This window comes from Psittacula echo, assembly GCF_963264785.1.
Source record: "Psittacula echo genome assembly, chromosome: 3".
Taxonomy (NCBI): Eukaryota; Metazoa; Chordata; class Aves; order Psittaciformes; family Psittacidae; genus Psittacula; species Psittacula echo.
In genome coordinates, this window is record NC_137736.1 from 98859365 (window position 1) to 99436080 (window position 576716).

The 576716-nt window shown below is 41.9% G+C and overlaps 10 protein-coding genes across 44 annotated transcripts in view; 6 read left to right on the forward strand and 4 right to left on the reverse strand.

The window, feature by feature from the left end:
- Nucleotides 1–58043: 58043 nt before the first annotated feature.
- Nucleotides 58044–58970, forward strand: CYSLTR2 (cysteinyl leukotriene receptor 2; the record flags this gene model as incomplete). Its single annotated transcript, XM_080613273.1, has 1 exon — nt 58044–58970. One exon carries the CDS (start codon nt 58044–58046, stop codon nt 58968–58970), a length of 927 nt encoding a protein of 308 aa, XP_080469399.1.
- Nucleotides 58971–151267: 92297 nt separating this feature from the next.
- Nucleotides 151268–269814, forward strand: FNDC3A (fibronectin type III domain containing 3A). 9 transcript variants are annotated; one of them, XM_080613262.1, is made up of 27 exons: nt 151451–151537; nt 152834–152895; nt 170747–170875; nt 195944–196019; nt 219554–219630; nt 224477–224714; nt 227405–227677; nt 229665–229723; nt 237723–237880; nt 239024–239083; nt 240989–241127; nt 241737–241790; nt 242398–242522; nt 246081–246255; nt 246892–246978; nt 252768–252906; nt 254555–254623; nt 256660–256778; nt 258712–258817; nt 258909–259084; nt 260160–260273; nt 262407–262556; nt 262641–262924; nt 264291–264500; nt 265896–266062; nt 266648–266775; nt 269481–269814. In XM_080613262.1, the coding sequence occupies exons 3-27, from the start codon at nt 170774–170776 to the stop codon at nt 269790–269792; spliced, it is 3597 nt and encodes a 1198-aa protein (XP_080469388.1). In that variant the 5' UTR covers nt 151451–151537; nt 152834–152895; nt 170747–170773; the 3' UTR covers nt 269793–269814. The 9 variants fall into 9 exon arrangements, with proteins under 9 accessions (XP_080469389.1, XP_080469385.1, XP_080469386.1 ...); XM_080613261.1 differs by lacking the exon at nt 152834–152895 and adding an exon at nt 160623–160693 and having other exon boundaries at nt 151453–151537; XM_080613263.1 differs by lacking the exons at nt 151451–151537; nt 152834–152895 and adding an exon at nt 151268–151352.
- A 6821-nt stretch (nt 269815–276635) lies between these two features.
- CDADC1 (cytidine and dCMP deaminase domain containing 1) lies at nt 276636–290623 on the forward strand (the record flags this gene model as incomplete). Of its 4 annotated transcripts, XM_080614082.1 has the most annotated exons (10): nt 276643–276768; nt 277542–277845; nt 279815–279909; nt 281442–281619; nt 282460–283038; nt 284896–284945; nt 285976–286145; nt 286680–286869; nt 288883–288958; nt 290230–290623. In XM_080614082.1, the coding sequence occupies 8 exons, from the start codon at nt 279820–279822 to the stop codon at nt 290301–290303; spliced, it is 1407 nt and encodes a 468-aa protein (XP_080470208.1). In that variant the 3' UTR covers nt 290304–290623. The 4 variants fall into 4 exon arrangements, with proteins under 4 accessions (XP_080470206.1, XP_080470208.1, XP_080470209.1 ...); XM_080614080.1 differs by lacking the exon at nt 277542–277845 and having other exon boundaries at nt 276636–276768; XM_080614083.1 differs by lacking the exon at nt 277542–277845 and having other exon boundaries at nt 276676–276731; nt 279861–279909.
- Nucleotides 290624–300092: 9469 nt separating this feature from the next.
- On the reverse strand, nt 300093–368086 carry CAB39L (calcium binding protein 39 like). Of its 11 annotated transcripts, XM_080612264.1 has the most exons (11): nt 368027–368086; nt 346830–347056; nt 343488–343623; nt 338064–338211; nt 325732–325896; nt 320914–321032; nt 314928–315096; nt 311231–311290; nt 309647–309712; nt 308772–308915; nt 300094–301788 (listed from the first exon to the last, which is right to left on the reverse strand). In XM_080612264.1, exons 4-11 carry the CDS (start codon nt 338163–338165, stop codon nt 301609–301611), a joined length of 1005 nt encoding a protein of 334 aa, XP_080468390.1. In that variant the 5' UTR covers nt 338166–338211; nt 343488–343623; nt 346830–347056; nt 368027–368086; the 3' UTR covers nt 300094–301608. The 11 variants fall into 11 exon arrangements, with proteins under 11 accessions (XP_080468395.1, XP_080468390.1, XP_080468391.1 ...); XM_080612265.1 differs by lacking the exon at nt 343488–343623 and having other exon boundaries at nt 338064–338193; XM_080612260.1 differs by lacking the exon at nt 343488–343623 and having other exon boundaries at nt 338064–338208.
- A 137-nt stretch (nt 368087–368223) lies between these two features.
- Nucleotides 368224–391422, forward strand: SETDB2 (SET domain bifurcated histone lysine methyltransferase 2). Of its 11 annotated transcripts, none has more exons than XR_013956503.1 (16): nt 368224–368281; nt 368689–369037; nt 370652–370711; nt 372608–372730; nt 374180–374245; nt 375044–375146; nt 375386–375952; nt 377185–377304; nt 378461–378630; nt 379063–379279; nt 380950–381037; nt 382709–382817; nt 383580–383908; nt 386124–386212; nt 388139–390386; nt 390544–391422. XR_013956503.1 is itself a non-coding variant. In XM_080614480.1 (16 exons), coding segments are annotated over exons 2-16 (2133 nt in total). In that variant the 5' UTR covers nt 368224–368281; nt 368689–369024; the 3' UTR covers nt 388519–391422. The 11 variants fall into 11 exon arrangements, 9 of the variants coding, with proteins under 9 accessions (XP_080470606.1, XP_080470598.1, XP_080470604.1 ...); XR_013956504.1 differs by lacking the exon at nt 390544–391422 and adding an exon at nt 386651–386874 and having other exon boundaries at nt 388139–388258; XM_080614480.1 differs by having other exon boundaries at nt 388139–388215; nt 388517–391422.
- A 15032-nt stretch (nt 391423–406454) lies between these two features.
- PHF11 (PHD finger protein 11) lies at nt 406455–429618 on the forward strand. Of its 4 annotated transcripts, none has more exons than XM_080613440.1 (13): nt 406507–406569; nt 408350–408439; nt 409232–409440; nt 410020–410133; nt 411204–411339; nt 416417–416524; nt 417271–417404; nt 420061–420107; nt 422868–422926; nt 424937–425003; nt 425968–426090; nt 427335–427406; nt 428777–429618. In XM_080613440.1, exons 5-13 carry the CDS (start codon nt 411232–411234, stop codon nt 428914–428916), a joined length of 858 nt encoding a protein of 285 aa, XP_080469566.1. In that variant the 5' UTR covers nt 406507–406569; nt 408350–408439; nt 409232–409440; nt 410020–410133; nt 411204–411231; the 3' UTR covers nt 428917–429618. The 4 variants fall into 4 exon arrangements, with proteins under 4 accessions (XP_080469564.1, XP_080469565.1, XP_080469566.1 ...); XM_080613441.1 differs by having other exon boundaries at nt 409297–409440; XM_080613438.1 differs by lacking the exon at nt 408350–408439 and having other exon boundaries at nt 406455–406569; nt 409297–409440.
- A 2125-nt stretch (nt 429619–431743) lies between these two features.
- On the reverse strand, nt 431744–451230 carry RCBTB1 (RCC1 and BTB domain containing protein 1; the record flags this gene model as incomplete). The annotated part of the gene is made up of 11 exons (XM_080612283.1): nt 431744–432242; nt 434917–435047; nt 435746–435897; nt 436384–436510; nt 439199–439389; nt 442437–442579; nt 443470–443577; nt 444565–444723; nt 449466–449632; nt 450113–450263; nt 451087–451230. 11 exons carry the CDS (start codon nt 451228–451230, stop codon nt 432102–432104), a joined length of 1614 nt encoding a protein of 537 aa, XP_080468409.1. The 3' UTR covers nt 431744–432101.
- Nucleotides 451231–463661: 12431 nt separating this feature from the next.
- ARL11 (ARF like GTPase 11) lies at nt 463662–464267 on the forward strand (the record flags this gene model as incomplete). The annotated part of the gene is made up of 1 exon (XM_080612373.1): nt 463662–464267. The coding sequence occupies one exon, from the start codon at nt 463662–463664 to the stop codon at nt 464265–464267; it is 606 nt and encodes a 201-aa protein (XP_080468499.1).
- Nucleotides 464268–479005: 14738 nt separating this feature from the next.
- KPNA3 (karyopherin subunit alpha 3) lies at nt 479006–534170 on the reverse strand. Its single transcript, XM_080612039.1, has 17 exons — nt 534011–534170; nt 512924–512968; nt 499239–499328; nt 498999–499028; nt 498855–498907; nt 498670–498765; nt 496255–496340; nt 493319–493405; nt 492760–492929; nt 491641–491685; nt 488926–489057; nt 487496–487624; nt 485728–485832; nt 485521–485592; nt 485260–485422; nt 484265–484359; nt 479006–481745 (listed from the first exon to the last, which is right to left on the reverse strand). Exons 1-17 carry the CDS (start codon nt 534092–534094, stop codon nt 481647–481649), a joined length of 1581 nt encoding a protein of 526 aa, XP_080468165.1. The 5' UTR covers nt 534095–534170; the 3' UTR covers nt 479006–481646.
- Nucleotides 534171–569936: 35766 nt separating this feature from the next.
- SPRYD7 (SPRY domain containing 7) overlaps nt 569937–576716 on the reverse strand; it is a 10214-nt gene continuing 3434 nt past the window's right edge. The window contains exons 3-5 of the mRNA XM_080613098.1: nt 575448–575614; nt 573753–573855; nt 569937–571171 (exon numbers count right to left, since the gene is read on the reverse strand). Of these exons, the coding sequence (XP_080469224.1) occupies nt 571074–571171; nt 573753–573855; nt 575448–575614 (368 nt within the window). The 3' untranslated portion in view covers nt 569937–571073. The remainder of the gene's footprint in view (nt 571172–573752; nt 573856–575447; nt 575615–576716) is intronic.

Sequence of the window (576716 nt, forward strand, 5' to 3'; positions counted from 1 at the left end):
GAAAGCTGTAAAGCAAGTAAGCAGTTAAAGGAAAGTTAAACTTAAGAAATGATTAAAACAAAGCTGGGGAAGAACTGAAGGAATAGGGCTTTTTAGACAGAAGAAGAAAGGACTGAAGGAAAATAACATTCTGAAGAACTTAAAATGCTACTTCAAAGAGGAAAGTGATTTTATTTGCCCTGCATGAATCAGGAGAAAAACTGAGGTAAAGGAGATTCAGCTTTGGCAATAGAGAAAACTGCTCTCACAGAAATAATAAGGAAACTGGGAATAGATTGCCAAGTGAGGTTGTAGTTTCCATCATTTGAGATTGTATATCAGAAGTAAAATAACTTTTGTTGATCGTAATTCAGGTCATGGAAGTTGAGCTGAGGTCTTTTCCACTTTTGGGATTCTATCATTAGTTCCATTTACTGTACAGGAAATTACAAAATATTTGCAATAAGAGTGATATAACCTGTAGTTAAAATAAGAACAAGCGTCAGGTTTTAATCGAAGTAAAATGTCTTTCATGTAAATGCCAGTTAATAACTGAATTCCCTTTAAAAATCCATTGAAGTTCATGATTTTTTGGGGAGAAGAAATGTTTTAAGAATGGAGTAGTAGATTAGAAGTTAATCTTCACGAAGCTGAAAGAGCAACAAGTCTAGAAATAATTATATATTTTGCTTCCATATTCAGTAATGTCTCATGGGTTGGGTCTGGCAAATCTTTATTTATATCAAAGTGTCAGTTTTGCTGTGATTTTGCGACACTACCCATTATGTTTGCAACAAATCAGGATTTTCCTGGTTTTGAAAAGTCATGGCTATGGAAATGCCGTTCTTCGTGAGTTTTGTTTAGAGTAAACCTTTTAATAGATAGTCCCTTGCTCCTCTTCCCTTCGAGTATATCTTTTTTTGACATCTTCAGTAGTACTGGTTTTCAGTCTAATTAATCCTTTTTGATCTTTTCAAGATATATTAACAGAAATAATGTTTCACTGTCAGTCTCAGTGAGAGAAGGAGCAGGGCTTCACTACCTGCATGATTTTTAGAAGCTACGTATGAAAAATTCACTTGAAATTATTTTTAGTATTTGACGTTCAAACTTTAATGAATGCAGATATAACTTCTGAAAGCAGTTTTCTTTTAAAGTTGCTTCATACTGTGTACAAAGAAGAAAAAACAAAGAAACTAGAACTGTGACCATTACAATTTTCTGTAAGTAATGTTATTTAGATCACTGCAAAGATGCTATTTCTAGCAATGCAGACATTCTTTTTTCAACAACAAATTTTACAGACAGGAAATGTTTTGCGTAGTGTAACAACATTTCCTGATAAACATTTTATCACAGCTTGATAACCATTTCCTGTTGCTAGAATTTATTTTAACTATTGTCATTTTGTTGTTTTTCTTGCTATAATTAACACACATATGTGGTCAGGCTAAGTGTGCTTATCCTGACAAACAAAGGTTTCAGCAAGTCAGACACTTGGTTATAATGTGATGCAAGATTTTGTATTGCCCATTTCCCCTCATTTAAACTTTGCCTGGAGCAATAAATGAAATAGCAATATACATGCAGCATTCTCGGAACTGGGAATTCCCAGAAGGGTGGAGGTTCCTCAGTATTTCAGATAGAGCATTGTCTGCTGTGCTCTGAGTGATTTCAGTAATCTTCTAAAACAGTTTTAGATGAGAAGGTCAGACTTCATGTGGATCTAGTCATTCAATGCAAACTTGGACTTGAATTGTCCTGGAGGGGTATTAGAAGAGATCTGTGACTTTTTAAAGCATTGTACATGCAAATTACTATTAAAATGAGACTATATTCAAGAATTTTACTCTATAAAAATGTCATTTTTTCAGTCAGTAATGCCACTTTTGCCATCTTCGGAGTTACCTACCTACTTTAGTGGTAAGAGGCAGGCAGTATCACTCACAGCTGATTCTGGTTCTTACTCACAAAAGATCAGAGGCATATTTAACTATGCCTCTACTGAAGATGACCGTGATACAGCCTCTGGCCTTGAAGCCTAGAGGCATAGCCTAGCTCATGTCCATATTTAGGGCTAGTATTTAGTATTTCCCTTAAGATCAGACTAGCCAATCAACACTACATAGCTCTTGGCCCTGGAGCTCCTCTGTGCTCTTTAACATCCTGTCTTAACATGTGGCCTTCAGATATTAATATTTATTTATGTCTGTGGATTTTGCTGTTGTTGTTGGTTTTGTTTGTTTGTTCATCTTTTCCAGTTCATTGTGTTTGAAAGTGACTGTTCATTCCATTTTATTTTGAAGTTTCAACTCCTCTATTTTCTTTCCCACAATTTTCAAGAAAAGTAAAATTTAAGGCACATTACTGAAAGAAGGCATGTAATATTTGAGGGTGCAACGCCTGCTGAGATAAATTGAGGAAGTTTGTAGCGAGTAGACTTGGAGCAGTGCTGTCTATAGAGCTCACTTGAAATGGTGCTTGGTGTGCACTATCCCTGAACTGTGCTAGTTGGCACAGGCCACATCTGCCAGGAAGTCAGCTAAAAAACAGTTTGGATATTCAGAGGTCAAGTATTCAGTCTGTGTGTCCAGGTATGATGACTTTATGGAGTCTAACTAAGGCTTTGCCTTAAGTTTTATTTCTATTGGAAAGGCCTGAAGAAATAAAGAAACTGTAAGTCAAGACTTCAGGTAAAGGCCTGCATGCAGAGGGCTGAATTTAGAAAAAATTATGATCATTGCTGTATTGTGGGTAGGTATAATTTGCATGCACACACTGAAGGTATCCTCAGAAAAATATCCAAGGAAACAGAATCTGAAACAAATGAAAGTAAGTTAGTTAGTTAGTTAGTTAGTTAGTTAGTTAGTTTGTTTGTTTTTAATTAGGCTGGAACAGGGTGAATATATTCCTGCGAAGAGCTGATCCAAATCATGCAACCCAGTGCTGACTGCATAAGCTATTGAGGCATCTGAAAGGTGACATTGATGTAATCATCTGTGTCACTTGCTGAGAATGTGTGTAAAAAATTGAAGTGTTTGTGGAACAGGAAAATGAACTTGCATCCTTCATTTATACTTACAAAGCAGAATTGGCAGTGCTGAATCCAGTAATTGATAAAGTAGATTGATTTTCCATTATTGGACTGTAGCAATAAATAATAAGTAAGGCAATGTGAAACCTATATATGGATAGTGTATCCATTATCATCTGCTTTCTACAGAGCAGATATCTTAGAGACATTTCCTTTGACCATAATGAATAAAGCAATTTTAACATTTTAGACTAAAACTGTAAAAATTATGGTAGCATATATGTGATAAGGTGTAAAATTTTCGCTAAATTGCCTGTAGTTCTGTAACTGTGTTATTAAAGGACAAAGCAAATGCTTTAGCATTGGTCTTAGCTTTCTGGCAAGGAATATACACAGTAACCTTGTAATAGATAATGACATTGATATCTCACATTTTGTGGGATTTATATTGCTTAACACAAATGTCTTAAAAACAGTATGTGTGTTTTTTTCACTGGCAGCAATTTGCAAGTCACTCTATGGGCTATTGAAAAACTAAATAAAATCAAACAATTGCTTTTTGAATACATGTTAAAAAACAGTATCGATGATAGAAGCATCCCATTTTGTCAGAAGCCAAGAGCAATATTATGTTGTTTATGATGCCTTTCAAAATGGTGAACTTGGAAAAACAATTGTCAGGAGAACAGAAATTTTGTTGTTTTTTTTTTTTTTTATTCACAGCATTAGTTCTAAGAGCGCAAACAAAAACCGCAGAACTTCCTGTTACAAGATTCTGGTAATGCTAAAAGTTTGCATGAACAAGTGAAGGGAGAGCAATCAACTGAGATTGCTCAGCAGAGTCTCCAGCTGAGGAAGCCTCTGAGCTATGAATGCTTGAAGGCTAGGATAATATTTAAAGGAAGTTTCATATTTACTTACCCTGTTCTTTTCTAACACTCTGCCAGGGAAGAGCTTTTCTTAGTGCTGGGGAGAAAGCACTCACTTTGCTAGAACTTTGGCCTGATCCCTTATGGCCCTTCTTCCATTCTGTGTCCTTAATGCAGAGGATGTTTAATTATGTGTCTAGCTTTTGAGATAACACCGATATGCACTTTTTACGTCCTGTGAGGAAATGCTCAATGCTTTCTGGGATTGGGTTGGGGTTTTTTTGTGTGCTTTGTTTCTAAATGGAAGCATTGCTGCTGTTTGTTGATGTGAGGATTATTCTCCCTTAAGGTCAGAGGGACTGAAGATTTTGGACTAGTCTAGGAAATGGGATGCAAGACTAGCTGGGCATGCCCAAACCCACACTGAATCTAATATTGAATATATACTATACTAAACCATACAGAAATTAATACCTTAAAAAAAGGAAGCATATAATATATTTTGTCTAAATGTAAATTATTGTATTGCCATTAGAAATGTAGTATTATGTACATGTATATGTACACCATATATAGATACTGATACACTTAAAATGATACACTAATCCATGATATATCAGCTCTAAAGCTGACTTACAGAGTGCCATACGTGAGTGAAATCAAATGGTCATATTTATTAAAAAAACAACACCAAAAAATAAGTAAGAATTTGAAATGAAAGTGAATCAATTAAGCAACAAATCTGGGTCTACTTGAGGAAGTGAACATCCTTAAAGGATTTGTCTTTATTATCAACCTTAATGTTGTAGGGTTGTTTGTTTTTTTTTCAGTTTCTTCATAGCCTTATTAACCTGCATTTTGAGAAAAAGTGAGCATGCAAAGAAGACTTACCTGCTCTATTACTGCTCTAATTTTGTATACCTTAACCATGTGCCTTGTTATGCACCTTCTATTTATGCTTCAGGATCTTAATACATTCCTATAGCCCCAGAAGGAGTCAGGATAAAGGAGGAGTTTGCTTTGGTAGATGAGGATTGGGTTAGGGATCAGTTAAGCAATCTGGGCATCTATAAATCGATGAGTCCGGATGGAATACACCTACAGGTGCTGAGGGAGCTGGCGGAGATCATTGCTAGGCCACTCTCCATCAACTTTGGTAAGTTGTGGGAAACAGGAGAGGTGCCTAAGGATTGGAGGATGGCAAATGTCACGCCAGTCTATAAGAAGGGCAAGAAGGAGGACCCGGGTAATTATAGACCGGTCAGCCTTACCTCCGTCCCTGGAAAGGTGATGGAACAACTTATTCTTGACACCATCTCTAAACATATCAAGGATGAGGGGGTCATTAAAAGTAGCCAACATGGTTTTACCAAGAGGAAGGCATGTTTGACCAACCTTATAGCCTTCTATGAGGAAGTAACTAGGTGGATGGATGATGGTAGAGCGTTAGATGTAGTTTTTCTTGATTTCAGTAAAGCATTTGATATTGTCTCCCACAGCATCCTCATAGATAAGCTAAGGAAGTGTGGGCTTGATGATCAGGTAGTGAGGTGGATCAAGAACTGGTTGAAAGGAAGAAGGCAGAGAGTTGTGGTCAATGGGGAAGAATCTAGCTGCAGGTCTGTGACTAGTGGAGTCCCTCAGGGGTCGGTGCTGGGACCAGTGCTGTTTAATATTTTCATCAACAACCTGGATGAGGGAACTGAATGTACCCTCAGCAAGTTCGCTGATGACACTAAACTGGGAGGAGTGGCTGACACACCAGAAGGCTGTGCTGCCATTCAGTGAGACCTGGACAGGCTGGAGAGTTGGGCGGGGAGAAACTCGATGAAATTCAACAAGGGCAGGTGTAGAGTCTTGCATCTGGGGAAGAACAATCCCATGTACCAGTACAGGTTGGGGGTTGACCTGCTGGAAAGTAGTGAAGGGGAAAGGGACCTGGGGGTCCTGGTGGATGGGAGGATGACCATGAGCCAGCAATGTGCACTTCTGACCGAGAAGGCCAATGGTATCCTAGGGTGCATTAGAAAGGGTGTGGTCAGTAGGTCAAGAGAGGTTCTCCTCCCCCTCTCCTCTGCCTTGGTAAGGCCGCATCTGGAATATTGTGTCCAGTTCTGGGCCCCTCAGTTCAAGAAGGACAGGGAATTGCTTGAAAGAGTCCAGTGCAGAGCCACAAAGATGATTAAGGGAGTGGAACATCTCCCTTATGAGGAGAGGCTGAGGGAGCTGGGTCTCTTTAGCTTGGAGGAGACTGAGGGGTGACCTCATCAATGTTTACAAATATGTAAAGGGTGAGTGTCAGGATGATGGAGCTAGGCTTTTCTCAGTGATGTCCAGTGGCAGGACAAGGGGTAATGGGCGTAAACTGGAGCATAAGAGGTTCCATGTGAACATCAGGAAAAACTTCTTTACTGTGAGAGTGACAGAGCACTGGAACAGGTTGCCCAGGGTGGTTGTGGAGTCTCCTATGTTGGAGATATTCAAGGCCCGGCTGGACAAGTTCCTGTGTGATGTACTCTAGGTTACCCTGCTCTTGCAGGGGGTTTGGACTAGATGATCTTTTGAGGTCCCTTCCAACCCTCGGGATTCTGTGATTCTGTGATTTGCCTTGTTATGCATCTTCTGTTTATGCTTCAGGATCTTAATACATCCAGGGTGTACTTATGTTAAAATCTTTTCATTCTGTCCATCAATGACTTTAAAATATTTAGTTAATAAAATCAGTTAGATGTCAGCAGATGGCTGTTATGTCAATGTCCCCATACAGTATCTAGCACTCTTTGGCAGAAATGTGATATAGAATTTATTATTTGCTTTTAAACTCAGGTTTTCCTCAAAATGGTGTGTAACCATTAGTTCTCACAAGACATGGGGAAAGGAAAATAAACAAGTTGCTCAGGGGAAAAAGCCAGAACTATAAACTGGAGTTGCTCAGACCAGCCACATACAATTTGAGTTCTCAGCATCACTTGAAATATTCCTGAAACCCTCAATCTTTTCCAGTGACAAGGATCTCTGGACCACCACAATGTTTTCAATGTTCTTTTTAGTAGACTGGGGAATAGTTCAAGCTGTGCTTCACGGCTTTTTCGTGTTTCTGTAACTGCAAGTCGTGGTGTGTGACAGTTCATCAGTCACCCTGTCAGCTTCTCTGCAAATGGAAAAATGAAGATGACTCTAAAAAGCATGGTGAAAGCTCTGCCATTCAGGGAGCATTTGCTGTCAGGAGAGAAGTTGGAAGAATAAAGAAGCTCTGCCAAAATGCTTATTTTGTCCTAATTTTAATGTCAAAACCTGTAATTTAAGAAAAAACTAATTTATTGGCATTGTACATACTAATTGTGCTTTAAAGATTAGCAGTAGAGCAGAAAAGTTCATCTGAAGTTCCTGATTTGCATGAAAATGTGAATTCCATCTTTATTTTTTACTCCACTTTTAACTTGTTTGTCTTTCAGTGCTGTGTTTTTTCTCTTTCACTTGCTACACGTTTTATACACACATGTTCTACAGTATTCTTTTCCTTCTCTTTCCCCCAGCCCCCTTCCTCTCAAGTGTTGTATATCTTCCTTTAAAATGCCACAGATAGATAGGGTGAAATTGCTTCCATCCTAGCAGTCTAGTCATTAAATGCTCAAAGCAGGGCTCTGACTGTAATACAAAAAACACTTAAAAACAATAGATGCAGAAGTCCAGGAAGCACTTTTGATATATAAATCACATTCTTCAGTAGAGTCCCAAACCCAGACCTGTAATTAAGCACCAAGACAGAGTTACTATGTCAGATGTTACTCCTCTTTGCTGCTTCCTTTCGGTCTGAGCATCATGCATAAGGATGCTGTATAAACCTGAAGTTTGGGGCACACAACTCTCCTAAGTCAATGTTCAGGGAATATAAATAACTTCCAAATGATGGCAAATTCCACTTCTTTCAGCACCAGAGGTCAAACAGTTTCGTGTACGTTACAGCTTTGCTGGTGGTTATTGGTTGTCTCTCTTTAATGGTTTTGAGATAAAAGCAGAAGGGTCCCAACTGGTCCTGACTGTTCAAGTAATGCATCCAAATTGTGATCTTCTGGAAGAAGTCTAATGACCATAAGTTAACTAACTGATTTTCCATCAGTAGATTAGTAGTTCTTGTTAGCTAAAACATTTAGATCCTACAATGTTACACATCCTTACTGTGAAATATTTCCTTTCTATTCCTTTTTAAAACGGATACAGAGACCCAAGTACAAAATGCATTAGACAAAATCACAAAGGGTTTCAGATACAGCCAGGAATGTAAAAAGGCCTCCTGAGGAAGGGTTCAGTGCCTTAAATACAGACTTTTCAGTCTTTCCTTTGTTATCTAACTTCAGAAAATAGCTTGGGTATGTGAATGTTGGATCTACATATTAACTTGAAAAGAAGACTAGGAAAACAGTACAGTTTTAGGTAATGGATCCAATCAGCTTAGCACAGAAATCCTTAAGATCTCCTGTCTGTATGAGATTCAGGTGTTTGCTTCATAGATATGCATTCCACTGACTCCAAGAGAAAATGGAGTCATTCACAGTCATTCACTGTTCACTTGCCCCAGACTTTCTTACCTGTAAATCAGGTGTATTATCACTAAAGGTATTCTGTTCATGTGAAGGAGGGCTTAATAACAGAACTAGTTTTTAGCTCATTAAATAATTTTAAAATAATTTAAATAATTTAAATAATTAAAATGGAAAATATTAAATAATTTATCTCATTAAATAATTTTAAGGGGAATAGATTGAAAAAAAAAAAAAAAAAAAACCAACCAAAAAAACCAAACCAGACCTGAAAAAATATGTGTATAAAAGCTAGCATGTGCAACCAGCTGGTAAGACTCCAGCTGCCAGGCAACTGGGTGCAACATCACAGCTTTGTATTAGCCCTGAAATTATTTAACCACATCAGATAGGAACAGCTCCCTCCATGGACATCAGGCATCAGGACACAGCTGGAGCACATCTTGTTTTTCTGCTTCCTGCATAATCTGAGGGTGGGGTGAATGAGATGCAGCAGGATCAAGTGGAAAAGAAATCCAAAATTCTCACTGGGAGGAAAGGCAATAAGCAACAGAGCTGTGCCTCAGTCCAGCTGTTCCTTAGCCACTGCCATCAGGCTCTTCTGGGCTCCACCCATGTAGAGGATGGAAAGGGTGTGAGGAGAAAGGCACACTTGGACAATGGCCACTAGCCAGAAAATGCTGTGGCTTCTTTGCATATTCAGCTAGAGAAACTCTCTCACCGTTTCCTCCGTGAAGAGCCTTCTCTCTCCCCAGGCAAGGGGAAGAATGCTTTTTGCATCTCAGTAACTTCTCCAAGTACACAAAGGCCTAGTTTCTCAAGGGCTTGACTGTATTTCCAGACCTATATCCGAATGCTATTTCCAGATCTGTATGCTGTGGGTCCAGTGGCTGTCAGTACAATGACAAAACAGTGGTCAAAACTGGGCCAAAGCAGATCCCAGACCTAAGCTTTCTGCTTGCAACTGAGAGAAAGAGGTCTGCTTGTGAGCAGCGTAGGACAGTACAGTCTGAAGACCTCTTTCCTGAAGTCAGGGTGCCAGACTTTGTCCATCTTTCATGCTACTTCTCTTTTTGGGATGAGATGGACTAAGCAAACCCAAAGAACCTCTAAAATGACCATCTGGAAGTGTGCACAGTACACGAGCCTGGCCATGTCCCTGTGAGTGCTGGTCAGGATGAAAAAACAAATCAGAACCCAGGGCTTTCAACAGGGCATGTATCTAGCTGAGCTCATTCACAAGAACGCTCGTGTCTGAGGCTGAGCAGTGGCTTTGTGCCAGTTTTCTTAACAATGCGGAATCAGTAACCTACATTCTACCCAGGTCCCAGTTTCAGTACCTAAGTCCTCTGAAGTTCTCAAAGTTAAGTGCTTGTTACTCTTTCCCATGCATCATTCATAGAAGTATTATGGTTTTGTGTTTCTTCCTGCGATACTTTAACTAGGGAGGAGAATAAAACAAGGTTATATCAGCACTGCAGGATTTGCTTTGTGAACAAAAAATATTGAGATTCCATCTATTCTAGACAGATTTAAGGGAGCACATCAGTAGAGAATAGAATCACCCTTAGCACATTATCAAAAGATGTTTTTTTTATGTTTCGGAAGACCGATTTGTATACTGCTTATCTATCGAAATGCAACACCTGCCCCTCACACACCTTTCCAAAAGAAAAAAAAGCCTTCACCTGAAATAGAAAAAGGGACATGTTGTTAATAAGGAAACGTAGTAACACTGCAAGCTGTGATTGGGATTGTTGCTGTAATAGAAGCTTGCACTGGCATATCACACAAGTATTGTGCACATTACAACCACATAAAAATGCTAAGTAAAAAGTGTGTGTAAGTCATGAATCCAGTCTATGAGATGCTGAGCTTCATCAGTTGCCAGATACCAAGTTCTGATCACCTCACAGCTGTGGCTTCTCTGGCATTTTAGGGGACACAGAATATATTTGAAGAGTAAATTTGGATTAAGAGGGTTAGGCACAATGTGTTTATGGTATTTGAGTCTCAAGATTCATGGTGCACACCAAACCACAGCCTCTGAAAGCCTTAAAAAATCTCTTTGAGTTTCTGCTGCAATGCTGAAGCTTAAAGCACTTCTGAAATCTCTCCCTGAACATCCATATTTCTCCCATCCCAATGGAAGGCTGCTTATGCTTCCCGTCTGCCCTGACTGACAGCAGAGTCAACATTCCTCCAGGAAAGACCATAGACTGATTTGTGTCTTGTCCATGTGATCTAACTGAGACAGTTTGGAGAGGTCATGCACAGCATGGCTGTTTCGTAGAGCTGATAAACACCTTAAGAACACCCTGTGAAAGTGGGTATGGTTTTCCCTGGAGACACAATCCAGGCTGCCTCTGAAGACTTCCACAGGATATCATGAACAGGCGGTTCATAATAAATCCAGCCCCAAGTTGGGTTTAAGTTTGCTGTTGCAGAGCAGTGCTGACTAATGTGGGATGCAGCTTCCCTCACTATTTTGATGGTGCTTGCAATGAACGCTAGAGTATCCTACTACTTCTGTCTCCCTGCATCCATATGTTTAACACAGCTTTAAATCATCCCAGTGCTTATCAGGTTGCAATGCAAATGTAATTGTATAAATGCTACTGGAGTTAAATGGGAGTACAAGCAACAGCACTGAAGAATGAGCAAACTTAGGCTGAATACTGAGTCTTTATTGATACTTTGGTTTTCAGACCATGAACACGATTGTATAACCTGTTTGCCAGTATTTTCAAGCTGATTCAGTGACCTAGAAAGTCCTTCAAGGCTTCCATTCTATGGTTATAGCATCACCATACGTCATGCATGAGTGTCACATGTAGAGTGGCCATTCTGTAGCTGCTGTCATTGCTCCATTGTAGCACTCTACATACTGAACACCAGTGTCACAGAAAGACTGTAGCCAGCTCAATAGAGGAACAGCACTGAATGTAGCTCAATCTTATTTAAGCATCTTCCTTAGCATCCTGACCAGTGTTACTTCTTCCAGAAGGTGCCAGTCAGGATGCTTAGCCATGAAAAACAGCAATAGTGATCAGGAGAAACTCAAAACCCATAAATAGTCATAAGCAAATTGCAATGAATAAACAAAGAAAACTTCAGCTTTCCTTAGAAGGTGTAACTTGATATCTCCTTGCTGGCATTTTCTCTTGTCTCTACTACAAGCCTACTTTTCTTCCTCTAAGCACCTCTGCAAACGCAATTCCCCCAAAAAACCTTTAGGCCAGTGGAGTCATGTACAGTTTTCTGTGACAGCATAAAAGAAGGAAGAATGAAGCCCAGCTGTTTCTTTTACACTGTAATGACAGCAAGTCAACCATAGAGAATAGTCCACATATCTCAGTCCCTGGTAATCCCTCCTGGTAACCACCATTTTTTGTCTGTCTGAAAGTCCATTGTGTCCTTTCCCTTACAGAAAATGTTCAGGGAAAAGAAAGTTTGCTCTCAGGTTCAGTGCCTTGGTGTTGCCAGGACACAAATCTGTGCAAACAAATATTAAGCTCTTTAGGGCTAAGCAGTAATTATCCAGCTTTGCCTGCTGACTGGTTGACTTGCTGCCAGGGGACTGAAGCAAGTCTTGCGACTTCTAAGTGCATTGCCTGACAAGTGACAGAACATGCAGTGGGGATAAGGGTACAGATTAGCACAGTTCAGAGAACAGAAAAACAAACAAAATAGGGCTAAATGGGTGTGGTCAAAATAGATATTTATTCATCTGGAAGCCATCTGTGTGCAAGATTCCTTCTGTGAATGCTGGGATGGAACTATTCAAAATTTCAAGAGGAGTTTCTCCTTTTCTTTTACCAAAAGTATTTCGTTTGTGTGTTTTTGTCCCCTGCAGGGGCTTCATATATAGGGAGTTGCTCTTCAGGAGCTCTTTCTGTGGCTTTTATTCCTTCTGAGTGGAATTTATTTCTTTACAAAGAGCTATGGTTACAATCCCACCTATTCCAGCTGTCTTCTATCTTCTACTCAGCCTATGAAAAGAAAACTTTAGCCTTTTTTTTACTTCTTCGTCCTGGTTCTTTTAATCCAAAGGGCTAATCAAACCTGTGAGTTAACTGAAAAAAACCAGTTACAGCAAAGCAAAATCCCAAACTAATATTGGTTTGCCCTTGGAGAGAACAAATTAGGGATGCAGCTGAACTTCAGTGTCACAGCCTAAATTAAGGAAGTTTTAAATTGCATTTGAAGCTTCAATTTGCTCATTGCTCTTGTTGAACAACAGGAACCTTGATAAAATCAAGTTCTATAGAGCATGACAATTAAGAATTAAGTTATGAAGCAAAAAGTACTGTTCCAATTGTACCTTAATCTTCCCTGCACGTGCATGCTTTGCCATCTACTCTATGGGAAAACATTTCAGAGATGAACAAAAATCACACAACCAAGTAAATATGGCTAAAACTAAACATACGAAGAATGCCAGGCTAAAAGTGTCTTTTCATAATGTGGGATGTCAAGAGGAATTGGGCTTTATTCCCCAGAAGCAAGGGGCTTCACAGAAGTACAGGTATCTTCCCTTTTTAATGAATCTAGAATACTCCTTCTTTCATGCTATGAAAAGCCGTGACCTCTTCAGCAGGGACTGGAGTTTATAGTGATGTGAGCTGAGGGAAATGTCTGTGTTCCTCAGTGGGGCCAGAGACAGTACCCACACAAGCAGGCATCACAGGTGGGAGCATCTTTCCTACCTTTAGGTATCTACAGGGTAGACCTCTACATCACTCATGTATCCTTTATAAACAGTGAAAGATAATCATCATTTTGAGGGCTGGTTTATTTTATTTTAGATGTCTGCTGTAGGACAAGATGAATTAAATCCTGGCAATGTCTTTTTCTTTCTGCTGATTATAGTAGGAATTTAGGATGGTGATTGGCACAGACATCGTTGTTTGATGGAGTGAATCCATCACTGGCTACTGGGCTTCATGGGCACATCACTGCCCAAAGCCTTACAAAGCAGCAGCATGATAACCTACTGAAATGTACCATGCTATCAAATCATTTTTTTATAATTATAACTTGAAGTTTTTTATTTGGAGGTGTGTGTAGAAATACCATTATACTGTAGTGAACTACTTATGATACCTGATGGTTTCAGCTGATTTTCATCAGAGCAAATTGCTTTCATTAACAATTCTTTTTTTTGCAATCTGACTTGTAGAAAGAATTAGAAATTACTGTTCTCTGGCTCCATCAGGAAAAGCTGAATACAATCTTTGAGCACTTAGGTTTAAATTTAAATCATTAACTTTTCTGGACATTTAAAGTACAATTATGGCATTAATCAACATAGGTAAAAAAGATCCTGATCTCTCTTTGAAACAGTGACATAAAAAATAAAAAAGAAAAGATACTGGATATTATTAGTTTCAATATGTATTGGGTTACTTAAAATGCAAATTGCTTTCTGAACCCTTAATCCTGAAGGTGTAATTATTGGTATCTATTCTTGTTACTGACTAGCTTTCTTTTTCCTGGTTATGCTAATAATAATCCTGGTGCTATTTTGCTCTGTTCCTGTTTTGTAGGAGTTCCTCGCTGGCTGTATTTTCCTGGGGTTTTAAACCAGCTTTCTAAAAAATAATAATAAAAAAGAAGAGGTCCATATGACCGCTGCAATCACAGACTTCTCCCCCTCCCATCCCCTCAACAAATGACTTTTAAACTCCTGGTACTGTTTTAACCAAATGAAACGGGGATAGAGGTTTCCAGAGGAATTGCACTCCTGCCAGGTTTGTGGAGACTGACAGCTAGATAGAGGAGATTGCTGAACAGAAGCCTTTGTTGGTGTGCAGACAAGTAGACCTGGGACATGTCACATTGATTCTACCCCAGTGTGCACTTTATTTTTGTCCATGGAGGAGCCCAAAGGGGCTTGGTGAGGCGAATTTGGGTTTCTGTAGGATGGGTACGTGGATGCAGATGAAAGGAGGGGCCCAAAGCATGAAGTCTGATTTGCCTTTTGTGTCTCTCTGCCTTTCCCCCCTTCTTCCCTGGTTCATTTCCCTTCACTTTACCCTCTTTGAATGAACTGATAAGAGCTTCCTAAACTTGTCCTAATATGCACTCAGACACAAAACAGACTCCATCTGACCTTGGTTCACTGCCTCAGAATAAACATTTCAGGGCATTTTTAAGAAAAGTATGTAAAATTCCAGGAAAAGTGATCTGCAGTCACAGAGTTTTACTCTGAACTCCTTGAACTCTGAAGCAGGGCTACTATTTCTGTGCCAGATAATGACACACACTTTGTATACACCACAATTAGTGCTACGTTTATTCACATGTAGAAGCCTCAAGTGGGACTGTGGCATCTTTGAGCATGATGTTTACAAGTGCATATGTGCAAAAGAGAGAATGAAGCACAAACCAAAAGCAAAAAACATTCAATAAAGTTTTCTATGAAGACTAGAGACAGCTAAGAACTTCTCACCGAAGTAACTATCATCACAAAATGCCAGTTATTTGAAATGAAAACTCCTTTTGCACAAATGCATTCATTTCAGCTGCATTTTTTGTATGAGATAGGAAGAAGTCCCAGGCTTGGTCTGCCCTGTGCAGAAACCTGTTGCTCTCTGGAGAAGTGCCAGGCACCGGCACACATATGTACACAAGGTAAAAGCTCCTATGGAGATTCAGATATGGTGCTGAAGTTCTCATGGTCAATCCTGAAAGCCTTATCACGACCCCCTGCCCAGGTGTCCTGCTTGTGGAGTGATCCATATGAGCCTGGACATGGGAGCTGCTTCTTTGCAAAGCATGGGGTGAGCTACTCACAGCTTCTCAAACAGGCACACTGGCACCTTTGCTCTGGGGCTCAGGTTCTAACTCAAACTGGGATCTGACTGTGAGAGGGATTTTTGATTTTGTAAGGGGAAAATCATGATGCATCTGGGACTCTTATGATTTTATACTAACCACTGGGTAAATCCTGAGCTTAGGTACAACTTCAGTTGTAGCACCACTACAGAACATTCTTTACTCCATCTTGGCTTTGAAAATGAGGTATTTTGAAATTCCCACTTTGTAACACCTTGAGGCAATTGGAAGAGACAAACAATATTCTGAAAGAATGTTTGTTAATCCTTAACTTATATACAACCATGAAATTTATTTCTTAAAAATTCATAATCTGGTATTAAGGTGGACTGTTACTTGCTGAGTAGCATCAATACAACCTTTCAAGGAAGTCCTGCTGAACTTTGAAGGTTAACTACCTTTTTTCCTGTTTTTCTTTTCTATGAGTACTTACAGTATTTTTAAACACAAAAACTTGGTGGTTTTTTTTTTCCATAAATGGAAATAAGCTATTTTTTTTTCAGAGAGTTTTGTATATTGTAATTACTTCAGTCATCTCAGTCTTTTATGTTTTGAACCACAAACTGTAAGGCAGATAGTTGTGTTTGGACTGGTGAACATCCAAACTTGCAGTGAATCAAAGGAGACAGTGTGCTGGCTCCCTCTTGCTGAGTGGGTTTCACATCTGAAAGCTTACATCTTTTGTGTTAGAGAAGAAATCCTGAGGCAAAATTAGAAGAAAGAGTTAGTGTGGATTATTCTGTTTAAAATAGTGGAAAGACTTTGGGGCAAGCTTCCTAATCAACACTTTGTGCTGGCAGTTTTATTTCAGGGAGTGAAAGAATTGTGTCCCTTTCCTGAAGTGTACAGCTGACATGGACTTATTACTGCAGATTAAAGCAGTCTGCAGACTAATTTGAGATGTGTTGAGAGTGAACCAAAGAATTAGGAAGTTGTTGCTTTCAATTTTGTCATGAACCTGTTCTCTCTTAGGGACATCAGGCTTGGTAGGAAAGAGAATCATATATTATTTATTAATTGATTTGTTTGTAGTGAAGTATATCAGATACATTGTATTTCATCATCTCTGGTCTCAAAGCCCCCCTGACAGTGAAAAATAATTAGAGAGATTGGTTTTGATGTCATTTATGCCCAAGATGCTAAGCCTAGTTACTTCAAATATAATTGATGTATGCTGACAACACCCAGGACGCTTCATGCTCTTTTTCATCCCAGTGACAACATGTAGTCATTAAGACAGTTTATCAGTGCAATTAGGATTGGTTTCTGATCATGCTGGATGACTGAAAGTAGAAAAGCAGATTGGGTGTGTTGGGAATCTGCCCTGTGGCTGCCCACCTCTGTTTTCCTTTATCAACACACATCAGCTCCAAATGCCTACCTGCAAGTCAAACAGCAGCAGCTATAACCACGCTTGCAGGGCATACTACTACTGTGAACAATTTCACTGACAGGCCCTTTGCCTGCCAGAGATTCTTGTATTGAACTGTATGTGCCATCATGCAGGAAAAACATGGGCTATTAGAAAGTGTTACTAGACACTGTTTCCGTATGTTTCTCCAGAGGAACTGATCCTGCAATGTGTGAAAATATGATTAGGAACAAATCCTGACTAGTGGCAGGAAAGGTTTATTTTGGCTGCTGCTGAGAGCTTTCCTCTTTAAATTTGTAATTGGTCCTAAGTTCAGACTAGATACATTTGCTTTGTTTTAAACTGGTGATGGTTCTCAGGAGCTCTGAAACCAACACCTGGTTTGAATTTAGCAGTATAAGGTGTAAGAACATGGAGTTAATTTTTTACTGTTGAACTCCTTCAGATAACTCAAGAAAGGTGAGGGTTTCTTCCTGCAAGACCGTGAACCAACAGAAAGAAAATGTAAGACCATGCCTGTAATAGCCTTTCTGGCTTTCCTGGGTTTTAGACCATGATCTGAGTGATAAAACTCTTTATGCTGCAGAATAAAGAGGCAGGGAGGGATAGAAAGGCACATGCCATGGGATCACACATCTAAGCAGCTGTTGCACCTAGGAGAAAAGAGGGAGCTCATTGTGGCCTTGTGATCAGGATCAGTTCTGTTGACAGCAGCCAGTCCCTTGGCCTCTGCAGCCACACTCCACCTTTGCTCTCAGCAGGCTGCATAGGCAGAATCAAGCTGTTACGGATATTTAGGTGTAAGCTTTTGATATACTGACTTTTTAAGCTTACCTTTAGGGTAAGATTCTTCTGATCAAATTGGACAGTGTCATGTCAATGTCTATGTCTGAGCTAGTTGTGATATAGAGCCACTAGAGAGGGACAGTGGTATTGGGGCATGATTCCTTTTAAGATATCTGAAATAGATCAGATACACAGCCTTAGGCATGCATGTTTGCCTCCTTTTAAGATAAAAAGAATGTAAGTAAAACTACACAGACTGTAAGTTATGTACAGTTTGGCAGTAGCAGGAATTCTGTATCAGTAATAGTACAACCTTACTACCAAATTATAATTTTTAATATTACTTTAATAGGATCTCGCCATTTTCTTGGAATTCACAGCAAGATACTGTTTAGATAGGAACTACCACTTGGAATTAAAAGGCACATTGAACATTTCATGTGACCTTAGCCAATGCTATATAAATAGAATCAGATTATGGCTGTAATAAGATATTCATTCTGAAATGACTGAAAACAAGAGAGCAGTGCCCAAAATTAGAGCTACTGCAGAGGAAGAAATTACTGAGTTGGTGCAAAATGGTTTCAGATTTTGACATCTGGCCACAAACTGGCCAGTAATTAGACTGTGAAGACAAATTTTGACAGATCATGGGAGGATGTAGATTTGGAAAATAAGTGAAGGAAGAAGGCAGCCTTAATTTTACTAAAGCTTCAAGTGCATAATTGATTCTAGATCATATTCTAGATCGCCTGTAATTAATTACCTGCAGTTTGTAAAAGCGCACAATAGTGGTGGTAAAGAATGTAATTTGATAATTCCCATTGTGTTCCCAAAAGGACACAAGAGAGAGCACAAGACAGGCTTGTTGCATGACACTGTGCATGTCCTATTTGTTTTGTGAAACAGGGCACTGTATGCTACACCAATCTCTGGGTGTTGTCAGGTGTCAATAGCTGTAACTTGCAACCCCGTTCACTTATATATGATGGGAGATGTTGGCAATGGGAGCAAAATCATCTTTCCTAAAGTATCTTTTATTCCAGTGAAGCTTCACCAGAATAGCTTAGTATAACATGGCTGTTTTCCTAAAATAACATTAATAACTCAAAGGTTTGACTCAAATATTCATACTCAAGTGTGCAAATTATTGCAGCAGCTAATTCCCTTAGTAGAGAGAACTATAGGAAGAATGAAGCTGTATGCAATTCATGCCAAGTCAGTGACACTTACATAATTATATTCTATAAATAACGTTTCCATATATAATTGTATATGTTCCAGATATGCTGTAATGTAGCTTTTCCACCCAGAATTGCAGGAAAAGGGAAAGATGAGAAGTGGTACCTCATCGGCAGCTCTGGCCAAAGGCATTTTGCTGTGAAGTGCTGCTTCAGGCTGGACTTTTCTGTGACTCCTGGCAAAGCTCTCTTTGAAGCTGCTCAGTAGCAGTTTTTAGAGATGTAGAATCACAGAATCATAGAATAGTTAGGGTTGGAAAGGACCTTAAGATCATCTAGTTCCAACCCCCCTGCCATGGGCAGGGACACCTCACACTAAACCATGCCACCCAAGGCTCTGTCCAGTCTGGCCTTGAACACCGCCAGGGATGGAGCATTCACAGCTTCCTTGGACAACCCATTCCAGTGCCTCACCATCCTCACAATAAAGAACTTCTTCCTTATATCCAATCTAAACTTCCCCTGTTTAAGTTTGAACCCATTACCCCTTGTCCTATCACTACAGTCCCTAAGGAAGAGTCCATCCCCAGCACACCTATAGCCCCCCTTCAGATACTGGAAGGCTGCTATGAGGTCTCCATGCAGCCTTCTCTTCTCCAGGCTGAACAGCCCCAACTTTCTCAGCCTCTCTGCATAAGGAGGTGCTCCAGTCCCCTGATCATCCTCGTGGCCCTCCTCTGGACTTGTTCCAACAGTTCCATGTCCTTTTTATGTTGAGGACACCAGAACTGCACACAATACTCCAAGTGAGGTCTCACGAGAGCAGAGTAGAGGGGCAGGATCACTTCCTTCGACCTGCTGGTCACGCTCCTCTTGATGCAGCCCAGGATACGGTTGGCTTTCTGGGCTGCGAGCGCACACTGAAGCTGGCTCATGTTCATTTTCTCATCGACCAACACCCCCAAGTCCTTCTCTGCAGGGCTGCTCTGAATCTCTTCTCTGCCCAACCTGTAGCTGTGCCTGGGATTGCTCCGACCCAGGTGCAGGACCTTGCACTTGGCATGGTTAAACTTCATAAGGTTGGCATCAGCCCACCTCACAAGCGTGTCAAGGCCCCTCTGGATGGCATCCCTTCCCTCCGGCGTATCAACCGAACCACACAGCTTGGTGTCATCAGCAAACTTGCTGAGGGCACACTCAATCCCACTGTCCATGTCACCGACAAAGATGTTGAACAAGACCAGTCCCAATACCAATCCCTGAGGGACACCACTCGTTGTTGGTCTCCAGCCAGACATTGAGCCATCCTCTCCAGAAACAGCCCATATTTGAGTTAAGGAGCTTGTCTGTAGCCTCTTTTTCAGCTATGCACAAGGAGTACCTGAGTTGCCTTTGGCACAGGTGCAAAAAAGGTTTGAAGGCGGCTGTCGAAACTACATCCCTTCCTGCCATACAACTTAAAGGAAAACCAGAATTCAGACATGGCAGGGATGTTATTTCCCCTAAAATATTACTTACTGTGTTTTAAATAAGTGATTGCATGATCATGGAGGACTTTGAGCAAGAAGGTGGTGCATTATCCAAAACCTAACTTACAGGTTCATTGAGCAGTTCTGAAGTTTGAAGAAACCTTTTACCCACCCTAAACTGAAAATGGAAAGGTAATAGAAATTAAAATAGCAAAGCACTATTACAGTCTTTGATTACCATTTTGGCCAAGAAGCTGAGACTGATGTATTTAAATCTAGCAAGAGAGATGGCCTGAATAAATGAGAGCTATCTGCACATCTTGCACACCAAGCTACGCTGAAAGAACATAAAGGCTTTGGACCCAAGCTGTCAAAAGTTAGGAAATGCCAGGAAAAAATTGCACAGACAACCTTAATTTTTCCACTTCATACAGACACGTTATAATAGTCTTTAGCTGTCAGTTCCGCAGCTATTTTTGCTCCAAATAATTTCTGCCTTAATCTGTATAAAGAGGAAGAGTGCTGATTGTTCAAGAGCTTCTCCTCAGCTGTTTGTTTTATTTTGCTTTAGTCTTCAGCCTTTGGCCTGGTTTACTGACACTGAAATTAGTGGACAGATGTCCAAAGTTCCCTCTGGAGTCACTGGAGAGACATTAGTGCTTCCTCAGGGATTTTTGGTTTAGTATAAACTGTGAGTTACTTTCTGGAAGTGTTTCTCTCCTTTCTGGAGCAGGGAGTCTAAGGTAAGTACTTGTATGAAGCACGTTATGTGGGTATTTATTAAGGTGAAATAAATCTGATCCATAAGGCTTGTTTACAGTACCTTGTTCTGATCCTCTTCTCAAAACAATTCTTAATTTCCTATGTGATTTGCCATGATACATGTTCCTTCACTGTCTGAATGCTCCAAGATCCTCTAAAATGAGGAGATAACAACTCCAATTTTTCTGTTGAGAGATGAAACCCTGGGTAGCATTAAAAAAAAATCTGCTAATTAAGATTTTGGTGTACTTTGCATTATGTGTGGATTAAGTGAGAGCTGTCATTGCCTTTGGCTGTAGCTCTGTGTAGATATGTGATCTCTAGGTCATCTCAAAGTGTTCAGGACAAACCCAGAAAAATGCAGTTTGTGAACTCCTGTGAGGGGTTCGATGTAGGTGACCATCCCAGGACCTCGCTGATGCTCTCTCTTGGAAAGGGCAGAGTTTCTTTCTCCACAGCAGTGTTCAGTCAACTGAGCTGCACAGCTATCTTGTCCTTCCCTTGCCTCATTCATCAGCCCAGCTTACAGGTTCTGTTAGTTCAGGTGCTCCTGTACCAGATCCCTTTCTCTTGCCCCCCTTCACTTCCCCAGCTACCTCAGTCTAAGCTTTCATTCCCCTGAGCCACATCAGGGACCTTCCCTTGATCAGCTACCTCAGTGCAGTGGAAGGGTCTCCAAGGAATACCTCTTTGCAGGAATATCCTTAAGGAAGATGTTCTGGCAGTGTCTTGACTCCTGTTTGAAGCTACAGCTGAAAGGTAGCCCATCCAGCAGCACACAGGTCAGGTCCAGCACTGTGGTAGGACTCTGGTTCAGATAAATTACCTTCCAGTTGCAGTAGTTTTTCTTGTAGCATTTTAGTTTTGTTTGTAGGTTTCTCGTCCAAGGAAAAGCCTGACCTCGCTAGAATATTGGCCCAATGGGCTTTCTGTCATGCCATGTGTGCTATTACTTATGCTTATCCTAGGGAAAAAAAAATGCCTAGCAGAGGTAGAATAAGATGACTTCCAACTTTCCTATATTTCAGGTTTTCCATATCAGCATCTTGACTTAATTCTGAATGTTTTTAAAATGCAGGGGCCAGAAAGTCTGTAGTCCGCTTTTGGAATTTAGTTTAATCCGTTACTCTTGAAAACAAACGCACAGATTTCACCTGATAAGACTGAGTTTGGACATAGTAGTGGGCTACCATGGGGTAGTGGGCTCAAACTGGAACACAAGAGATTCCACTTAAACTTGAGAAGAAACTTCTTCTCAGTGAGGGTGACGGAACACTGGAACAGGCTGCCCAGGGAGGTTGTGGAGTCTCCTTCTCTGGAGACGTTCAAAACCCACCTGGACGCCTTCCTGTGTAACCTCATCTAGGTGTTCCTGCTCTGGCAGGGGGATTGGACTAGATGATCTTTTGAGGTCCCTTCCAATTCCTAATATTCTGTGATTCTGTGATAGTCCCAATAAACACTAGTTATTTTATTTTAGCTGAGAATGATTTGGATCACTCTCCCTAAGAGTGTGACACTGAAGTCATAAGCTTAGTTAAACAGAAATCGGGAGGTAGCATTAATGTTTATAATTGCTAATATATATCTATATATAAAAATCACAAGGAGCAACTTTGTATTAGCTTATTATGTTTTTCATGCCCACAACTTGTTTTTCTGGCCAGAAGAAAAGAAAGAACAGATGTAGAGGCAATGAACATGGGGGCATTTCCAAAAGCATTCTTCAGTCATCTAATTCACAGTACATTTTGTTTTTCTGTCCCACTGGTGAAGCATCAGTTCATTTATATCTATGTCACTACAGCATTGCTAAACCAAGCTCTTGAAGGGTCCTGGTGACCTTACGCTTTCTCATCAGAGCTGCGTGCAGCAGCCACCCCAACTCTCAAATGCCTTATCACAGCCTCTGTTTCACTCAGTGTCAGACATTGTGATCTCTCTCGAAACCCATCCACACTGAGCAATCAATACATCACAAAACTTTCTTGCCTTTTATCCAACAGATGTCTTCCTCTGTTTCTAAGATAGATTGCTAGTACTTCCCTTGCAACAGCTGAAGTTAGCTCAGCCACCTTGACATCTCGAGCTGCACTGTTTGCACCACAGCAATGACCAGCTGACATGGTCAGCAGCGTGCAGCTCAAAACCACAGCCTTATTAAGTGAGAAAGCTGGCAATCACAGAGGCTAAAGCATCTCATACCTTCAGTGTTTCTCCCATATTGCTGGTAAAACTGTCTCTGATGTTTTTCTAGTTAACTTTATGAACCTGTATGACCCTATAATGACCTTGTTCAAGGCTTCTGCCCTGGGTTTAGCTGGCTCTCCCCAAGAATGAATCAGGCACACAAATCACACATAAGCCCTTTGTTAAATAGGTATTGAAAACTCCCTGTTTAGGACCATTTTGTCTGGATGTTCTGTACTGGAACCACTGTCTTTATAGACTCTAAAACTTTAATGTCTTATATTTTCCTTTTGCATTTTTGAGTTAATTTTGGTGGAACAAATACTCTCAGAGCAACATGGATGTGCAGGCAGGTTTTAAGCTCAAAAATCACGGCCTGTCTACTCCTATGTAAACGTGCTAAAGACTTTCTATCAAAGGCATGAAAATTGTTGACTCAATCACAAAACCAAAGTGGATCAAACCAACAGTCATTTGAACCCAAGCAGATGTCAGATTGAGTTTAAACCTTAGTGAGGATTTTTCCTGAGTCTCATGCCCTTGAGTGGTCATTTACAGTGGAGGGACAAGATAGTTTCTTTATTGAAGGTAGAGCTAATAAGAGCAGTCAGTTCTTCTGTCTTTAGCAGAACAACGCATGAAGAAAGGACTGGAAAATAAGGGGTACGTGTAGTAACAAGCTCAGGTAGACACTTTCAAGATGTGGCAGTCGTAGAATGGCAATTCCCAGCTAATGGGATATCCTGGATAGCTGATCTGGTCCTGATGATCAAAGTCTGAGCTGTGCTATGGCTCATCTGGATCTGGTCTTTCTTCTGTATCATTCTGTTAGCAGCTACTGCTGTATCTCCTTGTTGCAGGGATGTCACGCAACATCTCCCTCCTACGTAATGGGGAGAGACTCCATGTGTCCAGTATACACCTGAATGGTGACTGTTGTGTTAAAATTAAATGTTTCACAGTGTCCAAAATGTTAACGAATCCCATAATACAATAAGGGCATCATGAAAAGTTACATGCCAGGAAACATGCCAGGAAAACCAGAACAGTTCTCCCACCTTTGCTCTCCCATCTGGAAATGATTCCTCATCTGCCCCAACAATCTATTGCAGGTGACAAAGGAAGAAAAATCCCATTATTCTCTCCCACCCTCCAAAGCCTACCCAGCAGCAAGCCACAGTCACACACCCATTGTAATTTGGGGCCCCCTCTGTCAGCCACACACAGTGCCTCACTTAGGTCTCCCAGAGACAAGGAGAAGGTGAGCAGCTGCTGCCTAAGTCCTGAGAATTCCTGCTTCATGGGGGGATCTTGTTCAGGGAGTAAATCATATGAAACTATGAATAAGAACAGGACAAAAACACTTTAAAGTATTCTTATTATCACCAAGGCTTGGAAAAGTGGAGAACACTCTTCACTGAAAGGTGTCCCTGTAATTCATAAAAGTCCTGTACATGAGAAATGCCCTTTTACACTTTGTAAACGAGGCTGAGCTGCTTTTTATGCTCCACTTAACTTTTATGGTGTGTTTTTATTCCTCTTCTAGATGGCGCCAGTGTCTTGTTACTGGGATGACTCCTTTCTCTTCATGGATCTTATTTCCACAATTTTATGTAATGACTACTTGTGTAAACCAATGAAATAGGCATTTGTCAAGACCCAGGTTTGCATTCCTTTCTGCTAATTCTTGCTAGCTGCTATTATTTTTCATACAGTCTTGACTTTATGGTACAGATGCTTTCTACAGATGTTAAATTTTAGTATTTCTTTTGCACCTGTTTTATGCTCTATTATTGTTATATGGAACATGCCAGTTTACATGAAATATGAAAGAAGATTAATAATAGTACTCTAATTTTTCTGCTCTTCTGGGCCCTCGGGAGAGCAGCCATTTAGTAACAGATACTCTCTAAAAGCAGAATGGAGCCAGTGTGTATTGAGGCATCCCAGTTCATGTGTAAGGAAGCAATCAGGCATGTTGCTTGATCAGCTCCCTACAAAAAAGGTTTTGTGGTAAAAAAGATTTTCACATGCAGCTGGTGCAGTTCAGTTCGTCTTCTATATACCAATACAGTTTTAAAAGACTTCACCACCTAATGTCAATTACTCCTGCAGGACGGATGTCTCTGGTTACAAAGAAATGAGTTTTCTCACACTCCAGCTATTTCAGGAAGAGCTGATGGCTCTTACTTTCAGATGCATCATCCAAAACCCCAAGAGGAGCCGTTAGTTGAAAAGAGCTATTTTTTTAACTAACTTCTTTATTACTAGGCTGATGTTGCTTTGGGAAGTCTAGACCAACTTTTTGATTGGTCTACCCACCCTGGCTAACATTTTTTATTACATTGCTCTGCTATTTAAAATCCACACCTGTCATAAGGTTTTGTACAGCATGTGTCATCCAAAAAACCTCAGTAGAAATGGGATTTTCTGGCCTTTCAAGTGGGAATGCTGAAAGAAGGAGGAGTTTGCAGCATACCTGAAGGTTAATCACAGTTTTTATCATTTTGATTTCCTTCAGAATCTAATTCCCCATTGGCAACCTTGAACTGAAAACATCTGTCTGTGACTTGGTGTTGTGATGCTGAGATTTGTTTCAGCAGCAAGCGGTTGCCTGGGTGGTGCAGGGAGGAAGTGGCATTGCTGTAGCGCCCTGGGCCTGATGCATTTCTGCCCAAATTCTAAGATAGGTGTTGCTTTGCACCTGCAATGCCTCAATACCACACTCTTGGTAATGCTGAGGCTCTGCTGTTTGCAGCCCTGCAGCCTGCCTTTTACTCACAGCTCTGCAACATCTCACTAAAGCTACTGTGGGAGCATATTTCAGAGCTTCTAAAGCAGTGGTTTTCCCTTGTTGGCCTGTTGCTCCTCATGTTGGTCATTTTTCATGCTCTTTTCATGGCTTTGTACCTGCAAACCCAGATATTGTTATGATGGGTTTTCAAAGAAAACAGCTACCACTGCCAAGAGACTGACACCGCATTTCCCCTCTTTCTTACCTCTAATTTTCTAGATTTTTAGTTTGCATTCGAGAAAGCTAAAATATAGTTTGTAATGAAGTAAATAGAAGTAATTTAAATACTCAATAAATATTGTCCAATAAAATACATGCAATGCTTTCACCTAATGGGCAGATTCCCATTAGCACTAAGAGCCTCATGAACGGGAACAAGTAGTAGGGTGTTCAAGTGGGTCCCAACAAAGTGCATATAGGGAAATAATACAGTCGCCATTGCTGCCGCTCACTGCACTGGATAGAAGACCCTGAGAGGGATGCTCACCTGGGTCCCCATCACTGCGTTTCCTGGCTGGTTATTGGAGAGTTTTCACTTCTGCTCATCTCCCTCTCTCTGGGATTTTTGTTTTGTTTTGTGTCTTCCTAAAGTAACTTTCAGCATTAGAGCCGATACAAGCCATGAGCTACAGACCCTGCAAATAAAACTGCATGTGCACCTCTGAACATCCTTTGTGCAACAGAGAAAATACAGTCTTCTGCCATCCTGCAGTGACATTGTGGTGTCCCTGAAAATAGCCCACATGCTTAAATTATATGACATAACGAGAGTCCCTGGACTCTCTTTTGACATATGTAGTACATGTAGAGAATATGTGTGTATATAAAAGCAAGTTTTGAGTTCAGACTGAAAACACCTTCATTAAGGATTTTATTCCTGAAGCAACTTCAGTAAACAAGAGGTACTGTTTTAATCCAGATGACTGCAAAGTGTCATATGAACCACTCTGCAGGTAACAACTTGCTTTCTGCCTTTACCAGGAACTGGCAGGGACTTTGGCAAACTCTGTATGTATAAATGAAGATCAAAGAACGCTCACACAGAATTCAGTAGATTACTGGAAAGGTTAAAAACCCCTTAATCAAATAGCAAATGGCAAAATTATATGACGGATGGGCATCCAAAGTACTCATTAAGAGATAGTGCAAGAAGGAGCATGCCTGAAATTATGCTCTCCCTATTCACACAAGCCAAATTCACTTTGCAAGCAGATTGACACCTCCTGGAGAGTAATTCCAAGTCAGTTTTTAGGTATTTTTGGTATTTTTATAACACGATTGCTCCTTCTTCCAAACACACAAGGGAGAAGCCTGACCTTTTCAAAGACAAACTGAAGCTTCACTACAAACAGGTCTGTCTAATAGAGGCTTTGCCAACCCGTGGCTTGCATTACATGAAATCTGTTAAGAAAAGCTATTGAAGCCAACTTCAAGAAGGGGGAAGAGGTTTATGGCTAATGAATTACCCAATTTGATGTGGAGCATTTAAACCTGTGGGCATTGTGGCTGCATGTCCAGGCACTCTGGCTGTATTTACACTGGTAGCATGCTGCTGCTGACAGTACCCCAGACCAAACCCTTTGCCATCCCTGCTGTCCCAGTGCTGCTGCACACAGGGATGGCTGAGCTCCCTGCTGCTCCTGGCAAGGACAGGCTTTCCTGGGCAGGACACAGCTGGCACATCTGGCCTTGCTCAGACCCCGCACTGCACTGCCAGGGCATCTCCTGCTTCAGTGCCGCTTTAGTGCCAAGGGACTCAAATTTACCTCACGGCAGGTTGTGCCTGCAGACATTTTGTGCTTGAGTAGCTGCTGTTCCCAGCCACAGCCTGTCCTGGCTTGAATGTTTGTCATCACCCTCCCTAAGTCTTGGCATAGACAGCCCAGATAGATTGGCCTTTGGGGCACCGTGTGTTGCAGCACATAGTCAGATTTAGAGAACACATGGAGATAGAAAACCCAAATGAGCAGTCTTAACAAGAAACCCTGATTTTGCCCTAGTGATTTCCACCAGACTGTGGGTTGGTTGTACAGGTGTCTGACTTATATGTGTCCCACCACATGGGTATGTGGGGAAGCGTTTATCTCTCTTTCAGAAGCCTCACTGTGCCACAGGCCAAGGGCACAGTGACATCTGTGGGGCCATCAAAGCTTCTCTTGATATTATCTGTCCTACTGAACTGCCCTAGGCAGGCTTCCTTGTGTGCTTGGTGTCTGAGGATGCCTGTAAGAGCTCTGGCTTTGCCCACAGTGTCTCTGAATAACAAGTGCAGAGGTGTTAAGTCTGGCACCAGAAGCAGAAATAAAATGTGTGTTGCTTGACTATGTGTGCCTTGTGTCCTGACTCATTGCATTAGTGTTCCCAAATCCTGTGCTGTTCCTTCCTCACACCTAAAATGGGATTTGATGCGTGGATGGACTCCACAACTCAGGTTTACCCAGAGAACAGTCATTCTCTCTCTCCCATAGCCTAAGTGAGTAGTCCCTGGTGTCTGTGGGTGCTCCCAAGTTGTGCTGCTCTGGTCTGAAGCTCGTAAGCTTCTTCTGTGGAAAAAGGCAGAAGGCATTCAGATCTTTTCTCCATGCTAGAAGTCCTCAGTGTGCTGGTCATTTGGCTGTGAGATCTGCATTATCTTATGGCCAGCAGCTCGTGTTCCATCTTCTTCTGTGATAGGAGGAAGCCACCTCAGTGAAAACAATGATCTCATGTGCTGAGGCATGATATGAGTTAATGAGGATGGAGTAAGCCCTTCCCAGCACTTCCAAAATAAGTTAGGGATTAGAATTTTACTTGGAATCTGTAACTAATTTTTGACAATGATGTTAGTAGATGCTGGGCAAAGAGGCAAATTTCACTTTTAGATATAGCATGGACGGCTTGGACTAAATTTACTTTCAAACACTGACATTAGAAATTTCCTCAGAAACTGTGCGATGGTAACAATCCACTCTTAAAGCTGAGAAAGAAGAAATATGCAATGACAAGTGGAAAGGTGTGGAAGGTTTGTATTCTTCAAGTCAATATCTTTTCCGAGATAAAACCAAAACATATAATAGCTGCTAGGATATAACACACTTATTGACCAGGTCAGAAAAATGAGAGATCTGAGTAATTCAAAATTGGTTTAGTCAGTCTGTTCAATTCATCAGAATTAACTGCAGATATAAATTATTTTCTTTTTAAGTTCTGGTTCCTGTAGAGGGTGTTGAAGTACTTCTTAATGGAGTCTCTGCATATGTTAATTTTGCTGGTTCATAAAGTGCAGATACACTGAAATGCATCTCCTGAAATCCTAACCCCGCTTCCAGTGTTTTGCTCAAATCAGCATGGAAACTTGTATTTCAGATATTTTTCCTCTGTCTACAGGGAGATATTATTGAATTGGAGATCACAAATGCAAGAAGCACTGTACTAAGAAGTCCACCATCCGTATTTTTCGTCCTTTAAAACTGAACTGCCACACTCTAGTTTCTTTGGAGCATTCCAGCTCTGCTGGAATATTCAGTTCAAGGGGCTGCAAAACTCCTGGGCTCCTTTCTGACACTAGTAGAAAGCACTGGCTTGAAGACTCTTTTCCTTCTGACAGTCAGGGACTTGTCACCTCTCAGATCATCCTTGACATATAATCTCTTACCTACAATAAAACCAGCAAAGCCCATCACTCTTCATTAGCACCTGGCACGGAGAGAGAGCAAACATGTAATAAACCTTTGTGACATTGTCCTCAAGTCTCGCTGTGGTGGCTTGGGAGCTGACGTGCTGGATGTAGTATAGCAATTACTTTCAATAGAATGGTACTGGAGGGACTATTTAAGGTGCCATATAATTTACCCATCATTAGTAACCAGAAACACACATTTAAAAAGAAAATACTGCATCTCAGAGTCAGTGTCTGTTTGTCTTAACTAACACCTTAAAGACCTTTTCCAACCCAAACAATTCTGTGATTCTATAATGAAACAACAGCCCTAACTTATTTCAAAATTAATAACCTTACCTTTTATTCACTTTCTTGATTTTCTCACTGGTGAGGCCATGATGTTCATGTGTACCAGAAATAAATGTATATTGATTCACTTCAAAGAAGTTCTGTTACTGTGTAGGTAAGTAATTTTGCCTTAAAAAGAGAACCTTTCCTATTTGGCCATGGATACACTCATTTAGCTTTCTGATTGCTTAGATCAAAGTCATTAAGCTGTTTCCTGAAGTCCTTTTGTTGCTTCCGCTAATAAGTTGCTAAGGACAACCAGCCTTCAAACAGAAAACATCCAGGTGAACTTCAGTAGATAAAGATTTGGTTTAGCGTAGATAGCCAGTTCTTCACAGTCAGATGCACTCTAAAATAGCTCAGCCTGGTCCTTCAGCTTCTTTGGGAGTTTTACAATAATTTCTGTAAGAAAGCCATTTGCAACTTGTAAACTTGGGTTTGTGCACATACCCCAATTAAGGAAATATCACTCCGTCAGCTGACAGAAGTGCAGTCACAAATGTGAGGCACAGAAATATCAGTTCAAGCCTTGTTCTGGAGTCAAAATGAAGGTTACATAAATAAAATTCTTGGTCTCTCAGACTGGAGAGTCAAAGACGAATGCATTTTAAGACTAGCCATCACTTTCCTCTGAGAACTTATTGTTTAACTAGACTCCAAATAAAAACCTATGTCAACAGACAAGTGTTTGTACATCACCAGAAAAGAAATGTAAACAGGCACCCTTTATACCAGCTGGAACATTGTCTATTGGTAGTCTGATAGTGTTTTCTGTGCTGCAATGGATTTAAACAAGATCATAGCCCTGATGGTGTTCTCTGCATGTTTGTTGCAGTGAAGGTAAAAAGGAATAGGGAGTGACTGGCTAACTCATTCATCACCACTAATTTAGAATCATAGAATAATTAGAGTTGGGAAGATCATCTAGTTCCAACCCCCCTGCCCTGCCATGGGCAGGGACACCTCACACTAAACCATGTTACTGAAGGCTCTGTCCAGCCTGGCCTTGAACAACACCAGGGATGAAGCATTCACAGCTTTGTTGGACAACCCATTCCAGTGCCTCACCACCCTCACAGTAAAGAATTTCTTCCTTATATCCAATCTAAACTTCCCCTGTTTAAGTTTGAACCCGTTACCCCTTGTCCTATCACTACTGTCCCTAAGGAAGAGTCCATCCCCAGGATCCTTATAGACCCCCTTCAGATACTGGAAGGCTGCTATGAGGTCTCCACGCAGCCTTCTCTTCTCCAGGCTGAACAGTCCCAACTTTCTCAGCCTGTCTTCATACGGGAGGTGCTCCAGTCCCCTGATCATCCTCGTGGCCCTTCTCTGGACTTGTTCCAACAGTTCCATGTCCTTTTTATGTTGAGGACACCAGAACTGCACACAATACTCCAAGTGAGGTCTCACGAGAGCAGAGTAGAGGGGCAGGATCACCTCCTTCGACCTGCTGGTCACGCTCCTTGTGATGCAGCCCAGGATATGGTTGGCTTTCTGGGCTGCGAGCGCACACTGAAGCCGGCTAATGTGAATTTTCTCATTGACCAACACCCCCAGGTCCTTCTCTGCAGGGTACAATTTGAGGTACATTTAAGTAATGTCTCCCACAAAAGCAACTCCTTTGGCAGATTCTCTTTTTCCTGGACATCTCCACATAGTTTTGCCTTTCATGGGAAATGCTTCAACCCCTGTTACTGCTGAATCAGAATGTGTACCCTGCCAAGTGGCAGTGGTTTTGTAGAATCTCTTTGTTATCTACTCCCTTGGGTGAGATATTTATATCAAAATTAGAAGTGCTTGGTTAGTTAAAATTAGTGTGGGTGCCTTTGCTCAGTAAGCAATTGTTAGTACAGTTTTCAGTATCTTTTCCCTTCTTCAGGAAGGGAAAATTTATTTTGTGGTCAAGGAGCCCTTTCCTTGATTCGTATTTGCCTGTTTTCTCATGAATTCATTTTTTATTTACTCAGGAATCTGCTGTTTACAAACCAGTTTGTGCTTCAGCTCTTGTCCTGAATCTTTGAATTACCAAACAAGATGAGTCTGCTCTAACAGTTTTTAGTTATTCCCATTCTTTAGTTCATTTCCTGGATCAACTGCGATTCCTATGGCTACAGCTATACTAGCAATAAGTATGCTGAACCATTCTCTCATACTGAACTGAACAGCTCAGGCCCATACTGCAAATGTTTGACCATTTTAATCTTTCTAACCCTCTCTCTTTTCCAAACAACCTATTGCAATGACCCTGGTAACTTCCAAATCACGCATGGAAATTGGAAGAACACGTTGGCACTCCCAGTACCAGATTGTTTTAACCATGTAACATTGCAGGCCATCTGGGAACATTTCTGGTGTCTGAGAACATCTCTGGGCATGTGTTATTTCAGTCTTATAGTTGTAGCCTCTGTTTCTTAAAATAGCTGTTTCACAGACTATTGGTCTTCCCAGGGATCTTTATTTGTCAGATTTCCCAATGGGGATTTTTCCAGTAAATAACATCTAAGGTTTACATTTTTTTCTACTGTAAATACTACTACTGTTTGCTGCTTATTTCAAATCTTAAATACACAGAGACATTGGTAGTTGCTGTCAGAACCTCCTCTTCCTCTCTTTGAAAAGATCTGAGGGATGGCTTTCAGGGGGCACAGTATGCTGCTGACCCTGTTGCCAATCTTCTCCTGTCTCAGACACTGACAGTATTTTTTTGCTCTCTAAATTCTCCCAGTTCTCTCCAGTTTCCATGAACTCCTCTGCAGCCAGGAACCAGCACCAATGTCCAGTGCATGGTGGTAAAGTTGACATGAGGGGACCATGTCCTTACTTCTCCAATGAGACTGTCTTTGTGTCTGTCCCCATTGGGCATCACATTTTGTCAGGACCTCCTTCCTCCTGCTGCACCACAGCAATCCTTCTCTGTTAGTCTGTGCCTAGATACTATTTTCTTATTGCAGACTTTCTTGGATACTCTTCCCACAGCTGGATGAAACCTGTTAACAAAACCATTCTTTCCTTTGTTTCTTGATTTAAGACATCACCACCAATAATTTGCATGCCTTGGGTCTTGTCTTCCTGGTTACTGAATTTTATCTGCGCAGCAGTTGGAGACTCAAACCTTCTAAGGACCTGACTCTTGATTCTTCCCCCTTATTAATTAATCTGGGCACCAAAGGCCTCATCGTCTCCCAGGACTACTTTGAATGGTAGTATCCAAGGTTTTGCCAAGCACAGCTTTATCAGCCTAGGCCCTGGAAAACAAACAAGCATCTGAAGTCTCAGTATTCTTTCATAACTGTGTTAGTAGCCGTCCACCTCTTTCTATTGCTGTCTGCATTTTATTAATACTTTTCCAAACATAAGTGAGGATCATTGCTACGAATAAACCGTAATTCCTACAACAGAATTCCTCATCTCTGTCAGTTCAGGTTTTAGTGTTGATCTGTGTGCTTTGCTGCTCAGCCTGTCTTTATCTATTGATTAACAATGCCAGTAGAAGAGATCTCTGCCTGCCTTCTGAGCCCTTTCGGTTACAGTCTGACAGACACTAAATATGTCTCAACTGATCATCATTCCCTCAAAATCTTCTGTCTTAAAATTTCCTCGTGGCTATCTTCCTTTTTTTCCATGCAGTTTTAACCTTGCTTAGGAAGGAATTTCATTTTCAGCATGGACCGGGTGTGGCCTACTAATACTTCTATAAAAACAGATTCTCCTACATCAGACATATATCTTTCAGGTTTAAGGAGTTTAAGTTAATGTCTTTAAATTAAGGAATTAAGCCCTTTATTAAGTCTTTAAATAAATCCTTCAGGAGTAAATACTGAAATATTTCTACCTTAAGGTGGAAACCACAAGGAATTGAATCTTTTTCCAGGAGTGTCCTGGTATTGTTGTATTTCCCTTCCTAATCACAAGGAAGTAGCTGCCTTTCCCCCTTCCCTCCCCCAAGTCATATATCTCAGGATTAGGCTGCTTGTATAAGCTTAGCCCTCTGGAGGCAGAGATACCTGCTGTAGGGAGGAAAAGCTGTAGCAGTGATCAATTTCACCATCACCCGTATAAATAGATGAGCTTATAGCAGTGACTTGCTTGCCAAGTGAACCTCAAAATGTATCTGAATGAAATTCTAGGAAATACTGGAGAGGTGTTGGTACCTGTGACCTGTGTTCAGGAGGAAGCTGAGTATCAGGATCTCTCTGGTTGTACTGTCCAAAATGCTTCTGGCATCCTGTGCAAGACGGGAAAGAGGAATAGATGTTACTCTGATACTTGTGTGAGAAAATGGTACAAAGAGGAGGCATAAAAATTCCTTGGGACCACAGGAAAATTCCAGAAGAAAGGGAGCACATACCAGACAGATTAACTTAATATGAACTATAAGGTACTCATGCTTTTGGCACTAAAGAAGGTCATAGATCAGTGTTTAAACAGAAGTGCACATGGTTTGAGATATATCATTGAGTAGAGAAAAAGCAATGGAAATTCTCTGTAGCTGTGCAGGACAGAATATTGCAATATTCAGATGGGAAATAGGAATAGAAAGAACAGCCAAAGTCTGGAAAATGGGACAGAGAGAGACTAGAGTGGAAAATTTTAATGAGAGTATCAGTATAATTGGTATATCAGAAACCTGATGGAACTCACAATGATACGGGACACAAAGTATTTTAGCAAGGAGACCTGTGCTGATAGAAGAGCTCTGTTGTATGTTACAGAAAACATTAATCATGTTAACAAATTGTTCACAAAGGAAATGGAATCTTTGTGGACTGAAATCCGGGTTTATGAAGGAAAAGTATAGTATTAGTATTCAATATTATATGATCGTATTATGAGTGTGATTATACTCATTACATTCTTTTCTGGTATATTATTGGTATTAGATACTATTACATTACAAAATCACAGAATAGTTGTAGCTGGCAAGCACCTTTGGATATTGTCTAATGCAGTCCTGCTTGAGGCAGGGTCAACTGAAGCAGATTGCCCAGGACTTCATGAAGGAACAACATTAGCATATAGTGATTGTTACTGTAGAAGAGCCATTTTGTAGTTGTGACCATGAATTTATATGCCATGTTACCATGACTTGAATTTACATTTTCAGGATCAAAAGAAGCAAGAAAGCCCAAAGAAATAAGTAAAACCCCCTTATAGCTGTTAAATTTCACAAAAGGGAACTTACAAAAATGAGGGTGTTCATTAAGAATGTGTTTACAAAGGCATTGAATCTCTGCACACAACTCTGGGACCAGTTAAGGATACCATAGTGGAGGAACAAAGCAAATGCCTTCTTCTAATTGAAAAATATTTGAGAAAGCACAGAAGGAAGGCAGCATAGCGAAACATCATTGAAAAGAATGCTATTAAAAACAAGAAGGATTCCTTTGAACAAATGAAGTCATGCCCAAATAGAGTGAATGGAAAGGTATCTTTCCTTGTTGTGAGGCACTGAACAGGCTGCCCAAGGAAGCCATTAATGCTCTGTCCCTGGCAGTGTTCAAGGCCAGGTTGGATGGGGTCTTGAGCAACCCTGTCTAGTGGGAGGTGTCTCTGCCCCTGACAGGGTGGTTAGAACTAGATGATCTTTAAGGTCATTTCCAGCCCAAACCATTCTATGATTCTATGATTCTGTATGTAACTGCAATTAAGTGCAAAAATAATCAAAGCATGAAAGATGCAGGAAAGAAAAAGCCACAAACAAAAAATGAATGTATTTGTATCTTTTGGATCTGTCCACTGAGGAAGAGGCTGGATAGCACTTCTTAGAGGATTTATCATGAACATATCTCAATTTTAATTGAAAATGTCTTGGAACAATCAGGCAGAATTAGCATTAATGAACCCCTATTAGTTGATGTTTTTTATCCAAAGTGCACCAAAGGAGCTCCAGGTAGAAACTGCTGAATTTCTTATAGTAATATATAACTTTGCACTTACAGCTGTCTTAGTACAAAAGGAATAAAAGATAGTTAATGTGAAAAATTGAGACACTAATTTGGAAACCTGGCATATGTACTGGGCAAATTACTAGTAACGCTGTTAAAGAACCGTTGAGAATTAGTGGATAGATGCATAAACCAGACGTATTGAGGAAGAACATTTTTGTAGCAAGGAAGAAATTTTTCAAGGGAAATTGTGTCACACAAATACATTGGACTCCTCTGAATGAAAAATTATGAAAATAAAGGAGATCTGGATTCAGCATACCTGGTGATGATCAAAAGATACTAAAAAATCTAAATCTAAAGGGGCCTTTAAAGCAATTGAGCAGCTATTGGATAGAAAGGATGATCCTTGGGTGAGTAATCAGGAAAGAGAGAGTAGAAGCAAATGATCGATCTTTAGAGTGAAAAGAGGTTCCTGCAGGTGTGTTTCAGAGGTCTTTGCTGGAACTTCATTGCTCCACATAATGATCATCCCATCGTGCCATCTAAATCATTATCTAGAAAAGAGGAGATAAAATATGAAGATGATATGCAGAATACTTTGCTATTCTGATGGTTGACTGCAGAACTGCAAAAGCAGCATGTGAGGATGAATAACAGAGCAATTAAATGACACATGAAATTTAGTAGAGACAGATGCAAAATGATGCACATCAGAAGCCTCCTTGTCCAGCAGTTTTAACTTTATAAATAAGATGCGGGGCTCCGAGCTCACTGCTGCCTCTCAAAACTGAGAGCTTATTGTATGAAGACCTCAGCTTTGAGTTCAGGAGCAGACAAAAGCCTCCATGTTACTATGCCACTGTGTAAATCTACAATGCACCTGTGTTTTTAACATTCTGTGCAGCATAGATCTCCCCTCAGTGGGTATTAACTCAGATAAAGTTTGCAGTTAAAAATGACCAATGCGCACAACTCAGCTCCCATACACTGGATGGGTGTGTAGGCTGGGACCCTTCAGCTTGCCGGAGATGACAGGAGGATGTGGCAAAGGTCTACAAAACTGTGTGTGGCCTGGAAAGGTTGAATACACATTGATTGTGCTCACATCGAGTTTGGTAATAAAAGGAAACCTTTCATCCATGTTAATGCCGGAAAGCTGTATGTTGTCTTCCAAATGCACTGTGCCTCTCTGTACAGGCTCAAAGGGCCAACAAATGAAGTCAGTGAGAGCCATATTCAGAATAAACAAACAAAATTCTCTAGCTAAAAATACTAGTAAGGTACTAAGGGGAATTAGCATGTAAATTTGCTGTTCCCACATTTCTCTGTCAGCCCAGCTGGAGACTGGATGCTTCTCTAGGTACATCCTCATTTTGAACCAGACATCTTTTTCTTTGTAGGAAGAAACAATTTTTTCCTTCCCCTTTTCAATAGAAGTAGTATGAAGTCTCAAAGAAACATAGTAATCAGAAGGTTCAAAAACAATGAAAGGGTGTGATTTTCTTGGAGGTAGTTCTAATGTATCTATGTACATATGTATAATGTACATGATATAATTCTGCAGCACATATTTTCCATGATATGTCCTATGGCAAAGGAACTCTTCTGTGCAAGATGTTGTGATTGTCAAGGGCTGACATGGTCAAATTCATTGAAGAAATCCTCATGAAGGATTATTAAATCTCCAGGCAGTTCTGCAGCAAATCCTTAAGCAAGAATTGTTGACAGCTGAAAGACTGTTCTGGGGAAGCATCACTGCATACTTGGCTTTTTATTGAACTGCTCCACAGGCATCCTTGATTTGTCCCTGTCACAGGCAGGGTGCCAGGCAAAGTGAGCATTTTGACTGATTCTGTGTGGCCTTGCTGTCTGATTTTCTCTTGCAATGATGTGAAGAACGTGTGTGTCCATCCACAGGTTTGATCTTCCAAAACCTGGCCTTCAGGATAAAGATTTCTTTTTTCCATTTTTTCTTTTTTCCTGACAGCAGAAAGATTTTTTTCCCAGGCACACACACAGTGGCTGAGATGCAGGCCTAATTCTTATTGTAGAGCTTATAAGTCTTTTAAGTAAGGCTACCATTGTGTAGTACCAAGGTAGCCACTGCTTTCTAGCTATAGTCTTTCATGTTGCTGGTGAACACAAGCATCGCCTCATGGTCACCCAACAGTGTGTTGATACATAATGGCCAGCTCTTCATCACTAGCTCAATCTTTTTTCTTCCATTAAATAGTTGCATAAAGGGAAGCAAAATATTTCTGTTTCTATAGCTATGGTCTGCAGACATTGTGTATTGTATCTCAAGAAACAGTCAAACATTATTTGTCCTTAGCTGTGGCTAAGGTTTCTTATGCTAAAGCAAAGGAAGCTTTCATTTTAAAATGTTGGTGTTTGCTTTACTACGATTTGCCATATCAGAGAAGAGCCTCTGTTGCCCTTTGTAAACTCTTGACATAGTAAAATTGTGCTTTCAGTTTTTGGTTTATTTTAGCGCTTCAGCAATTCCAGTTGTAATATGTTTCAGCAGTACAAGTGATGGATCTGTGCATTAGAGAGATGAAAAATGAAAAGCAGAACACATCCCTAAAGTGGGAGCATGCAGTTCCCATGGACAATTTGCCTACACAAGCAGATGTTTTCAGGATTGCCAGTCAAAGGGAAGCGGAATTTTCTAGGGATGTATCTGGAGGATGCAGAATGCTGCTGATCCTACTGAAGTACTTAAGCTTTGTGGATATGCAAGCAGAGGATACATAAACCTAGGAAGTCTGTTTGACTAAAGGGAATGACACTGCTATACTGATATGTAGAAACTACCCTATTACCTACAGAGATTGTAGTGATCAGGCTTGATTATTAGAAAAGTAAGACATGATACTATTATTAAATTAGAATATCTGGGTGTTTTGCTAGTGTCCTGGTTTCAGCTGAGATAGAGTTAGTTTTTATCCTAGCAGCTGGTACAGTGCTTTAGTCTGGGAATAATGCTGATAAACACAGATGTTTTAGTTGTTGCTAAGTAGCACTTACCCTGACCAAGGACCTTTCAGTTTCTCATGCTCTGAAAATTGACGAGTGGCACGAGAAGCTGGGAGGGAGCAGAGACAGGACACATGACGTGAACTAACCAGAGTTATTCCATACCATAGAATCTCATGCTAATTATATAAAGCATGGGGGAGTTGGCTAGGAGGGATGATGACTGCTTGGGGATGATTACTACTCGGGGATGAGCTGGCCATTGGTCAGTGGGTGGTGAGCAATTGTATTATGCATCATTTGTCTGTCTTGGGTTTGATTTCTCTCTTGTTGCTATATCCCTTTTCATTACAATTAAAATGACATATACTAGTGCTACTACTGCTATTATTGTTGTTGTTATTATTAGAATCATAGAATCATAGAATAGTTAGGGTTGGAAAGGACCTTAAGATCATCTAGTTCCAACCCCCCTGCCATGGGCAGGGACACCTCACACTAAACCATGCCACCCAAGGCCTCATCCAACCTGGCCTTGAACACCACCAAGGATGAAGCATTCACAACCTCCCTGGGCAACCCATTCCAGTGCCTCACCACCCTCTCAGTAAAGAATTTCTTCCTTAGATCCAATCTAAACTTCCCCTGTTTAAGTTTGAACCCGTTACCCCTTGTCCTGTCACTACAGCCCCCAGTGAATAGTCCCTCCCCAGGATCCTTATAGGCCCCTTTCAGATACTGGAAGGCTGCTGTGAGGTCTCCACGCAGCCTTCTCTTCTCCAGGCTGAACAGCCCCAACTTTCTCAGCCTCTCTGCATAAGGAGGTGCTCCAGTCCCCTGATCATCCTCATGGCCCTCCTCTGGACTTGTTCCAACAGTTCCATGTCCTTTTTACGTTGAGGACACCAGAACTGCACACAATACTCCAAGTGAGGTCTCACGAGAGCAGAGTAGAGAGGCAGGATCACCTCCTTCGACCTGCTGGTCACGCTCCTCTTGATGCAGCCCAGGATATGTTTGGCTTTCTGGGCTGCGAGCGCACACTGAAGCCGGCTCATGTTCATTTTCTCATTGATCAACACCCCCAAGTCCTTCTCTGCCGGGCTGCTCTGAATCTCTTCTCTGCCCAACCTGTAGCTGTGCCTGGGATTGCTCTGACCCAGGTGTAGGACCTTGCACTTGGCATGGTTAAACTTCATAAGGTTGGCATCAGCCCACCTCACAAGCGTGTCGAGGTCCCTCTGGATGGCATCCCTTCCCTCCAGTGTATCAACCGAACCACACAGCTTGGTGTCATCAGCAAACTTGCTGAGGGCGCACTCAATCCCACTGTCCATGTCACCAACAAAGATGTTGAACAAGACCGGTCCCAACACCGATCCCTGAGGGACACCACTCGTTACCGGTCTCCAGCTGGACATCGAGCCATTGACCACAACTCTTTGCATGCAGCCATCCAGCCAGTTCTTTATCCACCGAGTGGTCCACCCATCAAATTGATGTCTCTCCAATTTAGAGACAAGGATGTCGTGTGGGACAGTGTTGAACACTTTGCACAAGTCCAGGTAGATGACGTCAACTGCTCTGCCCTGTCCATCAGTTCTGTAGCCCCATCATAGAAGGCCACCAAATTGGTCAGGCAGGATTTCTCCTTAGTGAAGCCATGCTGGCTGTCACCAACCACCTCCTTGTTTTTCATGTGCCTTAGCATGCCTTCCAGGAGAATTTGCTCAAGATTTTGCCAGGCACAGAGGTGAGACTGACTGCTCTGTAATTCCCTGGGTCATCCATTTTCCCCTTCTTGAAAATGGGGGTTATATTTCCCTTTTTCCAGTCATCGGGAACTTCACCTGACTGCCATGATTTTTCAAATATGATGGACAGTGGGTCAGCAACTTCATTCGCCAGCTCCTTCAGGACCTGTGGATGGATGTCGTCAGGTCCCATGGACTTGTGTACATTTAGGTTTTTAAGATGATCTCGAACCAGATCCTCTCCTACAGGGGGCCTAGGGTCTTCATTCTCACAGTCCCTGTGTTCGCCTTCCAAGACTTGGGTGGTGCGGTCAGAGATTTTGCCAGTGAAGACTGAGACAAAGGAGTCATTAAAAACCTATTACTATTATTATTATTACTACTATTATTAACTATATTCCAGTTGTTAAACTGTTCTTACCTCAACCCACAGGTTTTACCTTTTACCAGTTCTCCTTCCCCTCCCACTTGGGGGGGAGCGAGCGAGTGAGTGGCTGTGTGGTACTTGCTGGCTGGACTTAAACCACGACACCTAGATTGCCTTTGATCAGTGGTGAAATGAAAGGTTTAAATTATAACATAACGATGCTAATACAATATAAGTGCTGATACAAATTTTCTAGAAGAAATTTAGCTAGCTCATAGGAATTATAGTTATTATCCTACTGAATGCACTTAAGAGATGCCTAGGAAATGAAAGTGTAGAACAGAGTAAATGAAGTGCAAAAGATGTATTTAAGGTGTTCTTTGAGCTTTCCTCAAAGTTATGTTTTTTAGAGACTGCATCATGTAGTCCTATCAAGTAGTGTTAAGATCCAAAAGATAAATAGCTGCCATGATTTTAAAGCATATTAACTCTATCTTGTTTCCTCTTTATATAAGCCTGTGACTTTCTATAATAACTTTAGCGTTACAAAATAACCTGGCAAATTTTGAGCATCTCAAACAAATGTTATGAGCCTCAGTCACACTCCTCGCCTCTGCATGGGTAATAGTGATTGTAGCCACAAAGAAAAATTACATTGCTCAGCACTGAGAAATGCAAAAGATCAGTTTGCTGTTCAGAGACATAGTTTACACTGCTAAGAGCCTTCCTCACCCTAGCATGGTGCCACACATGCTGCACATGTGGGTTAGTGGTCCCAGCAAACTTAAGAGGGGACCTAGACCACTCCCCAATCTGCTTGGCAAGTGATGTTCTCATTGTAGGGAAATCAGTCTAACACACATGAGATTTCTGCAACAGCAATGCTTATGTGATGCATATGAGGGTCAAATTGTGGGAAAACGCAAGATTTGTGTGAAGAAAGCTGTAAGATTTCATCTGAATTGGAAATCTGCTGGCTGCCTGCTGTGTGTTTTGCCTCTTGTCTATCAGCCAGGCTAGGCGTTGTTAAAACCAGTCTAGCATGTGGAAAGCAAGAGCAGGGAGAAATGTTCTAGGCAAACACCACCTTAACATGGGAGTACAGTATCAGCCTTGTTGCTAGCAGAGTATGACATGATGCCGTGGAAAAGGGATGGTTAGTGAAGATGCCACCATCAGGGTAGACCCTCCTCATGGGAACCACTTCATCTGCAGGGGGATATGGTTTTAATGGTGATGCAACATGGATTCAAAACCTGATAGAGCCACATGGGCAGACATTTTGGCCAGTGCCAAAGTGTCACTTTGGAGTGACTTAGTTTTTTCAGCCATGAAAGTGTGCTAGCTGAACTTATAAAATGTGTGGGCAGAGGGGAGGACACTTCCCCCATTCACCAAATTCACTAATTGTATAAACTGTGCTAACAGTTGCCTTGTGGCCTGGGAATTTGACAAATTCCTTGTCTTAAAATTAACTACACCAAAGCTTCATTTGCCTGGTTCTGTGAAGAGTCAAGCAGAGCTAATTGTGGCATAGACAGTGAGTCCTGCTGCAGCTAACCAGAGCTAGAAAAAGTACATTTTCATCATGTCATTCTTTATAATAAGAAGTAAAATAAGAGCTGATGCAGGAGATCCTGGGCAAGAGAAAGCTTTATTATGTACAAAGACTTCTCTACTTTTCTTCCAATCTATTATGTGAAAAATGAGTCATATTTTTGATGGTAGTGGATAAGAAAAGTTGCGGCTGAGGGACTGTGAGTACAAAGGGAGGCAGATGGATGGGTGCTGGAACATGCTGAACAAACAGCTTACTTCATTTTGTTTATTCTCTTATAAGGACTCAGTCTCTGAGTATTAGGAGTGCTACAAAAAGCTAAAACCATTGTGCTAATTCTTCTCTGGTGGCATGCTCTGGATTTCAAGAGAATTACAGCTTTGGTCTTGTAGCAACAAAAACAAAGTGGAAGAAGCATCTTTGCCAAACAGAACTGAATTAAATCATGTGTTTCCCTTTATTTTCTTCCTGCAGCAGAAGTCCAGTCAGCGTCTGCTCAGCTTCTCCTCATTGCACTGAGGACTCTGAAAGCAAAACATGAGGTAGTTTAATCAAGATGGAATGAGCTATCTTCCCATTTTGCTGTAAAACCCCATGCAAGCTTGACTGACAGGCACTCGGTTGCATAGCCAGCCCATGTCAGGCTGCTCAGATCTTTCCAGTCTGGTCCCAGGCACTAGTTATGCTGGTGAACAAGTTCATCTGGTGACAACTAACCACAAAGATGGGTGACCATGGGCTTGGTGCCCAGGCACATGTGGGGTGGCAGCACACCTTGGGCTTCTCTTGTCTTCTGCAAAGAAACCCAGAGTTCGTATTTAAACCTCTATGGTAAAGGGCAGCAACTGCATTAATCAGTACAGCAGCTTCCCAGTGTGTGGCAGGGTGGGATGTGCTTCAGGGAGAAGGACCTCTGGCAGATAAAAGCCATCAACCTCAGACTCCTGTCCCACACTTATTCCCATGGCTCCCTAAATTCTGGCCGAAAGAATTTAGCCTTAATGCTTGAATTCAACCTTTTTATTGAACATGTGTATGTACATATGCATTTATATTACAAATACACCTGCAGATTGGTCCGCTGTAAGGGCTTGTATCTGAATGCACTTCTGTGAGTGCATGCATATAAATGCATACATGCAACTGCACTTACACTTGTTGTATATGGACGTACACAACCCTCCCCACATAAAGAGATCGCATGAAATAGCAGTAGAAATGCACTGGATAAGAAAGTGACTGGTCCTTTCCAACCCTAACTATTCTATGATTCTATGACTACACTAAAAACAGGGAATTTGATTTCAAAGTTACACAGGTGAGATGTAGGCTAGAGATAAGGAAGAAATACTTTACTGTGAGGATGGTGAGACACTGGCACAGATTGCCCAAAGAAGCTGTGACTGCCTCATCCCTGGCAGTGTTCACGGCCAGGCTGAACAGGGCTTTGAGCAACCTGGTCTAGTGGAAGGTGTCCCTGCCCATGGCAGGCAGCTTGGAACTACATGATCTTAAGGTTCTTTCACACCCTAACTATTCTGATTCTATGATTCTATTAATTGCATCAAGATGCTGTGATTAGGGAATGGAATTGTGGTGAGGCACATTGTTGTCTGTGATAATGTTTTCGCTAAATATTAGCAATGATTACATTGATATGAAAGTGGATTTGGTGGTAGCTGGAGTTTGTGTGGAAGTCTTGCAGGTTGTATCTTACAGCAGTCGTTAGCCATTGGATATAAGATGTAAAGCACCTACATCTTGTCATTCTGATTTTAGTACATTGTTGCTGGTTTTTATCCAGCTGTTGAGTCAGAATCATAGAGTCAGGGATATTGTAAAGGGTCAGAAAAAAGAGAAGAAAGGAAGCTTGTTTTACGTCAGGTTTCTGTATTTGTATGAAGAGACAGTTCAGCAAAATAACACAGGATTTGCAGAACATTTAATATGAGGTAAACACAGATCAAAACACAGAGCTGTGTGCATGGGGAACTGTGGAATTGCATACGTGTGCCAACATATACAAATTGTAAGTCTTTAGGAGACCAAATCTTAAAGCAGAGATAACTAGATTCATTGCCAAATCCTTAAAATTATGCACTTTCATTATCCCATCGGCTTACAACCCTGTAATGTCCAACACACAAACCAGAAATAATAAAGATTGCAATTGCAGATGGTTGTTACTCAAAATGCATAATGCAAGCAGAAGGTCACTTCAGCATCATGGTAGTTAGTAAGTAGAGAATTTGAGCTGCAGAATTTGAACAAGAGGTTTTGAAAGATACACAATGCAGAGAAGACAGAACATACCTGGCACGCTGACAACCTTGCACATTTTAGATCTGAAATGCTTTTAGCTAGTTGAAGTGAAAAAAAAGTTTTTTCTTTCTGGTCACACTTCCTGTGGCTGTCTTATTTAGGTTTTAATCCCAAAAGGTGTTATTTTTTCCAATGGCTTCAGTGGACTTTAGATGCAGCCTTAGAAAGTGTTTGCTGTTTTGTTCTGCTCCGGTTCAGTCTTTACAGAGTCAAGGACTGGATCGATTCATCTCCTGGAACAGCACTAATGCTCCCAGCTGCCATTGGCTCCATGGCTTTTGGAGACGATCAATTCTTCCCAAGGCCCTCAGCCACCTTTGGAGGGGCTGGCAAAGACATTTTCAGGTTTAGTACTTCAGACTCAGAAAGGAACAGGTTATTTTACATAAAACATTAGATGACTTTTTTCAGTCCAGCTATATATTAATGTTCTTCTGCCCTCAACAAGATCTTAATGAGGAACATCAAACAATTAAGAAAGGACCACAGGCAGTTAAAAAAGATGTCATTACTAATGTTGCAAAAGAAACAGCTTGAAAACCTTCTGTGCTTTTCCTTTCTGAATAACCCCTCTTAAAATTGCCCCTGGTTCTTCCTTCTTCTTCATGCAGCTGTCACTTTCATCTTCCCATCTATGCAGCCTTATGGCTGACAACAGATGAGCTGCTAGTGTTGAGTGCTGGTTTCTTTTTCCTGGATTGCACGGAAAATGAATGTAGGCAATTTTAGTCTCTGGAGATAGATATGTGTTAGTAGGCTAAGCTGCCATGTTGAAGACATGCAGCACTAAAATCTTCAATGGAGGTAATCCCTTCTATTTGATTGACAGATCCATTTTTACCAAAAATCTCTTGGCATGAAGAAAGTGAAACTCTGCCACTGGAAGTTAGTGCCTGAAGACAGCAAAACATGGACTGAGTGCCTGGAAAAATATGCAGGCTCCCTTATCTGGGTTGTCTAGGATACTGATGTCTCACTCCAGCTCCCTGGTGCTGAGTATTGCTATGTCTCCCATGCACAGTCCCTGTGGCCATGGCACTGCTGAGCTACTGGAGCTGGTATGCAAATGCATCAATGCCCCATGAGCTGATGAGCTTGCATGAGTCTGTTGGGTTCTGCGCATGCATCAAGACTTAGATGGGTTTCAGGCAGCTTTCAGGCCCCTCTGCTCAGGTGTGAAGCGGTGACAACCTGCCTGGTGAGACTGCAGCGATGGAGGGATACGCCAGAAAATGAAGTGTCCTCAAGCAACAGCTCACTCCACTTTAGGGTGACACAATATTGCTGTGCAGAGACAACTGGCCCTGTGGAGCATGTAATAGCACGATGTGTGTTTGAGATGTCCCACGTGGCCTATACAGGTTGTGTGGGAGACAGGCTTCTTGACTGGCACTCCCACCAGGTAGTGCTCAGGCCATGAGGGCACTTGAACTAGCCGACAGGAGATGCTGAACAGGGGAAAGAGAGTCTAAATTTTTGCTTCTACATGGCCCTTTTTTATGGGCAGTATGCCTGTGAAGGACTGGAGGGGAGGTGGGTTTGTGGGGAAGGAGAAGGACAAAGATGAGTCATTCGCTTATGCTCTTCTCTCTTGAAACTGGGCTGTCATGGAGCCAAAAATGCAAAAGGGAACAGAAACGAAGGCAGGATGGGGAGTAAGTGCATCCCAGAGGGGTGGTTTACACTCTGCTACGTCCTTGATCATCTGCGCATTTTATGGGACTTAAGATTCAGAAATAATCTAGGCTCTTAACTGTTGAATATGTGATATACACTCATCATCTTATGATGAAAGTCTTTGATTCTTCATGATATTCTGAGGTTTCTTCAGAATTATTGAGCTTTTTATTAGTAAGATATGTAATAAACTCCCCTCGGAAGCTGAGTCATTCAGTGACTGCTGCTAAAAAATCCCAAGCATTCACTCAGGCTCTAGCTCATCAGGTGCAGGGTGAGTTGGCAGCCAACCTCATTTACTCAAAGCCAGGCTAAAAGCAAAATACAGAATTACGTTATAAAATGGAGGAAACAGTACTGTCCAGAAAGCAGGGCATTTAAGAAGGTCAGTGTGGGAAACTATCCAGGCAATAATGATAACCTTATCATATGGTGAAAGAGATGTTCTCTAAACACATTCAGGAAAATAAAATGTGATCAGTGTCTAACTTTTCTGCATGTTTCAATCTCTGACCTTCTGTATCTGAGAGCAGCCTGCCTATCAGTCCTAGGATGATTATCACAGTGTGCCATGTGATGGAGATGTCATCAGACTGCTACTGCAATGCCTAAAGCAGTCTCTGCTGGCTGCAGATAGGATGCAGCTCAAGTTACTGGGGCGTCTGCTGAGTGAACACCAAGGCCACGGCTGTCCTCTGGCTGTCACACCCCACACTGCTTCCTGCCACATGTCACAGCTCCCTCCCAAATGGCTCTGCCTTTGAAATCTGCCACCACAGTGCTTATGGGTCATTTCCACCTTGCTTCAGTCCATATGGACTGCGTGAACAGAGGCCTCCTGTTTTAAGTGTCTGTGTTTCTCAGTGACTGAATGGGACTAGGAAGTGCACACAAGCCACTCTGCAGGCAGACCTTGGCAGATAGGGAAACAGGTGGGATGGTAATGAAAGCATCCAACACAACCACAGCTAGAAAAGGACATCTATCCAGGGGCTTAGGTGCCACGAGATTTGAGAAAGTCTAAGTTAGCCAGCAGTGGTCTCAGGTGGGTCCTAATTCACTGTCACGCTGCACCTTGAAAATTCACCTTGATGTGGATCTCAGATGTGGATCAGGAAGCTTTTTAAGCTTACTTTGCTCTGTCAATGCAAATGTAGGCAGATGTTCAAAAGCACCACTTACAGATTTTGTGCTCACCCTAGAGACCGAAGGTGTTAGACTAGTTCCTAGCCAAGCTGGTTTTCCTTTTTTAGACCCACACTGAAAACAGCACCTGCAGAGCTGCTTGCAAGCTATACGTACCTCTTCCATGGGCATAGGGATTTGTGAGCTCTGGTAGCATGGATCTTTGCAGCCATTGCACATTGCCAGCATGACCCTGCATGGAGTATGCCAAGAGGTCTATTTCTCTTCTCAAACCCACAGGTAGAACTAGAGTGGAGAGTGATATATGAGAATCAAGCACAAGTGGCTAATGGAAGATAGATAACAATCATTACTTGAAGCACACTGGGGTGCAGACAGACATAAATGTGGGGGACAAGAAGGTTTTTTTGGAGACTCCACATCCACTGAGCCATGGTAAGGAGTCATGCATGGACTCCTAACCTGCTGCTGATACAAAATACAACACAGCAGCCAGAGAATACTTGAATATGTCTGGTCCACCTGCATGGGCTGACAGGACAGAAGAGGAATAACTAAGCTGTTACATCTATAGTATGTATAGATACCTATTTCATGACTGCAGTGGGCTCCGAGCACCCATCTGTGCAGACAATGTTGCTCCACTGTGAAGTGGTAAAATGTTAAGGGGAAGTAAAGCATTCATTGCAGCCACTTGCTTGTGGCCTAACTGTGGATTCTGTTCCTATCAAAATTCAAGGAAAATTAGTCCCTCAGCTCTGTAAACTGAACCTTGAACTATGAGCTGAATGATATTACACACCAGTTCCTAGCAGCCTGCTTTCAGTTTTGTTCTTCCTGATTTCTGCATGAACAGCCTGGGAAATAACCCCATTACATGTCTTTTCCATAATTCCAAGAATTACATCTCTAACAAGACATGTGAAGGTTATATGGGGATTTCCTCTAATATTTTGAGCAACCCTGATTGCTGAAAGCACATATATAGAAGTGTGGGCCCAAATACAGAAATCCAGAAAGCTTCCCAATATGTCACGTAGCTGCAGAGCCTCTTTCATTGGGTGAAAATTATGAAAGATTGCCATGTGATTACTAGCACAGCTCCTTGAGCTGAGAACATTTCTCTTTTAAGAAGATGGAAGATCTTTCAATCGGGATTTACTTCCCTTTCTTACTGCTCATTGCTTTTCTGTGGCTTTTGCATAAACAGCACTTGGGTTTTGCATCAAGTTTTTGTGTTTTTACCTTTTGTTAAAAAAACCTGAAAGTTGTGAGCAACAGCAAGCAGAAGAAGGAAATACTGAACACACCAGAAGGCGCACGAGTTGAGGTAGGACAGGATTTGTCTGCTTTTTCTGATGTAGATTAAAATGTTGCAATGATTAAAATACAACCTATTTACATTTGTTATTACTTTCAATAAGTTTTTATTTGCCAGAAGCTGTGATTGTTGACTAAAGTTCTCTATGAGAAAGCTGGTCTTTAGAAATATTTTTGGCAGAAGAAAGGGTGGATTTGTGTTACTAGGTATGTTTGCCAGATGGAAGATAACAATCAAATTGTGGATCTGATTGTGAGTCTTTTAACTAGAAGAAAAACACATATTTGGTTTATGGCAAACTTCTAAAATAAAAGGTGTTAAATGTCAGACTCTTGATTTTTCTTTTTCCGTTATTGTGCATGTAGAAAGGTTAATAAAATGCCATGTTTTGATGAATTCAGTGTTAATTCTAAATATTACATTCTGGTACATTTACTCTGGGTAACACTGCCCCTGAAACATAAAGTAAATGCTAGAAGCAAGCCAATAGAAACTTAAAAAAAAAACCATGAGAACTTCTGTTTTTTTCAGAAGTGCAGTGGCAAATGCAAGTGATCTCCTATATAGCAGTGATATCATAATTGCCTTCCTATTTGGGTAATGAAAATGAGACTGTGGTGTTTGGGGTCCTCTTCAGACGAAATGTTGTTGTGATAGATGCAGAGAGCATCTCTTTTTCCTGGCATATAGGAGGATCTATATATTTATCACTTAACATAGCAAATACCTCTATTTTCAATGAACAGCCTGATTTCCCTACTTAACTTTGCATGTGCAGAGCACTGTGTTAAAAATAGGTTCTTTGATAGTTCCTCATGTTATAGTGAGCGCAGTGCTCCTGAGCAGCAGCTCCGAGATCAGCACTTTGGAAATTAAGTTTCACCCTTCAGAGACAGTGGAGGTTTCATATTTACACTGTTAGCAGCAGCACTCCTCCAGCCCACCTCTTCAAAAGGAGCATGTCCTTCTGTCCAGACATGGCATAGAAATCGATTCCGTTGTCCACTGAGATGCTGGATGGCTTGACTGACTGTCCTCCACTACAACTGGGGGGTAGCCCAAAGCTGCTACTTATGCTACTTTACTAGTAATAGCTTTTTGACATAGAGAGTGGAATCCGTATTCATATCACCAAAGGCATTTGTCTCACCTCACCAGCAGGAATTTCATAGAATCATAGAACAGTTAGGGTTGGAAAGGACCTTAAGATCATCTAGTTCCAACACCACTGCCACAGGCAGGGACACCTCACGTTAAACCATGCCACCCAAGGCCTCATCCAACCTGGTCTTGAACACTGTCAGGGATGGAGCACTCACAACCTCCCTGGGCAACCCATTCCAGTGCCTCACCACCCTCTCAGTAAAGAATTTCTTCCTTATATCCAATCTAAACTTCCCCTGTTTAAGTTTGAACCCATTACCCCTTGTCCTGTCACTACAGTCCCTGATGAATAGTCCATCCCCAGCATCCCTATAGCCCCCCTTCAGATACTAGAAGGCTGCTATGAGGTCTCCACGCAGCCTTCTCTTCTCCAGGCTGAACAGCCCCAACTTTCTCAGCCTATCTTCATACGGGAGGTGCTCCACTCCCCTGATCATCCTCGTGGCCCTCCTCTGGACTTGTCCCAACAGTTCCATGTCCTTTTTATGTTGAGGACACCAGAACTGCACACAATACTCCAAGTGAGGTCTCACGAGAGCAGAGTAGAGGGGCAGGATCACCTCCTTTGCCCTGCTGGTCACGCTCCTTTTGATGCAGCCCAGGATATGGTTGGCTTTCAACTGGATCAACCCAGTGAAGTCAGCTATAGTTGTTACACTGCCAGGAACTAGGAGCAAGCTGTGTAAGAAATTTGCTGGCAGCTCAGATTGATGTCCATCTAGCCTAGTATTCAATCTCTAATGGTGGCAATAGGAGAGGCTGGTTAGAGACAATATGAGAGCCTGATCACTTTCTGGAATGCTTTGCACTTGCATTTACCCAGCTTCTTGAATGCTGTCCATGGGCACTGGGGAGCACATCCCTGCCAGTCTTCTGTTTCCCATTTATTGTCCTTGCATTTGTCCAGTCCTGTTTTGAACCTGCTGAGCCATCTGCTGTGGCAGCAAGTTCCCAGTGCTGTACAGAGGAGCACCCTCTTTTTTGTTTGAAAGTAGACTCTCAACAACTCTGTTGAGCACTCCAACTCCCAGTACTGCAGGGACCTATGAATAACAGAGTGCATTCACAGTATCTCACCCTTCATGACTCTGTAAACCTTGACCACATCCGTCTTCAGTCATCTCCTTTCTGTACTGAAGAGTCTCAAGCTTTTTAGTGCTTGCTCTGTCTCCTTGATCATTTCATTTTCCCTTCTCTGCACCTTCTCTAACTCCCTAATCTCTTTATTTGGATACAAAGACCAGAACTGGTCACTATGGGAATATATGGAGATTTTATACAAGATGATACCCTACTTTGTTCCCCATAACCTTCTTGATGGTGCCCCTCGTTTTGCTGACATTTTTGTTTGCATGTGCTGCTGCAGTCAATGAAGAAATTACTTCAGTAAGTGGTCAGTGATGACAATGCCAAATGCCCTTTCCTGAATGTAACAACCAGTTTCAAGTTCGTATTATGTAGACACAGTTTAGATTATTTTTCCAAGCATGCATCACCTTACATTAAAATACACTATGCTCATCTGCCAAGCTTTCAGTATGGCATCTGCCAACCTGGATAACAGTCTTTTCCAGGTTATTGATAAATATATTGAACAAATCTGATCCAAGTACTAAGCTCTAAAGACTCTACTGCTGATTCATTAAGCTTCATACCTTGCTTCTTACCCTTCAGCCAGCTTTCAGGGCAAAAAAAACATGTTTTCCAGCTTTCTGACAGCTTAGTTCCTTAAGAAACCCTTGGTGCAGAACTTTGTCAAAGACTTTGACAAATCCAAATGTATAAATGCATATATACCCATATATACATATAAAATGACCCCTGGACCTTCTTCATCCATCATTCTCACAGCATTTCAGCAGGTGAATGGGACAGGATCTCTCTTTTCAGAAGACATGCTGACTCTTTCTCATCAGAATGGCATTTCAATGAGCTCAGTGCCTTCGTTCTTCATTACAGACCCCCACAACATACCAAAGGTGTAAATCAGTCTCAGCAGTTGATAGCTCCCAGCACTGAAAAGACCTGATTATGGCCTTTGAGCTGCCCTCTCAAGACTTTCTTGTAGATGTGAGAGCTACACTGGTGACATGCCAGTTCCATGGCACTATGCCTGATTGTAATGGTGGGTTCCATGCCTTGGCTGTCAGTCTCACGGTTGAGATCCTTCAGCATACCCGTATGAAAGCCATCTGGTACTTATTACTTGCTGTCCTCGCACTTATCTGGGTGGTTTAATACTTCCTGCACACATCCATTGAGTGGACCTGGCTCCTCTGACTTCTTTGCTGCATCAGGCATGAAAATACCCCAAGAACTTTGGCAGGGAAGAGTGAATTCACTGAGTTTCTCTACTATGGCCTTCATGTCCCTTAAAGATCTTTTGCCACCAAGTAACCCTGCCCGTTCCCTAACAGTATTTCGTATTTCAGTGGGTTTACAAAACTTACTGTCAGCCTGAACATCCTTTACTAGGTGTTCTTCACTTTTTTTATTAGATGCTTTTAGTTTTTTCTCTGTATTTGATCTGCCATGATACAGGCTTTCTTATTCTCCTCTGTTGGACAAGCCTTCCGCTTTCTAAATGGTGATCTTCTCCTTACAATAGTCTTGCTAACTACTCTACTGAGAGACATCAGTCTCAATATTTATTAGAATGTCTATTTCCTTAGGAATGTAGGCTTCTAACACAGGCTTCGTTGAATTTTCTGCTTATTTTTCTAAAGAGCCCCCCTAATTCTGTGGGCTTCTTCCCTCTGGGACTGCTTCTCTGTCCCACAGTGCTGCCAAACTTAGCTCTACTGTGATTGCCAGTACAGGGCTCCCTCCATCAAAACCTGCTGAACAAGTGCAGCACTAAAGATGAAACACAGAATACCATCTTGTGTTGTGGGTTTGGCTGCAGGAGTCATTATTCTACCAGTCAGGCATTTGTTGCATATGGATATTATATCTCATTTTGCTGAAGCATCACATCTTTATAAAGGCACCCAAAATCTCCTGCTATTGCTACCTGCTTTCACTTAACATTTTCTGATGACTGTCATCATCATGATGAGAAATTTGGTAGTTCATTCCTTGTTCTATATTTTTATGATTAGGCTGTGGGATGTTTGCCTACAAGAACTCTGTAGAGTTTCTCTTTAGCCATAATATTGTTATGCTGTTACAAATTATATAGTCATTCATGCACAGTGCCACTCCTCCACCTGTGCATCCTACTCTATCATTACCATAAAGCTGGTAGCATGGCAACACAGGCTCCCACTGATTATCCTCTATCCTGCAGGTCTCTGAGGTTCCTCTTGCACCAGGGTTGCTGTTTCATACCAAGCCTGCCAGCTCCCCAGTCCTATTATTGATTTTGAGCATTGGTGCAGAATTACATGCAAGATTTGCTTTTGATCATTTGCTCAAGACAGCACGTGCCAGCCAGCCGGATTTGTGGTCAGTTGGATTTGCCTTCCCTAGTTATTGCAGTTAGTCTTTATTTCCTTTCTGACCTTGTCAGAGATGCACTGGATGTGAGTTCACTGTCCTCGCAGCTCTCAATCAGTTCACTCTTATGCCCATTGGAACCCCTGTTTCTTCTCATTAAATACTCCTTCACAAACCTTCCTGTCTGCAGCACCAGCAGCCTGGATCACTCCTAGAGATACTCTCATTGCTGTATCACTGCCCTTTATCCTCAAAGATCCCTCAGTTCCTTACATACCTAAATTTCTCCTCTCTACTGCCTCATGCATGCGGTAAAACACTGGGTCTGACCTGAGCTTCTGTCTTGCCTTATAGCTGAGCCCTTAAGGTCCCACTTTGATCCCTGGTGCCCACAACAACCACAGCCAACACTGGCTCCTCTCCTGCACCCTGAAGCCATCTGCACAGGCCACTGCTAAGCCACTTTTGCCTTGAAAGGGCCATCCTTGTCCCTTCATGTCCCCAGCCCCTTGTCCTACACATGCATGCACAAAACCTGCCCCAGGAAGGCAGCCATACATGTCACACTCTGGGCAATTTACAGGGTAGCCCCTACTCTGCTGCTAGACTGCTACCTGCATCCTGAGCTTAAAATATGATGTTTTGGGGGCATTTTTTATTTATTTAATATCTCCTCCAATTAAACATGTCTCTTCTTAATTTTGCTCTTATCAGTTCCCTACCTGGCTTGTACACCCATCTGTTTGCTAAGGGTATTGGATTCATCTTAGGCAAGGAATGTCCTTCTGTTATCCCCTTACCTTAAATCACACTCAAGCCAGGCTAAGATAAAAGGCAAAATATTTCTTCATAATAAATATATATAATTTACCATATATGCAATTTCTAATGAGGCAAATATTTTTTAATAAAATCCATACTAATAAAATAATAAATATTTCTAAAACATTTTACTGAGGTGAAGACAAAAACCCACTGAACTCTACATCTAATCTACAGCATCTACATCAGAAAAACCTCCCTCTTCTTGCTCAGCTGAAAGGCTCTCTGTCTCCTGACAGGTGATTGTCAGAGCCTTGGGACGTGTGTCAGCTGCTCCCGCTTGACAGCTTCCATCAGGGAAACTCATATATAGAAAAAATCTTGGCTAGAGGGTATGCATCAGATAAATCTTGCAGTACTGCTTAAGAGGGATTCCCATTTCAGACTGTCCCTATTTCTTCCTTTTTTTTTCTCAGGGCATTGTTAGATCTTACCGCCAATTTTCTTTCTTTTGGGGGACTCTGTAGGTCCAGTCCTTCACCCCGACCGCACCCTGTTCATTCCTAACCCAGGAGACCATCTGGACACTCTGGTGAAAACAAAGTTTGTTGCCTGTTCTTAGATATGCAATTCTTTCTATTTATCTAGGAGCCATCTCCTAGCCTTAGCTAGCTAGTAAACAGCTCTTGGCTTCAAGGAAGCATAAAATTCTCCCTTTCTCCTCTGTTGCTGCATAACATGTATCTTTCACTGCACCTTCCTTTCTACATTGATCTGTAATATGAGCATCTACGCATGATTACTGCATGTGTTGCTCTTGACTCCTGACTGAGGGCAGGCATAGTAGTGGTGAACAGCTTTCAGATGACTGCTTTCCAGCCTTTTGCTCTTAGACATCCTATAATGGCTTGAAAGTTTTGTTTGAATAATCTGGAGAGGAGGCCAAGAACCGGCTTTCTTGCCGGGTCCAAGGATTCTCAATTACACATGTGCATCTAATTTCCTAAAGGTCTTTAGCTGGAAGAAGAAAACAGTTTTAATGGTAGTTGTTAGCTACATAACCCCTTATGAAGAGCCTGAGAAAAGTGCCTCAGCCTCTGTGTTTGTACAAGGGCTTTTTATCAACTGACTTCTCATTGCCCTAATCCTGTCCTTCAGCAGATAGCGGCAGGCCACAGGCATCACTTGTAGTGCTCAACAGGGCTTTGAATTTGTCTGTGCTCCAAGTTCTTCATCCTCATTTGACTGCTCTAACTCACAGGTTTAACACAACAGGAATGCTTCAACAGGTTGCAGATACCTTTACTGATATTTTCTTGTGTTTTGGGATTTCTAAAAGCAAGGATGCTTGAGCCATAGGGAAACAGCTCAAAGGGCTCTTCCCTTTGCAGTACCTTGGGCTGCAATGTTTCCCTACAAAATCAGGAGATCAGATTCAATCAGGAGGAAAGCTGACCCTTCATCCTGTACAGAAAATGTGTATGTCAGACAGACACTTGTTACAGAAAACCAAACCCATTCAAAACCCCTCTGACTGAAAAAGATTTGTTCTTAGGAAGTGTACCTTGTTTCTCCCCTCCACGAGGAAAGAGTGCCTCAAGAAAGGAGGAGATTTCCTTTAGGAGCATGTGTTTACTGAGTCTGGGGCATTGCTGAGCCCCAATATGCCGTTTGCCCCCTTCAAGTCTTCAGCGCTCCTAAGCTCAAAATGTACTGTATTTTCTGGAGGGGTAATTTCAAGCACTGCACGAATGGGCATGACACTGGTGTGAGCAAATATCCTCTTCCCCAAGTCACCAGGCTCCCATCCCATGATGTGGGGGGGAGTAGGTCCTTGAGAGCCCAGCCTAAGGGTTGCACTTCCCATGCTCCCTTTTGCATTGGGGCTGGGTAAAAAATGATTGCTAGGGCACATCTGGTTGCTGTATGAAGGGATCCAGATGGACTCTGAGATGCTGCCCTGAAGATACCATGGGCTGCTCTGAACACAAAATCATAGAATCATAGAATCAACTAGGTTGGAAAAGACCTTTAAGATCATCAAGTCCAACCATTACCCCAGGACTGCCAAGTCTACCACTAAACCGTGTCATTAAGGCTCTCATCTACACAGTTTTTGAACACTTCCAGGGACAAATACTCCATCACTGCCCTGGGCAGCCTGTTCCAATGTGTGATCACCCTCTCAGTGAAGAAATTGTTCCTAATCTCCAGTCTAAACCTTCCCCGGTGCAGTTTGAGACCATTGCCTCCTGTTCTATCACTTGTTACCTGGGAGAGGAGACCAATCCCCACCTCAGTACAACCTCCTTTCAGGCAGTTGTAGAGAGTGATAAAGTCCCCCCTGAGCCTGCTCTTCTCCAGACTAAACACCGGCAGTTACCTCAGCTATTCCTTATCAGACTTGTACTCCAGATCCTTCACCAGCTTCATGGCCCTAAACATAGCTCAGGCTCCCACGCCATGGCTTGAGTTTGCAAATTACCTCCCATTTAAGGACACTGGGAATACTGCACTGGGTAACTGGGATTCCAGAGCACCCACATCTAGAACCCACTTTTCGCCCAGGGCTTCTCCACCTGTGCAAATAAATTTCAAATTGTGAAGCCAGTAAGGTTCAGAATAAGAGATATGACACAGTTGTGCTCCATCAACTCATTATCACTCTCAATGGGGCAAACTAATGCATCTAGGATGCCATGTAGTTCTGTTTTTTAGGATAAAATTTTCCATGCTTCATCTCTAGAATATATTGGCAGATGCACAGAGGAAATTGTTCCCACTATTAAACAAGCAACAATACTGAACTTTCCTTTGTCAAAATACTACTAGCTGTAGGTCAGCTGGGAGAAGAAATCAGGAGCTCAGCAAGGAAATAGACTCTAATGAGGAAAAAACCCTATTATTTAGAGTGTTTTAGTGATGGGTGGTTTTGATTGGATTGAATTATAGCCCCATAGGAGGAAAAATGTCACTGTCTGTGAACACAGCCCATTTTCTCACAGCCCATTTTCATTAGGGCTGCAAACACCAGCTGCCTTGGAAGCAGTAGCGTGTATAGATGACTGTCTGATGCAGAGCAGCTAGCACAAAAGAGGTTGAGAAAGTGGTAAATGAAGAAAAGGCCCCACAAAAAGAGACATAGGCATCCATCAGAAACTGACAGGAAAGAAGATATACAGTGTAAGGAGGAGGGAGTTAAAAATGGAACTATGCCTAACTAGCACAGTGTTTACACAGTGTTTAAGGTCAAAATTTCCTTAATTTATACATTCTGACATATATCAATATACCTGTGGTATTGATGGGGAAAGTTCAGTGACATGCTGCCAACAACATACCGGAAAAATTTCAGTAGTTCCAAAAGGCAAATTCAGTTCTTTTGGCTTTTCATCCTAATCTGAACTGCAGATTTACCAGCGGACAGCAATTTCTTTTCTGATTTTAATGTTTCCATGGTAGGTAACTGGGGACTCAAAAACTCCCTGCTACAAAATGGCTGACAGCAAGTTGGCTTGTTTTGAACAGAGAACATCTGAGAATTGCCATTAAAACACACACACTAGCACTCACCTTTAAAAGGGAGCACTTTCATAGACTGAGACAACAACCAGCTGCTGTAACAGTGAAACTGTTCAGAGATGACTTGGGGATTTACACTCTGAGACGTGTATTTACTGGGACATCACAAGTAATTACTCAGTAACAAACCTTTACTTTACACTGCCATCCGCATCTTACAATTTCTGCCCTCAACAAAATAGTCCTGAATAGCTGAACTCCCTGCCCTGCCTGTAATACAGCACTCACACCACTTCTTTTTACTCCGGCAGAAAGACAGAGAGCCTGGCTCCCGACTATGAATATTTCCAAGATGGCTGACAACTTCACTAACAGCTCCTTCAAGTGTACGATTGATAGCTTCAAGCAAGTTATTTATCCCACCATTTATCTTTTTATCTTCTTCTTTGGTGCTGTTGGAAATGGCCTCTCCCTTTACGTTTTCTTCCAGCCTTCGCAGAGGAAGACCTCAGTAAACATTTACATGCAGAACTTGGCTGTTTCAGATCTCATGTTTGTGAGCACTTTGCCCTTTCGGGCCACTTATTTCCTGTTGGGATCACACTGGATATTCGGTGATATTGTCTGCAGGATCATGACATACACCTTGTATGTGAACATGTACTGCAGCATTTATTTTCTCACAGTGCTCAGTGTGGTTCGTTTCATAGCCATCGTCTACCCATTCAAACGCTGCAAAGTAACCAACATAAATTATGCCAGGATAATATGTGCGACTATATGGGTCTTCGTGATGGCAGTCTCCAGCCCTCTGTTAACCAGGGGAATTGCTGGGTACATAAACCCAGCCAAGTGCTTGGACCTCCACCCCTCCAGCACACACAGGCTCCTCATGATGAACAGCTTTGTCCTCGCTGTGGGCTTCATTCTGCCCTTTTCCATCATTATTGTCTGCTACATCTTTGCAATCAAAGCACTGCTCAAGTCCAAGAGTCCGCAGTGCAAGAAGGCAGTCTTTCACAAGAAGGCACTGTCAACCATCATCATCACTCTCATCCTTTTCCTCCTCTGCTTTCTGCCGTATCACATACTGCGAACTATTCACCTGATGTACAGCAGCTGCAGCCAGGCCAACCTGCCCATGCACAAAGCACTGGTGGTCACTCTCTGCCTCGCTGCCATGAACAGCTGCCTCGATCCCATCCTCTATTACTTTGCTGCTGAAAATTTCAAAGCAAGAATCAGAAGTTTGTATCGCAGGTAGCTGGCATAGAATTGCAGCATGATGTATATACAGTCCTGACGGGATATCTAGACTGGGTCCATACTATACATTGCCAGAAGCTGGCATGGATGTCAGGCATCTCTGGAGCAAAAGTGTCTTGGCAATAGCTTGTTGGGGCTAAAACCAAGTTAGGATAATCACGGGTCCGGCACCTCAGTGTTATCCCTGGTCCTCTCCTATGCAGCAACACAGATGTATCTCTAGTGTCCATTGTCCCCAGGAAAAGGGATTGAAAGGGATGTAACTTGCTGCCTGAGTCCATTTATTTCATTTCACAATACTCAACTGGTGACTTGAGGAGAAACTGCTCACCTCTGTGTCTGTGTCTGAACCTCTCTGTGCTCCATTTCCCTGTGTGTGCAGAGGTGCATGGTTCAGACGCTGTGATAACCATCAGGTTCACAGGGCCCTGTCAGTTCCCTTTGAGAATACTGGTCAAAGGTTTGCAGGTAGCAGGAACATAAAGCAGCACTGATACCTTCTGCTGAGGCTGACTTACAAAGCAGGCAAAGAACCAAAGAGGACCCGGCACTGGCTCCTGCTCCTTAGAAGACATTAACGTTTCTGAATTTTCCACTCTGAGGAGGCCACCAAGGTATTCTGCTTAACACTTCCGTGGTTGTCAGATGAGATAAAGATCTCAAGCAAATGGTGTCAGCATGAGTAAGATGACTGCTGGCAGTGAGGGCAGGATGTGGGTGCACGGAGCAGCAGGCTGTAGCTCTTCATGTGTGCACCAGTTCCTTCGAGGTCGCTGCAACACTTGCTTTGATGTGCAGTGTTGCCAGTGCTTTGCTGAAAGCAAGGTTAGGGAGCTCAGATCCCATGCAGGGGCCCAAAGATAAACTTTTGAAATTATTTTGGTCCGAATAATACTCCTGAGTAGCTAGGGAGCTAGGCAGTGGTTTCCTCCACACAGGTAAGCCAGTCTGACAGCAAACTGCTGCCAAAGGCATCCCTAATCCCTCACCTATCTGCTCCAAGGAGGAAACTGGTCCCTTTTTTCATAGGATTAACTTTCAGTTACTTTGAACTCCTTGACACTGAATGCAAGGGGAAAACACTAAAACAGGAAGAGAGGAAAGAGGGGCAGCAGAGGAGGAGGAGAAGGGCTGTTTATAAAGCAATGAAGAGCTACACCTATGTGTAATTTGGCTGCCTGCATTTTTCAGTCTCCAAATATTTTCTAAAATGCATTTCCTAAAAATCAGACCACTTGCAATTAAGTGAAAACAGGCTCCAGACTCAGCTTGACTGCGTTTAAGTTTTACATTTGATCACCTCATTCTGTAAAAAAAATAGACAAGACATTTTGTAATATTTTCCAGGAAAGCAGCCTGTCCCATAAATAAACTAAACAAAAATGCTGAATGCTTTCCCTCCATGTGGAATCCACACAAAGGAAGGCTTCTGTCAGTGAAGATACTTTCATAGTGTTCTGAACTGTCTTGGAGAAATCAATCTACAAACTGAACATTATTGCTCCCAAACAAAAATAACTGCAGCTAGCTATTTTCAGCTCTGTATGAAATATGCAGAAAACAAATCATTGCTGGCCAGGTGGAAAAGTACTTGGCAAATCACTGGGAAAGTCACATTTTTCTTGGCTATGTAAGGGTTATGTTCAATTGCAAAGTCAATCTATTTCAATCGCTTTATGCTGGCTCTGATGTAAGCACAGAGTTTTATCATAAATCTTCACTAAAGTTCATGTTCCAAATCCGTATTTCAGTAACTAAGTGGCATACCTGCAAGCTGACCAAATGATGCCATGTGAACTCCTGCAGTGCTTGGTCCCATGCTGTTGAATGAAAAGGGAATATGCTTGGTCCCATGCTATTGAAGGAAAAAGGAATATTATTACTGGTTTACAATGGGAATGGAACCCAAATAGTAGCCTGTGCCTAGAGATAGCAGGCAAACAATTAGAAGGAAGGGGGCAAACTCTTTTTCTGTAGATTTCATGTCAGGAGTAGACCTGTGCAGGGACAAGTGACCGTCTTGGAGCCTCTGATGAGAGAGTGTACACCTTAAATACTACAAGGGAATGGAAAAAATTAGCCACTGTATATTCTCACTGATGTGTTTTTGTCTGTATCCATCCAATGTACCATATTATCAGGTAATTTTGCCCCTAGAAGATATATGTATCTCACTTATGAGGCCACTTTTTTTTTTGTATTGACCACACTCTAACTTTGTTAGCAATTGAATTAACTGTCAAACCCTTGTTTTAATAAACTCAATTTACTACTGGCTGAAGATATGGTTTTTATTGATTGAACAGCTAACAAGGAATCTCCTCAGAATGCAGGGGAAGAAAGACCAAGAAACAGGTATTGCATTTCTGTAAGTGGACCATCATTTCACAAGAGAGAAATGCCTTTGGAGGTGTGAGAGCATCCTGCTGCCTTCTTCACTTCACCAGCAAAATAGTGGGGAACATCAGTTAAAATCTGTGGTGCAAAGCAAAATATCTTTTTAATTATTATTTTTATTACTTACTTGCAAAAGGATTCAAGACAATCTTCATTAGGGATCCTTACATGCAGCTTTAACAGCACTTGCATAAATGCTGCGTTCCCATTTACTACCATTTCTCCATTTGGTATTCTTGCGTGTCTCTGCTCATGGAGCTGAAGACCAGGGTACTTTTCTGTGGAAGTACCATAGTAGAAAATGTAGTAAAGAAAAAGACACTATATTTATTTTGAAGAATAAAGCTCCTGACAGTTAAATTACTTGCAATGCCTCTAGTTCCCTTGAGGGACCACCTCCCTTAAAAAATATTTTGATATGTTCCTTCAGTTTTCCAGGAGACAAAAACTAAGAACAGTTACATGCAGAGAAAGTTAAAGCAACAGGAAACTTTTGAGCTTGAAGGAGACATCAGAACAGGAAATTAAGTCATTAAGTGACTGGTACCCCTAAATGACAGCAAAAGTTACACCTTCATATGTATGGCTGCCTGTCATTCAGGGAAGCCCTGGTATCTCTAGACAAAGATAATTTTTCAGTCCAAAGCTACGCAAGAGACATAGAGAGATTTTCTATAGCAATCTTACTGCAGCCTGAACCACACTCTGGTGAGATCCCACCTGCAGGATTGCATCCACTTCTTGGGTCCCCAGTGTAAGAAGGACATGGACATGTTGGAGAGAGTCCAAAGGAAGGCCACAGAGATGCTCAAAGGGCTGTAGCACTTCTTCTATGGAAACAGGCTGAGAGAGTTGGGCTTGTTTAGCCCAGAGAATAAAACGCTCCAGGGAGCCTCATGGCAGCTTCCAGTGCGTAAAGGGGATACAAGAAATCTGTAAAGGGACTTTTTGTAAGAGCAAATAGTGATAGGACAAGGTGTAATGGCTTTAAATTGAAAGAGGGTAGAATTAGATTAGATATAAGGAAGAAATTCTTTATTATTAGGGTGGTGAAGCACTGGCACAGGTTGACCAGAGAAACTGTGGCTGCCCCATCCCTAGCAGTGTTCAAGGCCAGGCTGGACACGGCTTTGAGCAACCTGATCTAGTGGAAGGTGTCCCTACCATGGCAGGTGGTTGAAACTAGATGATCCTTAAGATCCTTTCCAACCCAAACCATTATTATATTCTGCGATAGTACATTTTTTATTTTTAGCAATGCATTACCCCATTCATTTTCATGATATATCCTCCACCTTCATCAAATGCATCCTGTTACCATAGCTTATATTTTGCTTTAGTTCCTAAGAGTGTCTGAAGAAAGGGGTGCACATTTTTCTCCTCAGCATCTCCTTCTGAGGTGCATGTTCCTCTGTGCTACAACAGCATGTTGTGCTGGCAGCAGAGCAGGCACTGGAATTTTTCCCTGTTTAACAGCTGTTGATGCTTCTCTTGGTCATTTGGGATGGGCACGATAGAAATTACCTGCTGCCCCTCCAGCTGATAGGAGAAATAAGATGCATCTGAAATAACCAAGTAGTTGTAGTCAGGAGTTGTCAGATGCTGTTTCAATAGTGACACCATCCCTGGGCTAATGTTTTGATTTCCTACATATCTGAACCAAATGACAGCCTATTTAAAAGACAGTGTAAATGAGGTGTAAATGCAGATTCCCTGAGAGAGTCCAGTATTGTTCCAGGTGTTTCAGCTTTCTGGTGAGCACCAACTGTGACCTGCCATGTGATATAACGCCCCTCATGTGGCTATGCAGTCCTATGCCTCTCACACTGTTGTGCTGTGTATATACAGGAATGTTTCTGAATATCTGCAAAGGCCAGCAATATAATTAATTGCATCTAGCTGATGTTATGTAGTTACGTCTGTTCCTCCACCACTCAACAGCTTAAGGAGGCTGAAGATATTAAATAGCATCCTTTGCCCCAAATTCCCTTTTCACCTTTCAGAAAAACTGGCCAGATTTCCACCACTGCTTCTCCTCCTTTTGATTTTACAGCTGAAAGAGTAAAGCTGCCTAACCTGGAGGCTGAAACCTGGTCCCTCAAGTCACATTCCTGCTCACAGAAGCAAAATTTGAGCCTTTATTTCTGAACCTGAGAAATAAAGCTCTGGACCTTGTTCCACCACTCATATTGCCTCACGTAGGTCTTTAATGTTAAGAGCAGCAGCTGGCAGGTTTGCTCACCATCTTTGCTGTCTGCATTTCCAGATGTTGTGAGAAGCTGGTCATGTTAACTGATGGATAATATTATGTCTTCTTCTGAGCAGCCATGGTAGATGCAACAGGGGATGATTCACTCAGAGTGGAACTGTGTTTTGTAACACACAAAATTTTGGGGAGAGAAATCCCTGAAGAGAGTTTCCTCTCTCCATGTAGTTTTTCCTTACATTATTGCCAGCTTTCAATTTTGGATGCAAGGGAGCCTGATCGCCTCTGGCAGGCCACCTCCAGGCCCCTTCTGAGGCCCAGACCAGAAAACACTCCACAGCAGAGAAATCTTTGTACTTGGCTTCTCCTCGCAACGAGTCTCTCACCAGAGTTTCAGGATGTTTAAGGGTGCTTTGCTCGTTGTTGAGATATCGCTTGCATGCTTCAATTTAATCTTTTTTTTTTTCTGTCCTGGGTTCAGCAGTAGCAGTCGTTTTTCTCCTTCTTAGTAGCTGGTGCAGCGCTGTGTTTTTGACTTTTGGCCTGGGAACAGCGCTGATAACACCGATGTTTTTAGTTACTGCTCAAATGTTTACTCTGACCTAGGACTTTGTGAGTCTCATGCTCTGCCAGGGAGGAGGGGAAGCTGGGAAGAAGCAGAGACAGGACACCTGACCCAAACTAGCCAAAGAGGTATTCCATACCACAGCACGTCATGCCCAGGATGTAGAACTGGGGGCATTTACCCGGAAGATCTAGTGCACTGCTGGGGGTTGGGCTAGGTGCCGGTTGGTGAGGTGTTGTATTCTCTTCCCTTGTTATTTCCTTTATTGTTATTATTATTATTGGTGGTAGCAGCAGTGGTTTGTGTTATACCTTAGTTACTGGGCTGTTCTTAACCCATGGGAGTTACATTCTTTTGATCCTCCTCCCCATCCCTCCGGGAGTGGGGGGAGAAAGGGGGGGAATGAGTGAACAAGCAGTGTGGCTGGGTTTAAACCATGACAGGCTATGAGGACAAACAATCCAGAAAGAATGAGAAAAATAGTCCAGCTTAACAGCCATCATACATCTTTGAAGGCCTTCATTACTGCAGCTACAAGCAGTCTCTTCTGATGGTCCCTCACCACTAAAAGAGAAAATATTAAGCCCAGGTCAGTAATGTGGGTATGCTCTAAAAACAGCACCCACAGATTCACCTTTTTTTTTTTTTTCTTTTCTTAATTTTGAATCTCATTGGCTTAACCATTGAAGACATTGAAGCATGAGGAATTTGCTTTATAAAGCTGCTAACAGCAGCACAGGCACACCTAGATCCTGGTGTGGTGGTGTGTGGAGGGAACAGCTCACTGCTTCTACACTGGCCTCTCACAGGCATGGAGTCACTTGGGCTGTCTGTGGACCTGGGTAGGAGCACACTCTCTGTCCATCCACGTTCAAGGACCTTCCTATTTCCTGGGCTTATTCCAACTACGCCTGACTCCATGCCAGCACAAACCTAGCCTGTGCATCAGCCCTTCCTATAGCTTTGTGTTTTGGTTGCCACAGAAAGGAAAAGTAGTTGCAGAGACCAGGTGGGAAGGTGTTGTGGTTTAACTCAGCGCCATGCAGCCGTTCACACACCACCCACTTTTCTCCCCTCTCTGGGCAGGACGGGGAGGAGAATCAAAAGAATATAAACCTCACAGGTTCAAATAAGAACAGTCCAATCTCTAAAGTATAATATAAAACTACTACTACTACTAATGATAATGATAATAATGATACGGGAAATAACAAGGGGAGAGATATAAAACTGAAAAGGGAAAGAAAAAAAAACCCATAAGAACAAGTGATTCACAATACAATTTTTTCACCACCCATTGACCAATACCCAGCCAACTTGAGCAGTGATCTGCCTTCTGGGTAACTCCCCTTGGCTTATATACTGGGCATGATGTGCTGTGGTATGGAACACCCCTTTGGCTACTTTGGATCAGGTGTCCTGTCTCTGCTTCCTCTTGGCTTCTCGTGCCCCTCCTCACTGACAGAGCATGAGGCTGCAAGGTCCTTGCTCAGGGTAAGCATTACTTAGCAACAACTAAAACATCGGTGTGTTATCAGCATTGTTCTCAGACTAAAGCCAAAACGCGGCACTGCATCAGTTACTAGGAAGGAGAAAAATAACTGTTACAGCTGAAACCAGGACAGAAGGACATGCAGTCACCAAGATGTGTGACAAAAAGAGAGCACCCAAGTTGTGTCTCTGGCCATGCCACCTTCACTGAGTTGTTAGCACCAGGTACAATTTGATACTGGCCTCTTCCCAGTTCCTGTCCCTTCAAATTTCTGTTTGAATTTAGGTAGTTATTTACACGTGAGCTAGCTGGGCTGAACAGGTGAAACTTGCCCTGGGAAGTGTAAGAGTGGGTGAGCAGATGGTCCAGTTGGAGAGGGTTTGAAAACATGTTGACCCATTCTTAGAGGAATGGGACATTCAAGCCAATGCTCAAAGACAAAGAAGCCAATGTCTGCCTGCAGACCCTTCTCCAGGGTCTCTCATTTTACCATTTGCTTTCAGGACCACTGCAGCTCAAATAGCAACCTATGCTCTCTCAGTGAGAATCTATCTACATACCTGCAAGGAATAAGATGAACCAAAGGCCTACTGACACAAGCTGTCATGCTTCTTCCTACTTTCTGACAATCCAGTCTAAAGCTTGCATGTCCTGCCTTTCTGGAGAGATCCTGCAGATCGGACTCAAAATCAGCAAAGCTCAGCAGCACACGAGGACATGACATGGGTAGCTTGGCAATAAGGAAAAGAACGTGTCCTTTGGGTTGTGCCACGGAAGGAGATAAAATGCTGGACTTCCCTCAGACACTAATTCCAGAGATGCACTTTACACGGGCAAGAGCCTAAAAGTGTTATTGTTGTCTCCCCAAATTATCTTTGGCTTCTGCAAAGCCTTGAGCAAACAGCAGACCTCAAAGCTACCACCCACCACAGAGCTTTCCCATGGCTTTAAGCTAAGGCAGCATTGCAAATGCCCCTGGGTGGGCACTACTCATAACCCATAATCAACTATGCTATCAGGGCCACCAACGTGCTGAGACAAAGACAGACGGGATCTAAAGAAGCTTTTCAAAACACCACTCTCCAAGTGAGACCTTTTCTCCTGAATAAGCTAGCAGTAAGTACCTTTAAATACCACAGGGTCTCTTCATGAAAGCCCTTAGGTAATTGTGTCCTCTGGAGTCATCATCTGCAGTAAGACTATACACACTGCTACTCATTCAACGAAATTAGTAAGATTGATGCAGAGAAACTCGTCTATAAAAGGGAGCTCCCAAACCAAAATACCCCCTCTTCCATGTCCCCTCTTGGGCCAGTACACCTTGCTGATCCACCCCTACAGTTTATACCTGGTCTAAAGACAGGGCCAATGGGAAGACATAGCTTTGGGGACAGTCCAAGACATGCTGACAGAGTGTTTGCACCTGGTCAGAAGAGAAGGTGCAAGGATAGCAGTCATTCTTGCACCCCGTGGGAAACTTGGGGGGCTAAGGATACCCAGACATCTGCTGATCTCCCCTGTCCCCCTCCCTACCCAAACAGGCGTGTTTTAACTTTCTTGCCTTGGCAGCCTAACGGGTGGGGAGCCAGAGGGAAAATTTTAAGCGAAGCATGACTAATACTGACTTTAAGGTGTGTGTAGCTCTGTGTTTTGTAGGGAACCAGGGTCACAGAAACCAACAGTCAGGGGAACAATGCCAAAGACTTTCTCAGAAAACAGCAAAAAGCAAGGCACTTACAAAACCTCTACCAGACAGTTTGGGCAACATCTCCGTTTCAGAGATTCATCTAGTTTGAACTAGTATACCAGGAAGAAGCCTCAGAAATCACTGAGCGAATGCCCCAGTTCCTCACGCTGTGCCTCACAGCCAGACTTCATGTATTAAGGTGTTTAGTTTCTGGCTTAATATGGCCATTATCAGGCCATCACATGATGATATAATACACTTGCCTTCAGAGTACCCATCCCAATTCCTAATTTTTCAGTGCATATTTAGCAGATTTGGATTTTATATTTAGCATCCAGTAATTAAAGGTAGCAGCAGAAAATTAAAATATCTCAACCATAAGTAAGAGGGTTAAGTATTTTCAGTCATGTAGTGCATTAAGAAAAAGCATGTGTATATATGTGTGTATATATATATATGAAGGCACATACACACTCTCCTATTCATTTATTCATTAATTTTTATATGTTTATATGCATATATATATTAACATTTTAATTTGCAAAGTTAATGAATACATATTTGGTTATCAGTGCCAAACTTCTCAAAACTAATGTCTCATATAATCCTGTTCCATTTATATCCCAGTAATGGATTTTAAAAAAGAACACAATGGGACTAGCCAGCTGTCCCTGCTCTACCATGGAATTGCAATGTAGATCTGAAGTGTAAGAAAGTGCAACTTTAGTCCTTAAGTGATATAATAAAGGTCATATCTGCTCGGGTGAAACCTGATACAAAAAGGGACCCCAAGCCTTTTTGTCCTACATCTTGCTAAATTTTGCTTAACATCCTTATTACGAGACAATTTCTACTTTCAGTTTCACTGGGACTCCCAGTTTGGCCTGAGGTGATAGGTAAAACCTTTGACATGCTGTCTTTTTTAAGACTTTGACAAGCTGTCTGTTTTTCTCACACATCAAACCATGTGGAAAAGATTTCAGAAATCTCTACTGACAATTCAATACCAGACTTTTGGCCTGATGCTGGTATAGTAAAATGATGTTTCTTGCCCTGTGGTGTACAGACCAGTGGGATCCATAGATCCTTCTAAGAGACCTTTTAAGAAAAAACATCAAATCTACTGTCAATCAGATTGGGTGGCTCACACCTCCAGAGGAAAGCAAAATGCCATCCTGAAGCATCATTCCCAAAAGCGGGAATGTCTCTTCCCAAAATGTGAATGTCTGTGTTCAGTGCATGCACTACCAGCATGTGTAACCAAGAAGCAGCAATGCTTCAGATTCGAGATATTCTGTGCAAGCTCCACTGGAGAGTGCTGTACATTGCCTCAGTTCCTGAGCACTTCCATTTATGTGGGGAAAAGAAAGAGACCTAGTAAAAATGCAAACCCTTCAGCACCAGAAGAAAGTAAAGGGATTCTATTGAAATATTTAGGACTTTTACCCTGAAACCACTCTCTCCCATCAAAGGCAATGTTCCCAATTACAACTAATTTATCATTGTGGAAGGCATCAAGAGAATTCCAATTTTTAAAGTGGAATGAAGCGATGAAAATGTAATACCCAAAAATAAAGATGAAATAAAATTATAGTGAAGACTCATGAGAAATTGAAATTGATTTGAGGGCCAATATAATCTTCCTCCAGTAGAAGACAGTATTATATCTTCTTCCCATACACAAATGTATGAGAAGCAATCAAATTTTATCGTTCCAGAAAAGATGTGCCGTAAGCGGAGGTGGTAACAGAACACAGTCTGATTGTTCTGCTGCTCTGGGGACTTTTGCTTATACACTGTGGAATTGCCTAGCTGCCTCTAGCAACTGTGGAAAAATATAAAATAAGATGCAAACTGCATGATGCTCTGTTTTCAAAACCCAAGCAAGATATTTAGTAAGAAACAAGCAAAGGATATTAATAATTATCTTAATTTCTATGGGAGGAGACAGGTGAAAAAGTAAGTCTGAGCATGGGAAGAAGTGAGTATGAACACCATTAACTACAGGAAGGTCAAACTCATGTGCATGGAGTTGTGTCTTGGTGTGGCCAGATAGATTCCTGGCACAAGCAAGATTAATTAAAATGAGTCAGATTATTCAGAACTCAATATTTTGTACTGTACTGTGGTGTACAATAAACCTCGATGGGATGGGTGTGGAGGCAAAGTCTAAAGTTTGAACCAGGACTGTGAAGAAATCAGCAAGACTCTACCCGAAAGAAGAAGGATTTCCACCTTGTAAACCACACAAGGATAGAAATTATAACAGTGCAAGGTTCAGAGAAGTATAAAGAGGTCACACAGGGAGGGTGTGCTTCTAAAGCATCCCAACTACACGGTCAAGTATAAAACTCCAGTGCAGGAGAGTCACCTCAGTTAACCTTGGCTGGTGACATGTGTTCCAAACAGGAGGGCTGTGGAGAAAGTTCCAGTATATTTTGCATAACACCCTCCAGCACATTAAATGTGGTGTCATTTCTTCCCCTAAAATATAGCACATAATAAGGCAGGAATAATTTCCCACAGGTTTGTGATGCAAGAAACCAGCTCCAGTTCTTTGACGTTTCCAGCTGTAAGAACCACTCCACATTGGCTGTCTCCTTGCGGGTGGATTTTGCTCTGTCCTTGCGAAGGTCAATTCCTCCTTCCTCCACTCTCACACAGGTCTGCTGCCTGCCAAACGCTGCTGCTCCACTGTCCGAGCCTCCCTGGCACTGTTGGCTGGCACAGGTTTTCTGTGCAAACACAGTTCAGAGTGACAGATATTAGGTCAGTGCTAGTGTCAGTCAAGACAAGTCTTGAGCCTTTCTCTTGCAGGATGACTCACCGAGCACGTGGAGATTGCGGATGAGTGGCTTTAGTGACATTTCCTTTGCATAGCCCTTGTCTAAATCAGCAAAGATTGCCATAAGAGGCAATACAGCTTTTTGCTCTGATGATTGGAGAAACCAGCCGTGGGATTCACTGAGCTTCAGACTCATGCAAGTTAGATAAAGAAATCTGGGCATGTCCCTCTTTATTCTTCACATAATTAGCAGAAGGAGATGAGAATTTCTCAGCACTGGCTTATTCCACCCTAGCACAGGGTACGTATGATTTGCAGCAACTGAATTTAGTGGCAGCTCAGGGTGATTAGCTCTATTCTTTTTTCTATCTTCTAGATATCTACACTTGGGCATCTGAAATCTCCCAGTTCTCTCTCACGAATACCACACGGACACAGCACTTGAAGAGATATGGGAAATGGTTTTGTTGCTAGCATCATATGCCCATGTACTGATCAGAAGCACCTGGAAAGCAGTTTGACTACTATAGGAAAACATTTGTTTGACACTCCTTTTCCAAGTTACAGTGCTTTGATGGCAAGAAACAATTTTCCAGTTCCACTCTGCATGTAGCTGTGGATTCTCTGTTCATGCATTGACTCCTCTGTGCTTTGCGCAGTTGTTTTTCTCCATCTGGAGATTATCTGCCAGATATATTATTGAAGGGAAATACTTTTTTGTTTAGTTTTTGCTAGGACATATATCGCATACTCTTTGAACAGTGTCTTCTCATCAACCTGGTCATTCTTCTCTGCATCCAATGGATGCTGAGTGCATCTTCCTGGACATGCGTGTTCACGATAGTGCACACTGTTTCAGCTCAAGTGAAATAAAAATCAACAATGGCACATTTTCCTGCCTGTACTGGAATGAAGGATAAATTACTGGACTGACACATCTCCAGATGACTGGATTTTTTCATGATTACATAGTGTTCCCAGGGCTCATATTTGCCCTGTGGCTAACTCACATACTTCTACCCACCATCTCTTTTGTTTTTTCCACCAGAGGAGGGTCATGCATCTGTGCTTTGTTGTGAGCCCTTATGGCAGTGCCTATGCTGAGGAGGCACTGGACCAGCTTGAACCCATGCTATCATGTAGAAGTGCCCTGGAGAGAACTGCCTGGAGCCCTCCAAAATGGTGTTGAGAGTGAAATACGAGCCTTGCAGAGAAGCAGATAATCAGCTTCTGGGCTTGGCTTGGCTGTCTTCTACCTAGCAATGTGGAGATACTCAAAGAGTATGTGGTCTTATGTTTTACACTACTAAATTTGCTCCTGATTTCCATTTCCCAGAGGATTTTTTTAAATTCTCCGTTGTGTGTCCACTTATTGCAATAGGATTGTCAATAAGAAGGTAAAAAGGGGTGAGTTTCAGGTCTGATTCTGGCAGACCCACACTATAAAGCTCCTTCCAGTTTCCAGCTTCTTCCTCTAGCAGTACTTGCTGGGACTTTTCTTTAGAGAAAGATGAATGACTGCTAGTTTTTTATTTGCCCTGTCTACCTACATCTCTTTTTCTTCTTCTTAAGCAGCAATACGGACCAAGAGCTGGTCAGTAAGTGCTCCCCAGCTTGTGGGAGATACTGAAACTTTTTGCTTGCAGGTGACATCAAAGGATTTGGATGTCATCACACCAACTGAAGGAGCATGAAATGGGTTCAAGCAGAAACAGGTCTACAAATTAGTTGGCAAGAACCAGATTTCTGGGAAGACCAACATGATCAACACAGTTGAGGTGGAGCTTCCTCATCTGCTGCACAAGCATGCACACAAGAGAAACAATGTGAATAGAAAGAAGCAGCAGATAATGGAAGAAAATAGAACATGCAAGGCAGGAAAAAACAGTGGTGAGAAGAAGGAGAACTAGGAAATGAAACAGAAACAGAAAGTTTTTTGAGGGATAACTTATCATAGCATGAGCCAGCTTGTGACATCAGGCATGGACTTTTCCCATGGGACAGCTCTCTGACTTTCCACATTTCTGTCACATGAGAAACGGGTATCAGAAGCTCAGCTAATGACCTATCCCAGGAGAGGAAGTGTGAAGGGTTGGCCAGCAGACCCTGGTTCCTAGCTGCTACTGCTGGGAGCATGGGAGATCCAAGGGTCAGAACCTGGCCTCGATGAGGAGGATAAGGGAAAGGTCATGTTGATAGAATTATTACCTTGGTGAATATGATCTTTGTACCTCAATGCATGCTGAAAGATGTTCCCCAGTTCCAAGGGTATGGTTATAATTGCATTCTGGTGTTAACTTCTGGCATCAGTTAAACTTACCACTTCTCCAGCCACAGAAAATTGGAGTAGAGGCACAGACCAAAGAAAGAGGGGAGCAAAGGTGAAGAAAATATACACTGGTGTGGAAATGAGAGCTAGAAAAGAAAAGAAGAAACAGTGGACAAGGCAGAAAAGTATGAGCAAAAGAAAGGAAAGGGACAGAAGAGAGAGGAACAGAGAGACAAAATCTTACTGCTGAAGTTCAGGAAGAAAAGCTGTTCAAGGGCAGAGAGGAAAGACACATGCTGCAGTTAGAGAAACTGTATAGAGAAGTTTAATATACACCTCCCTCACTATGACTGCTATATAAACCCAATACAACTTAGCACTTACATGATGCATTTTAGAAAGGTGGGGAGGGCAAAGGAGTCTGAGACACTAGTTTAAAAGGGTATGCTCATATAGTAGCAAAGAAGAGAGGTTGAGCACACGCACACAATCCATGTTGTACCACCTGGTCTCAGAGACCCTTGGCTGTTCTCTGTACTGGTATAGATGTATAGCCAGTGACATCTGGGGAAGGTTTGGGTTGAGGTATTGATTACAATGGAGATGTCTAAAATAAAGGTAGGTGAAGCTGCTCTGGTGCACTGGGAGCCTATTTTGGACTGTCCCTATTGCTATTTGCACTAACCAAAATCTGCCACTTCTCCACTGTGTGATATTAAGCCACTAACTTAAACTTGTAGCATTTCAATTCCCCATAAATAGAATTTAACAAGTACTATGAACAACTGCATTACTTAAAACAGCAGCTGTAACAGTAATATCCCTATTCTTAATCTGCAAGTGCAGTGAGCAGGCTTTTATCAGAATTTGGAGGATTTCAGCTGGAAGGAGGAACCTAAGAGTATGAATAATTTTGCCTTGTCACACTAATGTATAAACTCAGTGTAGCTCCACAGAGGTCAATGAATTCTTCAGATTTCTACAGGTGGAGCTGAATACAAAATGTGAGCAGCCTTGCAGAATTGTGAATAAAACCAAAGTAAATCCTGCTCCAGCACTTAGCAATTTAACTGGACTTCATACTAATAACCACTGCATGCAGTCTGGTGTTTCTAAATATGTTTTTTTTTTAATAAAGCAATGCAAGTATTTAAAATGCAACCATCACACAGCAGCAAAACGAGTGAGCTCAAACAAGTAAATCCCTAGGTAGAGATGACATCACCAAGGTCTTTAAATGATAAACTTTCACCTTTCTGAGCTAATAAAAAAGAAGCCTATCTTCTTGCTAAAAATACACTGTACCTGCAAATTGCATACACTGAAAGTACACATTAAAATGCAGAGAGAGCCCTCTGGGATTTGAGGACAAATATGGTCCTTTGCCAGAGCTGACTGTTTTAAGACTGTTAAAGTGATGCTCTTAAAAATTAAAAAATATCTGCCAGTCTCTTGTGTCTCCCATTATGTTAGAACAATTCCATGGTAATGGGATGATGCTGGTGCACAGTGACATATAAGAGTAGAGGTCTGTGCTCTTACATTTCCAGTCTCCAGCACACCAGAGGAAGGACAAGAAAAGTGGTGGTTGCCGTCAATCAGAGTCCTTGAACAGCACAAGGCTTGGAAATGTTTATATACTCAGAAAGATAAAAATAACTGGAATTCACAGAAAGGACTCAAAAATCATGCCACGTTTCGAGAAGAAGGTCTTTCAGGATGACTGTCAAGGATGAGTGTCCCAGTCTCCAGGGACAGAGTCAGCATGCGTCAGCTTGGATTGATAAGCTCCTTTTTTCAGAAAATTATCCTAGGTAAGTTCTCAGTGAACAAAGGCTCTCCAGGTCTACCCTGTAAAAATGGTCCTGCACAGCAGCAGGAAGGTGAGATGGTGTGACATTGTCCAGCAAAAGCATTCAGAGCTGTCCCTGGCAGTTTAATCCATGGCTGCCAGTTGCCATGGTGTTTGGACCCAGAATATCTAGGTGAGGGTGCTGCAGGGATCCTGGAGAGCTCGAGTTTCCCTGTTGCCTGCTTTCATTTCCAAAAAGATAAACTCCCTGAAGGCTGTGAGAGTGGAGACCTTGCTGCTCTGTTTGGGCAAGAAGCCTTCGCAGCAACCAGCTGAGGGATGGGAAATTTTTTCTTCAGGATTCTAAGGAACTGTCCAGTTGTTTATGGCGTTAGCCTTGCCTTACATGGAAATGGAGCAGAATCAGTCCTTCTGCAGGAATGTCTACCAGAGGCATGAATAACATGACCTCCTACTTACATGGCAATCCCCTAGCCTGATGTGGCCTGCTTTTACTTCTTAGATAGATAGAAATTCTCTGTGTCCTATCCCTAGCCTTTCAGGGTTTGCAGCAGGGGCAAGGTGCGGAATCCATGGACCTTGCCCACAAGAAGCAGCACAAATCTCCAGAGCTCCCCACTGATACCAGAAAGAAACCCTTCTGATGGCTTTGAAATTCCCAGCAAGCTGGGATGTGTCCATGGCTAAGGTCCCTCAGTTATCTTTTGAGAGCTGTTCACTGCTATCTCAGGGCTCCCAAGAAAACAGCAGCAGAACTGGACTGAACGTGGGGTCAGGCACAAGGGAAAGAGGCTGCACAGGCCAGTGAGACACAGCTATGAGGGTTATTGCATTAAATAGTAATCAGTTATAAGGGCTATGGTGTTACTGCCTGTGACCTTACCTGTAGAGGAAATTAGGGTTAGCTGCATCAGCCATTGCCAGGTGGAGCCAGAGTGGGGGCTGCTGGCGTGTTTCTGGAGGGAGAAGACATATTTTTCAACTTACTAATGATGGATTTTTAATAGGCCAAAAGCTGGGAAAGCATCCAGGTACAGAAAGTATCTTCATCAGAAAATTAAGTGAATGGGAGGAGAAATGCACTGTTGCTGTCCCTTTTGGAGTCATTTTGTTCTGGTGCTTTCAGCCGTATGCATAGAAACTCTTCAAGGAAGATATACAGCTTAAATTGGATGAGGCAATGAATTATCGGTTATCACAAACAACTCCTGCCACCCACAGACTGCAGCCCTGGAGGAGGGAGGAGCAGTAGCATGGTGTCAGGAAACGGATCTGAGGAAAAATCCTCAGCTGCTCACAGGTCACTCCTGCTGTTAACCTGCTCACAATCTAAGGGTTTTGAAGATACTCATGAGCGCTGCCCCACTAGAACCTCTTGTAAAAGATGATCCAGCGTCTGAGCCTGCCTAATGGAGGTGCGGAGGGATGAGAGAGGCATTTGAGTGTCTGCTGCAGCTGGTAACTACATCCAGGAGCTTCCAAAGCTTCTCTAAGCAAAAGGACCCAGGGGATTTATTGATGGGATCCCCAGCAGCCCCTTTGAGGATAGTGTTTTTCTGCCCTGACTGTAAAACCAACACCTTTGTTTTCTCCCCAGGAGTACCAGCCCACTAAGTGTTTGTTGTTGTGTGTATTTTTACCCTGCTTCACTATAAAAACAAAGTTAAATGGCCATGTCATCAGCCTGTCATTTCCCTGAACTAACTTATGAGTGTACAAGCCAATTTTGACCACATTTGGCAACGGAGGTTGAAGGTTTCAAGAAGAGGGTCTTTGTATTTAAAGGCATGCATGTTTTAAAGTGGTGTTAGAGAGATGAGAGGCACCCAGATTCATTGCCTCACAGAGTGAGAGTCTGCAGCAGAAGCTGAGCAGTCACTTGTCCTTCCAGCTGAACCATCAACATGCTGGTATATTAAGAGACACAGAAGGGTGTGGGGTTTTTGCACTGGGAACAGGAGCAAGGTACAAGAATATGCACCATCAGCTGCCATGGGAAAAACAAATTCAGTGTTTATTTCTATTATAAAACATCTTGTTTTCCCACAGTACAAGGAAAAGTGATTTCCTGCTAAAGAACTAATGGGTGGAAAGTCAGGAGGTGTTCCTGCTTATTTGGAAATGCCACTGGTTTTCACATACGGAAGAAGCCTGGAAGGGTTTCTCCATAGAAGTAGTGTGGTAAGGTCTCAAATCCTCCCGTTGCTCCAAGCATATACACACACATACCCATTCACACATACACACACAGAACTAAGGTCTCATGAGCGGCAGTTCACAATGATTTTTTTCATTTGTGATGTCTGGTTGGAGTCAGACACATCTCCATATGCCTCATGTGCATGTCTCTGCATGTTCCAGTTTACAGAGTCCTGCCTATCTACCAAGGACCAAACCTCAAGAGTTCAAGAGAATAACCTATCTGTGATCTAAACAAAGGAAGTCATTGATAATATCTTCTTAAAAGGAGAATTCCTTGGTTCTTAGAAATGTTTGTGTATTAGCTTCACAGCTATTTCTGTCTTTTTCTTTTGCCACATCTGTGTACACACATATGCATGCCCTGAAAGTACACATGGTGGAAACTTTGATTGAGAAAGCAGGCCTAAGAAGCAGTAACCTCCCAAGGAAACATTTCAGGTTTGTAAAACAAACAAACCTGGCATCAGCAAAAGCTAAGTGTCCAAATGTGCTCGACAAAGTTTTTGCTATAGGCACTTAGCTAAGTTCTCTTCCCATTACGACCAGGATACTTGATGATTCACTCGATCATTCACCCAAAAAATTGCTATATGCTAAGGAACTCACAGCTCCAGATCATACCACACCTGACAGATGAAGTGACACCTGAGTTGAAAAGCTGCTACAAACCTTGCTTATAGATTGTTTTTTTATAGGTGCTGAGTGAAATCAAAAATGTCCATACATGAGCGCATGCTACCTCCTTACACACCAGGGAAGGGCATTGCCAGTCACAAGGGATGGAAAGAGCACAGCAAGCCACACCATGGGCACAATTCAGGCATTCTAGCTGCAGCCAGCCATTTCCCTGAGCACATATGGCCCCCATGAGCTGACCTAAGGGAAGCCTGAAAAGCCTTGGAAAAAACTGTTGGGAAAAGGTTTTCTCACAAGCATTTATTTCCCTTCCTATTGCACAGCCATTTCCAAACTACCACATGTAGGGCAGGCATGGAATAAGCCTGGTCTGCTGGAGACATTCCTAAACAAGCCTGAGGGTTCTCACCTGCTGGTGATGGAGCGGTTGTGAGGAATTGACAGATCTCAGGGTGCAGGCAAACCCCTTTCTCAACAGGTACACACACGCTCAGTGCTCTGCTCTCACACAAAGCTTGGGTAGGATGCGGATCATTGACACAACCAGGTTAGGGTGTCTCTGTGTCAGGGAGAGGGCTAAATTTCCAACAGTGGTGATTCAAGGCTCAATTTAGTCACTCATACGTACGGCTCTAGTGCCACTTAGAGGTCCCTCAGCATTGTCATGGGGCTAATAGATATGACAATGAGTCTTGGGGTACCCAAGAGCATCCCAAATGGCATCAGGCATGATGGATGCTAACAGAGACTCCCCTCTCACAACCAGTCATAGAATCATAGAACAGTTAGGGTTGGAAAGGACCTTAAGATCATCTAGTTCCAACCCCCCTGCCATGGGCAGGGACACCTCACACTAAACCATGCCACCCAAGGCTCTGTCCAGTCTGGCCTTGAACACTGCCAGGGGTGGAGCATTCACAACCTCCCTGGGCAACCCATTCCAGTGCCTCACCACCCTCTCAGTAAAGAATTTCTTCCTTATATCCAATCTAAACTTCCCCTGTTTAAGTTTGAACCCATTACCCCTTGTCCTGTCACTACAGTCCCTGATGAAGAGTCCATCCCCAGCATCCTTGTAGGCCCCCTTCAGGTACTGGAAGGCTGCTATGAGTTCTCCACGCAGCCTTCTCTTCTCCAGGCTGAACAGCCCCAACTTTCTCAGCCTCTCTTCATACGGGAGGTGCTCCAGTCCCCTGATCATCCTCGTGGCCCTCCTCTGGACTTGTTCCAACAGTTCCATGTCCTTTGTATGTTGAGGACACCAGAACTGCACACAATACTCCAAGTGAGGTCTCATGAGAGCAGGGTAGAGGGGCAGGATCACTTCCTTCGACCTGCTGGTCACGCTCCTTTTGATGCAGCCCAGGATATGGTTGGCTTTCTGGGCTGCGAGCGCACACTGAAGCCGGCTCATGTTCATTTTCTCATTGATCAACACCCCCAAGTCCTTCTCTGCAGGGCTGCTCTGAGTCTCTTCTCTGCCCAACCTGTAGCTGTGCCTGGGATTGCTCTGACCCAGGTGTAGGACCTTGCACTTGGCATGGTTAAACTTCATAAGGTTGGCATCAGCCCACCTCACAAGCGTGTCGAGGTCCCTCTGGATGGCATCCCTTCCCTCCAGTGTATCAACCGAACCACACAGTTTGGTGTCATCAGCAAACTTGCTGAGGACGCACTCAATCCCACTGTCCATGTCACCAACAAAGATGTTGAACAAGACCGGTCCCAACACTGATCCCTGAGGGACACCACTCGTTACCGGTCTCCAGCTGGACATTGAGCCATTGACCACAACTCTTTGCGTGCGGCCATCCAGCCAGTTCTTTATCCACCGAGTGGTCCACCTATCAAATTGATGTCTCTCCATCATCTGTCATCTCAGTGACTCATTAAGCTCCTCTGGCTGACATGGAAGTAGGCTTCAGGTTTCCAAACATCACTAAGCCTTCATTTGTGCTGTCATTTTAAATGGTGCAGGATACCCTGCCTGGCTTACCAGGGCATGAGTGTATGGTAATTACTGTGTCATATCTGCCAGCTTGAAAAGGTGCCATGGGACCACAGGGCATTTCAGATGGCACCAGGTGACCCCTGCACATGGCTGGAGCTGGTAGCATAGACAGGTAGGTGGAGGAATCTAATCTGGACCTGGACCCCACCCCAAATATTTAAATCACATAGAAATTCACAACTGCAACTTCTGCCTCTGAGTTTTCAGTGCAGTTTAATCAGTATCATCAGGTCTTCAAAACAACCCAAAAGACACTCAGGTAAATACTTTTTACTTGCCTGCTTCCCAAACTGAAATCCACCAAATCAGGTTGGGAAATTGTGCTATTACCTCCTAAGATAGAGACTGAACAGAGGGTTTTGGCATTTGACCATCCAAGATCCTTCCCCAGTCATTTGACATGATGAGCATGTAATAGCAATACAGTCACAATTTGTATTTCAGTCACTGTAACAAATCACTGATATTACATCTGTACAGGTAATTGCTGTAACATTGATGAGTACAACCCACTGTGCTCTGTCTGTACAAAGCTTCTACAGCTTTTACCTGTACTTTATTCCAGGTAACCAAATAAACAAATCTAAAATAACTTTAGCCACTCTCAGTCCTGTCTTCCTCCCATTAGCTCTGCAGTATCTGTTATTAATACACATAATGTTGTCTGTCAGCTTTTATGCTCCTATAAGCCTTAGGCTTTGTGCAGAAATTTTGGTCCCAGTACTTTGTGCTAGTTGCCTTGCTCCACGATTACTGCCCGACAGCAGGGATTAGTCAGTATTTCAGCACAGTCAAAATCTGGTGGGAAGTCTTTATGTGCACCTGTTTTTGGCAAAGTATCTTTCCTCCAGTGACTTTCTGTATGGCTTATGATTCTGACAAGCTCACACAGCAAATCCATTCCTGTCTTTTTTGAAGTGATGATGTCTGATGATGTCTAATGATGTCTTTAGTGTGGGGTATGACAAAAATGTACATGGGAAAAAAGTACCATAGTCTGGCCTGCATAAGACAGACAATCTTGCATTCAATTGCTCCCATGCCTTAAAGTCCTTCAAAGTTAGAAAAGATGGGCCAAAGTATTTCTGCAGGATTTTGAAGCAGTGTGTTAATAGGATGACGGGTAATGGTTTTAAAGTAAAAGAGGGGAGATTCAGGCTGGACATGAGAAAGAATTTTTTACAATGAGGGTGGTGAAATACTGCCACAGGTTGCCCAGAGAGGTGGTGGATGCACCATACCTGGAGACATTCAAGGCCAGGCTGGATGTGATTCTGGGCAACCTGGTATAGCTGAAGATGTCCCTGCTCATAGCAGGGGGCTGGACTGGATGACCTTTGAAAGTCCCTTCCAAACCAAACTATTCATGATTCTATGATTCTATTACACTGTCTTTTCCCTCAGAGAAGTAAAAAAATAACTAACATTATATAAAGATGTTGAAGCGTAGTCTGGGTTTAGATGAGACAATTGTGAGAAAGACTCGATCCCGCCACCACATATGCTATTCACAGAGAGGTGGAAGTGGCTGAATGTCCATTGCAGCTAGGATGGACAAGATGACAGCCTACACTTGGCTTTTCTTTGTCAAAGGTCGAACTGCTTTAAAAAACCCCATACAGCCCAAAGGAAGCAGCAGTAGCCCACTGCCCTTTCCCCCTGTACAGCACGAAGGATGTGGTTTTCCTTTTTCATGTGGGCTTGCCACAGTTGTCTTTTCTGCTACCTCAGTTGGAGGATGCCAAACATCCTTATGTGATGGTGCAGCTGAAGGTCACATGGAAATGTCGGGTAGCGGAGGATGTATCTCCATGGCTGATCAGTAATGTTTCCCAGATGGTGCCTTCATTATTTCCTGTCTAAAAACAGGACTAACTCCTGCTACGCGTTGAGATACAGTCCAACCAGCTTTTGGTTTTGGTTTTGGTGGGTTTTTTTAATCCTCTCACCCTGTCCTGTTGATGTCCTCTGTTTTTAAAAGCTTCTTTCCCTATTTAAGAAACACCTTAGATGAAGACATTGCCAGATCATCTGAATGGCTAGAACAGAAAAAAAAAAAAACCCACAGGGCTTTTTCCCCTCCTTCTTTAATGGCTGCATCCCCCCTTCTCCTCACATATTTACAATTTTTTTTCTCCCTCCTGATTTCTCATTTCTCCGCTTTTCCCTCTTGCATATTTTCTAATGGCAACTCTATCTTCTCCCAGAGTTGCAGATACTGTTTCTCCAGCTGAGACTCAAACCCAGCTCAGCTTTTCAGCTTTGCATTTAATTCCTTTGACATTTGCTTTTGTGTGCCTATCCACCATCCCAATACAAGTTGTTTAAGATGAACCCCAGATCTTTTCCCCTTGGCCTTTTCTGCATCATCTGTCACTGTAAACAACTCCATTTTCTTCTTTCTGTCTTGTAATCTGGACTCTTTTCTCTCCTTCAACCACGCTAAATCTTGTCTCATGAATCTTGTAATTTCTTTTTTTAATATAAGCAAGACCAGTCTTTTCATTGCTATCTCCAGTCTTAACACCTGATCCATCTTCTGTCCTTGTGACAATTCCTGCAACAGACGGCTGTAATGCTGCTAGAATATTTCAGTAAGGGAATAAATCCTGCTCATCTGTAATTTTTTGTTCAATCTGGGTGATTTGTTGCTCTGTGACAAACTAATTTTTCTTCATGGACAAAGCAGACCTCAGATGTGGTCCTTTCTGTGTGCTGTTAGTTTTATGGCTGATACCACTTTCAACCTGAGCTATTATTGAACAGAATTTTGTATTGTATCTTGAATTTCTTTTGCTACTCCATTGCAGGGTCATCTGATCTGTTTTCTACTCTGCAGTAATTATTTCATGTCACTCATTACAAGTGAGCAAATCAATTAAGTTTATAAGCTCTGACTCTTCCTGTCTAGATACTCATTCCAATGGACTGTTTCCAGCTTGTGTTCTTCTCTGAGCCACTGACAGGACACGGCTTCATTGGATGGCATGAGAAGAAAGATCTTTTCTCTTTACTTGCGAAACAATTCAATGCTAAACCTACTTGAATGAGAAAGATGATGATTCCTCTATGTTACTTCTTTATTTGAGCTCTTTTGTTTGCACAATCTCTCTTCCCCACATGTTTTGTGCTTTGCCAGTTTAAAACTTTACATATCTGTAACTTCACTGCTCATGCTGAGTGCATCTGCAATGTGTTGATTAGGAGCCACCTGGAAGATGTGGCAGTCATCACAAACACCTTTGCTTTTCATTCACATCAGTTACAAGCCAGGTCTTTAGTATCCCTTCCTCACCCTTCAACTCTTAGAAGACGAAAGATTCCCTGTATCTTGTACATCTACAAGATATGGGGAATCTTGTAAATGTGTACTATGTATCCTACAGGAAATTGGTAGAGATGCTTCTCTTTATGTGGTTTAAGTATTTCTCACTGCAAATAAAATTTCTTTTTGTAAGTACTGGGATGGATTTTACTGGTTCGCACAGCTTGGCCACCTGGGAAATTGCAGTGACAACAAGGACAGAAGGTGCATGCTGCTGCACATAGATTTGTACATATTATACCTACATATACACATACGTGTCAGCCCCTGGCAGGGGAAATGTTCACATCTGAACATCACACGTCCATGACAAAAGCTGAACGTGTCTGATTCCTCCCAGCAGAGGTCAGCGGTATCTCAGTTGCCAAAATTGCTTGGTGTGTCCAGTCAAGCACGCACACACAAAACTGCCTCAGATAAAGGTGCCCTGCAGAAGGGTAGCTCAGGCAAAGTTGCACACCCAATGTTGGGAAATTTCCTATCTATTTCTCAGTATAGTGCCATGAGCATTTCACATATGCAATACTGCCTTAGCTTTTTCCTGAGATGTGCACTGAACTTTTCATTATAGTAAATAACACTTATGGCTCACAGCAGCTTCCTTTTCTCATTGGTTCTTTCCCCCCACTTTAGATCATGGTGTTAGCATCACTTTGGCCATTGTGTCCAATTTAACACAAAGTTAAGAATTCCCACAACAGTTTTAGTTGCTATTGAGAGTGAATAATGTATTAAAAAACTTTCATTTCATGTTTTCTTTCTTCTTTCGCTGAAGATGAGAACTATGTAAAATACACTTTCTCTTTTGTTGTTTTTTCCCCCACCTTTGTGCCTCAACCCTCCTCCAAGACTCATGCTGTCAATATAAAGTATGTATCAGATATAAGAGGCTGGAGACCTTGTTCAATAAACTACATTTCAGAAGATAATTGTGTGTTGTATGTTTCGGCATCTCTTTTCTTTTTCTTTCTGAAAAGCACTTCAAGCTTTATTTCACATCAGTGTTCAGTACAGCCCAGCCACCAGCTCTGCAACAGAAACAGCGAAGTACAGGTGAATGGGAACAAACTTCTAATTAGAGCTCAGCTTGCCTCTGTTAATTTATTTCAGATTCACCAACCTTGAACCACTTGATATATGGCAATGACATTCTTGTAATTCACAGTTACTCATCATTTAAACAGCAACACAAGAGATGCAGAGCATTTCATAGACATTAATGACCCCCTGGAGACCTGCTGACCTAAGGCCAAGGCCCCATAACCTTGATTGATCGTAAATTCCCAAACAACTGTTTTGGCCAGAATTCATCATTGCTATTGGAAGCTGAAAGGCATGGAATAAAATGTAAGATGTCTGGTTTTCCCCCACTGCCAGGTTCTGTGATGTGCCTGCCCTAAATTGCCCTGGAAATTCTGGGAACTGCCAGGGAATTGACTTCCTTTGTGTAAGCTCACCATGCTCTGTTTTTACATCTTAACTACTCTGTTTCTCTAATTTAGAGAATAAGCTGCAGCACTCTGTAAGATTGTTTTGTCCACAGTCTTTAACTCGTCTTCCTAGTGGCAATGTAAGGTACATGCATTGAACTGTGCTACAGTCTTAATGTTTAAACCGAAGACAAACCAAGCACCTGCGGGTTTTTCTGCTGTCTTTCTGATATATATTTGTATGGTGCCACAGCTTCAATAGATGAGCTATCCTTCCTAAACTAATGGGGAGACCCAACCCAGAGCAGCCCAGGGAAGGGCGCAACCCTTGGGGACCAGCAGAAATGATGTTCACAGCTGTCTTGCAGCACACAAAGTGATTTCTAGATTAAGGATAGTATCAGACCCATGAGAAAGTCTAAACACTTCCTTATAATGGAGATATCAATAACTCAATGGTTTTGGTTCATCAGGAATAAGCCATGGAAAACCTCCTGGGTTATGTTAGGACAAGGCAGCAGGACAAGCTCAGGACTGTATTGTGGTGTGTCCCATGCTGGTTTCAGTAAGGATGGTCCCCATGATGTCAGGTCTGCCTAAAGAAGGTGAAAGATCCTCTCCATGAGGGCTTATGTCTGCAAACACTTCCGTGTTTGGCCTGGCCAAGACCCTTCCCAGCAGAGGCTTCAGAAGAGCTGATGGAGGAGGAAATTCCCACCAGCAAGCTCCATTACTTGCTGTTTATTACACTCCTCCTGCTGGACCCAAGGGAGAAGCAGAGACCACTCAAAGGGAAAGAATCTTTCAGTGTTGCATGAAAGACTTAGAAAGCTGCTGGAAGAGCCGGGAGGTGGCTGGGCAAAACCCATCAGGCCCAAGGAGGTGGTAAAGGGGCAAAGGCCTGCTGAGGGGCAAAGAGTGTAATGCCATTAATTTTTGGTCATGCTTCTGGGGGAGGAGAGGTTAAGAAATTATAACGTAAGCAAGAAGGCAGGGGAGAAGGCAAAGGATGCTGGAAAATGGATGATTTTATACCAACATAATTTATTTGCATTGTATGGGTAACCCATATTCTATCACAAACTTGCAACCAGTCAAGTAAAAGGAAATGTGGGTCAAGTGGAAAGAAAAGGTACGTTTTTAATATCTTCCCAATAAGATCTACTGGTCTGCAGTGCCAAAACCACATGAAGAAGTAAACGTGCAGTCTTACTTTAAAGTTTCTCCACAGATATACTAATCTGTTGGACTTAATTTTGTGTAATTTCTGCACCTGGCAGATTTGACCAGGTATTCCACCTGAGCATTACTGCAGAGCTTTTCCCTCCACCATTTACTAGCAACATGTTATGCTAATGACACACATGGCAAGGAACTCTGAGGCATGGATCTTACTGCTGAGATACTCTTCTCTCACTTGTTTCTTCTTCATTGTTCCAAGCTTGGGCTAGGGTGAAAATTCAGTAACAATGTTTAAAAAGTCATCAAATTTCAGCAACAACTGACAGAGACATCTCCCATCCAAACCCTGGGTTCTTCAAGGTGGTCCAGCTGCCCTAAAAGAAGGGAAGATACGGCTACCAACTGTGTTGAAATGAGAAGAACTGTGAAAGGCAGTCTATATGTCTTCCCCATATACTGAATTAGGGTCCCAGCCATACAAGTGTGAAACTGAAAGAGGCTTCCTGGGGAAAGTTCAACCTTTTCTGATTGCAGCAGCTGAGCTGTAAAAGCAGAGAAAGTACAACTGGTTTATCCATGATCAAAACTTCATTTTAAACACTTAGGTTTCTTACCTACACGACTTCTGTTGGAAAGCAGAACTATCTTCCTCTTATTTAATATCTGCTTGAAAAAAAAATCACACCAGATGAAAGATTTCAGCAAAATTTCTCTCCAAGCTATCTTTTCTGACTCCTTGCTATATTTCAGAAGGCAAACAGTAACACTAAAACAAACTGAGCTTTTAAGAACTGCTCAGCCAACAGCTGGGTGTCTTCTTCATATAGTTTTCCCATCATAAATATACTGGCAATACAGCATAAACCAGAGAGGGATGGCTTGTCAAAAAAAGTAAATATAAGAATAGGATTCTCTGTTACCTACAGTTTATTACAGCTGCAACTGTAATAAACTGTACCCCTTTTAGGTTGTTTTACTGCAAATATTTTATGGGGTTTTCTGCTCGTGTGGATGGATGGGTAGTTGGATGGATGGGTAGGCAGATGTCTGGAGAGGGAATTTTATTCAAGCAAATGGAGATCCAGCATGTCAACAAGTATATTCATGCCAGAATTGCTTTCTCGCTTGTCATGGATAGAGACATAGAATTAAATATGTATAAATAGGTATATGTACGATTATTGGCAGAAATGTGAGATAAAAATGAAGGAGGTATCTTTCTGACTGATAACATTTCTGTTTTGTCAGGAGGAAAATCCAGCTATTTAAAAACTGGGACCAGCATACCATGGAAACATAACACTCTTTGCTGTGCAAAACCAACAGCAACGAAAGATAAAAACATTGTTAAATGCTTTGATTTTTCCTAGGCTTATTTTTCAGCTATCTGCATCTGAAGCTGCGGGGTAAACCCAAGCACTCGCATGACAACTAGTCCTCTGGAAAGCAGGGAGGAGGAAGACAGTGCCTGTAGTTAGCCTGACGTACCAGCTGGCTCCAGGGCTGCGCCACACTGCACATCAACCTCAGTGCAGGGCAGACTCAGCCAGGTGTTGCAGTGGAGGATCCTGCAGGCAGCTCCCACTCAGCACTACAATTACACCACCTGCGTGGCCTCGCCTTTATCTAAGAGTGCCCCGGCAAGTTCTCATGTGAACAGCCTGTCTGCTGGATGAGAGAAACGAAGAACAGAGTTGTTTTCTTGTAAGAAAATCCTGTAATAGCTTGAATGACCAAAATGGAGTAACCCTTTTTATGGATGAGGTGTGCACATTGTGCTGCACCTGACAGGAGGCTGGTTTGGTGCTGCACAACTTGAGGTTCCCAGCAGCTAAGGAGATGTTAGTTTACCTCTAATATTCTTTCTTTATTTATATTATTAGGCTTAATGAATGCCATTTTAAATTATACTTTACGGAGTCTGAGTGCATTCCTTACCAAGATCATAATAAACCAGCTAACGTGCAGGACAGGCAGCTCCACAAGAAGCCATCATACATGCCATGATGAAAGGGGCAGAGGATGGGAGCAGCTGCCTTTACTGGGAGCTGGGCTTCAATGCATGGTTGTGCCCATGGGCAGAGGGGAAACTGGAGCCTGGACTGAGAAGATTGCTTTGCTAGTGCTGGTCAGGTCGTGTCCCAGCAACCAACCTCTCTTCACCATCCACCCTCTGCACTTGGGAGCAAGAAATCCTCCATCCTTGTAAGTGTGTAAAATGCATATTGGCATTGCCCTCTGCTGGTTAGTGCCGGCCCCGTCGCGGGATTTGCTCTGATGGTCACCCACAGACCCACAAAGCACCCTTTGCTCCCAGTTCGTGGGTCTGCTGGAACCCAGGCAGGTCAGGCATGGGCAGCCACCACAGCAGCCACCAGGAGCTCTGTGGAGAATACTGCCCTCTGCGTTTTACTGATTTATTCATTTATGTTTTCTGTATTTTCTTATTTATTCTAAAGGACATCTTTTTACGTTTATTCATGGTTCATGTTTGCTCAGTCTGTGTGGCACAGCTCCTCAAGGAATGGAACCAACCACTCCTGCTGAGCACTTGATGCCCTACAGGGAATCTGGGCTGTGCTGGTAAATTTGGTTCCTGTTCCCTGGACTTATGAGTCCTACTCACCAGGAAACCGCCTGAGGATTGAAAGAGGGAGGGGGATGATTGTGCTGCTGGGAAGAAACAGAATAAGAAGATCAGGGACATCTAGAAAACTAAGACTTAATTTAGTGGGCCTCAGTTTAAACTGCAACTTTATCCAGCCCTTTTCCCATATGGTGAGTGCTTGTGTGCAGACATGTATCAGAAGCATCAGTGAAATGGTCAGACCTTGCTATTTTTTATATTATATTATTTAATATTCACTTTATTTATTTAAATTTTATTATTTAAATAAATTATTTATATTTATAGTATTCATCTGTATTACAAATACTATTTATCATATTCATAATCATTGTGTTTATATTATTTATGCTATTATTATATTTATACTATGTTTATATTGTTCTTCTTTTTCTGTCATAGATTGGGGGTGCACCAGGCCAAACTCAACATGCAAACAGCAGCTGCAATGTACTTTAAGCTTGTGGTACCAGCCTGTGGGGCTCCATAATGCTGCAAAACTGGCAAGTGCAGAAGATCATCAGCAAATAAGGAAAATGGGGAGGAATGAAGAGCCACAAGCTTTCTAGCCTGCATTCAAGGCTTTGCACCCATGCAGCCAGGCAGGTCTCCTCTGTACTCTTGTACTGAGAAAACATGTATTTGTAAGGATGCACTTATACTGGGCAACACATTTTTGCACGAGGATAACTGCCTGCCTCAATATGTACCAGTTCACCTGTGTGCTAAGGGAGGGGATCCTTTGAGACCCAAAGTGATATTGAGGTTCAATTTTCTTAACTTGCCAAGAGCTTTTCCTCAAACTCATGCAGAGACCATCAAACGAAATCCTGGAAAGGTAAAAAAAGCAGCTGCTGGTGCAATATCTGTCCAGGCTCATGTTAAATCTGTTTCTTTTGATCAGAGGGTTTAAACACTGTGGGTACTAGAGCAAGCCAAGATCTGAGAAGTGCTCAGATTATTCTGTTTTGTCCAACACCTGATGAAGCCCAGCTAGGACACATGTTCACGTTATGGGATGCTGTGAAAAGCAAACTGCAACCAGATGCCACAGTGCAATTATTGCTAGCAACGCTGCAGGCTTTGAAGGGGTTTCTGCTGGATTTTGGAGCAGATGTCCAACATTGTGCATGCTCTGCAGTCACGGGCAGGGGAGGCTGCAAGGTTCAGGCCAGGAACCTCACAGGATGCCAAATCCAATAATATCAAATATTAACCCTGGGACACAACATTCTACATGCTGATCTTAAAATTGTTCCTAGAAGATATTCACATTCACCCACTGAGATGTTGCATTTGCCTTACAAGAACAGAATCCTGAGCTCACAGGCTCACATATTTCACTTTGTGCTAGGAAAAAGTTCTGCGTGGTTTACTGGGTAAAGCCCATGGAGGCCATGCCTTTGCCTTCTGAAGTCTTTCAGTAATTCGGAGACAAAACCTGCCCCTGTATCAGGGGCATTGCCCTTTGTCTGCTGGTATGGCCTCCATTTAAAGCTCTCATGCTTAACAGACACCTGGCATGTGAATCTGTTTTTGGGGCTCTGCCATGTTACCCTGCTAAGCCTAGGAGAGCAGGCTGTCACATTTGTCCTTCAGCATTGCTGGAAAAAAAACAAAGAAGGAGATACATAAGGCAAGCTGATGCCCAAAGAGCTTGTGGATTGCAAGGTATTTTGGTGCTATGATAGCAGGATATTTTGATCTATGGAGCAGTAAGAGCAAGGAGAAGATAATCTGCTTCAGGGAGACTAAGGGAGCAAATAAATTCAACATGATATTTTGAGTCCACAGGCTTCGTCCATATATCTTAGTGCTCTCTGAACATATGAATACAACACCCAACAGTTCCTCTGCCAGGAAAGGTCTTCTTTTTATCCCTGTTTTACAGGCTGGGTCTCAATAGGTGAGCATTTGAGATGCCCAATGAACCAGACCTAGCTACTTGCCCCATGACATGTACCATCACTGCCATCCCAAACAGACATCTCAGACATCCTTTTTTTCAACTGCAAATGGGTCTGGGTGCCTATGCTTAATGCAGGTGAGCTAAGCACGGTGCTCATCTCCAGGGCTGAGGCACCAAGACTGGGGACTCTAAGAAGCAGAGCTCCCCACACTTCCTACTCCCCAAAAGGGGCAGGGGCTATGCTGAGACACCAGCCCAGGGTAGCCAGGGCAGCAAACCTGCCTCCCCAGGCAATCTCATTTCATCTGCTTCCTCTGGGCAGCAAAATTCAGTTTTGTATAGACCACTGTGAAGCCTAGAGCCAGCCCTAGAAGACAGCCCCAGATGTGCCATGTGAAGGCACATGAGCTCACAGCAACAACCAGCTTTTGCCTTCCATCTGCTCTGATTAAATGTGTTTGTGACAAACTGGCTGTGCATTCCTCCAGGAAAACACTTATTTTAAAAAAAAATCTTGACTTAAAATTGCCCTGCGGAGAAGGACTTGGGGGTGTTGGTCGATGAGAAAATGAACATGAGCCGGCTTCAGAGTGCGCGCGCAGCCCAGAAAGCCAACCATATCTTGGGCTGCATCAAAAGGAGTGTGACCAGCAGGTCGAAGGAGGTGATCCTGCCCCTCTACTCTGCTCTCGTGAGACCTCACTTGGAGTATTGTGTGCAGTTCTGATGTCCTCAACACAAAAAGGACATGGAACTGTTGGAACAAGTCCAGAGGAGGGCCACGAGGATGATCAGGGGACTGGAGCACCTCCCGTATGCAGACAGGCTGAGAAAGTTGGGGCTGTTCAGCCTGGAGAAGAGAAGGCTGCGTGGAGACCTCATAGCAGCCTTCCAGTATCTGAAGGGGGCCTATAAGGATGCTGAGGAGGGACTCTTCATCAGGGACTGTAGTGACAGGACAAGGGGTAACGGGTTCAAACTTAAACAGGGGAAGTTTAGATTGGATATGAGGAAGAAATTCTTTACTGTGAGGGTGGTGAGGCACTGGAATGGGTTGCCCGGGGAGGTTGTGAATGCTCCACCCCTGGCAGTGTTCAAGGCTAGACTGGACAGAGCCTTGTGTGGCATGGTTTAGTGTGAGGTGTCCCTGCCCATGGCAGAGGGGTTGGAACTAGATGATCTTCAGGTCATTTCCAACCCTAACTATTCTATGATTCTATGATTCTGTGATTCTATGTTTCTATGATTCTATGAATAAAACCCAAAATGACATGGCAAAGCTGTTTGGGAACCGGGATTTCAAAACCACATCTTTTTGAGGATGAAATCCTTTTCCTTTATGGCTTTTGCCCTCTCTTCTGCTACTTTCTATAAAACAGGGAAGTTATCTTGGGAATCAAAATTTCCCATTTCCTTTTCAAATGGACACAGGGCACAGTGCTATTTTAACCTTTCAAGGTATGCATTGAGAGGGGAAGGCAGGCAGATCCTAGGTACCATCTTGGCTGGTCCAGCAAAGTCCCAGTTCCCACCCAGCCCAGCAGTCCACGAGAGCAGACACCTCCCTGACTGCAGCACAGCTCACCCCATCTCACCAAGGGTGCACCGTACGCAGCACTTCGAAAACACCATGGACAGCATCTTATGGAGGATGCCAGAAGAGGCTCTGAAGTGAGTGGTCAACCATTGTTTAAACTGTCTTTCTCTGCTGATACCAGTATTGATAAGAGCTCAGCCTTGAGGGTGTATGAAAAGGAGCAGTGTTACACAAGACCAGCCTTAGGTAGGGATGCTATATCACTGCTGTATATCAGATATCAGGTAGGAAATGAACACGATGGATCATTTCTAAATCAGGCCTCCTCTGGGAGCGCTGTTCACCGGCTGCAGTATAAGAGCCCTGATGTGTCACGGAGGTTTTCACAAGCCCCCATCTGCCCCAGGGGCTGACGAATGCTTCATGATGAGATCTGGACATTCGTCTGCTCCTTCTGTCTCCAGTCCATCAGCCCATCCACTGGTAATTGAAAGCTGCCTGGAAATTACTAGTCTAAGTTTCTGCAGCAGATGAGAGGCTGCTCTTGTGGATTTCCTCCGTGGTTTCCAGCAGCCTCCTGTTATGAATGTCAAATCCCTGCGTTTCCCACAAAAAGAGCTAACAAAGCCTTCACATGGCTATTTGCTATTCCACTGCTTTTTACGTCCTTCTTTCACGCCTTTTTGAATGGATTAAGAAACCCTCAGATACCAGTACCTGAGGGAAAACTCACCAACTCAGCTTACATGCAAATTCTGCGTGTTTGTAATTCAAACTGTGTTGATTAGGTACAGTAAATAAGTATTGATTCTGACTAGATGGTTTATGTAACTAAGCAGCTCAGCAGGAATGAAGCATTACAACTATTACAGCTGCATGTGCAAATTACAGAGCTCTCATTTATTGGAATAGTTGAAATGAACTGCTCCTGCTGTGCTGATTAGTTAAATAAGCCATCAAATCAGGGAACATAACCATGTGCCGTAACACCGCGTGCAATCTGGAATTATGCATTGGACTGTAGCGTTTGTGATTCATACCAGCTAGTCATCTGTCCAACCAACTCAAGGCAAAAAGAGATTTTTCTTATCCCAAATGCATAATGTGATATTTGTTCTCTCCAAATATTGAAATGCAGAGTTAGCCTGTGGTGACTGGCTAGGGCTTTAAAGTGTCTGTGAGTATGAACTGCACAGATATTAAATGCTAGCAGAGACGGGGCAGGAAAGATTTTGTGACTAGGAGCCATATCTAAATACCAAGCAGATGTGAGCCATGGCCTACATCTCCACCAGATGTGAGTGCTGTCTATCGGTGCTTTGGCAAAGCGACTCGCATCTCTCAGGAGTGGCTGGTCCCCTTGGCCAGCTGGTCCCGCAGGAGAAAATGGCATGTGCAGCCCCATGGCTATTTTTGTGGAGGGTTTGCTTTCAGCATTTGTGTTGGTTTTAGCTGTTACACCCATGCAGCATATTGGGAAAAAAAAGGCAGCAATGAAGTCTACATGCAGGGATATGAAGATGTGTGATTATCCCTACTTTTACGGTCTTATATAGCTATTAGCTGCAGTAGGCTTGCTGTGTCCTCCAGCTGGGTAGATGGACTAGGTGACCTTTGAAGGTCCCTTCCGAGCCAGACTGTTCTCTGATTCTATGAAATCCTCTGCCTTTGGTAAGCTGTATGAGGGGCAGGCACACTGTTCTCCCACCCCATCTTTGTGTTCTTTCCCATGTGTTGACTTCCTCCTCCACTCAGAGACCACTGGAATTCCTGCTTAAATAGACCTTTGGTCCCAGTAAGTCTGTCCTCATTTTTTTACCTCATGGACTGTCCCGTCTTGAATCTATTCTCTGCCTCTTGAAAAATTTCCGAATAGGAAATGTGTAGAAGAGATACAGGGAACAGCAGAGCTCTGCATGGTTGCGTGACATTGGGCTGAGGACTGTGGGTTGCATGGAGGACCAGGAATGGATGTGAGTTGATATTTTTGGCAAAGCTTGTGCAGAGAGCAAAAACATGACCTCATGGGTTGTGCCGCAGCCCTAAGGGATGTGCTGGGAAGTGCACTGACAAGGCACACGACTTTAGGGGTTTAAAAGTGACAAGCTCATCCTTTGAGCACATCCTCCATGTTTATTCTTCACCCTGGTCTGAGTATTTCTCCTGTCAGCAAAGGATGGAGGGGATGGCTGGGGCACTGCAGGCCAGTGTCAGTCCTGTTACAATCTCAGTGAAACAGAAAGCTGAGTAACTTGTTCCTTTACCTGGATAAAAGTTCTATTACTTAACTGGATAGCCTGCTACATTAATCTTGGCAGCTTGCTTTAGTAGGCTTTTGGGGTGATGCCTGGCAGTCCTTGCACAGCACATGTGAATGAGGCATGGTCTTGCAGAGCTGGGGAGCAGCACACACTAAACCACACTACAAAACCCATGAGGCACTCATTAGCAGGCTAGATGTGATCTTGCAAAATCTGCCCAGATATTTGGCTTAAGCCTCGCAGATATGTGATGCAGGCTGCGTATCAAGCAGAGCTGAGTTATATAACATTTTACAGAGACTGGTAAGATTGATGACCTGGAAAATAGGATTTGGCACTGCTTGTAGCAATCAATGAGTGTGCTGCTACCATGTGCAGGTAACGGGGGGTCTCTTGGCCAGGCTGTGTCTCAGGGTTTGAATAGGGTTTGCTCCTTCCCTACAGTGACGTACCTCCTGACTTCACACTGACCTCCTGTCCATGCTTGGGTGTTTTCCCATTTTCTGTAAGCATCTTGTTGGATTCCTCTCAGTGGCTTGGAGAAGTGGATGGACTGCATCCACATCAAGTTTGTGGATGGCAAGAAACTTGGTGGCAGAATGCACTATGGAGATCCCACCCAGCCTGAGCATTTCTCTGTGTTTGTGAGTCAGTAATACTGCACTGCTGTGCAAAATTAGAGTTTGTATTTTGCAAGGCAAATTCATCCTATACTAATTGTAAGTCCAGATCACCAGGGGATAGGTGAAGCTTTACTTCTGAGAGGCTCTAGGGAATTCTGGTGTTTGCCTTCCAGTCCAAACACATTGGCAAAACAAATCAACTCAGGCTTAACTATGGGTCTGCATCCTAGAGGTGACAGGAGATGTTAACTCCTGATTTGGTGTGCCACAAGCAGGAAAAGGATCACATCTTTGATATATCAGCCAGACTTCACGGACTACATCCGAACCAGATGACCTCCAGAGGTGCCTTCCATCCTCACCCATCCTATGACTCCACAATTGTATTTTTAGCACGTTCTCATGGAAAGCACTCACAATATTGTACAATACTCCATTACAAAAGCCTAGTGCAAATACCAACTCCTGGATTAAAAACAAAGGAACAAATGAAATTATAGAAGAGCAGGAGGGTTTGTAAAGAGCTCAGCACTGGCAGATATTTCAATGACAGTGAGTTTCTATTACTCAGCCTCGGTTCAGATCTGACACTTAAACAATATAAAAATGCACATCAAAAATCCTACAACTGTACGGTTTTGCAGTACCCTTCAGTGTGAACTTCAGCACAGCTCCATCTATACATGGAAGTTGTTACAGGAGCACAAAAAGTTGGAAGAGGACAGACCATCTTAATTAACCCCTAATTATTGCCATGAATAAATATTAAAATAAAAATAAAGAGTGAGTTCTATCTAAAAGCATCTTCCAACTATTTTTGGCCATGGAAGTACATTACAATCAGGAAAATAAATATATAAAGGTGGAACACCTAACTAGACCCTATGGGGAGCTCTGTCTCCTTGGGATGCTCTGCTGAGGCACCTCGGAGCCCTTCTGAACTGAACCAAAGCCAATGTTTCCCAGAAAGCATGCAAAAAAGTCCAGCCACATTTGCCTCTAGGAATAAAAAATCAGTGGCTTTAGGAGTGAAGTCTTCACTGCAGCTACAGCTAAAGGAGGGTTATGTGGGGGCAGGAGTTTAGAGCTGGAATGAGCAGAGGAAGTTCCTGACATTCTCTACCATTTTGGAGAGACTTGAATTAAACTGGTTTTGCACCTGGGTATTCCCATGGTCTATGGGGTGAAGATGGTCCTTTGAGCTGTGCTGGGAGCCTGAGGTTTGTGATGATGGGTGCTTGGTGTCCTTGGCAATACACAGTGCCTGAAGCACAGCTGGGCATCAGGCTGTCCCACCTGACCATAAGGCTGGTGGCCCTGCACATCTGCTTCCCAGTAGAGTATGGGTGGGAAACCCTGTGGTAAGGTTAGAGCCTTGCACCCTCTTTTCTCAGGCATAAAGCATCATAAAACATTCAGTAAAACACCATGGGCAATGCATGAAGTCAACAGACTTTATTTTAGATAGCTAAAAGCAAACCTTGCTCTTGCCTCTAGGCCTGAGCTGCTTCCCGTTTTGAGGAGTGCAGAGGAAAGAAGACGTGACTCAGCCACTCCCATGTCATGTACTATAAAGTCCATATTATTCAATACGAATGTCAGAAGAGGAAAGCCATTTTAGAAACACAGCCCAAGTAAACCCAAGGGGTTAGAGGTGTGGAAGCTTTGAGAGACATTAAGGGGATCACGACTGAGTGCCTGTTACATGAGCCCAGGGGCTGCCTGGGCAGATACACACATAAAGGATGCTGCCCACATGGGACTACTTACCCCAGCTACCCTCGTCCCTTCCCCAGCCACTTTTCTACCACTTTTTCACTTTCCACTGGCTTTTCCCCTTCTGCTTCTCACCACAGGACCTTCTTGTGGCCATGCCTACTGTGCTGGATTTCAGCATCTAGGTACTGACTGGCTGTAGTCAAGCTGCCATCTTTTGTAAAACTGCAGTCCCTAAGCCCTGCTGTAAAGGGGTATTAAAGATACTGTATTTATATATATTTAAAAAAGGAGAAAAGAGCCGAGTATATTACAATCACAAAAATAAATTCAGAAGTGTATGAATTCCTCAAGAGGAAGGTGATGATCATTTTAGTTTTACTAGTGTTGCATATGCTTGCTGGCTCTATTTAGAAAGTCGTAGGGGGTTGCCTCGTCTCCATTGCTATTCACATTACCTGGGCATTTCCCACAGAGCAGACGTGGCTTTGCAATTTCATTTTGCTTTCCATTTTTCCTCCCTGGCCTGCTGGGAAATCATTGCAGAAAGCACACAGCTGCACACACTTGTGCCCAAGCATAGTGCATGGCCAGCAGACGATGCCAGCCCTGCCCTGGCACCACAGAGAAGGGCACCCTGGAGCCAGCCACCCGCTGCAGCCCACAAGGATCTGCATGAAGGGGGATTCACACCAGAGGCTTCTCCTACTCCCTGCAAGAAGGTTCAGAGGCAAGTTAAGTTCTGGAGATGGTGGATTTAGTCAAATACAGGCCCCATTTCAAATAGCCAAAAGAACACACTGTAGCTTTCCTTTGCTGGCATGGGCAGAGTCACTGCTGTGGCATCCTTGGAACATTGGGCTGGCTCTGGGAAGCCGCTGGGCAGCAAGGCGGTGCAAGCATCATGAGTAGGCCTTCTGCAGTCCTCTTCCAGCCTGGTTACTCAGGAGATATTTCTCCAGTGTTTTTGGATACCACCACCTCCAACTTTTCTGGCAGAGCACACGACGCCCATGTTTGCTAGCATGACACCATGCACACAGCTCAGGACCTACATGGTGCTGTGACCCACTGTAAGACCTGACCCGGCTGGGGTTTTTGTTTTGAAGCTATTCAAAACAATCACTTCAAATGCCACCTGTGCAGCTGCAGAAGGGCAGTAACATGGGTCTAGAGAGGCAATGTGAAGTCCAGGACAGCAGGTTGACATCTCCTGCTCCTTTACAAGGCACCTGGTATCCTGGACCAAAAGCAGCAAGCTAATGCTTTATGCAGGTGCTTCTTCCATCTTTTTCCCCTTTAGCATGCAGTCTTCAATGGCATGAGGTCCCTACCTCTGGCAACCCAGCAGCCCTCAGGAACAGCAGCCCGACAGCTACAGCTGGCATCTCCTGACAACACCTAACACTGATGACTTCTATTGATTCTTACAGCATCATTTCTGAGGCCTCAGAAATAACAGTTGAGACTTGTTTGTGAGCAAGGAGCAGTGTGAGAACTTATTAAGGAAAACATTGAAAATACAGCCCAAGAAAAAAGGCCAGGATGTGTATCCTGGCATGTAGGAAGGAGCTAGATCTGTGCAGAGAAGCATGGAAACTCACAGTGGGAGCTGGCAAGGGCAGTTGAGTTGCAAGCGTCATTAGGTTGAGAGAGGTCCCAGAGCCACCATCAGACCTGAGGTGACTTCTCTAATAAGGAAGGTCTGCATGAAGCATGGGCAGCAGGAACCTGGACTGCAAATCCTGGGGCTACAGGCTGTGAAGAGGCTGAATGTGCTGAGGATGGGCATGGAGGAAGAGGCAGAAGATACCACCCTCAGTGGGGACTGACTGAGTTCCCATCATCTCAGCTGGCTCCTGTCTCTTCCCTCCCCAGCACAGTGGGTGCTGGAGGTCAAAGGCAAAGGTCTGACGCAGAGACCTAGTCTTTGGGCACCATTCAAGTGAGAGAAATGCTGGATTGGCCCGAGATTGTGTAGTTAGAGGGGTGGGGAACAACATGTGAAGAGACACCATGAAGGAGGAAGGAAAATGCAGGAGAAAAGCCTGTAGTAGAGCTGCAGGAAGTCAAACTGGGGAAAGGCAGGATCTACAAGAGCAAGACAGGTTCAAGTGCAGGAAAATGATCTCTCAAAACCAAAGTTAACCCAAGTTAAGTGCTTTAGAGAAACACAGCCATTGGTCCAATGTCACCTCTATCACTGCATTTAGGGACAATGTTTGGGTCCTAGGACCTGCATGTTTGTGGCTTAAATTCTTCTTTTTCATAATTAAAAGTAATCATAGGTGGATGTCTGCTTGATTACTCATGTGCTTTTTCCCATGGACTTTGTGACATACATTGCTGACTGAGTGTTGCCCTCTCCCTCATCCTGCCAACATCAGAGCAAAAAGGAGATTTTTCCTCCACTCACTTTACAGCTAAAGCAGCTGAATTTTGTTGGCTTCTGGCACTCTTGGTGTATTCTCAAGGCAAGTAATTTTTAGGGCTGTGCTGCTTTTGAGTGGGTAAGTATTACGAAAAGTTTCATTCTCCCCTTTGGTAAGAGCTTATTGCAATGCATGGCACCCTGACTTTCAAATAATAAGGTAATTGCATCATCACATAATCAGTTGCCTTAGAAACCGATTTCCTAAATTTCCCTGTTGCATCTGCATGTTTATAAGTATGAAAATCAGACATGAGAGAAGGAAAGGAAACAAAAGACAATCCAGGGCTTTGTAGGATGTGCTCCTTGACGGGAAGGCACCTGTAAGGCTGTTTGCTGCTCAGCCTGAACTTTGTTTACTCACCTTTGTCATGTTTGTGGCCCCCTCCGTGATGCAGCAGCAGCTGGTGTCAGCTGAATGGGGGGAGCAAGCCTGGAAAATTACCAGCATCATCCCTGCAAGGCTTGGTGGCACACAGAGAAATAGATTACGGGCAGATTTTTGTATTGGCAGCTACCAAGGGAGAGCTAAGGCAGGGCTAGGCACCCACCAGCCGATGAATTTACAGTTTTAAGAAAGGTTGGGGTAAAAACCTCCAGTGCTGGAGTGCTGCTTACTCATTGATGCTCAACTCAGCAAAGGTTACCTCAGCAGAGGTCATTTTCCTGGAATTTGCAGCAAGCTTTCCAGATCAGCTTCCTGCTCAACCCAGGCTCAGATGGCCTCACTTGTCACTCAGAGGAGGCTCTGGAGGTGATGCTGCTCGCCATTTCAAGGGCTTCTCTCCAGGCAGATCCACTGCAGCTGAGTAACCAGCAGCCTCTCAAATCTAACACTGAGCCTCAAGAAGCAGCCTCAGCCTGTTTTGAACTAGCAGCAGATGAGGGACTGTGCAGCCTGCACCTGGAAAGGCTGTTCTTCTCTTTCTTGGTAAGCTTCACAGCAGAAATAAGAGTTGACACTGACCTGGAGATAATGCTGGGGGAGTAGCTGAAGGTGCCTGCAGTCAGCACTAGGTGCACAAAGTACCAGCATCCAGGCCAATTGTAATGGCCTAAGAACAACAACCCTTTGGGAAGGATGGAAACTCATCCACCTGGGCACAAGTCCTGCTTATCCTGCTGGAGCCTCTGCCATGCCTGGAGACGGGGTGACAGGCTTCTCCCTGCCCTGGACATCCACACTCCAGCCCCATGGAGCCCCTGCACTGCCTTCCCCTGCATGTCCTTTAGGGACACATTCTGTGGAGGCACTGGGGGAAATGTGGATTTTTTTGTACTCTCCACAATTTGTGGCCCAATCTGCCTTTGAGGACGGAGGTAAGAGCACCAGTGAGGGTGCTGGGATGGCCAGCCTCCTCACCCACCCCAAGCAGTGCCAGCACTTAGCTTTGAGACCTCCCCCATCAAGAACAAGCAACTCACAACCACCACAGAGTATTTCTCTGTGCAAACACAGTCCAGCTGATAAGGCTGAGAACAAGCTCCAGTCACACATTATGAAGTCCAGCTCAAATAAGCCATCTCACTGACTGTAGTCACCCAGTGCTGCCCACATATGGGATGGGAGCAAAGGCTACAGTGGGAGGTCAGCAAACAGCAGATACACAGCCAGCACAGCGTGGCTGTTCTATCAGGAGGCTTGTTTTCGATTCCCATGTTTAGTCTCGAACTGGGTAAAGTGCATGTGGAAATTAAAGCAGTCTTTGCTAAAAGCTGAATGTTGAATACAATGAATTAAGAAAGCATAGTATATAGAGAGCACTGTAATTATATCATCAGGGAATATCATGTACACTGTGCAATGCTGTGATTCATGATGTTACAAGTAAATAACAGGAGATTTGAAATGTTCTTAGGTTCGCATCTGTAATGTAGCCCATCTTAAGGTTATACTTATAAAATTATCAGTGGAAAAACACCCTATTTCAGAGGTGAGTCACAGATGGTCACACCGAGTCAGAGATGAAGGTCTTGCTGCATTTGCTCATGCTAAGACCAAGAGCAAGGTCCTGGTTATCCCTAGAGACTTCCAGAGATTGAAAATACTGGGGAAAACATTGTTGGATCTTTTCTGCATGGCCATGAGAGGAGGAATTATTCTCATTTTACAGATCAGTTACTTGAAAATCAATTCCTCAATGGAAAATGTCATGGTACTCCCTGCACTAGGAGAGCAGCAGGGCATCTCCCTGCCCCTGCTCAGTCTGGCAGAGCATGTTGCCTTTGGTGGGTACTGGTACCCTCCACTCGAACATGCAGACCTTCTCTCATGGCAACACATCCCTTTTCACAGCTTGCCAGACAGGTGCGCATTTGCTTTACGCGTTGCTAAGAAAGGCTACAACAAATACTCAGTGTCAAGTGGCAGGAATCGTCATCCCTGGGAGTTGCTCTGGTAACACGGGCGTGTACGTGGGGAGGTTGCCTTACACAAGGGCAGGAGGTGGGAAGCAGAGTCCTGAACCTACTCACCTATTTCATCTCCTACTGTTGGAAATTGTAAGGAATCATTTCCGTAATCCAGGCACAAGCCTGCGTACGAAACAGACAAAGTGCAAACGCAGGAAACCTTGATGGTATGGGACAGGACTTCCCTTGCATATTAAGCTGAAGAGGGATGCTATACATGCAATGATTAATTTCTGAAACAAGGCCAGAAATGGATTTAACAGTAAACAAAGGGAATATTAGCACTGGATATTTAGAGATCTTAATATTCATATGAATTTTCACAGCTAATTTGCTCTCTGCTTTTGGCCGTGTCAGCAGTCGCTATACTGAGAGAGGAGGCAGGGAGCTTCAGGATCAGGTGGACTGCTGATCTGTGTAGCACCTGCAAGAAGCCTCATGAGGAGCAGTGCTAGCAGTAAGGCGAGTACCAATGAGCTCTTTGCAGTAATACCCATGGGACAGCCAGAGATCCCTGCCCATGCTGTAGCACTATCCCTTTGGTCACTGCACGGAGGCAGGGAGCCCTGCTAGTGCTCCACCTTTCCACCTATCCCATGGGAAGCACAATGAAAGAGGACCCTGTCTCCACAGTTGCCAACATTCAGACTTAGACATCTGATTAAAGGTTTTCTTACTGCCAGAGATGCTCACTACTCACTAAACCCTTTGGGCCTCTCAGTATTAAGCACCTTTAATAGGTCCAAGCCCTTGTACAGATTCAGGGTGGTTAGTGGTACCACTGGGACAGTGAAATGATCTCAGCAGCAAAGCTGGCTGTGGATCACTGGGTCCCTGCCCCATTGATCTGAGGTCTACTAGAATTGATAGAGAAATTCATGGGGCTTTGACCAGGTCACATCATTGCTACTGCCAACACGAGTGATGAATATTAAACTGGTGAGGTGATACACTTCTAGCCTGCTTAAAGCCATGTGTGACATGTTCATCCAAATAGGCCATAGGATTTATGGACATGCTAAATCCATGAGGAAAGATACTAGCACAACTGAACATGTTTGAACTAGCAGCTGATTCTGTGTCCTTCCAGCCAGCAGCTGAGTGCAAGGTTTGGAGCCAGGCAAGTGTGGAGGGAACAAGGGTTCTTTGGTTCCTCCTAGATCTGCAGGGGGAAGTGTGACCCTGCTGCTGGCTTCATGAACTAATGGGGTCTGGGGATGCTGCTGCAGCCAGTACAGTGTACTGCTGAAGGTACACAGCTGGGAGCATATAGCCAGTGCTCTGGGCAGTATGCTCCAAGGAAAGTCTTCCTGGTTTTCCCTCCGCTTCCAAACTGACCTACCTGTGGGATCATGCTGGTATCAGAAACTGGAGCTCAGCAAGAGCCCACAGAGATTCTCCAGGAGAAGGACAGAGCTGTCTTTCCAAGGGCAGCACTGGGACTGGACAACCAAGGCAAGGGTGTTCCATGGACATAAATCCTTATGGGCTTTCAGCTCCATGCAAAAGCTGTATTTGACTCGTCTTGATGTGAGAACAGCAAAAAATAACAAAACAGCAATAGATTTCCTTAGGCCTGGCTGAAAGCTGTAGCAGAGCTTTACTGATGTAAACCAGGCAAGTTAATGGTGCTACAGAGAGGCTGGTAGTGCTGGCTTTTATTTCACCTCCAAGTTCTGGTTTCAGACACTTCTCAATGTATTGCTACAGCTCTCTGTCGATAAGAAAAGACTCTAGGCCAGCCAGTGCTGCCAAGCAAACACTGAAGGACATTGCTATTTGGGTGCTGCTGACCCAGTGCTCTGCTCCAGCTATTATCTCACCACAACCTAGGAGAAAATCGTGCTCACCAGAAACCTACCAAATAATGGACTGGAAATGTAAAAGTGTTTGTCCTTCATACTGTTAAATAATCGGGGAAATTCTCTTTTTGCACATAATAGTTGCCACATTAAATCATAGAATAAAATATGAGTTTGATTACTGAAGTAATTTACCAAAGCTCGTTACTGTTTCATATACAATAAAGGAGACTACCATAGAACAAATAGCAATTTGGAAGAAGAGCCAGAAAGGGATGGTTCTCTCCTACTTGTCCTTGGAGGAATGACAGAGGTGACTCAGGTGTTTGGAGGTGCCCCAAGCCTTCACCATCATCCAGATGTAGTTGCGTTTGGGAAGAGACACCACAAACCACACAGCTCTGAGGCAGAGGGTAAATGCTGCTTAGTGCTGGGATAGTGCTTGTAGTGGTGCTAAGAGGCTTGTGTGCAGTGGAGACAGCTCCGGGGTATTTTTAAAACCTTTCCCATTGAAATAGATATGACCCTTGGAAAGGGAAGAGGGGGTAAAGTGTCCCTTATGTCAGCCAGAAAATCTAAAGCCGTTTTTATTAACGTGAAGATCTTACATTAGGCTAAATATTTACATTGAGTGTCGTTGCACTAGGACACATGCTCCTTGCAAGAGCCCAGTAATACGAGGTAACTTCTGGCAAGTCATCCCCTGCTCCACACCTCCCAAGCCCACCACCAGAGCCATTGCAGCAGACACGCAGAGAGCCTGCAGCCACCACTGCAGCTGGGGGAGCCCAGAAACAAGAAGGAACCAAAGGTGGGAGAGGGTGCACCCAGTGTCCACGGTTGTGTGGGGCCTGAGTGCAGCAGCTGAAGTGGGAGCAGGGTCAGAGGAGATGTGCCTGGGGTGCTACCATGGGAGAGATGAGAGCTGCTGCCCTGGGGACTCACGTGCCCAAGTGCTGGCCACTGAGCAGACTGGGATCCAGGGGCAGCACTGGGCAGGCAGGGTGTTTAATACCGGCTGCTGCAGGGTTCACATCCTGCCTATGTGTATATATAATTTCCACTGATGGACTGTCATCCTGCTCAGCTGGTGCTTTTGTCTTAACGTAAGTGCTAGTTGTATCTGTCTGCGTAAATCAGTATGTCCAGCCTTGGGTATATGTGTGTTTTATATGTGTGCCTGTGTGTGCACCTATGGGGAATACCGGCTCAACCTTACCCCTAGCTGGACCTGAAGGCTTGGAGGTATGTCTGACTCACCTCTATCAGGCTGCTCCCTAACAGGTTACACATTCCCCTTCAGCCTTTCATGTAAAGCAAGGGGCTTCAGTGTCTCTGCGGATGTCACACTGGTAGCAGTTCCAGGAAGGAAACTGCTGAAGACGTCCCCAGCACAAGGGAATCCTCAGCCCTGTGGTAGGCTGGTACTTCCCATGCCTGACCCCTCTTAGTGCAAGGACACACACAGCCAGCCCTGCCCTTGCCCTTGCCTTGGAGCATCATGCCTGATGCTCCAAGCATCGTGGGCCTCTCCGAGCAGCTAATTTCTGGCAACCAGCAAAGCCCACATCTGGGAAAGGAAGTGAAGATTTAGCAAGGTCAGGCCATGGCAAAACTGCTTCTCTGCTCCACACTGCATAGATGCAACCTGACACCTGTGCTGCAAAGGCTCCTTTTATTTCCCCCTGACTTTTTAGTGTTTTCACCTCATTTTATATCATAAAACTCTTGGGGGGGGGGGGGGGGAAGTATCAGTCCAATGCCTCATAAAGCAAGCCTCCAGTGTTTGCAGCTATTCTGTTCCATGACTAAAGCTGGGCTGGATATCTTATTCATAATGAGCACATTAGACTTTTTCTGGGATGTATTTCTCTCTCCTTAGGCCCTCCACTTCTAGGGCGTTGACGTGGGTAATGATTTTCTCTGCAGGAGCAGAGTTCATAATTTCGTACTACGAATAAACGTACAATTTAGCCGAGAGTGAATTCATGACTGTAACTCATTCTGAAACAGGGTAAGTCTTTTGCTTATAGACAAGCAGATCATGTGGCCACAATTGAAATTTAGGCATCGGAACACTGAGTAGGAAGTTTGCAGAGTGGTATCCTAATAGAAGCAGCAGGACACAAGCTGTCTCCCTCTGGCAGCTCCCTGGCTGGGTCCTGTCTTTGCCACAAGCATCCTTGCCAGGATGAAACTCTGCACTGCCTTCCTTGTTAAATATGTGGACTTTATTTTGGTAAGTTCGAAAAGGCATGGAAACGAAATGCACTCCTTTTGGCAGGGAAGCTGTGGATCTGCAGAGGCTGTTGAGTCCTTTTGCTTGAAGAAAGGAAGTATGAAAATGAAAAGACAAGATCTTTTATCAGCTGCCAGTCATATGGGGATCCTTGGAGAACCTGAGTGGGATTACATCCTTTGTACCTGCAAAAAGGCTAGATGTGCATGATGCACTGTGGAAAGACCTGAGAAGGAACGAAATGCCCTGCAGGAAAGGAGATGTAGCTTTGTCCTGATTGTTCAGCTTATAAAAAAACTGAAGAGTGAAAGAGTCTGGTAGAGTGAGGACACACAAACAGCCTCAGAAACTTTCAGAGCCATGACTGTTGCACAAGGCGGTTTCATTCCTGCAAAGTCATGCAGTTAATATAAGAGGTTGAGCAGCCCCAGCAGATGAACCTAAGCACTCATTTATATTCCCTGCCAGACTATATCATCTGTTTGCACATTTAAATGCTGCCTCGGCAATGTGTGAAGATGGACAATGGATTGAGTTGGCATGTCTGGCAATCTGGGGTTGCAGCATTGTGCTCCTGCACAGACAGCAGAGCTCCTCAAGGAGGCCTTGCTCTCCTCTCACACTTGAGTAGGTGCACAATATGAACACAGGCACACACAGCTTCAGAAGTCACATCAAATCCATGTCTGAAGTAGCTCACATCAGGAGGTGGTTAACACATGAAATCAGCCACATATTGAGAGCCGAATCCTGTACCTGGAGAGTTACTCAGGGTTACAGATGCAGGTGTTGCTCGGTGAAGTGCAGACATGGGGAAAGCTGGCTTATCCAGAGAACAGCATCCTTCATCCCCTTGCCTTTGCATGGCAATAGCCCAGCTGCCCTGTGTCCTTTAGAACATCCTTCCACAGGCAAGAGACAGCACATGTTGTTTCAGTATCCTGTGTCCAGATTGCCTGATGAGTGGGTGCATATCCACCAACCACCTGGCTGCTGCCATGGACAGGGTACCAACAGCTGGATTCACCCCGTGCTTCCCTTCACAAAGAGCTGTGTTGGTCCTTCCCTGAGAAGCAGCCAATTTTCATGACACACGTAGGATAATTCACCCTGAGACCTCCATCCTGCCATAAGACTGGACTGAAACAGGCCAGCAGGTTCACAGGGGTTTTGGGAGAAGGGACAGATGGAGACAATAGACAGCCAGGCAGATGGGCAGCCCCATCACATCAGCCTTGTTTCTTTAGCAAACCAAGCTAAAAATAATTACAGTAGAAGACAGACATTTGAGAAACTGAGAATAAGGCACAAATGTCATGTGAATCATAGGTCCTAAAAGGATGCCTGGGCTATCTCAGGCAACGGCATTGTGTTATTTCTTTCATACACTATCCTCAAGGATAGCTTGCTCTTTCATTCCACCTACTCGATGGAAAGCTTGAGTTACCTTTTATTTATCTGGTCACTGAAAATATCCTCTTAATTTCCAGCTCGAATTTGTATTACTTTCTTGGACAACTTAATTGAAACAAGGACTTAGACTGTGCCCAATGAATTTTAAGTTAAAAGGAAAATGATGAAGTCATTATTATGCCAGATATAGAAGAGCCAAAACTAATGTTCAGGAAACACAGACTGCAAAAGTCTTGTTGGTCTTAATGTATGTGAATGATGCCTCTTTGTGTTTGTGTAAAACCTCTCAGACAATGTGCTCAGGAAGCCAAAGCTGGATTACCACCCTTGTTCCTGAATCCCAGTCTCACTAACTTCAATGGTTTGCATTCTTTCATTATCTCTGGTCCTGATACTATTACTAGTATAACAGTTTACAAAACATTTGCTCTGCAGTGAGGTCCTGTTCTGCATGGTGCTGGGCTTAGAAAAAGACTACTTCACTGCTCAAAAATCCTTGGTAGTTGCAAGATGGCTTAAATGAAAAGTGGGGCTGAAGGTGAACCAGCAGTGAGCCGAGAAGCATAAAATATTTTGTGTATGCTGGGAAGTACTAGCTTGTGCAATGACTTTTCTCATCATTCTTCATTTGGCTCCTTGAGAGGAGAGGCAATTTTTCATGCAACAGTCATCACCTCACCTGAATCCCACAGCAACAGCAGAGCTGATGTGTTAGTGCTGCCTAACAGTCCTGACATTGCTGGCTGGAGAAGACAGCCTCAGGATCAGAGTGCGGGCTGTCTGAATACCATGCACGTCAGACACATGCTGTATAGTAAACGCACAAGCTGCACTTGCCTGTATTTCGGTGTGGATCAAGTAAGGCACCTTTGGGCCACACGCAACAGCAGCTGGACCTTGCTTTCCCCCTCTAGCACTCTGCAGCAGTTTATTTTGTAGTAGCCTTCGGAGAGAAAGGGTCAGGTTGAAGGAGCTTCTCTAGTGGGAGCTATAAAAATACAAATAAAGCCTGTGCTGTGAAAAGCTCACCAGTTAACACATCAGGGCACTGCAGATGGATGAAATGCAATGAAAATGAGAAGAAAATGGCGAAGAGGCAGTATAGGAGCAGGAGTAGAGGGATTAATTTACTCTAATTAAAGCATTAGAAGAGAAGAAAAAGATACCTCCAGAGCAGTCCTCACTTCCTAAGGTATAATGTACATGTCACATGAAACACTCTCTACATAGGCCTGATGCTACCAGCCAGCTCTAAAAGAAGCTTGGGATGCCAGACATCTGCCCGAATTTGGTGTGATGAATTGCACCTGAAATGTCCAATGTTTTAGTTTGAGGACACAGTTTGGTGGCTTCAGCTTTGTGAGATCTGGGGTGGATTATTTAAAATATAAGTATGAAGAAAGGATTTCATGGTCCCATGACAAATTCCTGGTCCAGTGTTTAGGAATGACAAGCAGGTGCTGTTTGTAGAGGACTTTCAAGAGTGGAGCAGAGCCACTTGAGGAGACTGAAGAGGATGTGCCATGAAGGAGAACATGATGAGGGAAGCCCTTAGGGTTTCAAAGTTTCTTGAGCTTGTGGCCACACCAGCAACACCAGTCTGGACCTGCTACAGTAGCTACAAACCCAGATCTGCCCAGAGTTTGAGGGTTTCATACAAATTCTCTCCTAGTGAATAAAGTGCCCAGGACTGAAGCAACAGTTCTTCCCAAGCCACAGTGACTGCTCATGGTCAGGAAGGGCATTGCTCAGGAAGGGCATTGCACGTGCTTCCTTGAAACTGGCAGTTCCCATCAGAAACCAAAGAGCTACTTTTTCATTTCAGTGTTCCAGGAGCATGGGTGAGGGGAGCAGCAGCAGTGCCAGCAGCAGGAGGTGGGGCAGATGCAGCAGCCGAGCACAGGTCTCGAGGAGAAAGAAACCTGTGACCTTTCCCAGACTGACTCGTGGTTGCGTGACGGGATGGAGGAGACAGGGAGAGGCTGCAGTGACGTGTGGGGCTGTTATCACCTGGGTGTGAGGGACCCTCAGAGAGGCCAGTGTGGTGCTTCGCCAGCAGGAGCAGGTCAATGTCTGAGTTTGCCAACGTTTTGTAACCCTTTGGCATCGTTGCTCCTCCCCAGCTGTAAATGCCAGGCTGGTCAGACAATATGCAGGGGAAAGGCCATTTCACCCGAAATCAGGGCATGTTGTGTCTGTCTCTAGCACACAACCTGCCGAGCAGGGCTGAGCACCCTCCCTGGAGTCCTTGCTTGCAGAGAGGGCATGGAGTGGTCACCCCCAGCTCTTTCACGTGTTAGGTAGTGCTTTTGGGGTGGAACAGGCCCAAATGCATTTAAAGGGTTACCTTAGGAGGAGAGGACCTGCAGCCTATTGCATTTATGCCTAACATGAAGGGAGCTGTTGGGCAAATCCTGCTCAGGGCAGGTGCAAGGAAGAGGTGCATCTCATCGGCAGGCACCACCAAGTGTCCCCCACCGTCATCCACCCCTTCAGTGCCATCCCCAGCCATGTTTCAAAGCTCCAAGCCATCTTCCTCCACAAGCAGGTGGGCTGGCAAGAGAAAGCTTTTTTCGTAATGGTTCCTGCATATTTTTGTGTCTTATAGTGAGGATGTCTTCTGCTTCAGCAGCAGCGATCAAAGGACATACAGCCAGAGATAGAGCAGCGTTGTGCTTTGTGAGTGCTGTAACTCTAGCTAACCTTGGATGAGAACGCTATTGCTGAACTATAATAACAAACTACTGGGGAACATGATCTCCTGTTTCTCAAGTGATCAAACAAATTATTCATCTTTCTAGACTGAACCTAAACTGACAGCAACCTTTTCATTTAGAGGAAATTAAGGATCTCAGACAATCGAACACAAATGGTGATTTTTTTGTTGTTTTTATCCCATTTACTTAAAGTGGGTTTTATAATTTAAACATTCCTACACATTGCTGAATGAATACAATTTTTTCCCATGATTATTCGTGCAGCATAGCAGCAGGCTGAATCCAGCAGACTTAATTCCGCAGTGATTCCTCCTAATCGTATAGGGTGTATACAGAGAGTTATAGTAGCTCCTGAAGACTCACCACAGAGGCCTTATTGTGCCAAGTCGTGCACGGAGTAATAGGAAATGACAGTGTGTGCTTCAGAATTTCCACTCTAAAGTAAAAGTTTAACATGATGGAGATGCTGGGAGCAACAAGGAGATGCCCTCCTTCTCCAGCACAGGACCCCTTACAGGGTGCGTCTGGTGATGTTTGACAAAGCAAAGCCTGGACCATCTCACAGCTCCTTTCCTGGGTACCCACTGTGGTTATGTCCAACCCTGCTTAGCAGAGGGATGAGCTGGGGCAGAGGCAGGAGGAAGGTGGAAGAGATGTATAAAGATGTGAGACATTGTTTTGAATCTGGCAGCTCTGCCCGATGCAGCTGGGAGAGCCTGAGCAGCATCCCATCACTGAGGCAACTGGGGCTGGTCACACTGCAGGGCATAGCTTCCCACAGGGTCAGTCATGAGCAGAGTGCACCTTGTGCCATTGCCATCAAGGGGAGTTTTCAGAAGAGGTGAGGATAGGAGGACAGTGTGGGTCCTTGCACTACTGGTCTCCTCTGCCAGAGACCTCCATGGTAGGACACCACTGACTACACCAATGCTGGTCACCTGAGCAGGATAGGGTGTTGAATGTCCTCAAATAACTTGATTTTCCCCGAGCCATGCAAATAGATATGAGCTTACTTTATGGGTAGTAGATAAGGGCTAGTACGGGTGCGTGACTGGGGTCTCCCTGCTCATCGGCGAGGCTGGTTTTCTCCAGAGTGCCCTAAGGAGCACTCCTAAGGTGGTCTTTCCCTTAGCATGTCCCACCACCTGCAGGACTCTGTACAATGCTACATTTGCCCAGGGGTGCAGCTGCAGCCCTGGAAGTCATGGCTACATCTCAGATAGCCGTTGTGTCACCCAACCAGCAGCAGACTGCAGCACACCACCACACTGCTGTGGCTTTTCACATCCTGGTGCTCCCAGTTCTTCCCCCAGCAGACCCCCAGCTTTGCCTTCACTTACGGCTTTGGAGCATGCATCCCCAGCAGATGAGCATGCACACAGAGGTCGTGTATGTTGTGAATGAAAGGAGTCCATCATTCTGAGTAGCAAGCATCCCAACGTGGTTTCACCTCCTTTCCCAACAGTGACAGTGGTAGCATCTCTGGGATAATGTATTTAAGAAGAAGAGGGGTAAAAAACCTGTGCAGCAGCACCTGGAGAAGAGAGGAGCGCAAATATATGAGAGCAACATCTCTGCAGACACCAAGGTCAGCGCAGAAGGAGAGGAGGAGGTGCTCCAGGTGCCACAGCAGAGATTCCCCTGCAGCCTGTGGTGCAGCCCATGATGCTGCAGGTTGTCCCCGTGCAGCCCATGGAGGTCCACAGTTGAGCAGATCCCCACCTGCAGCCCACGGAGGATCCCATGCTGGAGCAGAGGGATGACTGAAGGAGGCTGTGATGCTATCGGAAGCCTATACTGGATAAATTAAACTCACTTTCCCAAGTCTAGTCTGTTTTGCTCCTAATGGTGATTGGTGAGTGATCTCTCCCTTTTCTTATCTCAACCCACAAGCCTTTCATTGTATTTTCTCTCCCCTGTCCAGCTGAGGAGGGTAGTGATAGAGCAGCTTTGGTGGGCACCTCACATCCAGCTAGGGACAACCCACCACAAGGGCTTGGGGGACTTCCTGAGCAGGAGTTTGTGCCTGCTATGTCATGCTTAATAATCACAGTCAGAGGTAATTTATTCAATCTGCCTTGAATACCTGTATGTTTTCCGCCTTCACAAGGACCATGGCAATCAGTTCCATCATTTTATAGGTACTTTGTGAAAAAGTACCTTCTTTTGCTTGTGCCAAACCTGCTGATGGCAGGAGTCCCTCTAGTTCTTACAGCATCAGAAATAGCGAAGAATCTCTACTTTCTTCAGCTTCTCTATGATATCCCAAATTCAATAGGCCTCTATAGACCTTCAGCTGCCTGTATCCCAGAGTAGAGACTCCTGATCTGCTTTACCTCTTTAAGTCAAGAAACTGTTTTATACTCACGATTGTCTTCCCCTGGATGTTTTCTATCTCTGAGATGCGGGAACAGAACTGATCCTGCATTTGCAATTACACTACTCACTTCTTGGTAGCATAATATCGTTTTCTGCCCTATTCTTGATTGATTTCCCAACAATTACCTTACAAAATCTGCAAGTCCTTTTGCAATAGCACTGCCATACCTCTTGGCTAAGAGTTTCAAATCACATTGCCTAATGTTAAACATCTCAGCCCACAGAAAACTGTTACCTGACTTTTGAGAGCTTCCCACAATTCCCATTGAAGTTGTTCTACAAAATTTCCCCTGAAGTGCAATCAGATAAAGATACATTCCTCTAGGGAATTAACCTACATATGTCTAGAGAGCAAACAACCATCTGTCTCTATCTGAGGTATGCACACTCTACAACATGCCTGACTAAGCCCGAGCATTGCCCACGTCTCCCCTGTGACAGTCCTGAACACTGGATGTCTGAGGATGGAGCAACCCACAGACACCTGCTGGCTTCAGTAAATGTTAGCCAGACTTTAAAAGGAGCCCAACCAATTAGAAATTATTAATTATATTCAATAAATGCGTTTACTTATTTATTTATTAGGAAAAGGAATCACATTTAAGCAAATGCATCATCAGTTGGGATTAGGCTTAACTGCAATGTTAGCCTTGGTGATAGACATCTGACTTATCCTAGTACATTGCAGAGCCAGATCAAGCTTGCTGTGTCCATATCAATGCCTGTATTTCCTTGTGTGTTCTGTTAGGCCATCAAAAGAGATAAATCCATGTTTTTCTGGTCTTCACCAGCCGAGCACCTCTGATTCTTCCCCATCCAACTACAGGAAAATGTTTTTGACTTCCTAGAGCATGGGTCATGGGGAGGCACTGGAAAACTCTCAGTGGTCTCTGGTGAAATATTTCAGTCTCTCAGCACTGGAAATCTTGGACCTCTCCAGTCCTATCTCTGAGAAGGGCTGTCAGGGGTTTTAGAAGAAGAAGCAGAAAATCATGTCAGGCATTGATAAAGAGCCGATGCAAGATAACATCTAGCTCTTACACACAGCTTTTCCACTGACCTCAAAATTATTTGCAAAAAGGGTTTGCATAATTTCACTTTTCTTTAAAACTGAAATGACTCATTTTTACCTAGTAAATCAAAAACTTAATGATGTCAGACTTCTGGTGTTACTCCAGGGATCTACTAAATAATCTACACAGTCTTCCACGAAGTGGATGACATTATGCATGACCATATGTAGATCTCCTGACATATGTAGATCTTTGTACTGTGCAGTGGTACTGACCCACATCATGTCACTGCTGGGTACTCTTAAGCAGCATGGACCCTAGTGGCAAGGACCAGGTAAATGCTGGGCTGGGCTCTGTGAGCAAAAGCATAGCCAAGGACAAGGGAAGTTATCATTGCCCTTTACTCAGCACTTGTGGGACCATATCTGGGCCACATACTGTCTGATTTTGGGCTCTCCCATACTTGAAAGGCATGGACATAGTGGAGCAATTCCAGCGTAGGGCCACCAAGCTTGCCAGATGGTTAGACCACATGGTGTATGCGAGGAACCTGGAGAACTCAGCCTAGAAAAGACTCAGTGTTTTCCTGTGATCCCATGATTTTGAGTACTGAAGTCCCTAGAAATTGTATCAGTTCAAGAGTCGGCAATAAATCCTTGGATACGATCTGTTTACCAGTTGGTTCAACATTTGAGAAACCTTTGGGATGAAAGTCGCAACACAGGAGTTAAGATAGTTATCAACAGCTTGTGAAGTCAGCTGTAACATGAGTTTTACAATTTTCCCAGCTCCTCCTTGTTTAAGATAATAACTTTCATGCTGAACTGAGGGGCACTCAAAATATTTCATTATCTAAGCAAGGTGCCTGATGCCATATTTAGCACATCAGTTTAAAGGGAGTTTGAGCCCAATCTGTCTTTTATATAACCCATTGTACCAAATCCCAAAAGGTGGAATAAGGCTACTAGAATCAGCTGATACTAAGTGAAAATGTGAGTAATGCTTGAATGTTTCAGAAAATATATTTATTCTCCATAGTTAGCAATGTGTATGAGTCACTTGGGCTCCCTAGCTACCGCACTGCATGAATGACTCAAAACTCCACCAAGAGTGGAGGCACAAGCAGTTCTCTCTTTGTGGCAGATTTTCTCCTTTTAAATCACCCTTGCTGTATCTCACCCACTTCAAAAAAAGGAGAATCTCTTCCTTCCGCTATCCCCATGCAAGCCCAGATAAAACATCGCTCATAAGGATGGTCAGTGTTCATTGTGATTGAAAAAAGCACAGGATATGATGCAGTAAAGTGAACTCAGCTAACCGTTTTTAAGAAATGAAAATGTACATAAACTAGTTGCTTTGCAGAGCTTCTCTGAAGTTCTGGGAAGAGCAAGGACATTGCACTTTTGATCATGTTGGACCCAAATGTCTGCTATGAAATTTTCCTGTGCAGCAAAGCTCAGAGTCTGTGGTCTTGGAAATTTTAGCCAATCATTCGTTTGGGAGCAAGTTTTGAATTGAGTTAATTGTGGACCTTGAAACACCTCAGGTCCTGGAGACTTGTATGGTTTTGCAACCGTGTAATCCCTGCTTAATTTAAATGGGCTAAATTGCTGCTGGGAGGATCCATTTTAATTTGTATTAGGTAAAAACAACACACACACTCCTACCTTTAGTGACTGCTGGCCATATGCCTGAACCCAAGTTCCCTCTGCAGAGCTCTGAGCAGCTCTTTGGAGTCACAGGCAAATCTGTCTTTGGTGTCACATTCCCACTGTCTCCTTGCTTGATGCATCACATGAATCATTTTTCAGGGACTGAAAGATGGACAGAGAGAAATCGCACTGGTCTCTATATTAGTTTTCACTCAAAATAAAAAAAAAAAAGTACTGCATAATCTGGCTATTGCCTAACCCCATTACCTCACCCCGAGGCTGATCAGCAGCCTCTTGTTCTCTGGGTCACAGCTCTGTTGCAATAACCATGGGGTGTTTTCGACAGTGTTCATTTCCTCTTCTCGAAATCCTTCCACCATAAGACCAGTCTGATCCCCTGGTCACATAATAAAAAGTGTACACAGTAGAGCACATCTCAGTACGGTGAGCCACTGGTTTCAGTTCTGCAGTTTGTTTCCTATTCATGAGAAAGTTACCAAGGTCAGAAGGAATTACTTTGATTTGTTCCCCTAAGCCATTCTTCCCATTACATATTTTTAATTCAGCTTTGTCAGAAATTTAATTCTCTTTCATTCTGTTGATCTTCAGTCAAGCAGATACCTAGAGTTCCATCACACCTTAAGCTGCTTCATACTTCATCAGTGACAGCTTGTGTTGTCAATGAAAAGGAAAGGTTCCAGTCCTCAGGGCTGTCAAATACGGCCTTCTCAATACACACCTTTATACAGACCGAAGCTGTTCAAGGGTCATTGACTCTTATTGCTGTTACCACAAAGTCTGTTTGATAGAATTTCTCTTTCAAAGTTAACCCATTTCATTGCTACCCACCTTGACCATCTGGAGCCAACAAGATGATCCAAGAGTGAGGAACCCTGCTAAGAAGGCAGAAGCCTTGCCTGCTAAACAAAATTATTTTGGATGAGTCCTTTCAGCTTCAGTTGCCACCATGAAATACAGCATTCTTCTGGGTCAGTCATTCTTTCTTTTACCCTGGGGCTTCTGAAACAGGTTTTGGTCACAAGTCTCAAATTATGGTGAAAGACCGTCAATTTTTCCCTCTCTCAGCTTCCCAGATTCATTCTCTTGGTGTTTAGATATCTAATTCAGGAGTGCAAGTTATGTGATAGTCAACTGAGAAAACAGATATGTGGAAGAAGTATGTGTGTATATGAGGAGCAGGAGGGGGTATTGGACTTGTTCACCCTGAAGAAGAGAAAGGTTAGAGGATCTCACTTCTGACCACAGCTGCAAAGTGGTATGAAGCAGAGAAGATGACAGAGAGAAACTCTTCTCTGATGTGTACTGCAATCCGACAAGAGGCAACAGACACAAACTGCAAACCAAAAATTCCAATCATGATTTCAGAAACATTCTTTTCACCATGAGGATAGTAAAATACTGGGGCAAGTATTGGAGAGGTACTGGCATCTCCATTTTTGGAGATATTGAAAACTCTGCCAGACAAGGCCCTGAACAACATGCTGTAACTGGATGGGCTCTGAGTGGGGGACTGGACTAGAGGATCTCCAGAAGCCCTTTCCAACCCGAATTTTCTTATGACTTAATAGTTCTGTGGGTTTGCAGGACATCTCAGATGCTGATCAAGTGTTAAAGCTACCCCGTTATGTTGCTTTTGACTGTGTAGTTTAAGAAATTTTACACTGGTAATTTCCACATGACTTATAATCAGTTCTTCTCTCTTCTGACCAGTTCATAGGAGTTTAATTTTGTTTCAGGTGGGTACCTATTTATTGTATAATCAAAATATTTCAGCCACAATGCTACCTGAAATCTTTTGGACACCATACAAAATTACTCACGTCTATCTTTCTTTTTAACTCCACTTAGTGGGTCTCAGTTTTTCCTTGCTCATCATTTTACCAGCTGAATTATTTCTGTATATATCTTCCATTCTGTAACTTCTTCTTGCCTGCTGGCAGCAAAGATATTTGGCATTGAAAATTGACAGAATATCAGTATATGTGTCCCTTTAACATGATTAATTAGGGTTTGGAAAGAACTTTGTAATCAGTCAAAGAAAAACTGCAAGGCTGTGAGGGTTAACAGAGAGGCCTTTTCCCTTACTTTTTGCATGATTTGCTTTATAAACAGTGACGCAAGCAAAAACATGAGGACCCAAACTGGAAAGTCACTTTTTACTATGTTCAATTAAAGGAACAGAAGATCACTGGAAGGATTTTGCTTGCTTTTTGAAAGATATGACAGCTCTACACATTTGCAGGCAGCTTAGTTCTCCATCAGCCTGTTTTGTCAGTTAAATGCTTATCTGAAGCTCTTGCCCAGCAATCTTACTGAGCAATGGCTTTCTCTCCACTGTTCCTTTCAAAGCAAAAACTCACAAAAACTTGTTTGGCATGTTATCTCCTATCAGCTCTTATTCAATTGTAAAAAATGGCTTGAAAAACAACGGGAAACCCAAGAAAATGTGATAACAAACAGCAGCATGTCAGGGTTTAGGAAAGTGTGATTACAAGCACCATGGAGACCATTGTCAGGTCAGATCTGTCTTTTTTAATTAACTGAAGTTGAGGGGAAAATAGCATGTTAACAAGATTAACACATGAAATTACCAAATTGTAGATGTTAATATCACCAGTATCATTCCCTGTATTATCTCAGAAGATGCTAGCCGAGGAAATAATTTTCTTTTCATTTTTATATCTATATTCCTCACTTCTATTTTCTTTCTTTCTTTTTTTTTTTTTTAAAATCATCTCAAAGAGTTGGAAAATGTTCTGTGAGAGTCTCCTGAGGACCGGACTGGGATTGGCCTTCTTGTACGTTACCTCAGAGATCAAACTCTTTCACAAGGAAGAAAAGTGGGGCTTTTGGCTTTTTCCTTTTTCCGAACATGCTAACTTAAAGATCTCCATACAGATTTGTCTAGGTCACTAGAGAAAATTCTAACCTAAGATCTGAAGCTTCTCTATTTCCTTTTGACATTTTCAGAATCAGATCCTGGAAAATTAGTTTAGGACCAGGATTAACAACTATGGTTTTATCCTATTTTAAAGCTTCTTAAGATCTTCCCCCAGAAAGATGGAAAAGAAATGGTCTTGGAGACAGAGCACAAGGAAAGATTTCCATGCAAAGGAGTGGGGTTTTTTTTTGCAGAATCTTAATCAGTGGTTTGGAGTTATCTAAAATCACTGCTGGCAAGAATTGTGACTAAGCCAAGCACTGACTAACAGGTAAGTAATGAGAAAGACAAGTAGGTAGCAAGGAAGACAAAGCTTGCCATAGAGACCAATCTGGATTGATCAGTGCATCAGTACCATTAAAGCATAGTTTGTAATGCACCACAGTGAAATTAAAGGATAAGTATGTGTCATTCAGTAAGAAGGCAGATAAACCTCTTCCTATATTGGGAAGTTCTCCAGTCACTATACATTTACTGGTAATGTTCATGCTTGTAATGAAAAAATAAAAGATGCCACTGGTAGCACTGTCAAAGGCTGCAATACTGCCAACATTTATATGAGCCAGACTGAAATTGTCGAAAACTGCAGAGGGGGAAGGACTCCTGCTCCTTTGATGTCTGTGCAGCCTCGGCCGCTTCCTTAAGCGCGTGTTTTGGTGGGACTTTGTAGTCCCAGCAATTTGCAGCAATTCTATTTCAGTTTCACCCAGCCTTCCTATTCCTCTATCCCAGATGGGAATGACTGGCAATTCATAACATCCTAGAAAACTTTGGCAATGGCCATACAGATGCTAGTAACTGCTCTTTCCAAACAGTCCTGTTCCAAATACTCTCCTCTAAAAACTGACTTTCCCTGTGCCTTTTTATAGTGCAGTTCACAAGGGCTTATGCAAAGAAAAAGTAAACAGCTACGACTATAAATCGTCCAGTTCCTCTAAACCATAACTCTTCTAACTAGTTTCCTGGGACAGAGGTATGTAGCAGGCTGTTCTCAATATCAGAGTTAAATGCCTTCCTCCATCATGTCAGAGTCCTAGTTTCCAATAAAAGAGACACATGACAAATACAAATACAGCATGAGTAACATCTCATTGAAGTCACTATGAATATAAAGACTGCATATGACCAATCAGTGGTTTAATATTATTCAAAGTGCTTGCAGATACTACCTCAACAGCAATGCCAACCCAGTGCCAAAACATTGCAGAAGTGTTCTCATAGCTGGAAGATTAATAAAGGCTGCTTCCTTCAAATAGATTCACTGGTTGGCAAACTCAATACCAAACCTTTTCCAAGCCCTAAACCTCAGTATAAACAATGAAATATATTTTCAAACTATCTTCTACTCCACAAGCAAGTTAAAGTAGACATCCCACCCCAGCAAACGTATCTAGACACATTCATTTGCTGCCTCCCTAGGGCCTGGGTTAAGAACATCACTAAGAAACTTCCTAGCTTGGAACAGCTCTTGGGCTGTTACCCATTACTGCTTTTTAATGTGGGTGGTGATGAATCTACGACTTATAGTTCAGTGGTGATCAAAAGAGACTTCTGGGCCTTAGGATGGTTGCTAAGGGAATCTGGAACACAGATTATTTTCAACTGTATTCTTCCAGTTGCAGGCAGTAACACTGGAAGAAACAGACAGATCCAGTCTACTATTACATGGCTCCATGGCTGGTGTCACTGCCACAGTTTGGGGTTTTTTGGTAATGAGTCGGCCCACAGAGCACCGGGCCTGCAGGCACCAGATGGGATACACCTTCCTCGAAGCGGGAAGAGGGCCTTTGCTGACTAGCTAGTGGGGCTTATTGACATAAATTTAAACTAGACTTCAAGGGGAACAGGGATAATATCAGGCTTGCCCATAACAAGCTCTGCGATGACATGCCAAAGTTAGAGGAACAGGGTGCTAGTGAGGGCCCTCAGCTCTGAGGCATACTGGCTACACTGGGGCATACTTGAAGTCTTATGAAAATGAGCCAGGGGCTCCTGACGTAATAGAAGTCAACAGGGAAACACCAGTGAAATCCCTCAAAGGAATTAAGGGTGGTCCTCTAAAAAGTTGACATGGCCAACAGCCCAGCTGAAGTGCCGTTACACCAATGCATGCATCATGGGCAACAAACAAAAGGAACTTGAAGCCACCATGATGCTAGCAAGCTGGGACCTAGCTGCCATTACTGAAACTTGGCGGGACTAATCCTATGACTGGAGTATTGGCTACTGATATCTATAGGCAGTTCAGAAGGGACAGGCAAAGAAGGGGGTTGGAAAAATTGCCCTCTACATCAAGAAATGCATAGAATGTGTAGAGCTGTATCTGAAGAATAGCCACAAGCAAGCTGAAAGCTTATAGGTAAGAATTAGAAACCAAGGCAACAAAGGGAACCTTCTAGTTGGTATCTACTACAGGCTGCTCTATCAAAAGGACCGTACTGACAAAGTCTTCTTACTCCAGCTACAGCAACATTGCACTCTCTGGCTCTCATCCTGCTGAGGAACTTCAATCACCTGAACATTTGATGGAAAAGTAGCATGGTGAGATGTAGGCAATCCAGGAGACTCCTGCAATGCATTGAGAATAACTTCTCAAGCCAGGTATCAGACAGCCCTACCAAAGGGGTGTGATACGGGATCTGCTGGTCACCACCACAAATGGGCTAATCAGTGAGCTGTTTGAAATAATCTCTCCTCCATGCCCTTTACTGATTATCCTCTTCCTCTGCCCTTCACTGTCTCTCTGCTTCTGCAGCTGCACAAAGCTTAGCCTGAGGTTCACAGTGAAGCCAGCATGGCAATGTGCTCAGCTCTACACCACAAACGACTGGCTAGGTACACAAGGACTTTTGTATGTGCACATGTAAGGCATTTGAATGAGCCAAGCAAAGTTTCCAAGCTCAAGCTCACAATGTCTCAGGGAATGACAGGAGGAGGACATCACTCAGAGCTCTAGCTACGCATGCAGCAAGTAGCTTTTCATGGGTGGGTGACTTTAAGACAACAGATGAAGTTACCATTCTTCTTTTTTTTTAGGTGAGTCTTTACTGATATTTAATCTGTCTCCTCACAGACTCACACAGTATTTCTGCTTTAACTTGATTCATTCTGGGTTAGTCAGCAGCTTGTTTTTTTCTTGGTTTGAACCCATCGTTGTCATCTTCTTATGGTTGCCCTGGGTCTCTGTCACTGGCTTAGCTCTCATCTAGGTGCTACAAAGGCACCAACTGTAGTTATGGCTCTACGGAAGGGAAAATGACAGACAGATGCTTCCTTGGGGACATTTCGGTTTTATGCAGGCTGGGAAAAATTTCTGAGTAAAATGCTCATTTCTTTAGTAATAAAGTCAGCCAGTAAGTTAAGGGGTTCTGCCAGTAGCTGTCTCCTTAATTCAGAAAAGAAAGTTTTCAACTCTGAGAATGAAATTCCATGAACAAAGCAAGTTTTTTGGGAAGCCTCATCTTGACACAGTCTTTTCAGAGTAAAGAGTCATTTATTTATTTTTTTTAAATAAACAGGATCAAATTGTTCTAAGTTCCATAATCACCAGCTGCCATGAAAATCGATGGGAATTATGCGTATATACCTGAGGAAAAATGTTACTGGTAGTTCTTAGAGATGAGAGAGGAATGAATTAAAAATGGATTTTGGATTAAAAGTACCAGAGGGATCAGCTGACTATGTGCTACAGAAAAGAGCTGACTTAGAAAGCCTTAAGAATCAAGGTTATCAGAGAAATTCTGCCAAGGCATTTATCTATAGTGGTAGATACTGGTGTTTTGACTTGTATAGTGCTAGAGAAATATAAACTGCTTTATTCCCTTGTCCCAGTTAGATTAGTCAAGTACTTAAGCACTTTATCTTTTAATTAATTGTATTGGCTAAGTGTGTATTTAAGAACTGAATTTCTGCGCAGAAATACCCAATATATTCATCATTTCTCGTACACCCCTCTTCTCCGCAGCCTTCCAAGCACTGAGTCATAGCTCCATTCTATTCTATTCTTTCCATTGCTGTGCAGCAATTACACAGTCTATGAAAAAAATGTATTTGTTGTTTAATCATCGGGGGACCGGCCATTCATAAGAGAAGGAAAGATAGCCTGTGCAGAAAGAGCATGATTTAACAGAGGGTTGCAGAATATGATTTGGTTAAAAGTCAAATAAACTTAGTAAATGGAAGATTTGGAAGCCTTGGTCATCTCTTCTGACAGTCTATTTTAAAAGAAAAATCATAAAGGAAAAATATAGCTGCTGGTTTCATGTTCATTGTGTCAATCTGCCAATTTATTTTCCAGAACTTTGCTAATCTAGATGAAACAGAAACTGCATGTGACCATTGTTGTGGGTTTGGATTGTAAAACAAAACTCAAAGCAAGGCTTTTCTAGCCAGTTATCATCTCATTTGCCCATTGTGGACAGAGCAATACCAGTTAAATACAGGGATGATTCCAGTGAAATGACTTCTCAACCTCATTCAGGCCAGTGTGGGTTAGTGGCAGTTAAGCTTCCACAGAAACATAACCCTGAACTTATCCCTAGTTAGCACTGCAGTGCAATCCCTCCTTCTCAAGTGCTCAAACAGGAACAGAAAGGGACATAGGAAAGTTTGGCCACATAATGTTAATTTTAACAAATGTTAAATAAGTAACGTCTGTTTTCAAAACTCCAAGATTGGACAAATGAAATCACATTGATCTTCTACTTCAGGAGAAGTGTATCTTGCCTTGATGAAAACATGGTTTCAGGTTTTTTCTCACAGGTATGAACATTAATTCATCCTGAAATTGTAACTGACTAGATAAATCAAATGCCCTCAGATAATGGCTCAAAACAACATGCCCAAGTCATTCTGCAAGGCTGTGCAGGCAAGTAGCATGTCTTGAAGGGCTGTGCTCAGGGTGTACTTGGTCTGCTACAAAGCAACAGTGGAAGGACTGTATGAATAAAGTCTTTATCAGAAAATTTCAGTGAAGTCACATCTGAGATGTGACTGCTCTCTTCAAGCCAGCACTTTCTGCTTGGACCAAGCTTGCCAGACCTGCCTGGACCTGCTCCCAGATGATGCAGCAATCACTATTTCCTGTGCCAGGGATGCCTGCTGCATCCCAGCAGTGAGGGATGCTTGCTCATATTCGCTCCCTGCAAGCTAGCCCAGTTCTGAGGACATGACGGAGAATGGGCTTGCAGTGCACTCTGGACAGACACGCTGCCCAGACAGACACTCTGGACAGACACCTATGTGCCTGGGGAATCTGCTGCAGATTGGTAGTTTCTTCAGCCACTGGGATCATGCAAGTTTAAGGTATTAGAGGTCACATTGCTACAGCTGGTTTTCTCAGAGCACCAAGTTAGGACCAGGGTCAAATCAAACCAAAAAGGAGGCACCAGGTGGCAGACTAAAGCTCTGGTAGCCAGGGGTTTGCAGTTACAATTTGCCAAGCTACTGACTCATGCTGGATGTGTGAACATGAGCAATGCAGTTGGCTCCTTGCTACCTAAATCAGCTAAGCTGGAAGATTGAGTCATGGCTGGACCTCCCAGAATCCAGACACGTCTGAAGTGACCTTTCTAGAATAAATAAGTACAAGTTTGCCCGTTGCCTTGAAACTCCACATATAAGTGTTAGACTTGCTAGAGAGCTACAGTGAAGAGGATGAGGGAGAGGATGACGTAAGCTCCCCCTTCCTCCATACACTGGGGAGCTTCTTGTAGAAATGAATGAGGCTTTTTCTCTTTTGCACTGTGGGAATGCTGCTTTCCAAGATGTTTGCACTCAGCTTGCCTAAATATACACTGGTCCATAATACAGAGCACACAAGTGTATCCAGGACATCGGAAAGAGAAAAAACCCATAGACACAGGCAAGAAAGGAGGCTGAAGTGGACTCTGGAAGTCACCCAGGCTGACCTCTTTTACCCTCACCCCCAGGGCTATGTTCAAAGTTCAATCAGCTGGTTCAAGGTCCCATCTGGTCAAGTTTTGAATATCTACGAAACAAAGATTTTGTGGGCTTTTGAGCAACCTGTTTTAGTGTTTGATCACCCTCACTAGAATTTTTTTCCTTGTGTCTAATCAGAATTTCCTTTGATGCAACTTGGTTTTCATCTTTCTCTGTGTACCCAGAGAGCTGTCTGGCTCCATCTTCTGTGTAATTCCCTTTCAGGTTAGGAAAATAGCCCTTAGTTTTACCTTCTCAAGTCTAATCCCATTCCCCTGGCTGTCTTAGTGGCCCTCAGCTGAACTTGCTCCAGCATTTAAATATCTTTCTTGAACTGGGATCCCTCAACTGGACGCAGTAATTGATATGCAATCTCACCAGTGCCAGGTAGAGAGGACTAGTCTCTTCCCTTGGTCTGCTAGCTGTGCTCCTCCTTTGCTATGTATGCATCCACATCAGCAAGGACACACTGCTGACATATTCAACTTAGGGTCCACTAGGACCACAGGTCCTTTTCTGAAGAGCTGCTATTTAGTAAGTCAACCGTCAGCTTGAACAGTCATATGGACTTTTCTGTCATGGGTGCAACAACATCAGAAGTAAATCTATGCTAATAAATACACCTATTGCACTGGTCAGAGGTGGTCCATAGTCAGAGCAAGCTTTTGGCAGTCAAGACAAACAGCTGTCCAGGACAGAAGACTGCAGGAATAGCAAAGTGTCACAATCCTGCTGCCCATTTTGCTTTTACCAGTTAAGCTTTGGAAACCCAGGCTCATTTGCTGCTGAAGTTTGGAACATATATGTATATGTGGATATATGACTATTGCAAGGCAAGATGGGACTCCCATAAAGCCATCACTGTTACCTCATCTCCCATGTGCCTGGTGGCAGCTGGAAGAGCAAATCCAACTCTCCAGGACTCTGCTGCTGGAACTCTGTCCCAGTTCAGCTCTTCAAGCTAACAGAGGGACTCATTCTCCCCTGGGCTCATATAAACCTAGGCAAGTTCTGTCCATACTTTTCGGTTGCATTACTGAAATTCTCCCTGTGTGAAAAGCTATAGTGAATTAAATTATTATCATCCAACAGTACAACAACATATAGATGCAGCGTGAAATTATATTCCAGATTTAAAATGAATTCTTCTAAATCTGCATTAAATAACCATCTTAGCAATGCTGAACTCTGTAAGCTCATTAACCTTGACAAATGCTGCATATGCTCATCTCTCTAGAGAAGCTGTGAAATTTGTTGAACTAGGTACAAAGGAAGGCATGTCATGATGAACTGCGTGTGGAGGGCAGGGTGACTCAAAGATGCTCCTCTCTGCCATGACATCCAGGGCACAGAAGCACTGGAATACAAGGCTCTGTCTGGTGAGCAGACTTATTTGACCCATGATCACAAGAAAGGGGACAATCTGGATCAAAGATTTCTTGCTTTACTGATCCAGCTAGCTCCTCACTCTAGGTGGACTCCTGAGAATGGCTCTGAGACTGAGACTACCTGTGGTTGAAGCTGCTCCAGGAAAATGGGAGGAAAAGTCTGGGTATCACTGTATGTCTGCTCCCCTGGAAGCTGAAATCGCTGTTTTACCCATCCTTAAATGAAATAGCAAATGTGTTAGAAGAAATCTCTGGTTGCTGCTGTGACCTATTAGAAACTTCTGTCTGCATGTCCTGTCAATGATTCAGCTGTAGAGTTGGTGCAGAGGCAGGCAGGGTTTTGACACCTAGCCTGTGGGCATCCTAAGTGGATACAGATCTCAGGATATGGCCGCTGCCGAGGGATACACAGGAAAGAACTGGGCATTCAAAGATTCAAGGCTACCACGCACTTCTCTGAGAATTATAGCCAGCTTTCAGCACCCTGGTGACCTTTAAGACAGAGGAGAGTTGTAGTTGGCTCATCTGAAGCAACATGGGAATTAATTTCTGCCACAGTAGGCATGTCCTGCCAGCACACTGTCAGAGATGACCTGAGGAGAGGACTCTGTGCTGCCCATGGAGTGCAAGATAACATAAAGACACTGCCTTTCCCCACTGGGCGCCATATAGGTCTACCTTCACGTCCTCCACTTCCTTCCCCTGGAGTGTCTCGTGTAAATCAGTGTTACACTCCTGCCACATCCTTTAAGTGTCGCAGCAGTGACATCCAAGTTAGATTACAAGTGCCTGGGGCAAATTCATGAGTCCTGCTCCTAACATGAAGTCAATTAAAATCAAGTAACGCAAGGAACACATCTGGTCCTAGATGTTCATGGTAATAAAGAGACCCCATTATGCTATTCATGCAATGTTACTACTAAATAGTAATTCTTAAGATGACCATGTCAGGAAGAAGCCTGAATTACAAAACTGAGACTTTTGTTTTAAGGTGGATTTTAAGCCTTTAGGGTCTGTAGATAAATAGATTCTATTTTCTGTTAAAAAACCAAGACCTTAAACACAGTATTAAGCTGTACAGTTAATTCTGCATTTTGAACATCTCCTTCCCAGCAACTCTAACAGAAACCATTACAAAGAAGGCACCTGTGATTTTGGTTTGGAATAATAATAAAATTAGGAGTGTATGGAAGGTTTAAAGCCAGGATCCATCAAGTCAGTAACACAGAGCAACACATGAACATCTTCGTGATCTGAAGCAGAGAGCTCAGCCTGATCCTTGTGAATTTAACTTTATTTGCTCACTGTGAGCTTTTTTTCTTTTTTGTATCATCTGTGAATCATTGCATTGTCCAGAATGAATACCAGCTGAATGCTTCCCTGGCTCAGAGATAACAGAGCCCCTTGCTTAGGCAGGAAAATGATTTAAGAAAATCAATGGCCTGGCTTTGGTTACAAAATAAATTTTTGAAATAACAGTATAAGAGCTAAACAGTTGGGATGACAGCAGAGGCGTGCTTCAGTCCACTGCCCTTTCGTACCAAGAGTTCACCTGACAGCAATTAAATAAACAAGTTTCTCAGCAACATCAAATCTTAGGCAAACTCCTATAGTCATTATTTCATCACTAAAATATTATGAACAAACACATTGGGAACCTTCTTTGGGTCAGCAAGAGAGCCCCATGCACCCTTGCCATAAGCACCTTAATACAGGGCTGTAGCTAGGACTGGCCTAGATCTGGAGGCCAGATAATCTTAATAGAATGACGCCATTAACTTCCAAAGTGCTCACAGTCATCTACAGCATTGAAAGTGGGCAGTGATAATTTTTTAGGCTGAGGCACAGTTCAGTGCTACCCATAGACATTGATCTTGAGCAGCACATGCAGTAATTATGGGTTTCCCAGGTCAAGGACTCCTATGCTTTGGTTTTTTGGGATGTCAGGGTGTGGTGGTGACAATACAGCAGTACTTCCTATCCTCCTCCTCCTCACTTTGTTTGATTTCCACCATCAATATACCACAAGAACATATCTGCAACACACCTTCCCCTTATCTGCTCTGTAGTAGGACCCTGCTAGCATTTACACTGCTAGTAGCAGGAAAGCCTGGTGAGTTGTTTTTGACTCTTGCCCTCTTTGTGAGATTAAATGGTGGTAAGAAGTTGTTCTACTTCTTCAGTACATAGTGATTACCCATATTGTTCATGAGAAGCTTTCTCCATTATGAGTTTAAACTGTGAGGAAAAATCATCTCATATTGTATGAACCCTGGAGGAAAATACTAGGCATAGAGAGAGGTCACACAGCTTAGAACAGGAGCCATTGCCTCCTTTGACTCTTCCTGGTACAGGTCTACACAAGTGTACGTGTGAAAGTACTTAAACCAGCAGAAAACTGCTGCAACAGAGTCTCCACGTGCAATCCCAGCAACTCCAGATGCTTCTGATGCATGAGACTGCCTTTCCTTACAAAGTAGATGTGCCTGAATTCCTTAGAAGCTGGCAAATAATAAAGCAGACACCAATTCCCTTCTCTCCTTACCCACATACAAAGTCATACATGCTCAGCTGCATGATCACACCTTTGCTACGTACACAGAAGAAAAGTAGATAAATGATGCAGACTAATCTACCGTGGGGCTGAAATACCTTTAAGAAAGAGGTCCAGGAGAACTACTGAGTAATACTTCTCTGCATCAAAGAATTGTGAGAGTTAACATGATGAGTTAAGCATAAATAAAGCTCTGGAAACTACTTGCTGTGGACAAAGCTTCTGTGAAGCTCCTGAAGCAGCATCCATGACAAAATAGAGCAAATCATGGAGCATTAAATAAAGGTCTCAGCTGCCCCACAGGTTAAATCAAAACCTGTAATTTTTAACTTGATTATTTTTCTAAAGAAAGGTAACTCCCAATTCACACAGCAAAATGAATCCTTCTGTACTCTGAGTTATCTGGCATGCACTTGGTACAGAAGATGAGAAAAATATGCGTGTGCCACAGCTCCACACCTCTGACGGAACAGTGCAAACAGACTGCATAAGCAGCCTCCTCAAGCTCAAACGGGGCTGAAGGACACAGGCTCATCCCCATGCAATCCCTGGCTTTGCACTGCTCAGTGTAAGGCAAAGTGGCTTTTTTTTTTCATCATTTTGCCTGAATGCAATGCCCACACAAGGCACTGGATTACCACCATCTCCTGGACTACACAGGAGATCTGGTATTAATACTGGCAGAAAAAGTTCCCTTAGCTTGCTCTGGCAGGCTAACTGCAGCCCTTGATTGAAGGTCTCACTCCAGAAGATGATACATCCACCCCTACTGCAATTCACTTTATGGAGGCCAACCTTGACATTACCTTTTACCACAAGGTCACTAGCATCTCAACTGAATCACCTACGCTCTTTTAACATAAGTCACCTAGTGGTTGGTTAGAATGTTCAGTCACAACAGATGTGGGCAGAGTTTGGATTAGTCACATAGGATGAAAAGGCTTCATCAGCCACTCACCCTTAGAAATGACATTTCAATACAAAATAAATTTAATTTTAAAAGCAATTGATTTCTTATATATGAAGGGGAAAGCTTCCTTCTAACTGAACTTCTGTTCATTGTGAGCATTACTGAAGCCTTCACTAGAAAATCATCCTGTTTCATGCCCAGGGCAGCAAACACTTGGCTTTGAGAAGGTTTCTGATACCCTGCAGTCATTTTCTGATTTCAGTGGGTCTACATGGAAGAAGCGAAAGGGAAGGAAATGCTTGGTTCTCTGACAGTGACCCAGAAAGAGCTGCCAACTGAGGGAAGTGACAGCTGAGCTAGCAGAGGTCAGTCACTAGAAGTGATTATATCCCTACGATTTTACTCACGCATTCCAGCAAAACTCATCAGGGTTCCCAAGGACAGCAGGTTTTTAGGAGGAAAGGTAGGACTGAGAGGAAACAGAAATGAGCCTGAACACAGAAATAAACACCCTTAAACCATGATGCTGAGGTTGACACATGACTGAAGATGGACATCTGCACTACTGTGTTTAAAAACTGAAGAAATAATAATAAGAAAACAACCAAGAAGTTCCAGGTTCAGTCTTTACTGAAGTATTTGCCAGCTGTCCACTCAACACTGGAATAATTGCTCCTTGCATGCCACAGCCACAATCCCAGCCCAAAGGGGCCACACAGTGTAACAAGGCGCTAACCTCCAGCAAGCGTGTCTATCTACCATGGACCCCCTGCCATTTCAATACCCCCATTGCTCCCTGCCTAGCACAGAGATCACTGTGCAGGGGCTGTCATTTCTCTCTCCAAACACCTCTACATCACAGCAACTCCCATAGCGGTGTGATCCCAGCTCATGCCCCAAAGGGGAGCAAATTGATGGTTTTGTATCCCACATTGACAATCACGGTGTGGACCACAGAGGAATTTGGTCTCACCAGTAGCTTTTGCACCAGAGGTGTCTAAGGTCCAGCTTTAAATGGAATTTAACTGTGTCCACTGCCATTAAAAAGAAAAAAAAAAAAAAAAAACCCCAAAAAAACAAAAAAAACCCCAAAAAAAACCCCAAAAAGGACCACACAAAACTTTCCAGGTGATCACTGCAAGCTGGGTCTTGTGAAGAATTCACCTGAGACAGGTGCTCATCTATAAAGCAGAGTTGTGGCTGGGACCTCACTCTTTGTGACCCAAATATTCAGCTAAAACGCTTTGAATGAAAAAAGCTTGCAGTCTTCAGTCCACTGTGGATTGAGGAGAATCTCCAGTGGGAAAAAGAAGCTTATTAAACAGATGCTACAGAATACAGCAATATGGGGCAGAAGAGAAAACAATAATATGAAATTACTTCTGCCTCAGATACTCTGTACAGTTTTTATTAAAGTCAACAGGAATTGCACACACAGCTCCAGGAGCAGGCACAACCCATCAACAGAGTGTTAAAGCACAAGCTATGGGGGAAATTGAAAGGTTTGAACTCTGCAATGGATAAATAATCAGAGACTTCACTGCTTTTTACAAACAGTAAAACTTGCAGATCTTTTGTGTGCAAAACCCCAACCCTGACATCTCAGAAGAAGAGGAATTTTGCACCATTTCCCATATAGAGAGGTGCAGCAGACACTCCACAGGCAGTCCCAGGCAAAGGAAGCAGTTTGGCACTTCCTCCTCTAATGCAGAAGCAACTATGTAGATGCAAAAAAAGTAACCAGTAAAGCTTCCTGAGATTTTTGCTCCTCAAACAGAGGAGATTTATATCTCCTGAAGTGATATTAGACTGCTTTATACACTTCAGTTTGTTTGTTTGGATTTTCTTTCCCTAGACCAGGTGAAGTATTTATGGAACTTTACAATTTAAACATCCAAAGACTATGCTGATTGAGTGGTCTGCATTCAGTAGGTGTCATGCATCATGACAAAATCACAGCACTTCGCAAGATGAGCTGCACAAAGAAATGCTTTCACTTAACACTGACACACAGTCCTCTTGCGTTTCAGCTGCTTAAGAGTGCAAGCAACATTTCAGCACGACCTCAAACAACAAATGAAACATACTTCAGTGTTTCTGACAGCATGCTCCTAGCCCATCCCCATGGGAAGTAATGCTATTACTTCCCATGTAGCATTAGCTACAACTAGGTCACATCACCTCATGGCTGAAGATGACAAGATCATGCATATAGCAGTGCATATAGATGATGTCAGCTCAGCTTATACATGGTAACTAAGGAAGCCATTGAGGGAGCTTAGATTCAGGGTCCTGGTTGGATACATGTTTGAGGAATCATTTTTCTGCTCTGTAGGGAAACAGTAGCCCAGTGAAAGGTCTGAGAAAGAGGCAGGGAGTAAGATGCTTCTCTCTCCCCCGCAACAGAAACTAGAACAACCCTAAGCTTTCCACACTGCACAAAGTGACTCCATGAGTCATTCAGTGCTGCCTTTCAAGGACTCCCACCTATTTATGCAATGAAAAGCAAACAGAAGTCCTCACTATGGTTTAATGATGTCATTGCACAGCTAATTTGTTTGCTACAAATCCTTGCAGGCTTTAAATTTGACGTCTAAGTTCATACCAGGTTTGTAATTTGCACTGTTGAAAGGCAACACCAAAATTTACCAGTCAGCTGAATGTGTCCTAAATGGACAACTCCATGTGACAGAGACTAAATCCCATTAACACAGGAAACTTCTATTGCTATGGTATTTCTTGCCTCAGGCATAAGGAGCTTCTTCCTTGGGAGGGTAGTGCAGCACTGGAACAAGGACCCAGGGGCATGGTGGCATCTCCAGCCTTGAAGATTTTCAAGACTTGGTTGTACAAAGCTATGTCTGATGTGACCCAGCACTGATAATATTCCTGCTTCAAGTAGGAGGTCAGCCTAGAGCCCATTGCAATCAACATTTCTATAATCCTGTAAGCTCTTCCGTCAGTCTCGGTATATTTCTGATGCAAAGAAGCTTCCATGTTAAAAATGAGAGGGAATACAAGATTTACATGGAATGAAAGTATACTGGATCTTTAAATCATCTTTACATTAAAATGATGGGCATTTGAGAGGGATGTATTAATGGATTCACGCAGCTGTGTAGAATACTGAGGGCTATTTAGGGGCAGACCCTGAAAAGACCATAACTGCTCCCACATGCATTGATGCCAGCTCTCTTACTAAAGAAGGGAACGTCAGAGGGGACAGTTGACCTTTAAGACGCCAGCACAGTTGTGTTAAAATTCCCTTCTCAGTGAGAAGCCAGTCAAATGTCACCATTCATTGTAGAACTGGTCAAAGCACAGGATAAAGCTGCTGCATTTTTCACACTAGAGCTTTGAAACAAGCCATTTTCATTTCTCATCTCTCATTCAGGCCAGCAGCTTTAGCATGAAGTCTTCCTCTGCAAATCAAATTGAGCTGTAGAGACTTTTATTCATCTTTCCCAAGAACTTCATATGCTTTACGATTTCCATAAAGCAGAAAACATGCGTATGAAGACTCTGTCAACGACAGAGATAACTGCTAACACTGAGTCGCATGTTATTTCACATGAAAATGGGCACTAGCATCTTAATTAATTTTCATATACCACAAATGATTTCTTTGCAGGAAAGGAATAGTTGTTAGGTGTTGCATACTTTTTCACGTTACAGCTGCCCCTTTTACCTTCTCATTGAAAAATATCCAGTGTTAATCCATGTTATGAATCAAGCCTCATATTAGTCTCACCACACCAGCATGACTAATGCCTGCCCTTTAAACATCCTGTGACACTTCTAACAAACTTGTCTGGTACTGACCAATTTCAGCCTGAATAGCCCTCATATCATAAAGCTCTTGTCCCATTCCCTTCTCATTCAATTCTAGGTCAAGCAGCTCCAAAAAACTGACAGAAAGGGGATTCCTGCAGTGCCATGAGTAGGATAGCAGCGGGGAGCCAGAGGCAGGCTACCCTAGGGTCCTACAAGCTAAGGCACAAGGAGCAGGGCTGCTGTAGTTGTAAATCTCTCTAGGCTGCACAGATGCACTCAGGCAGCTCCTCCCAAGCTAAAATGTTTTTGCTCAGTACGGCTCAGCACGGCTCTAGGGAAATACAACAGGAGCTCTATTTCTCAAGGGAAACAGAACAGAATCTGGATGCAGATAAATCCTATAGACATTCCCCAGCCTCTGACTCCTTCATTTATTAACAAATAAACTAAATATTTAAAATCCAACCCTCGTGTATGATTTTATTTTCTAAAAAGCAAACAGCCACTTCTAAAAAAGCCACAGCCTTTTTGCTGTGGCTTTGCAATGGCCTCCAAATACGAATTGCGAATGCCTGATGCAGAAATAGTTGGGTTTTGCAAAGCACCTGAAACTACAGGTTTTGGGTTTTCTTTTCAGTGGATTCCCAGCCAGGTGTCTGTGATACAGATTTAATTGTCAGTGTGGTTAACAATTTCACAGCTCAGAGAGGGGTAATGATTATAGCATTGAATGGCTCTGCTTTTCCTCAAAATTTGAGTGTGTGTGCAAATGTGTGTATAAAGATAGAAAAAAGAAAGGAAAATTAAATAAACCATCTAGACCACCATCATATGCATAGTGAGTTCTGAGGGTGATCAGTTTACCGTTCTGTAAGGAATTTTCTGTAAAGAAGGGGCTCAGCACTTGGAAATCTGACTGTTAGGCAGCTTTGCCATTCACAAAATCTGGCACAAAGGGAGGAGTCTCAGCAGAGGTTATGAACCAGCAACTTCAGAGTGGGTGGTAAAATTAGACAAAATCAATCTTTCCATCCCTCAGAGCAGACGCGGCAGCAGGTGTGGGTGGAGACTGAAGGTGCACCACAAGGGAACACAGCCTAAAAAAAACACCTTTCAGTGTAATGATATCGTACCTTGTTGCCAACACTGACATAATGCTCATGCTGTCTGCAAAATCGTTATGTTTCAAGCAACCATTCCTGAGGCTTAGAAAAAGAATAGACACTGAGAAAACAGACAAACTTTTCTTTTTAAATTTCCTTCTGTGTGAAACCGGCTCAGTTCTAAAGTAAGCACTGTGGAAATAGCCAGGCCCCATTCAAAATTTCTAAAAGGAAAAACGTCACCTCCAATTATTTTGCCATGTACTGAAAATATCCTGATCTTAAAATATCTTGAGAAAGACTCTGAGACTGAACAAGTAATGCCTTTGCTCTCTCTGTGTGCCAGTGGTGCTTTTTGTACCTCACTTCATGAATTCCAAATTCAAAGAAAAATCTGTGAGAAAAGAGAAATTATGACAAAGACCTCAGTACCCTGAGAATCATCCCTCTGCTCCTCAAGCAACGCTGCTGTGAAAATGGCCACACTGATGTCAACTCAGAAGAAAGTAACAATTGTGTCCTGTGTTCTGATGCAAGCAGATGATACAACAGGGAAGAAATGTAAGTTCATTGATTTCTGCTACACTGATGGCGTGAGATACCATCTTATCTTTTATATGTGTTATTGAAGGTGGTTAAAAAACAGTGTATCTTCACAGCATCCTTTCTGTAAGACAGGTTATTATTGTTCAGTTCCTACAAAGCCAAAAGCAAAGCAGATTAACATGACCAGATTACAAAGAGTCTTAAATCTTTCCTGTGATGTAGTGCCTCACACTTAGGTGTACATGCCAGCAGCACATCTACTGCTCTGCCTGTAGTAAATCTGATCTTTCTCTTTGGTTAAAGATGATCTTTTAGGTACACTGGACTCTGTAAAAAATCATATGCAATCTCATACCTATCTTCCCCTGTTTTTACCTTGCAATATCTCTATTGTGAACATTTTATAGTGTTCAGAAATGTAGTAACTGGACTACAGGAGACATGGAAAGTAGCTATTTCTAGAACTTTTTGAGAAACATCCTTATAAATGCATGTAAGTATCTTCATAGGGAGAAAATGAAGACCTCTTTTCTCATTGCTTAGTGGGTATGTGTGTGTGCCTGGTGAAAGGGACACTGCCAGTCGGAGTGGGCTGTGTATGACTGTACACAATATATCAGCTCCTTAATCTAATGGTCCTCCTAAATCGTCTGGGTACAGCCTACCTACCTGGGTATGCAAGATCCTCGTAAGGCTTAATGGCTTTTTCTTTGGCCAGCAAGAGACCTGGCTCCTATTTTATGAGTTGTGAGCTGAAGCACAAAGGAACTTTGGTAATGGTCAAAAGCCACAAGAGAAGTCATAGGGAAGTGGAACTGAACATGACTAAGTGAACCCAGCATCCAAATCACGAGGAGCAGCCCTAAAGAGCTTACACAGCTCATAGCAAAACAAGTGAGGATGACAAATATTTATGTAATATTTGGAATGCAAATGGTATGCATTGGGTAATGCAGTGCAAAAGTTCTCTGTGATAGCAGCTGGGTTTGCTTAAGGTTAAGAGATACTCATTCCATAAGGCAGCACCTACCACAACTGTATTTGAACCCTTGAGGTGACACCCCACCCCCCCCACCCTACCCCTGGGCACAGATGGCTGTCACTATAGAGCTACAGGGTAAAATAAAAGCTCAGCCTCTCGCTGCCACTCCATTAAAGGAAATGGTTTGGATCTGGTCATTGAGTTTGCTTGTTTTCAAAATTACGATGTGGCTGTTATCGGAAAGATGAGTCAGTGAAATGAGTTTTGTCGTTCCGGAGGTAAGGGTTATTGGCTGCCTTTTGAAAAAATGTAACCCCAAGAGGCCTCAGGACAGCCTCTGAACCAAGTTTCTGCACCATGTTCTAACATTACCCTCGAAAAAGACAAATATCCTGAGTCATCTGGTGTCTGTGTCTATGTTTAATAGACCTTTCTCTGGCTTCGAGTAAGAGGGTTTTGTTTGATCAAAAGTGGGTGAACCATAAACATATGACACTAAACTGTATTATTTCACAGTAAAAGAGTAGATAAGCAGCAGCATATTTGAGTGCAAGGTAATGCTAAATTTGGCTGGTTTACTTTGCTATTTTCAATCTCTACAATGTTAGCCATGTGATACAGCAAAACTTCCTTTCCCTCTGAATAGCCCTGTGGAATCTGAGAAAAGGGAAGCAGTTAAATATCAAATGAGAGAAATTACTTCTTAAGTGGCCATCGTTTTTAAGCTGCATGCTTTTAGACTACTAGAAAAGCATTTTTCTTGGATTGGAGTAATAATACTGAACACAATTATACTAACATGGAAATGCCTAGAATTTGAAACTTTAATAACAGAGTAGCTGCACATATTTTTGAACATTTGCACTGTCTTCGTAACATTCAGGGTGTTTTTTGCTTTTACATACATAAGCACCAAAGCCTGTGCCTCTGCTTCAAAACCTCATGTGGAGTACTGTGCATGACTTCAGTCTCCCCAGTACAAGAAAGACACTTGTATACTGGAGCGAGTCCTGCAGAGCACCACGAAGGTGCCTAGATTTGGAGCACTAGCTGTGTTTTGGAGATGTGCATTAAATTATTTTATTATTCTATCCTTTTCACCTTCTTTTTCCTTCTGTGTGGCCAGTACATACCATCCTGCTAAGCCTATTGACTTCATCCCACTTTGGCAAATGAGGATGTATAGCCCAGGCAGTGATTTGATGTCACCAGGTTTCTTGGTGTAAGCAAACCACACAGTCACCTGTCTCTGTTTCCCTGCAGGACAAGCCAAACACTGCACTTCTGCACATGGTGCTCCAAGGGGGGGTGCTCAAGCCATCCTCTGCTGTATAAATCACATCTCAAATATTTTTTGTAGCCAGTTACTTAAGTATATTTCCAGAAAAGCACCTCAGAACATGAAAGAAAAGACACCAGGGTAAAAAAAAAAAAAATAAATAAGTAAATCATTTAAAGCTGTGCTTTGCTTCCCACCCAAGGTTAATTTTTTGATTCTCTGAAACTACAGACAAGTGAGAAGAAACCCAGAATATTGAGAGTGTGCAATAATCTCGTGCAAACCTCTCACACCTACACACTCCCCCTTTACTGGGTCTGGCTGACTCATCCAAGTCAACTTCAGGGAAAAAATTACTCTAAAAAAGTACCCCCCCCCCTCCCAGCAACTAATCTCCCCTGGATATAGGGAAGGTTTTTCTTTGACCTCACCTTGCTTGGACAGCCAAACCAGCATTTGCAGGTACAAAAGCAGAATTAGGGAAAGAAAGCCTCTTTCAGTAGCTGATCCCTCTTCTTCAGGTGTATTTGTTTTAACTCAGCAGTCAGGCTCCAGTGGCTGCAGTAGGATTAGAAGGTGACTCAAGAGTAAATGTTCAGGAGAGTTTGCAGACCATCTGCTGTGTGCCTGTCTGTTCCAGCTGTCTTATTCTTTCTTTACCCACTCTGGCAAGATCTGTGAGCAAGTTCCCTTATTCCAAGAGTGAATATTTAAGTTGTTGGATTACTCCATTAAAATTTGTTTCCATCTTTCAAGGGACAAGGCAACACTTTGAACCTGATGAGCCACTTTCTGTTAGCTCCTGCCCAACAGTTTCACATTAAAAAACCTGGAGATAATATTTCTGCACAATGAGGGTATGTGCACAGATTCTGGTGCTGGAATCACCAAATAAAAACAAGAACTGGAAAAAGTCCCACCAGATCCAGATCCATGAACAGAGTAGCTGCACCTGCAACATTGCTTCCAAAAGATGAACAAGAGACCTTGGAGGTAGAATTGCAGGCACTCTGCTTCTAGGACTCAAGCTAATGTCTCCCCTTGGCATCACACTGTGCACGTATCCAGCTACACAGACCTAAGGCAGACACCATGCACAGCCCACACATGCCCTCAGATGTATCCAAACCCCTTGGCAAGCTCTCTTTCTCTGAGTTGAAAATTCTGGTAAATCCGTGTGTGTGACCTCTGATCTGAAGGAAAATATCAGGATATGTCCAGTAATAGCTAATAGCAATCACTTACACAGTCCGCCATTTAATTTGTGAGAGATCCAGGGGAAACTCTCAGTAAAAGCTTACTTTAATATTCATTAAAGTCTCTTCAAAGACTGTTTTCTCTGGCAACCACAATGAACTTTGCAGTGTAGAAAAGACAGACTTTCTTTTTCTTTTGCAGGAAAACACAGCTTTCAATTAAGAGGGTACCACTGTCATACCGATTTGGACATGAAAACGACAAATTGCTTTCCATGTTCATTTCTTAGTAACGTCTTCCATCCACCTCTGTGTTACTCCACAAGAATGGAGATAATTGAATTCCTTCTGTTTGAGTTTGGTAAAGTGAAACTGTGGATTGGAGCACCTTTTCCCTACATGGCTGGCAGACAGCACCTGATCAGGATGGCTTGGATGGAATGGGTGTATATCTTGGGGCATTTCACCCACAGGGGTAAAATACCAATTCCTGTGAATTCAGTATCCAAGAGTTTAGTGGCACCAAAATGTCAGCTCCTATTTCCTGCTCAAAGTTTAATATTTCCTCATCAACATCACTGTCATTAAGTATTTACTGGACAGTACATCTCATAGGCAAATTCACAAGAACAAACCCATTACTGTGTTACTATTCCTGTCTTACCCATTACCTGACTTAGGTGCCTATACTAGAAAACCAGCCTCCCTAGTTCCTTTGTCAGTCAATGGAAAGGGGCAAGTCACTCCCAGGGACAACTTAAGGTAAGGAACTCAGGCATGTTTTCCTCCATTAATTGTATAGGAAGATAAAACTCTTGTTCAGATGTCCACACTCAGGTTCTATACCTCTCTTCCCTCTACTTCTAATTTCTTTTCTGGAGAAGAAATCTCTGCAACACCAATAACCTGACAACCTGACTGCTCTAAACCACCAGCACTGAAAAATTATTTCAAAGATCTGAAAAACCCCCAAACCTTTCTCTTTGTGGTAAAATAGGAGAATAACCAGGGAGCCTTGACCACGCTACATGCAACCAACGTGGTACAGCTGAGCTTAGCTTGGACTTGTGCATTTCTCATAACTTACCTGTATCTCCCATCTATACCCAAAACAAACTGCTTTAATTAAACATTCAGATAGAACAAGAAAGAGACATATTAGAAAAAACAAGTTTATAGTAAATATGTGTATGACTTAACTAGTGGACAACTGTATTTAATGAAGCAGTTGCTAAATCTTAAGAACACTGTCTTGCCTGTTAATTGCTGTATTTTAGCCAAATAACTCTATCAAGCATATTTAGCACTGAGAGAGTCTGGACTATAAAATCAATATGGAAGTCTATGAGCAGAAGCACTGCTTGAAAAAGTACAGAAGGGGCATTGAAATTTTGATTATTTATTTCCTGCTGGGAGAAATTTTTCTCCATAAAAGCTATGAAGGAGAAAGAAAAATACCACTGTCTCATTTTCAAAATTCCTGGGAACCAAACCCACTGTTTTACCTATTATTCTGACAGCAAAAAATTGCTAGAAGGACTGTATAACTACATTTGCACTAAAGCAAGTGGAGAGTAGCTATTTCATCTGCAAGAAAAAATATCTGTTTCGAAGATGGTTTTCTACAGAGGTTAAATGTTATTTTCCTGATACTTTCCTAAAAGAACAATTACAAATAAGATTAATAAAATGCAGTGGATTTAATTCAGTTTGGAAGTATATCAGAAATTCAAAACTTAACCAGAATGATTTTACAAACCACAAGTCACGGAAATCAAAGGAACTCAAAGTTAAAATGAGGATAACAATGAAAGCACTCTGTGCTGGCCTCCCAGCAAACATGATGAAGGAAACAAAATTTCAGATGCAATTTAATTTGCCACAACTGACCATATCAATACATCATGACCATGAGAGAAGAGAACATTATCCTTTTACTTATACGGTCATCACAAACAACTTCCGTCTTCATTAACTCTCTAGAAGAAGATACACTTGGAAAGTTTGCATTAAATAGCACACTGAAAATCAGTATTCTTATTTCTCATTACTTCATTACTTCTTGTTCTTCATATATTGTGACTGCTCACAGTTTCATAAGAATGACTAAAGTCAGGCTAAGCATTTTTACATATGCAAGTCTCCCAAGATCACACAATAGCACTGAAAAGAAAAAGCAGAAGCATGTGGGATGAAAAACACTGTACTTCCAACCAGCATAACACATGCGAGCATTTCCAAATAGCCTAAGCACAAGATCATCTCTATGTTTGAGCATACCCATGGTGGAAAGCTTGGGTGAGGGAAGAAGCCGTGAACCCAGTGAATGCAGTCCTGTAACGATTCCTTGCAATGTGAGCAACATCTATTCCCACCAAATAGGATGTCTGGGCATTGCATCCCAATCACTTCTGGATGCTGTATTAAAGCCATAGGTAGGTATGTACCACAGCTCTGAGAAGTTCTGAGCTATGCCATGAACCAGGCAGGGATTGACTTTAGAACCAGGCAGAAAGAAAAGGTTTTCCTTCTACAGTTAGAGTACGACCCACCCACATATTTTACACTTTAGTCTGCAATACAGATGAAACACACCCAAGAAGTGCCCATTGCTCTTCATTGACTATAAGGAAACCTGGAGTGCCTGAATATGCACAACATTGCCAAAGGGAGCCCCATCAAAATGCCCACAGACATGACCTTCACAGGCATCAACCATTCATATTCATTATTCAAAGGGTCTATCCACTGTCTGCCAGGTTAAGCAGCCACATTAGTTTTTATAGATTTCTGGGAGCAGAGAATCTACAAGAAACAGAACTTTTTCAGGAACAGTGGGAGGATAAGTATACGTTTAAAATAGTAACAAACGAGGAAATGAGTCTCATATGTCATGCTAACTGTGAACTCATTCATTGAAGAATTCTGAAAAAATGTCACTTCCCTTCCTAACAATGAAAATAGTCTCAAAAGCACTTTGAAATCCCAAATCCAGATATAACAAAGACAAAGAAGTATGGAGTTTGCTTATACGCTGGACTGAACTGATCAGAACTTATTTAGCCCTTTCACACTATGAAAATTAATCTAAAACCTTCAAAAATGGAACCAAGATGATAATTTCCATTAGTATTTAAGTATCTTCTCACAGAATTCTAGCACAAGATAAAAAAAAAATCATCTTTTATATTTCTTTAAAGGGCAAATTATAGAAAAAATATAGAAATGCTATGTACTGCTGCATTACATCATCTCAGAATATTGTCTGAGGATGACAGACTGGAGCCATAAATAACACATTTCAAAACCTTCTGTGTTAAATGACTTCAATAAGTTGGCTGCAAAGCAAAGAAAATATTATGGCTGAAGGACAATATAGTAGAGATGGAAATTGTCACCATATAAACAGATATTAAGCCGAAAGCCAGATTAAATCATTTATCCTATGAAATATTTTGCTTTTTTTTATAACAAGGAATACGTAATACATGAAACCAAAAGTTTTCTTTTGGTCTCCAGCAATACTTGTGTATTCTTACATCCTTCAAAGAAGAGGAAGAAGGCCACCAAGTGCAGGCAAGCCTTTTGGTCCCTGTGTGGACCTTTCCCAGGGTTCAGTTAAGTACCTGTCACCATTTCAATTGTAATTCATCTAACTGCAAATCATCTATCCTACAAATTAGGCATTTTTTTTAAGTCCCCTTTAAAGTCAATGAGAAAACAGCCATTTTTGGGGTACCAAATGCTGGGATACAAGCAGGCAGCATCCATGACAAATGTTATATTAACATGTGGGCAAATGACCTGAAACTGTTTATTAATAGTATCTATGCTCTCCTCAGAACTCAGTTATCTCCATGGCAGGGGGTTGGAACTAGATGATCTTAAGGTCCTTTCCAACCCTAACTGTTCTATGATTCTATGATCTTCAGTTATCTAAGTAGTTATCAGAGGTAAAGAATGAACACTGCTGAGTGAGCTGCAGATTAGAGGCATCTCTACTCATAAGTCATAGCTTAAGCAATGAACACCCCCACAGAGGAATTAAAACTGCTGTTACAAATAATGACCTGGCTCAAACCCTTTTGGAGAAGTGCTGCTCCTCACTGAAAAAACTTGCTTTGAAGTTAGTGGGGAACCCAATGCATACATACTGGGTAAGCATTAGCTTCTCTAACAGTGAAAAAAAGTAATTCAGCATTTCGAGTGATGAAGTAATACAAATGCACATACACATATGAAACCATGACATAGGCAGACATTGAAAAAAAAAATTCAATCATATAGTAACAAGGAGGTCAGATCATACTAAGGATATAAAGAAATTCACTTGGTACTATTAGGAGAAACTGGCTGAAATATTTCACAAAAGGGCCCATAAACCACCAGTAGAATCCACCCGGCACCCTGGGGAATGGACCACAAGCCTCTGCTGTGCCCAGAAAGAAAGGTCATACGCTGTGGGAAGTCTGGGCAGGGCAATGCTGTGAAAGTCTCATTCCTCACTGCTCGAGACCAGGAGGTCTGTGTAACGTCATCTGCAACCACTATAAGGCCAGTTGGCACATTCGTGTAAATAAGAACCACATCCTTTCATTTCAAAATCAGTATTTTCCAAACGTAACAAAGACCCTCTGTGGAAATTACTAAGTCCAGGATAGCTGTGCTGTGGTAAATGCAAGTTATTTTGAGTTATTCACTGCATAAACCCATAGGAATATATCTGTATTTTTAAACAGATGTTACTTCTGCAAGTAGCATAATGGTTCAGAAGAGTTCATTTTAATGGTCCATGTGAAAAATAAATTCACTCTGAGAGTGAGATTTGAGTATGAAGAGAACTGAGCAAGAGAATGAAAAATTAATAAGACCCCTGTGATTTAACTGTGGGGTGATAGATACAACCCTGTAATTAAGCTACCTAATAAAATAAGAGATAAAATCCCATATACTTTTACCACCCAGAGATACAACCTTATTAGGATAGCAGCACTTTTTTTATACCATATACCTGAACTTTCATGACTCGAGCTTTACCATACAGCTCAAAATATGTGTGCCATTGCTACCACAGTGATGCCAAATAGAGATCATGTGGTGTAGAGGATCAAGGAAAACAGGATGCTTTCCTCTTCCAGGTATTGCAGACAGGGTGCACAACATAACCTTCCCATTTACTGCTTAAAAGCACCTTAGAAATTAGTATCCCTGAAAGACTGCACTTGATATTTTACCATTCAAAAATGTGGCTGAAGCAGTTTTCAGTTGATTGAGGTTATTTTGTGGAAAATGACAGCAGATTTTCTCATACTTAGTGAATTAATTGTGGTTTTCACACTGCACTGACGACCACTTGATGCCCCATTTGTGGGTTATCAGGAGGCATTCACTTGCTGTTGTCCATTCTGACAATGTCTCAACCACTTTCTATCTCCCCAGATCAAGGCAGATAGGAAGGTGAGTCAGTAATATCATTAACTGGCAGCTTGTTCACTCGATAAGTACCATAGCAAAAATATAGGAGTGTCTTATTGCTCTCAAATGTTGTTCAAATACACTGGTACTAAGTTAGGGAACATTGATTCAGTTTGGATTTTGTTACCCAGGGTGGACAGAATTTAGCTTATAGTAGTTCAAGGAAAAGAAACTATGAGAAAACTGTCTCCTCTACACACACAACTCTAATTAAGCAAGTTAATAGATGTGCCTTCAGATCAGCAGGGAAATTATTTCCTTTTATTTCTTCTGCTTGTGTATGACAATGGAAAAAAGAACGGTTTTAGGGCAGCATGGTCTGAGACATTTGGAAAAGGAGTTTAAATTCAGAACAGAGTAGACCAGCAGTTCCAAACAGTGGTTCATCTAGCTAAAGACTGTCACTGACAGTATTTGGACTGAGAGATAAAGCTAAAAAATCCTGTAATGGACAATCCTTAATAGTGTACCTCCAGGGAAAGAGTATTTCTGACACTAAACAGGAAGTGGCTGACTTTCATCCAGGCACATGAAGTCTAATAAACTCTTGCATGTTATTTTCTATTTAAGATAGCAACAGAAAGTTTTATTCTACTCTTCCTAAGACATTTGTTTGAGTAATGAGTTCTGAAAATCTGTGTGCATTTTGGAAAGACACGTTTAATTAATTTGAGGAGTACTGTCATTTTAACCTCACTGGGAACTCCCCTGAGCTCATGCTTTCGCAGAACCTAAAGAAAATTTTGCATATACCCACTGCATCATCCCTTGTTTGTTTCTTCACAGCATCTAATAGCCTGACCTTTATGTCTCTGCCTCACATAGCAGCATATTTTTGTTGCTTACTCTAAACCTACCTCTGCTATATTCTTATTTCAGAGAGGATCAGAGTTCAGTGCAGTGACTCCAGCTATATCACTTTCCAGCAAGGTTTCCTAAAATGCTGCTGGACATAGTCTCCCCTTGTACTAACATAAGAATCCTTGGCAAACTGTCTGCAAGCAACAAAATTATGCTTGGAAAAGTGAATAAGTGTTCTAAGAAGTGTGTGTAAAACCAGATGACAGGTTCTCTAACAGCCCACAAGTCTAGTCTTGCAGGTATTTGGGGCTTAGTTTTGTGGTATGTGGAAATCTATCCCAAGAGAGACACTGATTGATTCTCCAATAACATAGTATCCTAACATGGTCCACATTAGCCTTTAGCATTCCCAGCATAGCCCCACATCTTTTTGACACACACCTTGCTTCAAATGCCCCTGCAGCCCGAACCTTCGGAACACCTGATACTAGAATAAACATATTTTTCAGCTATTGCACATTAAAATTCATTAGCAGGAATACGGAAATTCTTCCTCCACTGAAAGTAAATGTCTTTACTGAGGCTAGCAGCCCTGAGCACAGGATCTGAAATCCCAAACAACCTAGATTTGTAAGATGTTGTGAGGCTAGAGGAGTCTGATTGCTTCTCATAAAAATCCTTGAAGAAATAGAACATCATCTCTAAAAATATAAACGTGCACCAAACAGTTGGAACAGAACTTTAGATAGGCAAAATAATCTTACCTTGTGCACTGAGACAGATCTGTCTAGACTGTTTTCCTTATCTTGCAGCCAAACTGTTCTCCCTGTAGCAGTCAGTTATACCTTTCAGTGGGCTCTCTGTCCAGACATACAAAAATACCCAGAGGAGGATTTCTGTAAAAGCACATGTTCTGTTAAGCAAAAGCTGTTGGAACTGTGTTACCAGATAAAGACAATTTCTTTCAAGAACCTTGGGTTGGAATGGTTAGTGAACATGCCATCGTGCCAGCAGCAGAAAGAAATTAAAGAAAATAATCTTAAATTGAAGACTGGAACAAGTGAAAGTCCAAAAGGAGCTGAGTCCCTACAGATGTACAGAAGGCAACAACTTTTATGTGTGACACTAGTCAACCTGGGCAGACTTGGCCTCTATCCATTTTCATTAAAGTCAGAGGGAATTAAAAAACATGGAATAGGGGAAGAAAATAATAAAAATCAGGTGGGCTGCACCACACTGAAAATTAAACCTAAGGGTAGTGTCTGAACTAAAGGTGGAAAAAACAAAACAAAACAAAACAAAACAAAACAAAAAAAAAACCAAAAAAAAACCACAACAAAAAACCAACCAAAAAAACCCGAAAGGATCAGTGACTGATCTAAGACTGAAGACCCAATATCCTGGAGGAAAAGATGAGAAAGAGTTAACCAAGTCTTTGATGACACACCACACTGTGACCAGAATCTGAAATGGGGAAAAAACACATAAATCTCATGCCTTTTACCAGAAAACCCAAAATTAACATTTCCCCAGACATCTCAAATTTTGCATGAAACAAATTGCTCACTGCACAATGTTCCTGTAGTAAGTACCATGCTTTAATACCCTCAGCAAGATGAAAACCCAAACACTACATAAAAAGAGGTCTGAAGCAAACTATTTTTCCTTCGTTTCAAGTGTGACACTGATGGGCCACATCAGTTACTGGTATGAAGAACACAGACTTATATTTAAAACTTAAACCTTAAATTTAAAAGATGATGAAAACAGGAAGGAAGGGGAGAAAATTGCTTAAGAAGCATTATAAAAATGCTGAAGTTCCTATGTCTATATTTTAATAAGTGATCAGAACATTGAAGTACCTACCACAGAAAGAAAACACTCATAAAGAAAACATGTAAAAGATAATCACTATCTCTTGTGGGTTTGATGCCTATTTCTCAGACAAAAGTTTCAAATCACAGCTTTGCCCACAGAGAGCTCTGCTGCATCCTGGGTTTCATCGTTCCAAACCAGAATCTGATCTGCAACCACAGACAGGTATTCCTTGCAAAATACAGGGTGAGACAGTGGTGGAACTTCCCACTGTGACACAGAGCTTAAAGGATGTCTGCTGACGCAAGAGGGTAATGATGACTAATTAGATTGTGTCCCTGGACTCTTTCTCACTTGCCAGGGCCTTTGGAGTGGTGCTCATCTACCCTGGAAAAAATTAGGAGTCATTCCTAGAACACCAAAGACCATGGTGAAGAAACACCATTTTCCCTTTTTACGCCATCAGCAACATTTCAAGCTGCATGACCCTCATTTCCAAGGATAGGTCCTTTTAAGAAATGAAAGGCTGCTATCATTTGGAAGGTCAGTGTACAAGAAATCTTCTTGAGTTACGATCACTGAACATACCTATTGGTTGGATTCAAAGAACACTCAAGTTAAAAATACCAAATAGAAGCTCAGACTATTAATTTTAATTTCTCATTTTTGATACTTTATAGGGACCACTTACCAGTTTTATATTTGTTTGTAGGAACATGCAAATATAAACAGAAGCTGCTCAAATGCACAGCCAGTAGCATCTCCTGGTTGCGCAGAAGTATTTGCAGTAGTATTTAGAATCAGAGACACACAAGTTTTAACAACCTACTGTCTCTGCTTGGAGTGGAAGCAACAAGTTACTTGGAAGAAAATTAAATAGTTTTCAGAGTTGAAACAAAATCGAATAGAAGCAGAGATGCTTCAAGGAAAACAAAAGGATTTCACTTAATTTAGCAATTTTTCCTGGCACGAATCTAAGACCATAGCAGGTACTTACGTTTACTGCTCATGCCTCACGTATACTAGTGTTCATCACCAACTACATCAACATACAGAACTGGACAAATCCCTGGCTGAGGCCTTTGATTGCTAAGGGGTAGTTTTTTCCTTACAGACTAACACAACATTATTTAATTTCTCAATAGCCTACTCTTTGTGATATTTTTTTCACAGACAAAATATAAAAGCAGCTGTAGATGAAAACAAGCATAGTGGGTCAGACCAAAGAGCAGTTCTTTGTAAAAACCCAGCATCCTGTCTCCAGCAATAGCCAACAGCAATGCAATGGGCAACTGCACAGTAATACTTCTCAATATTTTCCCAGCCTTTAGCAATCTGTGGCTCAGAGACTTCTAAGCCAGAGATGGTGTCTTTGTTTTTAAATAGCCCTTCATGGCATAGGCTATTTCCTTTGCTTATCCTGCCATGATCCAAACTCTTCTGCAACAAATGCAACTGCATTAACCAAGTGACCAGCTAAATTTTTCACTTTGCCCAAGAGCTGTGTATACATTAGCCAGTAACACTCTTTGTATGACCACACAAAAGCAAATAGGTGTTCTCCAGGGGCTAAAACAACTTCACTTACAACACATGATGATTAAAAAGGAGGAAACTACAATTCCAGCAACAATAAGTAGCTTCAACTGCTTGTAGCACTGAGCTGCCTTCGCTATTTCCTGCCACAGGAACCAATTGCCAGTTGCTTGACACTGTTAACATTTCTAAGACACCTCATCAACCATGACTTCAGCTTTTTCCTGCACGAAACTTCAGAAAACAAGACTGTTCTTTGTGCTCATCCTTGTTTGAAGATCTTTCAATGGCTCCATTATTCTGAACCTACTGAAGTATAGTTGATCTCCACTGTTGTGGAGGTTTTAGGTGTGAACAGTATTTGTCTAAACACACAGATGATGCTTTCGTATCATCTAGATACTTCATTTGGAAGAAAGAGATACGGAATAAATATGAGGGGAATTGGCTTTCTCCAAGCCACCATGAAGCAGCTAAATTCTTCCAGAAAACCACACAGAATGTTGGCAACACGCTAAATATTCAGTCCTCTGGGGGGGGGGGGGGAAGAGGAAATCTGAATGAAGAGAATAATTAGTATTCCATGAGCACACTGAACTCAGGCTGTTATCTTGCCAGACAAGGACTTGCACTGCAAGGCCTTTTTACTGAACAAGCTTGAAATACACCCTTATGTGAAGAGGTTGATGAAAACTTCCTTCAACTCCTTTGTCTGCAAGCACAACACAAACCTAGTATTTCAAAGGACTGGAAAAAAAGAGTCACAGCCGAAACCCCAAACCCAGCACTTCAGGATGACATAATGGAAATCTCATGTGTCTCAAAACTCCTCAAGTTAGAGACAGAGCTGCTCTAATGTGATAGGTAACTTCCTTGCTACTCAACTAGGTCAAAAAAAGTCCTAAGCCCAGTTAGTTCATCCTAAATTCTGCCAAATACAGCTTTTTCACCAAAAGAAAACCAGTCTTCCAGAAAATTCACACTTGACTCTCAGTGTCCATCAGATGAAAGCTACCATTTATCCTAAGAGCAAATCTCCTGGAAATATCTAAACTTGGGTATGAAAGTCCTGAATATTCAAGAAGGAAAAAGCTCCTAAATAAATGCAGAATTATAATCTAGCAGCTTAAATCCCACACATGAATTTTATAAATATTTCTGTTGCCGTACAATTGATCTTTAAATGTTTAACTTTTCACCATGGTTTGAAAAGAAGGCTACAGAATTATCTTGAATCAACTCCAGGCAGAAGCACAAATTGAAGGTATGCTTCTGGTAAACATTTTGGTTACCACCAGGGCTGACTGATTATTCAACTTTACCTATCACGAGCCAACAGATAACTAGATCACTAAAGACAGTTCAGAAATGACTCAGCTCACAAAGCAAAACAAACGTCAGTGTTTTTTGTAAGTAAGTGACAAGGCCAATAAATATTGCTGTGTTGATGTCTACAGTCACTGCTTTAAGTAACATTTCAAGGCAGGAGATAATATGAAATCATAGCTTTAATTCATGATGGGAAAATCACAGCTCAACTGGTGGCTGATTTCAACAAGTAAAGATTTGCAAGGTACAGAATGATCACTTGCAAGAATGCCAAGGTGAACATCATTGCTGGGCATTTTTCACCATTTGTATTTTGGGGGTTTTGACTTACGTTTGAAAAGTAATATTATAACAAATAGGTTTGTGCCATACAAAGATAAATTTTTCCACTTTAATAAAGTAAGATAAATGAACTTGGGGTCTAAACCACGTAGTCCTTCTTTCTGTGTATGTAATTCCTGACTATATTTTGCTTTTCTGTTTGACAAATAAATGAATCAGAAACTAAATGCCACACAATGAGACTGTTTTGTCAGCTGGGCTCCAGCTAAGTGTTTTTGAAGTCTAAATCCTGGCACCAAGTTTGAAAATTTTTTACTTATTAATATTTCTTAAACAGTTTGGTTTGGTGTAGCACCTGAACATCTTAAGCGAACAACCTGCCATGCCTGTTCCTGTTAAGCAACACTCAGTTCTGTAAGTAAACCCATTGAATTTAGTGGATATATTCCAGAAACTGAGACAAATCAGTAAGAAAGAAATAGCAGATTCCAGCTATCCTTTGAATTTAACAAACTGCAATTTCCCTCAAATTCCTGATACTCTGTTAGAGTTACTTCTGTAACACAGGAATTGAATGGTTAAATTTTGTTTCTCTGACAGGATTAGCATTTTTATCCATTTAATCCTCCCATTCATTTTGGTACCATCATTCTAAAATTTCAGCTCGTTTAATCCTGTCAGAGGATGATTTACTTCATCACCCATGTCCTGAAAAGCAGGTAAAGAAGCAAAAGAGATGTGGATTTTTATATTTTTAAGGTGTCCATCAGTATTTTGGAAAGCTATGGTAAAATATGCCATAGAATATTTATTCTTTAATAAGTGTCAAAGACCAGTTATAGACATGATTACCATATATCACTGCTCAATGTGTTTTGAGTTCTACTAGTTTGCCAATTTATGTAAAAATACAGATGATCATATCAACTAAATCTCAGATTATTTTTTCCCCACAAACACATATTTTACCATTGAAATGAATCACACCTAGCATTAAACATTTCTTATCAAAATTTGATTTTGATACATCATTGTGATATTAAAGTGTGATTTTTACAGTTCAAATACTTCCATACTCAACCTTATAAAGTTGCTAACATCTTACAGCTTGTTTATTTTAGGGGAGCTATATTCATGCATTAGTTACCTGTTTTAGAAAATAAACACTGGCTGTATTTCTTTAATTTTGTATTACACAGATGCTACCTGTCTGGTAGAAGACAGCAATGCTACTGATCTCATGGCTTTCATAGTCCATAGTCCAAACTGCTGCCCCTGTGGTCTGTGAGACCATGGTATATGTTCCTTACATGCTCAAGGAGCCCCATGTGACAGCAGCAGAGCAGCTACTACCAAGAGTGGTCAGTTTCCCCTTCCAGCATAGGTATTACAGGGGACCTACAAATTTGGCTGAGGTGTAAAAATAGGTCACTCTCTGTAGAGGGGAGTGCTGTATGCAGGAGACTTGCTGAACTCTCCAACTTAGTCCAACTTCAGAACTGGAGGTTTTCCTCATTTCATCATAGAATAGTTCATAGAATAATTTGGATTGGAATGGACCTTTAAAAGTCATCTATTCCAACTCTCCTGCAATGTGCAGGGACATCTTCATCTGATCAGGTTGCCCAGAGCCCCATCCAACCTGGACTTGAATGTTTCCAGGGATGTGGTATCTTGCAGGGGTGGAGAGAATTGGAGAACAGGATCAAGTGACTTAGATTTTAAAATCAGTGTGAGTTGCCCAATTCTGATCCCAGGCACTACAGTGCTGCATATTTTGATGAGTAAATGCAACTTAATGCAAACATGAAACAATGACTGTTGTAACACCAATTCTTCACAGTTCTCTGAAGGCAGTAGCTTTGTTTGACTGAAGAAATGAGATCCACAGAAGGGAAGCATAACGATACAGTCAAGACTATATCTTAAGAGGGTACTCTGCAAAAGATTTCCTTGATGGATTTATCTTCCCATCTCCACTCTACTAGGCTTAGCTATAATATCAATTTCATGAATGTTCATCATTAGCACTTGGATGTATATCTGATATGATACTGTAAAGAAATTCTGTCTCCATGGGTCCTTCTGGGAAGTTCTACAGTGGATGAAATCAAGAGTATTTGGTCAGTCACCTAGAAGTAGCCGAAATTTCTATAGGCCATTTAGACTGGTAAATAATTCCAATCTAGTTTAGTTTTGGGTTAGAAAGATCCGTTTATTCACATGAGCTCCTAAAAAGAGAAAGAGTTCACTATATTGGTTCTCCCATGTCTTCCACCCATTTTTAATATTATTCAGAATTATTTCCAGGTGATTTTAATTGATTTTCCAGAAGAAAATGGGATTTTATATAAACCTATTTTTATAACTATGACCTAAAAAGGAAGGAAGCAGGCGAAGGCCTGTGTCATGCAATGCAAATTTACATACTGTTGCCAGTGCCGTTCCTAGCCCACCACCACCAATGAGTGGTGCCTGACAAAAGCAACATTGGAAACCCTTTGCAATATTCTACCAAAACTGCTGGCTAATTCTGGAAACCTGTATTGCAACTGGAGTAAAGTAGGAAAATCAGCGATCTCCTAACAGCTGCAATTGGCAAAGATCTCTGGTTTTATGCCCCTGGATGGTACAACCTACAAACGCTGTGCAGTGGCATTTGTTCAGCCCTGACTCATAGACAAACGCCACTGAATGAATCACCAGCAGCACTTTCTGAAGTACCTAACAAGGTAGCTCATCCAAATATTGATCAAGCCCAGGTCTCTTCAATTTTTGAGATCTGACATACCATAGTCTAGGATGCTGTTCACCACTGAAATGATGGGTTCTGGAAAGGGGGCATATAGAGAGCAACCAGGAGGGCAAAAGATCAGTTGGTGCACCTTTTGTCGATAGGAGCGACCTTCTCCCTGCTGTTAAGCTATAAAAATGATATGAACACCACTGAAATGCAAAAGAAACAGCAACTTAATGACAGAAAACCACTTTATAAAACATCTCATTCTGTTCAGTCCACTGCTGCAAAAGGTCATTAAGACAAACACTGCAATAAAACAATTTTGATCCATAACGGTTGAAAAGACAAACATTAAGCAAAGGATGGCCACAAATTAGCATCAGCTGAGCTTTGCAGGTGTTGAGAGAAGATAGCTCCTCCCTGCATAAGCACCTGGCAAAGCACGTTTCTTCCCCTTTTCCCTCAGATGTTGGACATGATGTGCTTGGGCAGTGGGCAGGGGATACCACAGGTGCTCACAGTCACGCACTCCTGGGACTTCTGCTTGGCCTCAGGGCAGCTGACTTGCTGTGTTAACAGTCCTTCCTACCCTTCACTCTATACACCAAGTGCCCAGCCCGCGCCAGGACGCAGCCCCAAGGCCACCCAGGTCTAAGCCCAGACCCCAAGTCCAAGGTTATGGCCAAGGTCCAGCCCCACGCCCAGGCCCCAGCCCCACAGAAACGGCCCCGCCCTCCCTCAGGCCACGCCCCTCAGGCTGTCTCAAGCCCCGCCCAGAGATGCGGCCCCGCCCCTCCCACAGACACGCACCCCGCCAGCTTACGGGTGCCTCCCGCGCATGCGTACTGCGCTCCGAAGCCCACTGCCCCCTTGCGGCCCCTCCCAGCCCTCCGCAAAGATGGCGGCCGCGCGGAGGCGGTCAAGGCGGCGAGGCAGAGGCGGTGGCTGCGACAGCAGCAGTCGTGGCAGCCGGGGGAAACAGTGACAGGTGCGGGGAGGGGAGGAAAACGCGACGGATCGGCGGCGCCCGAAGCGCAGGTACCTTGGGTGGGCGGGTCAGGGGGTGGGGGAAGCGGCCGGCGCGGCACCGCCCCTGCCCGAGCTGCGCCGCCCCTGCTTTAGCTGCGCCATCGGGAACTCCTCTCCGCTCCCTGCCCGGCTGTCGCTGCCCGCCGGTGCCGGAGACCGAACCGTTAGCCGGGAGAGCCGGCGGGGTCATGGCGGTGAGTAGGCGCGCTTACTGCCCTGAGGTGGCTGGCAAACCACCCTTTTCCCCTCGGCAGGGCAGGAAGAGGGGTGCGAGGGGACTGGGGCAGCGCCTCTACCTGCCCCTGGGGCGGACGGGCGGCGGCAGCAGCAGCCTGGCCCCTGAGGAGACGCTTGCCCGAGGATGGCCGGGAGCCGGTGCCTCCGGCCGGAGCTCCGCTGAAGAAACTTTGTGTCGCCCTTCCCGGGCTTCTCTGCCGCTCGGTGGCCCCGGCCGGGGCGGGGGATCCTCCTGTCAGCGCCGGGCGGCGGGGCTGGCTCCCGGGGCAGGGCTGGCGGCTGCCGCGGAAGGAGGGCGTTTGTTCGCGGAGGAGAAGCAGATGCGAAGCGCGACCAGGACAGCTGAGCCGTCTGTGACAGGCGGGGAGGAGAAGGAAGTGGTGGTTTTCAGCACCTCTTTTTGGTGGTGGTGGTGTTCTCCGGCTAAGCCGTAAAGATTCCCTCAGAACTCTCGGCTAAAGGGACTGAGCGTGTGTTTCTGTATGTAGATAAAAAAAATCTTTCTTATAACAGTATAATCATCTTGCCTAGTGCTAGCAGAGCTATTCTTTCAGCTAGAGTCCCACCTAATGCCTCCTTTCCAGAGTGTTACCCAAGACTGATATTAAACCTAAACAGAAACTTTTTATTGCTTCCAGGCAACTAGAAAGTGAAAGCAACTAAAAGCAAAAATGAAACTTTTCAACTAATTTTTCTTGTGCGAAGTAAAGAAAATAAGCAGTGGAAAAGAGAAAATACGTTGGCTGGGAGCAAATCTTGCTTTTATGAGTGTCATCTCAAGATGTGTTAGTAATTTGTTTAACCTTGTCAAAGGCAATTCATTAGCTACCTTAGATGTCAAGTGTTATTCCAGAACATACTATGTTATGAAGTAATTTTTGTGAAATGTTCTTTGGGCTTAGAATTTAAGCCTCCATTTATTCAAATACATATAAATACCTTCAATTATTGTGAAGACTGCAAATCTCTTATTTTTTTTAGCTGCTAAGTACTTGGTAGCTTCTGTTTTGAAAGCTGTAGGTCTCAGTCCTGGTAAGGTTTGTGCTTAAAAAAGCTGTTTTGTTGTTATGGCAATTGATAACTTTCTGTTTTACATAGCATAGAAATTTAACTGTAGCCATGATGTGAATCTGCATCCATAGATGTGTTTATATTCTGTGTTGTGAAATAGTATGAATCGCAGCAACTCGGCAGTCCTTCAGATTCGGAAAGTACAATCAGTTAATTTTTTTTCCTGCCTTTTATTTTTTTAGTAAGGAAATGGTCTCAACTGAAATGTCATCACTTGACAAATGGGGAAATAAGAAGCTTTCAGGTAGGGAGAAGGCTGTGCACATAACTGACAGTATGAAATAGCTGAGTACCTATAGCTTTCAGTGTTGCTATTTGCATAGAGTTCTTAATATCTGGTGTTCTACTAAGCGGGGGCACAGGAAGGGTACTGATCAAGTTTGGAAACAGCACCTAGTTCTAGACACACTCTGTATACACAGAGTGTACCAAAGTCATCTTGGTGCGTATGGATTGAATCTGGGATTTGTTTTGGCAAACTACACCAGAACGGTTTTTCTGGTGACTTGGGGCGTGTGTGTGGTGGAATTGACATGATGAATCCATTACGTCAGGGCATTGGGTGCTGATTTTGGCAGATGAAAGCTTAGTTGAGAGGTGCAGATCCTTGTTCTCAGGAAGGTCAGCACCTGGTGGTCAGTTGCTTACCTCACTTGGTCAAGATGAGGGCAGTCTGCTTTGAGCAGAGTCACAGGCTGACTACTGTAGATGATAATATTAAAACAGAATTAGATTGGTCTCTCAGTTTTTTCAGGGCAAATGGAGAATCTTTCAAGGCTTTTTGCTGTATGACAAACTCCATGTGTATGAGTTATGTGAAGCTCAGGTGATTACATACAACACTGAAGTTACCTGATTTCAATCTGTTAGTAGCATTTCTACCTTTTTCAAGTTGGAGTATCTACTAATTTGTAAACTTAAGCCTTTTGATTTTTGTAGGCAATAATGTAACGAAATTGCAGAAATTTGAATTGATTCAGACTGATAACTCATTTGCTTTGGTCTGTGAGTCCTATGGGTCTTGCGATTCTTTTGTTTGTTATTCTTTGCCTTGTGACCATTTAATTTCACTTGAATTTGGACTGACATCAGCTAAGTCAGTGTTACACTGATGATCACTTTGGATCAAGATATCTCGAAGAGATCCTTCATAATTATTATTGCAACTTCAACTACTTACCTGAACATGCTTCAGCAGTGTTCTGTCTTAGGACTTACTGGGAAGCAAAACCCTCTGACTTCAGGAGTGGTACAATGTTTCATCTTTGTCAATACTTTCTCTTAAATGATTTTAACTTCTAAATGCTTTTAGGCAATACACTAATTTACTTTTGCCAGCAAGTGACTTCTGAAATAGTTTATGATATCGTAAATGTGTTGGTCTCTAGAAACATGGAATGCTTGAAAGGTGTTAAGTGCTTGTGTTCTGATTTGTCTATTGACATCTCTGTCAAACTGACAAATTCTATAACCTAGCCTTGTCACCTTTTTGGGGGTGGATTGGGTGAACTGACAGAGATACAGTGTTGTTCATTCTCAGACAGATGCTGGAGAAGACAGTTTTTGGGAGGTGCAGGCCTGCTTCCCAGATAATACTGTTCTCTGCAGCTATTGATGTTTGTTGCCAGTGCCTCCTAAAATCTGGGGAGTTCTTATCTTCCTTCAGCATACAGCAACTCTGTACCTTTTTTCTGACCTCCAGCTTCTAATTGTTGTGGGATTTCTAGTTCAATCTCTGCTAAAATGTCTACAGGTAACATATCGTGTTTCATCAGTGTGTTTCTGTGATCTAAGATATGAATTGGATTCTCTCCTTTATATCTGTCAATAACACTTCTATATTTTATCATCCATTTCTTTAAGACTGTTGGCTTGGGGAAATTCCCAAGCAATTTGTAGCAAAATTGAACTTGGCTACAGTTTATAGTGCACGAGTTGAATTGTGAGCCATTGCTTTTCCTGTAGAACCAGATCTAGTAAAAATAGATTTGACTTGGACTGTCAATTCTTTAGCTTAACTAAAAGATACCATCAGTATCTCAGGAAAGCGCTAACAGTTCAGAGTAAGTACGTTGCTGCTTTTTCTGTTCAGCAAACACAAACAATGTTTATTTTGCTCGTGGGGCCAATGTTTCCTGAGCTACAGAAATGACTGGTTTTTTGCTCATTCTTTTCCTGTACAGTAAACTTCAAGCTTTCTTAATGCTGGTGTTCACTTGGTGCCAGTAGAAAAACACCTTTAGCCTTTTTCTTAAACTTGTCTGTCCATAAAGTTTAGTGGTTTTGTTTATGTTCGGTAATATTTTGAATTGTCACCTTGGGATCTGTAATTTTTAGGTCTGATGAGTAGAAGGATGTTTAGAAAGTGTCTGTAACATGTAATAGTACAACGTATTTCTTGTAGGTTTTTGTCTTTAATTGATCCGATTAAGTTAAATTAGTTTCAGATAGAACAAGTATTTTTGAAGGTGGTGTTCTCTCCACCCTGCAGAGATCTGGTCCTGTTCCAGCTGCTCACATACTGTTGAGCCTGTAACCAGTGAAAATATTCAGACTTTTTTGCTAAACTGTCATACATGACTTCAACAAAATTTAAATGGAAATAGAATTTGCTATGCCCTTTTGTCAGTAATAGTTTTTTTAGCTGTTGTTTTCATGCTGGACTCCACTGTGTAATGAGAAGTCTTTTTATACTCACCTGCTATGTCATGTTCCCTTTCTTGGTTGTATTAATAATCTGTTTTGGTTAGAATATGTGCTGTGGAAACTGTTGTTCTTCATTATGATGGCACAGTTGTGTAGAGGACTGTATTACAGTTCTTCATGGATGTATTGGTTTAGAATGCTTTTCTCTTTACAGTTGTAGTACCTTAGGAACAGAATATCCTTGCATTTTCTAAATCCTTTTATTAAAACTTCAACACCAGATTCATTGCCAGTGTCTTCACAGCACCTCCCAATTTAAGTTAGACTGGACATACTTTTCCCTCTTTGCACACTTGATTCCAAATAAACTTTCACCATTTATGTTTAGGCAAGCACATTTGTTGGTCTGAGTCTCACCAGGCCTACCTGTGTATCTACCAGTTTGCTTAATTGAATTCATATTTTGATCTGCCTGTAAGTTTTACTTTTCCAGGATGTGTGGATCCTCTTCTGGTCATACTGTCCCAAAACATCACCTAGGTTAACATTGGTACCCTTTCTTTCTGTTTAGCATCTTGATTGCCAAACGCTATCCCAACAGAAGTTTGCAGAAGTAAAATAGGAGTGCTGAATGCATCTATAGTGTACCCTCACTCCACCCCCCCCACCCCCCCCAGCTTTGCTGTCAGAATTGTTCTGAAGCATTTTGGACATATTAAAAGATATGCTGCAAAACCTCTTCGTTTATAGGGAATGGAAGTGTTGTACATTTATAGTTAATGAAAAACATATATATTTAATTACTTTGGGCATAATGTAGATATTTTCCATTCTGCCAACTCAAGTTTTCAATCCTAGTTTAACCAGTAGACCTCATCTTTATAATTCATTAGTAAAAAAGAAGTATGGCATTTTCTAAGGTCTGATAAATGTCTTCTGCTTTCCAAAAGCACTAAAACAAGTCCTTCTACTTCCTGGCTACAGACAGGCTTCTATAATACAGCATCAAAAAACCTGTTTCACAACTATGAAAATTTACAAAATTGAATCAATGCAGTCCATGATTTGAAAAAACTATTTATCCAAGTCTGGGAAGTTGTCCACAGGGAAAATAACAAGGTCCAAAAGTGTTTATGCTATTACAGGTGTAGATAGATAGGAACTTTATTCAGTATTTAGGAGTGAAAAGAAATGTGTGGCACACAGATGGTAACTTTACCTTCTGCATGACAGTTCTTTTTGTGTTTGCTTCGGGGTTTTTGTACGTTGGTTGCGTTTAAATCCATGAAGCTCAGTTCTTAATGTCATTTGGTCTTGAGTAACTCGTAGGTTTAAGTTCACTTTCACCTCAACTTTACTGTTATCTGAAGTATAAAGTAAAATACCCTGCAGTTCACAAGTGTAAGTATTTCCTTTTAAATACTATTGAGTTTTCCCAACTTACAAATCCAATGTCTGGTAAACAAAGCCCAAGCTTTACTTACACAAGATCCTACAAGCATGGGCTACTGCAAGCTGCTGTCTGATTTCCCCTCACTTATGTAGTATACTTAGTACTGTATCTTGCTCCTTTGATTACAAAATAAATCCTTCTCTAACTTCCAGTACTTAAACTGCAGGGTTTGGTTCAGTTTGTTTTTCTTTTAACTGGAAGAACTGAATCTACTAGATGGCTTGAGAGAAGGAAAGTGAGATACAAGCAACAGGGTATTAAGTGGATTAGTTTTACTGTAGAGCAGAGAAACACGTTTTTTAGATGGTGGTAGCAAATTGAATAGTAATCATATGTAAAAAGAATGCATGTAGCTGAAAACTAATCTGTAAGCAGAAATTAACTGGATAAGGAAATTCAACACAAACTTTGGTTTCTTGAGGTGTCTTGGGAATGAGAGAGAACAATAACTGTACACTAATCTTTTAAAATACCTATTGATAAGCTGTTAGGGGACTTGCTACAGTAAGAGTAAATATAAACCACAAGAGTTACCATGTCTCTGCAAATCCTATAGAATCTATTAAAAATGGAAATGGGGAAGATCATACTTAAAGAAAACTGGTTTTTTTACCCCTTTAGCCTAGTATGGAGGTAGATTGGAGATGTTGAAACAAAGTACTAAGGAATGAGGACTAAAAGAAGCTGCAGAAATGAGTAATGACTGTTGACAGTTATCAGTCTTAGATGCAGCTGAAATGTAATCTGTTTTAATTTCTTTAGGCTTGCTAATAACTTGACTTCCCACATATAACAGTATTAGTATATATGCACATTCCACTCAATGGCATGGGGATAAATTACCATAATTCAAGTAATATTTCTTAAAAGTACTTGGGTACATTTAATTATGTATGTCATGACAATACAGCTGCAAATAGATTAGTTTCTGATTTTGTGGGCTTATTTTTGTCAACGAATTGCCAAATATTTGGTGTTGCAACTTCATGTGTAAAATAGGAAACTGAGGGCAGCTTTGTCCTCTAGACTTGTTTGGGCAATCAGGCTAGTTGCTCCCATAGTGTTTTGACTGACTAACATTTTTCTTGACGGATGGGGTGGAACTTGGGAGAAAGGAGTCCTGGTATTATCTGAGAAACCTGCTTTTGCTGGTCTTCCCTTTCAGTAGTTGCGGAGACTCCTCTATTGGAGAACTCTCCAGTGAGTAGCATATTCAGTCTTCAGGAGTATCGTTCAGCTTGAGATGCTGTTTGACTACTCTGCTTTTTTTCTTATATGGTGTGCAAGTAACTGCTGCAGTACCATTGTGATTAAGTTTAATCTTAGAAAAGTGTAGCACCTGCCAGGGTAACTATCTCTTGACCTTGTTGCTATTGTTGTCTGTAGCTTTATGAATGCTGTTTATTGACACTGGAAGAAACAGTTCCTCTCTGCTTATACCTATGTTTGGCGTTTGTGTATTTGTATAAATGAAATGGATCAGACAACTGTTCTATGTTGAAACTGTCTCATTTTTGTAGGATCAATTTTAAGCTAAGTCTGTCCAACAGTTTAAATTCACTGCTGAGTGCGCCCTCAGCAAGTTTGCTGATGACACCAAGCTGTGCAGTTCGGTTGATACGCTGGAGGGAAGGGATGCCATCCAGAGGGACCTTGACACGCTTGTGAGGTGGGCAAATGCCAACCTGATGAAGTGTAACCATGCCAAGTGCAAGGTCCTACACCTGGGTCACAGCAATCCCAGGCACAGCTACAGGTTGGGCAGAGAAGAGATTCAGAGCAGCCCTGCAGAGAAGGACTTGGGGGTGTTGGTCAATGAGAAAATTCACATTAGCCGGCTTCAGTGTGCGCTCGCAGCCCAGAAAACCAACCGTATCCTGGGCTGCATCAAGAGGAGCGTGACCAGCAGGTCGAAGGAGGTGATCCTGCCCCTCTACTCTGCTCTTGTGTGACCTCACTTGGAGTATTGTGTGCAGTTCTAGTGTCCTCAACATAAAAAGGACATGGAACTGTTGGAACAAGTGGAGAGGAAGGCCACGAGGATGATCAGGGGACTGGAGCACCTCCCGTATGAAGACAGGCTGAGAAAGTTGGGGCTGTTTAGCCTGGAGAAGAGAAGGCTGCGTGGAGAACTCATAGCAGCCTTCCAGTATCTGAAGGAGGCCTACAAGGATGCTGGGGAGGGACTCTTCATTAGGGACTGTAGTGACAGGACAAGGGGTAATGGGTTCAAACTTAAACAGGGGAAGTTTAGATTGGATATGAGGAAGAAATTCTTTACTGTGAGGGTGGTGAGGCACTGGAATGGGTTGCCCAGGGAGGCTGTGAGTGCTCCATCCTTGGCAGTGTTCAAGGCCACGTTGGACAGAGCCTTGGGTGGCATGGTTTAGTGTGAGGTGTCCCTGCCCATGGCAGGGGGGTTGGAACTAGATGATCTTCAGGTCATTTCCAACCCTAACTATTCTATGATTCTATGATTCACAGTGTTGTTAACCAGTTGCTTGCAGTGGTGCGAGCAGAAGCTGCTAGAATCATTTAGCAGAACTGACCTACAGCAGTTTAAAGTCTTGATAAAAGAACATCTCCCAAATGTGTGTTATGCCTCAGACACCTTCTTTTCTGGTGAATTTTTACTTTTAGGAAGTAGCTTCCATAAGCCTGTCTTGACTTGTCGTGTTCTATGCTATTATCCTGTTCCTTATGGGAGCGGAGGCCTGCAGGTTTTCCAAAAAGAATCAGTGGATAAAATGTTTAAAAGCTATTAGACGTGTAGCCTCATTGATCCTATGTCATCTTGCATTTGGATAGCATAGTTTTCAGTTTTTCAGAATGAGCAGGAAAGAGCTTTTTCAAAAGAGTTCTTTAAAAGCTGCCCATTCTGCTTCAATCATGCACTCCTTGTAGCTCCAACACCGGCAGCTGTCTCTGCAATAAATTTATCTGACTGACCAGTTGCATCACATTAATAAAAATGTATTTGGTTTTAGTTTGCCTTAAAGGAATCTTGTAAAAAATGTTTTCAAAATGTCCTTGCTGCTCATAGCTTCAGAGAAGGGGGAGTTGATAACAAATGAGGAAGTAGCTTGATTCTTGGCATTGAATTTGATTGTTTTCTCAAAAAATAAGCATGTTCTTAAACAGAAATGAAGGCAAAAGTAATGGTTAACTGGGAAAGGACAGATGGTTTTTGAACCCAAGTGATTTTCGAAAAATAAACTGAAGGAAATCCTGGCAGAAGCTTGAAGAACCCAATTTAGCTGGTATAAAAGTAAGACTAGGAAAGCTTAAGGAAGTTCTTGAGAGTAACAAGAGTGTAGAAGAAAACGGCCCCATAGTTTAGATCAACGTAGCATAAAGTGGAACTGCATTGGAGATCTTATAAGTGATGCAAAAAATAGACTATGAAGTTCACTCACTGATTTTCTTTTTGAGGATGATTCCAAGAGTGTCCCAAAAGGCAGTTGTTCCTTTTAAGACAAAGGAGACCATAGTATAGCACCCAAACAATGTGCAACAGTGAACCAGATTCATGTACCCTCTAAAGACTGGGTGTAAGTTTGCACCCAGGTGCTGACAATTTAATCATTGATTTTAAAATGCACACTATCAAGTTAGTTCTGGGTAAAGTGAACAGATTAATTCTGATTTGTGATATGATTGCACTTACCGCTTCCTAAAAGTTACAGAACCAGTTCAGGCTTCTTTTCTTTGAAGGTATGAGAGGAAGGGGCAAATAGTTGGAAAGTACAGAATTCTTCTTATGCAGTGACTTCAAGTTATATGTATGTCATCCAGATAAGGACTGTGGATGGGGTTTTTTTAAGAGTCTAGTAATAGTAACAACATTTAAAACCAGAATGTTGTGTTTTCAGGTAGTCTCCATTGCAGTGGTCTTGTTATGTACAGTCCAGAATTTAACTGCTGTGCTGGACAAGATGAGGTGGTAAGTGTCCATGAACATATTATGCCTGTCTGAATGACTGATTTATCAGTGTCTAGTTCTTTATGCAGTCTTCACCTTCTGAAGTTTAGTTTTTTTCTACATCAGCTCCTACTAGTAAGAGTTTAGCCTCTGGCTCAGATTCAGAAAATTTCTGGCTCGTAAATACAAATTCATTAAACTTGAACAGCTGGAGTGTTTCCAGTTATCTATTATGCAATCTCATATAAGTTGTAGTACCCATGACACAAATGCATGAATTGCATTTGAAACTGATCTTAAATCATTAGTGTTCACAACCTGGAGTATGAAGGTAACCTGACTTACCTGATGCAGTGTTAAGGTTTACCATTGTGTGGCATGGCCATTCTTGCTTTGGCCAAGGCAGTAACTATTGAGAGTGAGATAGATGCAGTACCCATTTGGGCTGTTCAAGTGCAACCTGCGTTTGCTCATCAATCAGTATTTTCTTTATCACAGTACTGCATTCACTTCACAACTTTTAGTGTGCGCCTTCCAGTGATACGTAGTATGAACAGAGGCATGTAATTGTATTTCTCAGATTTCTTGGAGAATTGTATTTAGCGAGTGTCTTTTACACAACTGGAGAACTGCAGTTGAAGTATTTCCATGTTTACGGTAGAGGTTGTAGATTTTTTTTTTCCTATTGGGAGTTCCAATACTTATTAAAACATTTTCTATATCTTAATTTTTAACTGTTTTTATGTAGTGTTTCTAGTGATGTCAGATTTTGAGTTTGTTGTTTTACTTTATGAAACTATACTTCTTTACCATTTCCTACCTGCAATTTCAGTATTATCAATGGGGCTGAAGGGAATAGCCATTTCAGTTTCACTTAAGGAGATTGTTAAATTAGTGAATTAGGAATGTTCCAGAGGACAGCTTCCTTCTGACAAGAAATAACACTCCTGTTCTTTTGGAAACGTTTTCCAAGAAACACTTTTCTAAAACAGGAAAATATTTTATGAGGAGCAAATCACATTTTTAAAATAAATTGCATATTAATTGAAATAAGTTCAGAACTGAAAAAGAAAAGCCAGTATACTGTAGTTGCCACATTCAAAACTGTGTGGCTAGAAAAAATGGTAAATATATGGGGAAAAGAATTAAAATAATTTTGTTCTATTCTGAGTCTTAAAAACAAACACAAAACTCTTCAGCATGCTTCATAACTTTAATAGCTCAGCTACAATCTTATGGATTTCTGGGTCTTTATTATACTCATATATTTCTGTACCAGCTACATCACTGTATCTGAGCTTTTTCGAGTAGTGCAGTGATATAACTAACATCTGTTGCCTATGCTTTGTTATTTCCTTTTCACTCTAGACATGTATTTTGTTTCTAGAATTTTCCTCATTTTCACGTGTGTCTTGGGCACTTTCATTTCTCCACTCTTATCTGATGACTTCTGAGCTGAATGGCAGATTTGGAAGGAATCATGTTAGCAATTTTTACAGGTCTCAAATTGGCAGGTAGGAGACATCTTTTAAGGACTAGGAAATAATAAAGAATAAATTCTTCTCACAGTAAGCCCTAAAGAATGGGCATGGTGAGTACTTATAAATGTCTTAATCACAGGAAAAGTTTTTAGTAGTAGTTTGCATCTGGAAAAGAAGAGTCAGTCAGATGTGAGGCTCTAATCTGAATAAAATAGGGCTTTATTATTTCAGCTGTTTGAAAGATTTATTTTTAAAGAGCACCTGCTATCTTCACATTGAAGAAGGCAAAATCAGAGCATTTCATGCATAGGATTGGGCAGTGGTTTTATGGTCTTTTTGGTTCTGTAAGTTCATTCCTTAGTCTTTGGCAAAACCTAGAAACCTTGTTGCTGTTCTTACTGGAAGTTGTCTGGACGTGAGGATAAGCCTTGCTTGTGGTTCCTGGGTGAGCATAACTGTGGGAGAGCATGGGTGAAGGATGAATGAACTCCTGCTCTGCTGTACTGAGCTCACTGGGAAACCATTATATGCCATTATATAGCAACCTCAGATTGGCAGCTGGAATTTGATACTGGCTGAAGCATGTACGAAACTGCACTGCTGACAAAGAAATAATGAAATAGTCCTGGTTTTGTCACTTGTCATGGAATAGCAACGTGCAGTTTGGAAACGTTTAGTACTGCTTTCACTGAGGCTGTTCCTTATGCTGTGCCTTTCTGTGTTAGGCACTTTTGTCTTGTCCCCGCTTAAACTTCCATCCTCTTAATTATAGAATCAAGACTTTTGTGAAATGTCCTCTGTAATAATAAATCTGCTTGTGTCTGTTGATCACCAGATTTGGCAGAACTAGGATGTGAAAGAGTATTAAGTTGCTGTAAGTACTGTGGTAATAAGTAGGTAGGTAGAGAAGATGCACTCTAAATCACAAAAACTGAGGAAAAAGCAGCAACGCAAATTTCTCCTTCTGTATGCACCAGAGATGCTACTGTGGACTTGTAAGTCCTTCAGTTGTGGGAAAAGCAATTAAGTGGTTTTTATATCAAACTCAGTAACCAGAAGCAGTGAATCTCGAGGAAATGAGTCTTCCTTAGTATTTGGGGTTTTTTTGTGCACAGTACTGTAACTAGCTATTACTTCATTGATCATAGTAGTGCCTGCAGCCCAACTGAAATGAAAAGTTTGCGTTGTGTGCTTAATACACAAGTATACTTTTAAATTTGTAATTATCCTCTAATACAGCTTTCTTCCTGTTCTCAGGAGAAAGGATAAAGTACAAAGTAGTTCTATTATGGACATACCCCAATACTATGGTGTGTATTCCAAAGTTTGAAGCTTAAGCCTGGGAATCTGAGTTTTGATAAGCACTGTCATTGTTACTTTGTCTCCTGAGCTCTTAAAAGCTGTCAGATTGTCAATTCAGATATTCTGACTGCTGTCCCCTTTTTGGGTTCCAATGTGTTGAAACTCATTTAACTTTGGCATTACATGTCATATTTTGATTGACTGAAATTCATAGATTTATTTTTTTTTGTTTACTCTGATATTCATAGAAATATTCTGCTCAGAAAGGGCCTTGGAGATTGCCTTCTTCAGCCCTTTGTCAGGACCTTGCATGGTCAGGTTTTGACTTTCTACTGCAGGGGTCTCCAAACTTTGTTGATCATGCACCCCATCGGTAAAGATGTTGAGTGTGTACCTCCGATATATGTACATTTTTAGATTATATGCATATGCTATTGTGCTAATACAATATGTACACTACAAAACATGCACAGAAAAGGAAAGGATGAGATAAAGATGAAAAAATCAAAGACAAAATATTTTCTTCTCATACCCCAAGGGATTGTCTTGTGCCACCCCACTTGGGAGACTACTGATCTACAGAACTGAGATTTTTGCAGCTTCTAAGGGCAACCTATGCAAGTGCTACACCACTGTCATTGTGAAGGTGTCTTTCCTGCCCCCCCCAGCCAGCCACAAATTTCAAGTGGTTTAGCATGTGTCCATTACTTCTTGGACTTCTGCTGCATGCCTTCAAGAAGAGTTTGATTCAAGGCTCTCAACAAGGATCGAGGTGTAGTGGGATCCAGCCAGTAGATGACCCCTGCCTGCTCCAGTGCTCTTAGCTTCTCCTTGTCTTTCATGGGTCTAAGTTTAGTAACAGGCTTTGTAGCATCTCTGTTATACTGGGGAGGGAGAGGTGGCTGGGAAGAGCAAAGCTGGATGTGGTATTCCAGATGCCACCTTGTAAATGCTGAGTAGTGGGGAGTAATCACTTCCCTCAGCCCATTGGTTGTGCTTCTCTGCTAATACAGTCCAGTATGCTGTTAGCCTTCATCACGACAAGGATGCGTGCTGCTGACTCATGTTTTGCCTTGGTTATCCAGCTGATTTAATGCTGATGAGTTCATCAGAGGCTGTTGTTAAGATCTGCTGCTGGTTTCTTGGAGATGGAAAAGCTGATCCTTTGTACATGCAGAGGAAATGCACTGTCCAATGATCTCAGCCTTACAATATTCCTTAACCCTTAATAAACAACTGACTGAGTAAAAAGCAGAGTTCTATATGACTTTAGAACATGAGTGTAATGCCACAGAAACAGTAAAGGACCAAATCTGAAGGCATTTAAGGATTGATTTGTCATTATAATAAGGAAGGCAAACTTGCTTGCTGAGCTATTGAGTTGAGCTCAGTCATTAAGCCTTAACAACATTTAGCCTTTTGGTTTGTTGGTGTAATCCATTCTTTAATGGTTCTTCAGGCATAAGCCCCATAGTCTCTAAACAAGTCATGTCCAGTAAATTTAGATGCCTTCAATTTGCTTCAGTTTTGATAGCTTTCAGAAAAATCTTTCAACGTCTTTTCAAAGCCATGTGGTAAGGAAAATGAATAGCTGTTCAGCTGGGAGTAGTGGGGAATAGGTAGTTTGCCACCCAAGTCGCATATAAAACATTAACCTTTGCAACTTGCTTGAAATCTCAGGAAACCTTATACGTTTCTTGCACCCTAGGACAGTCTCAATGCAGATTCTCGAAGAACAGTGACAGCCGAGTACTTTGAATGTCTACTACTAGTTCAGTACGTTCAGTAACAAGACAAGAAATGAAATAGCTGTTCATGCAGTGGTTGCTGTGCATGAGTCAGTATAGATTTCTAAATAGCCATGCCTTTAATGCGCCACCAGTAGAAAAGCACTTCTCAGCTGTTTCTGTGCGTAGCAACAGTGTATTTCCTATCTATTCAACTAATGTGTCATTTTCCTTGTCTGGTCCTTTTTAATATGTTCACAAGAATTGTGCAGTGAGTTGGCCTTAAGTAAATCCTTAGATTTATCCCATGTGTTATTTTACCCCTTCTGAAGGCTGCTGCATCCATTAGTTTTCAGTGGTGCAGAAATCTGACAATAAGCTAGTGAATTGTTTATAGTGGCTCTGCAGGAAGAGCCTGACCTATTGTCCAAATGCAGGTTGCTTTTCTTCTTCATCCAGAGCAGGTTTGTGTGGAGTAAGGCTGAAATTATATGCACATACTTTGCTTTTACTATTTTCAATATGGAACAATATTTTCAAGAAGTTGTAGTCTCTTGTACTACTCTTTTGACCAGGTATCTACTGTACATCAGCAAATAGGAGACAATTGTTTTGGAAAGAATAGCTTTACCTTTATTAAACCCTTTTGTTATGCCTAGCTTTTTAAGCTATTCATGTCATTTTAGTGGAATAAAATGACTTGGTCTCTTATCACTGTCATGGTTTGTCATTTCCAGACTTCCTTCTGACTTCCCTTTTTTCTGACCCTCTCCCCCCACACACACCCCCTCTCTTCCCCCCTCAAGAGCTAAAACATCTTCTGTAATGAGAAGTCGAGAGCTGATACCATCCCTTCTGATTGGAAATTCTCATGCTCAACAACTCTGTATTCACTATTAATATTTAAGGGCTGTCTGTCCAGTTTTAATCCATGTAATGTCTGTTCTGTATGTTTGTTGATGAGAAATGTTATATAAGTCCAAATAAGGTTTAGGATTGTTTTTTCCAGTTCTCTTATTTGTACCTTTGTAAGCACTATCTGTCACCGGAAGATTCGCATCAAGTTAATTGGATAAACTGTTCTTCCATCAATCATACTTGTCTTTTAATTCTTTACAAATAACATCCAGCGTCAACTGTTCCCTTTTATTTGGTCTCAGATCGATATTTACTAGCAGACCTAGATTGTCCCATTTGCTCATTTACAATGGAGTATTTAATGCATGACTTCGGTTTTCTTTCAGAAGTCTGAGTTTCCCAGGACTCAAGTTATTTGCAAGTCTTTTTCAAAGATCTAGGTAGATCTCTTCTTCCAGAAGTCTTGAATGCAAGCTATCTGGGTCTGCTGATTTAAAAGCTCTGTCTATGCCCATTTTATATCCTTGTCAAGTGTGATACAGTGGCATGTTTACTGAGCATTTTTCCTTACTTTGATGCCAACCTTTTGTCCATTTTAGCTGACTTCTCTTTTTGCCACACAGTACTTCTCCCTTTTCAAATTCCTTTCTGTCTGTATTTGTTCTCAAAGCTAAAAAGAAAAGGCACCTCCAACGGGTGGACATACCACATTGTACTGTCTGATCGAATTACAGGCACTGACTTGTATAGATTGCTGCCTTTGACTACTGACAGAGAAAAGGCTTTTGGTGGTACGTGTAGCATAGATCCACATTGGTATGAAATTTATACCTTTAGTCTTCAAGACTAGTTCAGTGGCGTTGCAGAGAAATTTAATGTTGTGTTGTCAAGAAAGCATTGATTTATTTTTTCCTCTAGATTGATGACACAGACAGGTAGCAGTTTTGTTATTGTTGTACAGGGTATCAGGAATAAGACTGTACCTAGTACCTTCTGTCCAGTTTTATCGATGAGCAGCGTGCTTTGTCTCCAGAATAAATTAGACATTTTGAATCCAAATATGGAAGTTAGCTGTTAAGTTAGTCCCAGTTAAGGCATGAAGGCTGTGTGCCAAGGGTGAACTATCCACCCAAACACTTAGGTGCCTGTGGGAACCTAATTTTCATACAAATCTAATCGTTAAACACCTGTGTGAGAGAATGGAAAGCTGCTCCATGGAAAAGAACCTGGGGCTATTGGTCAACAGCTGACTGAACATGAGCCAGCAGTATGCCAAGGTGGCCAAGAAGGCCAACAGCATCCTGACCTGTGTCAGAAATAGTGTAGCCAGCAGAACCGGGCCAGTGATCGTCCCTCTGGCATTGGTGAGGCTGCAGCTCAGATACTATGTTAGTTCTGGGCCCCTGACTCCAAGAAAGACATTAAGGTGCTGGAGTGAGTCCAGAGAAGGGCAGTGAAGCTCGTGAAAGGTCTGGAGAATAAGTCTGATGAGGAATAGCTGAGGGAACTGGGATTGTTTAGTCTGGAGAAGAGAAGGTTCAGGAGGGACCTTATCACTCTCTACAACTACCTGATAGGAAGTCACAGCAAGGTGGATGTTGGTATCTTCTAGCAGATAACGAGTTGTGCCAGGGAGGTATAGATAGGATATTGGAAAAAATTTTTCACCGAAAGGTTTGTCAGGCGTTGGAACAGGCTGCGCGAGGGAGTGGTCGAGTCACCATCCCTAGAGGTATTTAAAAGACATGTAGATGTGGCACTCAGTGATACGGTTTAGTGGTGGACTTGGCAGTGCCAGGTTAACTTTTGGACTTGATTATCTTAAAGGTCTTTTCCAACCTAAATGATTCTGTCAATGAGTGAACCCATGACTAAATGCTAGGTATGTCCAGAACTGTTCCAGTCTTGGAAGGGCTGAACAAGTTGTCATGACAATCCTACTTCAGTCAGTTTGGGTTATGTTTAATTCTCACTGGTGTCCAATTTGATAGATGTGTTTTGATTTATGCCCAATGAATGATGATAGCACTGAGTGCATCGTAAGTTATGAATTCAGTCGAAAGTCATTGTGTGTGATAAAGGAGGTTAATGCTTTCCTATATAACAGACTAGTCATTAGCATGGTAGCTTGGGAATAACAAGCTGGTTTCAACTTAAACTTGGGGAAATTCAAGCCAGATTATTATGGGAATTTGTTGTATTATAGCTTGAGGTATTGGAATTACCTTTGTGTCTGTGCCACTTTAGATAGGAGCGCAAAATATTTGGAGCTGTAAGATGAAGAGCTGGTGGAAGAGCAAGCCTGGCTGTAGCTGTCATGGAAGGAAGGATGCCTTGATTCTAACCTCTGCTTTCAGACTGTGCATTCATTTTACATTAAACAGTCATTGGATCGTATCCTGGGAAGCTTACCATCAAACTTGCTAGCTTGGAAGATGATCCAAGTAACTTTTATCAGCCCTTCACCACGTGCAGAAGTGGTGGGGACTGACTGTAGCCTGGAGGATTTTTTGATGAATGGGAAAGCTTTTAAAGTAAGGCAGGAATATAAAACTCTGGCCTCTTTGCTTGGGAGACTAATTAGTCTGGCTAAGCAGGTATAAGTGATCATGAATTCTTAAGTAATCACAGTTAGGTTTCAAGACTTTTAACCTAGAGGGATTTTTTTCCCCTACTTTAATCTTTGCAGAGTATACTGGGAAAGTAAATGAAACCTCTAAAATAATTTCAGAATGCTTTTTTTCCCCAAGTTAACAGTTTCATAGGACAGCCTTCACTGTGGAAATAGCTATACTGTATGTGTAGACCTGTACTCTAGAGGCTTATAGTACTTTGTTAATGCGTTTTTTAGAAAACATAAAATTTTTGTTCTGCCCCAGTTGTCTTGTACTGACAGCACTGTAATGCAGGTTTCAACCCACAGCAGACGTGCAATGACAAACAGGTAAAAGCAGTCAACTGGGTGGGATGAAGATAGTTTTAGAAAATGCTTCGGAGTACTCAGCTGTAGCAGCAGCTCTTCAAGTTAACCCAATATCATCTCTAGAACTTGGTATTGAAGTCAGCATCATTAAGTTGACTTTATCACTCCTAGAGTTTTATCAAATATCTCAATTTAAAGTAGGCTACATGCTACAGTAAAAGCATTTGTTTATGAGCAGACAGTACATCTGTGTTAGAAGTTTGCATGTGCTTGCAGAGAGTTTCATTAGCCAGATGATATCAAAGCAAAACTTTAAAAACCTGACTTTACAGACTGTCTGGCTGTGCAATTTCAAAAATGTACGTACTTATTTTCATCAGGCTTCTGTAAGTACTTGTTAAGAGAGGCAGTTCAGCTTTAGAAATAGTGTACAAGCTATTCTCAGCTTAATCTTTATGTCCATGTTTGATGTTAAGCAGTTTTCAGATGTAAAATCTGATTAACTTGTGGGAATTCTGAATGTACAGCTCACCTCTAGTGAATTCTTTCCATCTGTCTTTGTTTTCTTAAGAAATATCAATTTCTCAGTTCTTGTTGATCTGATTTGTTTATTTCAAAGTCGAAGTGCACTGAGTGAGGCGGGGATGAAGATAAGACTAGTACACTAAGGCAGTATAACTTAGAGATTTTATTTTTTTTTTTTTAGTAACAAAATGAAATACAATTTCAAAAGCAGCTTACTAGACTCGCAGTGTGTATTTCCAGCATGGAAAAATGGTAATCACCAGCTTTTCTGATCTTAATTCTTCCATCCGGTCTTCCTATAGCACTAACATGCAAAATATCATTAACAAGTCATAAGTAATGTGTTTTATGTAATTGAAAGGAGCGCTTGGCTGAATCCTGCTTTCTGTTATGCTGTTACTTGACACTCATCAGAGTTGAAGTGGATCACTGCTTTCATGGGCCTCTTACCTGTGTGGCTTTTTTTCTTGTCATCAGGTTTCATGTAACTTTACAGTGTGTGCCAGCAAGGTCTTTTCCATAATAGAGTTATGAGGATTATGATTTTGTGTTCAGGAGTTACCTGCACCCACCCCCCCCAAGTTTAGCTGCTGGATAAAGCTGTTAGAGGGCCACTGGTTATAAAAATGACACAAATGACACAGCTTTAATTCTGAGTTGAATTTATTTTAAAAGTAAAGAAATATAACACCTTTTTATTCGTTTGTCTCACCTGGACATTCCCTAGTAACTAGTTGTTCCTAAAATAAGCGTCTCCTTTGTTATACTAGTGGAAAAAGTGGGTTGATAATTAAAAAAAAGAAAAAAAAGAAAAAAGTAACAATATCCCTGTTCATAGATCTTGGTTTTTTTTTCCCAATTTCCTCTAAAGAGCAACACTATCTATGTAAGGAAACTGCTTCTTTTATTTTCCTCTTTTCCAAGTAGGTATTTTGTCAGCAGTGCCAGTGAAATTTAGGCAAAATCTTGGTTTATAATCCAAGTTAAAAGGTACAGGTTTGTTATCTCCAAGGCTGTGATGTAGTTTCATCTGAAGTTAAGCCGCTAGAGGGGGTCTAAACCACCTTCTGTATAAATAAGTCTTATACTAGCTGGCAAAACACATCTTCAGGTTTACATGATTGCTGGAATGTTGTGGAAACACATTTCCTAAAGGTGTCTAAGAATATTTTTTTTCCTTAAACAGTGGGGCTGGTTAATGGGTAATTATTCAGAAATATTTATTTAGTTTAACCATTTGAGTAATTTTTCTTTGCAGGTGATCTTGTGAATTAGTGTACTATCAATGATGGCAGAACATCCACCGTTACTGGATACCACTTCGATTTTAAGTAGCGAAATCCCTCTTCTAACTTCCCCTATTGTAAGCGGGGATGGAGCACAACAGGTAAGGAAACTTCAGTATCTTTTTTTCTTCTTCCAACAGTGTCCTTGACATATTGACAGTGTAAAAGGTACTAATCCTTCATCTTCAATATGTTTTGTGCAGCTTTGGTCATACATCTGTTTTAGGGATTGAGGTGATGGTAGAACTGGTGCAGGAAGAGATTTGTAAGGAGTATGAAGCAGAAAACCTGTCTTGTAAAAGAACATCTTCATAGAAGGATGCAGCCAAACAGCTATCAAGTTGTCTAGCCATGCTTGAGTCTTAATTTGGAAGCTATATATTCACATTGCTACAGAACCATTTTAGGGTTACCAAATCTTCCTCTATGGTAGGGCTTACTAGCACAGGCACAACATGTGCTAGCAACTCTATGGCCTCTATACTGACATTTGCTTACAACTTGGTATCCTGAATAGTGGGACTTGCTTTTGTATGTTGGTGTGTGCTTGGACCACCTTCAATTTTTAATTTATTTTTATATTTCTTTGACAGAAAGCAGTCAAGGTAACAGAAAAATTTATGACTGTGGTTTCAGAACACTTGAGAAAGGTCAGCTCCAGTTAGGAAGAAGTGTTGGCAAAAATGTATGCATTCTCCGTAACTTTAAACTAGGAAGAATATTTTAACCCCTAGATAAGCTTCCAATAACAGAAGAGGAATGAAAAGTTAAATGCTTTGAAGTATCTGAAATGATTGAGAGAGCACTGCCTGTGATAGAGAATGAACTTGGTGGTCTAGGGAAGTCCCTTACAGTCTATCATTCCCATGTTTGGTCTTTATGCAGAAGAAATAATTATCATAAAAAGAAATTAATTTGTAGAGTAATGTCTTGGTTTAAGCCCAGCTGGCAACCCAGAACCATGCAGCCGCTTGCTCACTCCCCCCCTTTATCCCCCCGCTCCCAGAGGGATGGAGAGGAGAATCAAAAGAATGTAACTCTCATGAGTTGAGATAAGAACAGTCCAGTAACTACGGTATAACACAAATCACTGCTGCTACCACCAATAATAATAATGATAAGAGAAATAACAAGGGAAGAGAATACAACCGCTCACCCCCACCACCTGCCAACTGATACCCAGCCTGACCTGAGCAGTAATGTAGACCTTCCGGGTAAATTCCCCAGTTTATATACTGGGCGTGATGTGCTGTGGTATGGAATACCCCTTTGGCTACTTTGGGTCAGGTGTCCTGTCTCTGCTTCCTCCCGGCTTCCCCTCCTCCCTGGCAGAGCATGAGACTCAGAAAGTTGTTGGTCAGACTAAACATTACTGAGCAGCAGCTCAAAACATCGGTGTTATCAGTGCTGTTCCCAGGCTGAAAGTCTAAACCCCAGCACTGCACCAGCTACTAAGGAGAAAAGTGACTGCTACTGCTGAACCCAGGACAAGTAAAAATACATGCAAGACCTCTAAAAGGAGACTGGAGAATGGATTGCAACAGTTTATAAGGTTTGGGCTGCAGAGAGATCTTCACAATATAGGGAAAGCTTAAATACAGAGAAAGAGCTGATGCATCCATATATTTATTATAAAGGATTTAACATTGCAGGATAAGGACAAAAAACAATACCCAAACTTGCTTTTCTTTCTAATTCTTCTTTCAGATACTGATGTTTAGAAGTAGTAAAGCATAATATGCAAGAGGAGAACTGCTTTTGTTTCCTTACACGTTCTGCCTTGAAATGTTCTATTTTAAAGTCTTGCAGACATAACAGCAACAACAAAAAAAGCATGCCTACATAAACTAAACATACCACTGGTGTTTCTTTATCCAATTGTGAATATTCTTTCCTTTTACTGTTGTTGTTTGAAAATTCTTATGGAATATATCACAGAAGCCTTGAGGTTGGAAAGGACCTCCACAGATGATGCAGTCCAGCTTTCCCTGGCTCAAAAAAGGTTTAGCTAGAGCAAGTCACCCAGGACCATGTCTATTTTGTGTATGTCCAAGGATAAGGGGCTCAGCAGTCTCTCTTGTAGTTTGTTCCTCAATATTTAACCCACCCTCACAGTGAAATAATTTCCTACATTTTAGTGAGATTTCTGTATTTGTTTGTGCCTGTGGCCTTTTGTTCTTTCACTGGGTACCAGTCTAGTTCAGTTTTGTCTACTCCCTCACCTTCAGGTATTCATGTACACTGATAATAAGATCTCTCCTGGTACACCTCTAGTCTGAACAGTCCCAGGCCTCTCAGCTCCTCTTCACAGGTGAGATGCTCCAATCCCTTCATAATTTTTGTGGCCCTTTTTGTGGTCCTGTGCTGAACTCTTTTCAGTATGTACATGTTTTTCTTGTACTGGAGAGCCCAGGACTGAACTCAGAACTCCATATGTCTCACCAGTGCTGGTTACGTGGATCACCTCCCTTCACCTGCTGGCAATGCTCTTCCTAATTAAACCCAGGATACTGTTGGCCTTTTTTTGACTCAAGGATGCCTTGCTGATTCACATTCAACTTGCTTGTCATTCCTTTTCTGAAACACTACTTTCCAGTCAGTCAGCCCCAAGTGTATACTGATGCATGGGATTATTCTTCTTCAGGTACAGGACTTCTCATTTCCCTGTGTTGAACTTCATGAGATTCCTGGTGGCCCATTTCTTCTACTTGTCAAAGTTGCTCTGGATGGCAGTGCAGCTGTCTAGTGCATCAACTACTCCTCCAAACTTTGTGTCACTTGCAGACTTGCTGATCATGCTCTCTGTCCTGTCATCCAAGTCTTTAATGTTTATTACCTTCTTTATCTGCCCCAGTATCAGCCACTAAGGTAGGTGACTAGTGAGTGGTCTCCTGCTGAATATTTCACTGCTGATCTGAACCCTTTGAGGCTGACACCAGCCAGTTTTCATTCCACCTCAGTGGACTTACGTTGATTGATGAGAAGCTCAACGTGAGCTGACTGTGTGCTTGCAGGCCAGAAAGCCAAAGGTATCCTGAGCCACATCAAAAGGAGCATGATCAGCAGGCTGAAGGAGGTGATTCTGCCCCTCTGCTCTCCTCTTATGGGACCCTACCTGCAGTACTGTGTCCAGCTCTGGGGCTCCCAACACAAGAGCTCCTCCTGGAGCAAGTCCGGAGGAGGGCCACAAAGACCTCTCCTGTGAAGTCTATATCTCTCTGGAAGTCTTCAAGGCCAGGCTTGGACAGGGCTTTGAGCAACCAGGTCTAATGGAAGGTGTCCGTACCCGTGGCAGGGGGTTGGAACTGGGTGATCCTTGAGGTCACTTCCAACCATAGCTATTGTATGATTCTAACACTGTCAAAAGATTTTCTTAAGTCATGATAAAAAGTATCTACTCCTCTCCCCATCATTCATCAAGCTGGTAATTTCATTGTAGAAGGCCATCCAGGTTTGTAAGGCATTGATTTCCCCTTTCTGAATTCATACTGATTACTCCCGATCACCTTTTTATTTTTACTGTGTTTGGGAATGACTTCTATGAAGATTTTCTCTCTGACCTTCCCAGAGTTGAAGGTGATGTTGACTGGCCTGATGCTTCCTGAATCCCTCCCTCCTCCTTGTCTTTTTTAGAAGATTGCAGTGACATTTGTGTTTTTCCAGTCCTTGGGAACCTCCTGTAATCACCCTGACCTTTCAAAGATAGTTGAGACTGAGTTACTTGTTCTGCTTTCCCCCAAAATAAGACAATCAAGCCATGCTGTCAGGCTTACTCTAATAGTGCAAAAATTTGAGTCAGATATAAATGTAAATGTTGTTTGGGGGATACTTCATCATTAAAATGTTGTCTTTTTTTCTCCTGCCAAGCAAGATTAAAACAGGAGAACAAGCAAAGAATGTCTTCAAAGAAATTCATTTGGGGTGGGGGAGGGAGGGTTCTGTCACTCTTCTTAAGGGAAAAACATCATATATGCTGTTGGTGCGCTTTTTTATTTAGAAAACACCAAATGCCTAATAAAGATACTAAGGTGGAACTGGTAGTGGTAGTGTTTGTTTAAAAAAGAAGGACAAAAATTCTTCAGAAAGCATTGAGCAGATTCTCAGTGGTCAGTAAAGTCAGATTCTTTCTTCATTTCATGGTAACTAGTAGTTATACCACAGAGTTGTCTACTGTTCTGTGTTCCACAATGTCTAGCAAAAGTTGCAACTTTCATTTTCTGTCCTTCCTTTGAATCTGATATGACTTCATGACTCATGAAGAATCTGCAAATGCATTTGCTTCTGTAGCAGGAAACTTTACTGGAAACCCTTTTTGCGTCCGGTGATTTAAAAGCCATCACTAAGCAGAAAATACTTTGTATATCTGAAATATGGGAAATCCAGAATTGCAGGTACTGCTTACTCTGTCAAGGTTGCCCAGTTAAGACTTGGGCCACAGAAGGGTCAGGCAGGCTATTATTTATTTATAAGGGTCTTAAAATTGCTGTTTGTTTTATTGGTGTGCTAATGAAAGGGGTGTATACTGTCAAATTAAGTGTGATGTATTCAAGTACAAAACATTGTAATTCTGAGTCTTTTTCAAATTAAGAAAAAATATTTTGACCTGAATATTAGTTCATTGTATTCCTTTTTTCCTTCTTGCAACTTTGAAGCTACAAGAAGTATGAAGACTGCTTTCATGGTGGAGTTGCTTGTTTTTCTGAAAGTCTCCTATTTGCTTAGCTGCCGTATACACACTCTGTAGTGCTTACAGTCTTGGGTGGCATGGTTTAGTGTGAGGTGTCCCTGCCCATGGCAGGGGGGTTGGAACTAGATGATCTTAAGGTCCTTTCCAACCCTAACTATTCTATGATTCTATGATTCTTTTATATGTTGGTATTTCCTACATTAGATTAGCTAACTTGCAAGTTTTTGCTTAGCAGTAAAACATCTGAGGATTGTTTAATCAATTCCTTCTCCTTGCATCTTACCAGAGATAACTATTACAATTATTGTGACATGTTGTTTATACTGATCACTGAGTTACCAAATTAATAGAGACCATTCAGTACTTTTCTGGAACAGTTCATATCATCAAGATAATCTGTTTCAAGTACTTGAAGTTCTGCTAGCAGTTTAAATGTGAAATAGTAGTACAAATATTTGAGCATGTTAAGATGAAAGGTCATAAGCTTCAAATGTGTGTTTGATGAGGTTAAAGCCATAACTTTCAACTGTGTTTTAGAACAAAACAGTTCCCAAACTTAAGAGAATGCGCATGTTCAGGCAGAAAACATGGGAAAATTAAATTGTGCGGATGTTCATACGCTGCTCTGTGCTGCTGTGGGAGAATTCTTCGTTCTGTGTCCCACAGAACAAGGGACTACTGTTTGTTTCATGGGACAAAACTGGTGTAGAGGAAAATCGAAGATCAAGCCTGTTAGCTCCTCCCTTTCTATTAAGCACAGAAGTACTGCTTTTGTACCTTCTCATCACTGCATGCAGTGTGGGTGGGTAGTGTACTACTTGTATCTTGGTGCATAAGATAGTGGATGAAGTATGGAGAAGGTCCATAGGAGTTGATAGAAACCAAGTGATGCTGAGAAAACGTGGTATGAGGGCAAAAGTGCTTGAGAGTTTTTCATGTGAGGGTAAGTACTGCAGTGAGGATTTACTGATTATTGCTGAGGCTGGACAGGAAGGATGTGCTTGATTACATGAGTGGTGCGAGGAGGCAAATTTGTGATTGAGAGGGAAACAAGGAGGCAAGAGTTCAAACCACTTTCTTTAATACACTTTGTTTTCCTGTCATTAGATTGATGTTAAATTGTTTCAGAAAGTTTCTACAGCACCCAGTGCTATTCCAAGACAAATCACTAAGTTGTTGACATAAGTTTGCAGCAGCCCTGGAGTTCTGGACCCTCTCTGCCTTTTCTGTACCTTCCCACTGTAGCTAACAGTTGCAAAGTGGGACATCCCTATATAGTCATGGTGTCCTTTGTAACCAGAAAGGTAGATGGCGCCTTCAAAGTTGCCCAGTACCTGTTAACCATTTCGTTTTTCTTGGGGGAGTGGGATACATGGTGTTTGACTTTCAGTCACCTTTATTTCTCAGCAAGGTATAGTGAGGAACTAATACTTCTAGTTTGAGAAGTTGGTTGCTTATCCTCCAAACTTTATTCAGAAGTTCAGATGCTTAGTGGGTTTTCCAAAAATCCCATTGTGTGTGTATATATGTAGTATGTATCTCTGTGTGTGTAAATATGTATACTATGTGTGAGTTTAAGTGCAAATTCTTTGAACTGAGATATTTGGCTTCAAATCTCCAAGTTAGTATTTCTGAAAAAGCTTCCTCCTTTAAAAATTTAAACCTCTGATCTGAAAGGTATTATTATCCTCTTATCATAGGAGGAAGTCTTCAATCAGCAGAGTAATAGATGGCTATAAAACCAAGTAATTCTGAGAATCACCTTTTGGCTTTCAGATTGTTTGCATACGTGGAGTCACAGCAAAAATGTAATGGTGAAGATGTAAACTAGATTACTAAATGACTTCCCTCAGTTTTACTTCTGATGCTTCTGTTTCTGAAAAGCATATGGTACATTATAAAGTTCCAGCTTGCTTTGTTTTTGCTTCCTGCTGAAGATGAAGCCTAGAACTGCATATGTTTCATGATCTTTTCCTATACAAGGAAAAAAAAGCGTGTTATAAGTTGTTTAACAGCATACACTGTTATAACTGTTCTCACTGCTTTCCATATTGTGCTGTTTCCCTTTTATCTGTGATTTCATAGAGTACAGAGTGTGCATGGCTGCTTTTTTTTTTTTTTTTTTTGGGGGGGGAGGGGTGTTTATACTTCTCTTTTGACTCTATTTGAATTAGCAGATAAGTCTAAATTTTTCCTTTTGGAGATTCATTAAAGTGTGCTTTAGCTGACAATTATTCTTCTATCCTTCAGTGATTTCATAGCATTGAAGCGCACCAGAACCATATTCACTGGAACCATTGGAGGTCTTCTGCTTGTAATGCTGCAGTGCCGGCTTATGGAAGCTGATTATCAAGCTGTATTTTTTTCAAGGCTTACTTTTGTATAGCAACCATCACTAGAAAATGCATAATCAAGGTTATGTGGAACATTCTAGATACAAAAAAATATCTCTTCCGTAGAAGTTTTTCAACTGGTGGTTGGCTATGGTGTTCTATAAACAGCAGCACAAAAAGAAAAAAAGGAAGGTTATGAGGATGTGAGGTTGATACCTCAAGGTTTTTTAGATCCTTCTGTATGTAAGTTAATCATAGGTTTTGGTAAAGTTTTGTCTTAGTTAAGTGTAATTTATTATTTTTGCCTTAGAGATCAGAATTTTCTCTTGTGTCTTTATCCTTGATTACAGATGCATTGAAAACTTGCTTTAAATTACCTAGAAGTCTTCATTCTCAGCAAAAAGAGTGGATTCAAAATTCTTTGGTGTATAGTTATAGAATAATAGAATGCCTTGGGTAGGAAAGGACCTTAAGATCATCGAGTTCCAACCCACCTGCCATGGGCTGGGACGCCTCATGCTAAACCATGTTGCCCAAGGCTCTGTCCAACCTGGCCATGAACACTGCCAGGCATGGAGCATTTACTACTTCTTTGGGCAACCTGTTCCAGTGCCTCACCACCCTCACAGTAAAGTAATATCTAACCTCAACTTCCCCTGTTTAAGTTTAAACCCATTGCCTGTTGTCTTATCACTACAGTCCCTGATGAGAGTTTCTCTCCAACATCCTTGTAGGCCGCCTTCAGATACTGGAATGCTGCTGTGAATACTGTGCTGCTTTTGGTTAGTAGAAAGCAGCATCAGATTTATTGCACAATTTATAAATCCAGATATATTTATTTTAATATTTGCTGCCTGAAAATAAATGTAGAAACAAGAGCGAAGGCTGTGTAGTTCATAGCCTTTCCTACTTATATTCACTATGAAAATTCATGGAACGAAATATCCTCATAAAACTTCACTGAGTAATCCTCCTTTCTCCCTAAAATGTCATTTTTATTTGTATGATATGAATCCTAGATTAATTTTAGTCTCTGATACAGTAGATTCCTCCCAAGATACTTGAAGAGAGATTTCCCCTGTTGAATTAATCTCTTCAGAAATGGCCATTTGGGAGAATTGGATGACATCTGAAATCTGTTTTAAAGTCTGTTAGTCACTTTAGGTTGTTAATATTGTTGTCAATGGGGAGAAATAAGCATGTCTGGAAGATGTGTACTTTTGAGGAGTTTTGGTTTTGGGGTTTTTTTGGTTTTGTTTTTTTTTTAGTGGTGTGTTTTTAGGTGAGAAGGTGCAAGTTGCCTGGAGCTGTAAGCATTGAGGTAGTCTAGTTCCTCTCTGCAGTCTGTTACAAGCAGGCCAGTCCCTGAGTCTGTGTGCTCCTTTGTCAGTTACGTTTGGAAGGACACGCTTAGGTCCAAGCAGTGTCCTGGCACCAGGCATGTTCCTTGGTCCCCTTCTCTTTCCTTCTCTCTGCTATTGGACGCTCGATGCTGAATAAGCCAAGACCTGAATGCCAAAACCCAAGACCTGCAGTCACCCTTATTGCTTATATGCATTTCCTCAGAAGCCTGCTGTTTTAATCTCTCCGTAAGTGGTGACAAAAATTTAACTGCTTTGCAAAGTCATAGTCTTAACTACAGAAACTCCACTCATAAAATATATGAGAATTACACACCTTGCAAACAAGTAACCTGGAGCACAGCCACTGCTAGCTGAAGCATGTAGTTTTTTTCCCTAGGAAGCATTTCTCTACCTAGAGGGTGGTCAAACACTGGAACAGGCTTCCTGGAGAGGTGGTTGATGCTCCAAGCCTGTCAGTGTTTAAAACACATCTGGAAAATATCCTTAATAACATGCTTTAACTTGGTCAGCTGTCAATTGGTCAGGCAGTTGAACTAGATGATCCTTGTAGGTTCCTTCCAACTGAAATAGTCAGTTCCATTCCCTGGTGATTGAGAGGTTTCTCTATACATAACTGGGCAAAGTCCACCTAACCCTCTTAATATTACAGAATAAACACTTTACAGAGCAGCCAGAATGACATTCTCCAGGAAGAGGGACTCTCAGGTTTACGCACCGTAGCAAAAATGGCCCTGGACTCCCCTTTTTTTTTCCCCTTTCTTTTTGAAATGGAGGAAAAAATATATGGGAAGGGATTGGAGTTGTAGAGATTTCTCCCACCAAGCCCTGACTAAGCCTTCCCAACCTGATAAAATTGGGGATGCAACCTTTAATTTCGCTTCCAGCTCAAGTTCCTGTTGTCCCAGTGTTTTGATAAACAATGATACCCAGATTTGCACAAAGCTGGGGATGAAAGGCTACTTTAGAAGTAAACTCCTGGCATTCTATTTTTATTTTATAAATGAAATGCTATTTTGGGTAACTACAGAGTAAGTTCTTCCTTTGGCACTCCCTTTTGTGCTACATTTAAGGTAGAAATGTTAAAGACACATTAATCAGTCTTAAATATTGTGGGCTTTTAACTTGCGTATCACCCAAATGGGAATCTGAGCTGTCAGAAGCAATGTTGGGAAATACCAAGTTCTCTTACAGTCCATATACTTTCTAAACCAATGGCTTGTATGTTCCTTAAATCTTCTAAACTCTTCAGAAACTGAATGTCCAAATTCAGTTTCAGCTTGCTTATTTGTATTTTTTTCTTAATTGTTACAAGTGCATTGCAGGAAAGGGGATAGTTTTTAAAGGATATTTATTACAAATTTTGATGAGAGTTGTTGTTTAGTAGAGTTCTTTCAAAAAGGAGAATGTGGTACCTTTTTCTCTCACCTATCACTTCAGCCCTTGAAACAGCTATATCAATTACAGAATACTGCACTGCCAGAGTGAGCTCAGCTACTACATGTCTGGTGAAGATCTCCAGAAGTAACCTGCTGGTACTTGCTGGTTGTAGGGGAGAGAAACAAAGTGTCTGTCCTGCTTCCTGAGTCCCCTTTTTGTACTTCAAAAGGATGAAGGAAGAAAGGACAAGGGCTCAAGGGACTCTGTCTCAGCCTACAGAAGGGGAATCAACTGTAGCTTTGAGACCTTTCTGGAATAATGTATTCAGCTTTAGGCCAAAGGTTGATCATGACTGCTTTATAATGGTAGATATTGTTTCTTGGTAAATGCCTAACTGGTTGCACACACTTACAGACATGTCCAGATATTACTAACAAAGAAATTCTTTTCAGTAAAGTACCATTGACTTGTGTCATCATTAGCAAATCTGCTAACTGCCCACCTCGCTTTGTTCATCTTGGCCAACTTTCATCATATTTGTAAGATTCTTTTTTTTTTTTTTTTTTTTTTATTCATTACTAGGTGGACGGAAAATACTAGCAAAGCTCTTGACAATGGCACAACTGTTCAGCTTGTTTCAAATGTGAGCTAACCAGCAAACTAATTCTTCCCCTCTTCTCAGCATTAAGGTCTTCACAACAGAGAACATGGAAGCAAGCAGTCTTCAGAAGTAGTTTTTTCTTTTTTTTTGCATATGGAAACACCAAAGAATACCTATTTGACATAAGAGTACTTTGTGGCAACTGCTGGTACAGCCTGCAGTCAAAGATGAAGTGCAGCTGAGAAGTGTCTTCAGTTTTGATGCTTAATTGAAATAACTGCAAGGGTGTTTTGATTCCACAGGTGGTGTGAAGAAGTCAGCATTATTACAGGAAGATAAGATTATTTTATTTATTTTAAAATATAATATCAAGAAAACCTGTTGCAAATCAGATAAAATAAAATCTTCCAAGTGCCTGGCTTTTGGAACAATGTCACATGTACTGCTTTAGATGTTTAGATTTTTAATTTTTTATGTATTTATTTTTTTTTTTTTAGAAATCAGGTTTTTGATTCTCTGAACACTCGGTAGCATCTTAAGCAACTGAGGGTTGTGGGGTTGGGTTTGGGGGGTTTTTTGGGGTTTTGTTTTTTTTTCAATTTTAATTTTCAGTTCAGACAGTCTTTGGTAAATTACTTAGTTTTCCAAAGTTAATTCAGCAGTCTTCTAAGTTCCAGTGTATCTAGGTACAACTTAAACAAAAGTTACTCCCTGAATCTGTTTTGGACTGTTGCAAATATGCAGATTGATTAGGAAAAGTGCCAGCTGAGGGGAGCAGCCCCAGCACAGTATTACCTGAGAGCTTAACCCTTGCTACCACTTTGCTGTCCTGTATGAGCTCAGTTTTGCTTAACATTGTAAAGCTAAAGTCCTGTGGATTTCAAACAACAAATCATTGTGAAATGAGAATAATCTAATTGAAGTCTTCCAGTTTTTATTTCTAGAGGTTGATGTGTCTAAACATTGGCCAGGACCAGATGCCTCAGAAGGCTCCAGAGTTCAGTGACTGCCCCTAATACTGCTTCCTTCTAATTCCCTGTAAACAAGGATTAGTTTAAAACATTGAAGCACAAATGTTTGTCTGTTGCATTATCCAGATTCTTTGAAACACTTCTGTTACCCTAATGTTTATACTTTGATTTAAAGATACAGTGGGATTATTTTAAGTAGCGAATTTTCTGTGCGCTATCTGGTAACCACAGACTGTGTCGATGCTAATGAAACAGATTGGGTTTGCTGTGAATGAGTCACATAAAACCTTGCTTAGCCAAGCTGTGAGATCTGAGAATGCAAAAGAGAAGAGACAAAGCAGAAATAAGTAAATCAAAATTGTAAGTATTTCTCAGTAATGAAGAATGAGACACTTATAGAACATGCGCTGACTCACACTGTTGTATGTGGACACTAACAAGTCTTGAACATTCACAGTGACCTTAGATGCAGATTTTAAAGTTTATGTTTTACTGGTTCTTCTCAGAAAACTGTGTTTTTACAAAGCAGGACTCCAAACCATTTTCCCCCCATCAGGGATCAGCTTTCTGCTGATCATCTTCCACATGAAGAGAAGGGGGAGAAATGAGAATACATTAAGAATTAGAAATAACCTTTTCATAAATAAATTTATTTGCTAGAATTAAAAAAAAAAAAATCATGTTCTCAGGTATTTCTAACCTGCCTTTCTAAAAAAAGAAGTGGAAGCTTATTGAAATCTGTAGGTTTTGAATGTCAGTGCCACTGTGAACACTCTAGTCATCTTTCCAACCTCTCTGTTTCCAGTTGCTTCTAGGGATATTCTGTTGTCTTGGTGCTTTCAGTGGTGCTGACAGTATCTTGTAACAGTGGTTAAAGATGAAATGTTTGCTGATCTTATTATCTGTCAGCTGCCTTTTAGAAAAATGATGCAGAGTCTCCTGTTCTCTGAAAATACACATAGGCCTTAGGAGCATGTCAGTGAAAAGAAGATTTCTTTCTCTTGCTTTCTTCAGGACATGCTGCTGCTACCTTTGTAAGCTGAAATAATTTGCATTGTGTTGGGTTTGTTTTTTTTTTTTTCCCCTCAAAATCCCAAACATATAAATTGTTACTGCAATATATCATGTAACAATTAATTCTGTGAGGATTTCCTCCCTAGTCGTGAAAACCAAGATTTGTTAATGGCCTTTATTACCCGTATCTTTCCTGTTCTTTTTTTTTGCATATGGAAACCAACTTAGAAACCAAATTATATGGGGCAGTTAGATTCCTCTAAATTATCAGTCAGTATTGGCAGATGCTGGGGTAGAGAGTTGTGTAGTTGTGGGAAACCTGTAAATTGGAATTTGCTCAAATAAATTTGGTGAAAACCAGAAGATTTTAGAACTTCAGTGTTAAGAGCATTATATATCGTGTTACTTGGACAAGGATCAATATCTATAGGAGACGTTTAGATAACAAGAATCCTGTTTTCTTCTGTCATTCATACTAAAATGAGAAGCTATTTAGGGAGAAAAAAAAATAATTCTAATTACTTTTTCTTATAGATACCAAGAAATGTTGTGTGCTTCATCTGCTTTGAATTAGCATGGTACAGTACAGAGCTCAACCTAAAGTTTTCAGAAATTTTTATTGGCTGCTAACCAACGTAAATGAGAGGGGAAGAAATCTTTAGGAAGTCTAAAAGAAGATGAAGGTAGAAGAATCTTATGAAAGATGGCTAAGTAAGAATTAGTAGGAAGTAACACTCTTCACAGCCATGAAATTCTTAAATTGTTTTAAATTGCCAAAGGCTTAAGACGCTTAATTTAGCATTTATTACTGATGTTTCAGCTCTTCCGATTTAACAATCTTATGCTGTCTATAAAACCTGTTACATAGATCTTTTGCATTTTTCTATTTAATCTGTTTTCTAAGTGTTAGTGAGTTTGATTGTGGAAAAGCGTTCATAGCCTCATTAGCATCATTATATGAACAGCAGATCTTGAATACACAATCAATGGAAAAATTACTTGTGCTGCATTGTAACTGACATCACCTTTGCTGTACCACAGATATGATTCCATCTGGCAATTCATGTGCTGCTAATGAGTAACAACACTCAAGTCTTTCAGTATTCTTTGATCAGTAGCATACAGGGACATACAAATACTAGTCTTAATAACTGGGAAAGTCTGGCGTAGGTGAGATGACAAACCCAGATCTCAGTAAGTCCATGTTGGAGCCACAGAGGAGTTAGCATCTTGAGACTGTGTCCAATTTCCCGTGCTCTCTGGACCACACTCTGTGGAGCCAACCTAGATGTAAAGATTTTCCTTGCAACAAGAGACTGTATGTAGGTGAAAAAAAATCTATTTTTGAAAACTGAATGTTTTCAATAATAAAATAATGCTTGATATGAATAACTGAAACCTTGAGTCTAGAAAGCTTTTAATTGGTGAAAAATTTCATGCTGATCAAACAGTAGGAATATGACTTGAAGCGAAAGAAAAAGGTTACTTTCTTATTGTAGGTAGTCTGTAGGTTTGAGTCCTTTTACATAAAAGTGTATATGTATGTACACTTGCTTATTACTTTTGAAGACATTACTGTCCAAGTAAAGTTTTAATTTTTTTTTATACCTCAGACAACATTTCATCAGTAATCTCATGTTGTCATGTTCCAGATACCAACTGATTACGAAGGAGTTTCATGTACGTTGTCTACCTGTGGGTTAGGACTTAAACCAGAGTGACGCATATGTGGTATTTAAAGTAGTTTTCCACAAGGAGGGGAGGGCTGTGTGTTTTGCCCTGCGTAGCTGTCTTTCCATAGATGAGGGTATGCCAGTGGGCCCTGCTATCATTTGGATTAAAGACTGCAGATGTGAGATTGCCAGAAATTAATACTGGAGGTTTTCAGTTCAGGTCTCAAATGGAGAATATTGGAGGGAAACTAACTGTCAACCATCTGAAATGTCTTACCTTTTATTAGATATTAGTAGGGTATAGTGTTACAGTGTTATTTAGGGCAGATATATATAAATTATAAAGCAAAAGTGGGAAGCATGCTTCTTTCATGCCTTTTAATAAATGCACAGTATAGAGTAACACAGTGTTTAAGTGAGCATAGTAGAATCCAATTGATTATTTCTTTGGTATATTCCTTTTTTTTTTTTTTTTTTCGGGTATATCTTACAAAGTGCCGCTCTCTCTCCCTCCTCTTTTCTGCCTGATTTGCAAGCTGAAGTCATGAGCTGCATCATAGATTCAAGTATAAAGTCAGGAGCTGGTTCATTCCAAGCTACTGCATCCTATCTGGGAATCAGGAGGCTAAATTAAAAATGCGTTATAAAATAGCATATATTTGGAAGCTTTGTTCTCTTAAACCAGAACCGTCTGTTGACTGACGTTAGATGATCCAGAAGCAGATGCTGCAGCAGCTATTTGTTGATTTAGTTGCTATGGTGACATGATACATTCGTGTACAGCAGGAAGCTCACTGTACGTTGGCTAATTTGATAGGAAGGAAGGCTTGAGGTAGGTATTGCTGACTATATTGTTAATTGATCCTACCTTTCACATCCTGCCTCAACACGCTTTGTGGATGCACAGCTACAGAGGAAGGCAAAGGGAGATACTCTGGTGTGGCTCTAGGTTAAGGTGCCCTGTTAAAAGAAGGGGGGGGAGGCAGTGCTCACCACATCACCGAAGATTGCCTCAGTATTGAGTGAATGGAAAAGATTCGAGCAGCCGGAGTGGTGACTGTGAATCTTCCTTCATCCTTTGTCACTGTGGTAGCACCAGTTGAATGAGAGAAATAAAAGGATGCGAGCAACAGTAAGTCAAAGTGCTAAGGCTTTTGAAATGGGTTAGGAGATAAATTGTGTCACTAATTAACATCTCGATTGGAGCTATTAGTGCAGAAAAATGTAATTGTTCTAAATATTTTCCCTAATGACGGAGCATAAATGTGACTCTGCCTGGAAGTTGTGTTATATTATAGTCACCCTTTTCCAGAAATACACCCTTTTTTAATCTTGTTGCTGACAGACTGTTAAAGATGCAGTGTACATCTTACAAACAGCTTGGCTGTACCACCCTCTTAACAGGTTTAATTAAGTGTTTTAAAAATGTTTGAAGTCAGAATGACCAAGAGCATTAAATACAGTGTTACCCTAAATTCATGAAATGTTAAAAAAATTAATTTACCTTTGTCCTTTGAACTACAGATCTTCTCATCAGTACTACTGGGCTAATTTGAATTGCAGTAATTTTAGACAAACCACTGCTGTCTTTTTTTTATGTTGATAATGCATTTAGAAATATGGTTTTGGTAAAGTCTTGCCATTAGTAGTGATTTTTTTGCTGACAATCATTTGCTGCTAACTCAGCACCTGTAACCTTATAATGCTAAATGTATATGTTTTCAGATTAATAAGAAACAAAACTGAAAAAACCCAACCCCTCTTGTCTCTTTCCTACAACTCAGAAAATGTAATTGTTTCTGCTGGCGCAGAAGTGGATTGTGGTTTGATTCTCCTTATATTATGGTTTCAGAGGTCCAGGGAAATGTTTTGGAACACTTTACTCTCTTGTTTTCTAGGAAGTTAGTTTGGAGGGAAAAACCAGTATACCTTACAACCCCCAAAACAGCACACATTCCCCCCCACCCCAACCCACTCCAGGATTAGAGAAGAACAGAACTCTGCTTTTCAGTCATACTGTTTTGCTCCAATTTGTAATCTTTCTTGTTTTACAGAACAATCTTTTACTGTGTTATTTCATTTAAAAACCTGCTTTAACCACAGTTGCAATATACTCTAATTTCTTCATATTCATACTTCATATTCATACTCATAATTTCTTCATATCATAAAAATATATGATTTTAGCAATGGATAAAACTAAGTTATCGTAGCTTTCTCCCCCACTTTCTCATTGCCTTTTTACTTCCACATTTTTCAGTATCTTAGTACATATGCCAGACTATGAACTGACTTTGGTAATAAAGGATTGCTTTTTAATTTTAATGTTTTGTTATGCTATGTTTAGTGGTAGATCTGTTAGCATTGTTGTTACGTGTATTCAGAGGCTTTTAACTTGGCTGGAAAATTTGTCCGAGATTTCACTCATTCTGGAAAAATATGTAAATTCAAAGTGTAACTTCTTTGAGAGGAAGATATCAAGTAACCCATTCAGTTCCTCTGCCCTTAAATGTGAGGTGGGGGGTGGCCAGGGAGAGGGAAGGATTCCAAATATCCCTTTACACTGAAATTCAATCCGGTTCTTTGGTTTTCTTTCCTTTGTGGCAGTATACAGTGCTAGCCTGTGGAGAGAACAGACTGCCAGTTCTCATATAGGCTTATCCCACAATTTCACACATAACACGAAGTATTTAATGCATTTTGGTTCCTTTAGCCTCAGCCGGGATTAACAAAAATTAACCTTTTTCTTTTCCCCTTCAGGCTGGTAGCCCTTGATACTGAAGGCTGTGAGAGCTAAGATGGTTTATTTTTTTTTTTTTGGGGGGGGGGAAGCTCAGTGTCTGTAGACTTTTCTTTAAAGCAAATGCAAAAATACTTCTGTCATCTTGCAGTAACTCTAAAATGGTAGTTTCAATCTTTCAGCTAAGACTGTGCTCATTGAAAATAAAGCCATAGGTATTAGGAAAACCAAGTATTTTGAAATGATGTTGTATATTCAATAGCTAATAATTTCTTCTACAGACAGATAAGCTTTTGGGTAGGAAAGCATTTATTTGGGCAACACAATTTGTTACCTGCTACAAAAGAATTGAAAATGTGGCTGTGAATACCAAACTTGTAAACAAAATTTTACTGTATCTGAATTGAATCTCTTGATGTTTGTATGGGCTTAGAAGAGTTAGAAACTATTTCAGTCTGACCCTTTTAGAAATATGAGTATTATTTGACCAGTGGCTGTAAAATGCGTAATACTGAAAATCATCCTTATGTGGTAAGGATAAGCTAGGCTGTCTTCCACAAACCTTATTAAAATCTGACTTTCAGAAACTTCCCCATAACTTTATGGAGCAGGATGGAGGAGAAGTTTAGCAACTGTCTTAATTCTGGATTTGTTTTGTTTTGTGCCTGTGTGAAAAATCATCTAGTGTACTTCTAGACACAATCATTTGTGGTTTGGATGGCTTAGGGTTTTGGGCTTTTTTAAATTCAGACTAAATTTAAACTTGCAGAACCTAAAAAATAAATCAAAAATATCTGTTCTATATATTAGCAATAATATAATTTGTGTATATAGTTTTTTTCCAAATCAAATCTCTTTTGCCTTACAGAACTGCTGCATATATGTATTGAATAGAAGTGGCAAAATATTTTTGAGATGCTGTTTTTTTGCTGGCTGTATCGTGTCTGCATGTGTGTTTGGAGAGGGAGCCTTGTTCTGTAGCCTTTAAGTTTTATTCAGACAGCTGCTTTTGCACATGTATAATAGTGAGCAAAAGCAGAAAAATATGTCAAACTTGCTATGAAATATTTTTAGTAAGTTTTTAGAGCTCATTGACTTATTTCAGGTTGTACTTACTTGCTTTTCTTCTGTCCATAAGGACAAAAATACTTTAGACTTTTAATTGTACTTACAGTTTCTGCTGTGGAAAGACACTGCTTTAAAATAGTGAAATAACATGCTGATGGGTTAGTCCTAAGCTATTTTGTTTTCCTGCCTTGTAAATCTTTCACCTCACCTATGGCTTTTCTCAGGATGAATCCAATTTTTCAATTGTTACTTCATGATAATGCCCGTAGGTTTTATTTTGGACTTGCTTACTAATCAGCTGATGGGGAACAGTCATTAATTGTACAAGCCTATTTATAGTTTATCACTTGTTTTGTGACTGAGAGCACTAGGAAAATATTTCCCTGCTTGTTGTAATGTAAATACGTATTTGTGATGATGCCTTTCTTTCCTTTCAGCTGACTGAAATTATTTTGAAACCTAACAATCTGCTAATATATCACTACTTCCAGTAGCAGGGTTGGAAGTGCAAGTAGAGAGAGATACTTGTAGAAGTCTGTCTCTTACTAATGGAATGAAGGGTTGGTTTTAATTGTTATTTCAGTGAATTTAATGGGATTTGGGGCCTTAATCAGTGTGCAAGCAAACATATGCAAAGCAAGATTAAGTAGCTCTGTGTTTCAAATTCCATTCTGTGCCTCACTGTGTTCCAGTGAAAAAATACCTTAACCTGCATATTCATCTGGTGCAAGCAAAATGTTAGGCTGCTTATGTGGAAGTAGTCTGTATCCATAAAGACAAGGATTAGTAAGATATAAATCAGCTACATTTTGTATCATTGCCATTCTGCTTTTAAAAGACATTGCTGTGACCATATTTGTGAGAGCAAAATACGTCTAAGAGTCTTATTTTGGCTTCTGCAGCCTCTGCTTCTTGCTGATAAGTTACTTCTAGCCTTGCTGGAGATAAGTGTTAGCATTTGGCCTTAAGTTTTTTCCCATTTTTTGGAGCAGCCCTCTGAGTCAAGGTGGCTGCAGCTCTGCCTTGCACAGGTTTCCCTTCTACCTTTTGTTGCTTGTATTATTAGCCTTACAGGTTTTTTTGTGACTGCAGCCATTTTTATCAAATTCATTTTTTGTATTAGAAATAAGCTGAAGACATGGAAAAAAAGAAACCTTCAATTCCTTTCTTGGTTCAGTCTGCAGAAACATCCTAAAGTTTCTCTTGCAGATAGTGAAGAGTTTACTGAATAAAAATAAAAAACATTGAGTGTTCACCTCTTGAAGTGTTTGTACTGCCTTTGATTCTTTAGATGCAACATGAGAATACTTTCTCATCCTGCTAACACTGATGTAGTAAAGCTAAATCATGTATGAGATCTTCAGATGAAACTATTGTTGAATTATCATTATAGCTGTTGATAGTTGTATGTCCAGTCAATGTTGCATGTCTCTGTAGGATGTGATCATACTACTTAAGCTACAATAAAGTGATATTTTAATTTGGAATTCTTCAGGGAGTGAAATATTATAAAATAGTTTTGTGTAGAATTGTTGTATTCTAAGAGTGTATTTATTATATAAGGCCAGTTCAAATTGTGATTTAAGGTGAAGGACAGATTTTCAAAGCTAATTAAGAGGTTGTCCCTTAAGTAGCCCTTCAAAAAGGCAAAAAGTTGCAATGCTGCTTCAAACAACTGTTGGGAATTGTGTATGTATTAGTAATTTAAGTGTTCTCAGGAATGTTTGTGCAGACTGAGGCTGAGTGTCATGTAACAAGTCAGTTCTAGTAAACCATCTTTTCTTGCAGAAAGTGTTTGCAAAGTGCCTGATAAGACTGATCTCAGGAATAGTTCACAGTGTTGTTGTACTCAGGACTACTGTAACATGGTTCATCATTGCAGGTGACTATTCCAGCACCTGGGAATGCTCCTCAGCACTGCTTACTTTGCTAATACAGATGTAGGTTTAGGTACCACTGATGTGGTCAAAGGGATGAAGCAGTTCTCCTAGGAGAGATTAGAAATGTTAGGACCCCTCAGTTTGCAGGCACTGGGCCAAGGAAGGGGAAATTGCTAAAGCTTAAGAAAATATTGAAGGAGGTGGGTGAAATTTCCTCAGAACTGTTCAGCAAATCCTATAGCACAGGAATTAAGGAACATTCAACCATTTGGAGGTGGTTTAAAAATGGCTGAGAAGTGAACTTTAGACACTTGCTGCTACAGGCAATTCAAAGCGTAAATGAACTCAAAGAGTACAGGCAAACTCGGGGACAGTAACAGAGATGGTCTTCAGGATGTGGCCTGGCTCACCTGCTCTCCTTAAATAGCATCTCAATTGATATGTTAGAGACAAAATACTGGGCTAGATGGACTGCTGATCCAGACTGTGAGGACATTTCTTGTGTTCTTATTTGGCATGAGCAGCTGCCTCAGTTTAGAAAGCAATTTCAGAAAAAACATACTGAGCTTTATAGCATATGGTATGATTCAGTTTTGTTAGGAAGCTGGTCTTTGCCAATCTGGGCTATGTTATCTTGAACTGACAGTTGACGGGCAGCAAAATAAATGTTTTGAAATGAGGAAAAAAGTCAAGTATTCCATGCTAAGGAGGGGATTTAATGAATACTATTCCTATTTGCAAAGCCTTTCTATATTTTTAGGATGGATTTTGCTTTTAATATTGTGCAAAGAAGAAACCTCTAAAATCCATACCTATTTAATTAAACTACTACAAAGCTTAGCAGTTTTTCATTTGATCTGGATTTATCTTCCAAAATATCCTTTGTAGAGTAAATTAAGTACCATTGAAAAGCATGATATTCCACTGTTAAAACAGACAAATCTTTGGCAACTGATGTTTCAGGTACTTCAAACTTTAGTCATTGGGCTGATAATTTTGTTTCATTTAAGCAAGAACTGTTTTTAGCATAAGTATGTAGCTGCACTCTTGTCAGCTTGTATGCTAATCTCTGGAAAGAAATTCTGTACTGTTTTTCTTTAGGAACTGTATTGAGGTCATGTAGATCATCATTAAATAACCGTTTAAAGGAAACTGTTTAAAGGAAACTATTTAAAGTCCCAGTGGAAATGACACAAAACTAGTTGCTGACCTAATACTCCCATTTCTTAATAGCAACGCCTTAAGATGTTTTGAACTTGAGACAACATGTTGAGTCAGAGTTGTGTTATCATTGAGAAATTACACTTTTAAATATTACTAGATTCTATTATAATCGGTTATGCTTTAAAAGTGCTTGTGGTATTCTACAGCTTGTATCAAGGCCTCAGTGTCTTAAGTTCACATTATTTTTGTGAAGCCTGTGAAGTCCTTTATTAGAGTTGGTACAGAAAAGAGATTTAGAAAGAGAAATGGCATTTGACAAGTGGCTGTATTAAAGGTGCCTCCCACAGAGATTGACACATCACAAATGAGGTTTTTGCAGATTCTCATAGTTATCTTAGAGGAGCAGGCAACAGAAATCTGAATATAATAATGCATGTTAGCCTATGGATAGCAGAGCTTTAGATGCCTTTAGTAAAGCAACAGGATTTGTCACCAAAAGATTGAAGCATGGGAAGAGAGGCCAAACTATCAGATTTTTCCAAAGCTCTTTGCTTAGTTTGAGCCAACGTGAATGTTTTGCCCAGAAGAGGAAGGAGGTCAAGGTCTAGAATATTCACTGTGAAAGATGAGGGCCTTGGTTTTCATAAGTACTGATGTCATGGTTCATGAAGAGCTTGTGGGCCAATGAGATGTGCAAGCCTGCACCAAGCCACCCACAATGAGATTAAAGAGCTATAAATACTAAGCAATCTGTAGATTTTATTTGCCTAACACATAACGCTGTGAAAGATCCATGTTAACTTTCCCTTTACAGAAATTTTCTTGGATCTTTGATTATTTGTAGCAGACTTCTGTTAGTAGGGAATCTCTGTGAGTGATGGTCCCTAGCGACATCTCTTCTGAACAGAAAGATATCAGTCTCTCTCTGTGCATAGCTTTACCATTTTTTTTTTACCTTTCTTATTTCAAATTGAATCTATTGAGGTGATAAGTGTCAGAAATGTGCTTCTCAAAGCAGTGATTACTTTATGGGGTTCAGCAGTGATAAGGCTGGTCCAGCAACAGTGCTGGTCACATTGACACATATTACCCCAACACAAAGACTTTTGAAGACAGCAGTTCTTTGAACTTCTGAGCCTTGATTCAGACTCTCTTTTGGCACACGTGGCAACAAATACAGCCTGTCTTTGAGCAGTTGGAAAATACAAATGGGAATGCACAATGTAAAAGCAAGGCTGAAAGTGGAGCTGGTGAAATAAGAGTCAGGCATCAAACAGACTTGATAGTCCATTGACAAAAAGGCTCTATTTCCTGCTCCTGAGAACTGAGTGTCTAATTAAGCTTCATTAAGTCAGCGAGTCTCCCCACCCTTTTGAGCAGAATTCGGATGTCCTCAGAGATGTGAAAATCTGATGACATCCCAAGTGTTTCAGAACAGTGCTGGGCTCCATCAGAAAACCTGTTGTCTCATGGCACAGACACTGCTGAAGAGTCTCCCCTCTCGCTGTGTTACCTCAGGGCTGGCATGCTGAGCCTTTACTTTCTCAGACTAGCTGTGAAGAACAAAGTTAAGATATGGGGCTCCCAGCATAAGAAGGATGTGGACCTGTTGGAGCATGTCCAGAGGAGGGCCATGAAGATGCTCAGGGGGCTGGAGCACCTCCTATATGAAGATAGGTTGAAAGCAGGGCTTGTTCAGCCTGGAGAAGGCTCTGGGGAGACCTTAGGGCAGCTTCCAGTATCTAAAAGGGGCCTGCAAGAAATCTGTAGAGGAACTTTTGACAAGGGGGAACGGCTTTAAATTTAAAGAGGGTAGGCTTAGATTAGATATTAGGAAAAAATTCTCCCCTGTGAGGCTGGTGAGGCCCTGGCAAAGGTTGCCCAGAGAACCTGTGGCTGCCCTATCCCTGGCAGTGTTCAAGGCCAGGCTGGATGGGGCTTTGAGCAGCCTGGTCTAGTGGAAGGTGTCCCTGCCCATGGCAGGGGGCTTGGAACTGGATGATCTTTAAGGTCCCTTCCAACCCAAACCATTCTATGATTCTCACATGGGAGAAACTGCTATAAAAGAAAATCAGAAGGCAAAGGGCTCATTTGCTGCAGTTGGGCCAGTGTACGTATTCCCTTGCTCAGATCCACTCTGCTAGCTGGAGCCTCCAGTTTGATTGTCCTGCAGCAGAATTCTGGCGGAAGAAAACCAGCAGGTTGTCAAGGCAACATTATTACTCAGGTTACCAGCCTCTGGCTCCCACAGAGTTAAAAATGGGAACAGTGCAGGAATACCAGTCATCTCCCATTCCCTGTTACTTTAGAAGAAGGAATAAAGGGAATTATACCAGCTGTTACCCTAAAACTTGAGGGCTTTGCAACTTTTTTTTTCTTATAGTTCATATGGTAGAGACCAAGAATATTGAGCTGAAAATTGTACAGATTGACATGTCAGTTGCAGCCAGAATGGTTCCTCCTAGAAGTTAGGGCATACTAACTCAGCTTGGTAAATGCTAAAGACTTGGATAAATAATGGTTCTCCAACCCACATGTAAGAGATGGAAAGATGTTCTTGTGTATTCCTGTGAAGCTTTTAGGTACTTTTGTTCCGGTCTAAGTTTCAAGCTAAAACTTTCAATTGTAGCAGAGAGGGGAAAGAAGATCAATGAGATGTGTCTTCAAAAAGTTATGCCTGCTTGGGGAGTCTGAAAAAGAAATTGTAAGAACTTACCAACTCATATTTCTCTCCTTCATCATGTTCTGAAGGTGATAGCCAGTTGTTAAATTGTTACCTTCCAACACTTCACAATAAACTCTGGCAATACACTGTTTTCTGAAGATTTGTAAGGTTTTTTTTGAAGTTCATATCTAAAATCCTATTGTGTTTAGATTACATTATGGATGCTCACTCTTACTGAATTTTGTATTCAGATGCAAGTTAGAAAATCTGAAAAACTTGTTACCATGTACATAGTGATAGTTAATTGTTTTTTTCTTAAAGAGCCTAAAGCTTCCAGAGACATCTTTCTCCTGTAATAGCACTGTACCACATGAAACAAAGTAGTACTTTTAAAGTGCATGCTCAAAACTGAGCTAAATCAGTATTGAATTGTATATCCCAAGTTAGGAAATGTGAATATCCATCATATCCCGTTGGTGTTGCAGCTATTTTAGGATAGTACTTGCCATCTTTTCATTACTTTGTAAAGTTGCTCTACCAGAGTGGGAGGAATTCGCGTGATTTGTGCCTTTTCCTCACCCTTTCCTTTCTCTCTGGTATTCCTAAAATGAGTAACACTCAAGTTTCCTGGGGTTTTTTTGGTAAACAAGATCAATTTTACTTTCTTTTAACAGAGTAAATTTTTGGCCATAATGTTGAGGAGTTGTGTATATAAAGACAGTCTCTGATTCACATCGGGAGGAATAAACACACTCTATTTAGACACATGCAAGCAAGAGTGAAGAAGAAGGTGTCCAGAAAGGAAATTGTGAAATGCACCTGCTCTTCTGTTGTTTTTCCCCTTTGTTCATCATTTTAGCTGGGTTCTTCATGTTTACAAACTTTTCTGTCAGAGAAAGGGAGGTTTCAAGTGGGAATACAGAAGGCAAAAATGGTTAACAGGCTTCTGCTTTGGTCATGTCAGACTTCCTCTGTTTACTTTGGCTGATAAAAAGTGCTTTGCTATCAGTTCTGCATCGCTTGGGTTTACAAAATTAGGATAAACAGCTTTCCACAAATAAAACTGTACATATGCTTCATGCTGTGCATCTGGTGCACTTACTTAATCATGACTTAAATAATGTTTTATCTTTGATGCATGTACAAACATGCTTGGATCATACCTATAAGGAAGTGACACAGTATTTCCCTCACGTTGAAAACTGTCAAGTGCTTCTGATGAAAATTCAGTCACTGGGGAATTCTAGGCTTCCTTTGGAAACTTCATATAATTGTTTGATTAATGTCAAAGTTAATGTAATTTGTTCAAATAATTTAAGCTGTACAAATAGATTTTTAATTATACTAAGCAGTTGAGAAAATAAAATTTGCACAGGTACTGATTGACTCAGTTGTCTCCTTGGTTCTTTGAAAAATGCTTGTTTAAAAATATCTGTGCTTGTTCTTGCTCTTATCTCTTTTTCTCTGTGGGATGAAGGCAGCAAGCAGTATGAAGTGAAAAATAATATATTTACTAACCAGGGGAAAAAAAGGTTTTTTTCTTTCCCAGTAAAACTTTTTTTTTTTTCTTTTGGTACTTACTAGACTTTTATATTCCTGTGTAATGGTTGTAAACACTCTTTTATTTTTAAGGTTATTCTTGTGCAAGTTAATCCAGGGGAAGCATTTACAATAAGAAGAGAAGATGGACAGTTTCAGTGCATTACAGGTAAAGCTGATACATTTCTTCTTGTATTTCCCGAGACTGCCTCAGGATTAATAACAGGCAATTCATGTTGTTGAAAGTAAAAGACTGACAGAAATTATTTTAAATACAAGAGCTGTTTAAAGACCTAAAAGATTATGTGCTAAGGATCATTGGATTTAGATTTCATTACCATAAACAAAGTACTTTTTCTTATACTGGATGAAATTAAATTTCTTGGGGAGGGGAAGGGGGGGAACATTTTCAGTTTGCAAAGCAAATAGAGAAGTACACTGGCAGCAGCTTTTGACTAACCTCATTCATCATGGAGACCTCAAATTAAAAGCTACAGTTGTTAATTTGGTTTGAGTTTTGATTTTTTTTTCTTTGCTGTCCTGCAGACATTGTTTGCCTGTCCCAACTGTAGCTGTGTTATCCCACTATTAGTTTTTCATTTTATCTAGGGGCTAAATTGCATCCTTTCTGAGTTCTAGCAAGTGCAGCTTCCAAATACAAATGCTTCATCTAAACATAGCATCCCCATACGTAATGGTCAGTTGTTTTCTGTTCTGAATGAAAATAGCTACCAGTTAAGCCTATCTACAGCTGCAAGAAATGAGTAGTCACACTGCTGATCAGAACACTACTTTAATGTGTTACAAGAGTTCCAAGTTACCCACAGATTCAGCTATCAGAACTTTTTTTTTTTGTTTTTTAATCCTACCTATTTTTTTCTTGATGTTGGCCCAGCTTCAACAGATACCATTCTGGGAAGCTGAAGCAAGTATTTTCCAGCTCCTTTCCCCACTCTCTCCAATCTGAGAAGAGAGGAAAGGTCTGGTTTCTAGTGGCTTAGGCAGGTCCTTTGGCTACAAAATAACTGATTAAAAGGACACTTTGGATTGTAATTAAGTTTACATCAACAATTCTTAAAGTTTACATGTCTGTTAGCACCATTTTCCAAAACTTGGTGCTGATTGCATAGTATTGTTGCTTTTGAGCCACAATGAATCAGTGTTGCAGCTTACAGTTCTGTAGGGCTTATTTGAAACATGGTGTGTAATAATTACATGACAATATCAGAGGAAAATATAGGGGGGGTTGCCTTGCAATTCAAGTTAAGGAACAGGTAAGATGTATTTCTGTTGCACAAAACACTGAGGATAGTGGCATGCATTTTAGTTTTTGATTTATTAGATGGGCTTGAGGGGCATAGAATGACTTGACACTTTCCTTGCATGATCATCTTTGAAGCTGGAACTGTGTGATGTACTGCAAAAATACTGAGATCATATATTTATACATATGTTTCTAGCCTTTCATGGTACAGCTTTTATCCTTGCTTGGTCCCTCTTGCTTTCTGAGTAGGCAGCCCACTATTGTGATGTGATTCAGCTACTGATTTCTTCATGCTTTAAATATGAAAGTGAGTGTTAGCAATTATTGGACAGTTGTTCATGGGATTCTCTGGATGTAAACTGAGATATGGTCGTTACAACTTTCCTGAAAAGTGGCACTGGCAATCCAGGAACTTACATCCCAAATCATTTCCACAGCTTTTGCAAACATCCTGTTATATATTCTCCTTGTCCTTTCCCCTTCCAGGAGTCGAAAGTACAGCTTGCAGTTGGTAGTAAACCAATGAGCATAGAGGTTTTTCATACCTGTACATTTACTAACCTTAGCACACAACCTCATTTGCACACGATCTTATGAATGTTGCTTTTCTGGTCTATTCTTGATGCTCCTGAGACATTTCTGTGTTTTGAGTGCTGTGCTGATGGATCTTTCTACTTTTGGGCTTCTTGGTTCTTTCTGGCTTGAAAAAAGAAATTCAGTTAGTAATTGATGCTGTACCTTTCTCATTATATGCATTGCAACTAACGAGGAATGTCTACTTTTCAGTTTTCTGTGTAGAGGTTTGTGTAAAGGGAACCATTTCAGATGGTGTAGAGTTTAGAGTGTGATTTGGTATTGGTGTCCTTTTTGCTCTGCCACAACTTCTCAAACATAGTTTGTCCTTGACTTGGCCACAAAATGGATGACCAGTCTGCAAAACGGGTTACAGCCACGGAAGACTATTGCACTGACTAAAGAAAGCAAACTCACATCAGTTCTCTATTCTTTTCTTCACTGTATGCACTCAGTTATTAGGTTAAAGATGCGGAAATACTTAATGAGTGTGGTTTGGAGGAAACCTTATAAGCATGCAGATATGCTTATTTTTAAAAAGGCATGAAGAAAGCAAAGACAGCTGAAATTTAGTGGAGATGCAGTCAGTGGGAGTTTCATTTAGTCATTATAAGGCTTCTTAATACTTTTTTCCGATCTCAGCTTTTCCTGTAAATATTTACCCATCTTTATACCTTTTTCTGACTGTATTGACTTAAAAGTCTCTGCGAAGAATGCATATTTAGCTTTTTCTGTGGTGTACTATATAAAAATAGGTAGCATTACATACATTAAGCATGTATCTATATACCACTTTGCAAAACCACAGCACAGATTGCCCACAGAAAAGTGGAATTATGTGCAACAAATATATTCCATATTGCTATTAAATTTTTTTGTCTTTTATCACACTCAGAATCCACCTTAAGGAAAAGCATTAGTAGCTTCTTTTAAAGCAAAGATTTTTTGTGAATTGCATTTAATATGTTGTTACAAGTGTTCTTATCTGTCTCAAAATGAGGCTTGTAAAATTTACATACGTTATTCACAACACTTACATACTTATGATAGAATGGTAAGTGACACCAAACAAATATCTCTTAGTTTCTGATGTTTACTCTCTGGAATGAACTGGTTTTGAGAACTTAATTTACTTCATATTCTGTGGTATGTTCAATATTCTACAAATAAAAAGGCTTCAGTTCAGTGCTGAACATAGTACAGTTTTTTTTAAAGAACGGAAAATTTTCAAGTACTATTTTTCTAAGTCTTTATTCTAATCTATACTTAGCAAAATGGTGGCTAACAAACACATTGTCTCTTTGGAGTAAGGTCTTACTAAAAGATATCCAAGGAAAAAGAGAAATAAATTGAGATGACACAAGCATTTGGGATGTTACACGCTGATTACAGAGATGAAAACAATAAAATGTAAATCCAAATTCTTGCAAGGCAATTTCCATGGGCTTATATTGAAATTATGTAACTATAGTATTAAAATGGAAGAATGGAAGCTGAAGGGTAGCAAGCTGCTTCTGGATGTATCCCAAGTAGAAGTACACATACCCAGATACCGTAGTTTGAGTGATCTGGTGAGTCACTCTTCCTTGGATAATTCTAGATCTCTCCTGTGTTTTTTTCCTGGCCAGTTCACCTTGAGATTGCTCTGCCTGCTGAAGTCAATGCGGATTGTTCATAAATGTAGCCATAATGTTAATTCTATTTTTTTGCATCATATCCCTGTCTGTTGGAAACACTAAGATTCTCCATCAATCTTTGCACTGCTCCCATCAGTTATCTTATTTGTAAAGAGAACTATCCTTACTTTGGTTACCCTATAAGTAGGGTAAAACTTCTCAACCTGAAACACGGAGAGTCTGTGTCTCCAGGAGAAAGAGGGGGTGTAAATAAAGTGACTGGTTTAGAGCTGTCCTTGAACCAATGAAGTAATGAAAACTTAAAGCACCAATTAATGGAGAGGCACATGGTGGTTTATTCTGTGAGCTAAGCTTCTGAAGGAAAGTCTGCATTTATACCCAGGTCTCTGTTTACAGATGATCTGTAAAGCTTCTGTTTGGGAGCTATGAGAAGTGAGAAGTGGCTTCTTGACGTAGACCTCTTCCATGGCAGTTAAAATTGGGTGAAAAGGCTTTTAAGATTATTTCCTGTGTTTAAATCAAGCAGTGGTTGGTGAAGGGACCTTTACTCCATGGTGAATCACATTTCTTTATTCTGGTGGAGTTTTAATGACTTAAAATAAGTTGTGTATTTTAATCTTGGTGTCTTACATTTATATTTCTATAAAATAAGAAGTGTGGTTACTTTATATTTCTGTAGTTAGCAATCCTGGATCTTAGTTGCTTTTCTATTGTGTATGTATTTTAACTTAAATACAGCTTAAGTGAGCTGTATTTAATTTAAAAATGGCCATTCTTCTGTTTTTATAAAATATTTCCTTTGGTTGCATAGTGATTTGACTTATAGCAATGATTTCAGCTCCCTCTTGATGTAACTTCAATTTAAACCATTTGTTAGTCTCTTGCTTCCCAAAGTATCTTGCTAGATAGATAGGAAGGTATCTGTCTGTGTATCCATGTGTTAGACCAAACTGTTTGTTTCAGAACAGCTGTTGTCAGTCGATGAAACTGTTCTCACATACTAGAAAGACTTCTGTGGAAACTTTCCTTAAGCCAAAAGTTTCTTCTGTTAAAGGGAAATAATCAGCTACATTACAGTGATTCAGAAAACCTGGTTTGAAATGTATGAATGGGTCTCTTTGTAGAAGTGAATTACTTTGTAGAAGTGAATTAATGATCACTCATTCATGAATTCTTCCTATGACAGAATAAATGAATGAAGATGACTCATCTTGAGCACATTTTATAACAGCCCCAAGTTGCAGCTAAGGGCTATTAAATGTTACTTGACATAGTAAGAGAGACCATGTTCTATATGTCTCTGCAAAGGAAAATTGCCATTTTCATAATAAAATAAGAAAAATTATGTAAATTAGAATGAGTCATAAATACTTCATGCTTTGAAATTAAATGAAGTATCAGTATTAAGGTTAGTCTCTGAGATAAAAGTTAAGCAAGTTTAACCTCATTTTTTCTCTTTAAAATAAGGAAAAAAGTACTTCTGAAAATTGTTTTCAAGGAAGTCAAGAGGAGAAGACGATTACATAAATTCCGAGACTACAGTAGTGAAACACAAACTTCATTCTAAGATTAACTTGAGCTTTGCAACACCAACTTCTGGTTTGGAAGTGGCCTTCAATAGGCACATTTTAGAAGTTGTTTTATAGATGTCTGATATTTCCAGTTACCAACAGTCAAAAACATGGGTATTGATCAGCTGTGCAGGAGCATGACTGCAGAGGAGGCTTGATTCTCTCCTGTGTTGCAGCAAGACAATAAGAAGAGAAAGTGGCCACAAAGTGTGGTTGTAGCAGCTTGATTTGGAGCTATCTCATTCCAAAATAATTACAAGTAGGAGGTGCTCTTTTTATGGGTTAGAGTGATAAAAACAGTGCATGAATGCCCTTGCAAATTTTTTTGAACAGACTTGCCCTTCTGCCTTTTACAGGTAGGTTAGCATAAAAGTTGGATGGAGAAATGGCAAATACCCGTCTGGTAAGGTAAAGAAATAATGATGGATGTAAGCCCTCACTGTAGTGCACGTAGATTGCTCATGTGTTGCTTTTGACATGTAAGAGAAACCTAGTCCATAATTCAAGTATTATTGGCAGGTAAAACTTGACTCTAAGCCCAGCTACTGCAGCTTTTCTAGTGCTACTGCTAGGACTGTGCTGAATTAAAGCTAGCTCGAGTATATCTAATTGATACTGTAGTCGTTTTTACTGTAGAGCACAGGCAGTCTTCACCCTTTTCAGGACCATATCTCAAATTTGTTTTACTAACTCAAATCTTGGAAAGTGGGACAAAACAAGGTCACTCCCCTGACCAGAATAAAACTTAGCAATCCAGAAGTTTGTTTTTTACATCTCTCTCTGCTCTGAGAGTGGCCATGAGAATTAGCCTCATAACAGAGCTCCCTCAGCCTTCTCTGAGAGCTGCCTGACCTTCTTCTCCGTTAAGTCTGATAATTGACCAGGTCTTGGTGTTCCCAGTCTCCTCCAGCCCTTAAAGAGGCAGTCAGGGATGGTGTGAGAAGCTGTTGCTGGAAAAGCTTACTTTATTCATGCTGCTTTTCTGCCGAGAGCAGCTCACATTACTGTTATGCCCACTTTTTTAGGATTATAAATACTAGATTTCTAAAACATGCTATTCCCAGAAAAAAACAAATTTGGCAAAAGTTTTATTAAAAAGCACCTGTTCTATTACCCTCTGCAGCAGCAAATTAAAAACAAACACAATAAAAACCAGATAAAAAGTGAAATGCATTAATTCACATCTCTTTCACAGTGTTGATTGTAGTGTGGCTTAGGGAAAAATTAATTTTCCTGTCATTGATTTCAGTTTAAAATGTGTGAATATCTTTATATGGAGAAAATGTTTGCCTTGGTTATTTTCTCATTCTTCTATTAGATACTTTTCTAACTTTTATTGTATCTTATTTAATACATTGTGAAATATGAATGAGTACCTAACTTACTATATTCATTGTAAGGTGTTCAGTCCGATTCTCCTTTTCTTGTCTTGTTTTCCTGTATATTCTGAGGAGTTCATATTCCCTTGTATCTTCTCTTATGTCCTCTATTCCCTCTTTTCACTACACTGCATGTTCCACACTGCAGACCCAGCCTGACTGTAGGAAGGTTGTGGAGACATTTGTTTGAAATATCAGTGCTTCAGCTGCATACTGAAGACATCTAATTTTAGGTGTCTAAATGTGTGTTTCTATATGTGGCCTTGGATCTAAGCTCCCATTATAACTAGTGAAGATTTAGTCACTAGCTATAGTACAGTCAGTGCTTTTCAGCTGGCATCAGTTTGAACTGAATAGCTCTCCAGGCTCCACTGTCCGTACTGACTGGATATCCACTTGCTATAATGGGAGTTTGAAGTCCTAACTTGCATGCAGACACATAATTTTAGATACCTAAATGAGATGTCTCCATTCTGGAACTAAAGCCTGGCTATATTAAGCTGAAATAAGTAAGGCTTATATCCTGAAAACGCCTAATTTGAGTGGTTTCACAGTTGTACCCGAGACCCTTGTCTGTCCTCAAGCACTTGAACTCTTCGAACTCATCCAATTCCATGAACATCTAGCATCTCACACTTTAAAAGAATGGTACCAGTACTTGGAGGTGCATGTCGGGAATGGAGTTACAGCCCTAAGTTGCAGGTAAAGAATGCCCCTAAAATTTTGTTTCCATGGCTGTAGTCAGTCATGTCTAGCCCACGAGGGTATGAAGGATTAGTTCAGACTGCTGAGATTCTGATGCTACTGTGGCCTGAGCCTGGAATTAGTTGGACGAATCTTGTAGGAAGCATGTTAAGCTTGATAGGTCTGCTTCTGGCAATATTATAATGGTCCCCTGGCATTGCAGCCAGTTCATCTGATCTCTTTTCTGACTGTGCTCTTGATGAGAAAGAAATAGCCCTGTATTATTTGCTTTATGGGGGAGGTAAGAGGGGGAAGTTTATAGTAGGGTCTCTTTTTTGTTTCTAATGTAAGTAGAAAGTTTGTCTAATGTAAGTAGTTAGCAGTTTGAACTGAATCAAAGGTCAGAGATGCTGGCAGAAGAGTTTGAAAAAGATTTAGTTATTATTTTCACTTAATATCCTAATGTTTGGAATAACTTATAATGGCTCATGATGAAAATCATGAAATATGAGATCATTTTTTGTTTCTTAATTGGATGCAATTCAGTTGATTGAAATAATAAAGTTCACAAAGATTGCTGACTTATTTCATTAAACAGAGAAAAAAGTTTCTCAATTTTATTATCTAATTCTTTAAAAACAAATGGTGCTTTTATAGAAACACTGTTTTTAAGTAGGCTTTGCTAGAACTTTATGCATAGAGGACTTTTTGTTACATTCTCTTTCACCACATGTACAGTATGAATACATCCTGGTGTGTCATCTGTTGGGAAAAGCTGCAGATTGTTAGACAAGGCCCCAGGAAATTTCTTTATAGTTCCACCCTGTAAGATTCAAGTCATAGTGCTGCATCCTTAACGTATAGCTGTAGCTGTGACAGTATTCAGATTTCTGCCAAAGAATTACTCTTTACAAAGAAATAGCTTTGAATTAATTTTTATTTACTCTTGTTCTATTTGTACTCCAAGAAGTAGTTGTGGCTGCTTTATCTTGCAGACCTCTGTCAGGCATGTGGTAGCTGTGAAGGGTGGAATACAGCCTGGGAGGGAAACCAAAGTCTTTGAGGCTGTGGAGCACCTCTCCCGGCCATTATTTTTCCAGAGTTCCTCGAGGCAGAGCAAGCTCCCCATTTACACCCAGACTGCCACAACCATGCCAGCAGCTTACAGGACCTGGCATTACTCTGTCTCCATGCTTTCTTCATTGATTCTAAAAGTTGTTTTAGAGACAGAGGGCCCCAAGATAGCAACAGAAAGAGACTAGGTTAGTCTGCCTTTCCTTCATTTTCAGCTGTGCAAGGCTACTGTGTTTTCTGCACAAGTCCAGCAGGTCCAGGTACACTTTTGCCAGAATGTAACTTTTAACTGAATGTTGCAACTCTGAATCCAGGGATTTTTCTTTTTTGGTTCTGATGTTCTATGGGGGTTTTTGTTTGGTTTGGTTTGATTTTTTTTTTGTTTGTTTTGTTTTGTTGTTGTTGTTTTTGTTTTGTTTTTTCTAATGGATGAATCAGCAGCACATGGCTGCATAGATATGGCTGTGCATATGTTATTAGTAGTACATGATAGTAGTTGTCTTTTTTTTTTTTGACTGTTAAATGACTGATGTTTTGTCAGCTTGCCTGACTTACATGATCATGACACTCTTCAGCTTCATTAAAATCATGGTAATATAACTTCCCTTCCGCTTCCTCCTTCTGCAGACAGGCAGCAATCTGTTTTACATCTGAAGCAGTTTATTATCCAAATGAAGGAAAGGAAGAAGAGGAGAAGGATAACAAGGTCATTACAGACATATAGGCTAGCTGTGCACAAATATAAACAGCTTCTGTGTAATGAGAGTTAAAGACCAATTGCAAGCATGTAAATTCTGCCACTTAGAGCCGTTAAGAAAGAGTGTAATTACATGGGGTTGCAAACAAAGTTGGAAAGACCAGATTAACTGGTAGTAAATACAGCTATCTGCAGTGCTGTTCTTATTTTGTTTTTCCCAAAGAGAAGGAAGCTCTTTCTCACACTGCAAAGAGCTTTCCACTTGTCCTTCTGGAAAAAGCAGTTGTCTGGAGTAGGTGCCCTAGGACAGCATCTAAAGAGCCTCAGATCTTTTCAAGTGATTGTACAGCACCCAATAACTTTCACATGGGTGTCAAGTTAATGAATGGTATTAGCGCTACTAGAGAAGCTGACTACACCTTCCTTCTCATTTGATTAATAGCTATTCTGTAAGTATACGGTTTATCTCCTCTGCCTGTTCCCAGTTTGTTTTTCCAGTAGCCTATTCTCCAGCAGTTTCACTTATACTTTCCCTTTGGTGCTCTACACATTTGCCATCACCATAAATACTGTGTATATTGTGTTTCCCTTGGACGATCAGTTGTATTCAAAGGTAAAATGGATGTTTCCTAAAAGGCACCCAAAGAAAGAGCTGCTATAAGAACTATAAATGCCAAACTGATAGTCTATATTATTCATTAATAATTCTTAGAAGGAATTAATATGGAATTGTAGTTTCAATAAGATGTAAGTTACTGTGAGTGGTATCATAAGTAGGCTTCATGATGACCTCTTCATAATGAAGTATTGCAACAACCCTAGAAAAATCTTACAAAATATGGACAGGTCATTTGAAATAGGAGGACTGTGCTGAGCAAAGACCACAACAGGACTGTGGGCTGAGACAAAGTCCCCAAGTAGGGAAAGCCCAATTCCAAAAAGAATCCAAAACCCAAACCAAACTACTAAAGCATGTGGAAACAATCAGAGTCCTAGGAAGAAGGCAGGGAAAGAACTGTTAGGTCCTGGAGGTTTTACTTAATGATACTGCAGCCTTCTGAGAATCAGAATGTAAGGTGAAGATGACAGATAGAGAAAGATGAGCCTATGGAGAGTTGTCAGCCTTTCTCCTTTTCTCTGTTCTTCTCACGAGTTGCATTTAAGATTAGTCTCTTGAAAGAGGGCATCTAGGTGAAGTGCTACTATGTTACATCTTCAGTTGCTTTAGCCTTGAAGAGGTTGTGCTCTGAAAGGCACTGTGTTCTCGGTAGAGTTAGCGTGTTATGGTTTATGCAGCCAGAAGACATCCCAGTATGTGAAACATACTGAAGTTTGCATTTATTTTTACTTTTTGTTAGGTTTTCCATATATTTTGTTTCTTGTTTGGTGGTCAGGCACAGAATTGTTTTGTTCAGTTTTTAAAAAATTAAAAAGTTTAATCTTACCTAGCTTTTAAATTCACTTAAATCTGAAAGCATAGCTGACTTTCTACTCTTATTTTTTCAGAATACATAAAAATTGGTGTGTCTTTCAGACAGATCCTTGGAGTGCCTAAAGGGAATTTGAGAAGATAAACTATTTTTTTTTTTTTCTTAAAGAGATTTTTGTTTTCTTCCCCCCTGAATTTGATTGTAGGGGGTCAAAAGCAGAATGACTGCACTCTGATGTAGTGTGACACTACTGGCAGTACCATTTTGGAGAACATCTGGTGACTAAGCAGTGCATCAATGAGTGAAAATATTTGGTAAGTTACAAGGACAGTCTGAGCAACTGGAACCAGTTAAAGTTCTTCCAGCATGAATGAGTTTTAAAAATCATTTGCTAAGAGAGCTGAAAAATAAAAGTGCATGTTAGCAAACGCTGAAAAGAGATACAGAGGGCTGGCTTGTGTGAGCCTAACTTCCAGTCATTTCCCTGACTTGCAAAGCAAACAGATACAAGGGAACTGCCAAACATGAGGTTCTGAGATTGACTGTTGACAGTTTGATCACTTTTTACTGTGGATTTCTGGCCCATGTGTATTAGAAGAGTGCTATTCTGCACAGGTTGTAAATCTGACATGATATGTATGTAGCCTTTTCAATAAAATATTTGTAAAAGGTCTGGTTTTATGCCTACTACGAGTAAACAATAAAACCTACAAATAGGTTTTATGCCTGCTACACCCTTCTAATTCTTGCTCAAAGAAAGATTGCATTAGAATGGGGAATATGTACCTTGAAAATACCCTATCTTTTCTCTTAATTGCGCTATATGCATTCCCAAGTTTCCTTGCATTCCTTTCCGGCAAAGACATGACACATACTAGACCAGGAATCTTATTCATATGCCCACAGAGCTCTATCTGTAGGTTTTTTCCTCAGTTCATCCTCTCACAGGTCTTTAAAATACCATCCAGAGCACCGATTTGCCATAATAGCCTTCCAACTGCAGATTATAGGATTTCAATATGTTGTTGTTTTGTTTTTCAGTTACTGAGCCTTGTCCTCTCTTCTGAAAAACAGATCTGTTATTTCTGATGGGAAAGAATCCAGTCTCATGTTGGTGACAGTAGTTAAATAGAAGGGTGTTGGGTTTTGTACAGGTGGGGTTTTTTTCAGAAGCACATAAATGTATGTTGCTGGATCATCTTGTGCTGCTGGGTCCGGACAAGTAGTACGTTCGCAGGTAAACATTTCTGCACAGCTTCAGAGGGCTGGACAGAGGTCTGAAGTACTTGAGAACGTGACACATAGAAAAAGAGGCTGAATGTCAGATAAGGTTAAGTCTATATAAGATATAGCTTTGGGGACATGAAGGCAAGTGGGAAGTAAATAGGAGGACTAGAGAACAAAGGTCTAAAGAATTGCAGGTATGCTATGGAGTCTTGAGGCCAGATACCTGCACGTTCCCTGTCTCTGAGCTGCAAAATTCAAAGCATAGTAGAGTGGGTTTTGATTCCTATTTATTTCTGAAGAGCTTTGGCAGAGTCAATATAACTTACTCTTTTGAGGTTTGGGGGGGGGGTTATTTTTTGTTTTTTGGTTGTTGTTTTTTTTTTTTTTTTTTTTGTTCTATAATGGTGGATTAAATAGGAAATAGAAATTGAATGGTAAAGCATGATGCACAGCTAGCCTAGAATGTAACTATATCCCTTAATCACTTGGTAACCAATGCACTTTGATATCTTTGAGCTATCAAGATACTTTAGAAATACTTGTCATTTCATCTGAACAACTCTAATGGCATAGGAAATCTGTATTCCAGAAGTGGTAAAACATCAAAAAGAACATGCCTTAACTGTCTAAAGGAGTGTTATTTAATAGTATCTCTGAACTGGGTGTAATGCAATTATATACAATGCAAGGCCATGCATCAGACTGATAAATTATAGATGGGGATCTCCTCACTTGAAACTTGAGGAGGAGGAAGCAGGCAAGCTGTTTGACTTACAAGATGAGTATGATCTCCAGTATAATGTATCTGTGAAGGTTACTGTGACCATAAAATGCATCAAGGTAGTTGTTGCTAGTATGGCTTAGAATGTTTAGCAGAATTCTGCAGAGACTTCAATTGTAACTTGGTAATTCATGTTTACAAAAGATGAAAGATCATTCCAGGTGTTGTAGAAAAGAGCTATTAAGATACTTAGGAGAATGAGGAGCTTGTTTTATAAAAGAAGAGTAGAAGAGCTTAGTTAGTTGCGCTAAAAATGAGTTTTGATTGGAACAGGTAAGTAAGCACTAGGGATTTAAAAAGAAATAGTTATTGCCAGAGCTGGTTTAGAGCCCAGCTGGATATCAAATGGCTGTGAATAACTTTTATCTAATTACAACAAACTTCCTGGCTGCATAGGAGAGTGGTGCTATGGAACTGCACTCCAGTGAGAGATGTATGTGTAAAAATTGACTGTTTCAAGATCAGTCTTGATGCTTTTACGTAGAATCCATTTATGATAGATCTTGATGTATGATAAAGGGAGAGAGGAATGGAGCTGCAATTGCAGGTGAATAGCCTTGATTCATGAGGTCTTTTTCAGTCCTTGGGCCCTGATGGTCTAGCAAGAGAAAATTTAGGTCTGTATCCAGGCAGTAGTAAAGCAATAAAAAGGTTTCTGCACAAGGGACACTCTTACTTTCCAGCTTTTGAGTGATTTTCTTGTCTCAGCTCCTTAGTAGAGGGATAGATTGATCCATACATAATGTATGCTAAGCAGCTCCACTGTATGCATGTGTCTTTTCCCTTTCTTCTGGTTTGGAATGACAACTTTCATATGACTGAGCCAACTTAGTTGTTTCATCCCTGGCCTCTTGTTTGGCACAGGTAAGTAGATTCCTTACATATTTCTTTCTGGCTCTGCGTTCATTTTGACTGCCAAAGCAGTGGGTATGTTACTTTCTAAAACGTATTTGGTTACAGAGCAAATTGAATTTTAAGAGAATACTGCAATGGCAAGGCTTATCTTTGTGTCTGGACCCTGCTTACTGCTTTACCATATACCTTTCTTTCTGGTAATACATATTTATTAACATCATTGGAAGCTTTTTATCAAAAACAACCTTTGTCATAGATGCTTTTAATGTTTAAGCTTATGTACTTTCCCTGTGTAGTAACTTCCTTGAGATCTGGAAAAAATAATTCCATGTTGAAGGGATCTGTAAAGAGTTCTTTGTGGAGAATCAAGGGGCCTTTGTCACATAAACACCAAAAAGACCAAATTTTAAATTTTAAATCCTAAAATGTGTTTAAAAGATTTAAATAAAAATTTTAAAAGCCTTTGTTAGTTAGCCTGTGATGAGGTGGCTTGGTTTGGGGTGGGTTGGTTTCTTTTTTTCGCTAACACAGGCCCTGAAAAACACTTCTGAATCACTTTCAACAAAAATGTGAGGTTTCAGTGGGAATTGCAGGTGTTTAGTGATCTGTATAATAGTAGAAACATTTCACAACAGAAGAGGCTGCAGGTAGCAACATGGTGCGTTTCTGTGTTGCTGCTGAGTCTGACAGAGAACATCAGTTCTTTTTTATGTGTGATTTTGGGTTAATTGATTTGGGACCAAATTCCTGCAGATTTTTTTGAGCATGAAAATTCTTATGTGTTGACCTTAAGTCATTAGCAGAATCAGAAGTCTTAATCTAAATGTTTAAGTATTTGTCATGTCAGCTGCAATGTTGTTAAGAATTTTCAAGATCTGTGGGTTTTCAGTCAAACTTTTTCCCACTGTCTTCAGAGCATCCCCTCTTTTAGCTGCATTCATAGGCTTATCTTGTTATCACTGAAGAGACAAAGTATGTCTGTGCAACTAACTGTAATCCCAAGGGGTCATGTTCACAGTGTTTAGATTCTACCGCAGTCGTAACTTCAGAGGCTTTTAGCTGCAGAAGTTTCAGGTACAGCCCAGGTCACGCATCAAAAAATGGTGTAATCCTAGCAAGCACATTGAATTTATTGCTTCTCTTGTTTTGACCATGGAATTCTCTAATGCCTGTAATTGAATAGAACATCAGGCTGCAGGGGGGCAGCCAGAAGCTGCCCTCTCAAAGACATGCCAGAGCAGAGGCAATATAGAGACAGTATATAAATGTTGCCTTTCTCTGTCTTCAGAAAGAAAGGCTACTTGTTTACTTGGGCTATATTAACTTTATCATAGAATCACAGAGTGGTTTGGGTTGGAAGGGACTTTAAAGATCATCTAGTTCCAACCCCCCTGCTATGAGACACCTTCCAGTAGGCCAGGTTGCTCAAAGCCCCATCCAGACTAGCCTTGGAGACTGCCAGGGATGGGGCATCCATAACTTCTCTGGGCAACCTGTTCCAGTGCCTCACCACCCTCATAGTGAAGATTTATCCCAAACTGCAAACAGTCTCAGGAAATTGGTTAAAGCAATCACCCAGAGTCGAGGAGACCACAGGTTTTTAGCTCTACAAAGAGTGGAAACCTGTAGCTCCCCAATTCCAGCAGAGTCCCCTCGCCACCAAGCTCTGGGGTATTCTGAGTTTAGGCTTTTATCCATGTTGCCTTTTGGAGGTAGGGCATCTTCACCTCAAAAAAAATGTTAAGATTCTAGAGGGGAAACTACATGGGAAAGAAATGTACCTTTTTCTACTGATGTAATAGCAATTCCTGTAAGATTTAGCTGAAGTCCTGGGTTCTGATTCCCATTTTAAAGGCTGGCTTTGTATTTTCCATTTAGAAGGAGTTAGGCACCATTAGCATGGACGGAAGCTTACTGTGTTTCATTCCAGTTTCTGGTGGCCTGTCTTCAGCAGAGGTGACCCAGGTTATTCTGTAGTGTGCTGTTCACAGCACTTCCCTAGACAGGAACAAGCTGTGGGGTTAATCTGCTTCAGCATAGTGCAGAATTTAGCCTACTTTCTAACTGAACATGAAGACCTCCTTTTCTTGATAGTAGGAATCTACTCTCAGAAAACTTCATGTACTTTACTCAAATTAGACAGAAGAGTGACTAAAGCAGGCCTGAACCACATATCTGCTTGAGGACACGCTCTCTGTGCTTAATGACTTGTGTCATCTGGTATGAGGTGGCTCCCTGATAAATGTGCAGAAGCACAGAGCTCTCCTCCGGGGGCAGCCAGTGAATCACCCTGCTGAAGCCAAGTGTTTGCTTTAGATGCTGTGAAGTATAAGGTGTGTAACATCAGATGTTTTCAGTTTGCTCTTACGTCTCTTTCTTTGTCATGGGATGGTTGTATAACTTGCCTAGAGCTTGTTCCCTACAGTTTGTGTCATGACAGGAGGATTTTGCATTTCCAAATGTCACCTTTTGAATTGTCAGCTTCAGGGACTGTTTTCTTCACTCATGATTTGAAACAAGAATGTGTAATAAAGCATTACTTCAAATTTTATTTTGTAGTTTAGAAACCTGCATCTGAATGTTTGTGGAACTGCAACGTTGGTAGAATCTTTGTTGGTGGACTCAAGTGAATGCCTCTAATGTAGGCATAAAAATAACTGTATGCAGCAAGTCTGAAGAGAGGATTTCCTGTAAGACTAAACTCTCTTTCCAGTTTTGTGTAGTGCTACAGAAGATCTTTCCATCTGACCAGAACAGCACACTCCCCTAATGCAAGAATTACATTTAAGAGAGTAACATTGCAGTGGGACAGAGCTGCTGGATGTGAGGGTTTGTTTTTTTAAAGCAGGAGTTATCATTAACCATTTACCTGTACTTAAGAACAAGTTTTAGCCCTCGTTTTGTACCCTAGAACTCTAGTTGTGAAGCAAATGTCATTCTAGGTTTGCCTAGTTTTCCCTCTTCTGCTAAATCATGTAGATTTACATGGATTATGGGACCTGGATGATGGGACTCCTGGAAGGCTAACGCACCTCATGTCCTGCTAACTTAGTTTTATGTCTTCTGGTTAGGAATGACCACTTCCAAACTGATCTCCTTAAAGAAAGATTTGTGTGGTATTTAGTTTAGACTCTGCAGTTCTATATGGCAAAAATAAAATCTGATGAGAAAACCACAAATTCTAGTGGTAGCAACTGTCAGATGACTAAACGGTAGTTTATCCTGAATATTGTGAATCAAATGGAACATGATTAAGCAGTATGCACAACTATTAAATATCAGTCTGAAAAACTTACGGATCAGTACTGCTCACCATAAGTGCCAATAAATGAGGCTCTCCTTGAGGAAAAGGCTGAGCAAATATGGGATGCAGTTAGATTACAACGAGTGCAGCGTATTTTTCCTGCAAAGAATAAACACATTTTCATCAGTGCTTCTTTCTGTTAATAATAGTATATCACATTTGACTCACTTTGAAATGCAATGATTTATGGTTCACCTGAGTTTTAAATTGGAAGACTACAAGGGAGTGAGAACAATTTTTTGACATAACTCTTCTACATACTTCCAAAGTAATTACCCAGAGTCTAAACCTAAACCAGCAAATGAAATGGAGCAATTTAACAATCTAGGCTGCACAGTACAAAGTCCATATTGTATTTCTGCATTAACTCTTTGATTCATTGTTTCTTTTTTTTATTGAAGTAGGATATAGTTATCATCATGCCACACAATTGCTTCAGACAGAATGTGTAAAAACTTGTTATTGTTGTAGTATCTCAAAAGACTGAAATCATCCTTCTGCAAGCTCCCAAGTGTAACTTCATGAAGTTTACATTGTTCAAAGGCATGGGCTTGCAGTCTATTTTAATCACAAAACTGCACCATGGTCATTGTTTAGAACCAGGTGACATGAAAGCACATTTAACATTTGAACATTGAAACCATTGTCACCTTTTTCCTTTGAAAGTACACGAGGCCATCATAAAAGAAAACTGATAGCTGTAGTAATGAGAAAGTGCTACAGGAACCTGTCATCTCTGCACTTTGCCTGTGAGAAGGAATTTCACATCCCTTTTTTTTTTTTCACTGAATATGTATGTATGGTTTCATGGGAACGATCAGGATCTCATTAGGATGTAATCTTTAGAAGCAGAAGTTAGGCTTCATAGCTCCCCCCCCCCCCCTTCTATCCATTATTCCAAAGTCTCTGTGAATGAAACTGATGCTTTTGAATGGAACTATGTGAATGTTTTACCTTCATTTTTGCCTTGTGTTCACCAGCCTGCAGTCTACTGATAGATTATTTTTTTAGCCAATTAATATATTTTAAATGATGTTGCAGCTTTGTCAGCTGCTGTTTCCCAGGCTTGATGGCAAAAGTAGACAGATGGATGGGGGAAGGGATTGTTTTGTCAGGATGAATTTGAAGCATAAGGAATATGTTAAATGGACAGCATTGCAAACTGAAGTCTTCTGATTGCCCATGTCCTTGCAGTGTTCACAGTTCTTTCTTGTGCCTCTTACCCAGCTCAGGCCTAACAGTAAGTTCTGTGTCTGATTTTCTTTTTTGTTACTACTTGCTTTGATTACATTCCACCTAGTAAATGTGAAACTGCTGATGCTTTGTGGTAATTTTGTTGTGCCTGTTAACCCTGAAGTACTAATTTAGTAGTATTTTCCAGGCACGGCTTGCAAGACAAATGTAGACCAATTGGTGGTGTTGGTTGTTACTGGTTTTTGTAATTAATTGTAGCTGCTGGGAGCCCAAAATAAAACTTTGAAGTCTTGGCCATTATGTAAAAGACAGAGTGGTGCAACTGTTTGTGGCATCAAGGGGCTATTGATTTACTGCAGCCCATCAGTGTTGGAGGGGTGTGCTGCTACGTCAGCTGTGCGCTCTATTGTTTCAACTGCTGTGGCCTTTGTGTTTGACCCTGTCAGTGCTTGCGTCAGTGATGCATATCATTGCCTGTGTGATGTCAAAGTGTGGGTGTACGGATATAGAACCATAGTTAACCTAATGTGCTGCAGTAAATCCTGAATGCTGTTTCCTCCTGGGGATAACAGTGATTCATCGCCATTCACATTAGACTAATGCTAAGTATAGCAGTGCTCATGAGCCGCAGTATCCACATAAATTAGTATCAAAGTCATTGCAGCTTTCTAAATGTAATGTCAGAAAGTGTTTGGAACCAGATCTGTTGGTTTGCCTCCCTTCTTGGATATAAACTGATTAGCAGTTCAGCTGAAGGTAAATCCTATGGAAAGATTGGGTTGAAGTAATCCTTTAGAATTTAGTTACGCTAATTAACGTAAAAACCTGGAGGATTTGGGCCACGCCAGCCAATGACAATGGTTAGCGTACAGCAAGGGTCAGAGCAGGAGGCCTGCGACACGGCTGATGAATCCCTCCGGGGCCCCCGCCGCCCAGCCCCTGTCAGCCCAGGCCGCGTCCCGCTTGTGCCGCCTGCCAGCTGGCGCGGGGCCCGGCGGCGGCCCGGCAGGGTAGGGCGGAGCGGAGCGGGCCGCGGGGCGGGGTGGGGCGGAGCGGAGCGGGCAGCCGCGCACCTGAGGGAGCCGCCCCGCCCGCCGCCACCGCCCCGCCCGCCGCCACCGCCCCGCCTGCCGCGGCGCGCCGGGGAGCACCCGCCCGGCGGGCCCGGCCCGCTCCGGTCCGGCCCGAAATGAGCGGTAAGGTGTCCCGGCCGCCCAGCGAGCTCGCTGTGGTGAAGCACAGAAGCTGCAGGGCAGGGCGCGGCGGGCAGGCAGCCCCTGCGGCTGGCGCTTGTGCGGCAGCGGCGGCCGGGGTAGAGCTGTGGTGGTTGGGAAACAAATGCGGGGAACCTAAGCGCTGCTGAGGCCCTCTCTGGGTGATGGGCGGCTGCGGAGGGAGCGGGCAGCCCGAGCGCTGGGCGGCCATTCTGAGCGAGCTGGGGTGTTGGCAGAGCCGGGCTGTGGGCGTCGGTGCCCCGGAAGCGCATTGGCTAGTGCGGGCGGCGAGCGCCGCATCCGCCCTGGAGCGCCGGGTGTCCGCCGTGCCGGAGTGCTGCAGAAGACGTGGAATGAGGCGGTGCCACTGGGTAGGATAGAGAGAAATCCTACATCCGTTAGGAGAGCGGTGATGGCATCTTCCCATTTTCAGGTGTTCTGTGTTCAGATGAGTTTGTCACGGCCGCAGTGTCAAACGGTTAATTTTGCCACACGTTTATGGTAGCTGTAATGAGGTTTTTACAGTCTGCTCGAATAATCGTGTTAAATTTGCTGGGATTTCTTTTACGAATTTCCCGTTTAAGGGCACAAATTTCATGTGCTCTTTGAGAAGCACCTTGGGGTTTTGTGGGTTTATTTTTTTAACTTAGGACAAAATGCGTGGCAAGTTTTCGCTTTACTAGTAGTGAAATAGCAAATATCAAGACAATGTAATAAACTGGAAGTGTGGTGAAACATCTGCTTCTTGGGTTTGGTTGAGTTAAATAAACCTTTAATGTGTTTGATGAGTCATTTGTCAAGAATAATGTGTAAAGCACAGTGATGTGTTTGTTTTCTGGCCCATAATACCTCTTTTCTGCTTATATTATGTAAGAAAATTGTATACCTGAGAGGATATGTAAGATTTGAGACCTCTTAGAATCACAGAATGGTTTAGGTTGGAAGTGGCATTAAAGATTATCCAGTTCTAACCCACCCTTGCCATGTGCAGGGACCTTCCACTAGATCAGGTTGTTCAAGGCCCTGTCCAACCTTACCTCAGATCATCAGCACTCATAATATAGTGCTTTGGCTGAAGCCAATTCCCTTTATGTGCAATATAGAAAATTAGATGTTTGATTAACACATATGCTGATGTTGTTGTTTGCTGGTACTTTATAATCAGTCTTGCATTATGGCAAAACACACTGGCTTTGTAATGCACCAGTCCAGCTGATACCTGAAAGCATGAAGATTCCTCTTGCAGTGTATTTCACTGAAGTAGAGTTGTTTTTAAAAGGAAAAAGTACCTGCTTTTATAGCATATTAGCATTCATCTTTGGATACAGGAAAGCTTTTTTTTTTAATATTTTTTGTAGGTAGTAATATGCTTTCTGTCAAGAAATCAGTAATTTCACTGTAAACACCCTGTGTTCATTAAAACGTATAAAGTCTGGCAACTTTTTTCCATGCTTTTCCTTTTCTTGAATGTTCCTTTGCAATCTGACTTCATTCCACAGCTACTTGGAAATCTAATCAAAGCAAATTAGAGTCCACAGTTACATCTTGAATATTAAAAATATGTTTTCATTAATTCTGGAACTTTAAAGTGTTCAGGATGAGATGCAAGTTTACAAATTGCTAATTTGACTCTGTTGTAACACTGCGGTAACTTTTCAGTTATATCTTTTGTGATACAAAGATATACTGCGGTATATCTTTTGTGACCGCTAGGTTGTGGGTGTACTGGAAATGGGTTTGTGGATCAACCTTTGTACTGGATTAAAGATAACTACTTTTTTGTTTGCTTGTTAGAGAGATTAAAGCACTAAATAAATAAGCTTTAAAAAGACTGTTAAACAATATTCTTCAGATGTCTAAAGTGAAACAAAACAAAAAAGCCAAATATACTTCAGTAAATATGCATCAGTTCACCAAGAAACAGGCTGTTCCTGTTAGAGTTCCTACATCTCCCAAGGACGTTGAGTTTGCTGTAAAAAGTTCAAGTAACGGGTCTTAATTCTAAATTTACCTGAAACTTCTATGGTTTAAAATTGTGAGTTTAATAAAAGTGTTAGTGTTTTGTGTTTGTTATGGAAAAAGTACAAGTAAGCAATGCAACATACAAGCTGCGTAAAGTCCACCTTATGTAAGAATTTAAAACATTATTTGGTTGAATGGTGACTTACAGTAAGTATGCTGTTGATGTTTTAGAACGTATTGTAAGCTAATGCACTAAAGTACTTTCAGCTTCTCTTTTACTACTTTTCGCTTTATCTTTACCACTTCATATTCAGCAGAAACTTTCATTGAAACATTTTTGAGTTTCAGCTGAGCACAAAGACTTGAAGGAGGTTCAGTTCTCAATTTATAGCTTGCTGTAGCCATTATTCTTTGCTGTTACACAGTTCAGTTAATCTTTCAATTAAGACCTTGTTCTTAAAAAGTCTGAGTCTTTTTAAGTAGTACATTCCCAGACTTCTGGCTCTTACTGTAAAGAATTCCCTATAGTACATGTAATCAAGCTCAATTACATGCTGCTTTTTTAAAGAATGGGTTTTGTTCCTTTTCAATGCTGTTGGCATTTGAACAGGGTTATCTGTATTTTTGTCAAGTTCATACTTACCAGAATAAGGTATGCTATAATCTTATATACCGTACTGTGCACTTATTAGTATTTTCTATTTGTAGGTCTTAACTGAGTTATAAAACATGAATATGGAACTGTGAGTGCCCTTTCAGAAGTATTATTGAAACTTCACCAACAGTTGGGTTGGTTTTTTTGGTGGCTTCACTACACTGACCTAGAAGTTTGGAGAATAGAGTCTGGAGTGTCTGAATCCCAATTTTATGTGCTTACCACAAAATCTGGTCGGATTCTATTGTGTTTCAGTTTTTCTTTAATAATTAAACTTCAGTAATTGTTACCTTGTGTATTTTAAACACAAGAATGTACGAGTGTCTGTAGGCAATCCCCCTTGAAGCCTGTGCCAATGTGCTTGCTCTGTTAGAGGCCTGTGTCAAATGCTGAAGGGGAGGGCATAAGGGTAGGGCAGGCACACAGAAATAACTTGCTTATTTCTAGCTTTCTGAACCAGAAGTAATGCTTGGTTGGTTTTGTTGGGGTTTTTCCAGCTCTTAATGGATTACCTCTCTCAATTTAATTTCTTCTGAACCTAACCTTTAACTTTCCACGTTGTTGAAGCAGCGAGTTACATAATTTAACTGTACATTTTGTGAGAATTTGCTTTATCTGTTTTAAACGTTTTACCCAGTGATTTAATTTAATATCTCTGGTTCTTGCACATGAGAAACTGCAAATGATCTAGCTTCCCATTTTTAGGCAGTTTGTGAGTGTTTTATTTGTTTGGGGTTTTGTTTGGTTGATTGGTTTTTAGTAGGTCTTTTGCTGTTTCTCTGCTGCCAGCACTTTTACATTTTAACCATCTTCAGGTAGAAGAATACTGGTCTCTTTAATGTCTCCTGATAAACTGGTGGAAAGCCACTGTAAACCTCCTTTCCTCTTCTAGTTCTGTGTATTCTTTTTGAAAGGTGAAGACAAACACAGTGCTCTAAGTATTGAGGTATAGCATGGATTTATACCATAGTATAATGGTGTTTTCTGCTTGTTCTCTGTCCTGTTAGTAATGACTTTTAATGTTCTCTTTTTTTTCTTTCAACGACACTCAGCTAGAAATACCTTTCTTTAGATACATAGTAATTCCATAATCTGCTTATTTACAGCTAGTTTATGGCTCATCACTATAAATACTTTTGGTTTTATCCAGGTGCATTACTTTGCACTTATCAACACTATTTCTTCTGCTTTTTCATCATCTGATCATTCAGTATTGTAAGATTCTTTGCAGCTCTGACAGCATACTAAAAATTTGTCACTTTGCTGTTCATTTCCAGAAGTTAATGCGTTGAACAGGTTCTTGTTTGGGTGCCTGTAGGACTCCTTGGGTCACTCTAGGCACTTTGAAAGCTGATCATTTGCTGCTTCTTATTTCCTGTTCTCAGTTAGTTATTCATGAAAAGCCCTTTTCCCTTTTTAAGCAAAGGCAGCATTGCTACTCTAAGAGTCTTTCAAAAGCTTTTAGAAGAATCCAAGTATGTTGGCAGCATCCCTGTGTTCTTTGAAGGTATCAGATATTCCAGGCAGTACTTTATCTACAAATGCCACCTTAAAACATTCCTGTTGTGTCATATTTGTCTGTCTGTGAACTCTGTTCTTTCTGGTTTGCATGGTACAACTTTCATCATGGTATCAGAATTTTTCCCATTAGTAGGTTGAATTCCTGGTTTGTAATGGCTGGCTTTCCCCTGGGACCTTAAGTTAGTGTCCTGTTTACCACCTCCCACTCCTGTGGCACTGAGACTGCTTAAGGCAATAAGACTATAATAACTGAGCAGATATTTTGTAAGTCATTTTCTTTACAACTCTAACTGAATACTCTCTGGTTTCAGCAGTTTGTTTCGAATGTTTTGTTTTGTTTCTGTTTTAAAGTCTCTTCTTTTGTCGTTTCCTCTCAGGACACTTCTTTTGCTTTGTCTCCTGTTAGGTTTTGATAGAAACTCTTCTGTGAGCTTCCTGACAGAGAAGGGAAAAATATCTGCGGGTTAACTTACTTTTTAGTTTTGTTTCTGGTTTTCTCCTAACTGCTTCATAGTTTTCTAAGAGTGCCCTTTGCTATAATCTTATCTGTATAGTTCATTGCCTTTGTTTATCCATGTTATCTTGTATGTTTTTCACAGAGACTTTGCAGTTCAGTACGTTCTTTCAGCTTTCTCAGATAATTAAATGGTGGTGTACTGAATATTTTTGTAACCAATTTAGGTCCTGCTCAGGTTCCAATGATGTCCCCAAATGGTTCAGTGCCTACTATTTATGTGCCTCCTGGATATGCCCCACAGGTACGTCCCTTCATTTGATTATTATTTTATTTCTTTTCATGCAAAATATGAGAGTAAAACCATAATAGCTAATTCAGTAAATAGCATCAAGTTTCAGAGTCACTGTGGTTAAGGAAGTATATAACGGGAGATGTCTGTGGTATCTCTGTCATGGAAGACTTCTCACACTGTGTATATGTCTGTTTAGTTGTATATTAACTACTTATGTGACAATAACAACTGCAGTTCCTTGTTGAGTTCAGGATCCCAATGTACTAGATGTCCTCTGAATATAAACTAGAGTCATGACCCAGATAGCTCATTGTGCAGGACCTGTACTGATTTCTGTGTTAGTGGATGTTTTCTCTTGGCACCAGTATAGTTTTATATAGATGCATAGTTAATGTCTGGGAACTTCCCTGCAAGTAAGGACTAAAACGGATCAGTTAGAAAAAGCATAGCAAACAACATGGGAAAAATGTCAGCTGTCCATTAGGAATAAATCAGCATATAATGCATACTTCCACAGCTTGTCTTAAAATGGGACTTTCATGTTCTCACTGCAGTGAGATTCCTAATTTAGATGCCTGAAAATTAAATGAGCTAGATAACCTGGACAAGTCTAGGGATTAGTAGGTCATACCCAGAAGTTAGAGCATATGACTACAGCTCTCCATAATGTCTTTCTCATGATGTTCTGTTGTTGTGACCAGTCTACCTCTGACTCTGCTTGCATCCAATTGTGTACCCCGAGAGGGGACTTCAACATGTAAAATGCAGCCAAAAAACCCACAGTGCCTAGCAGATGTTGAACAGCTTAAGAAATTGTCCTCTAGCAAAAGAAAAGGATGTTAGATGAGGCAGACTTAACACTGTGGGTTTACGGGTTTACCTTTCATCTGTTAAAAGTTGTCTGATAAGTTGATTTATGTATCCTTCAGAGTTGAGTTCCCAAAGAGGTGGAAAAAAAAGGAATTAAAAATAATAGTGAAAGTCCATTTATCTTTAATTCATGGTAAAAAGTCTTTAATTTGTATTAGAATTCATTTTTAAAGAACGGAAACAATTTTTGAGGTAAGTGAATTTCTGAGTAATTTTACCGTATTTCTAGAGTGCTGAACTTCAGTTGACGAAGTACTTAATGTTTAAGAAGTTGTGTAACCTGTGTCAATCACAATAATATTTATAAAATTAATTTATCCTTCTTTTGAGGATGACTTGCAATAGACAAGCTGAAGGACTGGGCCTTGCTGAGGCACGCTTGTTAGCCTTTCATTTTAGCTTGTGCCAGCAGGTGTTGTGCTAACACAGTGCTCTGACTTCTGAACTGAAGGTGCTTCACTGTACAGAGTGAAGCTCAGAGTACAAGTGGAACAAACTCACATCTGCTGTCTGCATCTGAGTAGAAATATCATAGTCCTGAAAATCCTGTAGTTTATAAGGCTTATGAAGTATTTACTACTGCCAAAACATAGCAGCTGTTTAGTTTTAGGATGGAAGTTCCTGTTACAAGCCAGGAGATTTGATAGTAGTTTTGCAAACAGGAAAGTCTAAAATTACTGAGCTGACAGTTATCCCAGACTTAATGCAGTCCCAGCAAAGTAACTTACATGGTTTCTTCAGGTATAATGTATTTTTAAATGTCAGCAACTGCAGGTATATTTTGAGAGAAATTGGAAACCAGCTAAATGTCTAATGCTGTCAGCCTGGAAGAACAACTTCAGCATAACCATCTTTTGTCTATCCATTTTTCTGTTATGCCTTTGCTTACTTCATTTCCTGTTTGGCAGTGATACTTCCTCTGTTACAAGTTGGGCATAACTACAGAATAAAGCATACTTATTTTTCTTACATCACATAAATAAAAAGCAATTCATTGGTTGATTAACTTTTACCTTCTTCTATAGTTGTAAAGCTCTGAAAGAAATGCATCTTTATTCATCCTCTCTAAGCTGTCTGCATTCACTGTCTGTAGTGAGTTTTCCAGCAGTGTTTAGTTGGTTAACTCAGACAAACAGGCCTAAGCCAGAACTACATGTTTTGCCACTACACTTAGGATAATTGATAGCTTGTTTACTTTTTTAAACGTAAAATTATATAATTGACATGATGCTCTTACTGCTTTTGGAGGGTTTTTATCTGTGTAGTTGCCTAGGAGAGGCCTGCCGTTGAGTTGATCCTTGATTTAGAGGCACAGTTACAGACTTATCAAACTCTTCATTTTACACTATTAAACTTAAGATCCCTGCTGCTATAAATTAAGTATCTATTTCTGAGTTACTTAGGCTATTAGCAGACCCAAGAAGACAAAGAAGACAAATAAATTATAAACTAAGTAGCCTCATTTTTGTTGGTTTGACTTTGTTGGTTTGGTTTTGTTTTGTTGTTTTTTTTAATGGAAACTGCTTCCTATGTAATCTGAATCTGCTCATAAAGTCGTGATACTGCTATTTTTCTTGTAAGCATAAGGACTTAATTAAAACATTTCTGTGTTTAGATAACTTCACGGGACAGCAGAAGTTCTATTTGTATTTGCTTCTGTTAATACATCCTGCTTTTAGGATACCCCACAGCTGTGGTTGCACAGATATGAAGAATGTTGTCTTTAGTGAAATTACTCTTTCCCAATACGAGACAATTTCTGTATACTGAAAATAGCCCCTTCTTAAAGTCACACAGTGTGTATGTGTTTTAAAGCTGTGTTAACTTAGGTAATTTATATTTATTTTCAGCTCTCTAGGTAAGGTGGGATCAGCTCCATTGTGCATATTTTTATGTCTTCTGAATTTTATTGCCTATGCACGGAGATCCTCATCCTGTCATTACACCAGAAGCGTACAGCTGTGTCTACATACCTGTCTAAGTACAATAGTGAAGTTTTGAAACAACTTCTTAGACCAGTCTCACTATGTTGCATTAGTTCAGCCAGGTTCAGCTAGCAGGATCATTCCGGGGGGTACAAATTAGATCTCTGTCAGAGAAAACAAAAGTAGAAGTTCCATTTCAGATGTACCAAATGCACACCAACCCTTAATGGAGACATGGTAAAACCAATGATTGATCGTCCAAGGAGCTTTCTGTCATGGACTTGGTGGAAGTGTTCACACCAGGGCATGGGACTAAATCTAAGTAAGTGTAATACCCTTAAGCTTAAACAGTGGAACTGAAAGCAGCTTGGCAGTAAGAGCTTTGATTTGATCCGTGCCTCTTGCACCCTCTTCCACCAGGTTGCTCATTGACATAGGTGTGTACATGTTCCCACCTCATTTCAAGTGTCAGTGAAAACTTAGATTGAGATTGTAGGGTTTCCTTGTCCCCTGTTTTTGAACGTAGTCATGATACTCCAGATTCTGTTCTTCTCCCACTTTTCTGGATAAACATTTAATCTAAAGCCTTACGTGGCAATCCCAGCATTTTACTAGGACATGAAGAACAATTTATTCATTGACATCCCAGACACTAAAGTTATTAACACCTGGATATATACAAGTTAAAAAAAGATCGTCTCTCGATATTACCATCAGTCATGTTTTCTGCTTCAGTACTTTCTACAATATGTGCCTTTGTGCCCGCTCTCTACCAGTTTCCTACATGCTACAGACCCCAGACAAGTTACGTGTGCTGTGAACAGCACACTTCAGCTCCTTTCAATTTTTAAAAAGAGCCTATAAGGAGAGACTTTTTAGCAGGGCCTGTTGTGACAGGATGAGGGATAATGGTTTTAAACTAAAAGAGGGGAGATTCAGGCTGGATGTGAGGAAAAAATTCTTTGCAGTGAGGGTGGTGGAACACTGGCACAGGTTGCCCAGAGAGATGGTGGATGCACCATCCCTGGAGACATTCAAGGCCAGGCTGGATGTGTTTCTGGGCGACCTGATCTAGTCGAAGATGTCACTGCTCCTTGCAGGGGATTGGATTAGATGACCTTTGAAGGTCCCTTCCAAACCAGACTGTTCTATGATTCTGTGTATCTCATGGGACCACACTTACTCTCATCATGGGATTGCATATGCTACTTCCATTTCTTTGAAATTCTAACAACATTGCAGAAGGCTGCACTCAAGTCCCTCAGCCACGGCCTTTTCCTGTCACATCTCTCATTTGCCATTTTTGCACAACAAGCCTCTTTGCACACCAGAGTCTGGCAGAGGCTGACACAGAGGCCCCTGTTTTCTGTGTAGCATATGGCTTCCTTCACAGTGCAAGACAAGGCAAGGGGGGAGGAAAGAAAACGAGATTCTTTCTAAAATCTACCTTGAGATGTGAAGGAGTCTTGAGAGGGCTGACTACCATCCTGCTGGGTTTCTTTTTCTAGCAGCTTGATGCAGGCAAAGGCTGCTATTCACTTGCAGGTGCAGTGTGGCCACTGCCTCCTGGGTTAATGTTGGTGGACTGAATTGGGCACCGAACAAAGACCAGATGCTGTTGTGCTTTTCCTATCACTATTTATGAGGAGCATGGTCCGTCCACCCACCAAATCACTTCTAGGGAGCAATCTAGCTGTTACGCTGTCAAGCAAATACAAGGAGCTGTGTAGTATACAAGCAATATGAGTGAGGGTGGAAAGAGGGCCCTGGGGAGAAGCTAGGCTCATGCCATAAATATACCTGGTTGTTATGAGATGTTGTTATGTTGTTAGAGTCTTTTTTTTTTTTAACATATTTTTCCCGCATCACATTGAGAAATGAATGGCATTGTTGCAGTTAATACACTTCATGTAGGTAGCCTTTTAATTGTCCTTTTTTTTATTTATGCTCTCCTCCTGTTTTCTCAAATTTAAGGGGTTTACTATTCCTAGTTTTGTATCTACAGAATATACCTTTCAGACTGTCATTTCCCTTTTGGCGTGTTGTCTCTCACTGTGCAGGTTATTGAGGATAATGGTGTTCGAAGGGTTGTGGTGGTTCCCCAGGCTCCAGAATTTCATCCTGGTGGTCATGCAGTGATACACAGGCCTCCACATCCCCCACTGCCTGGCTTCCTTCCTCTTCCAGCCATGATACCCCCTCCACCACGTCATATATACTCACCTGTGACCGGAGCTGGTGAAATGGCAACACAGTACATTCCACAGTATCACACCTCGCAAGTATACGGGGATCTGGGTAAGCAGCTTACCGAATATTGCAAGTTCTGTCAAAGGAAATAATACTCTACTCATTTCCAGCATCTGTTATACTGATATTAGGGCTTTGTCAGGCGAGACTTTCAGTTTGAATGGGAGCTATACAGAACAGTTTTATGAGAGTACCGGGTCCTGTTTTTACTGAAAGCTGTTATTCCAGAAGAAGTTATTTTAATGGATCACTGAACAGACAAGTCTAATTAATTAAACGTACAGATTATTTCTTATGTGTATCAGTTATAGATTTGCCCAGGAGAGCAATGCAGGAAGTGTTTGTAGTGATTCAGCTGATGCCTTCCTCTGAGATTTAGAGTTTAAGTCTGTACCTGAGCACTATTCTGAGACCTCTTGTCTTGCAAGCATAAAAAGCTTTGAAGCATAAAACGGGAGTTCTTGCTATTGATTATGAAAAATGTTTGCTATTTTTCTGTGTAAAACTGTATGCATTTAGTCCAGTGTCTGTATTGAAGTCCAACTTGAATGATTAGGTGTCACCAGCCTAAACTTAATACTGTAGTTGAAGCTGGTTTTGGTAGTGTTATTGACACCTGCCTTTTAATAACATTTAGTGGCAAAGTGTACCTATGTACTAACTCGGTTTGGGTTGTTAGATCAGTATTTACATTTCTGGCAGACTTGTTTTTGTTTTGATAAACTTCTGCAGTAAGGCAGGTGCTGACCTTGAAAGTCTTTGTGAGCAATGCCAGATTGCTTTTTTTAGAGAAAAAAGCTTGACACTGTAGAGGGGGAGACTAAACACAACTTTGTCATAGTGCTGTAGGTGCGTAGATTCTCAGTGTTCTATGATACCACTAAAAAACATCTCTAAAAATGTCCTTCATGTAGTCACCGTGCTTAAATAGTCATCGTGTACAAAGCTGTCAAATAACAATATACTGATGTCTTCCTGGACTTCTTAGTGTTTCTGTATTCTGAAGTTGTACTTTATTTCTTCCTTGCACTACTTTGATAATAGTGCTTTATTAGATGCTTTTTGGGTGCTTATTCATAGTTTTACTAATTTCTTGGTTTCCTGTAGATGGCAGTTATTTGCTTTTAGTTTGCTAAATTAAGAGGTCAGAGTATGATATTTAAATGCATAAAAGATAAAGGATACTTGTTAATGAAATAGTATTTTTTAGATTTCTGCTGCTAGATTATATCCCTTTAAATATGAATTCAGTGATTCTGCGAAACTGCTAATGTAGGAAAAATCTGATAAAGTAGGATTCTTTGGTTTTGCTTTGGTTTTGCTTTGTTTTAAATATATAAGTAAGATGCCTTTGGATTTAGGGAATTAAAGGATTAGGGATAATAGAATCATAGAATGGTTTGTGTTGGAAGGGATCTTAAAGATCATCCAGTTCCAACGCCCCTGCCATGGGCAGGAACACCTTCTACTAGACCAGGTTGCTTAAAGCCCCATCCAGCCTGTCCTGAAACTAGGTTGGATGCTGTAATTTATTGCATATTTGCTACAGATTTCATGTTTAATTCTGGACCACTGACTTTGGCTATGGCCTTAAGAAGTCAAATCTCACAGTTAAGGTCCTATATGAGGAATCTGAATTTAAGGGGGGGAAGAACCCGGAAGCGCTTATAGCATGGTAGTTCTCTAACTAGAGCACTTAAATCTCTAATGGTAGTAAAAATCAAATTTGTAAATAATCACAGCTTATCTAGTATTCCTCTGTCAAATTATCTGGGAATTAAATTGACCTACTAAAACAGAAACTGGAAAGTCCTCTAGTTTTGTGGGTTTTATCCGTCTTGCAAGAGAGTTTGTATTTAATCTTGTTTTCTATACTTCCCAACACTTAAGAAATACAAAACAAGGAATTCATTTTTCAGAGCAAGTGATCCAATTTACCTGAAAATGGACAAATTCTATGCTGGTTTTGAAGGATGTATTTTTTTGAAATTTTCATTGTTTATCATAGATAGGGTTATACTGGGGAAAGAGTTGATTGCTGTTTTACCTTCTCTAGTCAGTAAGCTGAAGTGGATAAAAATGTTAGAACTGGACAGAAAAGTCTTCAGTTTAGTTTTTTTCATTGGTGTGGTACTGGCTTATTTCCAAAGCCACGTTCTGACTTAAAGGTGGGATTTTGGTCCTATGGCAGCAATGCTTAGGTTACTGTATACCAGTATAGTGTACTTACAAGATGTAGCCATGCTATCTTCAGTCTTTTAGTGTCTTTCAGTTGCCCTATGCTTTTGTGGGGTTTTTCCCTGTTGATTTCTGCTGAAGCACCATTAATCGATCTAGTATTTGATTGAAGTACTTGATCTAGTTGCATTCCAAAACTTAAAACTTCAGTATTTTTTATTCAGCATTAAACCAAACCTCTTCCTGTGTAATGAAGTATCACTTTTTTTCTGTGATGGCTTTATCCTGTACCTTACAGCTGAAGGACGATTATAGAAACAGTTTAAGATTTTAAGTAGAAGAAAAGATGTGGGAAGGAAAGATAACACTTTCTCCCCTAACATGCTGTTAATGTACAGTTAGTGTGTATCACTTTGCCTGCTTGACACTCAGATTTTCCAGTAGGAATAAAGATGTAATTTTACACAAATGTGTGCACCTAGCATAGCATTTTCCAATAAGTTTTTTAATTACATTCTGTTCTTGATGATGATTTTTAATATTTTTCTCCTTTCATTTAGATACTCTGCCTGCTCATGGAAGATCCAACTTCAGAGATGAAAGGTCTTGTAAAACGTATGAAAGGTTACAAAAAAAATTGAAAGATCGACATGGAACTCAGAAGGATAAGTTAAACAGCCCTCCATCATCTCCTCAGAAATGTCCTTCTCCTACAAGTGAACACAACGGACTTACAAAAGGACAGGATGCAGCTGGTATAAGCACAAGTTCTACCAAAAGCAAGTCTTTGGGTAAAGGAAAAAGCAATTCTCAGACAGACACAGAAGTAGAAGGTAAGTGTTAACGAAAATAATATATAATGCAAGTCTAGTATTTGGAGGAACATAGCATTTGTAGTTAGAACACCACACTTAATCCTGAAGTCGGGTAGTAGCCCATAACTGCCCTGACTTACATAGAATGGCGTTAAAAGCAATTGAGCTGCTCATCACACTGGAGCGATGGACCTAAAAGAACAAAACCACTAACACAATTCTCCACAGAGACTTGAGGAAAGAAAAGTCTGTGCTTTGTCCATGGTTATTGGTGCTGGATATCGATTGACTGCTTGATATTGCAGAAAACATGTAAAGAACGAGATGTCTGATACAAGTTGAATGTAGATTTCCTGTTAAAGAGCAATATTTTGTGAAAGAGATACTGTTATAAAATTCAGATAATGCCTGTCCTTACCAACTTACTATTGAAAGGCCTTTGTAGAAGAAGACAGGTCCTCACACTAATCTCTGTGAGTTCATGTTTTCTAAGATGCTATGATAGGAAGTGTGTTTATCATTAATACCTGTATTTCACTGGAAAGCTTGTGATCTTGTAAATGGACTGAATTCACTCAGTCTTGGTTATACTGTCCTTGAATTTGATGATGTGCCACTATGGAACTTTCAGGTTACTGGCACAGCACTTCAGATTCAGAATGCAAATGGTCATCAGCCAACTACAGTTTTCTCAGAATAGGGAGCTGTAAATTTTGATGCTGAAGGAAACAAATCATGATTTTATCAGCTCACTGAAGTTTGCTTTGAGGTGATGATTTTGTGCCCATATATATTAGATTGCTGTAAACCAAAAGGAATGTGAAGAAAGTATGTCTAACCAAAACCAGGAAATCTCAACCTACAAGACCTGTTTAAAAGCATGTGAAAGCTTAGTAACAAGGGACACCTTTGAAATAAAATCTGAATTCAGAATTCAGAAGTTGGGAACTGTTGTTCCAAACTTGAATGAACACTTGTCACTATAGTTCCAGAGTGGCATTTGTCTTGGCTTTAGTTTACTTTCAGTTAGTTGGTGCTTACCTGTGAGCTAACTTTTTCAAGGCACAGGTGATTAAAATGTACTGTTGCTTACATATGTTATGAAAATTTTGTTAAGGGTTCCTTAGAAGTATTTTATATGAAAAATGGAAAAGCCTACTCTTCAAAATCATTTAATTCAGGAGACATTTGGCAAAATAACGTACTGTGACTTAGACCTGTAATACAAACAGAAGTCAGAAATGCATTTAATTACATTTCTAAGGCAGTTTGGTTTTGAAACTAAAGTTGTAAATAGATTTGACCTATGATTTTTAAAGAATTTTGCCAGGCTTTGATTTTTCTTTGTAGATTAAGGCAGGTTAAGTGAATTAAAAATGCCTGGCCACATCTCCAAAACTGAGTAGCCTGTTCACTTACGCTATTGAGATAATACAGTTTTAATACTGTGTGGGAGAAAGTACATAAAGCACTTTGTATAATCTTTGTGTCCTTTATAAAGCTCAGCTTTACTTTCAGCTGAAACAAAATACCTTAGATTCTTTCCCTGAGATGTAACTGAAGGCTAAGGTAAGGTTTGCCCTTGCAATTGAGGGAGGCCAACAGTGTTACCAGTAGTCTGCCACATAACATGCAATAACATGTTTAAACTACTGTAACTTGACTGCATCTACGTCCAAAGAGAAAAATCTACAGGAAATATCTCAGCCAAGAGCTTAAGAACTCCAGAGCAGTAGTTTATTTAAAGTTATTCAGTAATAAAAGATAACCAGGCTTTCTGTATTCCATGAATCATAGAATGGATTTAGAAATAGTTTTATATGAACAACATCTTTGAGAACTTTTTTGGTTTTATGTTGCTCTAGAAGAATGCAAATTGGCAAGGTGTTGTTTCATAAATACTTTAGACTGTATGCAGTGTTTGAATATGAAGAGCTGTTTCATTGTAAAGTCACTGAACAATGTTCATGGGTACTTTTTGTTTGCTTTGATTTTGTTTTTTAAGAAAAGGATGAAGAAACAAAAGCACTTGAAGCACTTCTTTCTAATATAGCCAAGCCAGTGGTAAGTAAATAAAGCTCTCCATAAAATCGAAACGTATCTGCTGCTGTTTTACACATCCTTTTCTCTGTCCAAGTTTAAAAGGTTTTTAACTTCCCACACTAAAGAAAATTCACTTAACTTCCAGTCACTGAAATGTAAATGACGAAAGTAATTTTTAGTATATTAACATTTATGAAGCTTAAATTGTCTTGATACTTATTATGAGGAATTACTCTTCTTGGCCACTCTGTGAGATCATGGTACTAAGAGAATTAAAAGAAATATATATAGAAAGAGCTTGTAGTGTTGCTGGTAACATAATGGTGATGCTGAACACCATTTCTTACTTCAAAATCTGTTCTCAAGTTTCTGTAACATTCTTTAGTTCAGGAAAAAAAAATTACGTAACAGATATCTCCAGGCATGAGAGATCCCTGGTGAAGTTCTGGAAACCTCACCAAAAATGAGGTTTTTGAAAACCTTATTTAAAAAGTGAAGAAAAATTAGGACAGGTTTCTCTGTAAGAGTCTCTAGCATATCAAGGGAAGAGAGACATAAAATTTGCCAGGCAGGTGTCTGTAAGCAGTGGGCTTCTATCTTACCTGTTTGAAAACCTACCAATTTCTTTTCAATTTGTAAAACTAATACATAATTCTGCATAAATACTCTTAAAACACAGATGCCAAATTCAGTAATTTCTTGCATTTTAGAGCAGGCCTGTGTTCTTTCATCATCTGTACCTTCCCTGGTCCCAGTCTTTCTGTGAGGATTTATACAACTTCATGTATTTATACTACACTTCAATCCTCAGTCCATCAGTTGCCTGAGTAAAACCAGTCTGTGTTCCCTATTGTAAACTACAAAAAAGAATCACTGCAACTCCGGCTCCAGGAGGAGCTTGCCAAGGGTTTGTCCAGTCAGTCAGCTACTTCCTCATTCATCACGTGTCTTCTCCTCTTCACCTCCCAGAAAACCTGGCCCCAATTTTAGTGCCCCAGTCTTGATTCTTCTTTCATATGTTGCTTTGCAGCCCGATGAGGAGAGCCTGAGAGAGCTGGGATTATTTAGCCTGGAGAAGAGAAGGCTCAGCCAGGATCTTATCAACGTATATAGATATGTGCAGAGCAAGTGCAAAGAGGATGGAGCCAGGCTCTTTTCAGTGTGCCCAACATCAGAGCCTGTGCCAGTGGGCAGAAATTGAAACACAGGAGATTACCCTGTAACATAAGGAAACACTTTTTTACTGTGAGGATGACTGAGCACTGACACAAGTTGGACAGAGAGTTTGTGGAGACTTCCTCTTTGAAGATACTGAAAAGCAGTCTGGACATGGTTCTGGGCAACTGGCTTTAGGTGACCCTGCTTAAACAAGTGGGTTGGACCAGATGACATCCAGGGGTCTTGTCCAGTGTCAACTGTTTTGCCATTCTGTGGGGCTTCGAGGGCTGAGTAGGGATAATACTGATAGAGGAAGTCGTGAATGCTTGGTGTATCCTGCTGGATCCAAGCATCAGAATGTCTTCAGTGCGTGTTAATGTGTTTTCAGGGCACCTGCATCTTTGGTGACTGTCATGGAGGTGGAAGCTGTCTGAAGTAAATCCTGTAAGAAAGGGTGGAGAGAGCTGAGATGAAGAAATGGAGAGGAGTTAAGTGATCCTAGCTGCTGCTGTGGTGTACATAGTAGCTGTGACAGTCAAGTTCAGTACCACTTAACAGGATGACTGTGGCAACTGGAGCTAGTGGAGGGGCAGTAAAATTTCTGGAGAAGAAGCTGGGACTGAACAGAAAGCTTAGGACGATTAAGGTGTGGGGGAGAAAGGAAGTGAGTGGAGAAGAGACAGCTCTGACAAGGAACACAGGTCCAAAGGATAATCAAGACTTGAGAGATCAGAAATAGATGGGGAGTTTAAGATGAGAAAATGAGACCAGAAACAAACAGAATATGTCTATTCTATTGGAAGAACAACATGGAGAGCAAGTAGCTTTTATGTTTGTTATTTTTACAAGCAGGCTGATAATGAAAGGGTGATGGAAGTAAAACTAAGATTGGTGGAGATAGTGTGCAGAAGTAGCAGGAGACTGAAACTGCTTGACAAAGATGAAGATTGATGAGACAAGGATATCAGAACTTTATTGAGAGACTAAAGGGCAGAAGTCTGGGATGGAGTAAACAAGGAGTACACACTGGAATGGTGAAGTGTTGATTAGGACCAGACTTTAAGAAGACAAAAACATAGCAGGGTCAAAAGGGGTGATGATTCTAAGAAACAAATTCAAGTCTACATCTGATAGCACTGGTTTTTATCCAGGGCCTGGAATGTAAACAGCAAGTACCTGTGAAGTCCTACCAGCAGAAGTTTTGTTTTGCTGCCTTTTGTTTCACTGCTGAGCTGTGCATGTCATCTCCACAGATGTTAGCAACCACCTATTGCTATCACTCTGTTAGGTCGAGCAGTAGACACTTGTGCAGTGGATCTGAAGGCTTCAGGCTTGCTGTAGGATGATGACAGAAAGGATTTAAGGGAGTCATTTGCTATACAAAAATATATTAAAAAATGCATGTATAAAAATATATATTAAAAATATAAACAATATATATAGACATACACATGCATATTGTAGGAAAATATACATTTAAATACTGCTGGGAGAATTCTATTCCATTCTCAAAATGAAGGAGGAAAGATTTTATATTAGTGCTGGTCCATTGTATTCAAGATTACAAATGCTTTTTGTTTTAACACAGGATCATGCTGGTTTTTCTCTATGGTCCCTGCCATTCACTGTACAAAACATACCTGCTTTGGGAATGGGTCAGGGCTGTGTAGGTAAAGGGACCAGTGACTTTGACCCCTTTTAACTCTGAGTCATGAGAGTCTGTTCCAACAAGGGAGTATGTGCCTAGTTTAGCCACATACAGCATCAGAATGGATGCAGAAACAAATTTTGCTGCAAGGTTAAGTTATTGCAAGATAATGCTGTCACTGGGGCATGCTGGACAACAGCATTCTCAGCATCCCTCAAATCATGAATACCTGCTTAATCATGAGTGCTCTTCTTAACTTTGTGAGAATGTGGATGATCCTTTCTGTCCTGACTAGAAGTACAGGGACCAGTTCTCCAGAAGTATGCACAGGCCTCTGACAGTGGCCAGAGCATGCAGCATGCTGTCCAAGTCAGGGTGTCATCAGTGATTGCTTTGCCAAAGAGAACAACTCTGAGCTTCCTGGTGTGGTTAGAGTGAGGCTGTGAGAAGTACAATCAACAAGTGGTATCTTTTGCTATCTTGCTACTTACATATGAAAAAGGAATAGACTGCCATTACTGTTGCTTTCTTTCACTTCCTTCCATCATCAACACCCAGTCATCCATGCCTTTTAGACAAGCATGCTATTTCCCCTCTCTACTATGTCCTTACTTGAATGTCATTGCATGTAGCTGTGTGTCTACAAGTGATCTCTTTGCAGACCTCAGAAGACATCACAGGCTTAAGCAGTAATAGACTGCTGCAGACTATAGACGGTGTACACAAGGCAAAAAGCCAAATTTCCAGCACTTGGAGGAGCTTATGCTCTGTCAGGGCGGTGGGTAGGTGTAAGACTAGCTGATGTTGCAGCTTCGTGGAGTGTGGTGTGGTAAGAGAAAGGGAAGCTGTTCTAACTACTTGGGCCTTGCAAGATCAGAAGCAACCCTCCCACAGTTTCTCCAAGGAAACATTTTCCTTTCCCTCCCACAAGAGAACCAGGAGATTGTGTTATTTTACACGTTTGTCATACTCATCAGAGATATTCCTGTGGGGTTTTGGTTAATGTTTTGCATGAAGCACTCATGGTGGGGACTGTGTTGTGATGCTCTTCTTGATGGAACATCAACACCCTCTTCCCTGGTTGAACTTCAGTGCTGGCACAGGCAGTTCTGGATACTGGCTGTGGTAGTGGTCATATGCTCAGATGATCATACAGGTGTTGTCCAGTACTGTCCATTGCACCATATCCTACTGCAGAAAGTCAGGAGTAATGCTGAAGCCTCTGACCTGTCCTGGGCTATCCCATGTCTAAATGCCCCATTCTAGGGCATGCACATCTGAATCCAGGTGGTGGGGTCCATGGTGTGCTTTCATTCTTGCATCTCTTTCAGTCTGTGCAGTCTGGGGCACATCGGCTTTGCAGCCTCCAGACTCCCATTATGTGTTCTTATGAACATGTTCTCATTTTCTTAAACTTTTCACCCTTAATACATGGCAGTATTAAGTCAAGTTAGTAGTTACTGCCACCAGATGACCCTTCTACTTAGGGAGGTCTTGGACTTTTTTACACCAGATGTAAGTTGGAGTGGTTCTGCAGGTTGCACCATGCCGAATCCTCAGCACTTGAACAGTCTTCACCAGCTGTCATGTCTACTAACCAAATTACAAAGCAAGCAGAAGAGAAGACAAGGGGACAAGGCAAAAGCAAAATGAAGAATGGAACAGAAGGCTGAGTATTTAATAAGGAGAGGCAATAGGAACTCAGAATTTGAGGGTTTGTTATATAGCAGTTAAATCCCTTGGGAGGGCATCATGTTTTGTGCTTCACATGTGTTCTAGGTTTGCTTGTGGGCTTTCACAACATTATGCACCTCACTCACCAGTTAAGTACTTTGTGTGCTGTGAATGCAGTCCAGTTTGCACGTGCCAAAACTGCTCTTTTGTTTGACCCAGATGGCATGTGTAATACAGTTAACGAGGAGATTCACTTTTGCAAGCTGGACTGCTAATGAAGACGTGCCCACCTTTTAGTTTCCTCAGTGCTGGGGCCTGACTAATATTGTGTTCTGCTTTGCAGAAGCACACAGTGCTCAGAGCTGCAACCAAAATAAATCAATTGCAGCTGCTTGAATAAGCATACAAAGTAATAAGTAATGCCAAGTTTTCTAAAAAAGCTACTCCTGAGTGTTTCAGGGCACCCAAAAATAGTGGATTCTTCTGATCTTAATCTTTGTTCTTCAAAAATACTTTTTTCCTCTTCATATTGCAGAGATTTTTTGAAAATATACTGGTTTGTGCCTGGGAACTGATGGGAATTTCTGAAACTTTCATAATTCTTCTCCATAATAAAGCCAGAAGTCAAGTATTGGGATATTATTAAACCTTTTGGGTAAAAGACAGTATTAAATAATTGCTTCTTAGTGAAGAAATTTGTAATTACTGTCATATGATCCAGTCATGTGAAGCTGAAGTTTTGTGTTAATATATGCTGATGTAGTCTAAAACTGCTATGGTGCATATGCACAATAGAGAGAAGTTTTTTACAGGAAATCTTCATTTTTGCAGTTCTTTTAATACTACTTTTAATACTTCACTTTTGTCCCTTAATAGTCGTGTGGGGAAGAATATAGCTGAACCTAGACTTGTCTTTTAGAATCATTGTCTTAGCTGGAAGTTAAACCTGAAAAACAGTACCAAATCTTTTATAAACAAGTTGAAAAGAACTTCTTTGATTCTTATCTTCTCATGCCCCATATGCGTATGTATACATGTGTATGTATAGAGAATTTATATAGGTTTTATACATTGCAGCTTTTTATGCACTGTTAGGATGTTCTTAATTCCCAGGTCCTGTGAATACTTTGCATTTCTGATTATGTTCACTTCCACTGACTGTTGCTTTTAAGTTTTTGCAGATTGGCCAAAGCAAGGCTTCAGCTCTTCATAATCTTTAGTCGCTCTGTTTACACAAAGTAAAACAACCAGAACAACCTACGTAGCCACTGATTTTTAGCTTGGTACATAATACTGCTTCATTGTGTTGTCATCTATTATTTTAGAAGTCTTATGGAAGGTTTACATGAGTTGACCAACAATCATTGCCCTGGGGGAGTAACTCAGGAAAACAGTTTTTCATCCAGTCAGAGGCTTGAAGAACACTTCAGCCTGTTCTCTGTTGACACTTGTTGGTATATAATGACTTCCACTAGTCAAATTAACTTCCACAAGTCTGGGGTTAACTTTACTAGTGAAAGTCCTGTGAGTTGTCTATTACTCTGTAGTCTGTAATGTTGTCTTTGATCTCCCTTGTACTCTTCCTGCTCTCTCTGTACTTAACAGTTGAAACCTTTAATTGTTTAATGTTCCAATGAGATATGTGGTGGGTTGACCCTGGCTGGACACGAGGTGCTCACCAAAGCTTCTCTATCACTGTCCTCCTCAGTGACATTATTTCCAAGACATTGAGGTTCATCTTAATTTGATTTTTTTTCCTTTCTGTTTGTCTGTTATCAGTAAGTCATCTCCTCTCTACTTCATCCTTGAGGTTGACCCATTCAGCTTTTAGTTCAGTAGATGATAGCAATTTAAGAGCACCAGTTGTGAAGATAACATTTTCATTCTGATAGTCTGGTAAGAGATTTACAAAAGCAATTATTCCTGAAATAGATATATATTACAGTCATATTGTAAAGCTAGTCATTTCGTATAATGGAATGTTTTCAATTCTCTTACGAAATGTTTGGAAATAGGAGGTGGGTGCAACATACAAACGACAATAGCAGGCATGAAATATAAACACCCCCCATAAATTTCTAGAATTCCTTCTGGAATGGATCCTAAAAACTTGTAATCACATGCACGTACCGGTGCACTCACCTACAGAAACACAAGCACCCACAGCCCCTTGCAGCATGTGTGGGTTTCAGGCAGCACCCACTCTTTGGGGAGTGCGGGTGCCCTTAACCGTATTTCTCCTTTGGGAGATGTGGGTGCTTCAGCTTTGCATGTAGCTGTGTTATTCCCCAAAATCTGCAGTTCCCTACAATCTGTTAATCCACAGGCCACTGAAAGGATTCTCCAGCAGGTCACATGCACTCACCCGAGCTGTGGGTCCCTGCATACTGCACTCCAGACCACTGGTACTGTTGCCAGTCATGGTGTCCATCAGGCTTGGATAGAAGTGGCAAGGGTTACAGGTTTTGATCGTTGCTCTGTTCTACTCCAGCATCTTTTATCCCTGTTGCAAATTTTCATGTTGCTTTTATACTTCTGAGGCTGATTACTTGTTCATTTCAGAAGTTTCTTTGTGATTTCCCAGTTGCCACGGAATCCACCTGAGGGTCGCTGCCTTTAGCATTATGAGTCTGCTGGGGCAAGCACTTCTGAGACAGGTGGAGGTGTTGCGTTCACACTGTTTATTACTCGTATTTCTGTCACACCAACTGTTGTTATCCAGATCTTTCTGCAAAGGGTGGGCTGTGCAGGCAAGCACCACCACAGGAATTCTTTAGGATATTGCATATATGTGTGTGTATACATACATATATATATATATATATATGGACCTTGTGAGCATGCCTTCATCACAAGCACCTGAGCTCAAAGTATGTTGTACAGAGTACTAGATTAGAGCCTCAGGTAGTTGTATCCCTATTAATATCCTGATTAAAAAAAAAAAAAAAGTGCTGGGATAAGTAACCAAATAGGTTCTAATCTAATGCGAGAGTCTGCTTGTCACTGTCACCATTAAATGCGCTTTCTTCATGTACCTGTTAAGAGTAATGCCAGGCAGTTGGGAGAGATTCCTGAGTTTCTGTATATTCCATAAGGAAAACAAGTCGACAAGAAGGTATTAAAAATATCATAGTGCTGGTGGCATAAAATAAAAAATAATGTCTGAAGCACTGTCATTTCATTAAATAACTGAGAACACAAATACATGTTTGTCATCTCTTCCGCTTCACAAATTATGCAGTTCATTTGTAGGTAGGCCACTAGGTGGCATTCATTACTTAGATGTGTCTGCACTCAGCCCAGTGCCCTGGGTTTGCAGTTTTCTCGTGGTGTTTCTTGTATTTCTAGCTTGATTTCATCTGTAAAATACTAGTTAGTAGCTATTATAGAAGTATGAATACATAGTTATGTATACGTTAGTACATCCAGTGTACTAACGGTATATGATATTCTTCTCTTTATGTGGCTGGTTGTGGCAAAACAGCTTTTATATATGATAATGTTTAAATGGCAGAGATCTCAGAAGTTATATTTCTACAGGTATCAGACATTCAGGCTAGAACAGCACTGCTTATGTGGTCACCTCCATCCAGTGATACCAGAGAAGACACTGACAAGAATGATGTACCAGAGGTTTATACTTACGAAGTGATGATTTCAAATACTGGAAAAGATGGAAAGTACAGAACTGTATATGTGTAGGTGTTCATTATTTTTACTTAATTGCTCTTGCATTGAGTTATGTTGTTTGAAACGTTGTTAAAAAATCTGCCTGCTGTCTGGAGATTTAAATAATCAGCAGTTTTGTGCAACTTCATTTCAAAATACTGCTACTTGTTTCAGTAGAATTGGTTTAGGTTTATAACTGAAGTCTCTACCATCAACTAGAGTGTAAAGACTTTGTTCTTAGGTTTTGGAGACATGTTTTAATATCACTTAGCTATATTTCAGCCAGCTGCACTAGACACTATGGGTTCTCAAGTAGTGAGATAGACAAATAGTAGTTGTAGTTATTTACTTCAGCATATACTTCTGCTCCCAGTAAGGTTGTCCCTTCCATCCCTGGAAATCCTTTTGGTGAGAGGATGAGTGATACAAAAAAAAGTAAGTAGATTCGCACAGAACAAAACTCTTCAATTGTTTCATTCCCAACAAAATGAAAAAATATAACATTAAAAAAATAAATTAATAAATATAAAAATAAAATTTACCATTAAGGATGTAGGGCTCTCTAGTAATTATGAATCTTTGTGTCCATCTAGTTTATCTTAACCACTTTCCATGGATTTCTTAGGAGCAGTATATGAATCATAAGTTGGATATCCCTGTCCTAGAAACCAGAGGAAATTAAATGGGCTTTGCTACTATAAGTGGATGTCAGTAAAAGCAGATTACTAGACGTTACTTAGGTGCCTTTTCTGTTTACTAGGCTCAAACAAGTAGGTATGCGCAGCCGTGCAGTTTTAGGTATTTGATTTTGCAAGGCTGAACTGAGCTTCTGTGGGCCCCAGTATTTGGATTTTTTTTGTGTAGTAACATACATGTGTACACATGCAGCTGGTCTTACTGAGCAAAGAGGAAAATAATTATTCTCTAAAAAAAAAACAACAAAAAAAAAAACCACCCCAAAACCACCAGGGCAACAGAACAGGAATCAAACACAAGAAGCCCCTAAAATTCAAGGGTAAATGCAATTTCATTTTACTAGCAAAAGAGACAAACTGTTAGAAAATACATTCCTTAAAAGGGGTGTTAGGTGAATAGGTTAGATGATAAGTGTCTTCTTATAAATGTATGGGATTCTGAAACTGTTTTTTAAACAAAATCGTATCTCTTTGCAGTGGAGAAGAAAATAAAGTTACTGTAAATGATCTCAGGCCAGCAACTGATTACCATGCAAAGTGAGTATCTCCTTGTCTAGTCATTAAATTCAGTGGAAATGTTTTAAAAGTTTCATTGTATTTGTCTGTTTGCATAAACCTTCAGAGATTGTATTTACCACTTCTAACCTTCCTTTGCGTCACAAATCAATGTTTTTGGCTTAGTTGACCGCTCAGTCCAGTTTGGAAAATAAGAGAAGATTGTTGTGCTCTCACCCAACATCCATCCTCTTTCCTTCATGCCAGGACAGTGAACTTTTTCTGTTCTTTGAGTCAGGCACAATGCTGCTTGATTTCTCTCAATTTTCCACAAGCAGCAGAGCAAAGTACCTTGCACAGAAAGGTGCTCACTGCTGGCCACCTGAAAGTCGCCTTATGCTGCTTTTGCTTTGCTGCAGTAGACTAGTGAATCTGGCTGCATATGCTTTACAAAACATGCCCCTAGCTCAGTGTAATTTTACCCTTCCAGCAGAATTTGCTGCTTTGCTATATTATACTGAAGAAATAGCATAGGATTGGAAAAATGTAGTTTAAAGTGCCCTTTTTGCCCTCCCTTTTTAAACATTGAAGGGTCATCTGGAGCTGAACTTGCAAAGGGATGTAAAGAATAAGAGGAGAGGCTTCTACTGGTATGTCAGCCAGAAAAGAGAGGTCAAAGAAAGCAATCCCCTGTGATGAGCAAGATGGGCAAACTGAGAATGGACGAGGAGAAGACTGAGGTATTAAACAACTTCTTTGCCTCAGTCTTCACTGACAACCTCTCTTTCCACACCCCTTGAGTGGACGGACTGCAAGGGAGGAACTGGCAGAGCAAAGTCCCTACCATTGTAAGCGATCACCTGATTCCCATCTAGGGAACCTGAACATACACAAATGTAGGGGACCAGACAAGATGCATCCCAGAGTCCGGAGGGAGTTGACTGATACAGTTGCCAAGCCACCCTCTGTGATATTTGAAAAGTTATGGCAGTCAAATGAAGTCCTTGGTGAAAACCAGTGAAGACCAGGAAGACTTAAACTATGAAGGTAATGGACAAATCACGTATTTGCAACTATGTTCAAGCACAAACAACCATATTCAGCGTTAGTCACTGCTCAAATGTCTCTCCCTGTTGAGGAAATCTGCAAAGCCATATTTTCTGTGACTTGCTGTTCATGCAACAAGAACAAATAAAGACTTTTGCATCTTCATAAGCAAGCAACTTGGGTCCTATATCAGTGATCAGAGAAAGGGTTTTTTTGTTTTGCTTTGGTTTTTTTTTCTTTCAAAGGAGCAGATGAATCAGAAGAAAGTAATGTGCCAGTTCAGTCAAGGAAAAGAGACAAGGCATGGCTACACAGCAGGCGGAATCCAGAAGATAATCTGGTGTTTTCTTTTGGAGAAAAACTGTTAGAAAAACAAGCGGTTGCTCTTTGAGACAGAAGCAAGAATTCCCTCTTCTGCAGTACATGGAGAATTAATGCATAGCCTTCCTGAAGGAAAGGACAGGGTGAACAGACTCAGCAAGGCCTTGAAGGAGTGCAGGGGATACTCTGAAAATACATCAACAGCTTTATTGTGCTCATCTGATAAAAGCACTTGCAGGAGAAGAATTATACATAATATCAGTTAATATGTCTACAACAGATAATGAGCCTGCAAGATGTTGCCATTATTTTCCAACCCAAGTACAGCACATAACAGGCAAATTTCAAACATGAGACTAACAATGCTGGTTGCTAATGATGTACATCCTTAGTAAAGGACTCTTTTCTTTCTCATTACTTCTATCGACCAAGATGCTTCCACCAGTTATTTGTTTATAGCATTGATATTTAAATAATAAGCTAGCTAGGCAGTAACTTAATTCTGAACACTCCATTTTTATTTGGAAACTGTATATAAAGATTTTGTAGCAAAATGTTATTGGGTCTTTTCCTTTTTAGAGTACAAGTAGAATGCAACTGTGTAAAGGGGAGCCCTTCAGAGGCAGAGAGTTTTACCACAGCAAGTTGTGAACCTGATACTCCAAATCTGCCTAGAATAACTAATCGGACCAAAAATTCTCTTACTCTGCAGTGGAAGGTAAGATTTGCTTAACAGCTTTTAAAATAAATATTTTAAACTCTTTGGAATTGTTTCAGATTTGTCAATAAAATGGAAAACTTTTGTCAAACATACTAGTTTCTGTCGTAGTTCCATGACTGGAAATAGATGTACTGGGATAAATGTGAACTTCAGTAAAAAGAGAAGGGTTCCCAGAGAAGTGAGAAGCCTTTGTAGATAAAAGTTACCACGTTCTGGTCCCCTGCCACACTGTGGAACAGATTCCGTTCTCTGTCATTGAACATAGGCTTGGTTGTGCAAAGCAGATGAAGTGGTCTGGACAGACTGAGATTTGAGCAGACCTGCAATCTAGCAGCTCAGAAAAGTACTGCAACATATTACACCACTGCCAGAATATTTTTTCAAGGTCTAAATTAAAAAAAAAAAAAACCAACAAAAAGCCATAAACAGGGTACAAGAATTTACTGGACGGAGACTGAACTAGGACTGTCTTGGCAAGTGAAACAATCAAAAGGAAAACATCTTTTGTACTCTGCTGGTCTTGTCATGATTTGACCAATACATGCATTTTTCCTTAAGTGGTTTTGTATGCAATTAGAGTTCTAATTTTCTTCTTTTCTTTTGCAGGCATCTTGTGATAATGGCTCTAAAATCCACAGTTACCTTTTAGAATGGGATGAAGTAAGCAAGTTATTCTATTTTATTTTTAATCTTGTAGGTTTTTTTAAAACCTTGCATGTGGCTTTGCTCATAAAGTTGTGTGAAAATTATGGCTTGTCTAGAGGCATGTGACAAATAGGTGGTTCCTGAAGCAATTATCAAAATACAGTTACTGCCCATTTTTTTTCTGAGGGAGTATAAAATAATAGCATCTTAATTATATGATTCTGCCACTCCGGATAGTGCTTTTTCATTTGTAATCTGGTACTTCCTTCAAGAGCTGACATTGAAAGATCATTTTCCTGTAGCAGTCTTTTTTCGTACAAGGGGAGTGGATCTACTATGCCCCCACAAGCACCTTCAGTCCCTACCTGGACAGCTGTCCTGAGATGGCAGAGCTGTGCAGAAGCTTCATGTTTTTTTCCTTCTGATGCTGTGGAGCCAGAAGATGGAAAGCAAGGAAAAAAGCCTTCAGTATACCTACAAAGTTTTGTAAACTACTTGTGTGGGAAATTCTTGTGTTATGTTTAATTTGAAAAAGTGAGTTTGCTTCATGTTTGTGTGTTACTTTAATTGGTGGACACATACATAACAGGGTGAATAATGTGACTAACTTATTCCTTTTTAGGGAAAAGGAAATGGAGAGTTTTGCCAGTGTTATTATGGCCAACAGAAGCAGTATAGAATTACTAAACTATCACCAGCAATGGGGTACACCTTTAGGCTAGCAGCCAAAAATGACATGGGAATGAGGTAAATACTACTGTTACATACATAAATATGGAATGCATGTGTGTGCTTGTTTAGGAAAGGCATATGATGGCATTTAAAGAAAAAAGTCTTGCTCAGACATTTGTATATAGTGCCTCTAGAATGGGAGCTCAAGCATGGCACAGGCAGCCTGGCTGCTCTCACATGAAATCAGCTGAGGCTGTGCTGGTTTTTAGCTTCAGTCTTTGTAGATCTGTGTTGACCACTGAAGTTGCTACCTTGGACATTTCCTACTGCATGTACTTGCAATAGAATTTTTGACTAAGCTTTACACTGTAGAGATGCATTCAGTGCAGTTGTGGCTTTTGTGTCTAATGTAATAAGCACTTCTACTAAAATTCTGGGGATCACGCTTAAAAGACAAGCAACTCAGCCAGAGTGACTTAATTGAATAGTTTAAATGCTGCAGTGCTTGTGCTGCTGCTGTGCTGATCCTGGTGTACTTCGTACCATGCTCTCTGCTGCTGTTGTTTCCAGGGAGCTTTGACATGGTGTTAGAGTTCCTGAAGCTGGTGTAGCAATTTTCCAGGACTTATCATCCTTCCTTTAAATTCAAGAGTTGTAGTGGTGATGGTATAAATAGGTGTCAGTAACTCTGCTAGGGCAGGAAGTCTGACAGAACCCCTGCTGCCCCCTGTAGGTCTATCTGTATTGTGCTTCTCACCGTGTCCTGTTACTGGAATATGTACCTTTAGCTAAGGTGTCTGTTAGTCTTCTGTTACCCCGGGAAATAGACAGACTATGACATGACCATATCACTGAATTATTTTGAAGTTCTAGAGCTTATTATAAATTCTTAGAAGGTGGAGTTCTTACTTTTAATTGATTTTCAGAAGTTACAGACCTCTGAACTTTGTTTTGAATTTTTGAATGAATGGCATCTGACTTCAGCAGAGAATACTGGGTAACACTTGGACCATGAGGTCCTATGTGACATAAAAACAGGGCTTCTCTGGCTGTCAGCCTAAAATTGCTAGTTTGCATTTGGTTTTTTAAGTCAGTGTTTGAAATATTATGAGCATTGTGCTGCAGCTCACCAGAGTTGTGTTTTTATAGCATGAAATAGAGCATGTGTATTGCTTGTCCTTCAGCTGGCACAAGTTGGTGCTTGAGAGAGTAATGCCTGCTTGGATATGTTGAAGGACAGCATAAAGAATAGGGAGCCAGACCTGGAGTTGTAATTCATGTTGTGCAGAAGAATCTTTTGCGAACTATGAAGCATGTGAAAACTGCAGCTGGCTCAGGAGATCTGGGGCATGTGTTGGGAGGCTTTGGATAGTACTCAGGGAATATGTTGCATATAGTTCCTGTTCCTGTGTTTTCTTAGATACCTGCTTTGAGCACTGTTAGAGAACAATATAGTGGGATAGAATGACTTTTGGTGTGCTCTGACACAGTCTTTATTATGTCACTGGCCTCTGGATCATGTTTCTGGAATGAATTATTCTTTGAGTTGCTCTTGATGAGATTTAGTTGGAACTATTCAAAAAAATAAAGACAGGGAGCGGACTGGCAGCTAAGTAGGGTTCAGTGCTCAGGCTGTCTTGCTGTTCCGCTGTTATGTCTGAGTGTAAATGTATCCTCCAGGAATACCTGCACATATTACAGATTCCTACAGCACAAGCTGGTAGAAGGTACTGAACAGTTAAGTACCCTTCTTACAATAAGCACACCAAATACATTTGTAAATCAGTATTTCATGACCTTGTAAAGTTGCCATTTATTGTCTTTATGATATTATTTAATTAAGAAGTCTCTTGAAATAATACTTATTAGGGTAGAGTGTCTGATTCCTTGTGAAGAATGTTGAGAACCTTAGGCATATGGAGACTTTTGTCTAGATGGTTTTACCCACAAGGACAGATAATTTATCTTTGGGTTACTCATCTTTTATATTTAATTCTAATCACACATGAAAGAGTGGCTAAAGAAAACTGGAAAAATGAAATTTGTTTAAAAGATATATAGCATTATTATACTCCTAAGTGAATTGTTTAAAAGTCTTTCAAATGTGGGTGTCACTTGAATACTTACATGATTTCAGTGTGTTTTGGAATGGGTCAATCAAGTAGAGTCATCAAATCTTTTAAAGGTGTGGGTTTTTTTACATTATATCGCTGGTAAGGTGACTCCTTCAGTAGTTTTTCTGTGATTAAAGGTAGGTTTAGAATTTGTTTAGCGTCTTCATGCTTTCTCTAGCCTATCTAGATAATGCTGGAAAATATTTTTAGTAGCTGTATATGTCACATCAGCTTCATTTCAGAATTTGCTTGCTTGTGACTTTTTGCAAGAAAAAAGTCCCTATTCCCCTCAAATTTAAGAAGTTTTCTCTTGTTTTGCACATTTTCATTTCTTGCTTCACAATCTTTTTCACAGTTTGCATATCCGCACAGACTGTATGTCTGCTTTGGGTGCTGTTGACACTCTTGTTGATGAGGTGTCTGTAATATTTCCTCATTTTTATTATTTTCTTTATGCCAAAAAGACTTTAGAGCAGACCAAAATATACAATTTGTGCAGTATTTTAATGTAGGTTGGGTAAGAGAGAAAGTGAAATTGAGGTATCTCTATATTGAGATCTTTCGGGAAAGTCAGGTTCTGACACACAAGGTAGGTAACTGTTACTGTTGTTTAAGCCATACAGCAAATTTTGTTTTCAGGGCTTAGGTAATGCCTCACTTTTAGATTAAAATCACATCTGTGACATTAGTTTCACATGCTTAAAAAAAACTTAGACTAGCTCTTAAGCCTGTAGATGTTTCTTCAGATCTGATGTAGAAGCAGCAAATACCAGCTGAGAACAGGTGGGATTTTCTTAGTCAAGCTGGATATGTGTCAGACCATCTGTGCACGCATAGTGCCTGTTTACTGACTTTAGCATCCCTCTGTTTTACAATAAGTCTTTTTATGTAACTTATTTTTATTTTCACTTCAAGGTGTATCTAAGCATCGTCAGATAAGGTTAACAGTTTTGTTAGGAGATCCACTAGTGTACACTCTATTTGTTCTGCAAGTAAGACTTTGTATTAGCAACTCTTAAAGTAACCTAACATTGAACGAGGCTATTGTTCTATTACTTTCTGGACCACTAGAGAAACCAGTACTTCACAGTATATTTGAAGCACATAATTGCTATCTGGAAGCAAATTTATTTTTTTTTTTAGGTCTTCCCATACATGCTTTAGGTCTTCATGGTTTCATTTTGAATAGGAAGGACACTGATATTAGTACATTACTGCATATAGAGCTCAGCTGTTTTAGAATGATGACTTAACAGGAAATAACAAAATATTTTGGTTAGTAAAACATTGTAATTATATTCTGCAAAGGAATCTTTCAGCTATGAACATGTTAACCTTGTTCAAATGTTTTCTTACTGACATACTCCTGGGCAAGTTAAGTCATCTGCATGTACTAGCTTGCAATTCCCAGTTGTGCACATGTGCAAGAAACTGACATTGCTGTGTTTAGTAAGAATTATGTGTTTCTAGGTATTAATTACTGTGTCTAGTTAGTTTACATTCTGTCTGTTTTAAACAGCGGTTTCAGTGAAGAAGTCCTGTATCATACCTCAGGCACTGCCCCAAGCACACCAGCAAGTCCTTTGCTGATTAATGCTGGAGTTAGTTGGCTATCCCTACAGTGGACAAAACCCTCAGGAACACCGTCAGATGAAGGAATCTCGTATATATTAGAGATGGAGGATGAGAACTCAGTAAGTTTAGACTACTTATTCTCAATAAGGAAAGAGACTATAATGTGTATATTTGATACTTTATTGTATAAAGTGTAACAATGATTACTTTTGCTAGAATATTCTAAAAGGATGTGTGTTTTCCAAAATTAAGCTAATGACTTGTAATTGCTGTGACCAGGCCACATAGCTTTCTTCTTTCTATTGGCACAGTAATTATTAGTGTTATTAAGCCAAAGTCCTGTAAAGGCTTTTAAATTACTTTTAACCTTGTGAATTTGCATGTGAAAGTTGAGCCTTTTAAGAGCTGGATCAGAGTAATTGCATCATGAAGAGTGGTCCTTCTAGATCTAATTTCAGCCTAACCACCTTCCTTTTAAAATGCTTCCTGTTCTACCATTTGAAAGTGTTAGGTATAATATCTGTTGACACTGTATATGCTTTTCTTTACTGTTCTTTTCTCTTTTCCTCTTGGAGAATGGTTAATTAATTCCTCCTCTCCAAGAAAACCCTGGTGTTTACACGGTGAAGTTGCCTTTATTATTTTGTCAGAGGAGCATAACAATATGTCTGAAACAGTAATTTGTTTGTATGAAGTATGTTGCATGGTCCAGTCTGCAAATATAATGTTTCAAGTAATCCTATGTAATTCTGCAGGGATATGGTTTCAAGCCAAAATACGATGGTGACGATCTTACCTACACGGTGAAGAATTTGAGGCGTAGTACAAAATACAAATTTAGGGTAAGAAGTTTTTATATATTTGGTTTATGGATGTTTGGTTTGGGTTTTTTCACCAGAGCAGCTTGAGGGTCACTCAGAAGTGGGGAGGGCGTTTTTTAAGGAAAATCAGATTTGATCGCAGTTTCTTACAGTTTCAGTCTCTTGAAACTATTGACTGAACACCTGCTTTATTAATCGTCTCTGCAGAAGGAATAAGAACCTCTGCAAGGGCATAACACAGTTGTCTTGAAATTCCAGGCCACAGGACAATGTTCCTTACAGCTGGATTTTTTAATCTGGCTTCTATGTAGATAATATTACTTTGTGTAGCCATGGGGTTCTTTGATAGACTCTAAACACATCTGAAAGCGTTGGGGTAAGGAGCAGCTTTCGGTCAAAAAACATTTGTTGGTGCTAGCATAGGACTGAGCCCCAGTTAGTAAATCATTCATATTACCATGGTGCTGAGCCCATTCTAATAAGCTTTGATGGCTAAACTTGTTAGCTCAGGGTGAATTCTGGCTTAACAATGTCTTAACAATGAACTTCTGCATGTGTGGTTAAAAGCGAAAAAAGAAGCATACCAGCTATGTCGGGGCAACCAAATAGCCATCAAGGACTGTAAGGACCTTGCTAGGACATGCAGAGATGCAGTCAGGAAGGCTGAGGATCAGCTAGAACTAAATTGGCCTAAGATATCAAGAACAAGAATGGGTTCTTCAGGTATATAAGCAGTAAGCAGAAGCACAGGGAAGATATACATAGGCCCATTACTAAGCAGGGCAGGGAAGCAAGTTATTAATAATGCCAGCAGAGGTTCTTGATACTTTCTTTCCCTCTTTCTTTACCAGCATAGCTGGACACCAGATCACAGGATCAGGTAGCCATGACAATGCATGTGTTGACCCCCCCCTAGTGGAGGAAGGTCTGGGCTGTGGCTTCTTGCAAGGGCTCAACCCACATCAATCTATGGGCCAGGACAGAACCTGCTCCAGCATGTTAAGAGAAGTGGCTGACATTGCTGCAACACCACTATCTATAATATTTGAAAAGCCACAGAGATTGGGGGATACCCTTGGTGACTGGAAGAGGGTAAATGTCATATCCATCTACAAGAAGGGCCCAAAAGAGCACCCAGGAAGCAACAGGCCCATTAGTCTTACTTCAGTCCCTGAGAAAGTAATGGAAGCATCCTCCTGAAAACTATTACAGATCAAATAAAGCAGATGATTGAGAAAAGCTTACATCAAAGGCAAAACATGCTTGACCAGCCTGATAACCTTACACGTCAAAATAACACTTCCGTTTGGCCTGGGGAGAACAGTAGATGTTGTTTACCTGGACTCTTCAGCAAAGCTTTGGATATGGTTTCCCACAGCCTTTTTCTGGACAAACTGGCAAGATACAGATTGGATGAGTGGTTCTGTGAGATGAGTAGAAAACTGGCCAACAGGCCACACTTGGGGGTGGTAATCAGTGGTTTTTACTCAGCCTGTCAGAATCCCCTAGGGATCGATGTGGGACCTCACGCTGATACTTTGCACTGTTGACGATGATTACTTTCTTAACTAGATGATGGAGTTAAAAGCATCCTCACCAAGTTTCCTGGTTACACCAAGCTGAGTAGTGAGACGAACACATCAGAAGGGAGATCCATCTTACAGAGAAATTCCTGCTAGCCCATTCTTCTAACCTGTCCAGGCTAGAAGAGCGGGCTAGCAATGACGCTACGATCTTAACACAGGTGCAAAGTCCTGCACCTAGGTCAGAATAACCAGAGTCCAGTATAGGCTCAGAACAGTCTTGCTGAAAGGGACCTGGCAGTCCTGGTGGACAAACTGACTGTAAGCAGTGCAGCACTGCAGCGGCAAAGGCAAATTGGATCCTGGGCTACATCTGCAGGGGCATTACTAGCAGAAATAAGAGATATGATCACCCTACTTTATTCAGCTCTCGTCAGGCCACCCCTAGAGTACTGTGTTCGGTTCTGGTCCCCACAATTCAAGGATACAGACAGACTAGAGGAGGTCCAAAGGAAGGCCACAAAGATGATGAAAGGGCTGGAGAACCTGCCGTACAAGGAAAGACAAAAGGAATTAGATCTTTTCTCCCTGGAGGAGAAAAGGCTCGGGGGAGCCTCACTGCAGTTTTCCAGTACTTAAAGAATGGCTACAATGAGGAGGGAGACTCTCTTCTTCACAAGGAGCCACATGGAGAGAACAAGGGGTAATAGGTGCAATTTGCACTGGGTGAGGTTTCATCTTGGTGTAAGAAATCAATTTTTCACAGTGAAAAAATCAGTTAGTGGAACAACTTCCCCAGGGATGTGGTGGACCCATCACTGAATGCTTTCAAGACACAACTGGACAACATGCTAGATAATCTCACCTAGGATTGCTTTTCTCTGAAAGGTTGGTCCAAATGATCTTTCAGGTCCCTTCCAACCTGAGCTGTTCTGTGTTGTGACTCTTGAACAGTTGCTTGGTTTTGGAACAAAGCTTAAGGAATGTCTCACCGTATGAAGTAGACTCAGAATAACCTCATCTCTGTCTACAAGGAAAAAAGTGTTTATAGTTGTTGTCTTACTTACACCTAAAATACTATTTCCTGAGTAAAAATTGTGAACTGCTGAAGAGCAGCATCTTTGCAATATGAAAGGTCACAGTTTAAGGATTGGTTTATTTGGTCTGAGTTAACAGTAAAACATAGGCAGTCCTTTTCAAATAAGAGCAGATATTTAGCACTGTTGACGATGATTACTTTCTTAACTAGAGAGGGTTATTATGGGGATTAATCTTGCAGTACTTGTTGGGGTTTTTTTTATGTAACTTAATATTTAAATAATGTAAAATAGGCAGTGTGTTCCAAGGACTGCACCAAGCTAAGACTGTTATGGCTACATGTTATCTAAAGAACAGCTAATAACCTTGAAACTAGTTTTTGCAGGACTTGACCATAGTCTTCCTTTGAAAGTATTCCTATATGCTAGTCATACCCATTACTAGTAAATACATAGTTACCTTACACATCCTAATTTTGTCATTAAAATAAAAAAAAAACCTTAATGATTATACCCTATTTTTCTTAACAAAACAGTAAATGGAATTCTCTGCTCACTCATTCATGGGGTATAAAGAAGAAACAAATGTTGTGCTAATCAGGTCTTTAATTCTTATTATACAGGGAAATACTTAATAAGTAGTAATATTCCTTAAGGCTTTTAAAAGAATCTTTAGAACCATTGGAAACCTTATTGCAATATGTAGGTACTAACTGTGCCTATTCATTTATAAGGGTACAAAAACAATCAGATGATTATTAATCTTGTAAATTGTATCAGGAAGCTTAATGTCTGAAAGACTTGTTAGCTCACATTTCCTTTTCTCAATCTGTGCTAACATTACTGCTGTTATTTCAATTCTGCTTATTTTTAAAACAAATATGAAAGCCAAAAAAACCTTTTTTTTTTTTTTTTTTACGTTGTTCAGCTTTGAACAAATGGGAATACATAGTAAACTAACTGCAGACACAGATAGAAAGTAAAGAATAGCAATTTGCCTAGAATCACAGAAAAGTCTAGGTTGGAAGGGATTTGTGGGGATCATCTGTGTTAAACTTGTGTGAAAAGCAGGGCCTCAGGTTAAGCAATTCAGCCCTGTTCTAGCCCTGTTGAGCTGAGACTTAAGTATTTCCAGCAAGGGAGATTCAGCTTCTTCTCTGGGCAGCTTGTTCTCATGGTGAAGAATTTATTTCCTTATATCTGGCTAGAATTTTCCCTAACGCACTTTGTGTCTACAGTCTCTTGTCCTGTCATCACGGATCCTTGTGAAGACAGTATCTTCATCTATAGCTATCTTTTAGGTATTAGAAGGCTGTGATTATGTCCCCCTTAATGAAACTTCTTTTTTCTTACACAGAATAAGCCTTCAGCCTTTTTTCCTGTATCAGGTTCTCCAACCCTCTAATCATCATGCTGGTCCTCTTCTGAACTCTCTCCAGTTTCCCAGTGTGTCCCTTGAACTGGGAGGACCAAAACTGCACACGGTATTCCAGGCATGGTTTAAAAAGAGCTGAGTTAAGTGGCATAATCACATCCTTCATTCTGCTGGTGAAAATCTTCCTGATGCAGCCCACAAAACAATTTGCCTTTGCTACTGCCAGGATGCTTTGCTGATTCATTTGGCTTGCTCTCCACCAGAATCCCAAGGTCCTTCTCAGGAGAGCTAAAAAAAAGAAAAGCTGACTAGCTATTCAGATCCCAGACTGTATTGCTGCTTGGATTATTCCATCCCAGGTGCAAGACTTTATCTTTGCCAAAGCTCATACAGTTCTTGTTGATGCAATCTTCCAGATTGTCAAAGTCTGTATGGTAGCTCTTCCTTCCAGCATCTCTCTCTCTGCTCCTAGTTTAGTCCATATGCAAACCTGGGCAGGGTGCATTCACATCACATTCACATCCAAGTGATCCTGCCACCCAGATCACTTCCAAGTATCTGACGTTGAATTGACTGCTGAGGAAATCCAGTCATGAGCAACTGCTAATTTGCCTTCGAACTATTAACCACCAGCCTTTCAGCCTGTCATTCTATCAGGTTTTCCACACCCATCTTGTGGTCCATCTGTTATGTCTGTATCTTACCAGCCTGTCTACATGGATGTTGTGGGAGACCACGTCAAACTAAAATCAGGGTAGATGATGTCCTCAGCTCTCCCCTCATCTACTGAGCAAGTTGTTTCATCTTAGAAGGCACTCAGGTTGGTCAAACACAATTTACCCTTGATAAATCTAATTACATGTGCTTGTAAATAACTTCCATGACAACCTTTGCCATAATTTTCCCTGGGACTGAAGAGTTTATGTCACCTTTGCTGTTAATACAACATACCCATATAATCACTTTCTTATCTCTGAATATATATTCTTAAAAGAAGGTACTATAGTAGCATGAAAGTTCTGCTTAATTCGTCCTAGCTGTTCAGGTTTCTTTAGCGGTTGGTAAAGCATCATTTTTTGCCCTTTATTTATGTACATTAAAATATTTTTGCCTCAATGGGAAGAAAGTGCAATTAAACTTTTAATACTTCAAAGTTCCTGCAGCTGAAGTTTAAAAATGGCATGTAGTTCATTATCAATAAATGGTGCAACTCCAGTAAGGAAGAATTGTTCTTAGACCTAGCCAATTTCTGAGTATCTTACATGGTTTTAAAAGATCAAGTGTTTAAATCCTTGACTTGAAATAAAGTGGCTTGTGCTATATTGAGCACTCATACATTCCATTAATGTCACTGAAATTTGGATGTCCTGATCCCTTTTACAGTCAGGCAACTCATAAGCGTCCTAAGTAGAAGCTGAACTTTATGAACCAACATTTGAAATTTGGGAGATATCAAGGTTATTCTATTATTGTTGTTGTTGTTACTACTAGTAGTATTATTATGCTTCACAATTACTAGGGTTTTGGGGGCTTTTATAAGGATTTTTTTAGCTTGCAGTTTGCAAGAATTTTTAATCTCAGTATAGTGACTGTTTAACAATGGGACTGATGAAAATGTAAAATGAAGGTGTATAATAGGTTTAGTTTTTGTGATAATTTATTATGTAGCTTTATGTCTGCTATATTATATATAATAATATATTAGATAATATATGTAACTAATATAATAATATATGTTACAATTATAATATATAATATTAACTAATATAACTGATATAACTATATACATTAGTTTGACCTTACCATTAACAGTGAACAGCATACCATTAGACAGTGCATCTATTCTGTTTATAATACTTTTTAATGTATTTGCAGGTCATTGCGTATAACTCAGAAGGGAAAAGCAGTCCAAGTGAGACAGTAGAGTACATTACATGTGCAGACAAGCCTGGGATACCTTCAAAACCCTCAGTGAAAGGAAAAATTCATGCACAGAGTTTTAAAATAATCTGGGGTAAGATTGCTGTCCAACTCTTGTTTACAGTATGTCGTCTGTATTTTATATATATATAGACATATTTTTTATATATATATAGTGTTTTATTTATGTATTTGTATATAGAAGTCTAAGTTTTACTTGCTTAACACTCCAGTTCACTGAGCCATTATGATCCATTTTCGTGAAACTAAGAGAAAAATATTGATTCAAAATAATTAGGGTAGCAGCATAGTAATTGGTATACTACAAAGTTCTGTTTCTCTGGCACAAAAAGTAGATGCCACAACATTGTGCCGAAAGAAAAGATCCAAATTCAACCTGTTTCTTCGGCATTTGGGTTTGATACATTAATGTATCTATGTCACTAAGGTTCTTAAGAAACTTTTCCAGGTTTTTTTAGCCTTATGCTATGAAACAGAAGGTGAAACAGTACTATGTGATTCAATACTTTAGCAGAAAATCAGACAGTTAAAGGTATTATTTATTGTCAGAGGTAACTAAGCTTCTTACCTATTTCTGCTTAATAGCATATTTGATTCTTTGCATTGATAAGAAGTTACTTGTAGAGTATAATTAGAACTCATCAAGTCCAGTCTTGCATCTTTCCAGAGTGCTTTGCTACATCAGGCCCCGATACTTGATCTTTTGTGGATGACAGATAATGTATGAAGTTATTAGAAAAATGCATGAAGTTATTAGAAGCACCTAATTTGTAAATTGAAAACTAGTTAAAATATCTATTTATATATAAAACCTTTAATAGTCAGTTTGGACAGTAATACTCTCTTCATTTCCATGTTATAACTAATGCGGTAATTCTATTTTTCATTTGGAGTAATTTGTTACCTTCCAACCAAGAAAGTGCTGTGTGCCATATAAGAAGTGTCATTTTGTTTAGCAGGTGTGATATGGTAGTAACCCTTGTCTAAGAGGCAACACTATTTCATCTAGCAAATACATAATGTAATGTTAAGGTAGCAGTACATTTCTCTGTTGAAGTATCATGCTGTCTTTATGTTTGTCCAAAGTATTCTTTTTCCACATTATTCTAATTCTGCTGGTCTCTAAGTCAGCTCTGAGAGAGCTGCAGGATTATATGTCAAAGATAGAGGTCTGTAGATTCATATCTTGTACATGAATATTATACCAGGGAGGGTAGTGCACTCAATTTGTAGTGATGTATTAAAAATTCAGAGATGAAGTTTCAGAAACTCATGACTCCTGTTCCCTCCCACACTATTTAGATTTTTAAAATCCCGTCCTTAAATCATTTTGAAATATTCTTATATGCAAATCAGTATGATAATCTTTTCCTATATGCAGTTCAAATTACAGGACCATTAGGAACTATGTCTCTGAAACCATAATCAAGCAGCCTTCCAGAACATGTCAGACTAACTGAAACATTTGCTGTGGCATCTCCAGGGTGCTTGATTCGCTTGACACTCTTCATCTGTAGAGTATGTGATAGGGTTGTGAGCTGGCAGCTTCATATACAGGAGAATTTGAGTCATTTGCAGCTATCCTGAACTAGGATGCTATTTGTCTAAATAAGCACCCATCTCCAGTCAGCTGTTGATTTTGCCTTTTGTAAATTTTCTTCAAAAGCTACAAAACCATTGAATTTACCTCACTTAGTTGTAATATTGCTGGTTTTTTATAGATCCGCCAAAAGACAATGGAGGAGCAGCAATAAACACATATGTTGTAGAAATGTCTGAAGGCTTAAATGGTAAGTATTAGGAGCATATGTTGGCATTCACCTGTGGGCTTTTTTTCCCTGTATATGTGTGCCTGTGGGAAGAGTAAAATGTGTATTATGATAGGGAAAGGTATTGCAAGGGACTGCCATTAAAAAAATCAAGGGTGTTGGTGCTTGTCTTCAGGAGGTTCTTTTTTTTTCTGCCTTAGAAAATGCCTCAAAACTGTCAAAAGAGGTGCTCCATGTTTTACTTATTAATGAGGCGTATTTTGTTTTGGAAATGAAATCACACATTTTAGGGTGAGAAAACAGTTGGATGCGTGTGGTAGACGAAAGGAAAACTAGTGCTCCATTTATCATTATTAAAGGAGAACAATAATACTGTTGAAGTAACTGTTTCTGCTATTTGCCTTTCTGTTCTTTCATACAGAAAGGAAATTAACAGTATTTTAAACTGGGCATGAAGCTATCCAGCTAAATTATTTTAAAATCTAGACCTCTTAAGTAACCTTATAAATTCAGAAACACAGTCACATTGAGAATCATAGAATAGTTAGGGTTGGAAAGGACCTTAAGATCATCTAGTTCCAACCCCCCTGCCATGGGCAGGGACACCTCACACTAAACCATGCCACCCAAGGCCTCATCCAGCGTGGCCTTGAACACTGCCAAGGATGGAGCACTCACAGCCTCCCTGGGCAACCCATTCCAGTGCCTCACCACCCTCACAGTAAAGAATTTCTTCCTTATATCCAATCTAAACTTCCCCTGTTTAAGTTTGAGCCCGTTACCCCTTGTCCTGTCACTACAGTCCCTGATCAATAGTCCCCCCCCAGCATCCTTGTAGGCCCCCTTCAGATACTGGGAAGGCTGCTATGAGGTCTCCACACAACCTTCTCTTCTCCAGGCTGAACAGCCCCAACTTTCTCAGCCTACCTTCATACGGGAGGTGCTCCAGTCCCCTGATCATCCTCGTGGCCCTCCTCTGGACTTGTTCCAACAGTTCCATGTCCTTTTTATGTTGAGGACACCAGAACTGCACACAATACTCCAAGTGAGGTCTCACGAGAGCAGAGTAGAGGGGCAGAATCACTTCCTTCGACCTGCTGGTCACGCTTCTCTTGATGCAGCCCAGGATACGGCTGGCTTTCTGGGCTGCGAGCGCAAGTGAGCTGACTGTGTGCTTGCAGGCCAGAAAGCCAAAGGTATCCTGAGCCACATCAAAAGGAGCATGATCAGCAGGCTGAAGGAGGTGATTCTGCCCCTCTGCTCTCCTCTTGTGGGACCCTACCTGCAGTACTGTGTCCAGCTCTGGGCCCCCAACACAAGAGCTCCTCCTGGAGCGAGTCCGGAGGAGGGCCACAAAGACCTCTCCTGTGAAGTCTATATCTCTCTGGAAGTCTTCAAGGCCAGGCTTGGACAGGGCTTTGAGCAACCAGGTCTAATGGAAGGTGTCCGTACCCGTGGCAGGGGGTTGGAACTGGATGATCCTTGAGGTCCCTTCCAACCATAACAATTCTATGATTCTAACACTCAAAAGATTTGCTTAAGTCATGATAAAAAGTATCTACTCCTCTCCCCATCATTCATCAAGCTGGTAAGACTGGAAGAGAGAGAGAAAGAGAGAGAGAATGAAGGTTCATACTTCTCCAGTGCTTCAGGAACAAGCTTTATCGATTGTAAACTGTAGTTACTGTCTGCAAAATTAATGCTGTCATTAAAAGTTTCTTTTCCATGGAAAACTTTGCATTTGTAGCTTTCCTGTTTATGTGGTTATTATGTGTGAATGTGCTTCCTAGTCCAGTAGTAACTTCTTCATTAAAAGTAAATTCTCTCCTAGTTAATGTGAATAAGGAAGATATTTCAGCAGATCTACACAAATTTACCTGGGAAACTCTCTTTATGAAATGATTGGATATTTGTCCAGGAAACTCAAAGCAAGCCTTAATTTTTTTTTTATAAACATCAGGCACACACTTAGGGAAGCTAGGATCCCTGCTGTGGCTGGTGCTGAAGTGTGGCAAATTACACCTTGGTTCATTGCATTCTTATTCCTAACCTTTCAGGAAACAAATGGGAGACAATATACAGTGGAGCTGCTAGGGAACATGTGTGTGACCGACTAAATCCTGGCTGTTCCTATCGGTTACGTGTATATTGCGTTGGGGAAGGAGGACAAAGCTTGGTAATATGAGCCAATATTTTTATTAAATAAAATTTTTCACTCTTAAAAGAAAATCTGATCCTGTAGTTAATCAGCAAATATTGTACAGAAGAGCCTAACAAAATGGCCATAAGTAGTACCTTAAAAAACTTCAAGTATTGATGCACAGTATTTCAAGTTTCTGCCCATTTTTTAAAGAAATACATATTGTATTTTGTTTAAAGTGATTTTTCTTATTTACAAAAATAGATACTATGTCTTTTCCTGTGTGATGCAGTGATGTAATGTCATTACTTAAGGCCTAACCCAAGACAGCAGTGCTAATTTAATGTTTTCTATGTGATGAGTACCCTGCCTGAGCAGGCAAGTCAGGCCAGCAGCCAGGGGAGGACAGTTTTTCCTCTGGCTTTACAAGGTTGTGCTCCATAGTCTCTTCACATGCTGTCTCAGGCACAGTCAAAATGTTTACATAACCCTACTTTTCAGTATTCTCAGCCAGTCTGGTGTGCCCTGCCCTGCTGCCTCATATATATACATTACATACACATTTGCACTGTCCCTTCTGTGGTGTAGTTTAGCATTCAGTGCCACAATTTCACACAGTATTCTCTTTTCTTCCCAACAGCAAGTGTAACAAAGCCAGCCCTGGTTCTCTGCACACTTGCAGCAGGGCTTCACCGTCAAGCTGATCTCCTGAAAATCTTACAGCCTTGCATTCTTGCTGTTTGCCATTTCTTCCCCAGCCTCCCTTTTCTATGTGTTCTTCCTCAACATAGAAGTCTCCTGCAAAGAGAGCCTTGCCCACAGCTACCTTGTCTTAAGAATAAATCTGAACCCCTTCAGTGCTGGCTCAGCTGTGGTGCTTTCCCTGTTACCAGAGCTAAGCTTGCTGTTGTGCAGGGAAAGGGGGAAGGCAGTCTCCTAACTTCCAGTCTCCTAACCACAAATGCATATATGTCTTCGGAGACTTTTGCGCTGCCAACCTCCTTCCCCTCAGCCCAACCCTATTCCATTAGCTTAGAATAAACATTATTTGAGTACCAAAGAGCCAATAGCTTTCAGAAAGTCCAGATACTTTATGAAGGTGTCAGAAATCCACAGAGGAATAGTGAAGAAATATGTAATTAAACTTTCTGTAGCTTGTCATGGACATATGCCTCATGAGAAACATTCTACTTTTTAAGTAGCATCAGTTGTTCAGTGCAACAGTACATTTCAAAAGAACTGAAAAGCAGCAGAGCTTCCAACCCACTCTTCTGGAACATATGTAGAAAGCAGTTGTGAAATGAGACTCTAAAATGCATCTCTTCTGTAAACTAAAAGGCTTACCAACTAACATTTGTTCTGTATCACACTGAAGCTAATTACCACACACTGACTCACTTCTGTCTTTATGCAGAATAGTCAGTGCCATCTGCTGCTTGGTATGCTATGTATTTTTGCATGGGTTTCAAATCAGAGGTGGTTTGTTACACATCAGGTATTATTAAGCAATGAAAAAGTTGAAATTTCAGTGTTTTTCAGTCTCTTCTGATTGACATTTCTGCCCACTTTTGCTCTCTGAGAGGTTCTTGTACAAAAAGTATACAACCCTTAAAGTTTTAGAAATCATTAAACTGCACTCTGTTGGAAAAGAGAATGAGTTTACATTTTCGTATTTCAAGCATCTATCCTAGGTTTGTGCTGATAATTAACCAGTTTTTATTTCTACTCCTTGCATGTGTACCAAAACACGAAAGCAAAAGTTAATTTTGCATATTGTGTGATTCCTGTAGCATGTTTTATATAGGTATTATGAGAAATACATACGAGATCACTTAAGCATCTTCATGTATATGAAGATGTAGCTCATAAAATGGAAGATTCTGATTCTGACTCAATTATTTGCCTTTACTTGTGCCATAATAGATAGTGCTTGTTCTGGCCCCTTCATTAATCTATCTTTCCTTTGTAGGCATCTGATTCTTTACTGGTGCAGACACCAGCAGTGGTTCCTGGCCCATGCCAGCCTCCAAGGCTACAGGGTAGACCAAGAGCAAGAGAAATTCAGCTGCGCTGGGGTAATTCTATTACAACTGTTAGTGAGTGTAAGGTATACAAATGTGTTATGTGTTAAAATTAAATGAGTTTTTCATTCTTTCTGACTTTCAGGACCACCTCAAGTAGATGGTGGTTCACCCATTACCTGCTATGGTCTGGAAATGTGTCATACAGAAACAGATGAACACAGAGAGGTTTACCAGGGCTCTGATGTTGAATGCACAGTAGGCAGCCTTCTTCCAGGGAGGACATACAACTTCAGACTGCGAGCAGCTAACAAGGCTGGGGTAAGGAGACAGTCTGGAATGAAATTAGTTCCAGAAACTGTAATCACTAATAAGGATCTTCTCTTTTAAAAGAAACATTTAACAACAATTTTAAATTAGGATTTCCTGATGTAGAGTCATCTGATCCACATGGCTTATTGTTATGTGGGAACAGACAGTTAAACATCCGTTTATAATAAAGAGGGGTTTAGATGAATGGAAAATAACTCATTATGTCTTGTATCTGAATAATAGCATTGGGAAATGGTTAGGAAATGATAAGTACTTTATCAAAGCATTGTTGCAACTTTAATGTTCTCATGTGAAGTAAGGTAGTAAATTATTTTCTGTATACAGCTTTGTAAATTGACCTTTATTTTTACCGCTGTTGGTGTTCTAGAACATAATTATTAGCGTTTTGTAGCTCTTTTTTGTATATTTAGTTTAACTTCTGAGTACATGTTCTATTTTCTCTATTTGGAATATTAAATGTGTTTAAATCAACTGTTGCTGTAGAACAAGCTGTATTTAATTATGTTTCCAAAGTCCTTACTTGAAGACAGAGAGGCAGGCAGGGCTGCTTGCATTTGTTCAATAACATTCTCTTCATAAGGACTATCAAAACCAGTTGCTGTTCGTGGACAAGTCTATAACTTGAGGCTTTAAAGCATTGACCTCACTTCTTACCCACCCTCTACTAAGAGTGGTTTATAGCTCAGGCATTTTTTTAATTCTTTATTTCTTTGAGATAGATATAAATAGGCAATTACAAATTGTGTGATTTACAGTGCAGCCATCACATAATTTCAAAATAAGGATTTGGATGTCACTTTCCTGTTTTGCTTGAGAGTTTGAAATTTCAGATTTATTCTGATTGCATTTGCTGTAGAGAAGATTCTTAAGCTATTTTGGAGAATAGTCAAATACTGAAATAAATCCTGAATCCACATTCCACAAATATTTATTTTATAAGCAAGTAATGCAAAGTTTCAGTATTACATTCTGTGATTCTGTGTTCCAACTATGGTAAACTCTTAACTTAAAAAGTAGTAATTTTATTTTTACAATTTGTTTCTGTCAATTCCATTTTTAATAGTTTGGACCTTACTCGGAAAAATGTGAAATAACTACAGCACCTGGATCACCAGATCAGTGCAGGCCCCCTCAAGTGGCATGCAGATCTGCTGCATGTGCTCAGGTGTCATGGGAGGTAAGAATGCCACGTTGCACCTATCTTAACATGATTGTCTTCTATGTTTTCAACTTTAAAAGCTGAAGACTGTATTCTAGTCACATTTTTAAACATACTTAACTGATTATCTGATACTCGGTAGGTAAAACCTTAGTCATTCATCATACCATTATACATGACAGCTGTAAGTTGTCATATATATACCTGCAGATATATACCTGTCATATGTGTACCCGCAGATCTCAAGCCTGCAGGTACTTGAGATCTTTGTTCTTTTAAGAATTCACCATAACTGCAGCACTGCATTTCTGAGTGGTGCAGGCTCTTTAATGTACTTATCTTTCCTCAGAGCTAATATATACACATATTAAAATTGATTATTCTGCATTTGCTAGTTTTATAAGATGATTTAATTTTATATTACTACATCAGAAATAATGCAGCAAAAGTCTCCTATAAACCCATAGTATTTAGAGATCTGATTAAAAAGATGCAGTAGATAAAAATTAAGCTTGTAGAAAGGAAGAATCTGTCTGAGAATATTGTTTAAACACAGCTTTTTAGTGGCTCGAGATGGAGTGGAATATTTGATTTACAGAACTGTATAGAGAAAACCCCAAAAGATTCAACTATATTACCTGGAAGGTAGAATTGATGTTTCCTAATGGAAACACACCTGATGGGTGTGACAGAGGAGCTCTCCTTTAATGTCTACAAGGCAATGTCACAATGTTTAGGTAGGATTAATTTGACCAATGTTAGATGTCTGTTTTATACAATCACAGAGTATCTAAGGTACGAGCGGACCTCTAGATGTCATTTATTTCAGCCTTCTGGTCAAAGCAGAGCTAACTTTAAATTTAAGTCAGGTTTCTCAGTGCCTTGTCCCATCAAGTTTAACTTATCTCTAAAGATGAAGATTCTGCAGCCTCATAAAGCTGCCTCCAGCCAAACTCTCAAGCTGTAGAATTTTTTTCCTTTATGTCTACTCAAAATATCGTTTAGTACAAGTCATGACTCTTGCTTCTTGTCACTGTGCCACTTCCAAGAATTTGTCATCATCATCTTTGTACCCTACCAGTCAGTAATTTAAGGCAGCAGTAAGATCTCCCCTTTGCCTGTCATGTTGGTACCAAATAATCTTTACCTTTGTTTTTCATTGCAGTCCCCTTTAGTGGCCTTTTATTTGGCTTACACCATTATGTCAATGTCTACCTTATACTGGGGAGCCCAAGATGGGACACAGCACTAAAGATGCAGCCTCACAAGTGCTGAGTAGAGGGGAACCATTACTCCTTTTAGCCTTCTTGCTGTTCTTTTGCTAATACAGCCAGTACATAGTTTGCCTTCATCAGACACATACTATTGACTCACATGCAACTTTCTCACCAGGACATATGGGTTCTTCTTTTGGTGGAGTTGCTCCTCAGCCAGTACTGTTCTGTCCCAGGTCCAGGACTTTGTGTTTGCCGTTGTCTTAGTTGAACTTCCTGAAGTTTATATCACATCCTGCCTGTGGAAGTTCCTCTGGTAGCCATACCTTCAGCATATCAAATGCTGCCCCTCCTTTTGTTTTCATCCGTGCATTTTTTGACTTGTATTTTCCTACTGCTGTTAAGGTGAACTCTGTTAGATCTACAGCAGCAACAGTGGTAACATTAAGAAATGACCCCATCCTCACTAACAGCTGCACGGCCATCCACAGCTGCATTAGTTTTATCACCAAACACATCTCATTGTGAGTGAGAGGAGTGGAGTCCGTATCAGTCACAGCTGAGGAGCATCAAATGTCATCCTTTGAAATGTTTGTATTCAGTCACTTACCTGCATATAGTTTGGTGCTGAAAGTAGCAAATACTCGTCTTTCAAGAAAAGGGTAAAGAAAAAAACATGCTTTGGAGCAATTATTTTCTGCATCTTGCTATGATTGCTGTCTCTGAGTATTTAATCTGAAACAGCAGCAGTGTTTTTCTTCTGTTTTCTTCATAAGCTAAAAAGATTTCTGTTGGGGGATTTAAATTAAAAATCAGCAAAGAAGTGGGAGGATAACATATCTGTGGAAAAGACCATATAGATGTGATGAATTTGGTTGATTTGGGGTTTTTTTCGGTCAGTGAATTTAACTTCTAACTATTTATATCCATTTTAAAGGTTCCAGTGAGTAATGGAGCTGATGTCACGGAGTATCGCCTGGAATGGGGCGGTGTGGAAGGATGCATGCAGATGTCCTATTGTGGGCCTGGGCTCTGCTGTGAAATGAAAGGGCTTTTGCCTGCCACTATTTACTATTGCAGGGTTCAGGTAAAGACTTAAAACTATTGTTAGTGAAATCTGGAAAAGGGAATTGGCCCTCCCATAAAAATGTGGTCTCCTTTGCCTTTGCAGGCGGTGAATGTTGCAGGTGCAGGCCCTTTCAGTGAAGTAGTGGCATGTATGACTCCAGCCTCTGTACCTGCAGTTGTGACTTGTCTTCAGGGACTAAGTGAAGATGAAGTTGAAAGTCCACACTATTCTCCTTCCACATGCCTTGCTATAAGCTGGGAAGAGCCTTGTGACCACGGATCTGAAATCCTTGGCTACAGCATAGACTTTGGAGATAAGCAGCCAATAACTGTTGGGAAGGTTCTGAACTATTTTATAGATGGCTTACAGCCAGATACTACCTACAGGTATGCCCTACACAGCTACTTGACAGCCTTACAAGTATTTAACATTAATGCTGGCAATTTGAAGAGCCACTGCTTTCTGTGTCAACAAGCTATAAAAAGCAGGAGCTTCTATTGCAGAGGTAGTTCTGTGCAAAGGCCAGGTTGGATAGGGCTTTGAGCAACCTGGTCTAGTGAAAGGTGTCCCCTCCACTAGGGACCATGTTCCATCTTGTTCCATCTAGTTCCAGCCCCGAGGGAGTGGGGTTGGAGCTAGATGATCTTTAAGGCCCTTTCCAACCCAAACCATTCTGTGATTCTATTCTAAGATTCTACTTACAGAAGTGCTTTTATAGAAAACATTGCATATATTAACCTTAGTTCTGTGCTATAATACATTATCATAATGTTAAATATTACTGTAGTGAAGGAGAAACATTTATTCATAAGCCTGCACACATTTGTGTTTCAATATTTTGAAATTGTGTGATTGACAGCTGCACAATGTAATTACTGTGATTACTTTTTTTCAGTTACCTAGATACAGTTACCTAGATGTTTTAGGCAAGCAAATGTTCATTGGCTCACTTTGTTCTCTGTGGCTACCTGTGAGATATGCAAAGAGCCTCAGATTTCTGTTTTCTGCTTTTTTATTTTTAGAAATTAATTTACTAGCTAATCCTTTTAATTCTTACTTGTGTAAACCTAATGCCAGCATTGTTTTACATGGACTATCAAAAAAAAAATCCCTGAATTTTGAGTTCTACAAACCCCTCAGCCATGTGTCCTTTGACTTCTAGTTTCCCCCTCTCCCTTTCAAAGCAGAACCAAGTTAGCTTGTGTTTGCAGCACCCAGAGATGTGTTACTAGTGAAAAGAGCAACAGAGGTGGCTGGGCACCATGACTTTATTATCACACAGTTCAGAACCATTCCAGAACGCACGTAAAACTTCCCTGTAGTCATCCTTGAGCTCACCTCATATAATAGCCAAAGATAAGGATTCATTTGTTTTGGAGGTGGGGTTTGTTTCACCTTCCCTCATCTTTCCAACGTGGCTATAAAAAATTTTGGTACAAAGCCTGCAGGGTCAGGAAGTTGGACCGCTCTTGAAGTGGCTGAGAGAGTTTTTATGTCTTTTCACTAATGTGAATGATGCAGATATGCTAACAAATTTTTATTTTGGGTCAATCTAGCTCCTTAAACTGTGGCAAGAAAAGTGACACTCCTGCATACTCATGACAGTCTGTCAAACCGTAATATTGGTCTTCACTGTAGGAAGTACCATCTATTTGGTACCATTGTTCTCTCTTGAATGTGAATGATGGCAATGACCAGTTATTTTTCAGAATCTAATTTCAAGTTAATTTATTCTCTCTTTTAAAATACCAGAGTACGAATTCAAGCCCTGAACAGTCTCGGAGCAGGTCCTTTCAGCCACACCATAAAACTGAAAACAAAGCCTCTTCCTCCAGATCCACCTCGACTGGAATGTGCTGCGTACAGTTCTCAGACTCTCAAGCTGAAGTGGGGAGAGGGAACTGCAAAAGCACTAACTGACTCCATTCAGTATCACCTTCAAATGGAGGATAAGAACGGAAGGTTGGTTTTGGCATCCTTTTAATCTGCCCTGTGTCACTGTGGTCTGATGCTTGGGAGATGGCAGCAAAGGGCAAAATTCTATATGCTTTGCTGAATTTACCACAGACATAGAAAAACATCTCATCTGGCAAGGCCAGAAGGGCTCTAGTGTTCCATGCTGGGAAGTACAAGATCAAAAACTTCATAGTTTTTATTTATAATTCAGTATGAAGAGTTTAATGAAATGTTTCATACCAGCACGCTTTTCTTTCTCACATTTGGTCAAGTGTTTTGTCAAAGTATCAAGTCTAATCAGTCTTGTGGATTTTATATACTTAATAGTGGAAGGGGTGAATTCTTTCCTCTCTGTTGTCTGTATATGCACTTATTTTTAGTGGAAAATAAACTCATATAGTACAATGTATTATTTTAAGGGATCCTTTCTCTCATGTTAAATCGGAACGTAAGCTGAGATGGTACAGCAAGTACCCTTGCCTAAATGGTAAAATGAACAGTAGTTCCACACTGTGTACTGCGTCTGAATCTCTGAGTAGCTTTAGTTTGACAGCAAGACAAGACATCTACTAGGTGAATTTGCTCTGCAGTGAGGAAAAGAAATTAGACTCTTAACTGGAAAGAAATTCATTACCATTACTAGAGACTAGGTAGGTGCAGGTACTATCTGTTTTAAATGTAAAAGAAAAGAAAAAGTTGAAGTAGAAGATAACCTCTGCAGGAAGAGATGAACTTGTGTCCTGGGGATACCAAAATTGAAAATCGAATGAGAGCTGCCATGATCAGTCTGTGCAAGAATTAGAACATGAAGGAGAGTGGCCGGTCTACAAAGCTCCCACAATAGGACTTGGTGTGTGCTGCAAGTGTGACTCTGGCCTCCTCTGCAGGTCTGAGTGAGCTTCATCAGTCACCCATCTCTGACAATGATGTGCAAGAGCAGTTGTATCCATGACCCCTTCTTAGTAGTAAGGGAGATTTGCAAAGGGGCAAAAAGCTAAAATGTAATTACCTAATTTTGAAAAGCTAAAGATGCTGAGGAACTAGATGGCCAAAAAAAAAAGCAGTGTACGCAGCTTGCTGAGAGAGCTGCTGTCCTTTCCCATTGGCTTAAGTGCAGAAGGGTTTCTGAAAATGCTCAGGATCATTTTGCCCAGACACAATCTGTAGTACTCTTTGTGTAAAAGAGATTTTTATTTCAAAGACATGAGAAATAAAAACTTGGCCCTGGAAAACAAGCTTATTGTTGTGTAGTAATGCCAGAACACCGTTTAACTCTGCAATAAATATTTCTGTGCTTCTCATTAGATTCTGGGAAATTATGGGAATAGATTTCATGACTAAACTGTAGCTTCTTTGGAGGTCCTTTCTGTGTTTAAAATAAGCTACTCTTTCCGTTTCCAGGTTTGTATCCTTATACAGAGGACCATGTCATACATACAAAGTACAAAGGCTCAGTGAGTCAACATCATACAAATTTTGTATTCAGGCATGTAATGAAGCTGGTGAAGGTCCCCTTTCTCAAGAATACATTTTCACTACTCCCAAATCTGTTCCAGCTGCCTTGAAAGGTAAAGGTGCTTCTTTCTTCATTTGGGGGATGAGGGGATGACAAGTTGGTTTTAGAGTTATGTTGTATGTGGGGTATTTAAGATGCTAAGCCCTTTTCCAGATGCAGGTAGGGACAGCAAGGAAATGTTCCTTCATTGCCTAAAGCTTCTAAAATATTCGCTCAAAAAATGAGAGAGGTGGGATTTAATGAGTTCTTTGACATGGGAAGGTTTTTTTCTTAGAATCATTGCTTAGCAGGAGAGAGTGACCAGGCTGTTACAGTAAGGTGAGGTGAAAATTCTTCCTACAATGTTTAGTATAATTTTAAGCATAGCAGCTATGGGTTGGTTGGGGTTCTTTTGCATATGATACACACGTGCAGTGCTTTCTGTTGGATGATACCTAAACAAGCAATAGAGACCTGTGTGAATTGTTAGTTGTTGTTCCAGAAAATGTTGCAGGAAGAACATACTTGAATCTGAATCTTTCGTTTCTCTGAGACAAGATAGCAGATAGAATACTGGATTTCACAAGTGGTCAGAACATAACAGCGTTAGGTGATTGGGAAAGCAGAGCTCACTTTCACCTCTGTTTGCTCCTTTCAGCGCCAAGAATAGAGAGGATAAATGATCACACTTGTGAGATCACATGGGAGGTTCTGCAGCCCATGAAGGGTGATCCCGTTATCTACTGTCTTCAGGTCATGGTGGGAAAAGACTCGGAATTCAAACAGGTATGATGTGCTTCAGTTACTATATTTTAATTCCATTAGTATTTGTGGTAACTAGTTTAGATTATAGATTATTGTGTTGACAATATGGATTTAGGCACCATGCTAACTTTTTGTTACTAAGTAATAAAAAGTAGTACCTCCTAAAACCATTGTCAGAGAGAAAAAAGACGTAAGGAATATAAACATTGCACTAAGTTGCACCTCACCTCAGGTGGTGAGGGAATTTCAGGAAACTGAAAAAAAAGAAAACATCCACTCAGTGGTACCAAAATGAGACTTGTGAGAAAAAGGTCAAAGGGCTCTCTTTGCACCAAGAGCTGTCTGAAGGCAGTAAGCAGTATTATAGAAGTTTTGACTTTGACAGTCATACTTCTGTACAGAGAACCGCAGGTAGGAAAGAGCCCCTACTTACGCAATGTAGACATTCAGCTGTAGGGAAACTTTTAATGTAATTCAGTGATTAGTTTTTTACCATAGGACCATTTCAGTAGTAGGGCATGCTGTGTTACTATAAGGGTCAAGCAGTTGTGGGTGTGTTTTAATTTCAGGTTTGATTATCCAAAGATACAGCTGGGAACCCAAGCTACAAATATGTCTGTATTTAAAAGAGGATGGGCAGTGCTAATTTTGCTTCCCTATAAACTGCCTGATAACTGACATGAAATCAGGCTTAGAAACTGTTTCACACTGTTAAGCAATCAGGTTTCCTTCCAGAAAGGAAACACAATTCTAGTTTATTATAATTTTATTACAGGTCAGTACTAAGTAAGTTTTGCATGTGCTTTGGCAGATTATATGCCTTAATATTTTCATAATTCATAACTTCCTAGTGTAGTGCTATGTCTGTTGTGTCCATTTGTTAAATTTCTCAGTAAAAAATGAACCATACTCCAAGGTATTTGTTACCTTGCCATGTGGATATTCTTTATGGTAACCTTAAAATTGGAAATGCAGTATGAAATCTGTAATTGAGGTATGGTCAGTGCTGCTTCTTGACACGGAGTCAAATCAGGCTGTGATCAGCAATGTGCATTGCTCAAAGCCAGATGAGCTGGACAAGAAACTAAAGGTTACACTTTAAGCCTGAAAATAACAGAGTGGACTGAGGTGCATGATTCCTTTTTGCTCTCCAGAGCAGTTCAGCACAGTGCATTAAAATAAAATGAGGAGACGAGTTTGCAAAACTTAAAATTGGAACAGTCAAGAAGTAAACACCATGTAAGTGGCCTTTAAGATACTTAGACATGATGGTAACAGTTTTCTTTGATGTGAACAAAAAATAAGTCCTGGAAGTTCACTACAAGCTATTTACTACCACTTCCCTGCCTAAACTTCACTCTCCTCTCCCCGCTGATCCATCAGCCAAGTTGCTCATGCGTTGCTCCCTACATGATTAAGACAAAATAAGTTAGTAATCTGTTGTTTGAGCTATATACATCAGTCAAGCTTTTCAGGGGTTAGGAAGCGACCCTATAAAAACTCTAGCAAACATGTTTGAGGGGAGGGCAATTTCTGGCAAGGAAACTGGGGACAAGTAGCTGTGGCCAGTCACCCATGCCTACTCTATATAGGCTGTGTGTGTCTGTGCCCTGTTTGCTTGCTACCAAACGCATGATACAAATGATCAGAATTGGAGGAAGCTGCACTCCCAATGACCTGCCCTGTCTCAGGGTGAGAGCAATTTCTTGAGAGAAAGGAAAGTCTCTAGGTTACAGGTTCCAGTAAAGCTCAGCTGCCTTGGCTGTCAGAGGGCTTTCTAAGTCTGTGAGGAGCCACAGGCACAGCAAGAGCTCTTCAAACAACAAAATTGGAAGAGATTTCCTGCTTCTTTCATTGAATGGTTGGTAGTTTGCATTTGCAAAATACTGTCTAAAGGATGATAACTGCAAGGAAAACTTCTGCATGATGTGGTATTTCTGTATTCTGATAATGAGGTGTGAAGGGGTTTAAAGAGAGAAATCAATGCACTACCCACCTAATAGCTCAGTACCTACTGATACACCTGTAAATGGAAAATCGCACCTGCATGGGGATGGGATTTCATTGGCTTCTACGGGACTTTATGTAGCTGCAAATTAATAAATTTGAAAAACCAGCATTTGGATTTCATTGAATTAGGCACTCAGTGTGAACTCACATTAACCAGATGACTGGGAAACCCTTGGAGAAACACCCTGACAAGTCATCTATGTCTTAGGATCTGATGAAATTGAGAATCACAGAGAAGACTCCTTAGAGCTTTCCTGAAACAGTGGTTACTGGGATAAATGAATAGTATTTTGAACACAGGATACTGCAGCTACAATAAAGTATGTTGCATTGGATTAGACTTAATGTAGTAGCTTGATACAGAGTTAATTGCCTAAAATCCTCTGATGCAGTATTGTAGATTACATCCCATGGTGTAGTATTTACATTGGAAGTGGTCAGTAAACCAACACCAGGTCTTCTGACAGTTAATTCAGTGTGTACTCACCATGCTGTAGAAGCTCTTGTAGTACTTCTCCTGGGTTTCACAAAAAGGACTGAAGCCTTTACCTGGCATTTAAATTGCACTTGTGAGCTTTTTGTCCATTTTCTTTTGCATGGGTGAAAACACTTGTGAGAAGTCCCCCTTTTTACAGTTACTTCCCCCATAAATAAACCAGACAGATGTGTACATAGGACGTTTTTATTAGATGTATCTGTTTTATCTTTAATGCCAGATTTATAAGGGTCCGGACTGGTCGTTCCGATACACGGGCCTCCAGCTGAACTGTGAATACCGTTTCCGCACATGTGCCATTCGCCAGTGCCAAGAGATAGGAGGTCACCAGGACCTGATAGGCCCCTACAGTGCCCCAGTGCTATTCATCTCTCAGAGGACTGAACCACCGGCAAGCACCAAGGACACTGTGCAAACCACAAGGACACAATGGTCACAGAGCGACCAAGTGTGCGCTGCTGTCATCCTTGCACTTTTTGCTATCTTTTCCATTCTGATTGCTGTTATCATTCAGTACTTCGTAATAAAGTGAAGAAGAGAGGTTTATTTTAGAACACTGCCCATTACATTTTACTTTCTCATAATCTAAAAGTAATTCTGTTCTCCTGCTTTTACAAAAAAAAAAAAAAAAAAACCAAACAGGCATTTAGCACCGGCATTGGGACTGATGCAGACCTTTTTGGCTACTTTAAAATGCTTACCGGTAGGTATAGGCTGGCACATGTTATTAGAATGCAAGCCACAGAAATACAATCTTTTCTTTAATATGCCTTCTTGCAGTACAAACTCTGTATGGGGCAGGCAAGGTGCATTTAATGACAAGGGTTTGACCAGTAAACGTCAGTGTAAGAATGGTTTCCTGACCCACACTTGTTGTAAGGGTTGCTACCATCACAGGGAAGAATGTGTAATCGCATTGAAAACTTACACTAACAAACTTGTGCTGTATACAATATTAATCTGATGCTGTGAAAGCAATTTAGCGCTGTATTTCTACCTCCTCATTTGTCTTAATTATTTGGGAAGCAGGATTTATGCTGAAAAACAGAAGGGTCTTTTCTCAGGCAGCAAATAATAAACTGGATGGAAGAGTATGCATGAAGGAAGCTTCTTACTGATAAATGTGGAGTTCTTCACTGCAAGTAGATGTTTTCGAAAGACTACAAGGGGATGGCACAAGTGGTTTATCTTGCCCCCAGGATTTGATGTTTACTTACAAAAATGCCTCTTTTACTTCTCAAAAATAGAGAAGGGAGAGTGTGAGAGAACTTCTTAGACTTCCTACTTAAATTGAAAAACACATTTCCAAAGTTGACCTTTGATTGGATGCAGTTTATACAGATGTCTGTGCCCTCTGATTTTGGCTAGTTAATAGGTTTTTGAGATAAAATTCATCATTGAATTTTTGCTGTTTCCCCAACATTCACTTGCCATATCCACCAGAATCAAGCACTGCCTTTTATTTTTTGTTTTCTCTCTGTCTTTCTTTCTTTCTCTCTCTCTTTCTTTGGGGCACCAAATCAGAAGATGAAGCATAGTAATTTGCACCAGAAAACTTAAAAGCTGCTTTTTTCTTGAGATCCTAATGTTTAATGTAATGTCTCTTTGGATACTGTACCAAATCGTTGATTGCATGTAGTTAATGTTGCATTAGAGCACTTTGCAATTGCATAACTCATCATTGTTTTGTGAGCTTGCGTTTGTGAGTTCTTGAATGACCAGACTGAATTTTATCATCTCGCTGGATGTCAATGATTGCCAGTGACACAAAGCTTGTAGTGAAACTATCTTTAAAAGAAAAAAAACTCCTTGTCTCATCACACTTACGTTATTTGTTATACACTTTGTAATTAGCTACTCTTAATTTATTTGAGTTACAAGATAGTGGATCATTAATGACTTCTAGTTGTGTTCAATTTAGCATTCTTAATGGTATTAAACACTTCTGTTGGTCTTAATAATAATAAAAAAAGGAACCTCTGTCTTGTGCTTTGAAGATCTCTGAAGAATTTCTCTTATATTAGAACGGGCATGTATTGTAATTGTTTATACGTCCAACGATCTGTGCTGTAGAATAATGTTGCTGAGTTTCGTTACCTTTAAAACAACAGAAGAGAAGAAATGGCGAAGAACTCGGCCTCCGCGTGGCGAGAGCGCTCTGTCTTTAAGATGTACTGTATGTTTACACTTTATTTCCAATCTGTCATTTGTACGTATAGGCTGATACCTTCCCACAGGATAACTGATGTTTTCTAGAACCTTCTTCAAAGTGCCATGTTTGGCAGTGCAAATGAGGTTGCGTGTAAGAGCCCAGAGATTTCTTACGGTTGAATGTCTAAAACGGTAAGATTTGTTACTACAGTTAATCTGCAGTGACTTCTGTTTTTCATAGTAAAATTCAAATGAGCTCCTATTTTTGATAGTCATTTAATAGTGTATTTGCCATTTAAGCCTCAGTGCATATTACTGCATTGAAGACAGTTTTTAATGTAATCTTAATTTTACCTCATATACTGTACATTCCAAAAATAAATCAAGAGAAAAAGAGAAAAACTCTAAACTTTTTAAAATGTTATAGATACACTACCAAACATATCACTTTACAATTGTACAACGTCGGACTCCATGAAGACGAACCTGTATAGTCTGATAGAAAATAACATGAAGTATGTAGCAAAGTATCTTTAAAACTCTGTGGAAAATAAAAGTATCATTCTTTTTTGTGGTGGTTGGTCTGTGCTTTTGGTGTGTATCGCCGCCGCTGAAGCGCGTGCTCATTCCGTAGCGGCTGCCCTTGGCTGGGCCAGAGCTGATGGTGGCAGCTCCCTGGGGCAGGGGGACCACAGGGAGGGGTGGTGGGTGCAGGGGCTGAGGCCTGAGGAGCAACGCTGCCCCTTGGGTGTTGGTGGGGAGTGAGGTGGCCATGTCCCCTGCTGGTGTGAGGAGCAGCAGTGAGGGTGAGCCATGGCGAGTGGCTGTGTTTGGCACTGTTGGTGTAGGTGTTCATCCCCATCATGGCTGTCTGCCTGGGGCTCCTCATGGTAAGCACGGTGGGTAATGTCCCAGCAGTGCGGGGCATCCATGCTGTCACAACATGAAGACACCATCAATCAACCTTCTGCCCGAGCAGCATAGCTGTCTCGGCCCTGCTCACCCTCCTGGGGCTGTCCATGGATTCCATGGCCTCTGGCCCTGGCCCTTCATGCAGCTGCTGTGCTGCCTTACTCACTAACTCCATGGGGCTGCACCTGCATCCTCCACATCACCACCCTCACCATGGAGCATTACCTCACCATTTGCTTCCCCTGAGGCCAAGGTGGCTGTCACCAACCACCAGGTAAAGGCTGCCATCGGCATCCTCCGGGTCTTCACCTTCTCTACCAGCCCCTTTCTTCTTCCTGGTCAGTGTGGGGCAGCCTGACAACCATAGTGACTTCAGCCATGACTGCAAGCTCACACCACAGGCCATAGATCCCGGCCTGCTGGCCACCATGTTCTGGGTCAGTCACACTTGCCTCTGGTTTCATCAGCCGGGAGCTGTGGTGGAGAAGCCCACACTCCTGCACAGGGCAGGGATGGTGCAGGGGAACATCCCAGCCACGCTACCAAGCCCTCCAGTGCTCCGAGGGACCGCTGTGGCCTGGTGTAGCACTGCACATCAGCAGTGTGACTGCCGACCCAGAAACAGCCTTTTCTGTACTTCACCAGGCAGAACTGAGTATGAAGCAGTCTGCAGCTTCAGAGAGACTGAGGTAACATCAACCACATCCTCCAGTGGGCACCTCTAGGCACTACATTCTGAAAAAGAAGGTTGATTTTCTTAGTGTCTTTCGTAGCTCTCCAACGAGTAAATCCACTGGTTGCCCACGGAGGTTGAAAAGCAGCAACTTAACCTTTATGAGCCGCTGGCAGAAAAATCACCTAATACCAAAGCGCTGTTACAGGATGTAGGATGCTGTTAATTTTTAGTTCATTTTCTTAGTCCTAAGTTCATTAACATAGCATCAGGCTCTGGGAAGTTAGACATCATAACCTGATCTGGGGCTTTAAACTCTGTAAACAGGGACCAACTGAAAGAAAAAAAGAAAGAGAAGAACAAAGAAATCCAACTATTGATTAATAAGCATACAACAAAATGCCCTGGTCATTTTTTGTCCCTACCTCTCATGAAGGTTTTACATGCTACATGGGAGACTTCTTTTACCAAGGATGTAATCAGCTTAACATTAGCATAGGAAAATGGAAAGAAACAATAAGCTCGAGAGAGTACATTTTGCTAAGTTAGTTGAGGATTTACACTGGAGTCGGCATAAGGTTTTCCAACAGAAACACACATGTCAAATAAGGTCTCTTACTTATATACCAGCAACTCATCCCCCATACCTGTAAGAGTTCAGATATTCCTATCACTTCCTCATCACCGCAGTATTTGGTAAATGCTAGCAGCATGTCTCCACTGTCTCATGGTCTGGACTGTGCTTACAGGAGCAACACTGGTGGTATGTCTGTGCTTGCCCCCTGATAACCCTTGTTAATTAGCATGTCTGTGCTTCAAAGATGTAACCATGGTGGTTACTATATGCTGGAGTTCCCTGCAGTGATGTTTGCTGCCACAGGAAGGCAGAATTCAGTGTCCAGCTCAGACATCTCAAGACGGCAAAGTTGAGCCTGAGCCTTCTCTGGGTTTTAAAAACCCCACCAGTTCTCCATTTAACAATCCACAGCTCTGAGTCACTGGATAAAAGAAAAGAAGACAGAAAAACCCCTAGCTCACTGCACACACATTGAGCTTGCTTTGTTGGCTTCATACTGGGCAAGATCAGTTGTCTGCAGGGCTTGGTTTGGGGATGCTTTTGCTGGGGAGGAGAGCATCATTAAAATGTTGTAATGAAAGAAGAGCTGGTATTTTCTGTTTGAGCAAGTTACTTTTAACAGCAATCCTAGTAAATGTATGTAGACTGAGGAGGAAAAAAGCTTTGTCACGTTTATACGTAGCCATGAAGCTTCTTCTACATGCCTGTGGTGTCCTGATAATGACTCTTCCTTTATCACCAGTTACGAATTGCGCTGGGAGGTAAACACTTGCCAGGCAGAAATTTCCATAGGTACCACAAGCAGGAGGTGTGAGCAGGAGGAGGGAAGGAAATGCCCTTTTCCAGGGCAGAGAACCCTGGCACCCGCCTGCTCTCTAAGCCTGCTGGGTGTCCGAGCAGAGCCCTGTACAGGTCCCTTGTGGCTGGGACCCTGTCTCGCTACTCGTGGGGTGGACATGTTCCTGCCAGGAGCTTCAGGCTTGGGCTGCTCCTGCTCAGCCTCCGGCGCCGCAGCAGGAGGCTGCTTCTCCCAGCGGCAGACTGTGGAAATGGTCTGGTTTCCTGGGAAAGTCATTTGAATCCCTCTTATAAATATTCCTTTTGCATGCTTAGTAGAATATCAGCGCAGCAAACTGCACTCGTGAGCTGGCCATGCCTTTTTGTTAGTGCTCAGTCAACACCAGGTCAGATGCTTAGGAAACGGATGGAGCTTGGGGAGTTTCCAGGCCTGGCACGGCTGCCTCTGGGGATGGTGTAAGGAGGAATGTTGTAAATGAAAACAGAATAGCCCTGTCTGATTTATTCCCAGGAGTCCCATGTCCAGGTGCAGCCTCAATTATTGATACAAATCAAGACAAAGATGGTTAAAAAAAAAAAGGTAAACAAAGCACCCAAACCGAGAAAAGCCACAGAACCAAAGAAAGAAATCAGCCAACCAGCTCCTTTCCTTCTCTCTTCCAACCTTTCCCTCACCATGGCCTTGGAAAAGTAGCAATCCCAGTGCCCGTCTTGCAGAGTCCAAACATCGACTCACACATGATGAAGAGGTTTGGTCTCATCACAGCATCCATAACGTGTATGTTAAAAGAGGAAAAGGAGACCCATGTTCAGAATTCGCTCTACAGTGCCAAGTCCTTGCTCATTTTCCTGCCCAGGTGTATTTACTGTAATAAACCTGCACTAGAAAGTTTCTACTGATACAGGGGGCTTGATATAAGAAATGCTAGTGCCTGGAAAATATAAAGTACTTTTTAGCTTAACTTAAGTTGTAGAAAGAAGACTATGTTGTAAGTCTGTGGAATTTAGGGGCCCCACTAAACATGAGTTAATTGTTTCACAGGAGCCTTCTAAAGTATAACATTTCACACCATCCTTCTACTTATCAGTTAGTTCAAAGACAGAGCCTCTCACACATCTGCTAGCTTGAAATACTCCTTGCCTGCCCATCCTGCAATAAGTTTTGCAGGAAGGTCACCCTGTTCTAAATCTTTGCTAGTTAACAGAAGAATTACAGATATGGCTGGTTTCAGCTAATTGTGTAACCACTGGGGCGTCCAACTGTGCCAAAGATGAAAAGTCTAAGAAGAGGAAGACTCGTTTACTTCATCTTGAAGACCCCTACTCACAAGAGGAAGGCTCATTTACTTCATCCTGAGACCCTCGCCCACGACCACGGGGAGGCACTGCGCATGTGCAAAGGACCTTGTAGCTCATTATAATACGAAGCGGGGATAGATCATGCATATGTATAGGCGTGTAACTTTAGAGGATAAATGTAGCGGGAAACGACACTGAGGTGTGCATACTTTGGAGGAGCTATCCCCATGCACCTCAGCGCTGAATAAAAGCATACCTACTTTACAACTTTAACGAGTTGTGGCGTCAATCCGCGTATCACTGCCAAAAAAACAAAACCAGCCTGGGGAAGCTATGCTCTCTTTCCCCAGAAGAAGCAAGCACCACAGATGAAACGACGGGATTTGTCAGTGTAACATCCCTCCTGAAGAACAGCTGTGCTGCAGCAATGGCAGAAAGGAACACGACTTCCCCACACTCCACCAACCTAAAACGATTACACCAGCAAAACGATTAGCAGGGTACAAGAGAAATGACCCCACCAAACAGAAACCCCCATGCTGCTAGCTCCCTGTTCCCCAAACCGGATGCAGAAGCCCCTTCAGCGCTGGGGAGCTGACCGCGTGTTCCGCAGATCAATCTTTTGCTCGTGGGCTTGGATTTTCCCGGGGATACCACCGAGGGCCAGGCCGGGGCTGCGGTGCAGGGGGGCGACCACGACCCCCGGAGGGACGAGACCGCGCTGGGCAGAGCAGCGCGCCTCGATGCGGTTCAACGTTAACCCCCGCCCCCCGGCTGGCCCGGGCCCGTGTGCCGCCGGGAGCCGCCGCTCCGCCCATCACGCAAGCCCCGCCTCCTCCCTCTCCCCCCGTGACTATTGGCCGAAGGGCCCGCCCGTCAGCGGCGGTTGCCGCGGTTGCTGACGCCCCCGCCGCGGCGACGCCCTCAGGGAGGAGCGGGGTCACCATGGGGAGGGCGGGGCGAGGCTGGGGGGCGCGGGGCACCGGGCGGTACCGGCACCGCCACCGGTACCCGCACGGGCCCTGATGCACGGCGCAGAGGAGGCAGCGGAGGGGCCGCGGGTAAGCGCGGCGAGCACACAGACCGACAGCATGACCGGTGAGTGACGCCCCGTGCCCGCCGCGGAGGGGCCTGGCTGCGAGAGGGGAGGGCTGGGGCCTCCCCGGCCGGGAGAGAGCCGCGGTCCCGCCGCGGTGAGGAGCGGGTGGTAGCGGCTGGCGGAGGGCAGGGAAGCGGCGGCGGGGAGAGTGCTGGCAGTTCTCTTGCGGGTCTCTTCTTGCCCACCGGGTTCTTCGAAACGCCCGGCGCCGTGCGGTGTGTCCTCTCCTCGGGGCTCTGCCCCCCCGGGGGCCGTTCGGCCCCCCCTCAACTGCTATTTCATAGGGTGCTCCTGCCCGTTACAGACAGGGCAGTAAAAGTATCCCCGCCCCCTGCTTGCCTGTGCTCTTAGTCATAGGGCCTTCTGATCATACGTGCTCGTGTTTTGTTTCCTCCTCTGTCAAAATTATTCCCAGCTCTATACCGTCTATTTTTAACGTGTATGAAATGCAGTCTGCATTAAAATGCTCTCCTTCTGAGAGGTGTCTGTACTAACCCCGTAGTAGTGCCCATGAATTTTAGTAGAAAGCAACTTTCTCACAGGGCAGGGGATGCTGAAATGATGCAAATTTTGATAGATTCCATGTATTCCATCGCTGCAGGCCCAGCAGAGTGGGGTATACATACAGATTGCCCATGGGCTCTCAGACTGAGCACCACAGCAGGGCTGCCAGCTCTCCTTGATGGGTAAATGTGTGTGGGGTCATCCTAGTTTTATGAAAATCCTGTTTCCAAGGGAGCAAAGAAAACGGTTTCTCATCTACTTTCCCCAGACAGGAGTGTGACGTCACTGATTTCCTCCTCGATGATGTCAAAGCACAGTACTAGTTCTGTGCTTGGAACATGACTTCTTTTGGACTTTTTGCTGGGGACTCCTATGTTGCAACCGTGGCATGATCCTGTATGTGAACCTTGTCCGGATGGACAGTGCCCTGCTCCTTTTTGCTTGCAGGTGCAAGCATGGCAGGGTTTTTGATGCTGGCCTTCACAGAACACTCTCCCTCGAACCTGCCCCTCACTGGGGTGAGATTGCTAACCTGGAGGAATAAAATCATACCTTTATATGAAGCAGAGAAGGTGTGTAAAGTAGGGAAGCTGTGAGGACTCAATGCACATTGAAAGAGTGCTCTTTTTATAGACAGTTTTGCTCTCAGTAGCAAAGAATCTGATTCCTTTTCTTACCCAATCTTCTCTGGTTGCTTTAAATTCTGTATGATGTCTTCTACCTTATTTCCAGGCCACTTTAATGATTATTCTCTTCACTCTGTTGAACTTATGGGAACCTTTAACTAAGTTAATGAAGGTGTGGATACATAGATACAGTAACTGTGACCACAGGTCTTTTTTTTTTCATCATAATATTTTGCTTCATTATAAATTCATGTCTATTCACAACAGGCACATTCTTCAGTTTGTTTCCCATGTGTTTCACAGGTCACATTCAGATTAAGTCCAAGAAAACAAACAGTAATTCAAACTTGTTTCTGGTGTATTGTTTTAAATCTACTCTGTATGCCAAATCATAATCCATTTTAGAAAACATGATGGTATACATGTGACTTGGTATCAGTGGCACTGTTTATTTTAGCTTGCCATTTAGGAAGTGTGCATGTGTGTGCCACAACAGGAGTGAACAGGGGCCAAAATGAGAATGACTAAGACAAAAAAATCTGCTTGTTTAGATGTGGCTTGTAGACTTACTTTTACAGTTTGTTTTTAGGACAAGTGACAACAAATCTTCATGTGTGCCGCTTGCCATGTACGTTTCTAGCACATTTATCTGATTGTGCTGATCAGTGCCCCTTTGCAGTGGGAGAGCATAGCTGGGCAGCCTAAGGAGTAGTGGGCAGTGTGGCATCAGCTGGTGCTGCTGAGAGGTCTATAGCTGCTTTCCAAAATCACGCTTTTGTGTGAAAAAAAGCCTGCTAAAATACTGCCTGAAAATGGTATTCCAGTCATGGGTTGCATGTTTATCTGCTGTCTTAATTGTTTGGGTTCACAGACATGTCATTAAATTAACCTTCTTCCCCATCAAAGCAACCTTAGTATCTGATTATATTTCTTCCAAACTGGTGGGACTGCTTAAAGAAATGTTTTTCTCTATTCTGTTCCTACCTCTGCCTCTTCCTCTTTTGCAAGAACTTTAACATTTGAGGGAAGGGATAAAACCAGAAATAAAACTACTGTCAGACAGCACACCTGAGACCTGCAGAAGACTACGTGTTTTCACAGCTCTCTTTAAGCACCCCTGAAGTAGGGACTGGAGCTTTTCGAAGACATAATTAAACTTCTTGCCAAGTGCGAGTCAAGACAGCTTTACATCTGGGATGGTGCAAGCACTGATGCAGTACTTCCTCCATTTTCATTTGTGAGATACTCAGTAATGCTGAGCATGGGCCCTCAGCATGTCCAGTTTTTTAGCAGAAGCACAACAACACAGCACAAGGCGGTGGGCGGAGAAAGGATTCTTTGCTACCCCTTTGGTTATTTAGTCAGAAGTAGCAGCATGAGAAATAGGTTTACATTTTTGTATAACTCTAACCAAAGTTTAAGCAGACTAAAAATCCAGAAGTAGGTTTCTGCAGAACAGATGTAACTGGAAGGTTTCACAGTGGCTCATCCACTCTTGCTGCGGGTGTCAGTGTAAGATCACGATGCATGCCTGGATGTTTTTGCTCTCGTCTGCGGTGAGCCTGAGGCTGAATCAGAAGCTGTGTCTCAGATTTCTGGAAGCATTTGTGAGTCATTTAAGCACTTTAAGTTCTGTGGGACCTGATCTTTGATTTCTGCCGAATTAACTCACTGAATTTCAGTGAAAGTTTCATCACTTTCTCTTGTTGCACAAATCTGAGCTCTGCATCCAGATGTGAGCATTCTGAGTTGACAGTTACTGCCCTGAAGAAGACAGTGTGGATTTAGCTGCTGTAAACAGAAGTGGTTGATGAACCAACTTCTGTAGCAGCTGTGGTGCACAACAACAATGTAAGGTATCTTTATAAATATTCTTTAATAAATATTTCTTTTTTTCTTCTTCTTCAAATGACAGGTCAAATGCCAAGACTTTCTAAAGTCAATCTTTTTACTTTGTTCAGCCTCTGGATGGAGCTCTTTCCTTCGACTGAGCAACAAAAGAAATCACAGGTAAATCTGCTTAGTGTCAATTGGTGGTCTTTCTGAACAGTTCCTGCAGTGCATGTAATAACTGCTCTTTACACGACAGATAATTCAAAGGGAAAAAAAACCCAAAACAAACAAATCTGCTGATAGTAGTTTTTTCAGTTATTTCTTACGGGGAGAAAAAAGTTCAGTGGTGGGAGAAAAATAGCAGACTGGTTAAATAGCTGCTTCTGAAAAACTGTGTACCCTGACAGCTGAAGCAAATGCTAAAAAATGGGGAGTATTTTGAAGAGCCTAACAAAAGAGGTATGGTCTATACCAGGCACTTCTTAGCATATGCTGATTGTAACTTTAAAACCAGCATGGTTGATGGTGTAGAGGTACTCTTTTAGAATTACAATGTTCATAATTGTAGATGAGTTCTGTTATAGAGTGGAATTGCACAGAACTATCTGAAATGTTTGCTGAGCAAGAACTTGTTTATAACTACCTTAGTTACAGTGAAAAGAAACCGTCCTTGACAATGGATTTGCAAAATAGTAGCCAGTTACACTTCAGAGTGTCCTGGAACAGCATGTTTCCTTCTGTGATCAGAGTTCTTACTGTGTTCTCACTTTGTGCAGAGCACAGCCATGTGCTAAGATCCATAGCACGTGGATCAGCCAGAACACAAAAAGATAGGAAAAGAATTTGAGTAACAGGCCTAATTGTCAGAGTTTGGTATGTCTGAAAGAGGTATAGATGAGTCTATAGCTATAGTATATACCTGTATCTATAGGTTAAGTCTGCCACTATACAGACTTCAAAAGCAGGTTCAAATTTAGTAATTCAGTTAGGAATGGCACTTGGGTTATCTTGTAGGGCTTTAGTACAGCCTCATTTCTGTAACCACAAAGAAGTTGGGTAATTTACAGATCCAAGGTGACAGTGTTCTGGTAACAGCTGAACTGTATAATGAGATGTGTTTCACTAGCTTCATCAAACTAGCTTGTGTCCAGTTTCCTTACAATATATGGGAATCCATGTGTAAGAGCTTTTGTCTATGGTATGCAGACTTTTTCCATGGAATATTCTTTAGAACCTGGATTCATTTCTGTAAATGAAGAGACAGAAGTAAAGCTAAAGAAGCTATTGTCAAGCTTAAAACAGAAATTAAGCTTAAAACAAAAATTAAATTCATAGCATTTCCAGATGCTGGATGATTCAGAGGTTTTTTCAGCTATAATTGACAGAATTTTCTGTGCTGTTCCTGGATTTTGGTATGGGCAAAGCAATGACAAAAACAAATCAGGAATTTGCTACAGGTCCCTGTTTGAAGTTTGACAGGGGCACAGCACTCTGATATTAAAAAGCACATGTAGAAACTACACACACACAAAAAAATACTACTTTGGGAAGTGTTAACAGAGATTGTTTAATGATTCATATCGCAATTGGTAATGAAGAGCCATATGCTCTGATCCTGGTTGGTCACTGTTACCTGAGGAAGAGCTGTAACATTGCTATGGACCTGATGTTGAAAAAAAGTAAAATAATAGAAATGCATTTTCCTGTAGGTGAAGAAGAGTGGCCTAGTTGTGGTGAAAAATATGAAGATTGTTGGTCTTCATTGTTCCAGTACAGACTTGCATGCTGGCCAGATTGCACTCATAAAACATGGATCAAGACTTAAAAACTGTGATCTTTATTTCTCCAGAAAACCATGTTCAACCTGTTTAAAAATGATTGTAAATGGTAAGCCATGACTGTAGTAGATTAGGGGTAAATGTTACGCTTGTGACTGGTGGTATCAGAAAGCCCATTTTCCCTTTGGACTGTCCCAGTTGTGAAAGCAAATCCCTAACTTGTGTGGCCTGCACTGATATTTTCCACAAGGCTGAAAATAATATTGGGTGTACATTTTCCTGGAGCTGATGATCAATAGATTACAGTTTGCTACTGAGACCCTATTTCTCTGTGCAGCTATTACTATTGGTGGTGCTCGTCTCTTGGTTGGGATGCACTGCAGAGATCCTGACAATCCAGTTGCACTTTGCCAAAGCAACCAACCCTAAGCCTCATAATTAGGCCTAGATAGCTACATTTTTCCTTGCCCTCCCATTGCTTGTCAGTGACGCCAGAGAAAGGGTGCCTTTTATGCAGAAATCACAGGGAATACTTAAGGTTTTCCTTTTCCCAAGTGAGATGAAGACAAGTCAAATTATTCACTTCCTTAAATGGGATCTGCTGGCACAGCCCTTCTGCAAGCATTGATTTTTAATCTCAGCAACAGCTTCTGTTAGTGCTAGCTTTTTTGTGTGGTATTAATATATCTGGTGTAGTTAAGATGCAAAATTAGACTGTCACAAAGATCTTAGAATTTAGAAAACTCCAATTTTTGTCTACAGTCTGCTTAACAAGTTAGATAACCTCTTGATACTTGTATCTACTAGCATTTTTGTTGTCCAGACACCCCTTAAGCAGCACTTAGGGCCTTAAAGGAGTAAAACCAGGGTTAAACAGTAGTGTTGAATACAAGGTTTATGTTCCACTGTACTTGTATGGTTCCTTTTGCTGCATTATCTTCTCTTCCAGCTGGGGTGAACAGGATTTCTTACTGGCCTGCAGATCCTGAAATCAGCTTGCAGAATGAGGCGTCCAATCCCATGACTACAGATGATGCAAAGCTAGATGCCAAAGCAGTAGAAAGACTGAAGTCAAATAGTCGTGCTCGTGTGTGTGTGCTGCTTCAGCCCTTGGGGTGCTCCATGGTGCAATTTGTTGAAGAAACTTCCACCAAGTTTGATTTTATTCAGAAAATCGTAAAATCTCAGCCTGACTCTAATACTGACTTTTACACTGCATGTAGACAAGAGAGAATAAAAGAGTATGAAAGTTTATTCCTAATTTCAAATGAGGAAATGCACAAGAAAATATTGATGACAATAGGACTGGAGAACCTCTGTGAAAATCCATACTTCAGCAACCTGAGGCAAAATATGAAAGATCTTGTTTTGGTCTTGGCGACAGTGGCTGCCAGTGTTCCTGTCTTTGGATGCTTTGGATTTTACAACAGTGAATCACAACGAACAAATGAAACAGATCATCAGAGTTTGCCCCAAGAAATTGCAAGGCACTGTATGATACAAGCCAGACTACTTGCATACCGGACAGGTGAGTTGTTACAGTACTGCAGGAAGAATGGGTCTCATGAGTAGAGCAAGTTCCTCATTTCAGTCTTAGTCTTCCAAATAATTCCTTGAGCAAGCTGCTGAATTGTGTTTCTACATTTGTGAAACAGGAATGGCAGTAATAGAAAAAACTCCACAGGGGTACATAGTACTGTGAGTGAAAGCTTTCCAAGAGAAAACCAGTGCAGGTATTTAGGAAATCCTGCCCTGCCAGCATGTCCAACACCTGTCTAAAAAAAGAATACAATGACATTTAAATTCTTCAAGCTGCTCTGAGGCTCTTTTTACTGTGGCTTCACAAGATGCTTCTGTTATCAAATACATGCCAATATTTCAAGCAGATTACGTACACTTCTTCAGAAAAAAGGAGTGAAACAATGGCCTTTCACTAAGGCATTAAGTTTCTTAATTCTAATCTTATTAGTGAAAGTGCTTCTATATCTGATGGGGCTTTTCTTTGCAGGGATGCTGGAATTTTGATGTACAGGCTTTTTGGGTAGAAGGATAGTTACTGACCACCTTTTGATGATACAGATGACTTCTGTTAGCTACTTTATTCTGTCTGTGTAGCAATGCAGTAAATTGGTACGTTCTTGCAGAGAACAGAATATGAAGGGTTAAAACTTAATAGTACTCCTTAGTGTTGGCTTTTTTCATCTAGATGGGATAGTTGCTTTTTTAAAACCCTTGAAAACAAAACATATTAATGTTTAAAACTTTTTTTTTCCCCTGGGTATCCTCTGTGAATGTTGTCACCCAAAGTTGCAGAAGAGATGGCATTGTTACAAATAATTTAGAAGTTTCGTGGAACCAGTTGTGGGGTTTTTTGTACATCTACTGTTGTACAGAGCACAGTGGAATGAGCAAACTTGACTATTCATTCTTGAGGCAGCAAAATTCAGTTTTACCTGTGCTGTTCAGCCTGGGCTCAGGTCTGGATTTTGAACAAACTCTTACTCCACTTTAGTCCTGAAATAAAATTAAAATAAATAAATGGCACCCACACATATTTAGGTGCTTGCATTATTATATAGGTGGATATAAGGAGAGCAAGATTATAGGAAGTTTTCTATGCAGGCTTAATATACATGAGTGACTAGTAAGTATGCAGAATATAAAGTCAGCCCTCATAAAACATATCTTTGGCAGGAAAGATCCTCTTTAAGGTGACTGTATGTGTTAGTGAGACCAAGGATGATGGAAATAGTTGTCTTCTATGTCACTGGAAACCTGAAACATTTTTTTCTCCTTGTTATGCTCAGTTTTACTGATCAAGACTCTGATCAGTAGCTACTGGAGAAGATTTCCAAGTTCCATTAAAATCTTCCAAGTCACATAATGAAAGTTCTGTTCTGGTTTTCCTGTGGTGGTGATGGGAAACACCCCCCAAAATACAATTATTAACATTTTGTCTCTGGATTAGGTATAAAATACAACTAATTTTGATAGAGTTCAGACCACAGAGCCAAAAGCTTAAGGAATGGCAGAAACTAAGTAATTAAATTGTAAACAGCTAGAAGGTTTTTATCAGTTTGCCATCTCACAAGTGAACCTGTCCACATATATTCTTGGCACACATATTCTTGTCTGATATATGTATTGGTTGCTCCTTAGCATGTGTGAACAAATGTATGTAGCAGTGTTGAATGGCTGGCCTTGCAGTTAAAGTACACTCAGCTTTTGGAGTAGACTTGTATGACTTAGAAGCTCTTAATTTTTCTTTTCTCCTATCCACGAATCAACAATAAATATTATTCCTTACTTTAGGATATCATATGTTAATGTACAGGTAACTCAGAAGTGCTTTATTTATTTGCTGCTAAAATGTTATGTATTTTAGAGGACCATAAAACAGGAGTTGGAGCTATTATTTGGGCAGAAGAAAAATCAGTAAGTATTGAAAAAGTTCCTCTTTCTTGCACTCACAATTCATACACTTGTATCTGCTTTGAGCTGTTATTTTACTTTAAGTTTTTGCACGTGCGTTTTTCATACACACACAGAGCACTACAGAAATCTCATTCTTTAGTAACTAAGTTAATGAGTGCTTCTTTGATAATGCTGTCAAGGTGAAGGGGAAGTATAAATGAGTTCAGTAACTACCACAGTGTCTGTGCTTACTTTTCCAGTGTGCCTGCTTCCCTAGCCTTTGTCGGTTACTCCAGGTGTCCTGGCTACAGAGTTTTGCCACAGCTGCTGATCAGGCAGCATGTGCCTGTTCTGCAGGTCTCTCTTTGCAGCTTTTATTTTGGAGAGCTCTCAGTAAAATCAAGCCTCACAATCTCTGAAGGACTTTTGTTGCCATTGAAATGCCAATAGTGGCTTTAGCACATTTGGGATCAAAGTGATATTTTTCTACAAATATTGTTACTGTGCTTTTTCCCATCCAAGCATAAAGTTTTTATTCCTTTATGTCTCTGATTATGCGTGTTACCAGTCCCAGGAAGCCTCATTCTTCATGCAGCTGCAACATACTCTTCCTTGGTTTTTAACACTTAGTCATCAGCTGCTCATTGCTGTTTTCTTTTTAGTCCTGATTTCAGTCATTGATTGCTGCTTAGACAGCACACTGGTCACTGGGTCTGTTGAGAGAGGTGAAGCACAGTCTCTGGCACATCAGGAGCTAATTCCAATTTTGTACATTGCAGAAAGGCTCAAGGACTTAATCCTTCCTCATTTTTGCTCCTGCTATCCATACTACCTGATAGAAGGAAAGCTCCTGAAGCCTGGTGCAGTGTGTTGTGTGCAGTGTTACAGTCCAGTGGAAAAGCTCCATACAGACACAGCAATCAGCAAGAGCTGAGTTCTCTTTTTAACTGCCATAACTTGGCATGAACTGTGAAAGTATACATTGCACAACACTTTCACTTAATACTCAGTGTAAATGTCTCCTACTTTAATGGTTTGCTTACTGTTGCAGAGAAGCTGTGATGGAACAGGAGCAATGTATTTTGTAGGCTGTGGTTACAATGCCTTTCCTGTTGGATCTGAATATGCTGATTTTCCACACATGGATGATAAACAAAAAGATCGGGAAATCAGAAAGTTCAGATACATTATACATGCGGAGCAGAATGCCTTAACATTCAGGTAATGGGCTTATTTTTACCAGGGAGAAGAATGAGATGGTTCAGAAACAATTCCATGATGAATGAATGTGTGATGAAGTATGGATTTCAATCACAGTCTTGCTTATACCTGTAATGCGGAATTTGGATGTGCATGGGCACAGCTTCTGGGATTTCTTCAGACTGCTTAAGTGAATTGGTTTTTAAAGGATATTCACTCCGATGCATGGCAGCTGTCCTTCAGATACAAGCAACTGCCTCTGTTTCCTGCTAGGACCATGCTGTCCTAGAAGGAAACCTGAAATAAGGAAGAGTGGCGATTGTTGAGGCTTCAGCAGTGATGTATGCAGAGAGGTGGGATGGGTGTTTTGTTCACAAAGAGTAAAACCAAACTAGATATCGTCGTGTACTTGTGCACTTCATTAGGAATAAGTGGCTTCTGAGAGTAGATCATAGAATCACATAACACTTCTTTGCTTGCTCTTGTGAGGTATTAAGTTTGTCACTATTAAAAACTATCAAGATATCTGAAATTCTGGTTTTTGACTCTCTGTAGGTGTCGAGAAATAAAGCCAGATGAGAGAAGCATGATATTTGTGACAAAATGTCCATGTGATGAATGTGTCCCTTTAATCAAAGGCGCTGGTATCAAGCAGATCTATGCAGGAGATGTTGATGCTGGAAAAAAGAAAGCCGACATATCCTACATGAAGTTTGGTGAAGTTGAGGGTGTAAGCAAATTTACAGTAAGTGTCTAAAACGGGTAACTATAGACCGGTCAGCCTCACCTCCATCCCTGGGAAAGTGATGGAGCACCTTATCCTTGATGCCATCTTAAGGCATGTCAGGGATAAGAGGGTTATGAGGGGCAGTCAACATGGCTTTACCAAGGGGAAGTCATGCTTGACCAACCTCCTAGCCTTTTATGAGGAAATAACATTGTGGATGGATGATGGCAGAGCGGTGGATGTGGTCTACCTTGACTTCAGCAAAGCATTTGACACAGTCTCCCACAGCATCCTCACAGCTAAACTGAGGAAGTGTGGTCTGAACGATCAGGTGGTGAGGTGGACCGCGAACTGGCTGAAGGACAGAAGCCAGAGAGTTGTAGTCTATGGGGCGGAGCCTAGTTGGAGGCCTGTATCTAGTGGAGTGCCTCAAGGGTCAGTATTGGGACCAGTATTATTTAATATATTCATCAATGATTTAGATGAGGGAATTGAGTGTACTGTCAGCAAGTTTGCTGATGACACTAAGCTGGGAGGAGTGGCTGACACGCCAGAAGGCTGTGCTGCCATCCAGCGGGACCTGGACAGGCTGGAGAGTTGGGCAGGGAGTAACTTGATGAAATATAACAAGGGAAAGTGTAGAGTCCTGCATCTGGGCAGGAACAACCCCAGGTTCCAATATAGGTTGGGGAACGACCTGTTAGAGAGTAGTGTAGGGGAGAGGGACCTGGGGGTCCTAGTGGACGGCAGGATGACCATGAGCCAACACTGTGCCCTTGTGGCCAAGAAGGCCAATGGCATCCTGGGGTGTATTAGAAGGGGGGTGGTCAGTAGATCGAGAGAGGTTCTCCTTCCCCTCTACTCTGCCCTGGTGAGACCGCATCTGGAATATTGTGTCCAGTTCTGGGTCCCTCAGTTCAAGAAGGACAGGGACCTGCTGGAGAGAGTCCAGCGCAGGGCAACTAAGATGATTAAGGGAGTGGAGCATCTCCCTTATGAGGAAAGGCTGAGGGAGCTGGGTCTCTATAGTTTGGAGAAGAGGAGACTGAGGGGTGACCTTATTAGTGTATATAAATATATAAAGGGGGAGTGTCATGAGGATGGAGCCAGGCTCTTCTCAGTGGCAAACAATGATAGGACAAGGGGTAATGGGTACAAACTGGAACACAAGAGGTTCCACTTAAACTTGAGAAGAAACTTCTTCTCAGTGAGGGTGACGGAACACTGGAACAGGCTGCCCAGGGGGGTTGTGGAGTCTCCTTCTCTGGAGACATTCAAAACCCGCCTGGACACATTCCTGTGTGACCTTATCTAGGTGTTCCTGCTCTGGCAGGGGGATTGGACTAGATGATCTTTTGAGGTCCCTTCCAATCTCTAACATACTGTGATACTGTGAAATGTACTATAGTCTAAAAACTCTGGGCTGCACTGTGAGGAGGGTGGAGTGGGCACAAGAGGTGTGTTTTCTTGTGCTGTTTAGTCAAGTGAGTGGAATTGAGAGGTTGCTCTGTTACAACACTGGGGAGAAGTGCTGTGCCATGTGCCGGAGGGTGCAGTCAAGTGTATCTGTTTTCTCTAATTGCCTTGCAGATTTCCCTCTAACTCACTGCTATTGTTTGAGTGGTCTCTTCACACTGAGGTTCTCTCCAAGCCTCCCTGTCACAGTACGGCAGCTGATGTGGGAGATCACTGTGTGATTCGTAGGCCCTTCCAGCAGCTCCCAAAAGAGCTGCAGTGGGTTTTGAAGGTGGCCAAGTGCACTTGCACTCAAGGTGCTCACCTTGGCAAACAACAGCACCAGTGGTTTGAGCAAGCTCATTTCCCCTTCTCAAGGGAGTAGATGACCACACATCCCTTAATAGCTTTTTATTTGCAAAGTAGGTAAGTGTGTGTTGGAGGTGGAGTCCTTTATTCCCTGCCTCACCCTTAGTCATGCCTTACAGTGAAGAACAGTGGGGTACTTTATCTTTCTCCCTTTGCTCTTTCTTCTGTCTTCTGGAATAAGTAAACATTTTCTTCTTCTTTTACCAGTGGCAACTAAATCCACTGCACACCAATGCCCTTGACCCCAATGCACCAATGCACCATGACCCCACAGCCAGGGAAAGTAAGTAATTTTTTCATTAATTCATGTTATGACTGAAGTCAGTAAGTGAGATCCCGTTTTAAACAAACTTGATTCGTCTTAATCCATCTTGATTTCAGTTAGTTAAATTTTGCTGTGAAAACTTCTCTGAGCTTTTTGAATAGATGAACTAATGGTAAGTTGAAAACAAGTTTGTTTTAACAAATGCTTGGCACTGGCACACACATTACAAAACCTAGTAATGCTGTTATCAAGGTCAACAATATGCTATTTGACACGCAGATAATTTCAGACTACTGTATAGGGTTTTAGATTTTGTTCTATAAAGACTTTTTATACTGTGTTCTATAAAGGGTACCATTGTTTTTCAAGAGAAATTGGACTCCTCCAAGTCATTTAAACATGTTTTGCAGAACGTTTGAGTGTTTCTTTTATGAAGTAAAATCTATGCCAGTGCTTTTCAATCAGCATTTATTTTTGTGTGTTTATATACACATATATAATATAAAGGTCACAAAATCCGTGTTGACGTGCACCCCTGTAGCAAGGAAGCTGTCATCCTCTGAAACAGAGTTTGGATGACTCTTATGTTGAAGCATTTTTGTGCTACAGAAGGGACCCACCAATGGCATCTACTGTCAGCTACCAATCCTTAAAATGTTTCTTATCCAGAGGGGAAAATAATGTGGAAAAAGAAGCTAAATAATTTTTGTGCCTCAAGCACAAAGATACGGAGCGTAAAGATAGGGAGCTGGCAGTTACTCAAAGAATTGAGTACCAGGGTAGGAGCATAAAAAAGACTGAAGGTGGGTTTTGTAGCACATGAATAACCACATACTACAAGCTAATTCCTAATGTGAACTAGATCAGCGGAGACTTCTCTTTGTTAGCAATTTCCTCATGGGCTCAGGAAAAGGGGCGAGGGAAGGGCTCAGGGTAGTGTGTATGGCATTAGTAATCACTGCAAAATGTTAGGGCGTATTTATCTCTCTCTCTGCTAAAGGTTTTTAGACCCAGCTAGAGAAAGATTCACCTTTAATAGGGCTCATTTCTCTAACAGTGTTTTCTTCAAGATGGCATGCTTGCATTTCAACACTGAACTGGTACAAGTTGCTTTCTTTCCTTAGTGTGTTTCTCTTGCTATTATTACTGCATGTTCCTCTGTAAGGGGAAGAAGACAATCTCTGTCCCCCTCCCTGTCCCCAGTGTTATTCCAGTGGGCCATTATGGGTTGAGTATTTAGGCTATACTTACGGCTGTATTAATGTTTCACAAATATTTTTTCTCTTTAGATGGGGTCCAGAAAACAAAGTCACTAGATGACCAGCAGCACCAAAGCAAGAAACTGTGTCTTGGTCACTATTGAATAATTAAGCACTTCTGCAGTCTTGCTCTGTGTTTTTTTATAATGCAGCCTGTTTGCACTTTCAAATAAGAAAGAGTTTTATTTATTGTTTGGAAAGTGAATTTTAGAATAAGTTTATTTATGATGTCTTTAATGTTTTATGGAATTACCTGAAGGTATCTTTAATTTAGAAGTTCTTCTTGGCAAAAACCTGCTGCTTGTATTTTTTGTGAAAGTATCTGGGTGGCTGATCATTACTAACACCTTAAAACATAAAGAGGACTGAAAGTTTATTGCTGGCAGATCACAGTAATAATAAAATGATACCTTTTTTCTTGGTGTATGGACTGAGGGATCGGATTTCTAAGTTCTGGGCTAGCAGAATGCAGAAATAAGCCCTAGTTTTTCATGTACAATCATCAGGGGAATCTTGTAGGAAATGGTAGATAAATAATCACTAGCAGTTATTCCTGTTCCTGAAAGTGGCTTTTACTTCTCAGTCTGCTTGTATAAAGGAGACGAAGCCATGGGAATGGCCATCATTCTTAAATAAGTGGCTTGAATATCAAGCTTCTCTCTCATTCACACTGTTCCAACTACAACAGCAGCAGAACTATTTTGTTTTGTGGTACCTGCATTGCTGCTCTGTTTGCTTCCTGAAGTGCAGCCCATATGAATTGATGCAGGCAAAGATTAGCTTTGCTTTTCTCAGCTTCTGGATGCAGGCCTAAAAGAACTCAGCTGTGTGCGTCTCACTGGCCCCTACATACCATGTGAACATTTTGAGAGTTTAGGTTTTGTTAATCTTCACTAACAGGCTTGTAGGACTACAAAAGCTAGTAAAGCATCCAATGTCGTGTTATTTCTTACAGAGGATGATCCATACCAGTGGAATTGCCCGATAAGGATGCTGGGGAGGGACTCTTCATTAGGGACTGTAGTGATAGGACAAGGGGTAACGGGTTAAAACTTAAACAGGGGAAGTTTAGATTGGATATAAAGAAGAAGTTCTTTACTGTGAGGGTGGTGAGGCACTGGAATGGGTTGCCCAGGGAGGTTGTGAATATTCCATCCCTGGCGGTGTTCAAGGCCAGGTTGGACAAAGCCTTGGGTGACATGGTTTAGTGTGAGGTGTCCCTGCCCATGGCAGGGGTGTTGGAACTAGATGATCTTAAGGTCCTTTCCAACCCTAACTATTCTATGATTCTATGACTGTTGATGACCTGTGGAGCAAGGGTGACATAAAAACAGCCAGTGAAACTGCATTCTAATGTGGTTGCCACTTTTGAGAGCGTGCTGGGTGGGTAATGGGTAACTGGAACAGACAGTTGTACCCAGCATCCTTTGAGAGGTCTATGTCCTTACTCCCATCTGAGTATGCTGCCTTGAATAGGACCTCTAGCTGTTTGTTTTAGCAGATGTTCCAAGACCTTCTGTTCACTCCTGCACTGAGCCCTCGAGTGCAGACACCTTAAACCTTTTTCTGCTGCTGCTGGTAGAATATATAAATGGCCTTTTCCCAGTTCTTTCACGCAAGGTGTCTTTGCTGCCCTCCTTAAAGTCCAGGAAGTGGAATAATATTTTAAGATGCTGCTGCAGATTCTGTTTGTTCCTTTTAGGCTTTGGAAAAGATTGGAACTAGATAGCAAAGCTGTGATCAGATAGTGTGCAAAGCATCCATAGTGTGGCATTGATTATATGGAGCTGTGATTCCGTAAGGCTTGTGGTCTAACTTCATTCTTAGACCTTAGAACTGGGGAATGCTTATATTGTCTTACCACCATGAGGATTCAGTCTCACTGGAGCTGGAGAAGCTGCTGTTTCTCTGAGCCTAGTTAGATTGAGGGCTACTCTGGAGCTGCTGGTTGAGTGTGGTGCATGGAGTTAGCAGCAGAAGACTCATCAGGGGACTGGATGACCTCTTGCACCACTGTAGTCTTGCTAAGGGGGTGTATACAGCTTCATTTCCCAGGACCAGGGAGAGAGTAGAGGAGAAAAATCTGACCTTGTTTGTCAACTAAGGGAAGGATGGTGAAATCCATTTTTACATCACACCTCAAAAGAGTGCTCTTTCACAATAGCTCATGAAGAAATTGCTGAGCTGCCACTTGATCAGGTCTTGTAATCTAATGTGGAGGAACCCAGGTCCTGAATTTAGGACCAGTAGATCCAGCTGCAAGAGCTCTATGCCTTACCTGTCAGCTTTAGAGTTCAGGGCGTGGGGATTAAGTTACTGGTTTGCATGCTCTACAAACCTCAGAAGAACAGTTTTTTCCTCTCATCAAGAATTATATAGTGTCATTGTTTGTAACGTCCATATGAGGTTAAAGTCAAATGCTGGTGTTTCATAAGCAAGATTATAATCTATTTTTAAATCATGAATAATTTATTTTGGCATATTTCCTCCCCACTTCTTGTAAGCATCTTGTGTTAGAATAATTACTCTTGGCTTTTTCTATAGATTAGAAGAACACTGTCCAGGTTAGAGTAAAAAGCCCTCCCCCCTCCACCCACTGAGACCTTGTTTCTGTGATTTATTGGCAATGCTCTTCTACCTGAGGTAGAAGCAGGGAAAAAGCCAGGGGCAGGTTTGAGATCCCTTCAAATTTTATAGTGATCTGTCAGCTGGCATCAAAACTGTTAAAGGAGTCTGTGTCTTTATAGGAACAGCTGAAAATGAAAACTCCCTGAAACATCACAAGTGGCCTAGGCACATGGATAAGGAAATTGAGATACAAGTCAAATATCACACACATTAAATAACTACACTGCAGTGAATGCTGCTGGAACCTGTGCTTCACGAGGAGTGAAGATTCAGCTTATATTTTTTATTGTTTGTTAACAAGAGGGGGGTTTGTACAAAACTTTCTGTGAAACTCAGAACTGCTTGGGCAGCGGAAGGCTTGCAAGTCCGGCTTTATTTCTGTCTTCTTACATTTCTGCAGACTTCCTCCAGAGACTCACAAGTTTCTCTAGGCTCTGATAATCAGTATAACCCTGCTTTAATTCTTACTGGGGTTACAAAGCAGGGTCTTTATCCTGGCCAACAGGAACAATGTGACTGGGGTTTTTCTCTCAGTCCCTGGACTCTGTAGGTGCTGCTGTGCCTGTTGTCTGCTTACCAGGGAGAGCCATGGGAGATGGGACATCTCCTGCGGTGCGTATTTTGCAAGTGAACTCTTAAGATGTTTGCTTCCTTCTTACATGAAAACTACAATGCATTTAAAATCAAGAAATGTAGAAGTTATATATTTTATATATTGTATGAAATTCCCATATGCATTTTGGATCTATTCTATTAATTTCAGAGCAGTCATTCTAATTATAAGTATTAACTATCAGTTATAATTTGGCCTCTTGCCAGAACAGAAATTCTCTGTTAATTGTCTGCCTTACAGCAAAACGTGTTTTCTGGTAATAAATTAATGTGACAATAAGTACTGACATGCATTTTTAAGTGCTTTTGGTTATGAGAAGAAGCATAACAGAAACAGTGCTTTGAAATGCTCACGCCCTTTACCTGCCTGATGCTGTCCTTGCTCTGGCAGTCCCAGTTGTTTGCTGAGCTGCATCAGCTCCTGCTCTGCCTGAAGAATGTGTTTCAACATTAGACTGTGCCTCCTGCCAGCCCTGGGGAAAGGCTGTGATTCCCTCCCTTGGTCCTGAGAGCATTAATGAGCATCAATTCCCTCTGCCTCAGGAGAGTCAGAACTGCCTTAGGGAGCATCATGTGAGCTACCACGTCCACAGCCTGTTTCTTGGCTGAAAGGATGGAAGTGGGTGGAGCTTTGACCATCCAGCAGTACGTCCATCCTGCTGCACCTCCTGCCTTGCTGCCCTGATCACTGCATCTGCATGCACAGCATCTTGATTCACAGTCACCATAGGGGAGGATTGTGGTGGTGATTGTAGGCAACCGCTACACTAGTTGGCAGTGTGGCTGAAGGGGAACAAGTGTAGTATGAAGCAGATGATGCTAAAGGCCTGTCCCGTCAGCGGTTTTAGATCCATGTAGCTCTAGCCCAGGCATGTGAACTGGAGGCCTGTTGGCCAGTGGAGTGTATTAGGGCTATTGCTACGGTTTGTTTTCCTATTTAACTGCATCTCAAAGGAATCCAGTCAGTGCACGCCAAGACTGGTTCATGTCACTGAGCCACATTGCAGTAAGCAGGGACAGATGGGAGCTGCATTTCAGGAGTGCTCTTGAACTGAAATGTCGTTGTAAACAGACAGTAAGCAGTCAGTGGGATGTAGTCAGGCAGGCTGGCAATGGGACAGCCTTCCCAGAGCCATGTTTAGTGTGGGGACTACTCTGAAAAGCTTTGCAGTCCTCTAAAGAGATTCTTTTGTTTTGGCCTTTCTGCCTGCAAACCAGACTTCAAATACCTGTTTGGCTTTGTTAGATCTCATAAGTGAAGTTACTTGGAGACTGGAAAAGAAGGGAGAAAAAAGAGACTGAAAAAAAGAAGGGAGACAGTGTGTGCTGATTTCTAATAGATCTGGGTAGGTGCTGTATTGTGTTTGCATGGGAAGGTTTTGGTAGCAGTGGGCATACAGGTGTGGCTTCTGTGAGAAGCTGCCAGAAGCTTTCCCCATGCCCCATAGAGCCAATGCCAGCTGGCCCCAACATGGACCCACTGCTGGCCAAGGCTGAGCCCATCAGTGATGATGGTAGCGTATGTATTTGAGAAGAGGGGAAAGTTACTGCACAGGGGCAATTGCAGGTGGAAAGAGGAGTGAGGATATGTGACAGCAGCAGCTCTGCAGACACCAAGCTCAATCAGAAGCAGGGTGAGGAGGTGCGCCAGGTGCCGGAACAGGGGAAGCATGTGAGGAGTCCTCCCCTGATGTGCCCCAGTGCCATGCCGTGCCACGGGCAGCTGGCGGCTGACCCTGCAGCCGCGGGGTGAGAGGAGGCATTGCGCTGCCGTGCCGAGCCTGTGGCTGGCTCAGCAGCCCCGAGCCAGGGAAGGCTCCTTGGTTGTCTCCCTAGCTCTGAGCCAGGGCTGGTCTACCTCAGCCGCTCCCTCCCTTCCTGCTCCCCAGCGGGAATGACAAGCGCCGCCGCCAGGGGGCGCTGTTATCAAGGGAAGGGCGGGAGCGGCCCCGCTCGGGCGGGCCTTGCCGGTGCCCGGGGGGTCCTGCCGCGGCCCGGTGTGTTTCACCGCAGCTGGCACCCGGGGGCCTGCTGCTGGTGCAGGCAGCAAAAAGGAGGCTGTGCTGATGCGCTGTGTGAGTGCCAGCACGCTGCAGACAGCACCGGGCATGAACAGCAGAGGAGCGGAGCTGGTGAGGGATCGTGTGGGGAGCGGCATCTCCTGACTCTCCACGGCGCAACCTGACCGAGTCTCCGGGAGGAACGGGCATGCAGAGGAATGCGCCGAGTACGGGTTTTCCCCTGGGGTATTCTGGATTGTAACATTTATCATCTCCTGTGCTCCAAGTATCGTCTGTTTGTACCTGAATTTCCCACCTCACTTACTGAGGCACCAGGCTCAGCACTGGGGGTCTTCTGAAGCCACAGGACACTGCATTCCCACCGCTGCTGAAGAGATGAGCCTGTTCCAACTTTAATGGAGATGATACTTCTGCAGCGTGTTGATCACTGGCACTAGAGAGGTGCATGAACAACGAAGCCTTTGCAGTCTGCCTGTGTTTGTTTTCTCCTCCTTCACCTTCATTGCTCAACTCTCTTTACTTTGACTCTGGTGAGGTCACCTCACTGCTTTGCCAGTGAGCTTTCCCCCAGGGCAGCTGGATTTCTAACTTGGAGGAAAAATAAGGGGTTGAAGGAGCCTGGGAAACCATGAAGCATCTGAACAGGCCTAAAGGACGTTATCATTCAAATGCCAGCACAGACACATCCCGTGCTCCTCCGTGTCCTTTCAGAAATACCTGAAATAAATATGTGCGTAAGGCAGTATGAATGCCTTACATACAACGAATTCACCTGCAGTGTGAATTCATTCCCATTACTGGGCAAAACAGATTTAGCTAGGGAAAACAAGCCCTGTAGAAGCAAGGAGCGTAGCTGCATGGCTAGGGGTGGTACCTATTTGCAGGAAAGCTGGGTCTTTGGCTGGAATGAACATATGTCTCTCCTCCCCCCGCAATGCCTGCTGTGCCCTGGGACATCCTGCGTTCTTGCCTGCTACTAGGCCTGGCCCTGGGTGACTTTCCTATGAGCCTCTGACAGGAAGCATGAGCCACTGCTGCCAGCCCACAGGGAGAACCTGCTCTATCCCATGAGCTAATTGCAGCTCTGCCCTTGACACTCCTTGGGGCACAAGGTATGTCCGGCTGTGAATATCATTTTCCCCACACACCCAACTTTAACATGGGGAGGAGGTGCCTTTCCCTGCTTCCCCCATGGCAGTCTGGGAGCTCTGCGCCCCGCAGGCTCCTGCTTGTCCCACACACACAGAGCCTGCTGGGCATCTGACCATGAGCACGTGCCAGGTTTGTGTGCTGCAGGCTATCTGCTGGGCAGGGCAGTACCTGGGTGTGCTGCCTCTGAGGGGCCAACCCCGGCTGCGTGCTTGCAGAAGGCTCAGGACAGATGCAGCTCTGCTGTGACAGGGGTACTCTTAAATCTGCTCCAGCCCCTCGCCAAGGCAGCTGTTGTACCAGTGAGGTGAAGGGCACCTCCAGAGCTGTGTGTTAGTGGAGGTAACGTACCCTGCAATTTGGAAAGAAAGGGCCTATATTCATAAGAGGTGAGCAAGGCCCCAGAGACACAGTCCTGTCTTCTCTGTGCCTGTGGAAGAAATAACTCCATTAGCAGACTGGCAGCTCTCTCCAGAAGAGATGCACTGGGGACTTGGGTAGGTTTTGCTGCTTTTACTATGAGAGCACTGGTGCCATGACTGGACTGGTGCCTGTCATGCAGCCGAAAGACTTTGTTCGTACCTGTCACCTTAGTGGTCAGGTACTGCTTGTGTCCAACAACTCGTAAAAGCCTAACATGAGGCCACACCTCAAATCCTGGGTTCAGTTCTGGGCCCTTCACTACAAGAAAGATACAGTGGGACATGCACTGGGCCATACCTCATGTGCTGCACCGCAGCAGGTACCTGCAGTCTCACCGATAGCCGGGGCAGTCCAATGTTTCCTGCGGGTAAGGCTCAGCAGCAGAGCCATCCCCAGCTGTTGCGAGTGCCATACAGTGACGAAAACCAGGCGTGGGGCTCCTCTAGCGCTTCAGCAGCACGATGCGCTAGGTGGAAAAAGTTGTTTTGACCGTGGCTTTGCAAAGCCACTCAAGCTGATGCCACAGGAAAGAGGGTGGTTTTCTGATTGTTTTTCCTCCTTTCACATTCCTGGAAAGAAGGGCCAGCTCAAAGCAGGCGCTGTGGAACAGGACTGTGAGTCAGGAGGGCTGGGCTCGCCCCCTGGGGCTCTCAAGGAGCTTGGCCAAGTCACAGCCCTGTGAGGTGCCTGGCTTAGAGCTGAACCACGCATTCAAAACTGCTAACCTTCTCCTGGCTTTCCTTGTCCCATGTTGCCTGCTCAGCACCAACTGTGCTCAGAGCTGGCTTGGACCACTGTTGCCTCATGGCCTGACACACCATGGGCTTAGGGGTGGGAACCTTTGCTGGGGACAAGGCTCCCCTTCAGCATGGTCTGGGTGGCAGGGACTTCAGCTTCTTCTCTTCTCCAGGCCCCAGCAGTGGTTGCCTCTTTTGCTATGGGGTTGGGCCTCTCGCTAGGGGCTCTGGGACACCTCAGGCCTAGTCTTAACAGCTTGTGCTACTCCACTTGGTGCACATGTATGGAATTCTCACCACCTACCTGCTCTGACAGGAAAGCAAGTGGCCACTTCAGCTCCATCAGCACAAGAGATATGAAACAGGCTTTCATTGCTTGGCAGTAAATGCAACAAATCTGCATAGGCTACATAATCCCTCAGTGCTTGATGCTGTTCAGCTGCAGGCAGTGTGTACAAGTCCAGTGGGTGATGTTCAAGGCAAACACAGGTGAACTCCACACAGGTGAAATGGCAGGTATCAAAATGCAAGTCCAAAACCAGTGGACGGTCATATTTTTAGGTTGGAGTGCTTAGTGAAGAAGGGCTAAATACAATTCCTTTTCACATCATGGAGACTAAAACATATCCCCTCTGCCTCATAACAGCCTTCATCCCCAGGCAGACATTCTGCAGGAAGGTGCTTCCAGCCAAAAGGTTGAAGTGCTTCCACTTCAGATGGAAAAATAAAGCATTCATTGGCCCAGAGCAAAAGCCTCTCCTCTGACCAAACATCACTGCACCCTTTGGAAAGAGGCCTGGGTTCTCTTAGCCCTGCTCTGATTTCACAGACAAGAGCAAAATATGCACTAGAGAACAAATGGGATCCTGATCTCCCCTCCCTCGTGTGAGTGCTTCTGTCATTAGATTACGAGGCCCAAGCCGTTCTTTCCTTCTCAACTGATCTCGTGCCCGGAACATGCAGATTAAGAGGCTCAAGCAGTCTTGACATCCACATTTCTTGAAGGCCAGAGTCCCGCATCTTTCTGCTGGGTTCATCCCTGCTGGTGTACATGCCGTTACGGAAAAGGGGGGGCTGCTGCTGCTTCTGATCGCATTTTTCTCTTTTCAGCACAAGCTGCCCAAATCCCAGGACAGAAGCTTATGGTTCAATGATTCCTGGCACTCTGCTGTATCAAACAAGGTTTTACGAGTGGGATTGTACATAGCATGTTGGCAGAGTCTCATCTGTATGACCCAAACCTTCCTGAATACAGGGTGGGGACGGGAACGGAGAGACTGCAGCCCAAGCATCCTCCAGCTTCCTTCTGTCTGGGGACTACAGTCTTCTTCCCTGTTCTCGCGCCGATGAGCTGCAGCTCCCCCAGGTATTAATTTCAGAGGAATTGAGAGTTCCTGGTAGGAGCAGTCACTTAGGGAGAACCACCATGATTGAATGCACCAAAGGAAATACAGAGTTCTATCATTATTCCAAAGTTGCATTAGAAAAGACCTCATTTTCATTTAATTAGGGATGCGTCCCCACCTCCTGTGAAGTATTATTATAGTGCTTAATTTCATCTTTACCATTTCTTTTGCTTTTTCTTCTTGCAAAGAGCTAAGCAAGTTGAGCTTGGGGAAGACTCAATTACTTTGAGGTGTGTTGGCAATACCTAATGCAGGACTGGCTTCTTGTGTGATAAGCTGCAAGGGACCTAGCCCATGCCACTTTACTGTAAGACCACTCCTCTTCTATGCACACAGACCCCTTTTTCAGAAGCCCTCCTTGCCACTTACTCCAGTGTGAGTCTGATGACTGCTCACACTGGGAAAGGCTGAAGGGATGGAGCCTGTTGCTCTGTGCCCTGTTGGCCACATCAAACACTGGGGTGTGGGTGTAACATCCCTCCCCATATTACAGCCAGGCTTTGATGTCTTCAAGCGTTCTTCTGTGCCCAGACCACGCAGACAAGAGCAGCTCACAGCGCTGACCACCCTCATAGATGCACTGGGCACCTCTGTATGGGTCACACTCACATTCTCAAGGGCAGGAATTTCCCAACAATACACCATTAGACGCTTTTCCCAAGTGTGGGCTGGAAGCCTTATGTTCTCGTGACTCCAGAGGCTGAGGCAATGAACACGTGTCTCTGTGTTAATCCAGCCCTGGAGACCAGATCCACTCCAGGAGCTCAGAGCACAGCCAAGCGCCCTTCTCTTTCAGGCTCCAAATCCCAGAGGATCAGACTTAAATGACTACTCTGAGGTCTGTGATTCTGGAGATGGTCCTTTATCAACCTGCTGATAGTGAGCACTGCCCAGGGGGCTGGGAGAGGACAACAGTCAGGATAAGCTGGACTGCAGCCTCGGTTGCAGGCCCCGTGCCAGCCAGGGCTGCAGATGTGATGCTTGCAGAGTGCCGTAGCTCTGAAGGCAGTGCTCATCTCCTCTCCATCTGCTAACACTGGCTGTCAAAGGAGAGAATGAATTTAGCACTGTGCAGTCTGGCTATCCAGAAAAGCAAGAGGAGAAAAACCAGAGACAGAAACGAAGGTGATCAGTAATCATGCTTTTAATAGCTTGTAAATATTATTATTCTTTTTAAATTCCAGGCGACTAGGATGTAAATTTGTTGTGTATATCCGACATCCCAAAAAAACAACATCAGTCGACAATCTGCTCCGTTTCATCCCTTTTCTAAAGCACATAAATTGATGTATCACTCACCCCAATATACAACAATGAAAAGGTCTTGTTCTGTTTTTGCAGTTCAGGTCACCTTTTTATCTGAAGCATTAGCTAGAGGTTTAGCTCGGTAACTGTCTCACAACAAATAGGAAAACTTAAGCTGTCCAGAAAAAGTCAAGAAATTTCCACTCCCTGCTCTCAAACTCCATTTCCTAATAAAGCATCACTGTAACATTTTCATTTCAAGACCCAAAAAAACTCTTCAAACACACCTGGGAAACACTGTTTGGACCACAAATCTTCTTAAACTTAACTCACTAACAGTGCAACAGTTTCATCTTCTACAACTTCAGCGCAGAACCTGAATTCACATCAGGGTGAATAAAGACAGCAAACACCAGACTACAAGTGGCCTTTGGTGCTAAATGGCCTCCTGCACTGGTGCTCCACAACAGCACTGTGTACCTGGGGCTGCTCCCCATCAGACTGCTTGGGAGCTGAGGGGATAGCACAAGGTAGATGGTGTACAGAAAGGTGAGAGGCAGGCAGAAACAGCTCACCTGGCTGATGTCTTCCCCCATTCCCTGGCACTGAATAGAAAACCTCTGATCTAAGGGAAAAGAAAACCTTAAAGATGAAAGAACACAAAAAAAATAAAGCAAAAACGTGAGCTCTACTGCTTTTTTACCTACCACTGTTTTGACTATAGAACCCGATCTAGAAGTGCAGCTAACTCCAGAGACAAACATACTCTTTCACAGTCTTGTGTGTGTGCAGCACTAGAACAAAGTCACAGGTGCAAAGGAACAACGTTACAGTCCTCAGAAGACCTACTCTGTGCACTCACCAACAGCTTGAGTTTGCTGATAAAGTTAAGCAAAGAGGTTCATTCTTCTTGAGCACAAATGAAAATCCGTCAAACCAGCTCCTATTACAGCAAGATTCTAAACTGACATAAATAATTATAGTCTCGATTAAAAAGAATATATTATTCTAGATTTTTGGTTTTTTAGTTTTCATGTGAAACCCCTACAGTCTTGACATCTAGGAACAAAGACAAAATAAAAACCAGGCACTTGCTGTGCCTTCTCAAGCACTATTGTGGCATTTAAGGGACACACAGGAAATTAACAAACAAGATTAATGCCTACAATGGAAAATGAGAGGAGTTCTTCATGCTGTTGGCTTTTTCAAGTCTCGAATTTGCTTAATCAGGTAGTTCTTCTCATCGGTGAACTGTTCATCATCCGTCCTCTCTTTCTGGAAGTTGCTCAGAAACTCAATTAGCTTAGGTTGGTTTTTCAACAGGATCTCCACAATAGGCTGTGTTTTGTTTGGACTGGCCACAAAAACCTAACATGAAAACAAAACCAGGCAAAGTGAGACTCAGAGAGAGAGAGGAACATCAGTCACAACATCCCTGTCAGTTATGTCCTAACAAGTCAACTGAGTGCTGGCGGGCAGATACTCTGCTGCTACACACCTTTTCCTCTCTCTCTAAAGAGGAGTTACAAACATGTTGGTTCAACAGCACACTGAAGCAAAGCTGTGCCTGTGTGTGGCATTGCTTCCCTTTAATTTTGCTCTTTGTCAATGAAAGCGTTTGATTGTAAACCCAGCTGCTGAGAGTGAGCCATCAATTCTCAGCCTCTTCCACATGCAAGACTTAAATACACAGAAATTAATTACCAGAGTGGAAAAGCTTTGTGTCAGTACTGATATCGTTTCCATACTAAACCAGGCCTAAAATTAGACTTGCCAGCTTTGTTTTGGTTTGGAAAAGTATGTCAGAGGCTGTGCTTTCCTCTGCCTAATCCATTCATGGGAGCGTGGAAATTTCCAGCAGCAGGAGCACTGTAGTGCACCAGGCACCTTCGCTGCCCTCACCAAGCAGAGGAGGGTGGCAAGGCACGGAGACACAGACACAGATACTCACCTGGTGCAGCCAGCCCAGCACTGTGGGCTTACTGATCTTCTCTAACAGTCGTGTTTTAGGGATAAACCTAGCCATTCTCTCATTTCTCCTCCACAAATGCCTAAAGCCACAGGGTTTCCCAGCTCTGAACACGACTCCCTGTGCCACGACACTGTTTCTTTAACATTTTCCCTGCCTTACGCACCGCACCTGCTGACGACGGGAAACTTCATGCCACTTGTAAAGGCCAGCAGTGACAAGCTCTTCCCGGGGACCTCAGGATGCTGCGGGGATGCAGGAGGGGCAGCCGGGATGCGGGGCTGGCAGTGGGAACAGGCACAGCACAGCCCTGGCCACCCCAGGAGGGGCTCCTGTGTCTGCCTCGCATGGAGGTTTCCATGGCTGGACAACAAAACACCGCCCCAGCGCTTGTGCAACAACATAAATAACTCCAGTTATTCTCTACTCAACGAGAAGAAATTAAGGATGGACAGGACTGGAAAACGTCCAGTTTTCCTCCAAGCCTGTCCAAACCAGAATGAAAACAAACATCTGCTGACAGTACAGAACGGCACGTTGTCCAGCCGAGCACAGGCGGCACCACCGCCTGCCTGGCCCTGGAGCTGCTGGCTCCAGACATAGGGCTTTTCTGCAGGTTCTTTTATTTCTGTGGAGACTGTCCCCACATGAAAACCTGGGCCAGGTCCAGCTGCGCAGGGAGGAGCTGTGTTACATGATGAGGAACACGCACGCACCATCCCTGGGGGCTGTGTTACAGCCACTTGCCCTCAGAAATGGTAAAGCCAGGGACAGGATTCAGACTGGACCTACTGTTAAGGTTCATACCCTCTGATTAGGGGATGTTATACAAATGGTATGGAAAATGTCCCATGTGGGGAATGTGTGAAAGGAATGGGGCTCGGCACACATCCACAGTGCCACACTAAGTACCTCTGCCCAGACTGGGATGAAACATTTATTTTGTTTTATTCCATGAAGGTGAGGTAATGCATCTACTCTTAAACCCTGGCATCCTGATGACACAGGAGCCTATGCTTTTGTCTCCTCTGGATCCCTCCTCCTCACGTCACTCCTAGGAGTCCTTGCTTCAAGGTGCTTTTCCCTCTGCTCTGGGGAAGGAGCTGCAAACTCTGCCACGCTGGGTGAATGCTCCCAGGCCTCAAGTCTTTTCTGAAGTTTTCCTTGATCTAGTGGCCACATCTATCAGTGGGGTCAGACAGCCAGTTCACAACTCTCCCTACACTTGATGGACTGTCAGTAGCTGATTGTTCTGTTGCTGCCTGCAGCATCTGAAAGCAATATCCCTCCTACGCAAATAACTTTGACATACTGCTATTGATGCATCGGTTCCCCTTAGACTGGGGAATAAAAGGGGTTTGGGATGTAAATCACTGCTGAATGTACTTTACAGCTTTCCAGCCTGTGCCTTATCTAGGAAACCCGAATCTTGAAGTTGTATGGGTACTAATGTTTGGCTTTAGCTGACACTGTGGTAGTTCACGCTCTCAGTTCAAGCAGCCCCATGATGCAGCTCCTCATGTGCTGACCTACTGCTGCACCACACTGATGGAGGCTGGGTACTTCCGGGATTCAGACTGTGATAAGCCCCCAGCTGTCTGGACAAACTTTCTTTGAGAAAAGCAGTACGTAAGCCTGCAGGCAGGGATGAGGATAGTAACCATTACACATCCTCATTAAAAGGTTTTAATTTGGAGTTCAGTCAGTTTCCCCCTTGTGACCAGGAGAAAACCATCACCTACAGTGGCAGGATCAACATCTTCAGAAGCAGTCTGATTACGATGCAAATGGAATCCTCTAAAGAAGGCCTGACCTTGAAGTGCTGAACATCTCCCTTCAATGAATATTAGATCTCTTTATAAAGACAAGTGAAGGCTGACTCTCAAAATTAAGAAATTTAAATCATTCCTCTTGTAAAAGCTACCTGGTCTGCAAACAGAACTGGAAAGGTTTAGTGGTAAACCTAGTAAATACCAGCGTTTCACATAGGCCACTCAACTGGTATGACTGTAGCAAAATTAAAGAACTTAGTTCAATACATCGCATCCTGTTTATCTTCCTGCTTTATTATTTATAGATTATAATCTTCTCCTTGCAAAACTGTCAAAACTGCCCATGCAAACAAAGATCATCTTGACTGCCAGTCTTGCTCAGGGTCGACAGGGACTTGTGAAGAGACAATGTTAAAGCACAAAAAAATTCCTGAAATGTTATTCAATACTTCAGTTAAGCAAACAAAATCAATTCTGCCAGTATCAACTCATCAGCTTCACAAAGCCCAGGAGCAGGACCACCATGAGACTTCACTTTTAAAAGAGCCTTCCTCATTCAGAACTCTGTATTGTCACAGAGGAGGAGATAAATCCCTGACAACAGAAATCATTATTAATGCTATCTGGGACATTTCTACTAAAGTTAAGTTTAACTGAAGCTAAAACACTTCAGAGAACTTTGTTTCACCTATGGTTTTATTATGAAAGGTTGGATGTACCAGCGCACTTAATTCAGATAGATGAGACAGAGACCCAGTATAGAGTACTCATAATCCCAACTCTAAAAATAGCTGCTTCAGCACAGTTCCATCTTGTGAATATTTGAAAAAGGGCTAAAAGGAAAATCAACTCTGAAGCTTCAACAGTTGTCCAAAGTGGGATTGTTGCCCTCTTCTCTGTTAAGTCATATACTGTATTTCTTCAAACAAATGTCAAAATCACTTGATTGCAGAATCCAACCTTGTTGCTGTACAACTAATAACCAGGCACCACCACCCTCTGGGATTATAGCAGAGCAGAAGTAATTACAGAGGTTGGATACCCTGGAGTGGGTACTTTAAGACTTACTTCTGGGGTCACGCACAGTCTTACTCTGTCAGGAAGCTGCACACAGAAGTGCCTTATGGTTCATGTTACTTATAGCACAATGCTTCACATAACACTTCTTGCCCTTTGAACTCTCCAGCTAAGAAACAGAGAGGATACATCCCCACAAACGTGGTTCCAGCTTCCTACCAAGAGGGAACTGTCAGTATGGTCCAATTATGTGAGACCATTTGCAGAGCAAGCTGCAGGAGGTACTTCTGTAATGGGCACAGAAGAGAACGGAAACACGAAACTAAGGTCACAAAACATAGTGTACCCATTCTATTTTTAGATCTTAATAAAATGTATCTTGCTAAATGTCTGCTTAAGAACAAGTAAATTGCATAATCCTAATTCACTGCTACAGGGTGTTTTCCTCAAAATAATCTAATTGTTTACGTGAAAGCCAAGAGAGCTTGTGACTAGCCTTTAGTTGTAAATGTGTAAGGTCAAGAGAATACCTGCACCACATTCACATATGTCTGAAAGATCTGGTCTCCCCTACAGGAGGCAAACTCAAAGCAGGCTTCAGTAATAACTGTCACAAATCCACTATAAGAACTGGAGAGCCCTTCCCAATATTTGGTCCTCAAAGTGTGCAAGCTCAAGACTGAGACCTCTCCAATGAAATCAATGCAGACAAGAACTGGTGACTCAAAAGCCTACAACTCTAGGTGACCCCACTGGATCGTTTATGGAGGAGGAGGAAAGGGGTGAGGTGCGTTAGCTTTTCCTGATGATTAAACACTGGCTAATCCCCATACATACACTGTCTGGGACATCCAGCTTTACAAAGCAGTCATAGGCCTTTAGGATGGTGGCGCAAGGCAGAAGCTCCATTTTGCTTAGGCAAAACAAAGAGAAGGAACTGGAGCTAGGAGGAAGATCAAGCATCTCCTCAGTGGAGAACAGGAGGCACTGCAAGCGGACACTCTGTCTTCAATTTCCCACTCAGAGCATCCTGGATAATTAAAATATCCTCAGAGCTTGAAGGGATAATGGCATTTCTAGCCACAAAATGTTCCTGCACAATATTTCTGCACTAGAGATGCCCATCATTTTCATCTCTAGCTTACACTTTTGAATCTTTTAATACTTGGAAATTGCCTCAGGGAGGTGAGAATCACATGCCTTTCTGGAAGGGGGGTTCAGCTGGGGCATGGGAGTGTTGGAATCTAGATGCTTACAGAACAAGCCCTTTTTCATTTCAACTGTGTCTAACTGGTGATACCTCTAAATCAGGTAACTTAAACTCAAATCTTTTGGCAGATCAGACAGAGCAACAAGTATCCACTTCTCAGCAGACCATTAATTTCAAATCTCTGAGGTCAGTCTACTGTAATTTCAACCAGCACTGCATAGGTATTTTGCAAGCACAATTTTAAAAGGCAGGCACAGTTTAAAATTTATGAGATTAAAAGCTGAGGGCAAGATTCCTCCCTCAGTTACATTAGCACGGAATTATTACAGCTGACAAGAGCACCAGGTTGAGAGACACTAACCCAGAAACAGGAGGCAGGGACACTATAAAGCAGGGCACAGCCAGCCAAAAGTGTTTCCCTTCATTCTCTTAAATATTTAAGGATTTCCTTTAGTAGTTCTCAAGGAGTTTAGAAGAAGTGAAATTGGAGGAAATCTGCCTTCTCTAACATGCTCTACAAAGCTAATTCACAACACAGTTTTCCAATAACATACCCTGTAACTACTCTGCCCACTGGAGAGAAGCTGAATGCTGCATCCTGCTAACCCAGATCCTCACTGAGGACCCCAAAGGGGAGCTCTGCTACACCTCTACAGTTACTCTAGTGTGCTGCTGGTAGTTATAAATGAGCAATTTCCAGCTGATTGGGTTCTGCTCTGAGTCTGCAATCTCCCCACAACAAGCACTATGCATGTAATAGCACGAAGAATGCCATGGCACTGCTTAAACGCTGCTGATGGATACCACATCGGAAAAACCCATGGAGGTTAGTATCCAGCCAGAGTCTGGCCCTTTGAACTGAAGACACACAACATTACCACCACACACTGTTCATTTTGCTGGGCACCCCAAGGCCTCAGCATTATGTCCACATGATAGCAATTTCAAGTGGTCAAGCAAGGCTGAGTCTACAATATCTCCACTCTAACTGGAAATGGGACGCAAAATACTGGAAAAGGATAGGAAGGAAGGAATGGGAAGGCAGAGTGGGAGCAACAGCAATGCATGACGTGGTTGCACACTGGAGTCCTTTCAAGTTAATCCAAAACCTTTCAAATGCCTCTTCAACTAAGCAACATCAGCTGTTCCCAAGGCCCATCATTAATTCAGGAACAGCGACTCATGGGTCCTACATAAAAATCTAGCATTTATTCACAGAGTGGCTTCGAGAGCCCAATCCTCTGATCTCTTGCCTTCATAGGCATCTTAAAGGCTGCAAGTGTTTGGAGCCTGACTTCTCACTTATCTTGGAGCCACATACCTTCTGATAAGGAGTAGAAGTACAGTAGTTCAGCTGACTACAGAGGAAGTCAGCAAGGGAACAGCTTACCAAGCTGCTTATTTCAGGAAGGGATTTTGTTTTTTTAATCCTCCTTGAAGCTTGTTTTCTTAGAAACTAAAAGCTTTTTGGAGAAGCTGCACATCATCTAAGCCTCCTCACTGAGGATCTGAAAGCTTTTTTCCAAATCAAAAATGGCAGAAGTACAAAACCCAACAAGTCACCCTGAATTTGTGGAGGGTAATGTAACCTTTTTCCAATAGCATGCCTTCTGGTGGGATCTGGTATCTTTCTTAACCATCTTGGCGAAGGATATCCTTACAGGCTTAATATTCCTCTACTGAAAATCATTAACAACTCTGTTTATATAGTCTGAAATTAATGTGTTCATTTCAAATTAAAGGTAGTTTTGCATAACGACAATCCAATTCACCCTGTGTCCCAGAGCAGAGAACTTTTTTGATAGGAAAATGGTAAACTTTTCATTTATTAACATTTATCACCATAAGAAAGGACACTGGTTGGGTCTGGTAGTTGTTTGAGACTGCATTAATGATCACTGCAAAAGGACAGAAGGATTAAACTAATTTCAAGCTCAGATTTACCAAATCTTTTTAATACCTTTAAAAGCAAACTGTGTTCCCAGTGATGCACAGCACTGTTAGTCTTAATGGAGAGTTTTAAGACTTTGGTTTTTAATATTTGCCCAGATAAAATGAGCTAAGAATTTGGGGAAGGTACCGTGGATACTACCTAGAAGCTGTGTATTTTGTTACCTGTAGCATCCACCTCATTGTTAATTGACTGACCACCCTGAGCCCAAAGCAAAACGATGCTGCTTTGATCTCACTTGAAGGAAGGCAAACAAAAATCAGAGGCTGAGTGATAAAAAGGCTTCCAATGAAGACATTCTCAAATGCTGGAAGTTACTGTAAACCCCAACCTTTGCCTTAATTTTCTCTGGGCTCTCTCTTGCCCACCTTGAAAGACACTTTTATGAGGAAAAGGGAAAGTCTGCCACCTCTGCAGCTCATACTAGCTCACCTTAAACACGTGGAATGCTTCAAACTGAATGTTGGGGCTTTTATCTCGCAGCAAGTTCATCATCAGCTTCAGATTTTCTGGTTTGCTGATGTATTTTGTCATGATGGTGAAGTTGTGTCGGTCTAGAATCAATTCACCCAGCAACTATAGACACAATTAAAAACAGAACAGTTTTTTAGGTTTACCACTTTATTTTTGAATGTAAAGAAAGCAACAACATATTTTAATGCTTGCCTAGGAGGTTTCAATGTCACTACCTTTAAGAAAAAGTAACTAGACTTGTTACCATGGAGTGAGTTACTTTATGCCCAGTAATGCTCATCTTCTAAATACTACAGAGAGGGATCCCACATACAGACTGGGTGTAAGAGGAGCTGGTGAGAGCCAGTTAGGACAGAAGCAAGTGCAGTGCAGCTGTCCCACAAAGACACCTTCAATTAACACGCTTATCTGGTCCCATCTGCAGCTCATATCAGACATGGTTGCTGTAGCAGCAAGCAGCACCAGACAACCGGAGTGTGAAGTGTCCCTGCCCATGGCAGGCGGGTTGGAACTAGATGATCTTAAGGTCCTTTCCAACCCTAACTATTCTATGATTCTATGATTCTCAAGTTCATTTTAACCTACGTTCTGAGTCAAAGTGCAGATTTGAGGTCGGAGAAGAAACGATAGTGTTTGTTGCATAGAAATGGCCCAATGCTTCACCAGAAATCCAGGAAACAAAAGACACAGTGAGCTCTTGTGTATTGTTAGAAGAGCACTTTGAACACTTATCTCTACTTTTGTTAGAGTGTGGCTGCTCCATTGCCATATATGCATCCTGCATAACATGGAGTTCAAATTTAGAAGGAAAGTGCTGAGAAACTTGACTTTACCTTTAAAGATTGTCTCTTTGTTACATAATTCTCAGAATGAAGGAGTTTTTCATAATCCTCAAAGATCTAGAATAACAATAAACACAAAATGCATCTGATTCATGTCCAACCTCCCTCCTCCTGGTCCTTCCCACCTCAGAGTAGCAGCAGAGGCCACAGTAGTGCCACCATCTAACATGTGACTGCCCTGCCAGGCCCAGCTCTCGTGGCCTTTTGTCTTGGCTGGTTATCATGCAGTGAATTAATGCCCAGGAACACTCCTCTTCCAAATACCACAGAGGGGGATACCACATATGGACTGGATGTAACAGGAGCTGGCATGAGCCAGCTAGGACAGAAGTAAGCCAGTGCCTGTACAGTCTTCTCTTACAGGAGGGTGAATCTGCTGCCAGGACATGTGGGTCCAGCACATAACGTCTACTCATACTGCACTCATGACTTGCTCTGTGAACTCAAAACAGGTGATGGCGCAGCTCAGATTGGCATATGCCAAAAGCTCCTTTGGTGAGGTGCCACTGATTAAAATTGCTTGCCCAATGAGGGTCACCAGCAGCTGAGCACATGCTGGCTTTGCAGGATTGGGACAAGGCAACCTTGTGGTCCAGAACACTGAGAGAGAAGTCTACAATATGTTCAAACTATCTACCAAACCAGCAAAAAAAACCCCAACACTGCTGTCCAAGATCATCTAATATATATGCTCCCTTCCGCAATTTATATTTAAAAGGTTAAACATTAAATAAATGCAGAATGGGGACTGGTCCAATGTAGCGCTTCAGTATTAAGAGGAAAGATTGGCAGAGACACTGATTTTGCTCCAGTTAAGCTGCATTTGTGACTCAGCAATAACAAGCCTGATCTTTGTTTAAACTTTCTGGTAACCAGAATGAAAGAGATAGTCTTTGGCCCTTTCACACTGGCAATGAAACAAAGAATAACTCAGGTAACATGAGAATATAACCCACAGTGTAATTGCATGATCCGTATCAGTCCAGTTTTGCTTGATTCCAATGGAATTTTTCTGACCTACATTTGGTTCAAAACTGAGGCAAAAAATTAAAGTAAAAACCAGCAGCTAACCAAGGGGCTAACAGCCTTAGGATGGCAAGAGGCACAGTCACACCTTAGTCCCCCACTTAGGTACCTGTCATTTCCAGTAATGCTAAAACTTCTCCCAGTAACTCTTTTCCTGTGTCCCAAAGTATTGTAAATAACACCAGTATGGCTCTACCAGTGCTGGAATATCACAAAACTGTTTAAAAACATGGGTTTTTTTAATCCCATGGCCTATTTACATACAAAGCTTACAGTTCCATTTACATATGAGGAGATATGAAGCATGCAGAGAGGAATAAATTTGCTTTTAAACTGCGAGTTCTCCTGAAACCTTGGTGCATGTCCCCAGGCGTGTGCAGAGGGGGATATTTCAAATGCCTTGTGAGGATTCTGCTTTAGTAAAAGCAGTGTTTAGTTCTGCAGCCCTATGTGACTATTTTACCTGAAGCATGAACCCCTCTGCTATTGAAGGGGCACTTTTTCCAGCTAAGCATGAACAGAAAAAATTCTTGTAGCATTTATACTTACTGCATCATAATTTTGTTCCAGAAATTCTGCTACCAACAATTTGTGTCGTGTCAACAGGTCCTGTGGAAAAACAGAGAAAGGTTACTTGAGTGAGCACGCTCATTTAATTGCCCCTTGAGTCTCCAATCCATGTTAGCATTTTTTTACCAGATCCTCTTTTAGAAGATATTTACAATATGATTTCTATAGTCAGAAAGCATTTAAAACTAATACTGCATTGTGTGTCTAGTAGGATTTTAAGGAGAACTCAGTTAATGCTAACAATCAATATAAGACTATTCTGACACCCTTTCTTTATATTCCTTTTTCCTTCCACTTTTCTTAGGGTCATTGCTCATTGAGCACAATACTTACAATAAATTGGGGTAGGGGAAAGGAAGAAAGTATGGAGGGACCTCTTATGGAGGGACCAGCTATGGTCCCAAGGCCAAAAGTGATACGGCTATGCTATCCCATAGCCACAAACTACGCTAAGCTGAATCAACTGCTATTGCTCATCTACAAGAATATAACAGGGAAGATTTAAATTCAACCACTGTATAAATACATTTAGTTATTTAAAGCCTAAAAATTGGGTGCCAATCTAAGCTAACCATCCAGGCTCTCCCTCCCCAGAAAGGGCTCTCAGGGAAGTGGGATGAATTCCATTTGCAACTCTTTTTCTGCCCAAGGTGGGCTTCCTGATACAAGCAGTAGCATATTAGACAGCTGGATTGGATGCCTCCCATGCTAAAAGGCCAACTAATTCAAATTTAAATTAAAGCAGCCTTCCCCACAGAATGGGAATGCTGGTGCTCAGTCACAGAGATGCAAGTGTTCAGCTCCAGAAGAAATCAAGCCTTTTTACTGGATGAATAGCTAAAAATGAAGTGGCCAGTTTGAGGCATTTAAGTTTAATTTTTATCTTATTGCCTCTTTCAAAACATAACATTGATCACAATAAATGCCTGATGAAGTCCATTCAAGTCACTGTTTTTCTGGTGAATCAGTTTCTGCTATCTTTTTTATCAGTTTTCCTTGGTTGCCCTACCCAGTCAGAGACTGAAGCTGATGAGTAGCTGAAGCAGATGCACAGACACATCCTCTACAGCATCACAAATAAAAAAAATCCTTTACATACTAGTCCTTTAACTTATTTTTACCATCAATCATAAGAGGAAAGTAGAGTGCTATAAAAGCTAGTATGCTTTTTTAATACATTCCTTTATGCAGCAGGACTGCAGTGATAGCAGTTTAAAAGGCTGAGCGCAACATATATGATTCACGAGCTTTTATGCAGGGCACTTTGGAGGCAAGTACAACAGTTTTCAATAGGGGGCACAAAGAGAATATAATCCAAAATGAGTTTTTCATAGAAAATCACGAGAGAGCATGGAGCAGCAGCATTCAATCAGCCCTCTTTCCAACTGCTGCTTGTATGCTCCACAGCTAACTATATCTCTAAACACAAGCTGTTTTCGCCTGCATTTTTAACAGCTCTTTTTCCTCTCTGCAGCGCACCTGGCTGAATTTAATTAAGAAGTACATCTCCAGATCATCAAAAAATCCAGTATGTCCCTACTATAAATATCCTCAGACTTTAAAGCACATTTAATTAAGCTCTCCTCTGGTGCATAGACTATCCAAGGCTTTCAGCTCTGAACCAGAAACCCCGGTGGCAACACTACCACAGGGGCACAACACAACACAGGGGCAACAGAACCGAAAACATCAGCTCAGTAATCCAGCCGGAGAGCAATCACAGAATCATGGAATGGTCTGGGTTGGAAGGGACCTTAAAGCTCATCCAGTTCCAACCCCCTGCCATGGGCAGTGATACCTTCCACTGGACCAGGTTGCTCCAAGCCCCATCCAACCTGGCCTTGAACACCACCAGGGAATAGGGCAGCCACAACTTCTGTGAGTAACTATAGCACTTGTTTTTACAGCATTAGAAATGAAGTAGCTCCATATTTGACAATTCAATCATTTGTATATCACTCCTTGCTGCTCCAGCTATTCTGATTAACAGACAAATAGGAGGTGAGCTGAGAGCTGGTTTATTTCCAGAACTGACTGTGTATCAGGTGCTAAAAGGCAGGTTTCTTTCAAAAGGACAGTTTATAGCTTTTCCCTAAACATTTTAAAAGGTGATCTCTGACCCACGTCTGAGGATGAACTGCCCTCACACTCCTCTCTTTCCAGCGCACGTGAGGATGTAGAATCCTATTTTTAAATCCTGCTAAAAATATACTGGGTTCACAGGGGACAGAAGTTAGTTCTGCAGCTGGAGATCTATGTACGACATCAATCCCTCTCTTTTGAGGGGAGGCTTGCAGCAGTGTGTGGTCCTTGCTGCAGCTTAACTGACCCTTGTCCCAGTCCTGCCTCTTGGTTGGTGTGATGACTGTCCATCACCACCAACACACACTACTGTCCTGCTTAAAGCAGGACCTGGGGGAAGGATGCAAATCTCTTCTGTCAGGCTGGGAACAAAGTGCAGGGGCATTTTTTCTGACCACAGCCAAACACTTTCCAAGCACAGGGTAAAATGCCAGAGATAGAAGATTTAATCCCAGTTACGTTGCATTTTTATACAGGCCTGCACTGCATTCTTACCTGTTTCCGTGCTCCTTCCATTTTCATAACATTTATGAACACCACGGCAGCACAGCTCAAAATAACTGAAAGATGCTGCTATTGCTTAACAAATGGGTGGTTCTTCTCATCTCATTACTGAAGAATGCAACGTTATCTCCATTCTGCAGACCTTTACCCCATTCAGTAGGTTAGTGAAAACCAAGGCCAGATTTCAGCAATGATTCTCCTTACAGTTATTCCTAAGATCTAATGAATCATGTTTCTAATAAGCTTTGAGAGGAAAGACTAAACAATGTGTTTCTATGACAGCAAAGAACCCAAGGACAGCAGAAAAAAAGGAGCTGCACCTATATTTAGAAGAACCTTTACCTAAAAAGAATTTTCCCAGCTTTCTTAAATTATTTTTCAGAAGGAAATTCATTTTCCTTGTACATTAAGCATCCAGTTTTGCTCAAAGACTGTATTGGCACCATGTGGGAAAGATGATGGTCACATACAAACTCCAAGAAAACTGGCAGGCTTTACCCAACTCCATTTTCAGCACACCGCAGGCTCTACACAGTGCTTCCACCTACTCAGCTTGTAGCAGTACAGTCCTTACACTGAACCACAGGTCACAAGAATAAGCACACAGATACATCATAAAATAATCCACAGGCATGGCATTAATCTAAACCTGACTGCTGATCTCAGAAGGGACAGCAAAAATTACAAGGATTTCACAAGTGAATTTTAAATGATTCCTTCTATTTACTGACTGTGGTCACGATGGGCAGTGATTTTGTCTCTGGGGGAAGGTAGGGAGAGAAAAAGGTCGTGTATTTTACAAGAACTGTATGTAATACATGATTAATTTTAGTTTTAAATGGTTGCATAAAACATCTTTGATTGTCAAGATGAAGAACATCAGTGAAATGTAAATCTGTATTGAATTAAAGATTCTCTGCTAGCTTGATCACTGTTGTGAATCCTGTTACAACCAGACCAAGGATTAATTATATCCTTTACTGAACAATAAAATACACCCAGTTTAAAGGCAACACACCATCCAGTGATGACTACTGACAGAATGCCATTTTTGACACTAACGCTATGAAGCAGGTATCAAAGAATTTACCTTGAATGTAGCAAAGGCATCAGAAGCTATATCAAATGTTGACATTTCCACATATTTAAAAAAGTCTCTGAACTGTTCTGAAAAAAGTATGATTTTGGCCAAGGGTTCATGCCGGATACACTCTCTCAGCATAATTCCACAGCGTAAGGCAATACTTGGGGATTCATATCTGAAGAATGAAAAGAAACAGAAAAGATCAAAATATAGAAGAAGGATTAACAAGGATTAACAGGCACTTTTCTAGCAACAGGGAACTTTGTAGCACAGGGAATGCATGCACCAGAAGGGACACAACAAATGGGTGGCAGCTCACAGCCACAGCACTGCACCCAGCTTCAGGACCTCAGCCCAAAGCTGAGGCACAGATAAGGCTGCCAGCATTTTCCACCACAAACCTCTGTCTTCCCAAGCCAAATCACATTTTGGTGTAAATGTGCATTTCACATCCTCTCTGTGGAAAGACCATGTGGAGTGCATAATGTTTCAGCAGAGCTTCTTCATCAATACAACAATTTCCCTTTTCAGATTTAATTCTGAGCTCCTCAGTTCATCCAAAAAAAATGTAACAACTCATGACCATACATCACCTCCCACTCCTCTTATAGAGGATGTCGCTCTAGAATATTAATACCTAACTCTTCCTAAGGTAGAAGGAGTTTATCCAAGCAATCTACATAGGATTAAGCTTTCTGTAGCTCTGAAGACTTTTTCTTTGAGTCTGTAAGGAATTCTGTCCAATCCCCCCCCCCTGCAAAGGCTTTGACTTTGTTCAGGATACAAGTACTCATTCCTCAAGTTACAATTCTGTTATGGCACATACATCGCAATAGCCAGGAGTCAGCACACTTCTCCATCTTGGAGAGAGAGACAGAGGGGTAGATAATTCAGATGATCTTTTATTTCTGTAAAGCCCTGATTTCTTTAAAGCTGAAATTAACCTTAAACGAAACTGCTAGAAACATAGTTTTTTAAAAAAGAAAGGATGAAATCCAACAATAAGAAAGGACTTAAAATGAACTTCTTGCAGCAATCTTCAGTCATGTGAAAGTGGCGAAGTCCAAGGGGACAGAAAGCATGCTCTGTTTCAATAAACTGGTTATACTATATTAGAACTGTGTATTATCACCCAGAGCTTATCAGCATCGTTTTTCCTTTGCACAATTAATTCCTATCGGTAGGCCAAAAGAGAAGAAAAAACACAAAATGCCATCTGTGCTGTAAGTGAGTGGGCCCTCAAATTTACCACCAGCTTGCAATTTAAAAGAATGGTAGTGTTTTGCGGGCATACCAGAGCTGCATACTTCAACCTGATGTCAACAATAGCTGGCTTAATGAAAAATGAACTACTATTCCAAACAGGCAAATGAAACTTCCCACCCTCAAGGAAATGCAGGCACTCGAGCCCCTGTTTGTTTCCTTTTGGGAAACATTTGCAAATGTGAATTTGTATCTCTTCAGACAGCGGAAATTGGTGGATGTTTCCCATTGAGGCATACCTCTCCTCAACTCCATTAACAGGAATACTAATTTTCAAGGAAAAAGAGGAGGAGCTGCTCCTAGGAGTGTAGCCAGGAAAATATTTAGTAGTTGGCTAAGGAATATTTTGATTGGAATAAAAGCAAATTACATTGTTTCCAGCACAATAACTTCTTAAAACATAAGTATCAACAGAATCATTCTTAGTCAAATGCTCCATTATCTGGAAGTGGGTTATGGACCTTTGGCTGTTCACATAAGCGAGGGAAGTTGGGTTTGGCTCCTGGAATATGCCTGGAAGAAGTTTACAAGCTGCCCAGTCATAACTGGCATGTTCTCTGCACCCACACTTACATGCAAAGCCACCAGGCAGGAATGACTGAAATGTATTCCAAAATCACTGCTAATGAGCAATTAGTGCTCTATACTGACATATTCCCAAAGCAGAAGAAAATATTGAGGAGCTTTGCTCAGATGACCTTACAACCTAAAGAGACCCTCACTTACTGACTACTAGGGGCTACCAGAAAATAAAATAATGGACTTGAAAAACTCTTACTGTGGTGGCTGTAAGAGGCAACACAGAGCAGAGATGTATCTCAGTGCAAAGGAAACCATACTTGCATGGCTAATGCAGAAGATAGTACAAGCTAAGGAGCACAGGCAGGAGATTTGGAAGGCATCAAGCCTGGGAGACACAAGGTCTTGACGGATAGCTATATTCTAATGTGATTTTACACTAACTTCTAAAGCCTGGATAAACCCAATGGCAATTCTGCAACTTTAGCCAAGATACCACTAAAGCTTTAACTGCACTATGGTATGAAGAGGTAATCAGAACAGATCGAGGTAGTGACTAAGTACATTAGGGATAGCATGTAGCATGATATATATTCACAAAGGAGCTTATCAATCTGTCACTTGTGAGAAACAACGCAAGTGCCACAAACTTCAAGTCCTTTACAGCCACTGTACTAGAGAGAAAGTATTTTAAAATACAAAATACCAAAGTTATTTCTCAGTTAATGCAATACACTGACACCAGAGGAAAAAAGCTGGCTCAAATCTATTGAGTACTCTATATACACCAATCACTGTATCCATCTGAAATCTTACTCGTACACAAAGCCTGCACACACAGAAAATAAGATACTATTAACGTAAGTCCTCATGCAGCAGGAAGGTAAAGTAACCTACCAAAAAAGTGAAAAAATAAAAAAGTAGTGAACTATGTGCTGTATGTTTTTCTGAAGCTGAGAAGCTGGAAGGAAGTAGCCAGAGTAAAATGAATTCTAAAAGCTAAGAACAGTTAGTTATCTCAAGCTGGCAGTGCCACTGGAGTATTAGGCAGGAAACATTGGGCGGGAGCTCTGATTCAGGATCCTTCCCACTCAACAGCACTCACATTATGCAATCAAAAAGCAACCTTTTGTTGATGGTGTTGGAAATTGACTGTCAGCGGGCAGAGGAAATTTTGTGTCCATAAAAGTAGAACAATGGCAAACTTTCGCAATAGTCTTCTGCTGTTTCTTTTATTGTCATGGTAGAAATGGTATTTTTTGTTTCTCTCCAGATAATGTCACAGAATCATAGAATCATCACAGAATGTTTTGGGTTGGAGCCTGAAAGCTCATCAAATTCCAACCCCCCTGCCATGGGCAGGGACACCTTCCACTAAACCAGGTTGCTCAAAGCCATGTCCAACCTGGCCTTGAACACTGCCAGGGATGGGGCAGCCACAGCTTCCCTGGGCAACCTGTGCCAGCACCTCACCAGCCTCACAGGGAAAAATTTCTTCCTAATACCTAACCTACACCTATCTTCTTTGATCTTAAAGCCATTCCCCCTTGTCCTGTCACTGCACGCCCTTGTAAAAAGTCTCTGTCCAGATTTCTTGCATGTCATGTAATACTGAACATAGAAGAATTCAGAAGATTCTGATTTCACATATTTCATTTAGCACTAAATAAATATTAAAACATATTCTCAAGTCACGTTTTCAAGAGGTAGCGTCTACCATGAAGTGTGGGTTTCCCAGTCTCACAGCTGACTGCACACAAGCAGTGCACATTGCCTGCATGCAGCAAGCAGTGTGTTCAGGGCCCTAGCCTTGCTGTAGGTACATGTTTTAAGTATCATTTATAGACAGTCCCAGCAGGAGGACACAGGCAGGTAAGGCAGCATCATGTTTGACATCATTACACTGTTCTGCAGCCGCTGCTCAGGTACCACCAGGGCTGTTCAGGTCTGTCTTCTGGACTACTACTCATTAATTCAACAGAACTTTCTAACAAGAAACTCCAGAAATGGCAATTCTGATACAGTGCAATGCTGTGGAGAGATAGCCAAGAAATCATTAACAAGGAGTCCAAGGACCAAACTAACACGGACACGCTGCTCAACTCAGCAGGAATTTCCAAAACAGCACCCAAGTGATGCCATTTAAATCCTTCCAGTGACTCAGGTCACCTATAGCAAAATGCCTGTCAGCAGCATATATGCAGAACATAAAATCTTTACTATTATCTTAATATTCTCGGTTCTTACAGATGCCAAAGAAGATCTGGGACATGATCCAAAAGTATTTTTTAGCTTTAAATAAAGCCCAGACATATGGCAGCGATACACACACAATGTGCAAAACCAAAATGAGTGAAGAATCGAAATAGCAGAGAAAAGGGAAAAAATTATTGTACCTATCTATGAAATTGAAAAATGTCGTACAAGTTAACAAAGATGGAGAGAATTAAAATCACTGTCCTGAGACTAGTAGTTTGAGGTTTATATAAATGGTCAATTTTAATGAACAAATGAAACCAGAATGCATTTAACTGGCAGAGTGGTTTCCTCTCTGAGGAAGCTAGCAATTAGTAACATAAAACAAATAAAGAGTTTCAAAATTAAAGCTAAATCACTATACTTGTAAGAGCAAGGCCCAGCTCAGCCCAGTCACCTGCCTAGGCTCTCCACTACCCTGCCTGTGAGGAAGGCAGCAGGTCCACATCTTCTCCTATCGCAGCAACCAAGAGCTTTGCTACCATGTTCAACCACGAGCTCACAGTTCTTTAAATCCCTGGTACTAACGAGATCTCTCCATTACTTTTTTCCCTCCTAAGCTGTGCTGGAATGTGACCAATTTTGAAGGAAATAACTATTTTAGAGGACTCCCGTGCCTATCCCTCTCCTGGCTCAGGTCTGCCTCTGGGAGAGGCTGGCTGAAAGGAATTTTGCCCTTGGGGCTGTAACTTTGTCATGCACAAACCTTAGATGGTGATTAGGTATTTTCCTAACTCTGACTTTGGAGCAAATAGTAAACATCAACATCTTCAACCTCAGGAGCAAGAAAAGCAAGAAAAAAAAAACAAGCATTCTTATATCACCTTTTTGATATGTTGTTGATAGGCTGTTGCTAGTGTGACCATACAACTGTTATGAGAATCCATGTCGTTTCATACTGATCAGCTAATAAATGAACTTATTTCTACAGCAGTTATTTAACCTAAATCACATGTATTCTCATTTATTTAGGAAAAAAAACCCAACCAAAATCCTAAAGGCAAAAGAAAATGGAACAGAAAAGAATAGATTTCAAGGGTTGGAAAAGCAAAGCTTCTCACTGAATGGAAGGTGCTTTTAGTCAAAAGTAAAGGTGACAGAAACCTCAGGATTTTTAGGCCAACACTTGGGCACTGCTGAATGCAACTACAGCTGAATGCAACTACAGCTGAATGCAACTACAGCTGAATGCAACTACAGCTGAATGCAACTACAGCTGAATGCAACTACAGCTGAATGCAACTACAGCTGAATGCAACTACAGCTGAATGCAACTACAGCTGAATGCAACTACAGCTGAATGCAACTACAGCTGAATGCAACTACAGCTGAATGCAACTACAGCCCTCCGTAGCCAACTTACCTTGGGAGCCACCACGTTACAGCTGAGCACTGACTCCCTCAAAGGTTAAAAGATGCACACACAAAAAAATATTTAATGCTGTAAGTTGTGGAGTTCATTACAGAATTAATTTGAAGTTCACATGTGGCTACAAGGGCTGGAGAAGCCTGTCCCCCAAACACAACTATTCTTGTCATGTATTTTTGCTTCCCTCTGTTCTATAACATAGTGGTCCAGTTTGACTCCAGTTATTTACAGACACTGCTATAAGTCACTCCTGCAATGCTAAAAGGTCTAAGTAAAACTCAGCAGTCATCAACAATGCCACAGAAGAGTTTAGGGCAAGAACTGAAGTACAATCATGTGGGGAGCAGTCAAGAACAATCAGCACATAATTATTCCAACATGAAGTTTGGTGAAGAAATAACGGCCAAATAAAAAAATCCAGTCATTAAAAGTATACAGTTAAGTAGAAACAAAGTCAGTATGAAACAAAATAAGAAATCTGGAACAACATCTTTTTTGTTAACTAAAAGTGACAAAGAAGATCAGCTGCAGTGCCAGCATGTTCCAGGCAATGCTGTTTAATGAAAATCAAATTAAAGCACCCACCCTTTTAGAAGCATGAATAGGATATGTGGATGGGCACTAATGTATTCCACAGTAGGGCTGCGTGTGCCAATTTGTCTTCTCAAGATGTTGTTAAATATCTGGGAAACGTCCTTTTTGCCCTGTTAAAGAAGCAAAATATATCTTCAACTGGAAAAACATGAACAAATAATCATTTACTATAACCTCTATTTAAAGTAGAAATGAAAAGAAAAACAAGTCAGTTTCTTGGGGGGGGGGAGGGGTGGGTGTCTCCACCTCATACTCTTGTGGCATTGAAGGAAGTCTTCAATGCCACAAGAAGGCTTCCTCTGTTGGGGTGGCTCTGAAGACTACTGATCTCGCCACTCCCATGTACACCTTTCTTTTTCTAAATGAAGATGTGCATCCTCCTTATTCTGTCAAACAAGTCCCTGGCTATCTTAAATAGCAGCATTAAAGTACCAAAAAAGCAAGCTGCTGACTTGACTCAAACCTGCTTTTGTGGTGCATACTTACTGCTCCTGCAGCCTCCAAATTTGAGGGTTACAGGTTAAATTTAAAGGTGTGCCCACTATTTCAGCATGAAAAATAAAATAATTACTCCTGATAAAACAGCTGCATCACATACATCTCTCTGTTTTAGTCACAACTAAGATCCTTCACTTTGTCATAATTTTCTCCTGAATATATGTATCTACACAATCACGTTTTGCCTCCAAATGCTTTCCTGTGCAAACAGCTTTTCAGAAGGTCTTTCCAAATTATGGTCTATTCAGCCACAGGGTTTGCCAATACATCTTGTATTAGAAGTCCTCTTCCTCCCCCACTGCTTTCTCCCACAGCCACAGGAGACAAACTACGTATGAAATTCAGGGAGGGGAGACCAGTTACTAATGACCAGTAACCAAGGCACTGAGTCAACAGCAGGTCACCATGCGCAGGACAAGCTAAAGCAAAAGGTTACTTATAATTTGTACATGATCATCGATCTGCCTCAAGAGGACAAACATTCCATGGCAAAGAACTTATTGGATGTTTGAAGCCAAGGAGCAGACAGTTTCACACAGAGGGAAAATCCCAGGTTTCACCTCTACAAACAAATCACTGCTGAGAAACACAAAATATCCTGCTTTCCTACTGGTTCCAACCCAGCTGGCTTGGAGACTTGAGGACACGAGGAATTAAATAGAATCAAGTCAGAGCAGGCCAGTCCATCTGCCTTTGTCTGAAACACTTCTGACCCTCGGACTTTCTCTTAATTAGGCTAATTCTTTATAAAGTCATCCCATTCTCCCCTATCTTTGCAACACCTATAACGTATGTCTGGAATCCTGTGATCCCCAGCGGCTTTAGCAGTTAGTCCAAGACAAAACCAATCCAGAGAAGAGTTATTGAAAGGGTGAGGTGAAAATGGCCAGAAATTAAGTGATCCCCTCTGCTATGCCAAGTTTTATATCTGTTACTTAATATTAGGTGCACTATAGCATTCTGTGCAATAGCAGAGGCAGGGGGGTTGGAACTATATGATCTTTAGGTCCCTTCCAAGCCAAACCATTCTGTGATTCTATGATCTCTTATACATCTCAGAGAGGATATATGCACATATATATATATATAAAAATATATATACACACACACACAATTATACCAAGTTTTCTAGAGACCAGCAATGATGAAAGCCAAAGAAGTTGGTCTCTCTGGGTTCTAGAAGGAATGAAGGCAGATAGGATGGAACCAAGGCAGATTTCCCTTAACATCAGACATCTATAAAGGTTGTAGAAATACTTCTACAACACTTCTTACTTGGATCTGTGATTCAATTTTGCCTTATAATGAAATACATATGGCTACTGAAGCACAAGATAAGGCATCATGGAGATAAAGTGGCTAGACAAGAACAAAAAACCTGCAAAGGATGTCATTATATAAGTAAGGAATTGCATTATACCTATACCATAATTTAGCTCATGTTTCAAGAGAAAGTAAGGGAAAGTTTCTAATGTCACCAGTCCTGAGCTTGTGGCTATTTACTGCTTCTTTAGGTGGCTTTACAGCTTGTGAACCTTTAGGCTTACACACAGTTAGCAACGCCTATTTTTTTAGTTGACATTTTCTGTATGCCCACTTCCCTCAGTTCTTCAAAGTTCAACAATAAATTTCATTTTTTAAATTTCAAAAATCCCAGGCTGATCTTGATTCTGGGCTCCTGTCCAAACCCAGCATTAGTGCTTCATAATAATATCATCACCAAAATTATATCTCGTTTCTTGAGTGGCAGAAGCAATAAACCTGTGTCTTCTATAGACATGTAATGGACATGTGCAAGTCTTCCCTACAGGCACACCTGCCCCCAGCCACACATGCTGTAAGGGTACTGGCAGGTGAAACACAAATGGGACAGGACCAGGTCTGTGCTTGTGCCTTTTTCTTTGTGTGGGCACTATCTCTGGTCTCACTCCTCTAAACAGCCATCAGGTTTCATGAGGTTTTTGAAAGCACATCTTCAAAGGGAAGTACAGCTGTGCAAAACTGGGATCAAAGCAAGCAGCAGGGCTGGTGAGGAGGAGGCAGGGAGTTAGGACAAAACAAAGTAACCTACATGAACATTCTCTTCAGAAACCATATTTTCAAGTAATCTATGATTTTGCTTTCTACTATTACTCAGATAAAAAAAAATAATGTGCAGGTTCTAAAGTGAGGAAATTCTTGTTTGACAAAGAAACCTAAATACCAACTGTGGCCATCAACATAACAAAATGAAAGCAGAAAAGTTTACACACTGAAAAAGTCCATGGGGATATTAAGACAAGTACACACTCTAGCTGTCCTCTTGTTCAATGGCATTTAGTTCTACTGTTTTGCCGAAAAAAAGTATGTATATGAGCTCTGCTAAATGACTGGAAAGGTTGCATCACAGAAAAATCTATTTTGCAGTAAGAGTTATTAGAATTGATTGTAATAAAAGTAATACAGCAACACATCAGGTATTTCATTCCGCGCTGGTATTTGAAGACTGTGGGTTCAATATGTCCATACAGAATGTTTTGCCTGACAAAAGCAATACAGACTGTCACGTAACTAAAAAAATGCAGTAGTTTCCCTTCTGTGGTGTATTTGCTAACAGTATCTCTTCTCCTTCACCCCCCCTCCCCTTTTTTTCTTAAAAACAAATAAATAAACTATTGGATTTTGGAGGTTTGGGGTTTGTTCTTGTAATTAAGACATTTAACAGCAACCAGGGGTAGCAGAGGAAGACAATTTAAAGGATCCCAATAAATTCTAGCATTAAAAAAAAAAAAACAACAAACCAGCAACCCCTCTGAACTTAAGACCTGAGGAAAAGTGAGAGACCTCCACTACCATGACTTCCAAAAATTAATACAAAATAAACAGAATCATAGCATGGTTTGGGTTGGAAGGGACTTTTAATGATCACCTAGTTCCAATCCCCTTGCCACAGGCGGGAACACCTTCCACTAGACCATGTTGCTCAAACCCTCTCCAACCTGGCCTTGCACACTGACAGGGTTGGGGCATCCTGGCTTTACTAGGGGCAGGGGGAAGAGAGGGTAAAAAGAAACCGTAACTTTCCTACCACTCTTCCCTTTCATTCATTTACAATATGGAAAGAAAATTAAACAACAAAAACTTCAGTAATAGGAGAAAACTTCCAGAAGAAAGTAACTCCTGCAAGAAGCAGCCCTGGGAGCAACAGACGATCTCTCCAGGGAACTGATTTTTAAATTCAGCAGCTGCCATGCCCTATACATTGGCTACTGCTCCTGCTTCAGACCTCAACAGCGAAGGTCTGGTTCCTGGGAGCTGGGGATTTCTCACTGTTCAGAAATGCTGGGACATATGTGATGATTCACTGCATCTGGGAACCACAGAAATCATGGGACTCATAACAGCAGTCCCTGTGGACTGTTATCCCAGATGACCATAGACCACATGAACACTGTAATGATCTGCCAGTGACAAAGTTTCTTCCCAGTCCTTACTAGTCAAAGGTCAGTTAAAAGGGTTTATAATTATCCTGAATCACTGCAATATTTTCTACCATAATTCTTCTCACTATTTATAAGCAAGTTCAGTGGTCTTTGTAGTTGTCGACAAAGTTTTTGGCTTTAACAAGAAAACTGGCAAAGTTCTATGGAATGTATGGTTTTTTATATAACTACATGAAATTAAATAATATATATACCCATACATATTCATATTAATATTTCTGCTGTCAAAAAAAGTTATATTCCTTTCTTCTTTTAATCCAAATCATTAAGTGGGGGCAACCCAATTTACCTTGCCAGTTGCTTTCAAAATCAGTTTTTAACACCTTTTCCTCCTCCCTTCCTCTCAACTAATCCACACCAATTTTTTCCAGTGTTTGTCACATGAGATTTTCCCTTGATTTCAATTATTTTTATTCCATGTGCCTGCCCCCTTCTAAATTGGACATGCTCTTCAAAGACAGTGTTGTTTCTAGTTTGCAATCCCAAGGAGGTTCATCATCACCACAGCTTACAACATCGGTCATAAAAGTATTCTCAGCATCATTTCCTATCTTGTTTGGATACACATGGCAATATCTCTTCTTTTGTTTTAAAAAAATAAAATAAAATAATAATAATAATAAAAAAATAAACTCAGATGCATTGCATTTACTTCCAGTATCTGAGTGTATCTATCAGGACACTGACCAATCTACAGCAGCTGCTTTCTACAGCACATGAAAACCAGTTTTCAATGCAATGAAATTAGTTAGACTTCAGAAAAATACAGCTCTACTTACTGACATCACTGAGACCAAGGAGGTGAAATGGTTTCTGGGTGCTGACCTACCTCAAAATCTATCAGCTGTAGGTTGGCAATAAGTGTCACTAGAAGGCCACTGTTGTACAGCTCTTGCGCCAGCTGAGCCACAATTTCTGTAGGTGGCTCTTTGTCTGCGGTCCCACACAGAATTTCCTTCATTGCTTGCAGAGACTTTGACACTTCCTCTGATGCCTGTTTGCCAGCACACAGGTTTTGTTTTTAAAAAAAAAAAAAATGAAAGAAGAAAAAAAAAAACCATTTTACTTTAAAAGACAAGCAGTTCAAAACCAAAGCTTCTAAATGACAATGACTGTTATCTGTTGTAAAATGGTTTAATAATTTTATGTAATTCCTGAGGCTGGAGGATTCACGCTGGATTGCAGGTCCTACACAAGCACAGTTACTTTCAATTTAAACACAGCATGTCACCACTTACAGACCACAGGCATAGTGGTAGTTCCTGAGGTAGCTACCATAGGGGTAGTTCCTGAGCAGCAGCCCCTGACCAGCTTTCCCCCTAGTTTATATGGTAAGCATGACATCATATGGTCTGGAATACCCATTTAGTTAACTGAGTCACCTACCCTGGCTGTGTCTCCTTCAGCCTCTTCTGCACCCCAGCCTGCTCGCTGGTGGGGTAAGGTAAGGAGCAGAAAACACCTTGGCTCTGTGTAAACACGGCTCAGCAGCAACTAAAACAACCATCTTAAATCCAAAACACAGCACTGTACCAGCTACTAGGAAGAAAATTAACTTTATCTCAGCTGAAACCAGGACACCCTGCCAGCTTTGTATTGCCACCACCTATTTCTCCTCATCACGTGTGGTTTGAGCCATCATCGTCCACAAGCGATTTGCCTCCTGAGCACACAGACACTTCAGTCTCAGGTTGGGGAATTAATTAAATGAAACAATTGAGCAACCTGATCTACTGTGAGGTGTCCCTGCCCATGGGAGGGGGGTTGGAACTAGATGCTCTTAAGGTCCTTTGCAACCCAAACCATTCTATGATTCTAATTTGCTTTAGGAAAGCTCCACAGCTGCCACCAAATGAACTAAAATAAGTCTTTAATCTTTTGCTCCCATCTACTGTATGCTAATTTTGTGCAAAGTTTCAGGTATCTAATGTAGAGGACAAATCATGAATTACCTTGCAGAATGTCTTGACCAGAAAGATTATAACAGGAAAATGAAAGAGCAATGAAAATAAACAGGTAATAGCTCAGTGTTTGTGGCAGTCAGCAGGTTTAAAAGTGAACAATAACATCCTACTTCCCAAAGCTCTGGCTCATGTTCTCCTCCCAGGTTTGTTCCACTTCATATAAATAAAGACTCTCTAGAGCAAAGGTGTTATTTTTTCACATGTGTACGTGCTTTAAATCCCACCACCTCCAGCCATGGGGCTATGGAGGCAATGGCTTTTCCTGGGTTGGTGTATATTTAATACATGCATGACCCACAGCAAGCCTGGTTGGATTTTTTGGCAGGGAGTGAGAAGGAAGTAAAGGACAGGTTTGAAAGCAAAGCTGAGAATGACAACAAAGTGCCAGGCAAGATGGTTAAAGATGCTGAAGATAGGACAGCATTTCACATCTATATTGCAAAACCTTTATTTGAAATTAGTGTTTCATTAGTTTAGCAGGGAAAAACAAAAACAAAAACATAAGGACACAGACTGAAAACCCAAGAGTCATCTATAAAAGCTAGCTGGACATTAATGGATATTCAAAGCCAGATCAGTAATTTCAGTACCTCTCTCACACATAAACTCAAAGGAAAAATGTCATACTTTCATACCACCCCACTAATCTCCATAAAATAAAAACACAGTGCTCCAGAGAGGTATCTCTCAAGTGCTGCTGATCTTCCAACACTTTAATACAGATTTAAATCACAGGTTTCATTCACACCAGTGAATAAAAAACCTAGAAAAAGCCTAGAAATCCTTAAAAACAAAAAAGCAAAACCAAAACCCCAATAAAAAGCCACTTTCACATTACACCTACCTGGAAGATTCAAAGATTGTTTTTGCACACAATAAAGAAATATTCTCCCCCAATCCGTTTGTACCTACTCTCAGTTTTCTGCTAGTTGAGATAGGTCATGATGAGCACTGTGTAAATGAATATGACTATGTGATAACTTTAACCACAGCAGAAGTCTTGTTTCTTACCATCGCTCAGCAAAAGAGCCTATTTTTACCTCAAATGTCAGTGGTATGTCACTAGAGATATCCCACAGAGTACAGATGGGATTAACAACAGGGGTGCTATCTTGGAAACTAAAGCTCTAAATCTTTATAAGAGCTGTGCAAATATTTTCATATCAAAGGAAAAACCCATGCATTTTTGGCTTTTCATCCATTTTTCTGGGCAGGGTGTGAATCTCTAGCATTTTGTGGTAAACAACGCATTAATTCCTTTCCTTTCAAGTATAAGTAGTCCCTTCTGATATATAGAAAAATCTCTGCAAGACTCAACTTTAGGTTTAATTTTCAAAAAAGAGGGCAAAAAGCAAAATGAAAGAGAAAACAAAACTACAGAACACTGTGTTGTTGATGGGCACAACTGAGCACCACAGCTGTATTTCTCTAATCATCTGCCATCCCACCCACTCATCTTCTCAGCTTTTCTTCATGCAATTTGCATTTCATGTTTAACTTCCTCCTCATTCACATCCGCTGGGCAGTCTGTGGTCTGTCATTCAACCTGTCACCAAAAGCCATTCCCGGTCAAATCTAAGGACAGCTTGTTGGTGCCTATCCTTCATAATCTGTCTGAAGGAAAACTGTTAATCCCAAACACAGATTCTTAAAATAACAGCCACTTCTACCCTCCATTTTGACATTCCCACTTAATCTCACAGCATTTTTAGAATAATAACCTAAGTACATAAGCACTGGTTCTGGGATGGAAACTTGTCCAAGACTCAGAAGAAAAAAAAAAGTAAAAAAAGAAAGACATTCCAAGATCCAAAGACCCAAGATCTGTCCAAAACAAACAAAGCAAATACATTCACTCAAATACATGGAAAATATAAATGACAGAAACATAGCTGCAGAACAGCTTGTCATAAGAAGCCAGATTCATTCTGACCCTCTTTAGGAGAATGTGCAAAAACTAACAAAAGCCTCAGCAAGGCACCCTTTCTTCAGCAATGCCACAAGCAGAACTACAGTGACAAAAGTGAAAAAGATCTGCTAGAAATTCCAAAGCCTATCACAACTTCCACACTACTTTTTATTTTCCATAAGCAAAAATAGCAAAGTGCTGCAACTGCCACTTCAGCAGAAATTACAAAGCAAAGGAAAAGGTTTCATGAAATATCGAAGCACTTTAAGCCATTTGCCTCAATCTTGCAATTAAGCACAATCTTATTTCTAGCAGATTTTCCCATTGGCTTATAGACGTGAGTCCTTTACATTATGACTAAATGTATGCCATTATATTTAGAGAAGCTGGTGTGAACAGAGGAGAAAAAAACAGGTAGAGTAAAAAACTAAACAAAGAATCCCAAACAGAACAGCTTATATATATGACATGCAAATGTCAAAAGTGGGATAGGCTGAACTTTGGGCAGTTAAAGTTGCAAACAGGGACAACAAAGCAAAAGATGAAATGCAAGCTGATCAATTTAGTGTTTGTGCTGCTGTCACTGCACAGACGTCAGGATCTTGACCTCCAAAAACAACTTAGGATGGAGAAGACCTTTAAGATCATCAAGTCCAAGTATTACCTCAGTTCTGCCAAGTCAACCATTAAACCATGTCACTAAGGGCCACATCTACATGGTTTTTGAACACTTCCAGGGACAGTGATTCCACCACTTTCCTGAGCAGCCTGATTCATCCTTTCAGTGAAGAAACTTTCAGGTTTATAGCCTACAGGCATCTCAGTGCACAACATCCAAACTTGGGATGACCCAGTTCCACCACAGAACACTAAAATTCAGGGAGGGTACCTGGCTAAGTCTCAAGTGAGTTACAAGGTTGATTTGCAAAAATCTGTGTAAGGGCAGTAAAGGAGAGCACTACCTATACTGACCTGCACAGTGAAGGCAGTTTTATCAATAGTGGCCATTTCTTCTCTGCTTTCACCCAACACAGGACTAACAAGTTAATTTGAACAAGAAGTAACTTTTTATCCACAAAGCATAGTTTATAGTGACCGGCAAGAGGTTTCTGGATCTATTTTGAAATAGAATGTTTTGTGTAAATGTTGAAATCTAACAATCCTTGGATTACTCTGCTAACCCTGCTAGACTAGATGATGTACAATAGACTTGGAGCCGGAAAACTGACAACACAGGTAAGCCTATATAAGTTCTCTAAGTCAAATTATAAGCTTGTTCAACTTCCCCTTATAAAGTTGATTTTTTTGTCAGCATCAATGTGTCTTTTCAAACCTACCAACAGCAAGAGCTGGAAACTTTGAGTTAAGCATACTTTTCTCAAGCTTGTTTTCCTCATAGATTCAAGTCTTATAATTGTTGACTTAATGGGACCATAACACAAAGGAGCTTATGAAGAAATTATTCCCTGAAACTCTATATGAAAAAAACCCCACAAATCTTCCCTGAAAGACGTCAGGACTCTCCTTTCTGTAGCCTACTATGCACGTGAAGACCAGTCCATTTGGTTCCAAAGGTCCAGCCTTTATTATACAGAATGGGTGGCACTACTATGCCTACACTGGAATATTTCCATACTCCAGTGCTGATCTTCCTTTCCCACAATGCTAATACCAGGTTCTTCAGTTTAACTTGCTTTGCCAGGCCTAGAAGACTATTTCTGAGTTTTATCTTTTTTTTTTTTGACTAATCTTTACAGGGGGGCCAAAGTGCATGACAGCATTCTTAGGGCAGTAATTTAGCATTATTAAGGAATGCTAAATAATGGTTAATTTTTTTCTCTATATTCCACAATTTCTTGTTTTTTTTCACTAAGGGATTACAAAGAAATCCTACAAGTCTTTTTTTCTGTTCTTCTAAAATTTTCCGGAGAGATTTTAAAGAGTAGCATGGAAGGCTAAAACAAAGGTCTTATCTGTTGTTCATGCAGAAAGCTGAATTTTTATTTCCATAATCACATGAGTTGGGACTTTCTATACTCAAAGGCTAAGCAGTTTTATTTGCAACACTGTTTGCGTGTGATAAAGCAAAACAAACAAAAAGCAGAGCTTTGGCTTCAGAAATCAAACTTCATAAAGTCAGGTTTTTAAAAATAGAGATACTTTACCAACAGTCCTCAACTTCCTCAACTTAAGTCCGCAACTTAAATTTTTCAGCTATTTCAACTGGCTTAATAACTAGTACCTCTGTTGACCAACCTTGACCTTCCCCTCCTTAGCCACTTAGAGCAGTTTCATGTTTACCTTAAAAGGGTCATAGTAAGTGCTCACAGTCCATACCTGTTATGCTTGTCAAAGAGAGACAGATGGATCTCCTGTTATGCCATGTAGATGCATTGCATCTTTTTACGCCTCTCCAAAGAAGATTACAGAAACTGTAATGGGAAAAGTATCAGGCCTTGAATAATCAACAGTCTAAGCTTCTACACCTGAACTGCAACTTTTCAAAGCTTTCAGTGGGTTGTCTCTATTTTACCTCTGTTTCACCAACAGGTTAGAGGTTTCACACATATGTACATATGTTACAGGTCAGAAGGGCTTATTCTTACTTTTACTCATCCAGGAACTTAATATAACATTTATGACCAACTATAACAGTGAAGAAAAAAGCAGACTGCATGAACTTTTTCCACCTTTCCAAACTCAGATACCAAATATACATAAGAAAAATATAGGATGTCTGACATCTGTCATCTGCATAGTGATCAAGAAATCCTCAACCATTCACAGTATCACAGTATCACAGTATGTTAGAGATTGGAAGGGACCTCAAAAGATCATCTAGTCCAATCCCCCTGCCAGAGCAGGAACATAACAATATGGCAAACAGGATCGTATGGCTTCTGTTTGTGCACCTGGTATATTTCCATGGCAAAAATCTCCTTCTAAGCTGTTGCTTACTTGCACAGCAGCAGAAAGTAACACACACAGATGCCTGCCAGCATGATGTTAAATACTCCAATGTGTGGTTCAGTGAACTGCCAGTATTCCATCCTATATACTATAACCAAAAGCAAAAAGCTCCTTGGCTTGGCTTTATCTTGTTTAAAAATATTCTCACTGTGTGATTCAAACCAATTTTCCTCCTAAAAGAATAGTGCCAACACAACTCTCTCTACACACAACTGTTAGGACTCCCTTTAAGAGCCATTAGTGGAATGTGAATCCAACATCTATGTAGCTTCAGGGTCATCCCAACTGACTTATTCTTGGTTTTTCTAAATTTCATGCTTGACAGATATACAGGAACAAATTGTGGACGTTTTGAGTCAAGAGGCATGAACTCTGTCATTTAGCAAAATAATAGTACTCAAGGAAGCTGGCAAAGACAACTTGGCCAAGCAAGCACAACAGGGAAACGCCTTGTAAAAAGACATATAATTAAATGAAAGAGACAGGTTTGCCCCACCTGAACATAAATTCCTTTCCCACTGTTAATCCTGTAATCCTGCACTTAAGACATAACTAAAGGTTGCAAAGTCCTTAAAAATACTTTAAAAAAAAGACAACAGATGAGACTTCTAACTCTCAGCACCAGCACCTGATTGTATCTGGAGTTTCTCCCATCTCTAGAGCACTAACAGGCTTTAGCAGAACAGGGAAGCTGAAACATGAAACGCCCCACAAAACCCCAGGACATGCAGAGCTGGAAGGAAGGCCAAGCCCTTCTTATCTCATTCCCTCAGTTTCTGTATGCAGCAATGAAGTTGAAAGTAATTTTACAACTGACTTTGGCAGCTGCAGAATCACATCCATGAGTATCCATGTTCACAGTAGTCTCACAACCATTCTTCCATGCAAATGCACATCACATCCTCCGCACGCACCTCATCCTGCACCCTGGTCCCCAGTCATTTTATCAACACAGGAGCAAGCAAGGTGAACAGGAGCTGATAATGGCTTCATTGTTGTGATGTAAAAGGTCAGGATTTATTGATATAAATATTTGGTCAGGAAATCTTACAGTCTTTCAACCGTAGCCTTAATAAAGGGCTGCTTTCCTGACCCTTTTGAACAGCATCAAATTTGTTACAGTACATAGAGATGAAACAAAAGACAGATTGCAGTGACCTACCTGAGCAAGCAGTCTTGTTAGATATACACAAGTGAAAGAGGCAGAAGCTAGACACTGCCGGTTATTTTACATCTAGCTTCACTACATATCTGAACACTGACTAAAGGTTTTGCAGCCTACAGTTCTACCTGCCAGAGAAACAGTCAGCATGGTGCCCTAAAACAGCTCTAACTCACTTGGGTTCATCGTCTGCCACAAACCGAAGCCTTAGACCAGTTATGCTAGAAACTGTAAATCTTTCAGCCCATCTAGGCCAAGCACAAAGACTGGGCCAAGTTTCAACAGACACCAGATCTGTTTGCTGTACTAAATTAAAAGCCTGTGCCACTCTGCAGGCTTTTGCTACAGGGCAGGTTCAGAAAATGTTACCAAACCTGTAGGCACTGCAGATGGCACTGATTTACAGCTGCCGCATCAAAGGGTGTTTGGTTAGCAGTGAGGGTGATGTGTTTAAGGACATCCTTCGGTGACATACTAGATGCTACCTGCAACGCATTGTGCTGACCAGACTTAGCGATGAACACAAGATGTGGAGAAGTCACGCTGTCACTCCCCTTTTTTTGTGAGATGGGTCAGGCATCATTTCTATTAATATGCTTTTTACAACATCCATTAACAAAGGACATGGCAGCATATCAGTAATAAACGCAGTGGCATGGCCAGCACATCACATGCAGTCTGTTCTTCCTCAGGTTCAAGCAAATCTGTCTGCTTGATACCTGGATTTCTGCTCTGTTGCTCCCTATTTACGTGCATCCTCCAAACACTACCGGAGTTCATGGCAGAAAGAAGGAACAGAGTCTAAGCTCTGTAGGCTTCATTTCCTAGGTATTTAAATACTTCCCTGCTTTTCTAGTTCATTCCATAATGGGTATTTCTCACTAAATCCAAGTACAGCTTGCTTCTACATGACCAAGATTAACTTTTTATGGCATTTATAGAATTCTATAATAAAATTTAATTAATTGCTCTTCACCACATCAAGCCTGAACAGGATGACAGCAATTTTATGTGCTGCAAGAACACCTTATATATTTCAAATGTTGGAGGGAACGAGGCTGGCTGATAAAGAAGACAAGGCGGCTTTAGTCCACTTTTTCAGTTCTGTCTTACCCTACTTGATCTCCCAGATGTTACATTAGATTTGACAGTGCTGCAATATCTTTCTTAAAATAGATGTCATTAAAAAAAAAAATCAGCATTAAAACCAAGGTATTAGGAAGAGCACTTCAGAGGAAAAGGATCCATGTGTGGTGGCACTTCTCAACCTGAGCTCTATGAACCATCAGAATGTAGCTGAGAAAATGTCAAAGCTTTAAGTACACATATAACCATACAAGCAAGCAAACAAAAAAAACCCATAAAATGAAAGAACCAAACATTCAGACTTAGCCTATTTTTCAGCTGAGAGTTTTTAAAAAGCATTATGGCAACACTACATGCATTCATAGTTTAAAAAAAAAGGTACATGGAGGAACTGGGTTAAATCAGTCCTTATCTAAGAAGGTAGATGCTAGTGCAGTCAACAGAGCTCAGTCAAAATCTGAATGGGTCCTATCCTATAACTAACAAAAAGTACCATTAAGAAAAGGTGCAAACTTCTGTATATGATGTGTGCACATGGCAAAGAGTCTCAGAAAATATGTACGATTGCCTTTACACTTAAAAGTGGCTTTTCTGCATACTTTCTACCAAGTTGTGTCCTTCCCCCTTCTCCCATTGCTCATAAAGCCGTAACTGATATGCTGTAAAGCTCTTTCTACCTGCATACTGCATAACTTGGTACGAATGATCATTTTAAAAAACACATTATTTAAAAACAGCCCCTCCAAGGCACAGATGGTTCCTGCTGAAAGTCCCACAAAGTTCTGCTGGAAGCATCAAACCCTCCTTGTTCAACCTTGCGCCTCCGCAGCTGCCCAGAGCATCTTCACCTCAAAGTTAGAATTTCTCAGCTGGGAAAGGAAATGAGGAGGTTCTTCACCAGCCCTGCAGTTAAATTGGGCTTTGCCACACTTCTCTGCCAGTTCTGGCTGTATTAGCAACTTTCAGCTCTCTCAGCCCACATACCACATTGGCTGTACTACAATAACAGCTCAATTGTCACAGTATAAATCTTCCTGTTTAAGTACCCAAGGCAAGTCCTTGTTGGAAGCTATTCTGCACAGAAGCAGAATCGGGAATGCTCCTAGAAGTCCTGGGAACCTCGGGTTTATGGTCAGGCACAACAGTAACCCTCCAGTTCCCGCAGCAGACAAGAAGCCAGAAATCTGAAAACTTGGAGAGCTTTGATTCCCAAACTTCTGCATTCTCAGGCCCACAGGGTCCAAAACAAGCCCTGGGATACCCAGGGTCTCTGGCTCTTGCAGGGAGCCAGACCTCTGAGGCCTTTTATGAAAATTTGACACGTTTCCTCTCCCTCTGGAAATCAAACCGGAGGTAAATTTTAGAACCTTGCCAGGTTGTGAAGAGCACAGAGTACAGCACTGTGCTTTGTTTTGCTTTGCTTTTGTTTCACTTAAATTTCTCTAGTCATACTCATGAAAAGACGTTATTAATCAGTTTTACTAAGTAAGTTTTGAAAATCTGTGTGCCATTGAAAGTCTCCTCCTCATCTTTTCTTCTCAAACTCAAAATGCAAACAACCCTTAAAAATGGTTTTACTAAGCTAACAAAACTGTATGGATAGTAAGAGATGTGATGGGGTGATTGGTTTTGCAAGAGTTATTTTTCCTGCCATTTTTAAAGTTTATTGTTGCCACTGCACTAAAGATGCTTCTTACCATTCACTTCCCTAAACGCAAGAGAATGAATACATCTATTTTCTTTAATAGGTATTTCAGGACAGGCTCAGTGTAACACTTTTGATGAAAGGTAACACTGCTGAGGACTCTCACATCTTCCCTCCCATGTGCTTTCTCTACATTGCAAAGCAAAGTCCCAGGTCAACAAGCCACATAAAGCATATGTGTGAATACCATCAAAAAATAGGCTGCTTTCTTCTCTTTCTGCCTTGCTGCTGAAGCAACTGACTTGTCCAGGCTCCCTTCTCTTCCCTTGTCAGGAACAGCCTCCATCCCATACTGATAAAGTATGGCAAAAAATACTGAAAACCAACCTCCTTCTGTAAAATAAGTGTCATCATTAAATTCATGAGCTGTTTCCATCCCTAACAGGGATGCCAGGGGAATGCTCCCATCTCTTTTGCTTTGTGAGGAAAACACACACCAGCTGTTCTGACTTTCATGAAAAATTTACATGGAGCTCTTGATTTTCTAAGTCTGAATTTCTCCTCTTTTGTCACTGACACCCAAATAAACAAACCAGCTGAAAGCTAAAAATCCTCCAAACCACAACCAAGAGGAGTCATGCTGCAGAGAAAATAGAAGAGAAACCCTAGTCTAGAGCTTCTGCTTTGAATGTCTTCTTTAATCAGGCTTCGAAAGATGAATTCAGCTGGGGAGACAAGTTTCTGTTGGTTTATTTAGTTACTTATTTTAAGTTTTAGTTCAGAGTCAAATTCCCTCAGTGCTTTCAGTTAACCGAAGATATTTCAGCATGATACATCAAATACCAGAGGGCTCCCTGAAATCCGTGTGACTGATCTTACATAATTAACACATACTGAGCTATTTGCTTTGAACCAAAAAGTTTCAAGAGGATTTCACTCAGAGTGTGAAGGGCTCCATGCCTACCTTTTGGGTTGGGCTTGTTTTAATACTGGCTCATTCACAAGGTGGGGGAAGCACAACATGTGCACACATACAGCAGCTGCACAAAAACAGTGTTAATGTCACTTAGCAGCTATTTCTGTTTCCAGTGACATTCAGTTTTAACCTAAAATTAGTTTGTTGTTAATTAAAATCATATACTTCTGCTACAGTAATAACATAGAAGGCTGGAGTCTCAGATGCCAGAAAGAAAAAAAAAAAAGAAAACATTATTTGATTTTATGCAAGCACACATTCCTAACTGGGAGCATTTTGTACGCTAGGGAGCATCTTCTCAACTGGTTACTGGAAAAGTGCAAAAGTTACTCAAGTCTGTCTCACAGAGTTGGAGGAGAGCAATATTATCATCAAAAACTTAGCACTATGATTAGAACATGAATAGTACAGTTCATAGAATCACAGAATGGTTTGGGTTGGAAAGGACCTTAAGACCATCTAGTTCCAACCCCTATACCATGGACAGGGACATCTCACACTAGACCAGGCTGCTCAAAACCCTGTTCGACCTGGCCTTGAACACTGCCAGGGATGGGGCATCCGCAACATCCTCCAGCAACCTGTTCCAGTGCCCCACCACCCTCACAGTAAAGAATCATTATCTAATTTAAATCTCCCCTCTATCAGTTTAAAGCCATCACTCCTTGTCCTATCCCTACAGTCCCTGATGAAGAGTCCCTCTCCAGCATCCTTGTAGGCACTCTTCAGATTCTGGAAGGCTGCTCTGAGGCCTCCATTCAGCCTCTTCTCCAGGCTGAACAGCCCCAATTTTCTTAGCCTGTCTTTGCATGGGAGGTGCTCCAGCTGCCTTATTATCCTCATGGCCCTCCTCTGGACTTGCTCCAACAGTTCCACATCCTTCTTCTGTTGGGGACACCCAAAAATATATACAGTACTCCAAGTGGGGTCTCATGAGAGCAGAGTAGAGGGGCAGAATCACCTCCCTTGACCTGCTGGTCATACTGGTCATTTAGGAAGCACCAGCACCCAGAAGGTTGGAAAGTACTGACAGAGTGAGGTCTCTTTTATATATATCTGAATACATACAGGTTTGCCATTTCATGCGAACAGGTTTCATCAGTAGTGTGTACCTCCACATTAATTGGCAGCCTCATTTGTTATCCTAATAAAACAATTAACAGTATTGTAGTTTTCAAATAGCCTTCCAAGCTGTTTCATTAGATGCAGGACTGTTTGAAGTAGTGGGAGATCACCCTTCATTCTGGCTAAGGTTCCTGGATCTCAAGATTTTCTGTCTGACCCCAGATCTGGAGTACTTTACTTATGTAAAAGCCCCCTGATTTCAGCAGAACCATTCAAACACAAAACTATTCACGTGCAAGTGCTTGCAGAATCAGGGCAGTGAGAGAACACAATTTTATCACTAGCATAACGATCTTATTGGTCTTCAACAACATTATCTCATACCTTGTCTGTCTTTTTTTCTTGTTTTTCCAATATGGCCATGTTTTCTTTCAGAATTTTCACAATCTCAGCAGGATTTTTGTGCGATTTACTAAACAAAGGCATGGTTTTTCTTCACCTGGATTTCTTCCTTCTGGAGAGAAGAGTTCTGCTTTAAATCAAACAAGAAACAATAATAGCTTTTAAAGTTTATATGAAAATGCTATAAAAACACACAAAGACATAGTGAACAAGAAAAGCTTACGCCTCGGGCATTGTATTTTGCTTCAGCTTCTCAGTAGAGGAGTAAAATTCCTCATGTACAGTTACTGCAAGTTCATCCAGGATTCACAAGCCACCATTATCAAGTGGAAAGCTACTACTCAGCACCTGTGCAGGAGCTGGATGTTTCCTAAAACCACTCATCTAAAGGTCAGCACTCCAGTGAGTCTATGCCTATGTCCAACATTTTTTGGACACTGCGTATCTGGCAGGCTCCACTAGATTTCTGACAGAGGTTTCTGCTAAACTGCACCAGCTTCATCATGATGCAGGTAACACCAGCATATCAAAAGCATCCTTTGTTTAGGGCACGACAAGATAAGGTCCCAGCTTCTCCATCACTGCTCCTTCTTCAGCTGCTTTTCTTTTTCAGCCTAAAGCTTCTCAATAGGAAGCAGTTTAAGCTATCCCCTAAGCCTGACAGACTTCAAAAATCTGTGGGTCAGATCTCACTTGTGTAAAACATTGCCAGAATTAAATAAAGAACAGAGAATCAGGCCCAAATACAGACACAAATGTTTTATGTGACATTTAAATGAACGATTAAGCATTTTAATGAAAATGGTTCTGTTTGTTTAATTTAAAACATTCTTCCTCTGTATGTCTGGAAAGGCAAATACCACATCACTGTATTTATACATGAAAAAAAACAAATAGCTTAGTTTCTGATTCTACAGAGCATGAAGTTGTGAATTCTCATGGGTTTTGCCCAGGGTCCAATACAAAGATATGCTAAAGTCAATGGACAGACTACAGATGGGAATATGCACTGGTTAAGGCGGTTTCCAGGGAGCACAGCACCATTTTGGCTGCATTCTAGTTTGTACAATAACAAAGAAGGGATGGGGAATAAACCTTTATCCCTTTTCCACAACAAACGACAACCATCACCATCTCTCCACACACACATTTACAAGATTAGTTGTGCATATATACATAAACCACTTCAATCTCCTTATACTTCTTCAACTTTTACAATTAAATAATAAACAAACAAACAAACAAAAGAGCTTTATACAGGAGGTTTTAAAGGAAAGTATTAAATGAGCACAATACACACAGTACAAAGAAGAAAACCCAGTGGTCCCAAAAAACCCAATCCTCTCATGCTTTGTTTTTACTACTGACACACTACAGAGTCCATCAGGCAGTATGGCGCCATTTATGCCATACATCCATGTGTTACTAATTCCCAAATGTCCTATGGAATTAATACCCAGATTAGATATACTTTCTATTGCAACTATAAATAGCAGCCATATAAACCAACCAAGTACAAAATTCAAACCATAGAGAAGTACTTTTTTTTTAAAAAAAAAAAATCCATACAGTCTTACATCGTATTAAAAACACTTAAAAATATTGTTGCAGATCATCTTCATAAAGAACGGTTTCTATGACACACAGGAAATATTTTTAGATGTCTTATTTAAACCAAAAGTTCCTTTATAGTGTCCAGAGCAGAGGAATTTGTATATAGCTTCTCATTTGTTGCTAGGTCAGTTTTACAGGAATATGTTCATGCTCACTGTCTGAAAGCTCACCGCTTTCAAATTTCCATTTTCAAGCTCCTCACAGTTCAGTTCAAGCTCATTTTTATTCCTGTAGTTTTGGCTATGTAACTTTCACTCCTTGGCTGAGCTCTCAGCTGTGGAATCTTGCTCCCATGGAGCTCACAACTGCAAGCTTTGGCAGCGCCATCCAGCTAGCAACAGAGCAGAGTCACACCTCAACCTGACTACGTGCAAGACTGAAGACTGGGTATACTAACAACTAAGTCCTTTGGGCGTGTTCAGCTGCATACAAGCACTGGAAAAGACTGGGATGCCAATATTATAAAAGAAATCTGTTTCAACGCTGCTAGGAAGCACCAAGCATTCCCTAATCCCACACATGCTGCCATCAGAAGATTAATAATACACAACACACTTTAGGAGGAACTTGATCCTGCATGATTTTATTATCTGTGAAGAAATGGCATGAGGATGTGAAGATGGAAGAGAGTCAGAAAGCAGGAGCTGAACAGGCATGCTGCATTTCAGGAAAGAAGTATTTCTACCTTCACTTTTTAGAGGTCTCAGACAAGGAAAAACAGAGATTTTTAAATTGAAGTACACATGACCTAGAGGTTCTGAGACTTTAAAAAAATGAAGTCCACATTTCTAACTGAAATGCTGACTTTAAATTATAAACACATTTTCCTCCCCAAAGTAACTTATGTAGCTGTCTAGAGTATGGTATCTGTAGTTAAATAATCACAAATTTTGCTATAAAACTCCAACAGGCAAGCCAGCACTTTTCCACTGATAGCTCCCATCCCACCACCAGGTCACCACAGAACTGCTCAGTGCTAAAATACCATTTCTCTTCTCTTCATAACCTAACAATGTCCTAATCACAACAGCAAAATCAACAATAATAGGGCAGGAAGGGACTCAAGAGACTGTTTAGGTCATCCCTCCACTGAAGAGAGCCAAGTTTCTGTTTCACTTCATTTATCAGTCTTACATACAAAGCAAAGCATCCACTGTATGCAAGTGGAGTGAGACAGGAAAAAAGGGGAAAAGCCCCAGATGTACATCCAAGAATGTTTTTGGATTTACCCCTTTTCTGGACACAGTTTTAACCCATCAACATGTGGCTAAAGATGATGCATCACTTCAGAAAATACATACTGGCAGCTGCAGGTTACGGTCCCTTTTGCTCCTCCAGGCAGGAATCTAGAGGGACAAGTGCTATTCACAATTACAGGTAGAAGCAAATGGAAGTCAAGTCACTTTGCTGACATTTGGGAGTTCTACTCCACAGTCTTGTGGCTGGTTGTTCCATGCGGCACATGGCAAAACAAGGACTCCTCTCCTCCAGCTTTGCTTCTCACGACTGCATTAATTGCCAAAGAAGCACAAGGTCTTGCTAAAGTTTTTACCACAGCTGGGCATTTCTGTCCTGTCCTCCCCCTTGTATTAGTCTCTGCTCTCTAAGCTTTACTTGGAAGGTCTTCTCTTTGGTAGAGGAACTAATTTGGTTTAAATTCCCTATACCTTTCATCACTTATTTTCAGTCCACTTTTTGGAACTCCATGTTTCCCAAGCATCTAGCTGTCTGTCAAGGTTGCCTGAAACTGGCCAGGAAGTTCAAAAGTTACCACGGAAAGAGAAGTACGATGAGAGATGGACAGTATGACCACATAAGCTTTGTTTTCTCAAGAAATCAGTCTAAAAATAACTGAAACACAAAGATGAGTGACGAGTGAAAAGAATGTAACACAGGCTTACCAAAGGTAGCTCACACTACAGTCTCTTATGAATGTATTTTTAGACAGAGAAAACACAGTAGAACCCATGCATCTAACATGGAAATACACCAAATTAAATATAGTAGAAAATAAACTAGCTGAAGGAAAATTATCATGGTACAGGAAACTGATTGTCTGAGAAGGTAACAGCAATTTAAGGACAGGATTGTATTTAGAAAGGCATAAGAATGAAGAACCTACCCCAAAATTGTGTTCACTCAAAATAGGAAGATACTATCAACACAGAAGAGGACTGGAATATCATTACCTGAGAAACTGGACTGCCTCAAGGACTGAGATAATAAAAATAGGATTAAAAAATAAGAGTAGAAAGTATCAGATAATGACAAATAGCAGAAGAGCTGGAGAGTTGCTAGATGCCCCATCCCTGGAAGCATTCAAGGTCAGGTTGGACAGACCTCTGAGCAATTTGATCTGGCTAAAGACATCCTTGCCTCTGACAGAGGGTTGGACAAGATGATCTTTAAAGGTCCCTTTCAACCCATTCTACGAGCCTGTGAATATCTGCTTCAAGCTGAGGACTTACTATGAGAAATGACAAGACGCCTGGTGATTACACCCAAATTTTACAGACAGGAGAAAGACACATACTAATCTGTGATGAATTAAGAAAGTAATTGCCAGTAAAAATACAAGGGCATTAATCCCTTTGTACAAAGTTCTGATGGAACTTCATATGGAACATTGCACACAATCCTGAACACCCACAGTCAAGTAAAATCAACAGAGATTAGAGAGGGTGCAGAGAAGGACCCTAGGCTGGCCAAAAAACTAGGAAGACCAGCATGCCTAAGAGGCTAAAAGTGATCACCTTAATAAGCTTAGAATAAAAATACAGGGAAGTCAAACAAGTTATTTCACCTCAAATAACAATAACACTTTATTTATGCAGAAGCAAAAGGCTATAAACTGCTGATGAATAAACTTATGCTGAAAATGTAAATGCTTCCAACCACTGGAGCTTTAAGATTTTTAAATCAACTCTACCGGGCACACTACAGAGCATCTGTTCATAAGTTTTTGACACTGCTGTCTGGCAGTGAGGGACAGGGCTGAATGAGCCCCTTTCTTTCCTACTTTCTAGGAAAACTTCTTCCATCTAATGGTTATTCAATGTGTGTTTTTATAACATCAAAAACACATTGTGGACACTCCTGAATTCGTAACGGATACCAGCCAAATTCTGAAACATTTAGTTGTGATGATGTTCTTTTACTGGTGCTTTTGTGAGGAGCTTATGAGACCAAGGAAGGAAACAGCTGTAGCTGTATCATACCACAGTGACTCTCCTGGCCTCAGAGGTTTTCTCTCCTGGTCTTGGGGAAAATGCCCTGGCAGCACTGTAGGAGGAACAATGGTTTTCAAAGCCTGCTGTTGCCATCAGTATGAACAGTCTGTTTCAGCCACCAGACCTGGAGAGTCCAGCACATTTTGTGAGCCCTACTTTTACAAAAATACTTTCAAGGAATATATTTCCATGTTTGTTTGGGAGAAAAAAATGGCACTGGCTTTATTTTAGGTGACAGAAACGCCAAAAACCACCACTTTAAAAATGTTTGGTTGTTTCTGTGTGCCAGAAAAAAAAGGAAAATAATCTCACAGACTAAAGCAGCAATTTGAATCCAGAGGTGGACAAGATTAACAAGACATGAGTTTTAGTGTATTCAGTAAGCTGTCAAAGGTAACTTAACACTCCTTCATACTCAGGGCATGCTTTCCCTCAGAGGCCTCCAACTCTGGAAACATTTAACTGAGAGTAAATCACATTTCCAAAACCCCCCCATATACCTGCTGTTACCCTGCTATCTGCAAAGGGAGAAGCTGAAGCACAGAAAGATTAGAAGACATACCGAAGGCCACATTGAAAAATGAAAAATCAGTCGCCGTGTCAGGAATGAAATCTAGATCATCTGACACCAAAGCCTATGCTTCATCAGTTTTCAAAATAACTCTTCTGCCAGTCAATCTGTTCATAAAGGGAAAGCACTAAAAAACAAAACAAAACAAAAACAGTGCAACTTGAGCTCTTTAATGCACATATAAAGTACAGTAAGAGATCTAGTTCTGTTTGTAGACACCCTCTCCAGTGTCTTTGCTGTTAATCTCATACTTCCCCAAAAGATTACAGTGCAACTGAGCTAGTAAGCATCATGAAGGAAATATGCAGACAGCAACACCACTTTACTCATGAGCCCATCCCACTATGAAGTGACTCAGTTAAGCAGCTCAGTAACAACTGCTTCCTGCTGCCCACGAAGGCAAGAATGGGAGAGCACGTGAGCCCATCCATGCACTCTCCACACACATTCCTCCGGACAAGCATTTGGTCTTCAAAAATGAATGAGCAAAAAAATTTCCTTCCCGTCACGTATCAGACATCTGTCTTGTCTGAGTTCCCAACCTTCAGTGACTTACTGATCAGAATCAAAACAATAACTTGGATTGGGTGAGAGCTTCTTGAATGGAGAAAGAGACTTTCATTTCCCATTCACCCCAATCTACCTAAGACCCATATATTTGAATTAGCACACTTTCTTCATAATTTTGCCTGATTCAGCTTCTACATAATAGAAGAGACACTTTATTCCCTCCTCATTTCTTACTCCTGCTATATTTGGGGAAGTTGTTGCAATCACAGATCACAAACTCAAACCAGGGTATGGAAGCTCCTATGCGTCCCATGCAGTCCCCTCCAGTCCCCTCATACAACCCACGCTTCATCTGATATGCAGAAAGAATCAGGGCTACACAACAAATAATTTCTCTGCAAATCCTCAACAAATGGCAGATTTTGGAAGGTTCACTGCAAATGAGACACAAGATTAACAGAAGAAAGGGCAATTTTATGGCTAAGGTGAAAGAATGCCATCTCTGCCTGGCAACAAGGTTATTCCAAAAGGCCAAGAATTTACTCATAAGCCTTGCTGTTGGCTACTTGTTGCATTACCTGGAATGAAGGTAGATATTGGATGAAACTTCACCTGTACACATAAAACATTGCAGCAATGTCTGCCATTACCACAAATGTCTTTTTTTCCCAGATAGCAAGCATCCTGATGATCAGACGTGAAAAATAAGTAGAAAGCTCTGCCCTTAATCTGATCACATCTACAGAATGAGAATACCAGTATCACGTAGTTGTTCAGTACTGTCATGAAACTGAAGGCATTCATAGTGATGCTCCACACAAATGCTGTGGTGGAGGTACTCAAAGTACTTAATAATTTTATTTTTAATTGAGTGCTGGAATGCCCATTCAATAAAAAACCAAAAAGTCTATATAGCCTCTCAGCAAACACAGAGGTAAAATGAAACACTGAACAGCAATCTGGCACTGAGGCAACAGTTTGATAAAGGCTTTGTTCCGTGATGGTGACACCCTGCTCCGTATCTACTCACATCCCCACAGCTTCTGTTGGGAGTGGTACAGCAGTTTGCAGGGCCACATGGGAAGCCTGGTGAGGAGAAAAAAGATCACAAGGGTTTCCAGTCCAGTTCTGCCCACAGTCTTACAAAGAGCTGGACCAACACAAGAGGGTTAGAAGAGGACTGAAGGAGGGTAGAGGGTCAGGGATGCTGGACCTGTTGCTACTGCTCAGGCACTCACCAGCCAAACCCAGAATGAGACAGTGATGATGAGAAAAGGGGGAGTAAATCTGTGATAATACAAACTTAAAGAAAGTATCCCAAGTGGGGTACAACTCACTTTGTATCTGTACATTGGTACAGATAAATGACAGAATTAAACTTAGGAACTCTTTTGAGTGCTTGACTTTGCTGCCTAGTGTCCTTTTATTGCAGCAAGTCCTGTGCTACCACATCTATTATTATTATCATAAAATATTTATTACAAAACAGCATTTGCACATTCATACTCTAAACCCTTGCAGAAGTGGCACCCTGTGGCACCATACTGACACCGGAATCAATCATCTCTATCACAGGATTACACAAGCTCTCCCACTCCTGCTAATGAAGAAGCTAGAAGGAGTAAGTTAATACTTTATGTTGAATAAAACTGTAAGAAACCAGTGGCTTTACACCACCAAGTTTGCAGGATTCAACAGTCAAGAATATTTGGGATCCCTATTTCCATTTGTCACCATGGAGGTCTTTCAAACCTAAAAGATTAAGAATTCAATTCCATTCCTAAGTGTAGTCCGTAGCAAAACTCCCACAAGCTCAGCCATGCAGAAAGAGGTCTCTTAACTAATGTCTCTGAAGTACATACAGTTCTAACAGAACAGCACTTAATAGCTTTTCATTTACTTAAGTAAAAGGGAAAACAAGTTAAATTACCATTTCTAGTAGTAACAGTAGAAATAATGGAAACTGGTAATATAATTTAAACAACATAATCAGCAGCCAAGAGGGAATAGGACTTCCTCTAAATCCATCAGTGAGGAACGTGAATACTGGTTTTGCTTTTTGTTGGATATTACTGAAAGTTACTTCTCTACACAGCATTACTTGACCATGTTTTCAGCAAGCCTGCTGTGCTACTTTCAGTAGCTTCACAACACATTAACATCATTTTCTATAGCAGTAATTTCACTTTACTACTAATATTAGCCCAAGAAACAGTCTTTGCTCAGAAAAAAAAACCTTTCCCTTAAGGTCACTTAAAGCTTTGCCTGATAATAACTTTGTGAATCGCCCATTGCAGAGAATTTGCATTTCAGGTTGACAAGACCCAATGCCTGTAAGACGGTTAATTTACATACACCGTTTCTTGTAACAATTCCCACACACGTTCATCTTCATCTCTAACCGCTTCCCACTGTCTTATGCAAGTGGCCACGCTCTCATTCCTCTGCATCTCAAGAGCCAGTTCGCAGCTGCAGGCAGTCAGCAGAGAGGAGCAGGAGGAATGATATATTGCAGATATTTTATTTTTGGAAACTGCACTGTAAATAAAGCCATTTCCAGAGATATTCCATGGACACAGAGCGCTTGGTCGCGGAGCCAGCGCCTTATGTAACAGGAGGAGCATTGTTTAGGGTTGCCTGCTTTAAAAAGCCACTCCTGGTAACACAGTTTACAAAGCTATAAAAAGCTAACAGCACGACTATCGAGAACCAGCAGGCAAGCGGCTTGTTACGAAAAGGCTGGTGCTAACTGGAAAAAGAAAAGTTTTATTAAATCCCTTAACTTTCTGTCACTCAGAGGACACAATCTCATCCGACACTTACCGTGTGAGCGGAAGGTGGGGGCTCCTAGGCAGCCCTGCGCAGCCCCATGGCCAGGTGCTGAAGACAGCTCTGCCGCCTGTCCGCAGCCCACGCCGCCGGCAGCCGCCTTCAGTTATCTCCCATTTAATTCCTCTTTATTCCCCCACGCTGATTACCAACACGTGGCAGAGACAAGGGATCCCGCTCCTCAGCCTCCCGCTCCTCTTCTGCCAAGCGGCCGTCAGCCTCTGGAGAAGTGAGAGCAGAAAGGATCGCTTGAACATGCACAGGCGCTCAGAAGCAGCTGTAAATTTCCACTCCCCGCTGCCTGCGGCCGGAGTCCCGGCCTCGCTCCGGCTCCTCGCTGTTCCTGCTCCAACTAACTCCGTGGCTGGGTGTGCATTTTTCCCCACTGCCCTCCCCGCTTCCCACTCCCTCACTCGTCTTGCTCACAGGCTCGCACACCCCCCAGCCTCCACGTCAGAGGAACGCATGGAACAGCAAAGGAAGACGCGACTCTTCTGCTGAGAGACTTCCCTAGTGTTAAGGGAGGAGATGCGATGATTTCGCATCACTTCTGTAAGTTTCCATTCCCTTCCGAAGTCCGCCGGTGGAGGGGAGGCATCGCTGACGGGTCCTTGCACCATCACTTGGCGGAGGCTGCTGGAATTAAATTATTCACCTTGCCGTCCTGCTGAGAATGCAAATAAGGGAGCCCAGCGGAGGGTTGTTGTTACAAGATAATAAAATCAGCATGCTCACGCACCGCATCTTCCACTGGCGTCCTGCCCAGAGAAACTCAAGTTAAGCTGCCTGACTATATATTGTAACATAAAGGTCCGTACACTTTACCACAGTAATACTGGAGGGTCAAAGATAAATTTACAGGATACTCTAAGAAAAATTTAAATCCCACTGAAGAAAAACATTGGCCTAAAGTATGTCTCCAAAGGGTAATATGATGGGGGGGGGATCATACAATTAAAGTATTCTGAAACAAGTATTACCAGCTCTTACCGAGCACACAAATACAGCAGAATGCAATTAAAGGAATTTTTAATGCTTCACTTTTCTCTCTTGGCAACTATTGCTCAGCAAATGCCATATATTCCCAAAGGAATGGCAAGTGCCTTCTACTCCCCTCCAGCTGTCTAACAGGCATTGAGAGCAGGGAAAGGAGGATGCTTAACCAGTTACCGTGGGTACTGGTGATGGGATTTAAATCCCATCCTCACGGGATCTCAGCTGAGCCCCAGCAGGAATGAGAGCCCAGCATGTATTTCTGCTGAGCTCATCAGCTTGAGGAGTGATTTCACCTCTCATCCCCTCTTCTTCTGGGCAAATCCCAGTCAGAGTCTACATTATTAAAAAGAATTCTGCATGCTACATTTGCCTTGGGAGCTCATCTCAGCCCCCAACGCATAGCAGCACTATAGTTGCATCATATCTTGATTTAGGGCTCACCTCCAGTAGCTACTCACAGCCCTTCATTAAAGGCAACCAAAGAAAGCATGAGAAACTTCATTTCTGAGAAATGCAGACAAAACAGCCACTTTTTAAAGGGCTAATATCCTCTGCTAGTGATCCCAGCAATTAAACAAGGCAAACAGGAGTATCCAAAATCCTCACTCTGAAGATACAAGAATCAGCAATTTGCCCATCCCTCCTGGTCTCAGAGGCAGAAGTTGTCCCTGCTCCCTCAACCTCTCTGCATCTGCTCCTGTGTTTGCACAGGAGGTGGCAAGCCAACTCCAGATTAGCAGATTTGTGCTCTTGACTTATCTGTGAAGCACACCACCATTTGTGCTTATGCTTTACCTCACATCATAAAGATGCCTCAGCCCTGTGTTTTTAGACTGCCCTCAGCAGCACTGGGAAGATGCACAAGCACTACTCCCGCTGCGCCCAAATGTGCTGCAACAAGTGACACCAAGTGGCAATTTCTGCTCCAAACCAGTAGTAGTGAAATATTTCTCCCGCAAACAATTAAAGCCTTCACGTCAAACACCCCCACCTAGCTTTCCTCTCTAGGCCACCTCCAGAGAAAGCTCAGTGAAGGATGCTGTGGATGTCAAGCTCAGAGCAGGGCGAGCCACCCTCTAAAACACCATCTTTCTCCACAAAGCTTAGTAGGCACATGCGCAACCAGCATAGGCCAACATTTCATGGTGAAGGACTTAGGGAGAAAACCTGGTGCCAGGCTCTGCTTCATGGGCACCTTGCTCTGCCCCAGCTTGGTTGGACTTTTCTTGTTTACGGATACCATGGCCTTTGGGTAAATGTCATGGCAAAAGTCAAACAATAAAAACCCTGCCCTTGGGCTACTACTGAGAGCACCAGCTTTTCCTAAGGCAACAAAAAGAAGTACACCATGTCATTAATTTCTACCATGTATTTTAAAGCAAATAGCTTTCTTCCCTCTAACTCTCCTGAGGGAAATTATTTCCTTTCCATAAAGCATCCACCACTTCAACAGGTAAAAAGAACACCCCTCTGCTGCCTCGTGGAGTTCAGCATTGGTGGGTGCTACCCTGCAGCTGAATAATCACAAAAAAAGATTGAATAATCACTAAAAAGCTGCTTCAGTTGCACATTATGGAGCCCTATTTGATCATCTGTGTGTCACTGAGTTCCCTGAAGTATTCACAGACCATTCTGAGTAAGCAGTCCTTTGGAAATGTAAGAAATGTATCTAGAAAATTACTATCCTCTGCATCGGACTAAATATGCCTGTTTTCCAGGTTCTGAGGAATAAAATGAATATGTGCTCCATTTACAGTTCAACTCTGCCAGTCTTCTACCTAGGGAAATACTTTTTGGGTTTAATAGGAGCCATCTACACACCGGGAGAGCAAGAAACATGCCTGCCCCCACCCCTGCATTGCAGCAGGAAAAACAGTGCAAAGCAGAGCAGCTAAAGGGGCAAGGAAAAACATTTCTCTGCTATTCCAATATTCCGTTTCATCTCCAGTGCAGTTAATTCTCAGATGACAGGAAAAAGCCCTGAACCATCCAAAAGGAATTAAGCTGTAATTACTTAGTGCTCTTACCTGTTTGGTTTTTTTTTTGTTTGTTTTTTTTTTGGTTTTTTTTTCTGCCAAGATGTCACTAAATATTTCAACAGAAATGTTTTATTCAATTCTTAATTTGCAGCCATCTCAAATCTGGAATGATGTCATTATAAACAGCCAACAAGTCTTCATAGTCTCAAACTACCCTCAAAAAAAAAAAAAAATAGGTCTGCACACTGCTAAAGGACTCCAACCTCCACATATTTGAATTCCATTATATTTGTTTCCTTTAAAGTGAGCAGAGTCCTCAGGCTAAAGTCAGAGTACTTTTGAGAAATGCTCGTCCTTATCTTCATAACCTAAAATCATGCCATCTAATAAAGACCAAAGGAAGAAAAATTCAGTCCATTATTCCTGCCCTTTCCATTTATTTTCTAAACTAGAAAAGAGAAATTAGGGAACTCAAACAATGAGTGTCGTAGCAGTAAATTACAGCAGCAGACGATAAACACATAGTTCATATATATTAATTCTGCTCATTTAATCACCCACTTCAAGTCTGTCTACCTCCTCTGAGATGACTTCCATGATTCTAAAACCCTAAAGCAGGCTCAGATACTACTAATAAATAAATGATAATAATCATCGTCATCCATCCTTCCTTAACCCAAAACTGGTCAATGTCAAAGACCCAGGCCATCAAAACTCAGTTTTCTATGGCAAGAGGTTTAGTTGCATAATACTGGATATCAAGAGAAGAAACTTTAGAATACTAAGAAGTTCCCCCATCCTCCAAAACCTGAAAACTGAAGACACTTCCCCCTACCCACGATTTCATCCTACTCTTGCAGATCCCAAGATATCAACATTATGGCAGTTTATCAGGGTGGAGGAGAACTAAAACCAAACTACTTCTATTATCTACATCATAAATTGCTTCACTTTAACTCAAGCTATTTAGTTTTACGACAAAGCAATACAAAAACTGTGCCCAACAGCACTTCTAAAACCTTGTAAAATAAGGCAGACTTTACAATAACTTTGTGTTTCTGTGTTATTCTGCAACCTCAGATACTCATTTTCCTCAGATCCCCTGCAAGAGCCATGTGGCCACTCCAAATTAATGCCATCAAAACTCTTTTTCATCTAATCAATCCCTAAACAGGCAAACACCAACACCCCCACTTACTGTCTTTTTCCCCATATAATCATGGGGAGAGACAAGCTTAGAACTGAATCTATACAGCAGTCCCCCAAAAACAGTCACCAGTACCTGAAGGCAAATTAGCATTTGGCTGTTCATCCAAATACAAAACAAGGCAAAAAAGGGAGTACAATATATGGAAAGGCAGGTGGTTTTCCCTATGGCCATTTAAAAAGCAGCAAAGCTTCTGGCCTCTCTCAGGAGTAGAAAACTGACATTTCTTTAGTGAAGCGTGTGGCAACAGAGAGCAGCCAGAGGCAGCAGCAGGCCTGTAGCTGCATTTTAGCTGAAGTAAGCAGAAGGATTTAAATGGATGCTTTTTATAAGCTATTCCTAAAAATGCAAACATGTTTTCAGTGGTTTTCCCCTCTTCTTCTTCCTGGCTCCCTCTAGTGTTTTTCTGCACATACTGCCTTTTCCTTCCAGTTTTATTTAACGCCAATAATAAACAGTTGCTAAGATGTTTTGGGGGATTTTGTAGGTTCTTTTAGAGTTGCACTAGCTTTCATAGAGTGCTCAGGAGTTTTTAATGAACATATTATTCACTTGCACATCATTCCAGCACTTACACACCGACACTGGCCTTTCTACCAGAAACCTGTATGTAATAAATATTTACAGGCTAGTAGTGTATTTTAAAGGTACCCATCAGCTCCATCATTAGAGAAAATGAGCTAAAATTAATCCATTTCCTTGCTAATTTCCACCTCTAAACAGGAAGTAGAACTGTCGTGGTTTAAGCCCAGGCCGTAAATTAGAACCACGCAGTTTCTACCCCCCCCCCCCCCAGTGATGGGGAGGAGAATCAAAAGAATGTAACTCCCTCGGGTTGAGATAAAAACAGTCCAGTAACTAAGGTATAACACAAATCACTACTGCTACCGCCAGTACCTCACCCCCACCCTGCCATTATCCAGCCCTTCCCGGCTAGCTCAGTCGGTAGAGCATTAGACTCACAGGTGGTAGGCTCGTGGGTTCGTACCCCACGTCGGGCGCCAGAAAGAACCAGAAGATTACTAAAGTCCAACAGATGAAAAATAGATTAAAATTTTATGCCTGAAGAGTTACTTATAAAATGTTAATCGCATCCCTTATCTACTGTGTCCCAATATAAAACACAATTAAGAACCATACCTGTACTCCCACTTTCATGAGTGGAGGACTAGTGAATTCCTGACATCACCATGCTTTTTGCCTGCAGACATATGCAAACAGGAACTAGTCCTTCAAATTCAGTAACTCCCTGAAGAGCTGAGCAGGTATTTTTAATATAATTAAAGCTCTCACCTCTCCAAACTGTTTCTATCCCAGCTCTGTACAGTCAACCACTTCAGTGGCTGTGTGTGTTTAAGGTCCATTCACAGAATTAAAAATGTGGAACAACAAAAACAGCTTTGCTGAAGATCTAAAATCTAACCTCCCATCACATGTGAACCAATCTTACAGTTTATATCCCAGCATACTAAAACCAAAAAAAGTTATTCACAATAGTAACAAACAGAACTTATACCAATAAACCCTTGCTGTCTCGTATGCTGGAAGATAATCCTTGCATCACTGCTAGCACTTTCCTCCATTAGATTGCAAAATTCTTTCATGTGTATAAGAGCATTTATCTGCCATCTCCCATTTCTGAAATATTCAAACAATACCAATACTGCTTCATCTTCTTGCAAATACTGAGTTTAGCAGTTGGTCTCCACATAACTTCAGCAAGCAATTTTCATACTGTTAGGCACAAATTAGCAAGACAGCATGGAGTACGGCGTGTTAAGACATGCCCTTCCAACACACTCACATATACAAAAAAGCGTTTTCCTCTGTTGACCACTACTATAGAAAACTAAAGCATTTTTCATCAAATACTCTCAAGACAACTTGTAAACAAACAAAATTAAGCTTAATCTGAAATGCAAGTTAAACGCTCCTGTGAGGCACTCACCACAACACCAATTTTAGCATGAGGAAACTGAGGTGGCACCAAGCAAACACCCAAAGATGTGCACTCTAAAAGGTACTGTTAAAGAATGTCAGTAGACGAGAACTGTCATTCCGGATCAGCCAAAGCTCCATCAAATCACATCCCCAAGAGCAGCTGACACCAAGTGCAAAGTACAAAAGAAATATATACCAGAAGAAAGACTAATCTTTTTCTGCTTCTGGCAATTAGCACCTTTGAGGTTTCCTGAAGTGCCATCCAAAATCATCATGCTAAACAGATCAAAATGGCTCCACACCTGTTCACTTTAAAGATCCTAAAAGAGCAACTATTATTCTTTCTGGAGACTTTGAAATTGTATCTGCAAAACTCAGATATAACAGATCATTCTGCATTGCTTCTGACTATCAAGACTGAGCAGCCAAGAGAGCTCAGACACTGATGTTTTCTCTCAATGAGGGATCAAACAAGAAATCAGCACCATCAGTGATTTACTGCATTCCAGTTAGTTACTTCCTCAGGGCAGCAAAGACCAGAATTTACCTGCAGAACCACTGTATTTTTCAACTGATTGCCCAGACAGAACAACTACTACCAGAAAGTCCCATACAGAGGTAGGGTGTCATACAGATGAAGAGATGAGTTCAGACCAAAGAAACCAAGAGTCAGTTCCTATTTGTGTCATACATTTTTGCATGATCTTGGAAAAGCCACTTAGTCTCCCTGTGGGAAAATGAATGCAGTCAGGACCATAAGGTGCTTTGACACTAGTGATGGAACCCAAAGAAATGTACTAGGCAGTGCCCAGCTTGCTGCATCCTTTTCTTGCGCACTGGGATAACAATCTTGTGTGATGCACATCTCCAGAAACCATACCACAGACAAAACAAGTTAAGAATTATATTAAAGCAGAAAGTTGAACCAAAACCAGAATAATATATAGTGCATTAAAAATAGTTTAAACTACAAGAGTTTAAACGTCTGCTTTCAGATGAAGAACTACAGGGTTTTTCCAGTGTCAAACAATGAAACCTATGCATTATTACAATTCACGATAAATGGCTGAAATATTTAAGCAAGTATAGCTCTAAACTGGCTTGCCCAAAGTCACTCAAGAAAATCTCTGGCAATTAACACTGCTCCCCTGCGGAAAGACAACGCAGGTCTCCTCATGGGTTGCTCTTCACCAGTCTTTGTCCTGCAACAATGTTAGTTTAACATATTGGATCAGGATAGAGAACCTTGATAATTCATCAAGTTGCACATGGAGACATTGTCTTCACAAGTACCCCAAAGTCATTCCTCCTGACAAACAGTGAAGTATATTCACCACCTGACAGATTGCAAACACATTTGCCATCATGTGCTAGATATGTGGTCAGTCAATGCAACACTGGACAATACAACACTGCTTCACTTCCGGCCCACAATAAGGACCATAACATTAATTTGATCATCGTACATGTTAGGTGACAAATGGTGCCTGTTGTCATAAATACCATCACACATTTTGGTCATATGTTCTTCTCATCCCATAGTGGGGCCTCCAGGGCCTACCTAAAGAGCTATGTAGTCCATCCTGGCCAAAAGTTGACTATCCTGAACCAATTACCCTGTACAGCATTCTATGAAGTCCAACATTGTTACTTCACAACATGGAAAATCTAACCACACACATTTCCCAGCCTACTAAAAAGCCATCCACTGTTCTCCCCATCTGTGTTGTCCAACAACTGACATTACAAATTAATTATGTCAGACACATACAACTACAAAGTGTCCAATTAAGGGCTGAGTTTCTTTTGTTTCAATTAATAAACCAGGGTCATTCCTTAAATTCCTTAAATGACAGCAGGCTGGCATTTTGGAAAAGAGAAGGCTCTGAAGGGACCTTACAGCAGCCTTCCAATACCTAAAGGGGGCCTACAAAAAAGCTTCAGAGGGATTTTTTTATAAGAGCAAGTAGCGACAGAACACATAATAATGGTTTTAAACTGAAAGAGGGTAGATTTAGATTAGATATTAGGAAGAAGTTCTTTACTGTGAGGGTGGTGAGGCACTGGCACAGGTTGCCCACAGAAGCTGTGGATGCCCCATCCCTGGCAGTGCTCAAGGCCAGGCTGGATGGGACTTCGAGCAACCTGGTCTGGTGGAAGGTGTCCCTGTCTGTGGTAGGGGTTTGGAAGTGGACAATCTTTAAGGTCCCTTCCAACACAAACCATTCGGTGATACTATGGGCTTTTTTTAGCGCAGGAAGTCTGTCCTGAACAAAGACCAACATGCAGCAGTGTGCATGTCTTCAGGACAATCTCTGTCTCAGAGAGCAGCTAGGGCACCTGGGTGTGCTTTGATTCAACTCAACTTCTGGGTAGCCTCAACAGTAAAGATCCCCGACAGGCTCTGGGTATCTGGAAGAAAATAACTCAGCACATAACATAAATGGCAAGCTCTAAATATATACGTTGTGTCAGGTCACACATACTGACAAAAATCTTGGCAAACATCACTCACTACAAATCTCTGAATGAAATCTGACAGCTCCTTTATTGCACAGCATACAGATCCATACTTACAAACATTGTCATCCTCTCTGGAAACAGGACAGTTCTCTTACACACTCGCTCTCTTTCTTGGGGAAGCGACTGATAATTTTTCCCATGTGCTTTTGCGTTCATAAAATAACTTTATCTGCCACCAAAATCTGTACTTCTACAGGGTAAAACACTGCTACTGTCCAATACAAAAAAACCAAAAGATCATGATTAGCACTGAAAGTGAGGTGTACCGCTTCACAAATGAAAAAGGAGACTCAAGCTGTATCAGCTCAGGCACAAGAAGTTATCTATTATCTTTGCAAAACATAATACTTATATCCTAGTCAGAAGCTATCTGAGTCAGCTGAAAACCAGCAGAATACATTTTCTAGTATCATATATGTATTCAGGATCTCTATTCTTTCTCTCGTATGACATTCCCCAAAGTCATGTCCAAGCCTAACATCACAATAAGACAAATTTTCATACCTATTAAATCCAGCAGAGATTCCTGAACTCAAGGAGTCAGAGCTGTAGACCTGATAGAGGAAATAAGAGAGAGAAGTCCCCAAATAATTTCTTTAAAAACAGCAGTGCTCATAAGGACATAAAGGGATGTCTGGCATAATTTCCAGTTTTGGAGTTTCCACCCCAGTGGCAGTAAAAAGAAAAGGCTTGTTTTCTTAGGGCAGGGAGAATCCTGTGAGAAGGTCGCCTAGTGAGAGTCAGACCAGTTCAATTTTCCATGACCACAGCAAGACAGTCTCTACCAGCTGTCATCATGGGATGGAATTACTTTCACAAGCATAAGAACTTCCATTGAAAGATTTCAGCACACAAAGACCTGTCTCCAAACAGCTGCCTCTCAGTCAAGCAACTGAAGTTGTAAACCTAAGCTATTTAATATTTAATACCTCATCTTTTAACCCAACAACCACACTACCTATTTTTATGTTTTTCCATTTAAAGAAAAATACAGATAACATGGTTAGGAAGTTTAAAAGTAACAAGTAGTAAGAACCTGTGGCAGTTTACACAGAACTGGCTTTTCTTTCAAAATTATGTATTTTGATACATATAGCAAAAGATATATATATATAAAAGGATGCTGGGGAGGGACTCTTCATTAGGGACTGTAGTGACAGGACAAGGGGTAACGGGTTAAAACTTAAACAGGAGAAGATTAGATTGGATATAAGGAAGAAATTCTTCACTGTGAGGGTGGTGAGGCACTGGAATGCGGGCCGCTCAAAGAAGTTGTGAATGCTCCATCCCTGGCAGTGTTCAAGGCCAAGGAGTGTCCAAGTGACAGAGCCTTGGGTGACATAGCTTAGTGTGAGGTGTCCCTGCCCATGGCAGGGGGGTTGGAAATAGATGATCTTAAGGTCTTTCCAACCCTAACTATTCTATGATTCTATGAAAATTTAAGACAAGTTCTATAGGCTTCCTATAGACTTGAGAAAAAAGATCTTATTTGGAAAATAAAAGTTTGAAAGAGATTTATTCCTCATCAAAACAAAAAATTAATATTGTTACTATCAACAAAGGATTTCACAAACTGAAAGATTTACTCTGGTTCTCACAAAGCATGAATTATTATAGAATCATAGAATAGTTAGGGTTGGAAAGGACCTTAAGATCATCTAGTTCCAACACCACTGTCATGGGCAGGGACACCTCACACTAAACCATGCCACCCAAGGCCTCATCCAACGTCGCCTTGAACACTGCCAAGGATGGAGCATTCACAACCTCCATGGGCAACCCATTCCAGTGCCTCACCACCCTCTCAGTAAAGAATTTCTTCCTTAGATCCAATCTAAACTTCCCCTGTTCAAGTTTGAACCCGTTACTCCTTGTCCTATCACTACAGTCCTTCAGAGACTGGAAGACTGCTATGAGGTCTCCATACAGCCTTCTCTTCTCCAGGCTGAACAGCCCCAACTTTCCCAGCCTGTCTCCATACGGGAGGTGCTCCAGTCCCCTGATCATCCTCGTGGCCCTCCTCTGGACTTGCTCCAACAGTTCCATGTCCTTTTTATGTTGAGGACACCAGAACTGCACACAATACTCCAAGTGAGGTCTCACGAGAGCAGAGTAGAGGGGCAGGATCACCTCCTTCGTTCTGCTGGTCACACTCCTCTTGATGCAGCCCAGGATACGGTTGGCTTTCTGGGCTGCAAGTGCACACTGAAGCTGCCTCATGTTCATTTTTTCATCGACCAACACCCCCAAGTCCTTCTCCGCAGGGCTGCTCTGAATCTCTTCTCTCCCCAACCTGTAGCTGTGCCTGGGATTGCTCCGACCCAGGTGCAGGACCTTGCACTTGGCATGGTTATACTTCATAAGGTTGGCATCAGCCCACCTCACAAGCGTGTGAGGTCCCTCTGGATGGCATCCCTTCCCTCCGGTGTATCAACCGAACCACACAGCTTGGTGGCATCAGCAAACTTGCTGAGGGCGCACTCAATCTCACTGTCCATGTCACTGACAAAGATGTTGAACAAGACCAGTCCCAACACCGATCCCTGAGGGACACCATTCGTTACCAGTCTCCAGCCAGACATCGAGCCATTGACCACAACTCTTTGCGTGCAGCCATCCAGCCAGTTCTTTATCCACCAAGTGGTCCACCCCTCAGATTGATGTCTCTCCAATTTAGAGGCAAGGATGTCATGTGGGACAGTGTCGAATGCTTTGCACAAATCCAGGTAGATGATGTCAACTGCTCTACCTCTGTCCATCAGTTTCGTAGCCCCATCCTAGAAGGCCACCAAATTGGTCAGGCAGGATTTCCCCTTAGTGAAGCCATGCTGGCTGTCACCAAGCACCTCCTTTTTTTTCATGTGCCTTAGCATGCCTTCCAGGAGAATCTGCTCCAAGAGTTTGCCAGGCACAGAGGTGAGACTGACTGGTCTGTAATTCCCCGCATCATCCATTTTCCCCTTTTTGAAAATGGGGGTTATATTTCCCTTTTTCCAGTTGTCGGGAACTTCACCTGACTGCCATGATTTTTCAAATATGATGGCCAGTGGCTTAGCAACTTCATTCGCCAGCTCCTTCAGGACCCGCGGATGGATTGTATGACTTAGCTCAACAGCTTCTTAAGCAAGAGCAACTTTTTAAAAGATCTTGTATCTTGACATAAATTTCAAGTGCTGGAGAATCTATGACATTCACCAACAAGACAGTGCAATAATTATCTAGTTACCACTCTAAATATTTTTTCCTTTTATGCAAGTTCATATTCTTTTTTACTTTCTGCCTTCTACCACTGTAGCTTCTGTATTTGTTCTCCATTTTGTTCACGCATAGGCACATGATCAAATGCTTTCAACAAACTTAGGATTTACTTCTTCATCACTATCTACATTAAGAATACAGGCATGTTTTGCCAACACCTACAATCAGTACTGTCTTTAAATTTAAAATATGTCTTGAAGTGAATCCAGAAGTGAGGTGAGGAATATCAGAAAGGAAATCTCCCATTCTGTGTTCAGTGTATTCAACTACGATCAGCTGTTGGCTACCACTTACATCCACAGTGTGGTCCTGTCCACTGCCTCTTGCCTGTGAGCCTCGATACCTTGCAGTACTGAGGTTTTTTTGAATGCTGTTCCTCATCCTCCAGGTGCATCCAGCGTGTTTCCATGGTGACTGACATCCCAAAGCTTTAAGTCCATCTTTCAAAAAAGTCAGCTAATGTGCTCTGTAATTCAAAATCAGGAGGCTATGGCACCATTTGTCATTCTTCTACTCTACCTGGCCTAGATGAAACTGTCAGGACGGATTTTGCACTTTGTTCCAACCATGTGCTCATTTGGGGCCAGGGGCTTTTTTGCAAACAAACCTTACAAAATCGTACCTTAATTCAATGATTCTTCTTTGAGTGTAACATTTTCAGGAGTCAGTTTCCAGACAGACTAGATCAAACCCTTAATCCAACTGATACACTAGACATTTTATAATACCTGTTTTCTATTGGCCATCTTGAATAGCATTTGCTACATGAAAATCCTTAAAATTTTGGATAGTTTTACATTAGCCATTAAAAACAAAAAAAATTCCTCAGCCTCCATTAAATTTGTAACACATTTTCAGACGTGTTCTTTCAGTCTTTATTTACTGCTGTAATATGATGGACTTGTTCATAGTTATACCGTTATTTGTAATATTCAGCTTCGTTCTCACTACAGATGTACATAACAGTTTTGTCTGTTCAGCATTGTTGTTGACAGCTTTAGCTCAGCCATCAGATGTATGTCTGATCACTGTTGTTTTTGTTCCTGGTGTTTTTAGAACTTATTATCCCCAGATCCTAAAGAAAATCTGGACAGTTGTTTTTAATCATCCTTATAAAAAATTACTTCTTCCTATATACTGGCTGCTGCCCTTGAACCACTTCTAAATCAAGATGGGACTCTTCCTTTGCTTAAACATCTTTTTGTATTTAGCTCTGCACATTCTAGTTAGCCTCATGTCCTCACATCCCCCCCTAAATTTGAGAGATACTCTTGTGATGTTACAAGTATATTAGTGATGTAACAGCATGTCACATCATGCAGAACAAAAGATTTGCTAGTCCCTCATGCTTTTCCTCCTCAAAGATGGGAACATCGCATAGTTTTGCAGCCATCTTCTCCCATAACCTTATGAACTGTGATGAGACCTTGTGAGCAGTGACGAGGAGAGACTCAGTTTACAGGGTGGAGAGAGCTCAGTGAGAGAGGAAAAAATATGCATAACGTCTCTGTGTATCAGATTTTCTTAGCACTTAACTGTTGCCTAAGAACTACAATAGCATGAGGACACTCCAGAAATCCTCTGGCAACATCTTCCTTTCCCTGACTAAAGGGTGGAACACAGATGAATCACAGGGGCATGTATCTCCTTGGATTAATGCTGGCTTCTGAAGGGAAAAACCTTTCCCAAATAACTCACAACCTACAGACTACCAAGCCAATTTCACCTTGGAGTTCATTCAAACCTGTCTTCATTCAAACTTGCCTTTGACCAAAAGCACTTTTGCCTTTTATACTTTGCCCAAGGCTGTGTGTGACACTCGCAACAGAGCAGTACGGATGTCGCAGGCAGTTACAGACCTACACATGGACTGCAATGTAAAAGACAAGACCTATTAATGGCCTGCAGATGAGGAGGAGTAGGACCAAAGGTCAGCACAACTTCTGTGTCATAAACTTGCATTTAGAAGGTTCAGCCCTACTTAGCTCATTTCTTAAACCAATCTGTCAAAGAAAAGCTCAAAAAGCAAACAAAAATTATAAAAAAAAATCCCAAACCTCACAGACTTTTCCCAGAGATTGTGATATACCCAATATTTGCCTTAAAAGACTACAACCATCCTCCAATTCTGCCCTCACTACATAAAGTTCAATTTCGTGCCTTCTTTCTTACAACAAATAAATCATATACTGCAGACGGTTTCTCATGCATCCAAAAGCAACAGGTAGTGAACAACCACAAATCTTTGCTTATCTGTAGAAGTGAAAGACAGCTGCCTTGCTGCCAATGAACTGCAGAGTACACAATGAAAAGGTACACTTCAGGAAGGAAAGCTGATACAGCCATGCCTCCCTGCTGACATATGAAAAAAGGTGTAACAAAGAGCTGAAGGTTACATGTTGCTCTAAACACTACAGCTGCTGGATGTGAACTCTCCACATGATTTTAATCTCTCCCTATCCAATGATCTCCAGTGCTCTTATTTAAAAAGCCCCACACAACTTTCTTCCCACACTTAAGCGCAAGTGAACTATATTCTTTGCTGCAATAAATTTGTACATATGAATTTGTACAAGTACCTTTGTGCTAGATTGACATGGGGTCTTTAACAAAGACCATTCAACTGTCCCCACATTTCAAAGCCCAATTATGCAATGGTTCTTCCTTCCATTTTAATTATTACCTCTTGCAACAGGAAGCACAAGACGCAAACACTACTGAGATATCAGGTTTTCTTAAAGTCATGCTATAAAATAATTTATAGATGTTGTTTCACAATTAAGTTGCTCGAAGATTACACTGTTGCCAAAAAGGGAAGTCTAGCCCTTAGTGCCATCACCTCTCCTACATCAGTTCTAGGAATGGCACAACTGCAGAGGGGCAGCATGCTGGGCACCCTGAACATTTAACAGCTGGAAAAAACTAAACCTCTCATTTCCCATAAAAATGCAGCTTTTGGAGAAGAAAGAGAACTGTGGAGTGACTTGCTAAACATAACTGGTGTGAAATTTTTGGAACCACCTTTATTATCCATTTCTAAAGTGGACAATCCAGGCTACAATACTAAAAGAACAAAGGAAAAGAAAAAAATCCATCCAACCATGAACACCGTTTTGGAGGAGGGGTGGATGCAATTTTAAAGTATTTCTACAATACGTGGTAGCAAAAACAGTAAACAACAAAAAAATATCCTGTCCCTTCTTGCTCATTCCTATACCTTGCCTGCAATCATGCATTTTTATCTGCTAATGCAAGAGTTATAGCACCTTGCTATGAGTTCATCAACAAAATCAATTCATCATAAAAACAATCCTTCACTTAAAACTTATACTACCAAACCATAACTCATGTAACTGGTTCATCATAAACTTTGGCAGAAACCATATCTGCACATTAAAGTAAGCTAACCAGCAGTATGTGGTGGACATTTCTTGGGAGGGAGGTGGGCAGATACACATGAAATCTATTTGTTTAGCAGCAGTTAAGCTTACTAAAGCTGGTTTTCGGGGGTTTTTTTAATGTGAGTCTGCATGCAACCTAAACTGGTTTGGTATTACTTCGTAACAAACATCATATGTACCCACTGCTGTGAAAGAAGTGCCAAATTCGTACATTAGGGTCACTTCCATGACATTTCTTATGAAAAAGGGTTGCAAAGGTTTGGGCCCACAGTTCCATTTTCCTTATTCAGTGCAGCTGTAAGGTCAGCTCCCACAGGGCTTAGGGCAGCTCTGCCATGCAGTGATGACCATACACAGTAATCCAGATACAGTAAATGTTCTGCCCATACCACCACGTTGCTCGTATTAAAGCAGCAGCAGCACGAACTCTTTAAAGTGGGATAAATGGCACTGACAATAAAACCAGGAAGCAATCCATCTGTCTCCAGATGCTCATTTTGCACCTGGGCTACCCCAGTTCCCTGAGAGAAGCAGAAATACCAAGTGCCTGCACAGCAAATTAGATGATGAAAGTTATTCAGATAAAATTAGCTGAGTCAAATAACCCCAATTATTCCCTGAGCAGTTCCCTATTGTTAAGCCTCTACACCATGACGTGCATTTACCCTGTTTTCTATGGTTGTAGTCAATTCTTTTCAGTATATTTGAAACCTTAGAGGTTTCAGTTTTATTTGAAACCAGTTATTCCATCTACAGTAACGACTTCAAGCTTTTGTCATGGGCCTCCTTTTGATGGCTTTTATTAGGTCAGGTCCAATTCTATGCCAGGCGCTGCCTCCCTTGCCTTTGTACAGCTGCTACCAAAAGCAGCACTAAGCCATCAAGCTTACACCAGCTGGCATCATAAGGACAGCTTCAGCTGTGCTTTGATTTAAACAAATAAAAAGCAAATTTAAAAGTTGTGGAGCACTCCACAGAACATCTCTTAAGAGTGAGAACACTGCAAATTCACTAAATCTTGAAAATTGCTTAGAAAATTCTGCCTGCTACATCTTCATTTAATGAAAATACTTTGTGCACATACTTCATTCTGCATGCAAACCCACAGAGCCCATCAAATGGATCAGAATACCTTGAAACCACTAGCTTTACTTCAGTGAAAATTTATTTCAGATAAATATATAGTTATGTTCACATGGAAAAATGAAGATAAAAGGGTTTTAGGCATCCATTTATTCTGGGTTCCTTTCATCACATACATCCATTGCCTGGTGTCCAGAGACCTCAGGCTCTTTCAAGTGCAACTGTAATCACAGGCTTTCAGATCTTGTTAATTCATCCAAATTACCCAAAATTAGAGGACACAGTCTTAGGTCTTGATCAGCGTATTGTGGTGGGGCTGTGGCGCAGCAAAGACAATGCATGCTGCTCTGCTTGGTCTGACATTATCTAACATTTAAACCAGTCCTTAATTTCTGTGTTCATGCAACTGCCTGGAACCTAGGTTGGCAACGAATACTGAGATAGTAAGACAGAAATACAGCTAAAACTGAAAATGTTTCTATTATATAAGCAGTCTATAAAGATTAAATCCATTGCATTACCAGTCTCCAAATGCTGGCCTTGAAGGATAAGCCAGCTAGTGGATGGTCACAAGTTTCATCGTATTAGGCCAGAGTCCAAAACCCTCAAGCCAGTTGGTAATTAACAGACATCTAGGTCCTCCACATGAAAGAAGTCTATTGTTTAAACAGTGACACAAATTTTCCCTTTCCTTTTCATAGCTGGTCTCTGCCTGTGTTTTAAGATTCCCTTAGGACCATAACAGTATTATTTTAGCAGCTCAACTTCTCAAACTGACAATGTTTGACTTTAAATTGCCAGGAATGCAAACATGCTTACATCACAGGTAGAACAAAATAATTCTACAGGCTTTTCAGAAACCCCAAATCTTCCCTTTCTTTGATTTAATGGCTAGGAAAAATTAACATCCAAAAAACCTGATTGAAACCTACCACATCTACAATAGCAACAGGATCGCAGAACAGAGTAACAAAAGATACTGCGGGCGTGTAAATAGTCTGTGGTAAGTCCAATTAGTAAGCAAAGTACCTACAGGGAATATTAATCTGTGTCTTCATAAATAATGACATGTTACATCATGTCTAAGATAAACCAAAGGATACCTCACTGAACACATTTGTAAAGAAGCAATGACCTATGAAGTGTGTAAAATTGCCTTTTCTCTGACCTGTTATCTTTTCATGCATCTTGATCAGATGCATGAAAAACAAGAGTCTACATATAGACCAGATTTAAACAAATCACTGTCATAAAAGAGAATATTATGTTAAAGTTGTATTTTGAAAGAACGAGGTATGGACACTTAATTATAAGGGAGCAAGTTACCTCACCGAGAAGGGTAAGAGAAAGGATGTGACACAGAAGTACTCAATTGATATGAAGATGCTTTAAGAAGACACAATAAAACAAAGAGCAAATCTCATCACAAAAAGACAATAAGCCAAATGAGAATTCTCAAACATTTTCTGAATGATCTTGGCTTTCCAAAGTCTATGGGTTTGACTGCTTTCCTGTTTTCTGGAGTGCAGCTGGTGTCTCTGCACCTCACCCAAGCCTATGTGGCCATATGAAGAAACACCCAAATCCCCACCACATTCAGGACAATAAAAATATCACTGGAGAATAGAACTGGACGAGATAGTTCCTTTTGGACCAGCTTCATCTCCTCCCACTCAAAGGAGCCATTTGTGGTCTGCCCGTCTATGAAGTTGTTCATCTGAAGTGTCTAAACACAACCAGACACAAGCATTAATTCAGCAACTCCATCAAGAGCACCATTCACAGGACAGTCAGCCCTTTCACTGTCACCCTAACGAAGGTGCTAGCAAACCCGTAATCATGTGGAATGGGCTGGCCTCACCTTTTGGTGCAGTTAGTCACTCCAGGTCTAGACTGCAGAGCCCCAGGAAGCTCAAACCACTGCTGAAGAAATGCGGTGGGAAGGTTACTGCAATGCCAGATCAACATCACTTGTAAGCTTCTGCCACCTAACAAGTCTAGGAAGAACTGAGCTCATTGGCAGAATTTGCTGCTGTGTTTCAGAAAGCCTATTTCACTGTTCTAGATGAAAGCAAAACCAAGGAAACGCAGGTATGCTTCAAAACTGTCTCCTCATAGTCCTTAATTTTAAGACCTATTTCCCATTCCTTTTGCTTCAAATAACAAGCAAAATATATTACTGATTTTTCTTTTTTCTGAGACATGTAGTCATGTGCTTCCAGCTTCTTCTATCACTCCCAGCTGCTTATTAAAGCTTCTGAGTGCTACTTTACAGGGAATAACACAGACTACACTAGTGTTAACCTCTCCACTACATGTCCTCTACATTCACTTGCTAAAGTACAGAAAACTGCATTTCCAGTCACACTGACATAAAGCACATTTATAGATGCATGAATGAAAAAGTCTGATTTCAATCAATCATAAATTTCATTTCAGCAGATTCCTTGCACTGGCTTCCCAAGGACAGCCTCAGCACTCCCACGCTCTCTTCTCTGGAGCCTGTATCTCCATGACCACCATGGAGCGCAGTGGTGTGTATTCACTGACAAGACCCCACTGTGGCAGGTAGAATAAGCTCCAGCAGCTTGCTCAGAGCTGCAGGATAACGCCATGCACTGCTCCCAAGTAAAACTGCCATCGTGGTCAGATTCCTAATACCTACATTTTAATGAATTATTGCTGGAAAAAGACTCAAGCTCATTTGCTGCTCATGACCATGAAGCATACAGCAAGTTTATAATCCCAAAATCCCAATCAAATCATCACACTAGCAATCAAGCAGACACATACAACCCTGTTATCCAACCATGAATACAATTATTTAATGACACTCATTGTTTATGAGATTACTGTATCATCTCCATATTGCCAATCAATGTTTACCATGTACTTTCAAAGAATGCAGGCAAATACAGGAGGCCATTTAGGAGCCATTTAAGGAAGGAAAGGAGGCATTTCCTTTCCTTTAAGGAAGGAAAAAAATAGGAGGAATTCACCTTTTAAATCAACTTCTAATTAATGCAATCGTTATGATGCTGGGCTTCATCTTCTCTGTATTTGGTACATTCCTCGTATACAATTTGTAACACCACAAGTGTTTCATAACACAGCGCTCTCTTGCACATATATTAATAATTCTGTAAAATGAAATTACTCTGCAATCATCATCTCATAATGCACTATATTCCAAGAGCAAAAAAAAAACCCCATACTTAATTTTACCATGAATAAAGACAGAAATGTTTTTAAACACATAAACTACTATTTTCATTGGGAGATTTGTCAGCACATCAGTAATGCTGACCCACCCTGTTCCCAATGTTACTGCTCGTCATCTCATTTCCCTCAGTAGAATTAGGCTGTACTCATGGGCAAATCAGTGAACTTCAAACACAGGCACAGAGGTAGAGATACCTATGTAAACATTTAAAAGGTTTATAAAAGTACAAAGCAGATGCTGGACATCAAATTCTTCTGGATGATCCTAGGTCTGACCAGACCTCTAAGCCATATAAACGTAACATTTCCCCCCTCCCCAACTATTCCCCCAAATTATTTCCTTAAACCTTTAGTAATATCCACAAGATTGGAAATTATTTGACAATTATTTGAACATATTATGCTTATGTCTACAGTCTAAAGTGGTGATAAAAAAGAAGTTACATAAAGCAATGACAAACCACCTTTCATCACCTTGAAAAACTAACTGGGTTAATTTTTGCCACCTAAACAATATAGACTTTACACAGTCACAGAGCAAACACTTGTATAGCAATGCTGCTCAAAAAATTGAGGGCAATGTAAACTTATTTTCACATTTTGAGTCAAAAAGGCACTAATAATTTGGCACTTCAGAGGGTACAGCTGCAACCAGCAACAGCAAAGACGGGCCAGCAGTGAAGTTATGCAACAGATTTACTTACTAAATATTTTTCAACTGGCATCAAAGACCCAAACATCCTTCGGTAACTTGCCTTCATTCTACCCTCCTCCCCACCTGTGCGCCACTGAACTCAGCCAGCTGCTATGACCCCTCTCACGGAGTGGTCTGGGTTATAAGGGACCTTAAACATCATGTAGTTCCAATACCCTTGCCACAGGCAGGGACACCTTCCACTGGAGCACATTGCTCAAAGCCCTGTCCAACCTGGTCTAGAACACTTCCAGGGATGTGGCAGCCACAGCTTATCTAGGCAACCTGTGCCAGTGCCTCACTACTCTCAAGGAAAAATTTCTTCCTAGTATCTAATCTAGGTCTGCCCTCTTTCAGTTTAAAGCCACTATTCTTGTCCCTACATACCCTTGCAAAAAGTCCCTCAGCCCTTCTTCATAGGAGAGGTGCTCCAACCCTGTTCTTGACTCTTTGAGTAAGGCAACTTCTCACAGGTGTCTAGTGACTGCCCGGACTCCACACTAGCTGTGGGAAGATCCACAGGCATTGGGGGAGCACAACAGGCTGCCGCGCCCCACAACCACACGCTGAGCAGCTCATTCCTCAACACCTCAGGCCACGCAGGCCCCTCCAAGCCCAGAGAAAAGTCCGAGCCCATTCCTTCAGCCTAGCGCTCACTGAGCCGGCCCCTTTCCCCTCACCCACCCCAGCCAGCCGGTCCCCGCTGTGCCAAGATGGCGGCGTGCCCACAGAGCCGCGCCACCAGCACTCTGGAGTTACAGCCCCACGCACAAGATGGCGCCCCCGCCCCGCTGCGTCACCGCTGCTGCACGCCCCCCTCCCCACCCAGCGCTGCCCCATTGGCCAAAACAGCGCCAATAGCAACAAAGAAACGCGAGCGTCCTTACATGCGCGGCCCACCTCCTGCGTGCAGCCATTCGCTCGCGCGATACAGCCCCGCCTTGCGCATGCGCGCTAGAGAGCAGACACCGCCTCAGCGCCATAACCCGGAAGATTAGGAGTCTAATCATCACGTGCCTGCCCTGCGCTGCAGGGGGGCCGGGGGGGGGGAAGTGTTGTAGGCTCTGCGCATGCGTCATTGCCCCGGCCCGGAGGAGGGCGAGGGAGCGCTGGTGCGCGCGCGCGATGCCCGCTGTGAGGGGGTAGGGGTGGGGGTAGGGGTGATGGTCCTGCGGAGGGAGAGGGGGCGGAGATAGCGGGGTCTTCCTGGCGGCGCGGTGCCCCCTGGCGGGCGTGCAGCGCGGCGCGGTCCGGCTGAGGGCTGGCAGCAGGTACCGTTAAAGCGGAGTCGAGTCAAGAGAGGGTTGTGCCCCGCCGCGGCCGCGTTTTCCATCAGCAAAGCCCCGGGGGAGGCTGCCCCTGTGAGCGCAGCACTGCGGTACATGGGGCCTGTCAGTCGGCGGGCGGGATCGGCCCGGCACGGCCCGCCCCAGGCCGCAGCCTGTCCTCCCCAGACCGAGAGAAACGCGTGCTGGGAGGAGCAGCGGGGTGTGGGTAACCCTGCGCCTCAGCGTGGCACCGCACGGCTTTCATCCTTTTCTCTGCTTAGTCCCCAGACGAGGTGAGAGGCGTTGGCCAGAGGAGGGTGGAACGTGCTGGAGCAAGGCCCCGAGTGGTGCACGAGTATCCCAGGACCGACCCAGCTTGGGCCTTGACCGGAGGCTGGCCCTACCACAGGCTCACCCCATGTCAGCCCAGGGCAAGTGCTGGCCCAGCTCTTCCAGCCTGACTGGCAGACCAGCTCCTGTCTGCAGGCCCCTAGCGCTGACCCCGCAGCGGTGTTGGAGGACAGCGAGATCAACACAGGGCTCTCCTACCTGAGCTGGGCTCAGTGCTGGTGATACCACAACGAGTGTAACAACCCTCCATACAGCCGCCCCAGAAGATGGAAGACAAAAGTAAGCCTTAAAACAGATATGTTTTAAATAGTCAATGGGCAGATCATGTGACAAACTTTTCTAGGAATCGGCAGTCTTCCCTGTCAACCAAATGAAATTTCTGTTCCAGAGTGAATGGATATGTTTGGGGGGGGTTTTTACAGTTATAGTATAGAAGAGATTAAGTAGCTAACTTATAAGTAAGGCGCATTTTATGTTCTGTGTTGTTAGAGGTGATAGTCAGAAATTTGGTGTCTTCAGTTTGGTTGCAGAATGCTGCCTTACTTCTCCCTAGAGGTATTACACTGCAGATATCTCACTTTATCTGTTGAGAAGCGGATTTGGTTGTTTTGTTGTTTGTTTTTTACCTGAAAATGCCTTATTTTTTTCCTAAATAAATCAGTTTGGTTGCAATACTGCTGTTCTGGCAGCATTTGAAAAAAGAGAGAAATGTGAGCTAATAGGCAGTGGGGATTATGTAGGCTCGGCTGAGTGTGCTGGAAAGTGTGTGTCATCCTGTTATAAAAATTCAGTCTTAGCCACGACTGATTCCGGATATTTTATTCAGATTGTTTAAGGGTAACAGGCAATAAGCAAGCAGCGCTGGGTGTGCAGGGGAGTCTCCACTCCACCAAAGACGTACACCTCAGTGTCGTTTCCCGCTACATTTATCCTCTAAAGTTACACGCCTATACATATTCATGATCTATCCCCACTTCGTATTATAATGAGCTACAAGGTCCTTTGCACATGCGCAGTGCCTCCCCGTGGTCGTGGGCGAGGGTCTCGGGATGAAGTAAATGAGCCTTCCTCTTGTGAGTAGGGGTCTTCAAGATGAAGTAAACGAGTCTTCCTCTTCTTAGACTTTTCATCTTTGGCACAGTTGGACGCCCCAGTGGTTACACAATTAGCTGAAACCAGCCATATCTGTAATTCTTCTGTTAACTAGCAAAGATTTAGAACAGGGTGACCTTCCTGCAAAATTTATTGCAGGATGGGCAGGCAAGGAGTATTTCAAGCTAGCAGATGTGTGGGAGGCTCTGTCTTTGAACTAACTGATAAGTAGAAGGATGGTGTGAAATGTTATACTTTAGAAGGCTCCTGTGAAACAATTAACTCATGTTTAGTGGGGCCCCTAAATTCCACAGACTTATACCATAGTTTTCTTTCTACAACTTAAGTTAAGCAAAAAGTACTTTAACTCTATATTTTCCAGGTACTAGCGTTTCTTATATCAAGCCCCCTGTATCAGTTTGACACTTACACAAAACTTAAATTCATTCACTCAATGTCAACATTACAAAACCTATAGCCATATAATACATAAACTTTACTTGATCAGCAAATTTAATAAATTTAATAAACATTTAAGTTTATTACAATCCTGTGACAGCTTCATGCTGGAGGGATAACAAGAAGTTACCTAAGTAAAAAAGGATTTCCTTACAGAGCTTGTTTCATCTGAGTGTTTGTCAGCTAAGTCCTGACAAGATGTGGAATGGCTATTTCACCGCACAGCCCTCCCACTGATGCCTGCTGCAGTATTTACTGGTACAAATTTTAGAAAGCTAAGTAACTGCAACCATTTTAATTTCTCACCTGATCTCTTACTTGTTCATTCTGCACCTCTTGCAGCACTGGGTGACTTCCTTGAAGTGGAGAACCTTACTGCTTCTGGGGAGGAGAAACTTGAAGGTAGGATAATTTTGATTTGTGGAGGGAAAGGGGAAAGTAGTATATATTTGGCACCACTTCTGGTGTGAAAATGGTAACCAGAAAACAATAGTTTTGTCTTCTATAGTGTATAAGATGTCAGTTAGCAGCACTACAGGTCTTATGTACGAAACATGCACCCAAGTATTTTTTCCGGTAGCTGGCATGAGTAGCCATGCCCTTGGCTGCTTCTTTTTCTTGCTCCAGCATCATCCCCCTGCACAGTGCTGAAAAAGAGAGATATATGGCAACAAGGATTCTGTAGGAGGGAAAGAAAATCCCTCCAGAGGTAATGGCCTCAGCCAGGTTTAGAGCTGTTGCCACCAGATGCCAGTCCACACTCTGAGTCATCAGATGGTGAGATCATTCTGAAAGCTGATGAGGTAGATGCATCCTGTAGCTGTTTGTTCCCTGTCTTCCTGGCTGGTGTTGACAAGAGCAGCATTTACACTGGAGAGATCAGTGGTGTGGACATCTGTCTTTTTTGAAATGACAGTTATACTGTGAACTTCATATGTGATCTTTTGCTTCTCCATGCAAAACCAATATTTTGCTGCTAAAGTTTTGGAGCACTCCAACATGAGAACTGGGGAAGAATTTCCAAGGTGAGAGGTTTGAGCACTACACACAGTGTAGTATATGTTTTATGGAATCATAGAATCAACTAGGTTGGAAAAGACTTTAAAGATCATCAAGTCCAACCTTTACCCCAGCACTGCCCAAGGCCACCACTAAACCATGTCACTGAAGGCCTTGTCTACATGGTTTGTGAACACTTCCAGAGACGGTGACTCCACCACCGACCTGAACAGCCTGTTCCAATGCCTGATCACCCTCCCTGTGAAGAAATTGTTTCTAATCTCCAGTCTAAACGTACTCTGGTGCAGCTTGAGGCTGTTACCTCTTGTCCTGTCACTTCTTACTTGGGAGCAGAGACCAGCTGTCTTCTTACTCCATCCTCCTTTCATGTAGTTGTAGAGAGCGATAAGGTCCCCACAGAGCCTTCTCTTCTTCAGATTAACACCCCCCCCTCAGTTTCCTCAGCTGTTCCTTATCACACTTGTGCTCCAGGCCCTTCACCAGTTCTGTTGCCCTTCTCTAGACTGGCTCCAGCACCTCAATGTCTCTCTTCTAGTGAGGGGCCCAAAACTGAACATTGGCCTTGCCTTGCTCTGCCCTGCCTTGCCCCGACCCGGCCTTCTTTGCCCCACCTTCAAAGGTACAGAGGCTTGGAAGAGAAGAGCTTCTGAACCAGTAGCTTAAAAAACACTTCTTTAAACAAAATGTTCTTTATAAATATTTCTAGTGGAGGAAGGAGGCACGATATTAGGGTTGCATGAATTACTGCAACTGATATCACTTGGTCAACAAAATTTATCAAACTGCTTTTGAAAACATTTTGAACCTTTTTTCCCTAGAAACCATAACAAAAATATCGATGGGGCAGGATAGCTTGTGTAGTTAAGGGAGGTTACAGCTGCTAACAAAATCCAGATGTCTTTTATTTAATAATATGTTCAGTTCATGGGTTACTTCTATGAGTTTCAGTGGTGATTAATTTATAGTGAGACTATTCTGGGAGAAAGGCTTCCAGAGCACCTTTTGTAGATGTCCTTGAAAATTACTTGAAAAAGCATCATGGGCCATTGGAAGCCGTTCTAGTTTGTCGCTTGGCTTCTGTTTCGCTTTCATTACTAGGTTTAGGAATAGACTTCTGAAAGTTTAAGACTACGGAAGAAGATAGCTGTCCTGCGTGGTTTTTTAGAAGTGCCTCCCAATGAAATGAGTGGGAGCCTTTCAGAAGTCCACTAGGAGCTACTGGTGGCTTTAGACTTCTCAGGAGCTGCACAGACTTGTAAATGGGAATTTGCATTTCAGGTGATTTGAAGACCTTTTGGACACAGTTGGGAGGTAGAAGAGTGGATGCCATATTTGAGCAGGTGCAAAATGTGCTGCTTTTGCTAAAGGAAAAGATCAAGAATGGAACTGCCACAAACCAAGGTTTGAAATCCTTGTGGGGGTTAAGCTGTACTGCTGGGGAGCTGTGGCCTGCTCTGTCTAGGGCTGTGTGTTATCTGTCACAATTCACATATATCTGAATTTAAATTACTCGGTGGTTGTTATTTTTAAGAACTTTAAAAAATATACCTTTTTTCTTTGAAAAAATACTAATAATTTCAGGTGCATTTTGCCATTTTCTCATTTTGCCTGTATACTTTTTCAAACAACATGTGGCTCTTAAGCATATAAAACTGAACTGTTTATTATTGAGAAACAGTTATGATAATGTTTATTCTTGGTATGGCTTGTACCAAGTGAAGATTAATTCTTGAGAAATAATGAAATGTCTGCACTGCCTTGTGTTTTGTCTATCATCAGAAGGTTTAGACTTTCAAGTTGATCTTGGTGAATGGAATGGGTTTGGGGTGGGATTATGATCATGTGTTATTTCATGTCAGAGACACCATTGTAACTTGAAACATTAGCAGAAAAATGTGAGAGCTATGCATTAAACGATTTCCAGGGAAATAAATTTCCTTTATCTACATCAAAATCAGAAGTCTGATAAGCTTGGAGCAGTGCACAAGTTTCTTTTTACTTGCTTATTTAAGTGAAAAAAAAACCCCTTTTTTTTAATGGAGTTGCCTATGTACATGTGTTATATGGATCTTATTACACTTTTTTTTTTTGTGCAAGAAAATGTATGATAGTATAATATGCTTTTAAACAGGTATAGCCACACACTCCGCATTGTAGTGCTTGCTCTAAATTGGTAGTGCATTTTTTGTGTATTTGAGCTGCCACATTGTGGTTTTTATGACAAAATATTACAGCAGTGCGTAGATAAAAGTTGAACTGAAATCCCCAGATGACACAATGAATTTATAGCATAGTGAAATCTGAATTTTTCTATGCTTTGTTCTGTAAAAATTTCAAACTAAAATATTAACATGGATTTTGCTGGCATTTGTCTGCTGCCTTGTAATATTTATTGCATGGGGTAAGAGGTTGAGACAGAACTGGTCTCTTTGTGTTCTTACTATCTGAAGGCCATTCCATCAATTTAGGAGTAAGTCTGCCAAGATCTAGCTCTTATCCAGAAGATGACTAGTCTGATGATGAAGTAAAGAGAAAAACTTACACTAAATTGTGCTTATGGCCATTACTGCTACTGTTTTCTGTGTGCTTGGAGACATTCCAACAGCTTTTCAAAAGCCAGAAGATATTCAGTGCTGATTCATAGCTACTAATATGAGCTGTAATTTTGTAGTAATTAAAGACTGTGGTGCAAAAGTTTCTAATAGTATCAGTCTTACAATGCTCTATTTTATTATTGTGAGGAAACAAATGTCTCTAAAGGGCTTGGACCTTGTTTTCTCTATTATCATTGTCCCTATTATCATTATGTAAGTTACACTTAATATCTGTTTTGTTTTGGGGTTTGCACAGAATGCTGGCAAGCTTGGGCACTGGTGAATGAAGCTGATGTAGGTGATCTCTTAACCTTGGCAAATGGTATGTGCATCTCGATTACATTTATTTGGTGTGTGGATTTAATTTATCTTGTTTTACTCAGCAGGAGCTTGTTTCCCTTTGTTGAAATCAGTAAAATAATTCTGAGAAGCCTGTTAACATTACAAGGAAAAAAACGTAATTATTGGTTTCCTCAGGTACTGGACCTTGGACTGTCACCTGGGTTTGTACTTTTGTGGTTTGTGTGTATGTGCATATGGCTTGTACCAAGTGAAGAGAGTTTGAGTTAGTAAGCCTGATAACTGCTTGTAGACAGCTCAGGTTCATCTTGTGCATGGCTCCACTAGGTGTAATGCCCTGGCAGCCTTTCACCTCAAATCATGAAAAGAGATATGTGTATGTGTTTCATATGCATGTTGTCTCCATGAACTTCGAAAGCAAAATGAGCAAATCACCTGGTCATCTGTGAAAGAGGGTACATTTTCATGATACATTTCTGCCTTGGGTTTATCAATGCACACCTAAGTTTTACCCTTTAGGAGAGAAGAAAGGAGAGAGAGGGAGAGGAGGAGCAGGATAGAAGGTATGAGAGTGTGTCTCATGTCAGCTAGTCACTCACTTGCAAACCTATATGCAAACACATTATTTTTGTATAAATTATAAAAAGCAGTAGGTTTTTTAGTAGGGCACTTGCTAGCATGCTCTTTGTTAGCTGTAGTTCATAGCAATGCATTGGTTTTAATGTATTTTGGCAATTATCTCTTCAGTGTCTAAAGTAAGTTTTATTATAACTAGAAGTGTGGATTGATGAAGTTTTTGCTTGCATTCAAATTTTTGCAGTAAGTGATGTGTTTGACAGAGATGGCATACGGGAAACCAAACCCAAATTGCAGCCTCTTCTTACAGATGACAACACTGCGAAGTCTGTAGAAGGTTCTCAAAGGTCAGTGTATTTATTCATTTATTCTCATTCGTTGTTTACCATATTCTTTAGTGCATTTGAGAGATTTTAATCTCTCTTGTATTTCTAAATTCATCATTTTCAACTCAGTTTTGAATGCTGCCAGTTTTTAAAGTGAAAGTATTTTTAATTTGTCCTACATGAAAAACCTGAGGTTCTGAGTAGTTTTGTTTTCTAAGCTGTTGCTTTTCTTTTTTTCCTTTCTTTTTTATTCCAAAAAGCAGAAAAAATGAGATGGAAAAAACAGGTTCAGGGAGTAAAGAAGCATCTAGTAAAATTCAAGATTTACCTTCAAACCTGCAGTATCAGAACCACAAGTGCTCTAGTGCATGTCTTGCCAACAGAGCAGCAGGCTTCTACAAGGGTGAAAATCCTCTTAAGATACCGATCCTGTTTCGCTTCCAAAGACGCCATGCAAAAGCAGACTGCCTTTCCAAACCACTGGATGTGAATTACAAAGCTCCATGCGGTCGAAGTCTGAGAAGCTTTCAAGATGTACAAAATTATTTGTTTGAAACTGAGTGCAATTTCTTATTTGTTGATTATTTCTCCTTCAACACATATGTACTGCTGGGCAGGAACACTGTAAATCCAGAACCCCTTGTGTTTGATTCTGATATTAGCCATGGAGCCGAGTCTGTGCCAGTTTCCTTCTGCAACGATATTGACTGTGCAAGATTACCTTATTTCAAATATCGAAGGGCATCGTGGCCACGTGGATATTACCTCAACAACTTATCCAGCATGTTTGTTGATTCATGTGGCTGCACAGATGGCTGCATTGATAGGTAGGTAGAAAAATTCCAGTCAAGTGGCGCGTGATGCCTCAATGGTAGGGCAGTGGTGTAAGTCTGGAGGCACACAGTACCAAACAGTGCTAAATAACATAGGACCAACACTGCTGGAGTGTCTGGTAGTTGTCTTGTGCCATGCTCTGTGTTGACTGACACCACTGTGTCTTTGTCTTCTGCAGAACTTGGGTGCTCCTACCCGTGCAGCCCCTGTTGCAGGGGAGGAGGCGATCAGCAGGTGGATTACTGTGTTCCTTTCCCTTTCTTCCTAAATTAACAGTGCTACTCCTTCTGGTGGAGCTGGGAGGCAGATTTCTCAGCTTTGGGAAAGGAGTGGGAGAGGGAGAGTCTTGTGCCAGCAGAGGAAAGCTCATTTTCCTGGCAGGCAGGGAAGGATCCTGCATGACAACTTCTGCTGCAACTCCTGCTGTGGGATGTTGTCCTATAGATGAATGAGACAGCTGGAGAGACCAGATCATTTGGAACTTGGGAGGTTACTGAGGACAGAGGAGGAAACTTCCCCATACATAACCTCTGCATCTCATCCTTCCCCTTGTCTAAACAGAAATTAGGGGTCACAGAACACATTAATATTCTGTTGCTCATTGCTGTCTTTTTCTAAAGCTCAGTAACTCTGGGCTATGTAATACTCCGTAGGAACTTGCCACAGTTAGCAAATGTGAGTTTGGTGATAATTTTGTCCACTTTCTTGAAGGGTGTTTGTGTGATCTATGCCTGCAGGTGTTACTTGGTGTTGAATCCATTTTGTATTATTGATAGCAGGGCAGTTGCATGTGCTGGTGTGCAGTATTATTGCCCATAAGCCAAATAAAGCTTGAAATCACAGTCTAATGTAATGAAGCCTCAGTAATTAAAATTACTTAGTTTCAGCTGAGCAGTGAGGAACAGCAAACACATAGCATGCTGCTTCTTTGCACTTAATTCTCCCAAGAGCTGAGATGCTTTTGATATGCAGTTTTGGGGTCCAGGATTTGATCCATCGGGTCTTTGGAGTTGTCATGACATGAGATGGTGAAGACCAGTATTGTTGCCTGAGTTCTCCAATCCACAGTGTGAAATTCTTCACTTCTTGGGGGCAAGGGTGGGAGGGAAAACAGGTATATATAAAGGGGTGTGTACAGTCAAGTACATTTTAAATTATCTAGATGTATGTTTGATTTACGCTGCCCCAAATACATTCTGGGATGTTTTACTGATTATTTTTTTAGGTCAAAATGTGCATGCCTACAGCTAACTGCAAGAGGCTGTAGTAAAACTTCTTTATCTACAAGTGGTAAAATGTCCTATGGATACAGTTACAAAAGACTAGAGCGACCTGTTCCTAGTGGGTAAGAAAGACCAACTATTAATTTGTCTGCTCTTACTGTACTCCTGTAGTATAAGTGTTACAGTACTAAAATATCTGCAGTTTCTGGATTACTGAAACTTTCCATTTTTGTCACAATTTTACTGACAGATCAGGATGACAGAAAAATAATTAATGTCATTTGAGTAGTGGAAGCAATAAAACTCTTTTGTACTGCAGGAACTACGATTTTCACAGCTTAGCTCAAGGTCCAAGAAGAGTATGAAGTATTAGCTAGTTCAGGAGCTCAGGCCATATCTGGCACATATGCTGGTTCATTCAGGCATGCCAAGGGGAGGAGGGAAACAGGAAGGAAACTTTCCACAAAGGAAGGAGATGTGTCACAAGAGCATTACAGCATGTGTCAGCCAAAGAAGTAGGAAGCAGTAGCCACCCTTGTTTTTTGCCCTATGTCTTGTCTACCCATTTGCTCAGTGGGACCAGAGTCCTAAAGAAATATGAGCCAGCTGCTGTTGCCAGACTTGGTTATATGCGACTCTTCCAAGTGTCTCTAAAGCCATCACAGTGCTGCAAGTATTTGCCCTTTCTCTTATTCAGGTCCCATGGATTATTAATATATGGCCTAGGGAAGGTGCCAGGAACTCAGATGTTTAGGAGAGAAATTGTGCAAAGTAGCTTGCTGCAATAGCTAAGGGCTGAATCCATAAGCTTAAGGACCTCTTTCAGTCCTTTTTTGCTGTGTGATGTTAATTTATGGTTGGTGTGCAGAATTAAAGCTGCCAGTAAGCCTAGAAACAAATGCAAAAAAACCAAAACAAAACACAATTGTGAATTCTTTTAGAAATGTTTCATTAAATTCTAAAACCCATGACAGATTGGCTCTGCTATAATCTGTTCCACCATAGAAAAAAGGTGCTTCACAGGGATTTCTGCTTCTGTATGATTAACTCCTATAAAACAAAAAGGTAGCGTTTACTTGTCTACTTATACCAAAATCTGGCTGACAGAGTATTAAAATTGATGAATCAGCTATCAAGAAAGTTATGGGCTTCAGAGCACTGCTCCATAATCAGTTTTAGTCAACTGCTTTGTTAATGCTTAGGAGGGAAATTAATAGCAATGACTTTGTTTTGGTAATGCATTCTTTGACACTGTTTTGTTTTGCTTCCTCTTGACAGAATTTATGAGTGTAGTGTGTTGTGCAGGTGTGACAAGATGATGTGTCAGAACAGAGTTGTACAGCATGGCATTCAAGTCAGGTTGCAAGTGTTCAACACAGAGAAGAAAGGCTGGGGCGTCCGCTGCCTAGATGATATCGACAAGGGGACTTTTGTCTGTACTTACTCAGGTAACAAACGGTGGCCCATAGAATATGTAGAGTGTAATACTCCCTATCCTGTGGCCTGTGCCCTGGAATTTTTTTGAGAACAGGGAAATACGGGGTTGGAAGAGAAGTGAGTCAACAGTCTTAACTTGCAAGATGGTTAGATGGATGAAGAGCCTTGAAGATCTCTGCAGTGTGATGGTGCAAGGCAATCAAAAACATTCCGGAGCCAAGCCTATCTCAGACTGTTGATTTTTGCCTCACAGGTCTGTGCATATTGTGTGCCAGGGCTAGTTCTTCTTCAGTATAAATGCATTCATATTTTGCTTTCCCAAATAATGTTCGTGGTTGCTGGTTGTTCTTATGTAAGTTTGAGCTGTAATAGCAAGTGTGACCCATCTTAGCAAGCAAGTAATTTAAAATATATCTATCTTCCCCCCTCTCCTTTCTCCTCAGGCAGATTAATGAGCAGAACTGAAGTTCAAGTACTGGGAGATGCTGGTCAAGAGCTGAAAGAAAAGAATGCTGTGAATAACGGAGGCCATGGCTTTTTTTCCAAAAAAAGAAAACTTGACACCGATTGTTCAGAACTAGTGCAGACTGGCAAAAATTACATTCCTGAGAAGCAAGGATCTTTCTCTCAGATTTTGGATAAGGAAAATAAATCAACCCTGTAAGTTTACCAAAGCAAACTTAGGCACAACAAGACTAATATTCTGCTGTTCTAGAAAGTCCTTTGTAAAACTTAAAGTATAACTGCATGTCCTCACCTGAGGGTGGTGTGTTGGGATTTTTTTCTCAACTTTTTTGTTAATTTCTGATTATTTCTTTTAGTGGGACAGTTTTTCCTCTGTTTTCATTTCACTTACTGTGTGCACTACTTGGCATTTTTAGAATTCCGGTTTCTTTCCTGGGTGGAAGGTTTCTTCCTTGATCTGTTCAGGGCATTCATAATTGTCCTAATTTGAAAGAATTAATAAAAAATACTTGAGATAAATGATTTAAAGATACTTGATGTCACTGAAGAATTTGATAGCAAATGAGCCACCAATTGTCCTGTCCTTTGCTCTCAGTCTCTAAACCTCTTGTTCTTTGTGACATAACCTTTCCTGCTGGGAGCCTTCAGCTTTCCTTTAAGGAGTATGACACCACCTCACTTTTGCAGTGATTTATGCAAAAGTTCTGGTCCTGTGTTCATTTTACAGTCAGGGTTTCATAGTCTATCAGGATTCTTAAAATCTAATTACTGCAAAATAACCATGTGCCTTTGTGAATAGCCTTTTCAGAGAGCAGTCAGGAGCTTGTTTTCTTAAGACTTTATTCCTTGCTCTGCCACACTGCTTTGTAAAAACTGTACTGCTCATAAATGATTGCAAATTCTTGCTCATTTCATAGTAGATGATTATTGTAGATAATATTGTAGAACTCAGGACAGTGTGCTAAGCTTGACATGTCATTCACTCAGATTGCCTTTAAAAGGACAAACAATGTTATGTAATATTGTCACAACTTCTCGTGGCTACTGCACCTTTTGAATTTAGAAAGGAGTTTAAATCTTAAGAAATCCTCAGAGAATTGCATTTGTTGCCATTATCAGTAGCCCAAAGAAGTCTCACGTTGTTGTCTTGTGGCAAGAAAACACATCTAAATGTTTTACGTTGAAAGTTTTCTTGAATAAGAGCTGTTACTTTTTGCTAGACATTGCACAGTTACTAAGATTAGTTTTGAAAGTGGTGTTTTCTGCTGCACTCTGAATGTAATTCAAATTAATATGATTTTAGATGTTTTAAATGTATATGCCAAACACTGTTTCCCATCCTTTCTCAACCTTCTGCTGTGAAGGAGTGAGGCTGTTCTGTGGGAGAGTATTTTCTACAGCTGGTATATATTGCTCATCTCCCCCTCTGTCTTCCTCTCTATCCCTTGTTCCCACAATGTCTTTGTTTTCTTGTTTGAAAGCTGCACTGTCAAAACTGTTGCAAGTAGTAGCAGAAAAAAGGCAAAACTCTTGTCTGTAGGTGCTCTATTTTGAGATTATCTAATATTTCAATAGTAAAAAACAGAGAACTTGGTTCTCAGAGGAGAACTGGGAAAAGATGTAAAAGCAGTCGCTCATCTCTCAAAGTATGAACAACTGGGGATTTTTTACAAATGCTATCAAGAACCTAATCTGTGTCCTCAATTCTTAAAGGCAAAATAGTCACAGAACTTGGGGCAAGGCCAGACAGCAGGCTCTGCTGTAGTCTGTTCTTTATGAACTAGAGATTGTTAGAGAAATGTATGTATAAGAGATACTTATGGCTCTTTTTGTCTTTATAATTTCCTTTTGACCTTTCTGCACAGGGTTCATCTAAGGAATTTAAGCATTGACATTGCAAGAAGGTCTGGAACTAGAACAGTTATTTTTCATAATCACCAGCAAAAAATGGTAGTAAGTGGCTTTAATAGATTAATTTTTCACTGTGCTGAATACGTATGTTAATTTTGTCCTTTTCATTTTATACATTTAAATAGTTCTAATGATCTTTCTTCACTGAACTGTATCGCACTGTCAGTTAAGCTGGTGTACTGGAAGCTATAACCCATCCCTTCTCCATTACCAATCTTTCAATATGTTCCCTGAGACCAGCGTTAACTACTCTCACAGCCTTCGCTTCCCCACCCTTCACTTACACTCCAGCCTTGAGAGTCTTAAGAAATCATTCTCCCCGTCCTGTTTCATCTGGGTTAGAGTTAATTTTCTTCCTAGTAGCTGGTGCAGTGCTGTGTTTTGTCCTTAGTCTGAGAACAGTGCTGATAACACACCAATGTTTTAGTTGTTGCTGAGTAGCAGTTATGCTGATCAAGGACTTTTCAGTCTCATGCTCTGCCAGTGAGGAGGGGCACAAGAAGCTGGGAGGAAGCAGACTCAGGACACCTGAACTAGCCAAAGGGATATTCATAGAATCATAGAATGGTTTCGGTTGGAAGGGACCTTAAAGATCATCTTGTTCCAAACCCCCTGACACAGAACATCATGCTCAATATATAAACTGGGGGGAGTTAGCTGAGAGGGACTGCTCAGGGACAGGCTGGGCATTGATCAGCAGGTGGTGAGTGATTGCATTGTGCTTCACTTGTCTGATGGGTTTTATTCCTCTCTCTGTCATCTCCCTTTTCATTACTACTACTGCTATTATTATTGTTACTCTTAATAATAATTTTATTTTAATTTATTTTATTTTATTTATTTATTTTAATTTATTTTAATAATAATTTTAACTTTATTTCAGTTATTAAATTGTTCTTGTCTCAACCCATGGGTTTTACAGTTTTCCAGTTCTCCTCCCCATCTCACCAGGGGTGGGCAGTGAGCGAGTGGCTGTGTGGTATTTGGTTGCTGGCTGGGGTTAAACTGCAACGCTCCCCCTCCACTGCCTCTTGTAGTTAACTGCAGAGGTAGGGGGTCAGAATGATAATATTCTTGTGATGTCTCCCCAGCAAATGACACAGCAGGGAGAGAAGGAAAATCTCAGGAGCTGGACACAGTTTTGTGATGCAGTGCAGCAGCTGGGAGGGTTTGATCTGACCTGGGTGTGAAGTGTTGCCTGCAAATACTTGCAAAGGAGGGAATCTAGGGAAACTTACTCTGTAGGTGTCATTGGTTTCATTGCACTTAAGAAATGCACATGGGATTTTCACACTAACATTTGGCAGCACTGTCCATTCTCAAGCTCATATAACTAACTGCCTTTTTGTGGTGGGAGAGGAGAAATGCTGCCACATCTGTTCATTTTATTGAAATGGTGTAAAAAGCATGTCTGGGCTTTGGCTCAGCAACGTACACAAGCGTATTTAAATTCTGGTGAAACTGTGGGACCTAGGCACTTACTTGGGTATTTTATTGGGCAGCAAGCACTTTCCAGGTTATTCTGAATGATAATTTGAAATGAAGATAAACGTTGCATTGCAGTAACTTTTGAAACGTACCCATAGCCATTACAGTAGGTTTGAAACTTCAACCCTAGAGTCCTAAAAGCCACTTGCTATCCTGTGTTGACCCAGAGTTGCATACAGCAACAATACATCACAACCTATTCATTATCTTTTATTCTGTTTAAAGGAAATTGATGCAATGGTGCACAGTGCCAGCTCAGATGAAGATAATAGTTCTCAGATTCATCAGTCAAGCAAAATGAAATTAACCAGTGGAACAAAGACAGGAAAAGAAAGTAGGTTTGCAGAGCTATAAATACTGCAATGTTAGTACAATTGTGCCCCATCAGGTGATAGATGTAGAAATGTCGAAAGTGATGTTTGGATGTGGGCAGGCCTGTTCTCAGACTAGAATGATGTTGTCTGCATAATGCTTAGGCTATCTTAAGAGAGTTCAGTGGTACAGGAGGTATTGCTGCCTTGCATGATAGATTACATTAACTGGTACAGGGCAGTCTTTTGCCTGCAAAGTTGATCTTGGGTAGTGTTGAGCAGTCCTGACAGCAACTTCTCAAATCCAGTGCAATTGTGGGAGAGTCAGACTTGTGAATCTTACTGTTACACCTAGTACCTGTTCCAGTCAACAAAAATTGAAGAGGATATAATGCAGGGGTGGGGGGACCTCAAGCTGGGGAGACAGTTTGAAACTACTTACATCTTGTCTCTGTCTTAGTAACAGTCTGTGATTCTCTCAGAAATTATGGTGGAGATAAAATGAAGATAAAATGCTATGTGAAAGAAGTCAGTCTGGAGTGGGATTTAGAACGAGAGACTAGCTTACTCATGTGAGCAAGTGCTTTAGGCACCGCAGCAGGAATCAGTTATTTGTGGATGAATTGATGAGAGGCATGGAAAAGGGTAGTTGTGTTATAGACTTGTAAATAGAAAGGAAGCTGTGTACATTTTGGAGAACAAAGGTTGGGTGGGTAATAGTTCTGGGACAAACCAGGCAAAGGTTTAGGCTGTCGCTGAAAAATAACTTGCGTGTCCATTGACAGAATTCACTCAACAGCAAAAGGAAGCACATCCAATGGAAATTGGACAGACTGAGTCTGCTGATGTGGACAGTGCAGGATGCGAAAGAAAGAATGTGTCTCTGCAAGGTGCTGATTGTGGCAAGTCAGGTGTGCTGGATGACATGTGTGTTATGAGGCCATCCAAAAACGTACCACTAAAGGCTGACTGCAAAAAGGAAAATCACAGGCAATCGAAAGACCCATTTTGTGAGGAGGCTGATGGTGACAGGAAGCTTCTGAAGAATGCTAATGAAAGAAGTATTTATGTACTGGATGCCACAAAAGAAGGAAATGTGGGTCGTTTTCTTAACGTAAGTAAAAAGTTGCATGTGCTTTCTTGGTTGTCTTAGCTTAAATAAATCGTGCACCTGCATAAATAGGAAAAGTTTTGCACATAAATGCAAACATATACATGTGGTAGGTGCATGACAAGGCAGAGTGTGTGGTGCTTCTTGCATTCTGAACTGACAGAACAGCAGGCTGGGTCACACCGGCTGTTACTGCCTCCCTGAGATAATGCATACTACGTACTAGCTGTCATTCTTAGCACCACTAGTTACTCAAGTCAAATATTCCCCAACAGTGAATGACATCTTTCTCCCAAATTTTTGATCAGCCTTTTTGGGGGGTCCAGAGATCAAATGGCACATTTTGTTGAACCACAAGCCTTCTCCCAGCCTTGTTGGTTTTTGTTCCCAACCATTGTAAATTCTAGCTCGTGCTGATTTAGGGTAAGTGGTGTGATATTGTAGAGTTGTGATCAATGGCTCGATGTCTGGCTGGAGACTGGTAACGAGTGGTGTCCCTCAGGGATTGGTGTTGGGACCAGTCTCGTTCAACATCTTTGTCGATGACATGGACAGTGGGATTGAGTGCGCCCTCAGCAAGTTTGCCGATGACACCAAGCTGTGTGGTTTGGTTGATACGCCGGAGGGAAGGAATGCCATCCAGAGGGACCTTGACACACTTGTGAGGTGGGCTGATGCCAACCTTATGAAGTTTAACCATGCCAAGTGCAAGGTCCTACACCTGGGTCACAGCAATCCCAGGCACAGCTACGGGCTGGGCAGAGCAGAGATTCAGAGCAGCCCTGCAGAGAAGGACTTGGGGGTGTTGGTCGAGGAGAAAATGAACATGAGCCGGCTTCAGTGTGCTCGCAGCCCAGAAAGCCAACCGTATCCTGGGCTGCATCAAAAGCAGTGTGACCAGCAGGTTGAAGGAGGTGATCCTGCCCCTCTACTCTGCTCTCGTGAGACCTCACTTGGAGTATTGTGTGCAGTTCTGGTGTCCTCAACATAAAAAGGACATGGAACTGTTGGAACAAGTCCAGAGGAGGGCCACGAGGATGATCAGGGGACTGGAGCACCTCCCGTATGGAGACAGGCTGAGAAAGTTGGGGCTGTTCAGCCTGGAGAAGAGAAGGCTGCGTGGAGATCTCATAGCAGCCTTCCAGTATCTGAAGGGAGCCTACAAGGATGCTGGGGAGGGACTCTTCATTAGGTACTGTAGTGACAGGACAAGGGGTAATGGGTTAAAATTTAAACAGGGGAAGTTTAGATTGGATCTAAGGAAGAAATTCTTTACTGTGAGTGTGGTGAGGCACTGGAATGGGTTGCCCAGGGAGGTTGTGAGTGCTCCATCCTTGGCGGTGTTCAAGGCCAGGCTGGATGAGGCCTTGGGTGGCATGGTTTAGTGTGAGGTGTCCTTGCCCATGGCAGGGGTGTTGGAACTAGATGATCATAAGGTCCTTTCCAACCCTAACTATTCTATGATTCTATGAAATTTCCCTACTGTTCCATCATATGTTCAGAAAGTAGTCTGTCATATTGTGTATGTATCTGGTAAATAACTCTCAATTTTGACTTGCCAAGAAAAAGTAATGAATTACCAAGTACTGCATCTAAGACAGATGGTTCATAGACATGTTTGCATGTACTCTGCAAGTAACTTGTTTTCTCTTCATTGGCATGAATATGTGTCTTATAGCAAATCTTTGCATATATTTAAGGTGTTCTGCCTTGCAGAGATAATATGGTGTTAAGATTAGTAGCACATATTGCTGAAACCTCTCCTCTGCATCCAGGATACACATGTTCCTATGGGCACCTGAATGACCTTTCACATCTCATATCTCTTTGCCAGTGTACACAATCATTTAATCTATTCCTTGCTCCCTAGTACTGCTCTCCTGGCTGCCAGCAAGAGCATCTGTCATGTACTGAGTATTTGTGGTGCATCCTGAATCTAAGATGAATTCTGTCCATAAATTTCTGGAGGGCAGCTTGATAAAATAACTTGGTTTTCCTAGGCAAAAATACTTTCATAATATGATGGAAATAATACTTGAAAGAGGCATAGTTTCTGCAAACATTAGTGGCAGTGGCACTGAGTAATTGAGATTCTGTGTGGACTGGAGAAGAGAAGGAAGAAACTAACTTTATTAGTGACAGGTATCTGACACAAAATAGGTTCTTTGCCAATGATGAGGTGTTGCACTGTTTCTAATTCAAATATTCCGTTTTACAGCACAGCTGCTCCCCCAATCTCTTTGCACAGTGCATTTTTGTAGAGACTCACAACAGAAGTTTCCCATGGGTGGCGTTCTTCACAAACAGGTGAGGTTTTGGAAGTTGAATGCTGTCCATTCAAGGCACTAGGAGAAAAAGCAGTGCTTAGGTACTAGGAAAGAATACAACAGATAGATATTTGGATCATGAAACCATAAAACTGCCTTCTTATTGGTGACTTATTATTGAGCACTAAACATCGAAAAAATACAGCTGTTTATCACTAATGAGTTTTTATTCAATTTTGCACTGAAATATAGAGGAAAGCTTGATTTTGATGGGTCCATTTCAGTGATAATTTTCAGTGGTAAAACAGGTTTAATTCAGCATGGTCATATGAAAGCCAAGATTCACTGATTCCAATGTTCTGTCTCAAGGAATGGTCAGCAGATCTCTGTCCTGTAGGGCAGGATTAGATCCTACAAGGTCTTAAGGCTGAGACATTTTGTAGGCCAAACAAGCTGGTTCCAGCTCTTCTCCTTGCAGCTGCCAAAAGAAGCAGGACTTCATGTAGCCACACGTGTCCTGGGGAGCTGGCATTATGATGGTGAAAACTTCCTCTGAAAGCAGATGTGTGTCTTCCCTTAGTGGATGACAGGAAGTAAGGCACAGAGAGCTGGTGCCATTGAGACATGAGAAGGCGGCAGCTAAACCCAGGAGGGGAAAGATTGTGTGAATGAAGGTAGCCGATGCATGTGACAGCAGGTGTGGTAGGTGAAAACTTACAATAGAGGATTCATTCCAAACAAACCCCAGGGAGCACTGATCCTCTGTGGAGCCTTGTAGCCCTAGTCCATATGAACACAGATGCTGTGGATTGCGCTGTGAGGAGGGCTTGCAAGAACTGTGAAGACAATGTTTTGAGATATGCCAGAAAAAGCTTTTGTTTAGCGAGAGTCTTTCTTGCTCAGGTGCTTGGTAAAGAATGGTTTAATGGGGACTGAGGTCAGTGGAGAGAGGTAACTAACAGTGGTCAGCAGAAGACACTTAGGGAAGATTGTTGAAGGGCAGTTTACCTGGCTGGCCCTCCTGCTTTCTGGCAATCACCCTTTTGCAGCTTTTCTACATTAAGGATTGCATCTGGATCGTTTAGCTTAATCGTGAACTTGCTCAGTCACCTTTTCATTTGTTTGATGTTTCTGGCCTCCAGAACATCCTAAGGCAAAAAGTTCCAGGTTGCAATTATGTGATATTTGAAAAGTCCTTGTTCTTTGTTCTCAGCCTGCTGCCTGTAGTGCACTGAATGTTCCTTATATCCAGTGAAAAATAATGGAGAATTACTCTCTTTGTAATACTCCTATTTAATTGTTGTTTTCCTCACTTGTCACTCAGCATCTTAGACTGAGGTATTTAATTTGGCATTCATTTGGGGCAGTGAATTGCCTACCTGAGAAATTTCTTCTCTTTCATGTACTGTCAGAGTGGCTGGTCCATGAGTAGCATGTGCTTAATTCTGAGTCTTGGGCTTTCTGCATATAGATAGTGCAATTGCATTAAAACCTGGCTTGTCAGAGCAGAGATGATAGACTTCCTCATCAGTGTATCTAGAGATCTGTTTGAATCTTAATGATGCACTGTACATAGTAAAAATAACAAAACTGTCTGTGTTCTCATTTAGATTTATTCACTTCTGGTTTTCTCTTTTTTTTTTTTTTTTTTTTTTGGGGGGGGTTAGATTTTTGTTTCCCAGAATTTGCCTCTAAGCTAGAGCAGGCTAAACCAGGCTGTTCAGGCTCTGACCCTATTGCACTGCTTGATAAATTCTTTTCTCCTAGGTGTGGCTATTTGCACACTGCATAGCTCTGGTGGGCAAAGCAGCATGCATGTCCCAGAGATTCCTTTTATCTCTTGGCTCTCTCCCAACAAGCTCCCTGCCCCTATAATTTTAAGAGTTGCATGTGAGGGGTTGGTGACAAATTGCAAGCACAGCATTGTTTTACTTGGTTCAAACAAATTGACTGTTTTATTTCTTAGGCATGTGAAAGCTGGAACCGAACTCACGTGGGATTATGGTTATGAAGCTGGAAGCATGCCAGAGATAGAGATTTCCTGTGAGTGTGGAGTTCAGAAGTGCAGGAAAAAAACCTTATAGGCAAAGCTTTATTACTGTCAACACATGTACCTGGAGATCAATATGCTGGAAGGGACTACTGCACAGTGAACAGTACACTTCAGTCTGTGGAGCTAATTATGTTAAATTAAAATGCCTTTCACCTGATCATTTTTTTAAATTTATATTTAAATGCCGCTTTTCTAGTTTACAGAATTTGAACTGTTTGTCATAACAACAGGCATCAAAGTTTTCCTATGCTCCTAGTCTTGTCATCCCTCCCCCTTTTCATTCACAAATAGAGTTCTCAGCGCAGTGGAAGAACTCGGGCTGCTGTGCCATGTTGTCACCAAAATCAGAGACATGCCTGATGCAAAGCAACGGTTGGTTGATGTTTTCTGTGCCCTTCTACAAGGGTGAGTCACCAAAGCTCAGGTTTCTGGCACTCATTATGAATGGAAGTCTGCCTATTTGGGGGCCAAGAATGATTAGAATATATCTAAGCCTGATCGATGCAGTGGGACAGATGGTCTTGAACAGGGATGAGATTAATCAGAACAGTTTTTCAGAGCTGTCTTTGTGCTACATAGTGAGCTGAGCAAGTCCTGCTGCTGCAGAAGGGAAACAACTGGGATTTTTTGGGCTGCATCCTGTCAGGGTCCAATTGGAGGAAACCCCAGTGTCAGACCTTGTTTTGTTCAAGATCCCGTGAGTGAAATGAAGACGCAAACGAGGTCAAGTACTGTAATCGATCAGTTGTTTTACTACAAAAAGACAATTATTATAAAAATGGGAAATTATTGTAATAAAGACAATAGCGACAGGAAAGATTGAAGAAAGGATGGAAATGAAGCAAGGATTTGGGTTGCAGAGAGAGATGTCCCGGGGATCCGTTGGCGTTGCTGGTGGGAGTCCTTCAGGGTTTGTAGTCGGTATCAGAGCAGACTGTACCCCAGGAGTCAGTAGTAGTCGTTGGAGGTGAGTGTCCTCATGGAGTCATCCCCTTGAAGGTACCCTTGGAGGTGTCCTGGTGGAATTGCCCTCATGGTGATGTCTTATGGAGGGTGTCCCTCACAATCCATAGTAGTCATCGGTGGAGAGTGTCCTTACAGAGGTGTCCTTCTGGAATCATCCTCATGGCAATGGCTCCCTTTCGTGATTTCCTTTTTCTTATAAAGAGTTGGTGGGAATACCCCTGTTCTTTATGTCACGTATTACGCATTCCTGGTGGACCAGTTTCCCTGGTCTTGCAGCCGGCTCTTCAACTGCAGTAATCCTTGGGAAAACAAGCAGCAATTCCTCACACCAGTCCTTGAGGTAATGTGCAGAAGAGTCTTAGCTCTTTCCAACTCATTCCTCAGGCAGTGGACAGTGGAGTCCCAGTTCAGCTCCTCACACCCTTCTCCCAGGCAATGGATATTGGAGTCTTATCTCAATTCCTCCCACCCATCTCTGAGACAAAAGATAGGTGGAATTCCATCTCAGCTTCTCACACCAATCTTTGGGACAATGGACAGTGGAGTCTGATTTCACATCAGTCTCTCACACATCCCTCTCCATGTTTATGACACAAAGAAAAGTCCTTGAGAAATCCAGTGTGCCTCATTTCAGTGTCGTGTTGTGCAGTCTGGGACAGAAATCTTTGCAGTGTGGTGTAAGAGAGAAACAAGCTACATAAGGTAACACTGAGTGCAGATATAAGAGGTGGCTCTGAAATGGAGCAAGAGATGGGTGTGCAAATGTGTGGTGTTGGATCCTCGTGCAAAGAAGGTGATGTTGCAGACCGCTTGAAGAACCAGCTCCAAAGATGTCAGCAAAAGTGGTTTAATTGAAGTAAGATGCTGTGAAAGTGAAATAAGACAAAGTTTGATAGCAAGGTTCACTCTGTTACTTACTGCAGAGAGAGGCTATAATAATGATTCAAAGTTACCAACACAAAAACCAGTGTTTTTACGAGGTTGTGTGTGATACTGGTCACGTACCAAAGATCTGCAGTTGGTAAGGGTCTCTCAGCCTCGAGGAGTAACCTTGAGAGGTGTTCCAGATCAAGAGGAGATCACCAGTGTGCAGTCAGCTGCTTAGCAGGGAGAGCTCAAAGAAGGCTCACTTCAGGCTGTCGTGTTCATGGAATAAAGTGGTTGGCGTGCAGTCAAATTACATGTTATGGAAAAGGTAAGCATGAGACTCCTTGTACCCACGACATTCTTTGTTCCTTGATAAATGAGTCTTGGAAGAACAACCTGCTATTCATGTGTTAATTGCACAGCTGGTGTTCAGTTTCCAAGCCCATATGCATCAGTGCTCACCATGACACCCTGTTCCTGTGCAGGTTTTCAGAGAACAGGCTGGAACTAGAGAAGTTTTTGGCTTGGTTATGGCTGAAGCCTTTCCTTCCTTTGGACACTGAACCAAACAACATCAACTTTGGTCAAGAATCGAGAGCATCCATCAGAGGTGGATTTAAAGCTGACCCCGCAGTTCACCTTGCCTTCACTTCCTGAATTTGTGGGCGGTTGTGCGCAGCAGATCACGCAGACCTGTGTGTTGGAATTTGCTCGGCCATTAGCAGGTTTTGTCATTGGATTTGCTGTTTTACAGAGCTGAGAGAAGTGCTGTTTGCAAGAGGTAGTGATGATTCAGGTAATTGCATATGGGAGACAAAAGTGCCTGTGAGAGACTGACAGAATCATAGAATAGTTAGGGTTGGAAAGGACCTGAAGATCATCTAGTTCCAACCCCCCTGCCATGGGCAGGGACACCCCACACTAAACCATGCCACCCAAGGCCTCATCCAGCCTGGCCTTGAACACTGCCAAGGATGGAGCATTCACAACTTCCCAGAGCAACCCATTCCAGTGCCTCACCACCCTCAACAGTAAAGAATTTCTTCCTTATATCCAATCTAAACTTCCCCTGTTCAAGTTTTAACCCGTTACCCCTTGTCCTGTCACTACAGTACCTAATGAAGAGTCCCTCCCCAGCATCCTTATAGGTGCTGTTCGGATACTGAAAGGCTGCTATGAGGTCTCCACGCAGCCTTCTCTTCTCCAGGCTGAACAGCCCCAACTTTCTCAGCCTGTCTTCATACGGGAGGTGCTCCAGTCCCCTGATCATCCTCGTGGCCCTCCTCTGGACTTGTTCCAACAGTTCCATGGCCTTTTTATGTTGAGGACACCAGAGCTGCACACAATACTCCAAGTGAGGTCTCACAAGAGCAGAGCAGAGGGGCAGGATCACCTCCTTCGTTCTGCTGGTCACACTCCTTTTGATGCAGCCCAGGATACGGTTGGCTTTCTGGGCTGACAGCGCACACTGAAGCCGGCTCATGTTCATTTTTTCATCGACCAACACCCCCAAGTCCTTCTCCGCAGGGCTGCAATCAATCTCTGCTATGCCTAACCTGTAGCTGTGCCTGGGATTGCTGTGACCCAGGTGTAGGACCTTGCACTTGGCATGGTTAAACTTCATGAGGTTGGCATCAGCTCACCTCACAAGCGTGTCAAGGTCCCTCTGGATGGCATCCCTTCCCTCCGGCGTATCAACCGAACCACACAGCTTGGTGTCATCGGCAAACTTGCTGAGGGCGCACTCAATCCCACTGTCTATGTCACTGAAAGATATTGAACAAGACCAGTCCCAACACCGATCCCTGAGGGACACCACTCGTTACCGGTCTCCAGCTGGACATTGAGCCATTGATCACAACTCTTTGCATGCAGCCATCCAGCCAGTTCTTTATCCACCAAGTGGTCCACCCATCAAATTGATTTCTCTCCAATTTCGAGACAAGGATGTCATGCGGGACAGTGTCAAACGCTTTGCACAAGTCCAGGTAGATGACGTCAACTGCTTTACCCCTGTCCATCAGTTCCGTAGCCTCATCATAGAAGGCCACCAAATTGGTCAGGCAGGATTTCCCCTTAGTGAAGCCATGCTGGCTGTCACCAAGCACCTCCTTTTTTTTCATGTGCCTTAGCATGCCTTCCAGGAGAATCTGCTCCAAGATTTTGCCAGGCACAGAGGTGAGACTGGTCTGTAATTCCCCGCATCATCCATTTTCCCCTTCTTGAAAATGGGGGTTATATTTCCCTTTTTTCCAGTTGTCGGGAACTTCACCTGACTGCCATGATTTTTCAAATATGATGGCCAGTGGCTTAGCAACTTCATTCGCCAGCTCCTTCAGGACCCGCAGATGGATTTCATCAGGTCCCATGGCCTTGTGCACATTCAGGTTCTTAAGATGCTCTCGAACCAGATCCTCTCCTACAGTGGGCCTAGGGTCATCATTCTCACAGTCCCTGCGTTCGCCTTCCAAGACTTGGGTGGTGCCGTCAGAGCTTTTGCCAGTGAAGACTGAGGGAAAGAAGTCATTAAGAACCTCAGCCTTCTCCAAATCCTGGGTAGCCAGTTCACCTGATATCTCCCGGAGGGGGCTTATGTTGTCCCTAGTCTGTCTTCTATTTGCTATGTACCTATAGAACCCCTTCCTGTTATCCTTAACTTCCCTAGCCAAGTTTAATTCTAACTGGGCCTTAGCTTTCCTAACCTGGTCCCTAGCTTCCCGGACAGCATCCCTGTATTCTTCCCAGGCCGCCTTTCCCTGCTTCCACCTTCTCTAAGCTTCTTTTTAACTTTGAATTTTCCTGAGCAGCTCCTTATCCATCCAAGGAGGTCTCCTGGCCCTCCTGCTGCACTTCCTTCTAGTTGGGATGCAACACTCCTGAGCTTGTAGCAGGTGATCGTTGAATAACAACCAACAGTCTTGGGCCCCCCTGCCCTCTAGGGCTATATCCCATGGAACCTTAGTGTCGTGGTTTAAGCCCGTCGGCAAGTCAGCCACTCAGTTTCTACTCCCCCCCCCAAAGGAATGGGGAGGAGAACCGAAAGAATGTAACTCCCACGGGTGAAGATAAGAACAGTCCAGTAACTAAGGTATAACACAAATCACTACTGCTACCACCAATAATAATAATGATAAGAGAAATAACAAGGGAAGAGAATACGATACCACCTGCTGAAAACGAGCCCAACAGAGCAGAGGAGGCGCCCTTCCGGGAAACTCCCAGTTACATCCCCGGGTATGACGTGCTGTGGTATGGAATACCTCTTTGGCTAGTTTGGGTCAGGCATCCTGTCCCTGCTTCCTCCCGGCTTCCCCTCCTCCCTGGCAGAGCATGAGACTCACAAAGTCCTTGGTCAGAGTAAACATTCTGACCAGCAACTGAAAACATCAGCTTTATCAGTATTATTTCCAGGCCGAAAGTCAAAACCACAGCGCTGCACCAGCTACTAAGAAGGAGAAAAAGTGACTGCTGCTGCTGAACCCAGGACAGTATCCACCCCTTATTCCATACCATTCACATCATGCTCAGATCCCACATTTTCCCTATACCCTCACTCTCATCTCAGTGCACTGTTATCTTAGTGCATGGATCAATTCATATAAAGCTGCTGAGTCCATCCGGTCCATGGTGTTGGGCTCCATCTCTTGTAACAGTCTTTCAGAGCAGGAGAGGCTGTGTGCAGTGTTGGATCGTTGCCTGCTGATGCTGATCGTTCCTTTACCGTAGAACTCATCTGGTTCTATCAAAGTTCATTCTCTGTTGGGATGATGGTCGGAGGGAAGTCAGGGCCAGTCGCTGGTGCCCTGCAGACTTCTAGTTGATGGGCTATAAAAGTGCTACATAGCAGGCAACAGCATACAATTGAGTTCATTGGCTGTTTTCCCCTAAAATCAAATCCCCTTGAGGTATACATCAGACTTCCCCATCTTCCCGCATTACCCACCAAGTATATCCAGGTCCCTGAGCAAAAGCAATCCCACGAGTGGGTTTGCCTTTACCTGAAGCAGGAATAACCCAGACTGTTTTCCCCAGAAAATTCTTCATGTGCACCACAGGAACTTTGTCCCCCTCTACAATATGTAAAAGTTCTGACTGGGCTGGGCCAGCCCTGTTGGCAGATCCTCTGGTGTTGACCAACCAGGTGGCCTTTGGTAAGTGTGTATCCCAATGCTTGAAAGTTCCCCCACCATTGCTCTCAGTGTAGTTTTTAACAGCCCATTGTACCGTTCAATTTTCCCAGAGGCTGGTGCATGGTAGGGGATGTGATATACCCACTCAATGCCACGCTCTTTGGCCCAAGTGTCTATAAGGTTATTCTGGAAATGAGTCCCATTGTCTGACTCAATTCTCTCTGGGGTGCCGTTGTTATAAATTGAGACCACAATGGATCGTAATTCCAATTAAAATTTGATTAATTGTAGCAAGTAGAATATGAGCAAAGACAGCGCTGGACGGCAGGGGAGTCTGCGCTCCGCCAACTACCGCACCAAGTAAATCATCTGTCTGATGACTATCTGATGACAGTCAATCAGACTGTCCCTTTTTATACATCCTGACTTCCGTGTTCATGGAGTGGTGGAGATACTCTGCGCCTGTTCCAGCTGTTGCTAGGGGTTCAGAAGTCTTCCTCCTTTGTCCTATGGTTGACCCCGTCGGTTATACTTGCTTAAGAGATAAGCGGCGTCGGTTGTGCTTGCTTAAGAGATAAGCGGCGTCAGTTGTGCTTGCTTAAGAGATAAGCAGCGTCGGTTATGCTGGCTCAAGCGATTTCATATCCGTTGTTATCCGACCTTTACATTGGGTTTAGTAGAAGTCTTAATAAACAATATCCTAGTCCATAGTTTCTCACAATCCCCCCTTTTTCTTTTTATTCTATTATTGTTTATTAGAAGCTACTTTCATTCTTGGCACTGTAAGCAAACCTTCTTCCACAATCCCAACATTTATCATAACATTCACAGGGTAATACCTCACAATTACAATCATAGTTCTTACTTCTTTTTGATCTTCCCAACGATAAAGGGTCCATTTAAAAGGTTCATGCGGGTTTCCCCCTTTTGCCTGGGTTATTATCAATAGTAAAACTAACGGTATACCAAGAAAAAGGGTGTTTGTCAATTTTGCTAATTTAAGTATGTTTTTACCAGTCCCGGGGAAGTTCGGCCATTGCTGCTTTTGCATCCCATTGTTCTGGTTCTTTTCTCCACAGTTTATTCCTCCTCTGCCTCGCCCGTTGACTCGGTTGCTTCGAGCCACGGGGTGTACCATCTTCTCGGCAGCAAGGGAATTCTTCAGGAGAACAGCTGCTTCGGGCTTTCTGCCTGTTTACATAGGCTTCCCACTTTGCCGCTTTAACTAATGGGGCAAAGCAAGACACGGTTAGTACTTCCCTTCTGCACTTTATAGCCAAAATTTCAGCTATAAAGGGGACTGGTTCGTTGGGGTGGTAACAATAATATTGAGGATTTATTCCTTTAGCAAAAATTTCCCACCACTCATAGGATTCCCGAATAATTTCTTGTCTAGACTCTAATTGTTTCAATTTCCACTCAGTGAGAGTTCTTTGGATTTTCCAACACTGTGTGCAAATTCCTATTGGAGGATATCCATATTCACAGTGTGTCCACCATTTATCCTGGCATACCTTACACCTAAAACAAACAAATGGATTACAGTTACAATTTAAATCATTGCACCTAACTCGTATATCTGAGGTGCATATATTACTTATATCAGTATATTTTCTATATTCAATATTGTGTGATTGCATATGTCTAGCAATTTTCTTTACCCCACTTTGTACATTTCCATATATAATAAAAGAACAAAGAAATTATTATTGCAAGTAAGAACAACAATACACACTTTATACCAAAAGGCAACGCAACAAAGGGGTCGAATAAAGTCTCTATCATTATAAGCAAACACTGTTAGTTCTTGATTTTTCACTTTAATTTCTAATTGTAATTCAACAATTAAGTCTCGCCCTAGCAGATTAAATTCTGCTTCAGGGACGAGCAAGAGTTCACCCATTCCAAATTTATTTTCAGTTTCGAATATTACATTTTTGATTTTACTTACTTTAAAGGGTTCTCCTTTTGCCCCAATTACTTGTACTTTTCAGGGGAAATTTTGCATCCCTCGGGTATTTGTCTAATAGTCGATTTTTCAGCCCCAGTGTCTACTAAAAAGGTGAACTCTTGTTTATGAGGACCTATTTTTAATTTTATCAAGGGCTCATGATGACTCCGGTCCCCTAAGATATAGAGCCCCTGACTTTCCTATTCCATTTTTGATATTTCCTCATCCCTGATCCTTTCTCTGCAATTCTTCTTTATATGTCCCTTCTTTCCACAGTAAAAACAAAATCTCTGTTCCTTCTTTACTACTACGTTCCCCTGTTTCGTTTCAGCAGATCTGTGTTCATTTGTCCGTCCTTTACGATCCTCTCTGACCGCTGCTACCATCATTTTTATTTGTTGCTTGCTGCTCTCTTCCTCTCTCCTTACATATACTTTCTGAGCTTCCCTCAATAATTCATCTAACCCTCTATTCTGCCAGTCTTCTAACTTTTCAATCTTCTTTCTGATATCCTCCCACGATTTTGCCACAAACTGAGTTTTGAGGAGCGCTTGCCCTAAAGGGTCGTCTGGATTTACCCCAGAGTACAGCTGAAGGGCTTTCCTCAGTCGTTCCAGCCACTCAGTAGGGCTTTCATCTTTCTTCTGCATTTCATTAAATGCTTTATTGATATTCTGGCCACGGGGTACTGCTTCTCTAATCCCCTGAATTACTATAGTTCTTAGGTCCTGCATATGAGTTCTATGCACCGGATCCTGATTATCCCAATTAGGTCTTTGGAGTGGCCATTTAATATCTGCTTGAGGTCCCTGAGCATGTTGAACATCCCACAATCTCATTCCTGCTCATCTAATCATGTCTCTTTCCTCAGTAGTAAATAATTGACCAAGGATAGATTGCATTTCATCCCAAGTATAAAGGTTTGGTCCCAAAAATTGATCTAATCTTTCTGCCACTCCGAGTGGGTCCTCAATCAGGTTTCCCATCTCGGTTCTTTTAAAATCTCGTAGGTCTGCCGAGCTTAGGGGTACAGAAATATATCCAATCACAGGTTGAGGTCCCCCCATGGGCATTTCCCTTAAAGGATACATCTGAGCTGCCCCTTTTTGACTTCTAGTCACGCGTCTAGGGAGAGGGGGAGACCCTTGTTCTGATTCTGGTGGGGGAGTGGGCGCTCTGGGGACCTCTGGAGGGGCTGCGGGAGCAGGCGGGGGAACGTAAGGAGGGGGAGTTAGAAGAGTTTCATCTAACTCTTCCTTCTTTTTCTTTTGTTTAGTTTTTGTTTCATTCAGCGGGTAAAGTCTAGCTCTCGGTTTCTCGAGCCACACTTCCGCATATTGACTCTCCTCCGGGTTAAGGGAATTTTTACTATTAACCCAGAGGTTTAATTGCTGTCTTACCCAATCTTCTTCTGACCCATAGACTGGCCAAAAGACATGTTCAGAAATCTTCTTCCCTCCCCATATCTTAGTACAATATTCTATGATCTTCTGCTTATATTTCCAATTGTCTAAGATGTATGCCAGAGGGGTATTCTTAGGTACAGTGGGTACCCTTCCCATGGGAGTCGAAGGCTTGCTGCCCTTCGCCCCCATCTTCTGAATTATCCACAAACACACACTCACTCGCTCCCCTTGTTCCTGGCCCAGTCCCTCGTGGGAAAATGGGAAACGCAGTACTTAAGAGTCCGCACTCGCTTGGTTCAGTATATCGAACCTCTCATTCGCTATAATTCAGGAAACCCAATCCCGCCCGAACGGTAAACCTGCGAATAAATCCGCAATATACTTACGCGTCCTGCATCTTCGTCCGGACTCCTGTGCACAGAATTTTATGGGATTTTACCGGTTTTCTCCTTTGCTCATTATTCTAGAATTTAGGTTCGTCGGTAAGGTTGGGGTGGGCTATCAGTCGCGGGGCCGCGGATTGCCGCGGGGCGCCTCCCCGGAGGACAGATATCCACCGTTCCTTATCCGAGTCACGGCACCAGAAATTGTTATAAATTGAGACCACAATGGATCATAATTCCAATTAAAATTTGATTAATTGTAGCAAGTAGAATATGAGCAAAGACAGCGCTGGACGGCAGGGGAGTCTGCGCTCCGCCAACTACCGCACCAAGTAAATCAGACTGTCCCTTTTTATACATCCTGACTTCCGTGTTCATAGAGTGGTGGAGATACTCTGCGCCTGTTCCAGCTGTTGCTAGGGGTTCAGAAGTCTTCCTCCTTTGTCCTATGGTTGACCCCGTCGGTTATACTTGCTTAAGAGATAAGCGGCGTCGGTTGTGCTTGCTTAAGAGATAAGCAGCGTCGGTTATGCTGGCTCAAGCGATTTCACATCCGTTGTTATCCGACCTTTACATTGGGTTTAGTAGAAGTCTTAATAAACAATATCCTAGTCCATAGTTTCTCACACCATGTTGCCACAAAATCTGTTTCTCAAGGCCCAGGATAGTGTTCCGGGCAGTGGCATGGGGCACAGCGTATGTTTCCAGCCATCCGGTGGTTGCTTCCACCATGGTAAGCACGTGGTGCTTGCCTTGGCAGGTTGGTGGGAGTGTGATATAATCAATCTGCCAGGCCTCCCCATATTTATACTTCAGCCATCGTCCTCCATACCAAAGAGGCTTTAACCATTTGGCTTGTTTAACTGCAGCACGTTTCACACTCATGAATAACCTGGGCAATAGTGTCCATTGTTAAATCCACCCCTCGATCACGGGCCCATCTATATGTTGCATCTCTGCCCTGATGACCTGAAGTGTCATGGGCCCATCGGGCCAAAAATAATTCACCCTTATGTTGCCAATCTAAGTCCATCTGAGCCACTTCAATCTTAGCAGCTTTATCCACTTGTTGGTTGTTCTGGTGTTCCTCAGTGGCCCAACTCTTGGGTACATGGGCGTCTACATGGCGTACCTTCACCACCAGGTTCTGCACCCGGGCAGCGATATCTTGCCACAGTGCAGCAGCCCAGATGGGTTTACCTCTGCGTTGCCAGTTGCTCTGCTTCCATTGCTGCAACCACCCCCACAGGGCATTTGCCACCATCCATGAGTCAGTATAGAGATAAAGTACTGGCCACTTTTCTCGTTCAGCGATGTCCAGGGCCAGCTGGATGGCTTTCACCTCGGCAAACTGACTCGATTCACCCTCTCCTTCAGCAGTTTCTGCAACTTGTCGTTGAGGACTCCATACGGCTGCCTTCCATCTCCGATGCTTTCCCACAATACGGCAGGACCCATCAGTAAACAAGGCATACTGCTTTTCACTTTCTGACAGTTTATTATATGGTGGGGCCTCTTCAGCACGCATCACTTCCTCCTCTGGTGACATTCCAAAATCTTTGCCCTCTGGCCAGTCCATGATGGCTTCTAGAATGCCTGGACAACTGAGATTTCCTATTCAAGCTCGTTGTGTAATTAGTGCAGCCCATTTACTCCATGTCGCATCGGTTGCATGATGTGTAGAGGAGGCCCTGCCTTTGAACATCCAGCCCAGCACAGGCAACCGGGGTGCCAGGAGGAGCTGTGCTTCAGTGCCAATCACCTCTGAAGTAGCTCGAACCCCTTCATAGGCTGCCAGTATCTCTTTCTCAGTTGGGGTATAGCTGGCCTCAGATCCTTTGTATCCCCGACTCCAAAAGCCGAGGGGTCGACCTCGAGTCTCCCCTGGAGCTTTCTGCCAGAGGCTCCAGGTAGGACCATTCTCCCCAGCTGCGGTGTACAGTACATTTTTTACATCTGGCCCAGTCCGGACTGGTCCAAGGGCTACTGCATGAACTATCTCACGTTTAATTTGCTCAAAGGCTTCTTGTTGCTCAGAGCCCCATTTAAAATCATTCTTCTTCCGGGTTACATGATAGAGAGGGCTTACAACCGAACTGTAATTTGGGATGTGCATTCTCCAGAACCCCACAGCACCCAAGAAAGCTTGTGTTTCTTTCTTATTAGTTGGTGGAGACATTGCTGTTATTTTGTTGATCACATCTGTGGGGATTTGGTGATGTCCATCTTGCCATTTTATTCCCAAAAATTGAATCTCCTGTGCAGGTCCCTTGACCTTACTCCATTTTATGGCAAAACTGGCTTTCAGCAGGATTTGGATTATTTTTCCTCCCTTTCTCAAAGACTTCTTCTGCTGTATCGCCCCACACAATAATGTCATCAATGTACTGCAGGTGTTCTGGAGCTTGCCCCTGTTCCAGTGCAGTCTGGATCAGTCCATGGCAGATGGTAGGGCTGTTTCCACCCCTGGGGCAGTCGGTTCCAAGTGTACTGGACGCCCCTCCAAGTAAAAGCAAACTGTGGCCTGCACTCTGCTGCCAAAGGAATTGAGAAGAATGCATTGGCAATATCAATCGTGGCATACCACTTGGCTGCCTTTGACTCTAATTCATACTGAAGTTCTAGCATGTCCAGTACGGCAGCACTCAACGGTGGTGTGACTTCATTCAGGCCACGAGAGTCTACTGTTAGTCTCCACTCTCCGTTAGACTTTCGCACTGGCCATATGGGGCTATTAAAGGGTGAGCGGGTCCTGCTGATCACTCCCTGACTCTCCAGTCTATGGATCAGCTTATGGATGGGAATCAGGGAGTCTCAGTGCGATACTGCTGCCGGTGCACTGTTGTGGTCGCGATTGGCACTTGTTGTTCTTCGACCTTCAGCAACCGCACAACAGAAGGATCTCTGAGAGACCAGGCAAGGTGGACAGCTGCTCATTTTCCTCAGTCTCCAAAGCAGCAATACCAAAAGCCCATCAGTACCCTTCTGGGTCTTTGAAGTACCCTCTCCTGAGGTAGTCTATGCCGAGGATGCATGGAGCCTCTGGACCAGTCACAATGGGGTGGTTTTGCCATTTCCTCCCAGTCAGGCTGATCTCAGCCTCCAGTACAGTCAACTCTTGGGATCCTCCTGTCACTCCAGAAATATAGATGGGTTCCACCCCTTGACAGCTTGCCGGCATCAGGGTACACTGTGCACCGGTATCTACGAGAGCTTTATACTTCTGTGGGACTGATGTGCCAGGCCATCTGACCCACACAGTCCAGTAAATCCAATTGTGCCCTACCTCCACCTGGCTGGAGGCAGGGCCCCTCTAACAGTCATCACAACGCTGGACACTTAAGTTGTGTTGAAAGGAATTATTCTTCGTTATCACAGGAGCTGGAGTAAAATCAGCTCTTCTGCTCCATCTGGGGAACCTGCTCACCAGATACTGAAGCCGCAGCTCTCATGGGATGATCAGCCTTGACCCTTGTTCCTGTTTTCAATTCACGCACCCGTTCCTCCAAAGCTGAAGTAGGTTTTCCATCCCACTTCGTCATGTCTTCTCCATGATCCCGCAGGTAAAACCATAGGGTGGCCTGTGGCGTATGCCTTCTATATCTTCTCTCTCGAACAATAGGACGTCTTTTGTTAATAGCTGAGACGTGTGTTGGTACACGTGAGGAGCTGGATAAATCAGATAGATCGTCCCTCAATTGTTTGAGATCCTGGGACAGTTTTGCCACAGCTGAGATGATGGAAGGGGTGAGATTGTCTTCGAACTCACGGAGTTTATGAATTATTTCATCCACTGTTAGTGGTACTACGTCATTCCAGGTTACTGTTGCCAATGAATGGGCATATGATGAGGGTGCATTCCGTGTAAGTTTTCGGCACATGGGTCGTGTACATTCGACTTCATCTGGGTCTATGGGTATATCCCTGTCATTCAGCTTGATGTGATAGATCATCTCTACGATTGCTGATTCCCTCAGAGACTGGATGCCTTTGTCTAAAGTAGTCCACTTGGCCGAACGACTCGTAACATCATCCTTGTATGGAAACCTTTCTTTCACAGCTGCCAAGAGCCTCCTCCAAAGACTGAGGGACTTTTCTCTCTTGCAATTGCTTTGTCAGTTCCCCCTTCTCTAGCAAGTGATCCCAGCTGCTTGGCTTCCGTACCTTCTAGTTCGTGACCATCGGCCCCATTGTCCTAGCATTGGAGCAACCAGGTGATGATGTGCTCCCCTGGTTGACGGGTAAAATCTTTTCGCATATTCCGTAGCTCGGTTGAGGTCCGAGGTCGAGAAGTCACCTCTTCTTCTTCTTCGTCATGTGATGATGACTCCTGATCAGATGCTGTGCTTAGTGGTGAGTACACTGTTTCTTCATCTTCCTTCACCCTTCTTGCCTATTTTTTGCTTTTTCTCTTGTGTACAGGGGCAATCGATATTGGTACGAATTGGTCGTCTGGTTTAGCTGCAGTGATTATCACTGTGGTTTGAGTTGCAACTGTACTTGTCGCTGGGGGTGGTGTAGTTGCTGTGCTTGGAGCTGGGGTAGCTTCGCTGTCTTGCAGTCGAAGTTTGGGTAGCTGCTGTACTTGTCGCTGAGACGGGTGTAGCTGCTGTGCTTGGAGCTGGGATAGCTGCACTGTCCGTTGTGTCTGTACTTGTCGCTGGGGGTGGTGTAGCTGCTGTGCTCGGAGCTGGAGCAGCTGCGCTGTCTGTTGCTTCGCCCTCAGATCCAGGGACATTTTTTTCCTTTTGAAGGTGCTGGATAGTGTTGAACAAGGCCCGGTAAGCATAGGCCAAGCCCCGGCACGTTGACATGATTTGTCCCTCTCTGGTATGACCAGGATGACAGCACACCTCATTTAAGTGTTTTACTAATTCTTCTGGATTTTGCACTTGTTTGGTGGTGAAATTCCAAAGCACTGGAGGGGCCCACTGACCTAGATACTTGCCCATACTATCCCACACACCCTGCCACTCATGGCTGCCCAGCCTCGGGGGAAATCTCTTGGTTCCCCTATATCGTCGTCTAACCCCAAACAAGACCCAAACCTGACTCTGCTTAACTTTTGAGGTCAGACGTAATGGTTTTGGACAAAACACACTCTGTATGCGTGTCAACATGGTGATCCCCATCACGATCAGCAAACAGGTCTCAACAATATTAAAAGGCCATTCAAAAACTTCAAAACTCTCAAACAATGCTGTGAACGGTCTGAGGGGGGGTGCTGGGAGGGTAAGAGAATGTCTCCTTCACAGGTTGACCACCCAGGAAGGATAAAAAAGATGTGTAATTGCTAAGCACTTGTATTATATACTTCCCAAAATATAAAGGTGGTGACCACACTGGGAACATAAGCCAGATCAGTTTCATGATCAATGATTCTATTGTATTACAAGTCATTACCATAAAATACAGTGAGACAATAACCTTAGCCCAAGCCCCACACTTGAAAAACACTAACACAGCAAATACGGGCTCTAAGTAAGCTACGGCATATTGAGACTGTGAGATCAAAAACAACAACTTTGAGAGCCAATAAATCAGCATTGTGACAAGTGACTATTAATCCAAAACACTGAATGCTTATCACAAATACGATTAGACACACTCTGGTCAGATCTGTCGTTATCTCAACCCTTCGTGCCCCACGTTGGGCACCAAAAAGAACTGTCATGGTTTAAGCCAGTCAGCAGGGCAGCCACGCAGTTTCTACTCCTTCTTCCCCCCCCCGTCCCAGAGGGATGGGAAAGAGAATCGGAAGAATGTAACTCCCACAAGTTGAAATAAAAACAGTCCAGTAACTAAGGTATAACACAAATCACTACTGCTACCATCAATAATAATAATGGTAAGGGAAATAACAAGGGAAGAGAATATGATACCACCTGCTGAAAACGAGCCCAACAGAGCAGAGGAGATGCCCTTCCGGGAAACTCCCAGTTATATCCCTAGGCATGACGTGCTGTGGTATGGAATACTTCTTTGGCTAGTTTGGGTCAGGCGTCCTGTCACTGCTTCCTCCTGGCTTCTCCTCCTCCCTGGCAGAGCATGAGACTCAGAAAGTCCTTGGTCAGGGTAAACATTCTGACCAGCAACTGAAAACATCAGCTTTATCAGTATTATTCCCAGGCCGAAAGTCAAAACCACAGCACTGCACCAGCTACTAAGAAGGAGAAAAAGTGACTGCTGCTGCTGAACCCAGGACACTTACTAAGCAGGTTCCTGAAGAGGCCAAAGTCTGCTCTCTTGAAGTCCAGGGCAGTGAGCTTGCTGCACACTCTTCTCACTGTCCTGAGGATCTTGAATTCAACCATCTTGTGATCGCTGCATCCAAGGCTGCCCTGGAGCGTCACATTTCCAACCAGCTCTTCCCTGTTGGTGAGCACGAGGTCAAGCATGGCACCTCTCCTTGTCAGCTCCTCTATTACTTGCAGAAGGAAGTTGTCTTCCACACAATCAAGGAACCTCCTGGATTGCTTGTGCCAGGCCTTACTGTCCTTCCAACAGATATCAGGGTTGTTGAAGTCCCCCATGAGAATGAAGGCCTGCGAGCATGAGGCTGTTCCTATCTGTCTATAAAACCTGGCTTTGGAGTAGAGATTTCAAGCCTCTAGCAATATGGCAAACTGAAGGAGAAGCAAGAACCACTGCTTGGCCCTGAGGCCAAAAGGCGACAGATGACTTAGTCCATGTGGCTTAGGGTTACTCCTCTTTTAACTGAGCTGCATCTTTGCTGTGTAACTGTGGAAAAATGTGGTACCTGTGGCCCTAAGCTGGTTTTTGCGTTTTGTTTTGGATGCTTCAAGTTTAAAAAACATGGAGTTGTGCTGCAATGTACAATGCTCTCGAATTTCTCAACAGTCTCGGCATACATGAGGATAGTTTAAGCTTGTTAAAAGTGGACCTTCAATAGAGACAACAGACCTGTAAACCATTCTGCTTACAATTGTGGAAAATGTAGGAATGATTCGTGTCAACAATTGAGAACTCCTTGTGACCATTGTGCTTTGTGTGAGATATATAGAGATAATCATGATGTTTGTTTATGTCAATACAATGATGAAAGGGAAGAAGAAACAAAGGAATAATCCATTTACTCAACTGCTCAAGTGTTAGCATGGTTGAGCGACTAAGAGACACATTCTGTTACAGGATGTTGTGAAACTTGGGTACTAAGTAAATAGACGTATAAAATATGGAACAAACAGAGCTAAGGCTATGGTTAAGCTTGTAACAAACGTCTTCCTGTTAATACATTACCAAGAATGTCGGCAACCCCCTCTAAGAAGTTTCTTCGCCAAAAGAAAGACCTCAGCAACAAGAAAAGAACAATGGAAAGAAGCCACGTCAGTATCCGGGTGAAGAAGACAAGCGGATTGGCTGAGACCCAAGGAGGAGAAAAGACCAAACCCCAAAGATCCCGACATGCGTCGTTGGTGGAGCGGAGACTCCCGGGCGCACCCAGCGCTGCTTGGTTATTGCCTCTTGATATGACATGTAATAATAAATGAATATTGCAATACTATTGATTGGAGGAAATGTCTTTATAACACAATGAAACCTCAGTTCTCCTCTTCTGTGGCCCTGTTTGACGTACTGTGGTTCTGATTTTGCCTGAAGCCGCTGATGTTCAAAGAGCTTGCAGAATCATTGCACCTGTGAGAAGCAGGAAGAGGAAATCTCTCAGTGGTGTGTGCTCAGACCTGCAGAGCCACGAGCTGCTCCCACTATTGCGTATGCTTTGCATTACATGGTGTGCATTTGACATCTGCCAACACAGGCAGCTGGAGGGGATCAGCCCATACATGAGCTGTCAGGTTTACCAGCAAGGCAGCACCAGCAATGCCCTGCAGCAAGGACCTGTCATAGCTGGAAGTCTTATATCTGGCACCCGAGGACAAGCCTCTCTTTGACCTCCTGCCCAAAGGGAAGTGTTGACTGGCGGCACTGTGATGGTCCTGTCCTTAGCATGCTGGCCAGGTATGAAGCCAGCACAGGGCAGCTGCTGCCCCTCCACAGTGGAGGAGACTAAGCAAAAGGCCTGATGACTGCGGGAGGCACAGCGCCCTGTCCCAGCCTTTCCTATGCATCCTCTGGATCAGCTGCTTGAACAGATGTCACCCTGAGATCCCCACACTGGGCACTGATCATGACCTCCCCATTACATCCAGCTCCTCACTCATTCCTACCTCCCCTGGTAAAGAGACGTGCAAAAATAAACGGGTGGCGATGGGAAGATGTAGGATGCCTCCTTCCTCGTGGGGGAAACCTCTCGGGAAATGGCTGCCCGACGGCGGCCACGGAGAGTGCCGGGCGCGGGTCTCGAACCTAGATCCTAGTACCCGGCACGCCCAAAGGCGCGGAGGATGGGCGGAGCGCCCCCTCCCTCCCCACGTGATCGGTGGAGCGGCTGCGCAGTTCTAGCGCTCCGCCTTTCCCCGCCGGAGTCTCAGCCAATCAGCCCTGGGTGGGCACCACTTGGCTCCGGGCTTCTGCTGCGCATGCTTGTCCCCGCGGTTGGGCACGCCCACTTCCGGGCGGGAGAGGGGCCGAGGTGGGGGAAGCTTTCGAGAGTGGAAGTGCCTGTGTGTGTGGGCCGGGCTGCGAGCGAGGAGCGGTGTATGGTTCCTTCCGCCCCGCGGTGAGTCTGTTGTGGGAACGGAGGGGGACGGGGACTGGCGAACACGGTGGACGGTGCCCCCTCAGTGGCTCACCCGTTTCCCGACGTGTGTCAGTGAATGGGCCCTGCTGGAGCTGGGGGAGAGCGAGACTGTGAGCGCGACCCTGGGTTTACCTCAGCGGTGGTGGATGTTGTCGTGGATGTTGTCGTGGAGGTTGTCGTGGAGGTGCCTCACGCCCGGCCCTGGCCCGGCCCTGAGTCTCCCTAAATGGGAAATATTAGGAGTAGCGGCTGCGGGAGGCTCCGGCCCGGGGCACGCCCGACTAAGTGACACTGGAAGTGTTCATAGCCAGGTTGGACTGGGCTTTTAGCAGCCTGGTATAGTAGGAGGTGCCCTTCCCGTGGCAGAGGGTTGGAACTGGATGAGCTTTAAGGTCCCTTCCAACCCAAACCATGATTCTGTCATCTTGTGGAAAGGTAAGAGTTTGTATCTAATGAGTAACCCTCCAGTCACTCATCACTTGGGTCAGATACGTTGACATATACCTTTCTAAAAAGTTATATTTTATATATAGTCTTAAAAATACTTCCCCTTAAACGAGCAAAAGGCGATAACAAAGATTTCTTCGGTTTTGTTCTGACTAGTGACCATTGGCTGTCTTGGTGTTGTAGTGAAGGTATAGTGTGAGAAAATATAGGAAGTTTTGTTATGAGCGAGTTATAGGTGGAATGGAAAGTCTGTAGGGCATGGGTTCCAGGATGTGGACCCCAGCCAAGGGAGTTTGTGGTCAGTAATAGGAACATCTGAATGCAATATGTTATGCAGATAAGGAGTTTATGTGACTTCATTTCGAGACACAGTCATGTTATACTGTGGCTGATCGTGCCTCACTGATAGCAGCTGAAACACTGTGAGACATGAAGGTTGTGGTGTGAGTGGGGGGTGTCGGGGGTTATGGTGAACATTAGAGAGGTGCCTACAGCGGTTATGGTGAAGATCCCCCAACCTTCCCAGTTAAGGTGAGAATATATGGAAATGGCTAAGTGACTAGAATGACCGGTGAGTGACCACTAGTGACTGTTGGCTGTCTTGGTCTTGCAGTGACACTAATAGTAAGTTCTGAAAGCCTTACAAAACTGGGTGTGTTTGTGCTGTTAATCACTTAGGGAGAACAGGGAGGGGGCTTGTGTAGTTTATGACCAGCAGTGCTTCTGTCCCCACAAAATGCAAATGGAGGATGCAGTGAAGGTAAAGGGTGTGTGACTTCCTTTCTCCGTATTCTGGTACATCAAATCCTTGACTACACTGGGGCAAAGAGGAGAGCAGAATAGGGCAGTGGGTTTCAGTAGCGTGCTGGAAGTCAGGGGACTTAGGTTCGTTTCCTTACTCCCGGCATACTATGATGTGCCGCATGACATTCTGTGCCTTAGTTTCCTTCTGTGTAAAATGCATGTATTATGTGCACAAATGCTTTCAGGATTCCTTCTGGAGCAGAAATACTTAGACAAACTGTTAATGTTTAGCAAGGTATATTTGGAAGCGGCACAGTCCCTGCATACTTGGCAGTGATGGTTGTGTCTCTTTTTACTTTCTGTTTCATTTCTTGTTCCATTTTGTCACTGTTGGAAACAAAAGCTAAACTGCTTCTAGGAAATGGCACAGTACCAGAGGAGGAGCCAGAAGCTGTGACTGGTTCTGTCCATCAGCTGCTTCTCCTGTCTTCTGTTTTGCAGCTTCATTTGCTCAGGTGGAAGGGCCTCCACCTCTTACATATGAATTAGTCTCCTTTGGTTCCCACAGTCTGCTTCTGTGTCAGTCAAAGTGGAAGCTGCTGTGAAGAGCTGCAAAAGGACTTTGTGACAGCCAGTGATTTGACTATTAAAATGCCAGGTAATAATCTAGCACTGACAAGTGGAATTGTGCATGAGCAACAGTCATAACACTGGTGCCCTCCATACTATCTAATACCACTTAGGAAAGAGATCTGCAAGGCTGTATCTCTGCACAGTAAGAGATCTGCACTGCTAAAGTGTTAGCTCTGTGCTCAGAAACACAGTCTAAACTGATAGAAAATTAAGATTTATTAAGAAGAGAATTGAAAAATACAGAATGCATTGTGACTTTGTACTGCAAATGGTAGCCCACCATTTTTGAAGATCTTTTTTTTTTCTCTTAAAATGTAGCAGGAGTAGAGAAGAGATTGGGAATGACAGGGGTGGAACAGCTTCTGTACAAGGCAAAACTAAATAGTTTCAGATTCTTCAACTTAAAACAGAGACAGTAGGAGAAAGGATAAAAGAATAACAGATCTATGTTGTCACAAGCGTTACTGGAGGAGCTCAATAACGAACAATTTCTCACCTTTTCAGACAGATCCTGGGGTCTCAAACAGAATTCAAGAGCAGGCTTAAGACCTGCAAAAGAAGGATGTTGTTTAGGCGAGATGTTACAGTGTGGAGCTGGAACCATGTGCTCTCCCTCCTCACGTGAGAGCAGCCAGCTGGATCCATTGTCCCATTTAGCTCCTGATAACCTCTCCCTGACAGCAGTGTGTAGCAGAAAACTGGGGAAGGGACAGGGCTGAAGCAGTGGTCCTGTGGGAGACATGACACTGGGCTCAGCAGGGCAGCAGGTGAAGGCTGGCTGCTTCTGTAGTGAAGAATGGTCTTTCCACCACCTCAGGATTCCTGCAGAGGTGATGAAGCGACCCCAAGGCTGATCTTGACTGAGCGTGCTCTGTTCTGCAGCACCAGGATTTCTTCTGAGCCTGTGGGAGCACCAGGGACTGTAGACTCCACCTTCTGCCTCTTCCTCACGAAATTCCCAGAGCCTTCAGAGCTGGATCCTCTGACTGGGCCTGAGCAGGGCCTATGTATCTGCATGAATTCCAGGTATTAGCTTGCTGCAGAGAACAACTTCTGAGTTCTAGAGCATTCAAACTCTAGCTTGTTTCACCTTCTAATTTATTTGTCTTTCTTTTCTGTTCCGTTTCTAACATTTCTATTTATTTTGTGCTTATGTTCTGAGACTGACGTGATGAGTATTGGAAATTGGCCACTATCCTGCCTTGCTTACAGGGGACAGGAGGACAAGGGAAAAAAAGCAGATGTGTGTGGAGGCAGAGTCACTTGCTGTAACTTTAAGATTAAGCAAATTCTTGATGACAGAGTTAAAGGAAAAAACAAAACAAACCAAAAACCCCCCAAATAAATCCTCTTCTACTCTAGTGTTCATACTTGAGACTGCCTTCTCTGTTTTATGGAAGGGAGATGGGAACTAATGAAAATAGTAGTTAGCTGTTAAAAGCCACAGAAAGGTTACGAGATTTGCTGGACTTTGTTGTTTTCTGCCTTTTAATTTCCTGCCTGTTTTGTACTTGGGCCTTGCTGCCTCTCTCACTAGAATAATTTAACTTCAAATCTTCTTACTTTTTGAAAGTAAAAGCAAACTTTTCTTACATTATCCTACAGGAGTTTGTGCTGTCAGAGGTGACGTCTCCAGCAAAGGACAGGTTAGAGTATCACACCTAGTAATACTGGGAAGTTGTTGAAGATTTCTGCAGTGGACTCGCACAGAAACCACAGGTAAAGTAAAATTTTTGCTACTACTGAGTGACACTGAGCTCCTGAGGGGAGGGGGGAAGGAGTAAAGGCTTATTCAGAAGCATTGAGACTGTTTTGTGAAATAAGTAGCTGGCCTTAACATTTTTCAGCTGCTGGGGGAAAAGAGAGACTGTATGAAGAATTATGAAGATTTGGGTTGCCCAAAGAAGTGATAAATGCTCCATCCCTGGCAGTGTTAAAGTCCAGGTTGGACAGAGCTTTGAGTGACATGGTCTAGAGTGAGGTATCCCTGCCCATGACAGGGGGGTTTGAACTAGATGATCTTAAGGTCCTTTTCAGCATGAACTATTCTATGATATGGCCAGGAAAAGAGAACAGATGTCCATGGGGGAAATTCCAGTGCATGGAGAAAATGATGTGGCTCATGTGAGTGCTCATTGAAAAAGAATATTAAAATCTTCTGTTTCTGACTCTGTCTTCTGCCCTCTTTTACTTGCAAACCTCTCTGCGCTTCTTTGCTACATCGTTTTTTTCAGTAAGGAATTGGTGTTCACTCATTGTTTCCCTGGAGGACAGGAAGAAACTAGTGTTTCCTCCTTGTGAATTCATGGAGGGCACTGGAGAAATTTGGGGACAGTGGTTTTTCTCTCTTCTGTTGACTTGCAGACTCTCATGTAGCAGAACTAGCTTATGGAAGGCACTGCTATGAATGATTGTCCTCCTCCAAATAAAAAGGGTTTAACACGTGGGGCGTGACTTGCTGGCCTGCCTTTGGGCCTGTTGTTGGATCAGATATTTGCTGAGCAACCTTGAAAATTCTTGTGTTACCCCTTATGACTTGTTTGTGGCTTTCCAAGAGGAAGTAAGCTAGTTTTCCTTCTGCTCATAACTGTTGGAGCTCCTGGGAGCTGATTTCCATCCCACTGCTGTCCCAAGAACAGGCTTTGCCTTTTCTACTAGTAGTTGTTGCTGGAGGAGCAAAGCACCAAGGTTCAGGGGATGCAGGTGAAGGAACAGTTGGAGAACAAGTGCTAGCAAGCTCTGCTGTCCTCTGTCCTGCTTGGCCTCAATTGCTTTGTGTTTTGTCCCAGTTTTCCTGCTCCAGGTGTTTTATGCATAATGGCGAAGATGGTGAGAAGAACGTGTGCGTTTTGCTCAGATGGGGAGGCTGGTTCTGTGATGTATATTGCCAAAGAGCGAAATATTGCAGCTCATCAGGATTGTCTGGTGAGTGGCTTTGAGCTGGTTGGTACCTAAGAGGAATGGAAAAGGACTAAAGTGGAAGTTTCCACTGCTTGTCAATTTTTAACTCTGCAGTGGTGTCTGAGTAAAAAGGTTGGTTGTCTAAACCAGCAAGATTGTATTAGATTGAAAGCAATAGGCTTGGCTGGAATGTTGGAGAGAGGGAAGACACTGCTGCATAGCTGAACATGTTGATTTGTGGTGTTTTCATGTGTGTCTGTTCCTGGTCAGTGTTTCTAGACACACATCTAGTCTAGCAGTAGGAATAGGCCTTCTTGAGACACTTCTCAGCCCACAGAAAGTTGTGTGCTTACTTAAAGTCAGGAGAAAGGGGGAGATTTTCTCGATCCCTAGTGTTTGCTCTGTCTGTCAGTGCTCCAGGAAAGCCAAGACCCTTATGCCCGACTAGTCTGTCAGCATCCCATTATAGTGACCCTTCACCTCTGATCTAGTCCTGCTGGATCAGAGGGTGATTCCACTGGCCTGTTGAGGAAAATGTGCCAACAGCATCAGGGCATCTGCGGGTCTGCCAATCTGAATGTGTTACCCACTGCCAGCAACTGCTGGCTCCCATGAAGGATTAACACTGACAATTTGCAAAATAACACTATTAGTATCAAATCCTGACAAATTCAGGTTCGTGGATTGCAGGTGATAATATCTGACTGCAAAAACAGATTTAAAGCATTACACAGATGAGCTCTAATCTCCAGTAAAAGTGTTCAGTGTGCACAGAGTGTAAATCTTACCCAGTGGGTGTCCCTGTGGGTGAGGAGATGGGTTTGGCCTGTGATCTCATCCCAGCAGTCATGTTGGAGTCTTCCCTGACTTTTCCTCCATCCTCAACTTGCTTTTATATGATTTCTCTATGTTTAGGTGAGACTCCAGTCATATATGCTGTAGTTACTGATCGGTGTAAAATGCTTTTCACTTAAAAGATACTGCCAATAAAAAATACAAAGCTCATGCTCAGTGAGGGGTGGTCGTACCTTGGAGATGGGGAACTTTGGGATGGAAATGTGCTTTGGTATTACAATGAGATATAATGAGCAAGATTTACCTAAGGCAAGTGATTTTGCCACAGTTGCTGGCTCAGCAATGGACATCTCTAATATTTCCCATTTGGCAGCTGCTGTGCAGCTTGTCAGCTGTATGATACCATCACGTTCCCATTCCTGCTGGCCTCTGTGTCTCTACTCCTCTCCACCCTCTGTTGCTCCTATAAGATAGCAGGTTCTGTTACCCAGGGAACCATGGTGGAGCAGATTCTGTGCATTCCAGCCGTCCTGAAAGTGGCAACTGTATTTTACCCTAGAAAGTTTTCTATATTACTGCAGCTTCTGTTAGACCCGAATTTTCTCTATGTCCTGGGTTCAGCAGTAGCAGTCATTTTTCTCCTTCTTAGTAGCTGGTGCAGTGCTGTGTTTTTGACTTTCAGCCTGAGAGCAGTGCTGGTAACACGGATGTTTTTAGTTGTTGCTAAGTAATGTTTACTCTGACCATGGATTTTTCAGTCTGGTGCTCTGCCAGTGAGGAGGGGAAGCTGAGAGGAAGCAGAGACAGGACACCTGACCCAAATTAGCCAAAGAGGTATTCCATACCACAGCACATCATGCCCAGTATATAAACTGGGGACGGTTACCTGGAAAGGCTAGATCACTGCTTGTCTCAGTCTGGGTTTTGGTCGGTGGGTGGTGAGCGATTGTGTTCTCTTCCCTTGTTATTTCGCGTATTATTATTATTGGTGGTAGCGGCAGTGGTTTGTGTTACACCTTAGTTACTGGACTGTTCTTATCTCAACCCATGGGAGTTACATTCTTTCAGTTCTCCCCATCCCTCTGGGAGCAGGGGGAGGAAGAAGTGGGGGGAGTGAGCGAGCGGCTGCATGGTTCTGGGTTGCCGACTGGGCTTAAACCATGACAGTTCTTTGTGGTGCTCAACGTGGGGCACGAAGGGTTGAGATAATGACAGATCTGACCAGAGTGTGTCTAATTGTATTTGTGAGAAGTATTCATTGGTTTTGATTAATAGTCACTCATCACAATGCTGGTTTATTGGTTCTCAAAATTGTTGCTTTTGATCTCAGACTTTCAGCATGTTGTACCTTACTTCCAGCTGGTATTTGCTGTTTTAGTGTTTATCGGCTGGGGGGCTTGAGCTAAGGTTATTGTTTCACTGTACTTTATGATAATGACTTGTAATACAATAGACTCATTGATCATGAAACCAGGCTGGTATGTGTTCTCAGCATGGTCATCACCTCTATACTTTGGGAGCCATATAAGGGAATTTTTTAGAAATTACACATCTTTCTTTTTCCTTTCCTTGGGGGGTCAACCTATGGAGAAGATACTCTCTCACACCCTCTGCTCCCCCAGCAGACTATTTACAGTGGAAGTAGATTCTGGAAGAGTTAAAAATCCTGAATATCCTTTCAGTGCCCTTGAAAGCACTCTGCTCCTCTTGCTGGGAACCAGCTTGTTGCTGCGTATGCTCTCTATGTTTTGCCTATGGCATGACCACCCTGAGAACGCCCAATCTTGTCTGATCATGGAAGGTAAGCAGGGTCCGACTCTGTTTTCTCTATGTCCTGGGTTCAGCAGTAGCAGTCTTTTCTCCTTCTTAGTAGCTGGTGCAGTGCTGTGTTTTTGACTTTCAGCATGGGAACAGCGCTGATAACACCAATGGTTTTAGTTGTTGCTCAGTAATGTTTAGTCTGACCAAGGGCTTTCTGAGTCTCATGCTCTGCCAGTGAGGAGGGGAAGCCGGGAGGAAGCAGAGACAGGACATCTGACCCAAAGTAGCCAAAGGGGTATTCCATACCACAGCACATTATGCCCGGTATATAAACTGGGGGGGTTACCCAGGAGGGCTAGATCACTGCTCGGGTCAGTCTGGGTATCGGTCGGCTAGTGATGAGCGGTTGTATTCTCTTCCCTTGTCATTTCCCTTATCATTATTTTTATTGGTGGTGGCAGTAGTGATTTGTGTTATACCTTAGTTACTGGACTGTTCTTATCTCAATCTGTGGGTCGATTTTCCTCCCCGTCCTTCCGGGAGCAGGGGGAGGAAGAAGAGGGAAGTGAGTGAGTGGCTGCATGGTTCTGAGTTACTGGCTGGGCTTAAACCATGATGCACTAGCTCCACCACATGCCTCGCAAGTGATTTTCCCACACTTAACACCTTTGCAGGAAAATACTCATATAACTAGATATATCAAGGTAAAAAACTTCCCAATCTGTGCCTTATTTAAAATAAGGAATAAAAATACCAGAAACTGACTATATAAAAGTAGCTGTCAAGCTCTAAGTGTGCTGTGATCTAGAATATATTCGTTCTTCTTGCAGCGAGTATGCCTCCCCTTTATTTCAAGGTCTCAGTGGGGCTGGTTCTTATGCAGAATCCGTTACAGATGCCATATTCTTCCTACTGTGGGAGTCTGTGCAGGAGATGCGATTGCTGCTGGAACAGCTTTCTGGTTTTCCTCATTTTTCTACTATGTTTGTTGTGTTACTTTGGGTATTTTTATTAGCAGAACGTTTGAGAACATTTGATGCCTGTTTTACAATGTTACTTGGATGTTTTCTTTGAAACAGGTTTAGTTAGGGCTATAATGTTGCTCAAGTGTTGAAACTTTTTCTTTCTCTCTTCCTCTCTTTCCCGCCCCAGTTGTACCAATTTCTCTGCTTTAGGCTCCTCTGTGCTGTTTGGGATTTTGCAGTTAGCTATCACCTTCTGAGCAGGCAGACTATGCCTGCCTGTTGATGTAAGGGCAGCTCAATTTTGTTTGGAATTAGCTCTATAATGCTATAATATGTAGGGTATTGTCATGGTTTAAGCCCAGCTGGTAACTCAGAGCCATGCAGCTGCTCTCTCACCACCCCTTTTCTTCCCCCTCTGCTTCCGGAGGGATGGGGAGGAGAATCGAAAGAATGTAACTCCCATGGTTGAGATAAGAACAGTCCAGTAACTACGGTATAACAAAAAACCACTACTGCTACCACTAATAATAATGATGAGCGAAATAACAAACGAAGAGAATACAACCGCTCACCACCTACCAACCGATACCCAGCCCAACCTGAGCAGTGATCTAGCCCTTCCGGGTAACTTCCCCCAGTTCCCATACTGGGCATGATGTGCTGTGGCATGGAATACCTCTTTGGCTAATTTGGGTCAGGTATCCTGTCTCTGCTTCCTCCCAGCTTCCTGTGCCCCTCCTCACTGGCAGAGCACCAGACTGAAAAATCCTTTGTCGGAGTAAGCATTACTTAGCAACAACTAAAAACATCGGTGTTATCAGCATTGTTCTCAGGCTAAAGTCAAAAACACAGCACTGCACCAGCTACTAAGAAGGAGAAAAATGACTGCTACAGCTGAAGACGGGACAGGTGTAGATATATATCTATAATGGCGTAACAGCTGGACTTGATTATCTTAAAGGTCTTTTTCCAACCTAGCCTATTCTATGATTAGGAAAAATGTTGCTAAGAACTTCCCTTTCCTCTCTTACTGTCATGGCTCAGCACTTCTGTGGGAATGAAAGTGGCCCAAATATACATGTATACATTTTCTGTGGGTTTCTCCCAGGCTTTATACATGTTCCTAGGTTTCTCGTGTAGACAACTGTTGTCAGCATTGGACTGTATGAAATCATTACAGAGAAATACTGCACCCAGCTGTAAGGTTGAGCAGCTGAGGAGACAACAAGATGTTCAAGGTGTGGAGGTCTGTCAGGTGAAGAGCTTCTCCTCCTTACTCTGGCCAGCCTGGACTTGCAGACTTCCTTCATTCACACTTTTTGCTAAGTTTACTTCCTCATTTTGTTATCTTTTCTTAGCTTGCTTTCAGTTCCTGTGAAATCTCCTGTATATACTGAAGACCTACTTTTGACTGGTAAAAGGTTTAAGCACCTTGTTCAGTGTAGGTGAAGCCTTTTTAAAACGGAGAAGAATCAGCCTTAGTTAGGGCAAGTTCAAAAAGAGATGTGCCTTGCCTCCCTTTTCTGCACTAGTGACTGAATCCCTCTATTAAATTTTAATTTAATCTCTTTTGTCTTTAGTTATTTTCTTCAGGATTTGTGGAATCTGAAGAGTATAACCCAGATAACCTGGATCTAAGGTTTGATGTGGCGTCAGTGTTGAAAGAACTCAAGAGAGGAAAGCGGCTGGTAAGGAGTTTCTCTCTGCACTTAGTCCTGTCTCAGAGTACTGAAGGTTGTCTGGTCAGTTTATGTTTGGGAAAAAAAAATGCAGGAAAGTACTCACTTGCTCTACTAAGATTGGGGAAATTGCAGATTTAAGAGTTAGAAACATTGATTTGACATTGTATTTGGCAAAATTTAGTTAATTTTGTATTAAAATGTGTTGGATACCTGGCCTTCAAGTCCTTAGTCTGAGTTTCCCAAGAGATTTTGTAAAGGATGAAGGCAGTGCCTGAACAAAATTATGCAATCCATTAGTGTAAGGGGAAACACCTTCTGATTTTAGCAGAAGGAAGGTTATTTACATGAGGTTTTCTTACTGGCTTTGTCTTCAGCTGTCCTCCTCCCTTACATTCTGGGTGGAACTCTTTCCATTGCAAAGTTAGCCTAGAAAACATAAATATGCTAACACACTAAAAGCACTAAAGACCTTGGGCAAGATTTAGAGGAGGGGGAAAATTGCCCAGTACCCTCACGTAATTCCTTGCATTGATTTAGAAATTCATCAGTATGAAACAGAGATAAGATAGCAAAAAAGTGGTTGAAATAACGACCAGGGTAGGAGGTTGCAGGAGTGAACTTGCCTCACGAGTTACACAGAGGCAACTGCAATGAAAGATTTGATTTTTCGCACAGGATAGCATTTGCCTTGTGTGGCAAGATTGTCAGGAGCTGTGTGCAATGCTTACCTGTGGAACCTCATCCTGTTCTAGGTGTGCAACTTCTGCCGTAAGAAAGGAGCCACTGTGGGCTGTGAGGAAAGAGCCTGTCGCAGAAGCTACCACTACTTCTGTGCGCTCTGTGATGATGCAGCCATAGAAACGGATGAAGTAAATGGAGTCTACCGGTATTTAACCAAGTATTCTCTAAGTAATGATTGTCAAGGGTTTGGTGGTAGTGTCAGGAGGAGATACTTAACATATTTCCTTTTAAAATGACACAATTTTTATCTTCTCTTGAAGTGATGCTTGATCCTGTGTTCACAAGCAATAGGGGAAATGCTTTCCTTTTGAAGGAAAGTGTCACAGCAGTGGGAGAGAATCTGTTCAGTGTTTGAGCCTGCAACACACCTGAATGATTGGTAGGCCAAAATTGAGGAAGTCAGTACTTACCGGTTAGCTAGCCAGTCTTCAAGGACCAAGTTTTTTACTAATGTTACTCAAATTATCAATTTCTGTTGGCTCAGAAGCTTCATTAAATGTGCTCTGAGCACAGAGCACTTCTGTATCTGTTCACATTAGGAAAATTCTGGTAGAGAACTTTGTATGCCCATCAGACACCTTCTTCTATTTCAAATATATTGCTAGTATTAGCAGAACTAACCAGACCTCGAGTAAATTTTCTGTCCTGACCGTGCAAGCCCTGGTCTCCGCTGCCCTTGGACTGCCTGTGTTGCTGTTAAATGGAACAAGTTGTTTGGAGGTTGTAGGTGAAGGGGTTGAGAAACTGAGACTTTAAGGACTTTTTAGAGACCTGAAGTTATAGTAAAGTCTGAGGTAAAAAAAACCAAACCTTAATGTCCGACTCTGTGCAAGGCAAGAGAGATCACAGGCCGTGTTAGTCCTAGACTAATCTGGTAGATCATCTAATCAGTACTTGTTTCAGGAGGATGTGGACTAGTGCAGTCAGTAGCAGTGGAAGATGGATCTTTTTGTGTCACTTGTGCTTCTGGCTGCTTCCCTAGGGCTCTCAGTCCAAAATAAATAGGACTTCCTGCGAAGCTGTAAGCCCAGCCTTAGAGAAGATCATATGGTTAGTTTATGCTTATAAAGTCTTTGGGAGCCTGCAAAGCTCATGAAAGAGTGTAGCTGGGGAGAGGGAAACTTCTGTGATTGCAGAATAAATGCTGTCATCGTGCAGCTTTGGAAAGGATACCTCAGGCCGAAGAAGACTGAACTTCTTATGATGTTGAAAATGAATGGAACTGATAACAGTCTAGATACTAACTGATAAAGGAGTGGTTGAATACATGGTTTGGTCTGGTGGGTTTCTGAGCTGATGAAAAACATATTCAAAGAGAGAATTCTATCAAGAGAAGGCAAGCTGGTGGTTTTAAATTCTGAGTTGCTGTTGTGACGAGCAGCAGTGATTATCAAAACCAGGAGGCATACACTGCTGGAGAAGTGGCTACTAAAAGGAGAGGTGGGAAAGAAATGTGGTTTTTACTGCCATCCTGCAGAAATGGTAGTAGGGATGTGCTTCCAAGTAAAGTGGCCTGAGTACTAAAACATACCGTCTGTTCTTCCAAAGATGTTCTTGTACTTAGGAAGATTGTTTTTAACTGAGAAGAATAGAGTTAAAGGGTGGGAGGAAAAAAACAGCCTCCAAAGGGCAATATTGGAAATTCAGCGATGTAAATAAGGTGTCTTCTATACTCAGCTGTCTGACTGAATTATTAGGCATGCATAGATCTGGGGTTTTTTTGTGCACCAGAATGAATTTAATGTCAAAAAATTGGCTCCTCAAGGAGTCAGGCTGCGTTTCTTAGGTCACTGCTTCTATTTTGTTAAAATAAAGGAATGACAATAATTAGAAATATCCTAGTAAATGCAGTTTCCTTTAAAAATGGCTTCCAAGCACTTGAGCATTAGTCTGGGCAAATACATCTGTAATGAAGAGATCAGCTAAATCACACTATTGACAAAGCAGTTTTGCTTAAATGATTTGGGATCCTTCTGTAAGAAAGGCATATTATAGAAGCTGGTTCATTATTGTATTCAGAAAATAAAGAATATTTCCAGCTGTATTTGTTGCATTTTGCCTCCTCAGAAGAATTCACCTTGCTCTCCTAGAACCAGAAAAAAACATTCCCATCTCATATATTTCCAAAGTATTTAAGGAGCAAATAGATTGAGCGGTTTTAAGCTACTGGATCTCAAACAGGGTGCCCTACTTCCTTAGGACTGGAGAGCACATCATAGGCAGGGGAAAGGGAACGGCATTGAGATCTCCAAGCATGGCAGTGCCAGCACATCATGCAGGGCTTACCAGATCAAGCTGACTGGGAAGCAGATGTATCTAAAGAGGTTCTGGGTCTGGCCTGAGTGGGACAGGGCGAGGGGGCAGAACTGCAGTAGCTAAAATCGAGCAGTATCAGTACTATGGTATTTCATCTTGACAATATCCGTCTCATTTTAATAAGGCATTTGAACAAGAGCACCTCTGCCACAGTGATCGCCACACCAGGTGAAATGTGTCTGACTTGGGATTGGAACAGGGAGCAGGTCCACACAGAGTGGGATAATGGAACTGATCATTCAAAGCTTCAGTGCTCAGAGTCCACTGAGGTTCTAAAAGTACAAATACAAGCTTGTGCATGTGTGGGATTTCAAGGCAGGTGCTTTCCTAGGTGGGCAATGCGGAACAAAACTCCTGATCATTCCTTTTTAAGTATCTTTCAATGAAAAGAGGGGAAAATATCTGTTAAAATCAGTCAGCATGACTCTGTTTACGTATTTATTAATACTTTTTCTCTTTTTCTTAAAATTAAACTTAAATTTTAGAGTGTTCTGCCCAAAACATGACCCAGGCAATAGGACCAATCACTATGGTGAGTGTCTTTAATGGCTTCATTGATTTAATTTGTTTTAAAAATTTGCATCCTAAAGTCAATGACTTATTTGAACAAAATAAATGTTGTTCCACCTTTATATTGAATTATTCTGACTCTGTGAGGGGAGGTAGGCTCAAGCAGCATGTAAAATCCATGTGAGACATGAGAGTCACGCTGATGAGTGATGCACAAGCTTGCACTTGATTAGCGAAGAGGGGCTGCTACATGAGAGGTCACCTTGGTATTTTTAATGTGTATTTACATTAAAACATTCACATTTGCATCTTCTTTATTCACTGCAGTAGGTTTTTTAAATAGGGCCTTTCATTCTGAAGGATCCCAAAGAGCTTTCTAAGTGTAACAAAAGGGTTGTGCAACCCCTGTTTAAGGATTGCTTCCTTTGCTACAGAAATGCAGCTGAATTGGGCAGTCCTGGTCCTTGCTGATTCACAGCTAGTCGGGAATCTCAGTGAATTAAGCAGCTGAAGTGGTGACTTTGTTAACCTAAAGCACACAATCCTGCTCAAAATGGAGTGGGTCCTAGCCTGGCCTTCACTTTGAAGATAAGCTCAGTCGAACTGGGAGCACCAATGCTAAGAGTGGGGTGCTCCCACTGAAATTGAGCAGACTTTGGCTAATCGTGACAAGGCCTGGCTTCACCCTGGTGCCACTCGGGGTGGGTTAGGTGATCGTCATTTAAACTTGTAGTCACAGGTCTGGGGCTGCTTTGCCAGCGATACAGTCCATTTAACACCTGACACTGCTGTGGCTCACCAACCAAATGCAGCTTTATTTCACTCAGTAGTTTTGCTTTTTATTTATCTGTAGTTCTGAGGCCTGACATTCCCTCCCCTTGTAAAATGAATTTGATTCCTTTGGTTTTAGTTGTCACTCTGCTGGGTCTGTCCAGGGTCCTGGCTGGTCTCCTGCCTGAGTACTAGACAGGGCCAGGATTGCTACCTGTCCAGTATAAGATGAGATCCAGGCATTAGGTCCAGCCCTGTAGACCACCTCCTTCAGAAGGACAGCATAAATCTCATGAAGTGAAGGTCTTTGTGTCTGCAAGTGCTGTGTATAGTGTATGGGCTGTTCACTTAGAAGAGGGATCTCCTAGAGCAGATCTTCCAGAGGCACTTAATTTGGAGACCTTTTGTTTATGAGGGGTAAATGGATTCTGCTGGCAGTGGCTGTCCTGGCTCCTGTGTGAGCGCTGTGGTTCCATGGTAGAGTTTTGACTTTCAGGATCCAGCTTGGGTGAAGCGGCTCAGCTCTGGGGGAGGGCTGTGTGGGAGCAGGAGCTGTACAAAAGGGCTGCATTTCCAGGCTTGTTTTCCCTGGTAGCTTGGAGAAAATGGGGTGAGGGAACATCCACTGGTTCTTGGTTCAGACATGCATTCCTGGGCTGAAGTGTTGGGGTGTTGCTGTGTGGTTGAAAGGGGATAAGGGTGCCTTAGGGGCTTGAGAAGTCTCCTTGCAGCTCTGTAGCAAGGATGGGAGGGCAATTTGGACTTGGAAACGGGCTCCAACCCCTGCTTAACTGGGAGTGTTGGATGTGCCTAGAGTAAAGGCTGACAAAGGTGGAAGAGCGGAGAACATTGTGGGGATCAGGAGTTGGGCTGTTCTTTGGACTGTTCTCTTGTTTTATAACACATCCCTAAAGCAAACATCAAGAGAATCCTGCCACGTGTCAACAATGTCATGCTACACAGCAAGGAACACTTTGTGCCTGCACTAGTATCTGCTAGACTGCTCCAAAATAGTCCAGCTTTATTTTGGATGGAGTGAGAAGCAGATTTCCTTTCAGGCCATGAAAAGTGCAAATGTACAGCACTGGTACCTAGAACCCAAACCTATTTCAACAGCCTTCCTGTACCAACTCCACATGCCTCTTTTCCTGTTACAAATCAGGAACAGGAAAAAAACCTAAGTGCTGCCTAAAGGATGTAGTTAAATGGGAGAGGGGCATTTAAAACCCTCAAGTTTTGGTAGGTGGTTGAACCCTTCTCTGGCTTTCTCTGCTCCTGCCATGGCTTCCTTGCAGTTACCCTTTTCTGCTTGTGATGCTGTAGCTGTTACTAGCAACTGCCAGCTAAGATGTTGGAGAGAGGCTGGTGCATGCTGACAGAAAGGGCAGAGTGAAAGCAGGTGGTTTTGCAGAGTTCTCATGCCGCATCACTGAAAACACATTGTAGCATAAATACTATTAAACTGACAAGGCTTCTAGGAGGGTCATTATATCGATGAAAAACCTAATACCATTTGCATGTCTTCAGGACACGTAAAATAATGTAGTCTCAGTTTTGAGGGTGTATTAACTTAAACAAGAATTGACTGGGGAAAAACCAGTCATCTTTAATAAATTTGTCTGAAGTTTTTACCACTTAGTGGTAGTGCTGCTGCTGTGGTGTTCACTCTGCCACAATCAAAACTTGTATTTTAAAAACTGGGGTTTGCTTTATACTGAGTTTAAAAGGCAAAGTGGTAACCTAATGCAACAGTGATTGGCATTTCTTCTTAATGGTTCAGGCTTGTTATTTTTCTTACATGGAAATGATGTGAATTCCACTGAAAATGTTGGGTATTTGGGGAAGCTGAAGCTTACTCTTGCCTTGCTACCTGAAGTGCTTTTAAAAGTGATTTTTTAAAGCGCTTTTTTAAAGTGACTTTAGCTTTTTGGGAAAAGAGAGAATTTGAATGATGTGAAATCATCAGTCTGAGGTTGACACGTTTGTTGCTTTGTTGTTTCTTGATTTCTAGATACAGCTAATAAGAGGAGAAGACATACACTGAAATCTTCCACCATGGCGGAACAAATGGTAATTCTGAATTTAGATAGTTCTAAACCAGGAACCTGCTTCTGCTACAACAAAGGGCTTCTTTAGTGAAGTGTTTTGACAGTGTGGTCAGACTTCCTCACAGAAGCAGTAACTTTTCCTTTACAGCTGGCTTGTTCTCATTTTGTCATTGTGTCAAAACAAACACATTTGCATTTGGAGCTGTTTCAGGCAGAGCCAGTGCTGCCCTCGGATAACTTTGTGCAGATGCAGTAGAAGCTTCTGAATCAGGCTAGCTTGGTGGTTATGTTTGTGAAGTGACCGGAGAGAGCTTCCCTTTGGGGTCTCCTTTTCTTGGGAAGTACTGTGTCCCTCAGATGTGCTTAGGGCTTGACACAGTCTGCATGAACACCTGCTTTTCATGAGACACTTGGCCTTTTAAACCGACACTTAGCGGTTTGGAAGCCTGTGCTCATGGTAACTGAAAGGTTCTCAGTGTCCATCAGGCTGTTCTCAGCTCTGCTGGTGAAGATGGCCCTCTATAGGTTCGGGAGCTGTGAAGCAGAGCATCTATCTGGTTGCAGGGGTAGTTGTTTTAGAGGCTGTTGTTTGACCTGTCTCCACAGCAGTATGCTTGGGAACTCCATTGACTCTAGGGACTTTCTCCTTTCTAGAGGAATTGGCATCAAGCTTTCCTTGGGGAAAAAAACACCTTTCCCAGGGCTTGAGTTAAAGGGAGATTGTGTGAGGGGATGTGGGCAATCTTCACAACTTTTATGTAGTACTCTCTTGAGGGTAGGTTATTTGTCTCCAAGAATTTCTCAGCTGTAAATCCACATACATTCCCAGTGGTATAACAGATCCATCTCACCAGTTGCCCACAGAAATAGCGATCTCAGAAATCAATACAAACACTGCAAATAAGAAGCTGAGTGGCACCAGGATTTATACCTGCAGGATATACTGTTTACCATTGCATAAGCAATGCATGTTTTCACTGGTGGAGTTCTGTGACAGAGCTTAAGGTTTATTTGTAGTCCTGTGATATGACATGGAACAACTGAGAATGACTGCATCCTGTCCAAAAGAAGGAAAAATATTCCCCTTTTCTGAATTGCAGAATCACAGACTGGTTTGAGTTGGAAGGGACCTTAAAGACTGTTTAGTTCCAACTCCCCTGCCATGGGCACGGACGCCTTCCACTAGACCATGTTGCTCCAAGCCCTGTCTAACCTGGCCTTGAACACTGCCAGGGATGGGGCATTCACCACTTCTTTGGGCAACCTGTGCCAGTGTCTCGCCACCCTCACAGGGAAGAATTTTTTCCTAATATGTAATCTAAATCTCCCCTTTGTCAGTTTAAAGCCATTCCCTTTCGTCCTACTCTACATGACCTTCTAAGAAGTCCCTCTCCAGATTTCTTGTAGGCCCTTTAGGCACTGGAAGCTGCTCTAATATCTACCCAGAGCCTTCTCTTCTCAGTGCTGAACAAGCCCAGCTCTCTCAGTGTGTCTCCATAGGAGAGGTGCTCCAGCCCTCTCATCATCTTCATAGCCTCCTCTGGACTTGCTCCAACAGATCCATGTCCCTTTTATGTTGGGGGCCCTGGTGCTGAACACATCACTGCAGGTGGGGGTCTCATGAGAGTGGAGGGGAAGAATCACCTCTTGACCTGCTGGTTATGCTGCTTTTGATGCAGCCCAGAGTATGGTTGCTGGTATTCCATAGGTTGAGGGAACTAAACATTGCACCAGAAGGCAGCAGTAGGCGTTTGCTCACATCTGTGCTATTTGCCAATGCAGTAATTCCAGCGCGTGATGTCCCAGGTGTTGGGCTTTTCTGAAAGAGATTTTGCTTTGAAGCAATTTTTGCTTTCTTTTTTAAAAACAATGTCTGGAGAGGAGTATCACCAGCTTTGCAGAGAAGCTGACTGCATTCACAGGTATATGGGCTGCTTTTTATCTCCCTGCCAATTGTAGAGGCAGGGTAATGAAAAACAAAGCAGTAAATGTCAGTATGATGTAAAAATATGTAATTTTGATTTTCTTCCAGAGCACACAAGAGACAGCAGAAGAAAACAGTTTACGAATACTAAAAAGAAAAAGCAACAGGCATAAAGGTGTGACTCGCTTTATAGAACAACTGGGAGATACTGTGATGGGTTGTATTGTAGTTCAGAGCTTGGAGCTGGGTGATGGCAGCTATGCTGCAAAAGTATCTCCATTGCATGTTGGGATTATGCTGCTGCTTGGGAGGCTTTAGTGGAGATTATTCACCTTCCCATGGTGTTTAGTGCTGCCTCAGGTTTTGTTCTGAATCTTTATTACCCCCATAAAGAACAGGGAACATGTCAAGAATCCTGGAATACTTGTAGGGCATCTGTTGTAAGTGAAATGACATTTCTTTTCTCACAATGGTCTCCAGTAAAACATACCATTCTAATAGAGACTGGCAGACTTCCCTGAGCTGTCCCATAGCACTTTCCTTTTGAACAGCCCATTGGATGGATCCTACCGAAACCTGTCCCTGACCTGCTGCTTTGAGATGAAGACAAAATAGGTGGTTATTTCCCTAACAATCCACATCTGACAAAGCAGGCCTCTCAAGTGGGCTGTGACAAATGAGTTTCATGCCTGGATCACCTGGAGTAGAAGTAGCCTCAGTTTTCTTACCAAGTCCAAGACTGATTCACTTCTTGCATTGTTTTCTATCTTTCAGTCCACAGGGTGGTCCTGAGTATTGGAAGGAAAAAAAAATAAGCAAGACAAATCACTTGGTTTCCTATACTGAGGGTAGTGGGAAGCTTTGAGAATGGTGCCTGTAGGGCCGTGGAGATACTTGCTTTGGATGAACAAAGCTAAATCTGGTGCGTGGGTAATTTTACCCCCAGTGCAATGCCTGCATTTGTCTGGCCACGTTTTGTTCCCACTGGAAAAGGGTGAGTGGGTAGATGGAGGAGCCAGAGATTTGCCAAAATGGTTGTTTCTGGGAGGGGGACTTTAGCCAAAGTTCTAGGTTCTGAAGTGAGCAAGTAAAGGCCACTATAGAGATAACTTCTGACAAGTGTTTTTGTGTTTCAACAGTGCGAATAGACTTTCTTAGGAAATGTAAGCAAGCTGGGCTCCTGGATGACATATTTGAAGAAATGCTGGACACACTTCACCTGGCACAGGAAAAACTGATGGATGACAACACTTCAGAAACAGGTATGGAGACCCAGGGAGGAATCTGCTCTCAGAGCAGAACTCCAGCCAGGCCCTGGGTTACCTTCCTGGGGATACTTCCACAGCATTAAATCATAATTCAGCATGCTCTAGCAAGGCCTTCCAACTTGAATTTTTGAAGCCGCTTTTTGCCCATCAGCATAAGCATAGGGAGGAGGTTCAGCCAGGCCACTTCTCCCAGGCACTTAGAGAAACGTCCTGAGGAGAACTAGAAGGTTTTCTTTGGGTCGTAAGTCTGTGTTGTTCTTAGAGCTTCACAAGAGGCACCAGCTATCTGTTAATATCAGCACTTTCTTTTGAGAGAAAAATCCCTGAGTACGTATATTTGAAGTCTGAATGATTACTTAGAACTTTGTTCTCAACTCTTACTGTGTATTTTGGGGTTTCATCCTTTTAAGTATTAGCTTGTATGAAGACCTTTGGTCTTGGAGGATTCCACTCCAGTGTTGCTCTGTCCACAACACAGTTAAGAAGAACATTTGAAACCTTCCTTTCCTATTGTCCTCCTAGCTTTACAAAGTTATGAATAATACCATTGTATAAAGAATGCTGATTTATGCAAAGTGCATGCATGTCTTGAGCATTAGTCCTGCCTGGCTAAATCTTCCTCATGAGCAGCTTGTGTGTGTGTAACATGACAGCAGCTGCTGGAAGCAGCAATGAGGTCCAGGACACATTTAGAGTCTCAGAGTCTTCACATTAAGAATGTCTTAATAGTCATGCAAACTGTAGGTGTTTTGTGTTTTGTTCTGATGGAAACCCCAGTTATGAAATGGAGGCATCATCCTGGGCTGGGTTTTAATGCTGACCAGTGCTAGTGCTGTCCCACATGTTGCACAGTCTGTCAGGAGGAGCTGGTGTGGGCAGCCCTGCAATTACACATGCAGTCCTGAATGAAACATTACTGAAGTATATACATATACCTCATTTTTAAATGGACTGTTCAGGTGGAGCAGACCCAAAAGGGAATTACAGGCAGGTTCCCTTTTCCTATTTTCTGTATGGAAACTACAAAAAAAAAAAAAAAAAAATAATAGAATTGACACATTGATCCTTCTTTCTTAAGATGGATTATATGAGAAGGAAGAGACCTTAAAACCTTGAGCAGTCAGTATGATGTAAGTAATTACTGTTTTGTGCTACATCTAACATAGGGCTCTGCATTAGCATGAGGGTTCTGTAAACCTTTACTTGATAATACTAAATCAAATTCTCTCTTTCCCTAGAGTATGAAGAGACAGTAATGTCACTCTTTGACTGTGGACTGTTTGAAAATATACTGACAAATATTCATTCAGGTATGTGAGTGCAGCTGTCAGAGCAGCAGCAGTTGCTCTGGGGTTTGGCACTGAGGCTGGTTGTCTGAGCATTTTGATAAAATGACCATTGAAAATGAGAATTCCAAGGAACTTTCTTCTGACAGTATCTAAACAACTGAAAAAAAGCCACTGGTACCGGAATCTTTAGAAGCAGTGCTAGAGCTGGCTGGCTGACCTGAAAGTGGAGGCAAGTCACAGTTCCACAGCTCTCAAAGACCTCCCTCTCCTGCAGGGTGCTCACCCATCCTGCATCTGCAGGTTATTGCCCTTCCTCCTCCATAGTTGCGTTAAACACAGTTCAGAGTGTTAAACGCTTTGAGCAGAACTGATGTGGACCTGATGGCAGTTTTGACGGAGTGGTTGGAGTGAAATGAAAACAAGGGCAGGAGCAGTTGCTCAGGACCACCAGTGTGGAAGGGAACCCTGGGTTGTGGATTCTGCTCTCAGCTGTTGTAAGCACCAAGGTTAAAACTGTTTTTCAGATAGGCAAGTCAAATCTCTTACTCTGTTTTCCTCTGACAGTTAGCAGCCTTGTTCTGACTTCTGCTTTAATTTATCTCTGTGAAAAGGGAAATGGGCTTTAATTAGCTGAGGTTCAGTGCATGAAGATGATGTTTGGTGATGTTTGTGGTTTCACCTTCACTTGAGTGAAAAAGCCAGGCCTCCTCTCTTGCCTCCTGTTCTCACATTTAAATTCCCCTTCTGGAAATAGGAGTTGGGTGTTGCAGTTATTGGAGACAGAGTTCCACCAGTGCATCATCTGAGGGCATTAACACATCTCTGCTCAGAACTTCTTGTATGACACAGCTATGGATCACACTTGGTTCTGTCACATCTGCATCAATTATTTCATCCTTTTCTCAGCTTACAGGAGAAATTCTTGACATTGGCACCTACATACACACAACCGTGTTATTCTTGTGTATAAAAGTTGCCCCTCTCCAGTTCCCTGCTACATGAGTGGCTCAGTTTTTCCTGTATTTCACAATCTTCTTTTCTGATACTGTCAGCCTACTTTTAATTTGAAGGTCAAAAATGGAAACACACATCAAGGTTGATTCCAAAACTGATCCAAGAAGAGCTCTTAAAATGGACCAGTGAGCTTACAGTATATGGACTGTCCTGCTTTGTGTTTTCTTCTGACATACTTCAGCTAGTCCTTGTGTACGGGACACAGTCTATCTTCTCATGAAGAGACCAGACATAAGGGGGTGTTAGACTACAGCCTCTGCTGCAGAAAGGCAGAATTAGTCTAAGCCTTTGAATGTTAATGCATATATAAAATGTATTTTGAATTAATAATAGTTACATACAAATGAAAGCTTTTATCACTCTCTTTTTTGTAATAGGAACAGAGGAAAAAATCCAGGAACTTCTGGAAAGCAGAAAAAAACTGGATACTAAGATTGAGCTACTGCAGGACTTGAAAGAAGTCGACCTTCTTACCCAAGAGAACACTGCGAGTACATCTAGTACAATGTCTGAATAACCCCTGAGTCTGTCTGTAGTGGTGTCAGTATTTAGGATTTTCTAATGGTAGAAACCATAGAGCCCGTCTGGTCAGTGTCTGAGTAATTCCCTCTGCCCCTCACCCCCTACCCCAAGATAGGGATACAGGCAAGACGTGGGTGTTCTACTCATTTTTATACCTCACTGTTGCAATAATTTTAAGTTGTCCCTTTCTTTAAATTTTCCCCTGGAGCAATGAGCATTACACACCAAATGCAGCTTTTTCTAAAGCTCGGTGAAACCCTCCAATGAAGACTTTTGTTTCCTCTCAGACAAGGGACCAGCAGCTGCCACAGAACACTTGTTAAAAGTCACTTCAGCTGTGAGAGCCCTCTTCTGACTGTGCTGTAGCTGCTTCACTGTCTGCAGGACAGTGATGGTTTAAGGATCATGTTGCTGCTTTGGCTTTCCAAAGAAGATAAAATTAGCAGAACTTGCACTCAAAGAAGCCTTCTGAATTATAAACAGGAGTTTGGTTTTTTAGTTAAATGATTCTTGATTGACTGCTTAATGTATAACTAATTCTGCTGTAACACTGTTTGCAAGAGACCCAAAACAGTTGGGCATCATACTCTAAACAACATGTAAAATGGGTCAAAGAACAAACTCTGTCTTCCTTTCGCTATTAAGAGAGGATATGACTTCCATCTGTTTTGTCTTTAAATACAAAAAAGCATTGTTTAGCTACAAAAGGGTAAGTTAACAAAATAAAATGTTTATAAGAAAGCTGTGTGTTTAGTCTTACTCCCTTGCCCCACAGGACACACCAGAAGAAGGGGTGTGCTTTCACACCATGGTTCAGCAGCACCTTGCCTCTCAGTCACAGATCCACAGTGATCTGTTGGTTGTTAAACACTTTAACTCTCCATAACTGGTAAAAAGTCCTGTTCTGTAGGAAAGGGGTGATGGAAAGTAACAACTCTCACAACATGAGCTCCTCAAGTAGAACTATAAGCCATGGCCCCCACAAAACAAAATACCAGTATTTTCACTTGCTTACGCAGTCAGGCCTGCTGGCTGTGCAGGGCTAGAAATACAACCGTCTGCTTGCACCAAGGATTCACCAGCAACTCTCACCTATGACAGTCTTATAACATGGTGTCCTGGGTTCAGCAGTAGCAGTCATTTTTCCTCCTTCGTAGTAGCTGGTGCAGTGTTGTGGTTTTGACTTTTGGCCTGGGAACAGCCCTGATAACACCGATGTTTTTAGTTGTTGCTCAGTAATGTTTAGTCTGACCAAGGACTTTCTGAGTCTCATGCTCTGCCAGGGAGGAGGGGAAGCTGGGAGGAAGCAGAGACAGGACACCTGACCCAAACTAGCTAAAGAGGTATTCCATACCACAGCACGTCATGCTCAGGACGTAAAACTGAGGGCAGTTACCCAGAAGGGCAAGTTCACTGCTTGGTTGGGCTGGGTATTGGTCGGCAGGTGGTGAGCAGTTGTATTCTCTTCCCTTGTTATTTCCCTTATCATTATTATTATTGGTGGTAGCAGTAGTGATTTGTGTTATACCTTAGTTACTGGGCTGTTCTTATCTCAACCTGTGGGAGTTACATTCTTTCGATTCTCCTCCCCATCCCTCTGGGAGTGGGGGAGTGGGGGGCAGAACAGGGGGAGTGAGAGAGACTGCGTAGGTCTGATTTATGGCTGGGCTTAAAACACGACACATGGAGCTTGGATTTATCTGCTATTGGGGGGCAAAGATATAAATTTTAGGGAAAGACTTAAAAGCTCAAGAGCTTTTTTTCATTGTTTACTGACAAGAGCAGCTTAGAGGACAAGTCCTGGACTCCTGTGTTCCACCCCCTGCCAAGCTCAACCTTTAGCCTAGAGTTTGCAATCCAAAACAAGTTGTTTATTAGAAACATTTCTGACACATTTTGAAGCATTCTGTCAGCCTGTCCTAGGCTGAACTCCAACATCATGCTGTAGAAGCTCCCTGGCCTCTCTCAACCACCCAAAATTCTAGGTTCTGCAAAGTCACAACCCCAGACTTAGACCTGCACAGTTAACCTGAACTTCAGCTCTTGACGTTTCAGGTGTAGTTGGTGCAGATGTAGCACCTTAAAAGTATTCAGTAAAAATAGGAGTCTGTGTCCATACATATGTGCTGTAAGGTTAAAGTCACATATGGAAGAGCCATAGTTTGTCAACACTGGTGTCTACAAATAAAGCTACCCTTTTCTGAAGTTGAGGTTACAGGTATTTGTCAAGCACAGTTAAACTGGTAAGATTCAGTCATACCTAGGCTGTGGGGTTGGGCTAACTTCTTTCAGGTAAAGCAACTTCTATGCTGTACGTGACACAAAAAGCTTGCCAGTTTCTTCAAAGGCCAAAGAAGTTCACTAGTGAACAGGTATAAAAAAAAGTTAATTTTATTACATGTAGTTTACATTTAGACAACACTTAAATGCAAAACCCCTGCTTTCAGAACACTGTATGCCTTCCCCTTCAAGGGAACTGATGCAATCTGGAGTCATTCAAGAGGAAATTTTTTCCATTAGCCATTATAAATATTGCTTGAACAGATTATGTGAAGTGTACATTGCAGCTTATAGTAAGGTATACTCAAATACAGAGATTGACTTCGGATTAGATTTGCTAGTTACCCCTTTCTTCAAAGTCACTCACGTAGGCTTTGCGGATGGATTATTTGTGCACACTTTTCTAAGCACCAGATGCTTGGTTAATTACACGCAGCAAATGGCAAAGTCATTCACAATCATGCAAATACAGTACGAGATTTCCATGCCATTTGCTTCTCTATAATCCCAGGGAGTTAATTATTTAAGTGACAGTCAGACTAGTCTCCAACCCCCAAAGAAACTGAAAAGTCTTGAGAGGCAGTGCTAGAACTCTGATTTCCCAGACTAAAGAGGCATCCTCAACACTGGCTGGTAGCTTCTGCACACCACCGTGTGTCCTCTCTCCAGCTGAAATCTTGAGCTGGCTCCACTACCCAGGTTTGCTAAATGCAAGTGAATATTTTGCTTGACATTTTAAAACAGTTCACTCTTAAGCATGGAAAACTTTTGTTTCCACTGTGGTTTTTCATGTCTTCTGGTATAAGAGACCAGGCAACACTCACTTTTACCTGTACAGTTACAACATCCTGTTATAACTGCAGAAAATCCCTGCAGACACCCATAACTTACAACCTCATTTCAGTTCTTAAAGGCTCCACATTTACTGGCTTTAGCAATGAATTCCTTTAGCAGAGGACCATCCATTTGCCAAAATGCTGTGGTTTGTGTCACTTCTGTCAAATGATTGACACAAAACTTAAAGCAGAATTCCTCTAAGTCCTAAACAGAAAAAAAGAAAAGAAGAAAAAAATCTTATTATCTTTGCTTTCTCCAGCACAGAAAATGACATTCAGGCACAAATACCTGTATATGCTTTATTTTTACAGATGAGCCAAGCACATTAACCCAGTGGCTCCCAATGTTTTTCCCCCAAACAGTCACTATGTAAATGCAACAGAAAATAATAATTCTACCCACATATCATGGTTACAAGGGGCACAGTAGCCATAACTCGTTCTCACTATGTAGCTGCAGTCACAAAAATTAGCTGTTATGAGCAATATGTATTTTAAAAGTTTCGCCACTTTAAAAGTTTCACCTGCACTCACTAACATTTACCAAAACACAATACAAACAGGAGACCTTGGGGTAATGATATATAACCAAGACTGTGGATTTAGAAAATTCAGCTCTTTTGTTCCATAACAAACTGAAATCTGTCAGGTTGCTTGGCTTCTTGCTTAGTTAAGGGCTTAACTAAAGCCTTGAAGTTGCATGTCCCCAGGATCACCGCAAGCATATACTGACTGATTAGTTTTAAAGCTAAGTTTAGGCGGAAGGCCTCTCTGTGCCTTAGAAACAGACCCTTGTTATAAGGAGGATTACAAAATAGCAATTCCCCACCCTGTTCTAATTTCTCTATTGTGTTTTAAGTTTGTAGGACTAGTGAGAACACATGTGAGAACACCCCCTTCCTCAGCTGCTCAGCACCTGGGGTGCTGCAGGAAGGCGTAATAAATTTGCAGAGCTCTTTAAGCCACTGACTAATATTCCCAATACTGAACACTACAGCAACTGCGTGCCAGTGAGAGTTCTTGACACAACAACAATATAAAAATATATCCTGGCCTAAAACCAGGCATTCTGAAGCTGCAGATCTTGGCTTGTGTGGCATCTGTGCAACGAAAAGAAACAAGCTTATTAGAACTGAACACCGATGGGTTTCTTGGTTTTAAAGAACAGAATGAACTAGCATTTGTAACAAAATTACATCATACACATTACAATATTTTGCACTGCTTTATTTAAAAAAAATCATATTCCAAGTCAATGCAACAAAAGCATACAATAAACATATTGTAATAGTAGTAATTTTAGAATATTTAAAAGCTCTGTGTTGAAAAAAAAGGCTGAATTTCATTTGCAGATGGATGCACTCCCAGCAAATTGTCCTTGAAATACAGGCTTAAGTGAATAAAGGCAGAAGGTGCATCCAAGGATTATTTTCAGAGCTACCACAAGCAGCCATACCTGACCTAATTCTAGCCACTTCAACTCAGTCAGTCACCAAAAGAAGTACAGAAGAGTTGTGTCATAGAGGTATTTCAAATGAGCGAAGCAGCTTCTTTTAACTGCTGACTTCCAGATGCAGTTCCTTGAATGCACTACATCACTCAAGCAATTTCAAGCTCTCATCCGGCATTACTTCATGTAAAAACCACTTTTTGTTTAGAAAACAAACCCTAGGTGTCACCCATTCTCTCCACGATGTTCTAACTTCATTTTGCTAGCGAGGTACAGCCAAGGCACAGTAACTGGATTTCTTCTACACTTCAAAAGCAGAATCAATCACACACTGAACACCCATCCTGCAAACAATCTTTTGAGGCTAAAATATGGAAATTTTCCTATTTTCCATGAAGTCGCACCAAAGAAATTGTTATTCACGGTAGAGCTGAAGTCACAATTCAGACACTAACACAGCCCTTTAGGTAAGGTGTATCAAAAAGCAACACACAACAAGGCTCTGAAATAAGTTAAGGCACCTGCATGCTAATCACTGGATATTAAGTACAAGAAAAAGCAATAAGCTGATATACTGCGTACCAAAACTGCTTTACAGGCATAAGTAGCAAGCCAACCAAAGTTGCAACCATGATGTACAGGTACTATGCTGAACACAAATAGCCACAGCAAGACCAGGAATACATCCTGGTTAGTCCGCAAAGCAGCATGTTAGCTATCTAGTAGTGAAGTCAGACATGGTGCAATCAAGCAGTTTCTCTAGCCTTCCCTCCTTTTCACACACTCGTTCTCTGTCCTCAACATTTATCAGGCCCACAAAACAGTTCTTATCCTGCAGTTTTGTCATGCTGTGAAGACTGAAAGTGTATTTAACTGTAGCTAAAACAAAACAAGCCAATAGAAGAAAGAAACCCAATGCACTCAGTCCCCAAACCCACCACCATATGACAACACACACAACACACAACCTTACACTTTAGTAACTTTAGGCTTACAAGACTGCTTTTCTCAATGTTAGTGTTTTGTTTTGTATTTAAACCCCTCCCCTGTTTCAGAGTTAGTGTTCCCGAATTTTTTTGTTAGTCATCTTTATCTCCCCCCAGACAGTAATTCATGACGTTTGGCACAGCATCATAACCATTTACCATGAAATTATGCAATGCAAACATTTACAGATAATAAGTCTCAGCCTGGAACTTCAGTTATCTTTAGCTATCTGTGTACTAGTCCACCTTCCCAGTACTGGTTTATGGGGGTGGAGGAAGATACATTTTTTTTAAGTTCAACGTTCTCAAATTCTGACAATGGGAAACAATATTATTTGATTGTAAAAGAGCAAGCTTATATGAAAAAATAACTGGCAGCTTTTCTCCACAGTTTAAGTCAGAAAGCAGCCACCTATTTAAGAGACTGAAGTTTAGAAATTTACCTCTGCATCATATCTGACAGCAGCAGAGAGCAATGAAAATGCGTTTTCCACAGTAATTCCTCTCTTGATAATATGCTGACACAGTTTTTTCAGTCTATTTTCACAGTATGAAGTAGCCAAATCCAAAAGCCCTGCAATTAAAACACCATTGTACATTAGTCCGTTGTAACGATCTCTGCTCTTTGAACAGCACCTTATGCTCCCGAGGTACAGACTGCATCAGCACTCTGTGTGCAATGTTCTATGGCTCTGTAAGATGCTTTTTGCAAATGGGTCACTACTCAGGAAAATGAATTTTACCGTTACACAAGAAGAAAGGCCTTTTATTGCCTCATGCCATAATCCTGTTAATCTCTCCAAATACACAAGCTGTTCTACTGCTTTGCATACCTAACTGCTTGTGAGAATGGAAATGTCACAGGACAAGCAGCACAACATGAGTAAAAAGCTACCATCACAAAAATATGTGCCTGAATTACAGCTTGCTCTTTGCTCTGCTGTCCAAGTTTCCTCTATGTTAGATCTACCGAGATTCGTTGATATTATCCTGAACAATAACTGACTCAATTCAGTAAAATATTCAAGTATTTTAACCCAAACAGTTTCTCTCCCAAACTTGAAAAAAATGCTCATAGTTTATTTCTAAATATGCACCAGTTTTGCCATCGTACATTTGCTACAACAGTACTTTTAAGACAGGTTAATTAATCATCAGTAAAATGCATTATAGGCCAGACCAGAAGCTTGTATTAATATATATGTACACTGCATCCCCTGCCTCAGTTTTTCTGGATGCTGCCTTCTAACATAATTGGACCATAAGCAATACCTATTGCATCTTCAGGCGGAAGGTCCACACTGTCTGTATACAAGTACTCAAGAAAGGCACGATACACAGGATAAGAAAACTGGTCTATTTCTATCACTTCCTTCATATCCTCATTCCAGTATGACTGGAACATGGTTCTGAAGTGTTCACACCTAAGAGACAAAGACATAATCTGGAACACTATTATATGAACACATGAACGTTACATTAAAGTCCCCCTGAAATACGTATCTGGGGCACTCTGCAATATTCACAAATATTTTACCATACTTCATCACAGCCAGTGGTCCACATTTTGGTTCCTAATACTGTGAGCATTGTTATGCATCAAGATAAAACTCTTATTTGATCTATGATACAGAAATGTCTATGTATTCCTTGCAATCAGACCAACTTAACAGAATCCATTATCCTGGGAACAACAGATGGGCTTAGTGAAAATTGGCTATGGACCATTTTAAGTCAAGAGTTTTGATTCAACTCTTTTCACAACCACTTCATTTAAAGTGATTATGGATACATAGATATTATATATTACAGGTTTAGGGGTCCCTCCCTACCATTTACTTCCCCCCACCTTAGATGTGATACTAACAGTTTATACAGAATAAACAAGAGCTGTGAAACATGACCGCTACCTGATTTTCAGAACAGCTTTGTGGACATGGATGTACTTTCCATCCACACGGAACTTTAGGTCTGAGGTTTCTGGGCTGTCAAACTCTTTCTTCAGAGACTCTGCTACTGTTAAAAAGTCCTCATGCTCTACAGAAACAATTTTAAAACAAACAAAAACATGTTAAGCATCTTAGAACATACACATCACTAACTAATGCTAGAAGCTCAACCAAGGGCATGTTAAGGAAAATAGGTCAGTATTAGAGCTCCACTGGCTTAAGTGGTGAAATGGGAGGAATGAATTAATCCATTTCCTGTTGGCAAGGACTGCTCCACACCAGCTACAGGCAGCAGGGTCAGCAGTTCCCGTTCCAGCTCATTGCACAGAGTTAGCAGAACACCATGGAAAGCACCTGGAGAACTTTCTCCTCCTGGGCACCACTCATGAGGTTGCCAGCCTCCTCACAGCTCACTGCTAGCGCTCGTGCTAGTCAGCTCAGCTCTACAACCTGCAACTACCTCTGCAGCTGCACACTGCTCTTAATCGGAGTCTAGAGCATCACCTGCAACTTGAGACAGTGTACAGTACTTCAGCTGCACTGACATGGTGTGATCTGAGCCTAAACAGTAAGAAAATGTGTCACCAGTTGGCTACTAGTTTGTGCTGGCAGACTGCAGGTTGTCTGTCAAGGTCTTTGCCAAGGCTCACAAGCATGAATTATCAGTGACACCATTATACTCAGTTTCTTAGTCAAGTATGACAACACAAAATCTAACAACAGTGCTGTTGAAGAAGAGTGACAGTAGATACTGTGTTCTTGGTACAACCAAGGACATAAGACTTTGGCAATTTTGGAAGTGGATTAAAGCTCACAGCTCTTTGACAGTCCTTTATATTAAGGCCCATGGCACTGGTCCCACAGAGGTCCCATTCTATGTCTCTAGAAATCATACAAGAGTTGCAGCACAAGATGGCTCAGACTTGTGGTAAAACAAGATCTCTGAAGTTCTAGAAAAACTAATTTAAGCCACTATTTGAAGCTTACACCGATGCATCTTAAAAGTGTGTTTCAGAACACATGGCCTCTAAGAAGCAAAGTATGGAAAAGAAAAATAAGTGGATTTCCACTATAATGGGATGTGGTCTACCTCCTGTGTCTCACAGAACTGCAGATTATTCATCCATATACAATCCACAAATTACCTTTCACCATTTGGGACAGCTGAATTAGTTGGCATTTTAAAAGGAATACTGCTGTAACAAACTGCTGTAACAGACAAGTCATGCTTGTGCCACAAAGACCACACACTCCTACAATTTACATAGATCACCCACAGAACCTGCAGCTCACCAAGGCTAACCAAACCACACTCCAGTCCCTTGCCATTTGCTCACGTGATTTTTCTTCCTAGGTCATCAGCTTAGCTTAAGCTACGCAGCAGATCAATTTTCACTCCAATACCTTAAGTTCATTCCTCAAAAAAGGCTGCAGATTTGTACTTCACCACAGCCAATCCTGAGTAACTGATTCATTTTTTTGGCAGAGCAATCATGACTGGAAGCAGAACAATAACCTTTATGCAGAGTTAGCTCTCACTAACAAAAAAACCCCAAAACATACATAGAAAGAAAAAAAGGTTTTTTTAACTTGTATGAATAAAAAGGTGGGGAAGATGGAGATTAAAAATACCCCCACAAATAATGCTTTTGGTTTAAATATTCAATAAGTACGATTATCAGAATAAGAAGGGAATAACCCCCAATAGCTGAGGGGAGTTAAAAAGCAGATACAGAAGTTAAAACATGTTGCTATACTCAGTCTGGGAATACTTCATAAAAACCAAGAACTCGAAAGGTAGTGAAAATTGGGAGATTTATTAATTTAAACAGTCTTCACTATCAGCAATAGGCAACAGACTGGACAACCATAAGACCTCTACAGAGGACAAGACTAACACCTATCACAGAGGATTACAAAATGGAGAAAGCAAGAGTAGGATAAAACAAGACTTGGATTTACCCAGAAGATGATCACTCCAAGCTAATCTTTTCTCTCTAGTAAAACTATTCAGTTTTTCTCTACAGACGAGATGCTGTTATCTGGACCTCTATGAATGCGATAACATGGCTAAATGAAAAGTTAGAAAATATAGAGAACCAGAGTTAGAACAAATCACATGCAAGGTTAAAGACTGAGACTGCAGAAAGGTCACTCAGGATGTGATCTGTCCACAAAAACAATTTTGTACAGGAACTGACAAAATTAGGATCTGTTGTCAATATGAAATCAGATCAGATCTCCTAAATGATCTTAAGAACTGAAGCAGCAGGTCTAAAATGAAAACATCTTAACGTTTTGATCATGAAGACTTCATGTTTTCAAGGAAGTGCAAGATAAGAGCAAACTAAGCACTTTATAGCATATTTGGAGTCAAAAAAGAATTAGCAGAATGTGAATCAAAGATAATCAAGAAGAAAGGATCAGGCTTATTTGTTGGTCACAGAGACTGCATCCCAAAGTGCAATCCAAGGTAGCATAAGAAGAGAGTTCCAACAGAGGAAACTATTAGGGTCTTGTTTTAGAGGGACTATTATTTATAAGTCTGCCTGTCTTTGAATAAAAGTCAAACTAAATCAAGTTGAGAGAAATCATCTCAAACAAAAAGCAAACCTGGAATTCTGTTACTTTACTTCCCTAACATGAAACGTAAGAGAGAGATTCACTTCTTCATATTGCCAGTTCTCCTTAAAACAGGAGTGGTATCCTGTACTAATCACTACTAATGTACACAAGAGATTACTGCACTGGCTGCCATGTTAGAGCTTGTTCTCACCTACTGACAGAAGTCGCCACATAACGGCCGGGGTAGCAAAGCAAGCAAACACATCATCAGTGCAGGCAAAGTGTGTGAGGTGGGGAAGGATCACGGACTGCCCACGGCACTGGCCCCACATGTACACTTGGCCACTCTGGGTCTTGGCAGCCGACGTGTGAGCAGAGTGGCAGGCGGCAATCTCCACAACCCTGTGAACAGAAGAACCCTTGTAAGATACTTACAGGTACAGAATCAAGTGACTTTCCAAATATCTCACCAAAATAACAGCCAACCAACCTATGCATCTACACTCCCGTACTTCTTTCTTTGCCCTGCATGAATGTGATACTGTTTGAATAGATATTTTAAAACTGCAATGACATTTTCAGATTGCTTGTAGATTTTACTATGCTCATGTATTGCTTCAATGATGTCATTCTCATCATCTGACATTCCTCCTTTTCTTCCATAAAGATGGGAAAGAGATGAAAAAATCCCAAAGTTCTGGTTTCCCCTTTAAAACCAATGCACGTCACTTTTTCTCAAAAAGAAATGCTTATGGAGCTTATGAAACTTCCAGTTCCGGAATAAGCAGAAAAGTTTTAGTACTAAGATTTTTACAGAACACTTTTCAGAACCTCTCTCAAACAGATGTAAAAACCATCTCACATTAAGTTCTTTGGGGTTTTTCAATAAACACTTTATTAAGAAACCCTTTTAACTCCCTCTTTTTAACCCTCCCCCCCCTTTTTTTTTCTTATTCTTATTTAGACAGAGATGTGACCTACTGCTTGTATTTCTGCCTCCTTATTTTGCTGTTAGTTTCCTTTCCTCAACACTGAAGTTCAGCAGGGAACATGGACAGTGCTTCATTTGAGGAGAGGTGAACACACGCACACTGAACTTCACGTTCTTGAGAGCTATGGTTGCTTTTCAAATGAAGTCTATATAGTATTTTCACCCACCTCACATAGTTCCTTAAAATAGTAGAGCTGCTGATGCACACTTATCTATTCTGTTCTCCCACTGCTTAGGCAATCCCTATCTTGCTATCTGAAACATTACAAGAACTGAGAAGAACCACACTTCCATCAAAAAGGACTGCAAGGATGTTTCCAGTGTCTCTGTTTACATGATAAGCAAAAAACAGGGGAAGTTCCAGTGTTAGTTCAAAACAAAAGCTATGCTTTCCTGGTTTTATTCCATGCTAAAAATGCATCAGAGGATTTCATGCTTTTGTGCCAGAAACAGATCAACTGGGACAAATAAGTGTCTCTCCAAGCAATCTAAGGATATACATATCAAAATGTTTGCTCCTTTACAGAACAATAACATGGAGAGTTAGCTTTTTGGTGAAAAGGTTTTGTAGCACAAAGCCCACATTTTAAGTGCAAAATTTTTTTCAAGATAAAACACAGGAAGAATCTCCAGTGACTTTCAGTGTATGTATCAGTTATTTCTGGCAGATAAAAGACTAACAGGTTATTTTAAACCATTATCAACTTCAGAACTTCTTTGCAACATTATGGTATTTCAGCATCTCTGAAACAGATATCATAAAGCAATTATTTCAGGGACAACTTTCCATCTTAGCTGTTCACCTAAACTACTTTCTTCCCAAACTTTCTTCCCTTAGCAGAACAGATTCTTATTTCCAGGGCAACTACACTATACTTAAAAAGTATAGTAGAAGATGTATTGTAACACATACATAGTACATGTACTGAATACTTACAGCACGTGTACAGGATAACATGTTAAGCAAACACTTCACATCAGAATTCAGGAAGCTGACCTTCATAGCTGCTCCTCCAAGCTAACACAAAATAAAGTCTAAAAGTTCTTTACAAGCTATATGTGCAATATTCTTCTAGACAGCATCATATGACACTTCCTAAGGAACTGTCACCAGCATTACATATAAATGACAAAAGAGCTCTATAAATGAAAAGACCAGGAGAAGCAGCAGTAACATGCTTCATGGGAAATGACAGCTCACCCACTTACAGCACTGTTTCCAAGGGAGCTGCATCAAGCAAGATGAGTAAGTTCAAGTGACTTACATCGCGCCCTTAGATGCCAAGCAGAAATTTTATATTCTCTCTCCTTTAGTCACTGAACAAATGCCAGCTGTATTACAGTTCCATGCTTGAGTTCACATACACAATACTAAATGCAACAGTTCCCCTTAGTTCACTCAAGAAATAAACTGGCAAGAAAACAAAGCTGATCTATTTGCAAACATGCATATTTCTGTTCCAGTGTTTTTTAAAATAATATTTCATTTTGCTATGCTAGTGTCAGTTCCTTCACAGACAAGCCAGCCTAACCTCAGTGGTTTCTATTGCAATGGTTCCTTTCTTCCTTCCCACCTTCACCCCTTTTTAAGCTCTTACATAATTTCAGTTCTGTGCAGCTTTTAATTTAACGCTAAGTGTGAGAAACAGGAAAAATAGGAATGACTTCCCAAAAAGACAGTTCAGACATGAAGGACAAAAAACAACCACAAATGCTTCTTAGCTAAGTGGAGATTACAAGGTAAGAGATTTACAGGTTAAGGAATTTATGGATTAAGAGGTTTCCAAACTGAGGTACATTAACCTATAGGTATACACATGGGCCCAGAGAATGGGACCAAGGTCCAAGCTTGTAGTGAACAAAAGCCATCCTAAATATGAGGATGACAAGGGTGCTAGAAGAAAGGGTACAAGGGTAAGGGCAATTCTTTTATGAGTCTAGGAAACTAAGAAACTATAAACTACCAACTAGTACCACTGATGAAAGTATTGTTATCAGTCCTTGGCTCTACCAACCTTGCAAATTGAGTTCTGTTTACATCGTTTGTCAGTCTTTCAGAAAACTGTTTTTTCCTCATGTCACTTCTTACAAAGGCAGTGCTTCCTCCCCCCCTCTTTTTGTTAATAAATAAGGCCTCAATACAGCTTAAAAGCTTGGCTTGTTGATTTTATAACTGCATATTTTTTAACCAAAGCAACCATATTTAGAATAGCCTAACAGTCATTTGTAATCTTTCAGTATGAGGTAAATACAAAGCATGTTTACTTACAATAATCATTACAGACAGTAAAAAGCATTCAGTCTACAGTAAACAGCAAATTACCATTCTTTCCTATGCTTTTAACATTTGCCATAGAAAAACAATTCACCATGCCCTACACTAGCATGCTTCAAGTGCTAGAGACTGCATAAAACATGCTCAGATTTAACAATCCAGAAACAGCATCAGCAAGATTACCTTTCTTTTTCCATCATGATCTGCACCGGGCTTAGCTGGTTACTTTTATTGCCAGTTCCCAGCTGCCCGTAAGTGTTAGCTCCCCAGGCATAGAGCAAGCCCTCATCTGTTAGTGCTAGTGTGTGCGCATAGCCACAGGCAATCTGTAAGTAAATATATAAGCATTACTACTAAAAAAAACAGAAATGAGAAACACAATTATAGCACACGCTGCCTTAGCCTAACTGATGTTAAATTTCTCAGGCATTCTTCATTTAGCACTACAATGCATTATTTCTCAGTATTTAAAGCTAACAAAATACATTAACTGTAAATACCAGAAAAGTCCCAAATTCATTAATGTTCATTGGTTACTCCTAAATTATTTACTACACTTTTGCAAAGTCTTCCTAGCTTTTACTTGCTTTCAGTTGCAGAATCGTCACACAAACAGTGAACTGTATCATCACATCTTGTAACTCTGAAATACTTTCAGAATTTGATATTTTGAATATAATACAAACTATGAGAGCTGCAGGTCAACAGCCAACAACTGTTCAACCCAACTTATCACATGAGGCTCCACAGAACCGTACTAAAACCCCAGGAAGTCCCAAATTTTAGTTTAATTCTTAAGCTGGGGAAAACAAAAACAACCCACCAACAAACAGCCACAACTCATTTTCCTTTTCCCTCTCACTCCTGAAGGACTAATTAGACTATTCATGTAGAATATCATTTGAACACCTTGCTCCCCTTCTTTTCTTGTCTTTGCCTAGTGCATTTTGTTGAGGTTTACAACAAAAACGCAATTTGTATCCATAGCATAATTTACTCATCCTTACACTAGCTAACTTCAAATTATTCAGAACACTTACAAAAGCCAGTATTTTACAGCTTCCTTGCACTTTTCATAAGCCTAAAAAAATTTACAGGAGATAAAAAATATCAGTATTTGAACTGTGAGATCTAGAAGCAGGTGTATGATTCCAAAGATACCGTTTTAGCAGATGCTAGTAACATGAATGCATTTTAATTCCCACATTAGACATACCTGGAGTATACACACACCATGTAACGCTGCCACTCTGCATGGTGTTAGTTGATTGCCGTTGTTTCCAAGACCTAGCTGACCATTACCATTGTAACCCCAGCCATACACCTGATTGCAAAAGGAAAATGAAGAAAATAAATAAAGCCAGTCCTCAGCAGAAGTACAGAACATTTAAGACTTCGTATCAAACACAAGTCAGAAAAGTACATCTTAGAAAAAAAACCCCTGTACATTATTTCAAGAGCAGTATCTAGAAGGCTGAAAGACATTAAATACACTGCGACTGACTGCATTCAACTTTTCCATCCTGTGTTTAAAATACATTTGTCATTGAAGCACAAGAAATTTTGCAATGAACTTACAATACACCAAAATCTGTCCCATAGTGTCAACATTTCAGTTGACTTCTACGCCTTCCTTCTCATTATTACTTTCTTTTTTAAATAAAAAAAGAAATTTTTTTTAAATAAAAAAAGAAATTACTCTGATCAGCTGGTTAGCTACTGGATTAGTTTAAACTGAAGTTCCCAGCTTGGCTCTGTTTTTTACTTTAGTTTTGTTACAGTGGACATATCAAGACAAAAGTATGTACAATGAAAGCTTATCTCAACCCCAGGGACTTTTACAGTCCCTCCAGCCACAAAAAATGCTACACTCTGAGTTTGATGAAATGTAGTAAAATTGAGGTTACAGTTCATACCTAGAAGCAAGATAGCACCACAAACCTCTGTGAAACAGAACAGTTGCACAATACTAGGGCAATGTGCAAACGCTGGGTTCAGTTTTATTGCTGGCAATCAAGCCATGTGTTTAAGAATCGGGATAAATCAGTGTATTCTTGCAGAAAGATTAACTATTTAACTCTGCACACTTTCAAAAATTAACGTAATTAAGACATCTGCTAAAGAATCTGTTGAAGACAGTATTTCCAGTTACTAGCAGAATTTTCCTTAAATTTATCTCACAGAAGTTATCAATATAACTCTATCAATACAACTCCATAACTTTAGTACTCCATGTCAGCATCTCTCCATGTTCAGAGGTTAACCTTGTAAGTTCAGGTAACAGAGACCATGAAAACACAGCAATGCTTACCTCGCCATTGTTTACTACAGCCATGGAGGAGGTCTGACCACAAGCAATGCCAACTACCACTTTACCCTGTAAACAGTTTGAAACTCTACGAGGAGTTGGCTGGTTTGCTGTAGATCCAGATCCAACTTGACCACAGTTATTATAGCCCCAAGCATATAGCTGTCCATAAAAACAAACAAAAAATGCAGTTTAAGCCGTAATAATAGTAATGATAGTAATAAATTATAATCTTACTGTAGTCATTATCAGACAGAGTAAACTATCCTACTGAACAAGCTAAAATGCTTAGAATTAAATTTCAACAGCTGAAAATTATAAACAGCAATACGACTGATTCTATGATTCTATGACCTAGCAAATATGAACATAGGACTTTTTCAGCTTCTTGCTACAGAACTGGAGTATCTGACTACAACAGGAAAACAAAGGAACATATTTCTGTATTAAACATAAGTCAGATTACAAGGCAGAGAACATAGTGAGTGGACTGTCCCCATAACAGCTACTATAAAGAAGGAATCATAAGGAAGACATTCTTTACTGTGAGTGGTGAGACACTGCAAAAGGTTGCCCAAAGAAGAGGTAAATGCTCCACCCTTAGCAGTGTTCAAGGGCAAGCTGGACAGAGACTTGGGTGACACAGTCTAGGGTGAGGTGTCCCTGCCTATGGCAGAGGAGTTGGAACTAAATGATCTTAAGGTCCTTTCCAACCCTAACCATTCTATGATTCTATAATCATAGATTCTATTATGATTCTATAATCATAGAATCATAGAATCATAGAACAGTTAGGGTTGGAAAGGACCTTAAGATCATCTAGTTCCAACACCACTGCCATGGGCAGGGACACCCCACACTAAACCATGTCACCCAAGGCCTCATCCAACCTGGCCTTGAACACCGCCAAGGATGGAGCATTCACAACCTCCATGGGCAACCCATTCCAGTGCCTCACCACCCTCACAGTAAAGAATTTCTTCCTTAGATCCAATCTAAACTTCCCCTGTTTAAGTTTTAACCCGTTACCCCTTGTCCTGTCACTACAGTCCCTGATGAATAGTCCATCCCAGCATCCTTGTAGGCTCCCTTCAGATACTGGAAGGCTGCTATGAGGTCTCCACGCAGCCTTCTCTTCTCCAGGCTAAACAGCCCCAACTTTCTCAGCCTGTCTCCATACGGGAGGTGCTCCAGTCCCCTGATCATCCTTGTGGCCCTCCTCTGGACTTGTTCCAACAGTTCCATGTCCTTTTTATGTTGAGAACACCAGAACTGCACACAAGACTCCAAGTGAGGTCTCACGAGAGCAGAGTAGAGGGGCAGGATCACCTCCTTTGACCTGCTGGTCACGCTCCTCTTGATGCAGCCCAGGATACGGTTGGCTTTCTGGGCTGCGAGCGCACACTGAAGCTGGCTCATGTTCATTTTCTCATCAACCAACACCCCCAAGTCCTTCTCCGCAGGGCTGCAATGAATCTCTTCTCTGCCCAACCTGTAGCCGTGCCTGGGATTGCTGTGACCCAGGTGTAGGACCTTGCACTTGGCATGGTTAAACTTGATAAGGTTGGCATCAGCCCACCTCACAAGCGTGTCAAGGTCCCTCTGGATGGCATCCCTTCCCTCCAGCGTATCAACCGAACCACACAGCTTGGTGGCATCGGCAAACTTGCTGAGGGCGCACTCAATCCCACCGTCCATGTCACCGACAAAGATGTTGAACAAGACCGGTCCCAGCACCGATCCCTGAGGGACACCACTCGTTACTGGTCTCCAGCTGGACATTGAGCCATTGATCACAACTCTTTGCGTGCAGCCATCCAGCCAGTTCTTTATCCACCAAGTGGTCCACCCCTCAGATTGATGTCTCTCCAATTTAGAGACAAGGATGTCGTGTGGGACAGCGTCGAACGCTTTGCACAAGTCCAGGTAGATGACGTCAACTGCTCTACCTCTGTCCATCAGTTTCGTAGCCCCATCCTAGAAGGCCACCAAATTGGTCAGGCAGGATTTCCCCTTAGTGAAGCCATGTGCTGGCTGTCACCAACCACCTCCTTGTTTTTCATGTGCCTTAGCATGCCTTCCAGGAGAATCTGCTCCAAGATTTTGCCAGGCACAGAGGTGAGACTGACTGGTCTGTAATTCCCCGCATCATCCATTTTCCCCTTCTTGAAAATGGGGGTTATATTTCCCTTTTTCCAGTTGTCGGGAACTTCACCTGACTGCCATGATTTTTCAAATATGATGGCCAGTGGCTTAGCAACTTCATTCGCCAGCTCCTTCAGGACCCGCAGATGGATTTCATCAGGTCCCATGGACTTGTGCACGTTCAGGTTTCTAAGATGCTCTCGAACCAGACCCTCTCCTACAGTGGGCCTAGGGTCATCATTCTCAACGGTCCCTGCGTTCGCCTTCCAAGACTTGGGTGGTGCGGTCAGAGACTTTGCCAGTGAAGACAGAGGGAAAGAAGTCATTAAGAACCTCAGCCTTCTCCAAATCCTGGGTAGCCATTTCTCCTGATATCTCCCGGAGGGGGACTACGTTGTCCCTAGTCTGTCTTTTACTCGCTATGTACCTATAGAATCCCTTCCTGTTATCCTTAACATCCCTAGCCAACTTCAATTCTAACTGGGCCTTAGCCTTCCTCACCTGGTCCCTAGCTTCCCGGACAGCATCCCTGTATTCTTCCCAGGCCGCCTTTCCCTGCTTCCACCTTCTATAAGCCTCTTTTTTCCTTTGAATTTTCCTGAGCAGCTCCTTATCCATCCAAGGAGGTCTCCTGGCCCTCCTGCTGCACTTCCTTCTAGTCGGGATGCAACACTCCTGAGCTTGGAGCAGGTGATCCTTGAATAACAACCAACAGTCTTGGGCCCCCCTGCCCTCTAGGGCTGGGTCCCATGGAACCTTACTAAGCAGGCTCCTGAAGAGGCCAAAGTCTGCTCTCTTGAAGTCCAGGGCAGTGAGCTTGCTGCATGCTCTTCTCACTGTCCCAAGGATCTCAAATTTGACCATCTCGTGGTCACTGCATCCAAGGCTGCCCTGGAGCATCACATTTCCAACCAGCTCTTCCCTGTTGGTGAGCACGAGGTCAAGCATGGCACCTCTCCTGTCGGCTCCTCTATTACTTGCAGAAGGAAGTTGTCTTCCACACAATCGAGGAACCTCCTGGATTGCTTGTGCCGGGCCGTACCTTCACTCCAACAGATGTCAGGGTGGTTGAAGTCTCCCATGAGAACAAGGGCCTGTGAGTGTGAGGCTGTTCCTATCTGTCTATAGAGCACTTCATCCACAGATTCCTCTTGATCAGGCGGTCTGTAACAGATCCCCACAGTAATGTCCCCCATCGCTGCTCTCCCTTTAACCCTGACCCACAAACTCTCTGTCGACTGCTCACCCATCCCCAGACAGAGTTCCATACTCTCCAGTCTATCCCTAACATAAATAGCAACTCCCCCTCCCCGCCTGCCAGGCCTGTCTTTTCTAAAGAGCCTAATAAGAAATAATAATAATAAGAAGAAAATTAATTCTATCCCAGCCAAAACCAGCACATTATGCCAGGTATTTCCATGAATACTTACAACTTCAATGACCCTCCAGATGTACCAAGTCACAAGGGCTTCTGCAGCCAAATCTTTCTATAAATAAAACTCTACTTAACATATTTCGCTGCTTTCAGTATAATCAATTCTGGTAGAGATTAAACCTCAGAGCAAAAATAGACTAAACCACTGCAAGGTACGCTAAGGACAGTTTTATAGCACATTAACTAGCCACAATGGCAAGCAAGCTGTAAATCCCAACTCCATGGTAAATACAAAGAAACTTCCCTGCTTCCACTGACATTTCAAGCATGTGACATTTATTACAAGAGACAGCATGGCCATCACAGGCAGTTACCTTACAGTAGCTGGCACCACTAGTTTAACTAATGCATGAACACCCTCTCCCTCCCGCACACACACCAGATTTTATGGTTTAACCAAGTCAAACGTGATGGCATGAAGATATTCCCTAAGAATAGGCCCTCCTTCCAAATACAACACTTAAATTAACTCAATGCATCTTTCCTACCCTCAAATACTGATTTGCTACTTTGTATTACTGTTACATTATGACTCTACTGAACCATAACAGAGGCATGCTCAGACTACCAGGATGAAAAAGCTGTAGCTTACATTTTCATTTTCAGGAAGATTTTAAAATTAGAACTCTTCTTTTGTTAAAGCAGAGCTGAAACGAGGCTTTCCTCCATGCAGTAACATGCAACTCAAATCAGATATGCACAGATTGCTCAAATCTGACTAACTGGAAACTAATTGTATGTGTTTCCCATGACATGTAGCCTTAAGCCATGTAAACAAATAGAATAAAGCAGACTTGGTTATAAACCAAGTGCTCTTTCATTAGCTACACGCAAAGGTATTCAGAGGTGTGTAGAGCAACATTCTTCCACAGTAAAAGTGTGGAAATCATGAAGACCACAAGAAACAGACTAAACAGTAAGCAGTGAATACAAACAACACAGTAATACCTCTTAAATAACAGAACTGCAAGTAAATCAGTGTTACATTTTGCACTTTACAAACCATTACTTCACCTATGACACAGCTTTCTGGTCTTGTCCCTGTAAGGCATACCACAAATGCAAGACACAATAGTTTATTAAGCTTTTATTCCATTTTTTTTTGTGGTTGGACGGGGGTTTTTTTGTTGAGGTTTGTGGATGGGTGTTTCTTTGAGTTGTTTTCAAGTCTGCTCTGAAGAGAAGGACACCCTAGTTTAAGACAGTAGAAAAAAAGGCTATGTTGTCACTACACTACAGAGAAAGAGAAATGTCAGACTGCAAGGTCCCTCGCACTACTCACATCAAGAAGGAGATTAAGAGATTTGAACAGGTTTCAACTTACATCCCCATCAAATGACAGCGCCATGGAATGATGAGAGCCACAAGCTACTTCCACCACTTTCTTTACCAACAGATTTGTGCAAACTTGAACCGGAGTAATGCCCTGATTAGTTGTGCCATTCCCGAGTTGGCTGTAACCATTATGTCCCCAAGCATATACTTCACCATCTGCAAAAACATTGAAGTTTGTGATAAAATGACCAAAAATTCCAAGGAAATTAAGATAGAATTCTAAGAAATTAAAAACATCAACAAGAAAGTGAAAGGGTATTAACAAAGAGCAAAACTATCGCAAAAATCATCTGTATACTAAAAAAATCATATACTTCATATGCAACTATTTCATACACATATATCACAAATTAAACCTCTAGGTTTATTGTGGAAACACACGGAAGTACACAGGTAAGACTAAGTATGTCATAAATTATAAGAGTAAAACTTTATAGTTGCAACATAATGGAAATAGAAATTTGCTTTACCTACTACTGAGTACATTTAATTCCACTTAAGAACAATAAGAAACCCTTAGTGTGCATTACCCAATTAACAACATAATACAATTACACGTTAATCCACTCTTGTTAAATGCCAAGTGGAACTTAAAATCCATAACTAATGTTTCAATACTAAATGTTAATTTTCTACCTTCAGTGCAAAGTACAACATGGGGTCCACTTCCATAACTGAGACTGGAAATCTTCTTTCCACATAAAGCTTCTAATTTCTTTGGTACTATTGTGCTCTGATTATCTCCAGTTCCCAAACAATTACTGCAATTCAGTCCAAAAACAAATACCTGAAAAAAACAGAGGAATACTGATTTTAGGTGATTTATACTCAGGTATGGACAGATGTGGCAATATCCAGGTCTTCGTGAAACTATGGACTCTCAAGAGCTACAGACTTCACTCATGGAAGTTAACAAGCTCAAGAGTCAGCGTGGGGACACTTTGGAAGTTAAATGATGAGTTTAAATTCTTCACATTCATGAAGGCCTCTCATTTGTGGGAACTGTACTATAAGAAGTATGAAACTGAAAGTGGAAGACAGCCCCTTCTTTTAAAAGCAGTTTGTAAAGAGCAGCCACAGTTGTACTGTGAGAGGCTCATCCTCCAGGCAGCTTTGACAGGACTTAGGGAAAAAAAAATAAAGTCCTACTCTACCCAGGCTTACAAGAACTCTTCCCAATAGTACACCCCAGAACATCAGCTTGTTCTCTTTCAGCAGCACAATGCTAACTCGCATTGTTTCAGAATTCATTAAAATCCACAGATAATCTTCTGCTGTACTGTTATTTAGCAAGCCATAACCTAATTATATATCTTCATACCTGGAGCGCTTGCACTTAATTTCAAGCTACAACAACTTCTTTTGAATTCTGACTGTCTTCAAAAGTGCACGTAATCCATCCTGGCCTTTGCCATTTGCAAGTTTTCTAAATACTCCATCTATATTGTCCCCATACAGGACTAAAAAAGAAATTAAAAGTTACATCCAACATATTTTGAAATACACAAATTTCACACAATGCTTTTGATAAGCTATTAATTTACAAGTATTCAGTGGACTTTGAAAACAACTAATTGTAGGGTGTATGTTCCATTTCATTACAGCCTTACCTCATCATTGTGCGTTACGTATATAGCTTCATTGGCTGATGTACCAAATACACACGCCTTCCGAATAGATGCTATTTCTTGAGGTGACAGTAAGGTAAATATTGGCCACTTGCTTACATCCACCATGATGCTGCTGTGTGTCATAATGTTTCTACAAGTAAGACGACATTGCTGTAATAAAAACAGAAACTTATTAGAAAGTGTATTCTGTGCTTCAATCAGCAGGCAATAAGATAACTTCCTTTAACTGGGAGAAAATACATGTGTTGCAGCTTTGAAAGTATAACATTCTGTTCTGCAAGAAATATGTAATCATGTATGTATGAAGGTGGACAAATAGCAAGTCACTGGTAGGACGCTGGAAGAACAGGCCTTTTCTTAACGGAATAAGTAAATTGTATTTGGTACAACTGAACATCTGCTGTTCTACAAGCAAACATTCAAACTCTGTGACACTCCCAGTGGCAGAGGGGACTTCTGAGGGAATTTTCAGAGAGCATTTCAGCTGGGATTCCTATTTATAAAATTTTCACTCACGGATTTTTTTGTAGTCTTACAACTTATATATGCCATATAAGCAAGCTGTTGATGTACATGTCAAATCAGCTGTTGAGCACATGACACAAATCTGCCATCTCTTGCATAATCAAAATCTCTTATTATGATTAAAAACTATTTGTGAGAGCACAAAAGCATGAGATAAATTCAAGTTTGTACAATTAAGCAGCGAAATACATCAGAGAGAAGTGATCAAGTAAAATTGTCATGATCTGTTAAAAACAAGCTGACAACATTAAAAGCTGGAAACATGAACTGGGTATAGACATTATCTGTCAATGAACACAGACTATACAATCCATCCTCCCACAATGCTCTGTCTTCCCAGTCTCCCTAGGACAATTGCACCAGGTCAAGAACAAAGCTGACAGTCAACACAAACACACAGAGCTTATCTAGGTCTTCAATCCTGCACATAAAAACTGTAACATTGCTCATATCCTGAAAGGATTCTGCCTCTGCCAACCTATGATCCATGCTCAAGAGTATCAGCAAATTTTGTGAGATCTTAAAAGCACTAGATAGAGAATGCCACAGAATGTCAGTGACATGAAACAAATTGCAATAAATCATAAAAAAAAAAAAAATACATCATTTGGTTCTGATGATTTTCAAAACTGTGCTGACAACCAAGACATTGCTTCAGAAAGCTATTCAAAACCAACAGTCAATCCCAAAATACAGGTCTTTCAGTGCAGATGTTTAGTAGAAGCAGGGGGCTTGTTATATTTTTAAGAAGTTTGAGAAACACTGGGGTCACACTGGAAATCTGTATGCAAAAAGAAACCAACACAAACAAAACCCAGACTTGTCTCCTGATCAGATTTTGTAACCTTGCTCCAACAAACCCAGCTCTACTCTACAGGCACTTCTCTCACTAAGAGCTTGACTTCACTTTACCTTTCAGATTTGAAGCAGGTCTTGAAAACACCTGAAGTCTCCAGATGGCACATTCATACTAATTATATTTGTAGAGCAGCTTTTAGAAGTCTATGTGATATTGAGACCACAGCACATTCCATGCAGCTAAACAGATCTGAATGTGCTTAAGCCTTCTTCATTTCTAGTCACGTTACAAACTCAGGCCATCAGGTGCCAAGATCTGTTACCTTGCTTTGGCAAATCTCTTAACATAACACTATCAATCAGTTAAAAGGAGACAGTGCTGACTTGCTCATTTGCACAGACCAAGTAATTGTTCCTTCTGACTTTCCCTATTTATTTTGCCTTGTGTACAATTGGCAATGCGCAAGATTGTCATAAACTGGACATTACAAAAATCTATTTTCTTCACAGAAATTCTTTTCAACATATCCTGTCAATTTAAGATATGAAGACAAAAATCTTATTTTGATGGAGAATGCCCTAGTAAATTAACAACTTCTAAAGCATCCTGAGAATATATTCTACCCTTAATGTAACCAGCTTAAAATGCGCTCCCCTTAATGATCTCTGCACTAGGTCTTCAGTCTGCTCGGCTTATTTTCCACTATTGTATGACTCAGTTAATCACTCCTCTTCAACAAAACATTTCCAAGCACTTCTCAAACCTGCGCAAATCACACCGCATTTTTTATGCCTCAGAGCTCAACTAGGTATCTTGTCAGACAAGTTAATACCCGTAGATAAAAGAAAAGCTTTCAAGCACACAAGAATATCCAGATTGAAGACATGAGCAATGAACTCCATCCACAGATGAACCACCTTACAAATCCTGACTTATGTAGCACTGCTTTATCTAAAACAGTGCTGTATATTTCCAATTTCAACTATTACTATAATTCTACAAAGTTATTTCAAAGGTTTTCCTTAAAAGGCTTTTAATGGCAACTCATCTACCACTGCCAAGTTAGTTTCTTTAACAGATCTCAATCCTAAAACCTCTCCAAGTTCAGCACAAAAAATCTATAAACAAACAGAAGACATCTCTTGCCTTTTATATAATATGCACTGTTTCTCCTAAACACAGACCCTTTTCCATTCCTCTACAACCATTAAATGTTGCCCTTAGATGCTGCCATTTGGTGGAGTACCTATCACCATTCAGTTGCAACATTTTTACACTAGCAACGGCAGCTATTTTTGTTCCTGCTTATATCTAAATGAGTGAAATTACATATAAACCTGAAAGTTCTGGGACTTATACATGGACTTACTGTTCCTGAGCTTTAAGTGTGCATGGAAAGCTGCTTTAACTACTTATTCTCCATTTTCCACAGAAAACAAGTGCCCAACCCAGGCATAAGCACCACCAAAACAGAAATCTAATTAATTGTAGCATCCTGTAAGACATACTGCACACTTTTCAAAAGGGCAGACACTCTGCAATATGGTGATTAACCTCTCACACCAATCACACTCAAACTCCATTCTTGCACAACGTAGAGAGAGCTAAGGTTATTACTTACTTCTGATAATCACATAGAGGCCTGGACCCTGCCACATTACACATTATGCAAGGTCTGCACCCTAACTGAAAGTTTGTATGTGCAAATGTAGTAGCAAATGCACTAGATGCAGTCCAAAGCAACGGTTATTTTAATCTGTAAGCAAATAGCTGTTTCAATGTATTAACTCTCAAGCTATTGTTTAGATTCTGTATGCAACACGGCAGCAGCATCTCTAAGGCATATCTGTCACACATCAACATCTAGATTTAAAGTTAACTGCAGCTGAAAGCCTTATAAGTATAAAACTCATGAGCTTAAATTTGGTGCTCTGGTAGACAGCTGCTTTCAGAAATACTGTATGTCACTGCTTTTAACTGTCTTTTCATTTCTACTGCATGATCCAGTGATAAACAACTATTCACCGTATACCTTTACTTCTACTGCAGAGCTAACCAGCAGAGGGCACTTACATCAGCAATCCCTCTTCTAAGTACTTTGACATCTTTGAAATTATCCAACAATCTCGGTATACAAACAGGAACAGAAACAAAGATGATTGTTTGAATTTCAGTGAGGCTAAAAATAAGCAAGAAAGGATGACTTGTTGAGAACGCAACTGAACTGGCCATACAGTGGGATAAAAAGAAATTGAACTCAGAGCAGTCAACAAGGTTAAGGAAAGAAAAAATCTAGATCTGCTCGAGATTTAAAAACCCACATGGTTTCAGACACATAAGCCCTTCAAAAATTTGGTATTAAATTGCTTCCTATGCATTCAACTTCTCACTAGTTTGCCTTTTAAAGAAAAGGTGTGCAGGCTGATTCTCAATACATTCAGGCAAACATGCATCCCTGCCGTAAATGAAAAAAAAAACCACAAAACAAAACTAGAAAACCCACCAGTATTTACAAAATGTTTTGTTAAATGATTTTACATAAAGTTTTATAGAGTTTATTTTCAGCTAAATAAATCTATGCTGAAGAGAACAATAGCTTACCGCAATATCCCACCAGGAAAACAGTACCCATTGTCATTGCAACAAAACCCCCCTATAGTTAACTCCTCAAAGATTATCCCCTAATTTGTAAAGGCTATTTGAACACAACTGCATGTTTGTTTGCCTCACTCCTTCCTCAGCCTCGCCAGTGCTGCAGTTTATTCTGGCTGGGCAGATTCTCTCCAGCACAGAAAGAAACTGCAGGGTCAGGCCTTCATTTCTCCTAATTGTCTACATGAATTATAAACAGAAGTGAGAACACAAAAGCTGGGATATCTGGCTTTAGATCAACACGAAACGACTGGCACACTTGACCTTTTTAAGTACATATCAACCAAGAAAGAGTAAAATCCTAGATGTTAACACTAATCTTCTCCATGTTTTCTTCAGCTTGCATCTGGGGTTTTAATCTCATATTTCAGTATTGAGAAAGAACTTGGAAACAATACATACTACTGACATTAATCAGATATGTGAACCAAGTCATGTTACTGAGGTTTTCTCCCTGCCAACACAAGGATATTGCACTCTCTGAAATCACATGCCTCAACTTACTTTCCTTAGACCTTACATAAGGCAAGATTTCTATGACAAAATCTGTGTGTTCAAACCTCTGCACGATTTATTTTTGGATGCCTTTTATGAGCAAGCAAAGGAAAGAAAAACCTTCTGATCTAACAAGCAGACCTCCTATTTGCTTTGAGTAACCAGCTGAAAGAGATTTACTTCTGTAAGTAAAAAACACTATGCAAATAAATACTACTGAACATAAGACTGTTCTAGCCATAGGAAAAAACCCTTAGTAGGATAACAATCACCCACACACCATAACAAAACTGTAGTTACAATCACAATGTGCCTTCTTTTTCTTTTCTTTCAAGCTGAGCCATTACTGTAACTTACTGAACTATTCACTCAGGACAAGACATCTTCTAAAGCAATACCTATATTCCAACCCAATACATAGAGAGAGCATTCAAAGGAAAACATTCACATTAAGGCTCTAAAGAATTACTGCATCTTCCAAACGCTGTTTTTCCTAAAAACCTTTGTGTTTCAAACACATTTCCATTTATTTTTTCTCATAAGCCCACCCCTAGTTTAAATGACTCAAGTCGATTTTACCTTTCATCAGTAGATGACAACAAGCTTTCCGAAAGAAGTCAAACTTTGTACATCAGAACTCTGAATGGTCCTTTTATAAAGTAAATATTAATTCAATATTAAATTTAGAAGAACTGTATTAATAATTGAAGAAACACTAATTATTCGTGTTCTTCCACGAGCCCAGCGAGGAGGAAAAGATGTTGAGCCTTCAGGAAGCAGACAACAAAGGGAAGGATAAACTGAAACACCATGAAACCGAAAAAAAACCCAACCCAAAACATACTGTGAGCACATATTGTGAGCTACGGCAAGCAGGAAGAGAGCTTTTCAGGCAGCTGTGTGGGAGAAGTCACAGGCGGACCGAAGGAAAGCTTCACCGAGTCACTCGCATGATGACCCCCAACCAAGCCCTGTTTACGTAAGAGGGACCCTTTTCCTCCTCGACGGATACCACGGGCAAAATCCTCACCGGGGACCCACCCCACCCGCTCCCCACTGCGCCCGCCCAGCCGCGGCCCTCACAGCGCACTAACGGGAGCTACCTCGCCCAGCGCTTCTCACCCGGCCCCTGCGGCATCCTCCGGCGGGCTCCCCGCGGCCGCTCCCGCTGCCTCTGAGGCGCCCCCGCCAGAGCCGCTGCGTTACGGGGCGCTCGGCGCCAGCCCCACTGCGAGCAAAACCGCCACGACTCGGTGCGCAGCGCGCGCCCGGGCACCGCGCACGTGACAGCAGCGGGCCGGGAAGGGGCGGGGGGGCGGTTGAGGGGCGTGTCACGTGACAGCAAGCCTCGGGAGGGACCCCTCCCGCTTGACCGTTCGCGCGCGCCGTCACGTGTCCGGCGATGGGTAGTTCCTCCCTCCTCTCATTGCCTATTGGGTGCGGTGAGCGAGGCTACGTGACGTGTCCGCTCAACCCCCGCGGGTCTGAGGCGGATGGGGCCGGGTCCCGAGTCCCGCACTCTCGGTACCTCAGCTGTGGCGCCTGCCCCGGCTGGCATTCCACCTCCCCAGGCATGGCTCTGAGGGCGTTCAGGCGGGCCCGGGAGCTTGTACTTGCTCTCGGTAGCTGAGTCCGCGGCAGGGACAGGCCGGCGGGCACGGTTATCGCTCGCTTTGGCGGCAAGGCTGAGTGGCACCTCTCTGCCTCCACATCTTCATTGGCGTGTGGGCGAGGAGAGAATGAGATGGGTTCGCAAGAGGCCCAGGCCTCCTTCCGTGGACACAGCCGAGCAGGGCTGTGGGGGGGGTATGAGCTGGTTGTGCTGCAGGTCTGTAGTGTCTGAAACCAGCTGCATCCTATAGACTGTGTTAACTGCCTTCTGACACAGGCACTTAAAGGCTTGTCTCCGTTCAAAGATATTTAGCCAGTACCTAAGTGCCTGTTATGTCTTAGCATTGACATAATACAAGGGGTAATGAGTTAAAGCTTAAACAGGGGAGATTCAGGTTAGATGTAAGGAAGAAGTTATTTACAGTGAGGATGGTGAGACACTAGCACTGGTTGCCCAGAGAAGCTGTGGATGACTCATCCCTGGCAGTGTTCAAGGTCAGGTTGGACTGGGGTTTGAGCAACCTGGTCTGGTGGAAGGTGTCCCTGCCCATGGCAGAGGGGTTGGAACTTGATGATCTTTAGGTCCTTTCCAACCCTAACTATTCTATGATTCTATAATTTTGTCTCTTTACAGTTCTGTGTCTACACCTGCAGATCAAGTAGGAGACAGAGCTGAAGAAGGATCAAGAAAAGGGAAGATTGGAGACTAGCCCTCCCAAGAGAGCTCTTTTGCTACACAAAGTTGTTACCAGGAAATGCCTTCTGCTTTTCTCAAGATTTCCTTATTTTCCTGACTCTGCACAGGGTCAGGAGGCAGCTGGGGTTTGCAGCAAGAGGGGGACTGATCAGTCTGAAACATAAAGCAGTAGGGCAGAGCCCACTGGTAGTGTCAGTTTAGGGTTGGTCAGATTAGGAGGAAGCTGTTTAAAGAAGAAATTATGATTTAAAAAAGGGAAAAGAAAAATCAAGTTCACTACCCAGGAATCAAGTGTGGATGGATCCCTCTTAGAGGGAGTCAGTGATGCTGAAAAAATTCTGCCCTGGAATATGAAGCAAGGAAAGCACAGCAGTAGGTCTGGGGCAAAAAGAGATGTTCCCTACTAAGTTCCTGCTTGCTGCGCTCTTGAGTGACCTTAGCTGGCATCAGCGAGGCACTGCTGAATTGGCTGTGCAAATTCTGGAGCAACAGAAAGAGAAGGCATAAATAAGGAGATATGTTGAAAAGTGTCATCAGAGCCTCCACGGGAAGCCCTAAAAGAGCCAGAATGGGAACATACACAATGCTTATTTTAAGTTGTGTTTGTAGCTCCACAGAGGAATCATTGATCAAGAACAACTGCCTTTCCTGACAGTGCTAAGGAAGGGTGTGAAGGTGGAGCTGTGTAAACAGAACTTTTATCCTATTTAGTAGAACAGACCTGCTTAGTTATGATACACAAGAAACCTGGTTGTTCTAGCAAGTACTGGAACACAAACCCCCAGTCAGGTTTTTTATTCATGTGGGTTTAAGTTTCTTGTTATTAGTTATCACTAATCAGTTTTTAGTGTGTGCGGTAGGTGCAGTAGGTCCTTAAACAGTAGTTGATGGCAGTTTATACCATGCATGAACTTTGCAATTGGCTGAAACAGCTAAAAAATTTACTCTGTATGGAGCAGAAGTAATTTTATTATCTCTCAAATAACTAGTTTCAGTTCTTTTTCTTTCAGTTTGGCTTTTTGTAAAAGCCAATAATAACAAAAAGCAACCATCCCCCAACCATTTTTTCTTGAAGGAAAGGGATATGAAACCTTATATCTGTCTTGGAAAAGTTATGACAAACTGGAAATGTTATGAAAGCATTAAATACACCAACGAGACAAAACCATGATATTCAGAGACAAGTTTTGTGGAATAAAAGGCAATATTGCTGAAGACAGTATACAGACAATGTGTGTTGCTGACTTTGATGGGTCAGCTCAGACACTGACCTTACCCTCTCTCTTACATTGATAGTCTCAGCTAACATCTCCCTTGGTAACAGTAGCAGGTGACTTTGATGTGCTTTTCTCAAGGGACCGAACTGGGAACATCAGAGATTGAAAATAGACAATAGCACAGCATGGAATTACATCCCAAACCTTAATGCAACTTAAATCAGTAGTTTCATTCCTAACTATCCATTGTCCAAACTGGATATCACAAAGGTATGTGTAGTCATAGATAAATCCAAGTTTAGGAGGATTTATAATCTTGTCAGTTGTAGATTAAAAGCTCTGTTCTGTATCTGCAGCTCTATTAGTGACCACAATGAAGAGTCATGATGGCAACTGTTAAAGGATAATGGACCCGTTAAAGGATATTGGAAGAAGAACATTATTCGAAGTGTTTCTCTCCTCATTCAGCATTATTTTTTCCACCAGTTGATTAACTGTTTTCACTCAAACTGCAGAGCCCTAGGGTGTGGTGCCAGCTAAATCTGATATCTGGAGCTGAATGTCACCTGCATGGAGCTGGCATCTTAATTCCAACTCTGTTCTGCAGTCCTCACCATCAACTTTCTGTCGATGTGTAAGAACAGGTACACAAGCTACACAAACAGCTGTTATTCAGCAAAACCTCTTTCAAAGTGATACTGCTGCAAAACGGTGCCAAAGGCCTCAGAGCTCTAAGTTCTCTCCTAATCAAAACAGGAACTCTGACATCTGCCTTTTGGCAGTAGCTGATTCCACTGATAGCCTGTCAAGTGAGAAATGTGTGGGATAACATTGACACTCTGTGGCCAGCCAGATAAAATGCAATCTCTGGATTTTCACAGGTTTTTTTTGCTTTCATCCATTTCACAATGTAGTAAAGATCAGTTTGTAGCTTTCATTCTTGTTGATAATTTCCAGTGTCTTTTCAATAACTTTCCTTTATTGTTATAAAAATGTCCTAAACATGTAAGCTAAGATTAAAACTAGAAACAAATGATGAAACAAGACCTTGCATCCAGAACCCCTGAATCTGAGGAGTGCTCAGTGAGAATCCACTGCTGTTTTGGCACTTCGCAAGTTGTAGTAAGTGCATTTTCAGGTCCATGCTTACATCACTGTCATTTTAATCACATTTTTTTTTCCTGTGGAACTGGAATGAAGGAAGGCCCCTTAAGGAGAGCTGGATTTGTATACTGCAATTTCCTCCAGTCTAATCTGGAGAGGGGAGCTTTGTCAGTGTACCTCCAAGCTATAATTTTTACTTCTCACAGAAGTAATAGATATCACCTGTATTATACGTAGTACAGGTAGGCAGTATGGTTAAGCACCATTCAATAGCCCCTGTAGGTGTTCCTCTTGATTACAACTGAAAGAATAGTAAAAGAAAATGAAAAAAACAGTCGCTGGTTCATAGCTTTTACATTGAACAGGTGGAGGAGCAAATACTAAGGTACGTGAGAGGATGGGTTTGGCACACATAACACTGACACTTTTGGAGATGTACCCAGTTTTTGCTCTTATTTTGCTTTTCAACTAGAATCATTAAGAATAATGGTAGAATTGTAATTAAGGCATTTCAAGATAGTCAGAGCTGTATCTTAACTAGTTTCTAATGTGAAAACAGCATGTATGCAGTATTGAGCGTAGTTCCAACCTCCCTGCCATGGGCAGGGACACCTCCCAGTAGACCAGGTTGCTCAAAGCCCCATCCAACCTGGCCTTGAACACTGCCAGGGGTGGGGCAGCCACAGCTTCTCTGGGCAACCTGTGCCAGTGTCTCACCATCTTCATAATAAAAAATGTCTTCTTTATATGCAGTAGAAACTTCTTTCAGTTTAAAGTCTCTTCTCCTGTCTGTGCCTCTGGTGTGAGGACAAAGTGCTTTAACAGTGAATATAGTGATCAGGACAAAATTCCAGTTACTGGAATAATTAGGGCATGGGGAGGAGGGGGATTCAGTACTAGTCCTGGTTATTGCTCTTTGTGATGAATATCTAGGATACAGGGAGATGCATGCCTAACAAACAGCAAACAGATAAATTGACTGTTATTCTATGGAACTGTGAACATTAGCAACCGCTGGCTTTGCTCCTGTAAATTCAGAGACATGAAACACAAGGCAAGAACATTAGTTCCACCCATGTAAGACATAGCTAGGGTAGGGGCTGTCCTCGTCTCTGAACACAGTTTCTGAATTATTTAGCATATGGTCTTTCTGCTCCAGCAAGAGACTCACTCAGAGCTCATCTTGGCTGCTTTTACTTTCTTTTATTTCATTCTTTCTTAAACAGACTTGTAATTGATCCTATGTATTGTTTACTGGAAGTACTATACTTTTATAACATAGCTGTGGGTGGAGCAGAGTGTGTAGGCACAATTTGCACCCGATATTTGGGATAATTGACAGGAAGAAAGAAAATAGGCTGCAGTTCAACACATAGAGTATGAGAATGTAAAAAAACCCGAAGACTGTAGAGTTGCCTCTATTTTCCCATGAATTTCTCTATTCCGTGCCATAGAAAACCCAAAAGCAAATTTCAGTAAAACTGTGCCCTGGTTGCAATCTTTATTCTGTCTTTATTTCTTCTTTTTATTTTATATCTTTTTTTATAGAAGCAGGCTGCTTCTGTAGCCTGTTAGAGAGCGATGCAATAAAGACTCCATCACATCATATTTCAAATACTCAATCATTCATCAGATGGTAGAATCTCCAGCCTTGCTTCCTGTATCTATGTTTTAGTTTACTTAAAAGAAATTACAGTGCTGGGAATGTCGGGTCAGGTATAACACTGGTTACACAGCCACCTATCAAGCCTCAGAGAAGATGAGAAGTAGCAAAGGCAGGAGAAACATGAAAAGACCAAGAGGCAATTCACTTGACCTATTGGTACATAAAAAATACCAACTGTGTTGACCTTATAGTACAATGCAATATGGGCAGGCAGGTTTTCCCAAAATGGAGAACAAGCAGATTAAGGAGCCAGACACCAACGTAACTTATTGTAAAAAATGAAGAACATGGACAAGTGGGTGACCCTTGAGCAGAAGCACACGCTTCAGAATATACAAGGAGTTCTCTGAAGGGCTAGGATGTGCTACACACTGCAGTTGTCTTTTTTTACTGCCATTTAGAGAGTCTCCTGCCCTTTTTGCACTTATAGACTGGTTTTAGAAAAGATCACACACAAACAAAGTGCATGATGTATCACATGCGTAGTGGTGCATTTATGCTGTTAGCTTATTTGCGACAACTGCTGTAAATAAGCATTAGTTTTTGAACTAACCAAAAGCCTGACAATGGTAACATAAGTGATGTGGGTGATGGGATCAAATGAACCCTGATGAAGTTTGCCAATGATCACAAGGCCATGCTGGATGGGGCTTTGAGCAACCTGGTGTAGTGGGAGTGTCTCTGCCTGTGGCAGAGGGGTACGAACTACATGAGCTTTAGGTTCCCTTTCAACCGAATCCATTCTAACTTGTCCTTTCAAAGGTGGCTGGAGAACAGCTCTGTGTTAACACCATGACATGAGATCTGCAGCTGCTCTCAGTTCTGCATGACTCTGAGCAGCCTTTAAGGCACAAACCCCAACCAATAAAGAAGGTAAATACCAGCTTTGCTGGGACTCTGCCTGGTGCTGCTCTTGCAGAAGTGATTCTGGGAGCTGTTTCAGCAGCACATTTGTGCTTCTGACATGTAAAGTTCAAGTGTGCTGCCTTGTTAAAACATTTTTTCCTTCTTTTAAAGAATTCTTTTACCCCCTCACCAACTGAGTGACGTGGCTTCACTTACAGAAGTTAAAATGTAGTAAATACCTTGCAGATTTTCACCTCTAGGAAGGTGTTTTTACTGGTTGCATTTCAATGAGACATTAAAAAACGTGCTTGTGAGCACTTTTTAAATTGCTGTCGTTTCTCCCTGCACAACAGGTAGCAAAAGCTGATGCTGCGGAGGTTGATACTGTACTTTAACATGAGACTGGCAGAAAAATGATCAGTTCTCTTGTTGCTCATGTTTAAATCCACACCCTTAAGCTGTGATTCAGCAAATTCCCAGAGTAACGCTGGTTTGAAACCCGGGTTCCTCCTTGTCCTGTCCTGCCAGGGGTGGATTTCCTCTTGAGAAGCCAATAAACAAAAGCTTATTTATTTCTGGACATGGTGAAGAGGAAACTTGCTCCAGCATCCCTCCACCTCTTCCTGCAGAGTCCGAGCTCTCTTTTGCACTGATCAGGTCATGAATGAAAATGGAAGTGAGCAGCAGCAGAGCTGGGGTATAAAAATTGCTTCAAACGGCGCTTCCTGGCTCTGTTCTACACCTCATAAATAATAGATCTCATCTCATTTTAGCTACAAAGACAAGCAAAAGCAAGCTGTCTGTGTCTTTCTTCAGCAAACCTAAGTGCTCTCTCAGAGAGGCAGGACTGAGCACTCTCTTATTAACTGACATTATCAAGGAAATACGCTTGCTTGCTTCTTTTGGCTGCAATTTTTGTGCCGCAGTTGCAGCAGCATCTTGATGGGGAAGCTGATCTCCAAAGACCGGCGCAAAAGAGATGCTCGAGTTGTCATGCTGGGGCTTGACTTGGCTGGCAAATCCACCCTTCTGTACAAACTCAAGAGTGGCCAGGCTGTGGAGACCTGCCCAACGGTTGGCTTCAATGTGGAGTCTCTGCAGACACCCTGTGGTGTATCCTTCACTCTCTGGGACATCGGCGGACAAGGCAGCCTGCGGGCAAGCTGGCCTGACTACCTAGAGGACACCAACACCCTCATCTTCATGCTCGACAGCACAGACACAGTGCGGCTGCCTGAGGCGGCGGCAGCGCTGGAGGATGCCCTGAGCCACCCCAGCATGGCTGGCATCCCCGTCCTCCTGCTGGCCAACAAGCAGGAGGTGCCAGGAGCGCTGGCTCCTGCTGAGCTGCGGGAGAAGCTGTGCTGGGGGCAGCTGGCCAGGCGCCGCTGGGTGCTCCAGGGGTGCAGTGCCCACACTGGGCAGGGCCTGCAGGAAGTCCTGGCCGTCCTGGGATTGCTGCTGCGGGGTCTGGAGCAGAGCTTCCCATCCCAAGAGCAGCCCTTCACAGGGCCGGTGGGTAGCAGGCAAGCTCCAGAGCAAACCTGAACCTCAGGACCATCTTTCCCAATCATGGAGGATCCCAGCCTTTGGGTACCCCCTAACCTGAGCAGATCTGCAGCTGACACACACCGTGGAATGCCCAGCCACTCACCACTGAAACCCACCAAGATGACCTCCAAGCAAAACTCCCATCATGGAACATTCTTGGCCCCGTCTCTTGGACTGTCATCACCGGCCGCAGTTTGTCTGCTTTTCCAGGCTCTGTTCATCCATTGTGTGCATGTCCAGTGCTTCAGCGGGGATGCTTTTTGTCAGATCAATATAAACTATAACAGAGATGTGCACAACAGACAGACGAGGTTTTATTCTTTCTGTGGCTCCCAGCCCAGATGCAGATATCCTGATGGGGTGATCCCCACAGGGGGGTGTTTGAATGTGTCCCACGCTGCTTCCGTCTCAGCTTGAATCACATGTTCATTGGCTGGAAAAGCAAACAGCCTCTAAAAGAAATGGCTAAATGAAAGCAGCAGAAGCGCAGGACTTGAAATGTCTAACAGCTAATTGATGTTAGTGCAGCATCTGCAGGTATAAACTTCAAGTCATGGAAGTAAGTAAGGATTCGATGGTGTAATGCGGTTTGAGGATGTGTATCTAATTTCTGCATTTCTTGTTCTGGGTCTTTCTTTTCTGCTCGCTGCTTTTATCCAAACTGATTTAATGAAAACGGAACCTCATCTTCCTTGTATTTTATTTAAATATGAAGAAATTAAACCTGACTTCTAGATGTTGGAAACACATCTGCATGGCCAGTCAACCCCTAAATATCCTCATGGTGGTCTGAAGAGCCAAGATGAAATCCCATCTCTCAGACTTTTTGAAACTGGACAAGACCACTCTACATGCAATGACTGGTAACCATGGGCACTTATGGGCACAGGCAGGTTGACAACCAAAGGGACCTCCACACTCAACTGCATCAGGGTAGCTGAAATGCCCCTGGCAGCTCACAGTGGGGCTGGGTGGGTCCCTTACTGCAGTAGTGGTCTTTGTCCAATCCTGCTCAACCTCCATAAAATATGTGCCTGAGGGCTCCCTGTACACAAAATGCTGGTTTTCATTTTTAAATTAAGAAATGTTGTAGTGTTCCCTACTTCATTATGAAACGAATGGAAGGGGTGGGGGAAAAGCGGAGAAAGGACACAATGTTTTCAGGCAGCAGAAGTCATCCGCTTTCAAGGAAGAACATATTCAACCCAGAAACACCAGGGAGAGATACACAACAAAATCTTCTGTTCATACCAGAGCATTTTGCAGTTGTTAAGAAGTTAATCACCCAGCTGTTACTGGTGCTGTTATTAGCCTCATTTCATAGAAGGCAGCAGCTGAAATAGAGAGCTTAAATGGTCATGAAGAAATAGAATCTGACATTTATAGGAAGATTTCAATAAAAGTAATCTTTCCCAATGGAAAAAGTCTTGGGTTTTTTCAGCTGTGTTAATGTAGAACTAGTATATGCTATAAAATAGTGCTCCTATGTTGATCTGGCCAAAGTGATCATGGTTATGAGTATACTTAGCACTGAATCGTGTAATTTATTATATGACAAACCTGTGTGCATGGTAAGGACAAAATCACATCTTTAAATCTTTGCAGTTAACATCAGCAGGTTGATCTGCCTTTGGCTTGTTGTAGGTGCTCGTTTGTTTGTAACACACAAGTCTCCAATGCACATGTTGAGTGTTTGACTGTCAGAGGCAGGCCAAGCAGTTTTTGTGAGACAAACCAAATGGTAATACCTATACATAGATGAACAAACTCAGGTCATCTGTGCAGCCTGGTTGCTGGTACATGAAAAAGCCATATCTTCTTTGTGGCCCATCTGGCTATTTTGAACACCAGTCCCAGAGGCACAAGCCAAAATACTCTTGTGTTGCATTGCCATGCCGAAAAGAAATCTCCTTACTGAATTCATGGTGTTTTGGTCTTGTGTCTCACTGGTACAAGGCAGAGTATTGTGCATTAGCATGGGGGATCAGCAATAGTTTAAACTCAGACTGAGGAGTTGTCCCGATGATGTTTTACTCTTAATGATGTTTGACCATTTGACTCTACAGGACTGTCTGATGGTGATTTTAAAAGGCACTGAAGCCTTCCCACTACCCCATGAGTGTTTTTTAAGCCCTTTAAAGAGAAAAAATAGGCTCTTCTAGCAGCAAATAGAGGTGACCACCAGTATTTGGTGAGGTGACCACCAGTCTTTGGTAAGGTAACCACCAATTAAAAATCAAAATAGCAAGGTAGGAGGTGGGGAAGAAGGGATTGTTCTTGGCACTGGAACCCTGAATGCCTGAAACTGATGAAGCAACATCCTGGTTACTTAAAATGTTCACTTCCCCTGAAGCAGTGATTTGGCAAAATACACCATCTCATGGGGCATCATGTGATTTACCATCCTTGTTTTCTGGAATGAGACTTTTCTGGACACCCGGTCTCATTACTCAGTTCATTTATGCCGTTGTTGAAGACTGTCAAAACAATGATGGGTCATAATATCTGAAACAGCAACACAGAGTTTACTTTTAATTATTTTCTTTTTTCTCCTGCGTTGAAAGCGTGTTAAGTCAATTTAATGAGCCCTGCACTGCTCTAATAAACAGCTTGTGAGATGCTCTGCAGCAGCACTTAAATGCTTCAGTGTCAAAACTGCTGCCTGGCTCAAAGGGAGCAGCATGGAGATTTGCAGGAAGAAGCCAGCTCTCGGGAGGGATGTTTGTTACCTCTTTTTCCTGGTAATTCTGCAGGAGAACCTCTGCCACACAGAGCAGTATTAATCCCTTAAACATCTGTGCTTACAGACTCCAGCCAGGAGGGCATCTTTAGACTTACAGTCTCCATCTTCCATGTGGTAGATGTCACAGCCTCTGCGCCAGTTTCCAAAATAACACAGTTTCTCTCTTAGTAGCAGGAAAAGAAAAAGCCTTCGGACACTTCCTTGTTTCAGGTTCCTCACAAATTTGAAGCATCCTTTGGGTTGTTGGCCCAGAGCCCACTCTGGTTGCTCAGGATCTCCCTTTAGTGGATTTTCTGGATGCTGACTCCATCCACTTGCTATCCCTGATGTTGGCTGTTTCAAAGCCAAAGGGAGACCTCTAGAAAAGCAGCCTGCTTCTCTTTTATTTCCTTCTGTTTTTCCTTCTGGTTTTTGTTCCTTCCCCCCTACCCCACCCCACCCCAGCAACAAGTATTTGCTTGGCAATAGTTTCACTGCTGTTTCCCCCCCACCCCCTTGCTGTAACTGGCATCCCACCTCCAGACTCTGCTAGTAGCTTCCTACAGCTGCATCAGCTGTCTTTAAAGCAGCTGGTCAGTTTTTAGTGTTAATGTGGTCTGCTTTTCTGCGATCATGAACTTGGTGGCTATGAGCTAAGTGTATTGGCAAAAGTGGCCAACTCCTAAGATAGCAAGGGTTGGAAAAAACATCTGGTCCAAAATCCTGCTTAAATCAAGTCACCCAATGCCTGCTGCAGCAGTTTTGAATGTCTCCAAGGACAGAGGTTCAACAACCCAACACTTTTAGAGGCACTCTGGTACGTATTAACCTTTGCAGTAACATAAGTGGAATCCACAACTGCATTACTCTTCCCAGCTACCACTCCACTGAGAAGAGCTGTACTGGAAAGTATCTGCCTCTGGAGCTCTCAGAGCAGCCTCCATTGCCCAGGCCCATCAGCTCGTCTAGTTCTGGGACCTCCTATCCCTTCTCTATGTTGTGGGGATCACTGCAGTGGAAGCTGCCGTTGTGTCCTGCTGCCTCTTTGAAGGAAACCGAGACACTTCAACTCTCTTTCACACTCTTTATGGAATCATACAATCCCAGACTGGTTTGGGTTGGAAGGCACCTTAAAGCTCATCCAGTTCTCAACCACCTGCCATGGGCAGGGACACCAAACACTAGACCAGGTTGCCTGAAGGCCTGTCCAGCCCAGCCATGACCACTGCCAGGAATGGGGCAGCCACAGCTTCTGTTATGAAAGGGCATAGCTAATTACTCACTGATTTACTAGCCTTTCTGAGGAGCTGCTTTTCAAAGCTTTTTCAACAATCCCTCTTCGTGACTGTAAACCCAGCACAGATTTATGCTGGAATTTTTGACAAGACGTTTTCCATTTGCTCCCAGAGAGGAGACAGTGAGCTGGAAAAACCCAACAAAACAACAACCAGTGTTAAAACCAGCACAGGAAGGACAATTCACCTTTTCCCCTTCCCTTCGCTGGTACAGGAAGGATGATTCACCTTTCCCCGGCCTCTTCACAACTTCCGTATTTCAGCTATTCTATGACACAAAACGGTTTCTCTTTGCACAGTAGCTGATTTGTGCTCTTGGCACCATTTCTTTGTTCGTGGATGGACCTACCTGCCTCCTGACCTGCAGTTACTGATGGAGCTTCTCTGATGGGTTTCACCGTGGTCTTGCTGAGGGGTCTGAGATCAGAGGGGAACCACGTGATGCCAGGGCTGCAGGGCAAGGGCATGAATGGATGACAGTGAGCTCTTTAAAGAGGGAACAGGCAGTGAGAGCGAGCTGTGACCTGCTGTAATGCTGGGAAAAGAGTGTTAGGGCAGCAGCCAGAGACCTGGGAAACAGCTGGGGAAGAAAGGGCAATAAGAACTTAAAGAAAAACCCTAAGAAGTGCTCTCTTTTCAAACACAACACAAAAAAAGATTGAAAATATAAACCTTTAGTTAGGGGTCAGGCTGTACAATGCAGTGGAATGTCTTAATTATCACTTTAGTGCACCTAACAGCTGGAAATTAATTTCCTCCTCTTAGAGAAACCCTGAAATACCACCTATAAAGATTCACCACATGTAACTCACTAAGAAAAAACAAGGAGCAAAGCCACGTGTGACACCACATCTTAAATAACATTATTAGTGTTGTCAAATGGTATTAAAAACCAGTCATGTGATTATGACTATGACAAATGATGAACTGTTTGAGACACTGCACCCCTCTGAAGGTTAATTAACCGGCCTTCATCTAAACTTTCCAACACGTGATTTTCTCGTGATGCACTTGCTTGACTTACTCGCCTGAGGTATTGTTAAAAACACCAGGTAAAGGCTGATGTCTGGGCGAGGACCTCAGTGGTGCGTGTGTGGCTGGGAGCGTATCATCCCCCCACCTCATACTTCACACAAAAGGGAAAAAGAAAGATAAATCAGCCAATTGCTGTGAAAGGTGATGCCAGACTGATGGTTCATTGGAACTGCATGATCTTTAAGGTCCCAGCTAACCCAAACCATTCTGTGATTCCATGATATCAGCCCAACTTTAATAGAAGAAAGATTTGGCCCTTAAAGATAAGAGAGAAATTTGAAAATGTGAATCCTACAGGTTTAGAATGGAAGTTTGTTAAACTCTGTGATTCTTCTTGATGGAACCTGGGGACTGCTTCTCATGCTACAGGTGTTCCTCAGATCCCTTGAGCCTATCAGTTTTTGGCTCTTAATCTCAACCCCAATCACCTAAACAAGGAGAAACGCTGCAAGCGTTGAAGTGTTAACACTGAGGACTTGAGGGCTCTTTTCTTCTCCCCTCTCAGAAACCCATCAAAAGAACCGGATGCTGAACTGCATCAATGTCAGTGTTCCTTCCGAGCTAAGTTTGTGTGAGATCTAAACATCACAGCAGAGAGGCAAAAGCTCCTTGCTGGGCAGGTTTCACTGCCAGCCGCATTGGGCTGACCTCCCAGGTCAGGCTATTCACCTCTGTTACACCCAAGAAACTTAGTGTGTGCGTAACTTCCTCCTGACTTACTCGGAGTGTGGTTGCTTGGAGTTGTGAGTGGGTGGCTGCATGGAGCACTGATTGTTTCTGGGAAGATCTTTGTCCTGAAGCTACAGTGTGGAACATGTACTGCTGTATTGGCTGCGGCTTATTCCCATGCACTGTATGTGCTGGGTTCAGCTGCTGAATACAGAGATGCACAGTGCTGGGAATGCATAATGCTAGTTATACTAAGTATAAATAAACCTAAATCCAGGCAGGACATGATGAAACCAAACAGTCTGACACCAACTTCCTCATTTTCTTGAGTCAGTAGTTGATGACTTCAATGAGGCAGCCTGGTTTGGGTCTAGCTTTAGTTTTGCAGCTGAAACTTCCTGCACTGCCCTTGGTTTATAGGGTTTGGGAGGGTTGCTTGGCTGGGTCTTTTTTTTTTACAGATGTGTTATTTGCATTGCTGCTTTACTTTTTTTTCCCTTTTTAAAAGGTTGACATGACTTTCAGTGCAGGACTTGTACCAGCAGCATGGGTACAACGCGCTGACATGAAATTCACAGTAAGTATGTTCTCAAAAGCTCCTTCCTTGTGCCTGTTTTCTTTCCTGGGGGACATCACCTTCAAGAAAATGGCAGCAAGCTCCATTAAGTTCCAGCACCAAAATGAGTCTGAAATCATTTATTTAGGATGCATCTCCCATGAAGAAGACAACAGGGGCTGTGTGGCTGGAACAGCACTCTAGAATTGATGAAGACTGGGAGGCCTCCTATAATCCTAGGGTGAAATCAGAGAGCTCATCTCCCTGCTTGAAATGCCTGTACACCAATGCGTGCAGCATGGGAAATAAGCAGGAGGAGTTAGAGACCTGTGTTAAGTCAGGAGATTATGATCTGGTGGCAATTACAGAGACGTGGTGGGACAGCTCACATGACTGGAATATAGTCATGGAGGGCTATGTCCTTTTCAGGAAAGACAGGCCAGCCAGGCGGGGTGGTGGGGTTGCTCTTTATGTGCGAGAGCAGCTGCAATGTACTGAGTTCTGTCCAGGGACAGGGGACGAGCGAGTTGAGAGTCTGTGGGTGAGAATTAAGGGGCAGGCTGGCAGGGGCGATACTGTTGTGGGTGTCTGTTACAGGCCACCAGATCAGGGTGAGGAAGTTGACGAGGCCTTCTACAGGCAGCTGAGAGCGGCCTCACAGTCACAGGACGTGGTCGTCGTGGGGGATTTTAACTTCCCTGATGTTTGCTGGAAGGACTACTCAGCAACCCAGCCACAGTCCAGGAGGTTCCTCCAGTGTATGGAGGATAACTTCCTCATGCAAATGGTGGATGAGCCAACCAGGAGAGGAGCGCTGCTGGATCTCATCCTCACTAACAAGGAGGGTCTGGTTGAAGCAGTAAATGTTGAGGGCTGCCTTGGTTGCAGCGACCACGAAATGGTGGAATTCAGGATCTTGTGTGGTAGGGCCAGTACAATAGCAAGTAGAATTGCAACCCTGGACTTTAGCAGGGCAAACTTTGGCCTTTTCAAGCAATTGCTAGGGGAAATCCCATGGGCAAGGCTGCTTGAAGGTAAAGGGGCCCAAGATAGTTGGTTGGCATTCAAGGATTGCTTATTCTGAGCTCAAGATCAGAGCATCCCGACACGTAGGAAGTCAAGGAAGAGGGCCAGGAGACCTGCGTGGCTAAATAAGGAACTGCTGGGCATGCTCAAGTGGAAAAGGAGAGTTTACAGGTCATGGAAGGAGGGGCTGGCCACTCGGGAGGAATATAAGGCTGCTGCTAGAGGATGTAGGAAGGCAGCTAGGATGGCTAAGGCCTCCTTAGAATTAAATCTGGCAAGAGGGGTCAAGGACAGCAGAAAGAGCTTTTTCAAATACATAGCTGATAAAACTAACACCAGAGGCAAGGTAGGCCCACTGATGAACGGGATGGGTGCCCTGGTGACAGAAGATACGGAGATGGCAGAGTTATTGAATGCCTTCTTTGTCTCAGTCTACTCTGCCGGAGGCAGTCCTGAAGAGCCCTGTACTCCTGAGACCTCAGATGAAGTCAGGTCACTGGAGCAGTTTGCCTTAGTTGACGAGGAATGGGTTAGAGACCAGTTGAGCAATCTGGACATCCATAAATCCATGGGTCCAGATGGGATGCACCAGTGGGTGCTGAGGGAACTGGCGGAAGTCATTGCTAGACCACTCTCCATCATCTTTACCAAGTCTTGGGAAACGGGAGAGGTGCCTGAGAACTGGAGGAAAGCAAATGTCACTCCAGTCTTCAAAAAGGGCAAGAAGGAGGACCTGGGTAACTATAGACTGGTCAGCCTCACCTCCATCCCTGGGAAAGTGATGGAACACCTTATCCTTGATGCCATCTTAAGGCATGTCAAAGATAAGAGGGTTATGAGGGGCAGTCAACATGGCTTTACCAAGGGGAAGTCATGCTTGACCAACCTCATAGCCTTTTATGAGGAAATAACATTGTGGATGGATGATGGCAGAGCGGTGGATGTGTTCTACCTTGACTTCAGCAAAGCATTTGACACAGTCTCCCACAGCATCCTCATAGCTAAATTGAGGAAGTGTGGTCTGAACGATCAGGTGGTGAGGTGGACTGCAAACTGGCTGAAGGAGAGAAGCCAGAGAGTTGTAGTCTATGGGGCGGAGCCTAGTTGGAGGCCTGTATCTAGTGGAGTGCCTCAAGGGTCAGTACTGGGACCAGTATTATTTAATATATTCATCAATGATTTAGATGAGGGAATTGAGTGTACTGTCAGCAAGTTTGCTGATGACACTAAGCTGGGAGGAGTGGCTGACACGCCAGAAGGCTGTGCTGCCATCCAGCAGGACCTGGACAGGCTGGAGAGTTGGGCAGGGAGAAACTTGATGAAATATAACAAGGGAAAGTGTAGAGTCCTGCATCTGGGCAGGAACAACCCCAGGTTCCAATATAGGTTGGGGAACGACCTGTTAGAGAGTAGTGTAGGGGAGAGGGACCTGGGGGTCCTAGTGGACGGCAGGATGACCATGAGCCAACACTGTGCCCTTGTGGCCAAGAAGGCCAATGGCATCCTGGGGTGTATTAGAAGGGGGGTGGTCAGTAGGTCGAGAGAGGTCCTCCTTCCCCTCTACTCTGCCCTGGTGAGACCGCATCTGGAATATTGTGTCCAGTTCTGGGTCCCTCAGTTCAAGAAGGACAGGGACCTGCTGGAGAGAGTCCAGCGCAGGGCAACTAAGATGATTAAGGGAGTGGAGCATCTCCCTTATGAGGAAAGGCTGAGGGAGCTGGGTCTCTATAGTTTGGAGAAGAGGAGACTGCGGGGGGACCTTATTAGTGTATATAAATATATAAAGGGGGAGTGTCACGAGGATGGAGCCAGGCTCTTCTCAGTGGCAAACAATGATAGGACAAGGGGTAATGGGTACAAACTGGAACACAAGAGGTTCCACTTAAACTTGAGAAGAAACTTCTTGTCAGTGAGGGTGACGGAACACTGGAACAGGCTGCCCAGGGGGGTTGTGGAGTCTCCTTCTCTGGAGACATTCAAAACCCGCCTGGACACATTCCTGTGTAACCTTATCTAGGTGTTCCTGCTCTGGCAGGGGGATTGGACTAGATGATCTTTTGGGGTCCCTTCCAATCTCTAGCATACTGTGATACTGTGATACCGTAACACTGGTGGCCATGAACTGGGTGGCTGGAGGACCCAATCTCACATACTGCTGCTTGCTGGTGACGAGATCAAAGTGACAGGCAGAAGCAGGGCAAGCCAGAGCCAGCCCTGAGGACACATAGAGCACAGCCTGCCATAAGCCAATCTGTGGCATTTTTGGCTTCTCCCTCTGGCCAAGGCCCTGATCTTTCCCAGAGAGTTAAGACTCTAAGGTCCTGTTCTCCAGCAATTTTCATGCACTAGTATTTTTGTGTCAGCAGCAGCACATGAGCTCCCATGCAGTGGTAGAGGTGGCTAATGGGATCTTCAGCTCTGCAAGGGGAGGGAACACCAAGGTCATTTGTTACTTCTGCTGATGGTGCTGGGGGGATAAATAGCAATGCAAGGGATTTTTTTTACTGTGGGATGAAGATAGAGTGCAGAAAAGAATAACAAAAACATTGAAGCTGTTTTCTGTATTGAAGACAGAGCAGCATCTGATAGAAGGCAGTCACAAGTGCTTCTTCCAGGGTGAAGATTCAGGAGAATAAAGGTCTCTCTAAGGGAGGAAGCTCAGAAGGAAACAAGAGACTGAAACAGCGCCTTCCTGCCAGGCTGTGGTGCCTGTATTGCCCAAAGCCCTAGTATTGCCTGCAGCCATCTCCACCAGTTCATGTCCCCCAGCCCTCCCAGTCATTCCCATGCGCTATCTTTGAAGAGATATTTTTCCTCAGGGGCACAGTGGATGTTGTCCCCATCCCTCCTGGGGCAGCTCTGGAGGCTCAGGGCCACTTTCCTGCTCTTCTCTGATGAGCTCCGCTTGCTTTGCCGGTGACGAGTCCATCCCATCTTGCAAAAATAATGGGGCATCCTTGGGAATGCTCTATCATATTCTGCCTTGGTGTTGACCTTCCCTCAGGAAGAGGAGGAAGGTAATTTTGCATCCTTGTGAGAGCTCCACCCTGAGGTGTGCCATGCAGGTACCTTACAGCTGGTGCAGTGCTGGACTCCTGCTCCAGCCCTGTACTAACCCAAACCTCTGGAACTACTGCCTGTGTTGGGGGATGGACTTTTAGCATTGGTCTTCATTTACACTATTACCAAAGAAAATGACTGCTGGTAAGTACTGTCAAAAGCCAGAAAATAATGAGGTGTAAAGTGCATGTCTTTATGAGGAGAACAGACCCTCTCCTGATCCTATGTCCCTGGAAAACAAGGGCCCCAGCTCTGCTCTCAGTTGGTATTTTTCTTCCCGAGGAAACTTCCAGTTTGTTCTTTTCAAGTCTTTTCCCTTCATTTTCAAACCTCACATGGGCCTGTATGAGCTTGTCCTCTCACTGCAGAACCCAGTGGTTTGGTTAAGCAGCACATATTGCTCCTACTTCCAAGGCAAAGCGGAGCGTTACTGCAGAGCTGCCAATTGCCGAGTGGTTTTTGTCTGCGTAAGTGGTTGTGGCCTATTGAAAACAGCCACATTGCCACATCCAAGTGTGGTTAGCCAGCACAGGCAAAAAAAATAAATAATGAAAATCCAAGGCCTAAGGGGAAATGTAAGAACAGTTCATCTGCTCTGGGAGCGATTGTTCCTCACGGCAACCAGTAGACAGGACATCGATGCTGCCAGACTGATTTAAAGCATTAGAGCTTTGGAGGTGACAGGTGTCAGACTGGGTTGGAGCAAAGATTTATGCTTCTGGTCCAACCACAGAGAGGCAGGCAGGGGTGCAGGCAGAGCAGAACATGCTTGTCATGTCTGGGAGGACACCTTCTACTAGAAGTGTAAAATGTTGCTCCAAGACACATCCAGCCTGGCCTTGAACACTGCCAGGGATGGGGCAGCCACAGCTTCTCTGGGCAGCCTGTGCCAGGGCCTCACCACCCTTGTGGTGAAGAATTTTTTCCTAATATCTAACCTAAACCTACCCTGTTTCAGTCTAAAGCCAATCCTCCTTGTCCTGTCACTACATGCCCTTGTAAGAAGTCCCTCTCCAGCTTTTTTAGTAGGCTTCCTTCAGGTATTGAATGACGGTTCTAAGGTCTCCCCGGAGCCTCTTCTTGTAACTGTCTTCCAATACCTACAGGAGGCCTACAAGAGATCTACAAATATACAAAAATATATATAGGATAAATATATATATATTTATAAATACGCAACTGCTTCAGTCAGGAAAACTTGTGGAGTATTCTAAGACCTCGGATGTTAACTAAAATACCAAATACAGAAAAAATGGTGACTATTACAAGCAGTAATTTCCCCCCTTTCCATCAGTTTTTAATATTTCAAGCACAGATCTCTGACTGAGCTCCCCTAAGCCACCTCCCTGGGTAGCAATAGCCATGCAGAGCTCAGTGCAGACACTTGGTTCTGTGCTGCTGACAGCGAGGTCAGGTTTACAACCCCAACAGTCTGATCTACAGGGAGAGCAGGCACATGTCCCTGCTGCAGAAGCAACATGCCACCTCACTACATACTGCCTTTTTCTTAGCAAAGGGTTAAACAGTTCAGTACAGAGCCCTGAAACGCTGAGATGACAGAGCTGGAAGTGAGTGTTATTGCTAAGTGTCCAACCATGTCTGCACATCCAGCTCCTTGTAAGTGTTCACAAACGAGCCCTTTGGACAGAAATTATTCCATGTGAGACGCAGGCATCAGCTTGTGTTTTACCAGCAGTTGAAACCATTTCTGTTTGCTTCCAAACATGCAGAAAAAAGATAGGTTTCTAACCTCTTATTTTTAATATTTATTCTAAAGCAGTAAAGGCAACGGCTCAGAAACATGGAACATGACAGAGATTGGGGGATGCAAAAACCTGTCTTGACGAAGCTACACGCTTTTTGGGAATTTTGTATGTATTTTATTTAAACACGAGAATTTGGCAAGTCCAAAGACAACTCCTGCCCACATTTCATCCCAAGATTTCCTGTGTGCTGCTGGGCTTACAATGACAGAGCTCGAGACCATGCAAACCATTCCCAGAGAGCTAATGTCAAATACTCTCACAATTACAGGAATGGGGCCTGACCTCACTGCAGTCCTTCCCTTGTAAGCTAAGGTCACCATGGCAAGGAGAACAGAAGGACTTTCTCTCTTAGTTTCAATGTAGGCAGTATCTAGGCTTCAGAGAGCCCTAACAGGATGTAGAAGTACAAAATGCAAGGGAAACCAGCTATAAACTGTATTGAACAGAAAGGAACAGTGACGGGTTTAATCCTAGGGCAAGAGGTACCAGCTTCCCTAAGTATCTCCCTGCACAAACCTAGAACTGAACTTGCTGAAGCCACTGGCAAAATATTTCAATTTCATCCTCCCTTTTCCTGTAGAGAATTTGTGTGAGGGATCATCTGTCTTTATGAGGTAGGGCTAAAAAAATCCACCAAAAGGGAAAAAAAAACCCACTGCAGATGATCAGCTTGCAAATAACCGAGACACAGACACGAGCTCCTCATGCTCCATTTCTGCACAGTACAAAAATCCAACATCAGTTTTCCTCAGGACTCCTTTTTAGCAAAGAGGACAGCTAATCCATTCTCCACATCTTCATGCATCCTTGGCCCTGATTGATGCACATTGAGCAAGCTGAAGGCTAACCTCCTCCTCCTGCAGCTCCCTTGCAGTGTCCAGGGTAGAGCCTTCCTACAGGGTGCCTTAAACCTCCATGAAACTTGCCATTTCTCCTGAGCTTGCGTGGTGACATTGACCCTATTTTACTGCTGCAGATGAAAGCAGAGAGCCGTGAAGACTATAGCCTTCATTTTAAAACATACGAGTCATGGGTTTAGTATTCTTAGGTGCAATACATAAGGCTGTAATATCCCTAACATGTATTTTAAGAACTGAGGATGAGAAAAGTAACTCCTATGCTCCTTTATAAAATTGATGCTGCTCAAGCAAGCTGTATCATGAATGCATTTAAATAGGAAGCTGCTGGTGCTGCGACAACAGCAGCTGGACACCTCTGGGTTGAGGCCAGCAGCACAGATCATATCTGCTCGTTACTGCTTCTGCAGCACAAACCACAATCAGGGCAGTGCAAAGCTGCTCTAGTTTGCAATCCACATCTTAACCCGAGGGAGTTTTCCTGAGCAGTCTGAACTAATGCACCACCCAAAGCAGACCTGGGCCGCTCAGGCAGTCCCAGTTCAACCCTGCCCGTGCTGCTGTTGAGTTGATGGTGGCAATTGTCACAAATCCCTGCAGCAAAATCTCCCAAGGCTTTGCCTGCTGGAGCCCCCAGTTTTCTATTTTTTTAACTTTTCATCCTGAAAAGTGCTTTCTAATGGCTTGGCATAATTTGTTGTCCTACATATGCTTGAATAGAAGCATAATTATGACACAAAAGGGAGTACTTTTTACACCGCAAAGTAGAAGGAACACAAGGCAACTAGGCTGCTTTGGTAGAAATAACTGGTTTGAAACACCCTCAGAATCTAGAGGGGGTAATGGTTCAGATTAGAGTAACAAAATGGCCTGACCTATCATTCAGTCCACTGATATTTTTAAACAATAAGCCTATCAGTGGACCTGAGATGTCTCTTAAAATTCTTTATTCCAAGGTAATGCCTGCCAAACCATCTAGGTGGATAACTGGACAATTAACAGGTTGCCAAAACCCGCGACCATTCCTTTTGTCAGCTGAGAGCTGATGGAAAATCAAAGAGATTGAACTGCTTTTGGAAATGGGAGTTTGGTTTTCTGAAACCTTTATTCTTTATACACCCCCAGAAGAGCATTTGCAGATTTAAATACAGTCCTGGAAGCTCATCTCCATCAACAATGTACCCATGGAGAGAGGGTGATTCACCTGACTGACACATAGCAAGGATGGCAAAGCCATAGCTGCAGAATCACAGGCACCTTCAAGCAGTTCAAGAGGTTTTCTTCCACTGCAGCTCTCACATAATTAAAGCAGTACTAATTAGGTGCTTGCTGGACAGTGCAAGTCTGAAACCTCCAATCTATCCTTGAGCATCCCCCTTTATGGGGTCACTCATGCCTGAGGTGAGGGATGGTGTCCATCCCTTCTAGCTATGGAGTACCATGGAAGACCAGTCTCCTGCCTAAGGCCGTTCTTGATGTACGCCTCCTCCCAGCACACCCTGGGCAGGAGTTGGGCTTGCTTGTACAGCATCCTGAGCTTAAAATCAGTGCTGAATCAGCACTGGGAGCCTAGAAAGGACATTTCTGGAGGTAGAAAAGGACTGTGAAAGCTTTAAAGTGAAGTTGCTATTTAATAGTTACATGAATGCAGCTCACTTACCACAGCCTCGTATACGTGACTAGGAACATCTCCTTAAAAAGTATGAAACTCCATACTGGAACAGTATCCAAAGTTTCAGAGATGACTGCATTAGCGTACTTTATTCATTCTCGTATAACATACTTCAAACTTTGATGCGGAGTTCTGCTAACTAATATCTAGTCAAAGACAAAAACTCCTAAGTCAATCTGTGAAGACTAAGCAGTTTCAGAATCTTCAAAATAAGTTCTTGAATTTTTTATAGTATTTGATAGCAGCTTTTTATTGGTTACAAAACCTAAGCCCATATACAAAATTAGGAACACATTTAGATGCCTCTTTGAAAGAACGTTTTAGTCTATTTTAACTGATAGTTTAAAAAAATAATAAAAACAATGCAATTTTAAACACTGTTCTGAAAACTTAAAAGTGCAGCAATATACTTTGTTTCCTTTATTAACTATGAAATGGTGCAATCCCAATCAAAAGCTGATAAGGTCACAACAGAAAGAACTGAGCAAATGCTTTGTCCTGCCTTACCCAGTTCTCTGATGTTCACTTTTAATGTAATGCATTGAGTGCAAGAAAAGGATCAAATCTTCACAGTAGTGGAAAACTGTTGTTTCAGTATCAATTTGTATGTCATCTCCAGGATAATAAGCTAGTGCAGGCGGAACAGGGTATCCGTCAGTCTATATGGCATACAGGGAGACTACACTGAATTAGAAGGGGGGAAATATTTGTCCACATTAACATCTGCTGGAACTCTAATTTCACAGAAACTTTGTGACCTTACCTAACTTTTACTTTTTATTGTTTAGTTTTTTAGCGAACACCACACAGTTTCAAGATTTTTAGACTATAGTGTGTGAATAGGATGCAGTTACCATATGAAGCTTCAACTCAACTTTTGGGAAAAGAAAAAAGGCACAATGAACTTCAACTCAATTTTATGTGCACAAGAGTTGAAAAATCTGAGCCACCTTAAAGAGAAATTGATTCTAAAATTTATAAAACCTATAAATAATCAGAGGCCAAACCACTATATTAAAACAGATTATCTAGCAAGTAAAAATCTTGCAGTTTAAACATACGCTTGTATCCAGCTGAGATACAAGACAACTCACTCTTTAAAGTGGCTCCACCTTGGCAGACATATACTTAATGAATGCACACCTGCTATGCGTTGTTCATCAGTGGAAAAACAGCTGATCCACAAAGCTCTGATGGCATCTGTCCTTATCTTCATCACAGTAAATACAACCCACATCCAATAACTAAATTAGTTTAGATTTTTCTATCCCTTCACATCAATGCATTGGGAAATTACACCCAGTAAACAACAGCAACAAAACCAGTTTGTGTGACAGCTTACAGAATTTTGAAGTTATCAATCTTCACCCCAGTAATACCAAAATCCCTTTGAAAATGACTGGGTCAGACGATTTTCCAAAAGCTTACACACTTTGTGACCTTACACACCTTATGTAAAGTTATTTAATGTGCGCTGCACATCAGGTTGATGCTGAATAGCGGCAGCTTCCATACAGCCTCACACGTCAACCAGTTTGTATCTTTTTTTAATCATGTGAATAAGATTTGAGACTAACTTCTGAATTACTCTTCCGATACTCCAAGAATGAAGCTTTTATGACGCTTCTAAGTAGTTGCTGGTTTGTTGCCAACCACATCATCATAAGCACTGATTACTAAGTAAAAAATAGTTTAAGACTAAATTACAGTAAACATGAAAGCTCCACAGTTTAAACCCAATATAAATCAACCATATCCAATTATCAATTTAAAACAAAATATATTGACTACTGAAAGTTGAAAGCAAGATTCTTTTTAACTAATACATTTTTGGACAAATATTTTTTTCTTTTTCTACAGTCTGGGACTCTTGCTTTCAGCTTAAACAGAAGTTCAAGTCCATAACAGGTTGTAGCTCAGGTAAAATACCATGCACAGCATTTGATTACTTCAAAACAGCAGGAACACACAGGCTGAAGTGAGTGGTCAAATAGGGCTCGCTGTTCTCAAAAATTAGGTATAATGGCAAAAGCTTTACCAGTCCAAATCTACAGTTCATTCTCCAACCCTGGTTTCTGAGGCAGTTAATGAACACACATCAATTACTGATAGCTGAAGTAGTTTTTTTGTTTTAAACTTAAGTGTCTAATCAATTGCCAAGTGTTTGTTTGTTTTTGTTTAAGTTACTTTTATTTCAGTTTCACCAATGAAATTCATTTGGCTTGCATTTTTGAATCTATTCTTCCACATAAAGTATATGAAAATATGTTTGTGGAGGACGACGATGGAGGCTCAGAGAAACTGGGCCCCTGTAAAGTCTTCCAAAATGTATGCATCATACCAAAGTGTCTTGATCCACAGCGCACCGTTTTCCAAAGAAGCTACTTTTCCATGGAAAGCCAATGTGCCACCACTATGGAATATTCTTAACAAAACTGCAGATTGCGGTTTTCAGCATGTGGCACCAGGAAAAAGGCAAAAAAAGGTGGTTGGGACTGTTAAAAAGAATTCTGGAACAGTTTAAGAGATCATGCATATGCATTTACAGTCCATGTGACAGTGATGTTTGGCAACTGCAAAGTGACCGATACATGGCTTGCTTTAGAAGCATCAAAACGAAGAGGCATGGGTGTCTTGGAGCCTTTTGTTTCTTCACTTGGTAGCCATCTGGTGGTGCTTCATTCTGGTGTGGGACAGAGAAGCTGCACTTTTTTCGACTTAAAAATTAAATTCTTTTGTTTGAAGGTTGGCTGTTGGGTCAAAGTTGTAAGTACCTCCTTGAGTGGCTTCAGGAATGAGACTGGGATCTTCGTCAATCTATAAAATACAACAACAAAAACACATGAGAGGCCAATTCCCTGTACAGTTCAGTATGTGTAGAAGAGATTCACAAATGTCAATCTTTTTTTCCTTTTTTAATATTATTGCAATAAAATTAGATCAGTTTTTCAAATTCCATTTCTCAGATATGTTGAAAAAGAACAACACATCAAATCTGTTCTAATACCATCAGGGAAACAAAAAATTGTAACCCTTAGAGACCAGGTTGCTGCTTGGTCAAAACAGTTACTATTTTAGCTGTGTGATTCAATTTTCAATGCCAATTTTTAGTACTTCTGCAGTTGGCTAATCACTAGTTGTGAATTCCAAAATCAGTTTTGTACTTTCTCCCGTTTGGTTTTTTTTTTTTTCAAACATGAAAATAATCTCTATCAGCAGCTGAAGGAAATACTTCTATAAAGCTTAAAAGAGTACTCAGTATCTCCTGTAAGAATCTGACAGATTCTTACACATTTCAGAGCAGTTTTATATAGCTCTCACAAGCCAATCTGATTTTTTTTAGAATCCAAAAGTACATCATTACTCTATGTATACAGAATGAAAGGCATCAGTATCCAACTTCACTCAACTTCCTCATAGCTGTTAGAATGTAGGTATTTACCACCTCTAGGAACAGCAAATAACATGATCAGCATTATCAATATGCACAACTTCAAACGCTACCTGTCCTCCTCCAATCACCAGCTGAATCTATTCTCCAAATTAGGCTGCAGTAACCACTTGTGTCAAACCGTGTGTCATTCTGAAGAAGGTTAAGAGCCTTTATTGTGGGGGGTCCAAGCTTTCTGAGATCTGACCCTGGAGTAGTCCAGGGTTAGAAATGACTCATCTAAACACTGTTTCTCTTTATTTTGGGAGACAATACCTAAATTGGAGGCTGAAATTAAGGCCTTTGGTGACGGAAACAATCTGCATGAGCAAGGGTGGGGCATGTCATGCCGAAATGAAGATCAAATCTGGTTTCAGAATGCTTTGCAAAATGTTTGCCAGTTGATAAATTAGCACTTCTGCCTTCTGCAGGAGTACTACAAAATAACATTACCTAAGTTCACATGCCTTTAACACAATAAACTGAAGTCAGGAAGCCATTAGTGCTGGTCCTTTACAAAGCTGTGCACTTTACAGGGCTCAGCAAAGGAGCAGATGGGATTAAAAGTGAAGGGATATCTAGTAGCCAGCAAAATCTCATGAGAATACAGTAGATCCCAAAGTGACAGAAGGCAGGAATACTCATGGGCAGTCAATCTTGACGCTGCCAAGCAGGATAACATAACCAGGCTCTTACCACCCTAGGGCAATTTGGATTTTCTTTTTTTTTTCCTCCTTTTCACTAATCCTCAAATGATATGGGTTATTTTCCTACTTGTAATTACCACCTGAAAACTTGTCTGGTTTTATGTTTGAACTCCTATCTTCCAGTCATGGAATTTCAACCATTTTAAGTTTTAAAAGCCCCAGAAAACATGGTAAAAGTATAAACAATAATCTGAAGTAAAGTCTTGCTCCTGAGTAAAGGAGCTAAATTCAGCAGATCAAGCACAAATTAAATTGCATTTAAGTAAGAAGGGAATGCACAAAAGGGAGCACTAATGCCCTTTAGTGTTTAAAAGAGATATTTTTTGACCCTCCCCACTAGACTCTTTGGTTTTAGCTAAAGAAGTCTTGGAGTTATTCTGGAGACTATTAGACACTGCCCACAGAATCATTACAAGCATAGGGAGCTTTTCACATATCTCAGCTTCTGGTGACTAACTCTGCAATCCCATGATGAGCCCAAGAACTGAAAATTAAGAAGTCCTAAAGTTAGAGCTGGTATCTGGAGAGTTCAATTTAAGAGCAACTGAAGACATAGCTCTGCTAGGCTGCAGAACAACAGACACCCTGGATGGCCTTTATAATTACTGTCTTCAAATTGCTTGTTGAAATGCTTCTGAGGCACTCACAGCCAGCCAGTAGCAGGAAGAGCTAGAACCCAAAGGCTCAAAATAACCAACCAGGGTGCAACAGAATATCAGATGGTCTAGATCAATCAGTTGCAGAAAGTGTTAACAGTTTTGATGACTTTTTTCAATGCAGAATCCAGACTGAGCAATTGCAGACATGAAATACAGTAATCTACCTGAAACTAAGGATCCACCCCTCCCTCCAGACTGACGCATGACAAAGTAAAAAGGAGAGCCAAAGAACTGTTTAGATTCTAATCTCAAGAAATTACATGTGAATTTATATGTCAGTGTGACAAAATTAGGTCAGTGTCAATCAATTTATTAGGTGAAACCAGAGCAGTCATCTTGATGTTGTTAAAAGAAAATTCCTGGTATCGAGAAACTCTTCAAAGACTTACAACTGAGGGAAGCTGTACTGCAAAAGGATCAGGAAAACTGATTTCCCAGATGTTCCCTATGTTCATGGCAATTGGAACTGAGGAACAATGACAATGTACTTACTAAGCTAACAGCACAGCGCATACACTTGTCAGTCTTTAGCATACTTACATCATCACCAGAGAAATACTGATCTATGATTTCAAATGCTAGTTTATAAATGTCTTCATTCTCATGCTGTTGCAAGGCTTCGATTTTCTCTAACCCTGAATGAAAAGAAAATAGAAAAGAGTTTTATAAGTTTAAATTGGAGTTACTGACTACTTTGAAAAAAAATATGAAAAATAATGAAACATTACTACTGAAACATACTAGAAAATATGTAGGTCAATCTGCAAATACTATCTACAAAGTAGCTATATTTATCTCTTAAGAGAAAACAGAAGTAGTTTGGGAACTTTTGTATACCATGGAATATCCCATTTTATGAACACGGGATAATGGAATCTTCTCTCTTTTCAGATAAAACTCTCCGTATTTAAGACTCATGCATACTACATATCTTTTGTTGCAGTCATTGTGCTTTCTGTATACCATCAAAAGAAAGTGGCTACTTTTGTGTGTTGCATAAGAGTTTAAAGCAACAAGGCGACAAAACCCCAAACTAAGAGCAACTTAAAACACTAGTCTCATTCTCAAACAGGATATGGAACAATACAAGGCAAAAACTTCCAATGTAGTAAGTTCTTCAATATCCCTTTACTGTTATCTTACTGTAATACATTCATTATCATGTGCTAACACCTGGATTGCAGTATCAAGATGACTCCTCATGCTGATTTGGTTTGTAACGAAATGATCCTAACAACTGCTTCTAAGGCAGTGAGCTAAAGCAAGAATTGTGTTTTACCACAGAACAAAAATATATGCAATAATCAAATTAAAAGAAGTACAATTCTCATTTAAACCTAAAGAATACTCAAGCTACAGAAAGCTCCTTCAACAATTCTTCCAACATGGTCATCTCTAAACCAAATCAAACAGTCTCACTTACTTATTAAAACAGCCATGGTAAAAAAAACGCTGTAGTAAACATGACAGCAGTAAGGGGAAGACAGAATAATATCCACCAAATTAAATTTTTTAAAAGCCTAATAAGTACTAACCTCCACACTCTTCTATAATTTCAGCTATTGTGCTGGCCTCATCGCCAGCCATTATCAGGATGTTTTTCAGACCATCCAGCACCACCTGTACCACTTGAGAGTCCTTTACTGAGAGTAGATTGCAGAATGGTGGGATTACATTTTGCTGTACAAGGTATTCAACCTAAATAACGAACAAAAAAGTGCTTTCAACATTGTGTTTCTTACAAATGCCTGCATGTGCAACGTTTTAGTGACAATTCGGAATCCTACTACACATACCTGATCTTTTCTCCCACTTATTGTCAAATTGCTAATTGCCCAAGCAGCCTCCTTTTGTGTTCCAAAGTCCCCCTGAAAAATAAAATTAATAGCTCATTAAAATCAGCATGGAAACATCTGTCAAGCTTATTATTAAAAATCACAGACTCCTCATGTCAGATTTATAAAAAGAGGATGACAACTCGCATAGCCGATAGTTTGACTGACCTTAGCCAGCTGGTGTATGATCATAGGGATTAGTCCAGCATCTATTACAGCCTGAACTTGTTGCTGGTTTCCTGCTGTGATATTGGAAAGGAACCAAACTGCTTCCTACAATTGGACAAAACAAAAAAGCAAAACACTTTTAGAAACCAGTCAACAGATTAAAACCAAAACCATACCAAAACCCCCAAATCCAACCAAACTATACAAAACAACCTCAAAACCTAAAATCATACCATGACCAATCACTAAACAGAACCTGTAGGTTTCCTGCTCAAATAGCATTTCTAGCGCACAAACTTTTATTGCACTGTGAAAGCTAAACATGCAGGGGATCAATCTAAAATAGACATGATTTATTTATAGGGCCAGATTATTACTTACAAGAAGTGCCTCCATACATCAAAAGCAATACTGACTTCAACCTTACATCCACTTTGCACTGCTGGAGTCACAGCCATGTTTTCAACTTTCGGTCAGTTTTGCAAAGGAAGCAGGAAAACTGGTAAAACCTCATATAAAATAACCCTTTACCCTACTATTGACAGCTCAGTAGCAACTTTCTGTGCTGATACAGAGACCACCAAACCCAACTACCATTTTCTTCCTGAAACACAAAGGGGAGCTCACAAAGCTCATACAAGTATCAGATAGGATGCTCAGTCCTGAGACTTCACCCAGCAGTCATCTCCTTCAGGTGGTTCATCAATAATGCTAGCACCTATCAAACAGCAGCTCCAAACTCCTGGCTACAAAGGGGGATACCTGTCAAAGCAATCCAGAACATCTTAAAAAGGCTCCAATCTTAAAACACAACCAGATGTGGCAAATAGCCAATTATGAAAACAACAAAATGGGTTCCAATTTTTAGGGCTGTGCATCCTGCTTTTAATTGTATTTGCACCTCACAACAAACTTAAAATTTCTAGACTCCCCTTATACAAAAGTAATTCCTTGGCACTCAAAAGAACTCTTCATCCTTCTTTTGTGAGAGCTACAAGGGCAGGCAGAAACAAATCACAGCAGTTTGAACTTTCAAAGATAAGTTCTTTAGATCTCCTGACACTTGACAGGGCCTGAAGAAACAAATTCCTTACAAACAGATTCCCCCTCAATGGTACACTAAGCAAAAGAATCAACACGAGCTAACCAAAACCAGCCTCCTCCTCAGCCAGCCCCATCTGTGTAGTGGAAGATAGCACAATGAAAAATAAACAAATGCAAGTAACATGAACTACAGCTCTGGAAAACAGGGCACTGATCACTTTCTTTCATCAAATTCCCCCTATTCCATTCAGTCCCTGCAGCAGTGAAGCTACCTCTGCCAAAAGGAAGGAGAGGAAATGCAGGGAGAGTTTCAGAAAAGGACAGTGGCACTCCCTACTTACTTGAAGGTGAACATGGACAAGAGAACAAACTCCACTATGAAATGGTAGAGTGGAAAAACTGGATTGGTCTTATTAAACTGGATTCAACCAAAAATTAACACTTTTAGTTATGAAAAACTATAATGCAACTATAATACAAAAAAAGTATCACACTTCAAAGAAAAAACATCAGTCCTCTCAGAAAGCACTAGGCATCAACACTAATGCATGGATGCTCACTATGGCTGTTTGGCTTTAGTCCTAATGAACCACCTGGCTCAAAGGCTGTGCCTTTACACAAAATAGTTCACATGCTGGAAATAACAGCTGTAAGAAATCCTTCTGGAATTCTACAGTTTTATTTCTTAAACAGAAAGATCAAGTTAGGAAGAAACAAATCATACCTTGTTTATCTTCTCTTTTGGATGCGTCAGGAGATTTGGGAAATAAGACAAAACATCACAATTGAGAACAACTTGTGTCTGTTCATCAGTACCAGTTACTATGTTGCCTACTGCTCTCAGTGCTGCTGTCTGAATATCCAAAGCGGGAAGGAAAAAAAATTGCATGTTAAAGACATTGCTGTTACTTATGCCAAAACAAAGACAATTTGAAGACGTCTCTATAAAAACACTTTGCAAGATACAATTTAGCACTTCATCCTCTGAGCTACATCCCCAAAATGAGTACTGTTTCATCAAAAGAGAGGTACACAGTACAGCATTTTACTGAATAGATGCACTGCAGCTCAACTCAACAAGTGTAAACATTATAAATTAAAAGGATATTAAACCATTAGAAAAGTTAATTCATCATGTATTTGACCTGAGTTACAATTACATGAACTGCTTCTATGCTTTGACTATGTCTGCTAAGGTTGCTTACTTCTCCACCCAGCTCTCCACTACAAATTAAAATTCCCACAACTACTTTTCTTCTTATTGACTCTCAGTTGTCTTTCAGAAATGGACTGTATATAGAATCATAGAATAGTTAGGGTTGGAAAGGACCTTAAGATCACCTAGTTCCAACCCTCCTGCCACGGGCAGGGACACCTCACCCTAGACCACGTTGCCCAAAGCTCTGTCCAACCTTGCCTTGAACAAGGCCAGGGAAATGCTTTACAAGTGACAGAATAGTGGAGAGACTCCCTTTCACTGAGTGAACTCTGGTCTGACATATTTCAAGACAGCTAAGTCTCATCCAAAGTACAAACTAAACAAACAGGACAAATGCACAGATACATAAAGCCCCTCCCAATTGCAACTGCTCATTTATAAAAAGGAAGCACAATTAACTTTGTTTCCCTTTGTCTTTGAAATCAATCAAACAAGCTCAGTTAAGCTACCTTTTACAGCTAATTAGAAATTTACTAAAAGGACTCAGCATCTGCAAACATTCAAAAGGTCCCAAAATACTGATTTCTATGAGCAATTCAGACAGAGTATGCACAACCATGTGTGCAGCAACAGAAAAGAGCATGTGTGACTTATTCTGGAAAATCTAAAATCTGTTGTTGCTAAATACTTCAGGACTACAAAAGGAAGGCACCCCTTATAGTCACACACTGAAAGTTAATGTTTAACTTGTCACTTCACTAAAATTAGACTATATTATTAAAATACTCACTATATTAGAACTGTTTTGTTCAAGTTGTCTTTCATTTTAATAATCTTTTTTCCCTAGTATAGGTAACTCTTTTTGTTCAGTTTTACCTGTAACAGATGTAGCTATAAATGTTCATCTCAGTACTCCACTAATAGTTACTTTAAGGCACACTTTCTTAGCAAATACCTTACAGAAGACTATTCAATAGCAGCTGAACCAGACTTACTTGAACTTTAACCTCCTGATGACTCAGAAGAGGAACTAGAAAAGGTACAACTCCTGAATCAATCACCATTTGTATCTGTTCGTTTCCACCATCTGTTAAGTAGGACAAAGCCCAAACAGTGTCCACAAGAATCTACAAATTGGAAAGACCATGGTTTGTTTACACATTGAACAGTAAAATCCACATAATGGAGGCTTAATTCAGTGATCGCCATTCTACATGTTGGGGGGGAGGGGGAAGAGCATGCAATTTATTTACAGCAAAACCTCAAAAATTATTACGATGAGAGCTAACTAGTAAAATGTTAGATTATGTACAATTATTAAAACAGGTGCCATTTATTCCATAATTTCTATATGTCCTCCCAATTTTTTTTAATTCCATACCACATTTTGGTGCATAAAGTGACAGCATACATCATCTCACAAAGGTAAACTGTTGGGCTTGATTTGCATTTCAAAGCTAGACAGCCAGCTCAGATAAGTAGTCATGCTAGTAACTTTCTGAAGAAAATACTAATCCAGCCTCTTAGCATTACTATAATTTGTTACTGTGCTCTTTTGATTACAGAATACCTAAATTCTCTTGGTCCTTAATCCATCTATCTACACGTTAGTATTTCTGATCCATAGTGCAGTTCTGAAGTGAAAGTGCACCTTTCTGTGTTGTTCTGTTCTGGATGTATGCCTTTTCCTGCCTTCGTACTAAGATTAAAATCCACAGCAAAGGAAAAGAGCTCTTATCCCAGCTAAAAGACTAGCAACTACCGTAAGGTGACAACTGTTCAAGCAAAGCAAAATCCCACATAGAACCCATGACTATCATGCAGGGCACTCTTAGTATACTGAAAAAAAATAAAGACTAAGTCACTGATGAATTGATAAGGATGATTTGAGAGCCCTCAAAAAGAAGTAAGGTACAAAAGATGCAGTAATTGAAAGGTAGTCTCTGACACAGAAACAAAGCCAGTAGAAAGAGGGATATCAAATCACTTAGAGATGATGTTAGGAACCGCAGGAAGAGAAATCTGAACCCCACTGAGGACATCACCTGTTGAGGTACCTAGATCTACTCTACTTCTAAAACAAAATACCCATTTTAAATTCCCAGCCATTAAAACAGCTAAATACCATAGTGCTGAAATGCAGGAAAGACTTTCAAGTCCCGACCCACAGGCTGCTTCCACCCAGCTCATTGGATCAGATGGCACAGACCTAACGCTTTCTCGACATAGCCTGCTGCTGCCCTCACCTGCTAATGCCACAGAAACAGCAGAATGTGCTGCAGTGGAGCCAGTATCACAGCAGAAGCAGTGAGAGATAGTGCCTCACCAGTTTGCTGCCCCACAGCCCTGCTGGTGACAAGAGCCGCAGCCGCCAGAAGCACTCACAGGACTGTTGGCTGACCTACCTGCATCACTAACTCATCTCCAAAGATAGGTTTGCTGCTCCAGTACAGAGAGGCTGGGACCAGACTGGTACCTCCAAACTAGCACCTGACTCTCAGGATCAAAAAGACGGGCACCCTAATTGAGATTAGTCAAAACCTGGCATCACATGGTCTCATATCTACTTCAAGAAGCTCTCATACAATCATCGCTTGCAAAAGCTTTCAAATTTGGCAGGGAAAAAAAGCCTATAGGTTAGATGCATGTCTGGTTTTGCTATGCATTTCCATTCAAGTTTGTCCAAATTACGAATTGGAAAGTCACCATTTGCTATCTCCCACTCACATTACACTGGGAAAACCCTGGCAAAATTCCAGATTAAACTGTTTGCAAATATTTTGTGGAGCCAAGCCCACTTCACCATTAAAAGAGCAGCAGAAACACCACTACCATGGGTTGGAAGTAATGAAAGCCAGTTCCACCAATCTTATGCTTTATCCCCAGATCTGCCACAAGGATTCAATCCTGCTTCTCTAAGTTGAAGGACCACTATAGGGAGCAAGAGTCAAAGACATTATAAAGTGCTGACAGGAGGAGGAGGAGAAGAGCAGCTCAGTATCCCTTATTTACACAGATCTTTGCTCCTAAAGTCCCAATATAACACTTCAGGAGGTAAGTCCACCTCTCTAGGACTTTACTCAGAAAATGTATGTAGACTCATGGATCAGAAATGTGGTAAGTACTGAAGGTTTAGTATTAAAACCCTGAAAAGTTGTCAAAGGTGCCAAAACCAATAGTTTATTTCTGTTTACTGAAATATATTTTCATATGTGATTTCCTTAGCTAAACAGGTTGCAAAGTCAGGCACCCAACAGGTTACAAAAGTCAGATTTATCTGTATGATCACAATATTTGACTGGACTGATATGTGGAATAATATGTATTTTTTCTACACATGCATTACATATTGTCTATGTAAAATTATAAACTGGGTCAGACTTAAAGTGAAGCTGATGGTAAAGCTGGCACTTTATATTTTTTGTGCTCAATCCCACAAAACAGGGGCTCTTAAAATGTAGTTGCTAGAGTAAAGGATCAAAAAAACCCCACTTTCAGAAAAGATATTTCAGAAATTGTATTTGCATTTTCCTTTTCATGCTCTGAATGATTACAATTATATTATTCTTCATATTAAATTGTGCATTTACTACTTAATTATACATAAATTAACACACAAAACCAAGTTGGCCACTTAAACACAATCTTGCAGCATTCTTTCTCTAGAGAAATGAAGAATCTAGATAGCTAAAACTTTGGAAATTACTTACATTTATATCTGTATGGTAAATGAGAACACACAATGCTGGCAAAATCTGAAAAGAAGTTCATCAGTCATTATAGTAGAATAAAACTGGCTGTACAATCATACATCCAAGTACTGCAGTCACAAAGCTTAGCTTGAGACTGCATTACCATATTGCATTCACAAACTTTCAGCAGGTCATTTCCTCAAAGTATGTATAAAAATATACATATATATAATATTTAAAATTTGTAAAAATACAATACAGTATTGTATTTCAAAGACACAGAGGGAAAAGAAATAAATAATAGAGATAAGACACTCCCTGCTATTTTAAAAGCTTTGTTACCACAGAATATAATGAAAATCATTACCCTTACATCAATAAATAAGGCCCTCTTGGACTAAAGTAAAATTGTATTTTTGTATTCATGTTTGGAGAAAACATAAAACTGAGACATGGTAAGACTGCTTAGAACTATTTGGTGAAACTTGTAAAAGTTTCCCTGCTTCATTTCTAAAAATTCACTGAATTTTAGTTCCTAACAATATTATAGTTCACATGGCTTCACAAACTGTACCTATACATTGGAATTTGTCTGAAAAAGAACTTCATGTACATTACAACTCTAGTTCTAGTCTACTAGCATCACTTTACTAGCTGTGCCTGCTCTATAAACACTGCATTTGCTCTGTTCACCAGTTTAAAAGGACTTTCAGATGCTTCTCTCTCAAGTGAGGACTTAACACTGACCGCATGTTCACAGCTAGTCGAAACACAAACTACACCACATTCACTAATTTATTGTCAGTAAGAATATCTCTATGAACAGAATCACATTTGTAGCCTTTTTATGATAAAAATATGAAATGCTGAGTAACACACTTTTCAGTGTGTTAATTTTTTTGTTGTGTCCATTTTAATACATGGCTTATCAGTCTTTAGTCTTACTGTTTCAGATGTTACAAATACCTTTATTACAGCCTTAATAAAAAGCATTAAATTGGTCAGATTACTTCCTTTAACAATTGGTAAATGGCACAAAACACTCGCAAAAAACATGCATAAATTTATAGTATGACAATGTAAAACATTTGCCTCTAGCCCAGAGTATAAAAAATTATCTGTCCCGTAATTCTTTACCTCCTGAACTGTCTCCATAGGCGGTGGAGGGTCCTTATTCCTGCAGAGATTTACAATGACCCATGTGACGTTCCGAAGGAAGGTGATGGGAATGGAGGGATTGATGAAGGACAGAAGAGGTTTGACAACTCCCAGTGATATGACATAATCTCTACACTGAGGACCATCACCTACAGAAATGAAAATTGTTGTAAAATAAATTACATTAAAAATGGAAAATCTTGAAATGTATGCAATGACATGTTGGGATACTGAAATTCTATGTTTCCTCACCAGTAGTCTACTACTAAAAGGTCATGTTCAATTACATATACATAGGTATGGATACGTATGTATATTTTACAAGATACAAAGTTTATCCTGTTAATATTTGTGTAGCAAGTGATATCATTCTTTAGAAAAATACAATGTATATAAGTAATTCTGGCCACATGAAAAGTTATATTAAGCCACAGAATTTAGAGGAAACATAGTCTCATATGATAATGCCAATGTTCAAAAGTCAAATTCTGAAAAGAAATGCTCCCTGAATTCGAATCATTATAATGACAAAAGTTACCTATAATATTTCCGAGAGCCCAGACAGCTTGCTCGCAAACATTCTGGTGTGGTGAATGAAGTAGTCTCAAGAAGAGGGGTACTGCGTCTGCAGAATGCAAAGATTGGATTTGTTTTTACTGGAACATGGTATATGCACAATACTTTCATTGATTAATACAAACCACTTTCCCTACCATGCCTTATACATGTTTCTATTACTAAGAGCATACAAAACGTCAGTTAAACATTTCTATCATATCCACAGAGAGGGAAAAAAGACTCGAGAACAAGCCACTATTAAACAATGCTCTCAATATTTAAAGATTTTCACATATTTCTCAGTGATAGGCAAGAGCCTCAGGTATGTAGATGATAGGTTTCATGTCCTGGTAATTCAGATTTCCTCGTTATCTGGTATCATAATGCATACCTAAAAGAATGACAAGCCTACTTGTGCAAATGTGCTTCAAATCTTGACTTTTAGAAAATAGCTTCCTCCCAGGAGGTGGCTATAGTTAGTTTCCATATGCAGTGAAGATTTACATCCATCTGTCAGTCCTAAAACACGTTTTAATTTGCTCTTATATAATGCAGGCAACATACCAGATTAAGGAAGTGTTACTGATTTTAAATATCAGCCTCTGCTAAATTAAATACATTTAATAGAGCTAAGAAACCATCCCGCTACTATTCCCATTGACTGCTTCTCTTCAAACAAGCCATACTGCTTGCAAGACACCCATTCTTGCAGCAATTTTTAAACTCTATCTATGATCATACTTGTCCTATAGTCTGAGTGAAGTAAACAGATCAATTTAATAAGGAAATAAGATCTTCTTGTATGAAGAGCTTCACAAGTTTTAAAAAATTGTAACACAAGTTGTGAGCAACTGTGAATCAATATCCTGTTGCTAATGTAAGTGATAATAAGCCAAAAATGCCTGATGTATATTCCTGAAAAACAGGGTAATGAACAATAAAGGTAACCTGAAATTCCCTCCCTAGCCTAGATGAGTAATTCAGCAATTGCCTGTAACTGACAAGTTAGGAGGGACAGCAGCACAGTGTTGCTCAAGAACACTCTCTGTTCTTTTAACAATCATCCTGCTTCCATTAGCTCAAGTGGAATATTCCAGCTTCTTTCTTAGTGAATATCAAGATTATACTTCAGTCATACGTGCATTCAACATATTTCAGAGAAGAGGGTCAAGTATGTAGTTTTTATTAGACTGCAAACCTGGTATGCTTTCAAAAGCAGGAATGAAATTATTTCATATCAGCACTCAGGCAGGAGGACAGTCTGAGAAAGCAGGAGCTGCAGGTTATGTGATCTACTCCTCTCATAAAATTAATTACTTCTGCTCCAAACTGTCTTCTGATGAGATCTATTCTGTGTACATAGTATTTTTCTTTTGCTGGGTCTTCCAACTGCCATCTGTCCTTCTTGATTGCAGGAGGGCACCTTCTTTGTATTTAAGCCACACTAGCCTCTTCTATAGCTGCAAGGGTCTATTGCTTTGTTTCATCAATCCATCCCTTACCTAATGGGAGTTGGAACAGCTGCTTTCCCTTAGTCATCTCCTAGCCAAAGCAGCAAGACTTTTAGATTAAACTTCTTCCATTTTCTCTTCAGGAGTAAAGCTGGCAAAGTACTTTTTGCTTCTTTGAAGTCATTTTATCCATTTTGTTATTTTCAAGCACTAGCTAAACAGAATTTGGGAGACAGATGTCTCAGCCTGAACTTCAAGCAATTGTTCAGGTGACAGCAATGCTCTTTTTCATTCTAATTTGAGTTTTTAATATTTTTTTCTAGACTTTTTTCTGCAAAGCTAATACTCTAAACAGCCTTTTCATTAGATTCATTCATTTAAATATGATAACATTGGAAGGAAACAATGGACAGGTAGGGAAGGATGAGAAAATTTGGGACGAGATTTTCAAAGACATTTACATGCCAGAAAAGCAATCTAAAACCAGGTGAACAAATCACATCAGGATTTTTTAAAATAAATTTTAGACGTTGATTTTTTTTTCCTTTTTAAAGGCTTCGGATTTTAACCAAAGCTCATTTTGATAAGTATTCTTATTGCTCCAATAGCTTAACTATACAGAATCTTAAAATCACTGAGATATTTTATTAGCAATTAAAACATATAAAACAGCATTTTGATTTGAAAAGCAAGTTCATGTATCTAAAAAAAAAAAGTAAAATAATCAAGTCACCATTTTCCCATACAAAACCACCAAATATTAACAAGCCAAGACAATTTATATATTTGCTTATCTATTGTGTTTAATGACAAAACGTTGTATTTAGCATAAAGGTGACTGTTTTAAGATAAGGATGCTGATACATAAAAGCTACATACATAATCCTGAAAAATTAATCTGAGTGATCTATCTTTCATTAACTTTAGAGTTGCTTTCTTATCTCTTTTCATAATGGAAGTCTCACTGGCTGGTTAAACAAGAAACAAAGGCAGCACAACAAACTCAGTGTGTACAGGAGATACTAATCATATGGTCAAGCAAAGGATGGCAATTTTAACTTACATAATCTTACATAACTGTATGTGTTTAACAACTTCATTAAGATTTACAAACATATCTTTGAGGTAGAAAGTATTACTTCCTAGCATAATCCCATAAGGGATTTAACAGTACACGATTTCAGAAATCAACACAAGAATTAGAAAGGACTGTCGTTTTTTGTCATAATACAATGTAATCTGTCATTCTCTATTTTCTTTATTGGAAAATGAGGTCTGGGACCTTTACGATTAATTGTAAGTGACAGATTAATCTTTAAGAGCAAATGCAGAAATCTTTTGAGAAAGAGGACAGATATGCATTTATTACTTTAATTATTAACAAATGGCATTTGTTATCCAAATATCCCATTCTCCCTTTTATCCACAACATCCACCACTCCTCAAAACAAACTGTAATACTTACTAGACTGTACGACAGCTTGAGTCTGCGCAGAAGTGCCTGACGCTATGTTAGTCAATGCCCATGCAGCTTCAAATTGTAATGAAGGACTGTAATGAAATAATTTTATAGTAATAAATTGAAACATGATCTGCAGATTATTTCATGGTTCATTTCAGATTACTAGCTGTATCCACTCTGAGAGAGACACTCTACATTTAAGCAGTGCCACTGGGCTACAAGTTAAAGAAAAGTCTAAGTCTGGATATTACACGGAAAAAGCTGTAAGAATAAAAAGATTTTACATTCTATAATCTTTTGTAAACCACCCATCATTCTGACTTCATATTGGTAATAAAAAAATACAAAGTATACTGCTTTTATTTGGGAAGCACATAGCAACCAGTGAAGATGACCACTACTCCAGCCAACCAATTATCTTCTGTATGAAAGATTTTTAGCACCCCTCATCATAAAATTTATTTATGCCTCTCTATTGGGTAACAGAGCTCTTCCCATCCAACTGATCCAAACAACACTCATATTTAGTGAAGAAAGTGCAACTGCCTTGCTGCCATTAGTTCTCAATACATTAACCATGTCTGACCATAACTAATAAAAACTTGGCCCTTCTAACATTACAGCCCAGATCAAGCGTAAGCTGGTATACTGGGATAAAGACATTTTCCTGCTCCATCACAGACAGGGGAAAGATCTATTATCAGTATCAAATGACAGCATCATACCTGCATTAGAACTGACTTACTAAATGCAGATAAAATTAGTTGCTAGTATTACGAAAGCTGTGGGAATGTCTCTTCCAAGATGTCCATTAGCTGTTGTCTACGCAAACAGCAGTTTAGTAAAACAGTTTGCAGGAAAACTGTTATTCAAGCAAATGTTAATGGTTCAGGGTTCTAGAAGCTATAAAAGAGTTTACAACTTATGGTGGTTAACGTACCAGTAAAGTGTCTGGCTTTGGGAGGAGCAGAGAATATTTACTGGTAGATGACTTTTTCATTTCCACACTTTTCTGGGTTTCTTATCAATTATGTTTTATATAGTGTCATAGCACCTGCTTCCTTTTAGTTTTTTCTGTGCATTTTAAGGTTTTATTAGGGATGGGATCGGGAAAGAATTTGATAGGAGGGCCCAAGATGCGTAAATACGATGTGTAAAAACAAACAGTACCAGTCAGCAGCTATCTATAAACCTTTACATTCTAGGATCAAACACATTGAAATTCTGGTTTTAGGTCAGTCCTTCTTTTCTTCCCCTTCTGATAAGCATTCAGGTATAACAAGCACAATAGCTTTAACAATCTGTTACAGGAAGTCTTTGCAGAGTTTACGTCTACTAAATATTACATAGTAATCACAATTAAAAGAGCTGATTAAGAAAATGTTTGAGTTCAATTCTGAAAGGCTTATTAAACATTTACAAAGGTACATCACACAAAAACTAGACAAAATATTAAAATTAGAAGAAATTTCACAGCACTAAACATCATATGTCTAGAGCAGGCAGGCATTCATGATCCATTTTAAAATGCTATCTGGTTTGAACGTCATTGCCAGCTGCCTTCTAAGCAACTGTTTTGTTAAACAAGCTAGAAACAAAGCTACTCGTGCTTCATTTTTTGCAACCACCAAATTATACCCAAATTGCCAATTTGCAATTTTGAAGCTTCCAGCCTTTATGGCTGCAGAAATAACCTTGAAATTGAAATACTGTAAATATATTTATAGCTGGCTGAGACCAAAGATAGGCTAAAACATTTACCTCAAATGTGTTAATCCCCATTTATCTGAAGAAGAGGCTCATGGATTGTAGAATATGTCATTTTTATTACATGCCATTAAATCTGTGCAACTACACGCTCAACGTTCTCTACCTCCTTTACTGAAGCTCTTGTTTTCCAACAAAGAATCATAACAGAGAGCATTCTCATTTGTTCTACCATCACATGAGGGAGCACAGAGCCAGACGGAAACCCAATTTGCAGTGAGAACAAAACAAGCTGGAAACTTAAGCTAATGACCCTAATGAAAAAGATTACAAGTGTATTCTGGCAAAGAGAAGAGCTCTCTTCACAACCAGGCATACTCTCAGCCTTCATACAAATACACACAATATGTTTGAGACAGGTTTCTTAAAAACTGTCAACAAAAAAAGTCCAAAATATTAAAAACAAATGAGAAATGTAATAAACAGAAATTTAGTTATTTCTCCATTAGTTGGATATGCTCATGCAAGCTCTGAAAAATAAACTGACATTTCAGTGGCAGAATAAACACTCCTGGAGAACTTATGGTTTATCATCATGGAATGTGTATGTCAGATTATAGGGTGCTATGAATCCACAGTTTAATTTGAAGTGAGATGTGGCTCTGGATGCAAACTTTTGGTAAAGGTGAACGTCTGTAAAAGTATACTTACTTATCATCTCTTTCTAGGCATTTTACCAGGATTGGTAAAATTCCTGATTTTATTAAGTCATCGATAGGTGGATTTCTGTCACTGGATAGGAGTTTTCTGTGAAATTAGATGTAAAAGTAAAGTGAGTAACTTTCATCATGAGAAGTGCGTGGGAAATACGTTTCTGTGCCTTTATTTATTTCTACCTTGCAGCTTGGACAGCACTCAGTTGGATCACTGGGTTGTCACTTGTGGCGTTCTGGAAAAAAAAAAACCATAGTAAACCCAAAAACGCACTGAACACACACTTCTAATTAAAAAAAGAAAAAAAAGAGTTAAAGGTAACATACCTGCAGGATAGCTTCTAGTGTTACATTTTGCTTGAAAAGAAAAAAAAGAGAAGTTTTAGCAATTTTGTTGCTACAGTATTTTTAAACATTTAATCCAATCAAACTAATTTTAACAGTTTATAAACTCCTAACCTTGCCTTCTCATAGCTGCAAGAATTCCAGTGTTAAAGTAAAACCAGAACACATTGTTCTCAGACACCACCAAAGTTTTTAAAATAATTCAAGAATCAAAGAACTTACTGCTTTGAAGTCAGCATCAACATCAGAATCTTCTAAACTTTCTTCTTGGGGAACATTTCTTTTTTTCAAAAGATGCTCATCTCTTTTGTTCTGGAAAGGTGTAACAAAAGATAAAGATACTTAATGCTTATTTGTACAGGCTGACAATATAATGGCCCTTTTCTAAACAACAGTTTATATAAGATTACTTTTTTTTTTCCTAAGGCATTTCTAACTGCAAATAGAATTTGCAGTATTTCATAGCTGTAAAAATTTAGCAGCTTGCTAATCACAGACAGAACTATGACAATCCATGACATCTGAATGAATTAAACCTTGCAGTTTGGGGATCAATAACAGACATTTACATTACACAAAGATCTTTCTTGACACTAACATTTACCCACACATAACAAATTATTTTCCAGTGTAAGGTTAGTTTTCAGCTAAACCTGCTTCAAAGTTACCCAGTTACATGTATTTTCATCTTGTGTGTGAAATAGCATGCTCCACGTACACTGAGACATGTAGTATTTCCCACTCACACTGTTATCTTAGCCTAATTTCAGAATAAAACCAAAGCAACCTCCAGCCCTAGCTCCTTTAAGGAATAACTGAAGAAAAATTACCTTTTCACTGGTAAAATACCTATTTAACATTTCTAGCTCGATAATTAGAACATTAGAACATCCAAAGCCCTAATTTAGAAAGAAAGGAATAAAATCATCAATTGTAACAGTATCCAAATGCATCTTTTGACAAATTTAAAAGGTACTAAAAGTATTCCAAAAATATTAAATGGTCTTTTCTAAATTTTAGACTATCTTTTGTTTGGTATGTCTAGAGGTACAATAAAAAGCAGTAAAGGCAATGAAACGTGATGATGCAGCATGCATAGCTGAAGACCTTCTTGTGTTTTTTGTTTGATTGGTTGTTTTTTGTTTTTTTAATAAGCACATTAAGATTTCAATCGCTAATTAAGCAAAACACTGAAAAGGTGTAACAAACAGCTACAACACCTAAAATAAATCTATTACACAACCAAGGAAAGGCAGGCTTTTCAGTCTTCAAACAATTATCTGATAACCAAGCAGTACTGACTACAGAGATTGTGTGATGCCCTGCTTGCAATATACAAAAAAGCCTCTAAACAGAATCAAATTTTGAAGAAGTCCCCAATATTTCATGTTAGAAAAAACAGAAACTTCAGGTCCAAAATTTCTAGGACCTCCTTATGTTCCTTAGACATTTCAAAAAGAATTCAAAACAACTTTTCCAGTTTGAAAGGCTCCCAAGCAATATGGTTTTTTTTTTCCCAGATAAGAGGATGCTAAACAATATAAAAGCACCAAAATACTTTGTTGTGGTTTAAGCCCAGCTGGTAACTCAGAACCATGCAGCCGCTCGCTCACTTCCCCCCTTATTCCTCCCCTGCTCCCAGAGGGATGGGGAGAACTGAAAGAATGTAGCTCCCACGGGTTGAGATAAGAACAGTCCAGTAACTAAGGTATAACACAAACCACTGCTGCTACCACCAATAATAATAATGATAAGGGAAATAACAAGGGAAGAGAATACAACTGCTCATCACCCGCCGACTGATACCCAGCCCGACCCGAGCAGCAATCTAGCCCTTCCGGGTAACTGGCCCCAGTTTATATACTGGGCATGATGTGCTGTGGTATGGAATACCTCTGTGGCTAGTTTGGGCCAGGTGTCCTGTCTCTGCTTCCTCCTGGCTTCCCCTCCTCCCTGGCAGAGCATGAGACTCACAAAGTCCTTGGTCAGAGTAACCATTACTTAGCAACAACTAAAAACATCGGTGTTATCAGCGCTGTTCCCATGCTGAAAGTCAAAAACACAGCACTGCACCAGCTACTAAGAAGGAGAAGAAATGACTGCTATTGCTGAACCCAGGACACCCTTGAATACAGAAGATGACATTCCACAAACTTAGCATAGTTTAATTTTTGTCAAGTCTAAGTACAGAAACTAAATCCTCAAAGAGTGCACAAGATCACCTGGATTAGCTATGGCAACCTCTCCTGAGCTGTACAGTAATAGCAGCATACTCAGAGCACATCATACAGACAAGCACTAAAGGTATTTTGTTGTCAAGTGGTTTTGGAGATAAGGAAGACAGAAATGAGCAGCCAGTTAAATGCTGAGAAATTAGTGTTACGCAGACAAACTGCATCAGGCAGGTACATGCTGACAGCTGGATTCACTGTACAGACCTATATAATGTATTCCTCTTATTTTTCCACACCAGGTCCTTGGCACTGCCATTTTAAGCAAAGAGCAAACATCATCCAAGCCCAGTCAGTCTGGCTTTGCTCAAGTATAATTCCTTTTCCTATGGTTTGTCTAAACCATAGCTTGTATTTTGGCAACTGCAGGGACTGGACCCAGTTTCCAGAGGGACCCTCTCCATGATTACGTTGGCTTTTCTTCCCAGTGCACAGCTATCACACACATCTACCTGCAGAGGAAGCAGTTCCTTCCTGCCTTGGATGAATGGCTCCTCCGGATCAGTTGAGCTGTTATGGTAAAACAAGCTAATATTGGGAGAAGGAATTGAAGCTGGAGGAAGGTCCTGATGCCTTCAGCACACTGTCCTCTTCCTACCCTGAGGTGTCATCACAGATCATGGTGATTAGCAAGTCCACACATGCATGTACAGGGAGACATACTCAGTTATGAGGGTGGCAGACACTGGTCCAGCAGATATTCCCTGACTTCAGACAAGATGCGTCCTGAAGGAATCAAGGTCCTTGTGCAGAACTGTTGCCACTGTCTGCTGCAGCAAGTTAAATGTTTCAAATTAAATCATTCACTGGGAAGCGTAAAGTTGCCTTGTCACTAGTGGCAAACTACTGTCCTACAAGGCAAGGGTTTTCCAGTTCTGTTCCTTCTAAAGTATCTGGTTGGATTTTCTACATCTCATGCTCAGAAAATTCAGGGAGTTTTTTTCTAAAGCATATCTGATGGAAGAACTGTTGTCCACACCAATCCACCTGGTGATACCTACTTGGTTTTCAAACAAATGATTCAGTATCAGTGGTATTCAAGTATGTGTTCTGCAACATCCTGCAATAAGGACAGGTGATCTTTACTTATAAATTTATGTAAAAATGACTTTCAGATGCAGGCTTCTTGCAGATCCTTTGATTCAAAAAAAAGATGAAATACCTAGAATGGTCAAGAATCTAGCAAACAAACTATTTTTACTGCAATAACTGAAAAGAAAATTCTAGTTAAGAAATGCCACATTACCTCACTTGTTATTTTTTGAAGTTTCTTCTGTCAGTAAAAAAGATAAAGCTTTTTAAGAGCTCAAACAGTAGATTCTCCCATTCCTCATTGCTCCCCACAAAACCATCTACACTGGCACAGAATGGATGAACCTCAGAGAGCTTTGACCGAAATCCCTCCAAAATGCAGAGGGCATGCAAAAGCTTTTTAAAGTCATATTACTGCACTGCTATTGTAAGTGAAAACTTAATTAAGACTAAAATCTTCTCAACTGTGTTGACATTAAATAGATAACTTCCACTTGGAATAAAGTTCAGAAATAATATTAAGTATTTACATACACACAGGCAGCATCTATCACACACATTACTTCTACCTGCAATACTCTTCCTCTCAAAAAGATATTAAACAGAAACAGCTGAAATCACATCATGCATTTTCTAGCTTGAAAGATCTAGAAGTTTTGGGATGCAAAAAGCCAAGTCACACTGCAACAACTGTGGTACTGAATGTGCATTCCTCTATGGATGTGTGTCTCTTCAACTTATACAATTACATCATTCTGAGTGATCAATGTTTGTCAGGGTTATGCCTCTACTACAGTATAACGTGAGGGCTATGGTATCCAATTATTCTTGAAAGCAAGAATTAAGATGTATCTTGAGATCCTCTATCAAACCTCCTGAAACATTAGGATGGCAGAGGCTGGAATACAGCAGTGAATCACAGAATAGTCTGATTTGGAAAGGATCTTTAAAGTTCATCTAGTCTAACCCCCCCATACAATACAGACTATGGAGCTGGAACAAAGCGAGGGTCCCACAGTGGGTGACTGAACGGCATCCTCACAGAATGACAGGAATGAGCTGCATGGCCTTCAGCTGCCAAACAGCTGGAAGAATCACCTTCCACAAACACCAGTCTAGAGCAAGCCAGTGGACAAAGCACTGGATTATTCCATGCCACTTCACCCAAAGAACTTCACAAAGACTACCTGCCTGTAACCCTTATTCAATACACACTTCATGTTTATTCATGGTGACTGCGCTTCTATAAAAGTACCATTAGCTGAAATAATTTGCTTGAATAGTATTTAGAGGAGCATGCACAAATTCTCTCTGCTTGTGGTCACAGAATTGATGATGAACACTTTTAAGTTCTTCTAATTCCCTAGAAATACTGCCGGGACTTGGTCAAAAGGAAAGGAGGGCAGGTGATAAATAAACACATACTTAGAAAGAACAGGAACAAAGCAGTAATTCGTTTCTCTCCTAGAGCAATTGTCCATGCATACATCAATGTAGTGGGTACCTCCAAAACCTCCATTTACCTGGAGAAGAGTCCCATGAATCCCTAGATGAATGGACACAGAAGGACTGTTCAAATGGTGACAGCATGCCCAGAGGTAAAATAAAACGTAATTCCAACTAACTGTACTGCAGCTACCAGGAATGGAGATATCCCACTGGGAGGCCACTGATGGAGAAGATGGTAACGAAAGAACATCCTTTCAAGTTCTAGCTCATCATACATACATAATCTAGGTTTAAGTTCAACTGTAGGACAGGATCTCTTGACACAAGCAAAACTACATCAGACTAATTAGAAATCTTAGTATGGTAAGACTGAGAAACAATGAAAAGCCTTCCACTTGTAGCTGCATGTTAAAGAAGGCCACAATATACACCACAATTAAGCTAACCAAGAGCCTAGTTCTCTCCCATTCCAGCATGCAAGTTAATAGCTCCTTAGAGATCTTTTTATACCTGCACACAACTATCCTATTCCTTTGGCAACATGAATATGCCTAAGAGAATGCTTCCTAACATTACAGTTAACCAAAATAAGTATGAGTAAGCTTGTATACATTAACGCTGAGAAATTCTACCTTCCTTAAGACAGACAGCTGAACTTCACAGGTCATAACTGACCGCAGATTGATGTTACAGTTTCTGCCAATGCTGAAATTGCACCAGTCATATGGTGTAATAGGCTCCAGGGAAAATTACCTTAGCCAGGGAAAGTAAGAGAAAGCAAGAATGCTCCTGTAGCTACTCACTGTTTACAGATGGTTGGGCTGAACAACAACTGTCAAGAACGTATACAGAGGAGCTTCCACAGCAGCCTGAAGCAGAGAGGCTAATACTGAGAAGCACTAACAATTTCTTAGTAAGGAAAAGCTATTCTTACTAGCATTTCTTATAAAGTCAAAAGTGTTTATGGAACCTTTCAGTCCTAAAAAGTGGCTCTAAGACTATTTGAAACAGCTTTGTCCATTGACAAAAGCATCTAATTCCTAGACAGCTAAACCACTGTAAACAGTAATTTGATAGACCAATAACTCCCTGCATAAGGTAAAAAGAACATGATTTGCAGCTTGGCATGACCTTAAAATGCCTGCATTTTGTCCTACTGTGACAAACTGAAAAGCTTTTGCCTAAATCATAGCACCAGCCTCTTCTGCAAGCTCCTGTGGTGAAAATGAAGAAAAATAAGCATACCTGTATCCAGCTGTCCTGTTCAAAGCCTGGTGAAGTGCCCTTTCAAAGGCTGGAATCCCTGATGAAAGGTAAGACCTTGCCACCAACAAAACTAAGCACATCTTCAAAAGGGAGGATCCTTAACCACTGCCTGAACCATGTGTATTATGTACAGTAAGGCCTGATAGTTTATAAACAGCAGCTATCCACTGGTTTCAAGCATGTCAACATTCTGATAGAGATCCCACTATAACCAATGCCCATCGTTTGCTTCACTGACAGAGGGAAGGTCAGACTGCATAAACAGTAAATATCCAAATCCTGCAGATCCTGGTCATTTGTGTTTACCTTCTTGGAAGGTAGCCACAGGATTAAAAAAAAACCAACAGCCTATCAACACAAACAAGTTCCACAGACAGCAGGACGAACAGCAGAAGAATTCTTGTGGGCAAAGCGGATGTCCATAAAGCTCTGTGCTGCATTGCACTGAGTACTATATGACATGGTCAATAGGATACTCCAATGGAACTGTGAAAAGTGTTAAATATAAATTTATACATGCTTCTAAGCATCTGACACATGGGAGAACTCTATGAAGAGCCTCAAGTCTGTTAGGAAGCTTCAAGGTCAACAGGGAAAAGAAATAAACAAGAAAATCTTCGCCCTCAGGTAACAAACACCATTATGAAATGTTTCTTCAAGTTACAGAAAGTTTTAGGAACTCAGCAGCTAGTAGGAAGAAGTTCTTTTGGCATGAAAGTTAAGATACTTATGCTTGAGTCCTCTGGGGACAAAGAGCAGAACATCAAGAACATCTCAACATTAGGAATTGGAGTGCTGGCTGGCATTAGCTATGCTCAAAGATGACAACATCAGCTCTTTCCTCCGCTCTTATATCCTATAAAAGACTAATGGGTCAGGCCAGTGATGGAGACAGATTTAGGTCACTTGGGCGCCCCTTTTAAGCTACCACTGTTGTAACAGACTGAGCTGAACTTCTAGGTTTCACTTACATGTAATCTCAAATTTTGTTTTAGGGGGGTGAAGGCACCTGCCACAGTCCATCATGAAGAAAATATCTGCCACTCCAACCTCATCATGTTCAAGGGAACCTCTGAAAACCTCTACTGAATATCCTCTTAATGGAATTTTCCTTAAGAGGGCTATCTAGCCTGACTGGATTTCTATTAACAGCTCTTAAATATGAACCTGGGGAAAGATTTAATTTCTTTAATGGCTGAGAAAGGACTATTAGTTGGCTCTACTCACTGTCTCAGAACTCACTAATACCTAGAGAGATTTAAGGAAAACTCCTGTAAACCTGTAAAAAGGCTGAACATGTCATCTGATGATCCTGCAATCACAGATGTCAAAATTGTATCCTACATGCTTAGTGAACTAGGTCTCTTGCACCCAAAGGCAGTCAAACAGATTCCAAGACTGTTCTTCAGACATACAGCATCACTAAATATGCAGTTAGAAGACAAAGGCAACTTTTCTACCTTTGAGTTCTGCTAACTCACCTTTCTGACGACAGCAGTGTGCCAGCTGCACACATCCTGATGGAAGGACTGCTGAGCCCCAGTACTTGGTAATAAACATATCTGCTGACTCAGGTCTCTGAAGAAATATAACAATATATCTGCTAGTTCTAACAGATATCTGCTGACTGTGGTCTGGCTCAGGTAACCACAAAATCTGCTGATTTTGGTCACAACAGGGTTGCACAACTTGCTATTCCTAGGCCCACACTTTGGTCAAAAGCCAAGAACCCTCAGACCATATTTCTGATCACAGATCAGATTTGACTAGAATATAAATGGGGTCCTGCCAAAGGGCAAGAGCTTGAGTCAGTCCTCCTCAGAGGAGCAGGTCTGCAGCCAAGGACTCTCCTCTTGAGTTGGGATACTGCCCGAGGTAATTCCTCAAGGCGAGGAGCCCTCATCTGGACTGGGAAACACATTTTGGGTTAATTCCCTCTGAAACTTAAGTTGGTTGTGTAGTAGTTGATTCTGCCTGGTATCTAGAAACTGTACTTTACTAATGTTATTGGAGTATTATATGTTTTTTTATTAAACAAATTTCCTCTGGGGCTTGTAACCTACCTAAGTCAGTTTCGTGGGCTTTCACAATAGCAATTAAATAGCATGCTAAACTCTGAAATCTTGACTAAGTGATATAAAAGTTTGATTGTGCATATATATGTATTCCTTTAGACAAAAATTTTTAACTGAGTCTGGGACTATGAATAGATACAGTCACACCTAAACTCCCCTCTGAGAAGGAGTTTAGAAAGCAAGGGGGTCCTCTCTGAATCTCATGACTCAACTGGAGGGTCTGCCTGACAGTTCTACCTAACCCTGTCCTCTATGCAGTAAAAACAAAAAAGTGAACCTTGCCATCAAATCACATTAAGCCACTGCCACATTTACCAATGAATTTTGTCGTATCAATTTATTGTTGTTTCTGTCTCACAAGCGAAGTGCCTGACTCCTCTGCCACATGCAGTCACAATGTTCCTGTTTGGTTAGTGCACATCTTTTTCAGAAGATGAGCAGGCTGACTGAAAAATAAGTAGACACATACGTGTACACCAAGTGAGTGGGGCCCAACAGCCCCAAGCACAGAGTGCAAAGACTGAGGCCTGTTAAGTTAGACTCTTACTAATATGGATTCAAGCAAGCCTCCAAGGAATTTCTTCACAGCCCTTTTCATCTAGGTTGCCAGAAGAATACATTAGGAACACAATTTTCCTCGTAGAATGTGGTGAGGTTTTTTTGTTTGATTGGGGTTTTTTGATGGATCTGTCAAGACAGGGTAAAATGCAAGTTCTGTCCCAAGAATCTACACTAACACTGGATTGGGAAGCTTCTGGAAGAACATACTAATGGAGCCTTCAGTCTCCCTGTGGTTGTAGCTGTTTCTTGGAAGCTGGTAGACTTACACATAAAAAATTAACTTTAGAGTGAATGAAAAGCTATACACTAACACTGAACTAGGAAACAGGTGAAACGGAAGCAAGTTTATATGGATTTTTTTTGTTGTTTTCTTTTGCATTCTCAGACTTCTTGAGAATCAGGAAAAGGTTCTTCCCCACTGTAGCTCTCCCAGCAACATAAAGACAGACTTCTTTCTTCAAGACTCACTACTTTATTTAGGAGCTATTATGGACATAAGCAATCTTATTTAGGAAAGATAAGGACAGGTACAGTATGGCAGAGAAACAGGTAAAAAAAATATATGCCCATGGCTTTTGAATCCACCACTTGTTTTGCTCTGCCTGGCATCAAACTTAATTGGCAATTAGAGCTTTCATGAGCTCTCAGAGGCAGCTGAGTTTGCCAAGGAAGTCAAAAATAAACCCTGTGAGAGATCCTGGAAGTTCTTAGGATTCCAGTTAGTTATTGGGCTTTAAAGGTGGACAGGATCCTCCGTTTCTGCTGCAGTCAGGAGTATGAAGGCTTCCTTTGAAGGGTGACATCTAACTCAACGACCATAGCACTGACCTGGCAAAGGACTACCTTTCTTAAAGCAGAAGCTTCACTTAGATATGAAACCTTAAACTGAATCCTAACCATTACCCATCAACCTCATTACCCTTTAGAGCGAGATTAATCAGCTAAATTAGCCAGCTAATTCCAGGGTCCCTGTTGCTAACACATCAGACTTTGGGTTTCTGTGATGCTGAAATTTAATGATGTTTTAAATCAGAATTTGACAAGAGACTACACTGAGACCTTTAAATTTTAAATCCTAAGTCTCCATCACCAAAAATTGCATTATCTTATCTCTCTAGAAAGAAAGATGTCTACTTTTTAAGCTCTTAGAACCTCTGCTGTACTAACAATACAGCCAGAGACCAAGACCATCTTTCCAGAAATGTAGTAGGTCCTTTCCCAAAACACATAAAACACATGTTCAGCAACGCCAATATGGAATCAGAAAAGGGCACCTGACCATCAGGAATGTCATCTGACTGGCTCACAATGCCAACTCATGTCTCAGCCAGAATTCTGCCAGATGACTGCTACCCTTTTATGTCACAGACAGCTTTATTAGCTCAAATCCTAAACAAATAAGTGATTGAGAAAAGAAAAATGGGGAGGAGCTGTCAGTAAAGAAGTAAAGCTTCCTTCTGAGTAAAAGCTGTGATGTGAAGATACCGAATCTTCACATCACAGTAAAGATGTGAAAATTCACTTCTTCACATAATAAAAATAAATTAAAATATCTCTATTGCAAATAAAAGAATATTTGCAATACATTTTTGAAACACGGAATGTGTTGCAAATGCACCTTGATGTCTAATCGCAAAGGAATAAACACATCACACTAATCCATGCAGAAATTGTTTACTACTGTTCAAAGCTGTGATTTTATTTATTCCATCTCGCAAAAGAGATGTAAGCAACTTCATCAGATCCATTCATTTAATATTTATACACATGATGATTCAAAAGACAAGCCCATGACGATGTAGTGCTTCAACTGTACAGATCAAGAATATGCTCAATTTGACTGTTTTCTTCAAAAGCCAGGTGTACACTTAGCCTGTAAATAGCTGGGAAAAAGGGAAGATACCCCTTTGTTCTTAAGAGGCACTGGTGGATTACTGGGGTCATGCCAACACATATTTCCTGAATTGGCATACTCATGCTAGAATAGCAGTGTTAGCTACAGAGATGAAGACAGAAGCAATAATACTACAGCTTATCCTTTCCACTGCTGGAGCTTAATAAAATATATCCTTTTCTATTTCAGTCCCAATTCTGTACCAGAAGCAATGGTCTCACAGCTGCCACAGAGTTCTTGCAGCAAACCAGCTGCCTACCAGAATCAGTTCAGTTGCTGCAAACCACCAACTCAGACACATGCTGAATCTCTCATTATAGCAGGTTACTTCTGGTCTCTGCAGTAGATGATGTTCGGCAAACACTCCAGAAGAACACAACTTCCTGCATTTAAGAGTTCTGCAGCTGCTGATCACCCTTGATCCAGAGCTGAGGCTTCTCTAAGTATGTAACTGATCTTTGCATGTGCAGTTTTCAGTGAAAAGTCAACTAGGAGCTCACAGGCTTCCTCTTCCTCATTTTCACTCATGTATTACTGGCACATATAAGATTTCTTCCACACTGAACAATCCATTGCCTTATATGTATGACCTGCTCCCCACCATGCTTCTTTAATAAAATGGCCTTGAAACTGTGACCTGTTACAGAATCATAGAATAGTTAAGGTTGGAAAGGACCTTAAGATCATCAAGTTCCAACCCCCCTGCCAGGATGTGGGCAGGGATGCCTCACACTAGACATGTCACCCAAGGCTCTGTCCAACCTGGCCTTGAACACCGCCAGGGATGGAGCATTTACCACTTCTTTGGGCAACCTGTTCCAATGCCTCACTACTCTCACAGTAAAGAACTTCTTCCTTATATCTAACCTGAATCTTCCCTGTTTTAGTTTAAACCCATCCTATCACTACAGTCCCTGCTGAAGAGTCCCTCTCTAGCATTCTTGTAGGCCCCCTGCAGATACTGGAAGGCTGCTGTAAAGTCTCCACGCAGCCTTCTCTTCTCCAGACTGAACAGCCCCAACTTTTTCAGTCTGTCTTCATATAGGAGGTGCTCCAGCCCCTGATTATCCTCGATGATAAAAAAAAAATATGGCCTTTGTAAAACCCAATTAAACTGAGAATTAAAGTTAAAATCTTCACTTTGCACTGCAAAGCTCTCTCCAATGACTGCACTGGAATGCTCGTGCGCGGTTTCAATTTAATGAGATGAACGAGGATATGCTGCATTAGCTAAGCCATCTTTTACAGCATTGCTTTGCTAGCTGGCATAGCCTAAGTGCTATGAATGAGACTTTCCAGGACAGATTTCAGTTACATAGAGTTTTACAGAGTCAACACACTAGTTCTGAACAGAAAGGGCCTCTAACATGTTAGCATTATCTTCAACTGCTGATAATTCAGTTATCAAAATTCATTACCTGAATCTCATTTTAAGCAAAAACTGGCCAGTTTCATTTTTCCCTTGGTACCTGCCACTGTATGTAAAAGTAGCTTTCTCCACACCCCAGGCATCTGTCAGTACTGATGAGGCCATAGCCAACTTAAGCTACTCAACATATTCAGACATCTTCAGCTAGTTTGATTAGGAAAATATGAAAGCATTGAACAATTTTCAGGTGACACATCATGCTCATGTAAGAACTAAGATTACTTTTTTTTCAGTCATCTGGGTCCAATTAGGTTTCTTTAACCAATTCCTACAGTCTCAGGATGAAGCTTACTAATACTTATTTTTTATATTGTAATGAGATACTGAAGTTTTTCTGGAAGACCTGGGGAAAAAAAAAACAACAAAAAAACCACAACCCACACACACACAAAAAACCAAACAAAAAACCAAACACACACCCCCCCCGCCCCCCCAAAAAAAAAACCCAACACAAAACCGAAAAAGTCTCTTTTTTAAAGAGCAGAAGGATCCCTGAAAAATACTAGCACAAGATTTTTGGTAGCTCCTACACAATCACGTGACAAGTGCAGACAACATTTCTCAAAGCCAAGTTGAGCTAATTTCTATCAACATAACTTGTATTTACAAACCCTTCACTTTGATTTTAGCAAGGCTTCTGTCTTCTCTCTGTTTGCAAATAATGGAAAAAAATTTGAGATAAAATTGGGTGGGTGTGCATTCCTAAGCAAGCACCACTCAGACTGTCCATGATCCAACTGGAAAACTGGAAATGTGCATCAAATAGGAGACCCAAAGGAGGTTGGCCTATATCTAGAATGTCCAAGCAAGCACTTCTATCCAGTCATTAATGAAAATATTAAAAACATGGGTGATACCAAGCTGAGGAGGCCTTGAAGCATACTGGGGAACACAATGGGAATTCAACTTAGGAAAGCTTGGGAAAAGCAGATGCAGTTTAAAAGATAAGAAGCAATCATGTTTAAAACTTCTGCATTTATTTAACTATGCAAATGGAGAACATAAACAACTACCATTGCTTTGCGGTACTGTAGGAAGTATCCAAAGGATATAACAGGATATAATGTTGTTGTGTCTGTCAATGTACTCAATATAAATAGGAATATTGTGTTAAGAACTGGTTTTCACTGTCGCACTTAAACCTCAGCTGTGGCCTGCATCCTTCCAGACTTTCATGCTTCCAGAAAGATACAGGCAATATGGATCTGAGGAGCAGCAACAAATCTAATTCAGAAAAACAGAATGTTCAAGGAAAGGATAAAGAACTGTATTTGTCTCAACGTGATAAAACTAAAGGGGCCGGTATCAGTCCTCAAATACGCTGAAGATACCCAAAGGCAGATAAAAGTTTACTCCTCTTCACATCAATCGCCAAGAGTAGTTTAGCTTGTGAATATGTCCTCCGGCAGCAAGCCTTTAAGGTGTCTAGAAAGGCTGTTGGAATAGTTATGAATGATGAGGGTTCAACAAATGCTGTATTTAGGCGGAACGCTGAACTACATCACCTCTCATGCTCGTGATCTTCCCAGCTATACTGGCATTTACCCAATATAACCAAAATCCGACCCTAAAATTAACTCCCTCTATAGCACAGAAGGAGTAATTTCCAGAAAACAAAAGAACATCAAAGCTTTCTAAATGCTAAACCCCGCCCCCCCTTTTCCCATTTGGAGACTTTAATCATTTGAAGAGCTGACAGCTCCACTGTAATAATATGAGAACTGGTACAGAAACTGAATATGGATTATTTCCAAGTGATTCACTGGAGTAAAGCAGTACTGTTCTGCTGTACTGAGCTTAACGAGTTGGAGATTAAAACTAACATTAGAATCCACAGTTAGCAATCTGCAAATTTACAACTTTTCTATGTAAGTTTGGGGCCATAAAGAAAAGCTTATGGCAAAAGATCTTGCTAATAATCCCTGATGTCTTAGCTAAGTAACACAGCTGATAAATAAAAGCAGACTCACCTTCCGCAATTCAATTGTAACTTCATTCCTGTGTCTTCTCATAGTCTGTAAATAAAAAAATAAATATTACTTGTATGCAATGAAAGTACTATTTTGTTTTGGAATCAGTTGTTTCTAGGTCAAAAGTGCAGTTATTCATCAAAAGATATGGAAAACTGTCCATCATTCATAACTCAATCTTTCCTGGCTAGATGCACAAGTTGGTTTTTTGTGGGTTTGGTTGTGTTTGGTTTTTTTTTAAAGACTGTCTATTTTACAAAAAGCTTTGTTATAAACCACAGTAAGTATCCCAAAGGCAGAAAACATTGACTTCCCCATGGAGTTTCACTGGAATGACTCTCCAGCTGTTGATATGTGCACATCAAAAGAAGCAGTAAATAGAGGCTAGATAGCCTCATATTCACGTATGATCATATTCATAACCTAAACATGTAACCTATGCCAGTTATCTGGCCAAAATCAACCATGAGTGACAGAAGATGACTGAGCTGAATGCAAACAAGATCAAGCTTGTGGCAAAAGGAAACAAAGTAGTAGAGTGGCACTGAGTCTATTTAGGACCTATAGCCTGAACACTGTAAAGGAAAATCAGCCCATAAACATCTCAGCTCCTTAAAGATTCAGGGCACTCAGGACACATTCCCTACAATGCTGCTATGCCTCTTAGTTAAGAGAGGTTCAAGGTTTAACACAGAACAATTTTAGCCTACTGAAGGTGTCCTGGGTTCAGCAGTAGCAGTCATTTTTCCTCCTTCTTAGTCGCTGTTGCAGCACTGTGTTTTTGACTTTCAGCCTGGGAACAGAGCTGATAACACCGATGTTTAGACTGACCAAGGACTTTATGAGTCTCATGCTCTGCCAGGGAGGAGGAGAAGCAGGGACAGGACACCTGACCCAAACTAGCCAAAGAGGTATTCCATACCATAGCACGTCATGCCCAGGATGTAGAATTGAGGGTGCCCGGAAGGGCTGGATCACTGCAGGGTGGGGGTGAGGTACCGGTCGGTGAGCAGTTGTATTCTTTTCCTTGTTATTTCCTTTATTATTATTATTATTGGTGGTAGCAGTAGTGATTTGTGTTATACCTTAGTTATTAAACTGTTCTTATCTCAACCCATGGGAGCTGCATTCTTTTGATTCTCCTCCCCGTCCCTCCAGGAGCGGAGGGAAGAAAGGTGGGGGGAAGTGGACTGCATGGTTCTGATTTACGGCCTGGGCTTAAACCACGACAGAAGGCAATCTCCCTTGGTTCATTTTACAGTCAGTGGAAAAGACCTGTACCATCAGAATGCAATTCAGAGGAAATCAGGACTGGATGACCACTGGCAGCCTAGAAAGATCACCCACACCAACTAAAATTAGCCTTTTAAAACACTTTCTATGTCCTATCCTTGCTACTGACCTTCACTGCTGCTATCACGTTCCTTCTGAGTTAGGGCAAATAACATCCCTGAGCTAAAAAGTATCAGCGAAGACCAGGCAGTACACAGAAAACATCAGCACTCCCCATAAGCATCAAAGGAAATACTGAACATGCTGAAGCTCAAACACAGGTAAATGAAATGAGCAGACTTCACACCATGAATCTATATACAGGGCAGAGTTCCAGTGCTTAGAACATTATCTTAGCTTCACTGTTCTTAACCAGTTTGCTTAGCAGTATTCATTTAATTACCTTAGGTTGACTTGAGAGTAAGGAAGGCTTGGTTCACCATCCACTGCTTGATTAACCAATTCACTCAGGTAAGCAGAGACACAAAAATTCTCCTTTTACCTCTACAAGCATGAGCTACTCTACCTTAAACAAAACAAGTCCTCATCACAGCAAGAGGACACTAGGACCGCAGCATCTACCAGAACTACACTTCTTCCCCTAGTTTCACAGCATCTACCAGAACTACACTTCTTCCCCTAGTTCCATTATTTTGCTAAATCATTTGGTTCTTGTGCCTTTCTGAGCCTGCTGCAAGAGCTCAGTATGACCGAATTGCTGGGGAATGGGAAGGCACTGGGTAGGCAGGGAATAGACAGATGAAGAACCCGAGCAGTCACTTCAACTAACAAGAGTTGTGGTCAAAGCTCAATGTCCAGCTGGAGACCAGTAACGAGTGGTGTCCCTCAGGAATCGGTGTTGGGACCGCTCTTGTTCAACATCTTTGTTGGTGACATGGACAGTGGGATTGAGTGCGCCCTCAGCCAGTTTGCCGATGACACCAAGCTGTGTAGTTCGGTTGATACACCGGAGGGAAGGGATGCCATCCAGAGGGACCTCGACACGCTTGTGAGGTGGGCTGATGTCAACCTTATGAAGTTTAACCATGACAAGTGTAAGGTCCTACACTTGGGTCGGAGCAATCCCAGGCACAGCTACAGGTTGGGCAGAGAAGAGATTCAGAGCAGCCCTGCAGAGAAGGACTTGGAGGTTCTGGTCAAAGAGAAAATGAACATGAGCCGGCTTCAGTGTGCGCTCGCAGCCCAGAAAGCCAACCATATCCTGGGCGGCATCAAAAGGAGCGTGACCAGCAGGTCGAAGGAGGTGACCCTGCCCCTCTACTCTGCTCTCGTGAGACCTCACTTGGAGTACTGTGTGCAGTTCTGGTGTCCTCAACATAAAAAGGACATGGAACTGTTGGAACAAGTCCAGAGGAGGGCCACGAGGATGATCAGGGGACTGGAGCACCTCCCGTATGAAGAGAGGCTGAGAAAGTTGGGGCTGTTCAGCCTGGAGAAGAGAAGGCTGCGTGGAGATCTCATAGCAGCCTTCCAGTATCTGAAGGGGGCCTACAAGGATGCTAGGGATGGACTCTTCATCAGGGACTGTAGTGACAGGACAAGGGGTAACGGGTTAAAACTTAAACAGGGGAAGTTTAGATTGGATATAAGGAAGAAGTTCTTTACTGTAAGGGTGGTGAGGCACTTGAATGGGTTACCAAGGGAGGTTGTGAATGCTTCATCCTTGGCAATGTTCAAGGCCAGGCTGGATGAGGCCTTGGGTGGCATGGTTTAGTGTGAGGTTCCCTGCCCATGGCAGGGGTGTTGGAACTAGATGATCTTCAGGTCCTTTCTAACCCTAACTATTCTATGATTCTATAAGACAAGTCATTCAAGCTTTTCATTCTATTAGAATTTAATATCTGAATAATCTTAACAGTGTCAAATTTAAGGGCACTAAATATGCCCTTAAATAGGCTAAAAATGTTTTTCAGTACTTCTTCCCTATGATAACTGCATTTCAATGGAAGAAAGACAAGGCTGCCTTACATTTCTGCTGTAATACCTTCTTTTCTTGATCATTCTGAATGGGCTAGACACTGATGTTCTTCACAGAACCTTCCACTAGTAACATCTCCCCCCTTAAATTTAATCTTTTATTCCTCCTTAACTTAAACTTTAAAAGGTACTCCATTATGTTACAAAGCAGTTAACCCAAGTGTCCATTAGCATTTTCTCCTTACAATCCAGTATTGTACGTGCCAGATTTGGCATCCCAGTGACTTAATTGATGCAAAGCATAATTTACTTTTAAATTTACCCTCTAGTTACAATATACTCCTACGTTTTTTCATTTATAGAGGTGATGGGACTCTAGGATATTTTCTATTGAGCAGAAACATCAGACTGTATGTAGAGCTTCTTGGGGGCAACCATAACATTCGCCACCTACCATTCTTCTGGAAGCAAGGCAGATTTAAGTATGACTATATGCTGTGTTCAACAGTTCAAAAGTTTAGTATTTTTGACCTAGGAAAAAAACAAATACCGTGCAGTCCCAGGCAATACATGACTATTCTTTTCATCAATTTACTCTAAAACCTTCTCTAACAATGCTTTGACTAAAGACAGTTGCTCAGAGTCATCATCTGTAAGGGCTCTACTGGGAAGACTCTAAGCTTCTTTTTTAAGGCAAACAATTCACTCAGGTTTTCAATTAGGGGCTTATCTTTGTTACATACTTCCATTATTTCAGCCCCACTGATTCTACCCTATTACAATTCTGTCTCAATATTTTTTTACTAGTTTTTCTGCTTTTATCAAGCTGATTTTCTTTTAAACTTATTATATGTAGTTTCTCTTTCAAAACAACTGTGGTACATTTTCTTTTTCCTTCCTCCTTCAAAAGGCAGAATAGGCAGTACTCACCACTAAGTCCAGAGCTGCTTCTCCATTCACAGAACAAGTAGATAGACAACTAGGGATATCATTTAGCCTTAACTTCACAGAACTGATGAGTGTTATCTGACCCCAACTGAATTAAGGGCTCAGAGTCTTGCAGAGTCTCCTGCTGACACAGCATCTTTAAAAATTCAGCCTATGTTGGTGTCACCAGGATCATCCAAGAATCAGTAATAGTTAGAGCTAGAGTCTTCCTACAAGTATATGGGACTGAAGTTCCCAAAAGAGCCTATGGTGCATTCTGGCAGTTAAACTTGGTTGCCATGGTCTCATTACAACCAGTGCTCTTAACTAGATGTATGCTAACATTATTTCTAACCTAACACTTTATGTCCCCAATATGAGAGGATACATTTACAGCTTATGTTTCAGATGAAACATTTTAGAAATATAGCAGATTATCAGTGCCTTCCTTAAACTTCAGAAGTAGTAAACATATTATAAGCCAAAAGAATTTAAAAGAAGCAGTTTAAGTATCACTACAAGCCTTCCTTTAAGGAAACATTACCACTGTAAGCAGAATACCACACTTTTATACTACCTGTAAGCCCCAGCCTGTAGGGAACCAATAGGCATTTACAAGGGATTTATACAATAGTAGAAAAGTTGAACATTTTTCCCAGCTAATATAGGTCAGCTAAAACAGAGAGAAAAGACGAAATTATTCTGCAACTTAACCCCACAGATTCATTACCAGCTTTCAGGCTGGGAGGACAATCACCTGCTAAAGTCTGCATTTGCAACAACAGTTGAAGCCTGGTGAGATGTTACCAATGGATCTAATACACTGTTTTACACCTACAGCATTTGACTGGTCACTTCTCATCTTAATGTACTCAAGCTTAAGTAACTTCATATCCCACTGAAACAGCTCATCTCAAAACCACCCCTAATGCAAATTTGAACTGTTTCACTGAATAAAAAAACCAGTCATTCCCAATCTCTGAAAGTGAAAACTCAGCATAGGCAAAATCCTATAAATGATGCCTACTTATTCCCGCAAAACCTGAACTGTGAGGCTTCTCACAAACATAAAAGTAGAAAGTAAAAATTAGTAACAGTCAGCATGTACTATTATGACACAAGAACACGGAACACTTACCAAGTTGTGCTACAACACTACATCTCAATTGTTACACAATACTCCAGTAAAACTCTGGTTCCTAAGGCTTTTGTAACAAGGCATTTCTTCTCCCTGGTTCACTATCTCTGAAGAACAATTACTTACCAGTGTGTTTGACAGGCTGACATAACCACAGTAGCACACCACATACCTTAAGTCTTGTTACAATTTAAAAGTAGATGTTCAGCAGTATTTCTAACTTCAAGTTCCTCAGCATTTTGTTATTTTAGAAAATAAATCAGGAAAGAAACCCAAAAGATCTACAAGATGCTGTTAAATAAACTAGTGTTCTCACTTCTACCCTGAATTTCTGAATACTTTTCCAAAGCCAGTTACAAAGTGTTACATGCCAAGAACCTCTCCTTAACACTTTTGACTTGAAAGAAAAATACTCCCGAGTTCCCTCAAAGTTATCAACACCAAAATTAATTTCAAATGCCAGTAAAGAAGATCATCACACACATTAGGGCTGTCATGCTGATGGCACCAAAGGAACCTTCTTTCCTGGTGATACACACAAATGTAAACACATAAATGCTAATCTTACAGAAGATGATATTTAAGAGACACAAGACCTTGAAAACAAAGCAAAGCCTCAAGTTAATGCCCAAAGTAAGGCTTCAAAAAATGCCACAGTCCCTAAAAATGCATCTGACACAGTCAATGGACAGATGCAACATGGAATACAGCCATCCTCATCAGATCAGTGTTTCAGCTCTGGCACCTCTCTTCCAAGAAGAAGCTGACAAGAAGCTCAAAGATAAGTTCAGAGCCGCCTGTGGAGAAGGGAAATGCTTTCCTGATTTCTCAGTTGGTATTTGGTGTATGACAAAGCACAAAACTGTACACAAACCTCTTGATATCAAACACCAAAGGCTAGAGATAACCCTGTGAAATTCTTAATTATCAGCATAACAGTAACCCTTACCACCAGCACACTTAAAGAACTATTTTAAGTGACTTAACATTTGGGACTCTCTGGCTCAGCCACACATACTTCACAAGAACCATTTCTGAAACCCTGTACAAAGGCACACAAAATGCTCACTACATCTTAAAGAGCAAGTATCATTGCTGTAACACCACCACCTGACGTCTTAAGACAGCCCATGTGCACCTTCCTGGCAAACAAACAACAAAAGATTACCTTGAAGTTTTGAATAGCATTGAGATTCTAAGGAGAGAGTTAAGTCTAGCAAGTTTCTCTGGCTTCTTGAGCCTTTAACATAAGACTCATTTAACTGCAGAATACATTAAACTATCTGAAAAGGCAACTCATACAGCTTCTGTAAATGAAAAACAAATAAATTTTGAAGAATCCCAAACCAAATCATGTCTAATGTACATAAGAACAAGACAACATTTTCCAAAATCATCTGTAGCAAATACAGAATATAGTGTATTTTTCCTGGGATGAAGAAAACCAAACCAAACCAACCAACCAAAGTTTATACAAGACTACAAGAAGAAAATTCAGGCTAACTGAGAAGGATAAAAACAGATTTGAGACAAAGTGGTCAGAACAGTCCTTCTATCTATGAAGGAATGATCTAAACATTGGTACCACTTGATACAAATTAGATCTCATTCATGATGAAACAGCAGAACTAGTCTTAAGGTTTCTATTAATTTGAAATTTTTACTTCATATCTAAAAATCAACCTTAATGGATTATAAGCACTTTAAACTCCCTTAAGTATATCACTTTCAGAGACAAGAAATTCTGGATACTTGATAAGATTACTTCATTCCCAGTTACAGTACAAACCAGAAAACACAAACTAAATGTGTAATTGATACAACTAGTGAGAAGCTCAAGTTATTCCATTCAATTTGTTATGCTAGGATAAAATCTTCTTTAATGAAATTAAAAACTAAGTTTCATGTACAAGGTGTTTAATAACGTACATTCTCTGTACAGAAAAAAATAGTCAAATGTTGCAACAGTAAGTGGTATTAATTTTAACCATTTTTAGCTATAGCAACTCTGTCAGAGGGAAGATTAAGGCATAACCATCATTTAATGACTAAAAATCCATTTATTGTAACAACAGGATCTGGAGCTCAGTGTGGTGCTCACCCAGACTAGCCACCTCATTAAGCGCGATACCTGAAGAGTATCATCTTCTAATCAACACATTTACACCACTTCCACTGCAACAGGAGCAAGTCCAGAAAACATCAGAGATGGAGAAGCAGGAAACAGATGTGTTTATGCCAGCCAGCATATCGACACTGCCAGCATGGCTGGCCTGCCAGCTGCTCCACAAGCAGCTAGCTGGCTGCCCCTGCTCTCCTGCAGCCAACCGGCATCCATCAGCCTCCAGCTAGCCCACTGAAGTGGAGAAGCCAAGCTCACCTTGACAAGATGAACATCACACACCAATGCCAGTTTTGGCTATTCTGTGGATATAAAAAGATACATTTTCAGGAACTTTAGTATGATGTGCATTTAGTTGCTTTTGAAAATCCAGCTATTAAACGGAAAAGAGAGAACAAGTTCACTGATTCTAACTTCTCTGCATCTACAAAACTTTATTAAAAGATAACTGTCATTTAAATTCTTTATGTCTGTCTTTGTGTCTCAACACTACAGCAACCAGCCTGGGAAAACCAGAAGACACATGCTTACAGGAAAAGAGCTACCCTGAATACATAGCTAGGATAGCAAAGTAGTTTGATTAAACATAAAGAGTACCTGAAGAGCTTTAGCATTTGCAATCCAATTCCAGACTATTTCCACCTGCCTAACTGAAAGAAAAAAATCTGGCCTAGTTCCAACAGCTGGACTGGATTTAAATAATACTTCCTGTCTTGCATATGAGCATACTCTGGAGTACAGTTTAAATAATTTACAACATAGGTATGGGTGCCATACAGTGAAAGCAGAAGGTGCTTGCACTGGTGAAGTAAACGCTGCTCTTCCTTAGAAACCACTTTACTGGGCTTTTTTCCTTATTCTTTCTCTGACACCTTTTAAAAAAACATGAAACACTGCAATGCACAGGGAAACGCAGAAGCCTCGGGAGCTGGGCTGGTTGTGGGCAGAAAAAGTGCTTGTTTGTGTACAATAGTTGAGATTATTAAGGTCATCAGCTGCCCATCTTGGGTTGACATTAGAAGTTAAATATTCCATATTTGCACAGGAATATAATTTGTTAGTATGTATAAAGTTGAAGCTTAGGCTGATAATATTGTTCTACTTGTTCTGGTACAGCTGGCCTCAGCCAAAACCTAAGAGAGACAAAGGGACACTGATAGAAGGCGATACTGCTGTTCCACCTGTTCACACTTTCAAAGTGCACACAGCTTACTCCAAGAATTGCAAGCAAATCACAATACAGGAAGGAAAAATTCTGGGACTACCAAACTGAAATTCTGGGATAGCATCACAATGGTCTGAATGCAATGACTTAATCACAACTGAAAGAACAAAACCCAACGACACTGTACACTGATCCCCTTTATTTCTTTTGGGCATGCAGAAAAGATTTTACATCCATGCGAAACCAATTTAGTCAAAATTAACCTTTCCTGCTAGGTTTATTCCTTTAGTTACATCACAGATTATTACCCAGCCTTCCCCCTTGCATCCCCATTTATGTTCTAGGCAGGCACTTCTTCCTCACACTCAATTTTGAGCTTTACCCAATTACAAAATTTTATTCCCAACAACGCTCCAAACTGTCTAGGAAAAACTGATTTCCCCCATCCCCAGTCATATAGACTACAAAGTTAGAACAACTTCACTTCCGGCTTTGTTATCAAAGTTCCATATTGAATGATGCTGACCCAGTTAGAAATACAGGCAGAGGGCATGGATTCCACAGTACAAGCAACAGATCTACCAAAGCCCCCCAATACACTTACAATATGACTGTACCCTGACCTGAAACTCCAAGGGAGTTTTACTCTGATTAATATTTGACCTGAAATGTATTTGCTCCTCTTCTAGGGAAATATTCTATTATTTTGCAGAAAGCATTAGAACTTGGTTCAGACGCTTTGTGTGCTGCAGAACATCAATACTATAAAGTTTCTTTCTGGCTTTATGTAGGAGCAGAGCGCAGTATTTACGCTACTGTATTTCACTGCCATAATCTGTCTGGGACTCATGTTCCTCAGGGTTAATAAAGGCCACTGAAAGAAAACTTCAGTGGAGCTGCCACACCATTTTACTTTTCTTTAATCCCCAGTTTGGGGCCTCTAAAATGAATACCAGCTGCTTTTTGTTAGCCAGTTTGTGGCAAGATAATTCAAGTGTCTAAACCTGGCTACTCTTAGCAAACTGGATGCACAAGACTGCATCCAGTGACTCCCTCAGTTTGTGATGGGTAATGACTCACTGAAGTCAGACATACATGCCAATGTGGAAAGCCACAAGCCTCCAATCACTGTTGCTCATAGTGCTGACTCACCTGAAAGCTCTATGGAAGCAGACAAAGCTGCCCATCACATTATATACTTCTACTGCTCCAAAAGATCTTGGCAGAAAAGCAATTGCTAAGTTTATTTCTTAGCAGCTGTTTCGTAAGCATATTCTTCAAGGTCTCAATATCCACTCTGCATTTGTTTAACCTGCAGACTGAACTACCACCAGCAAGGGAGCAAGATGTGATCACTCATGTTTTAATTTCCATATACCAATTACCCAGTTTACAAGTACAGACATATCAAACAACCCTCAGGAGACTGGACTTGAAGCAATTTAGCTGGCTGCATTCAACACAAATTGAACCAATACTGAAGCACACAAAGCAGTCCAGAATACAATCAACATGTTATCTGTTGATTTAATACAAAATAAAAGAGCTGGAATTCTCTTTCTATATCAAAACTCAACTGGGGGAAGGAAGGACGTCAGAATCTAGTAGATTTCCAATTACTGCTCTTGTGTTAATTAAGGACTCTATACCTAGTCAAAAGTTTTACAGCATTTCTATTCAGATGTAGATCTTAACACTGTTAATCGCACCTTTACTGACATCAGACCAAAGACGATAATGCAGCCACATGGGCTCCGCCTGAAGGCAAACTGAAGTTCCCAGGTAATCCCACAGCACCCCAAGCTAACTCATCACAGCACAACAGCTGGTCTGTGCAGACCAACAGGCAGGCAACAAGGATCACCAGCTAATTGAAAGTACTCTTTTTGTCCTACGGTCCTAATAAGGCAAGGAACCTGCCCTTGTAGTATTCCAAAGAGTGGCGGCAATGGAGCTACTGCTACCCCCAGTTGGACAAGGGCCCATCTTGAACTTAATGGTGGAGTGTCATAATTTATGCTACAGACCAAAAGAAACTACTGGTCTGAAGGATACCTGTATTAAGTCTTTCTTCCCCCGCGCTTTTTGGAAGCAGAAGGGCATACTGAATTTTACAATGAATACCTGAATAGTGTGAATAACTGAATAGTGTGGTATGCCAAATAAGCACCAAAAACACTGGATAACCAAGGCAGCCTAATTACAAGTGATTCCTATTCACACTTTTTAAATTAGAAGATTAAAGCTTCTTGACACACTTTAAACACATACAAGGATTTGAAATTTGGTTTAGTTTTATGCTACGGTAATCTGCTTTTGCCAGTATATAAATTTCTGTTCAGATGTGTGAACACTAAAAAGATATTTGTTACTTTCCTGTATAGCATGCGCAGTGCAGCGGATGATTTAGAATCTCCTAGAAATAAAAGTTTATCCTCTCCTTGACGGACAACAAGCAAAGCACCTACGTGACTCCTTGATTTCTTCCAACTCATGACACCAACTCTGTCCTCTCCTAGAATTTCTAAGTAAGTGTCCCTCCCATTCCCTTACCCAGTAGGGCAAGTACACCGACCTATCTAGTGAAGCAGAACAGAACAGTTGATTGCCATTGCAAAAGAGCAAGAGTCCCTTTCCTATTCTATAGTCTAGAAGACCCCAATTCAGAGGTATAGGTTCAGGGGTTTTCTACCAGAAAGCAAATACACCACCTTCAATGCCACCTGGAGGCATTAAATACAGGAATACAGGGACATTGTCAAGGAAGCTAGGGATCAGGTCAGGAAAGCTAAAGCCCAGCTAGAACTGAGTCTGGACAGGGAGGTCATGGATAACAGGAAGGACTTACACAGGCATATTGCAAACAAAGACAGACCAGGGATAATATGGGCTCTTCCCAGAAGGAAATGGGAGAACTGGCTACCCTGTATATGAAGGAGGCTGAGGTTCTCAATGACGTCTTTGCCTCAGTCTTCACTGGCAAATGCTCTGACCACACCGCCCAAGCCTTGGAAGGCAGATGCAAGGACTGTGAGAATGAAGACCTCAGGCCCACTGTAGAAGAGGATAAGGTTCAAGATCATCTTAGGAGCCTGAATGTGCACAAATCCATGGGACCTGATGAAATCCATCCACAGGTCCTGAAGGAGCCAGGCAAACAAAGTATTGTCTATGCTTGTGTACCAAATTCAGAGGTACAAGTTCAGATTTTTTCTAATAGATGTTACCAGAAAGCAAATCCACCACTTTTAATATCTTACTTCACAGCCAAAATACCGTCTTCACTTCGTACAAGACATGAAATCAGAAAACCGCAGAACAAAATGAAGATGACTGCTCATGGTAACTCAGTGTAAACATCAGACTAAAATTCTGATCTCTGGATCAGCATAAAGACTTGTGGCCTCTTTTTTTTTTTTTTTTTTTGTTAATGTAAAAGCTTTTATAGATTGTAGATAACCACTTTCAAGAACCTAATTACAAAACGAAGTGTCTGGTCAGAAAGGCCTCAGACTTTTGGGGCAAATGCCACACAAGACCAGACGTTCTTCAGTTTGCCAAATATTTATACTAGTTTCCCTTAAGAAAGAAAAAAAAACCCACCAAAAAACAAAACCCAAGAAAACCTACTAGGCTAAACACTAGCCAGATACCTTCTTGTGAAATCTATGTTTGAACAAAGACACTCCCTTTCCAAATACTTAAACAGTTTTCAACTGTAATATCAAAGTACCTCAGACAGTCATTCTACGATTCCATGATGTATTTTTATAAGCACCTCCCTGTCAAGTGAGGAAAAAAAAAATCCCATTTTTCCATCTGTAAAATGGGAAACAATAATTGCAATTTGCATACATTCACAGGGTGGCATGAAAAAAAACACCCCAACAAATCAAGTCTCTAGAGAGCTAGTCTGTTTCAACACAGTAAGTTTTTTTGGTATAGTATTACATGGATCAAATGAAATCAGATTTTTTTCTATTTTTTGAAAGATATAATCAAAAGGCAAAAAAAGATTAAACATGCGCTAGCTGCCTAATTAAACCTATGAAGAGATCATTCTGCTTAAGATGCAAGAGAAAACAACAAACCCAGCTGACAACCCAGGAAGAAGATGGAGCATTAGGAATTAGAAAATACACTCCAGCGACATCCCACAATCTTTTATGAACCCAGTCATGTCAGCAACCTTCCTGATTTAATCATTTCAGTATCATGAATTTTACATGCTTCTACCTCACTTTCATAATGTGACATAAGCCTTAATTCCATGTTTCTGCCATTTGAACATTTTGGGTATCATACATCTCTCCTTGAGGATACCTTCAGTTTCTCAAAATTCCAATTTATACATCCTTTCACAAGAAGGGTATCAGCTAGTCCTCTAAGAAGTTGCTTGGACTACAAAAAGTGGTTTGATTTTAATAAACAAGGACCAATACAAAACTCCTTTGAACTTCACAGCTATAAGGTCCACCAAAATACAGATTACTCTGAGTACAGAGATAAAGTGAGCCACGCCCCTATCATCAATGTGCATGGTAAGAGGGTACTGCCAGACTCTCAAGTGCCAAAAGACACCCTCACATTGACTGCATGTGTCACAGCGCCTTAAACACCTCTTCTTGGCTGGAAGGTTGCTCTTCACTGCTGTTTGTTCAGTATTATGAACATTACCCACTACAAGCCTATGCTCTTCTTGCATTCCTGATGAACAAACAGCAGTAAACAGGATCCTGCTGACTCCTAGCAGGGCTCTCTCATTTCAAGATTCTTTCTTGGTGTGGAAAGCCTTCCGTATCTGGCTGCAAGTCAGATTTCTGGTGCAGAGAAATCACTACCACTGACTTTGCATCTAACATTTGTGGGCATGAAAAGAAGCAAGAGACCCTGATGTCAAAAAGTTGCATGTAAAGACTCTATCTGCTGGTTAGGGTGACCTCTGCTTACCTGAGAGGGACACACAACGTCTCTCTGCATAATTTCAACTTTGACTTACAACGTAGTTGACTAAGAAAAAGGACTGGGATGTTCTGAGAACTGCACCTGGCCAGGAATCCCTTACTACATCCCTGAAAGCCTGGCCTCAAGTCACACTAGCATCCTGTCTGATCGCCTTCCAACCACTTTCTCCTCAAGCATACAAGCTTTGACTATGTTCCACACCAGCAAGTTTCTAATGGGGTTTGAGCACTCATTAAAATACATCACCATCAAGGCTAACAAGTCAAACTATGAGGAAGCCATTGCTCCAATTTTGCTAATCACCTATCACCACCTCCAACATCCATCTGCTAATGAATCTGACAAAACCAAGGTTAAAAATGCACCAGAGATCCTCAGCTGGTGAGACATGGCAGAATATGAGGGAAATGAGTCATTCAATAAGTGTTTGAATGTGGAAGATAAGAATTTTATCTCCTGTTCCACAGTCATTCATACAATATATATTCCTATTTTTAGTTGCTGTGCTTATTAAACACACAAAAAATCAAGTTTAAAACTGACTAACATTTGCTTAACCTGAGAAAGGAGAAAAGTGTCAGCTGACCCATAAGAAATGATACAGAGCTTCCCCAGCAGATTTAATTGTGTCAATCTGTCTGTGAAGGGATAACAATCCAGCAGTTACGTATCACTAGATAAGGTATACCTTCTCTCCTTCACACTGACCTCTTTGAGCCGCCACTGGTCTTCTCCAGATCTGAAGGGCTGGCTCAGCAAGCTAAGGGAGCAGTAAAATAAAGAAATAAATAGCTTTGCAACTAGCTTACTCCAAGGCACAGACAGTTTGGATGCAGGACTAATTTTTTGGAAGAAACAAGCTCTTCTGACTACCCATGTCAAATGTCATGAAGTGGAATGCAAAGCCCACAGCTTCTACTATTACGGAAGTAATCAAGAATATAAATTCAGTATCAGAGTTTCATAGTGCTGGGTATTTTGATAGATAATGATAGACTATTCTTGGAAAATCTATACATTTTACATTTCTTTTTCATTTCAAGTCAGTTCACTCATAATTTGTCTTTACTACTTGATGACACACCCCACCAGCTTCAACCAGTTCACTGCTTCTTCTAGTCTGATCTTATAAATTAAATGCCTAATTCCACTTCCAATCCCACAATAAATACAAATCTGATCGCTCATAGCTGGTACATTCTCTTAATTGCTGTCTTTTCAGATAACACAGTTTTAGGGAACAAAATGTCCTGCTTAGATGTGCTGGAACTGCACAAACATTATGAAAGCCTCAAAAAACTTACGTAAAAATAGTTAAAGAGCTCTAGTATGCTACTGTTCCAATTTAGACCAGACTTCAACAATTTACAAGTTCAAAATCAACTGTTTAATAGAAGAAGCTTTAGTGATGCTAATCTCTAAAGTAGTGTAAGAATTAAACCAGTAACTCTAGTTACTTGAAGTGTTGGAGATACACAAGAATGAAGAAAAACAAATTACAGGGAGATTTGCAAAGGTTTGGTATATCGCAACAACAAACAGCAATAATTCGGCCTCGGTACAGCAAGCACAGATCCCAATCAGCTTATGAAGATTATGTTCATCATGAGATGTCATCTCCAAATTGTTTTCTCCACAGGTATTGCCAAAATCAACCATAACCTCCTAAGGTGTGTATGTCTTTAAACAATGCAATGCATTCAACTGATTTTGAACCTCACAGAGAAAATCTAAGACAGTGTATCTAAATGGACTTCTTAGGTGTTTGTTTTCTGGCAAGAGTCACAAACATTTCACAGCATGTTTACTTGCAAACTAACTAAACTTTGGAGAATTCTGTAGCAATAGTAACAGAGAAGGCTTCCCACATTACCTTTTTCTTCCTATCATGTAATTCTTTCCAAGGTACAAACATATACACCTGTATTCTCCCAAGAGTATATATACTGGCCTTAAAGGGTAATAAAGCTTCAGGAGTCAGAGCTTAGAAACTCTGCATGAGAGTACTGGATCATATATTAAATCCAGTTCTCAACAGGAACCTACCTGACACCTGTGTTTTCACTTAAACTACTGAGATTCAGGAAGCCAGTGAAGCTATTGAGACAGCAGGTCCACAGTACCTTAAACCAACGTAAATCAGCTGTTGCAGCCCTACTGCCTCCCAGGCATCCTTTTGGAAGTATACCTTCCTGTGCCAGCAAAGCAAAAGGCAGAAAGCTGACCCATCTGCAAAACTAAACTCCTGAAAGAAACTGGATTGTTCCAAAGTACCTAGGAGTAACAGGCTTTCTGGAATTGCTACAAGATTTATTTGTTTCAGGTAGTGTCTGAAGGGAAGTACAGGAAGGCAGCAAACAGATTTGTCAGTGCACAGAAAAGCATCAAGAAATGAGCTGGTAGCAGCATGTCTGCTCATTTGTTAGCACTGTGCAGCTATTGTACCTTCACTGCAATAAGCTTTTGACACTTGACAGGAACATGGGTTTAAGTCAGCCTATACCTTTCTCAGATGTCCAGAGACTGTACAGATTGGATCTCCACAGAATATTCCTCAGCTTGCAAAAAAATTCATCGCAGCACGACAAAAATAATTTGAGTAAATTCAAGCAACCTCAAGAACCAGTTCCACATTGTTAGCAAAGCAGCAACAGTAATTACACTGAACCTGCCATAACGGATGAAGGAGATCTGGGATAAGCCCAGGTTCTTCCTGTGCCTCAGCTGTGGCTGGGATGCTGAAGGCACAGAACAAAAATAATCCCTGAAAGTCCCTGGACCCAAAGGCGATACAGAGCAAAAGGTGATACAATTGTTCCAAAAGAAACTGTAAACTGAGGAAAAGACATCAGTGGCCAAGACCTCTGAAGCTTAAAATCAAATAGAGCAGGAGTAGGTGAAGAACGACAAGAGTGGTCATGTCTCTTTTTGGTAAATAGCCTTCAACAAATTTCAGGAGGTTAATCCTATGGCCTAAGCAACACAGTTCAAGGATTTGTGTTCTTCTGACTTCTGATTAGGGTATGACAAGTAAACAAAAAATGACATTTTAATCCCAGTCATTAATCCTGGTTTTTACAAAGAGTTATTTAGGCTCTAACACACTAACTCCCCACTAGTTTGATGGTGAGGTTTTTGTTTCAGTATTTTTTTTTCTATATGAGTGCACATGGAGCTCTACTTTTGATCCAGTAAGCACTGTGGTAATTACATGATCATAGTCACACTGTATCACACACAAAAACCCTCCAGTAAAGCACGCAGACAGCCCTACAAATTGTAACATCTCCATTCATCAAGAATTTTCCCTCAGTTTTAGTGAGGGATGCTGACTTAATCCTGACAAAAATAAATAGGCTGAATTGTCTGATCTGTCACTTTAAACATCAGATCAGTGAGTTAACATATGGGTACCTGCTGTTGTAATAAAGATAAGGTAACACTTCTAGTCCAAGAAGTTACAGAAGTCAAAAAGTTTAAGGGTTTACTAGGCAAACAGAAAAATCAGAAGGTTCACATTAGGTTTTCTAAAAGCTAGGCTATGTTAGATGTCAAGATAAACAAACAGACAGAACAGTTACAAGGGGCATTACAAATTAAGTGATTGCATCTATTTAATCTTGTCCTATAAAGCTTTAATTGTGTTGGAATAATCAGTGCCATACATTTAGAAGAAACCCACAGAGACTTACGAAGACTGCATTCCTATGAGGAACACTGGAAAGCCTTCTCTTCAATATATGGGAGGAACTAAAAAGCCTTTTCACACCCCTGAAGAATAGAAAATTGAGAAGGTTGTGAGGAGAAACTGTTCTGGCAGTTGTTTGTCCAGATGAAACCACTAGTGTCTTGGCTCCTTATCGCTCAGCTCTGCAGGTTCAGGTTAGCTCTGTCTGCTGCTAATCACATGTCAGTACCTATAAAAATAGAAGAGTCTCACTAATAAAAGCAAGAGTAAAAACTCATATTAAGTGATTAACAATTAGCTTCTGGCATTTGATTTTGCTATTATCCCTTTTGGGGGCTAAATACTTTTTGGAAGTATTAATACCTCAAAAAAACAGAATTCCAGTTCTATATCCCCAACACTGCCTCCTTAACAGAGGAAGCCAACAAAAAAGTAAGAAACTTCTACCCAAATCTGAAACTAGGAAAAGTAGGGTGAGGCTATGCAGGTCAAGGATTCAGAAGCTTTCACTTCTGCTCTACAGATCCATTTTTTTTGCTCTTAGAAAAAGCACAGTGAGAAGTTGCATGTGGCACTGAGGTCTGCCTTAATATAAAACTAAAGTACTTACTCACCTTTCGCATCCCTTAAAGTTGCATTAACCAAAAGCAAGGACAATTATATGGCCTACCAAACCCAGTAATAAAATATGAGTTAACTACAAATTAAAGGAGCGAGTATTTTGGTCTGCCAGAAGAGTCTGTACCCAGAGGGGATCAATAATAACTCACCAGTATTTATTAGAAGCCAAAGGAAGATTACTAAAGAATGTATTCAAGCCTATTGTGTTCAAAGGCAGTGACTGTTTCCAGGCAGAAGGTGACTCAAATGCCACTGTTTTCAAACTTACAGCTTTAATATTCTGGACTTTCCAAAGGATATAATCTAGATTTCAGAAAATGATTTATTGCTCCATCATACCAACCATTTATTTTCTCTTTGGTGGAATCCGACAAAATGTGTAGATGCAGATCAATGCCAATGATGGCACTGATGATGCCTCCTGGTTTCCAAAGTTAGGTACAGAAAATTGGAGGCAGGATCTTTACATAAAACTCCTTACGATAGCACAGGGACGAAAACAAGTGTATGCTATTGCTCACAGTTGGGAATTACATATAATATTTGATTTAGAAAAGAAACACTTTGTGGAGAACTGATAACCTTCACTAAACAAAGACAAACTGTCCAATCAGCAGGTCAGTCTGTGTACCACTATCTCAAGAGAGGCACAGTAAGTAATGGCAACTATGTAGCATTGCTATGCTCTTCCATTCTCCACTACAGAATCTCAGACTGGTTTGGGTTGGAAGGGACCTTAAAGATCTTATGGTTCCAATCCCCCTGCCATGGGCAGGGACACCTTCCACCAGACCAGATTGCTCAAAGCCATGTCCAACCTGGCCTTGAACATTGCTAAGGATGGGGCAGACACAGCTTCTCTGAGGAACCTGCTCCAGTGCCTCAACACCCTCACAGCGAAGAATTTCTTCCTAATATTTAATCTAAATCTAACCTCTTTTGAGTTACCTTACATTGTTTTACTTCTAGAGACTTAAGATAGCTACAGTTTACTTAGAAGGGTACTTCTAAAACAAACTTTTAAACAAATACCATGATCAGAAGAATCAAAAACACATAGGAGAAAATTTCAAATATTTAATATAAATAGTTTTAAAAGATGCTGACATATTTCAAATACTTTACAGTCTTTTAAATGAACCTACATCTCATCACAGGATATTTCCATAGGTGTCCAACTTCAACATATTTCTGTGTTTCACCTCTTTGCTGCTCACAAAAGAAAGATGCCTCTTAGATTTTAATCATTTTCAAAAACAAGGGTGAAAGCTTTAACCACATTAACATGCAGCAGCTACCTACCAAACAGTTTTAGGCTCAGCCACAAAAAGAAGTCAGTCAGCACACTGGAAGAAAACCCCAGAGGACATAGTTCTCTGTAACAGCAAATACCCTATTCCAAAATAATTGCTCCTCCTCAGGAGGAAATGAGAGCTAAGCCACCTTAGCTGGTCTCATATAACTAATTTCAGTCCAGCTTAGCTAGTCAATTCCCTTCTTCCCTGCCTCCAGAGAGGCGGATATTTAATTCCCCTAGTCTCGGGCATGCTATAATATAAGCAAGTATGGATGACGGATCAGTTCACACTAGGCATGAACATACCTAACCTTTCCCTGTTTAGAGCTCTGATGGATTCAGGCCAATGACTGAGAAAGCAGCAACAAAGCTAGTAACCAATACGAGGGGATGAGACAAGGACAAAATGAATGAGGAGCAGCAGGAAGAGTCTCACTGGATGAGAAGAGGAGAAAGAGACCCACCACGCCTCCTCCTTAGCCTGAAAAGCAACTGCTAAACAGAAGGATGGGTAATTTTTAGTTCCTTTCTAACATTTACTAATGTTAGCCTGAAGTGTTGAAGTTACCATACTCTTTACATACAATATTTTCTGTGAGAAAGATTAACTGTCACCAAGTTAAGCAAAATCTAAGATAAAGATTATTTTACACTGTGAATGTCATCTTAAAGACACTGCTGCTGCTGCTTAGCCTGACCTGCATAAAATTGTCTCCACCCAAACAATAGCACTAGAGGTGTGAATTCTGCTATATTACAAAACATGCTTTCAAAGGACTAAAATTCCAGTCCTGCTGATTACAGACGTGAATTTAAGTGATAAGATCAACAGAAGCATGGAAAACACCCTGGGGTGAAGTCAAACTAATCCAACACATATTTAGGTTTTCAGTCTAGCAAATCCTAATCCGATTCCAATCCTAGTCTGATTTCAGAACAACTCCCTCCTCCTTTCTTTCGTCTTACAGAAACCTAAACATAAGATTTGGGATTTCCTCCCTTTTCAATTGCAACTAGAACATAAGATGTCCCCGCGAACGACACACAGATTCAGAAGACCTTTGGAATACCTTCAGGGAATAAGCTTCTAACCGCTTCGCATCTCTCAAATTTGGAGGAGTAAACTACTACCCTATTAGCTTTAGTAAGCACCGCACTCCTTCCCGATTTAGATGGAGACACCCAGCACACGATCACTGATGTGCCTACCAGCATTTAAAAAACAGAAAGCGGAGAAAAAAAAGGACTGATCTAAGGCAGTGCAGGAAGCAGAATGGGCCAGTCCAGTGCACTGTGTGAAGGCCGATCGGAGCGCGGGAGCGGCTCCCACCACCAACACAGGCCCCTGCGCGCGGCAGCACCTCCGCGGGAAACGGCCGGGCGGTCAGGGCAGCCCCTCGCCCCGACGGAAGGGCTGTTACCGCCCAGAGGGGCTGGCACAAAAGGCAGCCGGCACCATTGTCCGCCCCATCCGAGCCCAGATCCCGCCGAGCACCGGGGAGGGGGCGGCAGGGCGGCAGCGGGGAGCTGTAGCGGGGGCTCACAGGGGTGCATCCCGCCGGCCTAGCCCGGGCACAGCGGCCGGCGAGAGGCCCACCGGGCCCTCCCGCATCCCGGCGACCCGCGGAGGGGGCGCGGCGGGGCCTGCACGCCGCTCGCCGGGACCGCGCTCGGCCCGGCCGCGCCAACCCTTCCCCCCGCCACCGTCTCCTCCGCCCCCCGCCGGCCGCGCCCGCATGACGGAGAGTAAAAAAAAAAAAAGGAAAAAGAGGAAAAAAAAATCCCCGCGGCTGTTCTTCCTCCGCCGCCGGCCCCAGCGGCCGCTCCCCGCCTCCTTCCCGCCGCCCGCCCGCGGCGACCCGACCGCTGCCAGGCCCCGGCCCCGGCCCCTCCTCTCGCGCTCGCCGGAGGCGGAGGCCGGGCCCAGCCGGGTCCCCTCCGGCCCCGCACCTACCTCCACGTCGCGGCCCTTGTTCTTGAAGCTCTTGATGCGGTGGTTCTCCAGGCCGGCGGCAGCGGCGGCGGCGTTCTCGGCCATGGCGGCGGCAGCTCCCGGCTACGGCTCCCAGCTCCTGCGAGGCGGCTCCCGGCGGCTCGCGCGAGGGGAGGGCGGGGGGGAGGAGAGGGGGGCGGAGGGAAGCGGGACGTTCCGTGACGAGCCGGGGGGGGGGGGGGGAGGATGGAGCGCGCCAGCCGTTGCTGAGTGACGGGGAGTGCGGCCGCGAGCGCACGTGACGCGGTGCTCGGGATCCGCCAATCGCGGCGCGGCCCCTCCACCTTGCCCCGCCCCGCATAACGACCCGAAGGGGGCCCCCGCTGCGCCGAGGGCTGGGGACTGCGTTTCCCGCCCTGCACCGCGGCGGCGCTGCACTGCATGCTGGGGGTTGTAGTCCCTGCTCGGCGGCGGCGTCGCACGTGGAGCGGGCGGGAGCGCGCCCTGCAGGGCGGGCGGCGACAGCGCCGGCCTTACGGCTCGGCCCCGGTTCCGCCCGGGTGGCTCCAGCTCAATGCTGAACGTTGTGGCTCTCCGAGGGCGGCGGGCAGGGCCTGGCGGGGTATGCAAAGGCTCCTCTGTGGCCTCGTGCGCCTGCGGGGGCCCGGGGAATCAACCCTGACAGGGAGTTGCAGCGGGCTCAGGGTAACCCCAGCCTCCAAGAGCCCCCGCACCCTGGTTGACTGCAGGTTTGTTCCCCCAGATGCACCGTTTGGTGACCCTGCTGGTGGGGCTCACTGTGAAGCTGTCCTTGGCAGCTCTGTCTGCCGGGGGTTCGTCAGGTGCCTGCTACACACCTCCCTCTGCGTCCCATGACTGCATTGACATCTCTGTGTGTCGCCTGAGAAATGCTTCACAACACGCATCCAGCCAGTTCAGATGTTTGGGAAGCCCTGAGTTTCCTTCAGCTCACCCACGATGCAAGCAAGCTACCTGGAAGGCAAATCCAATGCGTTGCAAACACACCCCCCATACCACGTGCACACGGTATATGTGTGCGTCCCTGGAGTGTTGTACCTGCTATAATGGTCTCTTGTCAGAAATCACTGCACCCAACCCCCCCAAGCTGTTACTGTGGCAGTGGTGGTAGTTGTATATGCTGCAAACAGATCCAGGACCTTCAGATCAATAGCAGCCTGAGCACGGCAGATTGGGTCAAACTCAGAGTCTCAAAGTCACACCGAGTATTTCTCAGCTAGTAAAGAGGATGTGTGGGGGTGATGTAGTTGTAGAGAGCGGTCAGCAGTGATCTTAACACCCTCCACAAAGCAGAGAATTAGTTCTTTGGAAGAAAATTATCCAAGAAAACCGAACCCACAAAACAACAAAAATATGTAATGTTCATATCTAGCTCATCTTATGCCACATCAGGTTCTGCAACAGACCCTTATAGCTATGTATAAGCTTTTCACAGACTTCTCTCAGAGTTTCTCCCTCTAATTGACAGCTCAGCTTTTTCATTACCACCCCCCAGCCCCTCTTTATATCATTCAAATGTCTGTGCCTTGTAACTCACAGTTCTGGCAAAACAAGGCTTGCAGCCTGATGGAGATGAATAAAAATCTGGAAGACTAATGCTCTTCTTCACTGTCATTCAGCTGTGTGCCAAATGTTCTTATCTGAGGGATCAATGTAGCACTTCCATCCCTCTCATATCCAAGTGGTTTCAGCTCTCAGTGCACATTCCTATATGCCTTTTCCTAACGGTTTTGTCTGGGTGTGCTGCACCGTTATTGCTAGTGGTAGAAAAGAAGGAGCTAGAAGCAGAAAAAGCCCAAATGGCATGACTGATGTGACTGGTGTTTGTCAAGATTGCTAATGTCAGAGATGGCTTCTAGGCTCTGGCACTTGCTCTTTTGAAGGAGAATTGGATCCAGCTGTCCAGCTATCTTCAAGAGAGCAGCTAGAGCAGATTCAGTAGCTGAGAACTTTGGTTTACCTGCCAGAGAAGGTAGCCATAGCTGCCAGCTGTGGCTTACTCAGGCCTCATAGGACATCTGAGCAATGCCGATCCGATTCCTGCCAGGCAAGATTGTTGCAGTTATCCTCTGGAGGAGGTGCTCACCACTGCTCAAACAAAAGAGCTTTGTTCAGTTCCATCCAACATAATCTCTGAGGTAAAAGGAAGACTTGCACATAAAAAATGAAGTGTCTCCAGACTGGGACAACTCAATTTACCAATCCATAAATCTACACCCCTTCCACTAGATAGGATTTATAGATACAACAGTGGCAATGTCTTTTCTTTCGCATTTTCTCCTATTCATGATATAAGCCTTTCAGAGTTTCTACAGTGCATTTCATTAGTCTTAGTAGACACTCAGGAATTGAATGCCTCTTAGACAGAGCTACATGAAAGTTTGATTAGTTTTACTGCCTGAATAAAGCCTCTTGGTGCAGCTCTTGACTTGATAATTAAACTTGCATGTACTCAGAAAAAATATTTTGATATAGTTAAGCAAATACTACTTTTTGGCACTGTAAGTAACAGACAGTATTAAAATATAAGGAATGAATATTTTTATACTTAAAAACTGAAAAAACTCTGTGGTTCAGGGTGGCTGTTCTTCCTCACCATATGAGCTTCATATCAGCGTATTTTTATCACCAATACCTGTGAAATATATGTCAGGGCTATGCACACATTAATGGGATTTACTGGCCCCGAGCAGCCTCCCTGCACTCTATTTCAGATCCCTGCTCCAGTGATGCTGCAGCAGTGCTGGTTTCCAGCTCTACTGCAGTCCTGGCCTGGATGCACAGGCTGATATCCTGGCTGGGATGAAATGGGGCTCGTGGGTGATTGAATGAAAGGGAGAAAAAGAGGCTTGTTAGGGCACCGAGGTCATTGGGTACCTTCAGTGTCCCGACAACATTAATTTTGTTGCTTAAAGAGCTGTGGGGAGGAAAGATCTTTCATAATTCACAGATGTGGGATGATAACAACTCTTTGGGTGTCCCATTACTGAATAGAGTTGAGCTATGCTTGTTTCTGGGATGACTGGCTGGCTTCAGTGAAAAAAAATGAACCCAGCAAGTGATATTGCCATATTTTGGGAAGTGCACAGGGCTAGCTCAGAAACCCACCTGCAGCTCCAGAGTCAGAGGGCACTACCACTATGGTAGTCAGTCACTTGTTTTTCTCAGTCAATGATTTTGTCTATGTCCACCAGTCAATAGAGCTGCAAGAAAACCAGCAAGTAAAAGAAATGTAATGAACCGAAGTCATGCTCTTAGTGACAGTCCTTCCAAGAAGGACTGTGGAGATTTAGGTGCAGTACTTTAAGATGCTGCCTGTTGTCAGTCCCACCGTGCTAGTAGATGTTAGAATGCACAGGAGAGGCAAATAAAACGTGTCAGCTCCTCAGTCTCTCTGTTCCCAGCCATGAGTAGCTGAAGCCAAGACCTGTGGGGTGGAGGAGGTGAGGATGCCTCCCCAGCAGAGGACTGGGGCAGTTGGCGAGGCATCTGGCAACTGGCAGTTGGCAATATCATCTGAAACTGCTGCTGCTGACTTGTCTACAAACCACCCATCAAGAATAGACTGTAAAATCATGCAACTTGTAATAACAGAAAGGCACAAGGGTTGTTATTTAGCCCATTAAGTTAACCTAAACCACTCATGGGTCTCATGTCTTGTTTGCCCATCTCAAAATGGGATGCCGGAGCATCTCTGACTTGGGTGACATGACAGCTGTAACCGTGTATTACAGTTGGCACAGCAGGGCAAGAGGAAGAGTTTTCTTGCAAAATTTGCCACTGTTTGTGTGCTAACTGCCAGCAGATGTTAACTTCCATGCCTTGCTTTCTCGTGTCTGTTAAAGGCAGAGTGACTAGTGCAGGCTCAGACACTTGCGTGGCTGGGGTCGCTGCCCAGATCACCCTGTCCCCACCACTTGTATAGCTCTCCAGCAACTGGCTAAGCAGCATCTTATCAGGTGTTGCTCTCTGACAAAAGGGATGAGTAGCTCATAATGTAAACTAAGGCAAAGTCCCCTACAAACAATGCCTTTGACATTCATTTTCCTTTAAGGTACATGTATAATTTTGGTGAGACTGTTAATGCATGTTTGCAATTCTCTCCATCACTGACATAAAAATTTGTCTTCATAGGAAAATAGTTACATTCTTACCTCATGGTAACTAAGGCTTTGTAATGAATGCAAGGTAAATCCTAGTAAAGGCTCCAGCTTTGTCAAAGGCTGCCCTTAAATACTGTGGATGCTAGGAGGTAACACATCCTCAAGGAGAGATGAGATAGGTCCACCAAAGAGAAGCCCATGGAAGGTTGCTGTGTACAAAGATCCGTATGCCCAGGTCAGGAAACCCCTACTCTGAAAACAGTTGGAAGCTGGGAAAGTGGTAGGGGAAGCATCACTTTTTTCTCCTGTTCTTAAGAGATCCGTTTACTGGTGTCTTTTGGAGATACAATACTGAGTAAGACAGACTTTTGATCTGACCTGCAGTAGTCCTTATACTTACAGCAGAAAACTAGTGCTCAGTGAACTACATCACTACGAATTTGGCACCTGAACACTCTCAAGGTACAGTGTGTTCCTCGAGTTTCAAAGCAGTAGGTTATGGGTGTCACCAGTCCTCCCACAGTGTCTCCAAGAAACTGGCAGTCTTAAATACCTCTCTGAGCAGTACACCATATCCTGTTACCTATAGACAGCACAGTCAATGGCACTTATCAAATCCAGGCAGCTTCCGTGGGCTCTCAGGAGGTGTGTGGACTGGTACAGAGCTCAGGGAAACGAGGACCCTTCTCAGGACATCTGTGCCAGGACCAGGCCCAGGCCCAGAGAGCTGCCCTTGCTGCTGGGAGAAGTCACTTCTGTGGATGACACAAAGAGCTGGTGAAGGAGCTGGTGTGAGGTTGGCTTTGGAAGAGCCAGTGAGGATCCCAGGGCTGGGACTTATAAATACTTTATTATTTGCAGACCAGAAACAGAAGCATTGAGGGAGCAGCTGGCTGGTCCGCTAGTGCTTCCAGAATCTGGGGGATGTTGTTAGTGAAGGAGGAACTGTAAAACCTCTGGTTATTCGTAGGCCCTCTGTGTTCAGTCTGAGCCAAGTTGCTGTCTCAGCATCTTTGTCCAGGGTTTGACTGGAAGGAGAATTAGGGGAAGCTCCTCCTGGGACAGAGCATCACTTTCCTCCTCCACTATTCTCACAAGAAACCCCAGAGTAAGTACACACTGGTTGTCATCTTCTGCTGGTTCCCACTGTCAGGCAGCTCCACACAAGAAGGTGAGCTGCTGTTGAGAGTTATGGGAAGGTGGGCATGGGGTGGGGGCTTCATGGACAAGGGTCTGCTGCCACAATATGCAAAGACAAAGAGCTTGGTTGAGTGATGGTAGCTGAGGTCAGTCAAAAGCCCAATCACCAGATAAGACCATAGTGATGAGGCAGGTGCCAGCTCATGCCAAGGTCCAGTGCGGTGAGTCACATGATCAGCTACAGGGATAGTTGCAATGTAGCTCAGGCAGAGACCAAGGGCAAGAGCCCTGCTTAAAAGCAGTTCCTGAGATAAGGAGAGTGAATCCCCGCCAAGGATCCTCACAGCTTGTGCTCAAACAGCTCTTTGATTCAAGGCCAGCCAGCTGCACTGTCAAAGCTGGCCCTGGGCCCAGGCAGCCCAAGCCCCGGGAGGAGGGGGATGTGCTCAGGGCTCGGGCACCCACTTGGAGCTGAAGACATCCCTTTGTACCGATGCCTGAGCGCCAGGCTGCCACGGAACCAGCGGGGTCACAGACACTTACAGGTCTGGACAGCTTTCCCACATTTAAGGCAGATGGTGATCAGGAGCCAGAATGCCCTGCTGCCCAAGCTTCAAACCAAGCACAGCTCCTGAGATACTGCTTGCAGAGCCTCCTAGGCTTTGGCCTTGGATTGCAGGTGCTCAGGAGGCTGGGCTAGGCTGGGTTGTGCCACAAACAGCAAAACCTGATGGCTTGCTGGTTTTTGTGGTAGGAACAGCTCCACGCAGTCTGCTCCATGGCCCAGAGCCTTCAGCATAAGCAGCCTGGAGATGCATGGGTTGAAGCCCAGCCTCAGAGCCAAAAAGGACCAGGAAGTCCCTGGTGCAGACTATGCTGCACCTGAAGGAGAAGTCAGAGATGCAGAGTATACAGGAAAAGTCCCTGAGCACCTAGGAGTGACTGTCCACACAATAGAGGTGGATAATTTAATTGGCATAATTGGGAATTTTCTTCTTTTCATTATGGATGTATAGAATACAGTAGTAGAGATGGCAAGAGGGAAGCATATCTGGGATGGAGATAACTGCAGAAGTAGTCTGCAACCAGGTTAATAATGTCATCCTATTTGGGAAACTGCAGGGGTAATAAAGATTTCCTTTAAACACGCAAGTCACAGGGTATGGAATGCCACATTCCTCACCCTGTGGAGCAGGAGAGATTTTCTTCTTTGGTAAAAGGGAGGGGAGAGTCAGAGCTCCTGGGTGACAACCTTAATGGTGCAAGCCTATGTATTACAACCTTGGGGGCATGGTGCAGGTAGCCTTGTGCCAGCTATATGATCACACATGGCTTCCATCATGTCCCTTCTGGCCAAGAAACCAGGCTCTTTAGCTATGGCATTACCAGGCTGTGGCATTGCTGCCAGGAGAGGCCTGTCTCAGTGCATCCTCTAGACAAAAGGGATCCTCAAAGCACCTATGGAGACTGCGGCAAGGTGGATATTGTCACGGGGGTGAGGAAAAGCCTCCTTTGGAGTCCTGGGCCTCAGCCACCCAAAGCCACCTGTACTCCATCCTACAAGAGTCATGGCTCGACTGAAGGTTTCTGCTTTCCATCTATGAGATGGTCACTGGGCTCATGGGGACAACTGTCATCAGCCACAGTGTGTATTTCTGCCTGTAAGCTCTAGCATGAAGAGGAACCACCTGCCACAAACCATTTGGCCTCTCTTTGAAGACTGTGGGTGTGCTTGGGGCAATCCCATATGGTCATACCTCACCAGCATCACTTGCAGCAGGGTGATGGTACTGCACATTCTCATGTGGTCACAGTGTGCACATGGGATGGTCAATGCCGAGCTGGGTGTGCTTGCCAGGCCTGGTATTGGTGAGGTTCAGCAGTGGACAGTGCTTTCAGCGCCCACTCCTGGCAGCTGAGAGAACACAAACCCATGACCTGTGCTCACCGAAGGTATTGAATCTCTTGTAAACCAGTCTGTATGCCCGTCTCAGGGCTATAGCTGGACTGTGAAATGTGGGAGTGACCTGATTGGCTCTAGTTGGTCTCCAAAGGCAATTCAGACAAGACAACCTCATTTTAGTGAACACTTGAAAAGTCTCTGGAGTGCCAGCAGTCTGAAAAGTTGCAGACTAAAAAACCTCCTTGTGCTGACAGCCCCAGGCAATGAGAGTGCATCAGAAGCTCTTTGTATTTCAACAGTGCAAGGGTAGAAGATGGCTCTTCTTTTGTAGCCTCCAGTTTGGTGGATCTGTTTGAAGGATCACTTCTGGAGTAACCTAACTGCAGGTTTGGAGCTCTGTGGATGGAGTGACCTTCATCACCTCCAAATCATAATGTGAAGCCAATCTCCTAACTTCCTAAACACCATGGCGCTGTGAAACTGCTGTTTTGAGCAGGTACTGAGTGATACACATTAACTGACACATATTAATGTCCATGGATGGATGGGGAAATGGTGGTTTGATCCACTATAGTCAGATGTATTTAGCTGACACAGATATGAATAGCCAGCATGTTACCATGTGTATTGGGTTTGGGTGGCAAGGTTTTGGTAGCAGGGGAGTTACAGGGGTGGCTTCTGTGAGAAGCTGCCAGATGTTTCCAACAGGGCCAATGCCAGTTGTTCCAAGATGGATCCACTGCTGGCCAAGGCCAAGCCCATCAGTGATGGTGGTAGCCCCTCTGGGATAACATATTCAAGAAGGGGGAAAAGTTGCTATGCAACTGGGCAATTGCAGCTAGAGAGAGGAGTGAGAATATGTGAGAGCAGCCACTCTGCGGACACCAAGGTCAGTGCAGGAGGGGAAGAGGTTCTCCAGGTGCCAGAGCAGAGCAAATTCGGTTTGAAGTTGAGCCCTGGAAGAAGGGAGGGGTGGAGGAAAGGTGTTTTCTGAAATTTGGTTTTATTTCTCATTAACCTGCTGATCTTATTTGCTATAAATTTAACTAATTTCCCTAAGTCAAGCCTGTTTTGCTCATGATGGTAATTGGTGAGTAATCTCCCTGTCTGTATCTCAACCCATGAGTCTTTTGCTGTAGTCTGAGTCTTTTGGTTTTTTCTCCCTCCGTTCTGCAGAGGCGAGTGATAGAGCAGCTTAGTGGGCACCTGGTGTCCAGCCAGGGTCAACCCACCACACGATCTCAAAGCATGATGACGAGTGTCAGATTTTGGCACATGTTAGCAATACACTTTTTCTCCTAAACACAGTCCCTGGAGCTTCAGGATTACATTAGCACTGCAGAAAATAGGCCTATTTTTTTTAGCAGAAGTATCTCAAAATGGACTTGCAGTGATCCCAAAGTATCTTTAGTGCTCACATTGTTAAAGGTTATCACATACAAGCCTTAACTTGTATTTGATCTGATTTTGCTAAATCAGATTAATTTTTTTTTTGTATAAACAAAGACAATTTAATGCAAATAATTATGACAGACAAGGCAAAGATTTATTGAGGTGCATCTGAGGCCTTGTGGTTTGCCCCGCTCACCTCAGTCCACCAACACAACATGCATTTCCATGCTGTGTGCATATTGTGCAACCATTGCCCCTCCCGCCCACCCAGAGCAGGCTGTCTCCATCCCTGGTTAATGCAGCCTTGATTACAGCATCCTTAGAAAGGTGGATTTTGCTTCGTGTTCTCATACCGAAGTATTAATCTGCCCTGACATCACTTCATTTGCCAGAGCTGGTACCACAGCCTGAGATCACTTCACTGCAGAGGTTATGCAGAAATAGAGGCAGATTCCAATAACTTCTGTCCTGCAAAGCAAGTTTTAGTTTCTACTCTGGTATAATTTTATATATATATATATAGGTACGTATAATAGCTTGTCTTGTGCAGAGGTAAGAAAGTCACAGGTGCAGTGCTATGTGAATCTAGAACAAGGGACAATTCCCTTTGCATGCCTTGATGGAAGAAAGTTCAAGCTTAGTTATGCTTCTGGTACCTCCACAGACCCACTACAGCTGGTTACTGACACTATCTCCTGCTCATTTGAGGAGATGTTCTGCATATTTAAATAATTATACATTTGGTAGAAGGCTGTCATGAACACCATATAATATTCTTCTTGTTTCAGTAACTTCAGTTTGTAAGAAGTCACCGAACAGCGAGTCCCCACGCTTACACATTGAAGCTGGTTTCACATGATTATTGGCAGAAATGGCAATTTTATTTTAAAACCTCCTGTGATCTGATCTCAGGATCTATTTGGATCTTCAGTCCCCATGGCAATAGCTTCTCAAATCCTGAAAATAACAATGTGTGCAGCTATTTTGACTGAATAAACCAGACGCCACACATGCGTAAGGCTGAGCATATGGGTGCGTGCTTGCAGGGAGAGAGTTTTGTTTTGGTCATGAAAGTAGCTATTTTCCAAGCACATGTAGAGATCTGCTCTATTTGGTCAGATGTGTCAAGTGAGCGAGTGCTATTTTTACATTATCACTTTTTGAAACAGGCCTGCGTGCATCCTTCTGAATAGCTTTCTAATGATACCTGATGTGGTTCGTGTGCACAGGAGCCCATTAGGCATCGCTCTTCCCAGTGAAACACTGCTGAAACTGTGCCATGGAAGAGGAGAGGCAGGAAAGTAGATCCTAACCTCATTTTGTATATTCATGTATTCCCCTTTGGACTGGAGCTGATAATGAAAATGGGAAGTCTTGTGAGCTGTTTTGGTTAAGAATAGGAATTGGTTTTAATCTTAGATGCTACCTTAAGCGTTTGAAGATAATGTGTGATAAAGGAAGAATCAGTTTCACAGGCAGTTTCTTTGCTTGCAGCTCTCTGCCTTTCAGATAGACCCTGATTTGGTCCTGTGAGGGTGCTCCAGGATGGACCTTTTCCTGAAGGCCACCAGGTATCACACGCACCTCATCTCCTGGTTGCTCAGCTCTGCATGGAGCCTGCCCCTTATGTGATCCCAGTGCAGGAGTGCAAGGAGCTGGTGGGCACTGGGTCCTGCGGGAAGACGGGGACAATTTGCTTCCCCCCATGTTGTTGTCCAGAGGATGTTGAGTCAGATGGACCTGCACAAAGGTTTATTCATGGGGTCTGTAGCTGGTGGCGTGCATTGACTTCAATGTAATAGCTGCTTTTTGGGAAAGATGTGAAAATGAAAGGAGAGAAACAGAGGGAAGGTAAAACTCGCCCACATGGCCAGCTGGGAGGAGAAGGAACAGGAGGTCCCCAGAGAAGTGTCCTCCCCTCGGCATCCTCTCTGGTGGCATGGGTGCCCTCCCTGCAGGCAGATTTCCGGTGGTAACTATATGTATCCTTTCTTTTTTCACCCCCTCAAGCTCTCTTCTCATTTTTCCTGCTCACACAGATTGGTTGTGAAGCTTTGTGCGTGCATTTTGGTAGGTCCCCTAATGTAAGCTGAGAGCAACAGCTCAAGAACAGGAAGAGAGGTGGGAAAGGAAGGTGGTTCTCACACTGGTGGCCATCACTTCTCATAGGAGACTCATAACAGGGCTCACAGGTGCACGGCCATGAGAATAAGAGAAAACCAACATGGGTTGACAAGGGAAGCCCACCACTCAGGGTCCTGAGAGAAGCCAGCAGCATGGTGGGGAGACAAGGAGCAGCGAGGAGGCTGCAGAGCTGCAGATAGGACCCCTTAGTGTCACACACTTCAGGCTCTGCATGGCACACTGCAAAGCCAGAGTGTGGCTGAGAGGTACATGAGAGCTAGGAGCTGGGAAACACTCCCAAATGGAGCTGTACAGCTCTAAATTGTCTCAATTATTATCACAACCAGCAGAGCGGGTGACAACAACCGCTTCCTACAATGGCATCTCACCAGCTGCGAGGGAGCTTGCTTAATTGCAAGTGCCTTCAGCTCCTTGCTTGGCTCTCACAGGCCAACTGGCAGAAGGGCACCCTGATGTGCCCTCATGGATCTTGGCTGAGGCATCCAAGGGACCACAGATGAGGCAATGCCAGCTGCTTCACCAGACTTGCCAGGGCCCTGCTGAAGGAAATAGGGGTCTGTCACCTCTGAGCTTAGCATGGAGCGTCTGGCTGCAGCCCGGAGGCACCGCTGCAGCCGACTGCCATTCCTGTCCTGGCATTCACCAATGGACAGGGACGTCTGACCCACTGGTGAAACAGACTCACCAACCGCTCTTTTCCAGCAGTGGGCCTTGAGCTAAGCCGGTCCTGAGTCTGGCTTTGTCTTCAGGGTGAGCCTGGCAGGGATATTTCAGCTTTTCTTTATCTTTCCCAGTGCAAGGAAAAGGGAAAAGTAATGGGCAACATAAGGAAGGAAAAGGCAAGGCAAAGGAAGGAAAAAGCAAGGCAAAGAAAGGAGAGCAAGGCAGGAAGGAAAGGCAAAATAAAAGAGGGCAGAGCAAGGCAAGATAAGAAAAAGGAAGGGAAAGCAAGGCAAGGAAAACGAAGAAACAGGCAGAGACAATAAAAAGCAGGAAAAGTAGGCAAAGAGAGAAGAGGGGAGAGGAAAGAAGAGGGGAGGAAGTGAAAAGGAAAGAAGGAAGAGAGGAAGGGAGGAAGGAAAGGAGGAAGGAAGGAGGGGAGGAAGGAAGGAAAGAAGGAAGGAAACTAACAAGGAGCACTTCACTGCGTGTCTTAAGCTGCAGTGGATTTGAAGTGCAGCCTCGAACACTGTGAGTGTTGGCAATGCTCTGTGTAAGCCAGAGCATGATGATGACAACATAACATGAAAAAGAAAAGTGAGTGCGGAGTAATTCTGAGGGGAGGGAGCTCTTTGTAAGCATTTGTTTGCAGATAGTTTTATGGTGATTCAATGTAGTCGATGTAAAATCTGGCTGAGTTGAACTGGGTGTCAGCCAGCCCCGTGTGGCTACTAAAATTTAGCTGAAACCGGTATTTTACACCGATTTCTTTAGGTGAGGAGAGGGGTGCTGCCTTTTGGGCAGTACCTCTCCTGCCAGGCCAGCCTCAAGGGCTGGTTCTGCTCCAGAGGCCCACCTTGCGCCCGTAGAGGCAGTTGGCAGGCTGGTGGTGAACCAGGTCAGAGAACTGATCTGGGGGGAAAGAGCAATAGGGAGAGAGTTTGGGGATTTGTTTTCCCTTTTCCCGGGCTGGTTTTCCTGCTCTTGTCCAGCAGCTAAGTGAGAGACTACCAGGGCCTCCCAGAAGCCCTCCAGCCAACCTGCAGCAATATGACTCAGTGTTTCCCCAGCTGCCAAGGTAAATGCAAGCAGGGTGGAAAACCAACAATGGTAAACCCCAACCGCCTGCAAGACTTCTTCATCCCCTTTGAAAAATGATAGCTACAGAGGCCCCATTTGGAGGGACTCCAGGGTGGGTCCCCTTCAGAGAGCTCCTTGGCAGATCCTGCACTCCCTCTTGCCTCTCTGCTCTGCACATTGCCACATCCTTTGTCAGCACCCAGCACGGCAGCATTAAAACAAGAGGGAGGCCAAGTGGAATTGAAACTGAAAGCCACCCTCCTGGCTACGGGGAATTCCTTCCCTGGCAGAAAATCAGTGCTGGCTCTGCCAAAATTCCCGTCGGATTTCTGTCCTTACTGGTAATAAGTGAGAGTTCAGATAATTACGTCAGTGCCACAGATTTTAATTATTATATTTTGAATGTTGTATAGAGCATGCTTGGTGAATTCCTGGCATTGCTCTGGCAGTGTAAAAGGAATAGGTCTTCTTGTATTTGAAGAAGTAACAGTGCTCTAGGCTACAAAAGATAGGTAACTGTGCTTTTTAATTTAAACTTACAGCCATGACAGCAGTACTGGGGGTCTCTCTGCTCCAGAAGTGCTCAACCTCGAGTGACTGATGGCTGTTATATCCAAAACCTGGTAGGTTGCTATGGGGAAAGTTCCGGAATAAATATCTCTGCTTACTACAGAGGCTCAAAAGACTGAGATGCAGTTAGATGTAAATACCTGGTTTGATAGCTAATATATTTGGGGTTTTGTTCAGGCTCTTGTTAGGTGCTGCTGGTGGTTTGCTAGTAATTACAGTTCCATTTTTGAGTGCTATCAAACACTGGGAATATATAGTGGGGTTCTGAAGCTGTAGGGGAAATCCTTGCGGATTATGAGGAGGGAGGAAGGCCACTTACTCTTCACCTTCCCTTTACATTTAACTTTTATGTTTAACAGTTAATGCAGAAATGATAAGATTTCTGTGAAGATCATTAGAAACCCATATTGGTAGGGAGAGAGTGAAATATGATTACATTTTGTAAATCCAGTAGAAATGCAATTCAGGAAGATGGATGCAGCTATTAAAACATCACGTCTTAGATATATTTGACCAATATACACATGTTATTTGGTGCTGTAGTTTTTGTAAGTTACTTATAGGATTAAAATAGCAATAAATCCCTCATAGTGAGTATTATTTAGCACCCACATTTCAGTTAATTCCCCAAAAGAATGTCAAGAAGTGAAGCAATAAATTAGAGGGCAGATGCCTTTCTTCAGCTCTCCTTAATTGCGGCTCAGGTTGCATTTCTGGCAAATCGTTAGGAGACCTCTGCAAAAGCCTGTCATGGCAATGAAAGATGCCACAGTGATAGACATGTGGAATGCCAGCAGCAACATGGATAACTGTCACAAGTATAGGTCCAAACCAGCCTAATACAGTAATGACTTCCTAAGGTACCAGCCCTGTCCATGGGTCAAGTAATCACCTGCAAGAAGCCAAAAAATGGGAAAGAGACCCACAGCAGATGCCTGCTGCTAATGAAGCAGGGGCCACAAGTTGAACTGTTTCAGATCTAGACTGGCCACCACCTTTCCTTCTCTATACACCCTTCAAAATAACACTGTGTGAGTGCCTTTCCAAATGCTGCTTCATGAGTTTTAACTATATTGTGGCTCTAAAGGCATGGTGCCTGCTCTGGTCAGTGATCTTCCCTGCACTTGGTGGCACCAGGGATCCTTCTTTATCACCTTGGCAAACCCCACATTCTTGCCATTCTCACCTACAGTATTTTGCTTGCAGCATTCAGCAGAGCTCATGGCCTGGTCCTGCAAATCTCTTCTTGTGCAGAGGGGCTAAGAAAGAACCCAGTTGTTGTGGTTTAAGCCCAGGCCATAAATCACGCAGTCGCTCTCTCACTCCCCCCTTTTCCTTCACCCAATCCCAGAGAGATGGGGAGGAGGATCAGAAGAATGTAACTCCCACAGGTTGAGATAAGAACAGTCCAGTAACTAAGGTATAACACAAATCACTACTGCTACCACCAATAATAATAATGATGAGGGAAATAACAAGGGAAGAGAATACAACTGCTCATCACTCGCCGACTGATACCCAGCCCAACCAAGCAGTGATCTAGCCCTTCCGGGTAACTCACAGTTTACATCCTGGGCATGACGTGCTGTGATATGGAATACCCCTTTGGCTAGTTTGGGTCAGGTGTCCTGTCCCTGCTTCCTCCTGGCTTCCCCTCCTCCCTGGCAGAGCATGAAACTCAGAAAGTCCTTGGTCAGACTTAACGTTACTGAGCAGTAACTGAAGACGTTGGTGTTATCAGCGCTGTTCCTGGGCCGAAACTGAAAAACACAGCACTGCACCAGCTACTAAGAAGGAGAAGAAATGACTGCTGCTGCTGAACCCAGGACAGTATCCACCCCTTATTCCATACCATTCACATCATGCTCAGATCCCATATTTTCTATATACCATCACTCATATATACATATATATATATATACATACACAGAGAGAGAGAGATAACATTCCTTAGTGCATGGACCAATCCCTACAGAGCTGCTGAGTCCATCTGATCCACGATTTCGGGCTCCGTCTCTTGTAACAGTCTTTCAGAGCAGGAGAGGCTGTGTGCAGTGTTCACGCTTGTGAATAACCTCGGCAATAGTGTCTATTGCTAAGTCCACCCCTCGATCGTTAGTCCACCTCCATGTTGCATCTCTGCCCGGATGGCCTGAAGTGTCATGGGCCCACCAGGCTCGAAATAATTCACCTTCCCCTTCAGCAGTTTCTACAACTTGTTGCTGGGGACTGCATACAGCTGCCTTCCATTTCCGATGCTTCCAAAGCACTGGAGGGGCCCAGTGGACTGGATACTCACCCATACTGTCCCACACACCATGCCACTCATGACTGTCCAGCCTTGGGGAAAACCTCTTGGTCCTCCTATATTGTCGTCTAACCCTAAACAAGACCCAAACCTGACTCAACTTTCAAGATCAGACAAAATGGTCGTGAGTAAAACACACTCTGTATGTGTGCCAACATGCTGATCCCCATCACAATCAGCAGGCAGGTCCTAACGGTACCCAAAGGCCATTCAAAACCTTCAGAACTCTAAAATAATGCTGCTGTACTTGTCACTGGGGCTGGTGTATCTGCTGTGCTTGCCCGCTCTCCCACCGCCAGCTTCCCTTTTTCTGAGTCCAAATCTTCCTCCTCTGCCTTGATGGGAAATGCTGCGGGGTCTCCTGCATCCTCCACCTGTTCTGGGTGCCTGAGGCTGGACCCAACTGATGCTCCCAAAGGTGATATCTTGCTCTCCGCATCATCCTGGGGCTCGGGCTTACAGGGCTCGGTGGGCTCCTGCTGGGGGATGCTCTTGGCCTCCGCGGGGCTGGGCTCGGCAGCGGGGCTCGGCTCCTCCGCCCCCTCCTCCTGCTGCTCGGCAGCCGCCTCCTTCCCCTCCTTGACCGCCTCGACCTCCTCCACTGGCAGCCGCTCCCTCCCGGCCTCCAGCCCCGCTCCCGTCACCGCTTGGTCCCCGGGGCCGCTCTCCCGGGCCGCTTCAGCCACCGCCAGCTCCCGGGGCTGCTCCTCCTCGGCTCCCCGCAGTCTCATGAAGACGGAGGCGAGGACAAGGGCCAGGACGGTGAAGAGCAGCGGGACGGCCAGGTACAAGTCCACAGCCGTGTCCATCCTGCCCTGCTGCCAGAGCCCGCCCATATTACAAGCCGTTACCATAAAGTACAATGAAAAAAGAACCTTAGCCCAAGTGCCACACTTGATAAACACTAGCACAGAAAATACCAGAGGTAAGTAAGGTACGACATGCTGAAACTGTGAGATCAAGAGCAACAATTTTGAGAGCCAATAAATCAGCATTGTGATGAGTGACTATTAATCTGAAACAATGAATTCTTATCACAAATACGATTAGACACACACGGTCAGGTCTGTCGTTATCTCAACCCTTTGTGTCCCACGTTGGGTGCCAAAAAGAGCTGTCGTGGTTTAAGCCCAGGCCATAAATCACGCAGTCGCTCTCTCACTCCCCCCTTTTCCTTCACCCAATCCCAGAGAGATGGGGAGGAGAATCAGAAGAATGTACCTTCCACAGATTGAGATAAGAACAGCCCAGTAACTAAGGTATAACACAAACCACTGCTGCTACCACCAATAATAATAATGATAAGGGAAATAACAAGGGAAGACAATACAATACCACCCGCCGATACTCAGCCCGACCGAGCAGTGAAGTAGCCTTTCCGGGTAACTCCCAGTTTACATCCTGGGCATGATGTGCTGTGGTATCGAATACTTCTGTGGCTAGTTTGGGTCAGGTGTCCTGTCTTTGCTTCCTCCTGGCTTCCCCTCCTCCCTGGCAGAGCATGAGACTCACAAAGTCCTCGGTCAGAGTAAACATTTGAGCAGTAACAAAAAACATTGGTGTTATCAGCACTGTTCCCATGCTGAAAGTCAAAACCACAGCACTGCACCAGCTACTAAGAAGGAGAAGAAATGACTGCTACTGCTGAACCCAGGACACCAGTTAAGGCTCAGGTAATTTGTTTTCCAAGCATCATCTTTTGTCTTTAGTTTTAGCAGGCACAACTGCTGTAAAGAGCGTTGGTGCTGGTTTTGTTGCACATGAGTTTCTTCACAGCGAGTTTGGCTGGTGTGGGTTTTTTTGGACAACTCTGATGGGGCCCTCAAGCAGCTTTCCCCAGGAAACATGGGAATAGCTTTGTCATTGTAGGACCGCTAATTTGCCGTCCCTTCCTTTCTCCAAGCTGTCCTTATACGAGGAGGTTTATACGTAAGAAACCACACACTACGGTGTAAAAATACCTGATCTCAACTCAGTTTACCCAGATCAGAAGTGGATTTAAGCCAAATCCCAAGAGCATCAACTCTGCTTTTGGTATCTATTTAAACTGGGGAGAAGGTAGGAAGATTAAAGATTGTCTCCTTTAGCCTGCCTTAGCAAGTGTGGGTGGTATGGGCTGTACCCGTCACCTTCAGCCTCAACACAGACACACATCCTCCATGGCCAGAGACTTCTTAAATGCAGAGACGCACATATAAATGATGAAATTACTGACCATGAATCACATATTCATTATTTTAAAGAGAAGACAGTGTTCTTGGAAATTGCTGAGGGACGCGAGTCACCCTCTTAAAATCATTCGCAGTTCTTGCCACAATGCAGGATGAAAAGGTTAAATGAGCAGCAGTGATTGTTGAATTATATGCCAAAGTGGTTTCGCAACAGCATGACTGTTTCAGGGTACTGAGTGTCTCGTGGTCATGGACATGGCAGACTGCTGACAGCGTCAGATTTTAGGTGGGCTTGCAAGGAAGACACGGAAGCACAAGGGTTGTTTCTGGTGCACAGCAAACATCAGTGTGTCAGGGAAAGAAAGTGGGAAAAGCTACTGCGTTTTGGTGCCTCTTCTGGGTGAGAAGAAATTAAATTCTACAAAATCACACATTTACCTTATTTTGATAACTATAATGCTACCTTTTTTATCTTCAGTAAACTGAGAACTTGTGGCTTACCCAAGAGAAGAGGACCTTCTCAAGGTTCCCATGCTGCTGTGAATTAAAATCCTTCTTTGGGTGCTGCCCAAAACAGTATTACCTCCTCCTCTAAAGTTTTCTCCCCGTGAGCACTTGGACCTCTGCCCAGGCAGAGGCTCCAGCTGTATAGGTCTCCAGGCAGGACATGGACCAAGAATCCAAACCCAGGTCTCCATCAAGGTCACCCTATGTTGGGAAGGGGGCCCATGGCCCAGGCTGTATCTCTGCAGGCACAGAGCTGGCAGTTGCCTGGATAAACCTATGAGCTCAGAGTTTTGTAATGTGTTTCCTTGATGGATCATCCTATAAACACACCAAGGGATCCTGAGGCAACCTGACACCTGTAATCGGCTGGAGGAGCAGATATTGCTTTGGAAAGCAACTTGGCAGGGGAGGGCAGGGTATTTTTTCCCCTCTGCCTGGTCACGGCAGGTTATTTGGCAACTGTTTAAATTGGCTAGAGAGTAATTGTTTTCTTTTTTAATAAAGTTGAAATGAAAGAAAACTGCATGATGTTAAGGTTGTGGGGTAGAAAGGAGGAGGAGAGGGCAGGGCTGTGTAAAATCACACTCAGAAAGTCACAGGGATTAACTGCTTACATCCCTGTTAGCCTTGTGCTGAAGGTGAGTCTGGTTTAAGGTGGAGGAAGGTCTCTTTAGCCTCTGCCATCACAGGGAGCCCGGAGTACCTCCTGCCTGGCTGATGTTTACAGGGGTCACCCAGTGCTGCGCTGTCTCACTTGTTCACATGGCTGGTCCCCTTGTCCCCTCCTAGTCACAGTTATTTGGATGCAGTGGAGTATTGCTCCACAGCTGGGCACCTCCATCCTCAGTGCTGTCTGTCCTCTCCAACATGCCAGGGATGAGGGCCAGCCCTGTAGGGTGGCCAGTTTTAGGCCAGCACGGTGGCCTGGGATGTGCCATGTTGACTGCAATGTGCCTCGTGCCTGTTCCCAAAGGGTGCTACTGTAGCCTGCTGCAAAAGGAGATGATGGGCAGAGCCCAAGTTGTAAGGGAGAACATGGATGTCCTGAGCTGATGTGCTGGATCAACGCCAGGTTGCAAGATGCTGGGTTGGGTGAATTCTGACAGGTTTGTGCAGGTACGAGGAGCATAGCTGCAGTCTGTAGGGCTGTGGATTTCATGCCAAGAGCCATCCAGGCCCAAGCTAGACACTGGGACACTGAGTGGCAGGTGAATCCCTTACAGATTGCACAAGTAATTTAGGAACCTGAAAGCTGAACTCCAGTGGCATCAGCTGGGCCAAAGAATCCATAGTCAGCCCATGCTTTGGCAATGCCACATCGCAGTGCTCATTTTATCCAAGGAAGAAAAAATCTCCCTGAGTCTGGATAAGCTAGCATCAATCTGTACTGGAGTGCTAATTTAATGCTTGTTTGCTATTTTACTTTAAATATTTTGAAATAATTAGGAAGTTATTTGTATCTTTTTTACACCCTAAATGCAGGAACACAATACGTCTGTGCTGATGGATTTGTAATTTAATCTGTTTAATTCTTTCTCAATATTAACATTCCAAGAAGCAAATGCAGTATCAAGACAAAAAGCAAAAAGCTGAGTGAAGAATATTTACACTATCATTTCCATATGTTAATCTTTGCATAGTCATCACCATCCTTTTTATTATGCATAATATGATTAATCATTAGCTGTGCAATGTCCATCTTCAGGGATGTCCTGAAGCATGGACAGGCTTATTTCCCAGGCTTCCCTTCCACAACTGATGTGTCCTGGGGAGTTAATTGCTGTGAAATTCAGTGACAGATGAGCATGGAAATCTCATAAATTATGGAAATGAACTTCAGAATTCACAAGGGATAAGGACGAAGAAATGAGGGGTGGGCAAATCAACATCCAGTGACGATAAGGCACTTCCGTTAGTATTTTATTGTAGCTTTCCCTTGCTGGAGGGAGGGCAGAGTTAAGATGTCCTCGTTCATATGTCTGCGTGCTTCAGAAAACAGAAATTGCAAAATGCTGCTATTTTGGTTCTTACATTTTCCTCTCTCACTCTGTTTAGGGGTTTCGTCTGCCTGTATTAACTCTAGCAGCCTTAGGATGGGAAGGCTTGTTTAGCACAGCTGGCTGTGCTCTCAAGGCTCAAACTGAAGGTAAAAGCCCTTCTTAGATACCTGGGTTTGTTTCTCATGACTCAGCTTTTTTTTTTCTGTTTTAACACAGATGAGCACATAGAATCATAGAATCACAGACTTGCTTATGTCAGAAAAGACTTTTAAGATCTTCGAGTCCAACCATTAACCCAACACTGCCAAGTTCACCACTAAACCATGCCCTTGAGAGCCACATCTACGCATCTTTTAATTACCTCCAGGGATGATGATTCCACCACTTCCCTTTGCAGCCTTATCCCATGGTTGGCAAACCTTTTGGTGAAGAAATTCTTCCTAATACCCAGTCTAAACGTCTCATTGCACAATTTGAGGCCACTTCCTCTTGTCCTGTCACTTGTTACTTGGGAGAAGAAAGAGACCCCCATCTCACTCCATCCTCCTTTCAGGCAGTTGTAGAGAGTGATAAGGTCCCCCCTGAGCCTTCTCTTTTCCAGACTAAACCCCCTCAGTTTCCTCAGCTGTTCCTTATCACACTTGTGCTCCAGGCGCTTCATCAGCTTCATGTCCTTCTGTGGGCCTGCTCCAACACCTCATGTCTCTCTTGTAGCGGGGGGCCCAGAACTGAACACAGGATTCAAGGTGCGGCCTCACCAGGATGATCCCTGCCCTGGCCCTGCTGGCCACACTATTGCTGATACAGGCCAGGATGCCACTGGCCTTCTTGGCTGCCTGGGCACAAGCTGGCTCACATTCAGCTCTGTCATTCAGCACCCCCAGGTCCTTTTCCATCAAGCAGCTTTCCAGCCACTCATCCCCAAGCCTGGAGCGTTGCAGGGGGTTGTTGTGGCCCAGATGCAGGACCCAGCACTTTGCCTCACTGAACCCCAATGGGCCACAGCCCATTGATCCAGCCTGTCCAGATCCCTCTGCAGAGCCTCCCTATCCTCCAGCAGATCAACTCCCAGCCAACTTGGCATCATCCTCAAACTTACTGAGGGTGCTACTCAGTCCCCTCTTCCAGATCACTGGCAGAGACATCAAACAGAACTGGCTCCTATACTGAGCTCTGGGGAACACCACTTGTGACCAGCTGCCAGCTGGATGGCAGTTTCTCCAGGAGAATGCCAAGGCAAACAGTGTCAAAGGCTTTATTGACATCTAGGTAGACAATCACCACAGCTTTTCCCTCATCTGCTAACAGGTCACCTCATCACAGGAGATCAGGTTCATCAAGCAGCACCTGCATTTCATAAACCCACACTGACTGAGCCTGATCACCTGGCTGTCCTGGACATGCCATGTGATGGCATCAAGATGATCTTCTCCATAACCTTCCCTGGCACCAGGGCCAGTCGGGCAGGCCTGCAGTTCCCTGAATCCTTCTTCTGGCCCTTCTTGCACATGGGCATCATTTTTGCTAACTTCCAGTCACCTGGACCTCCCCAGTCAGCCAGGACTGATGAGGAATGATTGACAGTGGCTCGGTAAGAACTGCCACCAGCTCCCTCAGCACCCTTAGGGGATGCCATGGCCAGCTGCCATGTCACACATGATTCCAGGTTCCTTCAGAGTCACATAGCAGCCAGTGGTTGTCTTGCAGTGGAAGGTACTTTTTTGTGGTGCACCACACCAAGGTCCTGCTCCAGAGGAGGAGTTAGTGGCTATGGTTAGCTCAGTCCACAGCTCCCAAGTCTAAATCCAAAGTTGTGAATCTCAAATCCTGCCCATGCTGCTGCTGAAGCTTGGAGAGGGTTCAGAGTTGAGGACATGGTATCAATGCACCTCACACTTAGAAAGCAGAAGCAGCAAGAGCCAGAAACCTGCAGCCCAGCCAAACCCACCCTGGAGGGCCTGGGCCATAGAGACCTGCTTTGGGTGATGGTGACCTTTCATCATGCTGAGTGCAGTTCCTTGTCCCACTGGACATGGTCCTCCTCCTGTCTTGGTCAGATCTGGGATACCACAAGGTTACCATAACCTGCAGAAGCACCAGCAAGTGAAGCAAGGGTGAACTGAGCAAGCACCTTCTCTCCTCACATAAGGGACATGATCTAAAGCAAAGCTCTGGGCCTGCACTTGCTAAAGGTCTCTCTGCTTACTGTGTCGAAGCTCTTCCAAGACCCCCTGTCCATCCCCACCTGCGGTACCTGAACCACAGACATCCATCTCTGGGCACAGGCTTCTCTTCTCAGACACATGGGAAAAGGTCAGTCTGAAAAACACCTTATTTGAGCAAAAACCAATGACTCAAATACATTGCATAGCTGTACTATATCTTTATAAATGTAAATACATGAACATAGTGTAGAAGTATAGATTTGTGTTTATTGTATAGTATCAATGTTTCATGTATAAATACCCCACATGTGTATATATAGATCTATATAATCTATATAATTTTTGTTTATATAGACACATTATATATGAAATATGTATTTGTTTATGTTACATTTTGTGGTTTATGTGCCTAGTGCTTCATTTTCCTTACACTTGTGGGTGGAGAGGCTTTGACGCTGTGAAAAGTGCACCTTTGAAGCACAGCATGCTGAAAGGCAAAACACAGCCCAGCTCCAGTGGGTTTAATCCACACTGAGGGATGCCCCAAATTGCTCCCAAAAATGTTGTTTTAAGGTTTCGATAGGAGAAATGCAGAGGTTTTGTGGAAGATGACAAAGGTCCAGCTTTCTGCAGGAAGGAGGGGTGGTTTTGCAACGTGTTCCTAGCAGAAGGAGAGAGGTGAGTGATGGTCTGCGTTTCCATGCAGTGGGGTTGCCCGGCTGCTGGATGTGCTCAGCCCATGCTGGGAGACACAGATGTTTGTGGAAGAGGACAAAGAGCAAGGGAAGGTGCCAAGGGAGATGTACGCATGCTGGGGCTTGGGTGGGGATGGGATTCCTAATGCTGCAACACACCTGCTACACGATGCTGCAAGTGCAGGGGACTCCCCTGACATTTGGGAAGCCAGATTCCCCCTCAGTGAGGTCAGTGCTCCCAAAACAACAGAAAGACCCTGGCTTTGTTCTGAATCAGAACAGAGGGAGAGAATAATTTAAAAACTGTGAGATCAGAATCGTAGAATAGTTTGGGTTGGAAGGGACCTCCAAGGTCCAACCACCTGCAGCGACACCTTCCACTAGGTCAGGTTGCCCAGAATCACATCCAGCCTGGCCTTGAATGTCTCCAGGTATGGTGCATCCACCACCTCTCTGGACAACCTGTGCCAGTGTTTCACCACCCTCATTGTAAAAAATTTTTTCCCCACGTCCATCCTGAATCTCCCCTTTTTTAGTTTGAAGCCATTAACCCTTGTCCTGTTGCATATTGTGTATTTGTGACAAGCTCCATCGTCTTGTGAAGGAGAGGGGAATTGCCCCCAGATGATTCCTTGCCTGCAGGAAACATGCTGTGGTGGTGCCTTGGTGCTTGTTGTGCAAGGGGAAGCTCTGCCTCCGGCAGTGCATCCCCATCCCATTTGACTGCAGGCCCACATGGGATCTATCTGGGCAGAGCGTAGCCAGGAACAGCCAGGTCTGGCCACAGAGAGCCCACATGAGCTGTGCTGCTATTAGCAGAGGGAAGCCATTTGGCTGGGACAGAGGAAAAGGGCCCATGGCTGCTGAGCCATGTGCAAGGTTCCTGTCTGTCGTGTGGAAACCTGCTTGTGCAGAGCTGTTTAGGAGGGTTCTGAGCAATTATCTCTCCTGTCAGTGAGTTCTCAGGTTTATGTATATCCCCACGCCTTCCCCTAAACAAGCTTTCCATACAGAAATTGCAAAGCTGCAGAGAACCTCTGCAATTAGGGGAGAAAACATCACTCCTTCAGCTAACATGAGGAAAAGAGGCGAATGAATCCGTGCATTGTTATCACACTTCAGCTTAGTCACTGGGGAGGGTAATAAACAAGGCAGACTTGGTTGGGATAAAAAAAGCGTTGAGTATGGTGAGATTATGAAACAATAGGTACTGATAGAGAGGCAGCACAGAGCCAGCCGCAGAGCAGGAGCTTTACTGAATGCCTGGGTTTGAATGAATCCTAATGATAATCACGGGCTACATGGCAATTCGTTTAAATAACGTGCCTCTTGCTTCCTCCCAGCCCAGCAGAATGAGTCCGTACATGTTAATTGCTTCATTTTGAAGAGAAAGCTTCTCTCTGTGTGGCAATGTTATATATTTAATTTTTGCTGTTTATTTAATCTGCCCTTCTTCAAGCCTTTTGCTGGCTATAAAGGCATCTGCTGCTGTCGTTTTGCATTTTGAACAAAGGTGTTTGCATCCAAGCTGTGAAGCTGTTACAGGGAATTTCACAAGGAAAAATGGAAAGGACTGATTATTGCCCAAGATGAGCCAGGTTTCAGGAGGGAAGAGGAGTTGGTGAGCTGAGCACGTCACAGGTAAGAACCCCAGCACCACAGGCTCTCTGAACTTTGTGAAAGGTTGGGGCAGGCTGCAGCTCAACCCTCTCAAGTGTCCCACTCCTTCCCAAGCAAAAAAAACTGGTGTGAAAACTTGAAGGACACCCAGGAATGTATCTCTTAAGATTAACATTGAGTACATACTCAGGGCACACAAACTGGAGACGGTGGCATGCTTAAGACAGGTTTCTCAGAGAGCAACCATAATAATAATTATTATCATTATTATTATTATTATTTGTTAGGATCAGATTCCTTAGTGATTATGTGCCATTTCATGGGTGAAGCAGAAGTGTACTCCACGATGCAGCTGCACTACTACAATATCAGTGGGAGCAGAAGCAGAGGTAGTAGCACCCTTCTGTGCATCTGTAGCCAGACCTGTGGTGCTGCTGCCAGACTTACATCCTGCCCCTGTTCAGTTCCCCCCAAGAGCCTTTCTCAAAAGGTGATTAAGCCATTATTGCTGCAAATGTTTTGTCATGACTTTAACTTTGAAAAAGGACTGGGGAGTTGAATCCCAGCTGCTTTTGCACACAGTAGTTTATAGGTGTGAAGTAACATTCACCAAATTGTATTTCCTCTCATGTGGCCTTTGTTCCCATCTGACTGCAAGTCTGTCCTCTCCTGAGGACTGCTACATTAGCTCATTTCATTTCCAGAGGTTTTTTAAGAGGTTTTTATGGGGCTAATCTCAAAAAGTGGTTGTGAAGGTCGCCCTCTCCCAAAACAGCCTGTTTCCCAGAACACTTGAAAATCAAACTTATCACTTACTTTGGACATTTCACCTTCCACAAAGCTTGCTGATTAAAACGCCACTACCACACTCTGGGATATTTATGAAGGGATTACTATGACTAAAAAAAATCATTAGAATATACTGGGACAAAGCAGGAATGTTTCTTGCAAATGCAAATAATGCTGCTAGTAGATATTTTTCCAGATCTAATGACTTCTCTGAAAGCAGACAGGACTGCTATTTGTTTCCTGCAACTAAAAACAAACAGTTTTAGTTCTTTGTTAACATCACTGATGGCATTAGAAATCAGATTTCAACAGCAACATATTCAAAAGGTACCACGGACCTATACACAATCCCATTTATGACTATTAGATATTAATTAGAACAATGTCTTTGTGCATGGTAGGGCATGTTGGTGGCCTCCCACAGGGAGGTGCTGCGGAGGGAGCTGTACACTGGAGCGGTACTTGGGGAATGGATGAAGCTGGGGCCTTACGCGACTTGGCTGCTGCAGCCTCATGTAGTAGCGAAGTGCTGGAGGAGTAAATCCCTGCATGCTGCTGTCACTCCCCATCCCCTTGTGAAGCTGGCAGGAGGACTCGTACTTCCAGGTAACTCCCAGGCTGTCTGCCTGCACCACAGGAGAAAAGCTCAGCGCCATTGTACAGGTGACTCCTGAGGACGGGAGAAGGACCATTCTCTATATTGGGTCCAGAAACTCATTACCAAGATCAGCTCTTTCCTAGCTACAGGACTGAAGGTGCTCCACAGAGTTGGAGCCTCCCTTATCCTGAGCAGACCCAGTGTTCAGACTGTACTGAAAAAAATTATAATCAGTTTTGGTTCCAAGTTTTAACGAGCTTTTAGCTTTAACTAATGAACGTCTTTAAAAGGATGCAATTGCACCTGCATTGGAGTCCCTTGGTTTTTGTGTGCATTTGTTTTCACTTATGCATTGAAGAAAACAGGTATTTCTCAACTAAGAAGAGATGGTTTTACATGGCTTACAAGTCAGATGGATGCATTACATGACCTACCACAGTCATTCTGCAAATCTGCAAGGCAGGTGGCTTGCCCTTGCTCCTTTTTGAGATGAAACATGTGGCCATACAGCTAAGCTTCTTGGAACTGGAATTAGGAACTTTTTAGCTTCTCAATAGATTGAAAAGCAAAATGCCTTCAATTGTAGGACCTTGCTCCCTCAAACTGCATCAGAAAAGGAATTACCCAAAGTAACAAAAGCTCTCTCTGCCATGGACTGACAGCCTAGAATTAGTCTGAAACATGCGGCTCTGCAAAACTGTTCCCAGATTGTAGCACTGCTCCTGACACTCAGGCCCCATTCAAACACAAAAGTTGTTTTACTTTCTTTCTTCTACCACTATATAATCCCTATGCCTCCTTTTCACGTTGCTGAGTGTGGAAGCAGATATTTCACCCAAAAAGTATTAGCAGTGGAACTTACATCCATGAAAAAGGGTGCAATGTGTTATTATGCGAAAGTACCTGTGCATGGCACCCAGAATTACACCTCTGTGTGTGTTTCTGAGGGAAATTCCACCCCTCTCTGAAACCCTGTAGTCTTTTTCTTGAACAGCAGAGAAGGGGTGCACAGATTGGACTTCAGGCTTCTGCCTAGGAAAAAAAAAAGACATTTTCTTTCTTCCCTTATTCCCCTCAGAGCTGACATAGCTGCTGATCATCCTTTCTTCCCAGTGTTTCAAAAATTAGTCTGTTCCCTGGTTGGGATGGCTTGTGAGATTTTATAGAAGCCTAATGCCAGCATGAGGAAGAGGATGAACATGGAAACCCTTATTGGTGCCAGTGTGGACTTTTAGATCAGTTATGTGAATATTTCTTGACTGTTACAAAAGACTCAAGTTAATTTGTGTGAGATTAACTGCACAAGTGCTATATGCCCTTGCTTGTTTTCCAGGAACTGGGATTGAAACAGTTATTCCCTCTGCTATTATTGAATAACTTTATAAAAACTCCCTTGGGAATGGGCCAACTTGGGAAAGGGGAAAAAGCAGTCTTGCTGCCAGCTGTTTGCTGCTGACTCTAGCTGGCATCAACCAACCACTGCCTCATGGCACCATCCAGGTTCAATAAGCAATTAATCATAGAATAGAATTATAAAACCATAGGATGGTTTGGGTTGGAAAGGACCTTAAGATCCAACCCCCTGTCATGGGCAGGGACACCTCACACTAGACCATGTCGCCCAAGGCTCTGTCCAACCTGGCCTTGAACACTGCCAGGGATGCAGCATTCACAACTTCCTTGGGCAACCCATTCCAGTGCCTCACCACCCTCACAGTAAAGAACTTCCTCCTTATATCTAACCTGAACTTCCCCTGTTTAAGTTTTGAACCCATCACCCCTTGTCCTGTCATGACAGACCTTGATGAGGAGTCACACACCAGTGCTAGTTTGAAAAGCATTTAGGCAATTTTCAAGCTCATTTGTAGTGCCTAAACACTGTGCTGTGCAGGGCCCTGCTTTCTGGACTTTGAATATTGCTACGGTATGGGTTTTGGTAACAAACTGTGAGAGAACACAGATAAAGGTTGCTGATAAAAGGCACCTTTTCAAACACATACAGACTGAAAATAAAAAGCCTTGCTAAAGTTATCCCGATTAAAACAACAACAAAAGGCCTTGACAAGACATACTGAACAGAATCTGTGTCTGGAATTTTTATTAATTAGTGATTTACACTTTTGTCTAAATGCACCCTTCATGGGATCAGAATACATCATGTGCTTCGTAATGCAGACACGGTATGCCGGCATTTGCGCAACCATGTTTCTAGAGCAAGATGCCCTTATTTTAACCTGCTGTGGCTGGGAACATGCGTGTGGCACAAGGAAAGGGAGCCCACATCAGGCAAGTGGCTAACTGGCTGGGAGATGCACTGTGCCTGGATCAGGGTTCACTTTTCAGCCTTCTTGCAGGCCAGTTTTGACTCTTCCTGTTTGTTCTTCATAAAGTGCCACCCTGCTTGTAGCTCTGCTCTGCCACTGCAATAGTAGCATCTTTGTGTATGGTCAAAGCAGTTCTGCTGAGAAATCAGGACTTGTGCTTATTTCTCTCCTCAGAGGATAAGGAAACCAGGATCAGGTAGAAGCACTGTGACTAGGCAGGGCATCGAGCTAACTAGGAGAATGTGTTATATTTTCTGGAGCACGTGGACACAAAGAAGTGGAGCCTGGCTGCAGGCCAGCACAACTCCACACAAAGACAAGATCACACAGACTGAGCGAGGAACCACACAGCAACTGCTGCAGTGTAAGTTACTGTAGTGCAAAATGATTCCAGCCTCTAAGAGAAGTCCAAGCCACCAAGAAATTCACCAGTCAAGCTAACATCAGCAACTGCAGATCCTTCTATATCAGTGCAACAGGGGTTGCACTGGTATAAATACTGTGTGTCAGTGCATTCACAGACAGGAAAATACGGAAGGAAGAGAAACAAAGGGCAGAAACAGAGATGACCCTAAAGGGGAACTTACTTTCTTACAGAGCAATCCTGAAAGCAACAATAAGGTACTAAACAATAAAGCACAGCTAAGCAGATCACTGCTACAGAAGGTCACAGTCTACCTTCCCCCACAAACACCCTCAGTGGGAGGCTCACTGTGGAGCAACAGATGCAGAGCCAAATTGACAGCCAAACCTGGGGGATCTGCCCATTTCCCTGGGATGGATCTGACATCCCTGGCTCTTGGTATGAAGACAAAGGGTGAAGGAACAGAAATATTATGATTGCCATTCTACAGAGAAGAAATAGCAGTGGTGTTAAGGCTATCTTCACAACAGGACAGCTTTATCAGTACCAGAATAGCAGCGTGCTATCCTGCGAAGCATGTCTAGCAAAGACAGAGCTATTTCAGTAAAACTGGAATATTTTTTGTAAGCAGGGTAACACCCTCCTGAATGCAGTGAGGAATGATGCAGCCACAAGCAATGCTTTTGACAGTTTAACACTCACTAGCCCAGAAGCTCCTTCCCACTTGCACACTGTGTTAGCTGGGGATAGCAGCCCTTCCCTCTCCTCACTGACAGAGCTGGATTGGTTCACCTGATTCAGACTTTTTGTGTGACCTAGGATAAAATATTTAGGAGAGCGCTCTACCAGAGTGCTGCTGGAGTGGAAGAGGTGTGCTTTCCCACAGTTACACTGACTCTTCCCTTCCCACCTTACCAGGACAGCAGCAGGAGCAAACGCAGCAGATGCAGAGGATTTTGGCTTTGCCCTCACCATTTGGTCCAGCTCTGGCTCCTCTCCCTGAAGCCCCAACTTTCATTGTGCTGATCCTGCTGGGAAGCCTCCATGCAGCTCAGTTTGCCTCCTTATCCCAACTAGCATAGCTCCGCAAAGAAAAGCTCCAGCAATACGTGGGGAAAGGGAAAAAAAGCCATCTGTCACAACTGCTCACTCTGAGGAAATCATTCAAGCAGCATCAGCACAGCTCTTTTGCTGTCTGACATACATCTCCCGCAGCGGCTTTCGCCAACAGGATTATGTTGACCACTGCTTTTTAAGAAGAGACTAAGTTTCCCAGAATTTGGGAATTCTTAGCCTGCGACAAATAAATCACTAGTGTTTCACTTGTTTTAATACCGGTGGGAAAATGAGCCTTTTTAGAGCAGATGAAGAAAAGAGTATGAATTAGATAAGAAGAGAGGAAACAGGTTACAGGCAGCTCAATCCTTTCCTAAAGAAATCTCTGGCAAAATACAGACTCTTCAGATAATTAGATGGCCCTCCCTTTACTGTAATGTCTGAAGGTGTGCTCACACCCCCTACTTGGAGAGCTTAATTTAGGAGTTATAACTACTACATTCAAATTAGTCATGAGTGATTCAGACTGCTCATACTTGATTCCTCAGACAATGGAGATGGAGTTGTGACAGCCATTAGGGTACAGCAGCCTGAACATGGCCTCACACTCCCTAGATGTGTTCTCCTGACACACACACACACCCCCCCCCCCCGGAATGAGAAGCACCATTTCCACCCACAGACAGGAAAAGATGCCTTTGTCTGGAGCACGCTACCAACAAGCTGCTTCCACCAGCTTATCTCGATTTTGCCAGAATTTACTTTGGCCCAGAGCTGCCCTTTTTCCACACAAAATCCTCACTGAACTACTGCAAGCATTATACAGTGTAATTCTTTTTCACTTATGGAAAGGTCATAAGCCATCTTATACTGATAAGTGCAGATATTTTAAGGCAAAAGGGAATTCAGATTTCTCAACAATGGGGATTTTAACATGTACTGCTTGCCAATTTAATGAGTGCATCCAAGAAATATGGCTCAAGTCTTCATGTTTCTTGAAGCTAGGAACTGTCTTGTCTGCTAAACATGCCAGAGTTTTCCATGGATGTGACTTGGCTGCTATTTTTGCTCTCCCTGCATTATCTTGAATTAGATTGCAGGCACAATGCAACCCAAATACATATACACAAAGATATAATTTTTTTCTTGGCATGTTATGGAATTAGGGAAAGTGACCTTAGTTTTATTTATGCACTTCTTTTCACACTGAATTTCTGGCATTTTAGCAGATGACTCCCCACAAGAATGTTCTTTCAATCTCATTCAATCCCCAGCCCACCTCTCTTGACTGCAGCAAAGGAAATTCCAGTGTCTAAGCAACTATTCCTCTTCCCTGGAAGTGTCAGACGTTTTGGGCCACATGGGGAGATAAAGAGCTCTTCTGCTGACTCATTTGGCAGCCAGATCAGGTGGGTTTCCTTAGGTCCAACACAGGGCTAGAAAAGGGGCTAGGAAAAGCTAAGGGGGAGGGAGGAAAGGGGGGAAAACCAGGGCTCTCTCAGAAGGCAGTTCAGGAAGGAGTTGGTTCTATTTGTTCTTGCAAATATTCAACATGCAGAAATTCAACATTCAAGACACCAAGATTTGCCCCATCCGAGAACTTATGTGAAGGACTCAAGAAAAACAAAGGTCAGACACTGTGCATCTGAGAACGATCTCTGGCCCTTTGAGCTTCTGCCTTGAAATCCATATCCAAGATGTCAATAACCTGAGAAGTATTTTATTGTGGAACTAGGCAAAGAAAGGAGCAGTGAAGAGGCACTTAGATGTATACCAAATCTTCTATCACAGGCTTCCTGCAAATACCTTAGTGGCACAGTTCTGGATCTATTTATGCAACGAAGTCCCTCACTACAGCAAGAGGTAATAGTTAACTGTTTCCAAAAGCAATGTTGACTCTTAACACATTAGGTATCCTGAGCGGGCTGGATCCTTGGACCGTAAAGCCTGGATTCAGAGAGACATGTAAGAATCTGTTTTGCTGATTTGCTCATAGACCTTTGTGAAACCTTATCTCAGCCATGAGCTTGACTGATAGTATAAAAGCAACATCAACACAAAATGATAACAAAGATGAGTAAGTACTACAAAAATAAACTAAGAACGTACTCAGATAAAGTTAAGAAATCCACATCAACTGCTAGGACCCTGTTCTTTCCATTGTTGTTGCACACAGCTGTATGCATGGCAGTGCATTCCCAAGAAAAGGAAAACCAGCAAGAATACTTATGGAAGTCTGTATTTTCATGAACATTTGCACCTGAATAGCAGATCCTGCCATCTCTGAATGCTTCCTGTAGGCCTGGGAGTAGAACTCCTCTCAATGGGATTTAACAGACCCAATGCACATCACAAAGTTTCTCTTTGCAGGTCTTCTATGTTGCCATATCCTGGCATGATTCTTTTGTGGAGTAGTACCTTTCCAGGCAAGTTTTTACAGTATTTCTAGGTTTATATTATCTAAGTAGGATTTTGAGCTTGTTGGAATAGCACTACCTCATTTCATCTATCCCTGAAGCACCATAAATTGTTTCAGTATTACAAAAATAACAAATCAACTGATCTATATGCAACCTGCATTATGTGCCCTGTCAGTTCTATTGTGGATGCACAAATAAAGACTGTGTATCTTGCTGCCACAGTGTAATCTCAAAAGCACTCAGAAAACATACAGGATTTGTCAATACAAAGTTTTGCACTCCAAGAAATAGTGTCTTAATTATAACATTCAAAAATGAAGAAGATAGTTGGGTGTAAACAATTAATGGAAATACCTCAACCACTTCACTGGGAAGCATGATTCATTCTTATTAAATATATATATTATACTAGTATATTATTGTACTAGTATTGTACTAGTATTATACTAGTAAATACATTGCTAAATCTTACCTGAAAGCTACTTTCTAGTGCAACTTCTAGAAACAGGATTTGCACCTCATTCCTCTGGGCAAAGATGGGACTTGGAACACACCTGGGAAAACATCTGGGTTTATTGCCAGATACTGAAATGACACGCTGAGAGACAGGTTAATTCACACTCTATTTCTGTGGTCCATCTTCTGATCTGTGCAATGGACCCTTGCTTCTCTCATGAATGATCACCACAAAACTGACTTTCAGGTGAAAGCGGTGCTCTCTTTTCCATTTTGATAAATAGATGGTAATAATCTTTTATTCACACACATACCCCTTATTTTATATAGTTTCCCTGTGTCACCAGTTATAAAACCAGAAGTTTTCTGCTTCTCACAGAAGCGGGGTAGTTACATTGCGTGGTATTACAAATGCATATCTCTGTTTAAGATGAAAAATTAAACACTGTGAGCTATAAAAGCAGGCCCTTTTCATATTTTTGGTGAATTTAGCCACTATTTTGAGTGTTTTACGTTTATCAAAATATTTTCCATTTCAAGCATCAGCCTTGAAGGAGACATCTCTGAATTTTAAAGCAAGTCTACATTAAGCTCAAGGTAGCAGCTTCTCCTGTTAAATATTTTTAAACACAGCAGACTTGAAAAAAACAAGCTGTTTTCTGGGTGCAGTTAGGTAAACTGATAAGAATCTTTTCAAATACTTCCTCCTCTGCTCACAAACATGGGAAATATTATTCCACAAGAAGCACTTTCATCTCAGTAGTCTTTCATGGCAAAGAACCATTGTTGAAAGGTATCAAAAGGAAAAAGGACACATGCCATCCCATTCCTTTTATGCATCTATATCTCTGCATTCATATATAATCAGTTCAAGTTTGAAGAGCTACAAACTTGATGACAGAAACATTATGGTATTTCAGCTAGTACAGCATCACCTCAAGGAACAATCACAGAATGGCTGAAGTTGGAAGGAGTCTCCAAAAGTCATGTGGGCCAACTGCCCTGCTCAAGCAGGGCCTCCTAAAGCCAGTTGCCCAAGACCATGTTCAGATGGCTTGAGTATCTCCAAGGATAGAGACTCCACAACTAGTCTGGACAACCTGTGCCAGTGCTCAGTCACCCTCACTATAAAACAGTGTTTCCTGATGTTCAGGGGGAACCTCCTGCATTTCAGTTTGGGCCCATTGCCTCTGGTCCTGTCACTGGGAATCACTGAAAAGAGCCTGGCTCTGTCCTCTCTTCAGGTATCTATATATGTTGGACCCTCCCTTCAGGTATCTATATATGTTGATCGGATCCCCCTGAACCTTCTCTTCTCCAGGCTGAACAGGCCCAGCTCTCCCAGCCTCTTCATCATAGGACAGATGCTCTGATACCTTCACCACCTTTATCACCCTTCTCCAGACACTTCAGAGAGCCATCTCAGCACGGTGACTTCCTAGAAACAGCTTGGGGATTTCTCCATAATGGTGACTCGTAGGCACTTTCTTGCTTACATGCAAGTGCTGGAAGCAACCTCTTAAAACCTGTTTTGCTGATTTTGTGAGCCCTTTCCGTCACACCACCCATGCCCTTTGCTCAGCTAACCTGTCACTCAGTCCCTCTGTCCCTCCTCTGTCATTCTTGGTTTAAAGCTCTCCTGATGAAATCAGCCATCCTATTGGCAAAAATAGCTTTATCCTACATCTCTCCCAAGCAGACTCTTACATGCAAACAAATGTAGAGCCTAAAACCCTGTTGCCAAAACCAGTTCTGCAGCTAATTATTGGCTTGTCCTATTAGTGCCCTCCTCCTCACTCCCTCTCCCCTCATCAGCAGGACTGAAACCACCACCTGGGCTCCCATGCCCATGGCTGTATTTCCCTGGCAGTATCATTTGTGCCCACGTGGCGTAACAGCAGGAGGTCATAGTCAGAGTGCTGGACGAGCTTCAGTAGTTCCTCCACTCCACAGCATCCCAGATCCTGGCTCCCAGAAGGCAGCAAACCTGTCCAGACAATTGGTTGGGTTGACAGATGGGTGCCTCTGTCCCCTTGCAGCTGGGAGTCACCCTTTACAATGACTCGCTGTTTATTCCTGGTAAGTCTTGCATGGTTTGGGGTTAAGTGGACCATGTTCTTTGCTTGAAGACACATCTAGCTCCTCATCAACTCTGAGAGCAGTGAGCTTATTTTGCAGTTGTGTTAGGTGGGGCAGGAACCTTCTTGCTGCCAGAAGTCCCTGGCTTCCATCCTTCCCCTTCCCCAGAGGTTTCGCTTACCTTAATAGTGCGAGGTAGACACTGCCTGCTTCCTTGCTGCAGATGGGATCTGAGGCTCTTCAAGCCGTTAAGTTTCAGAGAAAATCCTTCCCATCTCCCTTTCATCTTCTCTGATGCAGTGCAGGCTGCCCACTGCCTTCTGCAACTCCTACATTTGGCAGCACAGCTTCTCCAGGACAGCACCCCTCCTGAAGAGCAGAGGGACATCATTCCCGGCCCCACAAAGCGGTCCCAGCCACTCCCTGCCAACCAGGATTTGGAGGGCTGCATCAGCCATCTGGAGCTCAGTCTGTCTGGAAGCTGTATTGGGTTTGCGTGGCAAAGTTTTGGTAGCAGCAGGCCTATAAGGGTGGTTTCTGTGAGAAGCTGCCAGAAGCTTCTGTCCAATACAGCCAATGCAAGCACAGCTGATGAAGAGGCCATGGGAAGGACTCATGCTAGAAAAGTTCATGTCTCCTACGAGAGAGAACCCACACTGGAGCATGTGAGAGTGTGAGGAGTCCTTTCCTCAGGAGAATGGAGCAGCAGAGACAATGTGTGACAAACTGACCATAACCCCCATTCTCCATCCCCCTGCACTGCTGCTGGGGGGAAGAGGTACAAAATGTAGATGTTAAGCCCAGGAAGAAGGGAGGGGTGTGAGGAGGGTATTTTAGGATCTGGCTTTATTTCTCATTATCCTACTCTGATTTAATTGGCAATACATTGAACTGAATTCCCCAAGTCGAGTCTGTTTTGCCCATGACTGTAATTGGTGAACTCTCTCTCTATCTTGACCCATGAGCCTTTCATTGTATTTTCTCTCCTCTATCCAGCCAAGGAGGGGAGTAATAGAGCGGCTTTGGTGGGCACCTGGTGTCCAGCCAGGGTCAGCCCAACACAGAAGCTTCTGCCCTAGCAATATCTACCAGGAAAATCACTCAAAACATCTACTGGGGAAACTGAAGCAAAACACAGGAATGTAACTTGGATTATGTATCCAACCACAGCAAAGCAGAGCAGATTTCAAGGGGAGACGATAAAACTGCACTTTATATAAAACTGAGCTTTTTACCATAATGCTGACAAGGGCACCATTTCTTTCAGGCTGAAAAGTTCTACCCAACACCGTCATTTGATAGAAAGGCTAAAGGAAAGGAAAACATGAACCACTCCAAATGAAAAGACAGATGCAGAAAACTGTAAGGTGAAAGGCTTTGAGAAAGCTATTTGTATTTGAAAATTCCAGAATCAGATAATTTCTAAAAATATTTAAATAATTCATTTATGCAAATGCATTAACCCAGGAAGAGCAAAACCCAAACCACAAACATTCAGTATGAAGATTTTCTTTACAATAAAAAATCTTTTAGGAAGTATATTAAAAGCAACAAGAGCGAAAAAAAAGAAAGCATCTCATAATTTATATTCAAGGGCATCACATTTTAGAACAATGTCTTAGCCATCAATCGTTCATAAATGATTCACAAAGAAATTAAATATGCTATTCTGTAAGAGAATAATCTAACTTACAGTTTAAGATGTAAGGCTTCACCGTAACATCTCTCAGGCTTCCCATCTGACTCTTTACATACCCAAACTGAGTGATCTGTACTTGCTCTCCTACAAGAGTAACACAGCTTGGTGGTCCTCAAACACACAGGTAGTGTTCAGGTTTCACTTTTAAGGTTCAACAAAAAAGTATTACTAGAAAGTGTCATTATTATTTGTGACAATAAAAACAAATTAAAAGCTAGAAGAAATAAATAAGTTACACTTGCCTGTCTAAGACTGAGGGAACGGATTCAACTATACCTTGCAGAAAAAGTACCTATCTGCTAGTTATGCCATTGTATGGTTAGTCACTGTGCACAACTTGGACACCGCAACTCCAAATCACATGCTGGACACACAGTGCTCCCTTTAAACAAAGCATGAACTTCTGGTGAAAAAGTTGGGGAAAAAAATAATCAAGAGAACTATCCATCTCCATAGCTATCGTATGCATAAGAACTATTTGCTTTACAGAGCTCCAGTTTTTTTCAAAATACTGAATGTAATACTGATGGCAATAATATCCCTTAGTATCCTTATGCATCAAGTACAAATCAGAGAAAAACTCGGCCCCAAACACTCATTTTCAACTACAAACCATTGCCAGAAATCTCATATTTGCAGCACAGTTACCTGGTGTTGCAGTCAACACATTAATTCTGCAGACCACAGTCACAAGTACTTACTTAAAATACAGATATGGTTCCTAAACGTAAAGTGAAGCTTTATTTAAGATGACAAAGCTTTTGTAACAGTGCAGGCTGCAAATTTTCAGTACGAAGACATTCAGAAGATTTGTTGCTCAAAAAGGATCTTTTCAAACCCTGGTGGAGGTGTGTGATAAAATTCACTGAACTGACAATCCAGAATGGCACTGTCATCAACTGCAGAAGAGAACCAAAAGAAGGAATTAGAGAAGGAACACTTACACGTTGATCCTCTACTACACTGTCTTACTAAGTTATACACCATGCCCAAATCAGGAAGAATATTCTCCAGTTCATCCATTATATATATAATACATTTAAAAGACATCCCTTCAACAAATATGTTAAAGCCCTACACGCACACCCACAGAGAGGAAATCATCCTTCTTTTCTGCTGTTTTCTTTAGTCAGTAATGGTCCTTGGTGCAGTCAATGGGAATGCTACCTCTGATTTCACTGTAAGCATTACCAGGGCTTCAGACCATTTCCTCAAAATCTTCTACTCTATTTCTCCAGAAATCTCCAGACTAAGGACACTACTGACGCCCATGGCAGAGCTGCCACCTCCTCAGCTGCATATTTTTCTGTCCACTTTCTAATTCTGCTGGAGAGTCTGCTGTGTGCAATGATTTTTCGGGAGATTTACAAGGTTTCAGATGTCTCCAATGGTTGGTGTCAGACCATCTGTTTTAGCAAAGATCATCTGATGCAAAGCAAGCATCTTTGCTTCTTTAAGTTGGAAGTTAATGGTTATTTTATAATACCTCTTCCAGTGTTTGATCCTTTGCATAATCCGCGACGCAAGTGTTCCTACATTGAATGTAGATACACTTTATAGAAAAGAAACTGCTGACGATTTTCACAACAAAGCCTTCATATATTGCATTAGCAAATGGAAATACCCAACCAGTCAGAAAAGCAAGATCTCTTTCAAAGACAACTTCTTTCCAAGATGAACCTGGTACACTAGCAATATTAAATCAAAACAGAAAAGCTTCACCTCCATATTTTGGCTTAGAATTTAGATATCTCAGAGGCAAGGTAGGAATTTTCCCCTCTTAGGCTCAGTTAAAACTCCTACTAGTATATTTGTTCAGTTCTGCAGTACTTATGCAGTGTTTGCATCTCAATAAGTGCCAGAGGCACAGCTGCTGCAGGGAACAACCTTTAAGTCCATTCTTCAGTTTTACATTCTCAGGCTTGATACTGTGTTTTCCTGCCCTATGATGTTTCTTTTTAAAAGGTATCTGTAGTTCTGGTCTGAATTATGAATAGAGTAATGCTTACGGAATTCTTTTCTCCATGTTCAAATCCCTTCACGTGATTAGAAGTAGCTCACGTTAAATTAAGAACATCTATAGTTAAAGCTTATACTAAGTACCACAAAAAATTATTTGCAGACCTCAAATATTATAGCTACAAGTAAGAGACATGGCAATTATGATGAAATTATGCCCACTTGTGGAAGATGATAGTAAGAGCCTGGCAATAAAAGGTCTGCGCATCCTCCGGGCATGGAACTTCTTTAGTCAGAGAAAAAATTATTTATGGTAGGCTAACATGCCACCAAATGTTTTCTGAAAGCAACCTGCACCCTTCATGCTATGTTACACCATTTCCAAAACAGAGGGAAGGTGTACCAATGAATTATCACAGCAATTCTCCTCCTGCTGCTCACGCAGCGTTTTGCACCAGATCCCTCAAGGCTGCAGGGCAGGGCAGTTACTGTCCGCAACAGCCTTTTAGCAGCGCCATCATGTGGCTTCAGAACACATCACAGTGACCAGACAAAATTTCCACTCCGCAACTTGGAAAGATAAAATTTGTCATGTACATTTATAGACTTCAAAGGCTCTACAACACACCTAGAAGATTTTCTTCCTGCTCATAAAATTCAATATTACAAATGTATCATTGGGAACACGACCACAGTTCATTAGGAACCAACCATGACTGTAAAAAATTATCCACTTCTCATAGCCAATGGTATCCTGGCAGAGGCTACTACTTAGATAAAGCTCACACAGGAATAAAGATAAGCTGGGGATGGCTGTAGATGTAACAGAGGGAATCCAAGGAGCAGTTATCATTTGCTGTAAGTTACAAGCCGCAAGCGTAGCTTTGATTATGCACTGAGTTGGGGGAAGTGCTGCCTTTCAGAAGAGATGTTAAACAGAATTCTGACTACTGGGGAACTACAAAACCACCGCCAAGTTCTGGAAAAGTAAATTGTTAACACATGTCTTGGCCAAATACCAACTTCCATAATTCATAAATTCTTTCTTAAACTGCCTTTGCAGGGATTAATTGGATATGGTATTTGTTTCTTGTTCAGAACTGCTGTGCTGTATTGATGGTTGCTGGCAAAACAGCTACCACAATTTGCTCACCAATTGATGGATTTCAGAACCGGGCATCGATTTGGTACAGCAGCAAGGAGCTGTACCACTACACAGCAGCAGCTTACTAGTGCTACATTGAAGTTATTACTTCCAGAAATAAATACAAACATCAATTCAGTATCTATTTGCATTTAACACTGAATGCATTTATGAAGTATGTGAAATTCACAGGCATAAATACCAAGCTTCAGAGAGAAAGCAGATTAGCCCACGAGCCTACATGAGTTTGAATTTGTTGTTTTTCTTTTTTCCATCTGCTTCACGGGTTTTTTACGTGGCAATTTTCAGACTGAGTGCAGTAACTCCCCAGCCTTCTGGACTCATACCAAGAAACAGTTTGAAAATCTCTGACTTACCATAGACCACTGGATAGACAGTCCCTCGGATTCCTGAAGCTGGACAATGCATGTTCTTCCCATTTAAATATACATTTAATTCTACATGGTCATATGTAATGCCCTAAAAGCACAGAAAATTAACAAAAAATCCATCAACAACTTTATACACGTAAGACTGCTTAATTTAGCTTTCTTAGCCACAGGCAACTTTTAACACCATTATGCAAACCGCAGCATCCCTAGAAAACCTCGCATGAAATATTCCTGCAAAGGACTAGAAGTTAATAAATGACCAGTAACATTTGTATTTGCAGATACTCAGGATTCCTTAATGCTTACTCAGTCTGGATGCAGCACAGTACTGCATACCGTATCTCACTGAGTTTACAAAACAATTTTTCAAACTGTTCTTCAACATGTTCCTTATCAAATGTTAAGGATACATAAAATTTTCAATTCTTTCAATATTAAGCAGTTTGTGGTCTTCTTGTTTATATCTCCTCATGGAAATAACTTTAGTAAAGAGTGGTCTGTCCATGTTTCCATACGGAAACCTCTCTCAGCACATTTACTCTGCCAGCAGCAAGAGATCATGGTTTCATACACAATGCTATAAATATGTCAACTACACAGCAGAAAGCTAACACTAACAAGGTAATAAATTACTTGTTAGGTAAATGACTTCTGTCACTGTTTTGGTATGGCTGAGTGTGACAATCTGTGTTGCCCCTCTACTTCAGAAATCTATTTCTGTGACATAATAAAATAAATGAAAACTGGGAAATTAGCAGTAATACATCAGCTACTATTCACAGAATCACAGAATAGTTTGGGTTGGAAGGGACCTTAAAGACCGCCTAGTTATAGCCCCCTTGAAGCTGGTCAACATAGGCTGACGAAATGGTGAAACAGTCTGCAACCATTCAAAAAAATAATTTCAGAAGGGGGTTAAAAGAATAATATAATATCTGAGGGTAAAGGATGGAGGCATCACCTTAGCTCCTTAGGACTTCTAAATATGAAATTTCTAACCACTGCTACAGGACGCTGAGCAAATGACAGCAGTAAAACACAACCCTTTGAACAAAGTCACTTAAAGATGGTTTGAGAAACCTGGAATAGCAACGTACAAAAAATCTTAAGATTATCCATTTGTTCTCATTCTTAATAATTTTCCCAGTGAGAATTACTCCCCTCCCCACTTAGTATCTCACCTTCCCTATAAAAGTTTGGCTAAAAATACAATTCATCTATCATCCAGGACCTACCTCTGCTCAGCTCTGTCCTTCTAATCATTAACCAATTAGCTATAGGATCTTCAGTTTGGCTGGGCATGGTGCATAGCTCTGTAATGCATTCCAGCACATTATTTGTTCAGGAAGGTCCCATCTCAATGTAGGATCCTTGTGATGGGAGTTATCTATCAGATGGATACTGCAACCAGACTGCAGGAAAGCATTAGGGGCTACTCTTCAAACACTGGCAAAGTTTGTCCCTCGTTCACAAATATTATCAGTGAGAATGAAGACCACTGAAGTCCACTGATATCCAGGCTGCTGATCCATCCAAACACAACGGGGCTTTGTATCAGCACTTCCCAAACTGGGAAATGCAAGCTGAATTATTGTACTGAGATGGTCAGTCTGATCACAGAACTGTAAATAAGGGGAATCTAGGAACATCTGGAAAGTAAAGAAGGCTTAAGGAACTCACCACCACATCACCTTCCTGAGGAAGGTTGTTTGCTGGTAGTCTGTTTTTCTCCTCATTGTTATAGTAGAGAGCTCCATCATTTCTCATCACCAGGCTATGGACATCTCGACCAAGTGGAATTTGATTCAAGTTTGCTTTCTGAGTTGCAACTCCAATACCCCAAATCCCTAAAATGTGACAGTAACATGGTAAGAAAACAAACAAACAAACAAACTTCATTATTTTGAAGACTGCCTGAATCAGGACAGAATACAGAATGTGTTTTTAACTAGTGCCATGGCCATGCTACTACTATCTCCCGGACATAACAGAACTATTGCAGGTTAGCCCTGGTAGGCAGCTAAGCACCAAGCAGCCACACTCTCACTTCTCCCCCACAGGCCTCAGTGGGATGGTGGAAGAGGGAAGGAAGACTAAAACCAAGAAAATTTTTCTTGTGGGTAAAGACAAAAACTGTTTAACAAGCACAGGAGAAGTGGAAGAAAGAAAGAAAATAAAACAAACCAAAGGAATGTAATAGCAATCACTCACCACCTCCCACAGGCAGACTGAGGCCCAGCCAATTCCCAAGCAAAAGATGGCTAACCTCCCTAAAGCCCCTCCTCCCCCTTTCGTTGGTTAGCATGGAGGATCTCCTCGGTTAGTTCAGGTTATCTGTCTGGTTATGTCCCCTTCCCACCTCTTGCACTCCTGCTGGAGGGTCAGAGTGAGAAACAGAGAAGACCTTGATGCTGTGTAAACACTGCTCAGAAATAGCTAAAACATTAGTCTGTTATCAGTATTGTTTTGGTCACAAATCTAAACCACAGCATCACAGGAGCTGCTATGAAGGAAGTTAACTCCATCCTGGACAGACCCAGTACAAACAGTCAATAGAAGTAACCAGCATGTATCCTGAAAAAAAAAAAATCCAGAGAATTGTAATCACTTAGCTTAACTTTTATTGCAGAAAAATATGAAAAGAGACTCTGAAACTGTAGGAGGATGTAAAAAATAAATCAAACTAGCATGGATTTGTGAACAACACTATTTCCTTTTCCAGCTGGTTAGACTATTCTTAGCGAAAAAGAAGAAATTGTAAATACGACAGATCTTGATTTGGTAGTGTTTTTGAAACTCATACAACACTGAAATAGTCAGGTTATGAAAACATGGTCTAGACCTTTACAGCAATATAAATGCATGACTAGTTAGAAAACTGTATTCCAGGACTACTCATCATGTCAAATCAAATAAAAAAAGATGATTCAAGTGGGGCTTGAGGTTTTG

Bases quoted from the DNA above. Each gene is read 5' to 3' on its own strand.
- SETDB2 (XM_080614472.1), top strand. The intron at 370,712-372,607 runs GTAGGATAATTT...TTTGCATTTCAG, and splicing joins TGGGGAGGAGAAACTTGAAG to GTGATTTGAAGACCTTTTGG. The intron at 378,631-379,062 runs GTAACAAACGGT...CTTTCTCCTCAG, and splicing joins TTTTGTCTGTACTTACTCAG to GCAGATTAATGAGCAGAACT.
- FNDC3A (XM_080613263.1), top strand. From the start codon at position 170,774: ATGATGGCAGAACATCCACCGTTACTGGATACCACTTCGATTTTAAGT. The intron at 170,876-195,943 runs GTAAGGAAACTT...TTTATTTTTAAG, and splicing joins GCGGGGATGGAGCACAACAG to GTTATTCTTGTGCAAGTTAA. The intron at 264,501-265,895 runs GTTGGTTTTGGC...TTCCGTTTCCAG, and splicing joins ATGGAGGATAAGAACGGAAG to GTTTGTATCCTTATACAGAG.
- KPNA3 (XM_080612039.1), bottom strand. From the start codon at position 534,094: ATGGCCGAGAACGCCGCCGCCGCTGCCGCCGGCCTGGAGAACCACCGC. The intron at 512,969-534,010 runs GTAGGTGCGGGG...TTTTATTTACAG, and splicing joins ACAAGGGCCGCGACGTGGAG to ACTATGAGAAGACACAGGAA. The intron at 487,625-488,925 runs GTAAGTCTGGTT...TTGGATATTCAG, and splicing joins ATCAGGAGGTTAAAGTTCAA to ACAGCAGCACTGAGAGCAGT.
- PHF11 (XM_080613438.1), top strand. From the start codon at position 411,232: ATGGCGAAGATGGTGAGAAGAACGTGTGCGTTTTGCTCAGATGGGGAG. The intron at 416,525-417,270 runs GTAAGGAGTTTC...ATCCTGTTCTAG, and splicing joins TCAAGAGAGGAAAGCGGCTG to GTGTGCAACTTCTGCCGTAA. The intron at 425,004-425,967 runs GTGTGACTCGCT...GTGTTTCAACAG, and splicing joins AAAAAGCAACAGGCATAAAG to TGCGAATAGACTTTCTTAGG.
- CAB39L (XM_080612265.1), bottom strand. From the start codon at position 338,165: ATGCCTTTGTTTAGTAAATCGCACAAAAATCCTGCTGAGATTGTGAAA. The intron at 315,097-320,913 runs GTGGGTGCTTTA...TTCATTCTTCAG, and splicing joins CTATTCATGCTTCTAAAAGG to ATATGAATCCCCAAGTATTG. The intron at 301,789-308,771 runs GTGAGCTAGTAT...TTTTCATGTTAG, and splicing joins AAGCATTCCACGTGTTTAAG to GTTTTTGTGGCCAGTCCAAA.